Source organism: Taudactylus pleione, unplaced genomic scaffold, assembly GCF_031769625.1.
Source record: "Taudactylus pleione unplaced genomic scaffold, aTauple2 ptg000205l, whole genome shotgun sequence".
In the NCBI taxonomy this organism is placed as follows: Eukaryota; Metazoa; Chordata; class Amphibia; order Anura; family Myobatrachidae; genus Taudactylus; species Taudactylus pleione.
This window is the reverse complement of record NW_028284607.1, coordinates 5,751,405-6,328,120: the sequence shown is the minus strand read 5'-3', so window position 1 is coordinate 6,328,120 and position 576,716 is coordinate 5,751,405. Positions and strand designations below refer to the sequence as shown.

The 576,716-nt window shown below is 43.9% G+C and overlaps 5 protein-coding genes and 1 pseudogene across 12 annotated transcripts; 4 read left to right on the top strand and 2 right to left on the bottom strand.

Moving 5' to 3' along the window:
• The first annotated feature begins 33,426 nt into the window (after positions 1-33,426).
• On the top strand, positions 33,427-187,354 carry LOC148518005 (sodium/glucose cotransporter 1-like). 3 transcript variants are annotated; one of them, XM_088477971.1, is made up of 16 exons: positions 33,427-33,552; positions 35,052-35,123; positions 82,670-82,774; positions 90,836-90,895; positions 92,196-92,300; positions 147,663-147,768; positions 156,305-156,385; positions 156,538-156,758; positions 156,846-156,981; positions 157,067-157,174; positions 160,844-160,994; positions 169,697-169,865; positions 174,911-175,126; positions 179,951-180,056; positions 183,832-183,845; positions 186,797-187,354. In XM_088477971.1, the coding sequence occupies exons 1-16, from the start codon at positions 33,427-33,429 to the stop codon at positions 187,001-187,003; spliced, it is 1,983 nt and encodes a 660-aa protein (XP_088334097.1). In that variant the 3' UTR covers positions 187,004-187,354. The 3 variants fall into 3 exon arrangements, with proteins under 3 accessions (XP_088334097.1, XP_088334096.1, XP_088334095.1); XM_088477970.1 differs by lacking the exon at positions 183,832-183,845 and adding an exon at positions 181,519-181,553; XM_088477969.1 differs by lacking the exon at positions 183,832-183,845 and having other exon boundaries at positions 186,792-187,354.
• An 8,088-nt stretch (positions 187,355-195,442) lies between these two features.
• On the bottom strand, positions 195,443-413,796 carry RSPH14 (radial spoke head 14 homolog). Of its 5 annotated transcripts, none has more exons than XM_088477881.1 (7): positions 413,756-413,796; positions 412,223-412,464; positions 399,217-399,319; positions 392,350-392,468; positions 221,580-221,805; positions 196,111-196,247; positions 195,443-196,029 (listed from the first exon to the last, which is right to left on the bottom strand). In XM_088477881.1, exons 2-7 carry the CDS (start codon positions 412,419-412,421, stop codon positions 195,791-195,793), a joined length of 1,023 nt encoding a protein of 340 aa, XP_088334007.1. In that variant the 5' UTR covers positions 412,422-412,464; positions 413,756-413,796; the 3' UTR covers positions 195,443-195,790. The 5 variants fall into 5 exon arrangements, with proteins under 5 accessions (XP_088334007.1, XP_088334008.1, XP_088334004.1 ...); XM_088477882.1 differs by lacking the exon at positions 413,756-413,796 and adding an exon at positions 413,383-413,470 and having other exon boundaries at positions 412,223-412,444; XM_088477878.1 differs by lacking the exon at positions 413,756-413,796 and adding an exon at positions 413,383-413,457.
• On the top strand, positions 272,361-389,145 carry GNAZ (G protein subunit alpha z). The gene is made up of 3 exons (XM_088477877.1): positions 272,361-272,677; positions 295,984-297,224; positions 386,688-389,145. The coding sequence occupies exons 2-3, from the start codon at positions 296,502-296,504 to the stop codon at positions 387,030-387,032; spliced, it is 1,068 nt and encodes a 355-aa protein (XP_088334003.1). The 5' UTR covers positions 272,361-272,677; positions 295,984-296,501; the 3' UTR covers positions 387,033-389,145.
• On the bottom strand, positions 374,532-376,690 carry LOC148518004 (asparagine--tRNA ligase, cytoplasmic-like; annotated as a pseudogene).
• RAB36 (RAB36, member RAS oncogene family) lies at positions 413,590-494,054 on the top strand. 2 transcript variants are annotated; one of them, XM_088477884.1, is made up of 10 exons: positions 413,590-414,044; positions 418,542-418,633; positions 420,041-420,106; positions 422,360-422,461; positions 431,308-431,372; positions 431,834-431,885; positions 431,999-432,080; positions 457,735-457,825; positions 458,466-458,585; positions 492,954-494,054. In XM_088477884.1, exons 1-10 carry the CDS (start codon positions 413,985-413,987, stop codon positions 493,016-493,018), a joined length of 795 nt encoding a protein of 264 aa, XP_088334010.1. In that variant the 5' UTR covers positions 413,590-413,984; the 3' UTR covers positions 493,019-494,054. The 2 variants fall into 2 exon arrangements, with proteins under 2 accessions (XP_088334010.1, XP_088334009.1); XM_088477883.1 differs by having other exon boundaries at positions 431,278-431,372.
• Positions 494,055-521,872: 27,818 nt separating this feature from the next.
• Positions 521,873-564,152, top strand: BCR (BCR activator of RhoGEF and GTPase). Its single transcript, XM_088477876.1, has 23 exons — positions 521,873-523,386; positions 542,262-542,428; positions 542,927-543,031; positions 543,115-543,300; positions 543,959-544,066; positions 546,208-546,268; positions 546,475-546,527; positions 546,611-546,751; positions 548,238-548,359; positions 548,442-548,610; positions 552,328-552,447; positions 552,593-552,668; positions 552,773-552,877; positions 553,766-553,840; positions 553,954-554,051; positions 559,036-559,170; positions 559,332-559,391; positions 559,784-559,893; positions 560,064-560,203; positions 560,823-560,957; positions 561,074-561,179; positions 561,481-561,643; positions 561,836-564,152. Exons 1-23 carry the CDS (start codon positions 522,417-522,419, stop codon positions 561,923-561,925), a joined length of 3,495 nt encoding a protein of 1,164 aa, XP_088334002.1. The 5' UTR covers positions 521,873-522,416; the 3' UTR covers positions 561,926-564,152.
• The last annotated feature ends 12,564 nt before the right edge of the window (positions 564,153-576,716 follow it).

The window sequence follows — 576,716 nt, the reverse complement described above, 5'->3', positions numbered from 1 at the left end:
ATGATGGACACTCCCCAAAGGTTAATGTATCACTCTACCAGTTTAAATGAAAATCCATCTCAGGTAGATCAAATGTTGTCCCAAATTCCAGATTCCCTTTGGACTAAGGATGGACAGGACACTGGATTAATGGCAAACGTAAGCCCTGTAATGGTAAATTTAAAAAGCGGTAGGCAAGCTCCAAAAATTCCCCAGTACCCACTAAAACAGGAGGTAGAATTAGGGGTTTTTCCAATAATTGAGCGATTATTGCAACAGGGAATTTTAGTTCGTACAGCTAGTGTAGCCAACAGTCCCATCTTCCCGGTGAAGAGTGGTGGGAGGGTTATAGGCTGGTCCAGAGGTGTTAATAAGGTAGTAGAGAGCCAATTCCCTGTAGTGCCAAATCCAGCTGTCATCCTGATGCAGATCCCACCAAATGCAACCCATTTCACTGTCATTGACCTCTGCTTTCTTCTCTGTGCCTCTCCACCCTGACTGTCAGTATCTATTTGCATTTACATACAGAGGTGTACAATACACATGGACCACGGTTACCCCAAGGTTTCATAGACAGCCCCAGTATCTTCTCCCAGGCATTGTACGACTGTTTACAATCTTTTTCAACCTGCCAATGGATCTGTTCTAATTCAATATGTGGACAATTTTTTGCTATGTTCTGACTCGTTTATGTCATGTTTGAATGATACTAAACTTTTGTTGCTTCATCTCTCGCATACAGGACACAAGGTGGCTAAGGACAAACTACAGCCATGCCAATCCAGAGTAAAATATTTGGGACACTGCCTAACCCAGGGGTTACGACATCTTACAAATGATAGAATCCAGGCCATACAGAACATGACACTGCTGCAGAATCAACAGCAAATTCGTACCTTCTTGGGAATGTGTGGATACTGTAGAATGTGGATCCCAGGTTTTTCTATTTTGGCCTTGCCTTTACAGGAATTAGTCTCTTCCTCAAAGCCCGATCGTGTCATACACACAGAGGAAACAAAGCAGGCTTTTCTTAATCTTTAGGATAGTCTGACAAAAGCTCCTGCATTGGGAATACCTGATTATGAAAAACCTTTTGATTTGTATTGTACGGAAGCCGATGGTTGTGCTGCCGGTGTCCTTACACAAAAACATGGTGATGCCAGTAGGCCCGTAGCATACTACAGTGCCCAATTGGACACTGTGGCAAGATCACTCCCCACCTGTTTGAGAAGTGTAGCAGCTACCGCTTTATTGGTGAGTAAAAGTGAGGACGTAGTATTGGGTCATGATATGATTGTCTACACTCCCCATGCTGTATCTGCTCTGTTGAACTCAGCTCAAACCAGACACGTCTCTTCGGCTAGGTTTACCGAGTTCCTGGCGGGAGGTGAGTTCAGCAGACATAATGATACGCACGATTGTATGGAATATCTGAATCAGACCTTTACTGCTAGACCTGACATACACGACACACCTTTACACAATGTGAATGTGACTTTTTATACGGATGGGAGTTGTCATAGACAAACAGACACAGGTGAATTATGTACAGGTTATGCTGTTGTAAATGACACAGACATCATAGAAGCTAAACCTCTTGGTCCTCCTCACTCAGCCCAGGTGGCAGAGTTAGTAGCACTAACTAGAGCATGTGAACTGGCAGCAGGCAAATCTGCTAACATTTACACTGACTCGAGGTACGCGTTCGGGGTGGTGCACAATTTTGGGGCTCTATGGCATCTGAAAAATGTTATGACAGCAGCAGGCACACCAGTTGCACATTCCCGACACATAAAACATCTTTTAGAAGCAATCCAACTGCCCAAAGTGGTGGCAGTAATTAAATGTAAAGCCCATACATGTGAGGATGACCCGGTGTCACTGGGCAACAACAGAGACGATGAAGCTGCAAAATGGGCAGCAGGGTTAAAAATGTTTTCTCCCACTGAAAAAATTATGTCTTTCCAAACAATTGATATGCTGAAATTAATTGAGATGCAAAATTTGTGTTCAATTCAGGAAAAGTCCATTTGGAAGTCCAAGGGATGTGGGCAAGAGTCCTTCGGGCTCTGGAGGGACAGACAAGGTAAACCAGTAGCCCCCAAGGCATATTACCCCAGCCTGGCTGAGGCAGCACATGGTCTGACTCATCTGGGAAAACAAGGTATGTGCAAGTTGGTGAGAGCATACTGGTGCGCACCAGGTTTTTCTTCACAAACAGAAAAGATAGCAATGTCCTGTCTGACCTGCTTTAGGGAAAGCGATCCCTACCGAACCGTCCCACATTCCACCGACTGATGGACCTTTCCAAGAGATACAAATTGATTTCATCCAATTACCACCCTGCAGGAATCTTAAGTATGTATTAGTGTGCACTAATGTATTTTCTAATTGGGTTGAGGCCTACCCAGCGGCCACTAATACTGCTGCGTTTCCTGCCAAGAAAATAGTTCAGGAATTTGTATGCAGGTACGGTATCCCTAAAATCATCGAGAGTGACAGGGGTACTCATTTCACAGGTGATGCTTTTCAAAATATGTGTAAGCTGATGGGTATTAATAGCTGACTTCACACCCCCTACTGACCACAAGCCAGTGCCAAGGTAGAGAGGATGAACGTGACTATTAAAAATAAGTTAAGTAAAATCATGGCAGAGACTGGACTAGTATGGCCAGAAGGGTTACCTTTGGTCCTACATAGCATAAGGACCACTCCTAGACCCCCTCTAAATCTGTCCCCATTTGAAATACTGTTTGGTAGACAACCTCATTTGATTATAAGTCCACAGGAAGACTTGAAGGGTAACAACGAGGTAACTGTAAAGTATCTTATATCAATGAGTAAGCAGTTAAAGCAACAGCAGCAGAAACTGAAATTGTTGTCCCATGATATGCCTGAAACTAACTGTCATGATGTTGAACCAGGAGAATATGTTATGATCAGAAATTTCTTGCGTTCAGGTTGTTTGACTGATCGGTGGGAAGGTCCTGTCAGAGTTCAGCCGGGGATCGGCCGTCCCTTACCGTCCCGCCGGCTTCCTCTGACTTCCCGGGCAGTTGGGCGGTTGGCGCGGTGACGTGGGAGGAGCTAAGCATTCACCCTGTAGCTGTGGTGTCAGGCGACCCGGTGAGTGGGGATCGCAGTTTCCGTCATGGGCGCCGCCATGACACTTTCCCTATGTCAGTACTTCCTTCCCTGAGTGGCCCGGCTGGTCAGCTGACGCTGTGGGCCTATCAGCAGGATTCCAGGGTTATATATCCGGCTCCTGTGCTCCAGGTAGTTGCCTGAACAATCATTGTCGCCGCTAGTGTAACTAGAGGAGTCTCGTTCCAGGTTCCCGTGCTTCCAGTGTGTTTCTTCCAGAGCTTCTGAGCTTTCTCACCACAGTGCCTTTACTATCAACAGCCTGTGTGCAAGTTTAATCTCCATCTCTCCACAGTGCCTTTACTATCAACAGCCTGTGTGGCAGCTAACCTCCATCTCTCCACAGTGCCTTTACTAATCAACAGCCTGTGTGCAAGTTTAACCTCCATCTCTCCACAGTGCCTTTACTAAGCAACAGCCTGTGTGCTAGTTCAACCTCCATCTCTCCACAGTGCCTTTACTAATCAACAGCCTGTGTGCAAGTTAACCCTCCATCTCACCACAGTGCTTTACCATCACAGCCTGTGTGCAAGTTAACCCTTCATCTAATCACAGTGCTTTTACCATCACAGCCTGTGAGCAAGTTAACCCCTCATCTCACCGCAGTGCTTTTACCATCACAGCCTGTTTGCAAGTTAACCCTTCATCTCACCTCAGTGCTTTTACCATCACAGCCTGTGTGCAAGTTAACCCTTCATCTCATCGCAGTGCTTTCACCATCACAGCCTGTGTGCAGGTTAACCCTTTGTCTCATTGCACCGTAGTGCATGATCTCCGGCCGGCAATCCGGTATATACTTCTTGGGATATCCAGCTGTTACCTCAGCCTACCAATAAATCTCCACACCTCTCTAGCCAGCACCTCAAGTGCGTTTCTCCAGCCAGGAGTGCTATCCCACTCCCCACGTGCCTATTCCAGGCATTACCCTTGGGCCACGGGTGTTTTGATTCTCTTTTCCCTGCAGGCCTTGGTCACCAAGTCAAAGGACCGCGACCTGCTTACAGGGAGCCGCACAAGCCCATATCCCACTTGGAGGGGTCACTGGCGAACACCTCCTTGTGAGTTAGACTCTGCACCATTGACGACCAAGACTTGTGGATGTGGAGATCATACGTCCAGGCCCCTCGCCTTCGCCTCCTCCCAAAGCCTCAGACCTCGGCTTTCAAAAACCCGCCTCCCAGCGTGACAAGTCCGTACCAGGTGCTGCTGACAAGTACTACATCTTTGAAGGTGGCTGAGAGAGATACCTGGGTCCATTCCACTCACTGCAAAAAGGTCAATCAACCAGTGGAGAAACAAGTCGGAGACAAGGCTGATAGCGTGGACCTGTCGCTCACAAGCTTGTTCCGGGAGGATTGAAAAGGTCGTAGTGAGATGCCTGAACTAAGAGAAATTTGCAGGTCTTGTTGTGACAATGGACGGGCCTGCTGTGTCCATTTTCATATTCTCTTTTAGAGTGTTTACCATCCTGGTCGGTTCGGGAATATCCAGTTTCTGTGATGGGAGACCGATTGAGGAAATGGGAGCTGATGGCAGTGCTGATGGAGTGGAGTCAGGAGGAGTGCAATGCCAATCAGGGGAGTGTCTGACCAATCTTAGTACTGTTATTGTTAAGAGAGCTGTCATTCCGGATACTCGGGGACGGTGTGGTGGTATATCGTCTGAAGATTCCTGTATTTGTGAGCTTTGTGGGTCCCTAGTTGATGAGAACTGTATCCAAGGGTGCCAACCTAAATATAACCCGCAGAGCCGTAACTAGACTTTTTGGTGCCCTGTGCCAGAAAGAGCATTGGCGCCCCCCTCATTTTTCAAAGGGACATAATACACCCAAAAAGGGCCATGGCTTCATGGGGAAGGGCCAGGGAAGAGAAAGGAGAGGCCAGGAGATGCTGGGGATGAAATAAGAGGAAGCTACAAGCAAGAATGATGATAAACAGAAATTTGACAGGCCCAAATAGCGCCCCCTGACCTGTGGTGCCCTGTGCGATGGCACCGGCCACACTACCCTAGCTACGGCCCTGATAACCCGTACTGGGGTGGGTATCCTTTAGAGGATTATCATAGCATGGTAGGCAAAGTGTTAAATCAAACTGATTACTGGGTGTGTTCACATGTGCCACAGGGACAGCATAATGTAGGGTTGGTGCCATTTCCGCTGAATATCACGGAAATTTTAGAATTACAAAAAGGGAAAACATTGGAAGGAAAATTTCTCTCATCCAAACCACCTCATTTCAAACTATATCAATTCCAAGTAGATAGATCACTTTTGTGTTTAAACATAACCAACTCCAATAAACCCGGGAGTTGGGAAGTGACGGGGAATAATCAGACGATGACCTTCTCACAAAGATAGCTGATAATGAGTCCATAAACCATGATCTGTTACGCTCAATTAAATCTAGTGGGAAACATTTTAGGTATCCGTATACATTGAGTTCCACCAAAGAAATTATTGGTAAGGTGCCAGATGGTTATTGTGCTAAAATAATACAGCCAGAAACTTGCATGTATCAGATGGAAGACCCAGAAATAGGATTGTTTGCAAGGGAAATGTGCTTAATGATAATGATGCATACCATTCCTTATGTTCTCCCTGATAAGGTATATTTTGTATGTGGAAGAAAAGCATATAAGTGGCTCTCCCCAAGTTCCGAAGGTTTGTGTCACCTGGGAAGAGTAGTCCCAGACGTTATGACCCTCACACATGTTGAAATGCTTGGTATACATAAAAACACACCGTCACCATATCTTCACACACAATATGAACACAGAGGCAAATGAAATATGATACCTGGTGACGTGCACAAAGCCACTCAGTTAATTAGTGAGACAACTGGCTTTCAAATTTTAGTCGCATTGGATCCCACCAGGATCGCTCAGGATACATTAAACTTTAGATATATTCAGGAACTTGCTAAATTGAAAGATAATATCACCAAGATGTACGATGACACATTCAGGTATACAGGGAGAGAATTGCAAGCGTACAAGAAAGAACTGGTGCAACACAGGCTAGTGTTAAATTATTTAACTGCTGTTACTGGAGGGTATTGAGTAAAGTTGGCCACCCAATTTGGAGTAAAATGTTGCACCTATGTCACCAATGATACCAGCGACCCCAAGGAGGTTATAGACCGGAAGATGGATGAAATTCTGCAGCTAAAATGAGAGTTTCGTAAGAACCATAACGCTTCAGTGGCCGAAGTAAGGGAGAAGATAGAAGGATGGGTTTCATGGCTGATCCCAGTGAAATGGTTCTCAGGTCTAGGGGAATGGGTCCAGGAAATGATTGCCAGTATAGGCAAATTCTTAATCCTTATACTGATTGTCATCATAATAATTAGCATATGTGTCCGGTGTGTTCCTATTTTGTTGAAGTGTGGAAAATGTAAAAGTAGAGTAAAACGAAAGAACGAAATTATGATGGTGGTCAGTATGAATACCGAGGTAAATACAGAACTGCATTACAACCCTCAACTAGGAAATACCATCATGTAATGTATTATATTTAGACATGCATAGAATGTATTATTGAAATGTTATTTTTAAAAACACCTCAGATAATGTAAAGTCTCAATTCCCCTTCAAGACTGCTATTATAAGACTGGTGTATCCCCACACCTTTCACATGATCTTCCAAGATCCGCGGTGTGCGTATAATAGTAGTTTTATGTCCCCACTCAGAGACACATTATTGATGGATTAAGAACCACCTTGTGCCATCCCATAATAACACTAAATAGTATATAAATGTAAGCCTAAATTATATTTTAAAATCAGATTGTGATAGCATGTTGTTCGCTATCAAAGGGTGGACTGTCGAAGCTGGATTATTGGCTGAGACAAGATCAGTTTAAATTTGAATCACAGCGACACCATCTTGCGACTGGCCGCAAGACGCCATCTTGGAAATGAGATCGCAAGACGCCATTTTGCGAATGGCCGCCTAAGCACCATTTTAGATAAACTCACACTTTAGTACATGTGGCGAGATTACTATTAGCATCATGCGATTGCATCTGTGACCATCGCCATAAGTTACGGCGATTCACCAAAAGCCCATTTCATGACGTAGTTTGGGTGCTCTGGATAAAGTGTATATTATTATAATTCCCCTAAAGGATATATTTCAGAAATGGCTTTACAGTATGTCAAAATTGGATTGCATTAGCTAAACAGAGCAAATGGCCACGTGACACCTATCTTGTGTAGACATAACGTCTGCTCTCACTCCAGGTGGCCCTGCTCGAATACAGCAAGAGGGTCATTTGTAGCACCTTACATTAGCAGGCTTCCTGCAATAAAATACCTTCAAAGCCAAGAGTGTTATCTGAGGTTTGGGTCTTGTAGCTGTGGTAATTTGCATTTACACAAGAACCTGGGAGAACAAAGGACTGTACTTTTGAGCCTGGGAAGGGTGGGGGCTGCTGAGAGAGGGGGGGGGCGTGTGAAACTATAGGGCTCAGCATTCCATACTGCTAGGTGTTCAGTTAGTTTAAGTGAGATTTAAGTGCACCATTTCTCATACACACATTAATATGCACAATTGCGCTGGTAACTAATTGCATATTAGCGAATGCATAAGATCTTGTATGAAAACGCTGTTTATTAGCTTCATGCGCACGCATCTGCCCCAAGTTAACTAGCGTCTTTACATCACACCCCACATACTTACACATTACATATTCACATAAAAGCTTTAATAAGCTTTAAGGTATAAGATTCAAGTATGCACATTTACTATAATTGCTATGAAATAAAGGTTATTTCGTAACTAAGGTTTTATATGTGATAAGTAAGCCATGTTTGGAATTGTACTGATGCGTACTCTCTCAACAGTATTCCGGTACCATCGGTGTGGAGATCGCATCATGCATTCTCAACTTATGGACCGCAGAGACTTCAAGCAACAAAATGTACATTATATGAACAACTGTTAGGATGTTGTATGGGGCAGGAAACCAGAACCCCCAGTTGTTAGAGGCTGGGTTGTGTCTATTTGAATCAACCTGTTAAATGCCTTGTAACATATGCCCTCCCCGTTAGGACCAATGGTATTAGCAACAAAATTCTCTATTGTGTTGTTTATTTCTGGGGGGTATAAATATGCTCTGACCCTGGGTTCCTAGTTTTTGTGCTGAATGCTGATTGACGAGGGGTTTCTTGCTGATGCCTAACATCTGGACCAGAGAGCGCTGCGTATGTATAATTGTACTTGGGTCTGTATAATCTCTTTGCGCTAAGATTATATGAGGATCATAGCGTGTAACTGCTGTACTTTTACTTGAATAATACTTTGTGCTTTGGAACCACATGTTCTAAGTCTGGAGTCTTTATTTACTGGATGACTGTGTACGCAAATTAGCGTCATCCTTAGAGGTTTATAGGAAGGATATTAGAAGGTATAGGCAGGGGTACAGGGGTATATAGAGGTTCAAAGGCAGTATCCTTACCATGTTAGTTAGATTTAAGGATAGTAGCTAGAGTAGACCCTAGGCTACCGCATATGTCTATGGTGCACCAATGTTGTGTTGATGTTGGGAGTTTTTACAAATTCCATCGCAAATGCACAGAACATGCAGCCTGAAAGTGGGCGTCTCGCTGCTCATGCACTCCATCACATAGTGGAGCACAAAGGGAAGGTTGAGATTCGTATTTGCATATTCCCATGACCACCATTGGGAGAGTGGGACTGCAGCTGCATTACCAACCATCTGTGAATCAGACCCAGAGTGAGGTAAGTGTGCAACAGGTGTGCGTATGGAGGTGAGTCCACACAGCAGATTGGCTTAAACAGGGAGTTGGTTTATTAAGCAAGTAGAAAAAGGTAGTGTATGACACAGGGTTAATTAGTAGGTTCAGGCTGCAGAGATATTGTCAGTTGCAGCCTGGAGCCTATGGGGTATGCTGGGCATTGTAGTGCACCAGGTGCAGTATGCACTAGAGCATTTGTAGCATGTACACATCCATCCATGCAGGACATATAGGAGAGTAACACGCGGTGTATTGAATGTTGGAGGTCAGACCTCCAGGGAGAGCCATAGTCAGCTCTAGTGCCTGCCAGCTCTCAGGCCAGGAACAGGAGATGCGCAGAGTATTCCTCTCTATCACTTCCGCCTTCCCACGTGGTGTTATGCAAAATAACATGATAATAAAATATATCAGCATTAAAATGCATTCCAGTCTGTATTACTGCAAGAAAACATTTAAGGCAGTGGTTCCAAACTGGGTGCTAAGGCACCCTGGGGTACCATGGGACTCTTGCATGGGTGCCACAGGTTGGTGGTTCAGGATCAAATCAAATTATTTGTGGTCAAAGGATAGGCATAGCTAGTGCTGGTGGCTGCCAATCATAAAATATGTAGACAAACAGAAGCGTAATCCTGTCCACCACTACATAACTGAACTTAAGGATGACAGATATGTACTGAATTTTTTATTTTTTTCTGAGTGTAGGGAATAGCTTTTAGCCCAGGGCTTGTTGTTTTCTGGGAGGAGGGACCTCATTTTAATTACCAAGGAATTTCAGCCCTGGGCTGACCAGTTTGGATCTGGTTGCCATTATAGCAGGGGGACCCCACGCTGTGTGTCCTCCTGCTATGCTATAAGCCCCCTGGCTGGTTCACACTGGTGCTGGTTATGAGAAAATAGGGGGTGCCTACACTATTCCCCCCCCCCTATTTTACTATATTAGCCCAGGCTGAGAGGGTTTATTATGCATTTGGATTTTAAATTAAACATGTATTTTCTACTTTACATAACAAACCAGACACAGATCGGTATCATCTGTGCTGTGCTTCGTGCAAATACGCTGCTCATAGGCAGGTCTATTTTTTTAGACTATTAAGCTGTGATGTTTCTGCGACTTCTATCGGGTTCACAACCCAACAGTTTGTAAATCTGGGGTTTTTATTACTGTCTATTGAAAATAATCGATGCTTGCACCGAAGGTCTATTGATATCTAAAGACCTGAAATCTCCGATCTGCAAAATTGCCTGAAAATCTGAAAGGCCCCCCACCAAATCGATGCTTAGTAAATTTACCCCATAGTCTCTTTCACCTAACCTAATCTAACACCTTTTTGGCTGTTTCAGTATGAGTTGTGTACTCCGTCTCAGTAGTAGACAAGGCAACTGTCAGCTGCTTCCCGCTTTCCCCACTGACAGCTGCGTCTGCCATAGCAATTAGGTATCCAGTATACAGTAGGATGGCCTGCCATCATCATCTGCTACCCAATTGGCATCACAGAAAGCTTGTGATTCTAATGTCACTGTTTTCTTCTACTTTAGTTTTAGGGAACTTGTTTCTCTCAGGTATTTAAAGATGCATTTGACGGCTGTCCAGTGCTCTTTTCCTGGGTTGTTTGTATATTGATTTACTCGGCTGACTGCATGGGTTATGTCTGGTCATGTACCAATCCTTACATACATCAAATTTCCTATAGCACAATGGTTCCCAAACTGTGCGCTGTGGTACCCTGGGGTGCCTCAGGACACTTGCAGGGGTGCCTCAGGTTGGTGGTCAAGCACCAAATCAAATTCTTTATGGTCAATGTAATGTAAATATGTGGACAAGCAGAACTGCAAACCTGTCCACCACCACATAACTGAACCTAAGGATGACAGGTCAGCACAATTTATTTCACTTTACTACTTCACTACATTTTTTTCTGAATTTCTCAATAACAAACTTTTGACTTAGGGGTGCCGTGAAAAAAATGCTGATACTCTAGGGCGCCGTGATTCAAAAAAGTTTGGGAACCACTGCTCTAGCACTCTGATAAAGTATCTTTTTCATCTACTCAATTTCTGCTTTGTAGCTTTTGAAGTTTTCATTTGCTTCGATATAGCCTTGTTGATCTATAGTAATAGTCCCAATATTTAGATCCTGTATGATCCTCATACCTTATAATTGGTGTTCAGGCCTAAGTCTTTGAGCTTGAGTCTGTCACTTTGGGATCTATTCAGTATGTTAATTGTCACATGCTTTGTAGCATATAAAGTACACCTCAAGTTAATTAATCTCATTAGACCAGTGGTTCCCAAACTGTGCGCCGTGGCACCCTGGGGTGCCTCGGGACACTTGCACAGATGCCTCAGATTGGTGGTCCAACACCAAATCAAATTATTATTGGTCAATGTAATGTAAATATGTAGACAAACAGAAGCTCAAACCTGTCCAACATCACATAACTGAACCTAAGGATGACAGGTAAGCACCATATAATTCACTTTATTACTTTACTACATTTTTTCCTGAATTTCTCAATAACAAACTTTTGGCTTAGGAGTGCCGTGAAAACAATGCTGATACTCTAGGGCACAGGTTCTCAAACTCGGTCCTCAGGACCCCAAACAGTGCATGTTTTCCATGTATCCACACTGAATAAAGTGAAATAATTAGCTCCACCTGTGGACCTTTTAAAATGTGTCAGGGAGTAATAATTATACCTGTGCACCTGCTGGGTGACCTGCAAAACGTGAACTGTGTGGGGTCCTGAGGACCGAGTTTGAGAACCACTGCTCTAGGGCACCGTGATTCAAAAAAGTTTGGGAACCTCTGCATTAGACCTTTGTTTTCGTAAGACATCTGTAAAGTCATCCACATATCATGTGCAGTTGTCTTTCCATGAAAAATGGAATATAGATGCTGCTTATTGTCCCCATACCTCTATCCACATCATCGTATTATCACCAGGATTGCTAGCAACCTTCCATAAACTTTCCTGCTTTCATTGCATCTCCATAGCAAATTCTGAACCTGCTAATTTTGCAAAGCTCATGCTGATCCCTGCACTGATCCCTAAGGGGGTGATTCAGCAGAGAATGGAATAGAAAAGCCAAACACAAGCAGCTTTGCAATTCCATCCTTGCTCAGCTTATGCAGGTTGGCCGGCTTGCGGGGCCAAGATTCTGCGTCCATTAATGCAGGTCCTGGCACTGTCACTCCCAGAAAATGGGGATGACACCCCCCCATTTCTAGGAACGCAGGCCGTCCCCGCCCCATCACTGCCCTGTAAATGCCCTATGGGTGCCTGCGGTGCACTCGCAGATTTGCAACTTACATGCACTTCTGAATCAGGCCCTGAGTGCATTAGCAGTCTGGGTTATTATTATTATTATCCTTTTTTTATATGGCGCCACAAGTGTTCCGCAGCGCCTTACATAGTACATAAAACTAATAAGTGAACAAAAAAAACAAGTAACTTACAGTACAGTGAGGGACATTATACACATTGCTGCAATAGTGATTAAAACACTCACAATAAGCAGCAGGGAGTTGGCAGAGACGTGTTAGGTGCTTTTATGAGGAGTAAGGAGTAGAAGAAAGTCTAAGGAGAAGCACATGAGGGAAGAGGTCCCTGCTCGTGAGAGCTTACATTCTAAATGGGAGGGGCAGACAGACAGGCGTGACACAGAAGGGGAAGATAGGGAGGAGAGAGTAATATGTGGGTTAGGATGAGAGTTGGAAGGCCTTGATGAAGTATTGGGTCTTGAGAGCTCGTTTGAAGATATGCAGTGAGGTGGTGAGTCTGATAGGGAGAGAGTTCCAAAGGAAGGGAGCAGCATGGGAAAAATCTTGGAGGCGGGAGTGGGAGGAAGTTATGCACATTGGTGCTAGGCACGTTACTGTACTAGGCATGTTAGTAGAGACAGGTAGTATATGACACAGGGTTAATTGGTAGGTACACGCAGCAAAGATATTGTTGCAGTCTGGAGTGTATGGCGTATGCTGGGTATTATAATGCACCAGATGCAGTACGCACTGGGAACACTTGTAGTACACAAAAGTGACAGCAGGGTGCTTGCTATTCTAAGAAGAAGTTTGGGAGTCTCGTGTCTTTAGACAGCTTGGAGTACTCGAGGGCATGTGCATGTCAGAGGTCAGATCTCCGAGAAGAGCCACATTGGATCCTAGTGCCTGCCGTCTCTCAGGCCAGGAACAGAGGCTACTCAAAGTGCTCCTCTCTAACAGAGACTGGTCAAGGCACTGCTGTATTGTGGGTCTGGTGGTGATACTGCATAGTGTGGGGTTGATATACCTGATTAATGTAATTTGGAGGGGTGGTGGGGTACTACTGCAATGTTTATGAGGATTACTATATAATATGGGGGGTGGAGATTGATGTGGATGAGTTTGGGAATATTGCTGTAATGTGGAGGAGTTGGGGAATACTGCTGTAATGTGGAGGAGTTGGGGAATATTGCTGTAATGTGCAGGAGTTGGGGAATATTGCCGTAATGTGGAGGAGTTGGGGAATATCGCCGTAATGAGGAGGAGTTGGGGAATATTGCCGCTTTGTGGAGGAGTTGGAGAATGTTGCTGTAATGTGGAGGAGTTGAGAAATATTGCTGTAATGTGGAGGAGTTGGGGAATATTGATGTAATGTGGAGGAGTTGGGGAATAGTGCTGTAATGTGGAGGAGTTGGGGAATATTGATGTAATGTGGAGGAGTTGGGGAATATTGCTGTAATGTGGAGGAGTTGGGGAATGTTGCCGTAATGTGGAGGAGTTGGGGAATATTGCTGTAATGTGGGGGAGTCGGGGAATAGTGCTGTAATGTGGAGAAGTTGGGGAATATTGCTGTAATGTGGGGAAGTCGGGGAATAGTGCTGTAATGTGGAGGAGTCAGGGAAAAGTGCTGTAATGTGGAGGAGTCGGGGAATATTGCTGTAATGTGGGGGAGTCGGGGAATAGTGCTGTAATGTGGAGGAGTCGGGAATAGTGCTGTAATGTGGAGGAGTCGGGGAATAGTGCTGTAATCTGGAGGAGTCGAGGAATATTGCTGTAATGTGGAGGAGATGGGGAATATTGCTGTAATGTGGAGGAGTTGTAATGTGGAGGAGTTGGGGATTATTGCTGTTATGTGGAGGAGTTGGGGAATATTGCTGTTATGTGGAGTAGTTGGGGAGTATTGCTGCAATGTGGAGGAGTTGGGGAATACTGCTGTCATGTGGAGGAGTTGGGGAATACTGCTGTCATGTGGAGGAGTTGGGGAATATTGTTGTAATGTGGAGGAGTTGGGGAATATTGCTGTTATGTGGAGGAGTTGGGGAATATTGCTGTAATGTGGAGGAGTTGTAATGTGGAGGAGTTGGGGAATATTGTTGTAATGTGGAGGAGTTGTAATAAGGAGGAGTTGGGGAGTATTGCTGTAATGTGGCGTAGTTGGGGAGTACTGCTGTAATGTGGAGGAGTTGGGGAATACTGCTGTAATGTGGAGGACTTGGGGAATATTGCTGTAATGTGGAGGAGTTGGGGAATACTGCTGTAATGTGGAGGAGTTGGGGAAAACTGCTGTAATGTGGAGGAGTTGGGGAGTATTGCTGTAATGTGGAGGAGTTGGGGAATATTGCTGTAATGTGGAGGAGTTAGGAATAGTGCTGTAATGTGGAGCAGTTTGGGAATACTGCTGTTATGTGGAGGAGTTGGGGAATATTGCTATAACGTGGAGGAGTTGGGGAATACTGCTGTCATGTAGAGGAGTTGGGGAATACTGATGTCATGTGGAGGAGTTGGGGAATACTGATGTCATGTGGAGGAGTTGGGGAATATTGCTGTCATGTGGAGGAGTTGGGGAGTATTGCTGTAATGTGGAGGAGATGGGGAGTATTGCTGCAATGTGGAGGAGTTGGGGAATACTGCTCTAATGTGGAGGAGTTGGGGAATACTGCTGTAATGTGGAGGAGTTGGGGAATACTGCTATAATGTGGAGGAGTTGGGGAGTATTGCTGTCATGTGGAGGAGTTGGGGAATACTGCTGTCATGTGAAGGAATTGGGGAATACTGCTGTCATGTGGAGGAATTGGGGAATATTGCTGTCATGTGGAGGAGTTGGGTAATACTGCTGTCATGTGGAGGAGTTGGGGAATAGTGCTGTCATGTGGAGCAGTTTGGGAATATTTCTGTCATGTGGAGCAGTTTGGGAATATTGCTGTAATGTGGAGGAGTTGGGGAATATTGCTGTCATGTGGAGGAGTTAGGAATAGTGCTGTAATGTGGAGCAGTTTGGGAATATTGCTGTAATGTGGAGGAGTTTGGGAATAGTGCTGTAATGTGGAGGAGTTGGGGAATATTGCTGTAATGTGGAGGAGTTGGGGAATAGTGCTGTAATGTGGAGCAGTTTGGGAATATTGCTGTAATGTGGAGGAGTTTGGGAATATTGCTGTAATGTGGAGGAGTTAGGAATAGTGCTGTAATGTGGAGCAGTTTGGGAATATTGCTGTAATGTGGAGCAGTTTGGGAATATTGCTGTAATGTGGAGGAGTTGGGGAATATTGCTGTAATGTGGAGGAGTTGGGGAATAGTGCTGTAATGTGGAGGAGTTGGGGAATATTTCTGTCATGTGGAGGAGTTGGGGAATACTGCTGTAATGTGGAGGAGTTGGGAAAAAGTGCTGTAATGTGGAGGAGTTGGGGAGTATTGCTGTAATGTGGAGGAGTTGGGGAATATTGCTGTAATGTGGAGGAGTTAGGAATAGTGCTGTAATGTGGAGCAGTTTGGGAATACTGCTGTTATGTGGAGGAGTTGGGGAATATTGCTATAACGTGGAGGAGTTGGGGAATACTGCTGTCATGTAGAGGAGTTGGGGAATACTGATGTCATGTGGAGGAGTTGGGGAATACTGATGTCATGTGGAGGAGTTGGGGAATATTGCTGTCATGTGGAGGAGTTGGGGAGTATTGCTGTAATGTGGAGGAGATGGGGAGTATTGCTGCAATGTGGAGGAGTTGGGGAATACTGCTCTAATGTGGAGGAGTTGGGGAATACTGCTGTAATGTGGAGGAGTTGGGGAATACTGCTGTAATGTGGAGGAGTTGGGGAGTATTGCTGTAATGTGGAGGAGTTGGGGAATACTGCTGTCATGTGAAGGAATTGGGGAATACTGCTGTCATGTGGAGGAATTGGGGAATATTGCTGTCATGTGGAGGAGTTGGGTAATACTGCTGTCATGTGGAGGAGTTGGGGAATAGTGCTGTCATGTGGAGCAGTTTGGGAATATTGCTATCATGTGGAGCAGTTTGGGAATATTGCTGTAATGTGGAGGAGTTGGGGAATATTGCTGTAATGTGGAGGAGTTGGGGAATATTGCTGTAATGTGGAGCAGTTTGGGAATATTGCTGTCATGTGGAGCAGTTTGGGAATATTGCTGTAATGTGGAGGAGTTGGGGAATATTGCTGTAATGTGGAGGAGCTAGGAATAGTGCTGTAATGTGGAGCAGTTTGGGAATATTGCTGTAATGTGGAGCAGTTTGGGAATATTGCTGTAATGTGGAGGAGTTGGGGTGTATTGCTGTAATGTGGAGGAGTTTGGGAATAGTGCTGTAATGTGGAGGAGTTGGGGAATATTGCTGTAATGTGGAGGAGTTGGGGAATAGTGCTGTAATGTGGAGCAGTTTGGGAATATTGCAGTAATGTGGAGGAGTTTGGGAATATTGCTGTAATGTGGAGGAGTTAGGAATAGTGCTGTAATGTGGAGCAGTTTGGGAATAGTGCTGTAATGTGGAGCAGTTTGGGAATATTGCTGTAATGTGGAGGAGTTGGGGAATATTGCTGTAATGTGGAGGAGTTGGGGAATAGTGCTGTCAGGTGGAGGAGTTGAGGAATATTTCTCTCATGTGGAGGAGTTGGGGAATATTGCTGTCATGGAGGAGTGGGGAATAGTGCTGTCATGTGGAGGAGTTGGGGAATATTGCTGTTATGTGGAGTAGTTGGGGAGTATTGCTGTAATATGGCGTAGTTGGGGCGTATTGCTGTAATGTGGAGGAGTTGGGGAATACTGCTGTAATGTGGAGGACTTGGGGAATATTGCTGTAATGTGGAGGAGTTGGGGAATACTGCTGTTATGTGGAGGAGTTTTGGAATATTGCTGTAATGTGGCGGACTTTGGTAATATTGCTGTCATGTGGAGGAGTTGGGGAATACTGCTGTGATGTGGAGGAGTTGGGGAATACTGCTGTGATGTGGAGGAGTTGGGGAATATTGCTGTAATGTGGAGGAGTTGGGGAGTATTGCTGTAATGTGGAGGAGATGGGGAGTATTGCTGTAATGTGGAGGAGTTGGGGAATACTGCTCTAATGTGGAGGAGTTGGGGAATACTGCTGTAATGTGGAGGAGTTGGGGAATACTGCTGTAATGTGGAGGAGTTGAGGAGTATTGCTGTAATGTGGAGGAGTTGGGGAATACTGCTGTAATGTGGAGGAATTGGGGAATACTGCTGTAATGTGGAGGAGTTGGGGAATACTGCTGTAATGTGGAAGAGTTGGGGAATATTGCTGTAACGTGGAGGAGTTGGGGAATATTGCTGTCATCTGGAGGAGTTGGGGAATAGTGCTGTCATGTGGAGCAGTTTGGGAATATTACTGTCATGTGGAGCAGTTTGAGAATATTGCTGTAATGTGGAGGAGTTCGGGAGTATTGCTGTAATGTGGAGGAGTTGGGGAATACTGCTGTAATGTGGAGGAGTTGGGGAACATTGCTGTTACGTGGAGAAGTTGGGGAATATTGCTGTCATCTGGAGGAGTTGGGGAATAGTGCTGTAATGTGGAGCAGTTTGGGAATATTGCTGTCTTGTGGAGCAGTTTGGGAATATTGCTGTACTGTGGAGGAGTTAGGAATAGTGCTGTAATGTGGAGCAGTTTGGGAATATTGCCATCATGTGGAGCAGTTTGGGAATATTGCGGTAATGTGGAGGAGTTGGGGAATATTGCTGTAATGTGGAGGAGTTGGGGAGTATTTCTGTAATGTGGAGGAGTTGGGGAATACTGCTGTAATGTGGAGAAGTTGGGGAATATTGCTGTCATGTGGAGCAGTTTGGGAATATTGCTGTAATGTGGAGGAGTTGGGGAATATTGCTGTAATGTGGAGGAGTTGGGGAATACTGCTGTAATGTGGAGGAGTTGGGGAATACTGCTGTAATGTGGAGGAGTTGGGGAATATTTCTGTAATGTGGAGGAGTTTGGGAATATTGCTGTCATGTGGAGCAGTTTGGGAATATTGCTGTAATGTGGAGGAGTTGGGGTGTATTGCTGTAATGTGGAGGAGTTTGGGAATAGTGCTGTAATGTGGAGGAGTTTGGGAATAGTGCTGTAATGTGGAGGAGTTTGGGAATATTGCTGTAATGTGGAGGAGTTAGGAATAGTGCTGTAATGTGGAGCAGTTTGGGAATAGTGCTGTAATGTGGAGCAGTTTGGGAATAGTGCTGTAATGTGGAGGAGTTGGGGAATAGTGCTATAATGTGGAGGAGTTGGGGAATAGTGCTGTCATGTGAAGGAGTTGGGGAATATTTCTGTCATGTGGAGGAGTTGGGGAATATTGCTGTCGTGGAGGAGTTGGGGAATATTGCTGTCGTGGAGGAGTTGGGGAATAGCGCTGTCATGTGGAGGAGTTGGGGAATATTGCTGTTATGTGGAGTAGTTGGGGAGTATTGCTGTAATATGGCGTAGTTGGGGCGTATTGCTGTAATGTGGAGGAGTTGGGGAATACTGCTGTAATGTGGAGGACTTGGGGAATACTGCTGTAATGTGGAGGAGTTGGGGATTACTGCTGTTATGTGGAGGAGTTTTGGAATATTGCTGTAATGTGGAGGACTTGGGTAATATTGCTGTCATGTGGAGGAGTTGGGGAATACTGCTGTGATGTGGAGGAGTTGGGGAATACTGCTGTGATGTGGAGGAGTTGGGGAATATTGCTGTAATGTGGAGGAGTTGGGGAGTATTGCTGTAATGTGGAGGAGATGGGGAGTATTGCTGCAATGTGGAGGAGTTGGGGAATACTGCTGTAATGTGGAGGAATTGGGGAATACTGCTGTAATGTGGAGGAGTTGGGGAATACTGCTGTAATGTGGAAGAGTTGGGGAATATTGCTGTAACGTGGAGGAGTTGGGGAATATTGCTGTCATCTGGAGGAGTTGGGGAATAGTGCTGTTATGTGGAGCAGTTTGGGAATATTACTGTCATGTTGGAGCAGTTTGGGAATATTGCTGTAATGTGGAGGAGTTGGGGAGTATTGCTGTAATGTGGAGGAGTTGGGGAATACTGCTGTAATGTGGAGGAGTTGGGGAATATTGCTGTTACATGGAGAAGTTGGGGAATATTGCTGTCATCTGGAGGAGTTGGGGAATAATGCTGTAATGTGGAGCAGTTTGGGAATATTGCTGTCTTGTGGAGCAGTTTGGGAATATTGCTGTACTGTGGAGGAGTTAGGAATAGTGCTGTAATGTGGAGCAGTTTGGGAATATTGCCATCATGTGGAGCAGTTTGGGAATATTGCGGTAATGTGGAGGAGTTGGGGAATATTGCTGTAATGTGGAGGAGTTGGGGAGTATTTCTGTAATGTAGAGGAGTTGGGGAATACTGCTGTCATGTGGAGAAGTTGGGGAATATTGCTGTCATGTGGAGCAGTTTGGGAATATTGCTGTAATGTGGAGGAGTTGGGGAATATTGCTGTAATGTGGAGGAGTTGGGGAATACTGCTGTAATGTGGAGGAGTTGGGGAATACTGTTGTAATGTGGAGGAGTTGGGGAATACTGCTGTAATGTGGAGGAGTTTGGGAATACTGCTGTAATGTGGAGGAGTTTGGGAATATTGCTGTCATGTGGAGCAGTTTGGGAATATTGCTGTAATGTGGAGGAGTTGGGGTGTATTGCTGTAATGTGGAGGAGTTTGGGAATAGTGCTGTAATGTGCAGGAGTTGGGGAATATTGCTGTAATGTGGAGGAGTTGGGGAATATTGCTGTAATGTGGAGGAGATGGGGAGTATTGCTGTAATGTGGAGGAGTTGGGGAATACTGCTCTAATGTGGAGGAGTTGGGGAATACTGCTGTAATGTGGAGGAGTTGGGGAATACTGCTGTAATGTGGAGGAGTTGAGGAGTATTGCTGTAATGTGGAGGAGTTGGGGAATACTGCTGTAATGTGGAGGAATTGGGGAATACTGCTGTAATGTGGAGGAGTTGGGGAATACTGCTGTAATGTGGAAGAGTTGGGGAATATTGCTGTAACGTGGAGGAGTTGGGGAATATTGCTGTCATCTGGAGGAGTTGGGGAATAGTGCTGTCATGTGGAGCAGTTTGGGAATATTACTGTCATGTGGAGCAGTTTGGGAATATTGCTGTAATGTGGAGGAGTTGGGGAGTATTGCTGTAATGTGGAGGAGTTGGGGAATACTGCTGTAATGTGGAGGATTTGGGGAATATTGCTGTTACGTGGAGAAATTGGGGAATATTGCTGTCATCTGGAGGAGTTGGGGAATAGTGCTGTAATGTGGAGCAGTTTGGGAATATTGCTGTCTGGTGGAGCAGTTTGGGAATATTGCTGTACTGTGGAGGAGTTAGGAATAGTGCTGTAATGTGGAGCAGTTTGGGAATATTGCCATCATGTGGAGCAGTTTGGGAATATTGCGGTAATGTGGAGGAGTTGGGGAATATTGCTGTAATGTGGAGGAGTTGGGGAGTATTTCTGTAATGTGGAGGAGTTGGGGAATACTGCTGTAATGTGGAGAAGTTGGGGAATATTGCTGTCATGTGGAGCAGTTTGGGAATATTGCTGTAATGTGGAGGAGTTGGGGAATATTGCTGTAATGTGGAGGAGTTGGGGAATACTGCTGTAATGTGGAGGAGTTGGGGAATACTGTTGTAATGTGGAGGAGTTTGGGAATACTGCTGTAATGTGGAGGAGTTGGGGAATATTTCTGTAATGTGGAGGAGTTTGGGAATATTGCGGTAATGTGGAGGAGTTGGGGAATATTTCTGTCATGTGGAGCAGTTTGGGAATATTGCGGTAATGTGGAGGAGTTGGGGAGTATTGCTGTAATGTGGAGGAGTTGGGGAATACTGCTGTAATGTGGAGGAGTTGGGGAATATTGCTGTTACGTAGAGAAGTTGGGGAATATTGCTGTCATCTGGAGGAGTTGGGGAATAGTGCTGTAATGTGGAGCAGTTTGGGAATATTGCTGTCTTGTGGAGCAGTTTGGGAATATTGCTGTACTGTGGAGGAGTTAGGAATAGTGCTGTAATGTGGAGCAGTTTGGGAATATTGCCATCATGTGGAGCAGTTTGGGAATATTGCGGTAATGTGGAGGAGTTGGGGAATATTTCTGTAATGTGGAGGAGTTGGGGAGTATTTCTGTAATGTGGAGGAGTTGGGGAATACTGCTGTAATGTGGAGAAGTTGGGGAATATTGCTGTCATGTGGAGCAGTTTGGGAATATTGCTGTAATGTGGAGGAGTTGGGGAATATTGCTGTAATGTGGAGGAGTTGGGAATAGTGCTGTAATGTGGAGGAGTTAGGAATAGTGGTGTCATGTGTAGCAGTTTGGGAATATTGCTGTCATGTGGAGCAGTTTGGGAATATTTCTGTAATGTGGAAGAGTTGGGGAATATTGCTGTCATGTGGAGGAGTTAGGAATAGTGCTGTCATGTGGAGCAGTTTGGGAATATTGCTGTCATGTGGAGCAGTTTGGGAATATTGCTGTAATGTGGAGGAGTTGGGGAATATTGCTGTAATGTGGAGGAGTTAGGAATAGTGCTGTAATGTGGAGCAGTTTGGGAATATTGCTGTCATGTGGAGCAGTTTGGGAATATTGCTGTCATGTGGAGCAGTTTGGGAATATTGCTGTCATGTGGAGGAGTTGGGGAATAGTGCTGTAATGTGGAGCAGTTTGGGAATATTGCTGTAATGTGGAGGAGTTTGGGAATATTGCTGTAATGTGGAGGAGTTAGGAATAGTGCTGTAATGTGGAGCAGTTTGGGAATATTGCTGTAATGTGGAGGAGTTGGGGAATATTGCTGTAATGTGGAGGAGTTGGGGAATAGTGCTGTAATGTGGAGGAGTTGGGGAATATTTCTGTCATGTGGAGGAGTTGGGGAATATTTCTGTAATGTGGAGGAGTTGGGGAATACTGCTGTAATGTGGAGGAGTTGGGAAAAAGTGCTGTAATGTGGAGGAGTTGGGGAGTATTGCTGTAATGTGGAGGAGTTGGGGAATATTGCTGTAATGTGGAGGAGTTAGGAATAGTGCTGTAATGTGGAGCAGTTTGGGAATACTGCTGTTATGTGGAGGAGTTGGGGAATATTGCTATAACGTGGAGGAGTTGGGGAATACTGCTGTCATGTAGAGGAGTTGGGGAATACTGATGTCATGTGGAGGAGTTGGGGAATACTGATGTCATATGGAGGAGTTGGGGAATATTGCTGTCATGTGGAGGAGTTGGGGAGTATTGCTGTAATGTGGAGGAGATGGGGAGTATTGCTGCAATGTGGAGGAGTTGGGGAATACTGCTCTAATGTGGAGGAGTTGGGGAATACTGCTGTAATGTGGAGGAGTTGGGGAATACTGCTGTAATGTGGAGGAGTTGGGGAGTATTGCTGTAATGTGGAGGAGTTGGGGAATACTGCTGTCATGTGAAGGAATTGGGGAATACTGCTGTCATGTGGAGGAATTGGGGAATATTGCTGTCATGTGGAGGAGTTGGGTAATACTGCTGTCATGTGGAGGAGTTGGGGAATAGTGCTGTCATGTGGAGCAGTTTGGGAATATTGCTATCATGTGGAGCAGTTTGGGAATATTGCTGTAATGTGGAAAAGTTGGGGAATATTGCTGTAATGTGGAGGAGTTGGGGAATATTGCTGTAATGTGGAGCAGTTTGGGAATATTGCTGTCATGTGGAGCAGTTTGGGAATATTGCTGTAATGTGGAGGAGTTGGGGAATATTGCTGTAATGTGGAGGAGCTAGGAATAGTGCTGTAATGTGGAGCAGTTTGGGAATATTGCTGTAATGTGGAGCAGTTTGGGAATATTGCTGTAATGTGGAGGAGTTGGGGTGTATTGCTGTAATGTGGAGGAGTTTGGGAATAGTGCTGTAATGTGGAGGAGTTGGGGAATATTGCTGTAATGTGGAGGAGTTGGGGAATAGTGCTGTAATGTGGAGCAGTTTGGGAATATTGCTGTAATGTGGAGGAGTTTGGGAATATTGCTGTAATGTGGAGGAGTTAGGAATAGTGCTGTAATGTGGAGCAGTTTGGGAATAGTGCTGTAATGTGAAGCAGTTTGGGAATATTGCTGTAATGTGGAGGAGTTGGGGAATATTGCTGTAATGTGGAGGAGTTGGGGAATAGTGCTGTCAGGTGGAGGAGTTGAGGAATATTTCTCTCATGTGGAGGAGTTGGGGAATATTGCTGTCGTGGAGGACTTGGGTAATATTGCTGTCATGTGGAGGAGTTGGGGAATACTGCTGTGATGTGGAGGAGTTGGGGAATACTGCTGTGATGTGGAGGAGTTGGGGAATATTGCTGTAATGTGGAGGAGTTGGGGAGTATTGCTGTAATGTGGAGGAGATGGGGAGTATTGCTGTAATGTGGAGGAGTTGGGGAATACTGCTCTAATGTGGAGGAGTTGGGGAATACTGCTGTAATGTGGAGGAGTTGGGGAATACTGCTGTAATGTGGAGGAGTTGAGGAGTATTGCTGTAATGTGGAGGAGTTGGGGAATACTGCTGTAATGTGGAGGAATTGGGGAATACTGCTGTAATGTGGAGGAGTTGGGGAATACTGCTGTAATGTGGAAGAGTTGGGGAATATTGCTGTAACGTGGAGGAGTTGGGGAATATTGCTGTCATCTGGAGGAGTTGGGGAATAGTGCTGTCATGTGGAGCAGTTGGGGAATATTACTGTCATGTGGAGCAGTTTGAGAATATTGCTGTAATGTGGAGGAGTTCGGGAGTATTGCTGTAATGTGGAGGAGTTGGGGAATACTGCTGTAATGTGGAGGAGTTGGGGAACATTGCTGTTACGTGGAGAAGTTGGGGAATATTGCTGTCATCTGGAGGAGTTGGGGAATAGTGCTGTAATGTGGAGCAGTTTGGGAATATTGCTGTCTTGTGGAGCAGTTTGGGAATATTGCTGTACTGTGGAGGAGTTAGGAATAGTGCTGTAATGTGGAGCAGTTTGGGAATATTGCCATCATGTGGAGCAGTTTGGGAATATTGCGGTAATGTGGAGGAGTTGGGGAATATTGCTGTAATGTGGAGGAGTTGGGGAGTATTTCTGTAATGTGGAGGAGTTGGGGAATACTGCTGTAATGTGGAGAAGTTGGGGAATATTGCTGTCATGTGGAGCAGTTTGGGAATATTGCTGTAATGTGGAGGAGTTGGGGAATATTGCTGTAATGTGGAGGAGTTGGGGAATACTGCTGTAATGTGGAGGAGTTGGGGAATACTGCTGTAATGTGGAGGAGTTGGGGAATATTTCTGTAATGTGGAGGAGTTTGGGAATATTGCTGTCATGTGGAGCAGTTTGGGAATATTGCTGTAATGTGGAGGAGTTGGGGTGTATTGCTGTAATGTGGAGGAGTTTGGGAATAGTGCTGTAATGTGGAGGAGTTTGGGAATAGTGCTGTAATGTGGAGGAGTTTGGGAATATTGCTGTAATGTGGAGGAGTTAGGAATAGTGCTGTAATGTGGAGCAGTTTGGGAATAGTGCTGTAATGTGGAGCAGTTTGGGAATAGTGCTGTAATGTGGAGGAGTTGGGGAATAGTGCTGTAATGTGGAGGAGTTGGGGAATAGTGCTGTCATGTGAAGGAGTTGGGGAATATTTCTGTCATGTGGAGGAGTTGGGGAATATTGCTGTCGTGGAGGAGTTGGGGAATAGTGCTGTCATGTGGAGGAGTTGGGGAATATTGCTGTTATGTGGAGTAGTTGGGGAGTATTGCTGTAATATGGCGTAGTTGGGGCGTATTGCTGTAATGTGGAGGAGTTGGGGAATACTACTGTAATGTGGAGGACTTGGGGAATATTGCTGTAATGTGGAGGAGTTGGGGAATACTGCTGTTATGTGGAGGAGTTTTGGAATATTGCTGTAATGTGGAGGACTTGGGTAATATTGCTGTCATGTGGAGGAGTTGGGGAATACTGCTGTGATGTGGAGGAGTTGGGGAATACTGCTGTGATGTGGAGGAGTTGGGGAATATTGCTGTAATGTGGAGGAGTTGGGGAGTATTGCTGTAATGTGGAGGAGATGGGGAGTATTGCTGTAATGTGGAGGAGTTGGGGAATACTGCTCTAATGTGGAGGAGTTGGGGAATACTGCTGTAATGTGGAAGAGTTGGGGAATACTGCTGTAATGTGGAGGAGTTGAGGAGTATTGCTGTAATGTGGAGGAGTTGGGGAATACTGCTGTAATGTGGAGGAATTGGGGAATACTGCTGTAATGTGGAGGAGTTGGGGAATACTGCTGTAATGTGGAAGAGTTGGGGAATATTGCTGTAACGTGGAGGAGTTGGGGAATATTGCTGTCATCTGGAGGAGTTGGGGAATAGTGCTGTCATGTGGAGCAGTTTGGGAATATTACTGTCATGTGGAGCAGTTTGGGAATATTGCTGTAATGTGGAGGAGTTGGGGAATATTGCTGTAATGTGGAGGAGTTGGGGAATATTGCTGTAATGTGGAGCAGTTTGGGAATATTGCTGTCATGTGGAGCAGTTTGGGAATATTGCTGTAATGTGGAGGAGTTGGGGAATATTGCTGTAATGTGGAGGAGCTAGGAATAGTGCTGTAATGTGGAGCAGTTTGGGAATATTGCTGTAATGTGGAGCAGTTTGGGAATATTGCTGTAATGTGGAGGAGTTGGGGTGTATTGCTGTAATGTGGAGGAGTTTGGGAATAGTGCTGTAATGTGGAGGAGTTGGGGAATATTGCTGTAATGTGGAGGAGTTGGGGAATAGTGCTGTAATGTGGAGCAGTTTGGGAATATTGCTGTAATGTGGAGGAGTTTGGGAATATTGCTGTAATGTGGAGGAGTTAGGAATAGTGCTGTAATGTGGAGCAGTTTGGGAATAGTGCTGTAATGTGGAGCAGTTTGGGAATAGTGCTGTAATGTGGAGGAGTTGGGGAATATTGCTTTAATGTGGAGGAGTTGGGGAATAGTGCTGTCATGTGGAGGAGTTGGGGAATATTTCTCTCATGTGGAGGAGTTGGGGAATATTGCTGTCGTGGAGGAGTTGGGGAATAGCGCTGTCATGTGGAGGAGTTGGGGAATATTGCTGTTATGTGGAGTAGTTGGGGAGTATTGCTGTAATATGGCGTAGTTGGGGCGTATTGCTGTAATGTGGAGGAGTTGGGGAATACTGCTGTAATGTGGAGGACTTGGGGAATACTGCTGTAATGTGGAGGAGTTGGGGAATACTGCTGTTATGTGGAGGAGTTTTGGAATATTGCTGTAATGTGGAGGACTTGGGTAATATTGCTGTCATGTGGAGGAGTTGGGGAATACTGCTGTGATGTGGAGGAGTTGGGGAATACTGCTGTGATGTGGAGGAGTTGGGGAATATTGCTGTAATGTGGAGGAGTTGGGGAGTATTGCTGTAATGTGGAGGAGATGGGGAGTATTGCTGCAATGTGGAGGAGTTGGGGAATACTGCTGTAATGTGGAGGAATTGGGGAATACTGCTGTAATGTGGAGGAGTTGGGGAATACTGCTGTAATGTGGAAGAGTTGGGGAATATTGCTGTAACGTGGAGGAGTTGGGGAATATTGCTGTCATCTGGAGGAGTTGGGGAATAGTGCTGTCATGTGGAGCAGTTTGGGAATATTACTGTCATGTGGAGCAGTTTGGGAATATTGCTGTAATGTGGAGGAGTTGGGGAGTATTGCTGTAATGTGGAGGAGTTGGGGAATACTGCTGTAATGTGGAGGAGTTGGGGAATATTGCTGTTACGTGGAGAAGTTGGGGAATATTGCTGTCATCTGGAGGAGTTGGGGAATAGTGCTGTAATGTGGAGCAGTTTGGGAATATTGCTGTCTTGTGGAGCAGTTTGGGAATATTGCTGTACTGTGGAGGAGTTAGGAATAGTGCTGTAATGTGGAGCAGTTTGGGAATATTGCCATCATGTGGAGCAGTTTGGGAATATTGCGGTAATGTGGAGGAGTTGGGGAATATTGCTGTAATGTGGAGGAGTTGGGGAGTATTTCTGTAATCTGGAGGAGTTGGGGAATACTGCTGTCATGTGGAGAAGTTGGGGAATATTGCTGTCATGTGGAGCAGTTTTTGAATATTGCTGTAATGTGGAGGAGTTGGGGAATATTGCTGTAATGTGGAGGAGTTGGGGAATACTGCTGTAATGTGGAGGAGTTGGGGAATACTGTTGTAATGTGGAGGAGTTGGGGAATACTGCTGTAATGTGGAGGAGTTTGGGAATACTGCTGTAATGTGGAGGAGTTTGGGAATATTGCTGTCATGTGGAGCAGTTTGGGAATGTTGCTGTAATGTGGAGGAGTTGGGGTGTATTGCTGTAATGTGGAGGAGTTTGGGAATAGTGCTGTAATGTGGAGGAGTTGGGGAATATTGCTGTAATGTGGAGGAGTTGGGGAATATTGCTGTAATGTGGAGGAGATGGGGAGTATTGCTGTAATGTGGAGGAGTTGGGGAATACTGCTCTAATGTGGAGGAGTTGGGGAATACTGCTGTAATGTGGAGGAGTTGGGGAATACTGCTGTAATGTGGAGGAGTTGAGGAGTATTGCTGTAATGTGGAGGAGTTGGGGAATACTGCTGTAATGTGGAGGAATTGGGGAATACTGCTGTCATGTGGAGGAGTTGGGGAATACTGCTGTAATGTGGAAGAGTTGGGGAATATTGCTGTAACGTGGAGGAGTTGGGGAATATTGCTGTCATCTGGAGGAGTTGGGGAATAGTGCTGTCATGTGGAGCAGTTTGGGAATATTACTGTCATGTGGAGCAGTTTGGGAATATTGCTGTAATGTGGAGGAGTTGGGGAGTATTGCTGTAATGTGGAGGAGTTGGGGAATACTGCTGTAATGTGGAGGAGTTGGGGAATATTGCTGTTACGTGGAGAATTTGGGGAATATTGCTGTCATCTGGAGGAGTTGGGGAATAGTGCTGTAATGTGGAGCAGTTTGGGAATATTGCTGTCTGGTGGAGCAGTTTGGGAATATTGCTGTACTGTGGAGGAGTTAGGAATAGTGCTGTAATGTGGAGCAGTTTGGGAATATTGCCATCATGTGGAGCAGTTTGGGAATATTGCGGTAATGTGGAGGAGTTGGGGAATATTGCTGTAATGTGGAGGAGTTGGGGAATACTGCTGTAATGTGGAGGAGTTGGGGAATACTGTTGTAATGTGGAGGAGTTTGGGAATACTGCTGTAATGTGGAGGAGTTGGGGAATATTTCTGTAATGTGGAGGAGTTTGGGAATATTGCGGTAATGTGGAGGAGTTGGGGAATATTTCTGTCATGTGGAGCAGTTTGGGAATATTGCGGTAATGTGGAGGAGTTGGGGAGTATTGCTGTAATGTGGAGGAGTTGGGGAATACTGCTGTAATGTGGAGGAGTTGGGGAATATTGCTGTTACGTAGAGAAGTTGGGGAATATTGCTGTCATCTGGAGGAGTTGGGGAATAGTGCTGTAATGTGGAGCAGTTTGGGAATATTGCTGTCTTGTGGAGCAGTTTGGGAATATTGCTGTACTGTGGAGGAGTTAGGAATAGTGCTGTAATGTGGAGCAGTTTGGGAATATTGCCATCATGTGGAGCAGTTTGGGAATATTGCGGTAATGTGGAGGAGTTGGGGAATATTTCTGTAATGTGGAGGAGTTGGGGAGTATTTCTGTAATGTGGAGGAGTTGGGGAATACTGCTGTAATGTGGAGAAGTTGGGGAATATTGCTGTCATGTGGAGCAGTTTGGGAATATTGCTGTAATGTGGAGGAGTTGGGGAATATTGCTGTAATGTGGAGGAGTTGGGAATAGTGCTGTAATGTGGAGGAGTTAGGAATAGTGGTGTCATGTGGAGCAGTTTGGGAATATTGCTGTCATGTGGAGCAGTTTGGGAATATTTCTGTAATGTGGAAGAGTTGGGGAATATTGCTGTCATGTGGAGGAGTTAGGAATAGTGCTGTCATGTGGAGCAGTTTGGGAATATTGCTGTCATGTGGAGCAGTTTGGGAATATTGCTGTAATGTGGAGGAGTTGGGGAATATTGCTGTAATGTGGAGGAGTTAGGAATAGTGCTGTAATGTGGAGCAGTTTGGGAATAGTGCTGTCATGTGGAGCAGTTTGGGAATATTGCTGTCATGTGGAGCAGTTTGGGAATATTGCTGTCATGTGGAGCAGTTTGGGAATATTGCTGTAATATGGAGGAGTTGGGGAGTATTGCTGTAATGTGGAGGACTTGGGGAATATTGCTGTAATGTGGAGGAGTTGGGGAATAGTGCTGTAATGTGGAGCAGTTTGGGAATAGTGCTGTAATGTGGAGGAGTTTGGGAATAGTGCTGTAATGTGGAGGAGTTAGGAATAGTGCTGTAATGTGGAGCAGTTTGCAAATATTGCTGTAATGTGGAGCAGTTTGGGAATATTGCTGTAATGTGGAGGAGTTGGGGAATATTGCTGTACTATGGAGTAGTTAGGAATAGTGCTGTCATATGGAGGATTTGGGGAATATTGCTGTCATGTGGAGGAGTTGGGGAATATTACTGTCATGTGGAGGAGTTGGGGAATATTGCTGTTATGTGGAGGAGTTGGGGAATATTGCTGTAATGTGGAGGACTTGGGGAATATTGCTGTAATGTTGAGGACTTGGGGAATATTGCTGTCATGTGGAGGAGTTGGGGAATACTGCTGTCATGTGGAGGAGTAGGGGAATACTGCTGTTATATGGGGTAGTTGGGGAGTATTGCTGTAATGTGGCGTAGTTGGGGCATATTGCTGTAATGTGGAGGAGTTGGGGAATACTGCTATAATGTGGAGGACTTGGGGAATATTGCTGTAGTGTGGAGGAGTTGGGGAATACTGCTGTAATGTGGAGGAGTTGGGGAATACTGCTGTTATGTGGAGGAGTTGGGGAATATTGCTGTAATGTGGAGGACTTGGGGAATATTGCTGTAATGTGGAGGAGTTGGGGAATACTGCTGTCATGTGGAGGAGTTGGGGAATATTGCTGTAATGTGGAGGAGTGGGGGAGTATTGCTGTAATGTGGAGGAGATGGGGAGTATTGCTGTAATGTGGAGGAGTTGGGGAATACTGCTCCAATGTGGAGGAGTTGGGGAATACTGCTGTAATGTGGAGGAGTTGGGGAATACTGCTGTAATGTGGAGGAGTTGGGGAGTATTGCTGTAATGTGGAGGAGTTGGGGAATACTGCTGTAATGTGGAGGAATTGGGGAATACTGCTGTAATGTGGAGGAGTTGGGGAATAGTGCTGTCATGTGGAGGAGTTGGGGAATACTGCTGTCATGTGGAGGAGTTGGGGAATACTGCTGTCATGTGGAGCAGTTTGGGAATATTGCTGTTATGTGGAGCAGTTTGGGAATATTGCTGTCATGTGGAGCAGTTTGGGAATATTGCGGTAATGTGGAGGAGTTGGGGAATATTGCTGTAATGTGGAGGAGTTGGGGAATACTGCTGTAATGTGGAGGAGTTGGCGAATATTGCTGTTACGTGGAGGAGTTGGGGAATATTGCTGTCATCTGGAGGAGTTGGGGAATAGTGCTGTAATGTGGAGCAGTTTGGGAATTTTGCTGTCTTGTGGAGCAGTTTGGGAATATTGCTGTAATGTGGAGGAGTTAGGAATAGTGCTGTAATGTGGAGCAGTTTGGGAATATTGCTGTCATGTGGAGCAGTTTGGGAATATTTCTGTAATGTGGAGGAGTTGGGGAATATTGCTGTAATGTGGAGGAGTTAGGAATAGTGCTGTAATGTGGAGGAGTTGGGAATAGTGCTGTAATTTTGAGCAGTTTGGGAATATTGCTGTCATGTGGAGCAGTTTGGGAATATTTCTGTAATGTGGAGGAGTTGGGGAATATTGCTGTAATGTGGTGGAGTTGGGGAATAGTGCTGTCATGTGGAGCAGTTTGGGAATATTGCTGTCATGTGGAGCAGTTTGGGAATATTGCTGTAATGTGGAGGAATTGAGAATATTGCTGTAATGTGGAGGAGTTAGGAATAGTGCTGTCATGTGGAGCAGTTTGGGAATAGTGCTGTAATGTGGAGGAGTTGGGGAGTATTGCTGTAATGTGGAGGAGTTAGGAATAGTGCTGTAATGTGGAGGAGTTGGGAATATTGCTGTAATGTGGAGGAGTTGGGGAATAGTGCTGTAATGTGGAGCAGTTTGGGAATATTTGCTGTCATGTGGAGCAGTTTGGGAATATTTCTGTAATGTGGAGGAGTTGGGGAATATTGCTGTAATGTGGAGGAGTTAGGAATAGTGCTGTAATGTGGAGGAGTTGGGAATAGTGCTGTAATGTTGAGCAGTTTGGGAATATTGCTGTCATGTGGAGCGGTTTGGGAATATTTCTGTAATGTGGAGGAGTTGGGGAATATTGCTGTAATGTGGTGGAGTTGGGGAATAGTGCTGTCATGTGGAGCAGTTTGGGAATATTGCTGTCATGTGGAGCAGTTTGGGAATATTGCTGTAATGTGGAGGAGTTGAGAATATTGCTGTAATGTGGAGGAGTTAGGAATAGTGCTGTCATGTGGAGCAGTTTGGGAATATTGCTGTAATGTGGAGGAGTTGGGGAGTATTGCTGTAATGTGGAGGAGTTAGGAATAGTGCTGTAATGTGGAGGAGTTGGGAATATTGCTGTAATGTGGAGGAGTTGGGGAATAGTGCTGTAATGTGGAGCAGTTTGGGAATATTGCTGTAATGTGGAGGAGTTTGGGAATATTGCTGTAATGTGGAAGAGTTAGGAATAGTGCTGTAATGTGGAGCAGTTTGGAAATATTGCTGTAATGTGGAGCAGTTTGGGAATATTGCTGTAATGTGGAGCAGTTTGGGAATACTGCTGTAATGTGGAGGAGTTGGAGAATACTGCTGTCATGTGGAGGAGTTGGGGAATATTCTTGTAATGTGGAGGAGTTGGGGAATATTGCTGTAACGTGTAGTTCGGGAATATTGCTGTAATGCGGAGGAGTTGGGGAATATTGCTGCCCCAAGCCTCCCCACTGCCATTCCACATCCTACCTGTTCCATTCCTCCCCACTGCCAGCCCATCCCCTCCCTGTGCCTTTCATCATCACTGTCGGGGAATTTGATTGTAAGGGCCCCTATGTGTGTTAACTAACTAACTACCCAGTGTTGAAAAATTAATATAACATTATGTATTTTTGGCAATGAAGATGTTCCCCAATAAGCTCTGAGCCCCATACCATCTGCACCCCTTGCTCCTATGGTAGTTACGCCCATACCTATATTCCCAAAGTGTATATCGTTTTTCTATATAAGGATAACATTTCCCATTTTTTGGCCCTAGTCAGCCTAGGTTCCCCACAGTCTTTAATCTGGCCCTGTTCTGAGTGTTAATCACTGTATATAGAGAGTGACTGAAGGGGGCATGTAAAGGCACATATAAGGGCATGATAAGGCTCTATGGCATGAACAGGGACATGATGGGGCCCTGAGGCAAATATATTAAACCAATGATGATTCTGTGTTAGGTAAATGATACAGAGCGTGTTGTGTTACAAGGTGGTTTGAATGATTACTTACGTCTCACACTGGTTCTTGTGGTAGCAGCTGTTTATTTACATTAATATCAACAATTATTGGGTAAATCCATGTGGTTGCAAAACATAGGAAAATGAGTGTGGGCAATGTTCAAGTCTAAAGTCTTCCTCTCTTTAATTCTGATTCTTGTATTGGTCTGTAAGGCAGCAAGGGGATGGAACAATACAGGGCAAGACTGTCATTACTTGTCTGCCTCCAATTAACTTTATCTTTTAATTGAAGTTCATGAGTAAGACTAATGGTTCTTTGAGTCTAAGGGTCACACATGAGCCTAAAAGCACTGGCTGTTTAGCAAAAGCTATTGGTAAAACAGTTTAATTTCCTGGTTTTGTGGTTGAAACAGCTATGTAAGGTGTTATAACTTTCTTATATGACTGCACACTACCTGTGTGACGAATAACCGATGCATGTTCCCTGTATCTCTGTAACATTTGTAAAGCTAATGAAACACAAGATGCTCTGATCCGCCTGCCAAGGTGCCATCACCTGCCACACACCCATTTCATTCTGTTGCCTAATTCCAAACATTCCTTTGCAGCACAGCACAGGTGACACCTCAGTTCTCCAGCTTATCTCGGAATGCAGTGGATATGTGAGATTTATCAGTTCCCTGGCTGAGTTTGGGAAAGTAAATCAGGGGGCAGGTTATACATTGATGGCAAGGTAAGGGGCGGGTGAATCTATGTGAGATGAGTTTATAATTAACCCCATATTTGAGCGAAACACCTGAGGGAAGCGTAAGGGACCTGGTGGCAGCTGAGTACAGTGTCTCACAGAGTGAGGCAGGCAGAATGGAAAATACAGCATCTACCCCATCAGCTAGTCCACCCACAGACGACACTATCCCTATCAACAACCCGGCAGACATCTCTGTAATTGTGGTGTACTTTGTGGTTGTCCTGGCTGTGGGAATATGGGTAAGTACTGTAATTATTTGGGAACATTGTAAATAAATGGATATTTGCCTATGTATAGACAATAGAAGACTTGTATGCTATCTGTATAAAAAGTATAATTTTCCCATCTATATAACAGATGATGTAACTAATAGTCTAATGGTCTCAGTGCAAAAGCTGAGCTGGCTCCCACCAGACCTGGTGCCCCCAGTTCACATGATGCAATGCATACATATAGGTGGCTCTTCAGGTTGTTGCAATGATGAGTCTCAGAGGATGTGCTGGTGCTTCTGACGTCATATGGAGAGTCAAACAGCAAAATCAAAACTTAAGCCTTCATTTCAGTATTGGGGTCACAATGGGGCCACCCCCAGGGCTTCTTATTACTACTATATGGATTATGCTGAATAGAAGTACTGCATAAAGAGTAGTGTCATCCAGGTGCTGACAACCCGTGACTCTCCAGCTGCTGTGGAACTACAAGTCTGAGCAGGCATTGCCATCCTCAGCTTGGACATGCAGCCCAGACTTGCAGAATACAAATCAATGAATTGGTTTTCCGTCAATTTCAATTATTTTACTTGCGTATAAAGGATATACAATTTTAAATATATATCCTGAAGAATTTATTTATTATTATTTATTACCAGTTATTTATATAGCACACACATATTCCGCAGCACTTTACAGAGAATATTGTCCATTCGCATCAGTCCATGCCCCAGTGGAGCTTACAATCTATATTCCCTATCACATGCTCACACACATATAAAATAGGGTTAATTTTGTTGGGAGCCAATTACAATACCAGTATATTTTTTGAGTGTGGGAGGAAACCCACACAAGCATAGGGAGAATATACAAACTCCACACAGTTAGGGCCGTAGTGGGAATCGAACCCACAACCTCAGTGCTGTGTGGCAGTAATGCTAACCATTACACCATCTGTGCTGTGCTGTGCTGTACTATGGAATGGACTTTATTAGATTTATGACAGCACACAGTTTATGTAACTTATGTTACTTCATTTTCTAACTAAGCCAATGTAAGATAAAGGCAAGATAGTACAGTTCACAACACATTATCACATATTGCATTTTAAAATATTTTAGCCCACTTTAAAACTGCAAATACTGAGTAAGAGAGTACATCTATTTGCCTATTCCTTATTTCCACAGTTGCTCTACAAAATATAGGGATTTGCTTTTTTGTTTGTCCACTTATTTTAAAGTACAAGTTGCTCTTCAAGATAAAACAGTCTGACAAATGATTAGTAAGAAAACTCTCAGGGACAACCTGCTAACAAGCAATAATGATGTTCTGCATGGCTCCGATTAATAGAAAGGCTAATCTGATATCTGTGAAGAATGTACGTGCATTAATGGCCGCACATCCTCAGCTTTGCCATACATATTCTGCTCTGGATGTGTGCATATAATGATAGAGATAATGCCACTTCAAAAGATCAATGGATGTCCATCGGTTAAGACTTAAAGCTGTAACGCAATCTTCTGTTTCAGGCTATGGTGCGGACAAGCCGTGGTACAGTAGGAGGCTTCTTCCTGGCAGGACGCAGTATGGTGTGGTGGCCGGTGAGTGTCCGGAAGTGTAGGGGGACCTTATTGCTAGTACTTCAGAAAAAGGATTGCACCTTTGATATGACAGTCTAACCATTACAATAAATCTGTGCCTGGTAAGAATTGGATACATGAAGTGGGCAAATGTAGGCATTAATGTGTCATTTATTATTGTATATCTCATATTCTACAAAATGATTTTCCTTTTCTTTATTAAAGTTAACTAGCAGAGTCTAATTGGGCCTGATTCTGAGTCGCATGTAATGCAAAGGCTGCACTGCCAATGCTAATTAGATTATACGCACGTCCTAATGTATACATGTTCTATACGATTACACTACCATACTTTTACGGATATGAGAGCAGCTATCTTCATTATTATCGGCACTCAGGGTCAGACTGTCCATCTGGCACTTCTGGCAAATGCTTAAAGGGCTGATGCCCAGATGGACCGTGCCAACCCTGAGTGCTCAGCTGCTTGGCCGGCATGCAGAAAGACGGGCAGAGCCGCGAGGCCAAACCCCCGTGTCTGGCAATACTCCCTGTGAGTGTGATCATGACCCTTTTCTGTATTCTCTTTAACAATGCCGGGGCCAATTTGTACTCCCTGTCCATCACTGTCAGCACTTACATTTGCCCCATGCTAAGTGCAGGAGATCTGTTTAATTGGACATTCACGACGTATAGCACACACAACAGAGTAGTGTGTAACTCTGGCTACATGCCCACTACACACCCTGGCACATCCACAAAATTGTTCTCTTATATGCATTCGTATTGTTGCCATCCTGAAACACCCATTAAGCAACCGTAGAGTCAGCTGAGATGCATACGACACTGCAAAGATGCACATGCAGCCCGCAACAAACGTGAGCTATGCGAAAAATCACTAGATGGGGCCACAGTCGAAGTGTGACTTTAGGGGCCTATCCATTACACGACTTTTTGAACGATCCACTCAATACTAGGAGGTTTTGGTCGCATTGTTCACAAAGTCGTGTAATGGATAGCCGGCAAGGACCAGCGATGCGCGTGCGCGCTGGGTCCTTGCCGACCCCGACTATCTGCCGAACATGCTGGTCAACCTGACAACGCTCGTCAGGTTCCACATGTTAGCAGATAGGCGGTTGGTCTCCTGCACTGAATGACGTTCAGTGAACGCCGTTCAGTGCTGGCACCGCACCCGGCAACCTGAAGGACTGAACGCTAGACGTTGAGTTTTTCAGGTCGCATAATGGATAGGCCCCTTAAGATTGATTCCCAGTGTGTCCTATGAAGCTTAGACAGATTTCCTGCTTTATACTTTCATGGTCACAAATGTGTTCGGTATAATACATACTCGTATATATATGGTATAATAAAATAGCGCAGTGTGCTGTGATTAATGTTCAAAAGTAACATTTTATTTTGTTGTTTTTTTCTTATCAAAATATAGTGCTCTATATGTAGGTTGATATTGATATATTTTGCACTATATATAGATTCACTGTTTATTTACAAGAGCTTTGATCTCAGCACAGCTATAAAATCTCACTGGGTGATTCGCCCTAGTCTGGATTAGTGATAATGCAACTACTTATAATGTAACATTACAAACTATTGTGATCAAGGCCCAGATTTATCAACAAGTGATAATCTTGTTATCACTTGTTACTAATCTTAAATGGTGCTCCAACCAATCAGCTCCTAACTATTATTTTTCATATACATAACAGTTAGGAGCTGATTGGTTGCAGCACCATTTAATATTAGTAATGAATGATAACAAGAGTCACTCGTTGATAAATATATAAGTAATATATATATATTTATCTATTTATAAGTATATAAGTAAAGCGCAAGCAGCAGCATCTATTGACGATTGCTCATATGTGAGTTTATGCAAATGTCGCTACCTATTCCTTACCTTGTGAACATACGTTCACCCGACTCTGCAAGCTGTAAGATGCCCACTTTTAGCATCCATGCACGCTGTAATACTGATTGGAACGTCCTTAGACATCACCATTGGTCGCACCATCGAAGCTTGCACCAGCCCTATGGCAGGCACAGTTTCTTCACCTGACCATGGCCTCTTATGCCTGCAGTTGTGCATCTGGGATCTCAGCCACTTGCATTGACATGCCCACGACACTCCCATAACACGCCCACTGAAGGTACCTTTTTTGCAGTACTAGCCACCTACCAGTCACTGCCCAGGAGCGTACATGCACAGGTCTCTCACAATTGAGTTTGTGAATCAGGTCCATGCTGCGTGACCATAGGGTTACTCATATGGCAGATTATTGGAATAAATGATTATGGGCTGTGAATGTATATGCACTTGCAGTGCTATTTGCGATGGCTCCGGAGCATTCGAATTGCAGCGGCGATTGCAACACCGTACATCTTTTAATCAGGCTCTAAGTTATTTTATTGTGCATCATAGTGCACTAGTTTATTTTATACACAATTCCCCAGATCATATGCCACAGTGCCCCCAGTTCACATAATTACAGTGACCCAGTTCACAATATGCCACACAATACTCCCAGTTTACATTATACCATACAGTGCCCCAGTTTACATTATACCACACAGTGCCCCATTTCACATTATGCCACATTGTAGTGCACCATGTTCATATTATGCCACACAGCACCACAAGTACATATTATGCACCTAGCAGATTCCCCAGTGCACACTATGCCACAATGTAGTGCATGCAGTTCACATTATGCCACACAGTGCCACCAGTTCATATTACGCTTCATCCTAGTGGCCCCAGTTCACATGCCACATTGAGGTACTTCCAGTCCACATTTTGCTGTACAGTGCCCCCAGTTCACATCAGTACAAACAGTGGCCCAGTTTACATTATGCCAAACAGTACCCCCAATTTATATTATACCACACAGTGCCCCTAGTTCATAATATGCAACTTTGTATTGCCTTCAGTTCACATTATGCCACATTGTAGTGCCATCAGTTCACATTATGCGATATTGTAGTGTCCCCAGTTTACATTATGCCACACAGCACAATTACAAATTATGCACCTTGCAGATTCCCCAGTGCAAATTATGCCACATTGTAGTGCATGCAGTTCATATTATGCCATGCAGTGCCACCAGTCCACATTTTGCCGCACAGTGAACCAGTTCACATTATGCCACGCAGTGCCCCCAGTGTATTTTATGACACATTGTAGTGGCCTCTGGAGCTCATTCAGACCAGGTCGCTAAGGTGCACTCTCACACAGCTAAAAGAGGCCGGGTATGCAAATGCCGCAATCGCACTGTCTGGTGTTTGGACGCCCTCTATGTCTTAGAGAGCGAGCGACAGCAGAGCGAATGCACGCCAGTATAAAGCTGCCCACTTTTCTCTCTTAACACACGTCATCTCCAGGAAGTGTCTGAACAATTGGAACCATCAAGAGCTATCGAAGCTGCACGCAGCGCTTGAGACAGACTTTACCCCGCCGCGAGCTCTGCGATCACTGCAGGCTGAAAAACAACCAACTGACGTGTACAATGACGCAACTTTGCTAATTGTGCACACCCATAAAACTCAGTTTTGACGGCCAGAACACCTGCGTTCACAGCACCACTCCCCCGTACACAAGCACCTTCCCCTGTTACCACCCACAAACGGCGCTGTCACTCAAAATAGCGTCCAGTCTGTGTACTACGAGTGCATGATTCCCGATTGCACTGTGCATTCGCCGCTTTTGTGAACGTAACAGCGCATGCACAGCACTGATTACAGCTGCGGTAAGGTAGAGCAGACAGGGAAAAGTATCTATTTTCTGAAAAGCTGTCATCACAAAAAATAACAGCTTTTCAGAATAGATACTTATGGAGAGGAGGAATGATGAATTCCTCCGGTAATTAGGTAGAATTCCATGCGAGTTCTAAACCTAATTACCTCCATCAATATTTTAGTGTTGATGAATAGGCCCCTTAGTCACGGTATGCTTTCTGCTTTACCTAAACCTGTTTATTGAATTTCTCTTATTTTGCAGTTAAGGATTCAAACGACAGGCACCTAATAAAGAATAGGTGCCACTATTTCTAGGGTGAAGCATACAAATGATTTAAAGTTCTTGTCTTAATAACAATATCACCTCCATCAGCTTCAAATTCAAAGCAAGACTGATATGCTTATAACTGGCACAGACAAACACAGTGCCAGTCCTTATTGTGTGGCAATGACATGGAGCGTGCACGCCCTGAACGTAGAGCAATAGCAACGATCTGGATAGGATTGTTTATTATTTAGGAGGATTAAAGACAGTTTCACTGTGCCCCTGGTAATCTTCTGTCATCATCACTGTCTATTAACATCCAGAAATTCCTGTTATTTCTCAACTATTCTTCTGGAGGAAGAGCAGCTTTCTCTTAGAGTAAAGGGTGGAGCTGATGATGATCCACAACTCTCACAATTTCCCCGAAATTCCCATGTGCAGCCTCTGTTTGCATTCACGTACATTATCCTACTATACAGAATAATTGGATTATCAAAATAATGGCCTTATAATAGCTCTGCTGCATTATTACTTAACATATAAGTGCTATGGACCTCATTCAGAGTCGGTCGTTGCGGCCGCACGGTCGTACGCCACCGATGTTCGCTAAACTGCGCATGTGTAAAGTTCACAATGCGCGTGCGCAAACTAGCTGCTACGATCAGAAATTTCTCTCTCCTTGAACACAGCCAGGTCGGTAGTTTGATTGACAAAATAAGGCGTTTGTGGGTGGTAACAGGGGAAGGTGCTTGAAAATGGGGGAGTGGAGATCCGAACGCAGGCGTGCCTAATTATGCGAACGGCGTTTTATGGGAGTGCATAATTAACAAAGTAGTGTCATGGCCCACGTGACATGGGTGGTTTGTACACTGACCTGATCGTAATGCTTAAGAGAGGGTATGGTCAACCGTAAGCTCTACGACCAGTTCCGATGGTTACCGATGGTCTCGATTAATCCTTATATGGCCGGAGATGACGTGTAATGCGTACGAGAAGGGGGCGTATTTTTTGTCTTACGGCCGCATCCTCCCCTTGGTCGGCCAGCTACCGATCCGATCTTTAGGACGCAACTTGCGAGTGCATCATTTGCATATCGGCCCCTTTTCCCTTACAACCGTGCGGCCGCAACGACCGACTCTGAATGAGGTCCTATGTGCCTATTATGGATTGAGTAGGCTGTGACGTGGCCCAGCAGCCTCCCATGTATTTGCAAATGCATGCAACTAATATCTCTGAATTTCTATGACCATATAGTCTTCATATATTGTTGCAGGTATTATTCAGTGTGCTGAGGACAATAGGGGGTTAAATCCCCCTCCTTTTTCTACTTAGTGTGACCCCTCCCTTTCATGCACCTGATTAGTACTGCTGGATTGATTGAGCAGCTGCCATTTTTGTTTGTTTGTTTCATTGTACCAAATGAAATAAAGTGATATTTGTTATTCTAGGGAAAACAACATTGAATTTCATGGGATAGTGGCCTACACTGATTGTTTGTAAGATTAGAATTGGGGATCTTTGCAAACATCCTGCGTTTAATGTTCTTTGCAATAATTGTTTTCCTTAACAGATCCACTGAGCTTTCTAGGATGTAGCATCTGATATACATGTGTAACTAAGATAGAATGAATGAGAAAGTAAATACCACAAGGGTCAAACCACTGTTATCATGAATAAACCTGGACACCTACTACTGTAGAAACATACAGAGCACCACCATGCATTGTACTAGCTGGGAGAACTACTAAAACATGAAATGCCCTATTTCTGGCAAAAAAGGGTGTTTTCCCTGGTGTTAGTTGCTTTAGCTTTGTTCAATATATTTAGGGTGTTACTGCCGGAAATAGCTACATGGGCAATAAGTATGAATTATTTAGAAGCATAACTACCACCAGATCTGAAGGTGCACCCTTACGGGGTCTGGGTATGAGAGGGTGTGGTGGGCCCACCCTGCCAGCACCTGTGCTCTTCTAAAAAAAAAAACAAGGGTCTTCACTGTGCATGATCAGAACATCATTAACTGGCACCACTGGTCCTTCCCCTATATTTTGCTATGGTGCCCAGCACTGCCATGTTCCACCCAGGATCGCTCCCCCCCCGTGGATTTGCCCCTGGCTGAGGGGCACAGGGCACCCCTCTGTGGCGGTGCAGCAAATACAATTTTTCTATTTTTTTTTTTATAAGGAAACGTGGCTACACCTCCTTACATTATGCCATGCCCCCCAAAACTTCCCATGAGTATATGCACATAAAACAGTGATGGAACTTTCATGTGGGCAAACAGGATGGCTACTACGGGGTCTGGAGGTTTTGGAAATGCCAATAACTCCCCCACGTGCACCTCTCCTTCATCCAGTCACCTTAGCCTCCCCTTCCGCAGGCCACCTCTTGCACCTAAGTAAGCAGAGCAAAGCCCTCTTCTGGCACATGTGGGAGGCTGCTGCGGCATTGCTGGACCCTTACACAGTTTAGCTTCACCATAAAACTTTTGTTCTGTATGCCGGAATATATAATCACACTATATTCACTATTCTAGATTTTTATTAACATACCATTATCCTCAGTTAAACCACGCTTGTTAGTTAGTGTGTGGCCAGTTTCACAACCAGTTGCACCACTTTCCTGTAGAGCGCTTTGAGCACTACAATATGCTGAGCACCACAATATGCCCACGTGTACTACTAGTTTAGCCCTGGCACGAACACTGCATTGGCACTTTAGTTTTGTAGTGTGCAATAATCTACATATATTATCTTTGCTCAATGGCATGTTCATTTAACTCTGCGCACGCCACTTGAGCTTGCGGGCTCTATAATGATACACCTCAGCGCAGAATGAGGGCCGCACTAAGGGCCTGATTTAGAGAGGAATGTAGATCATCATTGTACGCAGCCACTGTGTGATAATATGCTAATGCAGCAGGAGGTGTCTTGTGGAAATTGACGCCTCCTGCCGGCTTCTCTGATCCGCTGCTGATCATCTGTGTTAATATCGATCACCTGAGTAACCCTCAGGTTACTTAGGATGACCTGACCAAGCCAGTGAAGCTGCGTCAAAGGACGCAGGCACTAGCTTTAGCACACCCAGAAAACGAGACCGACACCCCCCCGTTTTCTGGGATGCTGCCTGTCGCCACCCACAAACACCAGCAGCGTGTTCGGGGCACTTCAAGCGACATCACATGTGCCAGATCTGCACATGCGCACTGGGTACATTTGCCTACTTTATGGGAAGGTGCGGGAGACTCCCATATTTACGGCCAGTCCCCTGGACCCCCTGGAAGAGTAGGTGGCCCTCCCACATCCTCCCCATTTCCTAGCGAAGTGGGCACTATGGGGAGGATAATGCAGCAAATCGCCAGTAAACGGGGATGGGGCGGGACCAATGTGAGGTGTTTCTTTGAATATCACATCATACTGAAACGTAGCGCTGGGCCTTGCCCCCACTATAGTCAGCGCCAGCGCTCTTCTGGGCTTCTCCCGGAGGAGAGAGTGCAAAAGTAGGTAAGTATGGCAGCGCGGCTCCTGCCCATGTGCAGACCTTAAAACATCGGAGATGTACGTAACGTAAACCATTGGGTCTGCATACATCTCTAAATTAGGCCCTAAATTTGTATCAAATATCTCAGTAACAAAAGGCCAAGTTGTCCCGTATGTTTGTCACCAGTAGGAAACAAAAGGTTGCTGTGCTCTGCTTTACCTGCAGTGTCTTTATAGGTAAATATCATTATACTCTTATCATAACATTAGTACATTACCCAATCATTTACAGTACAATGTGCTTTTCACAACACTTGGATTAACCAGACAAATAACATTAATCATTCAATGGCAATGCAACAGTATGTACAAAAAAATATATCTTGTATTGCTTAACAGATTTCAACATCCTTAGTTCACCCATGCAGTCACTTTCCATCCATACAGTCACTTTCCATCCATGCAGCCACTTTCCACCCCTGCAGTCACTTTCCACCCATACCGTCACTTTCCACCCATACAGTCACTCTCCACCCATGCAGTCAATTTCCACCCCTGCAGTCACTTTCCACCCATACAGTCACTTTCTACCCATGCAGTCACTTTACGCCCCTACAGTCACTTTCCACCCCTGCAGTCAGTTTCCACCCCAGCAGTCACTTTTAACCCATACAGTCACTTTCCGCCCCTACAGTCACTTTCCACCCATGCAGTGACTTTCCACCCATACAGTCACTTTCCACCCCTGCAGTCACTTTCCAACCCTGCAGTCACTTTCCACCCATACAGTCACTTTCTACCCATGCAGTCACTTTCTACCCATGCAGTCACTTTCCACCCCTGCAGTCACTTTCCACCCATACAGTCCCTTTCCACCCCTGCAGTCACTTTCCACCCCTACAGTCACTTTCTACCCCTACAGTCACTCTCCACCCATGCAGTCACTTTCCACCCCTGCAGTCACTTTCCACCCATACAGTCACTTTCCATCCATACAGTCACTTTCCATCCATGCAGTCACTTTCCACCCCTGCAGTCACTTTCCACCCATACCGTCACTTTCCACCCATGCAGTCAATTTCCACCCCTGCAGTCACTTTCCACCCATACAGTCACTTTCTACCCATGCAGTCACTTTCCGCCCCTACAGTCACTTTCCACCCCTGCAGTCACTTTCCACCCTGCAGTCACTTTCAACCCATACAGTCACTTTCCGCCCCTACAGTCACTTTCCACCCATGCAGTGACTTTCCACCCATACAGTCACTTTCCACCCCTGCAGTCACTTTCCACCCATACAGTCACTTTCTACCCATGCAGTCACTTTCTACCCATGCAGTCACTTTCCACCCCTGCAGTCACTTTCCACCCATACAGTCACTTTCCACCCCTGCAGTCACTTTCCACCCCTACAGTCACTTTCTACCCCTACAGTCACTCTCCACCCATGCAGTCACTTTCCACCCCTGCAGTCACTTTCCACCCATACAGTCACTTTCCACCCATACAGTCACTTTCACATTATTCAAACATTCATGGTTTTAGAAACATTTATTTCCTTGTTATTCATTCATGTTTTTAGAAACATTTATTTCCCATTCATGTTTTTAGAAATACTTATTTCCGTGTTATTACTGTTAGTTTTCAGCAGCTGGCAATACAGAGATGAGGACTTCCTTACTGCCAGCAATGTGGGTTATATTAATGTGAGAGGCTAAAGATCTAGCAGGACAAAAGTGGTGTATTTCTATTTTGCACTTAGTTCTCATCCCGTGTTATTTCTTATCTAATCGCAACCAGTGCGAAGATTGAAAATATGCCCCAGCCAAAATAAAGGCATTGGGCCTGATTCAGAGTTGAGTTTCTGTGTTTGGAAATTAGTATGGATTTCCGCCTGTTTTCAGAGTTTACAGCATCGGTGCTGCCGCACCACCCACACATGCATTCACTGGTGACAGCAGTCATCATCATCATCATGCATTTGCATCAGCTCAGGGGTGTAGCAAGACCTATGGAGGCAACATTTCCACCCCCTACCCCTGCAAATGATTTAGCAGTTTACCCATCTGACTACTTAGCTGACATGCAGGATTAAATGAATGGTGATTAGCATATAGTATTATAAACAGAAATAAATATTTTCTAAAAAATGATCTAGTCTCGATAATCCTATATTTTTATACCTTGTGGTATATAAGAAGGCTATAATTCACTAATAAATCAGTCAGTGAGAAGAGTCGGAGGCGGCTGGGCCAGTGACATCAGATATCCTGCAGCAGCACTCTGGTGAGAACAGAAAAGCCTGGGCTCAGGAGATGGCAGTGTAACTCAGTGTAGGGTGAGGGCCGGGCCCCAAAGGCGGTCTTGGCCCTGTAGCAGCCCTATTCTCTGCACCTACTGTAGCTACACCCTTGCCTGTGAGTGGCAGTTTGTCTGCCAAAGATTGAAAGAGTGTGTACGGTGACACAATCCTTTCATTAGATTGTTTCAGGTCAGGTGCAGATCTGAGATCTGCTGCAAAATTGGACAGGTGTGGAGGCATATATTGGGTGTTGATTCTGCATCCAGGTATTTAGCAGGATTGTGTCAACAATTTGCATACCGCCCAACATGACCCTCTCCAGGAGGGACACAATGCTCTGGTCCTGGACTTCCCTGGTAATTTATGATTGGTGGAGGCTCCAGAGGTGGGGATGCAGTGCAGTCCAAAATTCAAATAGGAGAGTCGCACCAACTGCCAGTGATTCCCAGCCAGTGATGTTGGGCAGTGTGTGAAATGACAGTTGGTGTGACTCCCCTATCTGAATTTTGAACTGCGCTGCAGCCCCAGCTCTTACCAGGGAAGTCCAGGACCAGAGCACTGTGTCCCTCCTGGAGAGGGTCATGTTGGGAGGTATGAATCTGGTCTGGAGTTGGATCCCCGGAGGAATGGACAAGTATCATGTCAGCTGAATAATTTTCCTTTATCGATTGTTTCTAAATGAAAAACTGCAGATAAAATGGATGGTGGTATATGAAGGGGTAAGGGTGATGGGACAAAATTTGTTATATAGTCCTTACCTGAAGGGGTTATTCAGATTTTCCAGAAATGTTGCTGTTCAGGTTCTTATTGAAAGACGTAATCAATTATGTAATTCATATTAGTAGTCATTATCCAAAGTCACTTATATAAAGCAGAAACTACTCAGAGAGTATCAATGTAGGACAAAATGTCACCACAAAATGGCTGCCAGTAGCTGGGCATCCGTTATATAGGGCTGTGACATCACAATGCATGCAGGCAGCAGCTAGGGATGGCTGTAGCTGCGATCAGCTCTGAGCCCAGATATCCTGCAGTAGCACTCTGGTGAGAATAAACAAGCCTGGGCTCAGGAGATGGCAGTGTAACTCGGTGCAGAGAGAAGGCCAGGCCCCAGATGCGGCCTGGGCCCCGTAGCAGCCGCACTCTCTGCACCTACTATAGCTATGCCCTTGCATCGGCTCCATCCTTGGTGAAAGAGACCCGACTGAAGCCAGACAGGTCTTTGCATATGCTCACCTTTGAATTACCCGCTCAATACAAACTGATTGTACTTGCACTGTTGACGCCTAATTTACCCACTCAGCTGCAAGTGAAGATACAGCTGAGATCTTTATGACTCTGAATCGCCCATAATTGCTCTAAATTGCCTACCCAGTCCATACTTGCCTACTCTCCTGGAACCTGCGGGAGGCTCCCGATTTTTCCAGGAACCCCCCGCACCCCCGGAAGAGTAGGCACTTCATAGTGGTCAGAATGGGGAGAATTTTCCTGGAGCTCTGCAGTCCTTGAGGAGGCAGAGTTTAATGGTGCGATTCAATAAGAATCGCTTAATTTAGCCACACCCCCTATTTAAATAGGCGGTATTCGCTGCAATTTACCGTGAGGGGGCGGGGCTTAATGATACAAAAAGTCTGACCCCACCTACTTCTCACCGGGTTTCTCTGGGAAGGAAGAATAAAAAGTAGGTAAGTATGGCCCAGGCGCTTGTGCAGTTTGCTACAAATTGCTAAATCTCTAAGCAGATGGAATTCCTTGCAACTCTGAATCATGTTCATTTTGTATAACATTTTGTGCTTTTCTCTTATTTCACAGCCTAAAAGAGAACATGATATATTATGATGAGTTATTGATTTTTATTAAGTGAACAGGATATGAAAAATGAGAAAATGTGAATGATTAGCGATCGAATCCCTTCTTCCTGTGGCACGACTACGCATGCACTGTCTGCTGACCACCTATACGCAGGTGGTCATTGCCTGGACTGGGCTGCCAGGGATTCAGGGGATTCTCCGGTGGGCACCAGGTTTAATAGCCATGCCCTCTACCGCTGGAGGACGGGGCCTAGTCAAAACGGGATGTAGTCGGCTTCCTGGCGTGTGGGTTGCCGATGGTTTAAATTCCAGCACCAGAATCCCGACCGCTGGCATCCCCAAAGCAAATATCGGGGGTTAGGGGATGATATCATATAAGCAGCTTCCTGCACCACTGATTCATGTGCTGTCAGCAGGGGGGATGCTCAGGCACGGACACAGACAGTAGAGCCTAGAAAACATCAACAAGGTGGATTCATGGATCCTCAGCATCACTCAGCAGACTGAATGGCTTTAAATTTACAGTACAGTACATGGCAGGTTAGGTTACTGAAAACAACAGGCAGTGCCAATGTTAGAGATGCATTGATCACACTGTCTAATGCTTGCCTACACAATCTATTTAATTAAATTGCTGTTTTGATAGCCCTGTCAGTGTGTCTCCCCAAAATATAATACAAACAAAACAGCTATTTAATTTAATAGTTTGTGTCAGCAAGCATAGTCAATGATCCCCCCCCCCAAAAAAAATAAAAATAAAAAATTGGTATTTTCAGGGGATGTTCCACAAATATTAATTGATAAATAAGCCTCCAGGAGTCCGAACAAAGGTGTCAAGTATTGTGGTGGTGGGACAGCCTCTTATACTGACTATCACTTAGCAAGAGCATGTCTGCTTCCAGCTCATTCTCATTCACACTGTTTCCTGAGTGTGTCTCGTTCTTTGTGTCACCTGCCTTGCAGTGCAAAATACCTCTCCTGTCTCTGGAGCTGTTACAGAGTGCTTAATGGGGTCCAGGCCTTTAGGCCTGTCTAATTATACCAGCAGTGGCCTGGGCCTAATGCCCAGAGCCACTTTATATCTTGGTGCTCAGGCCCAAGAGTGGGCACAAATAGTGACTTGGGCCCAGGGCCGGCCCTACACCAAATTTTTTGGTAAGCGAGTATTTTTTTGGCGCCCCCCTATGCAGTGCCCCTTTTACAGTGCCCCCGGTAGTGGTCCCCCCAGTGCAGTGCCCCTTGTGCCCCCAGTAGTAAGTCCCTTATATAGTGCCCCAGTAGTACTCCCCCCCATGCAGTGCCCCCAGTAGTGGTACCACCCTATGCAGTGCCCATTATGTAGTGCCCCTAGTAATAGTCCCCCCTCTTGTAGTGCCCCCAGTAGTAATCCGCCCCCTCGCAGTAGAGACATAATAAAAAAAAAACACTTACCTGACACCCGCTCCTGGTCCCGCCGCTGAGATCAGCTCCTCCGTCCGCTGCTTTGCATTATGGGAGTGACGCGTCACTCCCATTACCCACTGCGGGAGCCGGAAGATGTCCGGATCCGGCAGTGGGAGCAGCAGCCGATGAGAGTCTGTCAGACTCTCATCAGCTGCTAAAGCAAACACACAGCTGCCGGCTTCGGCGGCTGTGTGTTTGTGCTGTGTAGCGCTGACCGAATTCCGTCCGGTCAGCGCTACACACGCGGTGCAGCTGTGTCACAGAGACAGTCTGCACCGCGGCCCGCATGGTATGCAGCTGAGGCGCCCTTCACTATGTGGCGCCTTACGCAGCTGTGTACCATGCGTAACGGGAGAACCAGCCCTGCTTGGGCCTACTGCCCCTACTGCCCAGAGTCACTTTATTCAGGGCTCAGGCCTACGGCCCCTAGCAATAGTCCCCCCCCTTGTAGTGCCCCCAGTAGTAGCCCCCCTTGTAGTGCCCCCAGTAGTATTCCCCCCTTGTAGTGCCCCCAGTAGTATTCCCCCCTTGTAGTGCCCCCAGTAGTATTCCCCCCTTGTAGTGCCCCCAGTAGTATTTCCCCCCCTTGTAGTGCCCCCAGTAGTATTCCCCCCCTTGTAGTGCCCTCAGTAGTATTCCTCCCCTTGTAGTGCCCCCAGTAGTATTCCCCCCTTGTAGTGCCCCCAGTAGTATTTCCCCCCCCTTGTAGTGCCCCCAGTAGGATTCCCCCCCTTGAAGTGCCCCCAGTAGTATTTCCCCCCCTTGTAGTGCCCCCAGTAGTATTTCCCCCCCTTGTAGTGCCCCCAGTAGTATTCCCCCCCTTGTAGTGCCCCCAGTAGTATTCCCCCCTTGTAGTGCCCCCAGTAGTATTTCCCACCCTTGTAGTGCCCCCAGTAGTATTTCCCCCCCTTGTAGTGCCCCAATAGTATACCCCCCCTTGTAGTGCCCCAGTAGTATTTCCCCCCTTGCAGTGCCCCCAGTAGTATTTCCCCCCCTTGTAGTGCCCCCAGTAGTATCCCCCCCCTGTAGTGCTCCCAGTAATCCCCCCCTTGTAGTGCCCCCAGTAGTATTCCCCCCCTTGTAGTGCCCCCAGTAGTATTTCCCCCCTTGTAGTGCCCCCAATAGTATTCCCCCCCTTGCAGTGCCTCCAGTAGTATTTCCCCCCTTGTAGTGCCCCCAGTAGTATTTCCCCCCCTTGTAGTGCCCCAAGTAGTATTCCCCCCCTGTAGTGCTCCCAGTAACCCCCCCTTGTAGTGCCCCCAGTAGTAATCTGCCCCCCCCGCAGTAGAGACATAATAAAAAAATAAAAAAAAACACTTACCTGACACCCGCCCCTGGTCCCGCCGCCGAGATCAGCTCCTCCGTCCGCCGCTTTGCATTATGGGAGTGACGCGTCATGGGAGTGATGCGTCACTCCCATTACCCACTGCGGGATCCGGAAGATGTCCGGCTACGGCAGTGGGAGCAGCAGCCGATGGGAGTCTGTCAGACTCTCATCAGCTGCTAAAGCAAACACACAGCTGCCGGCTCCGGCGGCTGTGTGTTTGTGCTGTGTAGCGCTGACCGAACTCCGTCCGGTCAGCGCTACACACGCGGTGCAGCTGTGTCACAGAGACACAATCTGCACCACGACCCGCATGGTATGCAGCTGAGGCGCCCTTCACTATGTGGCGCCTTCAGGGAAGTTTCTAGGGTTTGAGGCTCCCAGTGCGAGCACTCAAAATGCCCCCCCCCCCTAGAAGCAGTAATATTGTGGAGTGGGAGTGGCCTCATCGTGAGGGGGTGTGGTATCACAGTAAGGGAGTGTGATCTTGAAAGACCACAGAATGTCAGCCACTGTGACTACTGAGCCCAGGGGTGGCAAACCTGTCAGAGGCAAAGCGCTGAAAAATATATGTAGCTAAACAAAAGTCAGACAGCATGCCTAGCTGTCACAAGCCCACGCCGAATTTCTGTGTGCATGCCTTTGGTGTGACATTTGCAGAAGTATGACCTTGCATCACACTCGTTTTTAGTGCGTTGGGAGCGAATCCAGCACATTGAAAATACAAGCCAGATCCACATATAATACACTGCAACAAACCACTTCCACATAATAGATTGGAAAAGCCAGAGGCACATAAACTACATTTTAAAACCACATCCACCTCAAATACATTATTAAATCCAGAACCACATAAAACACATTGAAAAAACAAGATTCACATAATACACACTTCATTCCAGCCCCCTCCCTTGCCATTCCATCCCGACATGTCTTAGGCTTCCCTCCCACTGGCTCTCAGGCAAAAGTGCCCATTATGCAGTGCCCCCTGTAGTTGTCCCCATATGCAGTGTCCCCTGTATTTATGCCCCTTATGCAGTGCCCACAGTGGTAGTGCAACTTATGCAGAGCCCACAGTAGTGGTGCCCTTTATGCAGTGCACCCAGGTGTGGTGCCCCCTATGCCATGCCACCATTAGTAGTGCCCCCTGTAGTCATGCCCCCATCAGTAATGCCCCCAATAGTAATGGTCCCTGCTGTAGTGCCCCAGTAGTAGTGTCCCCAGTTGTATTGCCCGAAATATTAATGCCCCCTGTATTAGTGCCCCCAATAGTAATGCTCCCTTTGTAGTAGTGCCCAAAGTAGTAAAGCCCCAAGTAGTAGTGCCCCCAGTAGTAGTGCCCCTGGGCCCTGAGTAATGCCCCCAGTAGTGGCACCTCCTAAGCAATGCCCCCAGTAGAAGTGCCCCCCGAGTAATGTCCCCAGTAGTAGTGCCCTGGTGCCCCCAGTAGTGGTGTCTCCCCTAGCAGAAGTGCCCCCAGAGTATTGTCCAGGCTGCCTGCACATAAAAAAAAAACACTAATACTTACCTTCAGCCCCGCTCCAGCGTCCGCTCCGCTTGGCTGCTCCTTTGCACTATGGGAAAGACGTCATGACGTCCTCCCATAGTGCACACTGGGGGAGCCGGAAGCCGGAGGCTCCGTCTCTCCGGCTGCTCTGCTCTGCCGGTGGCCCGCTGGTAACTGAATCTCAGCGGGCGCCCGGCAGTTAACAGGCTGTTTCTGCTGGGCGGCGCGCCCCGTGCGATTGCACGGGTCGCCTGCCCCTAGAAACGGCCCTGGGCGCCTTGCGCAGCTGCGTACCATGCGTAATGGGAGAACCGGCCCTGCTTGGGCCTACTGTCCAGAGTCACTTTATTCAGGGCTCAGGCTTACGGGCCTGCCTACTTAGGGCACAAAGAGGGACCTGGGCCTAATGCCTAGACTCCCTTTACTTATTGGGGCTCAGGCCATTGGGGCCACACTAAGTGACCTGGGCCTAATGCTCAAGGTCACTGTACTAATGACACGTGCCTATTGCCCACTTAACAATGGCACAATTGGTGACCTGGGCATAATATCCAGGTCACACACCTAATTGGGGACAATTTCAAAACTACAGTGCCTAGTGCCCTCTAAGGAGCCCGGGCTTAGTGTCTGTCTAATCACCCACAAGCCTAATGCCCTGGGTGCAGCAGCCAATAAGAGTCTGTCTGACTCTTATTGGCTGCAGTGCTAAAACAAACACACCGCCGCCACCAGTGTGTTTGTCTTAGTGTGTAGTGCCGTGGACCACACTGCCCTGGACTGCGGCCGGCGGTACCTCCGCGTTGCCGCGTCCGACGGCGCCCAGGGCATGTTCCCCGCTCGACCCCCCCATGTTATGCCACTGGTTCTGATTTCCATCCACACTCCAAAAAAAACTAACTGGTAGGTTCATTGGATTCTGGCAAATGCTTATCTGTCTTTGGGGCTTACCATCCTGTCTGTATTTTATGCCTCCCCCCTATCCTCCCAAAATGTTTATGCCCCTCCCCCTATTTGTTTTATACCACATTGAGATATGTTGATTCATACATGGGGTGGTGCCAGTGATATCACAGGGATTCAGTATTTGACCTGTATGAGACAGTGGGGGAAATGTATCAAACCTTCTAACGAGTACAGGTGGAGAAGTTACCCATAGTAACCAATCATATAGCATGTACTAGATAAATGATAGCTAGAAGCTGTTTAGTTGCTAACCATCAATGAACAACTGCCATCCCTAGTCCCGATTCATGGGTCTGAAATGTTGAGAAGTATGAAGATGTATGAAGAGTCCCATCTGTCTGTAATGGAGTAGGTAGGTAAAACTTGGCTTTTAAAATAGTTGTAGTTACAGAAAATGTCAGGTTACTTGTAAATAATGTATTTATCCTCCATGGTTCATATATGAAAATGTCAATGTAGGAGGGATTTTGGTCCTTTACAAATGATGGGGAATGAAGGAAATGTCTCCCGTGCTCCTGATCGCTAAAACAATCTCCCTTATGTGTGGAACCAATGCATTGGGTTTACCTATACACCACCCTCTTGTCTTACTGGGAGTGAGTTGGTTGAGAGTTCCTGAATTACTGCACTCATGTTTAGCACACGTTGAAAGTCCACACTGTAGAGGAAATGTTCCTGTCAGGGATTCAAGCCATGTAAATGCACATGGTTAATGATTTGAAGTGATTGTGTGCTTAATAGCCATTTATTAAGATTAATAATTTATCTGGTTGGGGATTAGATCAGCATATGTCCCCTCTCATTTCTCAGAGTGACAGTAATTCATTAACACAATGAGCAGAGGCCTATATCTAGAACACCTGTGTTTCCTGGTTTCCCCACTTTTTCCTCCTAAAAACCTTCAGACATTTTATTGTGGACATTAGAATCTCAATTTATCTTAATTATCAACCCTAGAAAATGTAGCTCTCCTTAAATTGGGTCTCTGAGGTCAGTATACAATATACCTAGTGCAAGTGTACAATGGGATCAATTCAATTACCTGCGAGGGGAATGAGTTGCAGTTGTAATGGTGTGGCAACACCACCAATGGCACCACAACTCGCCACCCACACAACCCGATCTTGCACCGGACTCATAGATTTTTACAAAAATGCTCCATAACTAGGGATGAGTGACATGTACCATCACATATGACAGGGGGCCCTGGGGGCAGCACTGATGCTGCCCCACATCCCTTGTTACTGGCAGCAGGGTAGTATTTTCTGTATACACTCAGGGCTGACCATATGGGGACACATACATTTAGAGGCCCAGCAGGTCAGGGAGCCCTGCTCAACCCAAAGACACCTGTGTAACATTTCTGTTCAGCATCTATATAAAGCACAGCCCTTATGCCTAATGCTGCACTTAAGCCCCGCCCAGCATGTTGTTGTAACACAGTTGCAGAAGGAGGAGGTGGCTCAGTGTTAGCGGGATTGGAAGTTGCTTCATTTGTGAGCCCAAGACTGGGACGCTAACAGTGATCTGAGCTAGTCACTGTCTATGGTAGGGCTATAACTACTTTGGTATTAGACAGTGTAAAGTGCAGACCCTCTGTCTCATTGAGGTGTGAATACCCTGAAGCATGTGTAGAATACACATAGATTTTTGTCCTCTTGGAAAATCTGTCCCAGTGATACTGTTACTTGTCTGATATTCTGTGTACCTTTTGCTTGCAGTATTTTTTCCCGCCTCTTTTCTCCGCTCCACCTGTTGCAGAGTTCCCATTATGGGCATTCATTATATCCATACCAGAGACATTAGGCAATCTAGGGCCAGGTGTACCCACTGACCTCAATTAACGGAGGTTCCCCAGTCAACCATATCTCGAGGGCCTCCCAGACCCAGGGCCTAATCAATTATAGGCTGATCGGGCTTCAGCTTAGGACGTAGCCTAGGATGCCAAGCCTTGGTGGGGACCACCAGAGGTGTTAGCATAGGATCTGGGGGGAAGGGGGGGAGCAGGCACTAGTAATTACCCTGGCCCAAGCTCGATGGGGGGGCCTTGATCAACTGCGTCCTTCCCCCCCCCCTTACCTGTCAGCAGCAGCAGTCTCCACCAAGTGTGTGGGTGGAGAGTAATCACACTGATCACTCCCCCTCTGGATTTTCCCCTGGGCACACAGGACCTCATTCAGAGTCAGTCGTTGCGGCCGCATGGTCGCATGCCACCGTTGTTCGCTAAACTGCGCATGCGTAAAGTTTGCAATGCGCGTGTGCAAACTAGCTGTTACGATCAGAAATTTCTCTCTCTTTGAACACAGCCAGGTCGTTAGTTTGAGTGACAGAATGAACCGTTTGTGGGTGGTAACAGGGGATTATACGAACAGCGTTTAATGGGAGTGCATAATTAACAAAGTAGTGTCATGGCACATGTGACATGGGAGGTTTTTACACTGACTTGATCGTAGTGCTTAAGAGATGGTATGGTCAACCTTAAGCTCTACGACCAGCTCCGATGGTTCCCGATGGTCGCGATTAATCCTTATATCCCAGGAGATGTGTGTTGTGATCGAGAAGGGGGCGTGATTTAGTCTTACGGCCGCTTCTTACCCTCGGTCGTTCAGCTAACGATCTCATCTTAGGACCGCAACTTGTGATCGCTTAATTTGCATATCCGGCCCCTTTCCCCTACGACCGTGCGGCCGCAACGACTAACTCTGAATGAGGTCCACAGTGTGGCCAGGCTTCCTTGCATTAGGCCATCCCACCCCCATCAAAAGTACAAGGGTCTGGTACAGCTCTCTACTGTCCTGAATTAGCTACTGCAAGTCTCCAATAAGGCTTCTCTGGGGATGACACTTTATTGTCCTACCAAGATGGCTGCTGGATCCTATTACTGCGCATGCACTGCGCCATCTTGCCACTGTATATGAGTGACATAGGGGGATATGTATCAAAGCTTGGAGAGAGATAAAGTACCAACCAGTCAGCTCCTAACTCATTTTTCAACACAGCTTGTAAAAATGGCAGATGCTGATTGGTTGGTACTTTATCTCTTTCCACTTTATCTCTCTCAAAGCTTTGATACATCTACTTCAATAGTGGAATTTGGACGATGCCCCCTTATTTTCGGAGACCTGCAACATATTAACGATAATACCGCCTGCACCGCTACCGCTTCCAAGATAGAGTTATTGGATGGGAATCTGTCTGAACCCCGCTCCACTTCATGTAAAAATGAGTACGGCTGTACTATCATTTGCTCAATAAACTACACTACCTGGTTAAGCTAAACTGGACTTATAATTGGGTCAGTCACACATTGCGCTTGTCTGTACAAAACACCTGTTCTGTTATCTGTACACACATGTCCAACAAGAGGCACCCCCAACCCGTCTGCTCTGTAATACCACAGTTGAACTACTTAGTTCCACCATCATGTCCTCGCTCACTGCAGTTTTGAGTCGGAGACATGTTCTAATGACTTTATATGATTTCCTGTCTGTCACTGTGTCACTAAAGGCACACGGACAATGGGCTTGATTCAGAGTTGAATGCTATGCCGATTTTCACGCAGATAAGCTATTATCGGTGGTCTGAGCATGCCTCACAGCTGCATTGTGCATGCACAGCGAATTCATTGCTATTGAGCTCACTTTTAGGATTCACTCGCAATTGACTGGCAGGAAGAGACCATTTTGTGGGTGGTTATGGGGAGTTCTGGCCAAAACATGGGTGTGTCTGGGCCGTTTTGTGCACAAGCCAGCGGCTGCGATCATGCACGTAGAGAACAAACCTTCAGCTTCTCAGTTACCACGGCCATTCTAAGTGACCGTAGACACACACGAGGAGTTGATGTTTTCAGGATTTGCGTCCAATGCTGCGTTTGTGTACGCAGTTGCGGTTAGCTGTGATTCTCCGGTGGGCGTCTCTGCTGGCTGATGCATTAGCATATTTTAGCAATTGTTAAGCGGCAAAAATCGCAAATGCGATTGCATTAGCATACAACTCTTATTCAGGCCCTATGTCTCCAGTCCCCTCTACCAAATATTGGTATTATACAAGTTGCTCTGATTTATAAAGTATGAAAGGGCTGCAAGCATACCTAATCACCACATCTTTCAGTGAATAATAATGTACATGTTGTGAGACATAACATTTTTTAAACTCATCTCCCAAGGAGAGTGAGGGCCCAGGATATAGAGGGCCCTCACTAGGGGCGGATTGGGCCACCGGGACAGACCCCGCTGGGCCGGCTTGGATGTGCCATGTGCTCACTGTGCAGGGGGAGGGGGGGGTAATAGCTGCCCACTATCAGTGGTGTAACTACTGTCTCTGCAGCCCCCGCGGTGGCTTGGGGGTGGCGCCAAAGAAGTGAGGGGTGAGAGGAAGCTGCACTGACTGCTGACAGTGCTGTGTTACTGTACCAGGCTGCGCTGCAGTGGAGTGGAGTAACTGTCAGGCATGTGGGAGCCTCGAGCCGGCCGGCGGGGTTGCAGGGGCTGTGTGTCAGTCACACTCACAGTGTGTGACTGTGAAGAGAAGAGTGCTGCTGTCGAGGTGAGCCACAGCCTGAGGACCGCGGGCGGCCTGCAGGGGCGTGGGAGCCGTGAGACGGTTAGTCACCGGCGGTGATACAGGGCTGGGCAGCGGCTGTGATACAGGGCTGGGTAGAGGCTGTAATACAGGGCTGGGGAGAGGCTGTAATGCAGGGCTGGGGAGAGGCTGTAATACAGGGCTGGGGAGAGGCTGTAATGCAGGGCTGGGGAGAGGCTGTAATGCAGGGCTGGGGAGAGGCTGTAAATAGGGCTGGGGAGAGGCTGTAATACAGGGCTGGGGGAGGCTGTAATACAAAATCTTTGTGTGTGTATGGAGCTTTACCATCAGCGTAAGTGCCGAAAGCTGCAAACACACGCGATTTTGTTACCAACGATTTTATGAACGATTTTTTGTCAGATTTTTTAAAGTGTAATGAACGATTTTTCTGAACTACAAACGATTTTTACATATTCCCTTAATAAAAATCGTTCAGTTGGTCAGTCTGACTGAACTACAAACTACAAAAGTGAACGCGCATGAACGATAATCGTTCATCGTTTTAACTTAGAAGTGAACGATTTTTTCAACGATTGAACAACAAACGATATCGTTAGCGATAACGGTTAGGGTTAGGCACTTACCCCGACGGTTAGGGTTAGGCACCAAGAGGAGGGTTAGGAATAAAGATTAGGGCAAAAAAACAAAAACATGTCGACCATTTGCATGTTGACTATATGAGTGTCGACCTAATGACCCTGTCGACCTTCAGTCCTTGTCGACCTTCTGCCTGTCGACATTCATACCCGTCGACCTTGTTACCAGTCGACCTTTAGTGTGTCGACCTTCTGACCCTGTCGATCTTCAGTCCCTGTCGACCTATTGCCTGTCGACCTTCAGTCCCTGTCAACCTATTGCCTGTCGACCTTCAGTACCTGTTGACCTTGTCACCAGTCGACCTTTAGTGTGTCGACCTTCAGACCCTGTCGACCTTCAGTCCCTGTTTATCTATTGCCTGTCTATCTTCCATTGTCTACCTAAACACTGTCTATCTAGACAATGTAGACCTAAAGACCGGATACCCTTCTACACACATTGATTCACTGAGCATAGAATAGAAATCCTAACTGTTAAAAAAGATACACATTGTGAAAGAATGGTGTGTGCGGCTTCACCATTCTATGTCTATGGATGACCTTATATTATCTTTACCACAGGGTCTTCAAGCAGGGGCGTAACCAGGTATTTAAAGGCCCCATAGCAAAGGTTTGTAAGGGCCCCTACAGTATGTACCACTCAATGGTCAAAAATGTATATATCACATGTAACTCTACAAGGAAGATGCCCGCCCCCGCCCTTCTCTAAGCTCTGGGCCTCATAGCAGCTGTACCCCTTGCACCTATAATAGTTATGCCCATGTCATCAAGACCTCACAGCGCTCTGGTACCCCTGGCTCCTATATAAAGAATCTGATCTTTACAAATCGCTTTGTAGGGGGCAGGGATGGTGAGTGGGGGGAGGTTGATATACTTCCTTAAAGGTAATGTGCACTGCCGTGACAGGCTTTTTTTTCCTATTGTTAGGGTGCCTGTGTATGTTCTTCTCTACTGGTAGTCAGGATCTTTTCTTTCTTGCCTTACCTTTTCTCCTTTTTCTCTCTACTTAGTATGATAAGATTATGTTTTTGTGTGCTTATTAAGTGATGTTTAATTTTAAATTGCAATTCAACACTTGAGCTGCATACACACACAATGATTTTGTTACCAACGATTTTATGAACGATTTTCTGTTAGATTATCTGTTAGATTATCTGTCCGATTTTTTAAAGTGTAATGAACGATTTTTTTGAACTACAAACAATTTTTGCATATTAACTTAATGAAAACCGTTAAGTTGACAAGTCTGACTAAACTACAAACGTGAACGCGCATGAACGGTAGTCGTTCATCATTTGACTCAGAAAGTGGACGATTTTTGCAAACGATAATCGTTATACAATATTGTTTAACGATAATCGTTCAAAAAATTGTTGTGTGTGTATGCAGCTTTAATATTGTCTCTCTGCTATGATATAATTTGTATTACGGCATGTTTCCTGGTTTCTGTACCAGCTTTAACATGTTTTTTATTTTGTGTTGGTCTTTAATAAACATAACATGCAAAAAAAAAAAAAAGATACACATTGGATAAAGCATGTATTCATAAGTGTATATGACCACAGAGATCATGTATTGTCTCTCAGTGTAAAAGGGACAGATTAGCAGTGCTCTAGACTGATAAAACACTAGCTCCTGAGAGGGAGTAAACAGTCACATGAGTGAAATAAGAGTCTACACTATGACCTACTGCCATACAGTACATAGATATATGGGATCTGCAAATTCCCTAATTGTGAGACAGTAGTTTATATTATTAAATTCTAAACACATAAGTGGACAAATATGGGGCCTGATTCAGACCTGGTCACAAGCGCTGAGCGCTCGCAATCGGGTCAATGGTGGCCCAGAGCGCATGCGCACGACGGAGCCGGCTCTGTCGGGCGCATGCACGAGACCCGGATAGCGATGGGCAATCCGTTGCTCCGGGTCTCGCACCAAAGGTGGAGTGCTGTCGATGTTGAGTGACAGCACGCCCCCTTTGGTGGGCGGGCCGGGGGGGGTGGCTGCCCAGATGGAGGCGTTCCCATGAGAACGCCTACCGTCTGGGGGCGACCCCACTGACATCACAAGTGATGTCAGTGGGAGAGCTTTCGGCTCTGTTCGAGCCGAAAGCTCTCTGGGGCTTGCGGCCATGAGACCCTACCACAAGGGTCTCGTCGCAAGCCTGATGGTTGCGATGGTCTTGACCATTAGCTGTGGGTGGCAACCCACAGCAATGCGAGCGGCCAGGAGGCCGCTCCATTGAAAAAAAAAAAGACGCCCTGATACAGAGCGAGCGCTCTGTCAGAGCATCCGGCTCTGAATCAGGGCCATGGTTCCTTGTCACAATAATAGTGTGACATGACAATGATTATTGAGTTGAATTACAACAAGGACGATAGGATTCTGTGGAAATACAGCATTGTGCTTAGACATGCTCAAAAATAGCTCCTGAGGCGGGAGTAATTAAGTATATTTTAGATAAGAGTGTACTCCATACCAATATTATATAAATGAATATGGGATCTGCAAGATTCCTAATTGAGTAACAAGCACTGATGTTATTATAACCAAATGTTATATAAGTGATGTACACACTTCTCTGTTACAATAATTTAATGTGTGACATGGAGTTTATTGTTTAGCTGGATTCATTTATGTACAGCAGGATGAATTATATGGCACTTAGAATATCACATTCAGGGGCATATGTATAATGGATGCAGGTTGTGTGGTGCACACAGGCACCTGGGTCCAGGGGGCCCACACCGCACACTCTGCACACTTTTATTGAACACCTCTGGAGTCATGCGTCAGTGGTACAGCGCTGTACAAATCGCCTGGAAAATGGTGCTGCGGCCATTTTCCAGGTGTTTTACGCATACGCAGTAGGGAAATCTCCAGGAAAATGGCTGCCATGCCATTTCTATGGTGACCTGTGCATGGGCAGTAGACTCTGGCACAGACTAGTGCCCAGAGTCTACTGCTGTGCTCAGTGCACTGCCTGCCACTGGGTAGAGGGGATGGGGCCCTGGACAGAGACTGCACACGGGCCCTTATCTCTCTTAATACGACCCTGTACACATTGGACATCCAAATGTCACCTAACAGTGTGGTATGAATACATGTATATACTGTAATTAAGTAATGAATGAGTAACAATTGATAGATTACAATTCTTCTTTTGACAGCAGCTTTTCAATATACTCTACCCCAGCAGAGAGGCAAGTTTTCTCCAGACAGACACAAAGAAAGGTAGACATGGCGTTGCATAAAAGAATAAAAGTTTATTCCATAACCTGGAATAGGAATTGGTTATGGTAAGGAAGAGAAAGAATGGATTCAGCTAACTTAAACACACAATCAAATGAAATCACACGCTTTATAGACACATTAAGGTCATCAAACATACCTTGTTTCCCCATTAATAAGACACTGTCTTATTTTTTTTTTTTTTTTTTTTAAAAACCCATAGGGCTTATTTTCGGGGTAGGGCTTATTTTAATTAACTTTTTTTTTTTTAATCTCCCCCTCCCTGTTGAATGCAGTCTGAATGCCTGCCATTTCCCCACTTACCTTTACCTTCCTCCACGATCCACAGCTCTTGATCCGTGGCTCCTCCGACGTCGACCTTGCCCTTCAGAGTCATGCCGTGATGTCATGACGTCACGCGCGCTGACTCCAAAACAAGCGTTATTGAAAGCTTGTTTTGGAGTCTGACTACTGTATCTCACTGTGTGTGCCGGGCAGCCTCCTCCAGCTCTATCATTTAGTAAGGGACCGGGTCGGCGGGCGGTAGCAGCGGCGACCGGGCCTCCTTTCCCCCCTGGCGGCATCCATTTCATGCGGGGGGCAGAGCTGGGGGCATTTTAGTGTAGGCCCGGACAAAATGGGGATTTAGGTAGGGCTTATTTTCGGGGTAGGGCTTATTTTGGACCAGGTTTCAAAAGTAGAGGTAGGGCTTATTTTCGGGATAGGTCTTATTATCGGGGAAACATGGTATGGCAAATATATAACAAAATGTAGCTTAATACTACATTATTAAGAAGAAAAAAAATAAATGATCTATGCAGACACATTACTAATTTCCAAGATAACTTTGGTGTAGCTAAGGATACTACATGTGCAAGTTGGGGCCAATTATAATTGGGCCCCAACTTGCACATGTGGAATTCAGGAGTGTCCCATTTTATTATTAAAATTATTATATTGCAGCACTTGTATCAAAGATGGTTGTATCATGCAAACTGGAATTGCTTCTTTTGGAATCCACTGTATAGGTATAGCACCAATATTATAATGCCATGTGCAGTGGAGCATATTGCTAAATATATATATATATATATATATATATATATATAAATATATACACGTGGAAAGGACTGGCACTCCAAATAACGTATAAATAGCTGCTGCCGGTGCCCTCACGATAAGGTAATTGTAGAGGAGGAAGGTGCGGCACTCTGGCATATGAAGAAATGGCAACACGCAGTGGTTGTTTTTCAACGTTTCAGTTCACTTGGAACTTTTTTCAAGATAACAGTTTAATGATACAAACATACCTTAAAAAGAAGAAGCCACACCTCGTGAGACGCCTCTCAGCCGGAACTGGGACTGCACACCCGCGAAGGCGGCGCCAATAGATGACGTCATCGCGCTCCTACGTGGGATAGCGACGACCCCATCAGTGACCCCATCACCATGGTTACCCATCACAACAATTACATAAATATTTTAAAAAAACATATAGAACGAAATACATCACAATTACTTCATGTTCAGCACTGTTGTTAGAAGGACATCTTGTTACAACCCTTTATTGCTACTAAGACCAACACTAAATATCATCATTGCAAAAAACTGCAACCGATGTATACCTAGATTATATCACTATAATAAATACATATTCAGGGCTATAGCAGCCACACAAATGTCTAATATATATATATCCTACCGTAGGGGTCCCACATCGATATTCCTAAAAGGGGGGGACTACTACCCTCCTGTAAAGATGACCACCTCACAAGAAGCATGTATAGGAAATGTTTTCATTTAGCCCCCGGGGGTGTACTACATCCAAATGAGCGATCCAACGAGCCTCGCACTGCAGTAATTTGGTGGCCCGATCACCACCATGTAGAAGAGGAGGGATGTGATCAATCATACGGTAGCGAATACTGGCTACCGGATGATTACACATGGCAAAATGCCGTGCCACCGGCTGTTCACTAGAACCCACCTCAAGAGCTTGGCGGATGGCGGACCGATGCGCCGCCATGCGCTCCTTAAATTTTCTTTCGGTCTTACCAATGTAGGTAAGACCGCAAGGACAGATAATTTGGTATACCACAAAGTTGGTATTGCAACTCAACGAAAATCTAATAGAAATTCTTTTGCCACTATGTGGGTGTGCAAAGGAGTCTCCAGGTATGAGGAATTGGCATGTTGTACATGTACATTTAATGCACCCCACTTTTTTCTGTAAAAAGGATCTGTTAGTGGGAATTTTATTTATTTTAGAAATGTCCGTTTTGACCAAAAGGTCACGTAAATTACGTCCTCGTGAGTAACAAGGCATCAGCTGGCTATTCTTAAGGTAAAGGTTCTTATCTGATTCTATGATAGGCCAATGTTTTTTTGAAATTTTATTAATTACTGGGGATGCTACATTAAACCTATTCACCCAGGGAAATTTTTCTATAGTGGTCGTATTTTTTTCTTTCCTAATTAGCAACTGATCTCTATCCAACTGCATAACCCTATCTTTAGTTAATTCTAGAGATTTACGTGAGCATCCTCTGGCAGAGAATTTTTCTATAAGCTCATTTAATTGGACTAAGGCTCTCTCTGAGTCATTATTTATGTGTCTTATCCTTATCATTTGGGAGTAAGGTAAACCCCGTAAAAGATTTTTAGGATGACAGCTCTGAGCCTGTAAAAGCGTATTTCTATCTGTGGGTTTAGAGTAAACTGTAGTAGTTATTAGTTGGTTTTCAACAATGATTTTAACATCTAGGAAATTTATGGTCTGTTGACTCATATCAAATGTGAATTTAATAGGTGAACTACTCTTGTTATGATTCTCCAACATCAATTGCAGCTCAGACGCTTCTCCACACCAAAATAGTAGTAGGTCATCGATAAATCGTGAGTAGAGGAGAATTTTACTGGACATCTGTGTGTTACCAAAAAACAATTCTCTCTCCACTTCAACCATAACTATGTTCGCATAAACCGGTGCTGCGCTCGAGCCCATCGCGCAACCCTTGGTTTGAAGAAAAAAACTTTTATCATAAATAAAATAATTATTTTTAAGGAGTAATTCCAATAGTCTGAGCACAATGTCACACAAAGCTGGTGTAAAAGTAGCCTTCCTAGACAAAAATTTTTTGACACATAATACACCAAAATCATGAGGAATGGAAGTATATAACGACACAACATCTATACCAACAAGCCAACATTTATCCGGTACATAGGGGATGCCCTTAAGTCTTTCCAGTAAACTCGTAGTATCCAATAGCACCGAAGGTTCACTTTGAATCAAAGGTTGCAATAAATGATCCAAGAACATAGCACTTGGTTGTAAAAGAGACCCCCTAGCGGACACTATTGGTCGTCCTGGAGGGGGATTAGTGCCTTTGTGAAATTTTGGAATCAGATAGAATAAGGGTACTATAGGAAAGGCTGGTGTCAAAGCCTCCTTAAGTTTTAATGTAATTAGATCCAAGTCCAACGCTTCTTGAAGGATTGTTTTTAATTTTTCTTTACATAATGATGTCGGATCTCCTGATAGTGTGGTGTACACATCTTTGTCCGAAAGTTGTCATTCTGCCTCTTTACGGTAATCGGCCAAGTCTTGTAGAACAATTGCCCCACCTTTGTCTGCAGGCCGGATGATTATATTATGATTGCTAGACAACGTAGTTAGCGCTTGGCATTCCAATTTGGACAAATTAGGATGAATCGGATTTTTAAGCACATCAGCAGACATAACCTCTTGATCCACAATTCGAGTATAGGTTTTAATGCTAGGGTTGAATGACTGGGGCTCAAAGGAGGAGCGAGGACAAATCGCCCTAATATTAGGTGGAATTAAATCTTTGTTATCCATATTTATGTAATTGTTGTGATGGGTATCCATGGTGATGGGGTCACTGATGGGGTCGTCGCTATCCCACGTAGGAGCGCGATGACGTCATCTATTGGCGCCGCCGGGCGGGTGTGCAGTCCCAGTTCCGGCTGAGAGGCGTCTCACGAGGTGTGGCTTCTTCTTTTTAAGGTATGTTTGTATCATTAAACTGTTATCTTGAAAAAAGTTCCAAGTGAACTGAAACGTTGAAAAACAACCACTGCGTGTTGCCATTTCTTCATATGCCAGAGTGCCGCACCTTCCTCCTCTACAATTACCTTGTCGTGAGGGCACCGGCAGCAGTTATTTATACGTTATTTGGAGTGCCAGTCCTTTCCACGTGTACCTAGAGTTCTCACAGTGGTAGTGAGTATCCCAGACGGGGCACCCAGCGTCTTTATTTGTTTTCAGATGCAGCATCTCATATTCTCCTTCATATTGGAAATTGCTTTTATGTACTGAGTTATTTTATCGATCTTTTTGTTATATACATCTTAAACAGATTGTAGATTGTACATCACGCTACTTGAGCAAGTGACTATTTCTGTCAGTATGACATCAGAAACATCTGATCCTCTATGTTTTTCTAAATTTCCTATTGGTGATGTCTTGTCTTTTACTGAATCTGAGGCAGAGAACATTATATATAGTAAGGGGCTCAAGGATGAATCAGAAGCACTATCCTCTGATACGATTTATAGAGACTTATTAAGACTTAAGAAAAAGGAAATCGATTTTTATCTCCATGGACTGTCGTTAAGCGACTACTTTAAAAACAAAAAAATTCCCCGTGGATTCAGGGTAAGAAACTGCCCCACGATAGGCCGGCATGATTCAGAGTTTTGTAGACGCTGGGTAGCAGTATTAAATAAATGCTCATTCGACTTGATTTTATTGGTGATTGAACAATCCACTAAAGAGCTAAATAAAATCAAGGATAAAATAGCAACGTTTGAATCCATACACCTACCAGTTTTACAATCTGATCCTGAGAACCAATGGTTGGACAAATTAAAAACTCAAATGGTCCAATATAAAAAAGAGCTTATTAATTTTAAAAAAGAAAAACTTCTCAAAGTGGAACAGGATTATGAAACACATTCTGTATATAGGTGGCTAGGGGGGATACGCCCTCAAGAAAATAGACGACCGTTTTTCAGACGTCGGGTACAGAAAACCCGTTTTGACACTGATTCAATGCAAGACACTACTAGCTCCAATAGTGAGCCCGAAAAATCTGAACGAGCTGCAGGCCCTTTAGGGGTAGCTACAAGAGCTGGCACAAGTGGCATCAGAGAAGATACACGCGAAGAGGTGGTCAAAATGAAAGGCAGAGGGCGGTCAGCAAAACCTCCGCTATCTCGCAAAGTTTAGTTTTCAACTTATCCTCCTATGAACTATCTACCAGTGAGTTTAAATTACTGAGTAGGGGACTGTCATTTGTTCCTACAGTCCCCTTTAATGAATTTCAATGGAACATAGAAAAACATACCCTGCAGAGGAAGCTTAAGTTGAAAGAACATTTTAAAGACCTGACTATGGATAACAAAGATTTAATTCCACCTAATATTAGGGCGATTTGTCCTCGCTCCTCCTTTGAGCCCCAGTCATTCAACCCTAGCATTAAAACCTATACTCGAATTGTGGATCAAGAGGTTATGTCTGCTGATGTGCTTAAAAATCCGATTCATCCTAATTTGTCCAAATTGGAACGCCAAGCGCTAACTACGTTGTCTAGCAATCATAATATAATCATCCGGCCTGCAGACAAAGGTGGGGCAATTGTTCTACAAGACTTGGCCGATTACCGTAAAGAGGCAGAACGACAACTTTCGGACAAAGATGTGTACACCACACTATCAGGAGATCCGACATCATTATGTAAAGAAAAATTAAAAACAATCCTTCAAGAAGCGTTGGACTTGGATCTAATTACATTAAAACTTAAGGAGGCTTTGACACCAGCCTTTCCTATAGTACCCTTATTCTATCTGATTCCAAAAATTCACAAAGGCACTAATCCCCCTCCAGGACGACCAATAGTGTCCGCTAGGGGGTCTCTTTTACAACCAAGTGCTATGTTCTTGGATCATTTATTGCAACCTTTGATTCAAAGTGAACCTTCGGTGCTATTGGATACTACGAGTTTACTGGAAAGACTTAAGGGCATCCCCTATGTACCGGATAAATGTTGGCTTGTTGGTATAGATGTTGTGTCGTTATATACTTCCATTCCTCATGATTTTGGTGTATTATGTGTCAAAAAATTTTTGTCTAGGAAGGCTACTTTTACACCAGCTTTGTGTGACATTGTGCTCAGACTATTGGAATTACTCCTTAAAAATAATTATTTTATTTATGATAAAAGTTTTTTTCTTCAAACCAAGGGTTGCGCGATGGGCTCGAGCGCAGCACCGGTTTATGCGAACATAGTTATGGTTGAAGTGGAGAGAGAATTGTTTTTTGGTAACACACAGATGTCCAGTAAAATTCTCCTCTACTCACGATTTATCGATGACCTACTACTATTTTGGTGTGGAGAAGCGTCTGAGCTGCAATTGATGTTGGAGAATCATAACAAGAGTAGTTCACCTATTAAATTCACATTTGATATTAGTCAACAGACCATAAATTTCCTAGATGTTAAAATCATTGTTGAAAACCAACTAATAACTACTACAGTTTACTCTAAACCCACAGATAGAAATACGCTTTTACAGGCTCAGAGCTGTCATCCTAAAAATCTTTTACGGGGTTTACCTTACTCCCAAATGATAAGAATAAGACGCATAAATAATGACTCAGAGAGAGCCTTAGTCCAATTAAATGAGCTTATAGAAAAATTCTCTGCCAGAGGATACTCACGTAAATCTCTAGAATTAACTAAAGATAGGGTTATGCAGTTGGATAGAGATCAGTTGCTAATTAGGAAAGAAAAAAATACGACCACTATAGAAAAATTTCCCTGGGTGAATAGGTTTAATGTAGCATCCCCAGTAATTAATAAAATTTCAAAAAAACATTGGCCTATCATAGAATCAGATAAGAACCTTTACCTTAAGAATAGCCAGCTGATGCCTTGTTACTAACGAGGACGTAATTTACGTGACCTTTTGGTCAAAACGGACATTTCTAAAATAAATAAAATTTCCACTAACAGATCCTTTTTACAGAAAAAAGTGGGGTGCATTAAATGTACATGTACAACATGCCAATTCCTCATACCTGGAGACTCCTTTGCACACCCACATAGTGGCAAAAGAATTTCTATTAGATTTTCGTTGAGTTGCAATACCAACTTTGTGGTATACCAAATTATCTGTCCTTGCGGTCTTACCTACATTGGTAAGACCGAAAGAAAATTTAAGGAGCGCATGGCGGCGCATCGGTCCGCCATCCGCCAAGCTCTTGAGGTGGGTTCTAGTGAACAGCCGGTGGCACGGCATTTTGCCATGTGTAATCATCCGGTAGCCAGTATTCGCTACCGTATGATTGATCACATCCCTCCTCTTCTACGTGGTGGTGATCGGGCCACCAAATTACTGCAGTGCGAGGCTCGTTGGATCGCTCGTTTGGATGTAGTACACCCCCGGGGGCTAAATGAAAACATTTCCTATACATGCTTCTTGTGAGGTGGTCATCTTTACAGGAGGGTAGTAGTCCCCCCCTTTTAGGAATATCGATGTGGGACCCCTACGGTAGGATATATATATATTAGACATTTGTGTGGCTGCTATAGCCCTGAATATGTATTTATTATAGTGATATAATCTAGGTATACATCGGTTGCAGTTTTTTGCAACGATGATATTTAGTGTTGGTCTTAGTAGCAATAAAGGGTTGTAACAAGATGTCCTTCTAACAACAGTGCTGAACATGAAGTAATTGTGATGTATTTCGTTCTATATGTTTTTTTAAAATATTTATGTAATTGTTGTGATGGGTAACCATGATGATGGGGTCACTGATGGGGTCGTCGCTATCCCACGTAGGAGCGCGATGACGTCATCTATTGGCGCCGCCGGGCGGGTGTGCAGTCCCAGTTCCGGCTGAGAGGCGTCTCACGAGGTGTGGCTTCTTCTTTTTAAGGTATGTTTGTATCATTAAACTGTTATCTTGAAAAAAGTTCCAAGTGAACTGAAACGTTGAAAAACAACCACTGCGTGTTGCCATTTCTTCATATGCCAGAGTGCCGCACCTTCCTCCTCTATATAAATATATATATATATATACTAGGGATGTGCAGGCTCGGTTCTACTCGGTTCCGTTCATTTTTTTTACCGAGTCTTATTGGGTATCAGCTGTCACGAGTTTTGGATAGCCAATAAGATTCGGTAAAAAAAAACAATCGGAACCGAGTAGAACCGAGCCTGCACATCCCTAATATATACATACATATACATACACACACAGGGACAGTTCTAGGGGTGGGCTAACAGGGCCATCGCCCGGAGCGCCAGCTGCAAGAGGGCGCCGCTGAGTCCCACTGTCATTTGCAGGCTTTTTGACATTTCATAATAATTGCTGGCTGCTGCTGTTTCTACTGGCAGCCTGATTTATATACTGTAGCAGCAGCAGCAGCAGCATACTCGGAGGCTGAGCCTGAGAAGCTCCGCCTCCTCTGCTCTCTGCTCTGGGAGCTTCCTGCCCGGGCATGGCTGCTCACATCGAGTGTGTGGGAGGATGACAGCAACAGGGCCAACACGGACCGGAAGACCAGCATCAGGTAAGGAGTTTTTTTAAACTAGTGTACTGTTGTAAGTGCTGCTGGGGTGTTGGTAAGGGGGGGAAATGTACTGAAGGGGTGCTGGTAAGTGTGGGGGAAATGTGCTGCTGGGGTGCTGGTAAGTGTGGGAGAAATGTGCTGCTGGGGTGTTGGTAAGGGGGGCAGTATGTGCTGCTGGGGTGTTGGGAAGGGGGGGAGAATGTGCTGCTGGGGTGCTGATTAGTGGAATGTGCTGCTGGGGTGTTGGTAAGTGGGGGTAGTGTGCTGCTGGGGTGTTGGTAAGTGGGGGTAGTGTGCTGCTGGGGTGTTGGTTAGTGTGGGGGGAGTGTGCTGCTGGGGTGTTGGTAAGTGGGTGGGTGGGAGTGTGCTGCAGGTGTTTGTAAGTGAGGGAATGTGTAACTGCTGCTGGTGTAAAGGAGGGGGTGTTGCTGCTGGGGTGTTGGTAAGTGGGTGGGGGGGAGTGTGCTGCAGGTGCTGGGGTGTTGATAAGGGGGGGGGAGTGTGTAACTGCTGCTGGTGTAAAGGAGGGGGTGTTGCTGCAAGGGAGGGGGAATGTAACTGCTGCTGGTATTAGGGTGGTGGTCAAGGGGGGAGCGAGTAATGGAGGCAGGCTCAGAAACATACCCAGGCAGGTACCCCTTACCGCTGAGAAGCATCCATATACACCTGTAGCCCTTATCACTGGGGGACAAAATAACTATGGTACACCTTACCCTGAGGCAGTAGGCTCCTCCATATACCCAGGTACCACTCACCCTTGGAGGCAGGCTTCACCACCTACCTCTATACCTTTTTCTACTGGAGACAGGCTCCTCCGTACACCCAGGTACCACTCGCCACTTGAGACCAGCTCCTCCACACACCCAGGTACCACTTAACCCTAGAGACTGACACTGACTACTGAAGAACAGCTCCTGCAATGTATTCTAAAGGGCATTACTGCGTGTGGCATAATGTGTTATAAAGGGCATTACTACGTGTGGCATAATGTGTTATAAAGGGCATTACATGTGTGTGGCATAATGTGTTATTAAGGGCATTACTGAGTGTGGATAATGTGTTATTAAGGGCATTACTGAGTGTGGATAATGTGTTATTAAGGGCATTACTGTGTGTGGCATAATGTGCTATTAAGGGCATTACTGAGTGTGGATAATGTGTTATAAAGGTCATTAGGTCATTACTGTGTGTGACATAATGTGTTATACAGGGCATTACTGCATGTGGCATAATGTGTTATAAAGGCTATTACTACGTAGGGCGCATTACTACGCACAGCGATTATTCATCGTGAGGGGAGAGCTTGGGGGAAGCCCAGCACCTCCGTAAGTGCAGGGCACAACCTAAAGTGTGATGAATTGGGGGTGTTCTGCAAGGACACGCCCCCTCCCCGATCAGTCACGCCCCCTTTCCGGAAGTCTGAGCAGAGGAACGCCATCTGTAAGAACTTTTTTTTTTGGGGGGGTGCAATTGGATTCTTTCGCCCTGAGCTCCACATTGTCTAGAACCGGCCCTGTATGTATATATATATATATATATATATATATATATATATATATTTATTTAAAACATACCTCCCAACTCTCCCGCATTCAGGGGGACAGTCCCGTTTTTCTGGGGGGAGCGCAAGAAAATAGATGCCACACATAATCTATTTACAGTGTAGGGGGGCCTGGGGGAAGCCCAGCATCTCAAAGAGTGGTGGCCATGCCACAACAGTGACACAATAAGGGGATGTCATGAGGCTCCACAGCCTTCACCAACACTCTGCCACCTTCTTGGGCATGCCCACGCAATGTCCATCTTCAAAGAACACAAAAGTTGGAAGATATGTTTAAAGGACTTATCTCACCTGGTCTAATGGATGTTGCTGAGGCAGTTTCACCTCAGATGTAAGCAAATAACAGACCCTCCAACATGACCCGTTCCATTAGGTACAAAATGCTCAGCTCCTGGACTTCCTTCTTAATTTATGATTGCAGACACCTGTGCTGAATCACCTGTCCATCAATTACCTAGTTCAACACAGGTGGCTGCAATCATACAATAGGTGGGAAGTCCAGGAGCAGAGTGTTTTCTACCTAATGGAACGGGTCATGTTGGAGGGTAGGAAATCAGTGTACGCATAAAGTTTTTTTGAGCTCTCTTGTTTCTGACACTTGCTGTGCGCTCTCTGGGACGAGGGTAACAGCAAGATCATGATTTGACACCATACAGTTCTTAATTTGACTCTGTTTTACTTATTTTGCTCTCCCACTTTAGTGTCTCTCCCTTCTACTTACTCTGTCTCTGTGGGAGATGTACTAACCCTTGCAGAGTGATAAAGTGGAGAGAGATAAAGTACCAACCAATGATCACCTAACTGTCATTTTTTCAAACACAGCCTGTAACATGACAGTTAGGAGCTGATTGGTTGGTACTTTATAACTCTCCACTTTATCTCTCTCCAAGGCTTAGTACATCTCCCTCTCTCTCTTAGATAGATAGATAGATAGATAGATAGATAGATAAATTCATCCAAACCAGCACAAGAACCTTTATATTTTTGCCAACTAGAAACTCCAACATCCAGTGACATTGTAAGAACTTCTTGCCTGTCGGACTGTTTAAAAGCCATTTCATGAGCGTGCTTTAATTATCCATTGTGATCGCTTTAACAGCATAAGAGAACTCTGTGTGTCATGAGAGCGCTGCAGTGTTTGAGGTAGGTCAGATGTGACTAACATGCTGTGTGACTGCCTGATGTGTGTTGTTGTTACCAATGTTTACGCTGTTGCACGTCGTCGGACAGACATGAGAAGGCAGCAGGGAGCGTCCCTATGCTCGGCTGTGCTTTGGCAACTGCTATCCATGAGAGAATGAAGTTGATAATGCATTAGCGTAAATCCCTGAATCAGGCCCTGTGGACTGGCAATATAATATCAATTTATATCCGGATTGGCATTATATATTTTCATCATCTCTACTCCATGCTGTTTGTTGAAATATGTTTTATATTTTTTTTATGATTAAAAATTAACCCTATTCTAAATATCAAGCTGCACCATATAATATATATATATATATATATATATATATATTTGCCTGTTCGTTCTTGAATCAAGTGATGGATTTTGATGGGGTTTTCACTAATCTATACAGCATTGGTCGAGGACGGTTTAGGTGTATGAACCATTCATCTGTGACAAAAGGGAGCCAAGCAGTGACGATTTTAGTGGAGCAAAAATTTGTGCGCCAAGCTGCTGTATAAGACAGTGGCGTGACAATGGCCCTCGCAGATCCCGTGGTGGCTAGGGGGCGCCGGGGTCCATAGCTACGCCACTGCAACTGTGAATGCTGGTCTCTAAAGTTCTGATCACTTCAGAGGCCACCGTTTCCAGTGATGCAGTGCGCGGGTGATGTCATGATGTCACCCTCGTTGTGAGAAGCCTGTGTGGCCACACCTCCTGGATCACGTTAGATCCATTCAGCGCGGCAGCACAGGCGGCGGCCGTGTCAAGTCATTGATGCACAGCGTGGACAGGTAAGTACTGGGAGGGCACTACTTTAAGGGACACAACAGGGGGCACTACTTTAAGGGGCACAATGGAGAGCACTACATAAGGGGCCACAACTACAGAGGGCACTGTATATGGGCTCAACTACAGGGGGCACTGCATATGGGTTCAACTACAAAAGCACTGCATATGGGCCAACTACAGGAACGCTGTACATAGGAACAACTGCAGGGGCACTGTATATGGGCACAACTACAGAGGCACTGCATGTGGGTAATTGATAAGAAATGGAATAGTTCCAGCGCTATCTTGAGATCTGTGTTGTAGATAGATTTGATCTTGTTCCCAGTGTATTCCGAAATATGTGAAAAAATATAAAACTAATATCATGTGATACTGTTAAATGGAATATGTTATATTCAATGAAATTGAAAATGCACTCACCATTTGTAGGTTGTATATGAGCGTTGGACCAATTTCCACCATGGTCGTACGGTGGTTGCCAGATACAACGTTGATTCGATGTGTTCTTGGATCACTCAGGAACGGTGTCATCATTAGGGAGAAACAAAAGTAACATGCCTCCATAGTGCAAATTTGTAAACCCAAAAGAAGTCCTACAAAATTCTGTAGTGTACTCACCTTCTGTGGGGTAAGATATAAGCCTTGGGCATTTATTTTTTTTCCAACATATTTTTATTAAGGTATATTAAAATGAAAATACACAAAAAGGAAGTAAGGCATTGCAGACCTCATAACAAATACAGCTTGTCAATATAGAGTGAGTTCAAAAAGAAGGAACATATAATCTAGAAGTCTTTCACAATCAGTGTATATAAATATACCAATATTTTCTAAACTTTTATATATTTAACTAATCGTTACTATAATATAGAGATTTAGAAATTTATAATTATCTCTATTGGATAATATTGAAATAAAAAAAAAAATAATAAAAAATTAAAATAAATAAATAAAAATGTAAATGTAACAATTTCAACCTTAACCTGTGCTCATCTACACCCAAGGTCGTCGTTCCATCCATGGGATAAAAAGAGAAAGAGAGAGAAAAAAAAAAGTAATATGACAGACATAGAGAGAGAGAGGGGGGGAGAATACAGATGCCCGGCTGTGATATAGAGGAACAAACAATTTAAGTGGTGATAGGAGTTTGGTTATCTAATAACTGGTAAGAGTACCACTAAGTGAATTGAAAGCATCGTTGTATTGCCAGTTTAGTTGAAGAGGGTAATGTTTGAATATATTTGCCCCAGCATTGAAAAAGCGCAGGGGTTAGAGTTTCCTTATCTAAAGATGCCTCCAGCCAATCTATATTAAACAAAAAGAGTAGTCTAGAAGTGGCCATACAAACAGCTGGCGGTGTGTTATGAATCCATTGTTGTAGTATGGCCTTCCGACCCACTGCGGATAGAATTACTATAAATTTTTTATCAGATTTGGGAATCTCGGGTTGGTCAGCTAGATAGCCAAATAGAGCCCATGACGCAGTACATCTAAAAGGTATGCCTAGCACCTCAGACCCATAATGTTGTAACTCTATCCAAAACTTCCTTATGTGTCGGCATTCCCAGAGGCAATGCATGATATCTGCATCTGTAGTTGAGCATTTGGTGCATCTCGACTCGTCCGATATACCCATCAAATGGCGTGTTTTGGGTGACAAATATGCCCTATGTAGTAGTTTATATGCCATCTCTTGGTAGGAGCTGGCAGGAATGAGCTTTAAGTTAGTTTGAAAAGTCTCCAAAATTAGATTTGGGGACATAGAGGGAATCTGGGAGGACCTTTTACCTAATTCCAAAAGTTTGGTTTCTGGATCTATTTCTGTGCGTATACGTGCATATATTGTTGAGATGGAATATGTAGTGGTGTACGTGAGAGAGTCTAGGGGGTTTACATAATCCTGTTCATCCAATTGGGGAAGGATAGAACGTAGATAATGGATAGCTTGGTAATAATAGAACTTGTGTTGGGGTCTAAGTCCATATTTTTCCATGGCTTCATTGAAGGTGAGGGGGAGGTGTGAGTCGTTTAAGAGTGTTCGTAAATTTAAGATTCCAGAAGAGCGCCAGGCGGAAAAGGGCAATGATATCTCACCTTTCTGAAAGTCTAGATTGCCAATAAACGGTAGTGTTAGGGAGTGGAATTGTTGGAGTTTGAGTAGTTTTCTAGAGGATTGCCATGCCTGGATGGTAGATATGAGGAGAGGGTTATTAAAATTAAGTGACTGCAATCTCGACATCCGCATATGTAGCAAATAACTAAGAGATAGAGGAGCGCATAACTGAGACTCCAACTCAACATCTGTGTATATATTGTTTTCAGTGATCCAATCTATAGCGAAGCGTAGAAGACACGCTAAATTATACTGTCTAATATTCGGTAAGTTTACTCCCCCCCTTGGTACGGTTTGAGACAGTTTCTTTTGGCTAATTCTAGGCCTTTTATTATTCCAGATAAATTTTGAGACAGTGGCATTGAGTAAAGATAGATCTGATTTTGTAAGTAGAAGAGGAGTCATCTGCAGGATATATAGCAGTTTTGGGAAACAAGCCATTTTAAATAAATTACAGCGTCCTAACAAGTTAATAGGTAGATTTTGCCACAGGCTGAGTTCGGTTTTTATTTTGCGAATAATTGGATCAATATTTAGGGTATATAAATGGGCTAGATGAGATGGAAGTGCCACCCCTAAATAAGTAAGGTGGTTGTTTGCCCACTGAAAAGGAAATGTATTACTCCATCCCCTCTCCACCTGTCTAAATATGGCCAAAGCTTCTGATTTTTCAAAATTGATGGAAAAGCCTGCAAACGAGGAGAACCGATTTATGGCCCCAATTAAAAGGGGGATGGATTGTCTGGGGTTGGACGTAAATATGAGGAGGTCGTCTGCAAATGCTGTAACACGTATCTCTCGTTTGCCAATTTTAATGCCAGCAAATCCAGGCAACTGTATAATATACCGAATAAAGGGTTCCAAGGCCAGGTTAAAGAGAAGGGGCGAGAGAGGGCACCCCTGTCTAGTGCCCCTCTCAAGTTGAAATGAAGGAGAGGTCACGTTATTTACCACTATTTGGGCAGTGGGTGTATTGTAGAGGGTTTTTATTAAATTACAGAAGGCTACACCAAAGCATTGATGGTGCAATACTCTATCAAGATGGGACCATGCTATTTTATCGAATGCTTTTTCTGCATCTAAATTAACGAGTATGTTATCCATAGCTTTGTGCATATGAGTATATATTATTGTGGCAATAGCGGCTCGTATGCCTTGTACCGATTGCTTATGCTTAACAAAACCAAGCTGCGCAGGGGAAATTAGTTGGGGTAGATATGTCTGTAGGAGATTTGCCATCAACTTAGTAAGGATTTTAAAATCCTGATTCAACAGGGAAATGGGGCGATAGGAGCCCACCAGAGTTGGGTCTTTGCCAGGTTTCGCTAACACAACAATTGTAGCTTCATTGAATCTAAGAGGAGTCTCTTTAGTAGTGAGAATGTGATTATAGCTCCAGCTGTGAATATTTTAAAATGTGTCAGTGAGTAATGAATACACCTGTGATTCTGTGAGGAGACATGGAAAACATGTGAAGTAGAGCAGAGCCGTAACTAGACTTTTTGGTGCCCTGTGCCAGAAAGAGCATTGGCGCCCCCTCATTTTTCAAAGGAACATAATGCACCCAAAAAAGGGCCATGGCTTCATGGGGAAGGGCCAGGGAAGAGATAGGGGAGGCCAGGAGATGCTGGGGATGAAATAAGAGGAAGCTACAAGCAAGAATGATAATAAACAGAAATTTGACAGGCCCAAACAGCGCCCCCTGACCTGTGGTGCCCTGTGCGATGGCACCGGCCGCACTACCCAGCTACGGCCTGAAGTAGAGAATACTGCGAAGAATATCAAGAATTATTTAATACAGTCATTTACTTATTTCTATGTTATTAATTCGCCTCACTATATATTAGAAACAGCTACCTTTAGATCCAGCTACCCCCTGTACTAGCTCTTGATTCATCGTTTTATGTATGTTATATGTTGTTGCTTGTTTATGTAATGCACTTAGGCCCTCATTCAGAGCCGTACGCTATGAGCAGAGCGCACGCTCTGAATGAGGGCCGGGCTCCATGAAAATGGAGCGTCCTCCTGGACGCTCGTTTAGCTGTGGGTCACCACCCACAGGCTATACGAGCGTGCATTTTGATGGCCGCGATGGTCGTGACCATCGCGACCATCGAAATTGCGAGCCGGAGCCTGCGGTTGAGGTTTTCAACCGCAAGCTCCGGAGTGATTTTGGCTCTATCAGAGCCAAAATCACTCCCACTGACATCACTAGTGATGTCAGTGGGCCGGCTTTTGACGGGAGGCGTTCCCGTGGGAACGCCCCCTTCAGGGAGGCACGCCCCCGGAACGCCTACCAAAGGGGGCGTGCTGTCAATCAACATTGACAGCACGCTCCCTTTGATCGGACACAACGAGCGAAGGACTTTCCTTCACTCGTCGCGTCTGGCGCATGCGCACGACGGAGCTCCCTCCGTCGTGCGCATGCTCAGTCCATAACATCGACCCACTTGCGAGCGGACAGCCGCTCGCGAGTGGGTCTGAATCAGGCCCTTAGTTTTTTTCCCTACAAACTATCATATTGGAACGAAAGAAATGCACAAACTCAGTGCCAACAACTATTAGGTTATAACTGACCTCCAAAGAAACCCGGATATAGCAACTCAATGCTGAAGTTATGCTATATTAATTTATATCATGCTTATGGGCGGAAATAACATGCAGATGGATCCCGCAAGGAACCGGGCGGAAGTGATCTCCAGAGTATATAAACAGGAAGCAGACGCACCTGAACGGAAGCAATATCCTATAAGCCAGAGATGACATCCCGCCGCCGGGCGGAAGTGACGTTCGCAGCAACTGAACAAGTGCTACACCACCTGGGCGGAAGTGACGCCAGAGCAGTTGCCGCACAAAAACACCGGTGGAAGTGAGGGGGATGGCCCTTACAACCAGCAGGTATTTAAGGAGGACATGGAGGACATACTCACCATCCTGATGAAGCCCGTGGCATGGGCATAACGCGTAGATTAAGTGAGGTAAGGGATACCCTAGGACGTGGTTCACACTCTTCCCACCCTTACAAGTTTGCTGGCAAACGACCTCCACTCCCACCAATCATCGCCATGTACAAAGAATTTATTATCCTACCTGGATCATCAGTACTATACAAAGGTACCAACTTCTTTAATAGACATTGACTATTTTCTTCTGAACCTAATTGGGAAAACACAACCCGGTGGGTGCTGTACACCCTCAAAACTTAGGACAGATTAAACCGCCATAGGCGTATCTCCCTCATAATTTTATCTCCCTACAGTGGGACTACATCAAATCACAACTGTTTTATGTAGTGATTAATATATGTAGTGTGTTTTAATGTTGTCTACTAGTAGTAGCCTGTGATAAATATATATATATATATATATATATATATATATGTGTTTTAAATACATGATACGCATCTTTTAACTCCTTATAAATAAATACAGAAATATTACCTACTATACGATTCATGCAATTTATTCCTATTATAAGTTCTCAATTGAAGCGCCAGGGATATGGTGGGTACACACTGGGCGATATTACTGAGCGACTGCACGATTACGACATCGTAATCGTGCAGTCACTCAGTAATCGTGCACAAATCGTGCACTTTTATGTCGGAAACGACCAGCGATGCGCACTCCCGCTGGTCGTTTCCTACATTGTCCATCGCCTGAACATGCAGCACAACCTGACGATCTCGTCAGGTTGCTGCATGTCAGGGAATGGGGGAGAGAGCCCGGCGCTGATCGTTAATGATATCGTTCAGCGGCTGTGCTCAATGTCATGAACGACATTGAGCACAGCCTGCCGGGGACACACTACACAATATCGCTCAGGGAGCATATCGTCTAGTGTGTATACCCACCATTACTCCAAACTTCTCAACAGTTTGGGGTTTAGTTGTACTTTAAGTGGGGGAAATGTACCCCATGCAGTATGGTGAAATAAGACCTGACATTTGTGGAGATAAATGGAAAATAAAGATAAGAAGGACCATCTAGTTCAGTGATTCCCAACCTCGGTCCTCGAGGCACACTAACAGTCCTGGTTTTAGTGATATCCATGCTAAAGCACAGATGGTTAAATCAATATAACTGAGGTACTAATTAAGTCACTTGTGCTCAAGTATGGCTATCCCTAAAACCTGGGCTGTTAGTGTGCCTTGAGGACCGTGGTTGGGAACCCCTGATCTAGTTCATTTTATGATTTACAAGGTAATAGGAGAAACTTAGTTATTATCACACTAATTTGAATAAGATACGGTATTGTTACATCATTAATATACATTGTTTATACTGCTTATCATACATTGATTACTGATTACTCATGTATGACATATGCAACATGCTATCTGCAATATAGTAAGGACTAATAATATACTTTGAGAATAGTGTAAGATAATAGGTTCCATGACTGTACAGTGTACTGTACCTGCAACCAAGTGCATGTAGAAGATTGTGAAATTATCATACACTAGTAAAGGGACCTGGCATATGCCCTCAATCTGCCCCCTGCTCTCTCACCTCTCCTCCTCCGCTCCATCCAGTCCCACCTTCCCATGCTCCTTCCCTCTCTACCCCCCAACATGTACCGCCTCCTGTTCCATCCTGCCCTCCTGCTCCATCCCGCCCCCATACTTACCCCATTGTTGGCGGCGAGGTGGGTTCTCCTCCCTGGCTAATGTCTTTCCTGTCTCCCTAGCAGTGGAAGGCATTGGGGCACGTGCCCCTGCTCCTCCTACACATGCATGTTGAAGACGGGACAGACCTTAGAGAATTATTATATAGATGTCTGTGTGCAGTAATGTAAAAGTGTTCAAATTGTCCGTGATCGCTTCTAAACCAACACAGACATGCTGTACACATTTCACATGTATAATGCAAACAAATACATGTAATTGCAGTGCAGGATAGATAACAGCGCCCCAGCTTCTTGACAATATTCCTTGAAGTCTTTGTGTGTTTAGCTACAGAAAGCAAATGTAATAAAAATGTACCTTTAGTTCTTTAAATACTTTTCTTCCAAGCATAGATAACAAGGATTTCAAGCATTATACAGAAAACCATTATTTTAAAAAAAAATTGAACTGTGCAGATGGGCAGGACTGCACCTGAGATGTTGATAACAGAACAGGTATCATGGTGATCCTCGTTTCTGGTACAGGATAACTTATATTGGGCAACGAAACAACCCATTTTTGGCAGCAATATGTTATACATGTTGACAAATACATATTGGGCCAAACACCAGATTTGCATGCAATTCCATCTGCTGTTGGATCTTGCAATTTTTTTTTAGCAAATTGTACATGTATTTTGCCTCGCACACTAGACGATAAGCTGTTGGGTACACACATAGCCGGGTACACACTAGACGATAAGCTGTTGGGTACACTCATAGCCGAGTACACACTAGACGATAAGCTGTCCGACCCGGCAGATCAGATGACATATCGTACACATGGGCCAATGTGTACCGGCTATGTCGCTGAGGATGCACGCTCCCGAGCGTCGTCAGCGAGATCGCCCATCGGACCTGCATGCCCTTCACTAACGTGGTCGGTACACACTAGACATCGTGTAGTGTGTACTGGCCTTTAGAGCAATTGCAGGCAATTTAGTGTTTTGTGGAATCTCAGTTGTATCTCCGCTTGCAGCTGAATGAGGGTAACTGGGCGGAATCTAGACATTGGCACAAAGGATAAATGTGCCGGGATGTGTCATGGACATGTAGACTGAATTGAATGATATTCATGGGTGAGTGTATGCCTGAATACAGGGCGAGATCTGCATTTATCTCCGAACAAGGAAAGCGGCGGCAACTTTACGTTCATCTCTGAATCAAGACCAGTGGCGGCTCCAGGGGTGGGGATGCAGCACAGTCCAAAATTCAAATAGGGGAGTCACACCAACTGCCAGTGAGTCCCAGCCAGTGATGTTTGGCAGCATTTGAAATGACAGTTGGTGTGGCTCCCCTATTTGAAATTTGCACTGCGCTGCAGCCCTGCCTCTGGAGCCGCCACTGATCAAGGTTATTGTCTTTATGTGCTTTGTAAAACATGTAATACTTTACTAATACATAATTTTTGTATGGGTTGTCATTACATATGTTTTGCTTATTATATTGAGTTTGTCCCATTTAAGGTGCGTACACACGGTACGATTAAAATGCATGATATTAACGATAATGATATCGATCATATCGTTATCGTTCATATCATGCATTTTTTGGTGCCTCCAACCCACCAATGACCTAAAAATGCATGGGCACGTATGGACGATAAAGATATGGTCCATCACCCGTGCATGCAGGCCAACCTGGTCGATATCAACCAGGTTACTATAGGGACCCACGATTGTTGATCGCGGGTCATTGGCCATCATTGGTGGGTTGGTGGTGAGCTGGATGATATCATTCATCCAGCACACCCGGAAGATCGTTCAACACTATCGTTATCGTTGACGATCGTCCATGGTGTATGCACCATAAGTCACAATTGCAGTCATTTTTTCAAGTTTATGAAACTTGAGAAAAACCTCTTTCATATAATGACCACATCATATGTAGAAAAGTTTAGGGATATCAAATATATATATATCAAAACTAGTATTTTAGACCCATCATTTGCCAGGTCGCTAGCTATTATCGGTTCACTGGGGGAGAGGAGAAGCTGCATCTGGGCAATAGCAGCATTTGGAATTGGCCCCTGCTCCTTCCACAGCATGCTTTGATGGTAAAATTACACCCACGCTCTGGGGTTAGTTTCTCAGTCATGGAACTCACTAACTACATTTTACTAATTTGTCACATTTAACCGGTTTACTTTACAAGCATTACTTTTATTCCCAGACACGGAAAGGATTGACAGATCGATAGCTCTTTCTCGATTCTGTGGGTGGGGGTGCATAGCCGTTCTGAGTTGGTGGAGCGATTTGTCTGGTTAATTCACAAGTTAGATTGATGGCTAAATTCACCAATATACAGCCAGCCTAACCAGTGGTATAACAATGTCCTCCGCAGAATCCCGCGGTGGCATGGGGGTACTGGAGGCTGAGTAAAGGAGGTGCACTCGGGCAGGGTGTTGATTTGGAGTCGCACTGGCAGCCAGCCACCTGCAGCAACTATTGAGACTATAGACACAGCGCCGCTGTCTTCTGATGTGGCACTGGTCCTCGAGCTCCGATTGGCTCACGACCGGCGCCAGAATGACGGCGGCGCTATGTCTCTAGTCTCAAGGGTTGCTGCCAATGTAACAGTGCGACTCCAAATCAACACTCTCGGCGTTCCAATCCTCATGGGAGGGAGGGTAAGATGCTGCTGGAGGGGGAGGAGCATAATGTGTAAAAGGGACTTTACTGTGTGGCATTATGTGTTATAATGGGCATTACTGTGTGGCGTAATGTGTAAGGGGCATTATAGTGTGGCATAATTTGTAAGGGGCATTACAGTGTGCCATAATGTGTTGTAAGGGGCATTATGGTGTGCCATAATGTGTTGTAAGGGGCATTACAGTGTGCCATAATGTATTGAAGGGGGCATTACCGTGTGCCATAATGTGTTGTAAGGGGCATTACGGTGTGGCATAATGCATTTATAAGGGCATTACAGTGTGGCATAATGTGTTATGAGGGCATTACACTTTGGCACAATGTGTTATAAGGGGCATTACTTAGTGTGGCATAATGTGTAAGGGCAAAACCACACACCTTTTTCGGGAGTGCACGTACCAGAGAGGGGGGGGGGGGTAGGCGCCAAAACTTTTTTGGCAGAGGGGAGGAAAGAATAATCGTTACGCCGCTGAGCCTAACTGGCCCTTTCTACGAACTGCCCATATACTACATATTGGCTGCTACAGCTTCAGTTACACCATAACCCCTTATGCTTTACACCTAATTCTGTAAAGGCCTTTGTGTAACTTTTATATACTATACAGATGGCATATGTTATGTATGTATGCATTACATCGACACAAGTAAAAGAGAATAATAATCAGCACTGACAGTAACAAAAAAAATACATCTTTGCAACAAATTATGACTCCTGTCTTTTACTGGGAATTAAATAACTTTCAACTTTTTCTTTTGTAGATTGGAGCATCACTTTTTGCCAGTAACATCGGAAGTGGGCACTTTGTTGGACTGGCTGGTACAGCAGCTGCTGGTGGGATTGTAATCGGAGGCTTTGAATGGAATGTAAGATCTTTCAATATTGCTTTAGCCCCCTATATATTTCCTTCACTATTACAGGATAAGCAAATATTCAGAGTTGGAGTTTAAGTGGGGGCAGAGGCCTTGGAGGTGGTGCCAACATTGCATGACCGGGGTCCCCTCACCTCCAAGCTATGTATATACGGCACCCCCTACATCTCTGTTGTAACGTTGGTGCTTACTGGGTTATCTATGCAGGCTATGTATAACAGTGGAGTAATAGGCGTCCTACCACAGAGTTGCTGCACGCTGACTAGAACAAAATACATGAAGAATATATATATATATATATATATATATATATATATATATATATATATACGGATTAAGAATCCTTTTAAAAAATAAAATCTAATAAAAATGTAATCTTTTCCCAATATGAACCTGCCAATACAAAATAAAGCTTTTTGTAATCCCGCTAACTTGTAAACATTACGTTTCTTATCTCATTACTGATGAGATCTTAACCTTAGTGGTATTAATGTCGGGTTTGGTATGAGATGTCAGCGCTAGGGATCCTGATGGTCAGAATCCTGGCGCTGGCATCCCGACAGGGTTAGGATACAGACACCTGTCGGTCGGTATCCTAGCTCTCCCCCTTTCCCCAACCCTAACCCGAACCTCCCCACACCCTAAACCTAACCCTCCCCCTTTCCCTAACCCTCCTTCCCCGATGCCTAAACCTGACCTCCCCCCTAGTGCCTAAACCGAACCTCCCCCTTCCCGCACCCTAAACCTAACCCTCCCTCTTGTACCTAACCCTTCTGCTAGTGCCTAACCCTCCCCCTAACCCTGCTACTTACCTTGCCAGCAGTCTGGGTGCCGGCACCAGGAATCTGACAGTCAGGATTTTGGCGCTGGCATTCTGAGTGCCGGAATCCTTGTGGTTGGTATTATGACAGCATCCCTTAACATCTGCAAGGGGCTCTGGTAAGTGAGCTGGAGGAAGGAGTAATATTTTGGAAACTCTAAAAGCACAAAATTCTGAAATAGGAAAGGCATAAGACACCAAAGGGAAGATCAGTGAAACACATTTAGCAGTATAGTTCATATATAGGAACTGGATTTAAATAGATACAATAACAAGAAGCCAATTAGTAGCACAAGAGACCAGGGCCTTGGTACAAGAATCCGCAGCTAGTTTTATTTAAGAGCACAAAATAAACAAAACTTAATAATAAATCTTAGCCTGTCCGGCTCTAAATAAAATATAATGAGTTCTCTCAAGGTGAGAGGTATTTTAGTTTCACTTACATGTATTAATGGAGAGATTTTCGTAAAAAACTGCTCCAAGCCCTTTAATTAGTATATTTTTAGTAAGCAGATCGCATTTCTTATACTTGTAATTGGAAATGTGATCTGCTTCCAATTTACCAAAGTAAATTGTGAAAAACCCCGGAGGGGGTGGACACCCCCCTTTGATAATAACGCAACCTGGAGACGGCGTCAAGCAGGGTTCCCCCCCATTTCCCCTACTCTCACTCAGGGAAAGCGGAGCCCAAGTAGATGTCTGTGATCAACCTGCATATATGATAGACCACAGCGCTGATCACAGTGCAAAAAAAAAAAAATTATAAAAAAAGAAAGAAATAACACTTACCTGCCCCCAGACCAGGTGAGGTCCTCTTGGACTTTGGGCCTGATTCTGACCCGGTCGCGAGTGCTGAGCTCTCGCAACCGGGTCGATGGTGGCCCAGAGCGCATGCGCACGACAGAGCCGGCTCCGTCGTGCACATGCGCGAGACCCGGATACCGACGGGCAATCCGTCGCTCCGGGTCTCGCACCAAAGGGGGCGTGCTGTCGATGTTGAGTGACAGCATGCCCCCTTTGGTGGGCGGGCCAGGGGGTGGCTGCCCAGACGGAGGCGTTCCCATGAGAACGCCTACCGCTTGAGGCCGGCCCCACTGACATCACAAGTGATGTCAGTGGAGAGATTCCGGCTCTGTTAGAGCCAAAATCTCTGTTGGCCTTGCGGCAACGAGACTGTACCATAAGGGTCTCGTCGCAAGCCCGATGGTCGCGATGGTCTTGACCATCACGACCATCATCATGGCCGCTCGCTATAGCTGTGGGTGGTCACCCACAGCTATGCGAGCGGCCTGAAGGCCATTCTAAAAACAAAAAAGACCGGCCCTGATTCAGAGCGAGCACTCTGTCAGAGCGACCGGCTCTGAATCAGGGCCTCTGTTCAGCTGGTCTCCGTGATTCTGCTTTGTGACCCCAGTCAGCTGCTGATGCTGTAAGAGAAGCTGACGAGGACATCACCAGAGCACTGATCACTGGGCAGGTAAGTGTAAGCCTAGCAGTGGCAAAGTGAGGGTCATGGGGGGGGCATCGTGGGGGGGCAATCATTAGGGGGAGGGGGGGAGCTGGCGGCACATGCATGGTCACACTGTCATGGTATTTATGGCGAAAAAAACCTTAAAGTGTGGACAGAGGATTCGCAGGGACAGAGGACCTGATTCAGACCTGCTCACTACCAAGCGATCGCTCGTTGCTGGTGATGGTCGCTAATGTGCGCATGCGTAAATGTCGCAGTGCACGTGCGCAAACTAGTACGAGTGATCGGGATGCACTCGCTCGCCCTGCAAAGACAGCCCAGTGGAATGAGTGACAGGAGAGGTCGTTTGTGGGTGGTAACAGGGGCAGGGCAGTAGTAACGCGGGAGTGGAGTTGCGAACATAGGCGTGCCTGAGTGTTTCCACGCCGTTTCAGAGGCATGCATAATTAACAGGCAGTGTCATAGTACACGTCACCAGGTTGAATTATACACTGAGGTGCTTGCGGTAGGGTACACTCAACCGCAAGTGCTGCGGTCAGATCCAATGGAACCCGATGTACCGATGGTTGTATATATTTCCTGGAAATGACGTACGCTAGTGGACGGCTAAAGATAGGCTGGTGGGCATCTGTAAATACAAAGTGATCGCACGCCAAGACAAAGTGGGCGTTCTTATGCCTTGCCGTGCGAGCACCTGCCTTGACGTCACTTAGCTGAATTTCCATATGCTGGGAGTGAGCGGCCGTATCTAGCGAGCGGGTCTGAATCAGGCACTGACCTTTTTTTCAAGCTCTGTCTTGCATGCGATAATTGATACATCCTTACAATGTATTCAAATGTATTCAAATATCGCAAATATCGCAATATCTGGCGATTTTAACACATCACATCTGCATCTGAGATACGGATTGTGATAAATAGGGCCACTAGTGTCCAACTCACAAAACAGCTTTTTTTTTAGCGCAGCACTTAAATTCACAATCAGTGGTCTCTCTCTCTTTCCGCAGGCCTCAACCAGCGCCCCAGGCAATGAGAGACAGACTAGAGAAACTGACCCACCTTTTTTTAGCCTCTCACGGGTGGTCTGTCAATCCCCTTGAAAACTTTTCTAGTATTTTTGTCACAATATAATTATATATTGCGCTTTTTGTAAAATTACACTATACTTTTTTTTTTTTTTAAAGGTATATGACCTTGGCCCTAAGTCCACTATTATCTTAAGGCAGCCTTGAATTATTTGCAGTTCTACATGAGTTTTGGAGCAGCAAAAATGCAGACAAGCAAAAATCTTGATAAAATTGCTTTACAACCCAGAGTATTCATATGATCACATGTATGTAAAATATACATACATTTACTAACTTTTTATAACCTGTTGAACTCTACACACGTCACCATTTAAGAGTAGTGTTAAATTGCCTGTACAGACAATCAGTTCTGTTATCAGACTATTATTGTGCTGTTTTCCAGAAGGGTTAGAGGTAATGAGACGTGTTAAAGTGAAGAGTGTTTCCTTTTCTACTAATTGTTTCCTTTTAAGTAAATAAGAGTTTGTTATTAATAGGTATAAATCTCTGCTTGTTACAATGAGCATATCATGATATGATGCAGTTATATGTTACATTATTTGCATGTATGCCAGTGAGTAACATATGATGATTTTTCTATAGTATATGTAAAAGCTGGGTATTGCAGCCATTATCTAATGGTTCTTTTTACTTTGCTTAAGCTGGGTATACACTGATAAATGTATCGCCTGTTCCACTGATCAGGTGATATATCTGTAGTTCAACGCCCTCCAATTGGGTGGCCAATTTAAATGTAGGGTGGCTTTGATAAATAGGCAACGCCATAAATCCTAGTGTGTATCCAGCTTTAAACAAGACAGTGATAGGAGATCTATTTTATACCCCTTCTATACTGACCTAAAAATCCTGGGTTGATGCGATTTTCTTCTGTGTAAATGGATCCACCCAGGTCCAGGAAGCCAGGAATCTAACTCTGGTACTTTGCAGGGATGGACTTGGGTCGTTCCCGTGGCACCCTGCAGTATAAAAGGCATGATCCGGGTCACGATGACCCGGATTGTGCCGCATGCCGCCCGATTGGCCGGCTTCAGTGGTGCTTGGAGATGACACCATCTCCAAGCGTCCACTGCAACGCTGGAAAAGTCGGGTCACTGCAGACCCGGCTCCAGTGTGAACGGCATCGACTCGGGAATACCCTGGGTCGGTGCCGCAGTATGAAAGTGGTAAGTTCCGGGTCTGATCCGGATTGGAACCCTGTTCCAACCCCTGGGTAAGGCCCAGAACTTTGGTATAAAAGTGGTATAACAGACAATTCTGTACCTGCAATCAAGGAACTTGTTTCACAAGAACCTAACAATGACTAGTTTACAGAGTATCTATATTATTTACTATGTCAATACTTATACAACTTAGATTATAGCTCTGTATAAAAGCAGAACACTGCTCTGTTACACAAATGCTTCGACAGACATCAATCTATATTTCACACAAATTGTATTTCTGTAATGTTGATTTATTTCACCATTTATTTCAACAACATCTTAATGAAAAATTAGGCGACAGTGACCTAAACATTTACAAAATGTACACAGAAGCACTAATGTCTCGGACTATGGCCCTGATTCAGAGGCGCTCGCTCTGAATCAGGGCGGGCCGGGGTTTTTTTTCACCGCCCTCCAGGCCGCTCGCTAAGCTGTGGGTGACCACCGACAGCTTTAGCAGGCGTCCTGGAGATGGTCGCGATTATCGCGACCATTGGGCTTGCGACGAGACCCTTGTGGTAAGGCCTCGTCCACCGCAAGCCCCAGTGAACTTCCTGCTCTAATAAAGCAGGAAGTTCACTACTGACATCACTGGTGATGTCTGTAGGGCCGCCCACAAACGGCAGGTGTTATTTCAGGAATGCCTCCATTTGTCCAGCCACCCCCCCTGCACGCCTGCAAAATGGGGCGAACTGTCAATCACAATCGATAGCCGCCCCGTCTTGTAGTGAGTCCCGCAGCGAGTGAAATTTCACTCGCTACGGGGCTCGCACACTGCTCAGCCATCGTCCCGCTTGCGAGCGCTATGCGCTCGTGAGCGGGTCTGAGTCAGGCCCAATGAGCCTGGACAAAATACCTTGGCTTGAAAGTCACATTTATTAGTCACAGAATTCACTGCAATGTAAATTTGCTTATTAAATTTACACAGGAGGCAGTTAATATCAACATTAGCCATATTTTGTACAGTACATTAGCCATATTTTGTACAGTACATTAGCCATATGCTATATGCCTTTTGCACTAGTCTAGTTTTGTAGTTTTCACTAGTATGGTGAAGTTTTCTATCCATCTGTTATAATAATTCCATTCATCAGGGTGTTTAGGAAAAGAGTTAAATAAAATTGAGGGGAAATAGACTCAGGGGTATTATCAAAGTTCAATTTTGTTTTTTGTGTTATTAGCCATTCGATTTTCATTTGATTTTGCATTTGGAGATTTACTAAAGGCAAAATCAAATGAAACTCAAACATAAAACCGAATCCCAGTCAAATCCCACTCAAAATCTAATATTGGCAAACATCGGTACTTTTATATACACCAGCATACAAATCCCTGATATACTAGTATTCGATTTGGAAAGGAACACCTAAAGACCTAGGTATTTTGTACAACCAACACTGGGCTCTGTAAGCTGGTCCTGGTTTTGGAAATACGGGGGACAAAAGATGTATGGGTCCCCCGTATTTTTCAAAAGCAGCACCGGAATCTTTCTAGTTTGGGTGTAATGCCACAGCCGGGGTACCCTTTCACCGGATCCCCTGGCCAAAGCATTATACCTGACTGCTAGTTAGCCCAGGCCGGGGATCCCTGGGGAGGTGAGGATCCCCAAATAAAGGGGTTCTCCCTCATCAGGACACCCCAGGCCAGAGCTGATAGCCCAGGGCTATCCCCGGCACCCCTGGTCGGTGGGTGCCCGGTTGATTGTGTATAACAATAGATTAAATAACATTTACAGGAGAACTAGAGGTCCCAGCAAGCCTCCCTCGCATGCTGGTACTTGGAGAACCACAAGAATCAGCATACGGGGCACTTAGAGCCCGCTGGTACCTCTAGTTCACCTGCAAAATAAATATTAAAATAAACACAAGACGCACACACCGTGAAAGTAGAACTTTATTACACTCACACTCAAACATACTCCCCTACAATCCCTGTTCATATCCTCTTCTCCATGAAGGCATCCATGTCTTCCCAAAACAAAAAAACACAAAGTCCTGACCCACGGACATAAGTACCATCCTCTAAGGATGGTACTTCCCGAATGACAGCTCAGCCACGGGATTTCACATAGAAATGCCTCCGTCTCTCTCAGACAATGAATGGTTACCAACATTGACTTCAATGTTGAGAATCGCTAGGTTACTAAAGGTTACCTAGCGGTTCTCAACATTGAAGACAGTGGTGGGAACCGTTCATTGGCTGAGAGAGGCAGAGGCTCATCTCTCTCAGCCAATGAACAACCAGCCCATTCATTTCTAAGTGAAATGCTGCGGCAGAGCTGTCATTTGGGAACTACCGTCCTTAGAGAATGGTACTTATGTCCGTGGGTCAGGACTTTGTTTTGTTTTTGTTTTAGCAAGACTTGGATGCCTACATGGTGAAGAGGATGTGTACAGGGATTGTAGATGGGTATGCGTGAGTGGGAGTGTAATAAAGTTCTACTTTTACGGTGTGTGTGTCTTGTGTTTATTATAATATTTATTTTGCAGGTGAACTAGAGGTACCAGCAGGCCCTTAATGCCCCGCATGCTGGTACTTTTGGTTCTCCAAGTACCAACATGTGGGGGAGGCTTGATGGACATTTACTGTAGTTCTCCTGTAAAAGACAATGTTATTTGATCTAATTTTATATACAATCAACCCGGCACCCACCGGCCAGGGGTGCCGGGGATAGTCACGGGCTACCAGCCCAGGGTGCCCTGGAGAGGGAGAACCCCACTTCCCCAGGGATCCCTGGTATGGGCTGACTAGCAGTCAGGTATAATGCTTTGGCCGGGGGTCATGGTGCAAGAGTACCCCGGCTGTGGCATTACACCCACCCTAGAAAGAGTCCGGTGCTGGTTTTGGAAAATACGAGAGACCCCTATGTCTTTTGTCCCCCGTATTTCCAAACCAGGACTGGCTCACTGTGCAACATACAGGGGACCCCTATGTTTTTTGTCCCCCCGTATTTTCACAACCAGGACCAGCTCAGAAAAGCCTGGTGCTGATTGTACTTTTAGGGGGGAACCCACGTCATTGTTTAAAAAAACCAACACATTTTAACACTTTACAACCTTTTTACACAGAGAAGCATGCACGGATCTCACTGACCTATGCATGCATCTGTGTAATTCACACCAGCTTATGCTAAAAATTCCAGCATGAAGCAGGCTTGGAGTTTGATTATTTTTTGTTCGATTTTGTGTTTGATTTGGACATGGGCATGCAAAATCGAACAAGAAATCACTATTCAAAATCGAACCAAATCTAATTAGATTTAGAAAAGGCTTCCAAAATCGAATTTTAGTAAATGTGGGATTTTGACAGGGATTTCTACATTTGATTTGATTCGATTTCAGATGAGCTAAATTGAACATTAATTCGAATGCAATATCCAACTTTGATAAAAAATACCCCTTACTATATGTACACAGTACATGATAGATGATTACTAAGTGCAGCCGGATGATATATATTTGTGTTATATTTCAGGCGCTGGTCATTGTTGTTTTTCTTGGATGGATCTTTGTGCCGATTTATGTGAAAGCTGGGGTAAGTGTTATTGGATATTCCACCAAAATAGGATAAAAAATGTATCATTTTTGGGGACGTATTGAATGTCTATATGAATTTTAAGCACATTATTAATTTTGTGCAGCTTGGTCAACTGACCTATTATAACGTTAAAATTAGAAATCATTCCAGCTATATATTTCGGAAATGCTTATTTTTCAAGTGAGGTGAATCAACCAGTGAATGAACAGTTAAGTGAATTCACTTATTTAAGGGATGGTGTATGTAGAAGATTCAACATAAAAACTATTTTCAGATGTGCTGTCATTATTACTATGGGCTCTATTTATTAACATTATTTTTACTAAAATAAAGTGAAAAAGGGAGTTTTCACACCCTCTTCACATTATTTTAGTATCACCTAAATTCACTAAAGGGCATTTGGAGTAGAATCGCGGGGCGGTTGCATGTGCGGGACCTCGTTACTGTATTTTCTGTGAAAAATACAGTGATAAGGCTGCAGAGGGGATTCGCAAGCTCTGGGCCTGATTCAGACCCGTTCGCAAGCGCTGAGCGCTCGCAACCGGGTCGATGGTGGCCCACAGCGCATGCGCGAGACCCGGCTAGCGACAGGCAATTCGTCGCTCCGGATCTCGCACCAAAGGGGGCGAGCTGTCGATGTTGAGTTACAGCTCGCCCTCTTTGGTGGGCGTGGCGGGGGGTGGCTGCCCAAACGGAGGCGTTCCCATGAGAACGCCTGCCGTTTGGGGGAGGCCCCACTGACATCACAAGTTATGTCAGTGGAGAGATTCCGGCTCTGTTAGAGCTGAAAGCTCTCTGGGGCTTGCAATGAATGAGACCTTACCACAAGGGTCTCGTCGCAAGCCCGATGGTCGCGGTGATCTTGACCATCGCGACCATCATCATGGCCGCTCGCTATAGCTGTGGGTGGTCACCCACGAGCGGCCAGGAGGCCGTTCTGAAAAAAAATATGCACGGCTCTGAATCAGGCCCACTGTCCCTGCAAGGGATTTTTAATAAATCCCTGTGATATTGCCTGAATTCGCAATGCAAATTCAGTTGGTAATATCACACTACAATCTACATTTTGTTGTAGTAGTTACCAGTAAATGAATGCAGGGCCAAAATTAGGAATTTTGTCACCCGGGCAAGGCAGTAATTTGACACCCACCACCCCAAAAAACAACAACAAAGAGGACATTTTTCTGCACGTGTGCACCCAAAAAGAGTGTGTGGTTTTGTGACACAGTAATGCCCCACGGTAATGTCCCTGTATAATTCTCTGTGTGTCATTTTCTGCATCTTATTATTACTCTAGGTGGTGACTATGCCAGAATACTTGCGGAAACGTTTTGGAGGGGATCGGATACGGATTTACCTTTCTATTCTTTCTCTACTGCTGTATGTGTTCACCAAGATCTCGGTGAGTACAGGCAAAATATCCTTTCCCATCCTCTTATACATACACCCAGTGAACATATAGCAGGTTATTTACCTACATGCATCTGTGGGCCTGAAAAAGCTGTTCTCTAATACCACACACTTATGATTTTGCACATGTATTAGATTGCACTTATTACACACATGCAAAGAGGAGGTTTCATTTTAAGGGATGCATCCTAAGATGGCGATAGAAAGAATAGGATTGTGACAGTACTCGTATAGCTGAGAATACTTCTATCCAGTGAAAACACCTGTACATTTCTCCATTGTCTTACACTGTATCCCTCTACATGTAATGGACTGTATCGCCCACAGACATTCCTTCCCCTATACATCACACACTCCTTCCCCTACATGTAACGTAAAGATAATCATTACTAATCTTTATTTTATAATGCCAATCATATTGCGCAGCACTGTACATAGAACATGTAATCATTCACGCCAGTACTCAGGGTCATTAATAGGGTTATAAGCGGTGCCATTGCACAGAGTGTAGGGCTCTGGGGGAGGCAAAGTTGCTGCCTCAGGCTCTTGCTTCAGGCTAGCAGGGTGCCTGAAACGCTACCCTGTCGCCAGGATCGCTGCTGAAGTGTCCTGCCCAGAGCGTCCAGGCATGCACCCTACAGTCTGTACAGCTGCTTGGAGCATCCTCGGGCAGTGCTGCACTTCCCCGTGCTGGTGGACCCACCCCTGTCAGTGCAACATCATGATATCATGCACGCAGGGGAAGTGGCCGGCGTACTGTCGCCCTTTTACACTGCTGTAAGCACCTTCCCTACCAGACACATACACACACATGAGGGTCCATTTTGTCAGAAGACAATTATCCTACTAATGTGTTTTTAGAGCGTGGGAGGAAACTGGAGAACCTGGAAGAAACCCACACAAACACAGGGAGAATATAAAAGCTCCACACAGATTATTCAGTATTAGAATAGAACCCAAGCCACCGGTGCTGCGAAGCAGCAATGCTAATTGCTTTGTCATAGTGCTGCCTATCCACATATCTTACACTATATCCTCTGTACGTATATTATGCTGTATCTTCTCCACATATCTTACACTGCATCCTCTGTACGTATATTATGCTGTATCTTCTCCACATATCTTACACTGCATACTCTGTACGTATATTATGCTGTATCTTCTCCACATATCTTACACTGCATCCTCTGTACGTATATTATGCTGTATCTTCTCCACATATCTTACACTGCATCCTCTGTACGTATATTATGTTGAATCTTCTCCACATATCTTACACTGCATCCTCTGTACGTATATTATGCTGAATCTTCTACACATATCTTACACTGCATCCTCTGTACGTATATTATGCTGAATCTTCTCCACATATCTTACACTGCATCCTCTGTATGTATATTATGCTGAATCTTCTCCACAACTCTTACACTGCATCCTCTGTACGTATATTATGCTGAATCTTCTCCACATCTCTTACACTGCATCCTCTGTACGTATATTATGCTGAATCTTCTCAACATATCTTACACTGCATCCTCTGTACATATATAATGCTGAATCTTCTCCACATCATACACTGCATCCTCTGTACGTATATTATCCTGAATCTTCTCAACATATCTTACACTGCATCCTCTGTACATATATTATGCTGAATCTTCTCCACATCTTACACTGCATCCTCTGTACGTATATTATGCTGAATCTTCTCCACATCTCTTACACTGCATCCTCTGTACGTATATTATGCTGAATCTTCTCCACATATCTTACACTGCATCCTCTGTACGTATATTATGCTGAATCTTCTCCACATTTCTTACACTGCATCCTCTGTACGTATATTATGCTGAATCTTCTCCACATATCTTACACTGCATCCTCTGTACGTATATTATGCTGAATCTTCTCCACATATCTTACACTGCATCCTCTGTACGTATATTATGCTGAATCTTCTCCACATATCTTACACTTCATCCTCTGTATGTATATTATGCTGAATCTTCTCCACATATCTTACACTGCATCCTCTGTACGTAAATTATGCTGAATCTTCTCCACATATCTTACACTGCATCCTCTGTACGTATATTATGCTGAATCTTCTCCACATATCTTACACTGCATCCTCTGTACGTATATTATGCTGAATCTTCTCCACATATTTTACACTGCATCCTCTGTACGTATATTATGCTGAATCTTCTCCACATATCTTACACTGCATCCTCTGTACGTATATTATGCTGAATCTTCTCCACATATCTTACACTGCATCCTCTGTACGTATATTATGCTGAATCTTCTCCACATATCTTACACTGCATCCTCTGTACGTAAATTATGCTGAATCTTCTCCACATATCTTACACTGCATCCTCTGTACGTATATTATGCTGAATCTTCTCCACATATCTTACACTGCATCCTCTGTACGTATATTATGCTGAATATTCTCCACATATTTTACACGGCATCCTCTGTACCTATATTATGCTGAATCTTCTCCACATATCTTACACTGCATCCTCTGTACGTATATTATGCTGAATCTTCTACACATATCTTACACTGCATCCTCTGTATGTATATTATGCTGAATCTTCTCCACATCTCTTACACTGTATCCTCTGTACATATATTATGCTGAATCGTCTCCACATATCTTACACTGCATCCTCTGTACCTATATTATGCTGAATCTTCTCCACATATCTTACACTGCATCCTCTGTACGTATATTATGCTGAATCTTCTACACATATCTTACACTGCATCCTCTGTATGTATATTATGCTGAATCTTCTCCACATCTCTTACACTGTATCCTCTGTACATATATTATGCTGAATCGTCTCCACATATCTTACACTGCATCCTCTGTACATATATTATGCTGAATCTTCTCCACATCTCTTACACTGTATCCTCTGTACATATATTATGCTGAATCTTCTCCACATATCTTACACTGCATCCTCTGTACGTATATTTTGCTGAATCTTCTCCACATCTTACACTGCATCCTCTGTACGTATGTTATGCTGAATCTTCTCCACATATCTTACACTGTGTCCTCTGTACGTATATTATGCTGAATCTTCTCCACATATCTTACACTGCATCCTCTGTACGTATATTATGCTGAATCTTCTCCACATATCTTACACTCCATCCTCTGTACGTATATTATGCTGAATCTTCTCCACATATCTTACACTGCATCCTCTGTACGTATATTATGCTGAATCTTCTCCACATATCTTACACTGCATCCTCTGTACGTATATTATGCTGAATCTTCTCCACATATCTTACACTGCATCCTCTGTACGTATATTATGCTGAATCTTCTCCACATATCTTACACTGCATCCTCTGTACGTATATTATGCTGAATCTTCTCCACATATCTTACACTGCATCCTCTGTACGTATATTATGCTGAATCTTCTCCACATATCTTACACTGCATCCTCTGTACGTATATTATGCTGAATCTTCTCCACATATTTTACACTGCATCCTCTGTACCTATATTATGCTGAATCTTCCCCACATATCTTACACTGCATCCTCTGTACGTATATTATGCTGAATCTTCTACACATATCTTACACTACATCCTCTGTATGTATATTATGCTGAATCTTCTCCACATCTCTTACACTGTATCCTCTGTACATATATTATGCTGAATCGTCTCCACATATCTTACACTGCATCCTCTGTACATATATTATGCTGAATCTTCTCCACATCTTACACTGCATCCTCTGTACGTATGTTATGCTGAATCTTCTCCACATATCTTACACTGCATCCTCTGTACGTATATTATGCTGAATCGTATACACATATCTTACACTGTGTCCTCTGTACGTATATTATGCTGAATCTTCTCCACATATCTTACACTGCATCCTCTGCACGTATATTATGCTGAATCTTCTACACATATCTTACACTGCATCCTCTGTACGTATATTATGCTAAATCTTCTCCACATATTTTACACTGTATCCTCTGTACGTATATTATGCTGAATCTTCTCCACATCTCTTACACTGCATCCTCTGTACGTATATTATGCTGAATCTTCTCCACATCTCTTACACTGCATCCTCTGTACGTATATTATGCTGAATCTTCTACACATATCTTACACTGCATCCTCTGTACGTATATTATGCTAAATCTTCTCCACATATTTTACACTGTATCCTCTGTACGTATATTATGCTGAATCTTCTCCACATCTCTTACACTGCATCCTCTGTACGTATATTATGCTGAATCTTCTACACATCTCTTACACTGTATCCTCTGTACGTATATTATGCTGAATCTACTCCACATCTCTTACACTGTATCCTCTGTACGTATATTATGCTGAATTTTCTACACATATCTTACACTGCATCCTCTGTACGTATATTATGCTGAATCGTCTCCACATATCTTACACTGTATCCTCTGTACGTATATTATGCTGAATATTCTACACATCTCTTACACTGTATCCTCTGTACGTATATTATGCTGAATCTTCTACACATATCTTACACTGTATCCTCTGTACGTATATTATGCTGAATCTTCTCCACATATCTTCTACTGTATCCTCTGTACGTATATTATGCTGAATCTTCTCCACATATCTTACACTGTATCCTCTGTACGTATATTATGCTGAATCTTCTCCACATCTCTTACACTGTATCCTCTGTACGTATATTATGCTGAATCTACTCCACATCTCTTACACTGTATCCTCTGTACGTATATTATGCTGAATCTTCTACACATATCTTACACTGCATCCTCTGTACATATATTATGCTGAATCTTCTCCACATCTCTTACACTACATCCTCTGTACGTATATTATGCTGAATCTTCTACACATCTCTTACACTGTATCCTCTGTACGTATATTATGCTGAATCTACTCCACATCTCTTACACTGTATCCTCTGTACGTATATTATGCTGAATCTTCTACACATATCTTACACTGCATCCTCTGTACGTATATTATGCTGAATCGTCTCCACATCTTACAATGCATCCTCTGTACGTATATTATGCTGAATCGTCTCCACATATCTTACACTGTATCCTCTGTACGTATATTATGCTGAATCTTCTCCACATATCTTACACTGCATCCTCTGTATGTATTTTATGCTGAATCGTCTCCACATATCTTACACTGCATCCTCTGTACGTATATTATGCTGAATCGTCTCCAAATATCTTACACTGCATCCTCTGTACATATATTATGCTGAATCGTCTCCACATATCTTACACTGCATCCTCTGTACATATATTATGCTGAATCGTCTCCTCATATCTTACACTGTATCCTCTGTACGTATATTATGCTGAAACTTCTCAACATATCTTACACTGTATCCTCTGTACGTATATTATGCTGAATCTTCTCCACATCTCTTACACTGCATCCTCTGTACGTATATTATGCTGAATCTTCTCCACATCTCTTACACTGCATCCTCTGTACGTATATTATGCTGAATCTTCTCCACATCTCTTACACTGTATCCTCTGTACGTATATTATGCTGAATCTTCTCCACATCTCTTACACTGCATCCTCTGTACGTATATTATGCTGAATCTTCTACACATCTCTAACACTGCATCCTCTGTACGTATATTATGCTGAATCTTCTACACATATCTTACACTGCAACCTCTGTACATATACTATGCTGAATCTTCTCCACATCTCTTACACTGTATCCTCTGTACGTATATTATGCTGAATCGTCTCCACATATCTTACACTGCATCCTCTGTACGTATATTATGCTGAATCTTCTCCACATATCTTACACTGCATCCTCTGTACGTATATTATGCTGAATCGTCTCCACATATCTTACACTGCATCCTCTGTACGTATATTATGCTGAATCTTCTACACATATCTTACACTGTATCCTCTGTACATATATTATGCTGAAACGTCTCCACATATCTTACACTGCATCCTCTGTACGTATATTATGCTGAATCGTCTCCACATATCTTACACTGTATCCTCTGTACGTATATTATGCTGAATCTTCTACACATATCTTACACTGTATCCTCTGTACGTATATTATGCTGCATCTTCTCCACATCTCTTACACTGCATCCTCTGTACGTATATTATGTTGAATCGTCTCCACATCTCTTACACTGCATCCTCTCTGTACATATATTATGCTGAATCTTCTCCACATATCTTACACTGCATCCTCTGTACGCATATTATCCTGAATCTTTTCAACATATCTTACACTGCATCCTCTGTACATATATTATGCTGAATCTTCTCCACATCTCTTACTCTGTATCCTCTGTACGTTTATTATGCTGAATCTTCTCCACATATCTTACACAGCATCCTCTGTACGTATATTATGCTGAATCTTCTCCACATATCTTACACTGCATCCTCTGATTGTATATTATGCTGAATCGTCTCCACATATCTTACACTGCATCCTCTGTATGTATATTATGCTGAATCTTCTCCACATCTCTTACACTGTATCCTCTCTGTACCTATATTGTGCTGAATCTTCTCCACATATCTTACACTGCATCCTCTGTACGTATATTATGCTGAATCTTCTCCACATATCTTACACTGCATCCTCTGTACGTATATTATGCTGAATCGTCTCCTCATATCTTACACTGTATCCTCTGTACGTATATTATGCTGAAACTTCTCAACATATCTTACACTGTATCCTCTGTACGTATATTATGCTGAATCTTCCCCACATCTCTTACACTGCATCCTCTGTACGTATATTATGCTGAATCTTCTCCACATCTCTTACACTGCATCCTCTGTACGTATATTATGCTGAATCTTCTCCACATCTCTTACACTGTATCCTCTGTACGTATATTATGCTGAATCTTCTCCACATCTCTTACACTGCATCCTCTGTACGTATATTATGCTGAATCTTCTACACATCTCTAACACTGCATCCTCTGTACGTATATTATGCTGAATCTTCTACACATATCTTACACTGCAACCTCTGTACATATACTATGCTGAATCTTCTCCACATCTCTTACACTGTATCCTCTGTACGTATATTATGCTGAATCGTCTCCACATATCTTACACTGCATCCTCTGTACGTATATTATGCTGAATCTTCTCCACATATCTTACACTGCATCCTCTGTACGTATATTATGCTGAATCTTCTCCACATATCTTACACTGCATCCTCTGTACGTATATTATGCTGAATCTTCTACACATATCTTACACTGTATCCTCTGTACATATATTATGCTGAAACGTCTCCACATATCTTACACTGCATCCTCTGTACGTATATTATGCTGAATCGTCTCCACATATCTTACACTGTATCCTCTGTACGTATATTATGCTGAATCTTCTACACATATCTTACACTGTATCCTCTGTACGTATATTATGCTGCATCTTCTCCACATCTCTTACACTGCATCCTCTGTACGTATATTATGTTGAATCGTCTCCACATCTCTTACACTGCATCCTCTCTGTACATATATTATGCTGAATCTTCTCCACATATCTTACACTGCATCCTCTGTACGCATATTATCCTGAATCTTTTCAACATATCTTACACTGCATCCTCTGTACATATATTATGCTGAATCTTCTCCACATCTCTTACTCTGTATCCTCTGTACGTTTATTATGCTGAATCTTCTCCACATATCTTACACAGCATCCTCTGTACGTATATTATGCTGAATCTTCTCCACATATCTTACACTGCATCCTCGGTACGTATATTATGTTGAATCTTCTACTCATATCTTACACTGTATCCTCTGTACGTATATTATGCTGAATCTTCTCCACATCTCTTACACTGTATCCTCTCTGTACCTATATTGTGCTGAATCTTCTCCACATATCTTACACTGCATCCTCTGTACGTATATTATGCTGAATCTTCTCAACATATCTTACACTGCATCCTCTGATTGTATATTATGCTGAATCGTCTCCACATATCTTACACTGCATCCTCTGTATGTATATTATGCTGAATCTTCTCCACATCTCTTACACTGTATCCTCTCTGTACCTATATTGTGCTGAATCTTCTCCACATATCTTACACTTCATCCTCTGTACGTATATTATGCTGAATCTTCTCCACATATCTTACACTGCATCCTCTGTACGTATATTATGCTGAATCTTCTCCACATATCTTACACTGTATCCTCTGTACGTATATTATGCTGAATCTTCTCCACATATCTTACACTGCATCCTCTGTACGTATATTATGCTGAATCTTCTCCACATATCTTACACTGCATCCTCTGTACGTATATTATGCTGAATCTTCTCCACATATCTTACACTGCATCCTCTGTACGTATATTATGCTGAATCTTCTCCACATATCTTACACTGCATCCTCTGTACGTATATTATGCTGAATCTTCTCCACATATCTTACACTGCATCCTCTGTACGTATATTATGCTGAATCTTCTCCACATATCTTACACTGCATCCTCTGTACGTATATTATGCTGAAACTTCTCAACATATCTTACACTGTATCCTCTGTACGTATATTATGCTGAATCTTCTCCACATATCTTACACTGCATCCTCTGTACGTATATTATGCTGAATCGTCTCCTCATATCTTACACTGTATCCTCTGTACGTATATTATGCTGAAACTTCTCAACATATCTTACACTGTATCCTCTGTACGTATATTATGCTGAATCTTCTCCACATCTCTTACACTGCATCCTCTGTACGTATATTATGCTGAATCTTCTCCACATCTCTTACACTGCATCCTCTGTACGTATATTATGCTGAATCTTCTCCACATCTCTTACACTGTATCCTCTGTACGTATATTATGCTGAATCTTCTCCACATCTCTTACACTGCATCCTCTGTACGTATATTATGCTGAATCTTCTACACATCTCTAACACTGCATCCTCTGTACGTATATTATGCTGAATCTACTCCACATCTCTTACACTGTATCCTCTGTATGTATATTATGCTGAATCTTCTACACATATCTTACACTCCATCCTCTATACGTATATTATGCTGAATCGTCTCCACATATCTTACACTGTAACCTCTGTACGTATATTATGCTGAATCTTCTACACATCTCTTACACTGCATCCTCTGTACGTATATTATGCTGAATCTTCTCCACATATCTTACACTGTATCCTCTGTACATATATTATGCTGAATCTTCTCCACATATCTTACACTGTATCCTCTGTACGTATATTATGCTGAATCTTCTCCACAACTCTTACACTGTATCCTCTGTATGTATATTATGCTGAATTTACTCCACATCTCTTACACTGTATCCTCTGTACGTATATTATGCTGAATCTTCTACACATATCTTACACTGCATCCTCTGTACGTATATTATGCTGAATCGTCTCCACATCTTACACTGCATCCTCTGTACGTATATTATGCTGAATCGTCTCCACATATCTTACACTGTATCCTCTGTTCGTATATTATGCTGAATCTTCTCCACATATCTTACACTGCATCCTCTGTATGTATTTTATGCTGAATCGTCTCCACATATCTTACACTGCATCCTCTGTACGTATATTATGCTGAATCGTCTCCACATATCTTACACTGCATCCTCTGTACATATATCATGCTGAATCGTCTCCACATATGTTACACTGCATCCTCTGTACATATATTATGCTGAATCGTCTCCTCATATCTTACACTGTATCCTCTGTACGTATATTATGCTGAATCTTCTCATCATATCTTACACTGTATCCTCTGTACGTATATTATGCTGAATCTTCTCCACATCTCTTACACTGCATCCTCTGTACGTATATTATGCTGAATCTTCTCCACATCTCTTACACTGCATCCTCTGTACGTATATTATGCTGAATCTTCTCCACATCTCTTACACTGTATCCTCTGTAAGTATATTATGCTGAATCTTCTCCACATCTCTTACACTGCATCCTCTGTACGTATATTATGTTGAATCTTCTCCACATCTCTTACACTGTATCCTCTGTACGTAGATTATGCTGAATCTACTCCACATCTCTTACACTGTATCCTCTGTACGTATATTATGCTGAATCTTCTCCACATCTCTTACACTGTATCCTCTGTACGTATATTATGCTGAATCTTCTCCACATCTCTTTCACTGTATCCTCTGTACGTATATTATGCTGAATCTTCTCCACATCTCTTACTCTGCATCCTCTGTACGTATATTATGCTGAATCTTCTCCACATCTCTTACACTGCATCCTCTGTACGTATATTATGCTGAATCTTCTACGCATATCTTACACTGCATCCTCTGTACGTATATTATGCTGAATCTTCTCCACATCTCATACACTGTATCCTCTGTACGTATATTATGCTGAATCTTCTACACATATCTTACACTGTATCCTCTGTACGTATATTATGCTGAATCTTCTCCACATCTCATACACTGCATCCTCTGTACATATATTATGCTGAATCTTCTACACATCTCTTACACTGCATCCTCTGTACATATATTATGCTGAAACGTCTCCACATATCTTACACTGTATCCTCTGTACGTATATTATGCTGAATCTTCTACACATATCTTACACGGTATCCTCTGTACCTATATTGTGCTGAATCGTCTCCACATATCTTACACTGCATCCTCTGTACGTATATTATGCTGAATCTTCTCCACATATCTTACACTGCATCCTCTGTACGTATATTATGCTGAATCTTCTCCACATATCTTACACTGTATCCTCTGTACGTATATAATGCTGAATCTTCTACACATATCTTACACTGTATCCTCTGTACGTATATTATGTTGAATCGTCTCCACATCTCTTACACTGCATCCTCTCTGTACATATATTATGCTGAATCTTCTCCACATATCTTACACTGCATCCTCTGTACGCATATTATGCTGAATCTTTTCAACATATCCTACACTGCATCCTCTGTACATATATTATGCTGAATCTTCTCCACATCTCTTACTCTGTATCCTCTGTACGTATATTATGCTGAATCTTCTCCACATATCTTACACAGCATCCTCTGTACGTATATTATGCTGAATCGTCTCCACATATCTTACACTGCATCCTCTGTACGTATGTTATGCTGAATCTTCTACACATCTCTTACACTGCATCCTCTGTACGTATATTATGCTGAATCTTCTACACATATCTTACACTGCATCCTCTGTACGTATATTATGCTGAATCTTCTACACATTTCTTACACTGCATCCTCTGTACGCATATTATGCTGAATCTTTTCAACATATCTTACACTGCATCCTCTGTTTATATATTATGCTGAATCTTCTCCACATCTCTTACACTGCTTCCTCTGTACGTATATTATGCTAAATCTTCTCCACATATTTTACACTGTATCCTCTGTACGTATATTATGCCGAATCTTCTCCACATCTCTTACACTGCATCCTCTGTACGTATATTATGCTGAATCTTCTCCACATCTCTTACACTGCATCCTCTGTACGTATATTATGCTGAATCTTCTCCACATCTCTTACACTGTATCCTCTGTACGTATATTATGCTGAATCTTCTCCACATCTCTTACACTGCATCCTCTGTACGTATATTATGCTGAATCTTCTACAAATCTCTAACACTGCATCCTCTGTACGTATATTATGCTGAATCTTCTACACATATCTTACACTGCAACCTCTGTACATATACTATGCTGAATCTTCTCCACATCTCTTACACTGTATCCTCTGTACGTATATTATGCTGAATCGTCTCCACATATCTTACACTGCATCCTCTGTACGTATATTATGCTGAATCTTCTCCACATATCTTACACTGCATCCTCTGTACGTATATTATGCTGAATCGTCTCCACATATCTTACACTGCATCCTCTGTACGTATATTATGCTGAATCTTCTACACATATCTTACACTGTATCCTCTGTACATATATTATGCTGAAACGTCTCCACATATCTTACACTGCATCCTCTGTACGTATATTATGCTGAATCGTCTCCACATATCTTACACTGTATCCTCTGTACGTATATTATGCTGAATCTTCTACACATATCTTACACTGTATCCTCTGTACGTATATTATGCTGCATCTTCTCCACATCTCTTACACTGCATCCTCTGTACGTATATTATGTTGAATCGTCTCCACATCTCTTACACTGCATCCTCTCTGTACATATATTATGCTGAATCTTCTCCACATATCTTACACTGCATCCTCTGTACGCATATTATCCTGAATCTTTTCAACATATCTTACACTGCATCCTCTGTACATATATTATGCTGAATCTTCTCCACATCTCTTACTCTGTATCCTCTGTACGTTTATTATGCTGAATCTTCTCCACATATCTTACACAGCATCCTCTGTACGTATATTATGCTGAATCTTCTCCACATATCTTACACTGCATCCTCTGTACGTATATTATGCTGAATCTTCTCAACATATCTTACACTGCATCCTCTGATTGTATATTATGCTGAATCGTCTCCACATATCTTACACTGCATCCTCTGTATGTATATTATGCTGAATCTTCTCCACATCTCTTACACTGTATCCTCTCTGTACCTATATTGTGCTGAATCTTCTCCACATATCTTACACTGCATCCTCTGTACGTATATTATGCTGAATCTTCTCCACATATCTTACACTGCATCCTCTGTACGTATATTATGCTGAATCGTCTCCTCATATCTTACACTGTATCCTCTGTACGTATATTATGCTGAAACTTCTCAACATATCTTACACTGTATCCTCTGTACGTATATTATGCTGAATCTTCTCCACATCTCTTACACTGCATCCTCTGTACGTATATTATGCTGAATCTTCTCCACATCTCTTACACTGCATCCTCTGTACGTATATTATGCTGAATCTTCTCCACATCTCTTACACTGTATCCTCTGTACGTATATTATGCTGAATCTTCTCCACATCTCTTACACTGCATCCTCTGTACGTATATTATGCTGAATCTTCTCCACATCTCTTACACTGCATCCTCTGTACGTATATTATGCTGAATCTTCTCCACATCTCTTACACTGTATCCTCTGTACGTATATTATGCTGAATCTTCTCCACATCTCTTACACTGCATCCTCTGTACGTATATTATGCTGAATCTTCTACACATCTCTAACACTGCATCCTCTGTACGTATATTATGCTGAATCTTCTACACATATCTTACACTGCAACCTCTGTACATATACTATGCTGAATCTTCTCCACATCTCTTACACTGTATCCTCTGTACGTATATTATGCTGAATCGTCTCCACATCTCTAACACTGCATCCTCTGTACGTATATTATGCTGAATCTTCTACACATATCTTACACTGCAACCTCTGTACATATACTATGCTGAATCTTCTCCACATCTCTTACACTGTATCCTCTGTACGTATATTATGCTGAATCGTCTCCACATATCTTACACTGCATCCTCTGTACGTATATTATGCTGAATCTTCTCCACATATCTTACACTGCATCCTCTGTACGTATATTATGCTGAATCTTCTCCACATATCTTACACTGCATCCTCTGTACGTATATTATGCTGAATCTTCTACACATATCTTACACTGTATCCTCTGTACATATATTATGCTGAAACGTCTCCACATATCTTACACTGCATCCTCTGTACGTATATTATGCTGAATCGTCTCCACATATCTTACACTGTATCCTCTGTACGTATATTATGCTGAATCTTCTACACATATCTTACACTGTATCCTCTGTACGTATATTATGCTGCATCTTCTCCACATATCTTACACTGCATCCTCTGTACGCATATTATCCTGAATCTTTTCAACATATCTTACACTGCATCCTCTGTACATATATTATGCTGAATCTTCTCCACATCTCTTACTCTGTATCCTCTGTACGTTTATTATGCTGAATCTTCTCCACATATCTTACACAGCATCCTCTGTACGTATATTATGCTGAATCTTCTCCACATATCTTACACTGCATCCTCGGTACGTATATTATGTTGAATCTTCTACTCATATCTTACACTGTATCCTCTGTACGTATATTATGCTGAATCTTCTCCACATCTCTTACACTGTATCCTCTCTGTACCTATATTGTGCTGAATCTTCTCCACATATCTTACACTGCATCCTCTGTACGTATATTATGCTCAATCTTCTCAACATATCTTACACTGCATCCTCTGATTGTATATTATGCTGAATCGTCTCCACATATCTTACACTGCATCCTCTGTATGTATATTATGCTGAATCTTCTCCACATCTCTTACACTGTATCCTCTCTGTACCTATATTGTGCTGAATCTTCTCCACATATCTTACACTGCATCCTCTGTACGTATATTATGCTGAATCTTCTCCACATATCTTACACTGCATCCTCTGTACGTATATTATGCTGAATCTTCTCCACATATCTTACACTGTATCCTCTGTACGTATATTATGCTGAATCTTCTCCACATATCTTACACTGCATCCTCTGTACGTATATTATGCTGAATCTTCTCCACATATCTTACACTGCATCCTCTGTACGTATATTATGCTGAATCTTCTCCACATATCTTACACTGCATCCTCTGTACGTATATTATGCTGAATCTTCTCCACATATCTTACACTGCATCCTCTGTACGTATATTATGCTGAATCTTCTCCACATATCTTACACTGCATCCTCTGTACGTATATTATGCTGAATCTTCTCCACATATCTTACACTGCATCCTCTGTACGTATATTATGCTGAAACTTCTCAACATATCTTACACTGTATCCTCTGTACGTATATTATGCTGAATCTTCTCCACATATCTTACACTGCATCCTCTGTACGTATATTATGCTGAATCGTCTCCTCATATCTTACACTGTATCCTCTGTACGTATATTATGTTGAAACTTCTCAACATATCTTACACTGTATCCTCTGTACGTATATTATGCTGAATCTTCTCCACATCTCTTACACTGCATCCTCTGTACGTATATTATGCTGAATCTTCTCCACATCTCTTACACTGCATCCTCTGTACGTATATTATGCTGAATCTTCTCCACATCTCTTACACTGTATCCTCTGTACGTATATTATGCTGAATCTTCTCCACATCTCTTACACTGCATCCTCTGTACGTATATTATGCTGAATCTTCTACACATCTCTAACACTGCATCCTCTGTACGTATATTATGCTGAATCTACTCCACATCTCTTACACTGTATCCTCTGTATGTATATTATGCTGAATCTTCTACACATATCTTACACTCCATCCTCTATACGTATATTATGCTGAATCGTCTCCACATATCTTACACTGTAACCTCTGTACGTATATTATGCTGAATCTTCTACACATCTCTTACACTGCATCCTCTGTACGTATATTATGCTGAATCTTCTCCACATATCTTACACTGTATCCTCTGTACATATATTATGCTGAATCTTCTCCACATATCTTACACTGTATCCTCTGTACGTATATTATGCTGAATCTTCTCCACAACTCTTACACTGTATCCTCTGTATGTATATTATGCTGAATTTACTCCACATCTCTTACACTGTATCCTCTGTACGTATATTATGCTGAATCTTCTACACATATCTTACACTGCATCCTCTGTACGTATATTATGCTGAATCGTCTCCACATCTTACACTGCATCCTCTGTACGTATATTATGCTGAATCGTCTCCACATATCTTACACTGTATCCTCTGTTCGTATATTATGCTGAATCTTCTCCACATATCTTACACTGCATCCTCTGTATGTATTTTATGCTGAATCGTCTCCACATATCTTACACTGCATCCTCTGTACGTATATTATGCTGAATCGTCTCCACATATCTTACACTGCATCCTCTGTACATATATCATGCTGAATCGTCTCCACATATGTTACACTGCATCCTCTGTACATATATTATGCTGAATCGTCTCCTCATATCTTACACTGTATCCTCTGTACGTATATTATGCTGATTCTTCTCATCATATCTTACACTGTATCCTCTGTACGTATATTATGCTGAATCTTCTCCACATCTCTTACACTGCATCCTCTGTACGTATATTATGCTGAATCTTCTCCACATCTCTTACACTGCATCCTCTGTACGTATATTATGCTGAATCTTCTCCACATCTCTTACACTGTATCCTCTGTAAGTATATTATGCTGAATCTTCTCCACATCTCTTACACTGCATCCTCTGTACGTATATTATGTTGAATCTTCTCCACATCTCTTACACTGTATCCTCTGTACGTAGATTATGCTGAATCTACTCCACATCTCTTACACTGTATCCTCTGTACGTATATTATGCTGAATCTTCTCCACATCTCTTACACTGTATCCTCTGTACGTATATTATGCTGAATCTTCTCCACATCTCTTTCACTGTATCCTCTGTACGTATATTATGCTGAATCTTCTCCACATCTCTTACTCTGCATCCTCTGTACGTATATTATGCTGAATCTTCTCCACATCTCTTACACTGCATCCTCTGTACGTATATTATGCTGAATCTTCTACGCATATCTTACACTGCATCCTCTGTACGTATATTATGCTGAATCTTCTCCACATCTCATACACTGTATCCTCTGTACGTATATTATGCTGAATCTTCTACACATATCTTACACTGTATCCTCTGTACGTATATTATGCTGAATCTTCTCCACATCTCATACACTGCATCCTCTGTACATATATTATGCTGAATCTTCTACACATCTCTTACACTGCATCCTCTCTACATATATTATGCTGAAACGTCTCCACATATCTTACACTGTATCCTCTGTACGTATATTATGCTGAATCTTCTACACATATCTTACACGGTATCCTCTGTACCTATATTGTGCTGAATCGTCTCCACATATCTTACACTGCATCCTCTGTACGTATATTATGCTGAATCTTCTCCACATATCTTACACTGCATCCTCTGTACGTATATTATGCTGAATCTTCTCCACATATCTTACACTGTATCCTCTGTACGTATATAATGCTGAATCTTCTACACATATCTTACACTGTATCCTCTGTACGTATATTATGTTGAATCGTCTCCACATCTCTTACACTGCATCCTCTCTGTACATATATTATGCTGAATCTTCTCCACATATCTTACACTGCATCCTCTGTACGCATATTATGCTGAATCTTTTCAACATATCCTACACTGCATCCTCTGTACATATATTATGCTGAATCTTCTCCACATCTCTTACTCTGTATCCTCTGTACGTATATTATGCTGAATCTTCTCCACATATCTTACACAGCATCCTCTGTACGTATATTATGCTGAATCGTCTCCACATATCTTACACTGCATCCTCTGTACGTATGTTATGCTGAATCTTCTACACATCTCTTACACTGCATCCTCTGTACGTATATTATGCTGAATCTTCTACACATATCTTACACTGCATCCTCTGTACGTATATTATGCTGAATCTTCTACACATTTCTTACACTGCATCCTCTGTACGCATATTATGCTGAATCTTTTCAACATATCTTACACTGCATCCTCTGTTTATATATTATGCTGAATCTTCTCCACATCTCTTACACTGCTTCCTCTGTACGTATATTATGCTAAATCTTCTCCACATATTTTACACTGTATCCTCTGTACGTATATTATGCCCAATCTTCTCCACATCTCTTACACTGCATCCTCTGTACGTATATTATGCTGAATCTTCTACACATCTCTTACACTGTATCCTCTGTACGTATATTATACTGAATCTACTCCACATCTCTTATACTGTATCCTCTGTATGTATATTATGCTGAATCTTTTACACATATCTTACACTGCATCCTCTGTACGTATATTATGCTGAATCGTCTCCACATATCTTACACTGTATCCTCTGTACGTATATTATGCTGAATCTTCTACACATCTCTTACACTGCATCCTCTGTACGTATATTATGCTGAATCTTCTCCACATCTCTTACACTGTATCCTCTGTACGTATATTATGCTGAATCTACTCCACATCTCTTACACTGTATCCTCTGTACGTATATTATGCTGAATCTTCTCCACATCTCTTACACTGTATCCTCTGTACGTATATTATGCTGAATCTTCTCCACATCTCTTACACTGTATCCTCTGTACGTATATTATGCTGAATCTTCTCCACATCTCTTACACTGTATCCTCTGTACGTATATTATGCTGAATCGTCTCCACATATCTTACACTGTATCCTCTGTACGTATATTATGCTGAATCTTCTCCACATATCTTACACTGCATCCTCTGTACGTATATTATGCTGAATCTTCTACACATCTCTTACACTGCATCCTCTGTACGTATATTATGCTGAATCTTCTCCACATATCTTACACTGTATCCTCTGTACATATATTATGCTGAATCTTCTCCACATATCTTACACTGTATCCTCTGTACGTATATTATGCTGAATCTTCTCCACAACTCTTACACTGTATCCTCTGTATGTATATTATGCTGAATCTACTCCACATCTCTTACACTGTATCCTCTGTACGTATATTATGCTGAATCTTCTACACATATCTTACACTGCATCCTCTGTACGTATATTATGCTGAATCGTCTCCACATCTTACACTGCATCCTCTGTACGTATATTATGCTGAATCGTCTCCACATATCTTACACTGCATACTCTGTACATATATTATGCTGAATCGTCTCCACATATGTTACACTGCATCCTCTGTACATATATTATGCTGAATCGTCTCCTCATATCTTACACTGTATCCTCTGTACGTATATTATGCTGAATCTCCTCATCATATCTTACACTGTATCCTCTGTACGTATATTATGCTGAATCTTCTCCACATCTCTTACACTGCATCCTCTGTACGTATATTATGCTGAATCTTCTCCACATCTCTTACACTGCATCCTCTGTACGTATATTATGCTGAATCTTCTCCACATCTCTTACACTGTATCCTCTGTACGTATATTATGCTGAATCTTCTCCACATCTCTTACACTGCATCCTCTGTACGTATATTATGTTGAATCTTCTCCACATCTCTTACACTGTATCCTCTGTACGTATATTATGCTGAATCTACTCCACATCTCTTACACTGTATCCTCTGTACGTATATTATGCTGAATCTTCTCCACATCTCTTACACTGTATCCTCTGTACGTATATTATGCTGAATGTTCTCCACATCTCTTACACTGTATCCTCTGTACGTATATTATGCTGAATCTTCTCCACATCTCTTACACTGCATCCTCTGTATGTATTTTATGCTGAATCGTCTCCACATCTCTTACACTGCATCCTCTGTACGTATATTATGCTGAATCTTCTACGCATATCTTACACTGCATCCTCTGTACATATATCATGCTGAATCGTCTCCACATATGTTACACTGCATCCTCTGTACATATATTATGCTGAATCGTCTCCTCATCTCTTACACTGCATCCTCTGTACGTATATTATGCTGAATCTTCTACGCATATCTTACACTGCATCCTTTGTACGTATATTATGCTGAATCTTCTCCACATCTCATACACTGTATCCTCTGTACTTATATTATGCTGAATCTTCTACACATATCTTACACTGTATCCTCTGTACGTATATTATGCTGAAACTTCTCCACATCTCATACACTGCATCCTCTGTACATATATTATGCTGAATCTTCTACACATCTCTTACACTGCATCCTCTGTACATATATTATGCTGAAACGTCTCCACATATCTTACACTGTATCCTCTGTACGTATATTATGCTGAATCTTCTACACATATCTTACACTGTATCCTCTGTACCTATATTGTGCTGAATCGTCTCCACATATCTTACACTGCATCCTCTGTACGTATATTATGCTGAATCTTCTCCACATATCTTACACTGCATCCTCTGTACGTATATTATGCTGAATCTTCTCCACATATCTTACACTGTATCCTCTGTACGTATATAATGCTGAATCTTCTACACATATCTTACACTGTATCCTCTGTACGTATATTATGTTGAATCTTCTCCACATCTCTTACACTGTATCCTCTGTACGTATATTATGCTGAATCTTCTCCACATCTCTTACACTGCATCCTCTGTACGTATATTATGCTGAATCTTCTACACATCTCTAACACTGCATCCTCTGTACGTATATTATGCTGAATCTACTCCACATCTCTTACACTGTATCCTCTGTATGTATATTATGCTGAATCTTCTACACATATCTTACACTCCATCCTCTATACGTATATTATGCTGAATCGTCTCCACATATCTTACACTGTAACCTCTGTACGTATATTATGCTGAATCTTCTACACATCTCTTACACTGCATCCTCTGTACGTATATTATGCTGAATCTTCTCCACATATCTTACACTGTATCCTCTGTACATATATTATGCTGAATCTTCTCCACATATCTTACACTGTATCCTCTGTACGTATATTATGCTGAATCTTCTCCACAACTCTTACACTGTATCCTCTGTATGTATATTATGCTGAATTTACTCCACATCTCTTACACTGTATCCTCTGTACGTATATTATGCTGAATCTTCTACACATATCTTACACTGCATCCTCTGTACGTATATTATGCTGAATCGTCTCCACATCTTACACTGCATCCTCTGTACGTATATTATGCTGAATCGTCTCCACATATCTTACACTGTATCCTCTGTTCGTATATTATGCTGAATCTTCTCCACATATCTTACACTGCATCCTCTGTATGTATTTTATGCTGAATCGTCTCCACATATCTTACACTGCATCCTCTGTACGTATATTATGCTGAATCGTCTCCACATATCTTACACTGCATCCTCTGTACATATATCATGCTGAATCGTCTCCACATATGTTACACTGCATCCTCTGTACATATATTATGCTGAATCGTCTCCTCATATCTTACACTGTATCCTCTGTACGTATATTATGCTGAATCTTCTCATCATATCTTACACTGTATCCTCTGTACGTATATTATGCTGAATCTTCTCCACATCTCTTACACTGCATCCTCTGTACGTATATTATGCTGAATCTTCTCCACATCTCTTACACTGCATCCTCTGTACGTATATTATGCTGAATCTTCTCCACATCTCTTACACTGTATCCTCTGTAAGTATATTATGCTGAATCTTCTCCACATCTCTTACACTGCATCCTCTGTACGTATATTATGTTGAATCTTCTCCACATCTCTTACACTGTATCCTCTGTACGTAGATTATGCTGAATCTACTCCACATCTCTTACACTGTATCCTCTGTACGTATATTATGCTGAATCTTCTCCACATCTCTTACACTGTATCCTCTGTACGTATATTATGCTGAATCTTCTCCACATCTCTTTCACTGTATCCTCTGTACGTATATTATGCTGAATCTTCTCCACATCTCTTACTCTGCATCCTCTGTACGTATATTATGCTGAATCTTCTCCACATCTCTTACACTGCATCCTCTGTACGTATATTATGCTGAATCTTCTACGCATATCTTACACTGCATCCTCTGTACGTATATTATGCTGAATCTTCTCCACATCTCATACACTGTATCCTCTGTACGTATATTATGCTGAATCTTCTACACATATCTTACACTGTATCCTCTGTACGTATATTATGCTGAATCTTCTCCACATCTCATACACTGCATCCTCTGTACATATATTATGCTGAATCTTCTACACATCTCTTACACTGCATCCTCTGTACATATATTATGCTGAAACGTCTCCACATATCTTACACTGTATCCTCTGTACGTATATTATGCTGAATCTTCTACACATATCTTACACGGTATCCTCTGTACCTATATTGTGCTGAATCGTCTCCACATATCTTACACTGCATCCTCTGTACGTATATTATGCTGAATCTTCTCCACATATCTTACACTGCATCCTCTGTACGTATATTATGCTGAATCTTCTCCACATATCTTACACTGTATCCTCTGTACGTATATAATGCTGAATCTTCTACACATATCTTACACTGTATCCTCTGTACGTATATTATGTTGAATCGTCTCCACATCTCTTACACTGCATCCTCTCTGTACATATATTATGCTGAATCTTCTCCACATATCTTACACTGCATCCTCTGTACGCATATTATGCTGAATCTTTTCAACATATCCTACACTGCATCCTCTGTACATATATTATGCTGAATCTTCTCCACATCTCTTACTCTGTATCCTCTGTACGTATATTATGCTGAATCTTCTCCACATATCTTACACAGCATCCTCTGTACGTATATTATGCTGAATCGTCTCCACATATCTTACACTGCATCCTCTGTACGTATGTTATGCTGAATCTTCTACACATCTCTTACACTGCATCCTCTGTACGTATATTATGCTGAATCTTCTACACATATCTTACACTGCATCCTCTGTACGTATATTATGCTGAATCTTCTACACATTTCTTACACTGCATCCTCTGTACGCATATTATGCTGAATCTTTTCAACATATCTTACACTGCATCCTCTGTTTATATATTATGCTGAATCTTCTCCACATCTCTTACACTGCTTCCTCTGTACGTATATTATGCTAAATCTTCTCCACATATTTTACACTGTATCCTCTGTACGTATATTATGCCGAATCTTCTCCACATCTCTTACACTGCATCCTCTGTACGTATATTATGCTGAATCTTCTACACATCTCTTACACTGTATCCTCTGTACGTATATAATACTGAATCTACTCCACATCTCTTACACTGTATCCTCTGTATGTATATTATGCTGAATCTTTTACACATATCTTACACTGCATCCTCTGTACGTATATTATGCTGAATCGTCTCCACATATCTTACACTGTATCCTCTGTACGTATATTATGCTGAATCTTCTACACATCTCTTACACTGCATCCTCTGTACGTATATTATGCTGAATCTTCTCCACATCTCTTACACTGTATCCTCTGTACGTATATTATGCTGAATCTACTCCACATCTCTTACACTGTATCCTCTGTACGTATATTATGCTGAATCTTCTCCACATCTCTTACACTGTATCCTCTGTACGTATATTATGCTGAATCTTCTCCACATCTCTTACACTGTATCCTCTGTACGTATATTATGCTGAATCTTCTCCACATCTCTTACACTGTATCCTCTGTACGTATATTATGCTGAATCGTCTCCACATATCTTACACTGTATCCTCTGTACGTATATTATGCTGAATCTTCTCCACATATCTTACACTGCATCCTCTGTACGTATATTATGCTGAATCTTCTACACATCTCTTACACTGCATCCTCTGTACGTATATTATGCTGAATCTTCTCCACATATCTTACACTGTATCCTCTGTACATATATTATGCTGAATCTTCTCCACATATCTTACACTGTATCCTCTGTACGTATATTATGCTGAATCTTCTCCACAACTCTTACACTGTATCCTCTGTATGTATATTATGCTGAATCTACTCCACATCTCTTACACTGTATCCTCTGTACGTATATTATGCTGAATCTTCTACACATATCTTACACTGCATCCTCTGTACGTATATTATGCTGAATCGTCTCCACATCTTACACTGCATCCTCTGTACGTATATTATGCTGAATCGTATCCACATATCTTACACTGCATACTCTGTACATATATTATGCTGAATCGTCTCCACATATGTTACACTGCATCCTCTGTACATATATTATGCTGAATCGTCTCCTCATATCTTACACTGTATCCTCTGTACGTATATTATGCTGAATCTCCTCATCATATCTTACACTGTATCCTCTGTACGTATATTATGCTGAATCTTCTCCACATCTCTTACACTGCATCCTCTGTACGTATATTATGCTGAATCTTCTCCACATCTCTTACACTGCATCCTCTGTACGTATATTATGCTGAATCTTCTCCACATCTATTACACTGTATCCTCTGTACGTATATTATGCTGAATCTTCTCCACATCTCTTACACTGCATCCTCTGTACGTATATTATGTTGAATCTTCTCCACATCTCTTACACTGTATCCTCTGTACGTATATTATGCTGAATCTACTCCACATCTCTTACACTGTATCCTCTGTACGTATATTATGCTGAATCTTCTCCACATCTCTTACACTGTATCCTCTGTACGTATATTATGCTGAATCTTCTCCACATCTCTTACACTGTATCCTCTGTACGTATATTATGCTGAATCTTCTCCACATCTCTTACACTGCATCCTCTGTATGTATTTTATGCTGAATCGTCTCCACATCTCTTACACTGCATCCTCTGTACGTATATTATGCTGAATCTTCTACGCATATCTTACACTGCATCCTCTGTACATATATCATGCTGAATCGTCTCCACATATGTTACACTGCATCCTCTGTACATATATTATGCTGAATCGTCTCCTCATCTCTTACACTGCATCCTCTGTACGTATATTATGCTGAATCTTCTACGCATATCTTACACTGCATCCTTTGTACGTATATTATGCTGAATCTTCTCCACATCTCATACACTGTATCCTCTGTACTTATATTATGCTGAATGTTCTACACATATCTTACACTGTATCCTCTGTACGTATATTATGCTGAAACTTCTCCACATCTCATACACTGCATCCTCTGTACATATATTATGCTGAATCTTCTACACATCTCTTACACTGCATCCTCTGTACATATATTATGCTGAAACGTCTCCACATATCTTACACTGTATCCTCTGTACGTATATTATGCTGAATCTTCTACACATATCTTACACTGTATCCTCTGTACCTATATTGTGCTGAATCGTCTCCACATATCTTACACTGCATCCTCTGTACGTATATTATGCTGAATCTTCTCCACATATCTTACACTGCATCCTCTGTACGTATATTATGCTGAATCTTCTCCACATATCTTACACTGTATCCTCTGTACGTATATAATGCTGAATCTTCTACACATATCTTACACTGTATCCTCTGTACGTATATTATGTTGAATCGTCTCCACATCTCTTACACTGCATCCTCTCTGTACATATATTATGCTGAATCTTCTCCACATATCTTACACTGCATCCTCTGTACGCATATTATGCTGAATCTTTTCAACATATCCTGCACTGCATCCTCTGTACATATATTATGCTGAATCTTCTCCACATCTCTTACTCTGTATCCTCTGTACGTATATTATGCTGAATCTTCTCCACATATCTTACACAGCATCCTCTGTACGTATATTATGCTGAATCGTCTCCACATATCTTACACTGCATCCTCTGTACGTATGTTATGCTGAATCTTCTACACATCTCTTACACTGCATCCTCTGTACGTATATTATGCTGAATCTTCTACACATATCTTACACTGCATCCTCTGTACGTATATTATGCTGAATCTTTTACACATTTCTTACACTGCATCCTCTGTACGCATATTATGCTGAATCTTTTCAACATATCTTACACTGCATCCTCTGTTTATATATTATGCTGAATCTTCTCCACATCTCTTACACTGCTTCCTCTGTACGTATATTATGCTAAATCTTCTCCACATATTTTACTCTGTATCCTCTGTACGTATATTATGCTGAATCTTCTACACATCTCTTACACTGTATCCTCTGTACGTATATTATACTGAATCTACTCCACATCTCTAACACTGTATCCTCTGTATGTATATTATGCTGAATCTTCTACACATATCTTACACTGCATCCTCTGTACGTATATTATGCTGAATCGTCTCCACGTATCTTACACTGTATCCTCTGTACGTATATTATGCTGAATCTTCTACACATCTCTTACACTGCATCCTCTGTACGTATATTATGCTGAATCTTCTCCACATATCTTACACTGTATCCTCTGTACGTATATTATGCTGAATCTACTCCACATCTCTTACACTGTATCCTCTGTACGTATATTATGCTGAATCTTCTCCACATCTCTTACACTGTATCCTCTGTACGTATATTATGCTGAATCTTCTCCACATCTCTTACACTGTATCCTCTGTACGTATATTATGCTGAATCTTCTCCACATATCTTACACTGTATCCTCTGTACGTATATTATGCTGAATCGTCTCCACATATCTTACACTGTATCCTCTGTACGTATATTATGCTGAATCTTCTCCACATATCTTACACTGCATCCTCTGTACGTATATTATGCTGAATCTTCTACACATCTCTTACACTGCATCCTCTGTACGTATATTATGCTGAATCTTCTCCACATATTTTACACTGTATCCTCTGTACATATATTATGCTGAATCTTCTCCACATATCTTACACTGTATCCTCTGTACGTATATTATGCTGAATCTTCTCCACAACTCTTACACTGTATCCTCTGTATGTATATTATGCTGAATCTACTCCACATCTCTTACACTGTATCCTCTGTACGTATATTATGCTGAATCTTCTACACATATCTTACACTGCATCCTCTGTACGTATATTATGCTGAATCGTCTCCACATCTTACACTGCATCCTCTGTACGTATATTATGCTGAATCGTCTCCACATATCTTACACTGCATACTCTGTACATATATTATGCTGAATCGTCTCCACATATGTTACACTGCATCCTCTGTACATATATTATGCTGAATCGTCTCCTCATATCTTACACTGTATCCTCTGTACGTATATTATGCTGAATCTCCTCATCATATCTTACACTGTATCCTCTGTACGTATATTATGCTGAATCTTCTCCACATCTCTTACACTGCATCCTCTGTACGTATATTATGCTGAATCTTCTCCACATCTCTTACACTGCATCCTCTGTACGTATATTATGCTGAATCTTCTCCACATCTCTTACACTGTATCCTCTGTACGTATATTATGCTGAATCTTCTCCACATCTCTTACACTGCATCCTCTGTACGTATATTATGTTGAATCTTCTCCACATCTCTTACACTGTATCCTCTGTACGTATATTATGCTGAATCTACTCCACATCTCTTACACTGTATCCTCTGTACGTATATTATGCTGAATCTTCTCCACATCTCTTACACTGTATCCTCTGTACGTATATTATGCTGAATCTTCTCCACATCTCTTACACTGTATCCTCTGTACGTATATTATGCTGAATCTTCTCCACATCTCTTACACTGCATCCTCTGTATGTATTTTATGCTGAATCGTCTCCACATCTCTTACACTGCATCCTCTGTACGTATATTATGCTGAATCTTCTACGCATATCTTACACTGCATCCTCTGTACATATATCATGCTGAATCGTCTCCACATATGTTACACTGCATCCTCTGTACATATATTATGCTGAATCGTCTCCTCATATCTTACACTGTATCCTCTGTACGTATATTATGCTGAATCTTCTCATCATATCTTACACTGTATCCTCTGTACGTATATTATGCTGAATCTTCTCCACATCTCTTACACTGCATCCTCTGTACGTATATTATGCTGAATCTTCTCCACATCTCTTACACTGCATCCTCTGTACGTATATTATGCTGAATCTTCTCCACATCTCTTACACTGTATCCTCTGTACGTATATTATGCTGAATCTTCTCCACATCTCTTACACTGCATCCTCTGTACGTATATTATGTTGAATCTTCTCCACATCTCTTACACTGTATCCTCTGTACGTAGATTATGCTGAATCTACTCCACATCTCTTACACTGTATCCTCTGTACGTATATTATGCTGAATCTTCTCCACATCTCTTACACTGTATCCTCTGTACGTATATTATGCTGAATCTTCTCCACATCTCTTACACTGTATCCTCTGTACGTATATTATGCTGAATCTTCTCCACATCTCTTACTCTGCATCCTCTGTACGTATATTATGCTGAATCTTTTCCACATCTCTTACACTGCATCCTCTGTACGTATATTATGCTGAATCTTCTACGCATATCTTACACTGCATCCTCTGTACGTATATTATGCTGAATCTTCTCCACATCTCATACACTGTATCCTCTGTACGTATATTATGCTGAATCTTCTACACATATCTTACACTGTATCCTCTGTACGTATATTATGCTGAATCTTCTCCACATCTCATACACTGAATCCTCTGTACATATATTATGCTGAATCTTCTACACATCTCTTACACTGCATCCTCTGTACATATATTATGCTGAAACGTCTCCACATATCTTACACTGTATCCTCTGTACGTATATTATGCTGAATCTTCTACACATATCTTACACTGTATCCTCTGTACCTATATTGTGCTGAATCGTCTCCACATATCTTACACTGCATCCTCTGTACGTATATTATGCTGAATCTTCTCCACATATCTTACACTGCATCCTCTGTACGTATATTATGCTGAATCTTCTCCACATATCTTACACTGTATCCTCTGTACGTATATTATGCTGAATCTTCTACACATATCTTACACTGTATCCTCTGTACGTATATTATGCTGAATCTTCTCCACATCTCTTACACTGCATCCTCTGTACGTATATTATGTTGAATCTTCTCCACATCTCTTACACTGTATCCTCTGTACGTATATTATGCTGAATCTACTCCACATCTCTTACACTGTATCCTCTGTACGTATATTATGCTGAATCTTCTCCACATCTCTTACACTGTATCCTCTGTACGTATATTATGCTGAATGTTCTCCACATCTCTTACACTGTATCCTCTGTACGTATATTATGCTGAATCTTCTCCACATCTCTTACACTGCATCCTCTGTATGTATTTTATGCTGAATCGTCTCCACATCTCTTACACTGCATCCTCTGTACGTATATTATGCTGAATCTTCTACGCATATCTTACACTGCATCCTCTGTACATATATCATGCTGAATCGTCTCCACATATGTTACACTGCATCCTCTGTACATATATTATGCTGAATCGTCTCCTCATCTCTTACACTGCATCCTCTGTACGTATATTATGCTGAATCTTCTACGCATATCTTACACTGCATCCTTTGTACGTATATTATGCTGAATCTTCTCCACATCTCATACACTGTATCCTCTGTACTTATATTATGCTGAATCTTCTACACATATCTTACACTGTATCCTCTGTACGTATATTATGCTGAAACTTCTCCACATCTCATACACTGCATCCTCTGTACATATATTATGCTGAATCTTCTACACATCTCTTACACTGCATCCTCTGTACATATATTATGCTGAAACGTCTCCACATATCTTACACTGTATCCTCTGTACGTATATTATGCTGAATCTTCTACACATATCTTACACTGTATCCTCTGTACCTATATTGTGCTGAATCGTCTCCACATATCTTACACTGCATCCTCTGTACGTATATTATGCTGAATCTTCTCCACATATCTTACACTGCATCCTCTGTACGTATATTATGCTGAATCTTCTCCACATATCTTACACTGTATCCTCTGTACGTATATAATGCTGAATCTTCTACACATATCTTACACTGTATCCTCTGTACGTATATTATGTTGAATCTTCTCCACATCTCTTACACTGTATCCTCTGTACGTATATTATGCTGAATCTTCTCCACATCTCTTACACTGCATCCTCTGTACGTATATTATGCTGAATCTTCTACACATCTCTAACACTGCATCCTCTGTACGTATATTATGCTGAATCTACTCCACATCTCTTACACTGTATCCTCTGTATGTATATTATGCTGAATCTTCTACACATATCTTACACTCCATCCTCTATACGTATATTATGCTGAATCGTCTCCACATATCTTACACTGTAACCTCTGTACGTATATTATGCTGAATCTTCTACACATCTCTTACACTGCATCCTCTGTACGTATATTATGCTGAATCTTCTCCACATATCTTACACTGTATCCTCTGTACATATATTATGCTGAATCTTCTCCACATATCTTACACTGTATCCTCTGTACGTATATTATGCTGAATCTTCTCCACAACTCTTACACTGTATCCTCTGTATGTATATTATGCTGAATTTACTCCACATCTCTTACACTGTATCCTCTGTACGTATATTATGCTGAATCTTCTACACATATCTTTCACTGCATCCTCTGTACGTATATTATGCTGAATCGTCTCCACATCTTACACTGCATCCTCTGTACGTATATTATGCTGAATCGTCTCCACATATCTTACACTGTATCCTCTGTTCGTATATTATGCTGAATCTTCTCCACATATCTTACACTGCATCCTCTGTACGTATATTATGCTGAATCTTCTACACATCTCTTACACTGCATCCTCTGTACGTATATTATGCTGAATCTTCTCCACATATCTTACACTGTATCCTCTGTACATATATTATGCTGAATCTTCTCCACATATCTTACACTGTATCCTCTGTACGTATATTATGCTGAATCTTCTCCACAACTCTTACACTGTATCCTCTGTATGTATATTATGCTGAATCTACTCCACATCTCTTACACTGTATCCTCTGTACGTATATTATGCTGAATCTTCTACACATATCTTACACTGCATCCTCTGTACGTATATTATGCTGAATCGTCTCCACATCTTACACTGCATCCTCTGTACGTATATTATGCTGAATCGTATCCACATATCTTACACTGCATACTCTGTACATATATTATGCTGAATCGTCTCCACATATGTTACACTGCATCCTCTGTACATATATTATGCTGAATCGTCTCCTCATATCTTACACTGTATCCTCTGTACGTATATTATGCTGAATCTCCTCATCATATCTTACACTGTATCCTCTGTACGTATATTATGCTGAATCTTCTCCACATCTCTTACACTGCATCCTCTGTACGTATATTATGCTGAATCTTCTCCACATCTCTTACACTGCATCCTCTGTACGTATATTATGCTGAATCTTCTCCACATCTCTTACACTGTATCCTCTGTACGTATATTATGCTGAATCTTCTCCACATCTCTTACACTGCATCCTCTGTACGTATATTATGTTGAATCTTCTCCACATCTCTTACACTGTATCCTCTGTACGTATATTATGCTGAATCTACTCCACATCTCTTACACTGTATCCTCTGTACGTATATTATGCTGAATCTTCTCCACATCTCTTACACTGTATCCTCTGTACGTATATTATGCTGAATCTTCTCCACATCTCTTACACTGTATCCTCTGTACGTATATTATGCTGAATCTTCTCCACATCTCTTACACTGCATCCTCTGTATGTATTTTATGCTGAATCGTCTCCACATCTCTTACACTGCATCCTCTGTACGTATATTATGCTGAATCTTCTACGCATATCTTACACTGCATCCTCTGTACATATATCATGCTGAATCGTCTCCACATATGTTACACTGCATCCTCTGTACATATATTATGCTGAATCGTCTCCTCATCTCTTACACTGCATCCTCTGTACGTATATTATGCTGAATCTTCTACGCATATCTTACACTGCATCCTTTGTACGTATATTATGCTGAATCTTCTCCACATCTCATACACTGTATCCTCTGTACTTATATTATGCTGAATCTTCTACACATATCTTACACTGTATCCTCTGTACGTATATTATGCTGAAACTTCTCCACATCTCATACACTGCATCCTCTGTACATATATTATGCTGAATCTTCTACACATCTCTTACACTGCATCCTCTGTACATATATTATGCTGAAACGTCTCCACATATCTTACACTGTATCCTCTGTACGTATATTATGCTGAATCTTCTACACATATCTTACACTGTATCCTCTGTACCTATATTGTGCTGAATCGTCTCCACATATCTTACACTGCATCCTCTGTACGTATATTATGCTGAATCTTCTCCACATATCTTACACTGCATCCTCTGTACGTATATTATGCTGAATCTTCTCCACATATCTTACACTGTATCCTCTGTACGTATATAATGCTGAATCTTCTACACATATCTTACACTGTATCCTCTGTACGTATATTATGTTGAATCGTCTCCACATCTCTTACACTGCATCCTCTCTGTACATATATTATGCTGAATCTTCTCCACATATCTTACACTGCATCCTCTGTACGCATATTATGCTGAATCTTTTCAACATATCCTGCACTGCATCCTCTGTACATATATTATGCTGAATCTTCTCCACATCTCTTACTCTGTATCCTCTGTACGTATATTATGCTGAATCTTCTCCACATATCTTACACAGCATCCTCTGTACGTATATTATGCTGAATCGTCTCCACATATCTTACACTGCATCCTCTGTACGTATGTTATGCTGAATCTTCTACACATCTCTTACACTGCATCCTCTGTACGTATATTATGCTGAATCTTCTACACATATCTTACACTGCATCCTCTGTACGTATATTATGCTGAATCTTTTACACATTTCTTACACTGCATCCTCTGTACGCATATTATGCTGAATCTTTTCAACATATCTTACACTGCATCCTCTGTTTATATATTATGCTGAATCTTCTCCACATCTCTTACACTGCTTCCTCTGTACGTATATTATGCTAAATCTTCTCCACATATTTTACTCTGTATCCTCTGTACGTATATTATGCTGAATCTTCTACACATCTCTTACACTGTATCCTCTGTACGTATATTATACTGAATCTACTCCACATCTCTAACACTGTATCCTCTGTATGTATATTATGCTGAATCTTCTACACATATCTTACACTGCATCCTCTGTACGTATATTATGCTGAATCGTCTCCACGTATCTTACACTGTATCCTCTGTACGTATATTATGCTGAATCTTCTACACATCTCTTACACTGCATCCTCTGTACGTATATTATGCTGAATCTTCTCCACATATCTTACACTGTATCCTCTGTACGTATATTATGCTGAATCTACTCCACATCTCTTACACTGTATCCTCTGTACGTATATTATGCTGAATCTTCTCCACATCTCTTACACTGTATCCTCTGTACGTATATTATGCTGAATCTTCTCCACATCTCTTACACTGTATCCTCTGTACGTATATTATGCTGAATCTTCTCCACATATCTTACACTGTATCCTCTGTACGTATATTATGCTGAATCGTCTCCACATATCTTACACTGTATCCTCTGTACGTATATTATGCTGAAACTTCTCCACATATCTTACACTGCATCCTCTGTACGTATATTATGCTGAATCTTCTACACATCTCTTACACTGCATCCTCTGTACGTATATTATGCTGAATCTTCTCCACATATTTTACACTGTATCCTCTGTACGTATATTATGCTGAATCTTCTCCACATATCTTACACTGTATCCTCTGTACGTATATTATGCTGAATCTTCTCCACAACTCTTACACTGTATCCTCTGTATGTATATTATGCTGAATCTACTCCACATCTCTTACACTGTATCCTCTGTACGTATATTATGCTGAATCTTCTACACATATCTTACACTGCATCCTCTGTACGTATATTATGCTGAATCGTCTCCACATCTTACACTGCATCCTCTGTACGTATATTATGCTGAATCGTCTCCACATATCTTACACTGCATACTCTGTACATATATTATGCTGAATCGTCTCCACATATGTTACACTGCATCCTCTGTACGTATATTATGTTGAATCTTCTCCACATCTCTTACACTGTATCCTCTGTACGTATATTATGCTGAATCTACTCCACATCTCTTACACTGTATCCTCTGTACGTATATTATGCTGAATCTTCTCCACATCTCTTACACTGTATCCTCTGTACGTATATTATGCTGAATCTTCTCCACATCTCTTACACTGTATCCTCTGTACGTATATTATGCTGAATCTTCTCCACATCTCTTACACTGCATCCTCTGTATGTATTTTATGCTGAATCGTCTCCACATCTCTTACACTGCATCCTCTGTACGTATATTATGCTGAATCTTCTACGCATATCTTACACTGCATCCTCTGTACATATATCATGCTGAATCGTCTCCACATATGTTACACTGCATCCTCTGTACATATATTATGCTGAATCGTCTCCTCATATCTTACACTGTATCCTCTGTACGTATATTATGCTGAATCTTCTCATCATATCTTACACTGTATCCTCTGTACGTATATTATGCTGAATCTTCTCCACATCTCTTACACTGCATCCTCTGTACGTATATTATGCTGAATCTTCTCCACATCTCTTACACTGCATCCTCTGTACGTATATTATGCTGAATCTTCTCCACATCTCTTACACTGTATCCTCTGTACGTATATTATGCTGAATCTTCTCCACATCTCTTACACTGCATCCTCTGTACGTATATTATGTTGAATCTTCTCCACATCTCTTACACTGTATCCTCTGTACGTAGATTATGCTGAATCTACTCCACATCTCTTACACTGTATCCTCTGTACGTATATTATGCTGAATCTTCTCCACATCTCTTACACTGTATCCTCTGTACGTATATTATGCTGAATCTTCTCCACATCTCTTACACTGTATCCTCTGTACGTATATTATGCTGAATCTTCTCCACATCTCTTACTCTGCATCCTCTGTACGTATATTATGCTGAATCTTTTCCACATCTCTTACACTGCATCCTCTGTACGTATATTATGCTGAATCTTCTACGCATATCTTACACTGCATCCTCTGTACGTATATTATGCTGAATCTTCTCCACATCTCATACACTGTATCCTCTGTACGTATATTATGCTGAATCTTCAACACATATCTTACACTGTATCCTCTGTACGTATATTATGCTGAATCTTCTCCACATCTCTTACACTGCATCCTCTGTACGTATATTATGTTGAATCTTCTCCACATCTCTTACACTGTATCCTCTGTACGTATATTATGCTGAATCTACTCCACATCTCTTACACTGTATCCTCTGTACGTATATTATGCTGAATCTTCTCCACATCTCTTACACTGTATCCTCTGTACGTATATTATGCTGAATGTTCTCCACATCTCTTACACTGTATCCTCTGTACGTATATTATGCTGAATCTTCTCCACATCTCTTACACTGCATCCTCTGTATGTATTTTATGCTGAATCGTCTCCACATCTCTTACACTGCATCCTCTGTACGTATATTATGCTGAATCTTCTACGCATATCTTACACTGCATCCTCTGTACATATATCATGCTGAATCGTCTCCACATATGTTACACTGCATCCTCTGTACATATATTATGCTGAATCGTCTCCTCATCTCTTACACTGCATCCTCTGTACGTATATTATGCTGAATCTTCTACGCATATCTTACACTGCATCCTTTGTACGTATATTATGCTGAATCTTCTCCACATCTCATACACTGTATCCTCTGTACTTATATTATGCTGAATCTTCTACACATATCTTACACTGTATCCTCTGTACGTATATTATGCTGAAACTTCTCCACATCTCATACACTGCATCCTCTGTACATATATTATGCTGAATCTTCTACACATCTCTTACACTGCATCCTCTGTACATATATTATGCTGAAACGTCTCCACATATCTTACACTGTATCCTCTGTACGTATATTATGCTGAATCTTCTACACATATCTTACACTGTATCCTCTGTACCTATATTGTGCTGAATCGTCTCCACATATCTTACACTGCATCCTCTGTACGTATATTATGCTGAATCTTCTCCACATATCTTACACTGCATCCTCTGTACGTATATTATGCTGAATCTTCTCCACATATCTTACACTGTATCCTCTGTACGTATATAATGCTGAATCTTCTACACATATCTTACACTGTATCCTCTGTACGTATATTATGTTGAATCTTCTCCACATCTCTTACACTGTATCCTCTGTACGTATATTATGCTGAATCTTCTCCACATCTCTTACACTGCATCCTCTGTACGTATATTATGCTGAATCTTCTACACATCTCTAACACTGCATCCTCTGTACGTATATTATGCTGAATCTACTCCACATCTCTTACACTGTATCCTCTGTATGTATATTATGCTGAATCTTCTACACATATCTTACACTCCATCCTCTATACGTATATTATGCTGAATCGTCTCCACATATCTTACACTGTAACCTCTGTACGTATATTATGCTGAATCTTCTACACATCTCTTACACTGCATCCTCTGTACGTATATTATGCTGAATCTTCTCCACATATCTTACACTGTATCCTCTGTACATATATTATGCTGAATCTTCTCCACATATCTTACACTGTATCCTCTGTACGTATATTATGCTGAATCTTCTCCACAACTCTTACACTGTATCCTCTGTATGTATATTATGCTGAATTTACTCCACATCTCTTACACTGTATCCTCTGTACGTATATTATGCTGAATCTTCTACACATATCTTTCACTGCATCCTCTGTACGTATATTATGCTGAATCGTCTCCACATCTTACACTGCATCCTCTGTACGTATATTATGCTGAATCGTCTCCACATATCTTACACTGTATCCTCTGTCGTATATTATGCTGAATCTTCTCCACATATCTTACACTGCATCCTCTGTATGTATTTTATGCTGAATCGTCTCCACATATCTTACACTGCATCCTCTGTACGTATATTATGCTGAATCGTCTCCACTATCTTACACTGCATCCTCTGTACATATATCATGCTGAATCGTCTCCACATATGTTACACTGCATCCTCTGTACATATATTATGCTGAATCGTCTCCTCATATCTTACACTGTATCCTCTGTACGTATATTATGCTGAATCTCCTCATCATATCTTACACTGTATCCTCTGTACGTATATTATGCTGAATCTTCTCCACATCTCTTACACTGCATCCTCTGTACGTATATTATGCTGAATCTTCTCCACATCTCTTACACTGCATCTCTGTACGTATATTATGCTGAATCTTCTCCACATCTCTTACACTGTATCCTCTGTACGTATATTATGCTGAATCTTCTCCACATCTCTTACACTGCATCCTCTGTACGTATATTATGTTGAATCTTCTCCACATCTCTTACACTGTATCCTCTGTACGTATATTATGCTGAATCTACTCCACATCTCTTACACTGTATCCTCTGTACGTATATTATGCTGAATCTTCTCCACATCTCTTACACTGTATCCTCTGTACGTATATTATGCTGAATCTTCTCCACATCTCTTACACTGTATCCTCTGTACGTATATTATGCTGAATCTTCTCCACATCTCTTACACTGCATCCTCTGTATGTATTTTATGCTGAATCGTCTCCACATCTCTTACACTGCATCCTCTGTACGTATATTATGCTGAATCTTCTACGCATATCTTACACTGCATCCTCTGTACATATATCATGCTGAATCGTCTCCACATATGTTACACTGCATCCTCTGTACATATATTATGCTGAATCGTCTCCTCATCTCTTACACTGCATCCTCTGTACGTATATTATGCTGAATCTTCTACGCATATCTTACACTGCATCCTTTGTACGTATATTATGCTGAATCTTCTCCACATCTCATACACTGTATCCTCTGTACTTATATTATGCTGAATCTTCTACACATATCTTACACTGTATCCTCTGTACGTATATTATGCTGAACTTCTCCACATCTCATACACTGCATCCTCTGTACATATATTATGCTGAATCTTCTACACATCTCTTACACTGCATCTCTGTACATATATTATGCTGAAACGTCTCCACATATCTTACACTGTATCCTCTGTACGTATATTATGCTGAATCTTCTACACATATCTTACACTGTATCCTCTGTACCTATATTGTGCTGAATCGTCTCCACATATCTTACACTGCATCCTCTGTACGTATATTATGCTGAATCTTCTCCACATATCTTACACTGCATCCTCTGTACGTATATTATGCTGAATCTTCTCCACATATCTTACACTGTATCCTCTGTACGTATATAATGCTGAATCTTCTACACATATCTTACACTGTATCCTCTGTACGTATATTATGTTGAATCGTCTCCACATCTCTTACACTGCATCTCTCTGTACATATATTATGCTGAATCTTCTCCACATATCTTACACTGCATCCTCTGTACGCATATTATGCTGAATCTTTTCAACATATCCTGCACTGCATCCTCTGTACATATATTATGCTGAATCTTCTCCACATCTCTTACTCTGTATCCTCTGTACGTATATTATGCTGAATCTTCTCCACATATCTTACACAGCATCCTCTGTACGTATATTATGCTGAATCGTCTCCACATATCTTACACTGCATCCTCTGTACGTATGTTATGCTGAATCTTCTACACATCTCTTACACTGCATCCTCTGTACGTATATTATGCTGAATCTTCTACACATATCTTACACTGCATCCTCTGTACGTATATTATGCTGAATCTTTTACACATTTCTTACACTGCATCCTCTGTACGCATATTATGCTGAATCTTTTCAACATATCTTACACTGCATCTCTGTTTATATATTATGCTGAATCTTCTCCACATCTCTTACACTGCTTCCTCTGTACGTATATTATGCTAAATCTTCTCCACATATTTTACTCTGTATCCTCTGTACGTATATTATGCTGAATCTTCTACACATCTCTTACACTGTATCCTCTGTACGTATATTATACTGAATCTACTCCACATCTCTAACACTGTATCCTCTGTATGTATATTATGCTGAATCTTCTACACATATCTTACACTGCATCCTCTGTACGTATATTATGCTGAATCGTCTCCACGTATCTTACACTGTATCCTCTGTACGTATATTATGCTGAATCTTCTACACATCTCTTACACTGCATCCTCTGTACGTATATTATGCTGAATCTTCTCCACATATCTTACACTGTATCCTCTGTACGTATATTATGCTGAATCTACTCCACATCTCTTACACTGTATCCTCTGTACGTATATTATGCTGAATCTTCTCCACATCTCTTACACTGTATCCTCTGTACGTATATTATGCTGAATCTTCTCCACATCTCTTACACTGTATCCTCTGTACGTATATTATGCTGAATCTTCTCCACATATCTTACACTGTATCCTCTGTACGTATATTATGCTGAATCGTCTCCACATATCTTACACTGTATCCTCTGTACGTATATTATGCTGAAACTTCTCCACATATCTTACACTGCATCCTCTGTACGTATATTATGCTGAATCTTCTACACATCTCTTACACTGCATCCTCTGTACGTATATTATGCTGAATCTTCTCCACATATTTTACACTGTATCCTCTGTACGTATATTATGCTGAATCTTCTCCACATATCTTACACTGTATCCTCTGTACGTATATTATGCTGAATCTTCTCCACAACTCTTACACTGTATCCTCTGTATGTATATTATGCTGAATCTACTCCACATCTCTTACACTGTATCCTCTGTACGTATATTATGCTGAATCTTCTACACATATCTTACACTGCATCCTCTGTACGTATATTATGCTGAATCGTCTCCACATCTTACACTGCATCCTCTGTACGTATATTATGCTGAATCGTCTCCACATATCTTACACTGCATACTCTGTACATATATTATGCTGAATCGTCTCCACATATGTTACACTGCATCCTCTGTACGTATATTATGTTGAATCTTCTCCACATCTCTTACACTGTAATCCTCTGTACGTATATTATGCTGAATCTACTCCACATCTCTTACACTGTATCCTCTGTACGTATATTATGCTGAATCTTCTCCACATCTCTTACACTGTATCCTCTGTACGTATATTATGCTGAATCTTCTCCACATCTCTTACACTGTATCCTCTGTACGTATATTATGCTGAATCTTCTCCACATCTCTTACACTGCATCCTCTGTATGTATTTTATGCTGAATCGTCTCCACATCTCTTACACTGCATCCTCTGTACGTATATTATGCTGAATCTTCTACGCATATCTTACACTGCATCCTCTGTACATATATCATGCTGAATCGTCTCCACATATGTTACACTGCATCCTCTGTACATATATTATGCTGAATCGTCTCCTCATATCTTACACTGTATCCTCTGTACGTATATTATGCTGAATCTTCTCATCATATCTTCCACTGTATCCTCTGTACGTATATTATGCTGAATCTTCTCCACATCTCTTACACTGCATCCTCTGTACGTATATTATGCTGAATCTTCTCCACATCTCTTACACTGCATCCTCTGTACGTATATTATGCTGAATCTTCTCCACATCTCTGTACACTGTATCCTCTGTACGTATATTATGCTGAATCTTCTCCACATCTCTTACACTGCATCCTCTGTACGTATATTATGTTGAATCTTCTCCACATCTCTTACACTGTATCCTCTGTACGTAGATTATGCTGAATCTACTCCACATCTCTTACACTGTATCCTCTGTACGTATATTATGCTGAATCTTCTCCACATCTCTTACACTGTATCCTCTGTACGTATATTATGCTGAATCTTCTCCACATCTCTTACACTGTATCCTCTGTACGTATATTATGCTGAATCTTCTCCACATCTCTTACTCTGCATCCTCTGTACGTATATTATGCTGAATCTTTTCCACATCTCTTACACTGCATCCTCTGTACGTATATTATGCTGAATCTTCTACGCATATCTTACACTGCATCCTCTGTACGTATATTATGCTGAATCTTCTCCACATCTCATACACTGTATCCTCTGTACGTATATTATGCTGAATCTTCAACACATATCTTACACTGTATCCTCTGTACGTATATTATGCTGAATCTTCTCCACATCTCTTACACTGCATCCTCTGTACGTATATTATGTTGAATCTTCTCCACATCTCTTACACTGTATCCTCTGTACGTATATTATGCTGAATCTACTCCACATCTCTTACACTGTATCCTCTGTACGTATATTATGCTGAATCTTCTCCACATCTCTTACACTGTATCCTCTGTACGTATATTATGCTGAATGTTCTCCACATCTCTTACACTGTATCCTCTGTACGTATATTATGCTGAATCTTCTCCACATCTCTTACACTGCATCCTCTGTATGTATTTTTATGCTGAATCGTCTCCACATCTCTTACACTGCATCCTCTGTACGTATATTATGCTGAATCTTCTACGCATATCTTACACTGCATCTTCTGTACATATATCATGCTGAATCGTCTCCACATATGTTACACTGCATCCTCTGTACATATATTATGCTGAATCGTCTCCTCATCTCTTACACTGCATCCTCTGTACGTATATTATGCTGAATCTTCTACGCATATCTTACACTGCATCCTTTGTACGTATATTATGCTGAATCTTCTCCACATCTCATACACTGTATCCTCTGTACTTATATTATGCTGAATCTTCTACACATATCTTACACTGTATCCTCTGTACGTATATTATGCTGAAACTTCTCCACATCTCATACACTGCATCCTCTGTACATATATTATGCTGATCTTCTACACATCTCTTACACTGCATCCTCTGTACATATATTATGCTGAAACGTCTCCACATATCTTACACTGTATCCTCTGTACGTATATTATGCTGAATCTTCTACACATATCTTACACTGTATCCTCTGTACCTATATTGTGCTGAATCGTCTCCACATATCTTACACTGCATCCTCTGTACGTATATTATGCTGAATCTTCTCCACATATCTTACACTGCATCCTCTGTACGTATATTATGCTGAATCTTCTCCACATATCTTACACTGTATCCTCTGTACGTATATAATGCTGAATCTTCTACACATATCTTACACTGTATCCTCTGTACGTATATTATGTTGAATCTTCTCCACATCTCTTACACTGTATCCTCTGTACGTATATTATGCTGAATCTTCTCCACATCTCTTACACTGCATCCTCTGTACGTATATTATGCTGAATCTTCTACACATCTCTAACACTGCATCCTCTGTACGTATATTATGCTGAATCTACTCCACATCTCTTACACTGTTATCCTCTGTATGTATATTATGCTGAATCTTCTACACATATCTTACACTCCATCCTCTATACGTATATTATGCTGAATCGTCTCCACATATCTTACACTGTAACCTCTGTACGTATATTATGCTGAATCTTCTACACATCTCTTACACTGCATCCTCTGTACGTATATTATGCTGAATCTTCTCCACATATCTTACACTGTATCCTCTGTACATATATTATGCTGAATCTTCTCCACATATCTTACACTGTATCCTCTGTACGTATATTATGCTGAATCTTCTCCACAACTCTTACACTGTATCCTCTGTATGTATATTATGCTGAATTTACTCCACATCTCTTACACTGTATCCTCTGTACGTATATTATGCTGAATCTTCTACACATATCTTTCACTGCATCCTCTGTACGTATATTATGCTGAATCGTCTCCACATCTTACACTGCATCCTCTGTACGTATATTATGCTGAATCGTCTCCACATATCTTACACTGTATCCTCTGTTCGTATATTATGCTGAATCTTCTCCACATATCTTACACTGCATCCTCTGTATGTATTTTATGCTGAATCGTCTCCACATATCTTACACTGCATCCTCTGTACGTATATTATGCTGAATCGTCTCCACATATCTTACACTGCATCCTCTGTACATATATCATGCTGAATCGTCTCCACATATGTTACACTGCATCCTCTGTACATATATTATGCTGAATCGTCTCCTCATATCTTACACTGTATCCTCTGTACGTATATTATGCTGAATCTTCTCATCATATCTTACACTGTATCCTCTGTACGTATATTATGCTGAATCTTCTCCACATCTCTTACACTGCATCCTCTGTACGTATATTATGCTGAATCTTCTCCACATCTCTTACACTGCATCCTCTGTACGTATATTATGCTGAATCTTCTCCACATCTCTTACACTGTATCCTCTGTAAGTATATTATGCTGAATCTTCTCCACATCTCTTACACTGCATCCTCTGTACGTATATTATGTTGAATCTTCTCCACATCTCTTACACTGTATCCTCTGTACGTAGATTATGCTGAATCTACTCCACATCTCTTACACTGTATCCTCTGTACGTATATTATGCTGAATCTTCTCCACATCTCTTACACTGTATCCTCTGTACGTATATTATGCTGAATCTTCTCCACATCTCTTTCACTGTATCCTCTGTACGTATATTATGCTGAATCTTCTCCACATCTCTTACTCTGCATCCTCTGTACGTATATTATGCTGAATCTTCTCCACATCTCTTACACTGCATCCTCTGTACGTATATTATGCTGAATCTTCTACGCATATCTTACACTGCATCCTCTGTACGTATATTATGCTGAATCTTCTCCATATCTCATACACTGTATCCTCTGTACGTATATTATGCTGAATCTTCTACACATATCTTACACTGTATCCTCTGTACGTATATTATGCTGAATCTTCTCCACATCTCATACACTGCATCCTCTGTACATATATTATGCTGAATCTTCTACACATCTCTTACACTGCATCCTCTGTACATATATTATGCTGAAACGTCTCCACATATCTTACACTGTATCCTCTGTACGTATATTATGCTGAATCTTCTACACATATCTTACACGGTATCCTCTGTACCTATATTGTGCTGAATCGTCTCCACATATCTTACACTGCATCCTCTGTACGTATATTATGCTGAATCTTCTCCACATATCTTACACTGCATCCTCTGTACGTATATTATGCTGAATCTTCTCCACATATCTTACACTGTATCCTCTGTACGTATATAATGCTGAATCTTCTACACATATCTTACACTGTATCCTCTGTACGTATATTATGTTGAATCGTCTCCACATCTCTTACACTGCATCCTCTCTGTACATATATTATGCTGAATCTTCTCCACATATCTTACACTGCATCCTCTGTACGCATATTATGCTGAATCTTTTCAACATATCCTACACTGCATCCTCTGTACATATATTATGCTGAATCTTCTCCACATCTCTTACTCTGTATCCTCTGTACGTATATTATGCTGAATCTTCTCCACATATCTTACACAGCATCCTCTGTACGTATATTATGCTGAATCGTCTCCACATATCTTACACTGCATCCTCTGTACGTATGTTATGCTGAATCTTCTACACATCTCTTACACTGCATCCTCTGTATGTATATTATGCTGAATCTTCTACACATATCTTACACTACATCCTCTGTACGTATATTATGCTGAATCTTCTACACATTTCTTACACTGCATCCTCTGTACGCATATTATGCTGAATCTTTTCAACATATCTTACACTGCATCCTCTGTTTATATATTATGCTGAATCTTCTCCACATCTCTTACACTGCTTCTTCTGTACGTATATTATGCTAAATCTTCTCCACATATTTTACACTGTATCCTCTGTACGTATATTATGCCGAATCTTCTCCACATCTCTTACACTGCATCCTCTGTACGTATATTATGCTGAATCTTCTACACATCTCTTACACTGTATCCTCTGTACGTATATTATACTGAATCTACTCCACATCTCTTACACTGTATCCTCTGTATGTATATTATGCTGAATCTTTTACACATATCTTACACTGCATCCTCTGTACGTATATTATGCTGAATCGTCTCCACATATCTTACACTGTATCCTCTGTACGTATATTATGCTGAATCTTCTACACATCTCTTACACTGCATCCTCTGTACGTATATTATGCTGAATCTTCTCCACATCTCTTACACTGTATCCTCTGTACGTATATTATGCTGAATCTACTCCACATCTCTTACACTTTATCCTCTGTACGTATATTATGCTGAATCTTCTCCACATCTCTTACACTGTATCCTCTGTACGTATATTATGCTGAATCTTCTCCACATCTCTTACACTGTATCCTCTGTACGTATATTATGCTGAATCTTCTCCACATCTCTTACACTGTATCCTCTGTACGTATATTATGCTGAATCGTCTCCACATATCTTACACTGTATCCTCTGTACGTATATTATGCTGAATCTTCTCCACATATCTTACACTGCATCCTCTGTACGTATATTATGCTGAATCTTCTACACATCTCTTACACTGCATCCTCTGTACGTATATTATGCTGAATCTTCTCCACATATCTTACACTGTATCCTCTGTACATATATTATGCTGAATCTTCTCCACATATCTTACACTGTATCCTCTGTACGTATATTATGCTGAATCTTCTCCACAACTCTTACACTGTATCCTCTGTATGTATATTATGCTGAATCTACTCCACATCTCTTACACTGTATCCTCTGTACGTATATTATGCTGAATCTTCTACACATATCTTACACTGCATCCTCTGTACGTATATTATGCTGAATCGTCTCCACATCTTACACTGCATCCTCTGTACGTATATTATGCTGAATCGTCTCCACATATCTTACACTGCATACTCTGTACATATATTATGCTGAATCGTCTCCACATATGTTACACTGCATCCTCTGTACATATATTATGCTGAATCGTCTCCTCATATCTTACACTGTATCCTCTGTACGTATATTATGCTGAATCTCCTCATCATATCTTACACTGTATCCTCTGTACGTATATTATGCTGAATCCTTCTCCACATCTCTTACACTGCATCCTCTGTACGTATATTATGCTGAATCTTCTCCACATCTCTTACACTGCATCCTCTGTACGTATATTATGCTGAATCTTCTCCACATCTCTTACACTGTATCCTCTGTACGTATATTATGCTGAATCTTCTCCACATCTCTTACACTGCATCCTCTGTACGTATATTATGTTGAATCTTCTCCACATCTCTTACACTGTATCCTCTGTACGTATATTATGCTGAATCTACTCCACATCTCTTACACTGTATCCTCTGTACGTATATTATGCTGAATCTTCTCCACATCTCTTACACTGTATCCTCTGTACGTATATTATGCTGAATCTTCTCCACATCTCTTACACTGTATCCTCTGTACGTATATTATGCTGAATCTTCTCCACATCTCTTACACTGCATCCTCTGTATGTATTTTATGCTGAATCGTCTCCACATCTCTTACACTGCATCCTCTGTACGTATATTATGCTGAATCTTCTACGCATATCTTACACTGCATCCTCTGTACATATATCATGCTGAATCGTCTCCACATATGTTACACTGCATCCTCTGTACATATATTATGCTGAATCGTCTCCTCATCTCTTACACTGCATCCTCTGTACGTATATTATGCTGAATCTTCTACGCATATCTTACACTGCATCCTTTGTACGTATATTATGCTGAATCTTCTCCACATCTCATACACTGTATCCTCTGTACTTATATTATGCTGAATCTTCTACACATATCTTACACTGTATCCTCTGTACGTATATTATGCTGAAACTTCTCCACATCTCATACACTGCATCCTCTGTACATATATTATGCTGAATCTTCTACACATCTCTTACACTGCATCCTCTGTACATATATTATGCTGAAACGTCTCCACATATCTTACACTGTATCCTCTGTACGTATATTATGCTGAATCTTCTACACATATCTTACACTGTATCCTCTGTACCTATATTGTGCTGAATCGTCTCCACATATCTTACACTGCATCCTCTGTACGTATATTATGCTGAATCTTCTCCACATATCTTACACTGCATCCTCTGTACGTATATTATGCTGAATCTTCTCCACATATCTTACACTGTATCCTCTGTACGTATATAATGCTGAATCTTCTACACATATCTTACACTGTATCCTCTGTACGTATATTATGTTGAATCGTCTCCACATCTCTTACACTGCATCCTCTCTGTACATATATTATGCTGAATCTTCTCCACATATCTTACACTGCATCCTCTGTACGCATATTATGCTGAATCTTTTCAACATATCCTGCACTGCATCCTCTGTACATATATTATGCTGAATCTTCTCCACATCTCTTACTCTGTATCCTCTGTACGTATATTATGCTGAATCTTCTCCACATATCTTACACAGCATCCTCTGTACGTATATTATGCTGAATCGTCTCCACATATCTTACACTGCATCCTCTGTACGTATGTTATGCTGAATCTTCTACACATCTCTTACACTGCATCCTCTGTACGTATATTATGCTGAATCTTCTACACATATCTTACACTGCATCCTCTGTACGTATATTATGCTGAATCTTTTACACATTTCTTACACTGCATCCTCTGTACGCATATTATGCTGAATCTTTTCAACATATCTTACACTGCATCCTCTGTTTATATATTATGCTGAATCTTCTCCACATCTCTTACACTGCTTCCTCTGTACGTATATTATGCTAAATCTTCTCCACATATTTTACTCTGTATCCTCTGTACGTATATTATGCTGAATCTTCTACACATCTCTTACACTGTATCCTCTGTACGTATATTATACTGAATCTACTCCACATCTCTAACACTGTATCCTCTGTATGTATATTATGCTGAATCTTCTACACATATCTTACACTGCATCCTCTGTACGTATATTATGCTGAATCGTCTCCACGTATCTTACACTGTATCCTCTGTACGTATATTATGCTGAATCTTCTACACATCTCTTACACTGCATCCTCTGTACGTATATTATGCTGAATCTTCTCCACATATCTTACACTGTATCCTCTGTACGTATATTATGCTGAATCTACTCCACATCTCTTACACTGTATCCTCTGTACGTATATTATGCTGAATCTTCTCCACATCTCTTACACTGTATCCTCTGTACGTATATTATGCTGAATCTTCTCCACATCTCTTACACTGTATCCTCTGTACGTATATTATGCTGAATCTTCTCCACATATCTTACACTGTATCCTCTGTACGTATATTATGCTGAATCGTCTCCACATATTTTACACTGTATCCTCTGTACATATATTATGCTGAATCTTCTCCACATATCTTACACTGTATCCTCTGTACGTATATTATGCTGAATCTTCTCCACAACTCTTACACTGTATCCTCTGTATGTATATTATGCTGAATCTATTCCACATCTCTTACACTGTATCCTCTGTACGTATATTATGCTGAATCTTCTACACATATCTTACACTGCATCCTCTGTACGTATATTATGCTGAATCGTCTCCACATCTTACACTGCATCCTCTGTACGTATATTATGCTGAATCGTCTCCACATATCTTACACTGCATACTCTGTACATATATTATGCTGAATCGTCTCCACATATGTTACACTGCATCCTCTGTACATATATTATGCTGAATCGTCTCCTCATATCTTACACTGTATCCTCTGTACGTATATTATGCTGAATCTCCTCATCATATCTTACACTGTATCCTCTGTACGTATATTATGCTGAATCTTCTCCACATCTCTTACACTGCATCCTCTGTACGTATATTATGCTGAATCTTCTCCACATCTCTTACACTGCATCCTCTGTACGTATATTATGCTGAATCTTCTCCACATCTCTTACACTGTATCCTCTGTACGTATATTATGCTGAATCTTCTCCACATCTCTTACACTGCATCCTCTGTACGTATATTATGTTGAATCTTCTCCACATCTCTTACACTGTATCCTCTGTACGTATATTATGCTGAATCTACTCCACATCTCTTACACTGTATCCTCTGTACGTATATTATGCTGAATCTTCTCCACATCTCTTACACTGTATCCTCTGTACGTATATTATGCTGAATCTTCTCCACATCTCTTACACTGTATCCTCTGTACGTATATTATACTGAATCTTCTCCACATCTCTTACACTGCATCCTCTGTATGTATTTTATGCTGAATCGTCTCCACATCTCTTACACTGCATCCTCTGTACGTATATTATGCTGAATCTTCTACGCATATCTTACACTGCATCCTCTGTACATATATCATGCTGAATCGTCTCCACATATGTTACACTGCATCCTCTGTACATATATTATGCTGAATCGTCTCCTCATATCTTACACTGTATCCTCTGTACGTATATTATGCTGAATCTTCTCATCATATCTTACACTGTATCCTCTGTACGTATATTATGCTGAATCTTCTCCACATCTCTTACACTGCATCCTCTGTACGTATATTATGCTGAATCTTCTCCACATCTCTTACACTGCATCCTCTGTACGTATATTATGCTGAATCTTCTCCACATCTCTTACACTGTATCCTCTGTACGTATATTATGCTGAATCTTCTCCACATCTCTTACACTGCATCCTCTGTACGTATATTATGTTGAATCTTCTCCACATCTCTTACACTGTATCCTCTGTACGTAGATTATGCTGAATCTACTCCACATCTCTTACACTGTATCCTCTGTACGTATATTATGCTGAATCTTCTCCACATCTCTTACACTGTATCCTCTGTACGTATATTATGCTGAATCTTCTCCACATCTCTTACACTGTATCCTCTGTACGTATATTATGCTGAATCTTCTCCACATCTCTTACTCTGCATCCTCTGTACGTATATTATGCTGAATCTTTTCCACATCTCTTACACTGCATCCTCTGTACGTATATTATGCTGAATCTTCTACGCATATCTTACACTGCATCCTCTGTACGTATATTATGCTGAATCTTCTCCACATCTCATACACTGTATCCTCTGTACGTATATTATGCTGAATCTTCTACACATATCTTACACTGTATCCTCTGTACGTATATTATGCTGAATCTTCTCCACATCTCATACACTGAATCCTCTGTACATATATTATGCTGAATCTTCTACACATCTCTTACACTGCATCCTCTGTACATATATTATGCTGAAACGTCTCCACATATCTTACACTGTATCCTCTGTACGTATATTATGCTGAATCTTCTACACATATCTTACACTGTATCCTCTGTACGTATATTATGCTGAATCTTCTCCACATATCTTACACTGTATCCTCTGTACGTATATTATGCTGAATCTTCTACACATAACTTACACTGTATCCTCTGTACGTATATTATGTTGAATCGTCTCCACATCTCTTACACTGCATCCTCTCTGTACATATATTATGCTGAATCTTCTCCACATATCTTACACTGCATCCTCTGTACGCATATTATGCTGAATCTTTTCAACATATCCTACACTGCATCCTCTGTACATATATTATGCTGAATCTTCTCCACATCTCTTACTCTGTATCCTCTGTACGTATATTATGCTGAATCTTCTCCACATATCTTACACAGCATCCTCTGTACGTATATTATGCTGAATCGTCTCCACATATCTTACACTGCATCCTCTGTACGTATGTTATGCTGAATCTTCTACACATCTCTTACACTGCATCCTCTGTACGTATTTTATGCTGAATCTTCTACACATATCTTACACTGCATCCTCTGTACGTATATTATGCTGAATCTTCTACACATTTCTTACACTGCATCCTCTGTACGCATATTATGCTGAATCTTTTCAACATATCTTACACTGCATCCTCTGTTTATATATTATGCTGAATCTTCTCCACATCTCTTACACTGCTTCCTCTGTACGTATATTATGCTAAATCTTCTCCACATATTTTACACTGTATCCTCTGTTCGTATATTATGCCGAATCTTCTCCACATCTCTTACACTGCATCCTCTGTACGTATATTATGCTGAATCTTCTACACATCTCTTACACTGTATCCTCTGTACGTATATTATACTGAATCTACTCCACATCTCTTACACTGTATCCTCTGTATGTATATTATGCTGAATCTTCTACACATATCTTACACTGCATCCTCTGTACGTATATTATGCTGAATCGTCTCCACATATCTTACACTGTATCCTCTGTACGTATATTATGCTGAATCTTCTACACATCTCTTACACTGCATCCTCTGTACGTATATTATGCTGAATCTTCTCCACATATCTTACACTGTATCCTCTGTACGTATATTATGCTGAATCTACTCCACATCTCTTACACTGTATCCTCTGTACGTATATTATGCTGAATCTTCTCCACATCTCTTACACTGTATCCTCTGTACGTATATTATGCTGAATCTTCTCCACATATCTTACACTGTATCCTCTGTTCGTATATTATGCTGAATCGTCTCCACATATCTTACACTGTATCCTCTGTACGTATATTATGCTGAATCTTCTCCACATATCTTACACTGCATCCTCTGTACGTATATTATGCTGAATCTTCTACACATCTCTTACACTGCATCCTCTGTACGTATATTATGCTGAATCTTCTCCACATATCTTACACTGCATCCTCTGTACGTATATTATGCTGAATCTTCTACACATCTCTTACACTGTATCCTCTGTACATATATTATGCTGAATCTTCTCCACATATCTTACACTGTATCCTCTGTACGTATATTATGCTGAATCTTCTCCACAACTCTTACACTGTATCCTCTGTATGTATATTATGCTGAATCTACTCCACATCTCTTACACTGTATCCTCTGTACGTATATTATGCTGAACTTCTACACATATCTTACACTGCATCCTCTGTACGTATATTATGCTGAATCGTCTCCACATCTTACACTGCATCCTCTGTACATATATTATGCTGAATCGTCTCCTCATATCTTACACTGTATCCTCTGTACGTATATTATGCTGAATCTCCTCATCATATCTTACACTGTATCCTCTGTACGTATATTATGCTGAATCTTCTCCACATCTCTTACACTGCATCCTCTGTACGTATATTATGCTGAATCTTCTCCACATCTCTTACACTGCATCCTCTGTACGTATATTATGCTGAATCTTCTCCACATCTCTTACACTGTATCCTCTGTACGTATATTATGCTGAATCTTCTCCACATCTCTTACACTGTATCCTCTGTACGTATATTATGTTGAATCTTCTCCACATCTCTTACACTGTATCCTCTGTACGTATATTATGCTGAATCTACTCCACATCTCTTACACTGTATCCTCTGTACGTATATTATGCTGAATCTTCTCCACATCTCTTACACTGTATCCTCTGTACGTATATTATGCTGAATCTTCTCCACATCTCTTACACTGTATCCTCTGTACGTATATTATGCTGAATCTTCTCCACATCTCTTACACTGCATCCTCTGTACGTATATTATGCTGAATCTTCTCCACATCTCTTACACTGCATCCTCTGTACGTATATTATGCTGAATCTTCTACGCATATCTTACACTCATCCTCTGTACGTATATTATGCTGAATCTTCTCCACATCTCATACACTGTATCCTCTGTACGTATATTATGCTGAATCTTCTACACATATCTTACACTGTATCCTCTGTACGTATATTATGCTGAATCGTCTCCACATATCTTACACTGCATCCTCTGTACATATATTATGCTGAATCTTCTCCACATCTCTTACACTGCATCCTCTGTACGTATATTATGCTGAATCTTCTACGCATATCTTACACTGCATCCTCTGTACGTATATTATGCTGAATCTTCTCCACATCTCATACACTGTATCCTCTGTACGTATATTATGCTGAATCTTCTACACATATCTTACACTGTATCCTCTGTACGTATATTATGCTGAATCGTCTCCACATATCTTACACTGCATCCTCTGTACATATATTATGCTGAATCTTCTACACATCTCTTACACTGCATCCTCTGTACATATGTTATGCTGAAACGCCTCCACATATCTTACACTGTATCCTCTGTACGTATATTATGCTGAATCGTCTCCACATATCTTACACTGCATCCTCTGTACGTATATTATGCTGAATCTTCTCCACATCTCTTACACTGCATCCTCTGTATGTATATTATGCTGAATCTTCTCCACATATTTTACACAGAATCCCCTCCATTTATTTTACACTATGGGGCCTATTCTTCAACACTAAAATAACGTTTTTAAGGACATTTTCCTTAAATAACGTTATTTTGGTATTCATGTAGCCACTTAGCACAGGAGATATCACAGATATCTCCTTGCTAAGTTCTCCTGCATTAATTTCCACACTCCCCATACATTAGTATGGGGATGTGGAAATTGTGGTATTCATCAAATTCCGAAAATTATAAATTTTCGGAATTTGATGCAGTTACTATTCGCCACTGTGAGGTGGTGAATAGCAGGTGAAACTTACCTGTATCCGCGTGTGCAGGTCCCCCGACAAGTCCTTCCAGCGCTCTGCTCCGTCCCCAGGCTCCGGAGGCTGGTTGGACATGTGTGCTCCCCAGCAGAGCAGAAGAAAGTTTAGACAAAAAAAAAAAAAGTTTTTTTTATTTTCTAATCTGTCATGTGGTCTGCTGGGAAACCACATGACAGACCAGCAGGACGGAGCCGGAGGCTGTTTTGCGGACAGGTAAGTCGGGGGGGGAGGTGAGCGGAGGGGCGAGGGGGGTGGGGGGGTACACAAACGTAACGCATCTGTAGGCAGTGCTGCGCATGCGCTGGTTTTACAGATGTAACAGCGCATGCGCAGCACTGTTTCCAGATGCGATAAGGGAGTGTAGGCAGGGAAATGTATCTATTTCCCGAAGAGCTGTCATCGCAAAAATGACAGCTTTTCGGAATAGATACTTATGGAGAGGTGGAATGATGAATTCCACCTATAATTAGGTAGAACTCCATGCGAGTTCTAAACCTAATTATCTCTAGAGAATTTTTAGGTTTAATGAATAGGCCCCTGAATGCCTTAAATATATCTTACACTTTACCTTATTCACAACAAACAAAAGCTCTCTATTTACTACTCTGGGCTCTATTTATCAACATTATTTTTACTAAAATAATGTGAAAAAGGGTGTTTTCACACCCTTTTCACATTATTTTAGTATCACCTATAGTTATTACTTATTTTAGTAAAGCAGATCGCATTTCCCATAACTGTAATGGGAAATGTGATCTGACCATAGTTACTAAAAATAAATGTGAAAAAAATACCGGGGAAAGCCCTGTGACAATAACGCCACCTGGAGGTGGCGTTATCCAGGGTCTCCCCCGGTTACCGGCCTCCTGCCCTGCTCTAACGGGGAGAGCAGAGTCGGGAGCCGGTCCCAGTAATCAGCTGTGTGGTCTAAACAGACCGCAAGCTGATTACTGTAAAAAAAAATAGTAAAAAAAAAAATTACTTATCCAGGGACCGGTGATCGGGCCTCCGGTGATGACTCCCCTCCGGTCAACTGGTCTCCCACAGTGCACTGCTGCCCGGTCATCAGGTGATCAGGCCCCAGTGCAGTATGGGAGATCACCTGACCGGAGGAATGGAGGACATCACCGGAGGCCTGGAGCATGCAGGTAAGTGTAAGTAAGGGAGAGGGGGGTCGCGAGGGGGGGCGGGGGGGTCGCGGGGGGTCCGCGATCGTGGAGGCGGGGCTTAGTGCCAGGGACGGGGCTTATCGCCGGAGGGGGGTAGCAGCGGCGACCGGTCGGCGCATGTGCGGGCACTTAGTCACGGTATTTTTTGCAAAAATACCGTGATAAGGCTCCGAAGGGGATTAACAGGGACAGAGCTTTATCGCAAGCTCTGTCCCTGCAAGGGATTTGTAGTAAATCCCTGTGATATTGCCTGAATTCGCAATGCGAATTCACTCGGTAATATCACACTACAATCTGCATTACCAATGCGGATTTTAGTAAATAGAGCCCTCTGTGTGGTTACCCTGCTCCCATCAGTGATATATAACCACCTCAACACTGCATGAACTGTTAATTAATGTCTTTTACTTTAGGCAGACATGTTCTCAGGGGCCATTTTTATCCAGCAAGCCATGAAGATCAATATCTACATAGCCATTGTAATGCTGCTGCTAATCACAGCTGTGTACACTGTCACAGGTGGGTGCCACTTATAACCCTTACCAAACATGTTCCCATGCGTTGTATATTTTTACCATCACCTGAGCCTCATTATACCATTTTTTTAGAGTAGGGGTGGGCAGTAAGCGGCCCCCCAGATGTTGTAAAACTACACATCCCAGCATGCACTGCCACAGTTTTGCTATTTGGCCAGGCTAAAATGTTGCAATGCATGTTGGGATTTCTAATTCAACAACAGCTGGAGGGCCGCTTATTGCCCACCACTGTTATAGAGCTATGAACTTCATCTAATAATGTTCTATGGCATGTACCTTTTACAGTACCTAATGATACAACTTGTATGATATTTAGGGCTCTATTTATTATCATTATTTTACTAAAATAAAGTGAAAAAGGGTGTTTTCACACCCTTTTCACATTATTTTAGTTTCACCTAAAGGGCAATTGGAGTAGAATTCATAAAATTCTACTCCAAGCCCTAATTATCACTTATTTTTAGTAATCAGATCGCATTTCCCATCATTGTAATGGGAAATGCGATCTGCCTGGTAGTTACTAAAAATAAATTGTGAAAAAAATATCGGGGGAAGCCCTGTGATAATAACGGCACCTGGAGGTGGCGTTATCCAGGGTCTCCCCCGGTTACCGGACTCCTGCTCAGCTCTAACAGGCAGAACAGAGCCCGGAGCCAGCCCCAATGATCAGCTGTGTGGTCTAAACAGACCACACGCTGATCACTGCTTCAAAAAATCTATATAGTGAAAAGAAAAACTTACCAGAGTCCAGGGACCGGAGATTGGGGCTCCGGTGATGTCCTCCCTTCGGTCAGCTGGTCTCCCATCATGCACTGGTACCCGGTCATCAGAATGTCCAGGTCCCAGTGCAGGATGGGATGTCAGCTGACCGGAGCCATGGAGGACATCACTGGAGCCCAGATCACTGCAGGTAAGTGCAATTAAGTGAGGGTGGGTTGCGGGGGGGGGGGGGGTCGCGATCATGCGGGGCGGGGCTTAGCGACGGGACGGGGCTTAACGGCGGGCGTTCGGCGCATGCGCGGGCACTCGTCACAGTATTTTTTGCTAAAATACCGTGACTAGTGTGTGGAGGGGATTCGCAGGGACAGAGCTTTATCGCATCTCTGTCCCTGCAAGGGATTTTTAGTAAATCCCTGTGATATTGCCTGAATTCGCAATGCGAATCAGTCGGTAATATCACACTACAATCTGCATTCAAAATGCGGATTGTTGTAAATAGAGCACTTTATATCATGTAAGAACATTTACTCTCACACAACAGTAGCCATGTACTTTCATGATACTAGTATTAGGGAATGCAATTAGAGCAGATAGTTCAGCAAAATACGACATACACCCTCATTATGATTTTATTTTAATGTAAGTCCTTTATACGAATAGTCCTCTTCAGGGTATTCAATCTTGGTCACTGGTAGTCTATCTGAATAATACTCCTATTTTCTGCTTATGCTTACACTCTGACTGTGCTTAGGAAGTAGTAAGTCTGTTTTATGCATCCTGATTGCAGAATACTTTAAGCAAAGTAATCCTTATGTGTTACTGTATGTGCATACTGGCAGCATTATACTCTTATTGAATGTAGGGATTTGCAGTCTTATCTGTAACGTTATCTATATTCTGGTGCTTTATGTCAGTAAATACTTTCATGTTGTGTAAATGCATTTTTATGGGCTCTCCTATAGACATCTCCTGTTATTCTATGGCATTGAAGGGCTTATAGGATATTTTCCTGCCCGTAGGGCCACACCTGGGAGGCAGATATGAATATAAAAACATGTTACTGGGGTAATCTGTATCCATGGACTTAGAAGAAATGTTGACGTGTGGTTGATCCTGTAGTGAGGAGCGGTTATATCTGAGCAGAGCACTTATCACACATTATCCTATCATAAAATAATAGTTGCTTGCAAATATACAAAGGTCACATGCATTGTGCACTTGCTGCAGCCCTCTGTAAGTACTGTATCCTAGATGCACTCTTCTAAATACGCCATAACCGAGTAGTGTCCTAATCCTCTGGGGTCAGAAATATCTTCAAGTTATTTGTCACTCTAAATTCAAATAATAGGTACTTTTCACTCCCATTACCTGGCATATAAAAAACCCAATATGCTAATACAGTGATACAGATCAAGGCACAGTTGCTGAATCTAGCCATCATCTAATTCATAATCTGTTTAGATCAAATAGACGTACTTGTGTTGCAAGCAAAAATAGCCAATAGGATAGTAGATTTTACCAGACTAATGAAAATAAACTGGATTCCCCTCAATTCTCCCCCCCCATTCTGCTGCAAATCAGAATCTCCGTCTATTTTGGGTATTACATTCTTAAAGCATTTTCCCCCTGATATTTTACTCCTCAAATGCCCTGGACTAAAGCATTTAGGGGGAGATTTAGCAAAGATTGGCAAGAGATAAAGTACCAACCAATCAGCTCCTAACTGTCATTTTTGAAATGCAGCATGTAATATGACAGTTATGAGCTTATTGTTTTGTACTTTATCTCTCTCCAAGCTTATGATAAGTCTCCCCCTTAGTATCCATCTTTGTTGGTTCAGTGCAAAGTTCTTTATTCTAATTCTAGAACACCATGGCCAGTGTCCAATTAGCCTGGATATATTTTCGATGACGAAAAACAGGGATTTCTTCTTCAGGGTCCATAGGGCTCCATAAGGAGACAATGGGTGTAGGTGGGACTTGGAGGACCGGACACCAACAGCAAAGATTTTTCAATCCTAGGATGCTCCGGTCCTCCCCCCTATACCCTGCCCACAGCCTGAGGGCAACTCAGCTTCATTGGTGTCCGGCAGGAAGTGAACCACCATTATAACAGTGGGGCTGATATTAAGCAGCCAAGCTTATTTTTATGATTTACCTTTCTTTTCATTTATTTTACTACTGAACAGCAGCGCTAGACAGTCCTTTGGACGTCTGCACTGCTGCTCCATCTCCCCTCCGTGGTGCCGTGACACCAGCCCTTGGCTCGGTACTCCCAGCGGGGCTCTGAGGGGGACCCAGCTAGCGAGGCTCCTCAGACCCCAGACTGCAGCCAGGACTCAAGGGAACAGGTAAGGCGGATCCCCGCTTGCGGTTACCTGCGTCTTTAAGCGCAGTCTTGCCTCTGGTCTCAGGAGACAGACCAGAGGCGCTGATGTGGACACCTGTGTGTCTGGGACTCCACTAGACCACCAGAGCATTACTAGCACTGGTGCAGGGCACTGTTTAAGGCCAGGGAACCCGGTGGTTAATGTCAGCATAGGGGAGAAGGCGCTCTCCCTGTGGCCCCTCCCCCAGCTCAGGGCACCATTCCACTGCGGTCTTGTTGCTCCCTCACCGTCCACCCCCTCAGAGACGCACGCCAGCCATTTTCTGCATTCAGGCCCCCGGGAACGCTAGGTCCAGTCTCCTTGTATACCTCTCCCAAGGGCCATTTTTATGCAGCACTATATTCTGCCAGCCACTGCGGTTTGTGTAGTTGATTTTAGTGCCCATTGCAGTTATATTGCATATTCTGTATTGTATGTGACTTGTGCTAGTGCTGCTGTCTGTTTTCTTTTTTTCCTATTACTGTCAGCTTATACCTTTGCCTTTATTTCACTATAACCCTGGCATACTATGGTATAGGGGGTTCATTGTACCTCACATCTCCCTATATTTGTGAGGACTATCACATACTATATATCGCAGTTGCGCACTACACTGTGCCATATTGCACATACATCAGGGTTGCTCACTGCACTGTGCTAGATTGTGTGTTACATTATTTTTACAGCCATGCCTGGCAGAGACAAGAATAACAAGCAGCCTGCTGCTCCCAATTTGGTATCTTGTAAGTCCTGCTCAGCAGGCTTAGCTTCAAAGGACCTCATTCAGGATAGTCTTTGTGCATCTTGTTATACTGCCCCGGGCCCATCAGCCCCGCTGTTTTCTCCTACGCTGGGCTACTTTTTCACAGGTGCTAGCAAAAATTGCAGACCACCTAGCGGTCCCTGTGGTAGCTCCCCCTATGGGATGGCCACAACGTGTACTGCCTGCAAAACCTTTGCCTCCCCTATGAGTAGCCACGTTTTCTACCTCAGTGCAGAGTCTGGTTAATACCTCTACAGCTTTTCAACAAATGCTGCAAAAGGAGAGACCCGTACCTAGGACACCTACTAAGCGAGCTGTGTTATCTTCCCAGTCCACCCAGTTATCAGATTCTGATTTATCATCTGGGGAGGCTGAAGATGCAGACTTCTCTCACTCTGGGGCCTATTTGGCCTCCGATGATGAAGTATTGAACTCGCTGCGAGGGATAGATTACACCAAAGCAAATCATCATTGCTCCAGCGAGGGGACAACTGCTCCGAAAAGCAGCTGTCCCCTCGGTTAGTATCACAGCTACAGATGTAGCTGCGTTACTTACCTCCTCCCCGTTGGCCCGGCTATGCATGCGTAACCCGAGGTCACGCATGCGCACAGCCACCGGGGAGGTAGTGAGGAGGCAGCGGAGGGATCCGCTTGGATTCCTCTTTGCATCCCCAGAACTCCTTCCCATCGGAAGGAGCGTGGCTTCGAGAGCAAGCGCCATCTGAAGATGGCGCTTGTTCTCGGCAGCAAACTCCAAAAACGTTCAGTTTTCGGAGTTAGCTGAATACCAAGGGGGTCCTATCGGACCGCTGATGATGAATGGCCCGGTAACTTAAATATGCTAGCGGTTCTGCATGGTTACCGGACCATTTATCGTTTGATGAATAGGCCCCTCTGACTCCCCATCGGGAGAGGAGGAGCGCCCTCCAAGTTGATTATACCTGCACTTGTCAGAGCTGTAAAATCTATCCCTCAAATAGAAGAGACAGAACCCACTCCTAAGGCAAAAGATCCACTATTTAAACAACAAAAGGTCGTTTTGCCAGAGTTTTCTCACTCTGATCGGCTATCTGATAATATGAGTGAGGCATGGAATATACCCAGTAAAAGATTTCAGCTACCTAAAGTAACATTTAAGTTCCTTTTACCCTCTTCCAGCTACTGATTGCACTAAATGGGAAGTTCCCCCAGCAGTGGATTCCCGCATGACACGTCTGGTTAAGAATGCTACCTAACCTACCCATACTGCAACCTCCTTGAAGGAGACTACGGATAGAAGGATGGAAGCTTGTCTAAAATCTATATACTCATCCTGCTAGGGCTACGGCCTGGGTGGCAAAAGCCATTGAGAGTTGGGCAGAGGCCCTAGAAGTTGGGCAGAGGCCATTGAGAGTTGGGCAGAGGCTGTTTCCTCTGATGCTTCGAGGAAACAGCTGTCCTACATATCTCACATTAGAGATGCAGCCTCCTATTTAGGTGAAGCAGCTCTGGATACTACCCTCCTAGCTTCCAAGGCATCTGCCACGTCCATAGTAGCCCACCGTATTGTTTGGCTTCGCTCATGGAAGGCAGAATCGGGCTCTAAAAAGGCATTGGTGTCTCTGCCTTATTCTGGGGATATCCTGTTTGGCCCAGAATTGGACAAAATTGTGACTACCTTGGCAGCTTCCAAGACGGTGTTCTCGCCCTCTGCATATAATGCAAAGCCTCGGATGTCATCCTTTTAATCCCTAGGCATCAGGCGTTATCTAAGGGTTCCAAGCCTAGGACCAAACAAACCTGGGCTACTAGACGTCCACCTACCAAACCTGAGGGAAAGCCTCGAGCCTGACGGGGCAGGCCTGTCCCTGGGGGGGGCGACTTTTTCAATTCGCCCAGTTCTGGCGTCAGACCACATCAGACACCTGGTAAGAGAAGTGGTCTCCCACTGACATGCCCTATCCTTGTTGAGACGACACCCCACCCAGCAATTATTTTGAACAGAACCTCCATCGGACCCAAGCAAGGCCCTGCTGTTTGATAAGGCCATTCAGACCTTACTGCTCTCAGGAGTAATAATTCCGGTACCCTCCTCACAGCGAGGGAAGGGCTATTATTCTACCTTCTAAGTTCAGAAGCCCAACCGGTCTCATCGGCCTATACTCAAGTCTCTGAACATGTTTATCAGGTTACCCAGGTTTTGTATGGAAACCCTCCGCTCTATTGTCCTGGCTATGCAGCCTGGGGATATATAGGGTGTCTCTGTACATTCAGAATGCTTACCTACATGTACATATAGCGCTTTCTCATCAACAATATCTCCGGTTTGCTATACTACAGCAACATTACCAATTTCAAGCTTTGCCTTTTGGCCTTTCTTGGGTCTTTACCAAGATCATGGCAGTTATGGCGGCTTATTTTTGTTGTCAAGGGATCAGATGGCTCCCATACTTAGACGATCTCTTGCTGTTGGCCAGTTTCCCAGAAATTCTTCACCGCCATCTACAGGTAACCATTGCTTTTTTACAAATGCACGGTTGGCTAATCAACTGGAAAAAGTCTTCCTTTACACCTTCAAAAAAGAATGGTACATCTGGGAGCCCTCCTAGACTCAGGTTCAGTATTACAGCACCGGGTGCGCAGACTACTACATAGTCGCCGAGTGTCAATTCACTCTGCAATGCAGACCCTGGGATCCATGGTGTCCACGTTAGGCATGGTGAAGTTCGCTCACTTTCACTCCAGGCCCCTACAACACCTGATCCTCTCCAGGTGGAACGGGCTCCCCCATCTGCTCAGATCCCAGATGATGGGCCTCTCCCCAGAGGTTCATCTGTCCCTAGCCTGGTGGCTACAGACGTTCCACTTAAACAAGGGGCACCCCTATTGGATCCCAGACTGGGCATCCCTAAACACAGACGCAAGCCTTCACAGGTGGGGTGCAGTCCTTCCAAGGATGCTGGACTCCAGCTGAGGCGATCTTGCCTATCAATGTCTTGGAACTCTGAGCTACCGGTATCTACAGAGCTCTCACGCTGGCTCAGGATATTCTTCAGGGCAGGCCAGTACAAGTACAGTCTGACAATGCCACGGCAGTGTGGCCTACCTCAATCCTGCATTCTGACATGGGCCAAACGCCATCTCCCAGCCATCTCTGCAATGTTCATCCCAGGAATTCTCAATTGGGAAGCAGATTTCCTTTAGCCGTCATGATGTGCATGCAGGGGAGTGGTCTCTACATCCAAAAGTCTTTCAGCTCCTGGTGGACAAATAGGGTCTACCAAATGTGGACCTCATGACCTCACAACACAACCACAAACTTCCAGTATATGGAGCCAGGACAAGAGACCCCCAACGCGACCTTCATGGACGCATTATCTGTGAGGTGGACCTTCCATTTGGCGCACCTCTTCCCTTCAATCTCCCTTCTTCCTCGGGTTCTTCGGAAATTCAAACAGGAAGGGGGCACAATCCTGTTGGTAGCTTCAGCTTGGCCCAGACGCCATTGGTACTCTGACCTTCAAAGTTTCTCCATAGACGTTTCTCTTCAACTTCCTCTATGACCAGACCTGTTGTCTCAGGGTCCCTGTCTACATCCGGACCTGGCCCACCTGTCTTTAACGGCTTGGCTCTTGAGACTTCCCTCCTAAGGTCTATGGGATTTTCTAGCTCTGTGGTTCAGATCATGCTCAGAGCACATAAACTGGCCTCTGCCAGGATTTATCACCGGGTTTGGCATACATATTTCCAGTGGTGTGCTCCTAGAATTGATGACCCTCAAGTTTTTAAGGTTTCTAGAATACTTGCCTTTCTTCATCCTGGGATTGAAAAAGCTTTGCTGTTGTAGTCCGGACCTCCAAGTCCCACCTGCACCCATTGTCTCCCTGTGGACCCTATGGACTTTGAAGAAAGAGAGTTAACAAGGGTACAGTAAGTTTTACCATAACTCCTTCTTTTTTCGCCGATAATCCCTGTTTTTTACCTATTTTTTTATCACCCTATCCTATTTGTTTTGGTGAACAGTTCAAGGACCTATGTGTTTTCGCCATTGCACTGGCGAAAACACACCACTTCTCGAGGATTATTTTTCGAGACACATCAGGTCCCGGAAAAATATCCCCGATAAGTTCCGGCATCGGGCCGGACTTCGGGGCTAATTTGATAACGATAATTTACCGATAATCTACCTCTGCTAATTGGATACCGGCCCATCTTTGTAACATTTGAAAAATCAATAAAAATTGGAGAGGTGAGTAGATAAAGGTTTTATGTAACAATTTTCTGAATTTTTTTTTTTTTTTTAATGGATGAAGGTGCTATGATTTAGGGATCATAGTAACAATGTTATTTTAAATGTTGGTAGTTCACAGTATGTACATATTATATTATATTATGTCCAAGTCAGTTTCTAGTTTAATAATGTATCTTTAACAAAACACCTTCATCCACTCGCCTCTTCATTTATTAAAGAACCTAAAAAAACTAATATCCAGTAGACTGCACCTTCATAATCAGCTATCTCAGCTCTGGTTGGAAATGGACATCATTAATTTAAAGCATAGAAATATGTCAGGTGGTGACTGAGAGTGGTGTTGTAAAGAAGGCAAAATAAAGAGGGTGCATTGTACATTTTATTCATGTCTACTCTGTTCACTTTTCAACTAATGGACTGGTCTTCTATCATTGCAGGTGGTCTGGCGGCTGTCATTTACACGGATACACTACAGACAATCATCATGCTTGTAGGCTCTTTCATCCTCATGGGCTTTGGTAAGTCTTATGTGTCGTATATAAGTTCTGCCCATCAGTATAGGGCTCTGTGTGCCTGACTATGACATCACTAACAGGCCTATTCAGCTGGTCCCCGATGATTATGTATCCAATATTACATTATTCGTATACATCTACAATCTCTTTTTAAGCATTCAACAAAGTTGGTGGATATGAAGCTTTTATGGATAAATATATGAAGGCCATTCCTTCTAACACCACAAATAATGGCGTACCGATTAATCCAGCGTGCTACACTCCAAGAGCTGATGCTTTCCACATTTTCCGAGATCCCATCAATGGAGACATGCCATGGCCTGGTCTTATATTTGGTCTGACCATCTTGGCTTTGTGGTACTGGTGCACAGATCAGGTAATATACGGATCTGGTGAGCACGTTTTCCATAACTATATAGATAGCATAGGTGAATGTTAAGATTCAGTTACTTTCTGTTACCAGGTAATAGTTCAGCGATGTCTCTCTGCCAAGAACATGTCACATGTGAAGGCTGGCTGTATCCTTTGTGGATATCTTAAACTGCTGCCCATGTTTCTGATGGTGTTTCCAGGAATGATCAGCCGCATTTTGTACACAGGTAAAACGATTACTTCAGAGGTTTACAGAGCTACAGTATTTTACAAGAAGACTAAGAATTATATGTCTTGTGTTTCTGTTTGTAGATCAAATAGCCTGTGTGAATCCTGATGAATGTTATAAATTCTGTCAAACAAAGGTTGGATGTACCAATATCGCTTACCCAACACTGGTGATTGAATTGATGCCAGATGGTGAGAAAACTGCCTATTTGGCCACAATTTCTGCAGCATTGATTTAAAGTCTGAGGTGAAGTCTTTCCGGAGCCAGGAACCATCTGCTGCAGATTTTATAGGAATTTATAGCCATGCTAATAGGTCTTTTTGTTATTCTTTTTTATGTTTTCTGTTCCGTGTGTCCTCTATCACCGAGTATCCTATGGGTCTCCCCTAAGCTGATTCATGTATATCTAAGTTAGGGTAGTATCTGCATTCACATTCTATTTGGGAACATTTTCTACATGATGCTTCTTTGAGAGTGGTCTGGATAAATTGGCCTATTTGGAAATAATGGGCCTGATTCAGACCCACTCGCGAGCGGCTGTCCGCTCGCAAGTGGGTTGATGTTCTGGACTGAGCATGCGCACGACGGAGGGAGCTCCGTCGTGCGCATGCGCCAGACGCGACGAGCGAAGGAAAGTCCTTCGCTCGTTGTGTCCGATCAAAGGGGGCGTGCTGTCAATGTTGATTGACAGCACGCCCCCTTTGGTAGGCGTGCCGGGGGCGTGCCTCCCTGACGGTGGCGTTCCCACGGGAACGCCTCCCGTCAAAAGCCGGCCCACTGACATCACTAGTGATGTCAGTGGGAGTGATTTTGACTCTGATAGAGCCAAAATCACTCCGGAGCTTGCGGTTGAAAACCTCAACCGCAGGCTCCGGCTCGCAATTTCGATGGTCGCGATGGTCTCGACCATCGCGGCCATCAAAATGCACGCTCGTATAGCCTGTGGGTGGTGACCCACAGCTATACGAGCGTCCAGAAGGACGCTCCATTTTCATGGAGGCCGGCCCTCATTCAGAGCGTGCGCTCTGCTCAGAGCGTACGGCTCTGAATGAGGGCCAATGTTAGAACTTATCGTTGGGAAGGGTGCGTTCTTCCTGTAATTCTACAACGAGGCAAAGCCCTCTATCAGTGTGTTATGCCTGCTGCTTTCCACCTGTTGGCCATCTCATCACTCTGCCCCAGAGGGAACAAGGGGTCATCCCATAAGGGTGTTAGTAGAGAGTGGTGGTCTGGCAGATAGAGATTCCTACTGATACTGTCTCAGGAAGATCGATTTATGGCTACTACTTTGGGCTTCTGTAGTTTTTAAACCAAGAAATATAAATCCCATTTTAATGTATTGCCAAGAACAAGACCAATCTGTTACACTAATCTCATTGTCCATATGTAATTAATAATAAAGCACCACCCGCTGGAATTATATAACTATGTTTAAAGATGCGTTGATGGTGGAGTGTATAGTAAATGTACATGCTAGCCTGCACAAGTAGTGCTTACTTCCAATCCAGTACAATGATTTTCGGATAATAATGTTTAGCCCGCTATTTAAATGCATGAAATTGTACCACAGTTAAAATGGGTATGTAGTCAGGAAGCCAGCGGTCGAAATGACGACCGCCGGCTTCCCGACTGCCATATCCCGACAAGGGACTAATGATAGGCGTCGAAATCCCAACGCCTATCATTATCCCTACGTCGGGATCCGAATGAAGGTAAGCCGGGTGGCAGGTGCGGACAGCCGCAGGGGGGGAGGGTTAGGTTAGAGGCTCCTGGGGGGGCTTAGGGTTAGGCAACCTCTTGGGAGGGTTAGGGTCAGGCTAGGGGAAGGGGGGTTTAGGGTTAGGCACCCCCGGGGGGGGGAGGTTAGGGCTAGGCACCCCCCCTCCCCGGAATTGTTATGTTTAGGAAGCGGGGGTTAAGTTTAGGCACTTACGGGGGGAGGTTAGGGTTAGGCACCCCTAAAGGAGGGTTAGGGTTAGGGGGGAGAGGGTTAGAAATAGTACAAATACTTACCCTGTCGGGATCTTCTAGTGCCATTCTTCCGGCATCGGGATTTGAACTGCCGGACTCGTGCTAAAAAGCACCATTGGGGATAAGTATTGGAATATGTGTATTGTTATGTACCATGTAGTAGCTGCTTTGCAAATCATACCCAATAGTAGCCTCCAATGTTGTGGTCACATTTTCCTGGTGCAAAAAAAAAAAAAACTCCTGCTCATTAATGACACTCACTACATATAACCTGATGCAGAGATGGAATGCGGTTTCGATGTTCCCACGGTTGAGCAATTTTTTTTGCTACTGTGGGGCCTATTTACTAAGCAGTGTTAGGAGACAGAGTGAAAAGTGATAAGGTGGCAGCCAATCAGCTCCCAACTGTATTTTAAAAATAACAGTTGGGAGCTGATTGGCTGGCACCTTATCACTATCTTATCACTTTTCACTCTGTCTCCTAACACTGCTTAGTAAATAGACCCCTGTGTGTGAAAAGTCCTTGAAATACTTAGCCAAGTGTCCAATGGCGATCGCAATTGCTTAAGGCATCACTAGCACATGAGAAGGGGTTTGCGATAACTGGGGCATTTCAGTGTGAATACTGGGAGGTGACTCCGAGTGAGTGCAAATAGGAGCAGTTTTATGGGTGATTTATGAGAGTGTCTTGGAACACTGCTGCATTCCCAATCTCATATCCACAGCTTCAGAGGCCATGTTTATTTGGATTAGAGGAGAGTAGCTAGAATAGACCCTGGGCTACCGCAAATTTCAATATTGCAACTGATGTTGTGTTGACGTTGTAGCATTTACAATCTCCATTGAAGCATGAAAGTGGATGTCTCACCTCTCGTACTCTCCACCACACCATGCAGCACAAAGGGAAGGCTGAGATTAGCAATTGCATAATCCCGATACCGATACTGCGAGAGTGGCTGCGACTAGCAACCATCTCTGAATCAGGCCCACAGACACATAAACCACCCCGATAATATAATCTAAAGACATTTCACATGTACTGTTTTTCTACAACACTCTCTGAAACCTGCCCCTTATCTATATGAAAAAATGTTCTTAATAAAGGATGTCTTCTCTTGTGCTTGTCCCCATTATCTCTTGTCTGTTCACCTCATTGTTGTTTTGAGCCTGTGTAGTATGTAGTATGTACCTTAGGAGACACAGTTGGGCCTCCAAGGCAACTGTAGCAGCTGTTACCATTCTTACCCAGGGCCGTAGATAGGGTAGTGCGGCCGGTGCCATCGCACAGGTCAGGGGGCGCTGTTTGGGCCTGTAAAATTTCTGTTTATTATCATTCTCACTTGTAGCTCCCTCTTATTTCGTCTCCAGCATTTCCTGGCCTCCCCTTTCTCTTCCCTGGCCCTTTCCCATGAGGCCATTCCCCTTTTTTGGGTGCATAATGTCGCTTTGAAAAATTAGGGGGGCGCCAATGTTCTTTCTGGCACAGGGCACCAAAAAGTCTAGTTACGGTTCTGCTCCTACCCCAATATTTACACCCGTGGGTGGCCACATTAAGCTGACCTTTCCCCTGATCCCCTTCCTAATACTTTTCCAGTTTAAAATGAAAAGGTTCCCATGGAATAAGAAAAGGTGGACTAAGAAGTAGACTAGGTGGGGAAAGTCAGGCGGATGATCATCACGTAATGGTGAGCATGATAAATGAGCATTGTGTCTTGTCAGATGTTATGTGGTACCAGAGTTACTAGTGCTTCTGATAATGACTGGGGTCCAAGCCCAGGTGGTTTTCATAGAACTTCTATTCAGTAACATTAATTTTGTCTCCAATTACATACTGTATTTCTTAAATTGGTCCTCTAAACTTTTCTAATTTCTTTGTATGCCTTCTCCAGGTCTTCGAGGTTTGATGTTGTCTGTAATGTTGGCGTCTCTCATGAGCTCCCTAACGTCTATCTTCAATAGTGCCAGCACTCTCTTTACTATGGACATTTACACCAAGATTCGTAAGAAGGCATCAGAGAAGGAGCTTATGATAGCAGGGAGGTGAGAGACACCTGATGTTAAAGACTATCTCTGACATCTGGGGTGGATGGTGTTTGATGAATGAGTGCTGAAGATCTAATTCTTCTTATGACTTACTTTCATTACTCTGAATGCTGCCATTAAAATGATTGACTGACTTTTGACATGCTATAAAGTGTAGTACTCTGTAATTATTGTAGAGTGTTTTAAAAGTGTTATTCATTAACTATTATATACTTGAAAACTATGGCCCTCATTCAGACCCACTCGCAAGCGGGCGCACGTACGTTAGGCGTACGTACAAAAATATTTAAATTCAATGGCTCGCTCGTATTTTCGTTCGCATCTAAAATTCCTCCCAAAACTCTGACGACCCCTCCTCTAACTAACGAGCGTACAAAATAGCGAGCGTACATCCCCGAAATGGCTTGAAAGGAACGCACGCACAAGTATAAACAGGAAGTGGCCTTGTCAGATGTCGATTACCTGCTCCTTTATTCTGCCTACCTCCATCAATCGTATCATGCCAATCAATGTATCAATTAGCTTAATTGTTTGTTTTTTTCAACACAATGCAAGAAACTTTACTCTTGTCCGTGTTTGTGTTTACCCGCAGAATACGTACGGATGAAACATTCGCTTTTATTGTTCAAAAAACATGTGAACCACAATTAAACAATTGTACTATTGCTGTGGATCCCCGCATATTTCCCTGGGTTCATTTCTTTATTTAAATTTGCTTACGCATGTCACTGCATCAAGCCTATCCTAACTCTCCAGAGATTTCTGGCCCTGTCGAACACATGACTCATACACTAACCAATAAAATTGCTCCTGTTAATTTCCAAAATACATTAGCCAATCAGAAAATTTTTACACACTTTATCAAAAATGATTTTTAAGAAAAACACCATTGCCATCATGAGAGCCTCCGCATTCACCAGGCGCGAGCTGCTGGTGCTTACGGAGGTCATGGATCGCCGGATCACCAGCCAGCCTCAACCCATGACCAACCGGCAGAAGCGCTCCGCGTATGCGGAGGTACGGTCCCGCCTGCGGTCCTTCGGCTCACGCCGCAACATCGGGCAGCTGGAGTGCAGGTGGTCCGACCTGCAACGGCGAACGCCCCGCTTGCTGGCATGCTTTCGCATGCAGATCCTGGCAAGTAAGTGTTATGTATTGTGGTTTTAATGTTTGTGTTTGTGGGGCAAACTGCGTGTGCATGTTTTCCTGTCTGTTCTATTTATTATTTGTACTCATATCTGCGTGTGCATGTTTTCCTGTCTGTTCTATTTATTATTTGTACTCATATCTGCGTCTGCATGTTTTCCTGTCTGTTCTATTTATTATTTGTACTCATATCTGCGTCTGCATGTTTTCCTGTCTGTTCTATTTATTATTTGTACTCATATCTGCGTCTGCATGTTTTCCTGTCTGTTCTATTTATTATTTGTACTCATATCTGCGTCTGCATGTTTTCCTGTCTGTTCTATTTATTATTTGTACTCATATCTGCGTGTGCATGTTTTCCTGTCTGTTCTATTTATTATTTGTACTCATATCTGCGTGTGCATGTTTTCCTGTCTGTTCTATTTATTATTTGTACTCATATCTGCGTCTGCATGTTTTCCTGTCTGTTCTATTTATTATTTGTACTCATATCTGCGTCTGCATGTTTTCCTGTCTGTTCTATTTATTATTTGTACTCATATCTGCGTCTGCATGTTTTCCTGTCTGTTCTATTTATTATTTGTACTCATATCTGCGTCTGCATGTTTCCCCTCTATTTCTGATTTTTTAATTCTACTGCTATTTGTTTTTTTTTTTTTTTTTTTTTTTTGTTTTTTTTTTTAGTTTGGTTGCCCGGATTTGTCCATAAACTAAACGCAATTTCTTTGACATATTTTAGGGGGACAGCCAAGACTCCGCCGTCACCGTCCGTCCAGACGGCATTCCCGCCCACTATCCCCAACCCCCAGCCAACACTCCACCCCAAATCTTTCCCCTATTCCCCACTCCTCCCCATCCTTCCCAGACCCTCTCCCGGAAATGTCGGGCCTCCTTCCCCTCCGTCCCACTTCCCCCTCTCCTCCACCCACCCCTCTTCCAATTACCCCCTCCCCGGAGTCCATCATAACTCCGCCCCATTCTTTGGGGAATGACGGATCCTCCGAGGAGGATCATGGAGGTTTGCCCGGAGCTCCCGTTTTGTCTCCCGGTATGTTTTTTTTTTTTTTTTTTTAAAGCACAAACTGTTTGTATGTAATCATGTGTCGTGCCTTTCTTCGTGTTTTTGTGGCTTGACTTTTGTTGATTGTGAAGGTTTGCCTTTACCTCTTCCTGGTGATTTAAACATACACATATCATACCTGTGGGAATTTGTACCTAGGCCTTGTATTTTTGCCAGCCCACCCTTTTTATTTTTGTTTTTGGGTTTAGGAGTGATTTGGTTGTTTTTTTTAATTTTTCTGTGGATTCCCTATTGTTGTATTAACCCACACACTTTTCTCACCCACAGAGGAACAGAGGCGTCGGCAAGAGGTGGCGGATGTTGTGGGGCAGATGCGCCAACATGTCATCGGCATTCTGGTGGCCCTCGACCGGCTGTCTGGCCTCCTTCGGCATTAGTTTTTTTATTTTTGTTCTATTTTCCAATTAAATTTATTAAGACAAATATACGTTGTGGCTCATTTTTACAAACCAAAACCAAGATAGTTTAGCCTGACATAAGTAGACTGTTCCTGCAAGGATTTCCCTTTTTTAAAAGTTAGATTGTGTTTTGTCTTTGTATGTCAAACAGACACAAGAAACACATAACAGTAACAATGTCATTTCCCTTTTTGGGTGTAGTGTCAATTACATATTTCTACATTTTCCAGGTTCCTACTTGGTGCGCAAGCTGCTTAGGCCAATCTTACAAATCCCAAGGTTGGGCCAGGCTTCCTTTTGGTGTGGATTGGGAAGCTGAAAACATATTTCAGTTTAGCTCAACTGGCGTCAGTACTGGATTACCCCTTAGTCAAATGTAACTTGTGTTAACCTGGTTACACTTGCTGTTAACGTTCCAAAAAAGGAAGACCATTTCACTCTTCAAACATTTATTCACAACATAACAGAGAAAACAAAGTGGTCACTCCCAAAAAAAATACACAGTGATAAATTCAAATACAACACATACCAAGAAATAATTAAATAAAAACACAAAATCAAGAACTGGTTGACGAAGGACCATGCCAACATGATTCCACAAACATGGCGTTGCGATATGGGTTCCAGAATATATGCCCAAAAGGACCAGATCCAGGTTTGGTAAGGGTAGCAGGAAGTAGTGAGCGTTGGAGTGCCAAAGATTATGTGAACAAACAGAAGATGGTGAGAAAAATAAAAATAAATTAGATGTTCGCCAAAAAACACAAACACATTAGGTATAAACACTGGAGTTTTGTTCAAACTTACCTAAAAAATCTGGCCACCACATCATCGCGTATGGCCCCCCCACATACTGACCTTCGACCAACCTCGGGGGGGCCATCCTCAGGTAAGGCATCCTCTGGCTGCATTGGGACACCACTCCTTATGGCAATGTTGTGAAATATCCCACACAGGACCACAATTTTCGACACCATATCCGGCACATACATGAGCTCGCCACCAGAGCGGTGGAGGCATCTGAATCGGCCTTTTAAAAGGCCGATACAGCGCTCCACCACTTGCCTGGTGGCTGTAAGTGCGGAATTATACGCACTTTGTGGCCCTGGTGTGGGAGCCAAATAAGGAGTGAGCAGCCAGGACATGCAAGGGTATCCACTGTCTCCTGTGAACAAAAATAGACCACATCAGGAACACTGTGTATCAAGCTTAACATTGTTATGTACTAAAGGTCTCCACTTACCCAGAAGCCACGCATCACCAGCTTGTAGGTTGGTTAATTTCTGCCATATCCCTGATTGCCGGATGACGAAGGAGTCATGAGCACTTCCGGGTAATTTAGCATTCAGGGACAGGATCTGGAGGGAGGCATCACATACCACCATTACATTCAGGGAGTGATAGTGTTTCCTGTTTCTAAATATTGCCTCCAGCCGTGCTGGAGGCTGAAGTGGTATGTGAGTACCATCCACAACCCCTATGATGTGTGGGAAGCCAGCTATTTGGTAAAAATTGGCCTTGGCCACACTAAGGGCACCCATATCCAAAGGCATTTTAATAAAATGATGGAGGTGCTTGAAAAGTGCCTCCATCACTGCCCTCAGGATCCTGGAAAAGGAGGATTGGGAGATGCCCGCCACTATTCCCACCGTTGTTTGAAACGATCCTGAGGCACGGAAATGTAACACCGCCATAAATTGCGTCACTGGTGGTATTGCTGTTGGACTGTCAATTTGCCGCTCAAGATCACTTTCTATTAATGAGAGAGTGTCTATGATGATTTTGGGAGGTAGACGGTAGCGTCTTAAAACCTCATCATCGGGCATTCGAAATATCTGGGGCCTTGCATGCCTACGATGCCTACGCCTGGGACGAGTTTGAGGTTGGTCGTCTTCCGGGAGCAGGACCAGAACAATTCGCCCCAGATCTACCTGAAATTCAAAGTTTACAATGTAAGGCTTTTGACCCACCCCAAAAGTAACAAAAAACAACTTAGCTTTCTGATACCATCCATAGCTGCTTACATGCCGGGGTATTGTCATGATACGTATAAACTGTAAAAAAGCCAACAATGAGACTTCAAAAATTTAGAGGGTGTTTTTTTTTTATTCAAATTGTTGCAAGCCAACACAGAAAATAGTGGAAACACACATTTGGCCATCGATGAAAACGACATTGCACACCGTACGTCAAATAGGGTTCAAATGGACCCAAAAAATGGAAAAGGGAAAAGCAAAACTGGATTACATGATGAATAAGCCGCCAAAAATGCGTTAATTATTTCGCAAATGCAAGTCACTACACCAACAGTCAAAAATGCGGTAATTAATTCGCAAATGCAAGTCACTACACCAACAGTCAAAAATGCGGTAATTAATTCGCAAATGCAAGTCACTACACCAACAGTCAAAAATGCGGTAATTAATTCGCAAATGCAAGTCACTACACCAACAGTCAAAAATGCGTTAATTATTTCGCAAATGCAAGTCACTACACCAACAGTCAAAAATGCGGTAATTAATTCGCAAATGCAAGACAAAAAATGGACTTACCCAACTCGAATATATAAGATTTCCCAAAAAAACTTCTTTGGGTCCGAAAACCAAAAAAAACTAAAAAAGATGAAATGAGTGTTAAAAAAATTAACTAACCACAAAACAGAAGAAGACACCAATTGCCCACAAATTTGACTGCACAAAACTTACCAAATCAGGAAAGGATGTGGAAAAAAATGAAAAAAATGCGAACGGAAAAACAAAAGAAATGTAGCAAAAACAAACAAAAAACTAACTCTGCCAAATCCTCCAACCGCAAACAACCAAATCCAAACAACGTAACCGACAACACTCCAACAACCCCACCTCGACTCCACACACACCAAGCCATAAATAGTGTTTATTTTCCCGCACAAATTAAGGATGAATCATAGGGACGCACAATCAATGATGCGGCCGCAAACAAAGGACGCATGTATAAATACGTCACGAAATCACATTGAATTTCTGGTTGTTTTCATTCTGGAAGCAGAAACATGGCTTCAGACCAGGGAAACAATGGCCAAAAATCTGGCGGTAAGGCCTTCATGCATTTTGTCTCCATGATTATTTTCAAACAAATATATTGGTCAAGTTGTGAAGTGGCTAAATCGGAATATTTACCCAAATAGGTGAGGAGGATGACATGGATGAGACTGCTGGCCCCAGTCAACCTGCCAAAGCTGCCAAAAAAAAAAGGCAGCCACATTTCACAAGCAAGGAGATGGAGGTTTTGATCCAGAAGTGCGTTGACATCCTGCCCCAGGCAGCCAGGAATATGAGCCAAAGCCAGAAGTGGAGAATGTGGGAGGAGGTCGCCGTTGCTGTCAATAGGGTGGGTGATTATGTCCGTCTAGCCCGGGATGTCAAACGGCGGTAAGTAAACACTTTCCCATCCTATAAACAAACCCCATTGTAAAAAAAAGGATAATGGTTCCAAATTCATTCCACAGATGGGCAGACTTCAAATATCGTCTCAAACAAAAACTTGCCGACAGGGCTAGGCATGCAAGGGGGACAGGTGGGGGTCCCACCCCTGTGTCATTGGAGTTGACAGACTTAGAAGAGATGGCACAGGGGTGTGTGCAGGCTGTGGAGGTGTTTGGCGTGTCCAACATGGATACGGACATGCCAGACTTTGCGGCTCCTCATGTTGGCCAAGGTAAGTCTTGTGATGTCACCAACTCTGAAATGCTATTGTGCCAATATGTAGATTCTAATGTGAGTCTTTTCTCCAATTTCCTAACAGAGACAGAGGCGGATGAGTCTGCTCCAGAGGGGAGCCTTGGCCGCAGAATTTCTGCTGGCTCTGCAGGGGAGGAACCAGTACATCCGGCTGAGGACCCTGCAGAAGCCAGTCCAGGGCGTGCCCCCTCGCAGGCAGTGGGCCTCCTCACAGAACTCAATTTTAAATCGGATTGCCATACGGAGATTCTGCAGAGGATGGACGCCAGTCTGATACGGGTGGCTGAGGCCCTGGAGCAAAATGCTGCGGCCAACGTGACCATTGCTCAGGCCCTGGCGGAAAATACCAGGGCCAACATCCGCATCGCCGATGCCCTGGAGCAGCTCGTTCGCCAGCACATGGTGGAGCCGACCTCCCTTCCTGCCGGAACATCCGGATCCTCCACCTCTGGCACAACATCAGGCAATCCTCCAAATGTGCCTAGCCCTGTGCCTAGTCCAGAGGCCACAACATCTGCCTCTGGACAGGCCAGCCCGATGGCATCCCGGACCCGGTCTGGCGCCCACCCTCACCCAGCCAAACGGGCGAGAAAACGGTGACAGCAATGGCGACTTTTCCCACACTCCTTCTGTGCTTGGCTCATATTCCTTTCTGGTCAAAACTTCCCTCTCCTTTCTTGTGAAATGTTTTTAAATTTTGTATTTACGCTTATGTTAGCAGTTATGGTTTTTTTTTTTTTGGATCAAATATCTTGGCCACAAAAAAAGGCAACAAAATATTAGGCCAATTTGTTTGTGTTTAAACAATAAATTAAAAACAAAAAACTGACATTGTATTGTGACATTATTGTACAAATGGGTTACATTTAATCCTGGCCCTAAAGGCAAAAACTGACCCTCTTAAAAAAAAAAAAAGGCCTCTTTAAGGAACGTTTCAAAAATCACATAGCGATGCAAATTCCACAGTAAACCAAAAAAAAGGGGAGCTAATTAAAAGATGATGACATTATTGTTACAATAGGCCATAACCAACAAATTGTGGCCAAAATAAAACCCCAAAAATGTACGCTAATTGATTGTGTAATCATGACATTAGCAGCTCTGATTTCCACCTGCGTACGCTTTTGTGCTATCCCAATAAACTGCTTTCCAAACACATACCAAGCCGGATTTCAATCCAACACTAATTACTTTACTGACCAGCCGCGATTAATCGCTGCACCATCGTGGAGTCCCGGGACGGAGGAGAAGGCCATCGCCAATGTGGTCGAGTAATCCTGACCCTAAGCTGTGCGAGCATTTTGAAGGGAAAGCGGATGTTTCAGTGACGTATGAGACGGTCCGAACACATTTGACGTTCGCATCTGCTAATGTATGTACGCCCCAAAAACGCCTCGCCACGCCTGCGTTTTTTCATCTCCACCCCCGTCAACACCCAAAAACGCCCTGTTCTGTCAATCACATTTGACATGTCACTTCCTGTACGCTATTTTAGGAACGAGAGAAAAAAAGCTCGCAATCTGCCGTACGCACATGCGCAGTGTAACACCGACGCATGCGCGGTTAGTCAACATCGGAACGCAACGAGCGTACTGTTGTTAACGTGCGGCTCTGAATGAGGGCCTATATTTGCTTGCTAGTTCATGTATAGTACAGTGGAAGCATAATTACATTGTATATCATTAAGCATCTTTCATAAGACCCAAATGTAAATTCATTTATTTATTTTTTTGCTTCCTGCTATAATGACTTAGGTATAATTGATATTATTATCTGTTGATATGGGCTGAGGATTCTTAAGCAAACAGCCATTCTGGAGTCTATACTGACTTCCTACAGTTTCACTATGTCACAGGATGTTTATGAGATGCACAGTGACTCATGCCAGTACATGGGATATTCACACTCTCATTAGTACTCATTAATGCGTGATTAGTAGATGACTAACTTCATGCAGGCATGTATAAATGTGAATTTAGACTACAATTTATGTTTGTAGCACATAGTCCATGTAACATACTGCATGTTTAGTAATGTGCAGAGCAGCCAGGAGCTTGGTAGGGGTGTATATGACCAATTTGGAGCATGGCCACGTCCCCATTTAGGGAAATCAAATGCTGAGGAAGTGTGTTCCCATAGTATTGGGGGTGTTACCTGTCCAGCAAGCCTCCAGGGAGGATAGGAGAGCCGCCCACACCCTGTCTCGATGCCCTTGGTGATAAGTTGTCTGCTCAGATATCTGTTTAGTGAGTGATATGTGTAAATGATAGATCCTCTATAATCCAACTGAATTCATAATCTAAAATTCAATGTGGTTGTACAAATGCTTGTTCTACTGCGGTCTTTCCTTTTTAGAATCTTCATCTTGTTCCTAATTGGAGTGAGTATAGCCTGGGTCCCCATACTGCAGTCTGCACAAAGTGGACAGTTGTTTGATTACATGCAGTCCATCACTAGTTACTTGGGACCACCCATTGCATCGGTCTTCTTTCTGGCTATCTTTGTTAAGAGGGTGAATGAGCAGGTTAGTAAGTAAACTTTTCCTTGACATTTGAATACATTATAAACAAATAAAACCCTACACCACTGTAAGTCAGTATATTTTTGGGATTTGATACCGATAATAATTCTCAGTCAGTTAAGGAACTTTGACATCACTGTCCCTGCCCTTTTATATAATACAACTAGGGATGGCCATTGAAGGGGTATCCATCGATGGTTACCATCAATGGTTCCATCGGTGATTACCACTGATGTCACACAAACCATCTATGATAAACCATCGAAGGTTTGCACCCTTTGCTGAGGCATGCTGGGCCGCAGGCCAAACAAAACTGGTGCAGGGCTTAGTGGGCATCGGGGGGCAGGTCTAAGCTCTGTCCCATCAAGAAAAAATATTAACCATTGGCTCCCACTCATTTATTGATGGAGGAGAACCATTGGCTCTCTGCCATCGATGCCAGAATGACTCAGCCGCCATATTTTGCACTGAGTCGCCCACCTCCAGCAGGAACATCGGAAACATTGGTTGCACATTGCCCGAGTAAGCCTGTGCTGTCTCAGGCAAAGCAGCTCCAAGATTCCGGAGCATCTCCAGCTGCCATTAAAATTGCAGAAGCTCACTAGTGCACACCCAAAACTGGTACCGACACGCTGGCGTATTTCTAACCACCCCGTTACCTCCCCCAAACGCTGACTGCCTGTCACTAACTTTGCAAATAAATTATCTTTATGTCTGCCATCACTAATCCATCACTGCGTGTGCGCAGTGTGGCTGTAGCACGTGCACAGTGTGGCTGTAGCAAGTGCACAGTGTGGCTGTAATGTGTGCGCAGTGTGGCAGTAATGCGTGCGCAGTGTGGCTGTAACGCGTGCGCAATGTGGCTGTAACGCGTGCGTAATGTGCCGGTAACGCGTACGCAGTGTGGCTATAACGTGTGTGCAGTGTGGCAGTAATGTGTGCGCAGTATGGCAGTAACGTGTGTGCAGTGTGGCTGTAACAGTGTGACAGTAACGCGTGCGCAGTGTGGCTGTAAGGCGTGCGTGGTGTGGCAGTTAGGCGTGCGCTGTGAGGCAGTTAGGTGTGCGCAGTGGGGCTATAACGCGTGCGCAGTGTGGCAGTAACGTGTGTGCAGTGTGGCAGTTAGGTGTGCGCAGTGGGGCTGTAATGCTTGCGCAGTGTGGCTATAATGCGTGCGCAGGGGCGTATCTACCCATTGGCCAGGATGGCACTCGCCAGGGGCGCCGACCAAAGGGGGGGCACCGCCCGGCAGTGCCACCAGTAGCCAAGGGGTGGACAAGTCCCCCAGGCCCCACAAGTGTAGGGCAGACCGCAGTGAGAGCGGTCTGCCCTACACCGTTTACTAACACGCAGCCGCCAGCGGCGGTTGTGTGTTTGTAATAGCAGCCAGTCAATGAGAGTCAGTCAGACTCTCATTTGCTGCTGTGTCGTCCGCTGAGGGAGCTGGCTGGAGCTCACTAATGAGCTACGTGTGCTGGCTCCCCCCGCGTGCATCATGACGTCTCTCCCATCCAGGAGAAAAGCGGCCGGGACTCAGAGCGGACAGCAGCGGTCACGTCAGGAGCGGGAATCAGGTAAGTTGAATTTTTTTTTGTTCTTTGTGTGTGTGTGTAAGCCTGGCACTACAGGGGGGGCACTGAAATAGGGGGTGGCCGCTACTGGGGCACTTTATGGGGGGGTGCCCACTACTGGGGGGCACTGTATAGGAGTGGCCACTACTGGGGGCAATTTATGCAGGTGGCTACTACTGGGAGCACTGTATAGGGGTGGCCAATACTGGGGGCAATTTAGGGGGGGTGGCCACTACTGGGGGCACTGTATAGAGGGGCTACTACTGGGAGCAATGCAGTATAGGGGGGATTACTACTGGGGGCACTGCATGGGGGGGCCAGTCCATTACATTGCCAGGGGCGCTTGGATCACTAGATACACCCCTGTGCGTGCGCAGTGTGGCAGTAACGCCTGCGCAGTGTGGCAGTAACGCAAGCGCAGTGTGGCAGTAATGTGTGTGCAGTGTGGCAGTAACGTGTGCACAGTGTGGCTGTAACAGTGTGGCAGTAACGCATGCGCAGTGTTGCAGTAACGCGTGTGCAGTGTTGGCTGTATGGCATGCACAGTGTTGGCTGTATGGCGTGCGCAGTGTGGCAGTTAGGCATGCTCAGTGAGGCAGTAACGCATGCGCAGTGTGGCAGTAACGCATGCGCAGTTTGGCTGTAAGGCGTGCACAGTGTGGCAGTTAGGCGTGCGCAGTGAGGCAGATAGGTGTGCGCAGTGTGGCTGTAACACGTACGCAGTGTGGCTGTAACGTGTGCACAGTGTGGCTGTAACAGTGTGGCAGTAACGCATGCGCAGTGTTGCAGTAATGCGTGCGCAGTGTTGGCTGTATGGCGTGCGCAGTGTGGCAGTTAGGCATGCGCAGTGAGGCAGTAACGCATGCCAGTGTTGCAGTAACGCGTGCGCAGTGTTGGCTGTAAGGCGTGCACAGTGTGGCAGTTAGGCGTGCGCAGTGAGGCAGATAGGTGTGTGCAGTGTGGCTGTAACGTGTGCACAGTGTGGCTGTAACGTGTGCACAGTGTGGCTGTAACGTGTGCACAGTGTGGCTGTAACGTGTGCACAGTGCCGAAAAATCACTTCACTAGTTTATCTTGGAAGTCGACAAAAGTTGCGTTGGGCAAATTTTACATAATTGTGGTAAAAGCGCATTATGCAGATAGAAGTATCTCTGCGCTTATCCTAATAATAATGTGAGATGGCAGAAAATATCAGTCAGGACTCCAATACACATATTATATAATATAAATTCCACATATAAAAATATATTAGAACATCTAGTTAGAGTGAGGGAGGGTTAGGTTTAGGCACCCCTGGGGGGAGGTTAGGGTTGGGCACTAGGGGGGGAGGTTAGGGTTAAGGACTCCCAGGGGGATTTAGGGTTAGCCCCCCCAGGAGGGTTAGGATTAGGCATGGGGAAGGGGGGGTTAGTGTCAGGCACCCCCGGGACGAGGTTAGGGTTAGGCTCTCCCGGGAGGGTTAGGTTTAGGGAGCGGGGAGGGAGGGTTAGGTTTAGGCACCCCTGGGGGGAGGTTAGGGTTTGGCACTAGGGGGGAGGTTAGGGTTAGGCACCCTTAAGGGAGGGTTAGGATTAGGGGGGGGGAATGGGAGGATTAGGAAACTTACCCAGCGCCGTCGGGATCTTCATCTACCGGACTTCCAGTGTTGTATGTCATACCGATTCCGTTAATTCGATGCAGCGTCTTCAGACACAGCAGTGGATCAGATTAGCCAGCAGGAGGAGCCTTCTTACACAAGATGCCTCCTGCGGCATTAACATATTAAGTGCTCTATTCATCATCACTTAATTTCTACAAAAGCATGTAAAAATTTACATTTTCACCTGCAATTGTAGAAATTAAGTTTTCGGGCCATTCATCAAATGGTTAAAGCAGGATATATCACAGATATCATCTGCTTATCGGAACACTAGTATGGAGACAGAATTCATCAAGCCCCCGAAAATACAATATTTTTGGCGCTTGATTGTGGAAGCATTCGCCTTCAGATGGCGAGTGCTCTTGCTACTCACTCCTTCCCAGACATATTCCACCCACCAAGTTCTTCCTTTCAATTCCATTTATTTAAGGGGCGGCTGTGGTGGGACCCTGAGTAGCTCAGGTGCAAAGGGGGGGGAATGGAGTGGAGATGTTGCCCATAGCAACCAATCAGATTCTAGCTATTATCTTCTAGACGGTACTAATTAAATGTTAAGTAGAATCTGATTGGTTGCTATGGGCAACATCTCAATTTCTAAAAACTCTCAATTTATAACATATAACCCTTGGGGGGAGGGTTAGGACTAGACTATACAGCGCAGATGGACCTGTGATGTCACACCCACGTGACCCGGCCTGAAAGGGGGAGGGGTGGGGATGCTAACAGGGGACCAAAAGTGCCCCCTCGCGGGCTCGCTGCGCTTGCCATGCTTCGGGCATGGTGGCTCGCCACTAATATTTATTCCCCCTCTATGCCCTAGTGCAGTGTTGGCTAACCTTGACACTCCAGCTGTTGTGGAACTATATATCCCAGCATGCCCTGCCACAGTTTTAGCATGCCCTAATAGCAAAACTGTAGCAGTGCATGCTGGGTTATGTAGTTCCATAACAGCTGGAGTGTCAAGGTTAGCCAATACTGCCCTAGTGGATGGTAACGCAGGAGCGGTCCAGCCTCCTGCAGCGGTCACGTGGTGGATACGTCACAGAGGTCCTTTCTCCAACTAGGAAATAGCAGCAACCTTGGGGGGAGGGTTAGGCTATTCTCATGTTGACATTATGAATGCTGACATACCGTTAGGTTTAGCGTCAGGGTTAGGGTTACACTTACCTTAAGGAGCCATTATCAACATTATTACCATGTTGACATTTCATCAGTGTCGACATGTTGGATATCGATATGGTAAATGTCGACAAGATTAACATGACGGCATGTTAATTGACAACATTATGACAATGTTGACATTCTCATGTCGACATTACGAATGTCAACATAGTCACTGTCGGCGTAGTATACCGAACCTGAAGACAATTATGCAATGTAAAAAAAAAGGCCACCAGTTAATGTAATGAATTGCTCTAATATAGCAACGTAACGAAAGTTTTCAGCTGGAGAGGTCAACCTGTTATCAGCCAATCAGAAACTGCCCTGCCACAGTACTGCTGATAGTCATCATCATTGTGCATATTTGCACCAGACTCACAGCTCCTCTAGAGAATCATATCTGCATATACGTCCAGTGTAATTGAGTTGCAATTGCGTGAGCACACCATTGCTGTGCATAGCCAATATCTGCCTGTGCCTTCATTCCCAGGTCTTCTCATGGCATAAGGAGTCATAAGTTACAGATACACAAAGATCTTCACACAATGTATCCATACACTTTTTTTGAGTGACCCATGTTCAACTCTATAGGAGCCCCAAAATGTGTCAAAGTATAGGCTGTTTATATTTTACTAGTGCTATTGATTATTATATGTCCTTCATCTCTTCTGCCACAGGGAGCTTTCTGGGGATTAATTATTGGGCTGTTTATCGGCCTGTCGCGGATGATCGCAGAATTTGCTTATGGCACCGGAAGCTGTGTGCTGCCCAGCAACTGCCCAAAGATAATCTGCGGGGTGCACTATTTGTATTTCGCTATTATTCTGTTCTTTGCATGTTCCATTATCATCTTGGCAGTGTCCTTCATGACCAAACCAATCCCAGACAAACATGTAAGTAAGGAGAAAAGCATAGTAACTGATCAGTAGTCCATTACATACAGTATGTATTGATTGACGGTATACAAGTATACAGTGGTTAGTGTGCACAGCATGGTAAAGTGACTGGTTATAGCTCAGAATTTATTAGGAACACATATAGAACACAGCTCATGTTCTGCTTCTCATATAAGTTTCTCTGCATGCAGAAAGGCTTTAAATATATAAGTGATAAAATCATATACGACTGTCATTCTCTTTACAACATTTTATTGCTGTCGTCCTACACCTAGAAAATAATAAAAACGGGTACATACAATAAGTGTACAGTACTCTTGTCATAAACATATGAGCATATAAAAAAACTAGTAATTTGCACCTTGGGGAAACCATGTTGCACTGTACAGTAGGTGGGGCAGATACAAAATGTGCAGAGATCTAGAATTGGGAAGCTTCATTCCACATTTCAGTGTAAAAACAAATCTAAACAGTATATTTGTTCACTACAAGCAGAAGAAGCCGGGATTTCCCTTCATGCAAAAAATAAATGCATTTGCTCCACTTGCTTTACAACATGGGGCCTGATTCACTACCGATCGCAACTGCGATTACGCACGCAATCTACCAATTGTTGCATTCTGCGCATGCATATGAATCACAGTGCACGTGCGCGAACACCCCACTGCGATCGGGACTGCGCAGACCCATCGCAGAGAAATTGACAGGAAGTACCGTATGTGGGTGGTGATGAGAGGGTGGTTGGCGAAACGCAGGTGTGCCAGTAGGTTTGAACGCCATTGCATGGGCGTGCATAAAATAGCCACTACAATGCCGTACGCAGCATGGCCCTTCACTTCGTGCCCTGAGGTTAGCAATTTCTGAGTAAGGTCAGACCTTGTGCAAGTGTGTGTGAGGCTACGATGGTACTCGATGTTCCTGATGGTTTCGCAGACTTGCTAAGTATTACGGATATGAGTGTAAGGTAAAGTGGGCGTCCCTATGTTAGGCTGTGACAGCATTGCGATTACAATCATTATATTTTTGCAATAAGACTACGTGCGATTACGGAGCTGCGATCGCAATAGCGACCCTTACTGAATCAGGCCCATGGTTTGTTCCAGGAGCAAATTGCTCCTTGTTTGCTTCTTTTCTAAATTTGCTCCTATCCTTCAAGTGTACAAACTTTGCTATTAAAGCATATAATGGTGGCTTGTAATATCAGATCAACGGACTGCATTCAATCTGCAAGATGGCATATATAGTACTGGTCAATTAATGAACCACATAACTGAGTAATTTTTTTTTTAAAAAAAAGGTCATCAAAAATTGACATTTTCTTTATTTAATAAATTAAGTTAGGAACATATAATTTTTACATGTATTTAAATATTTTGGTAAAATAAAAAAATATATATATATGCCTAGGAGATGACCAGCACCCCCCACCCATTTCTTTATGATTTACTGTTTGTACAGTTGATTATGTGTCTATGCCAGAGGTTCCCACACTTTTTTGAATCACAGCGCATTGTCCTCACAGCACCCCTAAGCCAAAAGATTGTTATTGAGAAATTCAGAAAGAAATGTAGTAAAGCAGAAGTAATGTGAAGTAAATTGTGCTTATCTGTCATCCTTAGGCTCAGTTATGTGGTGGTGGACAGGTTTGCAGTTCTGTTTGTCCACATATTTACATTACATTGACAATAAAGAATTTGCTTTGGTACTGGACCACCAACCTTAGGCACCCCTGCAAGTGTCCCGAGGCACCACAGGGTGCCGCGGCGCACAGTTTGGGAACACAGGGTCTCATTCAGACCCGCTCGCGAGCGCTGAGCGCTCGCAAGCAGGTCGATGTTTCCCAAATGCGCATGCACACGACGAAGGCGTCTCCGTCGTGCGCATGCGCGAGACCCGGGTCGTTGTTAACCAAGACAGCGGGTCGTTGTTAACCAAGTGCGCATGCGCACGAGGGAGCCGGCTCCGTCGTGCGCATGCGCGAGACCCGAATAACGACGGCCAAGCCGTTGTTATGGGTCTCGCACCAAAGGGGGCGTGCTGTCGATGGTGATTGACAGCACGCCCCCTTTGGCGGGCAGGCCGGGGGCGTGGCTGCCCAGACGGAGGCGTTCCCATGGGAACGTCTACCGTCTGGGTCCGGTCCCACTGACATCACTAGTGATGTCAGTGGGAGTGCTTTTGGCTCTGATAGAGCCAAAATCACTCCAGGGCTTGCGGCAGACGAGACCCTACCGCAAGGGTCTCGTCACAAGCCCGATGGTCGCAATGGTCTTGACCATCGCGACCATCATCATGGACGCTCGCATAAGCTGTGGGTGGTAACCCACAGCTATGCGAGCATCCAAGAGGCCGCCTCACAAAAAAAAAAAACACGCCCTGATTCAGAGCGGGCGCTCGTTCAGAGCGTCCGGCTCTGAATCAGGCCCACTGTTTGGTCTATGCCAATAAAAGTGTTTTCAGACAAACAAAATGCCAAAGGAGGAGGAATACACAGCCACATGGGATACCACCGTGTCAGAGAAAGCCCATCTGACTGCCGTCAAATCCCATGCAACCATGCCAATTAAACAGTTAAGACAAGATCCATTAAGCTAGCTACACATGTGCAGATATGGTTGGAAACACTTGGGGCTCTATTTATTAACATTATTTTTACTAAAATAAAGTGAAAAAGGGTATTTTCACACCCTTTTCAGTATCACCCTTTTAGTATCACCTAAAGTTACTAAAGGGCAATTGGAGTGGAATTCGTAAAATTCTGCTCCAAGCACTAATTATCATTTATTTTTAGTAATCAGATCGCATTTCCCCTAATTGTAATGGGAAATGTGATCTGGCCAAAGTTACTAAAAATAAATTGTGAAAAAATACCCGGGGGAAGCCCTGTGATAATAACGCCACCTTGAGGTGGCGTTATCCAGGGTCTCCCCCAGTTACCGGACTCCTGCTCTGCTCTGCTCTGCTCTAACATGCAGAGCAGAGACCGAAGCCGGCCCCAGTGATCAGCTGTGTGGTCTAAACAGACCACATGCTGTTCCACTGTAAAACAAGAAAAGAAAAAATAAATTAGTAAAAAAAAATAACTGTCCAGGGACCGGTGATCGGGGCTCCCATGATGTCCTTTCTCCGGTTGTCACCTGACCGGGTCCCAGTGCAGGATGGGATGTCAGTTGACTGGAGCCACGGAGGGCATCACCGGAGCACTGATCACTGCAGGTAAGTGTAATTAAGGTAGGGGAGGTCGCGGGGGGGGGTCGAGGCTTAGCGGCAGGGGCGGGGCTTAGCAGCAGGGGCGGGGCATAGCAACGGTCGGTCGACGCATGCGGTGGCACTTGTCACAGTATTTTTTGTGAAAATACAGTGATAAGGCTGCGGAGGGGATTCGCAGGGACAGAGCTTTATTGCAAGCTCTGTCCCTGCAAGGGATTTTTAGTAAATCCCTGTGATATTGCCTGAATTCGCAATGCAAATTCAGGGCCTGATTCAGAGCCGGACGCAATTAGCGCTCGCTCGTCCAGAAAATAGGGGTGGCTATTCAAATGAACCATTCGCTCTTTGCGGTCTGTTCACGCCTCTATGTCTGAACGAGCGAAACAAACTTGCGGTCGTTTTTGGGAAAAATACGCCCCCTGGCCGCTCGCGTCCTACGCCATGTCCGCTATTTATTAGATTAATCGAGTACATCGACCAGCGTATGAACTGCTCGCTATTCTTGTGGTTGGTTTTTGTTACCACAAATTTGCGAGCAGTTCTGGCTATAAAATAACCCAGTGACGTGGTCAGTGATGCTGCTGTATTAATTATGCACATCCATAAAACGCCCGTTTTGACCTTTAAGCACGCCTGCGTTCTGATCTCCACTCCCCGTTTTCAAGCACCTTCCCCTCTTACCACCCACATACGCCTCCTCCTGTCACTCATATTAGCAGGCATTCGCTATTTAGCGAACAAACGATTTTCGGCCGCACTGACTGGTTCGTGCATGCGTATTACGATCCGTATGCATGCGCAGTTGGGCAAACATCGCTCGGAGCGAACGAGCGGCCGCTTACGAGCCGCTCTGAATCAGGCCCTCAGTCGGTAATATCACACTACAATCTGCATTCAAAATGCGGATTGTAGTAAATAGAGCACTATTTTACTATAAAGGCCTATAATATGTGGATTACCAACCCCTTAACTAATTGATCCGATTAAAATATATTAATTGCTTGGGATGATCTTTATAAGGCTGTTGGGAGTCGTCAGACAACCTAGAATCAGGAAAAGCTGTTTTCACTATTTAATGTGTTTGTTCTGCATGACTGGCAAATTACCATGTTGGCTGTGCACATTCAGCGATCAAGTTGAATAACCATATCTGACATTCAGAACTAGATAACAGGTATGCTATGGCATATTACAGTCACATGCCTCCCTACATTCCCAATACAAAACTCAAGAATTTTTGAAGCAAGACTCAAATCTGTCCAAGCCACATCTCCTTGTCAGCAGAGCCGGATCACTCTTTAGGCAAACTAGGCTTCCACATAGGTTCCAGAGAAGCCCATCCACTAGACTTCCGCCACCTGCATATTTTTTTTTTATTATTAAATGTAATATCGTGTATCGGGCTCCGTCAGCCCCCCTAAGTGGTTGTAATGCTCACCTGAGCTCAGATCCAGTACTCCTACCTAGCAAAGCAGTGCACAACTATCTGAAAATCGCCCACACCTGCCAGTTGCTGCCCACCAGACTGGTAGTATGATTATTTCAATACATTTCATGTTCTTTTATACATGACATTTAAGTGACAACATTGGCTGAAATATTTGATTGCAGCTTTACCGTTTGTGCTGGACCTTGAGGAACAGTAAAGAGGAGAGAGAAGACCTAGATGCAACTGACTGGGTTAATGAAGACTTTGAGACTGACAATGATGAAGAAGGTTAGTTATACAGGACTCTAGATGTTCACAGTAAATTGTAGATAGCTGTAACACCAATCTCTCCCAAAAGGACTTTGAAAAATTTGCTTTGTTCCCAAATATATAATTACAGTATCCTGAGGGGTCAATCCTATTAAGTGCGAAGGGTGCGAGTTGCCGTTACAACGACGTTAAAACGCCAGCAATGGACCGGCACCTTGCACCCTTCGCGGCCCGCTCCAAGCCCGAATTCACTTGGAATTTTGGAGCCTATGGGGCTGCGCGCAAAATTCAGCAAATCCGGGCTGCCGTAAAAGTGCAGCCATTGCCGCGATGACTCAAACCTTGCTTAAAGCGGAGAAGAATTAGTATTTTGTTTCTGAATAATGAGTGCCCGCAGAACCCTTTCATCCTTCAAACAGATGATTTTGAGATGTCCTCAGAGGTGCTGTAAATTGGAAGTAATCCAATGCTTACAATAGAAATAAAAACATTATAAAGTATAAATTTAACACATGAAATAATTACAGTCCTAATTTTAACATAAGTTTAACACTGAAAAATGGTGGTTGAAATTAATTTGGGGGATAGTGGGCAGGAATTTGAAGAGATGTTTTTACTTTTGCCATCATGCACATTCCTATTTTGTGCCACAATCCCAAAAACAGAGGCGCATAGGACAATAGCCACCGAAGGGCTGTTCAGATCACGGAAACAGAGTATCCACTCCTGGAACTGGACCATTGGCGTTGCTATGGGGGTGTGGGCTGCACCGAGTGGGTGACACCAAAATGATGGCTCCTCCTCAGTGACAGCACCCAGGTGCTGCAGTGTGACATTCTCCTGCAGCACTCAGCTCCTGTCAGGGCCGGACTGGGACTAAAAATAGGCCCTGGCATTTATATCACACAGGCCCACCTTACGTCAGCATCTGGCTCCTGACATAGACTCCTCCCCCTACTACTCCTGACTCCTCCCACTTAGCTTATGCCATTACAAATATAATTAATATTAGAACATACAAGTGTGCAATAATCTCTGTATTGAAATACACATACAGAGCTTAGACCTTACCCTACAGGGGATTCAAACATGTACCATAGTCAGAGATTTGGTTGGTTCTGTTAGGTAAAGCTGGCACTTCATTGGTGTAAGTCACAGTTTCTCAAACTCAGTCCTCAGGACCCCAAACAGTGCATGTTTTCCAGGTCTCGTCACAGAATCACAAGCCAAAGAATTAGCTCCACCTGTGGATCTTTAAAATTGTCAGTGAGTAATGAATACACCTGTGCACCTTCTGGGTGACCTGGAATACATCAACTGTGTTAGATCCTGAGGACCGAGTTTGAGAATCACTGGTGTAAGTCTCACACAAAGTAAAGGGAAGGCATTTTCCCAATTGACCAAGTCCTAGCTTAGCAATTGTAGAGGATTAGATGGTGATCACTGTAGGAAATGTTTAGAATAGAAATGCTGAACACAGCGGAGGAGACATCTGTGCACACCAAAGTAGACAAAGTAACTACACATTCTGGTGCCTTGTGCACATAAAGAGCAGTTGTGTCCCCATCCACAATTGAAGTAGGGAGAGACAGCGGCGTAGGGAGAGTGCGCACCGTAGGAACGCGTCAAAAAAATCTGGTGTGGTCTCATTGCGAAGGGGCCTGATCACACAATAGTACCGTCAATTCAAATTATGCCACACAGTAGTGCCCCTTTATCACACTACACCCATACTTGTCAGCTCTCCCTCATTGTCAGGGAGACTCCCTGAAGCAGTAGCAATCTCCCTGACTCCCTGAAGAGTCTAGAAATCTTCCTGATTGCACCTTATCCCCATTATGTATCTGTTATCCTGTATACTTAAGAAAAAAAAATCAGAGATATATACATTCAAATAGGATTATCACTGCCATTTCTCTTCATTGGTTATAAGGCACAATGATCCCTGGAGGATGTAGTCAGCATCCCGGTGTGAGGGATGCCGACGGTCTAAATAACGGCGCAGAAATACCAATAGCGTCGGGATCCCGGCACCAGTATCCAGACCGCCGGCAAGGTAAGTATCTCCGGTTAGGGGAGGGTTAGGGTGCGGAGTTAGGGTTAGGCACTAGGGGGAGGGTTAGGGTTAGGCACCGGGGAGGGAGGGTTAGGATTAGGGTGCGTGGAGGGGAAGGTTAGGTTTAGGCACTAGGGGGGGGTTAGGTTTAGGGAAGAAACGGGGGAGACTTAGGTTTGGGGAGGGTTAGGGTTAGACTAAAAGAAGGGAGGGTTAGGGGGAGAAGGGGGGAGGGTAAGATACCAACCATCAGGATGCCGCTGTTGGTATTTTGACAGGAGGCATCCGGACAGCTGGCATTACATACCGATTGCTTAAATAGTCTTGTATTGCAAAGATAATGCATATTTGTATACCTAGCCGGCACTCAGCCAGAAACAACCCCTACCCCGCCCAGCTTCTCCCATAGAAAGATGAGAACATATTGCACCCCTGCAGAGACCACCCTCGTGGCCAGCAAATCTATTTTCACTATAAAAATGGGTTCATTTATATAAATACGTGTGCAGGTATATCTGCCTGAAATGTACGTGCTCCATTTTTATAAATAATCTTCAGAGAGAAGAAAGCAATAAGAGAAATGATCTAATAATAGAGGGCTCCTGGGGGTGGGGGGGACAACAGTTAATTGAAATAATACCACAGGGCCAGATTCAGCAAGGAACGCACAGATGCAGACACACGCAATCAGCCAATGTTCACAGTCTGGGTCGCAGTGCACATGCGCGATCCGCTCACTGCATCTGCAAAAGCGAGCGCAGTGTGTACGCAGACCCGGGGAAAAGTGCTTGACAGGAAGTGCCATTTGTGGGTGGATACGGGTAGTGGTCGGCTGACGGTAAAGGGGATGGCATTATGTAGTGATGGGCGTCTGCATCTTTGTGCTGCGATTGCTGTGCATATGCATTCATTAGCATATTCTCGCAGCTGCCAGGTGCGTGCGTCTGCATCCGTGCGTTTCTTGCTGAATCAGGCCCACAATCAGGTATAATGAGCAAATATAAATGAACAAGTTCCAGTGTTGTTAAGACATAAGACCAGGGGGCCTATTCATCAACACTAAAATAAAATTTTTAAGGAAATTTTCCTTAAATAACGTTATTTTGGTATTCATGTAGCCACTTAGCACAGGAGATATCACAGATATCTCCTTGCTAAGTTCCCTTGCGTTAATTTCCACACTCCCCATACATTAGTATGGGGATGTGGAAATTGTGGTATTCATCAAATTCCAAAAATTATCAATTTTCGGAATTTGATGCAGTTACTATTCGCCACTGTGAGGTGGCGAATAGCAGGTGAAACTTACCTGTATCCGCGTGTGCAGGTCCCCCGACGAGTCCCTCCGGCGCTCTGCTCCGTCCTCAGGCCCCGGAGGCTGGTCGGACATGTGTGCTCCCCAGCAGAGCACAAGAAAGTTTAGACAAAAAAAAAAAGTTTTTTTTTTTTTATAATCTGTCATGTGGTCTGCTGGGAAACCACATGACAGACCAGCAGGACGGAGCCGGAGGCTGCTGCGCGGACAGGTAAGTCGGGGGGGGGAGGTGAGGGGAGGGGGGGTGGGGGGGGGTACACAAACTTAACGCATCTGTAGGCAGTGCTGCGCATGCGCTGGTTTTACAGATGTAACAGCGCATGCGCAGCACTGTTTCCAGACGCGATAAGGTAGTGTAGGCAGGGAAAAGTATCTATTTCGCGAAAAGCTGTCATCGCAAAAATTACAGCTTTTCGGAATAGATACTTATGGAGAGGTAGAATGATGAATTCCACCTATAATTAGCTAGAACTCCATGAGAGTTCTAAAGCTAATTATCTCCAGAGAAAAATGAATAGGCCCCCAGATCTGGCTAAAATTAAAAAATACCTGGTACATTACATGTACGGCGCTGGCGTCTGCAGATAGCATCTGTCTGGCATCTGTAGTAGGTGGCATCCATAAGGTGTCTCTGAAGAAGGCTTTGCTCACATTCCGCCCCCACTAGGCTTTTCATACCCGGCCGCGTCATGACGCAGCCGCATGTCACACTCTCCACCCTGTCCTCAGCACGGTGCCGCTGGGCAGCTCACAGGAGCTGTTAGAATGGCGTCCAGCCAGATTACCCCTGTGCCCCACCCCTGCCGCGCATTCTCTTACCTGGAATCCTAACGCGGTGGCCCCACATAACACAGGGCAGCCCTGCACGTTGCCAGCTCACACAAGCTGGCTGAATAGCGTACGGCCGCCCGCCCAGATTCCAAATGCCCCAATGTTTCTCACACACAGCCGCTGGACACGTGATCACATCATGACACAGCCGCGTCATGACATCATTATGGCTGCTGCACATAGTAAACATGGCGCCGCCAAGGAGCTGTAGTGTCGGGTAAGCCTGCGCTAGTCCGGATCAGCCCATTTGGCTATCAGCCCTTCTGGCATTTGCCAGAAGTGCCAGATGGCCTGTCCGGCCCTGGCTTCTGTCACATATTAGGAGCTGACAGTGCAGGCACTAGCCTCCGGGGGCAGCCCCCTGGTGACTAGTGCCTGCACTAGTGTCAGTGCAACTGTGACCAGTCACCTGACAGCCCAATGCAGGAGGGATTTCCCATTATGCCACGCCCTTCATGTTAGGCCACACCCTTTTTTGGGCGCACGTGGCTCTTCCGCAAGGGGGATATGGAGTGCGCACTGGGTGTCACCAGACCCGGTGACGCCTCTGAACTGGACTCAATACCTTCCGGATTTTAGCAGGTACATGCAGTAGCTACTGTAAGTATGCGGAGACTTCCACCTGCTGACTAGCAATCCTCTGATCACAAGGGTGAAAGTAGGCTTTCTGTCACCGGGACAAAGCTATCTCACTGTGCTCCATCTAAATATTGTTTAAAAGAAATCATGAAAAAAATAATAATACAAAAGAAAAACATTATGGGGACTATTCATCATAACTAAACTTTCTCTGGAGGTAATTAGGTTTAGAACTCGCATGGAGTTCTACCTAATTACCGGAGGAATTAATAATTTCTCCTCCCCATAACTATCTATTCCGAAAAGCTGTAATTTTTGCGATGACAGCTTTTCAGGAAATAGATAGTTATCCCTGTTTACACTACCTTATAGCAGCTGGAAGCAGTGCTGCGCATGCGCTGTTACATCTGTAAAACCAGCGCATGCGCAGCACTGCCTACACATGCGGTAAGTTTGTGTCGTCCCCCCGCTCACCTGCCCCCCTCCTTCCCCCCGCTCACCTCCCCCCCATCCAGCACTTACCTGCCCGCGTAGCAGCCTTCGGCTCCGTCTGCTATGCTGTCATGTGGTCTCCCAACACACAGTACTGTTTAGAAAATTTATTTTATTTTTTTCTAAACTTTATTGTGTTCTGCTGGGAGAACACCTGACAGCATAGCAGACGGAGCCAGAGGAGAGACCAGAGCGCCGGAGACGCCGGGGGACCTGTCCACGCTGACACAGGTAAGTGTTACCTACTATACGCCACCTCACAGTGGCGGACAGTAACTCCATCAAATTCTGAAAATACATAATTTTCGGAATTTGATGAATACCATAATTTCCATATCCCCATACTAATGTATGGGGAGTGTGGAAATTAACGCAGGGGGACTTAGCAAGGAGATATCAGTGATATCTCCTGTGTTAAGTCTCTTCATGAATACTAAAATAACGTTATTTAAGGAAAATGTCCTTAAAAACGTTATTTTAGTGTTGATAATTAGGCCCCTTAATCTGTGAACCGGCCGGACAACATTTAATAATAGTAACATTAATACATAAGGCGCACAGCTGTTTAGCAGTGGGAGGCTAGAAGGGATGTCCAATGGCCATAATCTTATTTCCACTCTAAAAAATGAATAAAGAAAAAGCCATCAGCGCTGCAAAGAACAAACTCTGTAAATGTACACACACACACACACACACACACACACACACACACACACACACACACACACACACACACACACACCCACCCACCCACACCCCAATAGGTATTTCACGCTGCTGTAATAGGCTGCCAACCATAGAAAAAACAAACAAAGAAGAAATTAACAGCGCTGTGAAACACCTGAAATTGTGGGGAGTGTAAAAATGTTTTTTTTGGAATGAAATAAAAATAATGATAAATGATGAATAGAAAAAATGAAAATAAAGTGATAAATAAAGTAAATTAAATAGAAAAAATAAAAATAATAATAAAAAATATGATGATTAATGAAAATTACAAATTTTTTACACTCCCCACAATTTCAGGTGTTTCACAGCGCTGTTAATTTCTTCTTTTTTGTTATTTCCACTGTGGCCTACACCCTTCTCTCACTGCAGCACATTTGCATAAAGATTAAGGACCTCATTCAGAGCTGCTCGCAAAATGCGAGCTCTCGCTCTGAATGAGGGTGGCCGCTTCTTCTTTAAAAGCCGGCCTCTAACAGAGCAGGAAGCTACCCGACTTCACTGCTGATGTCAGTAGGGCCGCCTACAAACGGCAGGCATTCCTTCAGGAACACCTCTGATTGTCCGGCCACTCCCCATCCCCGACCTACAAAATGGGGCGAGCTGTCAATCAACATCCAACCAGTACCAACCAATCAGCTCCTGACTGTCATTTTTCAAGTACATCTCCACCTATGTGCTGCAAATTATTGAAGAGAAACTGATGGAATCCATAATATTCACAATAATGTGAGCATTTTTATATTCCATGCAGAAAAGAAAAAGCTGAGTTGCTGGAAGAAGTCATACAACTGGTTCTGTGGTTTCGAAGAGCAGAAAGCCCCCAAACTAAGTGAGGAGGAGAAGGCAGCCATGGAGGCAAAGATGACTGACACCTCAGAAGCACCTCTCTGGAGGAATGTGGTCAATATTAATGCTATCATCCTGCTGGCTGTGGCTGTGTTCTGCCATGCCTACTTTGCATAGACCTCATGCTGTACTAACAGACTTTGTTCCATCTATCCACCTCAGTCCATATCAGATCGAGGATCAAAGGCCGGCAGAGGTTTATGATGTCACATTATTTTCTTTGTGTGAGAAGTGATTTGCAAAAAAAAATAAAAAATCTTGACCGTGGATAGCACGTATTGGCCGTGCAGCCCCGGCAAGCAGTACACATCTCACATGTATGTATGGAGCAGGTAATGGATCACCGCACACATTACTGACCTGCCAGATATGGCAGTGCAGAGTGAATTACCATTAGTGACTGGAATCCATTGCTGTAATGAAGCCCTAGCAAAGTCAGTGAGTATTGTGAGCATTGAAATATATGTACGGCAGCTGGGATTACCGGATACAATTATTTCCCCTATATTTTGCATAGAAAGCTTATTGTATTTTAATAAATTAAAATGATTATAAACATTGTTCTTGTTTTCTTTTTGAATACATTGCTACAGCTGCAGTTGTAGATCAATATGATCTCCCTAACCATTATGCCTGTCCTAATCCGTTAATAGGTGGACAGCACTGAAGCATAGGGCTATCTTTAATATCTCACTCTATGGGTGGATATGTATTGACTAAGGGCCTTAGCTTTGGGAACAGAGTAAAGGCCCCCATACACGGGGCGATTTGTATCCGATCTGATCTCGCATACGATTCCCTTGAAAATTCTTCCCTTGACATTCTGTACGATTTGTATTTAGAAAAGGTACAATTGTACAAACGACCATACAATCCGATGTATTAAGATGTGGCACATCGTACTGTTCAGTTGAAATCCTTCTGCAAAACCATCTGATCTACGATAACGATACACGACGCCGGGGATGCGCATCGTAATCGTGTATGAAAACACTACTTTTTACACAATTGGTCGTGACGATCAGTCGAAAACGGCCATATCATGTGAAAAATCGCCCCGTGTATGGGCACCTTAAGATAATTCAAGTAACTGTGCCTCTTGGTAAAACCATACTACCCTGCAGGTTGGGCAGATCTAATATGTGCAGAGGGATTAGAGTTGGGAGGGACGTGTCTAAACTGAAATTGTAGTCTAAAAATAAAGCTGTACAGCATGTGTGGGCTGTATGCAAAAGCAGCCAGTATTTACCCTGCATTAAAAAAATTTTTTTTATTTGCACTCCTTGCATTGCTACATGGTTTTTTCAGGTACACAGTTACTTGCTCTATCTTACTCTATTCCCAAATCTGAATCCCAAAGGCTACTCTGTTCTGACACCATCTTCAGTGGGCATTAGAGGGGGGGGTTGTTAAATCTATGGGGGCTGCTTTTGTGATAGGAAATAGAGGCATTTATCTCTGCTATCTGCTGCCGTCGCTCCTTAAATCCTGGGGATCCTTAATATTTGCACATACCCCCTGAAAATAGGTGTTTTTGGGGTTAACCCACAAATATTCTTTAATAAATATGTTTAGGTTTATTTGGTTTGGCTGGATGTTGCAAATATTTTATTTCTGTTGTATCCATAAAGAACGCATTATGAAATAGTTAAGTATATTTATTAAATTCTATTAACATAACAAAATATTTACTACGACAAATTAATAAAGAAAAAAAATAAGTATATTGTTAATTTTATTTTGCTGTTATATTGATGTAGCTGATGAGCATTTAGGAAGGAATTTGTACAACCCCTCGGGTGTAATATATATACTTTTAGAGTTAGATGTAACTCAGTGTGGGGGGAGTAAATTTTAAATGTGCAGACAGTATTAGGGTAGTGTGTCCTAGCCCAATTCCAAATCAAATCAAAATAATGTCAATATTGCCCAGCGTGTATGTGCTAAATGCAAAGCTGGCAGTAATTTCTGTGCTTGGAAAATAATTGCATTTGCACCCCTTACTTCACAGCATGGCTTGTCCAGAAGCAAATATGTACCCTTTAGCTAGCTAGATATGTTCCTAACCTTAATTGAGGTCCACTATCTCTAATAATGCAATAATTAATAAACTTACATCTCTATGAGAACTATTTATCAAGCCCTCTTTTACTTAAATCATACAGAAACGGCAATTTCCATAAAAATGGAATTAGTACTGCAGACTGTAGTGCCCATTATTCTCAATGGAGACTAGAGATGTGCAGGCTCAGTTTCCTGACACGCAGAGCTGTGTATGCAATCGCAGTGGCTAATTTATGCACGCCCATGTAACAGCGTTTAAAGGGACAGGCACGCCTGCGTTTTTTACCACCCCCAAATGCTGGCAGTTTGTCACTCACTTGCATTCGCAATGGTAACAATCGCTCGATCTGCAAGAAAATTGCATTAGCCTCCTTGTCTGAATCAGGCCCTAAGTCCCTCCCGTGGTGATTCAGGTGCTATTTCACACAGAACTGCCAATAGATCTGTGTGCTCACGGTGTGTGCTGCTTGCTGAATTGATGACTGCTGAGCTGACCTACAGTGCATCCGGAAAGTATTCACAGCGCTTCACTTTTTCCACATGTTGTTATGTTACAGCCTTATTCCAAAATGGAATAAATTAATTTTTGTCCTCAAAATTCTACACACAATACCCCATAATGACAACGTGTAAAAAGTTTTTTTGCGATTTTTGCAAATTTAATTTAAAAAAACTAAGAAATCACATGTACATAAGTATTTACAGCCTTTGCCATGAAGCTCAAAATTGAGCTCAGGTGCATCCTGTTTCCACTGATCATCCTTGAGATGTTCCTACAGCTTAATTGGAGTCCACCTGTGGTAAATTCAGTTGATCGGACATGACTTTGAAAGGTATACACCTGTCTATATTAGGGATGAGCTGGTTCGGATCCCTGAGAACCGAACCCACCCGAACTTCGGGGAGTCGGGGCGATCCGAGGCGCCCCTCGGATCTCTCCTCCTGCCCCGGATCCCTAATCGAGTGGCATCAAGTGGCCATTTTTAAAAATGCCTTTGCCTTCAATGGGCAAAGCGCTGGTTGGCTGACAGAGTTATCTGTCATCATTAGTGACCCAGTGCTGGGTGTGCTTAAATACAGGGTACAAACGATGTAGGGGTCCCCGTAGTTAAGCACAACCAGCACTGGGCTAGTCAGAACCAGCCCTGGTTGCCAAAATACGGGGGACAAACGACGTAGGGGTCCCCCGTATTCTGCGCAACCAGCACTGGGCCCTGATCCGGTCCTGGTTCTGGAAATACAGGAGAAAAAAATTAGTAGGGTTCCCCTGTATCTTCCAGAACCAGCCCCAAACTTTTTCTAGTGGGGGGCTGATGCCACAGCCAGGGGAGCCCTTTCACCAGGCCGCCCAGCCGCAGCATCAGCCATGACCGCTAGTCAACCCAGCCCGGGGATCCATGAACTTGTACCGTTCTATAGAACAGTACTTCCCGAATGACCGCTTAGCAGCGGAATTTCACCATGGAAATCCCGCCGCTAAGCGTTCATTGGCTGAGAGAGGTCATCCCCCGTCACGCAGCCAATGAACGGCTCCCTCCGTTGTAGTCAATGGTGGGAGCCGCAGGGTAAACTTTAATAACCCTGCGGCTCTCCATCCAAAAATACTTTTTACACGTTGTCATAATGTGGTATTGTGTGTAGAATTTTGAGGTCAAAAATTAATTTATTCCATTTTGGAATAAGGCTGTAACATTACAAAATGTGGAAAAAGTGAAGCGTTGTGAATACTTTTCGGATGCACTGTATGCTGTTTTATTTCTTTGAAATGTGAGTGCAATATGTTAGAATAAATTCTTATTTGTTTTATGGCAATATTGCACTATTTGTTCTTGTTCTCGTTTCTTTTGAGATACAAGCATTATTGGAGGATTGTGCTGTTTTTTCAACAAATTAAAAGTGGATTCAGAATATATTACAAAAAAAACTTTGTCTGTGTAAGAACTTTGGAAAGAAGTACTTTCATCTAAGTGTGGAGTGAACTTGTCAATTTGCCACTGTGTGACACAGGGGCCTATTCATCAACACTAAATTAACATTTTTAAGGACATTTTCCTTAAATAACGGTATTTTAGTATTCATGAAGTATCTTAACGCAGGAGGTATCACTGATATCACTGATATCTCCTGGTTAAGTTCCCCTGTGTTAATTTCCACACTCCCCATACATTAGTATTGGGATGTGGAAATTATGGTATTCATCAAATTCCGAAAATTATGTATTTTCGGAATTTGATGGAGGTACTATCCGCCACTGTGAGGTGGCAAATAGCAGGTGGCACTTACCTGCTTACAGCTGGACAGTTCCCCCGACGTCTCCCTCCGGCGCTCTGGTGCGTCCTCTGGCTCCAGAGGCTAGTCGGACACTGTGTTCTCCCAGCAGAACACAATAAAGATTAGAAAAAAAAAAAAAAATCTAATCTGTACTGTGGTGTGCTGGGAGACCACATGTCAGAGCAGCAGGACGGAGCCGGAGGCTGCTGCGCTGACAGGTAAGTGCGGGACGGGGGGGAGGTGAGCGGAGGGTGGAGGGGTACACAAAATTACTGCAGCTCTAAGTAGTGCTGCGCATGCGCTGGGTTTACGAATGTAACAGCGCATGCACAGCACTCTTTCCAGCTGCGGTAATGCAGTGTAGTGAGGGAAAAGTATCTATTTCCCAAAAAGCTGTCATCGCAAAAATGACAGCTTTTCGGAATAGATAGTTATGGAGAGGAGAATGATGAATTCCTCCTGTAATTAGGTAGAACTCCATGCCAGTTCTACCTAATTACCTCCATCGAATTTTATGTGTTAATGAATAGGCCCCACAATTTTGTTATTTAGAATTATTGTTTAGAAGTTTGGTGAAGGCATTTTTTGTGCCACATGGGCAGCTGATAATAAGAGTTTGCGCACTCTGGATCATTTATATTTAAGTTCACCATTACTCACTACTTCTCTACTAATATCCAAGACTCCTCTTGTTACCCATGTAATAAAGAACAAATGATCTGAAATTGGCTATCCTCTCGGAGAAGGTTTCACTTCTGGAAAACTCATGACCATCACCCCACAGAAAAAATCCTATTAAAAGCTAATTTTAGGCAGAAGCGAACTTCTATTATGCTATTCTCTCCAAAAACACTGGAATATTCCTTCGCTAGCCTAGTCAACAAGCCAACATTATTGTAGAAAAAGCAACAAGGCTGATACTATGCTCACAAAATAGGCTGAAAGTCTATAAGTCCTCATTTGCTATTCAAGCGATAAGGCACTCAACACACACTTTGCACTGTAATCCTGTTAAAGTCTTCAAGACTATGAACAACTGTACACATTCAAAAAGCAGGTGCACGAAGCAGGAGATCCATTAACCAGTGTCATATTCTAAAACTTTCTAAACCACTAACCAAATCATACGATCAACTATACAGCCCCCCGTCCCAGTCCCCCGTCCCCCCATCTGTCTAAATAAAATCACCAAGATCTGACACACTGGAGGAAACGCTGCGGAATACAAATTAATGTGCTCCCCAAATTAATTTGTCATTCTAAAACCATCCCTGTTGCAGTGTCCACTCAAGTACTTACTTCCCTCCAATCTCCTTACCGTATATTAATATGGGACATGCTGCATTTCACAGTAGATTCTAACTAGGCCCTATTTCACAGGTGCCTAGGACTCTTCTCACTTCTCAAACACTATAACACTACACGACTGAGACAACTGATAGCGTGGCACTGCAGTGGCGTCACAAGGGGGGTGCGGGCTGCACCCGGGTGTCACCCGCCAGTGACCGGAGCCGGGTGCTGCACTGTAGAATTATATGCAGCAGTCAGCTCCTGTCACAGTAAGGGAGCCGGCACTACAGTGGTCCAGGGGGGCAGCCCGCACCTCCCGGACCCCTGGAGAGACTTAAACTGAATTAAGTCCATAGATTTTCCACTTTAGACCATAATTAATAATCAGGTTTGAACAGTCTGTTTATATACACCACTGTTAATCACAGTACTATTACCACTTTGGCTAGACAAAATAGCAGATAGTTATCCAGTCACTTGTGCTCACGGTATACCGCACATTTATGGGGCTCCTTATGCTCAGGACCTCTGTCCCCCTGGGGAGTGTCTCCAAATTTTCAGCTGATTTGTTGTGGAAATAGTCAGCGTTGGCTCAGATCACTTTATGCCTGCAGGCAACGCACAGCAGGCTGTCACTCTGGGATCGGTATGAATGACCGCCGGACCTATGGCTGGCGTTTCAAATCCAGACGCTGAAAGACCGGCACCAATGAAAATCCTGATCGGTAAGTACTCTAACTATACCTAACCCTTCCCCCCCTAACCCTCCCTTAGGGATGCCTAACCCTAACCTCCCCCCCTAGTGCCTATCCCTAACCCCCGCTTCCCCCTAGCCTAACCCTAACCCTCCCGGGGGGTGCCTAACCCTAAGTCCCCCCCGGAAGCCCCTAACCTAACCTTCCCCCCCCCTGCAGCTGTCCGCGCCTGCCGCCCGGCTTACCTTAGTTCGGTATGCCGGGCGCCGTGCTCCCAGCGTAGGGATAATGCTGTGCAATCCCGACAGTGGACAAATGATAGGCGTCAAAATCCCGACGCGTATCATTTGTCCTGTCGGGATTGCACAGTCGGGAACCCGGCGGTCGGCATTTCGACCGTCGGCTTCCTGACTGCATACCATCACGGTAGCGGTCGGCATTTCAAACGTTGGCTTCTTGACTGCATAGTGCATACCATCACTCCTATCAGCAGAAGAGCATATGCAGTCCAGTGTATAATCACACTCAGTTGGAAATCACCGGAGAGGTACTGTATGTATAGTCACAATCATGGTGTGCACAAAACGTGGGGGTTCAACTCTGACTAGTTTCGCCTCACATTAGGGGGGCATTATCACAGAGTCCTCTCCTTGCACCAGCAATATCTTCACTAAACATCATTATTCTCAGGATGTCTGAACAAATATTATTGAACTTCTCATTACTTCAGGCTCATTTGGTGTATATGTAGAGCTACGTATATCCCACCTATAGAGCATTATTGACATTCGGAGGTCTGCAAATACCCAGTGTTGAAACACTCATTAATACAAGTTTTTTATTAACTGTTTTTTTATATAAAGTCAATTATATGTAACATGTTCTAATATATTTTTATATGTGGAATTTATATTAAATAATATGTGTATTTGACATAACTATTGGAGTCCTGACTAATATTTTCTGCCATGTCACAATATTATTAGGATAAGTGCAGAGATATTTCTATCTGCATAATGCGCTTTTACCACAATTATGTCAAATTTGCCCAACGCAACTTTTGTCGACTTCCAAGATAAACAGTGTGTGTGTGTGGCAAAGTGGAGGCTCGCCTCTCTCAGCTGAAGAGAACTGGAACCTTGGGGTAGGCTTGCTGGGACCTCTAGTTCTCCTGCAAAGTACAATATTATTATTCTATTTTTTACACAGTCCTGGGGTGCCCTGGAGAGGGAGAACCACTCTATTGGGGGAGATCCCACCTATCCAGGGTTCCCCGGCCTGGGTTGACTAGTGTGTGGTGCGAATGCTTTGGCCGGGACCCTGTGAAGCGAGTCCTATGGCTGTGGCATTACACCCCCTACTAGAAAGAGTCTGGTGCTGGTTTTGCTTTTAGGGGGGTTCCCCACGTAATTTTTTTATTTTAACACTTTGATAGCTTTTTTCACACAGAAGCATGCATGGATCTCACTGATCTGTGCATGGTTCTATGTAACTCGCACCTATTATTGCTGTACTCGCTAGCCTGAAGCAGGTCTATTTTTTAGCAAGTTTTAGACAAGTAATATTGTGCAAGTTAAAAACTAGCATTCTTTTACATTGACCGAGTTGTATGTTTTCCATGGGAAAACATTTTGCATGTGAGTTTGGCCATTGCGAGTAGCGAGAAATATTCGAGTTTGCATGTTCTAGCACCTGATTACATTGTGCGAGTTCTAAAAATGTGCGAATTTAGCGCTAAATTCGCACATTTTCAAAACTCGCATCCTTTTACATCCCATCCCAAGTGCCTCTTAGTTGCCATACACTCGATAAGGATGTCAACCCATTTCATCAATGACAATAAGCTGTCAGTAAGACTTTATCACCGGTAATGAGGCATATTAGAAACCTTGCCTTAATTTATACCATATCCATTAACCACAATTGAAGACAGGTTAGTGAATAAAAATAGTTTTCAAATGTGAAAGATGGATATGGCATAAATTAAGGTAAGGAGCTAAGATATTACCCTACTGGCAACATCTCATTGTCAGAGATGAAACGCGTTGGATTGACATACTGATATCACTATTAAGTGGTACTTGGAGTCACCTGCTAATCTGTTCAGATAACTCACATTTGGAAGCCACTCTGTTTAAGGAACAAAGAGTTAAGCACTTTTTTTATAGTAAGGAGTGCTTTATTGACACGTTCCACATATTTTACAAATCAAATTCAAATGTTTCCGAATGACTAGTTGGTATGAGAGTACGCATTGACGATCCATCGATCCAAATATAAGTAATTCCACTCAGAACTTTTACAAGAGAGCAAATACCCCAGTTCCTCCCTCTCCTCTACTTCCTCTTCCCTTCCCCCCCTTTTGCAAGCTGCTACATTTCGGCGTGTTTAAGCCAATATTTATTACATGATGTGCGTGTTTGGTAAACTTACCACTATACATTATATTCTTAGCGCTTTATATACTGAGATCACCTTTGTGGATTGCATGTTATTTTTTCATTATGTTTTAATAAATACATATAATAAAAAAGGTGAATTGTGAAGTTGATTTAGCCACTACTCCATGTACCAAATACATGGTTTATGGTTTCCATTGGATAACTCGCACTGCTATGGCAGCAGCGATCCTCACTGCTTCACTGGAGTCGGCCATGCATCCCTGGATTACATTCACGCCATTTAGAAGAACATTACGACCCTCTGGAGTCTCGGACAGGTTGGTTAGTGCTTTGAGGCAGTTCAGTCGCACCTTACTGTGGCTATCCTTCACAAGATCTAGCAACTTTGGGATAGCACCAGCTTGAAGAGCAGCAAATTTCCCTATAGAAAGAACAGTGAAATGAATAGGCATGGATGAAATGGAGGTCTATCAGATCCATATACTATAGAACAGAATTTTACCTGTAGTAGTGATGGTGATGTACATCAGAGCCCCAGCAGCATTGGCCCTAACTTCAGTGTCACTATCATCTAGGAGTTGAACAACCAGGGGAACCATGTCTGCTTTGCACACACTCTCCTTTCCTTCTAGTGGCACACTGTGGGAAAAGAACCGGAAGTGAAGATTACATTGTGCTATTGCTTCAACTAAAGAAATACAATACTTAGGGTGACAGACTAATCTTAAACAGAGTGACAGTTGCAGGTGGATATCTTTGGGCAGCACAGACGGTGTAATGGTTAGCGTTACTGCCTCACAGCAATGAGGTCATGGGTTCAATTCCCACCATGGCCCTAACTGTGTGGAGTTTGTATATTCTCCCTGTGCTTGCGTGGGTTTCCTCCGGGTACTCCGGTTTCCTCCCACACTCCAAAAATATACTGGTAGGTTAATTGGCTCCTGTGTTTGCATGTGTTAGGGAATATAGATTGTAAGCTCCACTGGGGCAGGGACTGATGTGAATGGCCAAATATTCTCTCTGTAAAGCGCTGCGGAATATGTGTGCGCTATATAAATAACTGGTAATAAATAAATAATAATAAATCTTTGTAGTTACTTTTATCAGATGGGAATGGAAGAGCCTTCAATGTGCCTGATAAAGAGATGCACACAAACACGATAGCCTGCGTAGATCTCCGATGGCAGGAGGACTGCGCATGTGCAGAACGGGCCCTGCAAGCTCGCACCATAGCATGACTGACATGCAGCCATTTGGGGGTGGGAACAGGTAAGTGCTGCCTTGTTTCCAGTAAACGGGGATGTGTTGGTCCAATTTTTTTTGGGGTGCTGAGTCTTCCAATTGCAGATTTACTGACCTCGCAGGCGGGCAGGAGGCGGCCATTCTGAGTAAGCTATATTTTATATAGTAGCAAATTTTTGCAAAGCTGCTGCGTCTCTGTTCAAAAGCGTACAACTCTTAATCTGGCCCAATAAGCTTTTCTTAACATGATTGCTTAGTATCTTGTCCCAGTCCTCTAGGGTAGTTTAATGCCTACGCATCCAGAAAGTGTCAGCAAATGTAATGCACGTGCTGGTGGTATGACAAGTGTTAATATGCACTTACGCCCATGAAGGGACGGATTTCGAATAATGTGACCCTGGAAAAAAATGTGTAAGCAGACTAATATAGGCAGGACTAAATCAACTATTAGCAGGGAGACACAAATATAGATGGGGTCAAAATAATTTTTTCCTAGCATTGCAAAACAAAAAAATATATAATATTTCCACTGCCTACCTGTACCCAAAACTTAGAGCATCCTACAATAGAGAGTACATCATTATGACTGCCAAACGATACATAGAGCATCTTAGAGACTGCCACACAATACAGAGAGCTTTTTAGTTACCGACACATAGGACCACACAACCTGCACCCAAATTATCTAATACTTACCTCTCCGAGGTCTAGCGTCGGGTGTCTCAGCCCTGCACAAAACACCGGAAAATGGCCTTCGCAACCATTTTTCCGGCGTTTTGCCCATGCACAGTAGACTCTGGGCACAGACTAATGCCCAGAGTCTACTGATGCTGCATTTGCCGGTCAGCGAGGTCAGTCTGCTGCTGACCGCCGGGGATAGAGGGGGCCTCGGACGGGGAATACACACAGTAGCTGGCATGGATATCCATTAGAATAGAGGTTTCCTGCAGAGTGAACAGGAAAGCTCTTGCAAGAAACAGATTACCTCTGCAATGACCAACAGCATAGCAGCAAATCTCATTTCATGGCAGCTATAGAAGTTTTTAGAACTGTACTAATTCAGAGTAGCAGGGATAGGAGCAAGCTGTGGCTTGACCTTTCTCCCAGACACCACATACACCGACCACACAATCTGATCCCAAATATTTGTACATATGTTCACTCAACTCTACAGACACATATAGATTACAATTGAATCTCAGATTTTGCTAGGCCTCAGACCATACATCTAGTACACAGGTTCTCAAACTCGGCCCTCAAGACCCCAAACAGTGCATATTTTCCAGGTCTCCTCACAGAATCACAATTATCTCCAGCTGTGGATCTTTTAAAATGTGTCAGTGAGTAATGAATACACCTGTGCACCAGCTGGATGACCTGGAAAACGTGACCTGTGTGGGGTCCTGAGGACCGAGTTTGAGAACCACTGATCTAGTATATGTGTTCCACTGCCCAAGCCACATAAACACACGCGTGCGCGCACCTCCATGCCTTCCAACCTCTGTTAAGCACCTGTTCACCAGTCCCCTTTCCCTGGCTGGACTGGCCGTAATGTCTACAGGGACTTTTTCCGCCCCTGCCCCCAAGTCATCAAAAGTCCAACAACTCACAAAATTAGTAACTGATTTCACATAAATATGAAGTCCAAAATATCTGTGTCTGAAGTAGGAGGCTTAAAGCCAATCAACATCTCTGATGGTTTATACATAGTAGATAAAAAATAAGAATACACTGTATGCAGCGATTTTCCATGTAATTAAGTCCAAAGGAACACAATAAACATTTGACGTATCCATTTATGACATCTCACCCTTGCTCTGCCTCCTTCATCTTTACTCATAGCCACAATCTCTACGCCTGACCTGGCCCCATGTGACATCTGATTCAGAGATGGAAGCAAACCCAATAGTTTTGCAGTTGACTCATGTTTTAATTCCTGTGCATGAGTTGGAGTCCCATGGCGTATGTGTACCGTTAGATTACAGTTGTGGCTTGCAGAGAGGATTTACATGCAGAGACATTGGTGGAAGGTAAGGGGGATATTAGAGAAACATGGGTGTGTCGCAACAGTTTTGTAGGCGTGTCTCAGCCAGCAACTGTGTCCTTTATGCAAATTTGCTGGCTCCGGTGTATTAGTTCCAATGGCCATTCCGAGTACTCAGAAGTTCGATAATCGACTGATCTGAGTCTGATAGGAAGTCTTTGTACACAATCACTGGGATCTGCCTATACACCGGTGGGCATCTCAATACAAATCTAGATGGCTGCAACATTTCCATATTTTCGCACAGTTGATGTGTACAAAGATGCAGTCACAACAAAATTTGCGTCCATCTCTGAATCAGGCCCACTGTCTGCCCGAAAGTCAGAGTTACCGGCTTCCTGTAGATAGGGGGCTTGATTAAGAGGTGTAAGCAAACCCGATGGTTTGCATACAACTCTGATGTTAGAAGATCTGTGCATACGCAGGATCTGTACTGCACATGTGCAGATCTCCGGCATCAGAGCCCAGAAGCTGCAGCCTGATTGAGAGGTTGCAGCCATTTGGAGGCTTAGCGGGGTGGCATCAGGACCCGTTTTCTGCGTGTGCTGAAGCCAGTGGCTGCATCCTTGTACGCAGCTTTACTGGCTTCAGTTGCGTAAAACCACTGGAAATCCTGAGTAACTGATGTTCACGCAGAGTGATCCGATGGCTGCGTCCTTGAATCACCGAAGTTGGGAAGAGGCGTCTATTTACACAAGATGCCTCCTGCTCATTAGCATATTATTGCACACTAGCTGCATCCAAAGACGCAGCTACTGTGCAATAGTGTACAACTCTGAATAAGGCTCCATGCACGCAGAGTGAGAACTTGGAAACAGTAAACTCTTACAAATGGGACAACATACATCTAGCCTCCTGGCGCGTTAAACAGCCCTTCTAGTAGCGATGAGCGTCTTTCCGTGCATCTTTTTACCTTCAAATGCATCTTATTTACACAATGATGAACAGTTAGCACAAGCAGCTTCTGCTGATTAAAATGATATGCAACATGCCTATATTCTCTGTGCGTCTGCGGGTGTATCTGCATGCGAAATGCTACGTTACAGTGTCAGCGGCTGTAACATTGTACAGAGCTGACAATGCTGAACATAGAACCTGCCTGGCTGCAAGCCCAAAAGCCGGAGGAGTGATACACGCTGGGAGAAGATTACTGTCAGGACTCCAGGACGCTGGAGACAAGGTAGGGCAAGTATTAGGGCCAGTTGTAATTTAAATTATTACCGGGCTGAAAGCTACAGGATTGATTGCGCCTATTATACCAACTGTGACCACATTTCCCCAAACTATTCATAAAGGAGCTTAAAACATTATGCCTTCTTTTTTATATGAATGATGTAAGCGGAATTATTTCTTATTGGTTGACGCACACATATTTCAACATTTATATACACTTATAATTATTTCACTACTAACAGTGCTCATCCTGTTACTATGAACAAACGATGATCAATGTCTCCGATGATGTCTTTTCTTTTTTCCCCCACATGTTTAGGCTTAACAATGGGGATCATAAAGATGTTACTATCATTCATGGGAAGTTCCCTCAGGAGTCTTTCATCTGATGCTGAATTGTAGTCAGAACTAGAGTTGACATCTACAGGCAGAACCATAAAATTTTTACTGGGAATGGTATGCTTCACCGATTGGGAAGCTGATGGTTTCACCAAACCCAAGTTCATACGAGATCCATTCTGAGGAAAAGATAATGACATGCATCCAGAGGTGATATATGTAGTTGGAGTCTCCTGTGAAGACAAAGAGATACTAAAATCTTGAAGAGGTTGAGACTTGCTGACATACTGGTTCTTTAAGGTCTTAGTAGGTTTAGATTTAGATGGTTGTTTTGCTGCCAAGGCAGGACTTCCAGAAGGTTCAGCAATCACAATATCTGAACTCCCAAACCTCAGCAAGGATGAAAGAATATAGATTATAAAGAATGGGGTCATTGGATCTAATGAAGGTCTCAGCCCATTTCTTAGCTTCTCCTCTATATGCCGAAAGCAAGAAAATAATTTGTTCAGCTTGAGAAAAAGATGGAGGAAGCTCCTGGCACTGGCACATTAGAGCCTGATATTGTTCCAATTTCCCATCAAAGATAAGGTAGGCAGAGCCCTGGTCAGGCACAATAATATAAGGACCCCTAGGTGGGGTAGGTACAACAGACACCTCCTCTGAGGTCGGTACTTTGGACACGGTACATCGAACTCCCCTCCCGGTGTCGGTACTTCAGACTCCTCTTCTGAGGTTTGTACATCGAACTCCACTCCTGGTGTCGGTACTTCGGACACCTCTCTGAGGTCGGTACATTGGACACCTTTTCTGAGGTCGATATACCGGACTCCCCTCCTGTGGTCTGGACCACTTGGACATCGGGAACCCCTTCAGGGGTTGGCACATCGGACACCTCTCCAGAGATTGGTACATTGGATGCCTTCCTGGGGTCTGGATGACTTGGACATCATTATCCCCCTTTGGGACCCGGGTATTGGTTGGAGTTTGGATGACTGAGACATTGGTCATACTTTCTGAAACCACAGTCAAGGCCAAGACATCGATTTTGATATCTGAGGTTTTTCCTGCAATAGAAAATACTGAACCCATGCTGATATGAAGAGAGTTTTTATTAACCTGATTCCCCAATTTGAGATTGGGTCCTCTAGTAACGGGACCCCAATTATAAATAACTGTCTCCTTTTGGGGAACCTTGGCACCTTTGTTGGGAGTAACAGAGTCTGCGGAATTAAGAAGCTTACTAGGCGAGTTGCTGATTTGAGGCCTAGGACTTTGAGACTGGTCATCTTTCCTGGACTTGCATAAGGAACAGTCTCCAATATAATGATCAGCATTCACACAGTATAAACAGAGGTGATTTTCCCTACGCCGCTGCTGCTCGGCTTCAGGGAGTCTGGGTCGTAAGTAACACCAATGTCTTCCTTCCTTCTGTAGAGAGTATTTTCAAAGTCTGGTAATCTCCCAAAAAATGTTGTACTTACAAATTAGTACTATTCAACAATTTCTGCAACTGTTCGGTCTCTCGATGAAATTCCTGCAGCAACTCAGCACTCGTCACTTCAAAAGATTGAAGGGGTCTTGAACAGTTTACAGTTGAGGTGCCCCCCAAATTTTTCTCCCAAGACAGACTGTTGCTATGAGTAGCTGTGTGCAACAAATCCTGGGAGGCTTGAATTATCTGCTGCTGCAGCTCATCCACACGTGATGACAATCCGAGGAAGGCCTGTAGCAGCAGCGTTTGCATACACTCAAGGCTCAGGATTTTATTTGCTAGTCCCAGATCTGGATTCATAACTGAGGTCTGACTGGGAAAGACCTGGACAGGATTAGACAGGATTGAGACCATTTCGAAAGCACTCAAAAACAGCCACTCGCTGTTCCCTTAGTGATTTATACTCACACCGGTACTTCGGTGGTGGCCTGGATTTAAGCCACCAGCAGTAGAGCCTTACACAAAAGACAAGAGACTGCAGGACTGCTGACTGGAAACAAGCCAGAGCTGAGGAGTGGAAGTCCTTCCACTAATGGAACTAGCTGGAGTGAGACTGCAGGCAGATGGTTACTTGTACAGATGTAAAAGACAAGGTTCACTAGCAGCGGCAGATGATGGTCTCAGGTACATCTTGGGACTATGGTGCAGCTAGGTTGTCAGGCAAGAAGCAGCTAGACAATGCTGGAGAGCAGGAGTGACCTGGACTGTGATACTGCAGGATTAAAAGACAAGGACTAGACAGGCAAGATAACCGATGCGGCAGGGCCGCGTTACAGTCAATGACAATACAGATAAGAAATGTACTATAGTGTGGCTGGGTCACTGGCTGTTTCAAACTAGATTCAAGGTGCGGCTTTGCAGGCCGAGGTGCGACAAGAACAACACAGTGCAGTTTTGAGGGCCAAGGTGTGGGGTGCGGCCTTCAGGGCCGAGGTGCGGCCTTGAGGGCTGAAGTGCGGCCTGGAGGGCCAAGGTAAAACAAGAACAACACATTGCCGCCTTGAGGGCCAAGGTACGACAGGAACAACACGGTGCGGCCTTGAGGGCCGAGGTATGACAAGCCACAGACAGGTGAACACAGACGTGGCTGGAACACAGGTTGGAGGCAGCGAGGTAGAGAACATTGCTGGCTTGAATCGGCTGGACACAGACTGACGCGGCTAGACTGGACTGCGGTATGGAAAAGCCGCGGGCTGTGGAGAGGTAGGTAGGCCGCAGCTGCTGAAGTCACTGCTCTGGGAAGTCCCACCAGCAAGGACGTGAGCAGCAAGGATGAGAGTAGGTAGAACCACAGCAGATGACTCGACTTCTGATCAGTCAGACAGGCACAGGAGAAATACTCTCAGCACACAGGAACTGCAGAACAAGGTGAGACCGGCTAGAACTCAGGCTTTTGAACACAGGACAAACACATACTCTGGAAGTCAGACTATAGCACCAGTAGGAAGTGTAGGTCTGGTTGTAATTTTTCAGAAGCAAGGACCAATCAGCGCAATCCTTGCAGAAAGCCTCCCTAATGACAGGATAGTATGCAGCTGATCTCTGCACATAAACTAACAGCAGTAGCGCACGCAGGGGGGGGGTTCTGAGTACCCAGAAGCCCCACCTGACAGACCAAATTTTTTTTTTTAGAGACGGAGACAGCACTGTCTCCATCTCAGCACTGCCTGCGGGTGTGACGGAGCTGCCGTGGTTCCGCAGACAGAGAGCTCTGATTGGCAGAGCTCTCTACAAAGGATACATGTGCAGCCGCAGCAGGCAAGTGGCGCTGCTGTGTGTCACAGTTCCTGCTGCACTATGATTGGCTGGCCTTGACTGGGTGTCTCGGTTCGGTGGCAGTAGGGGGTGGAGCAGACGCGTGTCTGCTGGTCACAGCTCCCGCTGTTTCCCGTCATGCTGTGCAGATGCTCCCAGGCCGTGAAGGCCGCAGCTCTCATCGCTGTGGCTGTCATCTTGGTGCAGGTGCTCTGGCGGGCCTGGCTCAGCTCCAAGTCCTACGTCTTCTGCCGGGAGGGAGCTGCTACGCATGCCGTGCAGCACCAGCACCACTCACTTGGGCTCCGGCGGTGACCCTCCTCCTTCTCCCTACTCAGCCCTCGGTAAATATACTGATGTTTATGTATGTATGCTTGTGTGTGTATGTAAATATGCTTATGTTTGTGTGTGTGTCTGTGTGTATGCTGCGCGTGAGTATGCTTATAAGTTATGTGTGTATGTATGCTGTGCATTTACACATGCTTTTGTGTGTATGCTGTGTGTGTGTATGTGTATATATACACTGCTCAAAAAAATAAAGGGAAGACTAAAATAACACATCCTAGATCTGAATGAATTAAATATTCTTATTAAATACTTTGTTCTTTACATAGTAGAATGTGCTGACACCAAAATCACAAAAAAATTATGATTGGAAATCAAATTTATTAACCCATGGAGGTCTGGTTTTGGAGCCACACTCAAAATTAAAGTGGAAAAACAAACTACAGGCTGCTCCAACTTTGATGTAATGTCCTTAAAACAAGTCATACTGAGGCTCAGTAGTGTGTGTGGCCTCCACGTGCCTGTATGACCTCCCTACAACGCTTGGGCATGCTCCTGATGAGGTGGCGGATGGACTCCTGAGGGATCTCCTCCCAGACCTGGACTAAAGCATCTGCCAACTCCTGGACAGTCTGTGGTGCAACGTGGCGTTGGTGGATGGAGCGAGACATGACGTCCCAGATGTGCTCAATTGGATTCAGGTCTGGGGAACGGGCGGGTCAGTCCATAGCATCAATGCCTTCATCTTGCAGGAACTGCTCACACACTCGAGCCACATGAAGTCTAGCATTTTCTTGCATTAGGAGGAACCCAGGGCCAACTGCACCAGCATATGGTCTCACAAGGGGTCTGAGGATCTCATCTCGGTACCTAATGGCAGTCAGCCTACCTCTAGCGAGCACATGGAGGGCTGTGCGGCCCCCCAAAGAAATGCCACCTAACACCATTACTGACCCACTGCCAAACCAGTCATGCTGGAGGATGTTGCAGGCAGCAGAACGTTCTCCTTGATGTCTCCAGACTCTGTCACGTCTGTCACATGTGCTCAGTGTGAACCTGCTTTCATCTGTGAAGAGCACAGGGCGCCAGTGGCGAATTTGCCAATCTTGGTGTTCTCTGGCAAATGCCAAACGTCCTGCACGGTGTTGGGCTGTAAGCACAACCCCCACCTGTGGACGTCGGGCCCTCATACCACCCTCATGGAGCCTGTTTCTAACTGCTTGAGTAGACACATGCACATTTGTGGCCTGCTGGAGGTCATTTTGCAGGGCTCTGGCAGTGCTCCTCCTGTTCCTCCTTGCACAAAGGCGGAGGTAGCGGTCCTGCTGCTGGGTTGTTGCCCTCCTACGGCCTCCTCCATGTCTCCTGATGTACTGGCATGTCTCTTGGTAGTGCCTCCATGCTCTGGACACCATGCTGACAGACACAGCAAACCTTCTTGCCACAGCTCCCATTGATGTGCCATCCTGGATGGGTTGCACTACCTTAGCCACTTGTGTGGTTTGTAGACTCCGTCTCATGCTACCACTAAAGTGAAAGCACCCCCAGCATTCAAAAGTGACCAAAACATCAGCCAAAAAGCATAGGAACTGAGAAGTGGTCTGTGGTCACCACCTGCAGAACCACTCCTTTATTGGGGGTGTCTTGCTAATTGCCTATAATTTCCACCTGTTGTCTATTCCATTTGCACAACAGCATGTGAAATTGATTATCAATCAATGTTGCTTCCTAAGTGGACAGTTTGATTTCACAGAAGTGTGAATGACTTGGAGTTACATTGTGTTGTTTAAGTGTTCCCTGTATTTTTTTGATATATATACAGTCAGGTCCATAAATATTGGGACATTGACAGAATTTTCATATTTTGGCTTCTATTCACCACCACAATGGCTTTGAAATGAAACAAACAATATGTGATTTAATTGCAGACTTTCAGATTTAATTTGAGGGTAATTACATCCAAATCAGGTGAACGGTGTAGGAATTACAATGGTTTCTATATGTGCCTCCCACTTTTTAAGGGGCCAAAAGTAATGGGACAAACTAAACAATCCTAAATCTAACTTTCACTTTTCAATACTTTGTTGCAAATCCTTTGCAGGCAATTACAGCCTGAAGTCTGGAACGCATAGACATCACCAGACGCTGGGTTTCATCCCTGGTGATGCTCTGCCAGGCCTCTACTGCAAATGTCTTCAGTTCCTGCTTGTTCTTGGGGCATTTTCCCTTCAGTTTTGTCTTCATCAAGTGAAATGCATGCTCAATCGGATTCAGGTCAGGGGATTGACTTGGCCATCGCATAACATTCCACTTTTTAGCCTTAAAAAACTCTTTGGTTGCTTTTGCAGTATGCTTCGGGTCACTGTCCATCTGCACTGTGAAGCGCCGTCCAATGAGTTCTGAAGCATTTGACTGAATATGAGCATATAATATTGCCCGAAACACTTCAGAATTCATTCTGCTGCTTTTGTCAGCAGTCACATCATCAATAAATACAAGGGAACCAGTTCCATTGGCAGCCATACATGCCCACACCATGACACTACCACCACCATGCTTCACTGATGAGGTTGTATGTTTTGGATCATCAGCAGTTCCTTTCCTTCTCCATACTCTTCTCTTCCCATCACTCTGGTACAAGTTGATCTTTGTCTCATCTGTCCATAGGATGTTGTTCCAGAACTGTAATGGCTTTTTTAGATGTTGTTTGGCAAACTCTAATCTGGTCTTCCTGTTTTTGTGGCTCACCAATGGTTTGCATCTTGTGGTGAACCCTCTATATTAACTCTTGTGAAGTCTTCTCTTGATTGTTGACTTTGACACATATACACCTACCTCCTGGAGAGTGTTCTTGATTTGGCCAACTGTTGTGAAGGGGTTTTTCTTCACCAGGGAAATAATTCTTCTGTCATCCACCACAGTTGTTTTCCGTGGTCTTCCGGGTCTTTTGGTGTTGCTGAGCTCTCCGATGCGTTTTTTTCTTTTCAAGAATGTTGCAAACAGTTGATTTGGCCACACCTAATGTTTTTGCTATCTCTCTGATGGGTTTGTTTTGATTTTTCAGCCTAATGATGGCTTGCTTCACTGATAGTGACAGCTCTTTGGATTTCATATTGAGAGTCTACAGCAACTGATTCCAAATGCAAATGTCACACCTAGAATCAACTCCAGACCTTTTACCTGCTTAATTGATAATGAAATAACGAGGGAATAGCCCACACCTGTCCATGAAATAGCTTTTGAGTTGATAGTCCCATTACTTTTGGCCCCTTAAAAAGTGGGAGGCACATATTGAAACCATTGTAATTCCTACACCGTTCACCTGATTTGGATGTAATTAACCTCAAATTAAATCTGAAAGTCTGCAGTTAAAGCACATCTTGTTTGTTTCATTTCAAAACCATTGTGGTGGTGAATAGAGGCCAAAATATGAAAATTCTGTCAATGTCCCAATATTTATGGACCTGACTGTATATTTATATATACATACAGTGCCAGTCAAAAGTCTGGACACACCTTCTCATTCAATGGTTTTTGTTTATTTTAATTATTTTCAACAAGATAAATACTGAAGACATCAAAACTATTAAAGAACACATATGGAATTATGTTGTAAACAAAAAAGTGTTACACAAATCAAAATATGTTTTATATTTTAGATTCCTCAAAGTAGCCCCCTTTTGCTTTGATGACAGCTTTGCATACTCTTGGCATTCTCTCAATCAGCTTCATGAGGTAGTCGCCTGGAATGGTTTTCCAACAGTCTTGAAGAAGTTCCCAGAGGTGCTGAGCACTTGTTGACTGCTTTTTCTTCACTCTGCAGTCCAACTCATCCCAAACCAGCTCAATTGGGTTTAGGTCGGGTGATTGTGGAGGCCAGGTCATCTGACGCAGCACTCCATCACTTTCCTTGTTGGTCAAGTAGCCCTTACATAGCCTGGAGGTGTGTTTGGGATCATCAAAAACAAATTGTGGTCCTAGTAAGTGCAAACTAGATGGGATGGCATGGCGCTTCAGAATGCTGTGATAGCCATGCTGGTTAAGTGTGCCTTGAATTATGAATAAATCACCAATAGTGTCACCAGCAAAGCACCTCCACACCATCACACCTCCTTCTGCATGCTTCACATTGGGAACCACACATGCAGAAACCATCTGCTCACCTTCTCTGCGTCTAACAAAGACACGGCGGTTGGAAGAAAAAATCTCAAATTTGGACTCATCAGACCAAAGTACAGATTTCCACTGGTCTAATGTCCATTCCTTGTGCTTCTTGGCCCAAACAAATCTATTATTCTTGTTGTTCATCCTCAGTAGTGGCTTCTTCGCAGCAATACGACCATGAAGGCCTGATTCACACAGTCTCCTGTGAAGACTTTATGTGGTCTCTAATCTGAGATGCTGTTAAGTAGCAGTTTCTGAGGCTGGTAACTCTAATGGACTTATCCTCTGCAGCAGAGGTAACTCTTGGTCTTCCTTTCCTGGGGCGGTCCTCATGAGAGCCAGTTTCATCATAGCGTTTGATGGTTTTTGCAACTGCACTTGAGGATACATTCAAAGTTCTTGAAATTTTCCGTATCAACCTTCATGTCTTAAAGCAGTTGTCTCCAACCTGTAGCTCGCGGTCTTAATTTTGGTAGCTCACCTAGCTGCAGTACTGCTGAGTCAACTAGGAGGAAGTGATCTCTGATGTGTGCTCCCCCATGGCATCGACGCCATGGGTAGAGCCACAGGGAAGCACGTCAGGTGATTTCCGCAGCCTTTACAGCAATCATCTGACGTGCTTCCCCGTGGTTCCACCCACGGTGTCTACACCATGGCAGAGCGAGTGACTCCAGCCTAGCCCTGTCGGAAAATCACACGGCAGCCCTGCCGTGTGATCTTTTGCTCCTCTACTGCACCTCCTTGGAGCCGGCAACTAACAGTAAAATGTGCCTGTGCTTACATTTTTTATTTACAAACTACAACAATATCACTGTAACAATTAATTAAATGCATTTTTATTTTCTATGAAACATTTTTTTGTACATTTTTATTAAATTACCTTTGATCAGTGTGCTAGAATAATCTTAGTATTCAAAAAATGATTATATTTGTACACAACTGTGCATTGCTGAGAGACATGTTTTAGACCCCCCCTGGATTTGAGGGTTGGGAGTCATAGCAAAATAAATACATTATGAAAACTAATCAATCAAAGTGTAAAACAGACAAAAAGTTTAATGTGTAATAAAATCTAAAAACCTCAGTGAATTCATATATATTATTTAGCTCAGCAATACACACATTTGATATGTTTAAAAGATTAAGGACCTCATTCAGACTCGCTCGCAAGTGCCTATGCGCTCGCAAGCGGGTCGATGGTGTGGCCCTGCGCACACGCAGCAGCCGCAGTGCGTGTGCGCTAGTTCTGGAGCGAGTGACAAAATTCACTTGCTCCGGGGCTCGCTACAAAAGGGGCAGCTATCGATGTTGATCGACAGCTCGCCCCGTTTTGTAGGCGGGGAGCGGGGGTGGCCGGACAAACGGAGGCGTTCCTGAAGGAGCAAGAAGCTACCTGGGGCTTGCGGGAGACGAGACCCGACCCAAAGAGCCTCGTCGCAAGCCCCGATGGTCGCGATGGTCTCGACCACCGCGACCATCACCTGGTCACTCGCTAAAGCTTAGCGAGTGGCCAGAAGGCCGGATTTTAAAGAGGAAGCGGCCGCTCTCATGCAGAGCGAGCGCTCACATTTTGCACAAGGCTCTGAATGAGGTCCTAATTCCACCCTAAACTGACAATTCAGTTTTGGTTGTAGTTCAAAAAGTTTTACTATAAAATTAAATCTAATTTACATGTGGTCCGGAGTCCCCTTAAAAGCATGTACCGGTATTGGAACAGTCTTTTTCATAATAAAAGCTGTTTGTTAATGCCACCCCCTGTAACATATTGATGACTGTATAAAACAGGTAAGTGTCAGTAGAAGCAGGCAGAGCTGCATTATACCATGGAAGCCATAAAGGATCTAGGTGAATTGTGGGAGCGCTGTGTATGTGTTGTTTTTATCTACCAAAGAAAAAAATTAACCAGTCAGACCAGAAACAGGAGTGTATTACGTGTCCTCCTGTCTTCCAGTGGATATGAATTATGCAGCATAAATTTGTGCTATACAATTAAAAACTGATGGCAAATGATGCAACAGAGGGTTATGGCAGTGGGATGTATGCAGCAGTGGGTCCCCATATAAACCAACCTCTCAACAAGGAAGGAAGAGAGTAGGCGCTACCTATAGATGAACTTTAGTCAGATAGGGTGCTCCTAATATAAGGGACATAATGGGCCTGATTCAGGAATGTACGCGATCCTGTACGCAGCTGCTGTGCGTAAATTTGCAAATATGGCAGAGGAACAGAGGCGTCACTAGGGTTGGTGTCACCCGGTGCTGTGCCGCACGGTGACACCCCCCTCATCCAAAATGTGGCGCAAAAAATGGGCGATATCTCGAAAGAAAGGGGCATTGTCATACAATACTATCCCAAATTCAAATTACTCCACACAGTAGCACAATCTTATCCACATTACACCGCACATAGTGCCCCTGATTCACATTACACCATAAAGTAGTGTCCCTTATTTATGTTCTGGCACACAGTAGTGCCCATTTTACACAATGACCACATTATTGACCCTTATACACAATGCCCACAGTAGTGCCCCTTATACAATGCCCACAGTAGTAGTGCCCCTTATTCAATGCCACCTGTGGTAGTGCCCCTTATGCAATGCCCCAGTAGTAGTGCCCCTTATGCAATGCCCCCTGTAGCTGTGCCCATTATGCAGTTACCCTTTTAGTAGTGCCCCTTTGTGCACTGCCCCCTGTATTATACCCCTTTATGCAATGCCCCTGTATTATAGCCTTTTATGAAATGCCTCCTGTATTAAAGTCCCTTACGCTGTGCTCCTTATGCAGTGCCCCCAGTAGTGCTCCTCATACAATACCCCCAGGAGCTCCTCTTATGCAGTGCCCCCAGTAGTGCCTCCAGACAGTAGTGCCCTTATACTGTACCCCCAGTAGAGCTCTTATGCAGTGCCACTTTTACAATACCCCCAGGAGCTCCCCTAATGCAGTGTCCCCAGTAGTGCCCTTATACAGTACCCCCAGTAGTGCTCTTATGCAATGCCCCCAGTAGTGACCCTTATACAATGCCCGGCCCCAGGAGCTCCCCTTATGCAGTGCCCCCAGACAGTAGTGCCCTTATACTGTGTCCTCATACAGTACCCCCAGTAGTGCCCCTATGCAGTGCCCTTATACTGTGCCCCCATACAGTACCCCCAGTAGTGCCCCTATGCAGTGCCCTTATACTGTGCCCCCATACAGTACCCCCAGTAGTGCCCCTATGCAGTGCCCTTATACTGTGCCCTCATACAGTACCCCCAGTAGTGCCCCTATGCAGTGCCCTTATACTGTGCCCCCATACAGTACCCCCAGTAGTGCCCCTATGCAGTGCCCTTATACTGTGCCCCCATACAGTACCCCCAGTAGTGCCCCTATGCAGTGCCGTAATACTGTGCCCCCATACAGTACCCCCAGACAGTAGTGCCCTTATACTGTGCCCCCAGTAAAGCACCTTATGCTGTGCCCCCTCCCCTGTGCAATAGTACTTACCCCTCTTCACGATGTCCGGGCGCGCATCTTCTTCTTCTTCTCCTCCTCCGGCGTGCCGCATGCGTGATGAGGTCACCGCGGCCGGCGTCCAGAGCCACACACAGGCCACTTTGTGTCTGTGTGTGGCGCTGGACGCGGTGAGTGACTCCAGACACCGGCGGGGTGTGGTGGTGCCGGGGAAGGGAGTGCGGATGGGGTGCGGCCCGTGGGTGTGTGCGCTCTTTAATAATGCGGGCCGCAACCCCCGAACCCCCCTTGTGACGCCACTGCAGACAAGCATCTGCGCACAAAGACGCAGCATCAATCCCAGATCATTCCATTATCGCAGTTCTGAGTAACCCTATGGTTACTTAAAATCGGCATGGGAACTGAGACCACGGAGTCACTTTCACTGCATATGGGATCGCAGACGCAGGCTGTCACATGCCTCGAAAATGGTCGCAACATGCCTGCGTTCTTTGCTGCCACTCTCCATTGCCTCTAATAAACGCACCCTGACTGTCAATCACACTACGGGTAAATAATTGCTGAGTGTGAACGCATGCACAGTTTACCGATAATCGCTCAATAGCGTAAATATTGGCACTGCATCCATCTTTTAATCAGGCCCAATGTTACTCATCCCCAATGGAGCAATATGGCGTTCTGTTACTAACAAGAAGGAGCAGTAGTACAACAAAGACAGCAGCACAACATAATCTAGCAAATTAGGTCAATACCTAGCTATTTATTTCCAGTAGGCAATAAGGAACGGTTATTTAAAATAATATTTATATCATTGTTTTGATAGTGATAAAAAGGTCAAGCCGCAAAGCTTTTACTTCTTATTCTTTGGAAAGTAATCAGTAATTATTTGACAGATAAACAAAAGTAGCTGATATCTTGAATACAGAGTTCCTTTATAAATAGCAAATATATTCACTATACTGCAACCTATAAACTAGTTATACTGTAACTTTTATGGCACCTGGGTATCATGGCTGATGCACAAATACATTATCGCTCACACCTATCTGCTAATGGGCTTCTCAGCTGCAAGCCAAAGCCTAAAAACCACAATAAATATTGGATTCTTGTCATCACCACCATTACATTCTAATATTTGAATAACACATAATAACATAATAACAGAAATAACTGCTATGGTCCAGGAACTATGGGTCTGATTCAGAAGGTGGACACAAATGCATGCACGGCTTTGAATCCTCTAAACATGGCCTCCATGGCTGTGCATCTGCGTATATTAAATGCAGCCACGTTCATGGACACGCCCGTGACACTCCCATAACATGCCCATGACATTACCTTTTTTTGCATTTACTACCAGCCACCTCCCAGTAACCACTCAGGAAAGACCATGGCTTTCCGCTGCCATCTCAAATGGGAGCGATCCTATACGCAACAGTGGCCTCTGTGACCACTCAGTGGTGCGAATGTGCTGCAGGGGATTCCAGGACTTTGCATGAATACGCAGCAGCAAATAAGAGCTCAACTGCGCAACCATCGGCATTGCGCCCACCTCTGAATCAGGCTCTGTGTGTCCAGACCTACCTTTCGCTGTAGCTGTATATTGATTTATTTATGCAGTGTTAAGCTGGGTACACATTATAAGATTTTGGCCAACTATGCTAACAACTAGAACGATTCAAAGCGACCAAAACGCTACAGAAAACGGACGCACTACCCAATAATCTTTTAGTTCCAATCAATCCTTTCTGTTCCAAATGCTGTCATTTGGGGGCATTGACGGGGCGGTGACATCCAGCGTTCTCACAAATGGGGCATTTCTCTTCCGACTTGGCTTCACTGGCTCCAGCAGCGTGAAACTACCAGCCATCCTGAGTAACCAGAAGCAGGTGATCCCATGCTGCATCTACGGACCAGAAAAGACGGCAGGAGGTGTCTATTTACATAAGACTCTTCCTGCAGCATTAGCATATAATTGCACAGTGGCATTTCAGAATCAGGCCCATAGTGTCTCCGTACACAGATGGCAGACATTGGGCCCAGGTCTGTATACACTGCACTTTCTGTAGGATACCAAAACGACGGGGCCGACATATAACGGCTATAACGGGAGCAGATCCAACTGGTTTAAGGCCAACCGTAGGGCCCTGGTGCTGTGTACACACTACCCAATTATTTTCCCTATCAGGAGAGAATCGCACAGTGTGTACCCAATTTTAAGGAGGTAATGAGGGCACTAGGAATAAATATATAGATGAGCCATGGGTGTTATTCATTAAATTCATCGTTTTGGGACTGTTTGACTTGACTTGATGGCGCTTTTCACATGATAATTGTGCTATAGATGTTAAATGTTATTTTTATTTACAACTCAATAAGTAACAATCAATAAGATTAGACTGTGATCTGTCATGGGCTGGGCGCACTTGTCTCTACTCTCATTGTGAAATTATATATCATTAAGAAATAGTGTTTTTCTATAAATATACAATTTAGGAACAAAATATGCAATGGAAAAAGTCCCACATGATTAATTTAGGGCCTGATTCAGAGATGAGCGCAGTTAGCATCGCTGCTGCATCTTTGGATGCAGCATCAATGCTAACATATGTTATTGCAGCAGAAGACACCTGAGGAGAAAAGATGCCTCCTGACAGCATTGCAGATCCGAGTGCTGCGTCCTAAAACACAGCTTTGGATCATTGCCCATCTAAGTAACTCTGAGGTGACACAGATTGGCCCTCACAGCTCCGTAGCCAAAGCAAGGAACTCTGTGCAGACCCTGGCCTCTGCTCTCCCAGAAAACAGCACTCCTCTGTTTTCTGGAACAGAGGGTCTCATTCAGACACGCTCGCGAGTGCAGGACGCTCGCAAGCGGGTCGATGGTACCCAAATGCACATGCGCACGACGGAGGGAGCTCCATTGTGCGCATGTGCGAGACCCGAATAACGACGGCCAAGCCTTTAGTGGGCGTGCCGGAGGCGTGGTTGCCAGACGGAGGCGTTCCCATGGGAACGCCTACCGTCTGGGGCAGGCCCCACTGACATCACTAGTGATGTCAGTGGGAGTGCTTTTGGCTCTGATAGAGCCAAAATCACTCCTGGGTTTGCGGCAGCGAGACCCTACCGCAGGGTCTCGTCGCAAACCCGATGGTCGCGATGGTCTTGACCATCGCAACCATCATCATGGACGCTCGCATAAACTGTGGGTGGTCACCCACAGCTATGCGAGCGTCCAAGAGGCCGCTCCATTTTCAGGTAGGAGGGCCCTGATTCAGAGCGAGCGCTCTGGTCAGAGCGTCCGGCTCTGAATCAGGCCCAGAGGCCGGGACCACCCCCAAATGGCTGCAGCCTGTCAATCTCTCAGGGGGCACTGAGTTCGACGACGCAGGACCAGTTCTGCATGAGGCCCTTAGTTCATATTATATCTTCCAACAGTTTCACACACGTGCTGTTAGAAAATGTAATGGCCTGGCAGGCGACAAGACTATTCTTAGGAACATAATTATATATTATCAGGTTATACACCTAATAATTATAATTGCTTATCACTGCTATCTGCGGCAATAAATTATCTCTCAGATGTATTAATAATCACAAGCAGGGAAGGGAGCTCCAATAAGAGCCCGTCCCTGCGGTGCGATAGAAGTAAAGTGAGCGCTAATGCGTTCATTCACTTTTCATTCGGGACCTTCAGCGTGGATCTGCGCATGCACAAGTGGAGAGTGCCAGAGAGGGATCCCTCTCTGGTAACTTTTATGGAAAGTAACCTATATGCTACAATGTCATTCAACACCTTTTGATAGCGTTAGCTACTGGGGCCAAGCTCCAGGATGTATTACATTCTGGTGTTTGGTAAATTCATCAAATAAGCAGCCCCCATAAACAATGGGGGGATTGCAGCATATATCTCCCATATCTGCTATGGACCTGCTTAGATACATAGGAGGGTAAAATTTGTGGGTATTAATTGATACAGTAAATAGGCCCCTTAATGCGGTCAGCCAGTGTCACAGTGGAGCTGAGTTACTTAACTCGAGAGGCTTTTGCTGCCGCCTAGTGACTGAAAGCTACTACAACATACTATGCTCCAATGTGACATGTGAGACAGATGATACTAACACAATGCAACTCTTTTTGTATATGCGGGATCTTGCTTCCCTATCACCTCATTCTCCCCTTGTGCTTCCCTTTGGCACTAAAATGGCTCTCTAATGTTGGCCATGATGGCTTGTTATGGTACAATTGACTAGCTCAGCATGCTGAGGCACCCATATATTAATACAGTGGAACCTTTTACACCTTGACTCTCCTGATAAGAAAATAAAAAATCAACCCATGCGAGAAAAGTAATGAAACTCAAAGATCCTAGCCCACAAGCCAAGATTCATTAGTATTTAATAATCTCACGTTTTAACATTATACCAGAGAATCCTCTCATTGTCACACAGATGAAATCCCAGGATTCCACTGCCTCCTGTTCTCTGCAAGCTTTGACTTATATCCCTAAATCCCTGGGCCAAGGGGAATATGAGGAAACAATGCAATACTTGAAAACCTTCCTGTTAAAACAAGACTTCCGGTTACCTGAGGAAAGGCTTCAGGCGGTGATCAACTCACAGGTTGATCCTCAAGAATCAACGACCCATTAACTGAAAGACTTCAGAGACCTCCAAACCTACCTGAATGACCTGCATAATAGAGGTCACCAAAATAACTTGAGACTGAGAGGCATTATGGAGTATATACCACACACCCCCTTCCACAAGGCATAGTGGATTCCCTTATGAAAACTTTTGATGAGCTCTTCAACATCGACACGGACACAGATAAACATTTCAACTTCAGCCCATTCAAGTCCCAGATTGCCATGCAACATAATTTCCAATGATTCCACCTTCTGTGGCTAGAGGACAGAAAGGATAGAACTGGAGTTATTACTAAGTGACTTTGCTAAAAAGGGTAATGAAGTCGTCGAGACAGTACGAGAGCAAACAATGGACTCTCCATAAAGCTATCGAGACATCTATCCCAATTAATTCTTATGCATATGGCTTCCCAAGCCACTTCAATCATCACATCCCATGAATGGGCTTCCCTTGAAATCCTGGAATTATTTTGTTGGCCTTGACTCTTCTAACTCCCTTTATATGTAACTTTCCCCCAGGATTGGGCCTTCAGATTAAGTTTGGGGCATCCGGCTTTACAGACTTTGGCTTTACAAGCTGGATGATGATAAGCATACAAAGATTGGGTATTTGTATTGAGTGACACTATCGTACCTTCTCCTCACTACAATGCAGAAACATTTGCCCTGTATGGAGTTTTGAAGATACTGCCAACTATGCTCCTTTCTCCTGACACATCATCTCCTTGTGGAGGTAAATAGAAATCTATCTCCCTTTCAGTCTCTCTGCACTCACTCTGTGCCTCTAAAACACTGTATTTCCATAATCAACAATCTCATCTTAAAGGATACTGTCATGAGCTGCCGTGCTAGTCGCAGCGGCTCACACCCTCCAGCGGGGCCTGGCTGTTGCATGGTGACTGGGACACCGCGTAACACCCAACTGCCGGGGATTCTGGTCCCGGTAGTTACCATGGCAGCCGCGTCCAGAGCAGCTGCACTGGCTGATAGTCCCGGCAGTTACGGGACGCTTCCCTGTGTGCAGCTGCACGTACAGGGACAGGCAGGGAAGCATCCCGGCAGTTTAGCAACAGGGGCTAATCAGATTGTTTCATCATACAATCTGATTAGCCCCTGTTGTTGGTAGCTTCATGCCCTTGTTCTAGCTTATACCCTGTGTACCTGTTGGTCCCTGGCTGCTATTTACCATTCCTGCCCTAGTCTAGCATTCTGCCTTCTGCACATGCTGATCTGCCCACATGATCCTTCAGCTTAGTTCACAGAGATTCTGACCTGCCTTTTGTCCTACTGCATTAGCAATCCAGTCTGTATAATTTACACTATCACTCATGTCTATGGGAAAAAGGTGGCTGTTATAGATGAAGACCTCTGTAGCATGATTGTAGGAGCTTATGTAATTTCACAGGTGAAACAAGTACATTTGTAGTACATTTGTTTAAGACCAATAGTTACAGAACAGGGGCTTATTAAGAGAGAAGGGGGCCCGTGTGCATTCCCAGTCCAGGGCCCCCTCCCCTCTCCCTGGTGGCCGGCGGCGGACTGACCACAGCAGTAGACTCTGGGCACTACTCTGTGCTCAGAGTCTACTGCGCAAAACACTGATTTCCCCACTGTGCATGTGCTAAGTACCAGGAAAATGGTTGCGGCGTGACTTCAGAGGGGTGAGTATAAAAAAATATTGGTGCAGGGTGTGCAGTGTGGGCCCCCTGGACCCAGGGGCCCGTGTGCACCGCATACCCTGCAACCATTATAGATAAGCCCCTGTTACAGAGGCACGGAATAGAAAATTAATTGTTAGGACTTTATTCTTTACGTTGTATAAGGCCTGCAGTACCTCTGTGCCACCAGAGGTGCTGCTAATGTATTCTGACATTTTTGCCTCACATGCAGGTGTTAATCTTTCGCTCCTGTTTAATCATCTGCTCCTGCCTCACAGACTATTTATTCCTGCCCCTCTCCATGCACCTTGTGGGTCACTGATTGCTTCCCTTGCCTGAAACTGTGCTCCTGTCTACTGGACTTCTACAAAATGCAGCTCCACTGCTGTCTGTGAGTCTGTCTCATCTGCTCTGTAGATTTTTGCCTTTGCTTGATTCCAGTCTGGGTCTCTGCAAGCTGTTCCTCCTGGGTCTCTGTAAGCTGTTCCTCCTATTGCTGCATGTGAATCTGACTTATTGACTTTGCAACATATGGTTATTGTTTATATCCAGTTTTGCATACTTTCAAGTTTCTGTTCACCACCAGTTCCAGTCCGGTTCAAGCATCATTCCTGGTTTTCCTGCATTGCCCAGACTTTGTTTTTGTTTCAATAAACAGTTTATATTTCACTATGCTCCTGACTCTACAGCTTTCATTTCAAGGATCCAGTTACAGGTCACTAATAGGATTTAACCACCACTGGAGGAAAAGACAGCTGCAAGCTCTGGTCTGAGGCAGGTACTGGATGAACCCCAAGTACTGTCCGGTAACTGCACCACAGCCTGCCACACTTGCACCTGGCAGGACAGCCATCTACCAAACGTAATTCTGCCTATGGAAGTCTTCAGCTGCCTTGACACATAGACTCTATTCTACCCTACTTACCCTGCAAATTGAGGCATCAGCTCTGGTGTGGTCCTAGCTGGCCACTCTTTGCCCTATTCCCCATTATATTTTAGGGCTAAAAATATTCTCCCCAACCTCATCTGGGATTCTAGCTCACCTGGGACTTTCTCACCAGCTAGGCCCCTTTCCCATATAGGCTTTCATACCTTCCAGGACTTCACTTTGGCAAATTATTGTGGGCCTTTCACCAAGATCCTCACCCTGCCACTCTATGTCCCCACACAATGATGCCTCTGCACCTCCCAGGCCTCAGCCCCCACCTTCAAAATAATTAGTTTCTTTCTTTTATATAGGCCTACCCATCATCAAAACACTTCAGTAACCACTATGACATACCCAGGATAGCTGCTTCCCTGTTTTTTAGATGTTTTCTGTTGTTACTGCATCCGCCCCACTGCATATAATGCTTCTACAAATTGCTCATCCTGCCCACTGTAAACTATGTAATGTCCCCATAAAAGATGCCTCGTAGGTACCAGTGGCGTCCCTCCCCGCGGTGTCACCAGGTGCGTGGAGGGCTGCTGTGTGCACGTAGCCTCGCGAAGAGGGGCGTGGCCATGTGGGAAGGGGGCATGGCCTTGCGGCCAAACCCCCGTGGTCCCGTTATTACTAGGCGTAGTGGGGGTGCCGGAGGTGTGGCCTGCCCTGTATACACAGTGTCGGCCAGCTCCCTCACAGTTGTCAGGAGTCGAGGGCTGCACTTATTATACAGTGCAGCACCCGGCTCCTGTCACTGAGGGGGAGTCTGCACCTTGGTGTCACCCATCGGTGGGTGACACCCGGGTGCAGCCCGCACCCCCCGAACCCACCTTGTGACGCCTCTGTCTGGTACTTTCATTGGTGGGATAAACAACACAAGGAACTAACGAATCAATGAGTATGCTGTTAGTCACTGTTCATGTTGCCCCCTGTGTGTCTTGACTCCATGTATTACATATCCTTCACATTGTAACATATGAGGATGGCTGCCTCGTCTGGTACTTTTGCAGGATTACGATTCCATGTATATAATTGATACTGTGAGTACCCTTTATCCTGCCCTTCTATTCCATACTTCCCAATTTGGATCACATATTCATATATTGTCCATCACCCATCACACCCACCGTAACCTTTGTTGTGTGGCCAAAATGGCTGCCTCACCTCGTACTCTCGTGGATCTGTTGATTCAGTAAGGATCTTGTATCGTGTATCTAGCTTTAGTATTCTGTAGCTCCCCCATCGCCTGCTCCACCCAGTGCCACCTATGTTGTGCGCCCAAAATTGCTGCCTTGCCTGCTACCTCATGGGTAGGATGGACAATCCTTGAAACTGACGGCCCAAAATGGTTACCTCACCTCTGTACTATGTTCATGGTTCCTGTATTTTCTGCAAATGTAAACCTTTGTATTATTTTCATGGTTTGTATGATCTACAAATGTACCACACTTTGAATTCCATGGGTGAAAAGCGCTATTTAAAATAAATTATTATTTTTTGTCGCACTTCAGTTCTGTGGGGGTATCATAGCATGTGTGCTATCAGGGCCAGGGGTCCCCGGTACACCTTTGCACCCACTGGGCTATTAGGTGCGGGGTGAGGGGTTAGAGTAATGGTGGTGGTGGGGTCAATGAAGTTGGAGGGCTGCATGTCTCAATTTCTGATGGCAGGTCTGTGACCAATTTGTGTATATTACACTATACAAGCTGTCCATCTCAGCATCGGCCACAATGTCATTTACTTTTATCATTCACTGTGTATAAAAATAATTTCTCTACATCAGCAATGTTTTTTTTTATCATATTGAATAATTACAGAAAAGCCTACAAACCACAAACCACCAGGTGCAAGATCTTGAAGACTGTTTCAGATTTTTATTTTTTTTAAACAAGTTGTGCTTAAAATACACTGTATCCGCATGGTGGGTGCTTACATCTAGAAATACAACTGTAGCTCATCATTTTGTAACTGTTTCAATAGAACAGCACCACACAGTGGTCAAAAGTCATTTTGGTGGGCATTTCTGGGTGGTAACAGGGGTGGCTAGCCAGATGCAGTTGCAGGCAGAAACTGGGTCCAAAGACACAACTGCACTGACCCTGGCAGCCATCTTCAGATGGAGAAATTGCACCTGCCATAGGTTAGGTGCAATCTCTGATGGTGCAATTTAATAGGCACAGCGGTGGGCTTCTCAGTAGGAAGCTCATCGGCTACTGCATTAGCGTTAAGACGCATCTGCTATAGCGTGCACCTCTGAATCAGGTCCAGCGATGGATATAGCATTGTATTACCAATCCAATAGGAAGTGATATTTCAGATTAACATATGGTATAACAGACGGCCTATTTGGTCAAAGAAAACTGCACTATGTGTGGACATCTTTAAGGTTAATATGATGGTATCGGCAAGGACATAGGTAGCACTTAGACATGACATAGAAGTTACTCTGAGCTGTACACAATGTGCACAGTGTTATAATAGCATCTTGGATCAGCCACGTGAATTCTGTTGTAGGTGGTGAAGGCAGTTTGTCATGGTCTGTGAAGGTTTTGTACAGTATACAAAATTCTTCCTGATATCCTTACATAGGTGCAATGTATAATTGTGCAATTTAGTTGACAATTTAAATAAACCTGTCCCATACTAAAGGATTTGAATATCCTATAAGAAATAATGTTACAGGACTGAAATGGTTACATATGTTGCAGTGTGTTAATAAGAGTGACAAAATGACTTTCATGCAGACTTGTTGCCCTCTAGTGAAACATAAAATGATAGCACTGTGTTTCCGTCTCACCATATTTCCATGAGGGCGCAGACTGCCTTCCTCCTAATGCCTACTTGTGGGTGGCTGATCTTCCCCTTCAGAATAGAAACCGCTCCAGCACTAAGGGCCTGGGTAACATCTGCTTGGAGACAAAAATGCAAAGTGGCCAAGATCACCTCCTGTATCTCTTCTAGCTCTGAGTCCACCTTGCTCATCAGCTGCGACACTAGGCCGGCATTGACAAGAGCGGTAGCGCCTACAAGAAAAAGAGGATAGAAATGACTTGATTTAGCAGAACACTATACTGGTTGTTTGTTCACTCAGGTGCTGAAGTAGAGTTGACTGTAAACACTTTTTTTTTAGCCCCAGAAACACAACATTGATGTTGATCGATTTTGATGGATTTTCATAGATTTTAAATTGATTAAAATTGACCTTTAATAAATATACTCCTTAGGGCAGTATTCAATTAGTTTCGCACCCGCGATAAAGTTCTGCCTGCCGGATTTTTCACCTACATCGCGTCTTATCATGCGCGTTCCCGCTATTCGCCATATTCAATTCCAAAAGACATGAAAACAGCGACACTCGAAGTCAGAACAGGCGAAAAGTGGTGTCAGAATCGGGGAAATCAGCCTGAACCCCCCAAAAAGATGCAGTAACATTGGAGATCAATGTAGTAGTGCCCGATTAGTCCTAATAAAACAGTTTGGTGCCCGATTAATCCTAATAAAACAGTAGTAGTGCCCGATTAGTCCTAATAAAACAGTTTGGGGTACTTAAGTTCGCACAATTGTCTCTAATTAGCGTCTTTGCACAAGTGCTGAAGAATGGCATAAGGCAGTATTTTGGGGAGAAAATAACAAGTCCTGTTAAATTTGGGGTACCTGAAAATAGGTGCTAGCATATTTTAATGTCTCTAAAGTGAAGTTTTAATAAACGTGAAATTCCTCCGTCATAAAAGAACCTGCAATCCCAAAAACACTTGTCCCCTTCTTAGAGCCCCCCCCCAAGAACCTTTATTTCGCTAGTTTTTGAAGTTGTCCTCCCACATTGTGCTTTTTCACCCCCAAAATGAAAGTACTTTTTTGGGGTGTTCTTACTTTTTTTTTTTAGGATTTTTTGACACAGTTGTCCTTTGGAGGGCTGTTCCAAGGGTTCTGAGTGGTTTCCCCACATTTGCACCCCAAAATAAAAAGAATGCACTTCTTTTCTCCTAATATTCAGAGGCAAATCTTTTTCGCCTATTACACTGCATTGACTTTCCGCGTACTCGAAAAGTGTTTGGAAATGAATACGGAGATCTCCGAAAGGGGAAAAGTCGCAATCGGAGATACTTTTATGCGAATCTCGGCTATTCGCGTCTAATTGAATACGGCCCTTAGTGTCTATTCACATTATTATAGTTAGATTTTGTAATTAGTCAGCAACATTAATTGAAGGTTCCTATTTGACTTTTTAAAGGGGAAGACAAAGGGTATTTGTATGTGATTGAACATAATAGTACTTTTATTTTGCATTTGCACCTGTATTTAACAGTATTTTACAGGATTAATGCAACTATTATTTATTAATTACATCGCCAGACACATACTGCATTATGTATAAGATACTTCATTAAAGTATATATATTGTGCATTAATTGTGTACTGAAACTTTAGCGTTCATTACTAACCCTGTCAAGTCATAGCTACTGGTGGAAATTAGGCATATATACTACTGTTTTCTCCTGAGGTAAAACTGGTTCTTATGCTACTCTTGCAGAACTAGACACATATTGAGGGCTCAGCAAGATGTGCAAAATGCGTCTTTTTATGCCTGCATTTTTGCACAGCACATCTAACTGCGTCGGCTCCTGTGGGCTTGTCGCAGAAGCCCAATTAGCTGAAAAGATTCCTGCTTATGCTAATAAGCTTTACTAAATATTATTTAAAAATCATAATTGTATTGTTTTTTATAAAATAAGCAATTCAGTAATACAATATATATTTTTCTGTACTGCCTTACATAAAAAATGGTGCATGAGGATACGTTATATTTTTCTTGTAAACAGCAAGTGACTATGGCCCTCATTCAGAGCCGCACATTAACAGCAGTACGCTCGTTGCGTTCCGATGTTGACTAACCGCGCATGCGTCGGTGTTACACTGCGCATGTGCGTACAGCAGATTGCGAGCTTTTTTTCTCTCGTTCCTAAAATAGCGTACAGGAAGTGACATGTCAAATGTGATTGACAGAACAGGGCGTTTTTGGGTGTTGACGGGGGTGGAGATGGAAAAACGCAGGCGTGGCGAGGCGTTTTTGGGGCGTACATACATTAGCAGATGCGAACGTCAAATGTGTTCGGACCGTCACATACGTCACTGGAACATCCTCTTTCCCTTCAAAATGCTCGCACAGTTTAGGGTCTGGATTACTCGACCACATTGGCGATGGCCTTCTCCTCCGTCCTGGGACTCCATGATGTTGCAGCGATTAATCGCGGGTGGTCACAAAAGCAATTAGTGTTGTATTGAAAACCGGCTTGGTATGTGTTTGGAAAGCAGTTTATTGGGATAGCACAAAACCGTACGCAGGTGGAAATCATACCTGCTAATGTCAGGATTACACAATCAATTGGCGTACATTTTTTGGGGGTTTTTTTGGCCTCAATTTGTTGTTTATGGCCTATTGTGACAATAATGTCATCATGTTTTAATTAGCTCCCCTTTTTTTTTTTAATGTGGAATTTGCATCGTTATGTGATTTTTTAAACGTTCCTTCAAGAGGCCTTTTTTTTTTTTAAATGAAATGGTTTTTTGTGTCCTTTTTTGCCTTTAGGGCCAGGATTAAATGTAACCCATTTGTACAATAATGTCACAATACAATGTCAGATTTTTATCATAAATTTATTGTTTAAACACAAACCAATTGGCATAATATTTTGTTTTCTTTTTTTCTGGCAAAGATACTTTTTATCAAAAATAAATAATCAATAACTGCTAACATAAACGTACAAAAAAAAATTAAAAACATTTCACAAGAAAGGAGAGGGAAGTTTTGACCAGAAAGGAATATGAGCCAAGCACAGAAGGAGTGTGGGAAAAGTCGCCATTGCTGTCACCGTTTTTTCGCCCGTTTGGATGGGGGAGGGTGGGCGCCAGACCGGGTCCGGGATGCCATCGGGCTGGCCTGTCCAGAGGCAGATGTTGTGGCCTCTGGACTAGGCACAGGGCTAGGCACATTTGGAGGATTGGCTGATGTTGTGCCAGAGGTGGAGGATCCTGATGTTCCGGCAGGAAGGGAGGTCGGCTCCACCATGTGCTGGCGAACGAGCTGCTCCAGGGCATCGGCGATGCGGATGTTGGCCCTGGTATTTTCCGCCAGGGCCTGACCAATGGTCACGTTGGCCGCAGCATTTTGCTCCAGGGCCTCAGCCACCCATATCAGACTGGCGTCCATCCTCTGCAGAATCTCCGTATGGAAATCCGATTTTAAATTGAGTTCTGTGAGGAGGCCCACTGCCTGCGAGGGGGCACGCCCTGGACTGGCTTCTGCAGGGTCCTCAGCCGGATGTACTGGTTCCTCCCCTGCAGAGCCAGCAGAAATTCTGCGGCCAAGGCTTCCCTCTGGAGCAGACTCATCCGCCTGTGTCTCTGTTGGAAAAATGAGAAAAGAGTCACATTAGAATCTACATATTGGCACAATAGCATTTCAGAGTTGGTGACATCACAATACTTACCTGGGCCAACATGAGGAGCCGCAAAGTCTGGCATGTCCGTATCCATGTTGGACACGCCAAACACCTCCACAGGCTGCACACACCCCTGTGCCAGCTCTTCTAAATCCGTCAACTCCAATGACACAGGGGTGGGACCTCCACCTGTCCCCCTTGCATGCCTAGCCCTGTCCGCGAGTTTTTGCTTTAGGCGATATTTGAAGTCGCCCCATCTGTGGGGAAAAATGGAAGCCATTATCCTTTGGTTTAAAATGGGGTTTGTTTTTAGGGGGGGCAAGGGTTTACTTACCGCCGTTTGACATCCCGGGCTAGACGGACATAATCACCCACTTTAATGACAGCAACGGCTACCTCTTCCCACATTCTCCACTTCTGGCTTAGACTCATATTCCTGTCTGCCTGTGGCAGGATGTCCACACACTTCTGGATCAAAACCTCCATCTCCTTTCTTGTGAAATGTGGCTGCCTTTTTTTTTTGGCCGCTTTGGCCGGAATACTGGGCCCAGCAGCCTCTTCCATGTCATCCTCCTCACCTATTTGTGTAAATTTACAGAATTCACAAAATCACAACTTGCCTAATCTTATGTTTCAAATTAATCGTTGATAGAAAATGCATGAAAGACTTACCGCCTGACTCTTGGGCATTTTTTCCCTGGTCTGTCGCCATGTCTGAGGTCCAAACAAGAAATACACCAGAATTTGAATGTGTTTTCGTGACGTATTTATACATGCGTCCTTATTTTGCGGCCGCATCATTGATTGTGCGGCCCTATGATCCCTCCTTAATTTGTGCGGGAAACGAAACACTATTTATGGCTTGGTGTGTCTCAAGTCGAGGTGGCGTTTTTGGATTGTTGGAGGTTATCTTGGCTGGAGTTTATTGATTGCGTAGAAAGGAGTTTGCGGTTGGAGATTCGTTTGTTGGTTAGATTTGCGTTTTTTTTTCCGTTATCTTTGTTGGTTTATATTTTTGGGACCTCGTTTCTTGATTTGGTAAGTTTTGTGAAGTCTAACTTTTGTTCAATTGTTGTTTCATTGTGTTTCGTATATTTTGTAATTTTTGGATCCCTAATTTCTTCTCTTTTAGATTTTGTTTATTTTCGACCCCAAAGACCTTTTGATTTTGCATCTTAGATATTTGCTCTTGGTAAGTCCATTTTTTATCTTGTATTTGCAAACTAATTAGCGCATTTTTAGTAGTTACTCTTGTGACTTGTATTAGCGAACTAATTAGCACATTTTTAGTAGTTACTCTTGTGACTTGTATTAGCGAACTAATTAGCGCATTTTAGTAGTTACTCTTGTGATTTGTATTAGCGAACTAATTAGCGCATTTTAAACAGCTTAATAATCATTCTAACTTTTTGGTGGTTTATCTTTCGCTTTTTGAGCCAACATTTCGACCCGTTTTGATGTACTGTGTTAAATGTCGCTTTGCGATTTTGCTAAATGGGTGTTTGGCATATTTTAACTTTGGTCTAGCACAAAATTTATAAACAAAAATGCACAGAGTGAAATGTGTCAAGTAATTTTGGTGTTTATTTTCAGTTTGGACGTATCATGACAATACCCCGGCATGTAAGCAGCAATGGATGGTATCATCAAGCTAAGTTGTTTTAATATAGTTTTGGGGTGGGTCAAAAGCCTTACTTTGAAATCTTTGAATTTCAGGTTGATCTGGGGCGGATTGTTCTGGCCATGCTCCCGGAAGCCGACCAACCTCAATCTCATCCCAGGCGTAGGCATCGTAGGCATGCAAGGCCCCAGATATTTCGAACACGTGTCACCCTTTTTGGAATGCCCGATGATGAGGTTTTAAGACGCTACCGTCTACCTCCCAAAATCATCATAGACACTCTCTCATTAATAGAAAGTGATCTTGAGCGGCAAATTGACAGTCCAACAGCAATACCACCACTGACGCAATTTATGGCGGTGTTACATTTCTGTGCCTCAGGATCGTTTCAAACAACGGTGGGAATAGTGGCGGGCATCTCCCAATCCTCCTTTTCCCGGATCCTGAGGGCAGTGATGGAGGCCCTTTTCAAGCACCTCCATCATTTTATTCAAATGCCTTTGGATATGGGTGCCCTTAGTGTGGCCAAGGCCAATTTTTACCAAATAGCTGGCTTCCCACACATCATAGGGGTTGTGGATGGTACTCACATACCACTTCAGCCTCCAGCACGGCTGGAGGCAATATTTAGAAACAGGAAACACTATCACTCCCTGAATGTAATGGTGGTATGTGATGCCTCCCTCCAGATCCTGTCCCTGAATGCTAAATTACCAGGAAGTGCACATGACTCCTTCGTCATCCGGCAATCAGGGATATGGCAGAAATTAACCAACCTACAAGCTGGTGATGCGTGGCTTCTGGGTAAGTGGAGACCTTTAGTACATAACAATGTTAAGCTTGATACACAGTGTTCCTGATGTTGTCTCTTATTTTTCACAGGAGACAGTGGATACCCTTGCATGTCCTGGCTGCTCACTCCTTATTTGGCTCCCACACCAGGCCCACAAAGTGAGTATAATTCCGCACTTACAGCCACCAGGCAAGTGGTGGAGCGCTGTATCGGCCTTTTATAAGGCCGATTCAGATGCCTCCACCGCTCTGGTGGCGAGCTCATGTATTTGCCGGATATGGTGTCAAAAATTGTGGTCCTGTGTGGGATATTTCACAACATCGCCATAAGGAGTGGTGTCCCAATGCAGCCAGAGGATGCCTTACCTGAGGATGCCCCCCCCCGAGGTTGGTCGGAGGTCAGTATGTGGGGGGGCCATACGCGATGATGTGGTGGCCAGATTTTTTTAGGTAAGTTTGACCAAAACTACAGTGTTTATACCTAATGTGTTTGTGTTTGTTTGTGAACATCTAATTTATTTGTATTTTTTTCACCATCTTCTGTTTGTTCACATAATCTTTGGCACTCCAACGCTCACTACTTCCTGCTACCCTTACCAAACCTGGATCTGGTGATTTGGGGCATATATTCTGGAACCCATATCGCAACGCCATGTTTGTGGTATCATGTTGGCATGGTCCTTCGTCAACCAGTTCTTGATTGTTTTTTTAATTTAAATATTTTATTTGTATGTGTTGTATTTGAGTTTATCACTGTGTTTTTTTTTGAGGGAGTGACCACTTTGATTTCTCATTTATGTTGTGAATAAATGTTTGGAGAGTGAAATGGTCTTCCTTTTTTTGGACGTTAACAGCAAGTGTAACCAGGTTAACACACCTTACATTTGACTAAGGGGTAATCCAGTACTGACACCAGTTGATGTAAACTGAAATATGTTTTCAGGTTCCCAACCCACACCAAAAGGAAGCCTGTCCAAACCTTTGGATTTGGAAGATTGCCCTAAGCAGCTTGCACACCAACTAGGAACCTGTAAAATGTAGAAATATCTAATTGACACTACACCCAAAAAGGGAAATGACATTGTTACTGTTCTGTGTTTCTTGTGGCTGATTTACATACAAATACAAAACACAATCGAACTTTTAAAAAAGGGAAATCCTTGCAGGAACAGTCAACTTATGTCAGGGTTTTTTTTTTATTTTTTGGAAAAAAAGAATGAGCCAGAACATATATTCGAAATCAACAATTTATTTAGAAAACTTAAAAAAAAAAAAAAAAATACTGGCGAAGGATGCCAGACAGCCGGTCAAGGCCCACAAGAACGCCAATGACATGTTGGCGCATCTGGCCAACACATTCGACCACCTCTTGCCGACGCCTCTGTTCCTCTGTGTGTGAGAAAAGTGTGTGGATTAATAAAACAATAGGGAAGCCACATTAACAAAAAAAAAACACAACGAAATCACTCCTAAACCTAAAAAAAAGAAACCAAAACAAAAAGGGGGTGCTGCCAAAAATACCAGGCCTATGTACAAATTCCCACAGGTGTGATATGTGTATGTTGAAACCAGCAGGAAGAGGTAAAGGCAAACTGCTAAATCACCAAAAGTAAACCCAAAAATCACGAATAAAGGCACGACACATGATTACATACAAACAGTTTGTGCTTAAAAAAAATGCGAAAGAAAAACATACCGGGAGCCAAAACGGGAGCTCCGGAAGTCCCTCCATGTTCTTCCTCGGAGGAGCCTTCATTCCCCAAAGAACGGGGAGGGGTAATGACGGACTCCGGGGACGGGGTAATTGTAAGAGGAGTGGGTGGAGGAGAGGGGGAAGTGGGACGGAGGGGAATGAGGCCCGACAGTTCCGGGAGAGGGTCTGGGATGGCTGGGGAGGAGTGGGGTATAGGGGAAATATTTGGGGTGGAGTGTTGGCTGGGGGTTGGGGATAGTGGCCGGGAACGCCGTCTGGCCGGACGGTGACGGCGTAGTCTTGGCTGTCCACCTAAAATATGTCAAACAAATTGAGGTTAGTTTCTGGCCAAATCCGGGGCCCAAATAAAAAAAAAAAAACCAACAACAAAAAACATGCAAATAGGAGTAGAATGAAAAAAACTGAAATAGAGGGAAAACATGCACACGCAGATATGAGGACAAATAATAAATAGGACAGACAGGAAAACATGCACACGCAGATATGAGGACAAATAATAAATAGGACAGACAGGAAAACATGCACACGCAGTTTGCCCCACAAACACAAACATGAAAACCACAATACATAACACTTACTTTCCAGTATCTGCATGCGAAAGCATGCCAGCAAGCGGGGCGTTCGCCGTTGCAGGTCTGACCACCTGCGCTCCAGCTGCCCGAGGTTGCGGCGTGAGCCTAAGGACCGCAGGCGGGACCGTGCCTCCGCATACGCGGAGCGCTTCTGCCGGTTGGTGATGGGTGGAGGCTGGCTGGTGATACGGCGATCCATCACCTCCGTAAGCACCAGCAACTCGCGCCTGGTGAATGCGGAGGCTCTCATGATGGCAATGGAGTTTTTCATACAAAACATTTTTGATAAAGTGTGCAAAAAATTTCTGATTGGCTAATGTATTTTGGAAATTAACAGGAGCAATTTTATTGGTTAGTGTATGAGTCATGTGTTCAACAGGGCCAGAAATCTCTGGAGAGTTATGATAGGCCTGATGCAGTGACATGCGTTTGCAAATTTAAATAAAGAAATGAACCCCGGAAAATATGCGAGGATCCACAGCAATAGAACAATTGTTTAATTGTGGTTCACATGTTTTTTGAACAATAAAAGCGAATGTTCCATCCGTACGTATTCTGCGGGTAAACACAAACACGGACAAGAGTAAAGTTTCTTGCATTGTGTTGAAAAAAAAAAAAAATTAAGCTAATTGATACATTGATTGGCATGATATGATTGAGGGAGGTAGGCAGAATAAAGGAGCAGGTAATCGACATCTGACAAGGCCACTTCCGGTTTCACTTGTGCGTGCGTTCTCTTCAAGCCATTTCGGGGATGTACGCTCGCTATTTCGCACGCTCGTTAGTTAGAGGAGGGGTCGCCTGAGTTTAGGGAGGAATTTTAGATGCGAACGAAAATACGAGCGAGCCATTGAATTTAAATAATTTTGTACGTACGCCTAACGTACGTGCGCCCGCTTGCGAGTGGGTCTGAATGAGGGCCTATGATGCATTATAATGTAATGAATGCAAGTGTTCTGCATACCAAGTATTCTTCATGCAGTGTATAACTACTTACATGTATGTATGTATGTATGCATGTATGTATGGGGTTCTTAATGAGGTGTACATGAGCTTCCATGAAACAGGTATATCATTCTTTTCTTCTGTTATTTTGATTGAGTTATTAAAGCGGACGTGCACTTTGGCAAAATTTCTCCCTTGGCGAGAAGCATATTGATTTTACCCTGGTAATTACCATGAACAGACCTCAAACTACTGATGGCCATGAGCCATCAATGGTTGATGCTTTTTATACATTGTCATAAAACCATTGATGGTTTAGCCATTGATGGCTGAGTGAGTGCTGCACATGCACAGACTTAAGAAATCGGACTGCCACCACCGATGTTCTTAAACATTTGGGGTGGCGGCAAAATATGCAGGGGGTAATGCAACTGTTTTGGGGGCATGTCAGATCCTGCATCTACAATCCCATATGCAGTAAACATGGCTCAAGTGTATCAATACACGTGGTCATTCTGCGCAACCATTGGGTTACTCAGGAGGTCGATTATTGAAGGATCTGCGACAGATACTGCGTCTTTGTACATAGATGCTTGGATTTGCGATGTCGCAGGGGGGCGTCTCAATACATTCCTCGATGTTGGCAACATTTGCGAATAGTACAAATTCGCAGCTACGGTGGCATTCACATACAACTCTGAACCAGGCACATAGACCATTGATGGTTGATGGCCATCTCTACCCCACACACAGGGCCAGCTCAAGGCCCGTTCCAGCTGAGCGGCCGTACAAGGGCGCCACCCTATAGTGGGCGCAGTGCAGCAGCCACCGGGAGCCATACCCACTTGTAGCCTTGCCAGGGCAGTGCTGGGCTCTTCCAGGTGGCTCAGACATGGACATGCCAGACATGACCTTACAGTCGATGTTACGTCAGCATGACATTATAGGTCACAATGCTACACGTTGTCCTTAGCCGTGCTGAGGCAGGCTGCGGTGGTGAGGGGCTGAGGAAGGTGATAGGGGCTGGGCACTGAGGAAGGTGATGGGCCTGAGGAAGGTGATTGGGCAGAGGACGGTGATGGGGCTGGGGAAGGTGATGGGGACTGCGGAAGGTCTTGAGGGCTGTTTTTGAAGATGGTGATTGGGGGCTGAGGAAGGTGCTGTGGGTCTTAGGCTGAGGAAGCTGATGAGGGACTTTTGGGCTGAGGTTGGTGATGATGGCTGAGGATGGTGATGAGGGGCTGAGGATAGTGATGAGGGCCAGGGAATGGTGATGTGGGTCAGAGGCTGAGGAAGGTGATGAGGTGCTTTTGGGCTGAGGATGGTGATGAGGGGCTGAGGATAGTGATGAGGGCCAGGGAATGGTGATGTGGGTCTGAGGCTGAGGAAGGTGATAAGGTGCTTTTGGGCTGAGGATGGTGATGAGGGTTGAGGACAGTGATGAGGGGCTGAGGAAAGTAACAAAGTGCCCTCAGCTCAGGTGAGGGAGTGGGACCAAGATCCAACCCACTGGCCTGGTCTAGAGTCCCTGGAGGGAGGCACTCATTGGTCTGGACTTTCTGCAGTGACTGGAAGCTGGTCTACTGCAATTAGCTCTGCAGCCATGTGTGACAGTCCAGCAGGTGCGGTATTCTGTAGGGGCCTGGGGGGAATCAATGTTTTATTTTTATTCTGGCTGTGGGGGCAATGAATCAATATGTGTATGTTTTTTCCCTGTGGGGTCCAATGTGTGTTGTTTTTCCCTGTGGGGCCCAATGTGTGTGTGTGGTTTTTTTTTTTCCTGTGGGAGACAGTGGGGCATATTCAATTGGGAGTGAAGTTTTCACCGCAAATAATAACCTCTCGTCCAATTTTGGATTACCACGGGTATGCACGCTCTCGATACCTGCGGTATTCAATAAAAAAAATGCACGCAGGGTTTTCAGCACTGAAAATCCCCCATGGTGCGAGAGACAAGAAAGAAAAAAGTGGTCTCCTTGACTCCCGGTCATCTGCTGCTGGGAGTCAAGGGGGCTGCTGGGAGGGGAGGTGGCTGCTAGGAGATGTAGTTCTCCCGGCTGTGCCTCCGGAGAGGCTTACACACACATGGGCGTCACACAGACACTCACACACACAGAGAATCACTCACACATACTTACACACACTTACCACACACTCTGCTGCAGAAGACCGGGTCCTGATAGCCTGGAGGAAGACAGCGCTTCGGAAGGTGAATAATTACTGACTAATTAAGCTGATTGGAAACTTCCAAAAGCTTAATTAGTTATTAAGGGGGTGCGGCAGGGGTCCCAGAGCAATTCCCGACCATTTTTCCTAAAGTTATGGACTTTAGGAAAAATTGGTTGTGCTCTGGAGGTGCACAAAAATAAAAACCTCCTGCCGCTGTAAAAATTAAAAAGCCAGCACCTAATTGAATAGCAAAAATCCGGCACCTGATTTTTGCTATTCGGTGTTTTTATCCCTGTACGGGACAATGCGTGTGTGTTTTTTTTTCCCTGTCAGGAACTATATGTGTGCTTAATTCCCTGTTCGGCAGAATGTGTGTGTTTTTTTTCCTGTCTTGGACAATGTGTGTGTGTTTTTTCCCTATCGGGGACAATGTTTGTTTGTTTTTTCATGTGGGAGCCAATGTGTCTTTTTTTTCCCTGTGGGGGCTAGACTCATAGAAACATAGAATTTAGCGTTACTGCCTCACAGCAATGAGGTCATGGGTTCAATTCCCACCATGGCCCTAACTGTGTGGAGTTTGTATATTCTCCCTGTGCTTGCGTGGGTTTCCTCCGGGTACTCCGGTTTCCTCCCACACTCTAAAAATATACTGGTAGGTTAATTGGTTCCCCCTAAAAATGAACCAGTGTGTGTGTGCGCATGTCGTAGGGAATATAGAGTGTAAGCTCCACTGGGGCAGGGACTGATGTGAATGGACAAATATTCTCTGTAAAGCGCTGCGGAATATGTGTGCGCTATATATAAAAAACTGGTAATAATAATAATAATAGAATTTGACGGCAGATAAGAACCACTTGGCCCATCTAGTCTGCCCAATTTTTAAACATATTATTACCTCAACCCTTTTTACTTCTTCTGAAGGATATCCTTATGTCAATCCCATGCATGTTTAAAATGCTCTACTGTCTTAGCCTCTACCACCTCTGATGGGAGGCTTTTCCCCTTGTCCACTACCCTTTCTGTGAAGTAATTTTTCCTCAAATTTCCACTGAACCTACCATCAGAGGCATCACTAGGGTTGGTGTCACCCGGTTTGGTAGCTCATGGTGTCACCCCACTCTCACTTTCCATAGATGTTAGATTACTGTGACCATGGTATCCAGGGGTGACACAGCTGGGCTGGATACAAGAGTCACAGTAATCTAACATCTATGTAAAGTGAGATATCGAGTGGTTTCCAGAAACTAAAACTTGAGGACTCACTTGGTTGTTCATGCTGATATATAAGTGGTGTATTTCACTTAATAAGGTACACCCCCATGCATACAGAGGGTGACCACATCTGGTGAAGGTTACTGATACGTAATAATATTGCAATAGGAGGCGCTCTTTCTCCAACTTTTGTTTTCTAATAAATAAATATATATATATATATATATGCAGCTACAAAAGTCGGTGGCACTCAGAGGCTTCCACAAAAATTGATGCATTCAAATAAGCATGTTAGACACCAACGTTTCGGGACCATCAAGTGTTACCTTGACAAAGGGACAATGTGGTCCCGAAACGCTGGTGTCTACCATGCTTATTTGATTACATCAATTTTTGTGGAAGCCTCTGAGTGCCGCCGTGTTTTGTAGCTGCTTGTGGACTGTATTTATGTGGAGGGTACCGGAGCTGCTGAATTCTGCTTAGAGTGAGTGCCGATCCAAACAGGATACACAATGCTCACAGTAGTGCCCCTTATACAATTACGACTGTAGTAGTGCCCCTTATGCAATGCCCACTGTAATAGTGCCCCTTATACACAATGCCCACAGTAGTGTCCCTTATACAATGACTGTAGTAGTGCCCCTTATGCAATGCCCACTGTAGTAGTGCCCCTTATACACAATGCCTGCAGTAGTGCCCCTTATATAATGCCCCCTGTAGTAGTGCCCCTTATGCAATGGACCCAGTAGTAGTGCCCATTATGCAGTGCCCCCTGTAGTTGTGCCCTTTTATGCAATACCCCCTGTAGTTGTGCCCAATATGCAATGCCCCCTGAATTAGAGCCCCTCATGCCGTACCCCCAGGAGTGCCCCTTACAGTACCCCCAGTAGCACCCCTTATACTGTACCACCAGTAGCTCCCCTTATGCAGTGCCCCCAGTAAAGTCCCTTATGCAGTGCCCCCAGTAGTGCCCCTAATGCAGTGGCCCCAGTAATGCCCCTTATTCAGTGCCTCCAGTAATGCTCCTTATTCAGTGGCCCCAGTAATGCTCCTTATTCAGTGCCCCAGTAATGCTCCTTATTCAGTGGCCCCAGTAATGCTCCTTATTCAGTGACCCCAGCAATGTCCCTTATTCAGTGGCCCCAGTAATGCCCCTTATTCAGTGGCCCCAGTAATGCTCCTTATTCAGTGGCTCCAGTAATGCTCCTTATTCAGTGGCCCCAGTAATGCCCCTTATTCAGTGGCCCCAGTAATGCCCCTTATTCAGTGGCCCCAGTAATGCTCCTTATTCAGTGCCCCAGTAATGCTCCTTATTCAGTGGCCACAGTAATGCCCCTTATGCTGTGCCCCCTTCCTTGTGCACTGTGCATTACTTACCCTCTCTTTTCGACCTGGCCTGCACTTGGGGTGTCTGGGTGGTGGGGTGCACACTTGCTAAATAAATGGTCCTCTCTCTGGCAGCGCTCATAGTCGTAGTCCCACCAGCTTCTTCTTCTTCTCCTTCTCCCTCAGGCTCCCAGAAGCACAAGCGGAGCTAGCGTGCAGCGCGCGATGACCTCATCACGCTCGGCGTCCAGCACCACACACAAGCACAGAGATTCTTTGTGCCTGTGTGTGTCTCCGGATGCCGGCTGCGATGACAGAATTACCTGAGCCCTGGCGGCAGCGTGAAGGACCAGCGGCATCCAGCTCATGGAGTCGGCGGGGACCGAGTGCGGTGGTGCTGGGGTAGGGGGAAGAGGGAAGGGGGTGTGCGGTGGGGACGTGTCTGAGAAGGGTGCGGCCCGCGGGTGTGAGTGCTGCTCTTCTTGGTGTCACCCCTTTGAAGGGTGACACTGGGTGCGGGCCGCACCCCCCTAGTGATGCCACTGCCTACCATCCTCCAGTTTTAGAACATGCCCTCTTGTTCTAATAGTTCTCTTTCTTTGAAGAATGCCTCCTTCCTTTACCTTGTTAAAACCCTTTACATATTTGAACGTTTCTATCATGTCCTCCCTATCCCTTCTCTGCTCCAATCTATACATATTAAGATATTTTAGTCTTTCCTGGTACGTTTGTGGTGTTTTGTGGAGTGTGATGCTAAATACAAGGCAACTGACGAGGAACCAGGACATGAGCTCTCAAGGGAGCAGACACCTACTAAGTATGTGGATTCCCCCCAAGCTTTTCCTCCACCATATACAGTACAAGTGCTGCCATAAGATGCCACTGTACTCAGTTAGGTAAGATACAATTATCCTCATATTATCTATACCTTATGTGATTTTCAGAAAAATGTTTCTAAAAATAAAAACTTCTCATGTTGCATTATAAATGGAGCGTAAAATGGGAAACCCAGTCTTAATATGTGCAGGTACCAAGATATTTTATACACATCTGCAGTTTATACAGATGGCAATGTGATCTGCAAGTCTCTGTAAATCTGTGCACGTGTGACACATGCCGACACCAGGAACAATTAAACTTGCTCCTGCATTATTTTAAGTCCTCTTGGTTTGGAATGCATTGTGAGGAAATGATTTAAAAATAGTCACATTCACAATATTCAATAAGATTCGACAAAGTCTACCAATGATGTAACTAGGGTATTTGGAGCCCAGGGCAAATTTGAAAAGGGAGCACCCCCCACCCCCCTGCGTAAAAAAATGGGCGTGGTCACTTAAAAATAGGGCGTGTCAACATGACACACCCCTTTATTTTCAAACTGAACATTCCTATCCATATGCACCTTAACCCCAGTAGTACCCCTTATACAGTACCCCCAGTATGCATTTGTGGTCCCTCTTATGCAGGCTCATAGTAGTGCCCCTTATACAGTATCCCCAGTAGTGGTCCCCCTTATACAGCCCCCAGTTAGTTCCCCTTACTCAGTACCCCCAGTAGTGGCCCCCCCAAATGCAGTGCCCCATGTAGTGTTCCCCCTTATGCAGTGCCCCCAGTAGCAGTCTCCACAATGCAGTGCGCCCAGTAGCAATATCCCCTTATGCAGTGCCCTTTATATGGTGCCCCCAGTAGTAGTCCCCCCCCTATGCAGTGCCCTTTATATAGTGCCCCCAGCAGTAGTCCCCCCCATGCAGTTTTCCCAGTAGTGGTCCCCCTTATGCAGGCACCCTGTAGTGATCCCCCCTATCCAGTGCCCCCTGTAGTGGCCCTTCCTATTATTGCCCCCAGTAGTGGTCCCCCGAGTGAAGTGCCTCTAGTAGTAGGCCCCTTTTATAATGCCCCCAGTGGTAGTTCCCCCCCAAGTAGTAGTCCCCAGTAGAGGTTCCCCCTCCCGATTAAGTGCCCCCAGTAGTAGCCCCCCAGTAGAGGTCCTCCCAATAATGGCGCCCCCAGCAGTAGCCCCCTCCCCCAGTAGAGGTCCCCCCAGTAGTAGCCACCCCCCTCCCCCATTGTGCAGATAGGTTAAAAAATAAATAAATATATATATAAAAATATACTTACCTGAATCCACGCTGCTCCTGCTCCTGTCCGAGACGCCGCTCCCGCCCGCCAGTCCGCCCAGGCTGGCGCGCTCAGCATTATGGGACAGACGTCATGACGTCAGTCCCATTACCCACTGCAGGAGCCAGACGGAAGTCTATCTGACTCTCATTGGCTGCTGTTTAACACACGCATCGCCACCAGCGCTGGCAGCGATGCGTGTGTTATGCACAGCCTGAGCCCGCCTCCTAGCGCTATTGGGCAAGCGCTCAGGGGGAGGGAACGGGCTCAGGTGTGAAGCACAGGACTGGCGCTGGAAGCCTAGCGCCGGTCCTGTGTAAATGTGTAGCGCTGACCGCACTCATTGCGGTCGGCGCTACACTGGCTAACTAGGGCGGGCGGGCCGGTACCATGGCCGGCGGCGCGGAGGGCACGCACCCCGCTCGCCCTGCCCTAGTTATGCCACTGCAGTCTACCATTATGGCAATGGACATAAAATCATTATCCATTTGGATAATTTTTTTCAGTGAGAATACAAAATGCTTGTAAGGATAGTTGTTGTGTGCAGAAAATAGATTTTCCAATAGATCTAAATAAAGAATATGTAATATTCTGTTTTGTGAAGGGGCCATATATACATTTCTCCAGGATAAAAAATAAAAAGGTTAAGAACTAATGATGTACATGATCCCTACATTACTATATTATAACATACAGGACCTCAGTTAATTTGCGCCGATGTACCTACAGTAGTGCTTGAAAGTTTGTGAACCCTTCAGAAATTTTCTATATTTCTTCTGAAATTTTGCCAAACACTACCTCAAATTTTCACACAAGTCCTAAAAGTAGATAAAGAGAACCAAATGAAACAAATGAGACATGCTAATTTTTTTATTGAGGAAAATAATCCAATATCACATATCTGTGAGTGTCAAAAGTATGTGAACCTCTGCTTTCAGTATCTGATATGACCCCCTTGTGCAGCAATAACTGCTTCTAAACGTTTCTGGTAATTGTTGATTAGTCCTGAACATCAGCTTGGAGGAATTCTATCCCATTCCTCCATACAAAACAGCTTCAAGTCTGTTATGTTGGTGGGTTTCCTCCCATGAACTGCTCGCTTCAGGTCCTTCCACAACATTTCGATTGGATTAAGGTCAGGACTTTGACTTGGCCATTTCAAAACTTTAAATTTATTCTTCTTTAACCATTCTTTGGTCGAATTACTTGTGTGCTTTGGGTCGTTGTCTTGCTGCATGACCTACGTTCTCTTGAGATGCAGCGCATGGACAGATGTCCTGATATTTTCCTTTAGAATATTCTGGTGAAATTCAGAATTCAGTATCCCATCAATGATGGCAAGTCATCCTAGGCCAGATGCAACAAACAGGCCCAAACCATGATACCACCACCACCGTGTTTCACAGATGGTATGAGGTTTTTATGCTGGAATGCAGTGTTCTCCTTTCTCCAATCATAAGGCTTCTAATTTAAACCAAAAAGCTCTATTTTGGACTCATCTGTCCACAAAACATTGTTACAATAGTCTTCTGGCTTGTCCAAGTGATCTTTAGCAAACTGCAGAGGGGCAGCAATGTTCTTTTTGGAGAGCAGTGGCTTTCTCCTTGCAATCTTGCCATGTATAGCATTGTTGTTCAGTGTCCTCCTGATATTGGACTCATGAACATTAACATTAGCTAATGTGAGAAAGGCCTTCAGTTGCTTAGAGGTTACCATTGGTTCCTTTGTGACCTTGCGAACTATTAGGCAACTTGCTCTTGGCGTGATCTTTGTTGGTCAATCACTCCTGGGGAAGGTAATAATGGTCTGGAATTCCTCCATTTGTACACAATCTGTCTGACTGTTTTTTTTTTTATAAACTTGGTTTATTAGTAAGATGAGAGACAAAACAAAAGCGACCTACACAGAGGTCTAGACATATAAACACACAATATTGTAGAAATGAGCAAATGCACAATACTGTACATCAATAATAAACAAGAGTGCAGCAAGACAGTCTCATCTAATTTTCTCTATGTTCAGAAAAGAGAGAAAAAGAGAAAACGGAAAAGAAAAGAAAAAGAAAAAAAATTATAACGAGAAGAAAAATAGAAAGAAAAGAAAGAAAAAGCAACAGAAGAGAGGGAAAAAAGGATATTGGGGAATGAGGGAAGGGTAGAGACCAGACTGTACTGAACGTGGCTATAGCAAGACAGCTCAATATACTAGAAACTGGGATGAGATAGCAAATAAGGATTACAATAGATATTCATAGAAATGCTGGGGGGAACTGAAAATAAGAGGTCCAGGGTTCCCAGACCTTAATGAAGTTTGTGGAGGAGCCCTTCAGTATGCTGGTGATGTGTTCCATGGAGTGGACATGCCATATTTTGGCTATAATCAGACCCATACTAGGCGTTTCAGACTTCTTCCATGCTGAAGCAATAACGCATCTAGCTGCCAAAGCCATCTGTGTAAATAACTTATTTTGGTGAGGACATGCCCCAGAGATGCCTATAGGAAGTAGAAAATATTTAGGGCTAAAAGGGACCTGAATACTTAAAATGGAATTGGCCAATATACACATTTCCTTCCTAAGGGGAACTAATTTCGAGCAGCTCCACCAAATATGTAGGAACGTCCCATCTGTCATGCAACATCGCCAACACAAAGGGGAAGTCCCAGGGTACATTTTGTTAAGACGAGTAGGAACATAATACCATCTAAAAAATAACTTGTACGCATTTTCTTTTATGCGAACACATATTGAGTTTTTAACCAAGTTAGAAGGTCTAAGGTTTCTCCCAAGTCAGTCTCCCTGACCCTTTCATAAGAGTCTCTAATGTCCAGTGATGGGGCAAGAGCAAGTTGTATAATGTGGAGATGAGTCCTTTAGGGGATGCCATACGAAGGGCCAGGCCCTATAAGTGGTTAGAGACCTGTGGGTACGTTGGGACACCAATGTCGAGTGAAAGTGTCGTATTTGCAAGTATTGGAAAAAGAAGGTATGAGAGCTGGAAAGTTTGGCCTTTATATCCGAAAATGTGGGGAAGGGGGAGGTCTGCGTAATATAATTTAGCAATCTAATTACACCATTCTTCCAATGCACCAAGGCGGAGGAAAGACAGCCCGGACAGAAAAGTGGATTGTCAAACAGCAGAATCAGAGGTCTAAGATGTGGGGCAATGTTGTGTTGGCGGTTAACCGTATCCCAAATATCTAAAGAATGAGAAATCACAGGATGATGCAGGGCAGCCCCAGGGCAGGCCATTCTGGGAAGCCACAATAATGAAGAAATGAAATGCAGTTTAAGTTCATTAGTTTCTATCATGACCCACACCCTCTCAGACTTGGGTCCATTCCACAATACACATTGTGCTAATCTGGTGGCAAAATAGTATGATTTAAAATTGGGGACCCCCAGGCCGCCACCAGAGGTGTGCCTCTGCATCACCCCGCATCCCACCCGAGGTCGTTTACTGAACCAAATAAATTGTGCAGTTATGTGTTGTTGATGCTTAAAAACATAGGGAGGTATCCGGATAGGCAGGGTCTGAAATAGATATAACAACCTTGGCAATAGGTTCATTTTGATGGTATTAACACGGCCAATCCAGGAAATGTGACAACCTCCCCTGTCCATAAGATCTTTTTGAAATTGTGCTAACAATTGTGGACAGTTAGCTTGGAAAAGTTGTCTATAGTGTTTGGTAATGTAGACCCCCAAGTACTTCAACTTGTGTTGATTCCACCGAAAGTAGAAGGATTGTTCTAGGGTATCTTTAACAGCTTGTGGGATATAAAAGTCAAGAACCTCAGTTTTTTGTGCATTAATTTTATAGCCAGAGAGTACACCAAAATCCTCTATCTCCCGAAAAAGATGGGGTAAGGAATGCACTGGATCGGATATTGTGAGCAAAATGTCATCTTCTGTGTAAAGTGATATCTTAAGTTTGACAGGCCCAAACTTAATACCCTTTATATATGGATTGGCACGTATTTGCGCTGTTCTATCATCAGGGCGAAAATGAGGGGGGGACAATGGGCAGCCTTGTCGAGTCCGGAATGGGGAAGATGAAATCCCGTTGGCTAGCACAGTTGCATGGGGGGGATCTATATAGAGTGGTCACACCATTGAAAAAACGATCAGAAAAACCCACAGATCGGAGGGTGTGAAACATAAAGGGCCAAAGAATCCGATCAAATGTCTTCTTGGCATCCAACCCCACCATCAAAGCTGGTGATTTTTGTTTGTGAATGGCATGGGTCAGATCAATTGTCCGGCGTGTATTGTCAAGGGCCTGTCTCCCAGGTATAAAACCAACTTGGTCGGGATGAAACAAATTGGGGAGAAGAGGACCCAATCTATTTGCCAGGAGTTTGGCATAGATTTTGATATCCACGTTCAGTAAAGAAATGGGTCTATAATTACTGACTGATTCTAAATCGCGATCCGGCTTTGGAATCACAACTATACTGGCCAAGGAGGTCAATGGGTCAAAAGAAGCGACATCTAATAAATCATTAAAAAAGATTTTTAGGAAGGGTGATAGGACAGAAGCAAATTTCTTATAGTACTGGGCCGTAAATCCATCTGGACCAGGAGCCGCAGACAGTTTGAGTCCTTTGATGGCCGCAAGAATTTCCTCTTCCGTAATATCCGTGTTCAACTCCAACAGTTGCTGCTCATTAAGAGAAGGGAGCAAATTATCGGAAAAGAAGGCAGACAAGGAAAGGATGTCTCCGGGTTCTCGGTGTGGCGAAGAAGAGGATAGATTATACAGATTTCTGTAGTAAGCATAAAACTCAGACACTATCTTCTCGGGGTCGAAAGTAGTCATCCCTGACTGTCGCAGTTTAATTTTGGTAATCAGACCGGATGCCCGTTTTTGTCTAAGCTTACTAGCTAAAACAGAGCCTGCCTTATACGCTTTATCATAGTATTTCTGTTGAAGCTTTCTTAATATGCTAGCCGACCTGCGTGAAAGGATAGTATTCAACGTACCTCTGAGGGTGTTTATTCTAGAGAGTACAGCAGGTGTGGGGCATTGCTTATGCTGAGAGAGAAGCTGAGAAATCTCAGTTTCCAATAGCGATATTTCATACTGAGCTTTCTTGCGAAGGTGTGACGCCTTGCTGATGAGTCTGCCCCTAATCGTGGCCTTATGGGCCTCCCAGATTATACCCTTGGCAATCTCATCGGTCAAATTAATCTCAAAATAGTCAGATATAGCAGACTTAATGTTTTGTAGAGTGGTCTGTCCATGAGAAAGGAGTAATGCCTGCACAAGTGACCTTAGGAGCAAGGGAGCGCGAGACTAAAATCGAATCAATGCGGGAGTAAATTTCATGGGGACCAGAGTAATGTGTGTAATCTCTAGCCATAGAGTTTCTGAGACGCCAGGAATCTACAACAGACAGTCTATTCAAACCATTACTAAGAGACCTAGATGTGCACAACACTTCAGGGGAATGTTGTATTTGTGACGATGCATTTTTATCGAGAGAAGACTGCATTGAAGGCTTCTCCAATAATTAGATGACCCTGAGAGAGTTGCTCTACCCGTTTGAATACAGCAGAAAAAAAGGAACTCTGGCCAGTATTGGGGGCATATAGATTAACTAACATGACCATCTCCGTTTTAAGGGTCCATATTACTATGAGATATCTACCGTCTGTGTCAGCAACTTGCTTTGAGTGAATAAAGGGAACTTTACTAGAAATGAGGATTGCCACACCTCGTTTTTTACAGGGAGCTGACGCAAAATAAGTGTGCGAGAAACGCTTACCTCGCAGTTGAGAGTGTTCCCCAGTCAGGTGTGTCTCTTGGAGCATTACGATATCTGCATTTTCACGTCTGCAGGTCCCAAGGACCAGAGTAAGTAGTCTTGGAGAATTTAGACCATTAACATTTTTTGATAGGATCTTCAAACCCATGCGAGAGCCACGAAACGGGAAGCTTTAAAAGCCCAGGCACAAGGGGTGCAACTACCACAGGTAGTCCAGTCGGGAAAGGGAAGCAAATAAAAAACAGAGAAAGATAAAAACCGTACAAAAAACAGAGATAGAAAAAGAAAAAAGAAAAGAAAGAGATAGCATATGGAAGAAAGGCCTCGATAGGCCAAAACCCTGTAAAAAATAGACCCTAACAAAGGGGCTAAACAAAGAAATCAACATTAGTACACAACAAAAGGAGGGTGTAAACATGTGGTCATGGGGCGATATAGGACAAAAACTGGTACAAGACCAGAGGCCCTCAGATAAATTTGAACATATATATCCCACATAACATAGGGGGATAGGGTAATAGTGGAACCGTGTCAGATTAACCTAAACTATAAATATACCTTTATAAGCAATCCTTTTGAAATACAACATTGCTAGAAAAAAATTAAAATAAATAAGAGTCACAATACAATTATCAATTGCTAGAAAATAAAAAACAATAGATGGCGAATATATGTAAAGAAAATCAAAGAAGTAGAAACATATAATGTAGAATTCACAAAAAAGCAATCAGCTTATAAACAAACTATTATGGAGAACCTAAAGGTTCACAGGTGGATGTCTGGAGTCGGGACATAATGTCAACTCCAACCGTAGGTGAAACAACATATCCATTAAGACAAGAACGTCTTTTCAAGGTGGGGCAGAGTCGTCAACCCGACCACGAGGCACCTTCGTCCAGCTCGCCTGTGGAGGACCCTGACGCTGAGACTTAGGGGACACCGGCAGGGGGGAAGGTGGAGCCGAGGCCGGAAGAATGCCTAGGTCGTCAAGAAGCTTCTGACCCTGCTACAATGTTTTAGCTGTGCGAGTTGTGTTGTCTGCTAAAACCTGTAGTTGCAAGGGAAAGTTCCAGCGGTATCTCACATTGTGTTGGCGGAGTTCCCTTGTGATTGGTTGCAGGTCTCTCCTCATATGAATGGTAGATGGAGCTAAGTCCTGAAATAATTGGATATGCAGGTCTCTAAATACATAGTCGGAGTGTCTCTAGTAGCCATCATAAGCTTCTCCTTCGTACGGAAATAATGTAATCTGGTAACAATGGGGGTCATTCAGACCCACTCGCGAGCGGCAGTCGACGTTCCCCACTGCGCATGCGCACGACGGAGGGAGCTCCGTCGTGCGCATGCGCGAGACCCGGCGAGCGACAGGCTTTCCATCACTCGGGGTCTCGCACCAAAGGGGGCGTGCTGTCGATGTTGATTGACAGCACGCCCCCTTTGGTGGGTGTGCCGGGGGCGTGCATGCCAGACGGAGGCGTTCCCTTGGGAACACCTACCGTCTGAAGCCGGCCCCACTGACATCACTAGTGATGTCAGTGGGAGTGATTTTGGCTCTGATAGAGCCAAAATCACTCCTGGCCTTGCGGCTGGGAAACCCGACCGCAGGGTTTCCCTCGCAAGTCCGATGGTCGCGATGGTCAAGACCATCGCGACCATCTTTTTGCACGCTCGTATATGCTGTGGGTGGTGACCCACAGCTATACGAGCGTCCAGGAGGACGCTCCATTTTAATGGAGGAGGGCCCTGATTCAGAGCGAGCGCTCTGGTCAGAGCGTCCGGCTCTGAATCAGGGCCAATATCTCTAGGTTGTTGTCCAGAGGGTGGTTTAGCTCTAAGCGCACGGTGCGCTCTATCTAAGAGGAGGTCACTATCTTGAAGATCAGGGAGAATGTGTTTAAAGAGGTCTCGCAGGAAAGTAGACAAAGCAGTAGGATTAACGGATTCAGGGACATTCCTAATCCTGAGGTTGTTCCTACGCGATCTATTTTCTAGATCCTCTTGTTTCTCCTTGAGTTCATTGACTTAGGTTCTCAAGAGGGAAAGTTCCCTGTCCGCCACTCCCTGATAGCGACAAAGCTCATCCGTCGTAGACTCCAGAGCATCTCTTCTCGTTCCCAAAGAGGTGAGTTAGGACTTGAAGTCATCCACCGCTTTTTTGAGCTCCTGTTGAAATGTCAATTTGATCCCGTCCACTAAGGTGGTTAAGACAGCCTGGATAGACGGGACGATATCCATCTCAGGAGGGTGGGGGGGAGAGGACCCAGCTCGCTCAACTGTCTGCAGTGTTGGTTTAGATTTGGGAGTAAACATGGAGGGAGTGGTAGTAGCTGAAGCCTTCCGTCCCTTGCCACACATGTTCTCAGGGTCACCAGAACAAATAATAGGCAGGAGACACGGATCCACTATATGATGCGAGACAGGTGAGGGCCTCAAAGGGTGTATATCATTTCATCACCTGACGAGCAGGAGACATCGGCAGTATAAATTACAGAGGTTTGCACGTATAGCAGGTGCGCTAAGGGAGTGTATGCAAAATACAGAGAGTGTCAAAGTGTGCAAATCCACCTTAGAATGAATACTTGAGATGCAAAGAAGGCACACTTCAATAGTATAATACGTAACTCAGTAATTGAGAGGGGCAGAACATGTAATAACTGGTGAACAGCCACAGAGCCCCAGCATCAGAAAAAGTCCAGCACAGAAACAGGTGGGGGATGTAAACACAGGGGCAGTGCAGGAAATATGGCACAGGCCCTTAGAGACTCACCATCGGTGGTGTTACTGTCCTCTGCATGCCAGGAGACCAGTCAGCACCAAGGAGGAGAGCACAAGGGTGGGAGACGCCGGTCACGGTCCAGCCAGCGACTGCAGCACTTCAAAAACCACCCAGGCTATGCCCAGCAGGCTGCCGACAAGATGGCCGCCGGACACAGTCAAGCAGGGAGAGGAACAGCTGTTCAGTCCCCGCCGCAGGATCCACAGACCCACAGGTCAGTAGCGGTAGCAGCAGGGGTCCAGCGGCAGCAGCAGGTGCCCAGCGGGCAAGCAAAGCGGTAGTGTGGGCTCAGGGCGGTCTCCAACATACAGCCGGCCCCACCGCAGAAGCCAAGATGGCGGATCCCTCCTCCTCGCGAGTCTGGTGCTCCCGTGCAGTCAGGCCACAGATGAGACTCCCCTGGAACAGCAGGGGAACTGGAGGGTGGGAGCTGATGTTAGCTGCGTCTCGGGAGCCCGGTGGAGGAAGAAGGTTGGAGCCGCTGGCAGCAAGGTACAGCGGAGGTTCGGCATCCGGGATGTACCAATTGAGGCCGCGGCTTCCCTAAGGTATAGGCACCGGCGCGATGAAGAGCCACATAGATGTCCAGAGGACAGCGGGAGAGAATCAGCCAGTCGGGGGAATGCGTCCGGGCAGTGTTGCGCAGGTTAGGGGGTCGGGAGGTCCCCAAAAACTACCCCAAAAACGGCGTGGCTGCAGGAGCTAATGTAGGACACGTCTGCTCTCCAATCTGTCTGACTGTTGATTGGTGGAGTCCAAACTCTTTAGACATGGTTTTGTAATCTTTTCCAGCCTGATGAGCATCAACTCTTCTTCTGAGGTCCTCAGAAATCTCCGTTGTTCGTGGCATGATACACTTTCACAAACGTGTTGTAAACATCAGACTTTGATAGATCCCTGTTCTTTTAAAAAGGCAGGTTGTCCACTCACACCTGATTGTCATCCCATAGATTGAAAATACCTGAATTTCACCATTAAAATATCTGCTAAGCCTAAAGGTTCACATACTTTTGACACTCACAGATATGTGATATTGGATCATTTTCCTAAAAAAAAATGATCAGGTCTAATTTTTTGTCTCATTTGTTTGATTTGGTTCTCTATCTACTGTTAGGTCTTGTATGAAAATCTCAGGTAGATTTAGGCCAAATTTCAGCAGAAATATAGAAAATTCTGAAGGGTTCTCAAACTATAGATTGTCCACCCTGAGCACATCCAAAAGCTATCAGTGGGTCTGGGTGTGTACAAGGGGGAATAATCTGCAGAGGTGCCCTGTGCAGATGCGTACCCATCACATCAATATTTCAAGCTCCTACTACATTAGAACCACCTCTTTCATCCATGTAAACATTTCTGCTGTACCACTAAAGTATTGTTCAGATTAACATTCATGTCTAAAATTAATCATGAGTGTGAGAGAACATTGTTACTGTCTTTATCACATGTGGCAGTTAGTATACCTTAAAACTAGGTTTACATTAAGCAAAGAGTGCTTGTAAATGTGCCTCTCCCGAGTGTAACGGCAAGGTGCAAAATGCATTAACAGTAAAGAGCAAGACCCGATCTCTGCCTTCTCATGGCTAGTAGAAAAATCATGTCGCTTTGTGGAGAGACAACAGCAAAGCAAAAAAACACACCCTAAACCAGTCCTTTTACATCCCATTACTTTATTTTAATAATCTTATTCTGCAAAGTTAAATCTTGTTTTTATACTGCCCTGCAAAGTTTCTCACCCCATCGTGCTCACTTAGGAAAGCCTTCACTCCGTTTACTTTCTGCAGCCAGTGCAAACTTCTGCTCATCCATATTTTTCCATAGACCTAGCACTGATCTCTGCTTTTACACCAGGGGTGGACAAGCTAGAGATCAGGGACCTAGCGTATACCTACCTACTCTCCCAGAAGTCGTGGGGGGGGGGTGTTGGAAGAGTGTTGTTATTTTCCAGCTTGCTTAAGGCGCACTTGCCTACTCTCCCAAGATCTATGGGAGGCTCCCGATTTTTCATGTAACCCCTCGAAAACTACTGGAAGAGTGAAGTGGGCAGGATGGGGAGAATTTTCTCGGAGATCGGCAGTCCGCATGTAGGAGGCCGAAGCTTTATGATGCGATTCTATAAGAACTGCTTCATTTGGGCACACCCCCTATTTAAATATTCAGTAATCGCTGCAGTTTGGTTATGCCTCCATCTCCGCCCAACTACTTCTCCTCTCCAGGCTTCTACTGGGGAGGATTAAGAGAAAGTAGGGGAGTATGGCCTGATGGGCCTAGCGGGTACCCAGGCCAACCATGGAGCAGGAGGAATGCCCCCTTCAACCTAGTATTTTTAAAACTACTTTTAACAAGGAGACGTAACCACGTTTCCCGCTAGCATCCGGTTCTGCTGAATGTCTCAACGTCCCACAAGTGATTGAATGTTCCCTTATTATTAGCTATCTCAATCAACACAACATGACGCTCCTTCCTGTGAAAGAATGCAATTAATTACATGCAAGATATATGACATGCTAGACTGCAGAATGCTACAGTCGTATAACAGTACGACTGTTCGTCAGATCTGTAGCAGATTACATTTAAGTCATATGATCTGTTTGATTTGTTGCACATGACTGTCTGAACAAAAAAAAATGTTTGTGTAGCCTAATCCTTATCTTAAAGCCAGATCGTCCTTTTTCGGAGCAAGGTTATATGAGAAAATCATGCAGCATATTCTTAGTTAAGGTAAGGAGAATAGCTGTATAAATTTGGGAAAGATGGGAAGGAAAACACAAACCCAGATTTTTGAGAGGGGAAATAGACCACTGAAAAGAAAAACTGCCAACCCACTCTAAGGACCACTTGGTTAATCACATGACTATGACCCCTGAATCATACATGCCTACTCTCCCGGGAATCGAGGGAGGCTCCCAATTTTTCGGGTAACCCCCCCGCACCCCCGGAAGAATTGACATATCTCCCGCATCCCGCCCACTTCCTTGTGAAGTGGGCAGGATGGGAACATTTACCTGGAATTTTCAGGTCAGTAGGGAAGGGGTGGGGCTAAATGTAGCAAATCGCGTCATTTAGCCCCGCCCCCTCACGGACCAGCGAATCATTGGGGTTTCTGTAAAGAGGCGGGGCCTAATGCTGTCTATCGTTTGGCCCCGCCCCCGAAGAGGAGAGCAGCAGGTCCCCTCCTGCTGCTCCCGGAAACCTGGCAAGAAATGGGCAAGTATGCCTTGAATGGGCCTTGTTTGGCATTCTTCCAAAAGGAACTAGAATTACAAGAGGTGGTTGTTGCCTACTTTAGCAGTCAGTGCTGCCGCTCGTAAGTCTATTCTACAGATGTGGATACACCCAGAGCCTCCCACCTTATCCCTCTTCAAAAGAAAATTATTTTATTTGTTTCGTATGGCCTGGGTAGAAGTAGTGCAAGAGAAAGAGATGAAAACTGAAAGATTTTTTGAGATGTGGGAAAGTTTTATTACACCTCCTTCCACAAGTATTCAAACCCAAATTCGAGACTCCTTACTATATACATCCTGGTATCTTTCACGAGAGATGGAGGGTGTGCCACCAATTTCTAACCTGGAGTGAGCCTGGGAGAGGGGTGGGAGGGGGGGGGATTGAACGAGCAAATTTTCTTTTCTTTTCGTTTAATTTATTTAAATCTCTATTAATAATTGTTGTTGTTTTACTTTGTTCTGTTAAAAAATCAACAATTTATTATGTATGTACTTTAATATTTCAGCAAACCTATTTGCTGTTAGATGTATTTTACATAATGAAAGGCATATTGTTTAACTGTCACCACTACCGACTTTATCATTATGCCTTATGTCATAATTGTTTACTGGGTCCAACTGTTTTTGACCTCATCCATATAAATTTGTATTGTAAGCTATGTTTATGATTATTGTGCATTGCTTCAATAAAAATATATATTAAAAAAAGAAAAAAACTGCCAACCCACCCCACAGGGTCTGCCTATAAAAACGCTAATGCATTTTAGACATGCTGATTAAGAAACTGGAGATGGAATAAAAGTCTTTGACCACTTGCCTGGTGTGTTTGCTTCAGATGCGACTACGCCAGACTGGGCTATAACTGACATGGTCGCATCTGATGCAACCAGTCAGAAAATGCGCAATAGGCGGCTCCAGGAAGCTAATCTTCCAGCAGCCGCCTATATCAGAGGGACCTGCTGGTCCCCCTGTATCCGCAGCTCCCCCTCCTTTGTGTCCCGATCACTGCTTGCCACAGAAATCGGGCCCCCAGCGGCACACCCCTTCCAGCGCGGCTGCAAGGGCAGCCGTGACTTCCGTAGAAGCTGCAGCCGCACTGCTACTGTGTCTCAATCACTGTGGCCTGCAGTGATTAGGAAGCGGGCTTCAACCCTCCTGGTGCGGCTTCAATGAAAGCAGCAGCCGCGGTTTCTGGTAGCTGCCACGGCTTATGCACTGTGTCTAGCAGTGTTAATTTGTTGCCGAAAATTTTGACTAAAAGTAACCGTCGACTACGTATTTTTATAGGACTATATTGTAACAATAACGATAATATAAATGTTTTAATAATGAAAATTACGTCATAATCTGTGTTCAAATTTAAATAAACGACAATGGCCCTCATTCAGAGCTGTACGCTCTGAGCAGAGCGCACGCTCTGAATGAGGGCCGCCCTCCATAAAAATGGAGCGTCCTCCTGGACGCTCGTATAGCTGTGGGTCACCACCCACAGCCTATACGAGCGTGCAGTTTGATGGCCGCGATGGTCGTGACCATCGCGACCATCGAAACTGCGAGCCGGAGCCTGCGGTTGAGGTTTTCAACCGCAAGCCCCGGAGTGATTTTGGCTCTATCAGAGCCAAAATCACTCCCACTGACATCACTAGTGATGTCAGTGGGCCGGCTTCTGACGGGAGGCGTTCCCGTGGGAACGCCCCCGTCAGGGAGGCACGCCCCCGGCACGCCCACCAAAGGGTGGCGTGCTGTCAATCAACATCGACAGCACGCCCCCTTTGATCAGACACAACGAGCGAAGGACTTTCCTTCGCTCGTCGCGTCTGGCGCATGCGCACGACGAAGCTCCCTCCGTCGTGCGCATGCTCAGTGCAGAACATCGACCCACTTGCGAGCGGACAGCCGCTCGCGAGTGGGTCTGAATCAGGGCCAAAGACTACTAAATTTAAAATCCTTATTAAAATGAACATGATAATACATACACTACATTATATTTTTGAAGATGGGTTATTTTAATTTTTTAAAGAACAAGTAAAGGCATTAATTTGTATATGATATATGGAAGGAGTACGATTCTCACTCAGCCTACTGAGCCTAGATTACTAAACACATAGGTAAAGGTATGCTGACTGCAAGTTCTCAAGGAAATTTTAGAGAAAAGTTTTTCGGTAAAATCCATTACATTGTCACTAAACTGTTTGCCAAAATGATGACTTAAACATTGACTAAGATTAGACTAAAATTAAAAATTAGGTCTACTGACTAAATCTTGACTAAAACAAAGCAAAAAAATAAAGAGACTTTAAACCAACAACAATTTTAAATAAGCAACTAAGACTGAAACTAAACTTAAAATTCTTGTCAAAATTACCACTTGTGTCCAGACAGCGACACCCCGTTCCCAGCGCAGCTGAAAGGGCAGCAGTCACTTCAATGAAAGCAACAGCCACGGCTGCTGCGCTGTGTCCTGCCGGCGGGACCTCCACCCATTCCTTTCAGATTCTCTACTGCTGTGTCTGCACTAGAAGCAGACAGCAGCTCCACCTCTGCCCCCCATGTGCCCGATCACTGCTGGTCACAGTGATCAGGTACTGTTTATAGACAGTGGGGTCATTCCAATTAGGTGCGAATTGCGAGTAGCGAGTTTGGTTTTTGAAACTTGCAGACTTCACAAGAATGAACGCTCCCGAGAATTCTCCAATCCAATGATTGGATCCAATGAGGGGTGCGAATTGACTGCCAAATGAGATGTGAGAGAAGTGCAGAAAAAAGTGGGGAGACCATCCTGGACCTCCCAAAATTGCTAAGTTTGTTAGAAGGACCGTATAGAATGCTGTTTGTGGGCATTAGGAAGGTACTGCCGGTTTTTAAACCAAATGGCTGATTTGTGCTTTTTAAAAAAAAAATGCCAAAAAATTATAAAAAGCAAACTTTTTTCGTTTAGTCTCAAACGAATTAAATGAAAAAAAAAAAAGTAGGAAAAAAGGTGATTTTGGAGTACTTTTAGGGCACCGTGAACAATTGTAAATAAATTATATAAAAAAAATATATATATATGTTTCAATTAAAAAAATATTGTAATTACATTTGAGGTGCCTAAACTAACGAAAAAGTTGATTTTGGGGTAATTTGAGGGCATTTTTTTTAACCCCAAAAAATGACATGTAATTATTGGACTAATTAAGCTAATTTGAAACTTCCAATTGTCTAATTAGTCATTAGGGGGGGTTCAAAGGGGTTCAACACACCCTGGACCTGATTCAGACCCGCTCACTAAGGTGCGCTCGCTCTGAGCGATTTTTGACCATCTGCGCATGCGTATAATTCGCAGTGCGCATGCGCAAGGCACTCGTTGCGATCTGATTTTGGTTGCTCGTAAGCCACTATCAGGTCGTTGCTTTGAGTGACATATAGTGCCATTTGTGGGTGGTAGCAGGGGAAGGTGCTTGTGAACGGGGGAGTGGATGTGCGAATGCAGGCGTGTCAGGCTGCCAAAACGCTGTTTAAAGGGCGTGCATAATTAGTAAAGTAGCATCATTGTACACGTCACCTGCATGTATTTCAGCCAGCACTGATCGCTGTGCTTGTGGCAGGCTAAGGCAACCCCAAGGGCTGCGAGCAGCTCCGATGGCTCTCAATGGTCCCGATTAATCCTTCATTTCCCAGAGATGACGGGTGTTGCGAGTGGCAAGGGGGCATTTTTAGACATTTGCGAGCGCACTTTGCCATAGCTCGCTAAAACATAGTGGGCGTCCTTAAGCGACGCAGTGCAAGCACTTCATTTAAATATCCGGCCCCTTTTTGCCAGCGAGTGGCCGCAACTTGCGATCAGGTCTGAATGAGCTCCTGAATGTAGAAAAGCATAACAAAATGTTGAAGAACCAGGAAATAACAATAGCTGTAGAAGAGGAAGGTGGACACAAATACAGTGGATAAGTGACCGCAGAGGCTGTGGGTTTCTGAAAAACACTAACATAGACTCAATTAAACCGAAATACTTGGCAAGCAGCCATAGGAAGTAAAAGCTGGACAAGTAAGCAGGCTATAATGGAGGGACCAACACCAATCATCCCACAGCGTCCAAGTGAGAAACCGAAGAGGACTGAAAGAAATCCAGGAAACGTTTTTGTAGTGGTGGAAGAGTTAAAATGCTTTCTGATGTGATAGATCTGGAGTTTAGCAGGGTAGAGAACGGTAAAACGGATGCCAGCGTGTTAAAGACTACTGCAGACTGAGGAGAACTCTTGGTGTTTCATTGCAACTTGGTATGAAAAGTCCCGGAAAAGGAGAAGCTTATCACCATTGTGGGTAAGGCCAGGATGTTTGCAATAGGTTTCCAGGAGATGGATCTTGTTGGCATAATTGAGGATGCACACTATAATAGGTATTGGTCGGTTCTGGTCAGAAGAGCATTCTGGGCCTATTTGGTGAACACATTCGACCACCATAAGTTTTGGGCAGCCAAGTTCTCTGTGGAGCAAAAGCATGACAAAGTGGTCCCTCGGTGTCACAGCTTCAGACAAGCCAATAATACAAACAATGTTCCTCCGATTACAGTTTTCTATATCCTTCATTTTATCTTGCAAGGATGAAATGGTAAGTACCCAAAAGCGGATCAGAGACTGAGCTTCTGCCAGCTCGTCCTCTACGGTGGAAATATGCTGTTCCACCTCATCATGTCGATGAGAATGGTGGGTGAATTGCATCATAGCAGAGTTGATGTATTCTTTGAGGCCCGCTAGTTTGGTGTCCAATAAAGGGGAGAGCAGGTCATAAAGTTTCTGAGCCTTATATGTGTACAGTGGTACAGACCCAAGGCAATCATTGATCCTTTCCGGGAATCCGTCCTAAATGGAGAGGAAAGGGGGCTGGTAACACTTGCTGTAGGTGCAGGCTTGTCTTTTGCTCTCAGACTGGCTCCCCCTAGGACCATAAGGCTGACTGGCTACAAACATGTCTATAATGCAGTGGCAATAATAGGGAGCAGGGGGGCTCCTCACAAACAGAGTGTAAGTGTAGTCAAATACCCAACAGAAGTGCAGAGAGGTGGAGGTAATCACATAAAAGATGTCCCCCAGAGACAAGGAATGCATTTCCCCAGCAAATGTGCCAAGTAGTCTGGAAACAGGGCCCCTGAAATCAGTGCAACATGCGACACCAGAAGAATACAGGGAATGCCGACGTCAGAGGAAAGACAGCGATGAAGGCTGTCCACCTAAGGAATAGTCAGGAGTGGTCAGGGAGCCCCAAAAAGTACCTGGAGATGGAATCAGTGTCAGATCCTCAGCTGGGAAATCCAGGCTCCAGAGCTAGTTTTCATTTGTTAAACAAAACAAATACACAAGAAAAATGATGAACAAAGAACCTTATTTCTTTACATACTTAAATATAAATTATCCTGGCAATTGACCATTGTGTGCGGTACCTAAAGCAGGAGCTGCAAATATGGGTTATGCAGGGCAAACCAAAGTAGTTTGAGGAGCTTGCGGTAGCCCTTGACCAATATTACGCCCTGGGACATATGGCCCAGAGAGCAGAGAAGGTTGCCAGGCCTATATTCAGAAAAGAATCAGCACACGATGTAGGCAGAGAGTGGAAGGTGACCCCAGAAGGATGCTTTAAGTGTGGTGAACCGGGGCACTTTCAGAGGAATTGTCCAAATCATCAGGAACTGAAGGATTGTTCAACATGGCGACAGGGCCCCACATTCCTTGTCTGTGTGACCATGTCCTCATGCCTGTATATCCGCCTATTGTTCAGAGTGCCAGTCCTGATAGAGCAATAGGCAGTGTTGACTTTGATGGATTAAAGCAGTGAAGCTACTCTGGTATCCAGCACTCTAGTACCAGAAGGACTGATGGACCAGCTGCCGACCAGTAAAGGTCCTGTGTGTCCACGGGGGCACTGAGGAATATGACCGTGAAGGGACAAATGGTGCAAGTGATAGTGGCAATAGCACCAAGGTACCGTATCCCCTTATTCTAGGGCAAGACTTTCTCCTGTTCTGGGAGATTATACTCGAGCGGCTCGGTCCGGACATGCCAACAAGTGAATTACCTGCCGGACGACTGACCCTATATGATCCTGTTGCTGACATTCCGGAACCGGGGGAAGAAATCAGAAAGCAGCAAGCTCTGGAGCCTGAGTGCCAGGCTTTGGCTGCAATCAGACCAGTGTCGCCTACCAGAAAGCGTGAAGAAGACCTGCTTAGAAAAGGATGTGAGGTAGCAGAAACCTGGCCAGCTGGTGGAGAAGAATGGTCTACTGTGTCCAGGACTGTGACACTCCAAGACTTTATTAGAGACCAATTAAAGGACTCTGCATTGACGAATACCTATAAAAATGTTGTGGAGATCAATGAAGTGTGGAAGGCTGGAGGACTGGCTAAAAGAAAGCCATACTTTAGAATAGAAGGGGACCTGCTATGGAGAGTAGTGGTAGTTCAAGGGAAAATAGTAAAACAGCTTGTGGTGCCACGGGTACATGTTCCTTTGATATTGGCAGTGGCCCATGTACACCCCAAGGGAGGGCATTTGGGAGAGGAGAAAACTCTCAATTGGCTACTCCAGAGGTTTTACTTGCCAGGCATCCAACATGACAGTTAGGAGATGCCAAAATTGCACAGTCTGCCAACAGACCGTACCTAGACCTAATTATAGAGTTTCCCGGGTACCCCTTCCTATAGCCCCAGATTTAAAGGTGAAGCAACACTTAAAGGGGGCACTGGGGCAACAAAAGAGGTGTTCTGATACCAAAGCCTCCATACAATCCTATAACAAGGAGACAAGGGGTTTGAGCAGATGCCCATTCAAAAGTGCAAATGGTGTGCACATGCGCTAGGCCCTTAGGAAGTGATAGAGTTTCGTAAGCCCTTCCGTCCTCGACCCCCATCTCAACAGATTACAGTGGGAGGTAATGGGAAAATGAAAACCGGGGTTACCCAAAATAATGCTGATGTCCGGCCATGGAGGTTTGCGCTGCAAAGAGTAACTGAGTTGCCAAAGTTGGCAAAACTAAGTGAGAGGGAGTTGGGAATAGGAAAATCCTTTTCAGTTTCAGTTTAAGGGTCCGCTTTACCAAGCATGGCGAAGCTAAGAGGAAGGGTATGTGGCAAAGAGGGTTCTTTGCTATGTTCTGCTATAAAACACATGACTCATTCCCTGGGTGAAGATGTTGTTCCCTGCTGGATAGCTTTAAAACACAGCTGCTCCACATGGGTCTGATTGGTGTGTGTCTGTGTGAAACATAAAGAATTCTGGGAGTCAGGGGGAAGGTGCTCCTAAAGCTGAATTAGTCAGCCAGTTGATAGAGAGCTGGTAATGTTAGCTTAGTGTCAGGGAGCCATATGCTGTTTGGGAAATGTGAAGATGTAATATTTTCATCAGTAAAAAGCCATCTGACAAGGACAAATGCTGTCAAGAGCGTTTCTTTGTAAGGACAATCTTACAATATACGTAACTAGCTGCAGTACCGGCTCCGCTTGGGTGGAAGTCAGTGATCTGTCTCTCCCTAGGCAGCCAACTCTCTCCCTCAGTGGGCTGCAATCTGGTGATCTCTACCACTTGGACACCAGCTCTGTTGTACTGATCCACACCACCTACACAGGAAGCAACTCCAGGGACTTGTACTGAGCTGGCCCCTCTGTTCTCTTCAGTGACTGCCCTCTGGTATTCTTGTCACTGAGGACAGTGCTACAGCCTCCCCAGATGACAGGGACCTCCACAGATCACCACACATAACGGGTCCCAGCTGGTACACCAGCGCTTTTGTAATGGGTCTCCTCAGGTGGCAGCTGCCCTCTTTACTGCAGGCTCTGGACCCTCTCACTGCTCACAGCAAATGCGCCTCTGCGTAGTATAGGGCTGAAAATAATTTAGAATTGCTGAGATCAGTGCAGGGGACCCCTCCCTGTTTGAGCTTTGCCCAAAACCCCCTGACCGATCAGGATGAGCCTAAAACCTGCCTTGGAAAATTACGTACACAATTGTGAAAACCGCATTTATTGCAATAAGACAACCAAAAAAAAACAGACCTTCTTATTTCTAAGATAATATAAATAGATAAAGATAGATAGATATTTCACACTAGCTGAAGTACCCAGAATTTTTGTGGTTTAAATCTTCAAGTTATTAAGTTTTATTATGTGATGCCGTCCAAATCCATCCAGTGTAAGGCCCAGAACAGGCTCCTGGGTCAAAGTTTTGCCCAGCACACTCCGCTGTGAGGTCTGACTGTGGGGATTGGTACGGGATGCCAGCGCACAGGATCCTGGTGGTCAGAATACCGATGCTGGCATCCCGACAAGGTTAGAATATCGACACTTGTCGGTCAGTATTCTAACCCTCCCCCTCTCCCTACCATTACCCTCGCTACCCATTACTTAACCCTAACCCTCCCCCTAGTGCCTAACCCTAACCCTCCCCCCAACCCTGCTACTTACCTGCGGGATTCCAGCGACGGCACTCTGACCACCGGAATCCCCGGGGTCGTGATATTGACCGCATCCCCTGATCGGGACCCCAACCAAAGTTATGCACAGCATATACAAACAGGAGATCTGACCGGGGCCTCAACCCCCTAAAATGTCTTCTGAGATCCAGTGTGTAGTTTTTGTCCTAATCCATCCAGGGGTAGGCTCAGAACAGGCTACCCGGGTCTAAACAGGTTCCCTGGGTCAAGTTTTGCACGGCGCACTCCACCGTGAGGTCTTACTGGGACCCCAACCACTCCATTGGGCATCTCAGACCAATTGCCACTCTGTGAAGTTTTCATTCAATCCATCCCGTTGAAAAGGCTACCTGGGTCAAAGTTCTGTCCACCGTCCCCGGGTCAAAGTTCTGTCCAGTGTACACCAACGGGAGGTCCGATCGGGACCTCAACACCCCAGTGTGTCTTCTGGGATCTAATGTTACCACTCTGTGAAGTTTTCTTCCAAAACCATCCAGTGGAAGGCTCATAACAGGCTTCCCGGGTCAAAGTTCTGGTCAGCGTACACCAAGGGGAAATCCGACCGGGACCCTCACCCCCCCTAAAATCTGGCCAGGATCCAACTGGACCACCTCACGTGGTTTTATCTCAATTGGTGCAGGGGTGTCCAAATGCATAACCACACAGGCAAGCAAGCAAACAAACAGACCAATTAATTTTATATATAAGATGTATATAACAAATATACACACTATATTTACATATATTCATCTTCAACCAGCGGGGAGATTCAGCAGGTCACTGATGGGGGTGGGACCGGGCACTTTGCGTTGTTAACAGTCAAAGTGATGCGATTCTCTTCGCGTCAAATTGGCCCTGTCCCATCCTTGGATACCAGTGAATTGTGTCATTATGCCACAAGGGGACAGGGCTCCAATCAAGGGCCGTGGCCTCAGTCTGTCAGGGGAGTTTTCGTTACTCAGAAACTTCCACTGCGTGTGCCAATGGTAGGATTGGGGTTACCATTAGGGTTACCACTAAGTTTAGGGTTAGGCTTACATTAAAAACACAGGGAGCACTCTTGAAAAATTATTATGTGTAAGGACACATATAAGAAATAATATACTAGTCATAGCCACATAAAAGGTGTGAGGCATAGTGGCATACAGTTCTTGATAGTAAAACAATTTATATCAACTCAAGATATCTGTATATACATATGATAACTATAGACTTGTGCGTCTCACATGAACAATAGGGAAAGTAATGGAATCATCTTTAGAAAAATAAATAATTATTGACCATATAGAGGGCCTGATTCAGAGGCGTTCGCAAATAGCGAGCGCTTGCTCTGAATCAGGGCGGCCTGTTTTTTTTTTGGGCCGGCCTCCAGGCCGCTCACTAAGCTGTGGGTGGCCAGGTGATAGTCGCGACCATCGGGCTTGCGACGAGACCCTTGTGATAGGGTCTCATCCATCGCAAGCCCCAGTGAACTCCATGCTCTAATAGAGCAGGAAGTTCACTACTGACATCACATGTGATGTCAGTAGGGCCGCCCCCAAACGGCAGGCGTTCCTTTGGGAACACCTCTGTTTGGCCAGCCACCCCCCCGACCCGCCTACAAAATGGGGCAAGCTGTCGATCAACATCGACAGCCGCGCCGTTTTGCTGCGAGCCTCGAACGAGTTAAGTTCTCACTCGCTCCGGGGCACGTGCAGTGCGCACGCAGCGCACTGCCTGGCCATCAACCAGCTTGCGAGCGCTATGCGCTCACGAGGGGTCTGAATCAGGCCCAGAGTCCTAACAATTTACAAGATCCAAGGCAGGGTGGAGTTCCGGATGGAAGATCATGTTGAATCTACTGGATCAGATAACCAAAGCTATACACCTCAGTGAATCAATGAATATAACTCACTTAAATGTTCGCAAGGGATTTGCATGCCTCCCAACATTTACTTAATGGGAATAGGGACAATTGGGAGGTGTTCTGCTGCACACGCATCAACAGGGGAGAGTTGCCATGAGTCAATATAAAATACCTTCCAGACTGATTGGGGCCAAGCTCTCCCAATTTAAGGGCCATATTAACACCACATAAAAATAGGATCACCATCATGACAGCACAATGATGACCTGTCGCCCACTTGGCTACATAGGCAGCCATAAATCCTACGTATTCAAATTGTATTTCTATTTGCCTCACAAAATTATGCATTTTTATGTTTTTAGTGACAAATTAGGGCTGATAGTATGGGGGGTATACACACCCACATACAACTCCTTCACTTCTCACAATAGGTCCTTGATCATTTTCAGCTCCAGGCCCATGTGATCCTTAATCTGCCCAAACTAGAACGACAGCTAGTGTTTGTCTGGTTTGAAGGAAAATCTGGTAATATATGGGAGCAAATGACAATTGATCATTTGCTACCAAACAATGAAAAAAATGGACAAAAACAGTTGTTCAGACCAACGGGTTAATTAAACGGCTTCAACCAACTTATCTGAATGATCGTTTTTGTCTGTCAATTATCCCAGATCCATAATGCACAGGTCTTCAAATGAAAGCCTTCGTCTTGACCTGTTTGCACATTCAATGCCTTTAAACAGATTTGAAGAGATTCTCTGGTACCTTCATTTTGTAGCCAATTATTCTCTACAGCCAGGAAATGAAGACAACCTTGTCAAAATTCGTCCGTGTTAGACAAACTGAAGGCATCCTTTAGTGGAGCATTTGATCCTGAAGAGTTTCAGTCTGTTGATGAACAAACCATTCCCTTCAAGGGCCATCAATCCATCAAACAGTACATTCTCAAGAAACCCCAAGCCATGGGGTTTGATGACGTGGGTGAGAGCAGGAACATCTGGGTACATGTATAGGTTTGAGATGTATCAGGGAACAAGTAGAGACAGGGCTGAACTTAATGTGTGCGGATGTGGTTCTTCGCTTGTGTGATGACACACAAAGCAAAAATCACAAGATCTTTTTTGATAACCTGTTATATATCATTCCTTTTCTCCAGAAGTTACGCAACCAGGTCATCTATGCAACAGGTACATGTAGAACTAACAGGCTAATGGGAGCACAATCAAAGTTGAAGAGTGAGAAACAGCTGAAAGTAGAAGGAAGACATGCATCAATAGTTGTTACCAATGGTTAAAACATCACCATTACACGATGGCTAGTCAGTTCAGTGATTCATGTTGCATCGTCCAGTGCGGGTATGCAGTCACAAGATTCTGCCCAAAGGTGGAGCAAAAAAGAAAAGGAAGTGATCCACATCCCTCGACCATTTGCTGTTAAACTGTATAAAACGCACATGGGGGGGAGTGAATCTCATGGATTAGCGTGTGGCAATGTAGACACACAGGCGCAAAAACAGGAGATGGTGCATTCGGGTGTTCTTTCACTGTCCTGATGTGCCTTGTGTAAACAAATGGTTGCTGTATCCAATGTCTGGATTCAATGACAAGAAACACTTGGATTTCAAAGCATCAATTGCTCGAGCATAGGTAAGTCCTGGCTCTATGGAGCAATGTCTAAGAGGAAGACCAGGTGAGGCACCACCGTTAAAGCGCAGGGCAGTGTCAATGGGTCAATGTGGGAAATCACTGGCCAAAGCTTACAAATGCAAAACATGCTAATAAGTCCATGGTGCAGGTTGTACACGTAAAACTAAGTACATCTGCATGCAGTGTCTTGAGCCTTTGTGTCCAGGGTGCTTCTCCAACTTTGCCTGCCCAACTTTTCACAGACATTGCATGTTTTTGATGCGGAAACTTATCGTGCGTTTCCCCGCTTTCCACCGTATTCAATTTCAAAACAGGCGAAAACGACAAGAGGCGAATGCAGAACAGGCGGAAAGTACTGTCAGACTTGGGGAAATCAGCCTTACCCCCCCAAAAAAGATGCACTAACATTGGGGATCAAATGCACTTACATTGGGGATCAATGTAGAAGTGTTCCAATAGCCCTAATAAAACTAATTGGGGTACTGAAGTTGTTTAAAATCCTTGTTATTAGCATCCTTGCAAAAGTGTGGAAGAATGGCATTAAGCAGTATATTTTGGTGAAAATAAGTAGTCCTATCAAATTTAGGTGCTTGAAAATGGGTACTAGCATATTTTAATGTCTCTAAAGTGAAGTTTTAGAAAAGTGAAATTCCTCCGTCATACAAGCACCTGCAATCCCAAAAACACTTGGCCCTTTCTTAGAGCACCCCCAGAAGCTTATTTTGCTAGTTTTTGAAGTTGTCCCCCACTTTTGTCATTTTCACCCCCAACTGCAAACGTGTTTTTTGCGGGGATCCTGGAATTTTTTATTCTTTTTTGGGTGAATTGTCCTTTGAGGGGATGTACCAAGGGTTTTGAGTGGTTTCCCAACATCTGCACCCCAAAATATAGATTTTACATTTTTTTCACCTGCTAGTCTGTGGAGAAAAAGTATCACCGATTTCAGTGCCTTGACTTTCCGCTTAGGCGAAAACGGAATGGAATTGAATACGGAGTTAAAAAAGGCAAAATTATCGCTAAAAACCACGCGAAAATGGCTTTTCGCTTCTACAGTAATTGACTATGGCCCCAAGCGTTAAAATCAGTCAAACTGAGTTCATGAAAAAGGCTAAGGTATGAAGCAAACTCAGAAGTAAACAAGAATGGCCCTGATTCAGAGCCGGACGCTCTGACCAGAGCGCTCGCTCTGAATCAGGGCCCACCTCCATTAATTTGGAGCGTCCTCCTGGACGCTCGTATAGCTGTGGGTCACCACCCACAGCATATACGAGCATGCAGGATGATGGTCGCGATGGTCTTGACCATCGCGACCATCGAAACTGCGAGCAAAAGCCTGCGGTTGAGTTTTCAACCGCAAGGCCAGGAGTGATTATGGCTCTATCAGAGCCAAAATCACTCCCACTGACATCACTAGTGATGTCAGTGGGGCCGGCTTCAGACGGTAGGCGTTCCCTTGGGTACGCCTCCGTCTGGCAGGCACGCCCCCGGCACGCCCACCAAAGGGGGCGTGCTGTCAGTCATCATCGACAGCACGCCCCCTTTGATGAGACACTCCGAGCGAAGGAAAGTCCTTCGCTCGTCGGGTCTCGTGCATGCGCACGACGGAGCTCCCTCCGTCGTGCGCATGCGCAGTGGGGACCATCGACCCACTTGCGAGCGGACAGCCGCTCGCGAGTGGGTCTGAATGAGGGCCAATATTTGTGTTATAAATACTGAGAACAGAATTGTTTCTGGATGAATATATCCATAAATAGGCATAAAAAATTTATTGTTTTCAATTTAGAGAATTTTTTGTTTCTGGAGAAAAAAAAAATACAGTAAGCAACATGATAAGAACAAAATGGATCCATACCAGACATTTGTTTCTTTCTTTTTTTTTAAATTGAACTTGCATTTAAAAATATTGCATTAGGTTATCATAATTCATGCATGAAAGGGTTAATCAGTAAAATTATTTCCTGATATAAAGAAATCAGGACACTGTCACGCCTGAGGGTTGGTTTGGGCTTGAACAGGTGTGGGAGGCTGAAGAGGAGACTTGGGAGGTGTGAATAAACCTGGCTTGAGTCAGAACTTCCTCATGTATTGCTGCGAGAAGGTAGAGGAGCTGCAGAGGATGATGGGCCCAAAGGCGAGAACATAATGGAATGTATTTATTAAACAGCAGGTTGCAATGAGAACTGGAGATGATAATACTGAATAAATGAGCAGAATCGGATTGGGGTCGATGTTGATGAAGAACTTGAAGAACTTGATGGATTTGAATCCGATGTTGAATAATTGATGAACTTGATCGGTTTGAGACCGATGATTAAGAATTGAAGAACTTAATTGATAAGAGTCCGATGTTGATGAATTGATGAACTTGATCGGTTGGGACCGATGTTGATGAATTGATTAACTTGATCGGTTGGGACCGATGTTGATGAATTGAAGAACTTAATTAATATGAGTCCAATGTTGAAAGCATTGGATGAGATCAATGGTTGGAGGTATCGGCTAGAACTGATTGTGGCTGTAACTGTAAGAACAAGTCTCAGGGCCTGATTCAGTTAGGAACGCAGTTGCTTATATGCACACAATCGGCCGATTGTTGCATACTGCGCATGCATATGCATTGCAGTGAGCGTGCGCAAACTAGCCATTGCAGAGTTATTGACAGGAAGTGCACTTTTAGCTGCCGTTTCTTGGGCGTGCATAACTTAGCCACTGCAACGGCATACGCAGCTTGTGTACTCACTGCATGTGAGACAAGGTTAGCAATTTCTGAGTAAGGTCAGACCTGTTGTAATTGTGCATGAGGAGCTAATGTTACTCAATGTTACCGATGCATACGCAGGAATGCATTGTATTACGGATATGCGAAAGTGCTAGTTGGGCGTCTCCAAGCTGGCTTTGAGTGTCTATACTAGCTTTGCTAGCTAGCATATTTTCACAGCAGACCTGCGTGCGTAATGGCAGCTGCAATCACAATAGCAATCCGTAGTGAATCAGGCCCTGGGACCATTCAGATACAGAGTACCTGGGACCTCAGCACTGAGCTGTAACTTCAGCAAGAAGCGACGTTGTACTAGCAACAGAGACCAGTCTGGAATTGGAATGTATAGGGGAGGATCCCCAGGGCTAGGATGCTGCTATCAGCTGGTCTGGGAGCAGCGCTCTGAGTGGAGGAAGAGCGTCAGGTGACAGAGTCCAACATGGCTGCGCCCATACTGTTGTTTAGGAGGGGACTGGCATGCAGCCTGTGTGCCATCATGCTGGGAAGACACGACAGCTCCATGCTCAGTAATAGGACACTGAGCGGACGGGGCAGGAGCAGCACAGACAGAACTCAGCACCAGCCGGGATCGATGTGCAGAGTGAGCAGACAGTGACGTGCAGTGAGGGCAATGGCTGGGGTGGCACACATGTATAAAAACACAGTTTATATATCAAAACTCTGGAGCATGACAGAGACTATGATAAGGGAGGGAGTATGACAGGGGAGGCTCTGCCTCCCCTGCCTAACCTGACCGCATGTCCCTGATCCTGGACAGGCACTGGAGCGGTAAGAAAGTGGTTTTAATAGTCCGGAGCATGACAGACACCAGAAACCTGAAGCTCTGCTATTTTGGTGTCATCCCCTCCAAATGTTGTCAATCGGTGCAGTCCGCACCCCCTAGTGACACCACTGATTAGAAATACACTGCTTTATTGCTAAGACTTAAGATAGTTCCACACTATAAGGTTTTTATAAATGATGCTAACAACAAGGCCGATTCAGACCGTCAAAAACTATCCCAAAAAGGGCACTATGCACATAAATAGTACACACAACCCAATAATAGTTTAGTTCCAAATAATCCTTTTAACTCCAAATCATCTCATCTCCGTAGGAAACATGCCAATTAAGCAGACATCGGGCCGAGGTTGGGACACACCGCACTTTCTGAACGATACCAAAACATGGGACTGACATAACGTGTGCAGCACACACTATATCAGGAGCAGACCCAATGGGTTTTAGACTGATCGTCAAACCCCATTGCTGTGTACACATTACACAATTATCTGCCCTATATGACAGACATAGCCATGTTGTACTGAGAATTGCATAGTATGTACCCAGGTTTAGAACTAAAGTACAGAAAAACACAACGTTAGTAAATAAATAAATAAACAAACACAAGTTCAAAAACTGCAAGATAAATTGTTCTATAGCTTGTTGTCTGCCATAAATCTATGATACTCGGATTAGACTGTAAAACTAAAGGAAAAAAACAATGCAGGTGTTTAGAATACCAAAGTTATATGCTGGCAGCACAATGAAAGGAATGCAATACAAACAGATTAATAGCACTATGCCAGAGTTCCCATATGGTAATTATTTTTATTGTCAGATACTTTTTATGGCATAAAAGTTGTCTTTTTTCCAGACAATGTTCTAGTTATGCCTGAAAAACATGTTATTGATGCACAAATGTTAACAATAAGCAATTTGTATTGGACACATTTAATGCCACCTTCCACATATTTACAGGGCCTACTCTACAGGATCTTGTCTACCTCTTTAGCTGTCTTTACTTCCCCTTCTCTTCCTCTCCCTGTTATTGTCCCCAAGGCTTTGTCCTTGGTCCCCTTCTATTCTCTCCCTACACTTACTCCCTTGGTGATCTCATTAGCTCTTTCAGCGACAGTCTCCATTACCACCACTATGCTGATGATATGGAAATCTACTTTTCCCCTGACTGCTCCATCTTCTTTGTCATCTACCACTTTCCCTCCTACACTTCTACCTGGATGTCGCAGAGCTTTCTTAAACTTAACATGTTTAAGAATGGGCTTATAGCAAATACACATTCCATTTCCAAAGTTGTGCAGACATTCAATATTCCACGATATGTGGTGTCACGTATGCACCAGGAATACCTCATGGAAGTCATTACCACCCATCGTGGACATCGCAGTGGCTGACCATGGGTGCTTAATGATGGTGACCAGCGGCGTCTGGCCAGAATTGTCCATGTTAACAGACAAGCGACACTGGTTCAAATCACATCCACATTCAATGCAGGAAGTACCGACACATATCCAGCAGCTCAGTGCAGCGCTCTTTAGCTTTCATGGGATATGGGAGCAGATCACCCACCAGAGTGCCAATGATAACATTACGACACTGGACACAGCACAATATAAGCTATTAAAATTCATACTTGTTAAACATTCTTATTGGGTATGTAATGCTTTTTGTCACGACTCTAGGAAAGTTGGCCTCCTGTAATGAATCAGACTCTGCAGGTTGGGACAGTGGTAGCAGAATGAGGAGGTTTCAGATAGGAGAAATAAGATTAGAATCCAAATTAATATAAAGAATACGAGGTTTATTTGAACAAACAGAGGACTTCTGGAAACGATGGGTAGAAATAGAACTAAAAGTCCACGATGAAAGAATATGATAAGCACGTGAGTCTTGAGAATCTGTGACTAGAAGGTTACAGTGTACTTGGAGTAGGACGACTGGTACTAGTGTATGAACTCCACGACAAATAGGACACTAGTCAGATGACACTGAATTATCCTCAATAGACAAATGCAGGAATTCTGAGTCCGATTCACCGGGGTTCGCCCAGCAAGATGAGACGGGGATCCTAGATCAAAGGTATAGAGGTATATCTAGCTAGACTGTGATGACTTTGGCTAGCGATGAGTGTGGGTCTTTGAATACACAAAGGTGCGTTGAACTCCGGGTGTAGTACACTGAGATGCGTCACGGAGATATGGACGGAATGCACAGTTGTGCGTCTATAGGTGCTCCAGATTTGTACCCAAAGCAGCATCTTTAGATCTTTAGGTGTTTCGGGTTTGTACCAAAAGTAGTGTCTTTAGGTGCTTTGGGTTTGTACCCAAAGTAGCGTCTTTAGACAATAGAGCAGAACACGAAGATACATAGGAAGTTCAGGACTTGAAGCTATCAGGAGCCAAATACTAGGACTTGAGAAAACGTTGTACAGGCACTGAATGAACGTCCATGAAGGGTTTATAAAGGCAATGCCTGTCACTGATTGGTGGCTGATTCCCAGCAGACCTGAGAGCTAGATCTGATTGGACGCACCCATGAAACGGTGTCCTCGCTGATGGTATTGGAGGATGACGCATTACTGCACGAGAAGTATCAACACTGGAGCGAGAGTTTGAAAACGATGTGAGCCATGCTCAACGCTAGTGAACCAAAGGCCGGAGGTACGTAATGCCGCTGAGCGGACTTTGCATCGGGACCTGGTGATCACATTCCTAACACTTTTGACCATAAAAAGGCATTAAACCTAGTAAACAAATCTAAAATTGTGGAACCTGCTTAATGGCAAATGGTCAGCTGATTTCCCTGACAATTTTGTATTAGCAGAATTGTTGACCAAAATGGAACTTCCTTTGATTTATCTTCTTTCAGCGACTCTCCAAGAAGTTTATTTTTGCATTATACACAGGGCCTATATCTCATAGGGAATGTAGTTATGAGACCGGCAGGCCCGATGCCGCCGGTCTCAATATCGACAAGGAAATATCGACAAGGGACTTAAGATAGGCGTCAAAATACCGACGCCTATCTTAATCCCAACGCCGGAACATCGAAGGACGCCAGCCCGAATGATGTAAGTCCGGGGCGCCCTTAGCGTTAACCGTGGGGGTGGGGGTAAGTATAGGAAGCGTAGTGGGGTTAGGGATATGTTTTTGGGGGTAGGTTAGGCACCCCCTAAGGGGGAGGGTTAGGCACCCCCAGGGGAGGTTAGGGTTAGGCACTAAGGGGGGGAGGTTTGCGTTAGGAACCATTAAGGGAGGGTTTGGGGGGGAGGAGTAGGAATAGGGTAGTTACCTGCCCTGTCGGGATCTTCTCCCTTCGGGCTGCCGGCGTCGGGACTTCATACCCATTCCTCTCACAGGCCCAACGTATGCACATGGTTGCTGATGTGTCAGGTCAATGCCCCACATGTAAAGCACACAAAGTTTTATTTTTCCTCACAACTTTTGGAGTTGTTCTAAGATTAAAAAGTTTTGGGACAAGGTTCTCATTTTCATAAACACAACATTTTGCCTTCAGCTATGTTTGGACCATTAGCACTTTGATGTGCATATTTTAGTAACTGGACCTCTTTAGCTTCTCTCAAACACTTAATACCTATATTGACAGTTAAAGTCGCAATTGCAAAAAAAGTAATTTTGTTAAACTGTACCTTTAGAAAAGCCCCTTTATTGGATACTGTTAAACTCTTACTGATGAAAACTCTCTACTTTGAATGGCAATCGACTCTGCCGGATGTTGAATTTGGAGTTCTTAGATTTTATAAGAAATGGGGTCAATATATTGAATCTTTGCACTTAGTTTATTTGAAACAACTGACTGGTACCTTTACTGTAATCTTACTTGACAAAGTTCATTTTCTAGATTTAAGCAGAGCCACAGATTGTGTAGCTCAATTTTTAGATATATTGGTGATCAAACTTTTTAACTAACAAAAGCGGTTTACACAGGTTTATTCCCCCCCCCTTTATTATTTCTTATACCTTTATATCCGATGTGCTTACCTTCTCCCCGTTTTTCTTTTATGTCTGTTTTTTTTGTCTTGTAGAGCTTTTACAGATACATCATTTTTATAATTTTCGTAAGTGGATCTAAATATTTGATTATTGTCTGTTAGAAATTTTCACTGTGTTATTTTAGATATAATGTGCTTATAGATGAGTCTGTTGTTATATCATTCTCTGTGTCAAGAAAATTGTTGGACCCTTTATATTGGTCACATTGGGGGGGAATTCAATTCAACACGATGTTGAATAGTCACGGGAGGGAGCTCCCGCAGCTATTCAATACACCGCGCTGTTTGGGCGCGCTAAGGATTTCTACCCGCACCCCCCTGGGGATGCGAGGAGAAATCTGCCCAAAGTGCCGGTCGCGAAGCTGTTTTTCTGCTTAGTGTGGCGCTAAGAGCCGCGCGCCCGGCACTTTGGTCAGAGAATGCCGGTTGACGCGCCTTAACACCCTTGTTAAGGTGAGATAACTGGCATTCACTGACCACACAGCGCACTGAATTGAATAGCTCCGAGAGCTCGCTACCGGCGCTATTCAATTTGCATTGAATTGAATCGCCCCCATTGTAATTTGACACGGTTTCTTCCACTTTCTGAAGAAGATTTGTCAATCTTATTATGTATGTTCTCTATTATTTTTGAAAAACCATATTTATACAAAAAAAAGATAAGGCGTTAAACCTACTGTCTAGAGGTTGTACCCCGTCGCAAGGGGTAAAGACAGAGAGTTACTGTGCCATCAAGTCTTAAAGGTCACATTGCATATGTCATGTAAGAAAATGTCTTTATAATAATTGTTATACAAATAAAGCAAATTCTTACAAGTGCATAAAAAGTCATATTCCCGGGTGATCTCTGGTGAGAGGGTTTTGTTATAGTACCTAAGAAGGAACCATTCTTTTTGCCTCCATCCTCTGGTCCAGATAATGGAAACCAAAAGAGAGACAGGGATTCACGGAAAAGAGAGTTCACCACCAATGTGACGGTTAAACTTACACATTGTCACTGAACATATAAAATTCTGGGCGCACCCCAGGACAGTCTATATCCAAATATAAACAGATTGAGATTCCCATATCCAAATATTCTGAAATGCAGAATTTTTTGAGCGTTACTGAAATAGTGAAACCTTTGCTTTCTGATGTTTCAATGTACACAAACTTTGTTTAATGCACAAAATTATTACAAATATTGTATAAAATTATCTTCAGGCTGTGTGTATATGGAACATAAATGAATTTTGTGTATGTATGCAAACTTTATTTGATGCGCAAAATTATTAAAAATATTGTATAAAATTATCTTCAGGCTCTGTGTCAAAGGTGTATATGAAACATAAATGTATTCTGTGTTTCGCCTTCGGTCCATTTCCTAAGATATCTCATTATACTGTAGTATGTATATATTCCAAAATATGGAGAAATCCAATATACAAAATACTTCTCATGGGGCGTAATCCAGGATAGAGGGAAATGCCACAGGGGTCGATGCCAGAAAGAGGCTTGGGTCGGGAAATATCTGTGAATTTGAGCCGCCCAGAATGCGATCCGCTGAGAGACGGTAAATTGTTGCATGGTTTTAAACAACCAGTACATTGTGTGTGTTTCTAATCTGAAATGTGAATTAAACTGTTCAAATGTTCTTTCAGCATTGCGTGTCCCAGAATTTTTAAAGAGACTTTTATCCACTGCGATTGGAAAAAAAAAAAGGATGTATGTGTGTTGTGCTAGCCACACCCCACAGCCTGGGCCACACCCCCACAGCATGGACCACACCCCACAGCATGGGCCACACCCCACAGCATTTGTCACACCCCCTGTGCAAACTACACCGCTTTAGCATTTGTCACAACTGCGACATCACTAGTCACAACTCTGCGGCACTGGTCACACATCTAGGGTCGTATCTAGGGGTGTGCGACCGGTGCCGCCACGCAGAGTGCAGGGCTCTGTGGGTGGCAACGTCGCCATCCACGGCCCTTGTTTTTGGCTAGCAGGATCCCTAGAACAGCACCCTGCAGCCAGAATCACTGCTACGGCACTGGTGAAGCGCCCTTTATACGCTCCAGACAGACAACCTGTAGTCTGTGCAGCTGAGTTGAACATCCTCAGGACGCTCCAGTCGGCGCTGCACTTTCTAGTGCTGCAGACCCCGCCACCTCCACATGACGTAATGAAGTCATGCGCCAGTCATCATGACGTCGGGCACTATGGGGCGGGCCGCCGCAGGGCGAATTTAAGCCCTGTTATGTCTCTGCACACGCCCTACGGCGGCACACAATAGGCCCTTGATGAATTTCAACTCCAGGCCCATGTGGACCTTAATCTGGTATTGCCAGTGCTGTTCCCCTCCTCTGGAACTCCCTCCCCCATACTGTCTGTTACCAGTCTAGATGGAGTCAAAGGTGCAGAAACATATATTCATTAAAACCTACCCTCTTCACACTTTTAACTCAAAGTCTCTGTTCTTTCTCCTCTCTTCCTAGTTCACCTCCCAATATTAACCCAAATCTCTAAACACAGTTCTGATGGTTCACGGTCACCTTTAAATAATTCAGACCCAACACTGTGTTATTCAAAGTGTTCCAACATTAAAACATGGGGATCAGTAAGTGTATGAGTCACAGATGCACCTTGTGTTCAGGTGAGGCTATCGTGAAAATGTACACTGCTACTTGAGGCTGTGTCTGGCAAAAAGTCATAAACCTCCATATGGTTCCAACATTATGAAAACAATAGTTTGCTTTGATTGAAAGTTGGCAACAGTGACAGTATTGTGTATGTTTATGCTGCTACGACCGTATACGTGTCTGTCTCAGAAGCAACATGAGGTCGTTACCATGTGATGTGCTGTAGTGGTTGCCATGGTAACTGTTTTCCCCAGTATTATAGAGCAGTATAGAGCCACGTCACATTCACCGGCTCACAGCACTCCTGCCAGCCTGTACGGCTGAGCCAATGCGCTGCAGTCTGCACCCCTGCAATTCCAGGCCTGGAGAATATGATGCGCTGCAGCAGGATGAGAGCAGCAGAGCATAGTGATGATGAACACGGACCATAAGAAAGAGTGCTGTGTGACATGTGCTCCTGTGCACTGCAATGTTATTAGTCAGGTGTCCGTGAGGAATAACGATGCAAAGTGCAAACACAAGAACATGATCCACTCCCCCTATATTATAGACTTGGCCATATGTCAGTTGAAGACAGATGTTGGATAGGTATAATATGGTTGGGCATACAAAAAAAAGGGACAGCCTCACCCACACAGGACTAATACACAGAATATTCTCCACCCTTTATAATAAAACAGCCCATTCGTCTCTCTCCACCTACTCCTATCATCCCCTCCTCTTGTCTCTCTGTTTAAAGTGAGCAATCTCAGATCCTCCCCGAACTCCTCCCATCACTCTATGGAGCAGAGCAGCTTTCTACTCTCTACCCTCCCTTCCCTATGACAGAACAGCCTCCCTTCTTCTTCTCCCTCCTCCTATGTCACAGGACAGCCTCCCCCTCCTGTATCACAGGACAGACTGAGCACACCCCGTGCCTGCTGTATGACAGGACGCTTCTACCCGGGTCTACACCATGAAGGGCTAATTAAAAAGAAAAGAGCAAAACTAGACGGGAGATAAGCCCAGGGCTTTGCGTAAGGGTCGTCCGCCTACAGCGGCAAGTACCTATGTGAGCCATGCTGGATGTATCCCAGAGGTGGAGGTTGCAATAGGTAAGAGGGTCTAAACGTGTTACCATCCTTCACTGACATTCTCCCCAGAAGCATCACTGCCCGCACAATTGTCAGCTGCAATAATACTGATGGGGAGATAGGAATGGCAAATAAGGTGCAGGGTGCGGCTGTCACCGATATTCTGAGCAAGACATTAGCGGTCTATGCTGTATACTGTACAGGGTGGGTGCTGGTGCATATGTGTTTTCTGCGAGTCTGTTCACTATGTGTGTGTGAGCGATTATTATTACATCTATATACATACAGATACACACAATACACCTTGTATTTAGGCTACTGAGACTTCAGCCAGTGATGACCTTCCCCCGAGTTGCTACATTAAAGCGGCATTTGCTGCTATTTCTCTCCTAAAGACTCCATTTGCATAGAGTTTCTGTTTTACTGGAAACTAGGGGAATATGAGTCACTTGCATACACCATGCCTATGGCAGTCTTTAGACGTTGGATTTAAAAAAAATTATATTTAATGATCATAGTGTAGTAATTAACCTTTACCTATGTAACAGTCCGATATATGGGACGATCAGTGGGCTATTGTATTTATGCGCTAGATGTGCTTTTCAGCTGGCTATACTGCATGTGTCAGGGCTGTGATTGCTTTATGGGGCCGTGACACAGCTGTGATTTGCAGCATAAAACGTCAGATCTGTGGTGTGCAAGATACTGTGTGACTGAGCATTGATTACACTGTAACCTAGATTGTAACAGCAGTAGACATTGTGGCCGAGAGGTGGATTACTGCATACAATGTGGCTTGTTGAATATAATGTAATAGTTATGATTAGAGACAGAGCAGTGGTTTGCACTTTGCAGCACAACAGTGTGGCTGATTATTGAATAGGATTCAGAAGGAATGTGATTTACACTATACAGTAGATTGGCTAGTGTGACTAACAAAATGAATGCTGTATTACATACCATTGGAGTTACCTTGAATAAGTATACAAAGGAAAATTACAGTGTTTTTTTTATTTATTTTTTTCTAAAACACCATCAAAACAAATCTGCAGGGTCAGGGAAGTGTCATCAAAACTATTCATGTACTGTAGAATTGGTAAGGTTCCTAAGCACATTATAGCCTGTAAAAATCAGGAATGTTGTAATAAATTCTACTGTACATATTTTATTACAATATTTTACTTATGGTGAGCGTGGAATACTTTCTCATAGTCAGGTCACATTACCCTGGTATCCTCTACTACAGTGGTTCTCAAACTCGGTCCTCAGGACCCCACACAGTTCACGTTTTGCAGGTCACCCAGCAGGTGCACAGGTGTAATCATTACTCACTGACACATTTTAAAAGGTCCACAGGTGGAGCTAATTATTTCTCTTGATTCAGTGTGGAGACATGGTAAACATGCACTGTTTGGGGTCCTGAGGACTGAGTTTGAGAACCTGTGTTCTACTATACACTGGAAGTGCTTTACCATCTGCTGGGCCCATTTTGGGAGATTTGTGAAGCAAATGATAACTGGAGTATATAGAGGGATAGTTTGAGAATTAATACGGTCTTTGAAATTGTTAAATAACTACTTTTATTTCCATCAATATACATTTTTTCCCTCATGAACGTAATTTACCTAGAAATGCAGCAGCCTAACATGTAATTACGTTTGCCTATGTATAGACAAAGCCATGGCTTTTCCCTAAATAAATATATGCTGTTGGATAAATTGTAGCATTATTTAAAGAGTCTTCATATTCTGGGCAAATCACTGAGAAAAGCAATTTGCTTTCATAAATGAACCCCATCAGTTGTAAATATACAACATGGTTATTACTAAGCAGTCATTATTTGAACGTTATCATGTCATCAAATTAGTGCATTTAAGTAATTTCAAGTAATATGAACATTTCAGACCCATAATATGCACCCCTGGTTTTGTTACTTTTAATAACAATTTATCTTAGCTTTATTGCTAAGATAAATAGTTATTAAAATAATACAGTTAATCAAAGAAAGAGACACACATTTGTAATAACATATCAGCGCACATTTGAAACATGTTACAAAACAATAATAAACAAATCTGACAATAAAGCAAGACGAACTGGGGCCACAGGTGATAGCTCAGAGGACCACATGCAGCCTCAGGGCCTCCTGTTGCTCCTCACTAGGTTACACTGTCAATATAACGTTGTGTTTTAAAAGCACCAAAATTGGCTTCATAGTTAGGGGTGTTGAAAGAGTAAATAAGTAGATACAAATATTTAAAAATTCTTTTACACATAGAGTGCCCCCACAAAAAGAGTTTTCTTTTTCTTTTTCGCTTGTAATTCATAGTTAGGGGCCCATTTATCATTGTATGTTTGCGGCTTAATCCTTAAACACCCGTTTTCGGGTGGTGAACCGCAAATACTAAGTTTCTCCCAGATGTATGAAGGAAAGACCGCAGCAGGTATCTCCAATGGGATGCAGTCATATTGCCGGAGGACAGAATTTCGGGCATTGATATACCGCCGCCCGGCAATATGCTGACCCCGATATCCCGAAGGTGAACAGGATACCAACGTCTGCATCTCGAAGCGCTGCAATCCCGGTCGTCCGGACGGGTAAGTAATGGCTATGTCTCTGGGGAAGGGGGGGGGGATTAGGGTTAGGCACCCCCCGGGAGGGTTAGGTTTAGGGTGCGGGGAGGGGGGGGGGTTAGGATTAGGCACCCTGGGAGGGAGGTTAGGGTTAGGCACCCCTAAGAGAGGGTTAGGGGGGTGGGAGGTAGGTTAGAGTACTCACCTACCGCGGTCGGTATTCTGCACCATGCAAGCTTCCGGAGTCGGGATTTCAGCCGCCGGCATATCATACCGATTCCATCTACGATACCTGCTGCGATCCCTCCATTCCCGCAGGTGGCCAAATTCCCCATAGGTTTCTATGGGGAATGTGATACTGGCAAATTTACCAACTTCCGCAATGCGATGCATTCCGGAGATTGGCCCCCCGCAGTTAACACCATCTGAAGATGGCGTTAGCTGCTGTAGCCTAGGCGCTACACATCGCATAATTAGCCCGCACCCACACAGTGGAGGTAACCATTTTGTGTGCTGAACCAATACTCAGGCTATCATTCCACTACTATCCAGTACTCGCTATTAATTCACTGGGATCTAGAAACCTTGTACATTTTTGGGCTGGTTGAGAGTCGCACGCATTGCGTACTTGAAAATAGCTGCGTCTTCCAGCCCATATTCAGAGTCAGGCACATCTATGCTGTTGCACTGCCCCTATACATCTGCTTGTGAGAGCAGCCATGATCATAATCATCACAAAACCCAATATTATTCAGGTGCATAAACAATTCAATATGCTTATATATGATAGAATAAATAAAATCAATCTCCTTTTGTATTAATATAAATATATCTGCTGCTCCTACTGAGTACTTCTCATAAACTCTCAATAAAACACTTAAAGTTATTGTAGAAAACAAATGAGCGCAATTAACAATTATACATTAAAAAAAAGTATATATACTGTGCATACACAATAAAATAACATTACACATATAGAAAATTGATAGTCATTATACCACCAAAAAACACTCCAATCATGAAGTAAACTTCCAGTTCTTTAGAGTTATATAGTAAGATTGTAATCCTTTGGAATCGCAAGCAAAGTCTGCCTTGCATAAGCCAAAATGGGAATAGCTGATCACTATCATAACGCATTTGCACTAGCTCAGTCCTGGGCACAAGAAAAGCTTCTGAAATTTCCACTTACCTCTGAATAATCTGCTATTCCGTCTACACGCCCATGACACCCCACGGAAATCGTATACTATGTGCAAGATATCCAGATGACTTCCGTACTACTCTGAATAGATCCACAGAGATACGCATGTCCTCGAACCATGCGTAGTGTGAAAAATCAGATGCGTCCGCTTTGCATCGACTCTGAGTCATGCTCTTTGTCTTGGTAATGTGACTAGATCCTAGTGAATCAATATGTTGCATATTGACTGAACCCATCAAATATTTACCTCCAATGTTGAAATAATAGGTGCACTTACATTTTCTTTTATCTATACTAATATAATAAGAATGTTGTGTCTGTCTGTTTGTTCCAAGTTGGAGCAAAAACCACTGAACCGATTTTCATAAAAACTGCATCATTTTCTAGTGGAAACTCATCTCGATCCATCAAGCTGAGCAACAACAAAAACAGACTATATTGACATCATCAATGCAAAAGAGAGGTGTGGCTGGTTAGGGATGGGGGAAGAGGTGCTTTGGGCCCACATTCGCTTGAATAGGATTATAATATCAATAACAGTGGGAAGGTAAATTACCTTCAAAAATAAATAATACAAACTTAATATATACTGTATGTCTTTGTCTATATGAACATCATTGCATGATATTGGTTTGAAGCTAATTATATAAACAAGTCCACATATCAAAAAAAATGTGGATTTTGGTAGAAGATGCTCTAAGGGCTCCCATGCACTTTATTTTGAATTTATTGTTATTGCTGCATATTTGTTGTTACACAGCCTACATCAGATACAAAACCAATCATTATGCACATGATAGCACATCTGTATCCTTTTATAATTGTACATTCCATACTCTTTACACAATCTTAACTTAGATTGTCAGAATTTTTCAGTTATTTGCCCATTTGGTAAATAAGCACTCGGAAGCTTTCTATTATTGAAGGTAATTTACCTTTCCACTGATATTGTTTAATCTATTGTTAAGTTATATCATAGGATAGCTCCCTATCCATGATACATCACCTAACACTGAGAACTACAGACAGTGGCAATATTTAATTATTTTGTAATCATCACTATGTTTGTTTGTTATTGGTTTCCAGGATATTGACTTTTAAGGTTTTAATTACAAGCTATATTTGATTGAACATACATAATAAAGTGTACCCCAGCATATAGAGTCTACTCCTTTCTAACATATATTTGCCTGACTCTTGAAATCCCCACCAACAAGTGAAAAACTACCCAGATTCTTAAAAGGGTTATATATACTCTCACTCTTTTTCTATTATTACTAAGTAATAATTTCTAAGTGTCAGTGTGGAATCTCCCAAACTTTCTCCTAACTATCCATGTTATGTTAGTTGTGTAGTACCATACTTCCGGGTAAGGTTCCCCTTATACACCTGAAACTATACACAAGAGAAGCGAAATCTTCGAAGGAGTCGAGTCCATACCTTTTCTCAGTCATTCATTTTATATTTCTTCATGTGTTAGAGAGAACCTGTCACATTTCAGGTAACGTGTAGTTTACACAGTGGCCTAATGCATCATGTAAGTGAAAAAAAAGCGATTTTTGGTTTATTCCCAGTGCAGTTTCTGGACACAATGACTCCCATAGCAAAAATCTAGAATGTGCCAGGACCGCCATTAGGAAGGGCACAAGTGTAAGAGGCCTGGACTGTAGGGGACACGTCACATCCTGCCACACCGCTGGAATGTAACTTGTTTTGCTTTTATGAATCAATGCAGCAGCTCCCGCCTCCCAGACATTGATAAAGTAGGAGGGTGCTTTAAAAAATCATGGCGACAGTGAAATTATAGACAGTGAAATTATTTTATATAAGGACATAAAAGAATTCCAAAACAACAATGTTCAACATAAAAGAACTAGTGAGTAAACATTATTAAGTATAAAGGGCGGGAGGGGGGAAATGCCCGATCTTGTTATACTATCCAAAAAATAGATTTAGAAGAAAAGAAAGAACAGCCCTAGAAGTTAAATCAAATCAAAATAGAAAATTGGGGGTTAGGGGGGATGAAGACAAAGATGCTCATAATAAAAGGCCTGGCAGCCCCCCCAGGTGACCAGAGTGTGATGGCACGGCGACAGAATACCATGGTTCCCTAGTCCAGATGAAATGGTGGCATTGTTATTATGGGATGCAGTCATAAGGTCAGCATTCATAATATCAACACTATGATGTCGACATAATTGAAATGTTGACAGGCAACATGTCAACCTCCTCACAATGTTGACATCGGAAATGTGAAATCCCAACATTCTCATACCACACCGTTAGGCTGTGGTATGGGAGTGTCAGGGTTAGGCACCAGGTGGAGGTTAGGGTTAGGCTGAGGGGGTTGGGGGGGGGGGTTAGGCACTAGTAGGGGGAGGTTTGGGTTAGGCTGAGGGGATGGAGGCTAGGGTTAGGCACTAGGGGAGTTTAGGGTTAGGCTGTGGTATAGGAGTGTCAAGGTTAGGCACCAGGGGAAGGTTAGGGTTCGGCTGACGGGGGCGGGTAGGCACTAGGGGGAGGTTAGGGTTAGGCTAAGGGAATTGAGGTTAGGCACTAGGGGGAGGTTAGGGTTAGGCTATGGTACGGGAGTGTCAGGGTTAGGCACTAGGGGAAGGTTTGAGTTAGGCACTAGGGGGAGATTAGGGTTAGGCTGTGGTACAGGAGTGTCAGGGTTAGGCACATGGGGAAGGTTAGAGTTAGGCTGAGGGGGGTAGGCACTATGGGCAGGTTTGGGTTAGGCACTAGGGGGAGATTAGGGTTAGGCTGTGGTACAGGAGTGTCAGGGTTAGGCAAATGGGGAAGGTTAGGGTTAGGCTGAGGGGGGGGGGGTAGGCACTATGGGCAGGTTTGGGTTAGGCACTAGGCGGAGGTTTGAGTTAGGCACTAGGGGGAGATTAGGGTTAGGCTGTGGTACAGGAGTGTCAGGGTTAGGCACATGGGGAAGGTTGGGGTTAGGCTGAGGGGGGTAGGCACTATGGGCAGGTTTGGGTTAGGCACTAGGGGGAGGTTTGAGTTAGGCACTAGGGGGAGATTAGGGTTAGGCTGTGGTACAGGAGTGTCAGGGTTAGGCACATGGGGAAGGTTAGGGTTAGGCTGAGGGGGGGGGGTAGGCACTATGGGCAGGTTTGGGTTAGGCACTAGGGGGAGATTAGGGTTAGGCTGTGGTACAGGAGTGTCAGGGTTAGGCTGAGGGGGGGGTAGGCACTATGGGCAGGTTTGGGTTAGGCACTAGGGGGAGATTAGGGTTAGGCTGTGGTACAGGAGTGTCAGGGTTAGGCTGAGGGGGGGTTAGGCACTAGGGGAAGTTAGGGTTATGGTACAGGAGGGTCAGGGTTAGGTACTAGGGGGAGAGTAGGGTTAGGCACTAGGGGAGGTTAGGGTTATGCTATGGTACAGAAGTGTAAGGGTTAGGTACCAGGGAGAGGTTAGGGTTAGGCCGAGGGGGGGTGTTAGGCACTAGGGGGAGGTTAGGGTTAGGCAGAGGGTGGTGGTTAGGTACTAAGAGGAGGGTTAGGGGAAAAATACTGCTCCACACATGACTGTCGGACCTTGAAGACACAGCTGGAGACGCTGTTTCCGTTGGGAGTAGTTAAGTCACTGGCAGACCACCCGGGTTGGTAAATCAACATTCTGTAATGTGGACATTTCGACCATGTTGAAATTTTCATGTCGACATTACGATACCACACCAATTAAGGTAGGCTGTAATTTTTTCCATTGCAGCCAAGTGCTACATTTTATTTATGACCGATAGAATAGGAGATGTATCAGGACACTTCCAGTCAAAGGCAATCAAGCATCTGGTCACAAATTTGGATTATCAATTTGTCTGTGTGCTTGTCAAGGGAATCAAGAAGGAAGCCCATGAGAAAGGGCCGTGGGTTTCTCTTAATAGGGGAATTCAGTACTTTACACAAAAGATCTGAGACCACCTCTCAAAATTTCACAATCTTTGGATAGGTCCACCAGGGGATATGTTCAGTATCCCGACACAGACATGACACCTGCCAGCATCCCGACCGCCAGCATCACGAAGGTAAGAGGGAGGGTTAGGGGTTAGGCACTATGGGGAGGGTTAGGATTAGGCACTAAGGGGGGACAGTTAGGTTTAGGGTGCGAGGAGGGGGAGATTAGGTTTAAGCATTAGGGGGGAGGTTAGGTGAAGGTACGGGGGAGGGAAGGAGATGTGACCGATACTGGTTGGGTGTGGTCAGTGCCTTTTGGGCATGTACACATATTACACTATCAGCCCTGATGTCTCCCTAAATACATAAAATAATAACCTCATCATTTTGTAAGGAAAATAGAATTTTCCCATCCAGTAGTCTAATCCACCTGTGGTAGTAGTCTCATCCGCCCATTATACTGGCCCTACTGGTGGGGGCTAGGTATTTATGTGTTTTACTATACTAATGTAGTGATCGAGAATTTACATCTCTCCCTTATGGAGGATCAGTCATGCTGTTCGGGTGGCCTACCTGGGTCCACCTCCCACTGGAGTTCACATTTAGGTAAAGGAGGATCAGGCGAAAATAGAAGGGTCCTATACAGTATAGATATCACACCCGTACAGTGATTTAAAGGAATTAAGTAAAAGACCACATCTCACAGCACAGAGTTATCAAAGTGATGCAACTGGAGATACGTAAATGCACTCGCCTCTAGTAAGGTGAATTTAGACTACAGATACCCTAATGAGAAGCAGGTACCTCCATCCATGATGTCCACCACAATCCTGATACATTTAGATAGACACATTTTAGAACTAGAGAGAGACAAACCTGGTGAGAATTTGGAGCTCTCTCTGATAGGAGCGAGGGAGGAAGGATGTGTATTAAATTTACAGTGTTTAATGCAGTAATCTCAAATGAAGAATGTAAAGTTAATGACCTGGTGGATAGAGCACACTATAGGCGATAGTTTTATATTTTTATATAATTCCAAACAATGAGGTATATCCACCATGGTGTATAACCAGAAACAAACCATGTCACTGCTTGACTAAGATGTGAGGCTAAATAATATAGCCTGATATCCGAAAAACCATGCTCGCCATTAGTCGTAGCTGACCCCCATTAGGCAGAACTGACTAAACATTTATAGCACCAATGTCTGCTAGGCACGGGTGATTCCAGCAGCCCTAGTGCTCCAGCACAGGGCTGTTTTTAATAGGGAACCAGCATTTTATGGCTGAATGGGCTAGAGTTAGTTAGCATTAAATGGGTATACCATACTGCACGTTTCCCTGTTATAGTGTTACACAGGGGTGTATATACCCTTTGGCCAAGATGGTACTCGCCAGAGGTGCCAGCCGAGGGGGAGCGCCATCTGGTGGTGCCAACCTACAGCCAGGGGAGTCATCCCTTCCCCACCAGACCGATTCACAGGCCGCTTCTGGCACAGGAGGCTGGTACAATAGAGTTTTGTTGTTGATAATGTGGCGCAGCGCACATGGTGCCATGCTATATCACAGAGAATCATAAATTATCTTTAGGTATGTCTGGTGAGGAAATAGGACTGTGTATGAATGTGCATGCTATACATGCTGAATCAGTGGGGTTAGAAAGGGAAAATGGGGATGGTCAGGGTCCCCAGCGGTCAGAGGTCTGGCTCTTGTTGAACTTAATCAGAGGGATGCTAATCATATCGGGGACGTGCAGTCGGGGGAGGCAGAGCAGAATATAACTATTTCCACCGTAAAAATTATTAAAATAATACAAAGATACTTAGGACACATATTCTAATATTATTCTAATAATTTTTACAGTGGAAATAGAATCAAATTTGTTAGTGTGGCACAGAGAGTGGTGCCTCCAGCTGAGAATGGTAAAGGAGATGTAGTGGGGGGCGGGGCCAAGCTGCAGGCAATAAAAGCCCATTGAAAAAAGCAGGAGAAGCGGCACCTATACAATTGCCTCATTGACAGGGAAGTGCTTTTAGTCCACATCAAAGCACACCCGTTTGTCAGTGCAGGATCTGATGCCTGTGACCTGTGACATCTGCCTGACTGTGACTGTATCTGGCTGTCACTGTCAGTGCTGTACTCTGTGACTGGGAGAGTGCCAAGGTGCCCACACACATAGCGATCTGCACACGATCCCACGATGTATGCGATTTCCCCTGAACTCTACCCCGGCAGCTCCCCGGCAGTCCTACTCACGTTTTGGAGTAAAAAATGTCCAATCTGACTTAAGATCTATCGTGCATCCAGTGCATTGTGTCCCAGATTGGCAAATCTGCCCTACAGCACGGCAGATCTGAAGATGTGATGTATGACGAGCAGGGACATGCATTGGCATCGTGATCGTGAGTAGAAACTCACGATTTGGGCATATTTTACACGATTTGTCGTCACGATTCGTCCAAATCGGGTAAAATATCGCTATGTGTGTGTTAGTCTGCAGAGCCCAGGCAGGCAGCATGTGAGTGTTTAGTTTAATACATTCAATACACTCACTATTACTACTCGCTAAGTGGCTATTTTGTTGTCCAGGTTTTCCGTTAATAGCGCCGCACCCGCAATTAGGTAAATAAACTGAAGCCCTGGACAACATATTTAAATATGTTTTAGTGTTGGGTCTTAACTGGAATAAATGAGATTCTTTACATGAGTATAACCACCTATTGCAAAACCAATAAATCCTGAGTTGTTCAAATACAGGTGAATGTATTTCTGGTCATTGTGCTGTTGGGGTTGAGTATTCCTGTGCTGTAAATTCTGTTAATATACAGGAGAATGTATTTTATAATGCAACCTGCCAATTGAATGGTGGATTTAACCTCTATCGAGTCCATATACTATGTGTGTGTATATATGGCTCTGATACTAGCCAGTACCTCACCAGCCACTGACCTCACCGCACGCCACTGACCTCACCGCACGCCACTGACCTCACCAGCCACTGACCTCACCGCACGTCACTGACCTCACCAGCCACTGATCTCACCGCACGTCACTGATCTCACCAGCCACTGACCTCACCGCACGCCACTGATCTCACCAGCCACTGACCTCACCGCACGCCACTGATCTCACCAGCCACTGACCTCACCGCACGCCACTGATCTCACCAGCCACTGACCTCACCGCACGCCACTGATCTCACCAGCCACTGACCTCACCGCACGCCACTGAATCATATCTAACTAAGAAATTAAGCTAAAATTGATTATGTGCAAAGACTTCCTATTAATGCGTTTGTTTAATAAAGTACTGTAGGTCTAAAAGTCTATCAGTAGGAGCTTAGCTTGGTATAATATTACCATATGTTTCAGATTTGTGTAACTTTGTGAGATTTGTTATTTAGGTAAACAGAGATTTTCTCCTTTGTTGTACGAGGGGACATTGCTGTCTTTTTATCAACCTCATGTATATATTTGTTCATTTGGGGAAACAGTCGGGAGCTGATGGACTGAATGCCGACCACCGGCTTCTGGACTGTACAATCCCGGCAAGGGTTAAATAACAGACGTCAAAATCCGGACGCCTGCAAGGGAAACCGACACCCGGCTTACTGATCGAAGGTAAGGCGGGCGATGGGCGCAGACAGCTGTGGGGGGGGGGGGGGAAGGGTTAGGTTTAGGGTTCCCGGGGGGGACTTAGGGTTAGGCAGCCCCCCGGGAGGTTAGGTTTAGGCTAGGGGAAGGGGGGGGGTTTGGTTTAGGCACTTAGAGAGGGGATTAGGGTTAGGCACTTGGGGGGGGGGGTTAGGTGAATGCCTTGCAGAAGGAGTAGTGGCAGAGCGGACACAAATATAGGGGAAACTGTGGCAATGCCAATTCCTCCATATTTGCCCTAGTATATACTGTACAGCCCTATGTTTTACCACTACTGAACTGATTATTCCGCAGGTAATGTTGGTAGCCTGACCCTTACTACAGGAATTCATTTAGAAAAATATATCATGACATGGGCTCTTGCTACTTTTTGAGCTAATGGTAAATGTGCTCAATTTTATTGTATGTTTCATTCCAAAACAGGTAGAACTACAATGCTTGAGAATGATCCAAACAGAATCAACCAGTGCTTAAGGTGGCCACACACAGGTCAATTTTTCCACTTGCCCGATTGTTTGGTGAGAACATCAGTGTCCAATTAGCCACACATGTAGTTGCCATTCACCAGAGACGTGCAGTCAGAGAGTAGGCAGGAGAGGCAGAGCCTCCCCTGTCATACTCTCTCCCCTATCATACTCCCTGTCATGCTCCAGAGTTTTGATGTAAAAAAAGGTTTTATACACGTTTGCCTCCACAGTCACTGACCTCACCGCACATCACTGCATTACACAGGCGTGTTAGTGTGATCTTTTTCTCACTGATTTTGCCCACATAATAGTAAAACTGATTTTGATTGGACTATTATTAAACACCAGGGTAGCTTTTTAATGCGGATGGGATAATTATTTATTGCGTAGTTCGCAAAGTGAAGATGAATATTTTTACGCAAGTGTACTAAAATGCTCTTGTCAGGAGACAGGCTCCAATAAGGCACATCCAGGCGGAGAGCTGGGAGCTGTGCTATCACACTGCTTCCTGGTTCGGGGCCAACTGCCGTGCATGCTGTTCCCTCTCCAAAAATGTTGTGAATTAGTAGTCCATGGACTACTATAGAACAACACCATCTGGAGATGGCGTTATACTATCAGGGGCCAAGCTTGGTAATTCTGACAGATTTGCAACCCCAATAGAAACCTATGGTGTCTGCGGCTCCTGTCGTAAATGAAGGGACCGAAATAGTTATCAGAGATATCTGCTGCGGTACATTCTTCATCAGGGGCGTCTTAAGAGAGGAGGGGGCCCGTGTGCACTCCCTGTGCGGGGCCCCCTCCTCTCTCCCCATTGGCCGGCAGCCAACTGATGCGACTAGCCAGCCACTAGAGCCTTAATAGACTCCGGGCACTAGAGTGTGCCCGGAGTCTACTGTGCAAGCGCAGAACGCCGGAAAATGGCCGTTTTGGCCATTTTTCTGGTGTTCTGTGCATGCGCAGTAGTGTCCGGGCACACTCTAGTGCCCCGAGTCTACTGCGCATGCGCAGAACACCGGAAAAATGGCCACGGGGCCATTTTCCGGTGTTCTGCGCAGCGCAGACACCCGACGTGGGACCACAATCAGGTAAGTCTAAAATAATATGGGTGCAGTGTGTGCGGTGCGGGGCCCCCTTGGACCCGGGGGGCCCGTGTACCCCGCACACACTACAGCCATTATAGATACGCCACTGTTCTTCATACATTTTGGGGGATCCTTGATATTTATGGGTATCCCCCAAAAAGGGGGGTTTCGGGGAATATCCCACATATATTATTTAATATATAAAGAGGCAAGACAGACAGTGAATAAAAAGCAGTTTGCAGTCAGAATCATTGGTACCGGTGGTCAAACTGGGCCCCATACAGCCGTGCTGCCTGTACCCCTGGTGTTCCTGCATGAGGCATTTTCAATAATCAGCTTTTCTATGTGTTTACCATTACAAGTTACAAGCAATAAAGTATCTTATGCCCTTTGTAGGACTTGCTCTTGGACTACTCAGTCTTGTATTTCTAAGCTTACGTAATATAGTACTTATGTCATATAAATTGCAAGATAGTGTCATTTTGTGTGTAGAGTTTGTTTTATGTATTGTCTGACCTCAAATGTTTTTTTTTTTTTTATTTCCTATGGTGTTTATGTGAAATGTTGCACAAGAAGCCTAGTTATATTCATTAAGTCATTTTTAATTTAGCTGCTTTTTTTTTTTTTATACCGTTTTCTAAAACCTGAAGCGACTCAACCATGATAGTGATAAGAATGATAAAAAATAAATAAATTAAGGCATAAAGCCAAGGTATAAATTGTTACATTTGCATCTGTGCATGCGCTTTTTGCGTCCGTGCACATTGATCCGTCCATCTCCGCCCCATTGCCTCTTTCCCGGAAGCACACACTTCTTACGTTTTTAAAACTGGGGACTGTTGGGAGGTCTGCTTACTACTCTCCAACCACTACCGCTGTCTAAAGCTGCATACACACACAATGATTTAGTAAATTAACGATTTTAGTAAACGATGTTTATTTTTTCAAGGGAAAAATGAACGAAAATAGTTTACTAAAATCGTTCATTTATTAAATGTAATGAATGATTTTTTGAACTACAAACGATTTTTGCATATTCCATAACTGAACTATAAACTACAAACGTGAATGCGCATGAACGATAATCGTTCATAGTTTTAACTCAGAAAGTGAATGATTTTTTTCAACGATTGAACGATATCGTTATCGATAATCATTCAAAAAATAGTTGTGTGTATGCTACTAAAGAAATAAGTATAGCGGTATTGCATTCATAAAATCAAGTCATTCTCTTTAACTTTGGTAAAAATACTCTCTTGTGTTTTGTGAGAATATAAATGTCTCAGTTTCTTTAAGGGTTAAAGTTAAAACAATTGTATGCTTCATTACCATTAGTTAAATGCATGTCAAACATTTTCTTCCTATACAAATCTTATTTAGGCTCAGACATTATGTAATTCCCCTTCCCCCTTCACAGCCTGCACCACCAAAAATATTTTTGCCAAGGAGATATTTTGAAGATAGTGAAACTTGATGAAGAGACATACTTGAATGACACGAGTGGTTCTGATAATATCTGGACACTGCATATTGACTGGTTTAGCTCTTATTCCTTTGATAGGTGACTGATGTCACAGCTTTTACACCCAGACAGGACACTGAACTTTGTGTTGCTCTTTAAATACTGGATATGTAGTTATCCTGAGTGTCTGCATTGCTACAATTCCCACCAGCAAAACAAGCTGCAACAGGGAAGTAATAGTGTAACTGATGTATTCTCACAATGTAGCCAAAACTAAAGTGCCAGCCTTAGGGTGGGTACACATTGTACTATGTATTGTATGATATATCGTTCCATTTGTATGATCTATAATACAAATTGTATAGTGTGTACACCCCATCCGCCGTTCATCACATCGTCCCATCTGTTGTTCTGCACAGTTAAAGGGACGATGCAATGAACGACACATTGCTATTACATGCAGCATGTAAGTACACATTGGACTGCTGTACACCGGTTCATTCATTGTGAATGGCACAGGTGATGTATCGTCAAATCGCATCACATGGCATCGCTGAGTCGCACCATCGTATGCTGTGTATCCAGCTTTAAGCATAAATAAATCACTGAGTGTCAATTAAGTGATTTGCATGTAGTAAACCTGGAATATGCTACTACATTAATCTCAAGTTTTAGACCAGGGGTCAGCAAACCGTCATGCGTGCCAGATGCGGCACTTTACCACGTAGGACCAATATGTAAGCTTCACACTAAAATTTAGACCTCATTATTTTAGAATCAAAACAGCAATTTGTTTATCCAGATACAGATCGTAAACAATATCAATAAGCTTAATCTGACCAATATACCTACAGTATATGCTTGCAACACACTGATAGCCAAAGGGTTTAGAGACTGAATAAAAAGTTTGCAATTAATTGAATTCCTGGATGCAGAAGATTGGTTGGATATCTGGACGGTAATGGCAAATGCTTCTACTAGTGTGCATATAAAAGAAATGACATATAAACTTATTGGTTCTAGTCCCAATTAAACTGTACAAGAGTGATTCCCCTCTCTGTTGGAGAGGCTGTATTCATATATGGTGGTCATACCATCATGCAGAAATTTTGTCTGAAGTTCCAAATTTATTTGAAGTAATACAGTTATACATTACATGTGTCCCAATCCCATCGAAATACATTACAATTTTACACCTTTTCCTGACCCTCCTACACATTATAAACATATCAGTGGTGCAGACACCAGTCTAATAGCCAGATCTTGAGAAAATCAGAATCCACCAACTGAGGCTGCCTCTGCTAATTGGTATAACTACAAGATGGGGATTCTAACCCTCCATCCTCTGCATCTTTCTATAGAACCTGGGCTACTAGACTCAATAAAATGCCACCTTCACTCGTCTAGATCTTGATCACATCATGAAGGAGCTCATCCAGAGCATTGAAACATTGTCCAAGAGGGAATCCCCACCTCCCTCAAGTTTCTCCACGTCCTCCACCCCTTTTTATTCCTTTAATTAAAATCAAAACAGTCATCATAGACTTATTTTTCTCCTTTTGTTTATTGTACATTTGCATTTTATTCTGAACATTGCACTATTATCAACCTTTGCATGTTTTGCATTTTCCTTTGTTCAGGATATTATTTTTTTTATCCCCTTGTTTATAATTATTTGATATAAGTATAAAAAATTATTAAAAAAAAAAAAGAAAGATACAAATTTCCCCAAAAAGAATAATTTTAGAACCTGACCTGGCTCTTGGTAGTAGGTTTGCCATGCTTAAATGAGGGCTGTCGGCCTTGAAGTTTTATAATTATATACTTTGTTTTACTGTGCTCTTTAAGGTTTGTAATTTAATTATATGCGTATAACATAGCATGTGATTATACAGTGTACTTCCCTTTCCACTGGCACACCTAATGCAATGTCATTTTTACTACTACTACTGTTTATGTGCTCATACTTTTGTGCATATTATCTATAAAATTAGTTGTCTTCAGACCTTGTGTTAGCATTAAAATCCCTCCTACATACTGTATGTCACAACAATACACTGCAAAGGGGACTACATCTTTCCTTCTTGCTGAAAACTGTTTAGCTACTGTATCTGGGTAGAGTCAGCTAGCTAAGAAAACAGCCTCAGGGTGTGACAGGAAGATGGCACAACTCGTTTTCTTGCTCTTGGCATCTACCTGCAGATAGTACAACCAGATTCAGGGCAATCAGCCATCTAATTTAGACCAGTCATGTGCCAGAACAAGAGAGCCATGGTGCTTTAGGGGGCCAGAGAAAGAATTGCATTTGGCAATTATGTACAGTACGTTTTATTGTATATACAGTGATAGAACATTAATCTGAAAGCAAATAAATACATTTGTATTGAAAATGCTTTGGAAGGGCCATAGAGGTCTTCAGTAAGGCTTACAACTGAAGAGACATTCACATTAATTAAGGGGTCTATTTATCATAGGCAAAAAGCTCTAGATCCTGAAAAAAAATGGAAATTGTCACAGGATTTAGGGCTCTTGGCTATTTATCAAGGCCCCCTCCTGGTGAAGACTATCGCTTGCTATCATAAGCGACAGCCATCACTGGGCCATTCTGTGTTGCTTCCGCTAAAAAAAAAGAAAAAAAAAAAGGGAAAGGCTACTTATCAAGGAACCTAATTATCATGTTCTCTAACCACTATAATGCCATTTAGGGATGGCATTAGCCAGAGATGGGGAATTTTTTTTTTTAAATATTTAAAATTAAACTTTTATTTATTCATTGATTTATTTTGTAGAATCAGAAACTGGAAGTCCGAGTCCGGGCTTCCAGTTCCAGCTCCTTGATCTTTTTTTGTGATACACAGGCAATAAGCAACAGTAGAAGATAAGTTTTATTAAAAATAAGAGGAGTTCTGGAACAAGAGAATAGACTTTGAAATGTAACATAAAGGTTATTAGATCCATGGAATAGTCTTCCCATAGTTATAGTGTGGGGATGCAGTCAATAACCCGCTGCGGGGATTCCGGCGCTCAGGGATTCTGACCGCCGGGTTCCCGAGTGCCAGCGTCCCGTACCCATCCCGTAGTGTGATATATACAAAAAATTAAGAAAGCAATACTATAACAAAATAAACAAGCACACATGACATAGCAGATGCATGAGTATGTTATTTTCTGCTGTTGAATTCTATGTTTCAATGTTGTCTACTGCAAATAATCTATCTATTAGTGCAATTGTTTAATATTGTTCACAAAGAGTAAAATACTAATTAGAAACAATACAGACTAAATATGCTATCCTTAAGTTAAATACATGATAGCAAATGTCCAACTTTATACGGGATTTGATCATGCCAGATTACGACACCCATTTCTATGTTTATGAAATGCTATTGACTCATGGCTGCTAAACCTGACTAACCATAACAAAGTAATTAGACCACTTTGGTCAGATCAGTGAGCCAACTAACAAATCATACCCCTTTCACAACAAAATCCTGGGTCCGTCCCAGGATTTTGAACATAGGTCAGTCCCGGATGAGACCTGGGGTCAGACCCCGTTTACACTGCACCTTCAACTCAGGTTACTGCCCTACTAAACTTGTGAGGTCATAAAAAGTGGATGGTGACTGCTTCACAGCTGCCAATCAGCTCATTTTAGGCATGACCCGGGTCGGATAACCCAGATCGGACCATTCACACTGCACCGTGACATGGGTCGTTTCTGTGTCCAACCTGGCTCGCTACCCGGGTTGGATTCCCGGGTCACTGGAGGTTATTTTTCAGGGACCCTTTCACACCGAGCAGCGACTCTGATCTATCTGACAATAACCAGGCTTATATCGGCAGTGTGAAAGGGATATAAGAATGCCAGGTGATTGCCCTTGTATATTATGCAAGTTAATATCATCAGTTGTTGAAGGTATTAACGGTCAGGCTTATTACAGTGTATATTTTAGGACACACGCCATCCCTCCCCCAAACATAACTATGCACCTGATGTACTTGTCTCTCCTACTTATCTCAAACTTTCTATAAGGTGTCACAACATGGAACACTGTGGTGTAAGTTTATCAATGTATGGCCTTCCATGCAGGTTACTGCCACACATTTCCAGAGATTTTACCCTCCAGACTGACAGATTTATTATCCAGAAGTTTGTAGGGTTAAAACCAAACCTCCAGCAATGTGCGATAATTTTAAATCCCTAAATCACATGTAGTTTTAGGATTATGGAAAGCCGCCACCATTCTAGGTGAACCTATTCACAGGGGTGTAGTAGGTAATCCCGACAGCCGAAGCCCGGCAGGGGTGAAGATCCCGACCGCTAATTAAGGTAAGTACCGGTAACCTAATTCCCTACCCTAACCCTCCTTTAGGGGTGCCTAACCCTAACATTCCTCCCTAGTGCCTAAACCTAACCCCCCCCTTCCCCGCAGCCTAAAACTAAGTCTCCCGGGGGGTTGCCTAACCCTAACCTTCCCCCGGGGATGCCTAACCCTAATCCCCGCCAGCGGCTGTCCGCGCCCGGCTTACCTTCGTTCGGTATGCCAGGCGTTGGGCTCCCGGCGTAGGTCTAATGACAGGCATCAGGATTTCGACGCCTGTCATTAGTACCTTGCCGGGATTAGACAGTCGGGAAGCCGGCGGTCGGCATTTAGACCATCTGCTTCCTGACTACATCCCATTCACAGTAAGAGTCCGCTCATGACTGGCTTCTCATCTATAAAGTAGGCAAGCTTGCCAAACCTCAACCCATTCCTTTTTGATTGCATTGTTTATTGTTGTTGTGTTCTTTTTGTTATCCCATTGGACAAGATAAAAAAAAATCAAGAAAGGTTAAGTATTATCTACACTGTGGAAAATAAAATATATATCTTTTTAAAATTGAATCTAGTTTAAAATGAGGGATGACATAAAATAAGGTCCAGAGCATGAATGAATTGTGCTTAGAGGTGCAGTGACTATGGCCTAAATAAAATACACACCACAAAGGTTAATGCATTGCTGTAGCAGTCTGTTTGTCTGGTGTGGGCTGCCCGGCTGAGTATTGCACACAACAGATACAAGAGAATGGCATCTTGATTCAGATCTGTACAATGAGCAGATTAAGGGACAGAGATGTCTCACAGCTAGCCATGAATAAGGGAGACTGCTCCCTGCTGACCATAAGTGAGTCTGCCCTACAACATGAGAAATGTGCCTGGCTTCTGCCAGCTGATCTGTGTGACAACTAAATGGGTTATGATATATGTGTGTCTGTTGTAATCAGTGATATTTCTAATGACTCGGATGTACAGTTTTATAGGCTGAGAGTGCTTGATCAAATCCAGCACTTGCACAGAAATTGTTGGGGTTTCTGTTCCCTTGCTTTAAGCATTTTACTTCCAAACATGGTAACAGGAGTAAAAAAAATATATAAAGATTCAGCTTCCAGGGCAAAATTCCCATTTGCACAGCATAACAGTTGCCAGCATTGCTTGTGCAGAGAGCCCAGATTCACAGCTCCGAGAGAAGATTCCTATGTGGGTAGAGACAGCAGTAAGAACAGATGAATGCTGCTTTTGCATTTTTCTATTGCTAACATGCTCTTCCTATATTCCTGTGACATTTCATATATCCTGGAAATGTTCAGCTTCCATTTTCAGCTACAACAAACAGCATCTTGCTGGTCTCTAGCCATTGTTCATAGACTTTCCTTTGTATAATTCTAGTCATCCGTTTCTAACACACAATTTTGAGAAAGATTTAGCTGTTCTCATAGTAACAGGATAGTTACCAATATTTGAGGAAAGATTCTTAATTGCAATAAATTACACCAGAGATACCTTTGTACCTCCCAGTGCTCCCACTAACGTTAACAAGCAGAACCAGCGGGGGTCCCATGAAGGGCCATCTCTATTTGGCATACTCACCCATCAGTTTTCTGTCAACAGTCAATTCTCCTTTTGCAGTCATCCAACGCTAAAGGTCTCAATATGTTCATGCTTGCTGCAGCCAGAGAATTGATGTTGACAAGACAACAAGGGGAGGGTTTCTCCTGAACAGAGTAGGTTAGAGTTAGAGTTTTGCTTTAACACAACATAAAATAAAATTCTACTCAAATTCACTATGTAACTTGTATTTAGTGATTTTTACCACAGGCAGTGGGCAGCGTAAGCTATATAGAAGCACATCTAATAAATACTCAGCCAAAGAAAGGCATGAAATGTGTTGTTTTTTTTTTTTTACATGATCACTTGCCATCTATCCCTGTTCTTACAAGTACAAATCCATATTGCGGACCTTCTGGTCCTAGTGAAACATGTTTTTGAGGAAGCTGGCACAACTTGATTTGAAATTGGAACAGAGCCAACTGCATTCTCTTTGACGGCTGCAACGGTCAGCAGATAAAAACACCCCCACTGTCTCCTAGATATCTCAGAGTGCTAACAGAAAATCATAATTTCCATGTGCAGGAATGGTTGATAAGAAGTGCAAAACCATAACAGTCTTTGTAAAAATCTAGGTCAGTGTTGTTGGTTAGTGACAAAGCAGGAATATGATCTTCTGCCAACAAATGGTAAACCGTTTACTTGAGATTTTACAGTGAATATTGCTGCTATACCTAATTTTGTTTAGCTTTTCATTATTAATTATTACACATGTGAAACCTAGACAAATCTGGATTCTAACAGAGTACTGATGACCTTGAAATCGGGCAATCAATCTACAGGCAGCAATCTTTTGGGAGCAATTGAGAGTGTCTTGTGTGAAGGTGAATGTGACAGTGTGAAACAGCCTGAGTGAAACAAGTCTGCAGGTTCAATATAGGACAGGCCTAAAATGAGTCACAGGCCTAAGCCTGCAGCTGAGATTATGCATTTCATGATTATGGGCATAGCTCTGCAAGAAGACTAGCAATAATCTTTATACGGTCCTGGCCCAGCAATTTTACATCTCCTATGTACCTTAGACACACATTACAGTAAGAGGAAGAAATCAGAATACAAGGAAGAATAGTGTTGCTGACAAGAAAATCCGGGGGCATGTACTGTAAGTAAATACGCTAAGGAACTGCTCAGCATACGAGTGTGCAGAGCTTTTTATGTTGTGCAAAGGCACGTAATTGTTCTGCAAGAACATACTGTAATAAGAAGCAAGTCCACATTCCATTTTGTTTGTGCTGCCCAGTAAAAAATATATATATCTCCATTTGACCTTTTAAAGTATGACCCAATTGGAAATGCAAAACATGTATAAAAATTCTACCTGATTCCACTTTAGGACAACCTACTTCATTTAGATATTTTCACGTTTTTCTCACAAAATACTGCTCAGTTTGCCTCATCTATGTCTGAAATGAATGGGGGAATAATCCGGTCACTGTTTATTGGGGTTTTGAATGATTTTATTACATTGCTTGAAGAAATATGCTCTGTGGTCTCCATATTATAGAGGCAATGATACCCAGCTTCTTCTGTGATTTTGTCATGGAGCGATGAGGATTAACCCACCACACTCCTGGGTCAGTCTCAGGGGATCTATGCATACATGAGACGTTTATCCAGCTCACGCATGTGTGGTGGAATAAAAGCTAAAAAGAAAAAAATAGCTAAAATCAACATTTAAAAAAAGGAAAATGATTATTTATTTTGTTATTCTAAGGTGGCGATTACCAAATGAACCTTGTTGGATAGGTTTCCTCATGCTCTGCATGAAATCCAGAAACCTCTCAGTCTGTTTTTTTTATTTCCGTCCTCTGCAGATATTGATCTCATGACACAATGATACCTTGGGAAGTGGCAAACATTCTATTGTTCCACATAATAATCGATAATCCTTCCTACTTACATAAGAGATTCTTCTGCTGAGAATCAATGATTATTGCAAAACAGAAATCTCTATTGTTCCTGTAACCTTAACATGATGGATGTATGATCTATTTCAAGAACAAAGGATAGCAAATGAACGCTGGGTACACACTACACAATGTGAGTACCCAGCGACGGAAAAGCAGATGGACAATGCGATGAACGTCCCGTGGGTATGCTCGATCAGGTGTACACACTGGCCCTCATTCAGAGGCGCTCGCAAAATGTGAGCACTCGTTCTGAATGTGGGCGGCCGCTTGCCTTTTGAAGTACGGCCTACCACCAACAGCTTTAGCGACCGACCAGTTGATGGTCGCGATGGTCAAGACCATCGGGACCACTGGGGCTTGCGACGAGACCCTAAGGTTGGGTCTCGGCAACCGCAAGTCCCTGGGAGCTTCCTGCTCTGATCGAGCAGGAAGCTCCCCACTGACATCACTGCTGTCAGTGCGGCCGCCCACAAAACGGCAGGCGTTCCTTAAGGAACACCTCAGTTTGTGAAACCACCCCCCCGCCACGCCTTCAAAATGGGGCAAGCTGTCGATTAACATCGACAGCCGCCCCTTTTGTAATGAGCTCCGGAGCGAGAGAATTTCTCTCTCGCTCCGGGGCTTGCGCACGCGCAGTGCGGCCACTGCAAGTGCGCAGGGCCTAAACATTGACCCGCTTGCGAGCGGGTCTGAATGAGGTCCACTATGCGATCCAAGAGATATATCGTTCCAAAACGATAGATCGTGCAATGGATTGCGTAGCTTGGGAGATTAGAACAACACAAATCAAGAACTATTTCTGTTTTAAGTGAGCTTCCATCACCCAACAGTTTGATGGAGTTTTAGGTCACACCAGACATTTAAAAAAAAATAAAAATGATTTTATGGATTTTTAGGGAATTTGGCCAAGCCCATACTAAATGCAATGCTTTTATCAGATGAGCTGCCTTTTAGAATTGTTCATACGCACTTTGTGAAATCTCATAAAACAGCTTGCTGTCACTAAAAGGTCTGTAATACTATACGGTTCGTGAGGCTCTCACTATATTAGGACATAATACATACAGTACTGTTTATTATTTGAAGGTACAGGAAATGTAGATACAATCATTCAATATTTGTCTTTCTTTGTATCTGACAGGTGCAGATCACTGTCAGGAACAGGGTTGAAGAAACAAAAAAAAATAAAACATCAAAAAGGCCAGTGGAATAGATGAGAGGCTGGCCAACAGAATCTCCTGCTGCACTGAGCAGTATCACCATGGTAACCAGAAAATACAATTAAAAAGGCAAGTGAGGCAGAAGCAGATGAGTAGCCTGCTCCTTACCTTTGGACAGAAGGAAGTAAAATAATTATGCAGAAGAGAAAAGGGTATATGAAGGATACGGTCACCCAGTGGAGACGGGAAGTGTCTTTTCATTAAAAAAAAGGAATGTGTCACTTCTACCTCAAGGGAAGGGGAGTACCATGACATCTGCGGTGAAGACCATCTACATGAGGTTGTATGCTTCTTATCTTTACACACTTGTTAGGGTTGACACTTATTGTCCAATCTGATTGTTATCTCACCTGACACAAAGGTTAAAAGATAAAACTTCTGTCAGATAGAGGAAGGATAAAGAGAGAGGGAGAATCTCCACCTCTGGCAACCACCTACCATGGGATGTCGGCAAAGTGCGGAGGAGAAAGAGGCAGCAAGGCGATCGCGCAGGATTGACAGGCACCTGCGCTCTGAAAGTCAGCGCCAACGACGAGAAATCAAACTATTGTTACTTGGGACCAGCAATTCTGGCAAAAGCACCATTGTTAAACAGATGAAGATTATTCACAGTGGAGGTTTCAATCTAGAAGCATGCAAGGAATATAAACCCCTCATCATTTATAATGCCATTGACTCTCTCACTCGCATCATAAGGGCGCTTGCCACACTGAAGATTGAGTTTCACAACCCGGACCGCGCATATGATGCAGTACAGCTATTTGCTTTGACTGGCCCCGCCGAAAGCAAGGGTGAAATAACCTCTGAACTGCTAGGGGTGATGAAGCGACTCTGGGCAGACTCAGGTGTGCAGGAGTGCTTCTGTCGCTCTAATGAGTACCACCTAGAAGATAATGCTGCTTATTACCTCAATGACCTTGAGAGGATAGCAGCCGTCGAGTACATCCCCACTGTAGAAGACATCCTGCGCTCTCGAGACATGACCACAGGCATTGTGGAGAACAAGTTCACATTCAAAGAGCTCACTTTCAAGATGGTCGATGTTGGGGGTCAGCGGTCTGAACGGAAGAAGTGGATTCACTGCTTTGAGGGTGTGACAGCTATAATATTCTGTGTGGAACTCAGTGGCTATGACTTGAAGCTTTATGAGGACAACCAAACAGTGAGTATAAGAAAAGGGGGAAATGTTACAATACAGAATTCAGCCTCAAAGGGAAATGATCACAAATCAGATACTGGCTGTAGTTAAAGTATAGTGATTTATCTACATTGGCAATGCTGGTGTTTTCCCCACTCTTAGTTTAGTCTTTGTACTACATGGAGTAATAATGTAAAGGAAGCATCAGCTGCATATTAGCTTGTGATATATAATACTGCAGTCATAAAAGTCTATAGGGCTCATTTAGAGTTGGATTTTTTTTTTTTGCATAATATACATATTGTTGAACTTCAAATGCGCACATGTGCACAAAACCTTGCCAAAATAATGTGTAGGAAGCATATCTATAGTCAGGACCAGTGGGCTGGTGCAACAATACTCAATGATGATGACTAGTTACTGCTGACTGTAATTACTGTCAGGACACGATTCTCTCATGTATATGACACTTTGTTACATTATTATATTGTGTACAAATAGGATAATGCAACTTTAGCATTCATTACTAATAGTATTAACCAAAGATCTCTACACAATTGTTGGGCACAAGTTTAAACATTTGTTACCTTGACATACATCAGACACAAAGGCATACTGTTTTAAGTATCTTAAAGTTTGACATAACATATGTAAATGCAGGGCCGGCACCAGCATTAGGCAGCTCAAGGCTAGTTTCACAGCTGCCGGTATTGACCGGGCGGCAAAAAGCCGCCCGTTTTTTTGCCAGGTATGAAAAAAAGATAAAGCAGGGAAGCAGTGGATCCTTTCACACGGCCCAGGCATGGCACTGTTGCCGTGTAACAGCCGGGTGTATCCACTGAGCAGGACAGCTGCCGTGCCGTGCCCATCCCTGCACGCCAGTGGTGTATAGGAAACAATGTTTCCTTTCACATACACTGGCTTGTGCCGGCCAGGCTTGTGCAGCAGCAGCTGCTGCTGCGCATAACCAAAAGATTAAAAAAAATAAAAATTAAAAGCGGCTCTAAGCCGCTGCTTGAGAAAGGCACTGCGTGCCTGAAAAGACCCGTCCGGCTACCGCCCGGCCTAAACCTGCAGGTGTGTAACTGGACTTAGGCAGCTGCCTATGGCCGCCGGCCACTAGAGTGCATCACTGGCACTGAATGCTTTAAACCAGTGGTTCCCAAACTTTTTTGAATCGCGGCGCCCTAGTGCATCAGCATTGTTTTCACGGCACCCCTAAGCCAAAAGTTTGTTATTGAGAAATTCAGAAAAAAAATTTGAAGTAAATTGTGCTGCCTGTCGCCCTTCGGTTTGGTTATATAGTGGTGGACAGGATTGTGCTTCTGTTTGTGCACATATTTACATTACATTGACCATAAAGAATTTGATTTGGTGCTGGACCACCAACCTGAGGCACCCCTGCAAGTGTTGTGAGGCACCCCAGGGTGCCACGGCGCACAGTTTGGGAACCACTGCTTTAAACTAAAAAACTTAAGTATTGAAGGATATCTCTTGAGACATTCTTCTTCAGCATTGCGCTAGCGGTGGCCGCGGGTCTAACCAGCTGGAGCCGCCGCTGTCAATCAGTTACCTCACCGCACGCATGTCCTCAATGCCGGCGCTACCAGTGTGAGGTCTCTGTAGTGTCCGCCCAAGCTGTCAGCACTGTAGTGCAGCGCTGATGTGCTGTGTTTACATGTGTGGGTGCCCGCCCCCTGGCCTGCTCTCCTCCTCTTATCTCCTCCTCTTTCTTTGCACTACATACAGAAGAGATGAGGAGCTGACTGGGGGTTGAAGACTGGGGCTGAGCTCACATGTTCTACAGAAAGAATTGGTTATTTGTAGATGGATAAATGGCTGAACAGGTCTGTCCAGCCAAAGTGAGTTCTTCCCCTTTTTTTTATGGCATCTGCTCTCTGTAACATGTCCTCTAATCTTACTTGTCAGTGAGTGTACTTTTTTCAGAAATGGTAATATTTATATACTTCTCTCACCAGTTTTAAAATCAGTACTGTTCAATAGAATAATGTATGGCTTGATTTATCTTAGCACTGCCATTATATTGACATTTATGTGAGCATAAATTAATGTTTATAGTGAGGGTGTGTGTTACAATAATTGTCCCTACCTTGCTATGTACTGTAGAATGCCAGTCTTCTGCATATGACATGCATATACCTAGTTCTAGGTTCACTCACTAGTAATCTCACTGCATGACATGCAGCTGCTTTGTCTGAAGTAGTTCTGTGTTCAGCAACTTGTGTTTCTGCAGGGTATGTAGAACTAAACCTCCAACATGCCCGGTTACTTATTCAAAAGTTGTAGGGAGAGCCACATACTGCCTAAGCCTACAGTATTGCTGTAATCCTGAGCAAATGTGTAGCATTGCTATAGTGTGATGTAATACATTGAGGTATTGTTGATAAATAGTATCTACTTCTTTTTCCAAACAGAGCCCCAAAATTCAATATAGTCTGAAGAGTGTTCATATCACAAGGGCATTTGCACTGCAGCCTGAACAATGTGTGCTACAGGGAATAGGGGCAGGAGGCAAACATTTGCCTTGGGCGCCGAGTAACCTTGCACCGGCCCTCTGTAAATGCTCTTATTTTACATTTGTCTATCCTACCTATGTTCGGTGAGCAAATGCGTTGACTTCTAAAATGACCTCTCTATGAGATAGTATGAGTACAATTAACCCTCTGCACTGTAAATTTAGTATATTCCTTAAAATAATGTTTCTAAAAGTGTTAGTAAACCATCCCAGACATAATAATATTCTGCCAGAGAACACAATTTTGTGGCAGATTACCATTCATTTACATTGTTGTAGTTTATTTTGTTGAGGTATAGTTAAGTAACACAAAAAGGTGGTTTAGTGTGCAGTCATAGGGGCGTGCCCAGCATTTCTGATGCACTGGATTGCCCACAACTCATTTGAAAACAGCCTATCAATGTAGCACATACTATTCTTTCCCTGCAGACGGTGACATACTTTCCAATACCAACCTATAAGAAGAGAGAGATACAGCCCTGAAATTGTTGCTCCCTTGCTTAAATTGTTAAGGATTGGGAGGTATAAAATTATACCTCTTTTACACCAAAGTCTCGGGTCTGACCCGGGATTTGGAACACTGTTCCAGCCCAGATCAGATCAGGGACATAACGCCTTTCGTACTGCGGCATTGACCAGGGTTATTCCCGTTCACATCGGACACGAGTTTGCAGTGACCCGGGTCTTCGAGCATTGCAGTGGAAGTTGGAGATGATGTAATCACCAAGCGAAACTGAAGCCGGCCAATCAAGTAGTATGTGGCACGACCCGGGTCATCGTGACCCAGGTTGCGCCATTTACACTGCAGCGTGACATGGGAACGACCCGTGCAAACTACCAGTATTGTATCCCATGTTGGAATCCCGGGTTGATGCGCGTTCACGTGCAAAAAAACAGGATTTTCATGTCAGTGTAAAAGAGTTATAAATGTATGAATAAATGAATATGAATGCAGCTTGGATTGGAAATTAGTGCATGCTATGCCCATGCTTCATCATAACTTTATCAAATATCTGTTTAAACAATTTCTCTTCATACTGCAGCTACTTCGTTGACTCTTACCTTTTAAATCTATGGTATGGCCACCAGCCTCCTCTTCTCCGTTCCACCTCTACCTGGCGCTGTCCCTCCTCCCTTCTGCTCTGTCCTGCTCAGGCGGTGAGCTGTGGCCAGCCAGCACATACAGTCAGCTAAACCAAATGACTGTTTGACTACAAGTTTACCTATGTCTCCTGCAAGGGTCATACCTCTAGACTAATATAAAAATTAACGATAGCCTTCATAAAATACTATGTTATATCATACATAATTAGGATTAGGGAGACATACACACACACACATACATATTTGTATTTATTATTTTTTTTGTAATACTTACTATATGCTAATCACCATTCATTTAATCCTGTATGTCAACAAAGCAGGCAGATAGTTGGACAAAATAATTTGCATATATGAATATGTATTAATTGCATATATATAAATTATTTTGCTGCTTGGTTGACATACAGGATTGCATGAATGGTTATTAGCATACAGTAATTATTATAAATGAAGAAAAAAAATTATATTTTCTTAAAAAATATGTAGTCTCACTAATCCTAATTATGGATAATGTACCGTGGCCATTATCCAATACTAACCCATATGAATAATTTTGTCTCCTTTTAACCCCTACCTCCACCCCCCCCCCCCCACACACACACACATGTTGGACATGCCCATTCTCTGGTACACTTCAGGACAGGATGGGGGGAGGTGCCAAAGAATGCATGCACATACTCCAGACGCCTGGGCTACATGTTACACCTCTGACCCTGAGAACAGCACAAGTACTGCCATTTCACCTGACAAATTCTCTATCACGCGATGATGCAAAGGCATTTCCAATAAAGGGCTTTATTCCAACTTCAGTAACCCAAAAAAACCTAGGGGTTGCTGAACATTTTTATTCATGTTATTGAATAACCTTTGTGTGTTTATTATTTAAATAATTGATAAGGATTAGTAGATTGGCCGTGTATTAGCTCAGCTTTCCCCAGATGCTGAAAAAGGCTTTGCATGAAGCAATTCAGTTCACATACTGTAAGCAAAATCAATATAAATTGAGATTACGATTCATTTTAATTCCATGCCATTCCTCTTCAACAGCAATTGTCTTTTTTAATAAATCAAATTAATTACTAAAAATATATTCTACTACTGTTGAATATTAGACTATGTGATTTGTAGGTGCAATACCATGCTGGAGCTCAGAGCAGAATTCTGTCTCCAAGCTGCACCTCTCACATAGGAAAATGGACTAAAACACAAGCTTATTTCAACATAAAGCAGCAATGCACATCCTATGAACTTTCATGTATTTAATAATACTAATCTTCTTATTAGCTGTGGTATAGCTATTTCAAAATTGGTTATCACATATTTTGTATAATGTTCTTAGTATGTTTCAGAAGACTAATTACAGAATAAGTGATATAATCCATGAACAGCATGTTACTGTGGCAGAGGATGAAATGATTTTGCATGTAACAGAATGCCAGAAATCGATGACCTTTTTGAAGGTCTGTACCAAGGACAGAGTCCTTGGGGCACAGCGTAAATGCCACCACTGCCACCCTCTCTATCTGGCAGTCTGGACATAGATCATCAATCATATCAGTATGTTTGTACAGTGCCTGTATTGTCCCATACAGTTATGAATACAATATTTATTTTATTCACCCTTATGTCCAATGGATACAAAAAGTTCCTGTTTATTTGGAGTTCCTCAGAGTTTTCAGGCCTATGTCATGTTTTTTTTTTTAATTATAATAGATAATTCTGTTTGTTTTTGTGGACAGGGACTGGTTAGTATTACACATATCTATGCTTGATGGTTTAATAAGAGTCAAAACTAAGTTGCTATTTATCTAGACATCTTTTTGATAGAACCCCTGCTTTGTAGACAGTAGCATCAGTAATAGTTACCATTAAACTGACTGCTCGCAATATGAATTCTACAGTCTGTTACACCTGAGTTATGTAGACAGCTGTGGTAGGCCGGGTATGAGTATCTCCTGACTGATGGGAGTATTGGGGGCTGATTCAAATAAGCACTAGGTCCTATTGTAGCCTTGTACAATGTGTTTCCTCAGGATGTTCATGACATGTTTTATGTATCGTAATTGCCGGGCTATGGGCCTCATGATTAATTGAATCAGACCCTTGGTCTTGGAGGAGAGATACAATTGATCTGTTAGTGGAGTGCATTATATCTTATATCCAATAAGGCACAGGTTCTCAAACTCAGTCCTCAGGACCCCAAACAGTGCGTGTTTTCCAGGTCTCCTCACAAGAAGAAGTGAAATAATTAGCTCCACAAGTGGAACTTTTAAAATGTCAGTGAGTAATGAATACACATGTGCTCCTGCTAGGTGACCTGAAAAACTTGAACTGTGTGGGGCCCTGAGGACCGAGTTTGAGAACCTCTGCAATAAGGTATCCGTCCTGGCATATACACTCACAAACAGGGTCTAATCTCTGAAAGTCTAGTACACCTAGATTTCTACCAAATTACAAGGTTTGAAGAGGAACATGCCTGTATTTGCAAAAGGCTAGATATTTCCATTGGGAGGACTTGGGTGGAAGGAGGAATTGAGTGGAGGAAGGGCATCAATGTAAAGTACAGGTGTACCTAGTTTTCCATTTAATGATTAGATTTTACTTACTTTTCAGAGGAGACTGTTAAAATGGGCGAGGGATGGAAATGGCACATTATGATTTTAATAAAAAAAAAAAAGACTTGGCACCAGATCACAGCGTACGCATATAAGATTTCTATGCATATTTTTAATGGAACGCATTTTGCAACTTCCACTCGCACCTCAGCTATAAAATGCAATAGGAGCAATGTAAAAACAGCTACAAGCACACAGTATGTATAATTCCCTCAATCTCATTAATAATATAAGCCATATATGAGGCTAAACTCAGTAGCATTTCAGGAGAATAATAGGAGAAAAATAATTGAATGAAAGGGATGGTTGCACTTGATGTGCTGCATACTCTACATTTGGGCACAGTACGCCTCATCAGGTTTTGCCACCTCCTTGCAAACCTCGGTGCACTTCATAAATAAGACCTTTGTAATTTCATTGCTGTTGAAAGCTTTTAAATGAGATGTGGGAACAAAAGTCAGAGCAGATGATGGAGGCTAAGCAAGCTAGTATTTGTAGTTCTATAGCTGGTTGACTACTTCCGCTTAGAGAATTGAAAGATTCGGTCAATAGTTATCGTAAGAGCAGAGGCTTAGTAGTTAGATTGGAGATCAGGTAACATAAGCACACCTTCCTATTAAGCAGCAAACAGTAAATCGAAGTTGAGCCTACTGGGTTTCCCTGTCCAAAGAAATAACGCTTAATTCTGTATCTAGATTTTATAGAGTATTAGGGAATAGAGAATGGAATAATTTGGCACAAATAAAATATTTTTGCAAACAGATATTTTCAGTCTATTTTCTCTCGCAGTTTATGTAAAATTGGAGTGGATCTATTTCTAAACCCATTATCTTACATCAAATAGTTATTTGTGATACAGAGTGCTACAATACATTTTCAAGATTGACTTGTATGTACCATAGCAGCTTGTTAACATATTAAATTGCAGCAACGCCCCTGTCACATAAACTGTGGTTTTGAAAGTCCATTGTATACAGGTAGGTGCAAATACCACTATTATTGGGTATGTGGTGATTATGGGGTCAGGAAGTGAGGAGGGCTTGGCGATGCCAGTCCACCCACTTCGGTGGCCCATGCTTTGCTCTTTTTTGAATGTGTGAAGGCTGCAGTATGTGCACCTCAGTCCATCTTGTGTTTCAGTTGTGGGGTCTTCTGGTGGATGGACCAGCATGACTAGCCTAAACCCCAAAATAATGATTCTAGGAGGCTTGGTGATGAAAGTTACACCCTTGTGCTGTATTAATCTTAAAAATCTATTCATCTAAACTTCCAGCAATAGACCTAAATTTAATAACATGTTCATGGTGGAAATAAATGATGTGCTTCTCCTACTTCTTATGCAGGTGAAAATGCTGTGTGTATAAAAGGATATATAATGCTTTTACACTATTCAGTACGAGAACTGCTCTAAGCTCTGTTTATTAGGGATGAATGGCAGGACAATGGGAATGGTGCAATTGCTGAAGGTATGTCTCAAAGCGAGCCATGATCGGCTCCCATCATTTTGACCACCAAGATCATGATTTCATCACTTTTATACTGATTACAGATGTAATGCTGGGTACACACTGGCGCAATGTCGTTCGGATTTGGCCAAATCGGAACGACATATCATGCATATTGCGCAGTGTGTATGCACGATATGCGCGGTCCTATGCAACATCCAGGGCTGCCATCAGAGATTGTGGGGCCCGGGACTGTCAAAATAGTCAGGGCCCCTCCCCTTGGGATGGGGGGCCAGTTTGTCAGAGGTGGGCGTTGCTGTGAATGTGGGTGGAGCTATAGCAAAGGTGTGGCATTAATTGGTACATAAACTATTTAAAAAAATATATATATCAAAGTTTGGGCAGTGGGGGTGGGTATTATAACATGTTAATCTATAATATACAGGTGAGGGTGTGACAGCGGGATGAGGGTGGGAGAGCATGGGGAGGGTGAGAAAGCATGGAGGGGGAGAGTAAGGTAAAAGTGGGAGAGCAAGATGAGGGTGGGAGGGCAAGGTAAAAGTGGGAGAACAGGGTCAGGGAGGGAAAGCAGGGTCAATGAGGGAGAGCAGGGTCAGGGTGGGAGAGCAGGGTCAGGGTGGGAGAGCAGGGTCAGGGGGGGAGAGCAGGAGTCTCTGTACCTGGATTGGAAGTGGGATCCCCCGCAGTCTCTCCTGCCCATCTGAGCACTTCTTCCTCTTCACAGCGGCTGTAGCAGGTAGCTTCTCCCCCTCGCCACTTCTGCTCCCTCCCCTGCTGCTGCTGTCACTTCCTCTCCCCCGGCTGCTCTGCTCCCGGCCCAGCTTCTCCCCGCTGGCTGGCGTTTGCCGGACTGGCTGCCGCTCACGATCATACCCGGACAGAGACAGGGCCCGGGGGGCATTTTAAATTTAGTGTTGGCTGCAAGTTAATCGGAAAGTGCGAACCGGCAACCAATCAGGAGCCGCCGCTGTGGCCACTCCTAAGTGGCTGCTGGTCTGCGAGCTATCACTGGCTCGCGGCCAGCACAGCTTCCAAAATGCCCTCGGAGCTTGTCTGCTCTGCAGCCGGCCGGGCTCGGGATTCTAGTCCCGGCAGTCCCCCCCTGATGGCGGCCCTGGCAACATCATCAGGTTGTGTCAGGGCCGGATTAAGGTCTGTGGGGGCCCCTGGGCAACAAACACGTGGTGACCCCTATTAAATGTGACAAACTGGGGGTATGCGCAGTGGGGACCTTATGCAGAGCCCCCAGTAGTGTCAGTGCCCACAGTGGTAGTGCCCCGTATGCAGTGTACCCAGTAGTAGTGCCCCTTATGCAGTGCCCCCTATGCAATACTCCCATTAGTAGTGCCCCCTGTAGTAATGCCCTCGTATAAATGCCCCCAGTAGTAATACCCCTGTAGTTGTGCCCCCTGTAGTAATGCCCCCAGTAGTAATTGTGCCCAATAGTAATGCCCCCAGTATAAATCCCCCAGTAGTAGTACCTATGTAGTTGTGCCCCCAATAGTAATGCCCCCAGTAGTCATTCCCCCTTTAGTAGAGCCCTCTGTAGAAATGCCCCTCTTAGTGCCCCCAATACTAATGCCCCCAATAGTAATGCCCCGATTAATGCCCCCAGTAGTAATGCCTCCCCCTCCGAGTAATGCCCGCAGTAGTAATGCCCCCTCAGTAATGCCCCCCCAGTAATGCCCCCCCAGTAATGCCCCTAGTAGTAATGCCTCCCCCCTCCCCGAGTAATACCCCAGTAGTAATGCTCCCCCATGAGTAATGCCCCCCCACCAGTAATGCCTCCCCCCTCCCCGAGTAAAGCCCCAGGTGTAATGCTCCCCCCTGTGTAATGTCCCCTGTAGTAATGCCCCCAGCAGTAATGCGTCCCCCCTCCCCGAGTAATGCCCCAGTAGTAGTGCTCCCCCCTGTGTAATGCCCCCAGTAGCAAGGCCCCCCCGCCAGTAATGCCCCCAGTAGTAGTGCCTCCCCCCTCCCCGAGTAATGCCCCAGCTGTAATGCTCCCCCCCTGAGTAATGTCCCCTGTAGTAATGCCCCCCTGTAGTAATGCCCCCAGTAGGCTGCTTGCACTAAAAAAAAACAAAAAAACCCTCATACTTACCTTAAGCTAAGCCCCGCGTCCGCTGCAGTCCGCCCGGCTGCTCCTCTGCACTATGGCAGAGACGTCATGGCGTCTCTGCCATAGTGCTCTGCGTGAGCCGGAAGCTGGAGCTCACGTGAGCTCAAGCCTCCGACTCTGGCTGCCGCTGGAGGGTACAGCGGGCGCCTTGTAAATGGAGCCTCCCTGCGGCGCCGGGGTTAGGTTGGCCGGAAGAGGCGGAACTGGTTTAACCCCGATGGGTGTGGGGGCCCTTAACGTGTGGGGGCCCAGGGACGATCGGCCCTGTCGCCCCCCCCCCCCCGTTAATCCGGCCCTGGGTTGTGTATATGCTGCACATCCAACCTAACGATATCACATGCGGCGTCAGTCAGTGTAATGAAGTGTCTGTATTAGTATGTGTGAGTTGCTCAACCATAGAAAGCCAACTGCTTATAGGCCTATATACTGTAAGGTGGCTTCCAGGGGCGTAACTACTGTAGGTATTGGACGGCCCCATAGCAAAAGTTTGTAAGGGCCCCTATAGTGAAAAATGTATATAATACATGTAACTGTGACAAGGAAGATGAACCCTCTGCTCTGGGCCCCATACCAGCTGCACCCCTTGCACCAATGATAGTTACGCCCATGCGTACGCCTTCTATATCAGTATTTAACACATTTTCTTAACAAACACTATAAGCTATAACATCACAACTTAGTTAATGTAGATATTAAACATAGGAGTTTATAAATATTGCATATATATATATATATATATATATATAAAATATATTTTATATAATGTGTTATTTAGTTCATAAATCACTTACATTGCATGATTTGCAAATCTGCTGAGCTCGTGATTAATGTTATGAGCACAATGGTTCTTCTGTGCATGGACTTAATACAGTTATTTAGCTCAAAAATATTTTGTATTCCCACCACCCTGCATTTTTGTAGGGCATGTTAGGAAAATATGAGAATTTTGCTTTATCCGTATTGTGCATTAATTTTATTATTATGAGGAATGTTTATTAAAAAAAGAAAGTCAGAACCTCATTTAGATTTGGGGGTACATCCAAGTAGAAAGTGCAAAATGTCCATATTTGGAGGATTTACTGCAAAAACTGTTTGATAAATAGGCTCCAAGCTCGTATAAGAATATTACGATGTAATGTTACAGACCTGATAAAACATAAAACTAATGTTGCATACAGTACAACAATTGCATATTGAACATCTACAGAATATAAGAAAGGTTTGCACCTTCTGTTCATAAAGATCAAGAAAAAAGTGAAAGGCTAAAGAAAAATAGAAATGTTAAGATATAGGGCCTGATTCAGAGCCGGACGCTCTTTCAGAGCACTCGCTCTGAATCAGGGCCCTCTCTTTTTTAGAGCGGCCTCCTGGCCGCTCGCATAGCTGTGGGTGACCACCCACAGCTATAGCGAGCGGCCAAAAAGATGGTCGCGATGGTCAACCATCGCGACCATCGGGCTTGCGACGAGACCCTTGTGGTAGGGTCTCATTGCCGCAAGCCCTGGAGTGCTTTTGGCTCTATCAGAGCCGAGAGCACTCCCACTGACATCACTTGTGATGTCAGTGGGGCCGGCCCCAGACGGTAGGCGTTCCCATGAGAACGCCTCCGTCTGGGCAACCACGCCCCCGGCACGCCCACCAAGGGGGGCGTGCTGTCACTCACCATCGACAGCATGCCCCCTTTGTAGCGAGACCCATAGCGACGGCTTGCCCGTCACTATCCGGGTCTCGCGCATGCGCACGACGGAGCCGCCTCTGTCATGCGCATGCGCACTGGGCTAACATCAATCCGCTTGCGAGCGCTCAGCGCTCGCGAGCGGGTCTGAATTAGGCCCATGGGCCCCTATTTATTAATGACTGCAACTGCAATGCGATCTGGGCATGACATTACCGCCCATGATCGCATTGCAATATGCGATCATAGCACCTGGATGTATCATCTAGCACATGCAGGGACACAATGTTCCTGGAGAGCTGCCAGGGCTGCTGCGCATGCACAGTCCTGCTGACCAGGGCCGGCGCTTCCACTAGGCAAGCTTAGGCAGCTTCCTAGGAGCACTGGGCATTAGAGGGCGCCCGACCCTCCGATCACCCCCCCCCCCATATTTGCTGGGTGCCCGCTGAGATTGTGTTACCAGCGGGCACCCGGCTCCTTCTCTACCTCTACTCCCCCCGCTCCCTCGGCGCCGGAGGACGGAGCTCACTCCTGAGCTCCGTCTTCCGGGTCCCGAAGTGCACTATGGGAGTGACGTCACTCCCATAGTTCTGAGGAGCAGGCTCCGGGGACCGACGGCAGCAGGCACTGGAGCGGGGTTTAAGGTAAGTGGTGTGTGTGTGTATGTATGTATGTATGTATGTATGTATGCGTGTGCGCGCGCGTGCATGAAGGGGGGCTTATTACAGGGGCCGCACTACTGGGGGCACTAAAGGGGGCATTACAGGGGCCACACTACTGGGGGCACTACAGGGGCCTTATAGGGGTCGCACTATTGGGGGCACTACAGGCCTTACTATTGGGGGCACTACAGGGGCCTTACTATTGGAGGCACTACTGGGGCCGCACTACTGGGGGCATTACAGGGGCCACACTACAGGGGGCATTACTATTGGGGGCACTACAGGGGCCTTACTACTGGGGGCACTACAGGGACCTTACTACTGGGGGCATCATATGGGGGCACTACAGGGATCTTGCTATTGGGGGCACTACAGGGGCCTTTACTACTGGGGGCACTGCAGGGGGCATTACTACTGGAGGCACCATTACAGTGGGCATTGCATAAGGGGCACCATTGAAAGTGGGCATTTAGTGTTTTAGGGGAACTATTACTGTGGGCATTGTTATGGGGCCCAAAAAGTTCTAGTTACACCCCTCATAGTGTGTGTGTGTGTGTGTGTATGTGTATATATATATATATATATATATATATTATACACACACGCACAGACTTCTGCCTGCCTGTGTCCCCCTCTTCGTACTAATTTAGCCCCTCAGGTGAAAATTACTTTGCACAGGTGGAGTGGCGGATTAAGTTTTTCGTGATATATATATCTCTGTATCCCAGAACAGACTGCAAATATACTCCACAGGGCGGCACTCCGTATACTCAAAAAACACATTAGCCATGCTTACTGCAATGTTTCAGCGCTTTATTTTTTCGCTTTTGCCAAGCATAAAATACAAACAAGAAATTTAATATTTGTAGTTAACCCCTGAACGGTTGTTTTCGGGGATATAACCTCACATATAGAATGATAAATTGGCTCCATAGGGGCATATTTGTGAAACCCTTCATGCCCTTAAATACTGAAATAGCTGAGCTTTTCACAGGACTACAGCAATTTAAAAAAACACTGGTATCTATGTTTAAATTGAATAAACATAGATATTAGGAATTTAATAAATTACTAATATAAATAAATGACTCTTCAGTGCCGTTCCCATAGCTCTCTATGGATGTGAAAAATCTGTTAGAACCTGAAAGTAAAGTGATAGCAAGAGCTATTACTTTACTTTAGAATATTCGCTAGGATAGCCGACTATTAGATCTGTCTCCGAAGAAGTTTATTCTTGCGTAGACCCAATACTATATCTGTCATAGCAGATGAAAGCTAGTAGGCATCTGTCCCGTAAATATTAATAAATAGGCCACTTAAGGAGACACACAAAGAGGTTTGTATATGCAAAAGCATGCTGTATACAAATGTTATGAAGTTTAGAGTAAATTCTTAACTGTATTCTCTTAAGCCCATTCTAAGCTACAATATAGATAGGACTTGAGCAGGAATTCTAATAAGACAGAGGGGCATATGTATAAAACCTTGGTGAGAGATAAAGTACCAACCTAGCAGCTTCTAACTGCCATTTTTCAAACAAGGGTACGTTATCCCGGCAGTCAGAACACCTACAGCGGCATCCAGACAGTCAGAAATTAGGTAAGTATGCTAACCTTAGCCCCTAACCATCCCCCTATCACAAACCCACCTTTCACTCAGCCTAACCCAACCCTCCCCTCCTGCAGCCTAATCCTAACCCTCCCTAGTGCTACCGTAAGGTTTCTGGAGACGGGATTTCAACACAGTTATTCTGACCGCTGGCGTCCTGTCCGCCGGGATGCCGACTACTTCCCTTTTCAAAACAGCCTGTAAAGTGACAGTTAGGAGCTGAATGATTGGTACTTTATCTCTCACCACTTTCTCTCTCCAAACTTTGATAAATCTCTCCCATATGCCGCCCACATCAGTTTGTTATTAGTTGATCAGGACAGATTTTCATGCTAAAATCTTTTTAAAGAAGGTTGTGGTCGACATAAAAAGAAAATCTAGAAAAAATTACATCATCCCGTTTTATATTAATTATTAATTTGCTCACATAATCATTGGCAGATCACTTCATATAATATTGTCACTACACAAAAGTGGTCAACATTAATGACTACATTTTCTCTGTAGCATCTCATACATGTTCACCTATTATAAATACCCTTCTAACGCCAATTTTCTGATTATTGCTATTGAAGTATGACTGAATTGTTTTAATTGCCTGAAACGCTAATTTATTACATTTGTACTTAGACAGAAATAACATAATGTAATAGCATGGTTGTAATTATGTTGCTGAATAGGTAAATTACTCTGTGTATTTTAGATATTATCCTAAAATGATCCCATTCAATATGATGCTGTCATTAAAGAAAACCAGGCATGTAGTTGTTGTTGAACTACAAATCTCATCATGCTTAGTACAATAGTGTACTGCTCAGCATGGAGGGGATTTGCAGTTCAGTAACAGCTGTAGTAGCGGATGCTGTCTATCCAGATATAGTCCTTAAACTATTCCTCATCCAGCTGGAACAACAGTGCCTGTAAACAAACAGGAAGCTGGAAATGACAATAAATCATTTATGTGGTCCATGTGCAAAATGAAATTTCCAAATCCGCTTCAGATGGTAAAGTATAAAAATATGTTAAATACGGCATGTACAGAATCCAAGATTTGGTTCAACATTCAGAAGATTACAAATACTGATAAAAATCAACATTTTGTAACCTCAAAAGTCAAGTAACCAATTTACCAGCAACTTTAGGGTGCAGGACCAAGTTACAAGGCGATAAAATTTTAGACCATCAGGCTAATTTGTGGCTTCCATTCCCAACCATTTTACATCAGGGATGGGCAACATCAGGCCCGGGGGCTGTATAAGGCCCCCGGAATCATTTCGTCTGGCCCTCTGAGCTTTTTTTCTGCTAGCCTCATCTGGCTAGCAGGGTGCCTAGAATGGCATGTATAGGAAAGATTGGCACCCTGCAGCCAGAATCTATGCAGCAGTGCCGCCTGGAGCACCCTTAGGATTCTTCAGACAGTCACACCGCTGCCCTTACAGCTGTAATCACCGTCGATTGTGGCCCTGCCCCTGTGTGACACGGATGGGACGTGGCCTGCACCGTGACCACAAATAATAATATATATATATCAAAATGGCCCTCAGCCAAAAAAAGGTTCTCCACCCCTGATTTACATGGACAGCAATGGAGCCACACAGTAGTACCTCAATAATGCATGTAGCACTTACAATATTAGCATAAACGTTATTAGGTGCTGGCCTATTGGCTCACCTTAGTGGGTTTTTATGCAAAATGAGATAAAAGGTTCAATGTCTTTAATTTTCTAAACTACGCTAAAAAAATAAGAGACTGACTGGTTGTTAGGTGAAATCCCGCATGTGCTAAAACGATTTATACAGAATTATAAATGTCTATATTGTAACAAGTATTTGTATTTTTATACCCGTATGAATATGTAAGCAATGGCTGTCCCCATCAAACTTGATCATTATAGTTTAAAAACTGTAAAAGCACTGGTCAATACACAACAGTAAAGTATTGAACACATCAGTCTATGCAATTGTTTTTGTATATTTGCCCTTAAATAATTATATAAACAAATATGTTAAAATAATAATCTGGCCATGTTTATGATTATTCCTGAATCCCTGTGTTAAAAACGATGTCATTTCTACTTGGCAAATGACCATGCAAACCATCGCCTATTCTCATTGTCCTTAAGTATTGCATCATTTTGGTAAATAAACACATGAATGAGCCTTTAGTAATCCAATAATTATTAATTAGAAAACATGAATGACGTGAAACACTGTCTGTAAATAGAATACTGGGTGAGCTGGTGAGATTAGTATATTTACATCACAGGTGCATGGTTGACAACATGATTAAATAATTTCCAACACTATTTTATCAACACTATTCTGCCTAGAGGATGTATCTAAGCACATCAAGCATGATACTGGCTAGGCAAAATTCATGTACTACAATTCACATTAATATATATTTAGTGACCTTGGTTATAGTGATCACCCTCTGCTTTACTGCTCACTTTGTTTCTTTCCCAATACTGCCACCTTTGATTCCAGAATATTGCTAGAATATGCTTTTTTTTCTAACCCAAGATGCAACCAAAGTACTTATCCATCATTTCCCACTTTGATGACTGCAACTTCCTCCTATTTTGCAGTCCCCTCACCCATCTACCCCCACTTCAATCTGTCATAAATGCTGGCGCAAGAATGATCTCTTTCACTGCATCACAGCTACCATATTACTTTAAATTCAAATTCTCATTCATCTTCACCTTTAAAACCATCAACAATACCACTCGTGTATACTTATCAAACCTCATCTACAAAAAAATCTCCCTCATATGCTCTTAGATCTGCACCTCGCCTCCTCTCTGAAAACCATCTCCGACTCCCGTCTACAAGATTTCTCACTACCCAGTTATGGAACTCAGAGCCGTAACTAGACTTTTTGGTGCCCTGTGCCAGAGAGAGCATTGGCGCCTCCCCCCCCCCCCCCTTATTTAAATAGGGACATAAGATAGTGCACCTGAAAAAGGCCCATGGCCTCATGGGGAAGGGCCAGGGTAGAGAGGTAGGGGAGGCCAGGAGATGCTGGGGATAAAAAAAAGGAGGAAGCTACTAGTGAGAATGATAATAAACAGGAAAATTTACAGGCCCAAACAGCGCCCCCTGCCCTGCTGTGCCATGGCACTGGTCGCACTACCCTAGTTACGGCTCTGATGGAACGCCCTAACCTAGCAGATCAATCAGACTCACCTTCAGATCCATAGATGCTCCCAGAATAAAACCCATCTCTTTATTAAAGTGCTTAACCTCTAATACTCACTATGGTATATCCTCAAACCTGTCCTACTCTCACAATTACTAACCACACTGATCCACCCTCACATCTCCCTTACCTATACTACCCACACTGGTATACTCTCTCACCTCAACCTATTCCTACCTATACTACACATACTGCTACACTCTCACAGCTACTCTACTCTTACCTGTATTACTCACAGAGGTATACTCTCACACCTATTCTACTTCTACCTATACTGGTACAACCTCACACCTCCCCTACTCCTACCAATACTATTCACACCTATTCTACTCCGACCTAAACTACTCACTGTATTACACTCTCACACCTAGCCTACTCCCACCTATACTACCCACTCTACTAAACCCGTACACTTTTCCTATTCTCACCGATACTACCAACACTGTTACACCCTCACAACTCCCCTACTTCTATCTATACTACTCACACCTATTATACTGCTACCTATACAACCCACTCTGGTACACTCACACCTACCCTACCCCCACCTGTACAACCACACTGGTAAACCCTCACACCTGCCCTACTCTCACCGATACTACCCTTATTGGTATACTCTCTCAACTATCCTATTCCTGTCTATACTACCGTATACACACTGCTATACTATCACATCTACTCTACTCTTAGCTATATTACCCACACCTGCCCTATTCTCACAGATACTACCAATACTGGTACAACATTACACCACCCCTACTCCTACCTATGCTAGTCACACCCATTCTAAGGAATCAGTATGCAATACCGCCGGTAGCGCCTGGCCGACCAAAGCAGAGTTCCCGGCAGCGGAAGCCCGACAGCACTGGAAATCCTGATCATTGATAGGTAAGTATTGACTAACCTAACCCTCCTTAGGGGTAGCTAACCCTAACCTCCCCCCCAAGTGCCTAACCCTAACCCCCCCTCTAAGTGCCTAACCCTAACCCCCCCTTCCCCGCTGCCTAAACCTAAGTCCCCCGGGGGGGTGCGAACCCTAAGTCCCGCCTGGGGGTGCCTAACCCTAACCCTCCCGGGGGGGTGCCTAGTCCTAAGTCCCCCCCGCAGCTGTCCGCTTGCGGCGCCCGGCATCCCTTCGATCGGGATGAGGGGCGACGGTCTCCTGGCGTCGGGGAAATGTCAGGCGTCTACATCTAGACGCCCAGAATTTCATCCTCGCCGGGATATGACAGTCAGGAAGCCGGCTGCCTTTATTAAGGCAGCCGGCTTCCCGATTGTATACCGATTCTACTTCTACCTATACTACCCACTCTGGTACACTTTCACACCTACTTTACTTCCATCTATACTACCAACTCTGGTACACCTTCACACTTCCCTATTCCTACCTATACCACACACGCTGATACACCCTCACATCTACCATACTCCCATATATAGTATACTACTCCCACTGGTACAACCTCATACCTACCCTACTCCTACCTATACTGCCCACACTTTTACACCCTCACACCTACCCTACTCCCATCTATACTACCCACACTGGAAAATTCCCTCACCTACAATACTTCTATCTATATTACCCACTCTGGTACACCCTCACATCTCCGCTACACTTACCTATACTAAGCACACTGCTATGTTCTCACACCTTCTGTACTTCTACGTACTCCTTCCCTACTCCTACCTATACTATTCAAACATTATGTTCTGGGTTGTATGTGGACCCGGGGTGGTAGCAGGAGCAAACACAGAAGCGGATTTGAATAAAAAACTAGGTTTTTTAATAAGTGCTTGAGTATACATAAAATATGGCAGTAAATAAAAGTCCAGGAATATATAAATGTGCACAAGAGTTCTGTGGTGGGAGTAATGGGTTAATGTCCAAGTAGAAACAATTAGAGCTGTCCAGGTGTGCAGGTAGTGAGACTGAAAATAATGAACCAGGTATGCAGGTAGTGATGCAGGAAAATAATAGCCAGGTATGCAGGTAGTGAACTAAGGCAAATGAGCAGGATGTCAACAGGCTCAGGCACTCAGGTATGGGCAAGGGTGATGGAGGAAGTGGGGTAGTCCAGCGGAAGCTAGGAGCTGACAGGCAGACTGGCAGACAGCGAATTCACAGGAACAGGGTAAGCACAGAGAACTCCCTCTCAGCTAGGCTGAGATACACGTTGCATTGGCAAAGAAGGAAGGCACTGACCCTTCCTAAATACCCCATGCCATGCTGTTACTGGCCAGAGGGAACATGTAACTCACCAGGATTGGAAAGCCGCATCACATGGCCAGAAGGCAAGATGGCGGCGCCATGCCAAACGGAACGGAGATGCCGCCAGGCCTTACCAGCGCAGAGTGACAACAGGCCCGCACAACAACGCGCGCAGCCAAAGCCCCCCGCCAGACACCAGCTCCGCCACCAGACAGCCCGCGCCACAACGACCTCACAGGTAACACCCGCCTAGCGCCATGCTGAAATACCCTGGCCATGACAAACATATTTTACTCCTACCTATAATACCAGTACTGGAATACTCTGACACCTACCCTACCCCACACTTATTCTATTCCCATTTATACTACCTACACTGTCACATCCTCACACGTACCCTATTCCCATTTGTGCTGCCCACATCTTCACTGTCACGACCAGGGCTGTGTGTGGCCAGGGCCAGCGAACCTTACCTGTCTGGACATTATGGCGGGGTCGCGGGCATCTGGAGATCAGCGCTGCATACCTAAGGGTCACAGAGTCCTGAATGCAGGTGTGAGTACGGGTCACATTAGGCAGTGCTGCTGTGCGACATGGGCGCCGCCATCTTGGATTTCATCAGGTGACTCATTTCAGCCAATCCAGCCAGAGCATTATCAGGAGTCGCAGCAACCATTATACACTTCCTTTGGTATTTAAGAGCTGCTGTGCAGGTCTTTCCTTGCCAGTGCAACGTTAGTCCCAGTGCAAGCTGGGTACTAGTTCTCTGTGGTCCCTTGCTGTTACCTACTCCAAGTGGTTTACCTTCAGACCATGCTTGCTCCAGGCTCCAGCCATCCTCTTCTGACCTCTGTGAGACAGCAGTTCTACTCCAGGCTACCACCCCTAGCGGGACTCCTGCTGATATCCGAACTGTCTGTGCTCCTCCCCGGTCACCCGGTTACCAGTTGTTCGTTTCCTATGTACCTATCGGGTATACCTCCATCTGGGTCTCCACCTGCCAGCGAGCCACTCATGAATAACACCCCTCTTAAAACTGCATCCTTCCAGTACCAGCAATCTGCCCTGAAAACCTCTCCTAGCTCCACTCCGGGTCCAAGTCCTCATCCATCCGTGACAGTTTGCACTGGCCAAATGGATTTGGTAAGTGGACAGGATCCCAGGACATATAATCTCCAAGGCATCGTCAGCCGCCTGGAGGGGCTGGATGCTTTGCAGCGACACTTGGCCCAGTTTTTACAGGAGATGTAACCTACACGCTTCTCTGGTCACAGGTAAATATGACGACCTACACTAGTCTGCCAGTTTCCCTGGTCATTCCCACTCCGGCTGCTCCATCCCATCTACATCTTCCGACACCTAATAAGTTTGACAGGAACAAGAAACTGTGCAGGGGATTCCTCAACCAGTGTGATGTACACTTTACGCTACAACCAGCGAACTTCCCTTCAGCTAAGTCCAAGGTGGCCTACATTGTGTCCCTTCTGTCTGGGTACCCTCTGGACTGGGTATCACCCCTCTGGGAAAGATCCGACCCAATTTTGGATAATTATTCTGAATTTCTGGCCTCCTTTAGGAGGATTTTCGATGAGCCAGGGAGAATGACTTCAGCTGCCGCTGAGAATATGCGACTCCGCCAAGGCAACCGTCCCGTGAGCCAGTATGTCATTTAGTTTCAGACACTGGCCTCAGAATTTGGATGGCACGAGGAAGCTTAGATAGCGGCTTTCTGGAGCGGTCTCTCGGACCAAGTGAAGGATGATCTTGCTACAAGAGACCTCCCTACTTCCCTGGATGGGGTTATTTCTCTCTGCAACAAAGTGGACCTAAGATATAGGGAACGCCAAGCCGAGAAATCCAAGGGAGACCACTATCGGCCTCGCCCTACCAATTTTTCCAGTACCCCTACACCAGAAACCATGGGAGATGAGCCTATGCAAATTAATAGAGCCCACCTATCTCTCGAGGAGCAGCAAAGACGTCGCCGAGAGAACCTGTGCATGTATTGCGGAGGGAATGTTCATCTGGTGGCATCCTGCCCTCATCGTTCGGGAAACTCCCGCTCCTAACTGGCATCGGGGACACCAGGTTAGGAGTTATGACACTGTCGCCATCCAAGAACGAATCAACTCTGTCCCTCTCTCTAGAATTTGTACATGACAATAAAACTGTGCTTTCTCTCCTTGATTCAGGGGCAGTGGAGAATTTCATCACAGCCGAACTTGTCGAAAAACTTCAGATACCTGTCATGACACTTGACCATAATATTGCCTTCTCAGGAGTTGACGGCAGCCGAATCCTTAATGGAACTGTATCTTCTGTAATCCACCCCGTACGAGTCCGGGTAGGGGCTCTTCACACTGAGACTATACAATTTCTAGTCATCCCCAAGGCTTCACACGGGGTTATTTTGGGATACCACTGGTTATGCAGACATAACCCTTGGATTGAGTGAGACTTTATGCAAATTCTGTCTTGGGGAGAGGCTTGTCGTGTGTCCTGTTTACCCTGTATTAAGTCTGTGAGGAAAATGCATGTACCCGAGAATTCACAAATTCCTAGTCAATATGGTTCTTTTTGTGATGTCTTTTGTAAAACTGGAGCAGACTCCTTACTGCCACACTGGAATTGTCCTATTAAGTTGGTCTCTGGCAAGACACCTCCTCGGGGTCGCACGTACCCATTATCCCTGCCTGAGACTAAAGAGATGTTCAAATATATTCAGGAAAACTTGCAAAAGGGCTTCATTAGGCCTTCCACCTCCCCTGCCGGGGCGGGATTTTTCTTCGTTTCCAAGAAAGACTGAGGTCTACGACCCTGTATTGACTACCGGGGGCTGAATGATATTACTGTGAAAAATCGCTACCCTTTGCCTCTTATTACCAAATTATTTGATAGTCAAGGGCGCTACAGTTTTTACAAAATCAGATTTAAGAGGGGCATACAACCTCATCAGAATACGACCTGGAGACGAATGGTAGACCGCATTCAATACCCAGGATGGACATTTCGAATACCTGGTGATGCTCTTTGGCTTATGCAATGCTACCGCGGTCTTCCAAGGATTCGTAAATGAGATCTTCAGAGACCTGCTATATTCTTCTGTCGCAGTATAGCTCAATGATATTCTGATTTTTTTCTTCCTCTCCAGAGGAGCATCAAGAACTTGTAAAGGAGGTCCTATCTTGCTTAAGGAAGAACTGATTGTACTGTAAGCTTGAAAAATGTGTATTTGGGGTGCCATCCATTTCCTTCTTGGGGTATATTATCGCCGGCTCTGGATTAAAGATGGATCCTCAAAAGGTACAAGCCATTCTTGACTGGTCCCGTCCTGGCTCCCTTAAGGCGATCCAAAGATTCTTGGGGTTCGACAATTACTATAGATGTTTCATTAAAGGCTTCTCCACCTTAGTAGCACCAATATCTGCTCTGAACCGAAAAGGGACGATTCCCTCTCAATGGCCTCCAGAAGCCAAGTCGGCCTTTCAGCTTTTAAAGCAAGCATTTGTCACCGCTCCTATCCTGAGACAACCTGGATAGACCTTTCCTGTTGGAGGTGGACGCTTCTTCAGATGATGTAGGAGCTGTTCTCTCCCACAAAATTGAGGATAGTATAGTCCATCCCTGTGGGTACTTCTCCAAGAAATTCCTGCCAGCTGAGAGAAATTATGCTGTTGGGGAACAAGAACTATTATATATCAAACTTGCCTTCGAGGAATGGCAATATTTGCTTGAGGGCGCCAAACACCCTATTACGATCTATACAGATAATAGGAATTTGCTCTTCCTGAAAAACATTCACTGTGTCAGTCCTCGTTTAGCCCAATGGGCAATCTTCTTCTCTCGTTTTGATTATTCCTTAACCTACCGCCCAGGGTCTCAAAACCTAAAAGCAGATGCCTTGTCACGATCCTTCTTGTCTGAAAACATTACGGAAGATCTTGGGGAGACACCTGTTCTGGAATACAAGGTGTTTGCTGCTACTAATATTCAACCACCCCCGGGAAAAATTTTCGTGGCCCCAGATTTCAGGAAACCGCTCATAACCATGGCTCTTAAGTCACGTTTTTCCTGACATACTGGTACCCGCAAAACCCTGGAATTTCTCCAGCGATCATATTGGTTGCCTGCCATGAAAGCCAAAGTCTCAGAGTTAATTTCCTCCTGTACCCAATGAGCCCAGCATAAGACTTCCCGGCAAGTGCCCGCCGGAGAGACCTCTCTCCATCCCGACTCTACCTTGGACCCATTTGTCCATGGATTTTTTTTTTTTCCATCAATAAATTTTTATTGAATATCTTGCAAAATGTTTATAGGGGTACAGAATAAAGAAAAGGGAAAACACAGGTAAAATAAAATACAAGGGGGGAGAGTGACAGTACATTCATAGACATTAATCATAAACAACCATAAATATAAAAGCACATAATGTATTAGGTGTTGTGGTCCTACTGTGGAAGCTCATTAAGATCAAAGGGAGAAGGACTCTGCGGGTTTGGGGACGATATGGACACAGCAGCACCTCCTCCATTCGTAACATACAAATACCAGGGGTTCCACTTCATAGTGGAAAACGAAGCGGCCACATAATAAGTGACCTCTCTCGTCTCCATCTCAAAATGGAATTGTGTTTTAGTTATAACCTTAGCAAACGGAGGGGGAGAAGGGGACTTCCAGTGCTGGGCTATAGTGGCTTTAGCGGATATCAATATATGGCCAAGAACATACAGGTCAGGTTTAGGAACAGAATTTGGATACCAATGGAGAAGAGCAAGGGAGGGGTCTAGGGTCAATGGGAGGCCGAGTACGTCATTAATGAGACTGAATACTTCCTCCCAAAAGGGACGTATAAGGGGGCAATCCCAGAAAAAGTGAAAAATAGAGCCTTCAGAGTTACAAAGGCGCCAACAAAACTTTGAGACAATGGGCCATATTCTATGTAGCCTAGAGGGAGTTAAATATAATCTATTTAAAAGTTTTACATACATTTCAATATGGTTGGTACATGTGGATATAGAGAAAGAAGAAAGATATATATACTCTCCCATTGTGGAAAGGTAAAGGTATGCTGGAGATCTGTTTCCCAGTGGAGTTGGGCAGGAGACTTAATTGGCAGAACTATTGGAGATAATAAAGAATACCAATAAGATATGGCTCCACTAGAAGAGGGTTTCGAGAATTTACTCAGAATTTGGTGCGGCGGTGTTTGGAATACCGTGGGACCTGTATTCATCTTGGCATACCAATGTATTAATTGTTGGTAAAAAATACATGCAGAAGGTCCTAGTGAGTATTTAGCACAAAGATCTATATATGTTAAAATTGAGGATGGGGAGAAAAAGTCTGCCAAAGACTCCATACCCAGACTTATCCAGTAAGACATATGGAGATTGGGCAATACTATATTTAATGCTCGAAGGGAAACAGTCCTAGCAGGGAGGGTAAAATCGAAATGGGTTGAGAGGTTACGGTCCCAAACTTTTAAGGCATCTAGGATTGTTTTAGATATCAAGGGGAATCTCGGTCTATGCTGTTGGGGTAGCCAAAGAAGATCGGGGAGAGGGAGAGGGAATCGCCGGATAAGGGCATGTTCTAAGTCTATCCAAACTTTAACAGAAGGGGGAAGAAACCAATCACATATTTGAGACAGAAGGGACGCTTCATAGTATCTATTCAGATCAGGTAGGTTAAGGCCACCCTGGGATTTAGGCCGAACCGTACGGCTATAAGCCATTCTAGAGGGCTTACCCCTCCACACAAGAAATCATCAGGCGGCGCATCTGCTGCAATAATTTGAGGGGAATAGCATAGGGAATGGCACGGAATAAATACATCAATCTTGGTAATAACATCATTTTGAACGCCGCTATGCGACCCAACCAGGAGATCTTGTGACTCATCCAAGCAGTGGCCAGGGAAGATAGTTGGGTCAAGAGGGGAACATAATTTTCATTAAATACAGCATTAATAGAGGATGGTATGTTAATTCCTAAATAGGATATAGAAGAATTTTTCCAAACAAATGGAAAACGTCTCTTTAAAGAGCATAAAGATAAAGGTGCAATATTAATAGGTAAAGCTTCGGTTTTCGTAACGTTCAATTTGTAGAAGGAAGCGGCACTATAATTATCTAAAATAGTGTAAAGAGGAAGCAACGAGATCTCCGGATCGGTTACAAACAGCAGAACATCATCTGCAAACAGACATAACTTGTGGAAGGTATTATGGATGGAGAGCCCTGGGAACTCAGATGATTGGCGGATTTTTTGGGCAAGGGGTTCGTTCCTTCAAAGACCAGGGGGCATTCAGGGACGCCAGGCCATCCGCATCTAAGGTAGGGAAAGATAAGTCGTCCAAAAAGGAGGAAATAACATTAATCGAAGGCTGAGGAATTGAGGAGTCATCACATAAGTTATATAATTTTGCATAATAGTCCGAAAATAAATTAGCAATATCAAGGGGGTTAAGACATTATGAACCAGAGGGGGTTAAAAGGCACTTAATTCTATTACGAGCTTGATGCCCGCGAAGCTTACGCGCTAAAAGACGAGAGGCTTTATTGCCTGCCGTATAGAATTTATGGCGTAATCGGGTAAAAGCCACTTGCATTCGTGACAAAAAAAGTTTTTGGAGCTGTGATCTAACCTCTTGGAGTTGTTTGCGTAGCACTCTAGTAGGGAGAAGCTGATTTTGGGACTCCAGGGACCGTAAAGTAGATTCTAAGCCAGTCTGTAATTTGCGAGAGCGGGCCTTAATTTGAGCTCCTTTTTGAATAGAGGTACCACGGAGGACCGCTTTTAAGGCACACCAGTGTATGAAAATAGAGGTGTCAGAGGGAGAGTTAGTCTGAGTATATAACATAAGGGAGTCGGTAAGGGCCTTCAAAATCTCCGGGTTTTTTAATTGATACTCAGGAAGACGCCAGGGACGGTTGGGAGTCAGATAATAACCTATATCCCAAATCCATAGGACCGGCGCATGATCTGACCAAGTAATCGGGAGAATTTTAACCTTTGTTGTAGATTGGAGAATTAATTTATCTAAAAGGACAAGGTCTATTCTGGAGTAGCTATTGTGAACTGAGGAAAAAAAGGTATAGTCTCTCTCGTCCGGTAATAGGGTGCACCAGACATCATACAAATCATACTCTGACAACAATTTCTTAAAAGCCAGCGAGGGGCCTATATCACGAGGGGTGGAGGAAAGGTCCTGGGGGGAAGATCTGTCTATTTTAGGGTCTAAGACCAAATTAAAGTCGCCCAGCACAATAAGTGCTCCCTGACTAACTTTAGATATTTCCTCAAAAGTTTCTCGTAGAAAGGGGATCTGGCGAGAATTAGGGGCATAGAGGGAAACCAGGGTGACAAGAGTCTCTTCAATTATACCAATAAGAATGAGAAATCTACCGTTCCCATCCTCTATCTTCCTTTGTAAATACAAATGGGGTGTTAGTATGGAACAGTATGGCAACACCATTATGTTTAAGTGGACTATTAGCCGTGTAGCATAAAGGATATCTGTGATCCTTAAATATGGGGGGAGCTAAGGATGAGAAATGCGTCTCCTGAAGAGCCACAAAATTGGCCCCATGTTGGTGGAATGTAGAAAGGGCCAGACGTCTCTTATGAGGAGAATTAAGTCCCTTGACATTCAATGAGAGGACTTTAACCATTAGGCGTTATAAGACATTGTGTAAGTAAAAATGTCCCAAATGTACCTGTCATATAACGAAAATAAAATAAAAAAGAAAATAAAACACAAAAAGAAAAAAGAATGGGGAGAAGAAAAACCAAAACACGTAAAACAGAAGACAAAAACACACATAGAGAATATTAGAACCCAAAAGACCCAGTATATCGGGCCTTAGTAGTTGCCGTGAAAAAACAATACGGCAAAATAGTTAACATGTGGGGGAGGACTGTGTCATTCCTCATCCCCGAGACCTATTATAAAACATAGTATAACAAAGACCAATAAATCACATTTACCATCCCTCTCTTATCCTAAATACAGAAAAATAATCATAGTAAAAAACTGTAATTTAGAAGGAGGAAGGGGAGAGGGAGGAATCTATGGTCATAATTCTGAAAACCATTTACTTTAAGCAAAACATTAATCAGACATTGTAAGGATACAACAAACCTTACACCGGGAACACTCGCATCGTTCAAAATGCAGCAAAGAATGTTCACTTCGATGAACCAAAGCTAGATATAGTGTTCACTCTAGCTCCGGTGGCAGGCAGGGTGCCGGAGCTAGAGAGGGCAACTTTGTGCGCGCGGGCGAAAGGGGCGTGGCCATAAAAGGGGGCGTGTCTATAAGACGCGTCCCCTTTTTCATCATACTTGGGGGCATGCCCGGCACTTACGGACATGCCGGGCAGCCCCCAAGCGCTGCAGACAGGGAGAACAGATGCTGGGCGCATGCGCCCGGCGTCTATACTCCGGCGGTGACCGGGTCACCGCACATTTCTCCACCCGCGGGACACTGCATCCCGCGGGTGAAGACTGCACCCGCAGCCTGTGAGGGCAGGGTGCTTTTTGCCCTCCTTCTGGAGGGCAGGGTGCTTTTTGCCCTCCAGAAGGAGGGCAGGGTGCCGCACCCTGATAAAACAGCCTAGCGAGAACGCTATAGATATACAAAAATAATAATGTTCTTGAGGAAGGAACTTAATTGTAGCAAAATGCTAAAATGTTCCATAATGGCCCAATGTTGAACCACTTTTGGCCAATAGGAAACCAGGAAATATTGAAGAAGTCCTAAAAGACCAAAACGACACTGCCTCATCCCACTTGAGACCATTCCGGTTGTAGAAGGGGACTCTGGGAGGATGTTGGGATCGAGACAGGTATTTCCCATTCAGCCTGTAATTTGGCGCCAGCTTCCAAGGAGGAGATAATAAACGTGGAGCCATCCTTTCGCACCAAAAGCTTTACCGGGAAACCCCATCTATATTGAATATCATTATCCCGGAGTGCTTTCGTGAGAGGTTGGAATGTTCTTCGCTTATTAATAGTGTGGACCGAGAGATCAGGAAATAATTGAAGGTTATTAAGAACTTCCGCATCCTCCGATTCGCGGGCAGCCCTTAATATATCTTCTTTGATGTGGAAGAAATGAAGCCGTAGAAGGACATCTCTAGAAGAACCTGCCGGAGCTGATCGGGGCTTAGGTAGGCGGTGGATGCGATCGATCAGCAAATCGCGAGCCTCTACGGAGGGCAACAATTTTTGAAAGATATTCAAAGCAAAGTTCTGGAGGTCGGCATTAATTATGGACTCCGGGATGCCTCTGATTTTAATATTATTCCTCCTGGATCTATCCTCGAGGTCCGCCAATTTATCTTTAACAGCAACCAACTCCGTTAAGACAGAGTTATGGGATGTCAGCAGGTCATTGTGGGAGGAAACTAATTCTTGCATCTTAGTCTCCAAGTTATTTGTGCGATCCCCGATACCGGTCACTTCGCTGGTGAGCTGTTTAATGGAGACTTGAAAGTCGGAGGTAAGGTCCGTACGGAATGCCTGAAGCATTTGATGGAGTGTACGGACTGTCAGCGGAGCATCAGTAGTTAGATCAAGAGTATCTGCAGGGCTAGGAGTGGGAGTGGCTTTGGTTGTCAGTGAAGATCTTCCCGCAGACAATGAATCGGCGGTTTTCTAGGGTACAAATTTCATTGGAGGCGCAAGAGTGGCTAGCTTACTCCGTTTGTTAGGCATAGTGGCTTCTTCGGTAATTAAGTATAAACGATGATGAAAAGGCAAATGGTTTCCGTTGCGGTCAGTGCATTAAGTAAACATGAACTGTAGAGGTCTCATAGGGATGAAAAATAGATATCACTGAAAAAAACATGGCAAAGTAGAATATTTGTACCATGCTGGTAGAGGAGTGTTGAGGAAACATTTATTCAGCCACAAATAGCCATGTCATATTTTTGTAAGGCAGCCATGTAGACTGTGTGGAGAAGTGGTGAAGACAAGGCAGGTTATGTGCTGCTTGCAGGTGAGCAGTGACTGGGATGCCCAGATCCAAGATGGCGCCCACAGCTTCCCAGGGAGAACTCCAGCAGCCTCCAAGTCCAGCAGCCCCTGAGAGGGAAGGAATCAGCCCAGCAGGTCGTCAGGCAAGCATGGAGGCTGTGTCAGGTAAGGCCTCTATGCAGGGGAGCAAGGCGGTGTCCGCGGGAGTGACGTCACCCGGGTGTCCGCCGGGCTCCAAACTCGAGTCCATGGCTTCCGATCGGCAGGTAGGCCGCGAACCACCGGGGGTCACAGTGCAGCGCCGGAGTCAGTGAGGACATGGAGGGCCATGCAGGGGGGATCCGGAGTCTCCAGGGAAGGAGCCAACCAGTCGGCGGCCACAGCTTCAGCCGTACTCGGGACCCGGGCAAGGCTCCAAACTCAAGGCCGCGGCTTCTGGGCGGCAGGTAGGCCACAAACCACCGGGGATCACAGCGGCCACAGGGGAGAAGGAGAGCCAGGCAGGAGGACAGCATGCACCCCCAGTCATACAGGAGCGCAGCGCTGGTCACAAGATAATAGGATAAAAAGCGCTTTTATATACTAATTATCAGGAGCTCCAGCAAGGCACGTCTGTGCTGAAAGACAATCAGGCCACGCCCCCCTTGTCCATGGATTTTATAACAGACCTGTCTGTTTCTAAGGGTTACTCCACCATTTTGGTCGTGATAGATAATTTTTCTAAAATGGTACATTACATCCCTCTCCAGAAATTACCTTCGCTCCTGAACTAGCCCAGATCTTCATCACCCATATATTCCATCTACATGGACTACCAACTGAGATCGTTTCTGACAGGTTTGTGGCAAAATTTTGGAGAGCCCTGTGTTCAGCTCTACAAGTCAAGTTGAAGTTTTCCACAGCCTATCACACCCAAACCAACGGGTGCACGGAAAGAGTGAACCAGGACCTGGAGAAATGTTTAAGGCTTTGCAAAAGTATTCACCCCCCCTTTTGCATTTTTCATTTTTTGTTGCCTCACAACCTGGAATTCAAATGGATTGTTTGAAGGTGTGCATCATTTCATTCACAGAACATGCTTACAACTGTGAAGTTGTGTTTTTTTTATATTGTGAATCAAACAACATTTAGGACACCATAACAGAAAACTTCAGCATAACTATTCACCCCCCCTAAAGTCAGTACTTTGTCGAGCCACCTTTTGCGGCAATTACATCTGCAAGTCGCTTTGTATAAGTCTCTCTGAGCTTGCCACATCTTGCCCCTGGGGTTTTTGCCCATTCCTCAAGGCAAAACTGCTCCAGCTCCTTCATGTTGCATGGTTTCCGCTTGTGAACAGCAATCTTTAAGTCTGATCACAGATTCTCAATTGGATTGAGATCTGGGCTTTGACTAGGCCATTCCAACACATTTAAATGTTTCCCCTTAAACCACTGGTGTTGCTTTAGCAGAATGCTTCAGATTATTGTCCTGCTGGAAGGTGAACCTCCGTCCCATCCTCAAATCACAGGCAGACTGAAACAGGTTTTGCGCAAGAATATCCCTGTATTTAGCACCATCCATCTTTCCCTCAACTCAAATCAGTTTCCCAGTCCCTGCTGCTGAAAAACATCCCCACAGCATGATGCTGCCACCACCATATTTCACTGTGGGGATGGTCGACTTGGCGTGATAGGATGTGTTGGGTTTGTGCCAGACATAGCGTTTTCCTTTGGTGGCCGAAAAGTTTAATTTTAGTCTCATCTGACCAGAGCACCTTCCTCCATACATTTGGGGAGTCGCCCACATGCCTTTTGGCAAACTCAAATCGTGTCTTCTTATTTTTATCACTAAGTAATGGCTCTTTTCTGGCCACTCTGCCATAAAGCCCAGCTCTATGGAGTGTACTGCTTATTGTGGTCACATGCACAGAAACACCAGTCTCTGCTGTGGAACTCTGCAGCTCCTTCAGGGTTACCTTTTGGTCTCTGTGCTGCCTCTCTGATTAATACCCTCCTTGCCCGGTCTGTGAGTTTTGGTGGGCGGCCCTCTGTAGGCAGGTTTGTTGTGGTACCATATTCTTTCCATTTGATGATGATGGAGCTTCGGGGGATCATCAAAGATTTGGATATTTTTTTTTTTTTTTTTTATAACCCAACCCAGAATTGTACTTCTCAACAACTTTGTCCCTGACTTGTTTGGAGAGCTCCTTGGTCTTCATGGTGTGATGCCTCTTGCTTAGTGGTGTTGCAGCCTCTGGGACCTTTCAGAAAAGGTGTGTTCATACTGACAGATCATGTGACACTTAGATTTCGCACAGGTGGACTTCATTTCACTAATTATGTGACTTCTGAAGGTAATTGGTTGCACCAGAACTTTTGAGGGGCTTCATAGCAAAGGGGGTGATGATTACATATGCACATGCCAATTTTCAGAATTTTATTTATAAAGATTCTTTTTTATATATATTTTTGTCATTTCACTTCACCAAATTAGACTATTTTGTGCAGATCCATCACATAATATTCAGATTAAAAAAAATAAATAAATTACAGGTTGTAATGTAACAAAAAAGGTAAAAAGCTAAGGGGGTGAATACTTTTGCAAGACACTGTAAATATCTTCCTCCCAAGATGATTGGTCGGATTCCTTGCCCTGGGCAGAATTTGCGCATAACAGCTCATTTCATTCCTCTACTGGACAGACGCCTTTTCTCGTGGTCTATGGCCATCATCCCAGGGTTCTTGAGTTCAAAAGTCTACCAACTTTCGATGTTCCAGCCATGTCCACATCCCTACAAAATTTCTCCTGAATTTGGGACCAGATTCATGCCTCTCTACTGAAAGCCTCCCATCGTTACAAGTTAGGGGCTGACAGAAAGAGGAGGTTTATTCCTAGTATGAAAGCGGGGGACCAGGTATGGCTTTGCACCCATAACCTTCGACTCTGGGTGCCTTCTATGAAGTTTGCCCCCCCGCTTCATCGGTCCATTTACCATCATGGAGGTGATCAATCCTGTGGCTTACAGACTACGACTACCTGCATATCTTAAAATTCTAAATTTCTTCCACATCTCTCTTCTCAAACCTCTAATTCTTATTCGATTTCTTCCAGTTCTGACTCCGTCTCCCAATATCCATACTGAGAGATGAGTGGAAGTTTTAGATTAAGCATCCTGGATTCTTGATTCCGCTATGGTCAACTCCATTATCTGTTGGACTGGAGGGGGTACGGTCCAGAGGAGAGGTGTCGGGTAAAAGAAGATGTCAATGCACCCCGTCTACTTCGCAAGTTCCATTCTGAAAACCCCGAAAAAACCCAAGAGGTGCAATGAGGTCACCTGTAAAGGAAGGGTTACTGTCACGACTAGGGCTGTGTGTGGCCGGGGCCAGCGAATCTTTCTTGTTTGGACGTTATTGCGGGATCCCTCCGGTGGGGGCGTGGGCATCTTGAGATCAGCGCTGCATACCTCAGGGTAACTGAGGCACAGAGGGCCCGATTCAGACCCTGACGATAAGCCGCGGACGCACGCTATGGGCAATTGTCGCCCGTCTGCACATGCGTATGCATCGCAGTGTGTGTGCTCGAACCAGTCATTGCGATCCGGAATCGTGCGCTCTTAAAACAAAGACTGAATGCCACTTTGAATGACAGTGCCGTTAGTGGGTGGTAATAGGGTAGCGTTCCCACTAGGCTATTTTAGTGGGGCGCGGCGCCCTGCCCTCCTTCTGGAGGGCAAAAAGCACCCTGCCCTCACAGCCTGCGGGTGCCGTCTTCACCCGTGGGTTGCAGTGTCCCGCGGGTGGAGAAATGTGCGGTGACCCGGTCACCGCTGGAGAATACACGCCGGGCGCATGCGCCCGGCATCTATTCTCACTGTCTGCAGCGCTTGGGGGCTGCCCGGCGTGTCCGTAAGTGCCAGGCACGCCCCCAAGTATGATGAAAAGGGGACGCATCTTGTAGAACACACCCCCTTTTCGTGGTCACGCCCCCTTTTCGGGCGCGCACACAAAGTTGCCCTCTCTAGCTTCCGGCGCCCTGCCTGCCGCCGGAGCTAGAGTGAACAGTGAATAGGGGAAGGTGCTTGTGAACAGGGGAGTGGTGCTGAGAACGCAGGCGTGTCTGGGCATCAAAACAGAGGGCCTGATTCAGAGCTGAACGCTCTGACCAGAGCGCTCGCTCTGAATCAGGGCCCTCCTCCATGAAAATGGAGCGGCCTCCTGGCCGCTCGCATAGCTGTGGGTGACCACCCACAGCATATGCGAGCGGCCAAAAAGATGGTCGCGATGGTCTTGATCATCGCGACCATTGGACTTGCGACGGAGACCCTGCAGTAGGGTCACCCTGCCGCAAGCCCTGGAGTGATTTTGTCATGATTGGTGTCTGCGAGTTACCTGTCTCAGGTGGTGATCGGGTTTCAACGGAGGCCGGCATGACTGGAATCACAGATAATGTAGATAGCTCTAATGTAGATAGCAGTGAAAACTGCCTTTGATGATAAATGACAGGAACTGGAGGGACCGGACTGGGACAGGCAGGAAGACTTGTTGAATTGAACTGATGAACTAAGAACTTGACTCTGGACTGGAACAATGTGGACTGAACTGATGAGCTTGAAACTTGACTCTGGACTGGAACAACGTGGACTGAACTGATGAGCTTGGAACTTGACTCTGGACTGGAACAACGTGGACTGAACTGATGAGCTTGGAACTTGACTCTGGACTGGAATGTGACAATGGCTGAAGGGAAGTCAGGTAATGCTGAGATGAGGGCTAAACAGGGTAATCTGGAAATGCTGTGACAAGGTTGGAACTCAGGTGCAGGCTGGATAGGATAATTGGGAATAGCAGGTTTCAGGAAGGAATGGGTAGGTTTGGGAATTTTAGGTTCAGGGAGGGAGTAGGTAGGTAAAAGGGGCAGGAGTTGATCCACAGCAGGAAGCAAGGCAGGGTGACACGATGCAGGTTTACAGAGTGCCAGGGACCAACCAGGAGTAGGACTAGCAGCAGAGCACCGGCCAGGTATTGCTGTAACAGGACGTCTGGATCCCAGGTATTACTGCAGCAGGTTTTCGGGATGCACCAGGGGTTGCTGTCAGCAGGCTTACTGGATTGCCAGGTTTGGCAGTAACAGGTTTTCTGGAAGCATCGGGGGTTGCTGCCAGCAGATTTACTGGATTGCCAGGTACAGCTGAAACAGGTTTTCTGGATAGCGCCAGGGATTGCTGTAGCAGGTTTCAGGGATATACTAGAACACAGAAACAGCATGAACCATACACCACGGGAAGACGAGATGTTCAGGCCCAGAATGCTATCAGGAGAGGATATATATACCATGGATCTGGCAGCAATTGGTGGATACGGACAGGTGGTCTGGTAGTAGCATTCTGAGTGGTGGAAGGCACAACATGCAGAGGGAGTATTCATCTCTGCAGCTCTGAGAATCAGAACCACATCTGTGATTCTAATCAGGGCTAGCAGTGCTCACAGACAGAGGAGAGGCCAGGTGCAGTAATCAGAGCAAATCCTCCAGGCAAATTACACACACAGATCCATGGGGGAGCTGACAGGGGTAAGTCCCAAGGCAAAAAGGTGACAAAAAGACAGGGTCGTGACAGATTTTGGCTCTATCAGAGCCAAAATCACTCCCACTGACATCACTAGTGATGTCAGTGGGGCCGGCTTCAGACGGTAGGCGTTCCCATGGGAACGCCTCCGTCTGGAAGGCACGCCCCCGGCACGCCCACCAAAGGGGGCGTGCTGTCAATCAACATCGACAGCACGCCCCCTTTGGTGCGAGACCCGGAGTGATAGCAAGCTCGTCGCTTGTCGGGTCTCGCGCGTGTGCACGACGGAGCTCCCTCCGTCGTGCGCATGCACAGTGGGGAACATCGACCCGCTTGCGAGCGTCCTGCCGCTCGCGAGCGGGTCTGAATGACCCCCAGAGTTTTATGGGTGTGCATAATTAGCATGGAAGCGTCATTGTACACGTCACTTGGTTGTATTTCAGCCTGCAGTGATCGCAGTGCTTGCGGTGGGGTAGGGTCTACCTAAAGCGCTGCGTAAAGGTACGATGGCTCTCGATGGTTCTGATTAATCATACAGTTCCTGGAGATGACGTGTGTTAAGAAAGAAAAGTGGGCGTTTTTATACCGGCGTGTGCTCACTCTGCCGTCGCTCTCTAAAACATAGAGCGTCCTTACACCAGACAGTGCGATTGCGGAATTTGCATACCCGGCTCCTTTTGGCAGCGAGAGAGCACAGCTTAGCGTCCGGGTCTGAATTGACCCCAGAGTCCTCAATGCAGGTGTGAGTATGGGTCACATTAGGCAGCGCTGCAGCGCGACATGGGCGCCGCCATCTTGGATTTCATCAGGTGACTCATTTCAGCCAAACCAGCCAGAGCATTATCGGGAGCCCTAGCAACCATTATGCACTTCTTTTGGTATTTAAGGGCTGCTGTGCAGGTCTTTCCTTGCCAGTGCAACTTTATTCCCAGTGCAAGCTGGGTACTAGTTCTCTGTGCTTCCTGCTGTTACCTACTCCAAGTGGTTTACCTTCAGACCGTGCTTGCTCCAGGCTCCAGCCATCCTCTTCTGACCTCTGTGAGACAGCAGTTCTACTCCAGGCTACCACCCCTAGCGGGACTCCTGCTGATATCCGAACTGTCTGTGCTCCTCCCCGGTCACCCGGTTACCAGTTGTTCGTTTCCTATGTAGCTATCGGGTATACCTCCATCTGTGTCTCCACCTGCCAGCGAGCCACTCATGAATAACACTCCTCTTAAAACTGCATCCTTCCAGTACCAGCAATCTGCCCTGAAAACCTCTCCTAGCTCAACTAGTCCTCATCCATCCGTAACACTCACACCCCATTCCTACCTATATTACCCACTCTGGTACACCCTCACAACTGTACCAACCTCCACTCTGCTCTGCCTTTTTCCCACTAGATTGTAAGATCTCTCATGAGCATTGTGTTTTCGTGAGTACATTTTGTCTAACTAGTATGTTTCTGTATTATGTAAGCTCTGTTTATAAGTTAGCAGCAATAATAATGTCATTTTTTGTACTTCAAATACTTCCATGCAAAATAAGTGACCTCACAAAGCCCTTGGAATTTCAATATGTATTGAAAATGTCATTCATTATATAGAAAAAGAGGAATTGTATTGCTAAGTGGGTCAATTCTTAAAAACAGGTGCAGGTCCTGAGACAAAGTTGCTAAACCTGGAACTGTCCCTGGAAATTAGGACATTTGGCAAATATAAAGTGTTACAGCTTTTCGAAGGAGGAATGAAGATACTACTGTATGATAAGGGTTTTACATACTTCCCAACTTTACAGTCTTGGGAATGATAGCCTAGGTTTTAGGATACTGTACTACCATCCCATTAGTCAGAATGTTTGTCCCGACTGCAGTGTATGTTGGGGGTTACATGCAGCAATGCAGGAGTGCTTTTAGGACAGGGCACAGGGGAGGGTGGTTGGAGGCATTCTAATGCTTTAGAAGTGCTAGACACACCGTCTCTTCGATGCAGTGCACCCCTATTGATTACGGGCACACTGTTGCTATTTACAGAACCATGTTTGGAGGTATGGCTTCATACTGATTTTATGGTGCCTTACAAGATAACATTATAGATGGACCGTGTACCTTGTTTTCACCCCCATCAAAACAGCTAGGTATGACTGCCCCATCTCTGGGTTTATCTTAGCTATAGTCATGTAAATGTACATGTGCTAGAAGCAGTAGCTGCTAGGGGTTGGGTATGAAATAGACGGCCAGGAAGTCGTCTAACTAAATCCCGATGCCGCAAGCCTGAACGCTGAAAATCCCGACTGGTGTTGATAAGTACCCTAACATTCCCCTCTCCCACCTCTAACCCTAACCCTCCCTTAAGGGTGCCTAACCCTAATATCCCCTCCCCGCACCCTAAACCTAAACCTCCCAGGATAGTGCCTAACCCTAACCTCCCCCCAGGGGTGCCTAAACCTAACCCCCCCTCCCCACACACTAAACCTAAACCTCCTGGGTTTACCTTCGTTCAGGAAGAGGTCTGTCTAGATTCCAGCATCAGGATTTAGACTGGTGTCAGTATTTAGACGCCTGTCTTTAGTCCTGCGTCGGTATTTAGACGCCGGGATTTAGTCAGACGGCCACCTGGCCATCTGCATTTTGACTGTATCCTGTTACTGGTATATGACTATACACTACACTACTATTATGGCAGCACTCTGGGAGACATTCATTAAAAAAACAGATTAGAACAAATATATTCTACATTTAGAATAACTGCAATGATGGTTTTTATAAATATTGTGCAGCGTGTCAGGAAGTGCGGGAATGGTAATGCTCTATGCACTATATGTATGGTGTTCTATACTCCAACATGATTGCTAAATGTGTGAGACAGAAGTATTAGCTAATCTAGGTATATTTTTCCAGTAAATCACTAGACCAATGTGAGAGCTGAAATCTGCTTGTGCTGCGGTTTTGTGGGGGTACAATAAATGAACACAGGGATTAGCCATGTCATTCTCCTTCTGTGTATGTATATCCAAGATTCAGCAACTGCTTTTATCCCTTTAATGCATAGCCCCATTGTGTCTGGGAAGTGAAGGGCTAAACACAGTGATTCATGGGCTAGATTAGTTAGTTGCTTTAGTGCAATTTACATTTAAAGCTAGCAGTTAGAAGGGATGTAACTGTGGGCTGTGATGCCTTTATCCCTGGGTCCTACATGATAAAGAGATGTAAGGGGGAGGGGATGCAATGCCAGGAGCTCTCCAGCAGTCTGCTCCCTGAAGGCAATAATGGAAGACATTGCTCTAATGCTGCTGTTTATGGGCTGCTGAGCAGAACTGGGGCAGGAGGATATTAAGGAATATACACAAAATGCACACTGTCAAACAGATTAATGAATCATTCAATATCATATCAGAACAGTGACTCATACAATCTATCGAATCACCCCTGAAAGAAAACAGTGGCACGCATACTTTACCCTCACAACAATGTATATACCAGGAGCACATAAACAAATATTCAGCTTGTACACCCAATTACACGTAAAGAACAAATTCTACCCAAACTTCCACTGATTAACAATTAAAGCAAATGAAAGCCACATAAACACATTGGTAATTTGAGGTTTGAGGTCAAATAGATTGTTAACATATGCAAGCTGACAGATTCATTTATGGAACACAAATCAGTGGCACATAGACAAATCAAATATGTACATCTTGTAATGCACTTTTACACCCATCGACTAGTAATTTACATATCCAAGTCTGTATTGTACTCGTTTACCCTCCAGTTTTCAGATGAAAAATGGCAATCCAGGGCCTGCTCTTGGGGCTTTGACCATTGCAGTCGAACAGGGGCACCACCCCATAGAGGGCACAGGGCCCGATTCAGACCCGGGCACTAAGCCGCGATCGCTCGCTATGGGCGATTGTCGCCCGTCTGCACATGCATCGCAGTGAACCAGTCACTGCGATCGAGAATCGTGCGCTCGTAGCACAAAGACTGAGCACTACTTTGAGTGACAGTGCCGTTTGTGGGTGGTAACAGGGGAAGGTGCTTGTGAATGGGGGAGTGGTGCTGCGAATGCAGGCATGTCAGGGCGTCAAAACTGACTAATTTGGCACCGCCCCCCACCCAAAAAAAAAAATACAACAGAGAGGACAAAAACGGTGTGTGGTTTTGTGACACAGTAATGCCTCTTATAACACATTATGCAACACAGTAATGCCCCTTACAACACATTATGCAACATAGTAATGCCCCTTACACATTATGCCACAGTAAGGCCCCTTATACATTATGCCACAGTAAGGCCTCTTTTACATTAAGCCACAGTAAGGCCCCATCTCCCTTCTCTTACCTGCCAGGGTCGTGCGGTGGGGGGAGCTTGGGGTGGCGCGGGACGGGGCTGCCACATGCTAGGGAGCGGTCAGTACTGTTGTCATTGTAATGTGGCACCGCTCACAAACCAATTGGAGCTCACGGACCGGCAGGTCCGCGAGCACTGATTGGCTTGAGATCGGCACCACATTAGACTGACGGTGTCTCTGTGCCTCTCAAGGCCGGGATGCGGCTCCACACCAACAAGAGCAGCAGCCTCTCCCCGGCACCCCCTCAAATCCGGCACCTAGGTCACATGCCCCATTAGCCCCTCCCCTAGTTGCAGCCCTGGTGTAGGGAGGGGAGAATTACAATGAGTAAGGGGTGAGACAGGCTCAGACACACCCCCATGTGTGCCTCCCCTGCCATTGACCTCACCGCACATCACTGCCGCAAACTGCAGCAGACCTGTTACTACACAATCAAGGTTGTTGATTGGATGTTTCCAAAGATATTTTAGGGTGGAATTATACTTAATATGAATAACATGTGCTAAGAACACCGGTGGTAAAGAAGCCAATTCATCAGAGAGAATGTCTTTTGTTAATTTATTTTAATTTCATTTTTAAATATTCTTTTATTGTACTCCCTACTACAACTTTTGACTTATTAGACAAAAACTGGTCATCTTGCATTAATCTAAAAATATAATCTCTGTATAGAAGATGGGTGACGCCTGAGGAAATGATACACAGCAGCCAAGAGATAATTCCTATTGTTGTCAGTTCAGTAATTGATTCTCTATCCTCATACAAATATGCTGCTTTTTCTCCATGACCATAGGACATTTTATAATGGAGAAAAGAAGCAACGGAAAATAGAACAGTTTTAGGGCATGACAGCGGAACACTGCATTCACAACTCCTAGCAAAGCTTAGGTATGTCACTAACTTATCTTACATACAGTGGTGTAACTATAGAGGGTGCGCTTGCTATGGGGCCCTGCGGCTTAGGGGGCCTGCCGGCCCAGCAAGCAACCCCCTGCACCCTGCCGAATCCTCAGAATCCTGGCCGCCGACCATATTAATAACAAACTACAGCAGCCACGGCGCAGTGGATGGCTTCGCTTCATAAGCCCTTCCTGCGCTGCGTAGTGTGTCTCAGCCCCTTCTCTAGTCTGTCATTTGACATCACGCCACATAGGTTCCACCACGCACTGCGCGTTGAGCTCTACACAGGTGGGTGCGTGTCACCGGCATTTACCCAATGATGGACCGAGGAAGCGGCGCCACTGACACTACTGGAGTGCTGTCTGTGGCTGTGCTATACTGCCAGCAGCACCTGACCTGACCTTCCGGTCAGTGGGGAGAGGATCCGTGGAAGATGTAAGCCCCCCTGGAGGAGGAGGCGGCGAGGCAGAGCGAGGAAGGTAACTAAAACTACAGAACACTAAATATATGTAGGGGGGAGGGGAGAATCAAAGTAATGGACACAGAGAGGGGCAAAATAATGGACACAGGGTGGGTGGATGGGACATAATGGACATAGGGAGAGAACATAATAATGGACACAGAGGGGGGACATAATAATGGACACAGAGGGGGGACATAATAATGAACACAGGTGGGTGGGCATAATAATGTACACAGAGGGGGGACATAGGTAATGTACACATAGGGAGGGCATAATAATGGACACAGAGAGGGACATAATAATGGGGAAAAAGGGGACACAACACAGTGCATACAGATGATGGGTTAGCACAATACAGAACATACAGCATATATACGTGTATATAAACATATAATATATTACACAGTCAGGTGCATAAATATTGGGACATTGACAGAATTTTCATATTTTGGCCTCTATTCACCACCACAATGGCTTTGAAATGAAACAAACAAGATGTGCTTTAACTGCAGATTTTCAGATTTTATTTGAGGGTAATTACATCCAAATCAGGTGAACGGTGTAGGAATTACAACGGTTTCTATATGTGCCTCACACTTTTTAAGAGACCAAAAGTAATGGGACTATCAACTCAAAAGCTATTTCATGGACAGGTGTGGGCTATTCCCTCGTTATTTCATTATCAATTAAGCAGGTAAAAGGTCTGAAGTTGATTCTAGGTGTGACATTTTTATTTGGAATCAGTTGCTGTCGATTCTCAATATGAGATCCAAAGATCTATCACGATCAGTGAAGCAAGCCATCATTAGGCTGAAAAATCAAAACAAACCCATCAGAGAGATAGCAAAAACATTAGGTGTGGCCAAATCAAATGTTTGGAACATTCTTAAAAAGAAAGAACGCACCGGAGAGCTCAGCAACACCAAAAGACCCAGAAGACCACGGAAAACAACTGTGGTGGATGACAGAAGAATTATTTCCCTGGTGAAGAAAAACCCCTTCACAACAGTTGGCCAAATCAAGAACACTCTCCAGGAGGTAGGTGTATATGTGTCAAAGTCAACAATCAAGAGAAGACTTCACAAGAGTGAATATAGAGGGTTCACCACAAGATGTAAACCATTGGTGAGCCACAAAAACAGGAAGACCAGATTAGAGTTTGCCAAACAAAATCTAAAAAAGCCATTACAGTTCTGGAACAACATCCTATGGACAGATGAGACAAAGATCAACTTGTACCAGAGTGATGGGAAGAGAAGAGTATGGAGAAGGAAAGGAACTGCTCATGATCCAAAACATACCACCTCATCAGTGAAGCATGGTGGTGGTAGTGTCATGGTGTGGGCATGTATGGCTGCCAATGGAACTGGTTCCCTTGTATTTATTGATGATGTGACTGCTGACAAAAGCAGCAGAATGAATTCTGAAGCGTTTCGGGCAATATTATATGCTCATATTCAGTCAAATGCTTCAGAACTCATTGGACGGCGCTTCACAATGCAGATGGACAATGACCCAAAGCATACTGCAAAAGCAACCAAAGAGTTTTTTAAGGTTAAAAAGTGAAGTGTTATGCAATGACCAAGTCAATCCTCTGACCTGAATCCAATTGTGCATGCATTTCACTTGATGAAGACAAAACTGAAGGGAAAATGCCCCAAGAACAAGCAGGAACTGAAGACATTTGCAGTAGAGGCCTGGCAGAGCATCACCAGGGATGAAACCCAGCGTCTGGTGATGTCTATGCGTTCCAGACTTCAGGCTGTAATTGCCTGCAAAGGATTTGAAACAAAGTATTAAAAAGTGAAAGTTAGATTTAGGATTGTTTAGAAACAGTTGTAATTCCTACACCGTTCACCTGATTTGGATGTAATTACCCTCAAATTAAATCTGAAAGTCTGCAGTTAAAGCACATCTTGTTTGTTTCATCTCAAAGCCATTGTGGTGGTGAATAGAGGCCAAAATATGAAAATTCTGTCAATGTCCCAATATTTATGCACCTGACTGTGTGTGTGTATGTATGTATGTATGTATATGTGTATATGTATATATATATATATATATATATATATGTGTGTATGTATGTATGTAAATCTAAGTATACACTCTGTTTAGGACCTGAGTTGGGGGGGGCCCTTAAAAATTTAGCTATATAGCCCCCAAAGTTCTAGTTACGCTTCTGCTTACATCATACATTGTGTAGTGGGGCCAAAATTATGCGAGTGCGTGGCCACGCCCCCGCTCCTGCCACACCAGCCAGCCACGCCCTGGATTTTGCCGATCTTGCTGCCCCCTCCTGAAAGGGGCAGCCAGAATGTCAGCATGTCTGGCTTACATACATTTATCTGCAGCATCATATGTTGTTTGTGACCACCATAGTTGCCAAGGGATCTGTTGGGCACCAGATACTAGGGATATTTGGCCACGTCCCATTGTGAATACCGGGCATACTTGACTACTTTTGAAACAGCATTTCATGGAGATTGTGAAAACAACACCTATGAGCGTGGCGGTAAAGTGGGCGTGTACTGCTACATCTGAGAGGCGTATCATAAACCTGACTTACATTCACATATAAATGAGCTCAAAAGCAGTCAGTAAGATCTACTTGTTGATGAAAACACACTGATAGTTTTCAGAAAATGCATGTAGCCATAGGGATCATTGTGCCTTATAACCAATGTAGGGAAATAATACTAATAATTCCTTTTGAATGTATATATCTGGGTTATTTTTCTATACCAGCATCATAATGGGGGTATGGTGCAATCAGGGAGATTGCTAGATTCTTCAGGGAGACAGGGAGACTCCATAATTGTCAGGGAGACTCCCTGAAATATTAGCAGAGTTGGCAAGTATGCTACCGGGCCCTCAATAGGGTATACGTTCAGGAAGCTGGCGGACGCAATGCCGACCGCCAGCTTCCCGACTGCTTACTCCCGGCGAGGGTAAAATGACAGGCGTCTAAATCTAGACACCTGTCATTTTACCAACGCCGGGAGACTGGCGCCCGGCATCCCGATCGAAGGGATGCCGGGCACCAAGCGCGAACAGCCACGGGGGAGAGGGGGGGGGATTAGGTTTAGGGCTCCCGGGGGCGATTTAGGGTTAGGCACCCCCCCGGGAGGTTAGGGTCAGGCTAGAGGAAGGGGGGGTTAGGGTTAGGCACCCTAAAGGAGGGTTAGGGGGTAGAATTTGGTTAGTTTATACTTACCTTTAGGACAATCGGGATTTTCTCCACTGCTGGGCTGCCGCTGCTGGGATTTGAACCGGCGGTAAATCATACCGAATGACTTTGTAGATGCTGTGGGGGCATAGCAACGCCATCTTGTTGCATAGTTATATAGTGTTCACTCTAGCTCCGGCGGCAGGCAGGGCGCCGGAGCTAGAGAGGGCACCTTTGTGTGCACGCCCGAAAAGGTGGCATGGCCATTGAAAAGGGGGCATGTCTATAAGACGCGTCCCCTTTTAGTCACTCTTGGGGGCATGCCCAAGCGCTGCAGACAGGGAGAATAGATGCCGGGCGCATGGCCGGGTCACCGCACATTTCTCCACCTGCGGGACACTGCGACCCGAGGGTGAAGACTGCACCCGCAAGCTGTGAGGGCAGGGCGCTTTTTGCCCTCCTCATGGAGGGAAGGGTGCTTTTTGCCCTCCAGAAAGAGGGCAGGGCACCGCGCCCCGCTAAAACAGCCTAGCGGGAACGATAGTTATACCTCTCTGGCACGTCTGGGCTGCCATACAGGCCCTTTATGTTCACCCCCTCTCTGCATCCTTGGTTATCACTTTGAGGTAATACTATTCAAGAGAAAAGAAATTTGATTTGACAGTGTTAATAGTACCATTACCCTATTTGTACACAATGTATGAAGTGTCATATTCACAAGAGAGAATAGTATCTTAAAACTTATGAAAAATTGTGAAAGCTTCATTTTCAATATAAAATATAATGAAATACAGAAACTTCCCCATTTGTGTGTTTTATAGACCACTTTAGGGGGCAGGGCTGGACTGGCATGCCATTAGGTCCCGCCCCTGTCACTGTAAAATTCAGTGAATTGTGGTAGGGGGCAGGGCTAAAATTCTGGATACCCCATTCCCAGCAATGATCTCCCCATCCTGCCCACTTGCAGAGAACTGCCTCTGCCACTTTTCCAGGGGTGTGGGGGACTGCCTGGAAAAACTCCTGCTCTTTCCAGGAGAGTACACAAGTATGAATATGCAGCCTATAGTCTACAATGGCAAACGCTATCTAAAGGTGGCGTTAGCTACTGGGGCCAAGCTTTGTAAATGTCAGAATATAGCATCGCCCGTAGAAAACTATGAGGACTGCTATTGCTATCGGAAAAGGGGGAACCGCAGCAGGATATCAGATATCGTTTGCAGGTATCGTCCCGTCTGTTTTCAGGTAATTTAATAAATATGCTCCTAAATGGAAATCTTCTATCCTGCATTAGTCTAATTGGATATTACAAATACAAAATGGGAATATACACTGTCAATGCTAATGATTTAAGTACTTAGTTGGAGAGGTAAATAAAAAAACTAGACAATACGGACAACAGTCTTCATGATCATTGTGTATCCTCACACCAGCTCTGCAGTTACCTGCACGATAGACGACTCTTAAAGTGTGAATTTACAGGTGCATCTACGTCTCATTCTAGCCTGATTCAGAGTTAGGAGCAAATGAGCAAACAAGAATCAATTTGCTCCTGAATAAACCATGTTGCAATGCAATGGATGCTAATGCATTTATTTTTGCATATGGGGAAAATGCACATAGCGAGCAAATACTAGGTAGTTTTATTTTTGCACTGAAATGTAAAATTAAGCTAGGACACTCATATTACAACTTTGAATCTCTCTGACCATTTTTAATCTGCCCCACCTGCAGGGCAACATGGTTTTGCCAAGATGCAATACATGCACACACCCTTACTATACTCCTCTTTAGTGTGGCCTCCTAATACTGCCGCCATTTTTATCACGTTCCTCACTTGCAATGAAGTATCTTCGCTATACAAAGTTATTTTCAAATATTTAAATTTCAGTATATATAACTCTTTATAATGCCATATCCACTTTAATACCAATTTTGACCTGTGCTTGCAGCGGACGTTATAAAGCATACTTGCCTACTCTCCCAGATATTGTGGGAGACTACTGAATTTGAGGGCAGTCCCCGTACCCCTGGAAGAGTAGGCTGCAATCCCGCATCCATCCTACCTATTTTCTAGCAAAGTGGCCACTAATGCCGTGAATCGTGGGCAAATGGGGAGGTGGCGGGGCCGATATGACGCATTTCTATGAAAATCCTCAGATTGGCCCTGCCCCTCAATCGGGGTGGGACCTAGTGACGCATAGCGTTGGGCCCTGTTCCCACCACTAGTCAGCTGCATCTCTCCCCGAGGCAAGTATGTTTTAAAGAGGGGTACTGTATGTAGCTTTTGAGACCATTGGGGCCTATTTATCAAGTTTCTCCTGCAGAAACTGCAGTTATTGTATTCTGCCTATGTATCATCCTTGTAACAGGATATATTGGTGTATACTGCCGCTGCAATATAACATACTTGCCGGTTCAACGACCGGGAGGCTCCAGAAAATCTGGTGGTGCTCCCGGACACCCGGAAGAGTGGGCAAGTCTCCCGGAACCTGCTGTCATCCTCCCGCAGCCACTCACTTACTGAGTGAAGTGGGCTTTCTAGGCGGGCGATGACGAGCTTCGCACTGAGGGTTTCATTCAGACCCTCATTCATTCGCGATCGCAGGACGCTCGCAAGCGGGTCGATGGTACCCAAATGAGCATGCGCACGACGGAGGGAGCTCCGTCGTGCGCATGCGCGAGACCCGCCAAGCTGTCGCTCCGGATCTCGCACCAAAGGGGGCGTGCTGTCGATGGTGATTGACAGCACGCCCCCTTTGGTGGGCGTGCCTGCCAGACGGAGGCGTTCCCATGGGAACGCCTACCGTCTGGGGCCGGTCCCACTGACATCACTAGTGATGTCAGTGGGAGTGATTTTGGCTCTGATAGAGCCAAAATCACTCCAGGGCTTGCGGCAGCGAGACCCTACCGCAGGGTCTTGTCGCAAGCCCAATGATCCCGATGGTCTTGACCATCGCGACCATCATCATGGGCACTCGCATAAGCTGTGGGTGGTAACCCACAGCTATGCGAGCGTCCAAAAGGCCGCTCCAAATTTAAATAGGACGGCCCTGATTCAGAGCGAGCGCTCTGTTCAGAGCGTCCGGCTCTGAATCAGGGCCTGAATCCTGTCATTGTGGCCCCGTCCTCGCTTTACAATGCTGGTAATCATGGCATAGTGTAGCTGGGGTCAGGGCAATGATGACACAATTGCGTCAACACTCCCACCCACTGAGCTGACTGGGCTGCTCCCTCCCAGTGCTGGCAGCCAGTGAGTCAGCAATTATGCCATATAAAGTATAAGGACGTTGTGATTTACTTTTTTGTCAAGCTCTAAAAATCTACAGTTTTGGAGCTATCCTCCAATAGCTATTTCCATCTTTACATTTTCAATTGCTATTAGAATGCACCTGTTTAGATTCTTCATCTCACTCCAGCTTTTTTTGTGTACATGCGCATGAAGGAAAAAGACTTACCTACTTCCCTGGAAGGTGCGGGAGACTCACGATTTTCCTGGTAGTCCCCAGCACCCCTGGAAGAGTGGGTGGATCTCCTGCATCCTGCCCACTTTGTAGTGAAACGAGCAGAATGGGGAGATCATACCGGGAATCCTCAGTCCGTTGAAAAGGGACGGGCTAAAATTATGCAAATTGCATAGTTTTAGCCCCACCCCCTCCCACACACATGCGATTCACAGCATATTGCCGCGAGTGGGCCTAATGACTTAAAGAGCCTGGCTCCACCCTCAAAGTGGTCAGCTGCATATCCATTCCTGGTTTCTCCCAGACAGGAGAATTTAAAGTAGACAAGTACTGTATTTGCAGGAACACTGCTGGGACGGAACCCGGAAGCATATACACCTACCCTCCCGATTCGGCCGAGAGCCTCCCGAAAATCGGGTGCTGCTCCTGGCCCCCCGGAAAGGCGGGCAAGCCGTCCAGCCCCCCTCTCCCCCGTGGTTACAATAGGAGCGGTGACAAGATTTGCGCTGAATTTAGTCATCGTGGCCCCGCCCCTTGCCTCACAATGCCGTTAATATCTGCATTGTGATGAGGGGGCGGGGACACATGACGTGATCGCACTGTCACGCCCCATGCTCCGCCGTCAATGCTGCATCATCGCTGCATCACGCAACCTTTCTGCCTCAACACGGTATGCAGTCCGGAAGCCGGCGGACCTAATCCCGACAGCCGGCTTACCGACTGTCATATCCCAGCAAGGGTCTAAAGACAGGCATCGATATGCCACTGCCTGTCATTAGACATACGCCGGGAGCCCGATGCCCAGCATCCCGATCGAAGGGACGCTTGGCGCCAAGCGCGGATAGCCGCGGGCTTATGTTTAGGGTTCCCGGGGGGGACTTAGGGTTAGGCACCCCCGCGGGTGGTTAGGTTTAGGCTAGGGGAAGGGGGGGTTAGGTTTAGTCACTTAGAGGGGGGATTAGGGTTAGGCACTGGGGGGGAAGGTTAGGGTTCGGCACCCCTAAGGGAGGGTTAGGGTGTAGAAATAGGTTAGTCAATACTTACCTTGGGATGATCGGGATTTCCTCCTCTGCCGGGATGCCGCTGTCGAGATTCCAACCCGCTGGGCATGGGTCTGGCGGTAAATCATACCGATTCCCTCAACACACACTCCCCCCCCCCCCCCCCCTTTCCCTGCTGTGGAAGCCTGACAGCTCCCTACCGGAAGGAGGGAGCTGAAAGTCAGCAGGTATGCCCGGAAGTGTAAACCGGATGCATTCGATGGAAGAGTTGCTTTTCAGAGCAGGTCCTGGCATAAATAAATTGATAAATAGCCTTATAAAATCATTCCTCTTTGTTGTGATGTGCAGTGATAGGGAATGATATGTTTTGTGGGCCTCACTGCCACTAGGAAAAATAAACCGCCTTGTCACATGGTAACCTGCTGAGAAGCTTCATCATGTGATATAGTGATTGAGCATATAAATAGAATTAATCCATTTGAATAGAAATTGTACTAACTAAGGGGTTGGGTTAAATAGGTAATGCTGTATATTAATTTTATTATAGAATCTATGGTATTTACTTTTATGCTGGAATAAGTGTTTCTCCACACCATGCACTTAATATATATTTCCAATTTACCATGCTCCATGCTATACACAGAGTACTATCCTTTACAGTATAGTGCACTCAGATTATAAAAGCATGCTATACCTTCTGTAGTGAATGTCATACCATATTCAGTTAAAATAAAAGATGGCAGGATTCTTATAAAATATTCATGATATGTGAGTGCATTGCAATAAGTTCATATGTAGAATGCATTTTTTTTTTTACTATGCAGCATACGTTTATGTGCAATCATTGCAAAGAAGCTAGGCTATATATATATATATATATATATATATATATATATACATATTTCATGTGTCTGAATATACACATTTGATAGGGTAACGTGAAGTCTTTTAGGTCTTTCAGAATTATAGTGAGGTTTTCATTGTAATCTCTGAAACACAATTAGTAGATACGCCTTCTCTAACTGTAAAGGGCCCATACATCAGCAATCGCAAAAAAAACAATGCACAGATTCTGTGATTTTTTTTCCCCCCCCCAATTTAAAGATTCCGCAATCCATTTGATTTTTTTTTTTTTACAGAATCTGCAAAACGCAGATTGATCCAATTGATTGTTGTTGTACAGGGCCGTAGAGATCTGTGCCAGGCCCTGGTACTTTCTGACTAAGACATGTTTAAGTGGAAATATTTTTTTTGGTAATAACATGTAAAACATACTTGGCCACTCTCACAGAACATCTGGGAGACTCTTGAAATTAGCAGGGAGTCTCCCAGCTGCTGGTAAAGTGGGCATATTCCCCGCATCCCACCGGCTGACCCTGAAGTGGAGAGGATGCAAGTGTATATGATGCGATTCACTATGAATCGCGTCATTGGCCCCGCCCCAGCATCGAAAATCCTCTAATGTTGGCCATCGATTTCAGTGATGACACCATTTGCGTTGCTCCGCCCCCATACTGCCCACACAAACATGGGAATACTGGCAAAACATCAAGGGGGCAGAGCCACAATGATGTGGTGCTCCATACCTGTCCCACCAACCTCTCGTCTTCTCTTTCAGACTGAGACTTGCCAAAGCCTGCAAGTATGATGTAAAAGTGTAATACATACAAAAGTTACAACGTGGTGCTGAGAGGAAGTACTCGGTCTTCATTCGGGACCATACACCCATCTGAGCTAGATTGTGGATGGGGAAAAGAGACAGCACAGACTAATAGCTTCCCTCTTAGACCACAACCCTCTCAGACTGGGTATGTAACACTGGCTTTTGCCAGGCTGCTGGTGCAACCAGGGCTCAAAATTCCTTTTGGCAGACCTGCAGTGTTTTCTTGATAGTGGGCAACATAGTGGTGCATTGGTTAGCCTGCTTTCTCACAGTACTGATGTACTGGATTCAATTTCCACCAAGACCCTATCTATGTGGAGTATGTATGTTCTCACTGTGCTTAGGTGGGTTTCCTCCCACAATCCAAAAACATACTGGTAGGTTATCTTTATTCTGAAAAAAAATGAACCCTAGTGTATATGTGGTAGAGTGTAAGAAGGGGCAGGGACTGATGTAAATTAATAAATTAGACTCTGTAAAGAGCTGTGGAATAACTTTTTTTTAGAAGGGGGAGGGTGAGTTCCCCCACTTCTCTAGGACCACTTTAAGCACTGATATGCTCTATATATAAAATAATAAATAATGAAGATTATGCATTACTTGTAGCAACATACACATTTGCTTATCGTGTCCAAAGTACTTTATTGGGATTATTATTTTTGTCACAAAGGAATTGGTATAAAGTCGCAGATTAAGCATAACGATGTGTGGCACGAGGCATGGCTCAGGTCACTCTTATCAGACCTCTGTCTTTTGCTTTCTTACCCAGATTAGCGTCTGAGTCACACACAGAGGCTACATTAAGTGCCAGTGCCAGTACTCAGGGTACTTTTGTCACATCATATTTGCGATAAAGTCTCTGGTGTGACGCTTGGTGCTGCTAAATTGCAAAATCCATGGGGCTATTTGGTACAATTTGAGGATATATGTACAGTATGTGAATACATCTGTAAGAGGTAACGCCAACTAGTGCAGTGTCATCAATAACCAGTGACTATATTCAATAAAAAATATATGTATTTAAAAGTGCTTGCGTACCAAATATATATTCTGTAAAGATTATCTGTTTATTTCCTTGTGTCCGTCCTTTTACGTTACAGGATATCAGGGTAGTACCAAGAAGTAAACTAAACTGCATGGTGTTTTATTAAAAATAAAGTGTTCTTGTTCCACACAATGAAGTGTATAAATTCAACACTTCAACATATAGGGCCAAATGTAATAGGGTGAGAGTTTAGTAAATGTGAGAGTTTAGCAGTAAGCTTTCACATTGGTCGAGTTGTATCTTCAAAATGAGAAAACATCTGGATGAGAGTTTATATCGTGAGAGTTTCTTGAATCTAAAAACATGCAAGTTTGCATGATCTCGGACTCAATTACATTGGCCGAGTTTAAAAACTCTCACAATTTCTAAACTCTCAACCTATTACATTTGGCCCATAGTGGCAAAAACCAATCCACTGCACAGAAATGAACCAATTCATGTAACTGGTTTGAAAAACGTGTACAATATGTGAGTACCAGAGTTATCACCAGCATAAATGTTGCCTTACCAGGTTTTTCTGATGTTCCCTCCCTTAGATCTCAAAGGGATATAAGGGATATATTACCATGCTCCGAGGCCCTGCCCATATGCCGTGAGGCCCCACAATGAGCGTCTAGCAAAAATTGTAGTTTTACATTAATTAAAAATGAACAGTAATTAATTTAAATTTCACATTTTTTTAGTTGCCTCCCCCGGGTTTTTTATATGCTCGTATGTAAAATGTCACGATCTTCGCTTGTGAACTGTAGATTTGTATAGAAAGACAGAAGGACAAATCTTCGCTTTTATATAGTAGATATATTTGGTACATAGGCACTTTAAATGTTTTCTTTGGATTGTATATAGTCACTTGTTAATGACATCACTGCATTAGTTGGCGTTACCTCTTACCTCACTTGCAAAAAACTATTTCACATGTCTGCTTGAATAATAGCCATTTCAGAAGGGTGTATATGATTAGTTAAGATCAGTAATGGTGTAGCACTTAGTATCACCACTGATTTATGCGTATATACTGTATGTAAAGTGCGGTCATGTGGCTATGGTATACTTTAACAGACCATAGTCATGTATGTACCCATTTTACACCAATCCCATTCTTAACATTTATATTTATCTCAATAATGGCAACATATATTATGTAGCTCTCTACAAGGATGTCTAAACATTCAAATCAGTCTCTGGCACTTTTGACATAAGTTTCATTATAATTCTATTGATTGTGTATTTTGGCCCAACTCCACTGCAATAACAATGTGGGGCGGATTACTATTAAAATGGCTGCCCAAATGCCAGTGGTTATGGGCAGCTTAACCTTAGTCTGTAACTATTAGACTGAGGTTACACTCGTGCTTCATGTTTCCCTTATACTTTTGTGAAAACTTTCACCTTGTCTTATCCCTGGTGACGTGACAATGGCTTTCCCATTGTCAATGTGAAAGCACACTGGTGAGCAATATGTGTGAAGGTTTGTGTACAGTGGCTTGGAAGTAATTCAGATAGCTCCTAGCCTTAATGGATCCCTTGTGTGTAATGTGATGGCCACTCGTTCCTGAGTATGCCTTAATAATCTTTAAACATTGTTTATGTATTTACTACCTCTGCAAGAGCCCTGGTAGCAATTATGGAATAAAACTACAAACTTGAAGTCATCTTTATAAAGAAAGTTTGATTCATCTGAAGCATAAAGCCGATTCTGATTGGAATTATGTAATGCCAAACAGCCTCACTGGAATCGGAGGCTAAAACAGATTAGAAAAATAAAAATGTAGAAATGTGTGAGTTAAGCAGTAAGAAAAAAATAGATAGACAGACAGAACTCACAGCAGCGTCCGGCATTCATAGTTTAATATTCAAATATCTGCTCCCAGTTGCCCTCCATATATCTTGCCATGGTCAGATGAAAATGTCACCGACAAAATGCCTCCATATTCAACAGTTTCAATGCTTTATTAGAATTGTCCTCAGGGTACAAGCAGAAACAAAACTGCTCACTTTATATACTTGTGTAACTACTTCCCTTGTACATGCCGACTCCCTACTTCCGGGACGCCTATAAGCGATGTCACACATGCAGCACCAGTGCAACCAAGGTGACCAACGCGGGTCTTCACCATCACAACCAGAAACCCATAATAACAACCTATTGCTGTATTAATATAGCACATATATATATATATATATATATACACATAAAATATATATACACACACACACACACACACACATATATACAGTCAGGTGCATAAATATTGGGATATTGACAGAATTTTCATATTTTGGCCTCTATTCACCACCACAATGGCTTTTTAAGGGGACTATCAACTCAAAAGCTATTTCATGGACAGGTGAGGGCAATTCCCTCGTTATTTCATTAACAATTAAGCAGATAAAATGCCTGGATTGATTCTAGGTTTGACATTTGCATTTGGAATCAGTTGCTGTCGACTCTCAATATGAGATCCAAATAGCTGTCACTATCAGTAAAGCAAGCCATCATTAGGCTGAAAAATCAAAACAAACCCATCAGAGAGATAGCAAAAACATTAGGTGTGGTCCAATCAACTGTTTGGAACATTCTTAAAAAGAAAGAATGCACCGGAGAGCTCAGCAACACCAAAAGACCCGTGAGACCACGGAAAACAACTGTGGTGGATGACAGAAGAATTATTTCCCTGGTGAAGAAAAACCCCTTCACAACAGTTGGCGAAATCAAGAACACTCTCCAGGAGGTAGGTGTTTATGGGTCAAAGTCAACAATCAAGAGAAGACTTCACAAGAGTGAATATAGAGGGTTCACCACAAGATGTAAACCATTGGTGAGCCTCAAAAACAGGAAGACCAGATTAGAGTTTGCCAAACAACATCTAAAAAAGCCATTACAGTTCTGGAACAACATCCTATGGACAGATGAGACAAAGATCAACTTGTACCAGAGTGATGGGAAGAGAAGAGTATGGAGAAGGAAAGGAACTGCTCATGATCCAAAACATACCACCTCATCAGTGAAGCATGGTGGTGGTAGTGTCATGGCGTGGGCATGTATGGCTGCCAATGGAACTGGTTCCCTTGTATTTATTGATGATGTGACTGCTGACAAAAGCAGCAGAATGACTTCTGAAGTGTTTTGGGCAATATTATATGCTCATATTCAGTCAAATGCTTCAGAACTCATTGGACGGCGCTTCACAATGCAGATGGACAATGACCCGAAGCATACTGCAAAAGCAACCAAAGAGTTTTTTAAGGCTAAAAAGTGGAATGTTATTCAGTGGCCAAGTCAATCCCCTGACCAGAATCCGATTGAGCATGCATTTCACTTGATGAAGACAAAACTGAAGGGAAAATGCCCCAAGAACAAGCAGGAACTGAAGACATTTGCAGTAGAGGCCTGGCAGAGCATCACCAGGGATGAAACCCAGCGTCTGGTGATGTCTATGTGTTCCAGACTTCAGGCTGTAATTGTCTGCAAAGGATTTGAAACAAAGTATTAAAAAGTGAAAGTTAGATTTAGGATTGTTTAGTTTGTCCCATTACTTTTGGCTCCTTAAAAAGTGGGAGGAACATATAGAAACCGTTGTAATCCCTACACCGTTCACCTGATTTGGATGCAAGTAGCCTCAAATTAAATATGAAAGTCTGCAGTTAAAGCACATCTTGTTTGTTTCATTTCAAAGCCATTGTGGTGGTGAATAGATGCCAAAATATGAAAATTCTGTCAATGTCCCAATATTTAGTCACCTGACTGTATACACACACAGTATATATATATATATATATATATATATATATATATATATATACATACACACACACACACACTGTATGTATGTATGTATGTGTGTGTGTGTGTATATATATATATGAAATACGGATGTGTCTATATACATCTATATCTATCTTCCGTGTGCTACAAGTCACGTTGACCATAATGCGTGAGCGCCGTGCAACTCGGTAGCTTCGAACGTCTTTTCCTGCGACTATTTCCTCTTAATATGCATTTTATTCACAAAGGACACACAAACAGTTTCTATTAAAATTATATGTGGCATGCCTATATACTGTGTGTAACTGTGGTTATATCTGCATGCGAAATGTTACATTACAGTGTCAGTGACTCTGACACTAAAAGGGCGTGACTAGAAGGGCTGTTTAACGCGCAAGGAGGCTAGATGTTTGTAGGCACAACTGTGTAACTATAGATAGATATATATATAATCTCAATAGAGTTGGTTGCCTGGCACTCCTATGTGCGGCAATATAGAGGACAAAGCGTGGATGGCACTCTGGAAATAAACAGTTAATAATGCAGACCACACAGCGGTAGAAGACATAATCTGTCTTGATAAAAGAGGGCAAACCTCTGAGACATCGACTTCCACCGCTGTGTGGTCTGCATTATTTACTGTTTATTTCCGGAGTGCCAACCAACGCTTTGTATATGTGTATATATATATGATTAATTAATATATAAATAGGTTAGGTATGATCTGTCGACATTCATCATATCAACACGAGAATGTCGACATGGTCATAATGTCGACGCTGCCCATGTCAATTCTTTCATCATGTAGGCAGTGATAAAATGTTGACATGTTAGAATGTCAATATATCGTTCCTTGTGGCCCAGCGGCGCCGTACCTGCTTCCAAAGGCTCTAGCAGCGTTTTCCTGGTCCTGGCGGTCAGTATTTCTCTCCTAACCCTAACCCTCTGTCTAGCGCCTAACCCTAACTTCCTCCATAGCCGAACCCTAATCCTCCTGCCAGGAGCCTAACTCTAATGTCGACAAGTGACATGTCCACATTTTCTCTGCACCTTTGAGCGTACTGCTGCCCGTTTAAATTGGCCTGAGGAGGAGTGGGCTGCCAGACTTGCTCCCTGAGGCAAACTCCTATCCATGCCTGAAAAAGGCCATACTCAGCAGGGTTGGAGAGACTGGCCCTAGCAAAGCTCAGGGGTTTCAGGAATGGCGACTGAACTCATCTGAGCCTCCAAGACTCCAGCTGGCCAAATTAGCCAGGCTGAGTAAGGCATGGTTGCAGCCAGATAAAAACTCTGCTCAGCGTATAGTAGAGGTGGTGGCTTTGGACCATTCTGTGCGAGTACTAGACCATGTGGTGCAACAGTGGGCCCTACAAGCTGATCCTCAAACGATGTTACCCGATGTACCAATGGTTGCATACACTTCCTGGACATTACGTGCACAAGTGGGCATCTTAAAACAGGCTGGTGGGTGTCTGCATACACTATGTGATAGCTCTGTACGAAATACTGGGCGTCCTAATGCATTTGCTGTGCGATAGCACTGCCTAAGCAATTTGCAGACACATCATGCGAGCGATCGCATCTAGCGACCGGCTCTGAATCAGGCCCTGTTTTTGCTGTTTGGAAGATTGTGTGTACCAGCCTGTAACATCTTGCCTGTGAACACTGCACTTTCCTGTATTCCTGCCTGTGGTGATAAAATAAACAAACACCTGTTGGATTTTACCCGGACTATGTGATTCTTGTCACAATATGTAGATGTATGTATGTATATATTAGATAATATAATATAATCCTATTGAGAGGAAAAAAAAAATCTGCCTGTGCAATGTATCTACATTTACACATGCAAGCAGCCATATGGTTATTTATGCATGATAACTGATAGAATATAACTGATGTAAACTGTCATTTAGAACACAAATTTCTAGTGAAGTAAAAGAGACTAGTTAGATCTCATAGCAGTATACAGATTGGTTATTGTCCGTATAAGGAAAAATAAATAAATGGTGCTTAAGATAGACAGACAGTTTTTTTCCTTTAAGGCTCAATTCACACCAGCAATTCTGAACTATTGCCAGACATCTCAGCTAAAAATCTTCCATTGAAGGTGAATGGGATTTTTGCAGTAAGCAACAACTTGATGTAACAAATAGTGTTAAACACTATATTCTGGGAAAAATACTTATTAATTAATACAGGTTGAGTCTCCCATATCCAAATATTCCGAAATACGTATTTTTTTTGGCCTAACTGAGATAATGAAACCTTTGATTGTTGATGGTTCAATGTACACAAACTTTGTCTAAGGCACAAATTATTAAAAATAATGTATAAAATGTCCTACAGGCTGTGTGTATAGGGTGTATAATAAACCTAAATGAATTTCATGTATGTACACAAACTTTGAGCCACAAAATTATTGAAAATATTGTATAAAATGACCTGCAGGTTGTGTGTATAAGGTGTATATAACACATATATGCATTCTGTGTGTATATATGGGTCCCATTCCCAAGACATTTCATTATTAAATGCAAATATTCCAAAATACGGATAGCCATTATCCAAAATACCCCTGGTCCCAAGCATTTTGGATATGGGAGACTCCACCTGTACTGATTAATACTGCTTAATGGATGTCCCAGCTTAGAATCTTGAAATTGCATTAGTAATATGACCTTCCTTTGTTAATCTCTAACATGACATACTGGTAAAGTCCGGGAGACTCCCAAATTATGAGGAATCCCCTGGTCCATGGTGCGACCGATGGTGGCATCTAAGGACGCACTGATTGTAATACAGCGTCTAGAGACGTTCATAGTGGGCGTGGCAGTCCTTGCATATTCATACGCACGGATATACACAAGGGAAGGGCTTTGTAGTGGCATTTGCATTAAGTAGCAGACTGCCAACCACCACGACTCCGAATCAGGCCCAATATCATACACTGCTGTACAGTAAGGGGAATGTATGGCTTTCATACCCCACGTCTAAATACCATTTTTTGAATTTTGGTTATGACAAATGGCGTCCTGATGAGGGTGGAGTGTAGTCACGATGAATATGGCTTCTCAGACAAAACAGAAGTCTAAATGCCATTAGCTATGATTTGAATTCTGTTTTGTCCTAAATGTTGTATCTGCTATGCCAACACCCTGGTTCCAACCTAATTGTGTATTTTATGAATGGTAACATACACAGGCAGATCAGAGCACTTTGCCAGATATACCCTCTCCAGTAGATTGTATAAAAAATAAAATCGTTTCAGTGATTATTATATTGCGTCCAGACAGGTAACACAAAACATTAGCGTTCACAGTGCTCTGAAAATTGCTGCAATTCAGAATATGCAGATAGTCATGCTATATTGCTAAGCGAAGCATGCTCTGAGTGTCACCGTGGTGTGGGTTATGCATCCAACAATACCATACCAACCCCACCCCACCAAAGTGTGGTGCATTAAAAAAAAATGCAGTCAATTTGGTACAGTAGGAATAGATGGGTTTTCATTCATGTTGAATACTTTTCTGGATTGTCCAGGAGCCTCCTGTATGGTGGGCAGGACATCAAATGATAAAACAAAGCACCTCATCAAGCCACACACCCCGCTATTCATACCTCATATCCAGAAGGCGAGGTATGAAAAGAAGATGTGGGCTGGGCTTGATGACAGTAGGGACAATGGGGGAGGTAATCATGCCACTACACCCTGCCCATTTTAGTAAAATACCAGATTAGAGGGGTGTGTTTACATCATTGCACCCCTTTTACTTACTGCATACTGGGGTAAGTACAACTTGGCAAGCGTACCGCAGGAGCCTTGTCTGTCCTGGAGGTCTTCACTTTATTTTCTTTCTTTGGTTTGAGCATGGTATAAAACCATTACGTCTTCCAATTGTCGGCTTTTGGTGTCCTCCCCTTTCATCTTCTCTATGGCGAACGAATTGAGGCAGCAACATAGCACATACAGTAAATGCAAGCACCATCAATGAGGCCCATCTGACAGTGTGAGCACCAATGCTTCAGGCAATTATTTTATTCAATACTTATTTCATGGAGAACAAAAACTAGATACATATAGAACAGGTTATTGGAAGTTCAAGGTGGATGGGTGGGTCACTGACTGTTTGTACAGCACAAAAGACACACAGATGAATTCACTGCCAAGGGCAGCCTAGAGGAGACCTTTGCAGGCAGTCTGTTCACACTGCTATGCTCCAAGTGGATTTAGGTTCTCTGATGCAGAAAAATAACAGAAAATAACTACGCCTGATTTACCCCTCTGTATTAATACCAACACTGATCTAGTCTGAGGCGTCGCTGTGACATTGGTTATCTTCTCTTGTTGTTCAAACAGATTCCTAGATGAGAGGTAACAACATTCTCTTTTACTCATTAACCGACAGTGTAAACAGAAGCAAGACATTCGTTAATGTTTACACACCTCTCTATTTCCAGTAAATATCAAAGCACATACGAGGCATGCAGTGACTGCCAAGAGGCTCATTACATATTGACGTGCCCAGTACAGACCAAGAGACAGTTACTCAGAAAATGAGACCCTAAAAAATGTGCCCAGGGTTATACAAAGTAAATTTTACAAGTGACAATGACGGCTCCAAAATGTGGCATCTTGTGATGGAAAAATATGTGATCGTTGTGTTCCTTGGTTAGTGCAGGCTAGATGCATAGATGCGCCTAATTATGCAAAACAATGTATTTACCACAAATTGTTATTTCAGTGAGTTTCAATGGCAGAGATGGTGCATTAAGGTGATTGTTCCTTGATAATATGTATTTCTTTCCCCAAAATAAATGTTATATTTACATGTTCCCAGAAGTAGTGGAAACCAGAAAGTGGCCTGTCTGTCTGAGTGGGGCACAGTGGCATATCTATAATGGGTCTAGGGGGGCCCCGCACCGCACACACTGCACCCATATTATTTTAGACTTACCTGTCCATGGTCCCACGTTGCGTGTCTGCGCTGCTCAGAATACCAGAAAATGGCCGCCGCGGCCATTTTTCTGGTGTTCTGCGCATGCGCAGTAGACTCCGGGCGCACACTACTGCCCGGAGTCTACTAAGGCTCTGGTGGCTGGCTAGCTGTGTCAGTCGGCTGCCGGCCACCGGGGAGAGTGAAGGGGGTCCCACACAGGGAGTGCACACGGGCCCCCTCCTCTCTTAAGACGCCCCTGGTGGGGCACCATCTGCAGCGTATAGATAGAACATTTCTAGGTGAACTGTAAGCATTGTATTTAAAACATTCAAACACAAAAAAGATATGAGCTTCGTAGCCACAGCATCCTACAAGTAATTGTACACGTATTTGTACACTATTGTGCCCAGAAGTGATTGCGGCAATGCAGTTCAATCACTTTTATAGTCAGTCAGGACTGAAAGCTAAAACTGAGTGCTAGCGGAACATAAGAATATATGACATATGCTGATATGAGGTAACTGATTAAATACACTGCACAACAATGAAAAGGTTTCCGATGTGAAATTAGTTACTTCTAATTGATTTCAGCATGCAAAGAATGAATATGACATTTAAAACTCTGTTAGCTCTGAGTTCCGAGATATAGCCCATTTATGACGATGTAGGGGTATTCCTAGTGAAGTGGGCAGAATGGACAGAATCTTACCAGCAATCTGTGTTCCGCGCAGAGGGGGCGGGGCCTAATGACCCAATTAAATGAATCAGCTATTTGTCCCCTCCCCTATTCAAATATATGCAATTCACGGGATTACCCACACAAGATAACTGTGGTGCACTGAGTGACAAGCATAGTGAGCGATTCCATAAAGACATTTCAGCAACAAAGATATCAGGATAGGTGAATCACTACTGTTGGACAGTGACAAGAGATGCCCCAAAAGAGGAGTACAAGCGACAAGCAAAGAGAAAGCACCCCCATGAATAGGCCACTATGGCCCTCATTCAGAGCCACTCGCTAGCGGCAGTACGCTTGCTCCGAGCGATGTTCGCACATCTGCGCATGCGTACGGTTTTCAGTACGCATGCGCGAACCAGTCAGTGCGTCCGAAAATCATTTGTACGCAATATAGCGAGTGCCTGCTATTTTGAGTGACAGAATGAGGCGTATGTGGGTGGTAACAGGGGAAGGTGCTTGAAAATGGGGAGTGGAGATCCGTTCGCAGGCGTGCTTAAAGGTCAAAACGGGCATTTTATGGGTGTGCATAATTAATATAGCAGCGTCAATGACCACGTCACTTGGTTTTTTTTAACTCTGAACTGCTCGCAAAATAGCGGTTGAAAAAACCAACCACAAGAATAGCGAGCAGTTCATATCCTGTTCGATGTACTCGATTAATCTAATAAATAGCGGACATGACGTATGGTGCGAGCGGCCAGGGGGCGTTTTTAAGAAATAAAAGAGCGTATGTTTTGCTCGCTCGTTCAGACTTAGAGGTGTGAACAGACTGCAATGTGCGAACGGATCATTTGCATAGCCACCCCTTGTTTTTGAACGAACGCAAATAGCGAACGGCTCTGAATGAGGGCCAATATTAGATAGTACTTTCGTATGCTGTATGTTTGTTTCGTTTTGTGTTCTTATTTGTGATTGATAGAAAGTAAATAACAGTTGTTTTAATTTCAATCAAGAAAATATCAGATTATTTTAAAATAGCTTTTCGCTATGATTATATTACTAATGTACATACAGTATAGTGCAAGTAGTGTAGCTCAAAAAATAGAGCTAGTAAAAACATTCTGAAATCATTTTAGTTTTTCTTGACCTCAAATTAGTAATGTATGACTATTTTTAGAAAGGATACAAATTAAAAGTATTTATTTTATTGTACAGTGATATTATCTGTATTGTGCGACATAATATGCAAAACTTAAAAATTACATTGGATTAGTGAAAACAGAAGTACTTTAGCTTGTGTTCTGAATATAATACAATAACATCCAGCCACAGCTTCAGCCTGAAACAATTCGGAGTAATATATCTCCCAATAATATATTATTGATGCATATAGTAGCAACGAGCAATATATAAGATAGCAGGGTGTCATGACGTTAAAATTGTAAATGCAAGTATAAGAGTAGCCTAAATAGAAAAGGGACAGCTAGTATAATACTGCACACACTATTGTTAATTCATCAATTAGAGGTACAGCTTAAAGCAAATAGTAAAAATGAAAACCATAAAAAGTATATGTATATGTGTGTGGTGTAAAATTAGTCAGTTGCTGGATAAAGTGTAGGAATGCAGGAGAGTATCCTGTGCAGTTATACATGTACAATAACTTGAGTTTGCATGTGCCACACACTGCTGCAAGACTTTCTCCTCTTGTATCTGGACAGTGTCATCACAACACAAAGTGCGCATCAGAGCACCCTGTACAAACCAGCCCTGGCCTGTCACTGGTAATAAATGATGCCAGTTCATCAGGGAGGCTCTGTGCAGTATGGGATTATACTATCCATTCATTGGCAAGATTAGGGCAGATATCCTAGCACAAGATGGAATTTAAATGTGTGAAATGAGCAGCCAACATACAACCAGATGTTAGACTGTGGCTGGCTTCACATCGTGTCTCTACCCTTCGCTCTATGTAGCTAAGTCACAATACACTTACCCATAAACACTGAGAGGTCACACACACTAGTAACACACAGCTGCCAGCCAGTTGTCACTGTACAACAGACAACACTCTCCTCTTTAGTTGTAAGGGTCTTTTTTTCTTTATATAAAAATATCTAGTATAATTAGAATATATGTCCCCTCATCTGTATAAAATACAACTTGAGGGAAACGCTGTGAATAAAATGAAGAGGCAAGTATGCCCATAATACAGGCTATGTATTGTACTAATCTATTCTTCTTCAACGTAGTATACTCAGAATAGGGAGTGGGCACGTAGGATCTTCTGTGCTTCAATGCAAGGGCTTGGCCTTCCCCAAACTATTGCCACAAAGTTGGAAGCAGACAATTCTCTAGAATGTCGCTATGTTGTAGCATTGACAATACCTTCATTGGAACTGGGGGCCCACCAAACTTTAGGGGTTAGGCACTAGGGGGAGGGTTAGGCACGAATGGGGAGGGAGGTTAGGTTCAGGTACTAGGGGGAGAGGTTAGGGTTAGGCACCAAAGAGGGAGGGTTAGGGTAAAGAGAGGGGGAGAGTTAGCATACCGACCAACAAGTGTTTGTATGTTAACCCTGTCGGGATTTTGATCCCGACTGTCAGCATTTCATACCCAACCCAACCTTTCAGTTGGTAGGACTTACTTGGGCAGGAAGTGTTCTGGCACCTGCCTACTCCAGATTGCCAGATGGTAAAGCTTTATTCCTCACTCCAGTTTCCAACAAACAGTACTTGTGCTGGTGTTGCTTCCAGAGGCAGTTTATAATTATGTTTCATGCTTCAGCACTCAATGGTCCTATTCTCTGAGTCTGTGCGGACTACTGCTTCGTGGCAGAGCTGTTGCTGCTCCTTGATGTTTCTACGTCAAAATAACAGCATTAATATTTGGCCTGGGGCAATTATAGCAACTGACTTGTTGGAAAGATGGCATCCCATCACAGTGCCATGTTAACACTCCCTCGGCTCATAAGCACAACTAACAATTTTTCTGCTATACTCCGGAGATTGTATAACTGTATGCTTGGACTTTATGGACATGGGTGTAGCTGAAATAGCAAAACACATAAAATAGAATGGGCATCTGCAAACGTTTAGACAAGTAGTGTGTGCGTACGTATATAAAATGAAGAGACGGCAATCGGAGACTGTGTAAACGGTGACATATTCAAAGTGACATGCTAGGCGACGTTTTGGGGTACAACACCCAAGCCCACACCACAGATACAGACAGTTTTTGGCTGTCTCTGTGGTGTGGGCTTGAGAAAAGGGGTTGTACCCCGAAACGTCGCCAAGCATGTCACTTTGAATATATCACCTTTTACACAGTCTCCGAGGCTGTCTCTTCACTTCCATATATTTGTTTATATCTGGACTGATCACCGGAGTATAGTGTTTGATTATTAGGAGTGCTGGCATAATAATATATATGGTTTAGGTACTACACTTCGACTTATACGGTCTTCATGCAGTGCAAATCACGATATGCATTTATTGACAATGTGTATATGTAAAGTCTGCTAATCTTTAATGATTGACATGGTGCATGTATGAATCTTGTCAACATGTAGGTGCGCACGCAGGAAGTACAATCAGGAGACATTTGTGTGCATGTGGGTGTGTGTGCGCGTACGGGGCACATTTCCAGCCTGATAATGTTGTGCGTAGGAGCAGTGCTTGCGTAGAGCTCTGTCTGCCTCAGCAGTGCAGCATCTGCCGTGTGATCTTCAGAGCTCTTGCTCTCACTCTGAATATTTTAACACTGAGAATACTGCTATTTCCATGGAAACCGGAAAAGCTCAGTCAGATGGATTCCAAGAGAATGAAGAGGGCAGACAGAAAGGGCCCTTTCTCTGCTTCTTGTATGCTGAACATACAGCCTTGAGCTCTGAGAGATCAGCACAAATAGAGAGCGGATGGTAGCAGCTGGACATCATTAGACTAAAGCTTGCAGAAAACCTGCTCCAAATACAGCAAATAAAATATGATGTTTTCAGATGTTTAATGCTGTTGGACATTCACAAAGCATGACAACATTACTTATCTCTTGCAAATTGATTGTGTTGTCACAATTTAATTTAATAAACCTAACCCTCCCCCCTTAGTGCCTAACCCTCCCTCTAGTGCCTAACCCTAAACCTAACACTCCCCTAACCCCCGATACCTTCGGGATGCTGGCAGTCGGGATACTAGAGCCGGGATTCCAACGCTGTCGTCTGCATCCTGCACGCCGGGATGCAGACTACATCCCGTCCATTTACATGGTCCATTACAACTTGTGAAGAACAACATCAAGATATGTCATTCAATCATACAGCTGAATGAATGATCATGAAAAAGAATAGATGTTGGGTTCATGTCTATCTATTAAAGTAGAGGTTTGTAGTAAGGTATTTATACCACTGGTGGGTAACATGACTCTGTAGACACCCAAGTTAATAGAAATTAATATCCCATCTCACTCATCTGAATGGTGGGGGCCTGTCCATTTCAAGCCCCTTCTGCTGTGCTTTAGGACTCCATAAAGCTGGATACAATTTGCAGATAAGTCTGCAGTTTAGCATCGGACCTGTGCCTACGAATTGTTACTTTTGATTCCTGGCACAAGGACTATTACATGTAATAAGGAATCGGGAGGTACACCTGTCATCATGCCTCACTGTGGTTCTTCTGCAAATAATTTTATCTGCGGTTCACCCAGGACAGTGTCACAGGGGAGGGAACATAAATGTAAGGTATGATTTTTAAAATTACATTTTGGAAAGGAGAAACAGTCTTAAAGCTTTACACAAGTCAAATGAGTAGCCTACACTGATGAGCATCAAGGACAGTAAATGAAGGCTTTCTTTCTATCTGGATCTGTTTTTAAAAAAAACGTCCAGTAGTTCTGAAAATAAAATAAAAGTACACAGAGCTAAAAGTGAATTTATATGGACACATATAAATAATCCAGAGAGTTGAAATTGATATAGCCATGGGATTTGATACCCCTTCAGATTGCTAACCAAGATTAGATGGCCAAATTAAAGCAACATCTGAAACATAAAATGGGCAATGTTACACCGATTAAACCATAAGTGAAAAATGTACAGTATGTGCTCACAAATACATGGGTCAAGTTAAACATATATGAACCTTGGCTGCAGATGAAAGGAGGTTATAATTAACACAGTGTAAACATGGGATGAGCTATGTATATAACCTACTGAAATGTAGCTCATTGCTACGGCATAGAACAAAATCTACAGGTGGAGCTAATTCTTTCACGTGACTCTGTGAGATCTGGAAAACATGCACCGTTTGGGGTACTGTAGCATAGTTACATACACAGAATATACCTACATAGTGGTTCTCAACTCCAGTCCTCAAGTACCAACAGGTCATGTGTTGTGGATTTCTTTAATTATGCACAGGTGAGATAATCCATTTTGCTGGGTCAGAAATTATCTAATTTATTTCCACAGACAGAAATCCTCAAAACATGACCTATTGGGATAAGTTGAGGTTTGCTGTACCTACATATTGGGATGTAGTTACCTTACCGGCGTCTGGAATGCTGGCCACCAAAATCCTGGCGCGTACATCCCGACTTTGGACTACAGATATGCGTCTAAATCCCAATGTCTATCTTTAGCCTGACACTGAGATTACGACAGCCGCCATACCGAGCGAATGTAAGCGGGGCATGTTAGGTGGTAGCCGCTTTGGGGTTAGGGATAGGCTAGGGAAAGGGGGGTTAGGGTTAGGCACCACCGGGGGAGGTTAGGGTTAGGCACCACTAAGGGAGGGTTGGGGGGGGGGGGGGGGGGCAGGTGAGGGTTGGGGTACTTGGCAGCCCCAGTCGGATGTAAAGCGTTCGGGCTTCCGGCGTCAATATTTCATCCAGCGTCTAATCACCCGCCGGCTGAACAAACCGATTCCTACATATTGGCCCTACAAATGTCTAATGTTTCTCAATGACACATTTTTTAAGATCCATTTTAAAGATTTACAGATGATAACAATGATTTCACTTTTGTTTCTGTGAGGAGATCTGGAAAACATGGATTGTATTTACAAAACATAGATATAAATGAGAAACTCAATCATCCTCCATGCATTATGGGCATTTAGACTAATTCAGAATTTTAAACATTTGTTAAAAAAAAAAAAAGAAATAATGTAGTAGCTGCATACAAACCATTCTATAGATAAGAGTATCATAGCCCTGTGGCTGCCGGTTACTTCTGAGATATAGAAAGCTGTGATTACTAGCCAGAGTGAATTCTGTAAGTGGAATGGATTTTGATCATCCTGTTGACCATATGGTAGCTTTTCACTAAACACACAATCAGTTAAAGTGGCAATAGTTGGTCATTGACAGCCAGCAAGCTTGTGATTATTATTAACTAAGCTTTAACCATGCAGTAGAAACTGTGCCAATGCATAGACAAAGGCTGATTATCACTGGCCAGTCTAACTAGCTAATTGTAACAGAAAAGTTGCTGGTGTGTTTTTTTTTTTAAAGTTGGATTTGTTTTAATTCTGCATTTTCAAAAGTAAATATCTTACAGATGTAACTGATTTTATAGGCTTGTCTGGCTAAACAGACACAACTATCTATACTAAGGAAAGATGTGTAATCATGTTAGGTGGAGAAAAGTACTTTGGTGTAACCAGTAGAAATTTATATTGTCATGTCACTGGGGTTTTGTAGATTCAGAAATTGGCAATAGGAGAGTAGATGAAGCTTGAGGTCTTTTATTAAGCTCCTTCTCATGTGGACCAGTATTATAGATTGCTGTTTGGACAACTGAGACTGACCAGATGTGGGTATCAGAATACCCTGAACAGTGGTATAGTCTGAAAGGAAACTGCAAAGAGTGTCGGTAACATAATAGAAACCGTGTTATAGGGACTGCTGGTCTCCAGTATAGTGGAAGCGGGTTACTGGTGAAATAGGAACTGAGTGCTTGTGGTACTAGTGACAGAATGCAGAATGTGATTTTGGATGCTGCACACGACTGGTAGTAGGCGGCAGGTGATGTTGAATCTACGTTCTATAGGACACCCACTGGGACAGGTGTGATGTGCAGAATCAGTACAGATGGTAGATAACTGGAATGAAAGTCGAATGCTTGGAGATAGGACACAATTGGTTGAAGGAAGTACTTGGCACTCCAGAAAGTCTGAGACATATGCATTTGGCAATAGAGGTGACTGGATACTGAGTCGGATGCAGAATGCACTTGGTAATGCAATTAGTTGGATACTGAGTGAAGTGTTTGTCTGGTGCTATGCTCATTGCCAGAACAAGTTTAAATAGAGCTGCGCCTATTGGTCAGACGGGTCATGTGAGCGTGACTGTGGGAACTTGGTTGGTGGTTGCAGTCATGTGAATGAAATTCAAGATGGCAGCATCCATGTACCGCAACCATGGGAACTACCAGAGAGAATGCATGCCCAAACGCAGCTGGACAAGTCCAGCCCTCAGGAATCTCCGCCGTGACCAGGGGGTACACAGATGGCCGTGAGATGGCATGGCCGGACCTGATGACAGTGGTGATGATAGCATGTACAGTGAAGCATCACGGACTACTAAATGTGGGAGAACCAGTTCTTCTTACCACTGACCCATAATGGATTACTAGGTGAGGGAGAACCAGTTCTTCTTTCCACTGACCCACGATGGGCTACACGGAGAGTGAGAACCTGTTCTTTCCATTAACCACAATGAACTACTAAGTGAGCGAGAATCCATTCTTTCCACTGACCCACGATGGACTACAAGGTGAGGGAGAACCCATTCTTCTTACTATTGACCTATGATGGGCTACTAGGTGAGGGAGAATCCATTCTTTCCACTGTCCCACAATGGGCTACTAGGTGAGGGAGAACCCATTCTTCTTACTCTTGACCTATGATGGGCTACTAGGTGAGGGAGAACCCATTATTTCTACTGATCCAGGATGGGCTAATAGGCGAGGTAGAACCCGTTCTTTTTTCTATTAACCTACAGATGTGTCCTCATACATCATTGCTGCAATCATGCCAAACAGCCCCTCTCGGTAAGCCAAGTCCTGTGTTACTCAGCTAGTGCCAGGCATCTTTTTTGCATACTCTATTGCATCTTAGTCATAATGCGACATGACTAAGACATACACGGAGACTGCAGAGAATCATTGGATATATGACACTTATATCTGTGTGCATCTATGAATCTAGATACAAAATGCTACAATGCAAGGGCTGCTGCTTTTTTTCCATGCTAAATTCCGTTGTGCTTTGTATACAGACTCAGTCGCACACAGATATACAGGTGTCGCATATCAAATTAATCGGCACAGTATCCTGGTGAATCGTAGTACATCACTTTGCAATGTTTTTGAGCAAAAAAAGACATAAAAAAATAAGCCCATTGCTAGCAGAGCCACCTCGGGACCTGACGGCTCACTCACGCCAGGCATCTCTCACCATATGGTGTATGAAGGCTAGATGTACGAGGACACATCTATATGATTGACTACTATGTGAGAGAGAACCTGTGCTTCTTTTCATTAACCCATAATGGGCTACTAGGTGAAGGAGAACCAGTTCTTCTTTCCACTCACCCACATTGGGCTGCTAGGCAACGGAAACACCTTCTTTCCATTGACTCATAATGGGCTACTAGATTAGGTAGAGCCTGTTCTTTATATTGACCTATGATGGCTACTAGGTGGTTCTTTTTCCACTGACCCATAATTGGTTACTAAGTGAGGGAGAACCAGTTCTTCTTTCCACTGATCTACTATGGGCTGCTTGCTAGGCAAGGAAGGACTCATTCTTTTTCCATTGAACCATGATGGGCTATTAGGTGTGGTAGAACCCATTCTTCTTTCTATTGACCATGATGGCCTACTAGGTAAGGGAGAACCCATTGTCTTTATTTATTAACCCATGATAGACTACTAGGTAAGGAAGAACTTGTTCTGCTTTGCACTGATCCAAAATGGGCTATTAGGTGAAGAAGAACCCATTATTTTTTCCATGATGGGCTACTAAAGGAGGGAGAGTCTTTTATTTTGTCCATTAGCCCAGGATGGGCTACCAGGTGAGGGAGAAACCAGTTATTTCAATTGAACTCACACTGTCCACAATCAAAAGTATACATCATATCTGCACTCATACACAACAACACTTTTACCTCTGTTCACTGTTACAGAAAGCAAAGTGTTTTGCCTCACCAAGTAGCCTAGGATGCTTCAACACACCTTTTAACATTACCGCTGACAGTACTGACTATTTGACACTTCTTTCCATTTTGCAGGACAGAACTGATTCTCTGCTCTCAGCCCATAGATTTGCTCGTAGATCTAGGTTGTATCTCCATCTTAGAATGGCAGCAGAACCTCTGCTCATTTATGTAATTTACACATCCAAATGACTGCGTGCCCAGGTGTGTTGGTGCTGATCACTGTAGTGACTGATCTATATTAGAAAATAAATATATAAAACCCCATGATGTATCTGGAGCTTTCACATGGAAGCATTGGCAAAACAATGTCTGAGATCACAATAAAGTCCATCCATATAACATGAAGGAAAAAGTCACCCTGATACAGATAGACGAGTATTCACTGAGGACTATACTATACCGGTCTACAATTTAATTGTAATCTACGCATAGCTGCTGGCCATAGATTTGAGCATATTCACTGGTATGGCTATAGTTAGTTATTAACAGAGCCAGTCAAGTCACCCTCTACCACTGCCTTTTATTGTCTGTGTGTGCTTTAACATGAAAATGTGCTCTGTGATGTGTGTACAGACTCCCTTGTGTGCCCCCACTCAGTGTCTCTGGCTTTACATTACAGCTGCGCTACGACAGCTTGTAGTTATCCGTCACCACTAGGACACAACCTTTATCTCTTATGTTCCAGGGAGGAAAATCTGTAGTTTACATATAACTTTGTGGGAAGGCGATAATCTGCTGCTTTGTCCATCGATGTGAGATTACAGTACAGCAGTGCAGCACAGGTACAGAGACAAGTGGGCCTAGAACAGTTTCACCACAGCAGAAGCACGTTCTCAATGATTTATGGCTTGTGCTAGAGACCAGTTACTTTACAGTGAAACAAATTAATAATTTATAACATGATATATAATTTTAGCAATGACAACAAATCCCGACTATATGCCCAATTTTATGGGTGTGTTGCAGTTGTGGCGCTGTAGAGGTTACAAACTCTGATGCACAATCGTTCACATTGGAGGACACAATGACTGAGAATCTACACCTAGCATGGCACTGGTGCAGGTATTGATGGTTTGACCGATGGTTATGTCTAAAGTTGCCTCAATCGGTATTTCAGTGGCTAAAGATGCTCCAAGTTGGTGTCTCAGTCCTTGCACATTCTGACACATACACCAGGGAAGGGCTTGTAGAGGCATTTGAATAATGTCACAGACATATGACCGGAGAAAGACACAAACAATGCTGTGTCCGCCTCATAACCAGCCCTTAATGACAAGTCAAACTTAAGTAGAAGTTTGAGAGGAGAGTTACAGTAGTAGCACCCAGTGCCACACCAACAAATATAACAGCTCCCTCCCCATACCCCCTCCATCACCGTTCTACCCAGTACCTCTGAACCTCACCAGTACTTCTACTTATTATGTGGCTCCTCACGACTAATGCTCCCTCCAATACCAGGTGCACTGGATGGAGGGTGTAGAGAGCCGGGAGCATCTTCTGGGATTAGGGGACTAGTGTCACTATGGCAGATAATAGACAGCCAGTGCTGCCCCCAAGGCATTACGTCCTGGGGAGCGGCACTGTTTGGACTGCCCTCCTTATGGCCCCGCTAGTTCCCTCTTCCTATAAATGAAAAACCCCTTTACCACTGCATGTATTTATACATTATGTGGCCTTTAAAGAGTGTTTTGTCTGCACATTCGTGACTGCCATTTGTGGCAATTATTATTACCAGTTAATTAATTCATACCATAATTTGCTGGTCCTTAATTGAAGAGAGTGGTTGGAGGTGTGACCAGACCCCCTGTAGCATGCCTATCATTTCTGAAGCACTAATCAAATCCTTACCTCTCCTTCCCTCCCCACCAACTCTATCATTGCCACATGACCTAGTGGCAGTACTGTGCAGCAAAGCCCCCTACTTTCTCATCTGTTGGGAGGTATGCCAATTCCTTATTTTCCAATTAGGTTAATTTACAAAGTGGCCCCACAATGCATCAGATACACAAATTCCTAATGTAACTGGCTCCTGAAGAATCAATAGACAGTATTATGATAAATATAGGTATAGCCCACAGTATACTCAGGGGTCTATTTAACAAAATCGGCAAGAGAATAGATTTTTATTTATGTATCATAGTGATAGAAAATGTATCACCACTATTTGACATTAAAATGTTGGCAAGGCAGCTAACTTCTCAGCTCCCTGGCCTTACTGGCCCAGAAGAGGTAAGCTCTTTGCCTGCCATAGGAGACCTTTTGCCCAGATATGACTCGGGCCACACATATGCACTGCGCAGGAAGCCCAGTCCCAGGCTTCCGGTGCTGAGTCTAAGAAAATAATTAAGAAGTAATTATTACAAAATAGAAAGAAAGAAAATATATAATTTTGATTTAAGTTTAGAGCTAAAGGATGCCATGAAATATTTAAATATTTAAATTAAGCAATCAGGCTTTCCCATGCTTTTCTTAGGTAAGATAACACACAGGAGGTGGCCAACAAAGGCTAATGCTGGTGATAATCCGGTGTTAGCTTTTACTGCTTTGGGGGCTATTATATAATAGCTTTTGGGTCTTTTCCCTATGCTAAATAGTCCCCTCAGTGCTGTAACTGTGGCAGGTGTTCTGTAGCTCCAGTGTCTGAGGAAATAACCTTTAATTATTGTGTAAAGCACGAGGCAGAACTCAGCCATGCTTACCCAGAAGATAACATTTACGAAAAATGTAATTTGAGGCACTACAAGATGTTACAATTGAAACTTACAGAATCTTTGTGATTGCTTCTTCATTGAGGCTGCCATAGCACAATGTGACAATGTGATATTTAACTTAAGTGAACAAAAAACACCAAGAAGAAACTGGGAGATTATAAAAAGAACAAGAATAATTTAATCATATTCACTAATAAATAATATAAGGGGATGACTGTAACGCTTTTGTTAGATTTTTTTTTTTCCACATTAGAGTTTATAAAGTGACTTTTCATGCATTATCGCCATGTTATGCACTGGCATAACTATAGAGGGTGCAAAGGGTGTGCTTGCTATTGGGCCCGACGGCATAGGGGACCTGCCGGCCCAACAAGCACACCACTGCACCGTGCGCACTTTCCTTTTTCACCGTTTATTAAAATTCCGCAGGCGATCAGGCGGGGGGCGAAGATAGCAGGATGGTCACAGGGACTGTGTGGTACAGGTCACTCACTTTTTGTCTCCACCTGCCGCGTCTGCAGGGCTACTGGTCTGAGGACTCACGAGATGATGTCATCATCTTCTCGCAAGTATCTCTCTTCGCCAGGCTCCGACTGCGGGTGCGGACTGGGAGGCATGTGGCACAGCGTTTAGCAAAGGCTTAAGTCAGTTGATGGATGCGATCGGAGTTTAAAGGAAGACCGAATGCTGTTGTGAGTGACTGTCTGTGTGAGTCAAAGTGTGGTGCTGTAGCTGCTGCCAGCCTGCTCATGAAAGCAATAATTTATCATTTCTTTATAAATATAGTCCCATATATGAGCATATTGCCCATTACTATTATATATATATATTTATATTATATACAGTAACATATATAGATCTATATATATATACATACATACATACATATATACATACATATATATCTATTTAGTGTAAATTAAATATACAAATCCCTCAACCACATTTACTTTTTTTTTTTAATTTTGGACTTTTATTTTCAGTAGTGTATTCCACTTCCAGCATTGGCATTTTCAGCCGTTTTAATAATTTTTTTTGTTAAGAATTACATCATTTTCCAAATAATTTTTTTGGTTATTTATTTGAATAATGTCATTGAAAAAGGATGTTGGATATGATAATATGGGTTAATGACTATAGGTGCGTATACACACAACGATGTTAGTAACCAACGATTTTCGTTAATTTTTTTCCCTTGAAAAAGTGAACGAAAATCGTTGGTTACTAAAATAATGAACAATTTTCACCAACGATGAACGATTTTTTAATCATGCATACAGTGAATGGAAATCGTTCATCGTTTATTGTTCATTCTGCACAACATGAACGATTTTCTAAATGAAAATCGTTTGTTGGACAGTCAGAATGGACGATGAGCTACAAACGTGAACGCGCATGAACGATTATCGTTCACCTTAAAAAGATTAACGATTTTACAAACTATTTAACGATAACAACGTTGTTCTAGTTAAATCGTTCAAAAAATCGTTGTGTGTACGCACCTTATGATGGAAGATTATGAGGGGATATTACATGTGCCGCTGCGGCTCTCTGCTTGATTGGCTCTCAGGGGGTCTATTTATTAAGCAGTGTTAAGAGACAGAGTGAAAAGTGATAAGGTGCCAGCCAATCAGCTCCCAACTGCCATCTCACAGGTTGTGTTTTAAAAATGATAGTTGGGAGCTGATTGGCTGGCACCTTATCACTTTCTTATCACTTTTCACTCTGTCTCCTAACACTGCTTAGTAAATAGTCACTATCCTAGCTACCTGGACTCTGGCTGCTACGTGCAGCTACTCATCTGTTGGTAGACTCGTTACCCGACCTCAGCCTGATGGACCAATCGCAGGAGACATCCTGAGTAGCTGGCCTGCCTCAACCAAGTTCACATCCAGCATTGCAGGTTGAACTTTATTCCCACCTGCACCCTGAGTAGCTGGCCTGCCTTTACCAAGTTCACATCCAGCATTTTAAGTTCAACATTATTTCCATCTGCATCCTGAGTAGCTGGCCTGCCTCAACCAAGTCCACATCCAGCAAAGCTGCTACAGCAGTATTCCAACCTGTATCCTGAAGAGCTGGCCTGCTACTATTCAGATCTGCATCCTGTTTGTTCCTTTGCATGTCCACCTGTATCAGTTGATTGCTGGTCTTCAGGTCATCTAGTTAGTTTCCCAACAGCAGAACCTAGCACTCACCTGCATCTTTTCACCTCTGCTGTTAACTTCTACCTTGCCTGCTGCCATCACTCCAGGTATACATTCTGTGGATCCCTGGCTATTTCATGAGCTCATCAGCAAATTCAAGGGGTAACATGTAAATAGTGCAGGTACATTCATAACAGGGGATGTGAAACCGATAGAGTGAGCATGTTAATGTGTTTAAAATCATATGCAACCTAAATTATGTTGTTTGATGGGTATATCGTCCAATTCTAATTGTTTTAAATGTCACTCACCATAGGCAGATCTTTACCATTGTATGTGGAATTGCCCAGAGGTCGCCAAATTTTGGATCCTTCTTCACAAATATATTAAGGATACCCTAGGCATCTCTTTTGCCATCTCCCCCTAATGGGCCCTTTGGGACATCTCTCAGACTCCCCGACAGTCTAGACTTTCCTTGGGACATCGAATTTTATTGGACAAAATTGCTGCAGCAGGAAAGAAAACAGTTCTTTCCCAATGGGTTTCCTCAGACACTCTGACACTAACTTTATTAATGCCACAAATTTCCTACTTACTCTATATGGATTGGCTGGAAATGTCGATGAATAAAGAAAAAACAGTGGAGAAGTTTTTTGCAGTCTGGCTGCCATATGTATGTACTTTACTTTCATCTGTGAAGGAAACCCCCCACCAGGGCCGGATTAACGAGGGTGGGGGGCGACAGGGGCAGTCGTCCCGGGGCCCCCACACCTACTAGGGGTTAAAGTGGGCCGAAACGGGAGACTGAAAGAGTTCAGCCTACACCGGCCTACCTAACCTCGGCGCTGCAGGGAGGCTCCATTTGCAGGGCGCCTCCAGAGATTTTGTTACCAGCAGGCGCCCGGCTCTTGACCCGCAGCGCCAGATGGAGGCTGGAGCTAACACCTGAGCTGCAGCTATTGGCTCCCGTAGTGTGCAGTGCACTATGGGAGAGACGTCATGACCGAGGAGCGGCTAGCCGGACGGACGCGGAAACGGGGCTTAAGGTAAGTATTGTTTTTTTGTTTCGTGTAAGCGGCTTCACTACAGAGGGCACTACTACTGGAGGCATTACTATTGGGGGCACTACTACAGGGGGCATTACTACTGGCGGCATTTCAACAGGGGGCATTACCACAGGGAGCATGACTACTTGGGACACTACTAATTGGGGCATTGCATAGGGGGCACTGCATAAGTGGCACTACTACTGGGGACACTGCATAAAGGGCCCCACTACTGTGGGCACTACCACTGTGGGCACTGCCACTACTACTGGAGGCACTGCATAAGGGGCACCACTACTGGGGGCATTGCATAAGGGACACTACTGCTGTGGGCATTGTATAACAGGCACTACTACTGTGGGCATTATGTGTATTAGGGGCACTACTACTGTGGGCATTGTGTATAAGGGGCACTACTACTGTGGGCATTGTGTAACATGAATAAGGAGCACTAGTACTATGTGGTGTAATGTGTTCAGGAGCACTATCTATGGTGTAATGTGGATACGATTGCCCAACTGGTGAGTACAGGTTGAGTCTCCCATATCCAAAATGCTTGGGACCAGGGGTATATTGGATATCGGAATATTCCGTATTTTGGAATAATTGCATACCATATTGAATGTCTTAGGAATAGGGCCCAAATCTAAACACAGAATGCATTTATGATTTATATACACCTTATACACACAGCCTGAAGGTAATTTTATACAATATTTTCAATAATTTTGTGGCTCGAACAAAGTTTGTGTACATACATGAAATTCATTTATGTGTCATATACACCTTATACACACAGCCTATAGGTCATTTTATACTTAATTATTAAAAATATTGTGCCTTAAACAAAGTTTGTGTACATTGAACCATCAAAAATCAAAGTTTTCACTATTTCATTCATGCTAAAAATATTCCGTATTTCGGAATATTTGGATATGGGAGACTCAACCTGTAATATTTCATGTGGGTGCCTATATGTGTTTTTTTTTTTCTTGTGGGTGTATATTGTTTTTTTTTTTTTATGTGGAGCCCATGGATCCCATTTCACAATAAGACATAACCCCTTTAGCACTCACTAAAGGGCTTGTCCTCCTTTCAGTATTTAACAAACAGAGGTAAGCTTAGCTTATCGCAGTTTGTCAATGTACCGCTTACGAGCGATACGGTCCCCATTGCGCATATCCCCATTTCGTCCATATTTAGTAGGGGCCCCCACATGTTTTGCCCAGGGGCCCCCACAGACCTTAATCCGGCCCTGCCTTCCGCAAAGCTGTAATGTTAAACTCATGTGTAAGTACTTGGCGGTTCTCTAATAAAATATTTTGAAAAAATGTAAATATAAAATGATAGGCAACACTAGGCAAGCCTTTTTGTGGCACTAGCCATACCCACTCTGGTGGAGACCTGAGTTTGGGACCCCTTAAAAATTTTGCTATGGGGCCCACAAAATTCTAGTTGCGCCCCTGATGTTAGGTATGCGTTATGTATAGTAGTGTCCCATCCTTTTCTTTTTTTTTTTCCAGTTTCACAACTTTATTATGATCGGTCCCAGGCATATTATACATACAGTAAGTAATGGGCACGTACCCCATTGGAAGGTCTCCGTGTTGCTGTGTGGGACAGACAAAGATGAGGATTGTGTAATAATTATAAAATGGTGAATTAGCCCCTTTAATCGTGTTCAAATTGTTCATACAATTAGCTCTTTATACCTGTGTATGCATGTTGTGTTTACTGGCTGCCCCGCCATGTACAGATGTAAGAGGCAAACAAGCCTTGTGGTCCGTTAGGAACATCCATAGTAACTGGAATATTGTCACAGAGTACGGAATTATTATGAAATACAGGTATGTGTCACATGTATGAATGGGTTCAAAGAACAAATCACCTTTCTAGATAACCTGTTCTATCTTAGAAGAATGAATGTTAGACAGAATCACTTGAAATGGGTGACGTTACAAATTACGAACACATCAATTGTGAAAGTGTCCGGATAAAAGCAGCAGCAGCAGCAGGCAGGTCGGCGACTATGTCTCCTCAACCACATCATTCTTACTGATTGGAGGCGGAGGACTGTGGCATTGGGTGGGGAGAGGTTAGGGTTTACAGCGATGGACAAATCGCGGATACAGACATACGTCTCGGATGTGGTGCCTGTTCAGGATCCAGGTAAGGAATCTCTCCAAACCTAAACAGTAGCCCCCATGCGGACAGGTGCCGAATTTACGCTGATCTGTATACCAGTAATAGGGTGTAGAATCTATGCCCTCTCTCTTGTATCCTTCCAGCAGCTCCTCGCTGTCCCAGATACGCATTGGGCCTCCGACTATCTCGCCCACGTTAGGCATGAGCACGTCCACGGATTCGGTGAGACGTCTGTCCTCGGCACAGCGCTGCATGCAGAAAGACTTCATCTCGGCTGGGAAGCGGCATAGCAAGATTCATTGATGGCATCTGTCATCAGTCTCTCTTTGGAGCTTCTGGGATATCCTCCCCAAACTCAAAGTAAAGGCCCCCATACATCAGAGATGGATTGCAGCAATCGTGCAATTTGCGATCGATAGTGTATAAAAATCTGCAATGTATGGGCTTCACAGATCGCAGATTGCAACCAAAAAGTGATTGGAATTGTTTAATCAGATTGTCCAACATGTTGGATTTCACAGATCGATTGGGGCTGTAGATTGCTACTGTATGGACATGATCAGCAGATTTGCAGACCGTTTGTAGCAAAATGATGGGCCTTTCAAGATTGCCAGATCTGTGTTTGCTGCAATCGATCTGCAAATCACTGAAAAAGATCTGTAGTGTATGGGCGCAGATTGCTCGATTGAAGATTTATTGCCCGATCTTAGGATTTCCCAAATTGTTCAATTGTGGTTTTTAGATTGCTGATGTATGGGGGCCTTAAGTCCCGTCATCCTTCTTCACGTCATGTTCCTTTAGCCAGGCGATGGCCTCGGAGTAGTTCATTCTTCTGAAGGGACGTTTAGGTGGCTGGAACTCCGGATGCAGTTCCTTGACCAGTGCGGCCACCGGTGACTTTAGCGCTCTGTCCACCACATCGCAGACCAATTCTTCCAGGCGGTTCAGCAAATCCTCGAAGGTGATAAAGGGACATTCTGCCTCTATGTGAGTATATTCTGCCAAATGCCGCCGTGTTCTCGACTGCTCGGCCCGATAGGACTGTGCGATGGAGAAAGTGTCTCCCAGGGCCGGGATGCAGGTCTCCAGGTAGAGCTGGGAGGACTGCGTGAGATACGCCTCCTCCCCAAAGTAGTCCAGTTTGAAGAGAGTGGATCCACCTTCCACTTGTGTTTGAACCAAGGTCGGAGGTGTCACCTCATAGTATCCGCAGTCAAACAAATGGTTTCGGAAGCAGTTGACGACCGTGGAGCGGACTTTGAAGATTTTGGACATGTTCTCCCCCCTGATCATCATGTGACGGTTGTTTAGCTGAATGTCCATATCCGACTCTTCATTTATCACGTTATCGGCGCCACCAGCGGGGGCCAGGCCGACCAGCTCCCAGTAATCGCAGCACAGCTCGTGCCCTCCCGGGGCCTGTTTGCCTTCTGGCACCAGGTTCAGGGTTCCGTATACAGCGACGGTGCTTTCTGTAGAGAGGACAAGCCCATTGTAACACTGGCACAGGTTATCGTTCAGGACACACTGGAGGTATCCAGTCCCATCTCTTAGCACTATAAACATTAAGGTTTTTCCTTGTCTACGCAGCCTATGAACCCAGCCAAACACTTTGACTCGCTGGCCACGGTGAGCTTCCAACGCCTCAAATGTTGGCAGTTACTGGTTCTGGGAGGTTGGGGTCATTTTGGATCACTACTTTCTTGGCCTCCTCCAGGTTCTTCTCCCATCTAAGGTTGTCCTCAGCCTCTCTCTTTTCTTTGGCCTCGTTCTTCATCTGCTCCCGGTTCCACAGCTTCTTGACGTTCTTCAGCTGGGTCTTTGAGGTCACTTCCCACCTCTCATTCTCTTTCTGGGAATCCACGTAGAAGACTGGAAAGGGCTCTTTTCCTACGGTCAGCATTGCCTTTAGGACAGTTTTAAATATTTTTTCCTTGGTTCCATCCCCAGTGACGTCATCACCATCCCGATCGGAAACATACATTTCTTCGATCCTGAGCTGCGCTGTCCCTGCACTGATCTCCTCCATGTCAGTCACACACACTGCTGTCTGCTGCTGCTGCTGATGGCAGCCGGTTGCATCAGAGTGTACCATCCTTTTCAAGGTGTTATCTTGCTTAAAAAGAGTCCCTCATGTTACCAGGTACAGCGACTCTGAGCATGCTGGTAGATCAGTTGATTTACTCTTTCAGATTTGTCCTTGGGGGGGGGGGGGGGGGGGGGGGGGGGGAGAAAAAAAAAAAAAAAGGTTCTCGAACTTTCTTCAAAACTCAGAGAACTAGTAACTCATTAATGGTAGACAATACTCCAAGCACTATTTCACTATTTCTTACACTAAGGTGTCTATTTATCAAGCAGTGATAATCCTCTTTTTTTGCAAAGGAAAGGGTTATAACTGCTTATGGGATGTTTGTAATAGATCTCATATAGAGAATAAGAAACAAGGAATAAGGACAATGAAGCTCCAACTCTAGGTTGTTCTGCTGGTACGAAGGTCTACTACAAAAGGGATTTACTTTTAGGAAATATAACACTAGTAGCCAGCCATACATATCTATGCGAGTAGTTACACAATCATTACCCTAGATTCTACTCCGTGTGCACAGAAAACAAGAGGCAACTCACAAGCAGGCCAAAAGCTGGCATTACTGGAATTGTTTGGTTCATGTACTAATTAACTTGTGGCTACATGACCATGTCTAAAGAAAATGTAGCAGAACCTCACACCAACCAACCAACCAACCAACCAACCAAGTAAGCATGCCCATAATAATTCCAACACACTGAATGCCTGCCAATGCACAGCGCTGAAAGGGCTAGTAAAATCACCTATCCCTACGGTTCTCCCTCCCCCTTCCCCCAGGCCTCCACAGCTCACTTGCCACCTGTTAATTAATTTTGGTGTAGGGGCTGATAACATTTTTTTACATTCCAGTATTTCAGCAGGGGACATGCAGAACGCGTGTACTTCTCAGGGGTCCAGTTACTGTCCCCATGGTTACCAGCATCATGGCTGTGTCAGTGAGCTTCCTTCTTCTGTTGTTTTCTATGCAGTCTGGCCGCACTGATGGGTTACCTGTTACTATGGGAAATTGACTTAAGGATAATTAGAAAAATCAAGGCGTATGGGAGGAATAACAACTACATCAAGAAACTGAATGATCCTTGTTGCTGCCTGAAATGCATTAGAAAACACCACAGGCTCACTTGGAAGTTACAGTGTTAATACATTTCATTAAGTTATATACTATTTTATTTTTGTGTTTAACTGCTTAATGTGATGGTGCTGAATGCACATAGCTACAGCCCCACTTACCAAACCTCCGTTATATACAACAACTTACATTTTATTTGGGTCATACCACCAGTGTTGGCTCTTGATTTGGTGAATACACTGGGAAAATTACATCTATTTCAAATGACCCATCTCCTTTCAATAATAATAATATTATTATTAACAACAATACATCGCGCTAGCCGTACACACTGCACGATATGGTGTATGACCGTGCAATGTATAGTTCCATGCTACATGTAGCAGCATAGCGTCCTTCATTGCATCGTCCCATCTGCTGTGCAGCACTGTTGATGGGACAATGCGACGAACGATCGGGCATACACACTATACGATTTCCACAATTTATCATTCTGATTCCTGTCACAATTATATATCGCACAATATATCTTATAGTGTGTACCCAGCTTAAGGCATTTATAAATCAAGCAGTGAAAAGCTTAGTGAAGTGGACCAGTGGAGAAGTTGCTCATGGCAACCACTCAGCTTACTCGGATCTTTTTATTGGCTATCGCCTATCATGTGTTTTGGATAGCCAATATAATCAATCCGAATTTGCGGTAAAGTGGCGATAAGAACCGAGTAAAACCGAGCCTGCACATCCCTACTTTGAAGTAACATTTATTAAGTACAGTCTATAAAATAATAGGTAGACGCTGATTGGTTGCCATGGGCAACTTCTCCACTAGTCCACTTCACTAAGTTTTTTACTGCTTGATAAATAAACCACTAAGTAAGAGAGAAATGTGCTCACATGTGGTAACGTATCGGCTTTAAGAATGTGCACTTAATGCACACTTACACTGGTGGCCAAAATTGCGGACACATTTTGAAATTTGAATGTTTATCAACTTCGAATGCTTATAAAAACTGTTTCACTTCACGCAGTGCAATGATTCATATATCAAATGAAAGGAAATTTAATGCTGAATTCAACACAATAAACAGAGGTCAAATATTTGCATTACAAGGGAAGTTATGCCATGAAAACAACACTTAGGGTGAATATCCCTGTGTACATTAAAATTTCAAAAAGTGTCCGCAGTTTTTGGCTACCACTGTACATTGTCTGCTAATATAATGGAGTGCTACCTAATACACTATGCTTCGGGAAAGCTTAGCTTATGGAATACACTCTCATCAAAACTAAGACAAAGGGCAAGGTTCTGACATCTCTATTAACAGGCAGGGCCGTAACTAAGGCAGTGCGACCAGTGCCATGGCAGGGGGCACCGCAGGGCAGCGGGCGCTGTTTGGGCCTGTCAATTTTCCTGTTTATTATAATTCTCACTTAGCTTCCTCTTATTTTATCCCCAGCATCTCCTGGCCTCCCCTATCTCTTCCCTGGCCCTTTCCCATGAGGCCATGGCCCTTTTTCAGGTGCACTGCATCTTATGTCCCTATTTAAAAGGGGGGGGGGCAATGCTCTCTCTGGCACAGGGCACCAAAATGTCTAGTTACGGCTCTGTTAATAGGCTTTGTTTTTCCATAACCTGTGTGTACAGGGACTTAGGAAATAGTAAATTATTTGTTTTACAATTATTGTACTTGCTTCTTAGATCATTAAAATCCCTAACGTGGATTGGGCCGTAGCTATTGGCCTCCAGTTAATTTGTCTCACCCTCCCCCATTCTGGGCAATTCTGGTTGTTGAGACTACTCCAGTACAATTGTGAGGTGCTGTATGAAGCCTTTTTCAAAACTTTGGTCATTTGTACTGTATTTTTGAGCAGGTATTATTAAGAGGCATAGTAAGTCGCTTTCATCTCAAATATGTTATGTAGATCTAAAGTACCTTAGAATATTTATACTTATACCTTTTGACACTGTTTACATTTTTTTTTCTTACATCATGGAATCAAAACAGAATTATTTTGGATGGGTACACATCAGGCGACCCACAATGCCACGGACGACATATCATGGGATCCGTACACATTACACGATCTGGTGACCGACCTCACAATATGTCATTCACTAGCCGCCTCCAAATGAATGGGGTCGTTCATCACATTGAGCATGTACTGCAGATCTGTTGATGCAATGATCGACTCTGCGGAAGTGTACATGGGCTGACAGTGTGTACACACTGGCTGATGTCGACTATATGTCAGCCCGATCTGCCGGATCAGGCGACATATTGTCTAATGTGTACCTAGCTTTTAATGATTTTACTAAATACTATGAACCACCAAATAAAAAAAAAAACACAATTGTAAAGTTTTAAGAAAAATCAAACAATAACAAATTTGTCTACACAATCAATTATTTGGAGCCCATCTGAGTACACTTAAAGTGTTTCAATTTACATAAAAATAACGTAATGGTAGCATTACTGCCTCACAGCACTGAGGTCATGGGTTCAATTCCCACCACGGCCCTAACTGTGTGGAGTTTGTATATTCTCCCTGTGCTTGCGTGGGTTTCCTCCGGGTACTCTGGGTTCCTCCCACATTCCAAAAATATACTGGTAGGTTAATTGGCTCCCATCAAAAATTAACCCTAGTGTGTGTGTGTGCATGTGATAGGGAACATAGAGTGTAAGCTCCACTGGGGCAGGGACTGATGTGAATGGCCAACTATTCTCTGTAAAGCGCTGCGGCATATGTGTGCGCTATATAAATAACTGGTAATAAATAAATAATAAATAAATAAATCTGTTATTCCGGCATACAATATGCAATTATTGGCCCGATTCAAGGATAATTGGCCGATAATCACATGGTGTATGGCCGCGACCAATCACGGTTGAGCATGAGAAATCTTCCAACATACCTAACTGATCCAATCATCGGTCGTATGTATTGCCATGGCCAACAGACTGATATTTCCCCTGGGAAGGAAAGCAGATAATGTGGCCCATATAATGTGAAAGTGTATTGCCATGATATCTGCTGTGTTTCTGGTAAAATGTCTATCGATCTGACAGATATTTTATCTGTCAAAGTATGCCCAGCATTAGTGAGAGATTAGTGCAGAAGTTTCCAAACTCCGCCATTACAGTCCACATTTAAAGGATATCCATGCTTGAGCACAGGTTACTTAATTAGTACCTCTTCAATTTAATTTAACTATGTGGACTCAAACATGGATATCCTTAAAACCTGGACTGTAATGGTGGAGTTTGGGAACCTCTGGGCATTTCAAGACAAGGATTTCATCATGAAAATCAAAGAATATTCAAAGCAAAATTTTGCACAAGGCTAACATTGTACATAATGCCCAAAACTCTATCCCTAACATGCAAACACATAGCTATATTTCTATTTTAAGAGGGTCAGTTTCCAAACCATTCACAACCAAGCATGACTCGGTTCAAACCTTTCAACCCAGCCATTTACATGATCAGACTAAACCTCTGGACTATCCAGCAGCTATGGACAACATGTCCGAGTAAGAAATGTCAGTGGTTATTATGGCATGCTACAAAATCAGAGTCCAAGATTGGACTGTCTCAAATCCCTTTCATTGCTGGTAATGTAGATTTTACTTTCCCAGCAGTGAAAGGCTTCATCAGAGCATGTGATATAGCAGGATATAGAAAACTCTTGAAAGAAAACCTGCTGCAGCATGAGACCTAGGACGTAACAGAATGATATTCCAGCTGGACAACGACCCAGGGCATATTGCAAAAGCCTCATTGTATTGACTTGAATATTTTAGAAAAATAAACCAATTTTTTTTTTAGAGTTATCCAGTGAAACTGCAGAGCTCAAGCCCATGAAGAATCTGAGGAGTAATGGTCCCCATACAAATAATTAGTGTTCCAGCAATATTGCAAGAGCAGAGTTTAAAGGTCCCATACACTAGCGACGGATCGCTGCATTCCTGGAATGCTGGGTTGCAGGATCGATGAAAAACAACATGTTGGATTTCACTGATTTGCTGATCAAGATCAAAATATGATCGTGATTTGCAAATGGGTGAAATTTAACATGGAGAATTTCACCGAGCCTCCGACAGATTGCGGAACACCGATAGCCGCCGGTCTGCATTTCTGGCCGGCAGATCAGTGTTTCCGATCCAATCACAGGATCTGGCAATCCGTCAGTAGGTGTATGGGGGTCTTTAGTAGATGCTTTAAAAAATACATTCACAGCTGTAACTACTGCTAGAAGTGCTTCTACCATACTTCTGCAATCAGTTATTGTCTATATTTTATTAGCAATTAATTGACAAAAACTTTGAATTGTTTTATTTACCATTGCATTGTACTGAATCCAATTTGATTTATGAAAATAAAATGTGGTGGACACTTCTTATTGCTACTGTACAAATTGCAGCAACTAATAGGTGTCTATGTCTTTGAAACAGGCAAAGGATTTAAATTTAAAGCCCTATAATAGTTATAATAATTATTACAAGGCTCAGTAATAATTTGTTTTTAGGAAAAGATTTATCCGATATCTGTTAGCCAGGTTTGTCCTTTCATGCTGCCATCTGGCACAAATGAATATTGAACTGATGCAAATGTTCAGGTGCCAGGTTATATTGCAATGAAAGCATGTGTGCCCACAGAGGACCCCTACACATCCACTGATTTCAGGAATTATTACTCCACCTACTTTTTTTGTTATACACAATACTAGACATCAGACCAAATGTTTATTGTAAAGAGCAATACAGCACAATAACTCTATACAGGGGAAGAACAGTGCATTGCTGTGTCGCATAGCAAAATTTGGACAGGGGTCTGGGCAAAGCTATTGTAGCCTCCCGAGCCCCATTGTCTACACTCAAAAGAACATAGCAGCAGTTTCTTCTGCTCGGGATCAGAAGAGGTGCCCAGCCTGAGTTTTTTAGAACAGAGCATGGAGTGGGTAACCTGGCATTTGCAGACCCATCACACCTCAGGACCTCATAGCAACCTCACTCCATGTAGTTCAGCCACTCACTCTGTATTTTTCTATAGCTCCTCATTCCCTCTACATCTCACTGAGTAGGTTTTTAATAACCAGACATGTACTCAGAAGAGTCTGTTACAATAGTCATGATAAGTCAAATATTGTAATCACCAGTACAAGTGACTCTGCTACTATACAGTATTTACAAGTCTTCAATGATCATTCTGCAAATGAATCCACGTGTATTAATCATTATGCAGAACAACTTTCAAGTTTTCACTGTTTCCCATATTTTCCTTAATAGATCTAAAATTACTTTAAATTATTAAAAAAGAACAAAAACTAAATCTGTTTTGATATGTTGTTAAATGTAAATTGTAATAGATATGTCAAAACAGTTTGGTATAGTCAAAATAAAAAATGAATATGGGTTGCTGAGTGTATGCTGTCATATTGCTGCTATGTTGTGAAAAGCCGTCCCACATTGCAGGTCTGCCAGTGTAAATATAAGTGTCACGGCTCGTTTCTCAAGCAGCCCCACGTCAATAGTCAACTCGAACTGAGTGCTGCACCACATACTGCCATATTCTATTCTGGGTTAGACATTTTTTGTTATCTGGCAGTAGCAGGAAGCCACAACCCGGCTACCTATGGGAGGGGGTATGATAGCATGAGGAAGTGGACCTACAAGGCTTATTTGCAGCTGGACCCCTGTACACTATATCTTCATTAAAATTTAATTACTACATATGTTACTCTTTTTTTATAACAAATTTAAGGTAAATAAATAATGCAGCAACATGGGATTTTCTTTGATCTCAGCATAACGACAGAGCAATGCCCACTTTGAAGAAAACCATAATGGCAGCTCACAGTCAGCAAAGCTGGGCTACAGCTAGTTACTATCTATTTATAACTTTCCATGGCTTGATTCATTTCTATGTACAGTCCATGGGGTTATGAGAATTGTATGTTTACTTCAAAAATACATATCTTTTAATTGTTAAAATAAAATAAGAGCTATATATTTAAATAAGAGTTATATATGCCTTCTTATGAAGCTTCTTGACTTTTACTCACACTTGGTATATTTGTATTAAGCTTCATACACTGCATCCTTATGTATCCTTTCTATTTTCTTGAACATTTTTCTTTTTTTTACCCTCTGTTGCGTCCTGCATAGAGCACACACAGAGAGGAAGCAGCAGTATATATTATTCTGCCATAGGGACTATACATCCCTATGGTGACATGCAGCTTATGTTTCCATGGGACAATGCACCAAAACTCAGGTGAATGAGCCATTTGTGTACATGGGAGCTTTTTTGGAATTGGTCAGTGGTCTGTTTTCCTTGTTACTTTTAATTTACAAAAAATTGCAGTTAATGTTCGTCTATGAAATATTTTACTTCAAATAGCCAAGGACTGTTTGACCTTTGTTACCTCTTTGATGATTTTTTTTTATTGATCTCAAGCATGTTGCATTTTTCAATTGTTTACAATGGATGAAGGACCCAAACAGTTATGTTTTCCCCAATATTCAATATGCTTTTCATATGTTAACAAGACTTCTAGTTGGAAATGAAATTTGGACAAATGCTGGTGATGTGCTGTCATAGCAGAGTGGGAACGCTTGTAACGGCAGCACACTGCGACTGAAACATCCCCTAGGTAAATATTAGCTGCCCATCATGACCCAACATCTATCCATACTGTATTAAAAATGACCCCTAAAACACTTCTATGCACATACAGTGATGGGCAACCTGAAACTTTAAGCGCTGCATGTCCAGTCCAACAATTTTCAAAATGGCTGCACATTTCCCTTAATTCCAGTAATGAAATGACAGCTGCAATACTACCTTGACACCTCCACATCATGCATCTCAAAATGCCCCCACATAACACTCAGACCTCTCAGCTGCCATACAATCACCCCTCATGGCCTCAGATACTTAAAGGCCTCAGATACCACAAAGCCATCCCAATTGCCACTCAGACTTTCCATATGCCACTCAAAGCTCCCACATGTTCCTAAAAGCTCCCAGGTGCCATTCGGAGGTCCCCACATATACCTAAATGTCCCAATTTAGACAGGACACTTCCAATTTGAGTCTGCTGTTTCACCAAACAGCACTCTCCCGATTGCAGGATAGTTGGTAGGTGTCTTTCCTGCAGTACTGAAGGTATGTTTTTAGGGGATAAAAGGGGTCTGAACACACACTGATGTTGCATGAGAACGCCCGTGCCAGTTGGATGCAGTATGTAAACAATACCCATATTCTTAAAGTTGGAAGGTATGCCTACAGAGCTCCCGGCATGAGTCCACTGGTTAATCTAGATATCGAATTAAAACACGAACGGTACTTAACCTAAGTCCAAAGGCTGCAGAGGAAGGAGAAAGGCTACATGGTGCAGAATACACTACAGTGCCACTTCCTCCTCCTATGGTGTGCTAGGTGACCTCCCTGTGTTGTGCAGAGGAGGTAACATGATGTGGAAGCACAGAGCCTGCAGTGAAGGCCTGAGGGGCAGTCTGTTGCACACTCAAACCAACCAGATCTATGCTATTTGGTCCAATTTGTACGTGGGTTACTTGAGTTTCAGAACTTGATTTTGTAAGTTTTAACAGACGTAAACATTCTACACTTGGAACAGTTTTCACAAATGTCCCCCAATAGATTTTATCAAGGTATGGGAACTTTGCCATCCATAATATTTCATTTTTGAATAGCATATTTATAATATATAACATAGTATATTATATATACAGTATATTAACAAAATGTTATATAAATATTGAGGCCTTGCAGTATGATCACAGTGTTATAACCCCACACATGTGTATAGCATTACTCTTTATATATGACAAACCCTACCCATTTTATTCTATATACGAATAGACATGTTCTGCAGATGAGGATTAAGGAACTACTCAACCTATAATACATAATGGTTTATGTAAAAGATGTACTAATAACGTTCTAGGAGCTTATAGGCACAGAACATATTAAAGCTAAAGTTGTGAATGTGTAGGGGGAAGATATTTCCCTACACACAGTAGACTTCCTCACAGTCATCCTATCAGATGACAGTGTAGCTATCCTCTATGAAGCTTTCCATACAGAGATCTGCTGCCCAGCCCAGGAGCCAAGAGACTGGACAACTGTCCGGTTATACTACATACGGTGACTGTACACAAATACGGCCAGCAGCCTCCTTCTGATCGCAGTCGACATTGCGACCGATAATACCATTATTTTCAAAATCAACATTATCGAACATCATAGCTGATTTGGGACAACATATGTTCCAATACTGGGACAATTGTATTATAAAATCACTATTGTGGCAGACTACAAAGAAAAGCTCTGCCGTTATCATTATTCTTTTGGTTTATTAATTTAGGCTGTTTTTTTTTAATTATTTATAATTCAGCAGTGTCATCTGACTACTATGACAACCACAGTCACATGGCACAGGATGTAGTAAACAGTTAAATTGTTCCTCTCCTTCTCCAGCCTCTGCCATGCCATGACATGCTGAGAGCTATGAGTCTGTGTGTGACTGGCAGCCATGCTGGTCTCTCATCCAGAGAGACTTTAAACATGACATAATGATTTGTAGGAGGACGACTAAGAAAATGTATATCAGATGCATGCTTAAAAAGGTTCTTAACTTGATACTGAAATGAAAAAATATATATATTGTGTAATTTGGGATCATTGCTTCAAGCTGTGGCAACTTTTATACATGCATTACATAAATGTTTTTAGCAGCTCTTTTGTGTAAGGCCACTTTTATTCTATTTTTTGGTGTCCTTTAACTCATGCAGATAACTTGCTGCTCAACTTTATACGTAATCTTTACTGGTTTATTGTTGCCTGCGACCATTGGCTACGATTTTGTGCCTAATCTAATTTTCTTCTTAAACAGAGCCGCATGGCAGAAAGCCTTCGCTTGTTTGACTCCATCTGCAACAACAACTGGTTCATCAACACTTCTCTAATTCTCTTCCTCAACAAGAAGGACCTCTTAGCTGAAAAGATCCGACGCATCCCACTCACCGTCTGCTTTCCCGACTATAAGGGACAGAACACGTATGAGGAAGCAGCAGTCTATATCCAGCGTCAGTTTGAGGACTTAAATCGCAACAAGGAGACCAAGGAGATTTATTCACACTTCACCTGTGCTACGGACACCAGCAACATTCAGTTTGTATTTGACGCAGTGACAGATGTTATTATCCAGAACAATCTGAAATACATTGGCCTGTGCTAAGTGTTTACACTGGAGCCTGTACAGGAAATAGGGCACATCCTTAACCCTGAGACCATGTGCCAGGGGAATAAAGTAAACACTAATATAGGGGTGAGGCTATTAAACACAGAAGTTCCCCACCTACAGCACTGAAAGTCCAGAGTGAACCCCTCACCCACACAAACTTCATTTTCACGGGGAAGGAGATCATGGCTGGATGTCTTCAGGTTGATAAGGTGTCCAGGAAAATGATGTATGTATTTGCTCCCTGTATCAAGTATGTGAGGTGTGCGTGTGTTGTATGTTGTTCTGTTTGTGTCTGACTGGTGTCTGATGTGGTAAACCTATGAAGATCTCTGGATTTATGTGACATTTTCTGGTTGCCCAGGAGGATCTAAGATGTGTCAGCTAAGGAGCTGTCACTGTAGTCGCTGGGTTCTGTCAGAAAGGATCCTTTGTTGCCAGCACCGAACAAACAAAAAATAAAACAATCATGAATTATTCCAGCTATGTCTGGCACCTACTGTATGTGCCAAAGCTACACAGGGTTCAATATTTTACTGTTGTGCATTTGCGACACTTAGCTGCGTAATAAGATTTTTTTAAAGTAACATTTGGTGCATAAATGCAGCTATAGCTGCACAGAAAGCAAACAAATCAATGTTCTCGATCATGTACATTTACTTCATAGTGAAATGGAATTATGCAAAGCAATGTGAATTTATTACCATCCTTCTCACAAACAGTAGAAATATTCCCTAAACTCATATTAAAGTGTTTTTATTTTTCACAGCTAATACGATAGCTACATTTATCCTTTATACAGGGAACGTCCGTGGCATTCTGCAGATTCAAACAACAGAGAGTAGAGATTTCAACAGTACAAAATGGCATTGCTGGAACAAGCAGCAACTGTAGTATGATGTATAGATAGTATATAATATTACATACTATTAAATGTTAATATAAAGTATAAAATTTGAAGGGCTTTGTACATCCAACTGAAAGCCTCTTGAGGTTTTTTTTTTTTAAGGTCAGGCTTACTCCTCATTGTAGATTACAATACAATTACTGATCTATGTAGAACACATAACTTACATTATTTATGTCTTATCGCCACTAGGAGTATGATACATCTCCCATCTAAACTAATGACCCTGTTCTGCAGCTGCTTACTGCTGCAACTGAACAACAGTATTAGTATACAAACTTTAGTAACTACAAAATGTTTCTCTATAACCCTGAAAGTTACTACCATGTTTTGTAGGCTACCCAACAGTGTATCTGCAACATATGAGCCTGTCATTTGCCATCTGTGCTTGGCTATAAAGGTAATACCCATCTAGCCTCCTCCACCAAATCTGATGCAAAAATGGCGCTGAACGGGCTTCAGCTGCAGGCTTTCCACACTAACATAACTGTTGAGGACCGTTCTCCTGCAAAGTCCTGCACTATTTTTCAAAAAGAAAAAAAAAAAACCATGACATTTTTAGGACATTTTAAAAAAGTGCTCGACTATTTTTATTTGTTAAGAAAAAAAAAAAAAGAGAAAAAACACTGGAAAAAAGAGAAAACACTGGCTATTTATTTTGCAAAAAAAAAAAAATGAAAAGAAAACTTTCTGCTTCTGAGTATTTTACATTTGTGTTAAAAATAAACTGTGTGGAGAGGAATTTTTTTTTTTAAACCTACAACATTACTAAGGAGGCGTCAGTGGAGCAATATGAACAATAACTCAGTGTGATAATCTATAGGCCCATCATATGGAAGCAAAGTTCCTCTATTTTCTGGCAGTAGGGTTGCTAATTCTGGATGCTTGTGGGAAGTCTGTGTGTAAATAAGTTGAGGCCATGTAAAGCACATCCACTTGGTATGTTAATTCCTCTCCTTCCAGCTTCATGTGTAACTCAAGTCACACAGTGTCCTCCTGAAAACATAGCACCCCTAAAAAAGTGTATGACTCCTCTGCCAAGGGCTTAAATCCTCAGGGTCCGCGAGGCCTGCAACACACTATGTACCTGTTACATGGCGTTGCCCAGAGTGCCTTGCAGGCTTCTTTGCCCCTGAAGACTGACACTACAATCTCAGAATGAAATCTCTACTGGCGAAAGGGAAATAAAGATTCTGAACGGTTCGTCTTGTGTTGTCTTCTCTTACGGGATGGGGAATCTGTCTTTGTCTATACATAATGTTGATTGCGGTATGATAGTGCTACTATCCTAACTGGCACTTTTAAATGTCACTATAACATGCGTGAGAATATCTTTGATACACGTAAATTACAATTGTGAAAGTGATAAGAATCTTTGCTTTAATGGTGATGTTGAGCGTGTTGCAAGTAGACTTTCTTTTAAGAATAATGATGATGCTGTTGCACTATATCTTTGGTGTAAGGATGACTATAGGTGTGTGTAAGTATGTGAACTCCAAATGATGCTAGTAAGCGTGTTGCACTAATGCTGTGGTCTATCAGCGATGGTGAACATGTAGCACTAAATCTGTAGTATAAGGATGACTGTGCATTATAAACTCAATCTGTAAAGATGCCCATCCACTAGAAGACATGAAAAAGACTGCATGATTACGACATTGTAATTGTGCTGTAGTTTCTATGTCTGTGATGAGCCTGCACTGAACGAGCAGTCAGTCAGTGTAGGCACATCAATCATCTCCTAACATGCTCAACCTGATGTTATCATCAGGTTGTCCAGCATGTTTGCCCGATGATAGATGTCTAAACGACCAGCGGAAGCGCGCATCACTGGTCATTTTAGACATTTTTGCAAACGATTTACGAACGATTGAACGATAACGATATTGTTCAATCGCTCAATTAAATAGTTTAGTGGATGGGCACCTTAAGAATAAATGTAAGCGTGTTGCAGAGTGATGGTAAATATTTTTCACTCAGGGAGGTATTCATGAAAGCTTGGAGAGAGAGAAAATTGTGAGAGATAAAGTACCAACCAATATTGGTACTTTATCTCTCACAATTTTCTCTCTCTCCAAGCTTTCATGAATAAACCCCTCAATCTCTTGTCTACGAATGATTGTAAGCATTATAAATTATGTATATGGTCCAAGAATAATGATGAACGTGTAGCCTAAATATGTGGTGTAAGAATGATTACAAGCATTTTGCACTAAGTCTCTGATCGAAGAATGATTGTGGGCGTTATAAATTATATATATGTTCTAAGAATGATGGTAAGCAGCTTGCACTAATTTTCTGGTCTAAGAATGATGGTAATTGATCATAAGAATAACGGTAAGTAACCTATCTCTGATCTAAGGGCCGGAATCATTACGCATCGCTATTGAAATCGCAGCTGTGATTACGCACGCAGTTCTGCTGCAACAATATGCTAATGTTTGCAACTGCTCAGCCAGCATAGAGACCCACACTACTGCTTCCTCACATCCGTAAGACCTCACAGTCCTGCGTATACATCGGTAACATTGGCCCCTCGTGTACAATGACAGCAGGTCTGACCTGTCTCAGAAATTGCAAGTCTCATCGCACGCAGTGAGTACACAAGCTGTATGCCGTCGCAGTGGCTAATTTATGCACGCACAGGAAACTGTGTTCAAATGGAAAGGCACGCCTGCGTTTCTCCGACCACTTCCCCGTCACCGCCCCCAAACGCAGACATTCCGTCACTCACTCTGCGATGGCTTTGTATCTGCGTACGTGATCGTAGTGCGAATGCAAGGCTGACCTGCGCACTTGCATGGCCGTGCATATGCATGCACAGTACGCACCATCGTCCAATCTGCGTACGCTTTACAATTGTGATCCGTGAGGCCCTAAGAATGATGATAAGGATGAAGTAGTATGTGTTTGTGTAAATAATTATGGTACATGTGTTGTAGTAGTCTTTGTTCTAAGCATTATAGTGTTTCCAGCATCACTCAATTCCCATTGGTGTACGCAGGATCCCTCCGAACAATCTGCAACAAATTTCTTAGCTTATTTTCCCTTGTACCCCAGAGACGTGCCTAGGAAATTTGCAAATATTGCCTACCGTGTTAAACGGTAGTGTGTCCTGCCAGACATTGTGGTGATGTTCAGCAGCACACTGCCAAAAATTGAATATGCCCCTAAAAATGATGGTAAACATTATGCAGTCAGTATCTGCTCTCTTAGAAACATGGTAAGATCATTGCAGTGGCATCAATTTTCAATGAGTAATGGTAGGTGTCAGGGTCGGACTGGGCCTCTTGATCAGCTCTCGGGCAAAAGGGGCATATCCTCGCCTCACATGGGTGTGGCCTCACCTCGTAGGGGGTGTGGTTTAATATAACTGGGGCATGCCAGTTAAGGGGACCTGATCTAGCCGCACACCCCCGTCTATCAGTATCCCGGCCGAGCAGTGCACTGGGAGGCGGAACTGGGAGGTAAAGTTTCAGATCAGACTGGCCCATCGGGCCTTCTGGCATTTGCCAGAACTGCCAGATAGCCAGTCCATCCCTGGTAGTAGTTTTGTGGTTCCGTGTTCTCAGAATGATGGTGATCACATTGCAGTAACAGTCATTACTATGGAAATTATGGTAAGTTTGTTGTAGTGTGTCACAGTTCTAAGAATTTTTCAAGCACAAACTATGGGAAAGGTACAAGTATAAAATGCCCATGTTCAAATATATGCCTTATTGGCTTCCTTAGGAGACACAGATACACATGCACACACTGTTACAGTGTCTGGCACTTGTCCCAGTGCCCCTTTGTCACTCATGTCACACAGAAACAGATGGAATATTATTACTGATAAATCATAAGCCACTGAATGCCAAGTCTCCACAGACTTAGCCACATAGGCAGACAGATGTCAGGCAATCATGCCACCTAGTGGGAACATCCTGCCACTGCTCCTACAGGTCATGTTCTAAACTGCTGAAATCAATCTACTTACATTAGGCATTGTGTAGGACTGCAGCTATATTGTCAGTGTAACTACAGTAAAAGCATTGTGCCGTAGTGGAAAAGCTACAGCAATCATTTCATTTGGAGAATACATTTACACTCACACTGATATATAAAATAGTTTCCTACAGTATCCTGCTTGTTTTATTGCAAATTATGTAATAAAATGGATATATCTGCATTACAGCATTAACTCCAAGAGCTGAACAGTTTAATACAATGTAAATATGATATAAGCAAAATACATTGAGGGATAGTTTTGAAAACTGGTATAAAGGGAAAAAAGGTGAAGTTTTTCACCACAGCCAAAAATCATCCAGCTGTCTGCTTTTTAAAGTGCCTAGACAAATAGCAGTTAAAATTATAAAATTATATTGGTTCCTATAGTCAACAGCTATATATATAATAAGTACATACCAGCTGGTAGCTCAGACAGCACCTGAAATGTCTGATGCATGTTCATCCGACAGATATCAACAGGATCATCAAGGAGACGGGACAGGGTGATAATAACGTCACTTGTCAAGATCCCTTCCCTGAAATAAAATAAGGGAAATCAATGAACATTTCATCCTTGGAGATTGATTCTGTCAATATTTTGGAGAAGTACATCAGAATATATTTAAGGCCAAATTAAATGTTTTGCATTAAGAGACGAGCTATGGTAAGTAAGGGTCGCATCAGTACTAAACATTGGTTGCCAAGTTCTAGATGTCACTAAAACTGATCTGAAAAATGGAATTAATGCTCATGGTATGCATTACTTTTCTTTTAAATAAGAACTGTATCATGTCATTCTTCTTATTACTATTCCTTTATGCAAGCCCTTGTAGACGCTTGTATGGAGCAGTGTTGGATCTTGATAATTTTTGGCTAAGTGTAACCTGGAGTCACCTAATTGTGGTTATACATGGCTGATGTCAGGCCAGTGTTTCCTATCTGGACAGAAATATGCAGTATTCTGAAGTTCCTGTATTGATACAAGGATGGAAATTCCCAGTTTCCTTGTCACACGAGAATGCTTCACAGCGCAGTATGCATTGTTTTTGCAGATCAAGCGTTTCTCAATGAGTAATGGAAACATTCCTACTGAGAGCTTGGTGTCTCTACAGGAAATTCAGCATGGAAGCTTTCTTATGGCTAGAAAAACATGGCACAGTAAAATGCCTGTCTGACACTACCTGAAGCCTGCAAAACATTCAAACTAAAATAACAAACATTCCTGCACTATTAAAGATAATATGTATTATTCACGTGAACTATAACAGCATTTACTGTATATTACAGCAATAACAAGTATGAGTTGGTTAATGCAAAATAGTAATAAACCTACAAGCCAGCTACAAATCTGTCCCATCCTTTAGATCAGTGTTTCCTAACCTCGGTCCTCAAGGCACACTACCAGTCCAGGTTTTAGTTATATCCATATTTCAGCACAAATGGTTAAATCAAAATGACTGAGGTACTAATTAAGACACCTGTGCTCCAATATGGCTATCCTTAAAACCTGGACTGTTAGCGTGCCTTGAGGACCGTGGTTGGGAACCCCTGCTTTAGATCTTAATTCTCCCAATAGAATGCTAGGATCTGGTACGTAACTTTCTTGTTACCTCTCCTCAGACACAAGTGGAGAACTTCTCTAGAGCTGCATCTCTGCCTGCAACACACCACCAAATCTCCACGGTTTGATCCTTAAAACAGTCACTGCAAAGCTTTGGTAAATCCCACCCTGGCTTATCTTCCAGTCCTCACCTGTGCTTTTTCCAACCAGCCATCTCATATATCTCACACCCCAAGTATCTTGTGTCCTTTAGCTCTGATGTGCAGGCCTGGGCCATATTTGGTTTGGTTTGATTTGCATGTAACACAGAGTTGTACTGAAAATTTAACAATTTGCAATTATGTAAACAAGGATGTGTTGTGTGCAGAGTGCGATGCACCCACTTGTTAAGGGTGGGCATGCCTAGCACATACCAGCAGTGCCCCTAATTTATTAGCAGCACCATAGAACTTACCAGCATGTACAATCAGTGCTCAGTCCATTATGCAGCATATTACGCAATGCAATGCTTAACATATGGGCCGTATTCAATTAGCGGCGGAAAGCTGTTTTTTGTGTAAAAGTTTCGCCGGTGACGTCATTTTCGCCAGCGGAAACGCAATGCAATGTACCCGGCGGAAAAGTTTGTCTATGAATAGCTGGCGGAAAAAAGTGCAGAATTGCGGCTTTGGGGTGCAAATGTGGGGAAACCACCCTGCACCCTTAGGACAGATCCCCAAAGGTAAACTGCGTCAAAAAAATCCAAAAAAAGAATTAAAGAACACCCCAAAAAATACTTTGAAAAAAGGGGGCGAAAAACTTCAAAGTTGGGGTACAAACTTAAAAACTAGTGAAATAGACTTTGGGACGGTCTGCAACTATGGGGGAGGAGTTTTTTATTGCAGGTGCTTGCTGAAGGTGCGTTTTTAACGCTTTTTAAGACCACACTTTAGCAATTTTTAACCATGCTTGCACCATTTTCATGTACCCCAAATTTGCTGGGACTAGTTATTTTTGCTCCAAAAAATGGCAAAAAGCTATTCTTCACCACTTGTGCAAAGACGCAAAATAGCACCATTTGAGAGCATTTAAGCACCTCAAATACCTCCAGCAGGGCTATTCGGGGGTATCAATAGTGATCTCCCATGTCAGTGCATCTTTTGGGGGGTGTCAGGCTAATTTCCCCATATCTGCCAGCACTTTTCGCCTGTTTGAGTTTCGCCGGGACGTGTTTTCGCGTCCTTTAGTATTGAATACGGGGATAAGCGGGGACGTGTGCGATACTTTTTCGCATGCAAAACCAGCGATGTCGGCGAAAAGTCCGGCATGCGAAAAAGTACTGGACTTTTCGCTTCTAATTGAATATCCCCCTTAGTCATCTGTGCCCAGCATGTCATTACAGTAGCCGACACTTTACCAACCTGTGCATAGCAAGTGCCTTTGATTCCAGACACACTGGCCCACCTGCACCCTCCATGTGACCGATACATTGACATAGTAGCGCTCAGAATGTTCCAGTTGTGTCTAGTACATTCATTTATGCTGTCAGCTTTTCTTGGAGTGCCCAACACATATACCCATATATCCAACATAAGCTTTGTACATTTACCAACCTTTGAAAAAGCAGACTATTCATATACAGCAAAATGCGTTAATGTTGTTTGCTATCACCCACCAAGTGACCTACACCCTCAAAGCTTGAACCAACTTGCTGGATACTGAAAGTGTTGCCATCACTTCGGATTTATACTCCATCCTCATTCCTTTGGACTGGACCAGATCTACACACCGCGAACATCTGAGGGCTCCAAGCTCTGCACATGGAATTCATATGCTAATAGGATCATCCCTCTACCGGTGAAAAGCCTTGGTAAATACCTATTAGACAGTCCTATTTCTCAGGAGGAGATTGACTATTTGTGCATTCTATTTACCTGATCATTGAATCCGGAAGTATTTATAGGAACAGGCCATGCATTTGTGGACAATCACTAGGGTGAGGCACCTTGCTCATATATGTTATTTTATCTTGAATGTGAATTTATTTTATTAAAATGAATTTTTATATTTTTAACTATATGTATAGAATTGTCTACTCAATTTAGCGCTACTATATTGTTTCTTTGTTCATCTTCTAAGGGTCTGACTACCCCTATTTGCTAGTGGCCGCTTGGAAAATCAGACCATTTCAGCGCTTGTATACAACCTTATTGGTATTTTCGATTTGCATACCACCACTTACAAATTGCACAGTGCTGTGTAAAATGACAGCACATTACAAATACCACCTGATAAGAATATTAATAAAAGTCAGGTGGAATACCCCAGAGTATATTTTTGGATTAAAACAAAAACATTTTGCCATAACAGAGACTTGATGCTAAAAAAAAAAAAAAAATTTTTTTGCTGGGTGAATCTAGGATACACTTATGTCAGAGGGCTCATTTACTAACACTGCACTTCGCTACAACTATTGCAGTAAACAATAACAACTAATCAGCCACTTGATTTCATTGTCTAATTTTGCATTAGATAAAAGCTAACTGAGTTTGGTTTATGTTATTTAAGCCCCTATTCAGTTTGAGCGAACCCGCGATACTTTTCCGCCTCCCGGACTTTTCGCCTACATCGCGTGTTTTGCAGGCGGAAAAGTATTGTGCGCGTGCCCGCATATCCCCGTATTCAAATTGAAAGTAGGCGAAAACAGGACCTGGCGAAACTTTAAAACAAGCGGAAAGTAGTGTCAGATTTGGGGAAATCAGCCTGACACCCCCCAAAAGATGCTCTGACATGGGGGTTAGCTATGGTTACCCCCGATTTGGCTTGCTGAAGGTATTTGGTGTTTTTAAACGGGCTCAATAGCTGCTAAATAGCGTTTTTGTATAAGTGGTGAAGAATAGTATTCAGGAGGTTTTTTTGCAGAAAATAACTTATCCCAGCATATTTATAAGTTGCTAACGTTAACTTGAAAAAATCGTGAAAAATCCACCTGCCCCAAGCCCCTGCAATGAAAAAAACACCTGGGGCATACTTGGTGAGCCCCCCAGAGTCTAGTTCACTAGTTTTTAACTTTGTCCCCCAACTTTTTTTTTTTTTCGCCCCCAAATTCAAAGTGATTTTTTTTGGGGTGTTCTTAAGTGGTTTTTTTTTTTATTTTTGACACAGTTTACCAATGGGGGACTGTCTGAAGGCTGCACAGGAGTTCCCTTAACGTTGCACCCCAAAACCCCATCTGCACTTTTTTCCGCCTGCTATTCATAGGCAAAACTTTTCCGCTTATTACATTGCATTGACTTTCCGCCTAGGCAAAAAGTCTTCCAAATTGAATACGGCGATACTTTTCCGCCGGGCGAAATGACGTCATCGGAGAATCTTTTCCGCAGATTCCGGCTTTTCGTCTCAAATTGAATACGAGCCTTAGTGTGATTTTCCTGTCCATAAATGATCCAAACAAAGGACTAGCATGGGACACACCAAACAAAGGACTAGCATGGGACACATCAAACAAAGGACCAGCATGGGACACACCAAACAAAGGACTAGCATGGGACACACCAAACAAAGGACCAGCATGGGACACACCAAACAAAGGACCAGCATGGGACACACCAAGCAAAGGACCAGCATGGGACACACCAAACAAAGGACCAGCATGGGACACACCAAGCAAAGGACCAGCTTGGGACACACCAAGCAAAGGACCAGCTTGGGACACACCAAACAAAGGACCAGCATGGGCACACCAAACAAAGGACCAGCATGGGACACACCAAGCAAAGGACCAGCTTGGGACACACCAAACAAAGGACCAGCATGGGACACATCAAACAAAGGACCAGCATGGGACACACCAAACAAAGGACTAGCATGGGACACACCAAACAAAGGACCAGCATGGGACACACCAAACAAAGGACCAGCATGGGACACACCAAGCAAAGGACCAGCATGGGACACACCAAGCAAAGGACCAGCATGGGACACACCAAACAAAGGACCAGCATGGGACACACCAAGCAAAGGACCAGCTTGGGACACACCAAACAAAGGACCAGCATGGGACACACCAAACAAAGGACCAGCATGGGACACACCAAACAAAGGACCAGCATGGGACACACCAAGCAAAGGACCAGCATGGGACACACCAAACAATGGACCAGCATGGGACACACCAAACAAAGGACCAGCTTGGGACACACCAAACAAAGGACTAGCATAGGAAACACAGTTTTAATAGTTGGGAGGAAAACAGTTGTTAAAAAACAGAAGAACAAAAACAATTTAGTGATCTCCAAGCATGATAGCTATACTATTTAGATGCACCTGTCCTTCACTGAGCAAACACTATTCAGCTATATTGGTGAATACTGGATGAATTAGCACAAATGTAGGTGCTTAAGGTCACAAAAGAATATTTGCTCTGCAGGTGTGGACTTGCATATATGAGCCTTAATGTTTAGTCAATGCGGTTAATGTTTTGACCACATTAACTAAACATTGTGCCCCTTGCAGGCCTTATAGCAACTGATATACATGAAAAAGGTCTGTTTGAATTAGTTGGATATTACAGTAAACCAGGCAACTTCCCCATGAATGCATTTGTGTACTGTAGTGGCATAACTGCAGTGTGTGGTCTCAGTTGTGAATGGGGTTGCTCCACCCGAGGCCCATGCACCGCCCAATCAGGGACTCCTGCTTTGCAGTGAAACAGAAAAGCAGAGGCCCCTAATGAGAAGCACATGTGACCAAGCCACACTCGATCTGAGAAATAAAAAGAGAAGATGCCCAATCTGCTTTTATCAGAGCAGAGCCGTGGGCACGAGGAGCTAGATAAGCATTGCCTGGCTCTCCTCACAAATTGTGCTATGGGGCCTAGCGATGCACAGTTCCACCCTATGTGTAATGCAAATATTTGAAATATTTTGTTCAGCCAATGCCTCTACAATTGGAACAAAGCAATTTGGTCATCCATTTAAGTGGTTAAATCATTTGCTGATCCAGTGGTTTAACCTTTGCTCTAAGGAGCCGGATCGCAATGCCCACAGCCACTAGTAGTTCTTCAGCTTTGGACACCCTTAACCTCCTGACCTGGCCATCCTGCACCAACTCTGATTTTTCTACCACTGAAGATCGGGCTGTGTGCTATACTTTTAAGGTGACTCAATTTGTACACTTTAGCTGCACTTCTGTAAGTAGGCACACTTCCACTAATGTAATAAATACTTCAATCACATGACATGTAATAAAGACAATCCCAAGTCCCATCACTGATTCATTTAAGAGATAAATGAGGATAAACTGAGTGGTATTTTAGAAGAAAAAAGAAAAGTTGAGATGAATCAAGACAGCTGTCATACAGTGGTGGATGGACTTCACTTTTACTCTATCCACCATGCACATTTTCAGCGCATCCACAAACCTGCAGGGGCAGTTCCATGACCGGGCAGGGGCAGTTCCATGACCGGGCAGAGGCAGTTCCATGACCGGGCAGGGGCGTGCACCATAAAGTGCTCTAGGTGGACAAGAAGCTGTACTTGCTGGAATAAAGTGCAGCTCAGAAATTGTTGTGCTTTGTGAATAAACATTACTGTGCGTGGACAGCTTAAAGCTCCTGAGCAACTTAAATCTCTCCAAGCATGATACCAATCCTGTGGCTATCACCTATCCAACCAGTGTGCCTCTTTCTACCCGGCTGCTTCTCATATCATATCTGCATCTCATCACATTCAAAGCTCACTAACCTTCCAGCATTATGACTGGCCATGATGGAAAATACTTCAGTAGTCTTTAGTCGGACAGTGCAGTCTTGGTCATAAAGCAGAGTTTTCAGGCTCTCCATGAAACCTGTGTAGTAAAAACATGTTATAAATTCAGCAGATGGGAAGGGAGGGGATTACACTTTGATAAATGAGAATGCTGTTTTACCTGATTAATATACTTTTTCCTTAATGACTTTAGAAGGATTTTGTATTTTGTTTGCTCTCTTTTATAGTTTTTGGGACTAATACTGAGTTGGCAGAAAAACTAAAATATTAAGTAACTCTACCTTGGCAAATTCATGCTGCACTGCAGGTGGGGTAGATGTAAAATGTGCATTTGCGGGGTACGGTCCTGATACAGAGATGGACGCGGTTAGCACAGCCGCTGTGTACAAAGCCGCTGTGGGCTGTGCTAATATATGCAAAAGCTGCAGGAGGCGTCTTGTGTATATAGAGACCCACTGCCAGCTTCTCTGATCCACTGCTACGTCTGAGGACATAGCATCGGATAAACTGTGTGCACATCGGACGAGTTACTCAGGATGTCCAGTGTAATCACGCTGCAGAGGCCAGTAAAACTTTGTCAGTAGACTCAGACCCTGTCCTCAACATGCCTATAAAATGGGGCTGCTACATTCCTGCTTTGTCAAACGCTCCCCGTCATCACCCTGCCCCCAAATGGTCACAGCCTGTCAGTCAGGCTGCGGCATCCAGGTGACTGCAATAGATGTCGCAGAACGAGAGCTGCGTTAACATCGAGTTAACGTACATCACTAAATCAGGCCCTACATGCAAAGGCAGCCAGTATTTACCCTGCATGCAAAAACAAAATATGAAAATGTATTTGCAACTCTTGTAGCGCAACATGGTTTGTTACAGATTCTAAGTTACTTAATTATTTTGCTTTTACTCCCAACACAAAATCAGCCCCTTTATGTCAATTTAATTTATTTGCTTTTTTTCTTTACCAACCTCCTTTTTCACAGAGAAAGTAATGTAGAGTGTACAGTTACAAGCTTAGTGCTGAGTCGCACTGATCATGCATAACATTAAAATCACGTGGCTAATATTTTCAGGCTCCCCTCATGCCCAGTGCTGTCAAGAGCATGCCAGGGTGGGTACAGGAAAGGAGGGAATGTGGCCAAATTGTACTTCTCCTCAATGTGCAGTGCCGCTGCGTGCTGGAAAAGAGGCAGATTTGTAACCCTAACCTCCCCACCAAGTGCCTAACTATAATCTTCCCTCTAAGTGCCTAAACCTAACCCCCCCTTTCCCGCTGCCTAACCCTAAGTCCCCCAGGGGGGTGCCTAACCCTAACCTCCCCCGGGGGTGCCTAACCCTAACCCCCCCTTCCCCTAGCCTAAACCTAACCCCCCAGGGGGGTGCCTAACTCTAAGTCCCCTCTGGGAACCCTAAACCTAACCCTCCCCCCCGCGTGGCTGTCCGCGCCCGGCGCCCCGGCTTTCCTTCGATCGGTAAGCCGGGTGTCGGGCTCCCGGCGTAGGTCTAATGACCGGTGTCGAGATTTCGGCGCCGGTCATTAGACACCTGCCGGGATTAAACAGTCAGGATGCCGACGGTCGACATTTACACCATCGGCATCCCGACTGCCCGACTGCATCCCGATCATTCACCACCAGTGCCCTCAAAGTATACAGCACAGTACTGTTCTTACTGAAATCATCAGTAAGATGGTAAACCAATATTACCAATATAAAGGGCATTAATATGGTTAAATACCCATTCTCATCTATACACATAAATATTTCATACTCACAAGAACATGGCTAACTTCTAATATGAATTTAGGAGAAACTATATGACTCTAACGTTCAATAAATGTAATATACATTTTTATACTGTACACAAGTACCGTCAGTCCAAATACGGGATCTTTTGGAGGTGTAGGTGACAAGTCCCCTTAACTGTAGAGATATCAAGATTGGGTGTGAATGTGCCTTGAATGTATCCACCAGAGGTGAGCCAATATTTACTCAGGTATAGGCAACCTGTGGCACTCCAGTTATTGTGGAACTACACATATCAGCATACCCTACCAAAGGTTTGCTCTTAGGGCATGCTAAAACTGTGGCAGGGCATGCTGGGATGTGTATATCCACAGTAGCTGGAGTGCCACAGGTTGCCTACCTCTGATTTATTATATGGGCAAAGTACATACATGCATAATATGTGCTCTTATAGGGCTGTATTCATTATGTTAATTACCAGGGTCCGAATGGAGCCGATAATTAACATTCTAACTTGGCGTGATTGCTGGAGCAATTAATCATTGCTCCGTCTCGGAGACAGTTGATCCGAAAACCAGCTGTCTCCCCGAGTTTTTCTCTGCTCCTTTCGAAGAGGTGAAACTAGTGTGGAAGCGTAACCCTAGCGTATGGGGACAGCGGTCCATTCCGGGAGAGAAAGGTATAAGCAGGAGATATCTGTGATACTAGTGTATGAGGACAGCGGGCCATTACAGGAGAGAAAGGTAAGCAGTAGATATCTGTGATACTAGTGTACGGGACAGCGTTCCATTACAGGAGAGAATGGTAAGCAGGAGATATCTGTGATACTAGTGTATGGGGACAGCGGTCCATTCCAGGAGAGAAAGGTAAGCAGGAGATATCTGTGATACTAGTGTATGGGGACAGCGGTGACAGCGGTCCATTACAGGAGAGGAAGGTAAGCAGGAGATATCTGTGATGCTAGTGTATGGGGACAGCTGTCGATTACAGGAGAGGAAGGTAAGCAGGAGATATATGTGATACTAGTGTATGGGGACAGCGGGCCATTACGGGAGAGAAAGGTAAGCAGGAGATATATGTGATACTAGTGTATGGGGACAGCGGGCCATTACAGGAGAGAATGGTAAGCAGGAGATATATGTGAGAGTAGTGTATGGGGACAGCGGTCCATTCCAGGAGAGAAAGGTAAGCAGGAGATATCTGTGATACTAGTGTATGGGGACAGCGGTGACAGCGGTCCATTACAGGAGAGGAAGGTAAGCAGGAGATATATGTGATACTAGTGTATGGGTACAGCGGGCCATTACGGGAGAGAAAGGTAAGCAGGAGATGTATGTGATAGTGGTGTTTGGGGACAGCGGGCCATTACGGGAGAGAAAGGTAAGCAGGAGATATCTGTGATACTAGTGTATGGGGACAGCGGTGACAGCGGTCCATTACAGGAGAGGAAGGTAAGCAGGAGATATCTGTGATGCTAGTGTATGGGGACAGCTGTCGATTACAGGAGAGGAAGGTAAGCAGGAGATATATGTGATACTAGTGTATGGGGACAGCGGGCCATTACGGGAGAGAAAGGTAAGCAGGAGATATATGTGATACTAGTGTATGGGGACAGCGGGCCATTACAGGAGAGAATGGTAAGCAGGAGATATATGTGAGAGTAGTGTATGGGGACAGCGGTCCATTCCAGGAGAGAAAGGTAAGCAGGAGATATCTGTGATACTAGTGTATGGGGACAGCGGTGACAGCGGTCCATTACAGGAGAGGAAGGTAAGCAGGAGATATATGTGATACTAGTGTATGGGTACAGCGGGCCATTACGGGAGAGAAAGGTAAGCAGGAGATGTATGTGATAGTGGTGTTTGGGGACAGCGGGCCATTACGGGAGAGAAAGGTAAGCAGGAGATATATGTGATACTAGTGTATGGGGACAGCGGTCCATTACGGGAGAGAAAGGTAAGCAGGAGATATATGTGAGAGTAGTGTATGGGGACAGCGGTCCATTATGGGAGAGAAAGGTAAGCAGGAGATATATGTGATACTAGTGTATGGGTACAGTGGGCCATTACGGGAGAGAAAGGTAAGCAGGAGATATCTGTGATATTAGTGTATGGGGACAGCGGGCCATTATGGGAGAGAAAGGTAAGCAGGAGATAAATGTGATACTAGTGTATGGGTACAGTGGGCCATTACGGGAGAGAAAGGTAAGCAGGAGATATCTGTGATATTAGTGTATGGGGACAGCGGGCCATTATGGGAGAGAAAGGTAAGCAGGAGATATATGTGATACTAGTGTATGGGTACAGTGGGCCATTACGGGAGAGAAAGGTAAGCAGGAGATATCTGTGATATTAGTGTATGGGGACAGCGGGCCATTATGGGAGAGAAAGGTAAGCAGGAGATAAATGTGATACTAGTGTATGGGTACAGTGGGCCATTACGGGAGAGAAAGGTAAGCAGGAGATATCTGTGATATTAGTGTATGGGGACAGCGGGCCATTATGGGAGAGAAAGGTAAGCAGGAGATAAATGTGATATCTCCTGCATTACCTTTTTGATGAATGGCCCAAAAACTTAATTTCTACAAAAGCAGCAGCTGCTTTTGTAGAAATTAAGTGATGATGAACAGACCCCTTAAACTACAAAGTCTTATACTTGTTGACGGAACCCTGCTCCTTCCTATGGAGTTCCAGGGATGTGAATAGGGATCCGAGGTGATCCCTATGCCGCCTCCACACTGCCTCCCCAGTGGCCTTTTGCATGCCTGACCTCCAGTCACTTATGTGCAGAAGCTAGCAACAGGGGAGGTAAGTAATAATCGTAGGGACAGCTGCTTTTCGTAGCAGCTGTCCCCGCACCAGAGCAATGCTGAATTGCTCCAATGATAAGTATCCCCCACGGCCCCGAAGATGAATAGACCCCTAAGAATTGGCAAGAGGGATATGAGTTATGTAGCTCACCCTATTGTGATTTTAAGTAATTGCTATATCAAAGAGCCATATAGTGACCAATATTTCTATGTCACAGAGCCATCTTGTGGTTTACAATAAAAATACACTTGGATCATCAGGATTTTTTGATAATCCATTTTGTACATCCTCAATATTAATTCACTGTCCCCACAGACCATCAAAATCACAAACCGAATAAAATCAGCAGCTTTAGCACAATAGTAGCAAAATTAATCTTCACATTTGGCAGCTTCCTGACAAATACATCAGTTTAAATGGGATGCGGTCAATATCCCGGCAAAGGGGATGCCTGCGCTTAGCATACCAGCGCCGGAAACCCAACGCCTGTCAGAATCCTGGCTCCATCATCCTGACCGCAGGCATTCCTAAGGTAAGTTTGAGGGTTATGAGGAGGGTTAGGGTTTAGGTTAGGCACAAGGGGGGTGGTTTGGGTTAGGCACTGGGGGGGGGAGGGTTAGGTTTAGGGAGGGGGAGGTTAGGTTTAGGCAAAAGGGGGGAGATTAGGTTTAGGTCCCGGGGAGTGAGGGTTATGGTTAGGGGTAGGAGTACGAGAAGAGTTAGGATACCTAACGACATGTGTAGGTATCCTAACCCTGAGCGCCGGATTCCCGTACCCAACACGGTACAATGTGGTATATATAAATATATAGTAAAAACAAAGCAAAGAGGGGCGTTTAGTGCATTAAAAGTGTATTAAACACTGTCAATTAAAAGTAGTGATCACTGCTCGAGATGTGCTCGCACCCAGTAAAAATACTCTGTGTGCTGGTTACAATAAACAATATACCCAAGGCATACACCAACCGTTCTCATGGGATACCTCCAGGACATACGACCCACCCTGGAAGTTACTGCCGGGAACTGCAGCATGCCGAAGCCACAAGGAGACGAGGTGGCTGAAGGAGACACCGAGCAGGAACGAGATTGCATCAATCAGGCCACGCACTAACGCGTTTTGTCAGATGACTTCGTCAGAGGGCTTTTTATGCAATGTGGTAACCAGCCCACAGAGTATTTTTACTAGGTACGAGTACGTCTCGAGAAGTAATCACTACTTTTAATTGAGAGTGTTTCATAAACTTTTAATGCACTATGGAGCACCACTCTTTGCTTTGTTTTTACTAGATACTTGACCTGTGGGATCTAGGATTTCTGAATATAGGAGGCAGCAGTTGTCCACTATATCACCTTGGATATTGGTGATTTTACACCTTTGCACGTGTTGTAAGGTGTTGGTGAACAGGACGGTACACTGAACAACTTTTTGTAAATGGGTCATTCTGAAAAGCTCAGTGACTTCAAGCGTGGTACTGTTATTGTATGCCACCTGTGCAATAAGATGGTTCGTGAAATTTCATCCCTGCTGAATATTCTACGGTCAACTTTAAGTGATATTATTAGAAAATGAGAGTTATGGTAAAACTTTGTTAACTCTCTTTCTTCAACGTCCATAGGGTCTACAGGGATACCATGGGGTGTAGATGGAGGATAAGGTCCGGACACCAAACAGTTAAGCTTTTAACTGCTAGGATGCAATGGTCCCTCCCCCATAAACCCCGCCCCTGAGGTAAATCAGTTTGTTAACAAGCCCAAGGCAGGAGGAGGAGAGGAGAGAAGGAAGACTGGTACACAGAAGAATCACACTCTCACATCAAAGAGACTGGAAACCGGTGACCAGGAAACCCAACCCACAGAAGCCAGGGGCGTCCGGGGGGCGGGCGCCTTGTGGACCCTATGGACTTCGAAGAAAGAGAGTTAACAAAGGTAAGTTTTGCCATAACTCTCATTTTCTTCAGGGTCCATAGGGATCCACAGGGATACCATAGGGATGTCCCATAGCAGTATTCAAGGGTAAGGACACTCCTGAGCTGAGAGGAGTATCCTGCGTCCAAATGAAGCATCCTGAGATGCAAAGGTCTCAAAGGCATAAAACCTAAGAAAGGTGTGGACAGAGAACCACGTGGCCGACTTACAAAGCTGTTCAGCTGAGGTGCCACAGCGAGCTGCCCACGAGGGTCCCACAGAGCGAGTGAAATGAGCAGAGACGGTAGCCGGCACGGGAAGGCCCGTCTGTGTGTAAGCCTGTGAGATGGTCATGCAAAGCAATCTGGCCAGAGTCTGTTTGTTAGCTGGCCATGCCTTCTTATGGAATCCATAGAGGACAAATAGGGAATCTGTTTTCCGAGGAGAACTTGTACGGTAAACGTAGATCCTGAGAGCGCGGACCACATCCAAGGAGGCCTCACCTGCCGAGAGGTCTGGTGATTGGAAGGCCTGGACTACGATTTCCCCATTAATATGGAAATGAGAAACAACCTTGGAAAGGAAGTCAGGACGAGTTCGAAGAACAGCCCTGTCCTGATGAAAGATCAGAAATGGGGAGCAAAAGGAAAGTGCCCCTAAATTTGACACCCTACAGGCGGACGCAAGAGCCAGAAGAAAGAGTCTGCTGTGTGCCCCTTTGATTTCCACAGATTCCAGGGGTTCACATGGATGGCCCTGAAAGACCCGGAGAACCACTGACAAATCCCATGGCGCCACTGGATTGACAAAGGGAGGTTGAATACGGAGGACACCCTGAAGGAATGTGTGAACATCCGGCATTGGAGCAATTCTGCGCTGGAACCAAATGGACAGAGCAGAGTCATGCAATTTCAGCGAGGCCAGGCGGAGTCCTAGGCCCAATCCTGCTTGAAGGAGGGCCAGGACTCTAGAGACCCTAAAAACTTGAGGATCAAAACTTCTGGTAGCACACCACTGGAAGTATGTTTGCCATACTCTATGATAGATCAGGGCAGAGGTCGGCTTAAGTGCTCTGAGCATAGTCTGGACCACCGAGCTAGAAAATCCTTTGGACCTTAGGAGGGATGTCTCAAGAGCCACGCCGTCAAAGACAGACGGGCCAGGTCCGGATGTAGTTATGGACCTTGAGACAACAGGTCCGGATGTTGAGGAAGTAGGAGAAGAGCATCTATGGAGAGGCTGTGAAGATCGGCGTACCAATGTCGCCTGGGCCAGGCTGGAGCCACCAGCAGGACAATGCCTCCGTCTTACTTGAACTTCCGAAGGACTCGAGGAAGAAGGGAGACTGGAGGGAATAGGTACGGCCAGATGGAAGGTCCACTTCACTGACAGGGCATCTACGCAGGCTGCTTCGGCATCCCTTGTTTTGGACCCGTACACTGGCAGCTTGCGATTGTGTCGGGAGGCCATGAGGTCCACCTCTGGCAGGCCATACTTGTCCACTAGGAGTTGAAAAACCTTTGGGTGGACAGACCATTCGCCAGCATGCACATCGTGATGGCTGAGGAAGTCCACTTCCCAGTTGAGAACTCAAAAAAATGAACACCGCGGAGATGGCCGAGAGGGGTGACCTTCGGACAATGCGAGAATGCATGACACTTCTGCCATTGCTGAACGGATTCGAGTACCTCCTTGGTGATTGATGTAGGCCACTGCTGTGGCATTGTCGGATTGCCCTTGTAGAGGCTTGCCCTGAAGAATGTCCTGAGCCAGAGTGAGGGGTCAGTAGATGGCTCGGAGTTCCAATACATTGATTGTCAGGGTCGACTCGACCGATGTCCAACGGCCCTGGAAGGAGAGTTAACCGGCCACTGCGCCCCAGCCCCGGAGGCTTGCGTCCTTTGTAAGGAGTACCTACTCCGGGATCCAAAGGGGTGACCCTTGGCTAGGTTGGACATCTGTAATCACCAGGAGAGGGACAGACGAACCTCTGGAGAGAGAATCATTGTCTGGGATCTGATCCGATGGGGTAACCTGTTCCATCTGGAGAACATTAGGTATTGCAGAGGCCTGGAATGGAACTGAGCGTACTCCACCATGTTGAAGGTGGATACCATGGATCCCAGAAACTGCATTGCTGAGTGAACTGAGACTCAGCGACTGTGAAGTAATCTGCGCACTCGTCGTTAAAGTGTGGAGATCTTGTCTGTCAGGAAGAGTCTCTGAGCTTGAGAATCCAAAAGAGCCCCCAGATGGACCATCCTTTGTGAAGGGCTCAGGCAGGACTTTTTCCAGTTGATTCACCAGTCATGTCTCTTTAGGAAGGCAATGGTTATCTGAAGATGGCATTGAAGAACCCCTGGGGAGCGTGCTAAGAGCAAGAGGTCGTCCAGGTATGGTAGCAGCCTGACTCCCGGACAACGCAGGTGGGCTGCCATGACTGCCATACTTTTGGGAAAGACCCGTGGTGCTGTAGAAAGTCCAAAGGGCAGAGCCTGAAATTGGAAATGTTGCTGTAGTACAGCAAACCGGAGATAACGCTGATAAGAGGGCGTTATAGGTACATGTAGGCAAGCTTCCTGAATATCCAGAGATACCATAAAGTCCCCCGGCTCCATAGCTAGTACAATAGAGTGCAGGGTTTCCATACGCAATCTGGGCACCCTCATGAATTTGTTCAGGGATTTGAGGTTGAGGATAGGCCGATAAGACCCGTTTGGTTTCTGCACCAGAAACGGTAGAATAATAACCGTTCCCTTGCTGCGATAGTGGAACTGGAACTATTACCCCCACTTGCAGCAAGGACTGAATGGCTTTCTGGATAAGCAGGACCTGGCTCAGTGGGAGGGCCTGTGTAGAAAAACTGGTGGGGTGGCCATCTTAGGAATCAGAGGGCGCACCCGTGAGAGACCACTTCTTGTACCCAAGCGTCTGTGGTGGTTTGACGCCAGCACTGGACAAATTGAACAAGTTGGCCTTCTACTCTGGGGTCCCCCAGGGGGAGGCCCGCCCCGTCAAGCTGAAGGTTTGTCCTCAGATTTGGAGCAAGACGTCGGATGGCCCAGGTCTGCTTGGTCCTGGGCTTAGCGGCCCTTGTGGAAGCAGATTGCAGAGGAAATGACTGTCCCTTAGGCTTTCCATGGGGACGAAAGGTCCTGAAGGACATTGTCCGAGGCATTGCAGTAGTTGCTGAGGGCAGAAAAGCAGTTTTTGATGCTGCCAAAGTGGCTACAATCTTGTCTAGATCTGGGCCAAACAGGATCTCACCAGTGTAAGGTAATGATTCTAAGACCTTCTTAGAGTCTGAATCCGCCTTCCATGACTGTAGCCAAAGAGTGCGGCGGGCAGACACCGACGTAGCCGATGCTCTAGAGGCCAGGAGACTAGCATTCAAGGTCGCTTCTCTGATATAGGAAGCTGCATCTCTTATGTGAGCTATATAAGACATCTGATCCCTAGATGCCTCTAGGGAGAAAGACTATTCTAGGGCATCTGCCCAGCTCTCAATTGTTTTTGCCACCCAGGCAATAGCCATGGTTGGGCGAGATTCAGTATCAGAGAGATCGTCAGTGTCTTCTGCCTCAGATATCTCAGATTCTGAAAGTTGCATAGACTGTGAAGACAACACAGTACGCTTCGTATGTTTACTGGGTAGGGGCTTCTCACCCTGCAACATATTTTGAAAGGCTGTAGAGGAAGCTGCTAGACTCTGATCAGAAGTAGAGAGGACATCTACCCATGGAGGTACCGGTACTGCCTGTACCTTTTGAGGCAACCCCATAGGGGTACTTACTGCCGAGACTGTCAGGCGGTCTGCAATAGTAGCTAACACCTGAGTCAGGGATGCCCATGGAGGCTCCTGGGGCAAACAAGACGTACCTAGTGTAATATAACACGTTGTACATAGTCCATCCTGGACAACATCCTCCTCATTCAAGTTTGCTGCACAGGATTTGCATGACAGCAATGTAGGTGCAGTCACGACAGAATACACCAAATACAAATGGGCATGCAAACACTATTATGCGACAGAATACACCAAATACAAATGGGTATGCAGACGCTATTATGCGACAGTGTATACAAATGGGTATGCAGTATAGTGATCCTGCCTATGCTTAAATAAATAAGCTGCAGGAGAGTACAGCACAGGATATGGTACTGTGTAGAGTGCAACCAAACAGTATGTGACAGCCTGCACATTTATAAGTAAAAGTGAAGTATAGTAGACCCTGAATACACCGGTATGATAAGGTTATAGTGAGAGGAAAGGGAAAGGCATAGGCTGATAGATTAGGAAAATCATACAGACAGGCAGCGCTAGCAAAAGTCACATACTATGCAGAAAAACACTAACTGCAAAAGGGCGCTACATTCAACTACTCAGACGCATTGTCTGGTAGGCTATAGCGTTACATAACCTGACTCCTGGGAGAGGTATGTAGGGGGGACCGGACCCAGCGTTTTCCAGAGAGAGCTGTGGCTGAGCCTGCAGAAAATAGCCGACGGAGACTTCTGAGGGGGCGGTGTCCGAGGAGGAGAGCAGCTCAGAGTGTCCAGACCGCGGTGGAATGGCACCTTGAGCTGGGGGAGGGGCCACTGTAATAGGGAATGCTGACCTCCCCTGGCTGATTTTTGACCCCTGGGACGCTGGATTCCCGCACCATATGTACCCTCATGGTCTAGTGGATCATGTGGTCAAGGCAGGTGTTCACTCTTAGCACCTCCGGTCTGTCCCCTGAGACCGAAGGCAAGACTGCACAACCGCGGGCTACCGCAAGCGGTAACCCGCCTTACCTGTCCCCTGCATCCGAGTTGCAGTCTGGGGTCCTCCGCGAGGCCGGCTAGCAAGGTCCCCCGGGGCTCCACCGAAAGTACCAAGCGATGCTATGGAGTTGCGGCGCCCGGAGGGGTGATGGAGTGGCAGCACAGACGTCCTAAGGACAGTCTGAGGCTGCGCACTCAGTAATAAATATAAATAAAATTAGAAATCATAAAAATAAGCTTTGGGCTGCATAAGGCAGCCACTGTTATATAAGGTGATCCGAGCTCCTGCCAGACAGCAAACTGATTTGCCTCAGGCTCAGGGGCGGGATAAATATATGTTGCCTCCTGGCAGTTGAAAGCTTAACTGTTTGGTGTCCGGTCCTTATCCACCACCTACACCCCATGGTATCCCTGTGGATCCCTATGGACCCTGAAGAAGAAAGTGGAAGCGTTTAGGACCAACAGCAGCTCAGCCACGAAGTGGTAGACCACGAAAAATCACAGAGTGGGGTCAACTACTGCTAAGCGCATGGGACCCGCTCGGAAGTTGCTGTCACTCGCTGGCAAAAAGGGGCCGGTTATTTAAGTGAAGTGCTCGCACTGCGTCACGTAAGGACGCCCACTATGTTTTAGAGAGCTACAGCATAGTGTGCTCGCAAGTGTATGAAGACGCCCCCTTGCCACTCGCAACACACGTCATCTCCGGGAAATGAAGGATTAATCGGGATCATCGTGAGCCATCGGAGCTGCTCGCAGCCTTGAGGTTGCCTTAACCTGCCGCAAGCACAGCGATCAGTGCTGGCTGAAATAGATGCAGGTGATGTGAACAATGATGCTACTTTGCTAATTATGCACGCCCTTTAAACTGCGTTTTGGCGGCCTGACACGCCTGCGTTCACTCCTCCACTCCCCCGTTCACAAGCACCTTCCCCTGTTACCACCAACAAATGGCATTATCTGTCACTCAAAGTAGCGACCTGATAGTGGCTTACGGGCAACCAAAATCAGATCGCAACGAATGGCTTGCACACGCGCACTGCGAATTATACGCATGCGCAGATGGGCGAAAATCACTCAGAGCGAGCGATCGCGCCTTAGCGAGTGGGTCTGAATCAGGTCCATGGTGCGTAAAAGTCCCCAACGTTCTGCTGATTCCATAGCTGAAGAGTTCCAACTTCTACTGGCATTAATGTAAGCACAAAAACTGTACGGCAAGAGCTTAATGGAATGGGTTTCCATGGGCGAGCAGCTGCATGCAAGCCTCACATCACCAAGTCCAATGCCAAGCGTCGGATGGAGTGGTGTAAAGCACACCAACACTGGACTGTGTAGCAGTGGAAACGTGATCTGTGGAGTGATGAATCACGCTTCTATGTTTGGCAGTTACATGGGCGAGTCTGGGTTTGGAGGATGCCGGGAGAACGTTACCTACCTGACTGCATTGTTTCAACTGTGAAGTTTGGTGGAACAATGCAGAAACAGTACAAAATCCAAGAAGAGTGGAAGCTGTTATAGCTGCATAAAGGGGACCATCTCCACATTAAAGTATATGTATTTGAATACAATGTCATAAACCAATAAACTTACTGAAATGTCAGATATAAATCTGCCTGTGTATTGATTTTTTGTGAGCTGCATGCCGCCACCATTGGTTTGAGTATATTGTATGTATATGGTGTTACCAATGTGTACAGCTTGGTAAATTTGCTGGTGCTTTATCAATAAAGGAAACAAATATTATGTGAGGGGCAGACTTACCCAATCGCACTGCCTGGTAGACATTCTCTGGATCATGCACAAGGTCACAAAGTGCCATTAGAGCTCTCTGCCGTGTGATTAACTCGGGGTTCAACAGCTCCTCATTAACTTTTGGTAAAGCCCTCTGTCCAAAAGCAATTGGGGCTTTGGTGGGGTCGATGTTAGGTGGTAAGTAAGTGGATATTCTGGCTTCAGCCATTCCTGTTTTACAGTAAAGCAGGACTTGCACGAATGTACTTGATCTAAGATAAAAACATGAACGTTACTGTATTGAGGGTGGTAGTATGAAAGTGCTGACTATATGTATCAAAGCTTGATGTGAGATAAAATTGTGAGATATATATCACCAACCAATCAGCTTCTAACTTACATGTTACAGGCTGTGTCTAAGAAATTATAGTTTGGGTCTGATTGGTTGGTGATATATATTTCACTATTTTATCTCACATCAAGCTTTGATACATATGCCCCTAAGACTACATGCCCATTTGGGTAAAAAACATGCATTTCTAATGTAAGTTACTCACATGTAAAAGGATGTGAAAATAACAATCATGTGACCGTACAACTGTACATTTTTACATACACTGCACTTCATTATTTTTATTGGTTCTTGTTTTATTTCAGTGTGTCTACATCAACACAGTTGAAAAACTTATCTTAATGGCAGTGTATTGTAAATGCAAGGAGATGCACGTAAGGAGGTTTTACATATGTATTGCCTCAAACAAGATAACAACCCCTTGTTTTGTCACAGAAGCAGGTTTAAAATAAACAAAAACAGATTGAACGCAAATTTTAAATATCTATCGTGTGCATTCATAAACACAATGCAATGTATAGGTTTTATTACTGACGTTTTAAGTTAACATATTATTATTATTATTATTATTAATTATTATTATTATTATAAAAATACATTGCAAATAGCCATTGTGTACATACCATAAAAACATGCAGGAGTATTGTGTAATATATGTATCGCATCTGAGTCTGGCTGCTCTCAATTAAGCTATGTAGCACAATTCTTGAGTTCTGGGTACACTTATAAAGCTGGCAGTCTTTGTGCTGGTTAGGTACATGGCAGGGTTACCAGCAGGGGGAATGTAGCCCTGCCATAGTGACTTGTGATGCCTGTGTGTCAGGGTAAAAAGACTCACCGGTCAGCAGCCTACGCACTACTCGGTCGCTGCACCGACTTGTACCCGGCCAATTGTCAGCGTACCCCAGTTGCCAGGCAACCGTCATCTCCTCTGCGTCGTCAGCGTGACCTGGAATTCCACACTACGCTGATGTTTTGTCATCTTAACTCTACGCAATTTACGCAAATACGTCACAAGCATGAATCAAATGAGTGACAACCAGCATGGCAGGCAACCTGAGACTTGTCGTACCACATCAGCTGAAGCCCAAGCCTCAAATTACATTTATATCTGATTCTTGTGTACATAGTGTACAGGGATATATCAATTAACCGTGATGTATTTGTATGTGATGTGCTGGACAAAACATGCATGTCCAACTAGAGCTAACCTAGCAAAGCACTGATGCGTAGAGCAGAGAGGTCCTTCTAGTTGTGCCGCACAGGAGCTTAATCTGTGGCTCCGCCTTCACACGATTGAGGGAAGCGAGACCACGCCCACCGCTTCGTTGCCGTTGCCCCGGTAACCGTGGAGCGGCCTCTTTATACTGATCGACGAGCAGAACAACCCGAATCCCCACCAGCAGCACAGCCCAGAGCCCGCATCAGACCCGCTGCACCATGCTAAGCCCGCAGCTACCTCCTGTGCCCAGGGACAGGCTCATCTCCCAGATGCCCAAGGCAAGTGCTCCCTCAGCAACAAGTCTGCCACCTACATAAGTGCAATTTGTCTCCTTTGTATTGTCTCCTAATTTTAGTTGAACAATTGTTCCAGAAATTGTTTGTTCATGAATATGTCCCTGATTTTTAATATTGATAAATGTGTCCATTGATACTTTCAATTTTGGTCGGCCTAAGAGTGTAGGTTTCACGATCTGTTATTTATTCTCTATCTTGTATCAGTTAAAGGTTATTTTATATGAATAGTTAACATTTAATGTAATTTTTTTTTTTATCATATCAAAATTTAATTTGTCATTGGCCATATGCTGTGTCTTAAAGTGCCTACACACTTGGCGATGTGCTCACGATCCAACATTGTGTCCGATTTCCCCTTGAACTCTCCCCATCAGCTCCCCGGCAGTCGTGGGCACGATTTGGTGTTAAAAACTGTGCAATGTGACAAACGGTCTATCATGCCTCCTAACTATTCCAGTGCATCGTGACTGAGATTGTCAGATCTGCCCTACAGCACGGCAGATCTGAAGATGCGATGTACGACCTGCGGGGACGCGCATCGGCATCGTGATTGTGAGTGGACACTCACAATTTGGGCATATTTTACACGATTTGTCGTCACGATGCGTCGGAATCGGGCAAATCGTGTAAAATATCACTAAGTGTGTAGGCACTTTTAAGCTGGCCACAGACATAGCGATCTGCACACGATGAGCCCATGTGTACGATTTCCCTTCAAACTCTCCCCAGCAGCTCTGCACACGATCTGCACACAGGTCCTGATTCAGAGCCGGATGCTCGCTCTGAATCAGGGCCGTCCTTCTTCATTTTTAGAGTGGCCTCCTGGCCGCTCGTATAGCTGTGGGTGACCACCACAGCTATAGCGAGCGGCCAGGAAGATGGTCGCGATGGTCAAGACCATCGCGACCATCGGGCTTGCGACGAGACCCTTGTGGTAGGGTCTCGTTGCCACAAGCCCTGGAGTGCTTTCGGCTCTATCAGAGCCGAAGGCACTCCCACTGACATCACTTGTGATGTCAGTGGGGCCGGCCCCAGACGGTAGGGGTTCCCATGGGAACGCCTCCGTCTGGGCAGGCACACCCCCAGCACGCCCACCAAAGGGGGCGTGCTGTCACTCAACATCGACAGCACGCCCCCTTTGGTGCGAGACTCGGAGCGACGGTTTGCCCGTCGCTATCCGGGTCTCGCGCATGCGCACGACGGAGCCGCCTCCGTCGTGCGCATGCGCACTGGACCAACGTCGACTCGCTTGCGAGCGCCCAGCGCTCGCGAGTGGGTCTGAATTAGGCCCACAATTTACTGTCCAATCTTCATGCTATCTCTCCTGCATCCAGACTTTCACAGTGCATCGTCCCTAGATTGTCAGATCTGCCCTACTGCACAGCAGATCTGACGATGCGATGTGCGACCAGCGGGGACGCGCATCGCATCGTGATCGTGAGTGGGGACTCACGATTTATTCAGGATTTGTCCATATTTTACACGATCTGTCGTTCCAATGTGTTGGAATCGGCCAGATCGGGTAAAATATCGCTATGTGTGTGGCCAGCTTAAAGGTGCCCACACACATAGCGATCTGCACACGATCCCACGATGTGTGCGATTTCCCTTGAACTCGCCCCCGGCAGTCCTACACACGATTTGGAGTAAAAAGCATCCAATCTGACTTAAGATCTATCTTGCATCTTAACTTTTTTTTTTTTCAGTGCATTGTGTCCCAGATCGTCAGATCTGCCCTACTGCACGGCAGATCTGACGATGCGATGTGCGACCAGCGGGGACGCGCATCGCTTCGTGATTGTGAGTGGGGACTCACGATTTACTCTCAATTTGGCCATAGTTTACACGATCTGTCATTCCAATGTGTCGGAATCGGCCAGATCGGGTAAAATATCGCTATGTGTGTGGCCAGCTTTAGGTCTGCTAATAAAATAAATTATATTTATGAATTTCTATATATATGTTTAAAAATATTGACTGAATTTCTCATATTTCCTGCAACATATTCACACAATTGGCTTTTCTTAAAAAATTTGTAAACAAACACACAAGCGCACGCACATGCACATACATACATACATACATACACTACACACACTAGCATTGTAACCTTTTTTAATCTCCATCTATAAAAGTCAGGGTGTGCTAGTTTGTAAGTAGATTCTGGAGACTGAGGGGTCTATTTAGCAAGCCAATTTTCACATATATCGTGTGGAAACAAACGTAAAAAAGCTATTTAGGAAATGTAAAGCTATGTAGGAAAGGGTTAACAAAAATGCAAGTATCTTCTCCCTTATGGGGCTTATTTATCACAATCCGCATTTCAGATGCAGTTGTGATGCGATAACTTCAACTACTTTCGTAATGCGATATATTTGCAAGTATCACATGAATGTATTACAATTCGCATCGCGGGCTTGCAAGAAAGCTCTGTCCCTGTGAATCCCCTCCCCACACTTCTCAGTTGTTTTTTTCGCAAAAAAACCTCTGAGAATGTGTCTGCGCTACTCCTTCGCATTATATAAAATAATGACATAAAACTTACCTGCAGCCAGGGATCGGTGAGCTCCTTCTGTGACCCCCAGTCACCTGATCTATGCAGTCAGCTTATTTGCGGGCTGAGACTTTCTCTGCACCTCAGCTGACCACACAGATCAGCTGACCAGTTCACAGAAGGAGCTCACTGATCACCGATCACTGGTTGCAGGTATGTTTTATTTTATTTATATTCTACTACAGCCAGCAGTGGGTCCTGCCCTCTTACCTGAGGGGGGCTGCGCTGCTTCTGGTCCCGACGCCTGCACAATGAATGTCAGGCACTGGGACTCGCGCATGAGCGGCGGTAGCGCCACGCAAGCTCATAGCACCATACCAGCTTCTTGGGGCTGCATTGGTTGCAGCTCCGAGAAGCCGTGTAGGGCTGCCCAAAAGGCAGAGCAGCGGCTTCCACTGGAAACCGCTGTTTTCTTATCGCAGCCTGAACTGGCAGTCCCAGGGGGAGGAGACACCTCCCCCTGGGGCTGCCTGTGCGTGACTGGCAGGTGGCGCTTCCAATAAGAAGCCACCTCCAGTCACAGTGTAGCACATTGTCTTTAGTAAATCTGAAAGAGATTGCGCTTCCCATTATGGGAAATGCGATCTGCATTCTAAAAATATGGAAATTTGAGGGCATGCACAGGGGCATGACGTGAGTCACGGGGGGCCTGGCGCCCCTGTCTTTCAGTATCCCGGCCGAGCGGAGCGCCGGGAGGCAGAGATGCTCGGCCAGGGTTTAACACCCAACCGGCCCATCTGGCCATCGTCCCTTCTGGCATTTGCCAGAAGTGCATGATGGGCAGTCCGGCCTTGGCTAGTTCAGTGGGGAAACTCCACGTGGAAGACAGAGGAGCGAGTGGGAGCGGAAGCTGTATGAGAAGACAAGCGCTGACACTATATGTATGCTAGAGTTCCCGCTAGGCTGTTTCAGCAGGGCTTCGCACCCTGCCCGATTTAAAAATACTGTCCTCTCTTGTGGGCCGCAGTCTCCCGAGCCGGAGGGGGTGGAGTTGCATGAAACATTCGCTGCCGGTTGAATTGATTCCGTGCACATGCTCACGGCATCTGTTCACCCTGCAGGGAGAGCTTGAGGGCATCCCAGCATCTCAGTGAGTGCTGGGCTCGACCCCATAGTGATGTAATGGGGACGTGTGGCAAGGACATGTCCCCTTTCTGAGTGACCACGCCCCCTTTTTTCGGGCACACTTTTCCCAGCCAGGCGCCCTGCCCCGTGCCCCCTAGAATTGACACTATGGCCCTCATTCAGAGCCGGACGCTCTGAGCAGAGCGCACGCTCTGAATGAGGGCCGTCCTCCATAATTATGGAGCGTCCTCCTGGACGCTCGTATAGCTGTGGGTCACCACCCACAGCCTATACGAGCGTGCAGGTTGATGGCCGCGATGGTCTTGACGAGTTTCTCAACCGCAAGGCCCGGAGTGATTTTGGCTCTATCAGAGCCAAAATCACTCCCACTGACATCACTAGTGATGTCAGTGGTCGGCTTCTGACGGTAGGCGTTCCCTTGGGAACGCCCCCGTCTGGGAGGCACGCCCACCAAAGGGGGCGTGCTGTCAATCAACATCGACAGAACGCCCCCTTTGATCAGACACAACGAGCGAAGGAAAGTCCTTCGCTCGTCGCGTCTGGCGCATGCGCACGACGGAGCTCCCGCCGTCGTGCGCATGCGCAGTGCACACCATTGACCCACTTGCGAGCGGACAGCCGCTTGCGAGTGGGTCTGAATCAGGCCCTATATACGAACTATATACGAACAGACTGCCTGCAGGGACTTAGCAGGCAACCGCTGTCTCTGTAAGGATTTTTGCTACATAACAGTGAAAGGTAAGTAAAAAATGCTAATAATCGCAATGATATTAGCTGAAAATATTTGAGCCAATATCTCGATTATTTCTAAATAAACCCCTATGTCTTTTACTTTGCAGTGTTACACAGCTGAATCTTGTCTCCAGTACCGGACACAGTTTGATGCCCAGGTAAAGAATGCCTGCCAGCAGCGTCATGCTGGAAACTTTGGGTGAGTGCTTCCAGACTTCTGATATTGGTAAAAATGAGTAAAGGTGCCTACACACTAAGTGATAATTTACACGATTTGCCCGATTTCTACGCATCGGAACGACAAATCGTGTAAGATATGTTCAAATCGTGAGTGTCCACTCACGATTACGATGCCGATGCGCGTACCCGCTGGTCGTACATCGCATCTGCTGCAGGCAAGATCTGCCAATCTCGGACACAATGCACTGGAAAAAGTTAAGGACACACCATAGATTGTTTGTCACATTGGACACTTTTTAACACCAAATCGTGTGCAGGACTGCCGGGGAGCTGCTAGGGTGAGTTCAAGGGAAATCGGACAGGAGATCACATCGTGACCACATCGCATAGTGTGTAGGCACCTTAAGTTACATGGTAAGTTTTACATTTTATAATTTAGTGTCTGTGTGCATAAAACAAATATACATTTTGTCTATCTGCCAGTCGGCGGAATTGATGCAGCTTCCAAATAACACAGATAGTGTACTCTACACTAACATTCAACTTACCTACCACTCAGCAAGTGGTTGAAAACATTGGCTCCACATGCTGAGTAGTAAACTATTAACACAAAATCCAAAACTATAAGTAGTCAGTTTTCCAGATAAACTGGAAAAAAAAATTGAGGGCATCCAAGTACGATGGTAATTGATGGTCATCCTTAATGTACGTCACCCACAGTAACAGACATTGTTTTACACTCATGTATTGCTAAACTTCATATCTTATGATTCTCAGACAAATACTGACTACACTAGCATTGTTCACCTGACATGTGGAAGTGACTTTCAGTATGAGCTTAAGGTAAGCTGGGATTTCCCTGCTAACTCTAGACTAAACCAAGTATCCAGTAAGAAAGTAAGTAAAGTATCCAGCAGAACAATGATAGTCTGTCATTAGTATCTTTGGTATGTTTGTATGCAAACGTGGACTTTGGGCATTAGGTAAACATTAATTACTTTATTATAATGAACAGTTTGGTTACCCCATGGACTAGAGTGTACCTCCCTGTCCTCTACACTGTCACATATTAGCTGAATGGTTTGAACAGTTAATGTGTCAATTTGTACTTTACTGTGATTATTTGATCATATTGCTTTTGAATATGAAACAATATTACCCAAGAGTTAGTCAGAAATGTGATGGCATAAGCTTGATTATCCTGATCAGCTGTTACCAAGCTTTGTATGTCTGTATTTTTGGGCAGATTGTATGATTATAGTCAAGCAGTCTGTTTTTTATGATTGTGCAAGTATAATGTACTTAAGTTATTTAGTGTATGTTCAAATTGTTCAACGCTAACATTTTGCCAGCATTTCTGGATCCCTAGCTAAGTTGTAATAGACTACATTTTTTGTATATTCTTTTTAACTGAGATGTTTCGCAGGTTGAAGATGTCGAAAGTTGTGATGGTTGGGGATCTTTATGTTGGGAAAACCAGTCTGATCAACAGGTACTGTACCTATGCCATGCACACTATAGGAGGCCCACTTGTTATGAATAAGCCAAATCAATGATTAGGGCAAAGGATTGTCTAAATTAAACCTTGACAATCCCATATGATATAGACTCTTTTAACATTACAAATATACACCTGAGTAAAACTTTTTTCAAGAAACTTTAAGTTAAACATTTCTACATTCTGCCATATAAACGTTCCCAGTTAGAATAGGTCATTTTAATGAATCTTTGCTTTTTTTCCTGTTGATTAATTATTTAGTACATGCAAATACCAAAATGTTAATGCAGCAATGTTATTGGTTTGCTGTATATTAAAATTGGGCCATTGCATGCAGTGTCTTCAGATCTTAATTGTTCCCATTATTATTATTTAGATTATGTTTCCATGTGATGATGGACAGGAGTTCCCCTTTCACTTACTTGTGTCAGCACAGAGCAGATTGGGTGCTATGCATTCTGGCTCATTTCAAGCTGGAAAAGCTCTAGCATTCAAAGCTTCTATGCCGAAACCACCATAACTCTGTGCCAGTGTGTGTAATGTTTTCCCACCTCCTACATTTTTTCTATGCAAGTCTCTCCAGCATATGTAGAACGTGATATCTCACTTTCTCGTCTTCTATGACCAGATCAGTTTGAGACTTTGGGTGCTGAGTTGAACTTACGCCTGTTTGTGTTGCCTAAATGTTACAAATATGCACTGGGCATGCTTACAAAGGGAACACACACATATACGCTCTAATACAGACTTGTCCATATCTGGCGCTTGGGCCTTCTTACAACTGGAGAGATGGAAAGGAAGGGGTGCGCAAATACAGTAAGGGTGTTTTCAGGCAAATGCGGGTCATGCAGACTTGAGGAAATAAGCATTCACCAGAGGTTCTCAAACTCAGTCCTCAAGGCACCTTAACAGTCCAGGTTGTAAGGATATCCATGATTGACCACAGGTGACTTAATTAGTACAACTCCACGAAAAATAGGGGAGAGGGGGGGGAAAGAAGGGGGAGAGAGCAAAAAGAAATTGGCGGTACACCATACTGAGGTAAAAAGATGGGGATCTCGGATACAAGAATAAATGTGGTAATGTAATAATTTCCACAGTATTATCTGAGACTGTAAAGTCAATTGAGGGTGCACCCTAGGAGCAAAAACCTATGGTGAATCACATCTGTACAGCAAAAAAGTACTCCTAAGCTGAGGGGCACATCTCAAATAAAGCATATAAGTGACAATGGAAAAATAATGTGAAAAACACACAGATTAAAACTGCTCCAAGACCAAAAATGCACAAGTGTTCAGATACTTGAGTATAATCACATTAGTATGAGGCGTCCATCAATTAATCAGTAATATAGCATCTATATTTAGTACCAGGCATTTATTAATAAAGATAGAATGTTTGAAGGGAAAACTTAGTATCCTTGTATTTACATGCAGTTGGGATCTGCTTTCTCCAGTCGTGCAAGCTTGTGAATGGGGATGAGAGTCCCCGTGCATCGGCACAGTGATGCAAATGAAAGACTGCTTCTGCTGCCGATACTGGCTTAAGGCTTACCCTGATGCTAATGCAGCGCAGAGTGTCAGCTCATAGCCGCGATCAGTGAGATAGCAGTGAAATCAAAGATAAGATAACTGTTGGATGACAGTAAGAAGTTTCTTGGTGGATAATGATCTGGTGGTGCAAGGGTCCCCTGTGCGCACAGAGGTACCCGGTACTGATTACAGATTTGGTGTATCTTTAATATACACTGTCATTTGCAGATAGTATATATCCTGTTTTTTTTTGTGATGGTATATGTAACAATTCTTTTATTTTATGAATATACAAATTAAAAGTTACATTTTAGATTGATTTATTTTAGGTGTGTCCCTCAGCTTAGGAGTACTTTTTTGCTGTACAAATGTGACTTAATTAGTACCTCAGTCAAAATGATTGAACTACCTGTGCTCAACATGGACAGCTCTAAAACCTGAGCTATTGGGGTGCCTTGAGTACTGCGTTTGGGAACCTCTGACGTACTGAACACATCTGTTAGGAGATGTATCTTATACACCTGCTACAGAGCCGTTGCGAATACACTCTGATGCTGCTGCTGATGATGATGAAACTTATTTATGCAAGTTATACAGCACACCCCAAATCGGGACTGATTGGATGGAATTCAGACCTGGGGTATTTAAATCTAAAAGTAAGGACATTGGGAAGAATACTTTAACAGCAGCTTTTCTTTTCCTTTATTTGCGACAGATTTTGCAAGAATGTATTTGATCGTGATTATAAAGCAACAATCGGGGTTGATTTTGAGATTGAACGATTTGAAGTTCTGGGCATACCTTTTAACCTACAGATGTAAGTGAATTGCAACACAGATATTACAATCTATTTCTCTCACAGGGGCAGAACTATGGGAGACAATGGAGGCGCCTGCCGCCAGGCTCCAGCTCTGAAGGGGCACCTCCATTGTCCACAACATATTCACCCCACTTAGGGCTGTAACTATGTACCTGGAGTATACCGTCACGGCCACCCAATACATGGCACCTCTTCCCGGCACCTGAGAAGCCACCATACACTAGTGGAGAGCTCCATGTCAGACCATCAGCTGCTGCCTTTGTCTATCTGTAGCCTGTCTGCATGCGAATTGCTAGATTACAGTGTCAGCGGCTATACGGGGGGGGGGGGCACCAAAATATAACTTGCCTCCGGGTGTCTGGGATGAACTTACGCCACTGTTCTCACATGCATCATTTAGGAAAATATTGGTAGCATACAGATATGTTACCTATTCTGTGACAAGAAAATATTATAGAATAGATATAGGTGGAAAGCGCTGCACAGATACACAAGGAATCAAAAGAAGTTTAATAAATCACTATTTAATAAACAGTAATACACAATAATATACCTCCAGTCTACTAATACTAAAAGGTAAATGTCTGGAATAACATGGTACACTGCTAGCATAAATACACACAATGTAACAATACCAATGGATACAATAAAAGATATCAAATATGTCATGGATAAAAATGACTGAATAGTCCCTCCTACATAAAATAAAGTCACTAGTAGGACTTGAGTACTTGAGTTTGTCTGTGGAAGGAAGATATTTTTATGCGCTTAGGAGCCACACTCTAAATAAAGCAGTGGTGGCTTTGCTAGATGAATGAAGTAGGACAAATGATGGCTGTTGTTAGCTGACGAAATGTCCACATATATTGCACATACCCACAGCGTTTCCGCAGGTAGACAGATCTGTCCCTGCCGTAATGGATATATCCTCCGGCAGCACAGTGGGATCGCTGTTCCTACCAGCTGTATAATAACCCCGCGGTCAGTGCCAGGACCCGTCCCCTCCTGTGGATATGTCCGTGCCGCACCAGTGTGAGCTGCGTCCTCACAGCCAAAGTCTGCTGTGTTGTAGAGAGGAAGTCCTACACCGCACAGGGCGAGTAGATCACATCAGGAGTGTCAGCTAACCAACAATGTATTCCCTGTTATTTTAGTTTCTATTATCCATCATTTTTTGAATAATAAAATATAGTATGTGCTTGCTGATGGAACTATTGATGCTAATGGTGGATTAGGAATTAGCTGCACCTGGTATGCTATTTTAAGCCTGGGAATTAATCAACTACCGACAGGTGTTTGAGCCCAACTACAGGCTATTTAAACCCCATTGTGACATGGACAAGTTATCCTGCTTTTTTGATAAAGCCGCTGCTAGCGGTGAAACGCGTTAAAGGGAACACGTCCGTTCAGTTTGTGCACTCCCACATTTCTGGAGCTGTTGCTGGCTGTCCCGTGGAGCCGCCCACTCCGGCGCCGCTACTCCGCATTGTTGGTTAGCAGACACTCCTGATGTGATCCAGCTAGTAGTGTACCATGTTATTCCAGACATTAACCTTTTAGTATTAGTAGACTGGAGGTATATTATTGTGTATTACTGTTCATTAAATAGTGATTTATTAAACTTCTTTTGATTCCTTGTGTGTCTGTGCAGCGCTTTCCACCTATATCTATTCTATTTTTTTTTGTTAGGAAGATTGGCAATTATTCCCAGGTGGCAAGCGGCAGCATATATCACCTATATATTTTCACCTGATAAGTGACTGTTTGGCGCCTGATATATTGTATTCATTTAAGAAAATATTATACTCCACAAATCACTTGATTCCTGAGCCACAGTGCTTTTCTGTAGTGATAAAAGTCCAAATACATTGATCGTTGGCAATCTGCTCAAATCACAATAAATAAGCTGGGTACAGTTGCACCATAACAAAAAAAGGAAAAGAATATGTGCTTATGGCTCCTTTCAGCATATACAAAAGGAGCCATAAACACATATTCTTTTCCTTTTTTAAGGTACGCTTGATTAGGGTCTTTTTTTTTTACTGTTCATCTCATTCTTTACGATTCCGCCCCCATCAGCCAATCAGATCATCGTAATGTTCAAACAGAGTGAGTTTATATGGGAGGTGTATAAGTGAGAACAGAGCTGCATTCAATGTAAGCAGTGTTATATAGGCATTAGGAAGCCACAGAGTGTTGAGGCCCTACACACTAGACAATATTTTTTTTTTAAATTGAGTTTATTTATAAAACTTTTTTCACATCAAAAACTCAATACAAGAAACACAATCCCCCCACCCCTATTAAACCCCCCCAATAATAAATAAGAATAAAAAAAAAAAGAACACAATAAACAGCCATTTACATATAGTCTCATTCTGCACAGAAGAAATCTCAGCTATTCAATGTAGCAGAAAAGTCATAAACAAAAAACTCAGAATATCAAGACATTATTGTGCCGTCTCGCTGGTCGCTAACCCATCAGCATCCAAAATCCCCCCACCTCCAGTAACATAATGGGAAGATGAGATCCATGGGCCCCAAATACGCTCATATTTGAGAATACAGTTACGCTTAGTATATAAAAAACGTTCATGCCCCACCACTTCATTCATCAACCCACACCATTCAGCAAAAGTAGGGCCCCTAGATGCCATCCACGTACGGGCAATACAAACCTTTGCCAGAGTAATTGCATTAATCACATACTGGACCGTCAAACGATTAGCCCTGTCCACAAGACCCAATCCAAAAATACACATTTTAGGGGACAAAATGGGGATACCACGTTCCGTGTTGGTGACACAGTTAGTGACTTGGGACCAAAACACCTGGACAGCAGAGTACTCCCAGAGGAGATGCCAAAATGAGGACTGGGGAGTAGAGCATTTAGGACACTTATCTGAAGCTCCAGATCCAAATCTATTCAATAGTAGGGGGGCAAGATACACCCTGTGTAATAAAAAAAATTGTATCTGTTGAAATCGCACTGCAGAGGTGGCAGTCACATGACTATTCAACATCATCATCTAATGGACCCAAATCATCCACCCATTTAAGTCTAAGTGGTGCTAGGGTGTCATCAGAATTAACGGTTAGGAGGTAGGAATACAGTCGAGAAATCAATCTCTTACCACTAGTCGCTTGCAGCACAGCCCTAACTGGATCAGGAGTAAGTTGCGGAGGGCCAGAGGAAAACTGGACGGATAAGGCATGTCGAAGCTGTAAGTAGCGGAAAAACATAGAATTCGGGACCCCAAATTCAGTCCTAACAGTGTCGAAAGTTTTTAAGACCCCATCACTATATAACTGTCCAAGGGAGAAAACCCCCCTCCTGGACCACAAAGAGCTACAATCTAATAGGGCCAGCTCTCCAAGAGCTGAAGAATACCATAAAGATAAATCAGGATCAATACCTTCTGCCCCCACTAAAGCACGGGCCTGTTTCCACAGTTTATGAGCCTGTGTGACCAATGGAGCTCCTCCCGTAGGGCACCTGTCATCAAGTAATAATTGCAATGGGGAACATCTTCTAGAAACAGCATGTACCAATAAAGTAGGCAAATCCTGGCTCTCTTCACCCAAAACCCACCCCTGTAGATGAACCAATTGTGAGGCCAAATAATAAAGGCGGAAATTCGGCAATGCTAGGCCACCCAACGCTCTAGGTCTACATAGGGTCTTAAGTTTTATTCGAGGACCTTTTTCTGCCCAAACTAAAGAGGAGATATAACTATCTATCAGTCTAAATATACGAGGAGAGATATAAACAGGGGCCTGCTGAAAAACATATAAAAATTTGGGGAGAACAATAATTTTTACCAAATTCACCCGACCTGTAACAGTCAAGGGAAGTTTATTCCAGACGTGCAGCTTGGATTTCAAGAAGTCAATTTGTGGCTGGACATTAAGTGGGACAAAGTCCGACATAGATAAATTACCCAAATTCCCAAATATTTAAACCTGGATGTCCATTCCAAGGGAGTATTCACAGCACCAACAGGAGTGGAAGGACCATGAACAGGAAGAATGCAAGATTTGTCCCAATTAATGTGTAGTCCAGAAAACCGTCCAAAAGAATCTACCACGGAGAGAAGGGTGATCAAAGACTCCGATGCATCAGACAAGAATAACAGCATGTCATCCGCATAGAGAGCCACCTTGTCAACCCTTTGCTGTATCTGAATCCCCCGTATTGTGGGGTGACTTCTGATAAGACATGCCAAAGGCTCGATGGCCAGGGCAAAGAGAGTCGGGGAAAGAGGACAGCCCTGTCTAGTACCTCTAGAGAGGCGAAAAGAAGGAGAAACATACCCTTTAATACAAATCCGCCCTAAAGGGGAAGAGTATAGTAATTTAACACAAGCTATAAATCTAGGTCCCATCCCAAAACGAAACAGGATCTCCCAAAGATAGTGCCAATCTACAGAATCAAAGGCCCTGGCGGCATCCAAGGACACCACCACTGCCCCATCATCCACAGAGTCCGCCAGCTGCAAATTTGAATATAATCTCCTAAGATTTTGTGAGGTAGACTTCCCTGGCATAAAACCAGTCTGGTCAGGATGCACCACCTCACTAATTACCTTACTAAGCCTAAGTGGAAGCATTTTAGCCAATATTTTAATATCCGTAGAAAGGAGGGAGATCGGGCGATAAGAGCCAGGATCAAGGGGATCTTTGCCAGTTTTAGGGATCATAACAATAATGGCCTCTGACATAGAACAGGGAAGAGCACCTAGGTCACACAGTTCATTAAAAAGGTCAAGAAGCCTGGGAAAAAAGAAAAGGGCATGTTTCTTATAAATCTCAATGGGAATTCCATCCACCCCTGGGGCCTTACCTCCCGGAAATGAAAAAACAGCAACCCCAACTTCCTCTATAGTAAATGGGGAGTCAAGAAATGCTCTGCTGTCATAGGAAATGGATGGGAGGGATATGTGTCCCAAATATTCAAATAATTCATCTAAAGTATAGTGGGCCTGGGAACAATAAAGACTAGCAAAATACTCATAAAACTCGTAATAGCAGGTGTAGAGAAGTGCAAATTACCTAAGGAGTCCCGAATTTGAGCTACGACTGTGGTGGGTCGGACCTCTCTAGAAAGATACACCAGGAAAGCCCCAGATTTATCCGAATCTGAATAATAACTATGCCTAACAAATAGCAGACGTCTTCTGGATTTATCTAAGAGGAAATCAGATAAAAGTTTAGCGGCCCCCATATATGAGGATCTAGCAGTAATAGAACCCGAGGACAGATATCTCTGTTCCAACAAAGTACAACGATTTTCCAGCTCGGTCTCCTTTTTCTTATGAAAAGTTTTAATATTTATCACCCTACCAATTAAAGAACCACGCAAGACGGCCTTAAAGGCATCCCACAAAATGTCAAAAGAAACAGAACCAGCGTTCTCAGCGAAAAAATTAGCCCATTGGGATTCCAATTCCGAGCCCGCACCCATTAATGTAAGCCAGAAAGGATTAAATTTCCAAAAAGAGTGACCTCGTGGAGCAGCAACATCAGTAGTCAGTATTAAATGTGTATGATCCGACACACCACGGGACCGGTACTCCACCTCTACAACCTGTGGGACCAGCCTCCCGGATATCAGAGCAAGATCAATCCTAGAAAAGGAATGATGAGAGGCTGAAAAGCAAGAGTACCGAGCCAAGCGAGGATGCCGAACCCGCCAAATATCCACCAACCCAAGCTCATCTACTAAATTGGCAAAAGAATGAGGGGAGGGACCAGACACACTCGAACTTTCACGCCACCTATCCAGGGCAGGGTGTAGCACATTATTAAAATCCCTGATACAGATAACCGGTGTATCAGGGGATAAAGAAATAAACTCAGCAGACTTTTTCAGGACCTCACTATTATAAGGAGGGGGAATATAAACCGCAAGAATATGAAGTGGGGAGGACTGAATAAATGCCCATATGAAGACATATCTACCCAAGGGGTCAATTCTAACTTCATCCAGCACAAAACTTAGGGATCTACAAACAAGGACTGACACACCTCTGGAATACGAGGAGTGTGTGGAGTGATAAGCCCAGCCTTTCCAAGGTTTACGCAAAGCCAAGACTTTCCCACCCACTAAATGTGTTTCCATCAAACAAATAATATCAGCCTGAGCCTTTTTCATCTGAGTCAATACTAAGGAGCTCTTGACCCGGTCATTGAGACCCCGGACATTCCAGGAGAGAATTTGAAGAGGGGAGCCTAAACTAGTAGACATCATGGGGTTAGCCACACACCAGAGGGAAGATACAGACAACTGAGACATCACAGCCGGGGGCAACCAGCGAGACATGGCAGCACTACATAGTAAAGAATACAGTAGAAGCTGAAAATATAATAAATAAAAGCATAATAGTTTAGAATATGACATTGCAATGGCGTAAAATAAAAACATAAAATAAATTCCCATATAATAACCCTGAAGAAAAAACCCGCAACCCACCCTGTATATCCACCCCAACCAGATATACCTAAATCCCTAACCTACCGACTACTAACCCCGAAACAAAATGCCCAATAAACCCCTTATTTTATTTAGTTATAATAAAGAGTAAGAGAGGGGGGGGGAGCAATTCTTACCTCAGCCGTAAGGTGGAGTATCGGCCAGGCCCAGAAAAGAGTTGCCCTCCCCGGCACCCAGCACCTAAGATTACAGTATAAAACGGGTACCACAACAACATTACCACTTGGAGAGCAACTAAAATCTAATAATCATCAGACTATCTAAAGAACAAACACAGCTCACGAAATAACAAGTCCAGGTCAGTCCGGAGGAGCATCTTCACCACGGCCCCTAAGATCGAGCCACGACGAAGCTTCACATGGGGAATCAAAGAAATGAGATCGTCCATCAGCCACCACACGTAGACGGGCAGGAAACAACATAGCGTAGGAGAGGCCCAGATCACGTAGGCGACGTTTAATCTGTATAAATTGGGACCTAGACTTCTGGACACCCATAGAAAAATCCGGGAACACTGCCACCCGATTTCCATTATATTCCAAAGGACCACGTAGACGAGCCAAACGAAGGATCGAATCTCTGTCCTTGAAATGCAGGATCTTGGCAATTAATGTGCGAGGGGGGGCGCCAGGAGGCAGAGCCCTACCAGGAATACGGTGCGGTCTTTCTACTGCAAAGTGGGCAGTGAAATCATCCCGGCCAAAGGTGTCTACCAACCATTTTTCCAGAAACGACTGGTTGAGAACCCTCCGACTTCTCGGGTAGAACAACAAAATGGATGTTATTTCTGCGAAGTCGGCCCTCTATATCAGAGATTTTGGTATGACAGGCCACCATCTGGGACTCCAAGGTTGTAAGCCGTCCCGCCACCGAAGCAGTGATATCCTCTAATGTGGAGATACGAGTCTCAGCCTCACCAACACATTCTCGCATCGTCTGCATATCATGATGGATAAGGGAAAGCTCCACATGAACTTCAGAAATCTTGCCAGACAGCGTCTTCTCTGAAGAGGTGATTGCCTGCATTAAATTATGCATAGTGATCTCATGCTCCGAAGGAGAATCCTCAGGAGCAGGCGGAGAGGAGGGCTGAGAGTGAGACGGAATCCCTGAAGAGCTGGGTCCCTTAGCCCCGCCAGTTCCAGAACAGGAGAACCTCTCCAGCCGCGCAGCAACTGACTGCTGGGAGTTTTTTCCCATTATTACTGGATCACAGGGACAGATGCAGGGAACAGCAGGCAATGGAGAGCAGTGCAGGGTGGTAGCCAGCAGCTGGGTTCAGGAGGAGGAGGACCTGTATTTTCCAAGTGTCCCCGGAGATCCAGGGAGAGGATCAGCCACCCCCCTAGCCTCCCAGGACACTAACCAGCAGTGTGCTGCACCCAGCACTGAAGACAGGGGCCACAAGTCAGCCTGATCCGGATCCAAGATGGCGGCCGCGATCAGGAATCGCTGGTCCGCAGCGGCAAGCAGGATACTGTGCAGGCAGTGAGAGAGGGTCCCTCACCTCCCCAGCCCCCTAGGGCACCCACCGGACAGGAGAGGAGACGAGCGCCGGAGCCAGGAGCAGCCTCAGACACCAGGGGCCGAATCCAAAATGGCGCCTGCGTCGAAGAGACGCTGCAGGGAGAGATCTTCAGCTCCCACAGCACAGCAGCCAGCGCACCCAGACTGACCCTAGGACTCCTGGAGCAGGTAGTGGTGAGGTTTGAGAGAAATAGTCAGTGCCAGGGACCGGGTACATGGATCAGGATAGTGTGTAGGATATTAGGGCCTAGGAGCTACGTTATTAGCTTCCTAGTTCCAACCCATCCAGGCCACGCCCCCCCTAGACGATATTTTTAACAATTTGTCTGATTCTGGCGCATTGGAACGATAAATCGTTCAAATAATCAAGTGTGTACGCACTATGTGTTCTCCCGCTGCGTCGTTCGTCGCATCTTCAGATCTTTTGTATATGCAGGAAGATCAGTCAATCTCGTTAACGATTCCCCGCAAATCGTGCAGTGTGTACGTTCTACCAAACGACCAGGTGATATGGTTACATTATATAGTTAACGATCTAACCACCAAACGATGCAAGATATATCGTTTGGACGTTTGTTAGATTGCGCAGTGTGTATGCACTAGATCGTTTGTTTGGCAGTTCAAGGAAATATTTGACGACATTGCATCATTTGCAAGTCGTCTAGTGTGTACCTAGCTTTAGATAGTGGAAGGGTTAGGATCCCTCAAGAGCACAAAGTAGTGATGTCACACTGATGCAGGAATATTGTGTTACAAAATGCTCTTCTGAATGAAACAATGTTCATACTTTCAGTAATACTGCATTATATCCCTTTCATAAAAGATGGGACACTGCTGGACAAGAGAAATTTAAATGCATTGCGTCTGCATACTATAGAGGAGCACAAGGTGAGTTGATGCTACGTTAGAAATATCGGAATCATCCAAATATTTAAAATTTTGAACAAAACCTGAACAACCCATGTAGCACCAATAGCCGTTTATGTAGTGTTTGCCTATTGACCCCTTCACATTAGAGGCTTGGTCATCCTATGCAGAGTGAAAGTATGAAAGTGATTAATAAATTGACTCTTCTAAAAACATATGGAGCAAACATAATTCAATATATCATATTATATTATAGTATATAACCATTTATTATTATTAGGGGTAGTGCCCACAAACCACTCACTTTCATACTGTAGTTTCCACTTACTCCTTCGTCCTTCTAGGTAAAAGGATCCGAGTGTTTTTAGGCTTCTAGATATACATATATCCCTTTCCACTAGGAGCGCCATACCTAAAAAACCCATATACACCACTTTTTATTCTATGCAGAATGTTTATTTATTATTTCCCTCATCTTGTAGTGATTATTACCGTGTTTGATCTGGGTGACATCCATACCCTGGAGCACACAAAGTAAGTATCAGGTTTGTGTGCACCCAAACTGTAACTAGTATATAAACATGGGTTTTGTTTCCATAGGTGATATCTGCCTGCCAGTATTCACATAGTGATCTCTCATGTTCTAGGCAATGGCTTCAAGATGCTCTCAGTGAGAATGAACCAGACACTTGTACTGTATTTCTTGTTGGAACAAAAAAAGACACATTGGTAGGTAAATAAATGTCTGTGTAAGTCATTTTGGGAATGTTCTGCATGTTTGTGATTTAATTTTGTCTTAATTTGCACCATGTATCTACTTATGCACATGAAAATGTAGGGTTTGCAGGCATGCCTAACAATTGGCTCAAATAACGGCAAATAAGGACTAGACATAGGCAATGCCAGATTTACTCTTATCATCTGGTGGCAAGAAGAATAGCACATATTCAAATAATCAATAGAATTTGACTGGGCCAGCTTAGAGCTGTACACTTTGTTTGCAAGAGTGGAACAGCGCTTCTAGGGTGCAGACAGACTGGAAACTTTCTTGCAATATGTGCAAGCTCAGTATTTAATTGGCTGTCTGTGCGGAATCGTTATGAAATACCGATAATTGAATAGCCGGCGGTTCTCATACCGATGCCGGAAGCCCGAAGGTTCAACATTCCGACTGGGGCTGGTAAGTAGGCTAACCCTCCCCTGTCCCCCCCTCCATCTCTATCCCTCCCTTGGTGGGTGCCTAAACCTAACCCCCGCTACCCGCACCCTCAACCTAACCTTCTCAGGGGGGGTGCCTAACCCTACCTTCCCCCTGGTGGTGCCTAACCCTAACCCCCCCTCCTCATAGCCTAAACCTAACACTCCCAGGGGGTGCCTAATCCTAATTTACCCCTGGGGTGCCTAAACCTAACCCCCGCTACCCGCACCCTCAACCTAACCTTCCCAGGGGGGGTGCCTAACTCTACCCTCCCCCTGGTGGTGCCTAACCCTAACCCCCCCTCCTCGTAGCCTAAACCTAACACTCCCGGGGGGTGCCTAATCCTAATTTACCCCTGGGGTGCCTAAACCAAACAACCATGCGGCTAACGGTAACCTGTCCCCGCTTACCTTAGTTCGGGATGCCAGCTGTCAGGATTTCGGCGTGGGGCTAAAGACAGGCATTGGGATTTCGAAGCCTGTCTTTAGTCCCGGGTCGGGATGCCACTGTCAGCTGCCGGTAATTTCACCGCATCCCGTCTGTACATGCCAATACTCGGCTGGCAAATAGAAGTGAAATCAATGTGAATGAAAGATTAAGGGGAGAATTCAATTAGCCGTGTTAATTTACCACGTGAAAAAAAAGGTTTGTGGAAGTGTAGATGGTGCGCCGATGGTTAGAGTTCAATGATAAGAATCGCAGCATCTTGCGAAAGCTGTTTTACGCGAATGTGATCAAACCTATCTATTCCCTTGTACACCCTGAGAAAGATGCTCATTTATGTTTGGAAACACATCAGTTTTTCTGCATACAATACACATTTCAGTATGGCACATGTACACCAAAAATGCCTACGCATACATCCTTATATAACTTTTTGCTCATCGCTATTTGTGTCCCCTTATGACTGTGGGTAAGCATAGGCTGAGTATAGTAAGGGCAACACAGTAATACATGGATGCATCAGCAGATACGAATGTTAGGAGGCCTATATCCAGGGCCGTAGAGAGCTGGCCCAGGCCTAATCGCAGAGGTGTGTCCACGCCCCCTTAGAAAAAAAATGAATAACCCCTATTTGCAGCACTGCGAATAGTGGCGCTGAGTGCTGGATAAGGGGACGCTGTGAGCCCCTCAGCCTGGCGCAAATCCCAGGGGGGGCGCAATCAGTGTGACCGCTCCCCCACATAGGCAGATATGACGAGACTTCTGCTGCAGCATTCTCCCTGGTCCCCTACTGCAGCCCAGCACGCTGCTGACAAGTAAGAGGGAGGGGGGGAGGGCAGGGCCGGCCTGAGCCTAATTTTTTTGGTAAGCGGATATAAATTTTGGCGCCCCTTCTGAAATATTCCCGATTTTTCCGCGACAGAAAAGGGCTATTTAATTGCGCAGCGGGGAATTTTTTACTGTAATTAGTGACGGGGGAAACCCTGCATCTAATTGAATAACCCCCATAGGCTAAAAAAAAACACATTAGCCCCAACGTGAAAATAATTATGCTTTTATGCTTTACAAAAAAAAAACACATAGGCCCCACATGAATATGTACGAAGTCCTTATACAGCAGGACCACCCTGGGTGCTAAGTTACAATTATACCCAAAGATACATATTCAGGGATAGGGTGACAGCACTGGGTGACAGGGAGAGGGTGACAGCACTGGGTGACAACAGGGAGAGGGTGACAGCACTGGGTGACAGGGAAAGAGTGACAGCAGTGGATGATGACATGGAGAGGGTGATAGCACTGGGTGACATTAAGACGGTGACAGCAGGGAGAGAGTGACAGCAGTTGGTAACAGGGAGGGGGTGACATCAGTAACGCCCTAATACATTATGCCACACACATGTAATGCCCTGTATAATGTATTATGCCACACACATGTAATGCCCTTTATAATGTATTATGCCACACACATGTAATGCCCTTTATAATGTATTATGCCACACACATGTAATGCCCTAATACATTATGCCACACATGCAATGCCCTTTATATTGCATTATTCCACATACATGTAATGCCTCCCCCAGTGTCGGAACTAGAGTGGTGGGCCCATGTGCAAGAACATGTTCCCCCCTCCAGTCCCGTGTGTGTATCCTGATGAAGGGAATGTAACCCCGAAACATTGAAAATAAAAAACGTTTGTTCATGGAGGTAGAAGCCTCTGGAGTGACGCCTATTTACCCCCAAAAAATAAAAATAAATTATATATATATATATATATATATATATATATAAACTGAAGTATATGCCAGCCTTTAAATAAAGTAAAAATACGCTATGACTTACCACACTGTCTCTCAGGCTGTAGTTCTTGTCTTCCGTCTTTTGTGCAAGGTCTTCTTGATGACAGTGCCCCAGCCTCCTTCATCTTCTGCCCATCACCTTCCACTGCCCCAGCCTCCTTCATCTGCTTCTGCCCTTTCACCTTCCTCTGCTTCCAGCCCATCACCTCCTACCCCCATCACCTCTTCCTCTACCTCTCTCATTATCCTCTGCTTCCTGCCCCCATCACCTTCCTCTGCCTCTAGCCTCCTTCATTATCCTTTGCCCCCTTCACCTGCCTTTGTGACCTGTCACCTTCTGCCCCCCAGTCCTCATTATGTTCCTCTGGCCCAGCCTCCATCTTCTTCTGCCCCCTTCACCTTCCTGTACATCCAGACTCCCGCAGCCCTGTCACCACTTCACACCGCCGGGGCCCACCCGCTCCTATCGCTACTCCCTCCAGCGGCGCGTGACGTCATCACGCGCGCCGCGTCCAAACCAAAAATTTATTGAGCACAGGGGACGGCCCGCTGGCTGCCGCCGGCGGGTATGTTCAACAAAGTCTGTTTTGGACGCGGCGAGCGTCGCTGGAGGGAGTAGCGATAGGAGCGGGCGGGCCTCGGCGGGCTTCCTAGTTGAGTAAAGGTCCGGGAGCTGGGATTCCTGGAGCCGGGACTGCAGTCTTCCCCCTGAAAGTGGCGCAGCGGCATTGTGATGCCGGCTGCGCCCTTACAGTTTGGCACTGTATGCAGCTGCGTACTTGGCGTAATGGGAAGGCCGGCCCTGGGGGAGGGGCATCATCGGACCCGGGCCCCCCCAAAAAGCCAGGGCAATAAGTGCCCACCTGCACACTCTCCCTTCCCCTCTCGGTACCCCTGCCTATATCTGGTCACAACCATCCTCATGATTATCAGAAATATCTGCTTCTAAATGGCTATTTGCATATTGACCTATTCTTGCTGAAATCGTTAGCATTATGGCTATGTCATATGAAGTAACATTTCGGACTACTGCAGAAAATTAAATTGTTAAAAAAGAATACAGTATATGTTTGTATATAATTTAATTTCTATTTCTTCAGGGTCCATAGGGGGTCCACAGGGTTGACCTTGGGGTATAGGTTGGGAACCAAATCCGGGCACCACGGAGTTAAAGCTTTTAGCTCCCAGGATGCACTGGGTCCACTCTCCCTATAACCCCGCCCCCAAGCCAAAGGCACCTCAGTTTAAGTTGGTGCCCGGCCGGAGTTGGGTCACCATTATCGCAGGGGGTTGATTAGCAGCCCCTAAGCTTTATCTTATGAGTTAAAGGTTTTTTAATTTACTTTTAGACTCTTCAGAGCGGCAGCGCGGGCTGTCAATAGGACGTCCAAGCTGCCGCGCCTCCACCCCACCGGCACCGAGACGCCAGTACAGATCTGGGGATCTCGGCGGGATCACAGAGTCTGTACTAGCCGGACTCTGCCGGATTGACGGGGACAGGTAAAGTCGTGGGTCACCGCTTGCGGTGATCCGCGCATTTATGCAGTCCAATGCCTCCGGGGACAGACCTGAGGCGCTGGCAGTGGCGGCGGGCCCCCCCATACCCCGCGTGTCCACTAGACCACCAGGAACTTCAAGATCGGCAGCGGGAGCCGGCGTCCCGGGGGTTAATAGCCGGCCAGGGGAGGCAGCCTTCCCTGTTGTAGCGGCTCCTCAGCTCAGCGCGCCTTTCCAGTAGCAAGGTCTGGCGTCCCTGAGCTGCTTCCTCCGCGGGCCACGCTTCCTCTGAGGTCTCCAGGCAGTCATTTTATTTCTATGGTGCAGCACTGAACTCCTAGGACAGCAGATGGTCCAGTCCCCCTGCGTACCTCACCATTGGGTGAGTGAACACAGTGCTATAGCCTTCCCAGACACTGAAACTGGGCAGTTGAATTTGGCGACATTTGCAGTATATTATATGTAATGTTTATGTATATTATTTCTGCATTGTATGTGACTTAAGCTAGTGCTGACTGTCTGTGCTTTATTCTCTCACCTGTCAATGTATATCTATCCCTTTTCTTTACAATCTGCCCTAATACAGGTGTACTTAGGGTGGTTCTGAGGCCCTCATTCAGAGGCGGTCGGAGGATGCAAGCGGTCGCTCAGAAACTGTCGTAGACCGTACGGCCGCCTCTGAATAAAGCCCTGAGACCTCACATATATATACTTGTCCATATTTGTGAGGTTTGTCACATACTGTTGCGTGCTGCACGTTGCCATATTTTAGGTGGAACTGTGTGTTGCATACGCTGATAATGGGGGCCTCATTCAGAGGCGGTCGGAGGATGCAAGCAGTCGCTCAGAAACTGGGCGGCCACTTGCATCCTGACCACCCGCCTCTGTTGCGGTCGTTAGACTGTGGGTTAACACCCACAGCTCTAACGACCGCTCCGGTGATGGTTGCGATGGTCAGGGACCATCGCGACCATCGGGGCTTACGACGAGGGTCTCCCTTGTCGTAAGCCCCGGAGAGCTTCTGGCTCTGTCTGAGCCGGAAGCTCTCCACTGACATCACTAGTGATGTCAGTGGGGCCTCCCCCAAACGGTAGGCGTTCCCATGGGAACGCCTCCGTTTGGGCTGCCATCCCCCCGGCCCGCCTTCCAAATGGGGCGAGCTGTCAATCAACATCGACAGCTCGCCCCCTTTGGATCGAGACCCTGTCGGTCGTAGCGGGTCTCACGCATGCGCACGACGGCGACGTCGCGCGCATGCTCTGTGGGGGGCCATCGACCCGGTCCGAGCGCATCGGCGCTAACAACCGGGTCTGAATGACCCCCTGGGTCCCTGCAGCTAATCGTAGCGCCAGTCAGGACCAGTATAGCGCTGCTTAATATGTCTGCGAAGGTGGTTAGTCAGATAGGTCTGACCAGGAGATAGAGCACGATTTTGCACCCATTGTTGCTATCCTGCAAGTCATGGACTGCAGGTTTTAGTACGGAGGATTTGCCTCAGAAAGGGTTATGTATGCGGCGCCATCAGGTGCCGGGCCCCTTAAACGACCCCCTTGGGCGGTTTGTTTCTCAGGATCCTGGCCATGGCCTGGCGGCCCCCATTGTTGTGACTCACTTGGGGTTACTTCAACATACTGCCCTTTCATCTCAGGGTATCTCGCAGTTTCTTGTGGTTTACTCCTGTGACGCAGACTATCGCTCCCTACCGGGGTTTTTCACAGTACATGCAATTCCCTCAGGTTCCACAACAGTCTGTCATTCCCTTTGCAGGGATTACCACGACAGCCACCCTGGGTGGATGTTGTTTCTACGAAACATGAAATGGTGTAATAAAGATGTGGAATTGCTCCACTCTCGGGTATCCAGACCCTCCTTCAAGGTGTTTTCTAAATTCTACCTTCCTTTATCCCCCCTAGGGGCTCCTTGGGATTTGGCAGTGGTTCTTAGTGTCTTCCTGTGGCTTCCATTTGAACCACAAGTTTTACGTGGTTTATGGCTTACACTCTCTTTCTTATGGGGTTTGCATCTGCCAGGAGAGTGTCCCGGAATTGGGAGCGTTCTCATGTGGCTCCCTTTCTGGATATTTCACCAAGACAGGGTTGTGAGTTCGCACTTGCCCTGTGTTTCTTCCTAAAGTGTTTTTTTTTTTAAAGTTCCATATTATTCAGGAACTTATTGTACCGACATTACAGTCTCCAGTCCACTCGGCTGGGGTGACCTCATTGAATGTGGTCCAGCCTCTCCGGATTTTCGTGGTCTGTTCAAGTTCCTTCAGGAAATCAGACTCCTTATTTGTAGTCTATGGATTTCACAGGAAAGGAGGGCGGCCAATAAACAGACATTGGCTTCGTATGTCTATCTCAGGGGCCTACACATAGGAAGGCCTTTCTGTTTCTGTTGATGCTTATTCTACTCGGGCTGTGGGCCCCTCGTGGTTGGCTCGCTGTGGCGCCTCGGTTGTTCTGCCTTGCAAGGTGGCCACGTGGTCTTCTGTCCACACCTTTCTAAGGATCTATGCATTGGATTCCTTTGCCTTCAGGATGCTTTCTTTGGGCGACGGATTCTCCTCTCATCACATGAGCGTCCCCACCCTTATAAGGACTGCTTTGGGACATCCCCAAGGTCAATCCTGTGGACCCCCTATGGACCCTGAAGAAGAAAATGAGAGATATGGTAGAACTTACCCTTGTTATCTCTCTTTCTTCGAAGTCCATAGGGTTCACAGGGCATCCGCCCTGACGCACCTGGCTTCATATGGGCTGTGTTACTGGTCACCGGTTTTCTGTCTCCTTCTATGTGAATATGGTTCTTGAGTGTTCCAGTCTTCTCTCTCTTTCTTTCCTTCTCCGGCCTTTGGCTACTTACAAACTGAGGTGCCTCTAGCTTGGGGGCGGGGTTATAGGGAGAGTGGACCCAGTGCACCCTGGGAGCTAAAAGCTTTAACTGCGTGGTGCCCGGATTTTTTTCCCAACCTATACCCCAAGGTCAACCCTGTGGACCCTATGGACTTCGAAGAAAGAGAGATAACAAGGGTAAGTTCTTACCATATCTCTAATTTTTGTTTTTATTTAATTAAATTAATGATGAAAATGCAACATTGGCATTTATTAATAACTGTCGTAGCATTGTTCTCTATTTTGTATGTGGAACTTAATTATATTCTTATATTATGAGGGTAATTGTGACTTTTGCATATGCTGCTAACTGTGTCTACACTATTTCTATTCTATTGTGTAGTGTAAATATAGGCTCTGATTCAGAGCCGGACGCTCTGACAGAGCGCTCGCTCTGAATCAGGGCCGTCCTTCCTGATTTTAGAGCGGCCTCCTGGCCACTCGCATAGCTGTGGGTAACCACCCACAGCTATAGCGAGCGGCCAAAAAGATGGTCGCGATGGTCAAGACCATCGGGCTTGCGACGAGACCCTTGTGGTAGGGTCTCGTCTGCCGCAAGCCCTGGAGTGCTTTTGGCTCTATCAGAGCCAAAAGCTCTCCCACTGACATCACTTGTGATGTCAGTGGGGCTGGCCCCAGACGGTACGCGTTCCCATGGGAACGCCTTCGTCTGGCACGCCCGCCAAAGGGGGCGTGCTGTCACTCACCATCGACAGCACGCCCCCTTTGTAGCGAGACCCATAGCGACGGCTTGCCCGTCGCTATCCGGGTCTTGCGCATGCGCACGATGAAGCCAGGTCCGTCGTGCGCATGCGCACTGGCCCGACATCGACCCGCTTGCGAGCGCTCAGCGCTCGCGAGCAAGTCTGAATCAGGCCCATAGACACTTAGGAGTTATGTACTAACAATTTTGGAACTATAACAGGGGATAACTGCTGTCTGCTGTCCCTGCGAGTTATATCCCCGGCATTTAGTAGAAGTCTTTCATGCGCACAGTGTCAGCCTTTCGCTCCTGGATCCTCCATAGGCTTAAAGCAGTGATGATGGTGTAAATTACCAGGGCCAAACTCTGAAAAGCTTTGCTTTTTGGAGTTTGGGACACAGGGGTCAGATCATTGGGCCTAATTCAGAGCCGGACGCAATTAGCACTCGCTCGTCCAGAAAGTAGGGGTGTCTATTCAAATGAACCGTTCGCTCTTTGCGGTCTGTTCACGCCTCTATGTCTGAACGAGCGAACAAAACTTGCGGTCGTTTTTTGTAAAAATACGCCCCCTGGCCGCTCGCATCCTACATCATGTCCGCTATTTATTAGATTAATCGAGTACATCGACCAGCGTATGAACTGCTCGCTATTCTTGTGGTTGGTTTTCGCTACCACAATCTTGCGAGCAGTTCTGGCTATAAAATAACCCAGTGACGTGGTCAATGACGCTGCTGTTTTAATTATGCACACCCATAAAACGCCCGTTTTGACCTTTAAGCACGCCTGCGTTCGGATCTCCACTCCCCGTTTTCAAGCACCTTCCCCCGTTACCACCCACATACGCCTCTTTCTGTCACTCAAATTATCAGGCATTCGCTATTTTGCGAGCACATGAATTTCGACCGCACTGACTGGTTCGCGCATGCGTATAACGGTCCGTACGCATGCGCAGTTGGGCAAACATCGCTCGGAGCGAACGAGAAGCCGCTTACGAGCGGCTCTGAATCAGGCCCATAGTCCCCATTGATAATAATGGGGACTGTGATCTGCAGTGCTAAATAGCACTCTGCCAGAGATTTCTGTGAGATTTCCTGCACTGTGCCATTAGTACTTGGCTACAATACATACAATTATGCAGAAACTGAGGTTTCTACATAATTTTATGTAAAAAAACCCAGCTTGATAGATAGGCCCCTTAGTCCTGGCGCAGATGTTACCGTTCTCAGCTGGAATGCATCGGACTAAACATTTACACATAAATGTGCTCTTTTTCAAAAATTATTTTGCACACATTTTTCACCCAACAAGAAACCTCTGGTCGTCAGTGCCTGTAAAGAAACTTGCTCTAATATTGCCTATTTGGATGCATATAAACTTTAAACATATGTATACATGTTGGACTTGAAACTTAAACTCTTTGCAATCATTGATAAGTTTAACATATATACTTTTAATTCATTTCCTTTTTCTCCATATTCTAGTGTAGCCTGTAAGTTGCATATAAAGGTGTTCAGTGGCAATCTGTCCCTTTTAATTATTAATCTATATTAGAGTCATTAAATGCTTGTTGCTAGGGGCTCTTGTTCTGCTTAGCAGCTACCTTAGCCAAGGTAAACTGTTCCCATGGGTGGTAACTATGTTTATACTGGGAAGTATTCATTTCAGGGTTTAAAGTGTCATTCACACATAAACAAATAACACAATACAAATATTCAGTGTTATTGTAGTGCTGCCCAGACCAATATAGATTCTATTAAAGTAGAATTGTATATATAAAAAGTACAGATAATTATAATTGTAGATTTTATGTCTAAGCTCCTGTAATATCTGTATAAATTGTGAGTTCTTATGCTGTGACTTCAGTTTTCATTAGGAACACAAGTTTTATAAGAAACTAGCGGATGTACCTGGTTTCACCTGGGTAGATCTTAGATATTTACTGTTTCCATTTCCAATTCACCACTCCAATAACACATTAAACCTTCACCTCTATAGTAATGCATCACTGCTATAGTAAGACATTAGCCTCCCTGTGTACTAACACATTCCTCTCTGTCACCTCTGTAGTAACACATTTCCCTGCCTCACCCATGTTGTAACACATTCGACATCCCCCTCACCTGTGTAGAAATACAATCTCTCTCTCTCACCTGTAGTAACACATTACCCTCTGTCACACCTGTAGTAACTTATTTATCTCCCTTACCTCTGGAGTAAAGGCCCCCATACATCAGCAATTGATTGCAGCAATCGTGCAATTTGCAATCGATTGTGTAAAAAGGACCCTGAGAGTGTGACTGCGCATGTGACCCCCCTAAACCTCATCTGTACCCCTCCGCACCCCTCTGCTTGCACTTACCTCTGTGATTGGTGATCCGATGAGCCCCTGTGTGACTGGTCAGCTGATTGCCGGCTCCTACTCTGCGACTCCAGTCATCTGATGTGTGCTGTAACCAGAGATGCCAGTTTACTGCACACATCAGATGACCGGGGTCACAGAGCAGGAGCCTGGCAATCAGCTGACTGGAGTCACAGAGGAGCTCACCGGATCACCGATCTCCATTCCCTGGGTGCAGGTAAGTGGTTTTTTTTTCACTTTATTTTTTACAGTGAACAGCCTGTGGTCTATTTAGACACACAAGCCTGTCAGAGCAAAGCTGGAGCAGGTGAAATGGGGGAAATCCCTAAAAACGCCATTTCCAGGTGTCGTTATTATCACAAGGCTTTCCCCGTTATTTTTTCACAATTAGATTGTGAAAAAATAACAGTATGGGAAATATGATCTGTGGTCATTGGGTGAAAGCAAAGATCCAATGTATGTGGTTTTACCTGATTCCTGCACCATGAGTGATGTAAACTGGATACATAAAGGTCAGTATTGTAGTTTGACCTGCACAACAGGCTCATTTTTTTTGATTGAACATATGTGAGTGCGCCAACTTTTAAAGATTGGGCCATTTGTGCCACATTAAAGGGTAGATCTTCTAGAAAGACTAGTAGGGTATCAAGTATGTTGCACTGCTGGTGGGGCAGAGTTAAAATGTGCACAGAGATTTTGTTTTGGGAAGGAGCGTGTCTCAGCTGAAAACTAAATGGGAGTGTACTGTAAAAGTAAAGCTGTCCAGCATTTGTAGTCTATACATAAAAGTAGTCCATATTTATCCTGCATGCATACAAATAAAAAAAAAACAATAAGCAGATTCATACCCAGGAACCCACTTACATTCAGGGCCGCCAAGAGCCGCACTGGGCCCGGATGATACGGGGCGTGGCCTAATCGCGGAAGGCGTGGCCATGCCCCTTAGGGGAAAAAAACACAGAAAAAAAAAATTAGCAGCACGCAAAGCGGCGCTGCACGCTGGGAGGGGAGCGCTGTGAGCCCCTCAGCCCAGCACACAGTCAATGGGAGGCGCGATCAGCATGATCGCTCCCCCCATAGGCATAGGAGACTGCTCCAGCTGCTGCGAGCAGTCTCCCACTGCAGCCCAGCACACAGCAGCTGGGCTGCTGTGATGTGGAAGGGAGGGGGAGCAGTGCTGGGCCCCCCCGGCAAGCCCGGGCAATTTTCCTTCTAATCCTATCAGATGTGAATAATATCTTGCTTATCCCCATGTGTCTCTCCAGTCTCATGCCCCCTGTGTCTCTCCATCCTCATGCCTCCCAATGTAAGTCCAGCCTCATGCTTCCCAGTATAGCTCCAACTCATCCCCCTGTATCTCTCCAGCCTCATGCCCCCTGAGTCTCTCCCTGTGTTTTTCCAACTCATGCCCCCCTTGTGTCTCCCCTGCTTATGCTCCCTGTGTCTCTCCAGCCTTATGCCCTGTGTCTCTTCAAACTAATTCCATCTGTCTCTCCAGCTTCATGCTCTCATGTACCGCCACAGCCTCATTCCCCCCATATCTCCCCAGCTCATGCCATATGTCTCTCCAGCCTCATGTCCCTGTGTCTCTCCAGCTCATGCCCCCACCTGAAGTCTCTCCAGCTCATTCCCTCTCGCCCCTGTGTCTCTCCAGCTCATGCCCTCAGGTGCCTCTCCAGTCATGCACCACTGCATGGTGTCTCTCCAGCTCATTCCCCCTGTATCTTTCTACAATTATCCCCCCTGTGTTGATCCCCCAGCATCTCCTCTTCACTGTTCCTCTTCCCTTCTTTTTGCACACCTGGACTTTGCAATTCTGTTCCACTTTTCCCAGCAAAAATTTCAAGGGAGGGAATGGGTGGGCAAGCTTAGGTGTGTGTGTGGAGAATCAGCTGTGGAAACACCCACAGATACGCCTGTCAAGCCCAGGACTACTCGAATACAGCCTGCGTTAAACCTGCAGGCTTTCTATTCACACCTTCCTGAGGAGATTAGGGTTAGGCACCCCCCGGGAGGGTTAAGGTTAGGCCACGGGAAGGGGGGGTTTGGGATTAGGCACCCCCCCGGAGGGTTAGTTTTAGGGTGCAGGAAGTGGGGATTAGGTTTAGGCACCACATGGGGGGAGGTTAGGGTTAGGCACCACAGGGGGGAGGTTAGGGTTAGGCACCACGGGGGAGGTTAGGGTTAGGCACCACTAAGGGAGGGTTAGAGGGGGGGAGAGGTGGAGGGTACTTACCATCTTCATCCATCGGGATGACGCTGTCGGATATGAACCGTATATAATATCATACCCAACCCATGCAGAACAGTTCTGAAAATGTTTATAGTGATTTCATACAAGATACAACACCTCACAAACTCACTCAGCATAAATGTTTGCTGTATTTTGTCTTCAGCAATTTCTAGAATGTCTTATGGACAGTTTGTGATGTACTGTTGAATTACACAGTGTTAATCTTTGAGGATGGCTCTACTGAAGTTCAAGAAAGATACCTCAAAATATAGACCACTTCATAAAATGAATGAAATTCACAATATCTCCATGTGGTACATTTAAGCAACTATATGTTATGCATACAACATTTCTTCATGCAGATGGCGCTGTTGCTGTTTTTAAAGAGCTGAAGCAAGCATACATAACATAGTTAAACATAACAAAGGATTCTATCTCAGAGTGTAATTTTCACTTGGCTACTGTACATAATGGGACACATATAAATCTACAAATGATTTCATTCATAGAACTGGAAGTGCAAATTATCTAAGACACCTGCGGCAGAAGAGCTATAATGCCAAAAGAGAGTGCAAATTGTTCTTAAAATGCTAAAGTGATAATGGTCCCCACATTTATGAAGAAAAAGAAAATTAGTCATATCCAAGTGAGCAAGTAGACCACAGACATGCAGACCAAATTGCTGGGTTTTTCGTGCATTGGCTCAAACAAGGATCATGATTCAATCAAGGGATCGAGGACATGCAGTACTTAAATTTCAATGGACTGCAAACAGGCTCTGACGAAGGTGATCAACTAACATGATCAGATTTTGATCATTCAAAATTATTCTTAAACCACACAAGGTGCCAGTTCTTCCCAGTGTGATTAAAAGGCAGACAGAAAATTCTCCTAGGTTACCCAAAACTCTTTTTTTCGTCTTGATTTCTACCTAATAGAACTGCAATATTTGTGCAGAAGCAGAAGTTTGCACCACATTTGCCTACTCTCCCACAATGTCTGGGAGACTGCTGAATTAGCGGGAGACCTCCCTGACTCCAGATAAAGCAGACAATATTCCCAGAGCGCTCCCACCTGCTGCAAATTGGGCAGGTACGTGACGTATGTCCCAAATGCTAGGAAGGAATGGTGTGGTCAGGGTTGTAACTAGTTATGGATGCCAGTACTCATTATGCCAAACTGCCCCCAGTTCATATAATGCCACATTACAGTGTCCCCTGATCACAATAAGCTACACTATAGTTCCTCTTCTTTATATTTTGCCAAATTACAGTGCCCTCCATTTCTAATTATACCACATTACTATTATAACATCCACTACACACACCTTTCACTGAAAATGGGATGTCACTCCTTGTTTTCATATATAACATTTAGGTGAAAATAAGCATACTTTACATTGTGACATATCAGCAGATACAGTTGATAACTGATGGTTATATACAAAATGTTGACCTTTCTATCAAAGCTGAGTGACGTCACAAAGGCTTTTTATTATGTAACGAGTCACATGCTCAGTATACTGAGGTAAAAAAATCACTTGTATGCATTTTGCCATTGCTATCTATAATGTAAAAAAATATATCTATCTATCTGTCTGTCTGTCTCTCTGTCTGTCTGTCTGTCTATCTATCATCTGTCATGGATTTCTAATCTATCTATCATTTAAAATAAGCTTACATTGCAAGGTCAGTAGAAGCAATAACAGATGCAGTTGATAACTGCAGTTCTATAGCCACATGATCAGACTACTAAGGTTGCATTTCACCATTTCTATGGTTATTTTCTTACATAAAATTTACAGTAGGTTAAAATAAGCATACATTACATTGTGACATGTTATATCAGCAGATACATGATTTGATAACTGTCAGTTGGCTACAAAATGGTGACCTTTTCACCAAAGCTGAGTGACTACACAAATGCTGTTTATGATGTAACAAGTCACATGGTCAGTATACTAAGGTGAAAAATCACCTCCTGCATGCATTTTGCCATCTATCATGCATTTATAATGTATTTATCATTTAGGTTAAAATAAGCTTACATTACAAGCAGGGCCGGATTAAGGTCTGTGGGGGCCCCTGGGCAACAAATGTGTGGGAGCACCTATCAATTAAAATTGTGATATATATATATATATATATATATATATATATATATATATACATACATACATACATACATATACACATATATGTGTATATATATATATGCGTGTGTGTTTTTAAATACATATACACATATATGTGTATATATATATATATATATATGTATTGTGACACAGTTAGGTTAGGGGGTCCCTCTCCTGGGTAGAGGACTCCTTCCTTACACACACACACACAGCAGCAGGGAAGCAGCACACCAGTCTGGATGCAAGTACAAGCTGGTCGGCGCCAGTCTTTATTGTACAATGTCAGAAACATAAAGAAAACATAAATATAAATCCTAGCCCTGTCGGGGCACTAACTTCACAGGTAGTTCCCTCACTACCAGAACCTGGCAGGGCCTAATGCCCTCGCCAGCAACAAAAGCACAGCACAACACTCACGGTTAGGTTTCCAAGTGTCTCTGAGCAAACTCCCTGCCTGCTCTCCCAGGTGAGACAATCAGCCCTCAACACACTAGGCTTATATTGGCCACTCTCAGGTGGAAAACTAACAAGCCTGATACCAGGCTGCGAGAACCAAAACCTGGAGTGGCCGTGGGTGGAGCCCTCCCTCTCCTCTCACCCACAACCCCCAGGTCCCAAACCGGCTTTTCAAAAAGCCGAAACTCAAGCCTGCTACACTGCAGACTTTCTCCTGGGGGTTTAAAACACAAAAGACAGGAATCTGGGACAAATGTACCTGCCACAGACCACTTTACCAGTGATCCTATCACAATATATACAATGGAAGCCCCCAAACAATGAACCCGTGACAACGCGTCAGCATTGGCCAGCTGGCTTCCTGGCCTGTGTTCCACTGAAAATGTAAAAGTTTGTAACGCCAAGAACCATCTTGTAATTCTCGCATTACTGTCCTTATTTTCAGACATCCACTTCAGAGGGGCATGGTCAGTGATCAATTTGAACTTTCTTCCGACCAAGTAGTACCTGAGAGCCTCTAACGCCCACTTTATGGCCAACGCCTCCTTCTCCACTGTGGCATAGTTTCTCTCATGTACATTCAACTTTCTGCTAAGATAGAAAATAGGGTGTTCCTCACCCTCCTTGTTCTGGGACAGGACCGCTCCTATACCTACTTCTGATGCATCGGTTTGTACTATGAATTCCCTTTCAAAATTAGGAGTCATCAGGACTGGTTGGGAACACAACGCTACTTTCAACTCCTGAAAAGCTTTCTCTGCCTCAGGACTCCATTCTACCATGACTTTTTGTTTGCCTTTGGTCAGGTCAGTCAGTGGGACTGCCATGGTGGCAAAGTTGGGTATAAACCTCCTGTAGTACCCCGTAATTCCCAAGAAGGCTCTCACCTGCTTCTTATTCAGAGGCCGTGGCCAGTTTTGAATGGCATCAACTTTATTGAGCTGAGGCTTTATCAGGCCTCTGCCAATGGTGTATCCCAGATATTTTACTTCCTCCATGCCTAGACAACACTTTTTTGGGTTGGCTGTCAAACCTGCCTTATAGATGGAGTCCAACACTGCTTGCACCCTGGGTAAGTGAGACTGCCAATCAGGACTATGAACGACCACGTCATCCAGATAAGTAGCCGCATACCGTCTATGGGGCCTTAGAATCCTGTCCATCATTCTTTGGAAGGTAGCAGGTGCCCCATGTAGCCCGAAGGGCAACATCTTGTACTGAAACAAGCCCTCTGGCGCTGAAAAAGCTGTCTTTTGTTTGGCGCTCTTGGTTAACGGTACTTGCCAATACCCTTTGGTTAGGTCAAGAGTGGTTAAATACCTTGCTGTCCCTAGTCTCTCAATCAGTTCATCCACTCTTGGCGTCGGGTAGGCATCGAATTTTGAAACACTGTTCAACTTTCGGAAGTCATTGCAGAAACGCACACTCCCGTCGAGCTTTGGAATCAACACAATGGGACTTGACCATTCACTATGTGATTCTTCAATAACCCCTAACTCTAGCATATTTTTAATTTCTTTCGACACCGATTCTCTTTGTGCTTCTGGTAACCTATAGGGCTTTAGATTAACTTTAACCCCTGGGTCAGTGATGATGTCATGTTTAATGACCGAGGTTTTTTCAGGTACATCAGAGAACAGCACCCTATTTCTAATCAGAAACTCCTTGACCTCTTGTTGTTGAATTGCCGACAGGGTTTTTGCCACTGTCACTTCGGGAACTAAGGGCCCTGGACTTACTGGAGGGTCTCGGACGGCCGACAGTACCGTTCTATCTTTCCAGGGCTTTACCAGATTTATATGGTATATCTGTTCTGGCTTTCTTTTCCCCGGCTGGTAAACTTTGTAATTGACCTGCCCCACTCTTTCTAAGATTTCAAAGGGCCCTTGCCATTTAGCCAAAAGTTTATTTTCCACAGTGGAAACCAGTACTAACACTCTGTCCCCAGGAGCAAAGCTGCGTAACCGAGCATTGCGGTTGTATACCCTCTGCTGTGCCTGTTGAGCCTGTTCCAGGTGCTCTCTCACTATCGGCACTACCGCAGCAATTCTCTCCTGCATTTGAGAAACATACTCAATCACCGTTTTGTAAGGACTAGACTGCCCCTCCCATGTCTCTTTGGCAGTGTCTAGTAACCCCCTTGGGTGTCTCCCATACAACAAGTCGAAGGGTGAAAACCCGGTGGAGGACTGGGGAACTTCTCTTATGGCCAACAATAAATACGGCAATAAGTAGTCCCAATCCCTACCATCCTTGTCGACCACTTTCCTAAGCATGTGTTTTAACGTCTTGTTAAACCTCTCGACCAGCACATCAGTTTGGGGGTGATAAACCGAAGTTCTTAACTGTTCGATTTTGAACAGGCGGCATAACTCTTTCATGACTTTGGACATAAACGGTGTACCCTGGTCAGTTAGTATCTCCTTAGGTATACCCAGCCTGCTAAAGACATGAACTAGCTCTCTGGCAATGGTCTTGGTTGAAGTATTGCGCAACGGGATCGCTTCCGGGTACCTGGTAGCGTAATCCATTATGACCAGAATATACTGGTGTCCCCTGGCAGACTTCATTAAGGGTCCAACCAAATCCATCGCTATTCTTTCAAACGGCACCTCTATGATAGGCAATGGAACTAGTGGACCCTTAAAATGTGGCCTGGGAGCATGATACTGACACTCAGGGCAGGATGCGCAAAAGTCAGATACCTCTTTATGAAGCCCGGGCCAGAAAAACCTCTGCATTATTCGCTCAGTGGTTTTCTCTACCCCTAGATGGCCTGCCGTTATATGACCATGGGCCAGATCCAACACTGTTCTTCTGTAGGCTTTGGGAACTATTAGTTGTTCCACAACATCTTCCCCCTTCTTAGTCACCTGATATAACAAATCCTGACACATTGCCATGTGGGGATAGGACAAAGGACTATCAGGGTCTACGGGTTTACCATCAACTACTTTTACATTCTCCCTGGCTTTTACCAAAGTAGGGTCATTCAACTGCTCGACGGCAAAGACCTCTCTTCTGACCTCTAAATCAGGCAGACGATCACCTGGCCCAACAACACTTCCCACCTCAATGGGAGGCACATCAGTTGGCGGGCCACCGTCACGTTCCACATTCTCTAGTTCGCCAACCATAGTAGAAAAAGGGAATAACTCTGACTCAGAAGAAACTCCCTCCACTACATCGACAACCTTCTCAAATGGATCGGGGTTGTTCACCTCTGGAACAAAACGGCTTTCCCACAACTTCCAGAAGTGAGCAAAGTCTCTCCCCAATATTGCATCGTACACCAGACCATGCACCAAACCCACAGAAACTATAGCAGAGCCACATGGTGTCCCGATGTTCACCTCGGCCGTAACATAATATCGAGTATCCCCATGTATGCAGGTCACACCAACAGTTTTCCCTGTATGCCTCAAGGGGTTCACCAGCTCAGCTTTTATAAGTGTCACCAAGCTACCAGAGTCTAACAGTGCCTCTACTCGGTTGCCATCTACAGTGAGTACACACATGTGCTTATCAGTCTCAGCCTGCCGGTCAGCCGTACAGGCTATCTGTGCAAAGAAAGACCCCCTGCGATAGACATGAGCAGTATCACATTGCATAGGTTCAGTTGTAAGTGCACAATTAGCGGCAATATGGCCGAAGCCACCACATCGGAAACACTGACTCATATTAATGTCTAGTCGTTTACGGGGCAAGAACCTTCCCGGCCTGGCAGGCCTGTCTCCAGGTTCTACACCCTCAGTCTTAGGTACATTCCACCGCCCAGCACCCTTCTCCCCTGGAACAGTCTTACCAGTGTCTCTGGGAGTTCGCCGGTGCGCCATCGGGGCTCGGTGGGGCATACTCATCAGCTCCTCAGCCGCCACGTACCTCTTTACCAGCTCGACCAACTGGTCCGCGGACTTAGGGTCTACATGGCTCACCCACTTGCGCAGAGTCACAGGTAATGATCGCAGGTACCGGTCCATCACGACCCTTTCCACGATCTGTGGTCCCGTCAGTGTCTCGGGCTGTAGCCATTTTGAGGACAGATGGCCGAGGTCATGCATCTGTGAATGTGGAGGCTTGTCCTTATGGAACTCCCAGCGGTGGACCCGTTGGGCACGAACAAAGGTGGTGACTCCCAAGCGAGTTAGGATCTCCTGTTTTAGTTTTTTATAGTCCTTGGCATCAGCCAGGCATAAGTCGAAATATGCTTTTTGTGGCTCCCCAGACAAAAAAGGTGCCACCAGACCTGGTGGTGGGAGGACCAGTATTAACATCTCTGGGCCGGGCGACCAGGTGCTGTACCACCTCTCTTATGGCCTGGCTGTTTTCCGCTAAGGCCTGGCGGGTTTCCTCAATGGCGACCTGTTGTTGCCTGGCGGATTCCTGCTGAAGTTTGTTAGTCTCCTGCTGAGCCCTGGTAGCTTCCTGCTGAGCCCTGGTAGATTCCTGCTGAGCTGCTGTAGCTTGGAGCAAGGCCTTAATAATGTCCTCCATTTTGTCCTGGGGTGTAGGTTGGAAGCTGAACCTTGCCTCTCTGAGCATTGGCTGACGCCTCCTCTATGGGACTCCAAGGACACAGTGTTATTTCCACACTCACAAATTGGGTGTCTGTCCCTTTAATTTTTAAATGGAAAGTTTTCCTCTTGCTGCAACTTTAGTGTGTGTGGTTGCCTGCATTCTCCCCCATATTGAGATACAGTTAGGTTAGGGGGTCCCTCTCCTGGGTAGAGGACTCCTTCCTTACACACACACACACAGCAGCAGGGAAGCAGCACACCAGTCTGGATGCAAGTACAAGCTGGTCGGCGCCAGTCTTTATTGTACAATGTCAGAAACATAAAGAAAACATAAATATAAATCCTAGCCCTGTCGGGGCACTAACTTCACAGGTAGTTCCCTCACTACCAGAACCTGGCAGGGCCTAATGCCCTCGCCAGCAACAAAAGCACAGCACAACACTCATGGTTAGGTTTCCAAGTGTCTCTGAGCAAACTCCCTGCCTGCTCTCCCAGGTGAGACAATCAGCCCTCAACACACTAGGCTTATATTGGCCACTCTCAGGTGGAAAACTAACAAGCCTGATACCAGGCTGCGAGAACCAAAACCTGGAGTGGCCGTGGGTGGAGCCCTCCCTCTCCTCTCACCCACAACCCCCAGGTCCCAAACCGGCTTTTCAAAAAGCCGAAACTCAAGCCTGCTACACTGCAGACTTTCTCCTGGGGGTTTAAAACACAAAAGACAGGAATCTGGGACAAATGTACCTGCCACAGACCACTTTACCAGTGATCCTATCACAATATATATATGCCTGTGTGTGATATATATATATATATATATATATATATATATATATAACACACACAGGCATATATATCTATATATATATATATTTATTAACACACACAGGAGAGGGTAGAGATGTAAACTGCAAGAGGGTGGAGGTGGGGACAGAGAGTACATAAGTGTAGGCTAAACACAGGACATGCTACTAGAAACAGAAATAGATATACATTAGTACAGGATGATTGCAGGGTAACAGGCTAGGCTATCAGAGACAGTATGGGGTGCTGAGAGATGGCTGGAGGTGTGAGTTTTTCAAGGAGTCAGATTAAATATAAGGCTGAAAAAATCTCCGTAAAAATGTAAACACCACCCCCCCCCCCTAAGTCTCTTGTCCCCTCTCCCTCCCATCATAGTACCTGTAACAAATCACTATTTCAACATGCAGGCCAGAGTGACGTCACCAGCACCGACTTCCGCAGTGAAATCCTGTCCTTAACAGCGCTGCCGGAGGAATCCCAACTAGCTGCATCAGTCTGGGCTCTCTCCGGCCCGGGCTGTACAGCTGTCAGCAGTCCAGCCAAGGCCGCCCGGCTGCACTGCTGCTAGTTCAACTTCCTCCTATTGTGGTATTGGCTGCTGCGAGTACGGCTCTGTCCTCCTTACAGGTGGGATCATGTGACCTCACGTCACGGCATGCCCGCTTAGTGAGCAGCCCTGAATGTCAGTAGGCAGAGCTGCTTCCTAACAAGGCTGCAGTGTTATAGATTTAAAAGAAAAGAAAAAAAAAGCGGTTGATCTGGGGGATGTGGCTGGGGGCCAGTGACAGTGTGTGGGGGCCCTCTATGTGTGGGGGCCCCAGGACGAACCGCCCCTGTCGCCCTCCCTATAATCCGGCCGTGATTACAAGGTCTGTAGATATATTAACAGATACAGGGCATGATTCCGAGATTTATGCTAACCCGATGGTTAGCGTACATTTCCGATGGTTTAGGGTCTGCGCATGTGCAGGACCCGTTCTGTGCATGTGCAGAACGGGTCCTGCGATCTCACTTGCAGACCCCCTTAAGCCGTAGCATGTCTGAGGGGCAGAGCGGGGACATGGCTGGCCACCGTTCCCGAAAACGGAGCCGTGTCACCCCCATTTTCCAGGAGGGACTAGGCCAGGGTCTGCGTCGGTGGCTGCAGATTTCCTGGCTTCACAGCTGCCAGGACCCAGCCAGGCTGATGTAAGCTTCAGCTTCCGCAGCCTGGCCAAAGGAGCAACTCGCGATGGCTGCAATTGTGATCCCAGGCTGTGACCTCGGTTGCAGTGCTGGGCCGCAGATGCAGCAGTCTGTTTCCTATATACACCTCCTGCTGCATTTGCATTTTAGATGGATGGAATTGCACAGCCGCTTGTGTGCAACCCTGCAGTTCTGTCCATCTCGGAATCAGGCCCACAATTCATAACTGACAGTTTTATAGCAAGTCACATGATCAGTCTATTAAGATTATGAAGCACATCCTATCCGTATTTCAACATATCTATCTATCTCTCTCTCTCTATCTATCTATCTCTCTGTCTCTTTCTCTCTATCTATCTCTCTCTCCGTCTATCTATTGTTATTTTTATATATAACATTTAGGTTAAAATAGGCATACCTTACATTGTGACATGTCATATCAGCAGATAAAATTAGTAACTGACAGTTCTCTACATTATGGTGACCTTTCTACCAGAGCTGTGTGACATCACAAAGGCTGTTTATGATGTAACAAGTCACATGGACAGTATACTGAGGAGAAAAATCACCTCCTGCATGCATCTTGCCATTGCTATCTATTTATAATATATTTATACTATAGCTTTCATTTAGGTTAAAATAAGCTTACATTACAAGGTCAATAGACATATTAACAGATACAGTTGATAACTGCACTTCTTTAGCAAGCCACATGATCAGTCTATTAAGGTAGTAAATTATATCCACTCTATCTATCTATCTATCTATCTATCTATCTATCTATCTATCTATCTATCTATCTATCTTATCTATCCAGTGGCGTAGCCAGAACTTTGTGGGCTTGAAAGCAACATTTAGAAGGGGCCCCTGACGTAGTGCTTTTAGAGTCACCTCTCTGCAGCAGTTATTTTCTTTCCATTTTAACACCATAATAGTGCCGTAATTAATGCTATGCCCCATAGTAGTGCCCTAGGCTATTTTATGACTTATAGTAGTGTTCTTGTTAATGTTATGCCCCATAGTAGTGCCCTAGTTTACATTATGTCAGTGGTTCCCAAACTGTATGCCGTGGCACCCTGGCGTGCCTCAGGTTGGTGGTGCAGCATCAAATCAAACTATTTATGGTCAATGTAAGAGGCAAAAACATACAATATGTAGATAAACAGAAGCACCACCCTGTCCACCACCACATAACTGAACATAAGGATGACAGGTAAGCACAATTTACTTAATATTTTTTTTCTGAATTTTGCAATAACAAACTTTAGGCTTAGGGGAGCCATGAAAAATATGTTGAAACTCTTGGGCGCCGTGATTCAAGAAAGTTTGGGAACCACTGCATTTTGTCATATTATAGGACTGCCCGTACACTTTCTGCCACTCAGTACCCCCAATTCACATTATCACATACAGTGTCTCCAGTTCACATTATGCCACATTACAGTGTTGCTTGATCACATTAAGCCACACTACAGAAACATAGAATTTGATGGCAGATAAGAACCACTTGGCACATCTAGTCTGCCCCATTTTTAAACATATTATTACCTCAACCCTTATTGATCCTTACTTCTTATGAAGGATATCCTTATGTCTATCCCATGCATGTTTAAATTGCTCTACTGTCAGCCTCTACCACCTCTGATGGGAGGCTATTCCACTTGTCCACTACCCTTTCTGTGAAGTCATTTTTTCTCAAATTTCCCCTGAACCTACCACCCTCCAGTTTTAGAACATGTCCTCTTGTTCTAATACTTATCTTACTTTGAAGAATGTCTCCTTCCTTTACCTTGTTAAAACCCTTTATATATTTGAACGTTTCTATCATGTCCCCCCTTTCCCTTCTCTGCTCCAAATATACATATTAAGATCTTTTAGTCTTTCCTGGTACGTTTTGTGGTGTAGACCTTGCACCATTTTAGTTGTCCTTCTTTGTACAGTCTCTAATGTATTAATATCCTTCTGGAGATATGGCCTCCAGAATTGAACACAGTATTCGACATGAGGACGTACCAATGACCTATTCAGTGGTATTATCACTTCTTTCTTTCTGCTACTGATTCCTCTCCCTATGCAACCAAGCATCTGACTTGCCTTCCTCATTGCTTTGTTACAATGTTTGCTTGCCTTTAAGTCACCTGAAATAGTGACTCCTAGATCCCTTTCCTCTTCAGTACTTTCCAGTATAGTGCCATTAATACTATATTTAGCCTTTGGATTTTTGAGACCCAAGTGCATGATCTTGCATTTTTTGGCATTAAACTGTAGTTGCCATGTTCTTGACCATTCCTCTAGTCTACCTAGATCATCAATCATTTGTTTTACCCCTCCTGGTGTATCTACCCTGTTGCATACCCTTGTGTCATCTGCAAAATTGCATAGTTTCCCTACAATACCATTTGTTCCTCCATTTCACATTGTGCCACATTACAGTGCCCTCCATTCCAAATTATACCACATTACAATGTGTGATAACTTCGGGTAATTAACTTGCTAGAGGGTGGATTGGTACATTGTTTAGGTGCTTAATGAGGGTCCACACACAGCTTTCAAGTAAATAAATGAATGGTGCTTTACTTTCCAGCATGGAAATCAGGAAACAGAAAATAATAAACAACCTAACCCCTATTTAGGGCGTCTAACTCACTTCTTGAGCCCTATCATGGTGCAGCTAATCTGCAATCACAGTCTCTCAGCGTCAAAGTCCCAGTCCTGTCTATGACAGGTATTCTCACAGGATCCGGCCTGCTCACGTTAAGGCTCCTGGCCTGCTTGCAGTCTCACAATCTGCTTCCAGCAGAGTAACATACACAGTCTTTCTTGGTGGCCTTCCCTGTCTCCTCCACGTATAGGCTCTGTCCTCCCCAGCCTGCAGCCCAGCTGCTTTAATGTCACATAGTCTGAGAGGTTTGTGGTCCCCCCTGCCTCGTGTACGTCCAGACTCATGCCCCTTGGCCCCCAATGGCTTGGCTTAGCTTCTGGGCTCTCTGGCTGCTACAGTCCCACTTAGACCGTCACCAATGGCAGTCTGACTGGTCTGCCTTCTCATCAGCCCACACATGAGCTCTCTCCACAAGGCAGCAATTACGAATCTTCCCACAATCCTTTTCTCCTCTGTGTTGGCGGGTCTCTCCTGCCCCACACAGAATCTGCTGCTCACCAGCTCCATCTCTGGTGATACTGCCACAAATGACTCCAATTCATATTATGCCACACTTCATATTGTGCCACATTACATTACCCCAGCTCATATTATATAAGATTATAGTGCCATCCAGTTCATATTATACCAAATTACAGCGCCCAGTTCAGATTATGCCACATTACAGTGCCCCCTTATCATTAAATCATCCAATACACACACCTCACATTGAAAATGGAATGTCACTCCATTCAGGCTCGGCAATGGATCAGACCCAATTACTTAGCAGACAAATCAGGAAATTGGTATGCAACTACAGTATATAACAGGTGTCATGGGGCCCCCACCGGCTCTAGGTCCTATAGCAATGGCACCACATGCACCCACTATAGCTACGCCCATGAACAGGTATTTGTCATGCATTGCATGCTCCATAAGTCACAGGCTGATACATATCCACCACCTCTGGCATGCATGGGGTGCCATTGTCTTTGTTCTTTACCTGTGTGTGATGTGCAAATTCTCCCTCACCATATTAACACATTGTATGCTTCTAAACACATTTAGACAATAACATTCTACATTTGTAAATGTGATCCTGTCATTCTTATGGCTCTGCAATATTTTTAATTATGAAAAATAGATGATTAGTAAAGGTAAGGTAGCAGGGGCCTGTATGTTAAATACAGCCCAAGCAGGCAGATAAATACTTGGCCAATGTATTGTCCAAGAGCTAATATTTTACACACTTAGCATATATTGGGCAGGCTGTAACATTACTAAAAATGCAGTAAAACCTTCAAAAACATGTTTACCATAATAAGTATTAAAAAGGTCACAGCAGTGTTATAGCAGTCTCCCTAGAATTCTATGGGGTTGTGATGTGCCCATGTATTGGCGGGTTGTGTCGCAATATAATAGTGATTTATGATACATCCCATCCATTCTCTTGTGCTTAGTGCTTTCCTTGACTTAGATCACCTTGGTTTCCTATCCAAATTCTTTTTTTTGTTTGTAGTCAGAGGCAGAGTGTGAACGGACGGAGCGTGATGCCTTGAAATTTGCTGTGGAAATGCAGGCGGAATACTGGTCTGTTTCAGCGAAAACTGGTAAAGATGGCTATCACCCAATAATGGGTGCAGGTATCACGTATTTGGTATGTCTACAAGATGGAATACATGACCGCTATATTGCGTAACACCTCAAAATCTTTTGATAAAATATGGTCCCCTTGGTTGACATATCAAAACATTCCCTCCCCATTCAACATTTATTTTTTTTCTCTACCCCACTTAATTTGAGGGGTTCTTTTCTAATTACAGTCCATCCTCCCTTCTGTCTTCTCATTAGCCCCTATTTTTTCTAAGGTTTTCCCCCCTTTTATTACTATTTTCTCTTTTATCCCCGACGGTTGGCCACACCGTTGATGCGAGATAGTTTTTATTAAAAAAAATGTTTTCTTTTACTAAGATACTGAGGGGTCTATTTACTAAGCAGTGTTAGGAGACAGAGTGAAAAGTGATAAGAAAGTGATAAGGTGCCAGCCAATGGGCAGCCAATGGGGCTTGGTAAAGGGGAGACACTGCTCAGAGAAGTGGGTCCTTTGCACACAGGCCTCCTAGGGTGTTAAAACAACCCTGTCTATGAAAACTACTACTGACCACTACTGACATTAATAGTCATTTACACACATCACACTGAGCTACTGAGTGGCTCTGAGCATAATGTTGTTGTGTTTCTTTGCCCCAGGTGAAAATGTAAAGGATTTCTTCTTCCGGGTGGCAGCTGTGACTTTCGAGCAGTCCATGAAACGGGAGCTGGAGAAAAACAGGCATTGTATAACTCAGATTGGAACTGGCAGTCTCATACGTACGTATGTTTGACCTTGCTCTTTACAGTAGGAGGGACAAGTAGTTTGTCTAATTTGGTAAAGTGTAAGCCAGGTATATAAACGGAAGCTTTTTATTTGCAGTCAGCTTAATAATTAAACACTGCAATACAGTGTGTTATCTAGCCAGTAGCCAGTTTGCCAGCACAGGCTGATTCGAGAGAAGTGTAGGTATCTTGTGGAAGGCAGGGAACAGTCCACTCATGTTATTGAGATAAACTGGTCACTCATGGGCCAATTATTCCGCTCAACCCAGTAACAAGTAGCAGGTTTACTATTCAGTTTGGCCACACAAGCTAGTGATGAAATTGGACAAAATCCAGCCATTTGGTAATTGGGTAAAGTTGTCCATCACTTCAGATAACACCGGGTACTGTTAGTGCGGACAGAGGAGGGACAATAACACAAACAACAGTAGTCATTTTCCAACCAGAGTTCTTGATTAAAATCCAAAATATTACCCTTTTATTAATCTATATAACAAATGAAACTGCTGATAAAGAAGTATGTCATCACATTGGAATGTAATGACAGTTGGACTGACTCCTGAGCCCTTTCACCAGTGTCAGAGATGCACAGGAGAGAGTAAGGGGTATATTTACAAAGTTTGATTTTGTTCGATTTTGGATTTATGGTGAGTTTGCATTCGATTTTTATTTGATTCTGAACATCACTGATTTACTAAAGTCAAAATTGAATGTAAAATCGAATATAAAACCGAATCCCCTTCTAAATCGAATATATTCAAAATATTGGTACTTTTACATAGATGAACATAGGATCCCCTGATTTACTAATATCCGATTTGAAAATTGAACACAAATTAAACACAAACTCAACTCAAAATCCCCCAAATAATAGACCTGCTTCATGCTAGTGATTTTAGCAGGTTTCTTGTGTGTTATGTATGAAAGTATTAAAAGAAAAAGAGTGGGGTACCCCCCTAAAAGCGCAACCAGCACCATGCTGTGTGAGCCGGTCCTAATTGTGAAAATACAGGGGGAAAAAGACGTAGGGGTCCCCTGTATTTTTAACAAGCAGCACCGAGTGTAATGCCACAGCAGGGGGACACGCTTCACAGGGTCCCCCTGCCAAAGCATTCAGCACCCCACACTAGTCAGCCCAGGCTGGGGATTCCAATAAAGGGATTTTCCCTCTCCAGATGACCCCAAGACGGGTTTGAAGCCCGGGGTTATCCCTCGCCCCCCTGGGCAGTGGGTGCGGGGTTGATAGTAATTTGGTAAAAATTAGGGTTACAGTAATATTGTCCTTTATAGGGGGACTTTAGGTCCCAGCAAGCCTCCCTCGCATGCCGGTACTTTGAGAACCACAAGTACCAACATGCAGGGCATTATAGGGCCGCTGGTACCTATAGCCTAAATATTTAATATACCTAAATATTAAAACAAAGACAGTACTCACACACCATTGAAAGCAAAAATTTATTACATACTCTCACACTATACTCACCTTGTCCCCGGTGTGCGGGGAATGCTCGCTGGGACCTATAGTCCCCCTATAAAGGAAAATATTACTGCAACTAACTTTTACCAAACTACTATCAACCTCGCACTCACCGCCCGGGGGTGCGGGGGATAGCCTCGGCCTGGGGTTACATGGAGAGGGAGGATCCCTTTATTGGGAGAGTGCCCACTTCCCCAGGAATCCCCGGCCTGGGCTGACTAGTGTGGGGTGCTGAATATTTTGGCAGGGTGACCCCATTAAGCTTGTCCCCCTGCTCTGGCATTACACCCCCGCTAGTAAGAGCCCAGTGCTGGTTGATGAAAATACGGGGGACCCCTATGTCTTTTATCTTTTTTTTAACACTTTCATACACATGACACAGAAGAAGCCTGCTAAGATCGCCAGCATGAAGCAGGTCTATTTTTTGGGGGGATTATATGTTCGATTTTATAGCTGAATTTATGTAACATTTTGAAATGGACATCCAAAAACAAACAAGAAATCACTAGTCAAAATCGAACATCGAATTTGATTTTGAAGTTGAATTCAAAATCGTATTTTAATAAATGTGAGATTTTGACAGTGAAATTTACTTTCGATTTGATTTGAACATAAATTCGAATTCAAAGTCGAACTTTCATAAATATACCACTAAGAGCGTGGTGATATAGCGAGAGGTGGGGAGAAATTGATGGAGTGGGGAAGAGAGAAAAGAAGGGAGGAGAGGGGGGCGTATTGGGTAAAGAAGGGAGGAGAGGGGGGCATATTGGGTTAGGGGGGGTGATAGGCAGAAAGAACGGGGGGCCAGAGACAATCAATAATTAAATAAAAGTCAGACAACACCAGGATTACAGCTAACATCAAATATTGTTTGCTTGTTTTGGCAATGTTTGGCCAACTCCATACACTTTTCCTCATAATTCCTTGCTCTCCTTATAGTGTTTCCCCTCATTAGTCCCTGCTCAATCTACAATGTTTACTCTGATTAGTCTCTGCTCTCCCTATAGTGCTCCCCTTCATTAGTTCCTGTTCTGTATAAGTATTTTAAGTCATGTGTCCCTGCTCTCCCTATAGCAGTGTTTCCCAAACTTAGGAAGAGCAGGGACTAATGAGGAAAAACACTATAGTGTTTCCCACACTCTGGCCCTCATTCAGAGGCGGTCGGAGGATGCAAGCGGTCGCTCAGAAACTGGGCGGCCGCTTGAATCCTGACCGTCCGCCTCTGTTTCGGTCGTTAGGCTGTGAGTTTACACCCACAGCTCTAACGACCGCTAGGGTGATGGACGCGATGGTCTGGTCCTAGGGTAGGGTCTCACTTGTCGTAAGCCCCGGAGAGCTCCTGGCTCTGTCAGAGCCAGAAGCTCTCCACTGACATCAGTGGGGCCTCCCCCAAACGGCAGGCGTTCCCATGGGAACGCCTCCGTTTGGGCTGCCACCCCCCCGGCCCGCCTTCCAAACGGGGCGAGTTGTCAATCAACATCGACAGCTCGCCCCCTTTGGAAACATCGAGGCGGCCGTGCGTCGTAGACCATACGGCCGCCTCTGAATAAAGCCCTCTGTCCTCAAGGCACCCTAACTGTCCAGGTTTCACAGATTTAGCACAGATGGTTACCTCAAAATGACTGAGGTATTAAGTCACTGTGCCCAAGCTTGGGTATCCTTAAAACCTGGACTGTTGGGGTGCCTTGAGGACCGAGTGTGGGCAAAACTTCCCTGTAGTGTTTCTCCTTATTTGTTCCTGCTCTTCCCATAGTGTATCAATGTTAAAGATCCAAGTGCTGATTTGTACAGAGAGGGTTAGTCAGGCAGGATCAGTGGCGGGCTGGGCCGGGGGGCAGGGTGCCATGTGCCGCTCCATCTTCCGGCTCCCGCAGTGGGCAATGGGAGAGGCGTCATGATGTCATGACGTTTCTCTCATAATGCAGAGCGGCCTGGCCAGGGAAGGTCAGACGGAGGAGCGGATAGAGACGGCAGGAGCGAGGATTGAGGTAAGTGTGTTTTTTTTTTTTTATTATTACATGTGTCTACTGGGGGAGGGGCGGGCACTACAAGGGGGAGACCAATACTGGGGGCACTACAAGAGGGGGGGACTACTACTACTGGGGGCACTACAAGGGGGGAACCACTACTGGAGGCACTGCAAGGGGGGGGCAATACAAGGGGGGGCTACTACTACTGGGGGCACTACAAGGGGGGAACCACTACTGGAGGCACTGCAAGGGGGGGACCACTACTACTGGGGGCAATACAAGGGGGGACTACTACTACTGGGGGCACTACAAGGGGGTGACTACTACTACTGGGGGCACTACAAAGGGGGGACTACTACTACTGGGGGCAATACAAGGTGGGGACTACTACTACTGGGGGCACTACAAGGGGACTACTACTACTAGGGGCACTACAAGGGGAGGGGACAACTACTAGGGGCACTGCATAAGGGGGAGGGGACTACTAGTAGGGGCACTGCATAGGGGGGAGGGGACTACTACTAGGGGCACTACATAGGGGGAGGGAACTACCACTGGGGGCACTGCATCGAGGGACCACTGCTGGGGGCTCTATAAAAAGGGCAATACTGGGGGTACTGCATAGGGGGGAGACTACAACTGGGGCCACTATTTAAGGGGCACTGCATAAGGGTTACCACTATTGGGGGCACTGCATGGGGGATGGACTTCTACTGGGGGCACTATATAAGGGGCACTGCATAGGGGGTACCACTACTGGGGGCACTATATAAGGGGCTTACTACTGGGGGCACAAGGGGCACTGCACAGGGGGGACTACTACTGGGGGCACTATATAAGGGGCTTACTACTGGGGACACAAGGGGCACTGCACAGGGGGGACCACTACTGGGGGCACTGTATAAGGGGCACTGCATAGGGGGATTACTACTGGGGGCACTACTGGAGACCTGCATAAGGGGGTCCTCTCCTGGGGGACAGGGGGGCACTGCATATGGGCACCATGACGGGGCTGCCCCATATCTTTATTTTTACTTTACATTAATCCCATATGGACCCGCCTCCTCTCTGGAACACTTGAGGGGTGGGTGGGGGGTGTTGCGCCGTAGCATGCACGTTGTTCGGGCACCCTGGCTACACGCTACTCCACTGCCAGGGCCGCCTGCATGCATTTGCCCCCCAGGCTAAAAGTTGCCAGCCAGCCCCTGGGCAGGATTAAGGGTCTGATTCAGAGACGGACGATCTGACAAGAGCGCTCGCTCTGAATCAGGGCCCTCCTACCTAAAATTGGAGCGGCCTCCTGGCCGCTCGCATAGCTGTGGGTGACCACCCACAGCTTATGCGAGCGGCCAAAAAGATGGTCAAGACCATCACGACCATCGGGCTTGCGACGAGACCCTGCGGTAGGGTCTCGCTGCTGCAAGCCCAGGAGTGCTTTTGGCTCTATCAGAGCCAAAAGCACTCCCACTGTCATCACTAGTGATGTCTTTGGGGCCAGCCCCAGACGGTAGGCGTTCCCATGGGAACGCCTCCGTCTGGGCAGCAACGCCCCCGGCACGCCCACCAAAGGGGGCATGCTGTCACTCACCATCGACAGCACGCCCCCTTTGGTGCGAGACCCATAGCGACGGCTTGGCCGTCGCTATGCGTGTCTCGCGCATGCGCACTAGGGCACCATCGACTCTGAATCAGGCCCTAAGGCTTTTAGCAACTTTTAAGGGTTGAACTCTAGGGTAGTTGTGGCTTAGGGCCGTGAGTATGATACAGCCTTTGAGCTGTGTGGCAGCCTTAAAGGCTGATGTGCCTTGGCTTGTTGCGGCCTGTGGGCCGAGGATGAGATGCAGCCTTTGGGCTGTGTGGCTGCCTTGAGAGCAGAAAAGTCTCTAGTTTGGGTGTGAACTATGCCGCTGAGATGCGACCAATGTCGCAGGGTTTACACTGGTGTTGGTGCGCCGGTTTGCGCACTTAGGACGCTGAGTTGCGTCCAATGCCGCCGTGTTGACACTGGTTTTGGTGCGCCGGTTTGCACACTTTGGAGGCTGAGGTGTGGCCAATGCTGCAGGGTTGACACTGGTGTAGGTACACAGGACTGCACACCTTGGATGATGAGGTGCGGCCAATGTCGCCAGGTAGACACAAGCCGCGGGACGCTGGCATGCACCCCAGGACGGGAGTGCACTCTGCACCGTGGGAATGACACATGCGGCTGAGGGCAGAGATGCACACTGTGCTGCCGAGATGACTCAAGCAACACACGGCAGATATACTGCGGACCGTGCCGCCTGGATGGAATAAACGGCAGAGAATGATTTGGCAAACTGGACTCAGGTACTCGACTGAACAACAGGAGACTGGCACAACCGAAAACACAAGTAAACACTATCAGTGGCATCGGAGCAGTGTTCACAGCCGCAGGATATGGATTTAGGAACCAATCCGGATCAGCCCTAGAATGACAGACAGGAGGTAGGCGGAGTCTTCAACGAACGCTGGCCCGGCATTCAGCTCGCACAGCATTAGCAATGCGGCGGCTTGTGACAATCTCCTTTTCAGTCTCTCCTTTCCCTATATTTTTTCTCTTCATTAGTCGCATCTTTCCTTGTAGTATTTCACCTCCTCAGTCCCTGCTCTCCCTAGTGTTTCTCATTATTAGTCCCTACTCTCCCTAGTGTTTCTCATTAGATCCTGCTCTCCCTAGTGTTTCTCATTATTAGTCCCTACTCTCCCTTGTGTTTCTCATTAATAGTCCCTGCTCTCCCTAGTGTTTCTCATTATTAGTCCCTACTCTCCCTAGTATTTCTCATTAGATCCTGCTCTCCCTAGTGTTTCTCATTATTAGTCCCTACTCTCCCTAGTGTTTCTCATTATTAGTCCCTACTCTCCCTAGTGTTTCTCATTATTAGTCCCTACTCGCCCTAGTGTTTCTCATTAGATCCTGCTCTCCCTATTGTTTCTCATTATTAGTCCCTACTCTCCCTAGTGTTTCTCCTTATTAGTCCCTGCTCTCCCTAGTGTTTCTCATTATTAGTTCCTACTCTCCCTAGTGTTCTAGTTATTAGTCCCTGCTCTCCCTATTGTTTCTCATTATTAGTTCCTGCTCTCCCTAGTGTTATCATTATTAGTCCCTACTCTCCCTAGTGTTTCTCATTATTAGTCCCTACTCTCCCTAGTGTTTCTCATTACATCCTGCTCTCCATATAGTTTCTCATTATTAGTCCCTACTCTTCCTAGTGTTTCTCGTTATTAGTCCCTGCTCTCCCTATTGTTTCTCATTATTAGTCCCTGCTCTTCCTAGTGTTTGTCATTAGGTCTTGCTCTCCCTAATGTTTCTCCTCATAAGTCCCAGTTCTCCCTCGTGTTTTTCCTCATTAGTCCTTGCTCTCCCTAGTGTTTCTCATTATTAGTCCCTACTCTCCCTAGTGTTTCTCATTATTAGTCCCTACTCTCCCTAGTGTTTCTCATTACATCCTGCTCTCCATATTGTTTCTCATTATTAGTCCCTACTCTTCCTAGTGTTTCTCGTTATTAGTCCCTGCTCTCCCTATTGTTTCTCATTATTAGTCCCTGCTCTCCCTAGTGTTTTTCCTCATTAGTGCCTGCTCTCCCTAGTGTTTCTTAGTCCCTGCTCTACTTAGTGTATCTCCTCATTAATCCCTGCTCTTCCTAGTGTTTCTCATCACTAGTTCCTGCTCTTCCTAGTGTTTGTCATTAGGTCTTGCTCTCCCTAATGTTTCTCCTCATAAGTCCCAGTTCTCCCTCGTGTTTTTCCTCATTAGTCCTTGCTCTCCGTAGTGTTTCTCATTATTAGTCCCTACTCTCCCTAGTGTTTCTCATTATTAGTCCCTACTCTCCCTAGTGTTTCTCATTACATCCTGCTCTCCATATTGTTTCTCATTATTAGTCCCTACTCTTCCTAGTGTTTCTCGTTATTAGTCCCTGCTCTCCCTATTGTTTCTCATTATTAGTCCCTGCTCTCCCTAGTGTTTCTCATTATTAGTCCCTGCTCTCCCTAGTGTTTCTCATTATTAGTCCCTACTCTCCCTAGTGTTTCTCATTATTAGTCCCTACTCTCCCTTGTGTTTCTCATTATTAGTCCCTGCTCTCCCTAGTGTTTCTCATTATTAGTCCCTAGTCTCCCTAGTGTTTCTCATTAGATCCTGCTCTCCCTAGTGTTTCTCATTATTAGTCCCTACTCTCCCTAGTGTTTCTCATTATTAGTTCCTACTCTCCCTAGTGTTTCTCATTAGATCCTGCTCTCCCTATTGTTTCTCATTATTAGTCCCTAGTCTCCCTAGTGTTTCTCGTTATTAGTCCCTACTCTCCCTATTGTTTCTCATTATTAATCCCTACTCTCCCTAGTGTTTCTCATTATTAGTCCCTACTCTCCCTAGTGTTTCTCATTATTAGTCCCTACTCTCCCTAGTGTTTCTCATCATTAGCCCCTGCTCCCTCTAGTGTTTCACATTAGGCCCTGCTCTCCCTAGTGTTTTTCCTCATTAGTGCCTGCTCTCCCTAGTGTTTCTTAGTCCCTGCTCTACTTAGTGTATCTCCTCATTAATCCCTGCTCTTCCTAGTGTTTCTCATCACTAGTTCCTGCTCTTCCTAGTGTTTGTCATTAGGTCTTGCTCTCCCTAATGTTTCTCCTCATAAGTCCCAGTTCTCCCTCGTGTTTTTCCTCATTAGTCCTTGCTCTCCCTAGTGTTTCTCATTATTAGTCCCTACTCTCCCTAGTGTTTCTCATTATTAGTCCCTACTCTCCCTAGTGTTTCTCATTACATCCTGCTCTCCATATTGTTTCTCATTATTAGTCCCTACTCTTCCTAGTGTTTCTCGTTATTAGTCCCTGCTCTCCCTATTGTTTCTCATTATTAGTCCCTGCTCTCCCTAGTGTTTCTCATTATTAGTCCCTGCTCTCCCTAGTGTTTCTCATTATTAGTCCCTACTCTCCCTAGTGTTTCTCATTATTAGTCCCTACTCTCCCTTGTGTTTCTCATTATTAGTCCCTGCTCTCCCTAGTGTTTCTCATTATTAGTCTCTAGTCTCCCTAGTGTGTCTCATTAGATCCTGCTCTCCCTAGTGTTTCTCATTATTAGTCCCTACTCTCCCTAGTGTTTCTCATTATTAGTTCCTACTCTCCCTAGTGTTTCTCATTAGATCCTGCTCTCCCTATTGTTTCTCATTATTAGTCCCTAGTCTCCCTAGTGTTTCTCGTTATTAGTCCCTACTCTCCCTATTGTTTCTCATTATTAATCCCTACTCTCCCTAGTGTTTCTCATTATTAGTCCCTACTCTCCCTAGTGTTTCTCATTATTAGTCCCTACTCTCCCTACTGTTTCTCATTAGAGCCTACTCTCCCTATTGTTTCTCATTATTAGTCCCTACTCTCCCTAGTGTTTCTCGTTATTAGTCCCTGCTCTCCTTATTGCTTCTCATTATTAGTCCCTACTCTCCCTAGTGTTTCTCATTATTAGTCCCTATACACCCTAGTGTTTCTCATTATTAGTCCTACTCTCCCTAGTGTTTCTCATTATTAGTCCCTACTCTCCCTAGTGTTTCTCATTAGATCCTGCTCTCCCTATTGTTTCCCATTATTAGTCCCTACTCTCCCTAGTGTTTTTCATTATTAGTCCCTGCTCTCCCCATTGTTTCTCATTATTAGTCCCTACTCTCCCTAGTGTTTTTCATTATTAGTCCCTACTCTCCCTAGTGTTTCTCATCATTAGCCCCTGCTCCCTCTAGTGTTTCACATTAGGCCCTGCTCTCCCTAGTGTTTTTCCTCATTAGTGCCTGCTCTCCCTAGTGTTTCTTAGTCCCTGCTCTACTTAGTGTATCTCCTCATTAATCCCTGCTCTTCCTAGTGTTTCTCATCACTAGTTCCTGCTCTTCCTAGTGTTTGTCATTAGGTCTTGCTCTCCCTAATGTTTCTCCTCATAAGTCCCAGTTCTCCCTCGTGTTTTTCCTCATTAGTCCTTGCTCTCCCTAGTGTTTCTTATCATTAGTTCCTGCTCTCCCTAGTGTTAGTCCTCATTACTCCCTGCTTTCCATAGTGTTTTTCCTCATTAGTCCCTGCTCTCCCTAGTGTTTCTCATCATTAGTTCACGCTCTCCCTAGTGTTTCTTCTCATTACTCCCTGCTCTCCCTAGTGTTTCTCCTCATTACTCCCTGCTCTCCCTAGTGTTTCTCCTCATTAATCCCTGCTCTCCCTAGTGTTTCTCATCATTAGTTCCTGCTCTACCTAGTGTTTGTCATTAGGCCTTGATCTCCCTAGTGTTTCTCCTCATCAGTCCCGGCTCTCCCTAGTGTTTTTCCTCATTAATCCCTGCTCTCCCTAGTGTTTCTTATCATTAGTTCCTGCTCTACCTAGTGTTTCTTATCATTAGTCCCTGCTCTCCCTAGTGTTAGTCCTCCTTACTCCCTGCTCTCCCTAGTGTTTCTCATTACTCCCTGCTCTCCCTAGTGTTTCTCCTCATTACTCCCTGCTCTCCCTAGTGTTTCTCCTCATTACTCCCTGCTCTCCCTAGTATTTCTCCTCATTACTCCCTGCTCTCCCTAGTGTTTCTCCTCATTACTCCCTGCTCTCCCTAGTGTTTCTCCTCATTACTCCCTGCTCTTCCTAGTGTTTCTCCTCATTACTCCCTGGTCTCCCTAGTGTTTCTCCTCATTACTCCCTGCTCTCCCTAGTGTTTCTCATTACTCCCTGCTTTTCCTAGTGTTTCTCCTCATTACTCCCTGCTCTCCCTAGTGTTTCTCATCATTAGTTCCTGCTCTACCTAGTGTTTGTCATTAGGCCTTGATCTCCCTAGTGTTTCTCCTCATCAGTCCCGGCACTCCTAGTGTTTTTCCTCATTAATCCCTCCTTTCCCTAGTGTTTCTCATCATTACTTCCTGCTCTACCTAGTGTTTGTCATTAGGCCTTGATCTCCCTAGTGTTTCTCCTCATCAGTCCCGGCACTCCTAGTGTTTTTCCTCATTAATCCCTGCTCTCCCTAGTGTTTCTCATCATTACTTCCTGCTCTACCTAGTGTTTGTCATTAGGCCTTGATCTCCCTAGTGTTTCTCCTCATCAGTCCCGGCTCTCCCTAGTGTTTTTCCTAAGTAGTCCCTGCTCTCCCTAGTGTTAGTACTCATTACTCCCTGCTCTCCCTAGTGTTTCTCATTACTCCCTGCTCTCCCTAGTGTTTCTCCTCATTACTCCCTGCTCTCCCTAGTGTTTCTCCTCATTACTCCCTGCTCTCCCTAGTGTTTCTCATCATTAATTCCTGCTCTACCTAGTTTTTGTCAATAGGCCTTGATCTCCCTAGTGTTTCTCCTCATCAGTCCCGACTCTCCCTAGTGTTTTTCCTCATTAATCCCTGCTCTCCCTAGTGTTTCTCATCATTAGTTCCTGCTCTACCTAGTGTTTGTCATTAGGCCTTGATCTCCCTAGTGTTTCTCATCATTAGTTCCTGCTCTACCTAGTGTTTGTCATTAGGCCTTGATCTCCCTAGTGTTTCTCCTCATCAGTCCCGACTCTCCCTAGTGTTTTTCCTCATTAGTCCCTGCTCTCCCTAGTGTTAGTACTCATTACTCCCTGCTCTCCCTAGTGTTTCTCATTACTCCCTGCTCTCCCTAGTGTTAGTCCTCATTACTCCTTGCTCTCCCTAGTGTTTCTCATTACTCCCTGCTCTCCCTAGTGTTTCTCCACATTACTCCCTGCTCTCCCTAGTGTTTCTCATTACTTCCTGCTCTCCCTAGTGTTTCTCATCATTAGTTCCTACTTTTCCTTGTTTTTCTCCTCATTACTCCCTGCTCTCCCTAGTGTTTCTCATTATTAGTCCCTACTCTCCCTAGTGTTTCTCGTTATTAGTCCCTGCTCTCCCTATTGCTTCTCATTATTAGTCCCTACTCTCCCTAGTGTTTCCCATTATTAGTCCCTACTCTCCCTAGTGTTTCTCATTAGATCCTGCTCTCCCTATTGTTTCCCATTATTAGTCCCTACTCTCCCTAGTGTTTCCCATCATTAGCCCCTGCTCCCTCTAGTGTTTCACATTAGGCCCTGCTCTCCCTAGTGTTTTTCCTTATTAGTGCCTGCTCTCCCTAGTGTTTTTTAGTCCCTGCTCCCCTTAGTGTATATCCTCATTCCCTGCTCTTCCTAGTGTTTCTCATCATTAGTCCCTGCTCTCCCTAGTGTTAGTCCTCATTACTCCCTGCTCTCCCTAGTGTTTCTCATTACTCCCTGCTCTCCCTAGTGTTTCTCCTCATTACTCCCTGCTCTCCCTAGTGTTTCTCATCATTAGTTCCTGCTCTACCTAGTGTTTCTCATTAGGCCTTGATCTCCCTAGTGTTTTTCCTCATCAGTATCGGCACTCCTAGTGTTTTTCCTGATTAATCCCTGCTCTCCCTAGTGTTTCTCATCATTACTTCCTGCTCTACCTAGTGTTTCCCCTCATTAGTCACTGCTCTCCCTATAGTGTTTCCCCTCATTAGTCATTGCTCTCCTTATAGTGTTTCCCCTCATTAGTCATTGCTCTCCCTACAGTGTTTCCCCTCATTAGTCATTGCTCTCCCTTTAGTTTTTTCCCTCATTAGTCATTGCTCTCCCTATAGTGTTTTCCCTCATTAGCCATTGCTCTCCCTATAGTGTTTCCCCTCATTAGTCATTGCTCTCCTTATAGTGTTTCCCCTCATTAGTCATTGCTCTCCTTATAGTGTTTCCCCTCACTAGTCATTGCTCTCCCTATAGTGTTTCCCTCATTAGCCATTGCTCTCCCTATAGTGTTTCTCCTCATTAGCCATTGCTCTCCCTATAGTGTTTCCCCTCATTAGCCATTGCTCTCCCTATAGTGTTTCCCCTCATTAGTCATTGCTCTCCCTATAGTGTTTCCCCTATTAGTCATTGCTCTCCTTATAGTGTTTCCTCTCATTAGTCATTGCTCTCTCTATAGTGTTTCCCCTCATTAGTCATTGCTCTCCCTACAGTGTTTCCCCTCATTAGTCATTGCTCTCCCTATAGTTTTTTCCCGCATTAGTCATTACTCTCCTTATATAGTGTTTCCTCTCATTAGTGTTGCTCTCCCTATAGTGTTTCCCCTCATTAGTCATTGCTCTCCCTATAGTGTTTCCCCTAATTAGTCATTGCTCTCCCTATAGTGTTTCCCCTCATTAGTCATTGCTCTCCCTACAGTGTTTCCCCTCATTAGTCATTGCTCTCCTTATAGTGTTTCCCCTCATTAGTCATTGCTCTCCTTATAGTGTTTCCCCTCATTAGTCATTGCTCTCCCTATAGTTTTTTCCCTCATTAGCCATTGCTCTCCCTATAGTGTTTCCCCTCATTAGTCATTGCTCTCCTTATAGTGTTTCCCCTCATTAGTCATTGCTCTCCTTATAGTGTTTCCCCTCATTAGTCATTGCTCTCCTTATAGTTTTTTCCCTCATTAGTCATTACTCTCCTTATATAGTGTTTCCTCTCATTAGTTGTTGCTCTCCCTATAGTGTTTCCCCTCATTAGTCATTGCTCTCCCTATAGTGTTTCCCCTCATTAGTCATTGCTCTCCCTATAGTTTTTTCCCTCATTAGTCATTACTCTCCTTATATAGTGTTTCCTCTCATTAGTTGTTGCTCTCCCTATAGTGCTTCCCCTCATTAGTCATTGCTCTCCCTATAGTGTTTCCCCTCATTAGTCATTGCTCTCCCTACAGTGTTTCCCCTCATTAGTCATTGCTCTCCTTATAGTGTTTCCCCTCAATAGTCATTGCTCTCCTTATAGTGTTTCCCCTCATTAGTCATTGCTCTCCCTATAGTTTTTTCCCTCATTAGCCATTGCTCTCCCTATAGTGTTTCCCCTCATTAGTCATTGCTCTCCCTATAGTGTTTTCCCTCATTAGTCATTGCTCTCCTTATAGTGTTTCCCCTCATTAGTCATTGCTCTCCCTATAGTGTTTTCCCTCATTAGCCATTGCTCTCCCTATAGTGTTTCCCCTCATTAGTCATTGCTCTCCTTATAGTGTTTCCCCTCATTAGTCATTGCTCTCCTTATAGTGTTTCCCCTCATTAGTCATTGCTCTCCTTATAGTGTTTCCCCTCATTAGTCATTGCTCTCCTTATAGTGTTTCCCCTCATTAGTCATTGCTCTCCTTATAGTGTTTCCCCTCATTAGTCATTGCTCTCCTTATAGTGTTTCCCCTCATTAGTCACTGCTCTCCCTATAGTGTTTCCCCTCATTAGTCATTGCTCTCCTTATAGTGTTTCCCCTCATTAGTCATTGCTCTCCTTATAGTGTTTCCCCTCATTAGTCATTGCTCTCCTTATAGTGTTTCCCCTCATTAGTCATTGCTCTCCCTATAGTGTTTCCCCTCATTAGTCATTGCTCTCCTTATAGTGTTTCCCCTCATTAGTCATTGCTCTCCATATAGTGTTTCCCCTCATTAGTCATTGCTCTCCTTATAGTGTTTCCCCTCATTAGTCATTGCTCTCCCTACAGTGTTTCCCCTCATTAGTCATTGCTCTCCCTATAGTTTTTTCCCTCATTAGCCATTGCTCTCTCTATAGTGTTTCCCCTCATTAGCCATTGCTCTCCTTATAGTGTTTCCCCTCATTAGCCATTGCTCTCCTTATAGTGTTTCCCCTCATTAGTCATTGCTCTCCTTATAGTGTTTCCCCTCATTAGTCATTGCTCTCCCTAGAGTGTTTCCCCTCATTAGTCATTGCTCTCCCTATAGTTTTTTCCCTCATTAGCCATTGCTCTCCCTATAGTGTTTCCCCTCATTAGCCATTGCTCTCCCTATAGTGTTTCCCCTCATTAGCCATTGCTCTCCCTATAGTGTTTCCCCTCATTAGTCATTGCTCTCCTTATAGTGTTTCCCCTCATTAGTCATTGCTCTCCTTATAGTGTTTCCCCTGATTAGTCATTGCTCTCCCTATAGTGTTTCCCTCATTAGCCATTGCTCTCCCTATAGTGTTTCCCCTCATTAGTCATTGCTCTCCCTATAGTGTTTCCCTCATTAGCCATTGCTCTCCCTATAGTGTTTCCCCTCATTAGCCATTGCTCTCCCTATAGTGTTTCCCTCATTAGCCATTGCTCTCCCTATAGTGTTTCCCTCATTAGCCATTGCTCTCCCTATAGTGTTTCCCCTCATTAGCCATTGCTCTCCCTATAGTGTTTCCCCTCATTAGTCATTGCTCTCCTTATAGTGTTTCCCCTCATTAGTCATTGCTCTCCTTATAGTGTTTCCCCTCATTAGTCATTGCTCTCCTTATAGTGTTTCCCCTCATTAGTCATTGCTCTCCTTATAGTGTTTCCCCTCATTAGTCATTGCTCTCCCTATAGTTTTTTCCCTCATTAGCCATTGCTCTCCCTATAATGTTTCCCTTCATTAGTCATTGCTCTCCTTATAGTGTTTCCCCTCATTAGCCATTGCTCTCCTTATAGTGTTTCCCCTCATTAGTCATTGCTCTCCTTATAGTGTTTCCCCTCATTAGTCATTGCTCTCCCTACAGTGTTTCCCCTCATTAGTCATTGCTCTCCCTATAGTTTTTTCCCTCATTAGCCATTGCTCTCCCTATAGTGTTTCCCCTCATTAGTCATTGCTCTCCTTATAGTGTTTCCCCTCATTAGTCATTGCTCTCCTTATAGTGTTTCCCCTCATTAGTCATTGCTCTCCCTATAGTGTTTCCCTCATTAGCCATTGCTCTCCCTATAGTGTTTCCCCTCATTAGCCATTGCTCTCCCTATAGTGTTTCCCTCATTAGCCATTGCTCTCCCTATAGTGTTTCCCTCATTAGCCATTGCTCTCCCTATAGTGTTTCCCCTCATTAGCCATTGCTCTCCCTATAGTGTTTCCCCTCATTAGTCATTGCTCTCCTTATAGTGTTTCCCCTCATTAGTCATTGCTCTCCTTATAGTGTTTCTCCTCATTAGTCATTGCTCTCCTTATAGTGTTTCCCCTCATTAGTCATTGCTCTCCCTATAGTGTTTCCCTCATTAGCCATTGCTCTCCCTATAGTGTTTCCCCTCATTAGTCATTGCTCTCCCTATAGTGTTTCCCCTCATTAGTCATTGCTCTCCTTATAGTGTTTCCCCTCATTAGTCATTGCTCTCTCTATAGTGTTTCCCCTCATTAGTCATTGCTCTCTCTATAGTGTTTCCCCTCATTAGTCATTGCTCTCCCTACAGTGTTTCCCCTCATTAGTCATTGCTCTCCCTATAGTTTTTTCCCTCATTAGTCATTGCTCTCCCTAAAGTGTTTCCCCTCATTAGTCATTGCTCTCCTTATAGTGTTTCCCCTCATTAGTCATTGCTCTCTCTATAGTGTTTCCCCTCATTAGTCATTGCTCTCTCTATAGTGTTTCCCCTCATTAGTCATTGCTCTCCCTACAGTGTTTCCCCTCATTAGTCATTGCTCTCCCTATAGTTTTTTCCCTCATTAGTCATTACTCTCCTTATATAGTGTTTCCTCTCATTAGTTGTTGCTCTCCCTATAGTGTTTCCCCTCCTTAGTCATTGCTCTCCCTATAGTGTTTCCCATCATTAGTCATTGCTCTCCCTATAGTGTTTCCCCTCATTAGTCATTGCTCTCCCTATAGTGTTTCCCCTCATTAGTCATTGCTCTCCCTATAGTGTTTCCTCTCATTAGTCGTTGCTCTCCCTATAGTGTTTTCCCTCATTAGTCATTGCTCTCCCTATAGTGTTTCCCCTCATTAGTCATTGCTCTCCCTATAGTGTTTCCCCTCATTAGTCATTGCTCTCCTTATAGCGTTTCCCCTCATTAGTCATTGCTCTCCCTATAGCGTTTCCCCTCATTAGTCATTGCTCTCCTTATAGTGTTTCCCCTCATTAGCCATTGCTCTCCCTATAGTTTTTTCCCTCATTAGTCATTGCTCTCCTTATAGTGTTTCCCCTCATTAGCCATTGCTCTCCCTATAGTTTTTTCCCTCATTAGCCATTGCTCTCCCTATAGTGTTTCCCTCATTAGCCATTGCTCTCCCTATAGTGTTTCCCCTCATTAGTCATTGCTCTCCTTATAGTGTTTCCCCTCATTAGTCATTGCTCTCCCTATAGTTTTTTCCCTCATTAGTCATTGATCTCCCTATAGTGTTTCCCCTCATTAGTCATTGCTTTCCCTATAGTGTTTCCCCTCATTAGTCATTGCTCTCCTTATAGTGTTTCCCCTCATTAGTCATTGCTCTCTCTATAGTGTTTCCCCTCATTAGTCATTGCTCTCTCTATAGTGTTTCCCCTCCTTAGTCATTGCTCTCCCTACAGTGTTTCCCCTCATTAGTCATTGCTCTCCCTATAGTTTTTTCCCTCATTAGTCATTACTCTCCTTATATAGTGTTTCCTCTCATTAGTCGTTGCTCTCCCTATAGTGTTTCCAATCATTAGTCGTTGCTCTCCCTATAGTGTTTCCCCTCATTAGTCATTGCTCTCCCTATAGTGTTTCCCCTCATTAGTCATTGCTCTCCCTATAGTGTTTCCCCTCATTAGTCTTTGCTCTCCCTATAGTGTTTCCCCTCATTAGTCATTGCTCTCCCTATAGTGTTTCCTCTCATTAGTTGTTGCTCTCCCTATAGTGTTTTCCCTCATTAGTCATTGCTCTCCCTATAGTGTTTCCCCTCATTAGTCATTGCTCTCCCTATAGTGTTTCCCCTCATTAGTCATTGCTCTCCTTATAGTGTTTCCCCTCATTAGTCATTGCTCTCCCTATAGTTTTTTCCCTCATTAGCCATTGCTCTCCCTATAGTGTTTCCCTCATTAGCCATTGCTCTCCCTATAGTGTTTCCCCTCATTAGTCATTGCTCTCCTTATAGTGTTTCCCCTCATTAGTCATTGCTCTCCTTATAGTGTTTCCCCTCATTAGTCATTGCTCTCCTTATAGTGTTTCCCCTCATTAGTCATTGCTCTCCTTATAGTGTTTCCCCTCATTAGTCATTGCTCTCCCTATAGTGTTTCCCCTCATTAGTCATTGCTCTCCTTATAGTGTTTCCCCTCATTAGTCATTGCTCTCCTTATAGTGTTTCCCCTCATTAGTCATTGCTCTCCTTATAGTGTTTCCCCTCATTAGTCATTGCTCTCCTTATAGTGTTTCCCCTCATTAGTCATTGCTCTCCTTATAGTGTTTCCCCTCATTAGTCATTGCTCTCCTTATAGTGTTTCCCCTCATTAGTCATTGCTCTCCCTATAGTGTTTCCCCTCATTAGTCATTGCTCTCCTTATAGTGTTTCCCCTCATTAGTCATTGCTCTCCTTATAGTGTTTCCCCTCATTAGTCATTGCTCTCCCTATAGTGTTTCCCCTCATTAGTCATTGCTCTCCTTATAGTGTTTCCCCTCATTAGTCATTGCTCTCCTTATAGTGTTTCCCCTCATTAGTCATTGCTCTCCCTATAGTGTTTCCCCTCATTAGTCATTGCTCTCCTTATAGTGTTTCCCCTCATTAGTCATTGCTCTCCTTATAGTGTTTCCCCTCATTAGCCATTGCTCTCCCTATAGTGTTTCCCCTCATTAGTCATTGCTCTCCCTATAGTGTTTCCCCTATTAGTCATTGCTCTCCTTATAGTGTTTCCTCTCATTAGTCATTGCTCTCTCTATAGTGTTTCCCCTCATTAGTCATTGCTCTCCCTACAGTGTTTCCCCTCATTAGTCATTGCTCTCCCTATAGTTTTTTCCCGCATTAGTCATTACTCTCCTTATATAGTGTTTCCTCTCATTAGTTGTTGCTCTCCCTATAGTGTTTCCCCTCATTAGTCATTGCTCTCCCTATAGTGTTTCCCCTAATTAGTCATTGCTCTCCCTATAGTGTTTCCCCTCATTAGTCATTGCTCTCCCTACAGTGTTTCCCCTCATTAGTCATTGCTCTCCTTATAGTGTTTCCCCTCATTAGTCATTGCTCTCCTTATAGTGTTTCCCCTCATTAGTCATTGCTCTCCCTATAGTTTTTTCCCTCATTAGCCATTGCTCTCCCTATAGTGTTTCCCCTCATTAGTCATTGCTCTCCTTATAGTGTTTCCCCTCATTAGTCATTGCTCTCCTTATAGTGTTTCCCCTCATTAGTCATTGCTCTCCTTATAGTTTTTTCCCTCATTAGTCATTACTCTCCTTATATAGTGTTTCCTCTCATTAGTTGTTGCTCTCCCTATAGTGTTTCCCCTCATTAGTCATTGCTCTCCCTATAGTGTTTCCCCTCATTAGTCATTGCTCTCCCTATAGTTTTTTCCCTCATTAGTCATTACTCTCCTTATATAGTGTTTCCTCTCATTAGTTGTTGCTCTCCCTATAGTGCTTCCCCTCATTAGTCATTGCTCTCCCTATAGTGTTTCCCCTCATTAGTCATTGCTCTCCCTACAGTGTTTCCCCTCATTAGTCATTGCTCTCCTTATAGTGTTTCCCCTCAATAGTCATTGCTCTCCTTATAGTGTTTCCCCTCATTAGTCATTGCTCTCCCTATAGTTTTTTCCCTCATTAGCCATTGCTCTCCCTATAGTGTTTCCCCTCATTAGTCATTGCTCTCCCTATAGTGTTTTCCCTCATTAGTCATTGCTCTCCTTATAGTGTTTCCCCTCATTAGTCATTGCTCTCCCTATAGTGTTTTCCCTCATTAGCCATTGCTCTCCCTATAGTGTTTCCCCTCATTAGTCATTGCTCTCCTTATAGTGTTTCCCCTCATTAGTCATTGCTCTCCTTATAGTGTTTCCCCTCATTAGTCATTGCTCTCCTTATAGTGTTTCCCCTCATTAGTCATTGCTCTCCTTATAGTGTTTCCCCTCATTAGTCATTGCTCTCCTTATAGTGTTTCCCCTCATTAGTCACTGCTCTCCCTATAGTGTTTCCCCTCATTAGTCATTGCTCTCCTTATAGTGTTTCCCCTCATTAGTCATTGCTCTCCTTATAGTGTTTCCCCTCATTAGTCATTGCTCTCCTTATAGTGTTTCCCCTCATTAGTCATTGCTCTCCCTATAGTGTTTCCCCTCATTAGTCATTGCTCTCCTTATAGTGTTTCCCCTCATTAGTCATTGCTCTCCATATAGTGTTTCCCCTCATTAGTCATTGCTCTCCTTATAGTGTTTCCCCTCATTAGTCATTGCTCTCCCTACAGTGTTTCCCCTCATTAGTCATTGCTCTCCCTATAGTTTTTTCCCTCATTAGCCATTGCTCTCTCTATAGTGTTTCCCCTCATTAGCCATTGCTCTCCTTATAGTGTTTCCCCTCATTAGCCATTGCTCTCCTTATAGTGTTTCCCCTCATTAGTCATTGCTCTCCTTATAGTGTTTCCCCTCATTAGTCATTGCTCTCCCTAGAGTGTTTCCCCTCATTAGTCATTGCTCTCCCTATAGTTTTTTCCCTCATTAGCCATTGCTCTCCCTATAGTGTTTCCCCTCATTAGCCATTGCTCTCCCTATAGTGTTTCCCCTCATTAGCCATTGCTCTCCCTATAGTGTTTCCCCTCATTAGTCATTGCTCTCCTTATAGTGTTTCCCCTCATTAGTCATTGCTCTCCTTATAGTGTTTCCCCTGATTAGTCATTGCTCTCCCTATAGTGTTTCCCTCATTAGCCATTGCTCTCCCTATAGTGTTTCCCCTCATTAGTCATTGCTCTCCCTATAGTGTTTCCCTCATTAGCCATTGCTCTCCCTATAGTGTTTCCCCTCATTAGCCATTGCTCTCCCTATAGTGTTTCCCTCATTAGCCATTGCTCTCCCTATAGTGTTTCCCTCATTAGCCATTGCTCTCCCTATAGTGTTTCCCCTCATTAGCCATTGCTCTCCCTATAGTGTTTCCCCTCATTAGTCATTGCTCTCCTTATAGTGTTTCCCCTCATTAGTCATTGCTCTCCTTATAGTGTTTCCCCTCATTAGTCATTGCTCTCCTTATAGTGTTTCCCCTCATTAGTCATTGCTCTCCTTATAGTGTTTCCCCTCATTAGTCATTGCTCTCCCTATAGTTTTTTCCCTCATTAGCCATTGCTCTCCCTATAATGTTTCCCTTCATTAGTCATTGCTCTCCTTATAGTGTTTCCCCTCATTAGCCATTGCTCTCCTTATAGTGTTTCCCCTCATTAGTCATTGCTCTCCTTATAGTGTTTCCCCTCATTAGTCATTGCTCTCCCTACAGTGTTTCCCCTCATTAGTCATTGCTCTCCCTATAGTTTTTTCCCTCATTAGCCATTGCTCTCCCTATAGTGTTTCCCCTCATTAGTCATTGCTCTCCTTATAGTGTTTCCCCTCATTAGTCATTGCTCTCCTTATAGTGTTTCCCCTCATTAGTCATTGCTCTCCCTATAGTGTTTCCCCTCATTAGTCATTGCTCTCCCTATAGTGTTTCCCCTCATTAGTCATTGCTCTCCTTATAGTGTTTCCCCTCATTAGTCATTGCTCTCTCTATAGTGTTTCCCCTCATTAGTCATTGCTCTCTCTATAGTGTTTCCCCTCATTAGTCATTGCTCTCCCTACAGTGTTTCCCCTCATTAGTCATTGCTCTCCCTATAGTTTTTTCCCTCATTAGTCATTGCTCTCCCTAAAGTGTTTCCCCTCATTAGTCATTGCTCTCCTTATAGTGTTTCCCCTCATTAGTCATTGCTCTCTCTATAGTGTTTCCCCTCATTAGTCATTGCTCTCTCTATAGTGTTTCCCCTCATTAGTCATTGCTCTCCCTACAGTGTTTCCCCTCATTAGTCATTGCTCTCCCTATAGTTTTTTCCCTCATTAGTCATTACTCTCCTTATATAGTGTTTCCTCTCATTAGTTGTTGCTCTCCCTATAGTGTTTCCCCTCCTTAGTCATTGCTCTCCCTATAGTGTTTCCCATCATTAGTCATTGCTCTCCCTATAGTGTTTCCCCTCATTAGTCATTGCTCTCCCTATAGTGTTTCCCCTCATTAGTCATTGCTCTCCCTATAGTGTTTCCTCTCATTAGTCGTTGCTCTCCCTATAGTGTTTTCCCTCATTAGTCATTGCTCTCCCTATAGTGTTTCCCCTCATTAGTCATTGCTCTCCCTATAGTGTTTCCCCTCATTAGTCATTGCTCTCCTTATAGCGTTTCCCCTCATTAGTCATTGCTCTCCCTATAGCGTTTCCCCTCATTAGTCATTGCTCTCCTTATAGTGTTTCCCCTCATTAGCCATTGCTCTCCCTATAGTTTTTTCCCTCATTAGTCATTGCTCTCCTTATAGTGTTTCCCCTCATTAGCCATTGCTCTCCCTATAGTTTTTTCCCTCATTAGCCATTGCTCTCCCTATAGTGTTTCCCTCATTAGCCATTGCTCTCCCTATAGTGTTTCCCCTCATTAGTCATTGCTCTCCTTATAGTGTTTCCCCTCATTAGTCATTGCTCTCCCTATAGTTTTTTCCCTCATTAGTCATTGATCTCCCTATAGTGTTTCCCCTCATTAGTCATTGCTTTCCCTATAGTGTTTCCCCTCATTAGTCATTGCTCTCCTTATAGTGTTTCCCCTCATTAGTCATTGCTCTCTCTATAGTGTTTCCCCTCATTAGTCATTGCTCTCTCTATAGTGTTTCCCCTCCTTAGTCATTGCTCTCCCTACAGTGTTTCCCCTCATTAGTCATTGCTCTCCCTATAGTTTTTTCCCTCATTAGTCATTACTCTCCTTATATAGTGTTTCCTCTCATTAGTCGTTGCTCTCCCTATAGTGTTTCCAATCATTAGTCGTTGCTCTCCCTATAGTGTTTCCCCTCATTAGTCATTGCTCTCCCTATAGTGTTTCCCCTCATTAGTCATTGCTCTCCCTATAGTGTTTCCCCTCATTAGTCTTTGCTCTCCCTATAGTGTTTCCCCTCATTAGTCATTGCTCTCCCTATAGTGTTTCCTCTCATTAGTTGTTGCTCTCCCTATAGTGTTTTCCCTCATTAGTCATTGCTCTCCCTATAGTGTTTCCCCTCATTAGTCATTGCTCTCCCTATAGTGTTTCCCCTCATTAGTCATTGCTCTCCTTATAGTGTTTCCCCTCATTAGTCATTGCTCTCCCTATAGTTTTTTCCCTCATTAGCCATTGCTCTCCCTATAGTGTTTCCCTCATTAGCCATTGCTCTCCCTATAGTGTTTCCCCTCATTAGTCATTGCTCTCCTTATAGTGTTTCCCCTCATTAGTCATTGCTCTCCTTATAGTGTTTCCCCTCATTAGTCATTGCTCTCCTTATAGTGTTTCCCCTCATTAGTCATTGCTCTCCTTATAGTGTTTCCCCTCATTAGTCATTGCTCTCCTAATAGTGTTTCCCCTCATTAGTCATTGCTCTCCTTATAGTGTTTCCCCTCATTAGTCATTGCTCTCCCTATAGTGTTTCCCCTCATTAGTCATTGCTCTCCTTATAGTGTTTCCCCTCATTAGTCATTGCTCTCCTTATAGTGTTTCCCCTCATTAGTCATTGCTCTCCCTATAGTGTTTCCCCGCATTAGTCATTGCTCTCCTTATAGTGTTTCCCCTCATTAGTCATTGCTCTCCTTATAGTGTTTCCCCTCATTAGTCATTGCTCTCCTTATAGTGTTTCCCCTCATTAGTCATTGCTCTCCTTATAGTGTTTCCCCTCATTAGTCATTGCTCTCCTTATAGTGTTTCCCCTCATTAGTCATTGCTCTCCTTATAGTGTTTCCCCTCATTAGTCATTGCTCTCCCTATAGTGTTTCCCCTCATTAGTCATTGCTCTCCTTATAGTGTTTCCCCTCATTAGTCATTGCTCTCCTTATAGTGTTTCCCCTCATTAGTCATTGCTCTCCCTATAGTGTTTCCCCTCATTAGTCATTGCTCTCCTTATAGTGTTTCCCCTCATTAGTCATTGCTCTCCTTATAGTGTTTCCCCTCATTAGTCATTGCTCTCCCTATAGTGTTTCCCCTCATTAGTCATTGCTCTCCTTATAGTGTTTCCCCTCATTAGTCATTGCTCTCCTTATAGTGTTTCCCCTCATTAGTCATTGCTCTCCTTATAGTGTTTCCCCTCATTAGTCATTGCTCTCCTTATAGTGTTTCCCCTCATTAGTCGTTGCTCTCCCTATAGTTTTTCCCCTCATTAGTCATTGCTCTCCCTATAGTGTTTCCTCTCATTAGTTGTTGCTCTCCCTATAGTGTTTTCCCTCATTAGTCATTGCTCTCCCTATAGTGTTTCCCCTCATTAGTCATTGCTCTCCCTATAGTGTTTCCCCTCATTAGTCATTGCTCTCCTTATAGTGTTTCCCCTCATTAGTCATTGCTCTCCCTATAGTTTTTTCCCTCATTAGCCATTGCTCTCCCTATAGTGTTTCCCTCATTAGCCATTGCTCTCCCTATAGTGTTTCCCCTCATTAGTCATTGCTCTCCTTATAGTGTTTCCCCTCATTAGTCATTGCTCTCCTTATAGTGTTTCCCCTCATTAGTCATTGCTCTCCTTATAGTGTTTCCCCTCATTAGTCATTGCTCTCCTTATAGTGTTTCCCCTCATTAGTCATTGCTCTCCTTATAGTGTTTCCCCTCATTAGTCATTGCTCTCCTTATAGTGTTTCCCCTCATTAGTCATTGCTCTCCCTATAGTGTTTCCCCTCATTAGTCATTGCTCTCCTTATAGTGTTTCCCCTCATTAGTCATTGCTCTCCTTATAGTGTTTCCCCTCATTAGTCATTGCTCTCCCTATAGTGTTTCCCCTCATTAGTCATTGCTCTCCTTATAGTGTTTCCCCTCATTAGTCATTGCTCTCCTTATAGTGTTTCCCCTCATTAGTCATTGCTCTCCTTATAGTGTTTCCCCTCATTAGTCATTGCTCTCCTTATAGTGTTTCCCCTCATTAGTCATTGCTCTCCCTATAGTTTTTTCCCTCATTAGCCATTGCTCTCCTTATAGTGTTTCCCCTCATTAGTCATTGCTCTCCCTATAGTTTTTTCCCTCATTAGCCATTGCTCTCCCTATAGTGTTTCCCCTCATTAGTCATTGCTCTCCTTATAGTGTTTCCCCTCATTAGTCATTGCTCTCCTTATAGTGTTTCCCCTCATTAGTCATTGCTCTCCTTATAGTGTTTCCCCTCATTAGTCTTTGCTCTCCTTATAGTGTTTCCCCTCATTAGTCATTGCTCTCCTTATAGTGTTTCCCCTCATTCGTCATTGCTCTCCTTCTGGTGTTTCCCCTCATTAGTCATTGCTCTCCTTATAGTGTTTCCCCTCATTAGTCATTGCTCTCCCTATAGTGTTTCCCCTCATTAGTCATTGCTCTCCTTATAGTGTTTCCCCTCATTAGTCATTGCTCTCCTTATAGTGTTTCCCCTCATTAGTCATTGCTCTCCTTATAGTGTTTCCCCTCATTAGTCATTGCTCTCCTTATAGTGTTTCCCCTCATTAGTCATTGCTCTCCCTATAGTTTTTTCCCTCATTAGCCATTGCTCTCCTTATAGTGTTTCCCCTCATTAGTCATTGCTCTCCCTACAGTGTTTCCCCTCATTAGTCATTGCTCTCCCTATAGTTTTTTCCCTCATTAGCCATTGCTCTCCCTATAGTGTTTCCCCTCATTAGTCATTGCTCTCCTTATAGTGTTTCCCCTCATTAGCCATTGCTCTCCCTATAGTGTTTCCCCTCATTAGTCATTGCTCTCCCTATAGTTTTTTCCCTCATTAGCCATTGCTCTCCTTACAGTGTTTCCCCTCATTAGCCATTGCTCTCCTTACAGTGTTTCCCCTCATTAGTCATTGCTCTCCCTATAGTGTTTCCCCTCATTAGTCATTGCTCTCCTTATAGTGTTTCCCCTCATTAGCCATTGCTCTCCCTACAGTGTTTCCCCTCATTACTCATTGCTCTCCCTATAGTTTTTTCCCTCATTAGCCATTGCTCTCCTTATAGTGTTTCCCCTCATTAGTCATTGCTCTCCTTATAGTGTTTCCCCTCATTAGTCATTGCTCTCCCTATAGTGTTTCCCCTCATTAGTCATTGCTCTCCTTACAGTGTTTCCCCTCATTAGTCATTGCTCTCCTTACAGTGTTTCCCCTCATTAGTCATTGCTCTCCTTATATAGTGTTTCCTCTCATTAGTTGTTGCTCTCCTTATATAGTGTTTCCCCTCATTAGTCATTGCTCTCCTTATATAGTGTTTCCTCTCATTAGTTGTTGCTCTCCCTATAGTGTTTCCCCTCATTAGTCATTGCTCTCCTTATATAGTGTTTCCGCTCATTAGTTGTTGCTCTCCCTATAGTGTTTCCACTCAATAGTCATTACTCTCCTTATATAGTGTTTCCTCTCATTAGTCACTGCTCTCCCTATAGTGTTTTCCATAATTAGTCATTGCTCTCCTTATATAGTGTTTCCCCTCATTAGTTGTTGCTCTCCCTACACTGTTTCCCCTCATTAGTCATTGCTCTCCCTACAGTGTTTCCCCTCATTAGTCATTGCTCTCCCTACAGTGTTTCCCCTCATTAGTCATTGCTCTCCCTACAGTGTTTCCCCTCATTAATCATTGCTCTCCCTATAGTTTTTTCCCTCATTAGCCATTGCTCTCCCTATAGTGTTTCCCCTCATTAGTCATTGCTCTCCTTACAGTGTTTCCCCTCATTAGTTGTTGCTCTCCCTATAGTGTTTTCCCTAATTAGTCATTGCTCTCCTTATATAGTGTTTCCTCTCATTAGTTGTTGCTCTCCCTACAGTGTTTTCCCTAATTAGTCATTGCTCTCCTTATATAGTGTTTCCTCTCATTAGTTGTTGCTCTCCCTATAGTGTTTTCCCTCATTAGTCATTGCTCTCCCTATGGTAGAGACTATTTCCGCTTCAGATATTGTACCTGGAAGTGACGTGTACTAAGGGCAGAGGTGCAGTTTCCTGCCCACACAGTCAGTCAAAAAAAGAAAGTCAGCCCCACGCGGGCTCGCTTCACTCGCCTTGTTGCGGGCACGGTGGCTCGTTACACTTGCCACATGGTTATATTCCCCCTCTATGCCCACTTGGAGAGTAGGTGATGAAGTTGGACACTGGCTGATGACATCATGGTCAAGCTATGGAAGGGGATCTAGCTGCTTCCCTCTCCCTATAGTGTTTCCACTCATTAGCCATTGCTCTCCCTATAGTGTTTCCCCTCATTAGTCATTGCTCTCCTTATAGTGTTTCCCCTCATTAGTCATTGCTCTCCTTATAGTGTTTCCCCTCATTAGTCATTGCTCTCCTTATAGTGTTTCCCCTCATTAGTCATTGCTCTCCCTATAGTGTTTCCCTCATTAGCCATTGCTCTCCCTATAGTGTTTCCCCTCATTAGTCATTGCTCTCCCTATAGTGTTTCCCCTCATTAGTCATTGCTCTCCTTATAGTGTTTCCCCTCATTAGTCATTGCTCTCTCTATAGTGTTTCCCCTCATTAGTCATTGCTCTCTCTATAGTGTTTCCCCTCATTAGTCATTGCTCTCCCTACAGTGTTTCCCCTCATTAGTCATTGCTCTCCCTATAGTTTTTTCCCTCATTAGTCATTGCTCTCCCTAAAGTGTTTCCCCTCATTAGTCATTGCTCTCCTTATAGTGTTTCCCCTCATTAGTCATTGCTCTCTCTATAGTGTTTCCCCTCATTAGTCATTGCTCTCTCTATAGTGTTTCCCCTCATTAGTCATTGCTCTCCCTACAGTGTTTCCCCTCATTAGTCATTGCTCTCCCTATAGTTTTTTCCCTCATTAGTCATTACTCTCCTTATATAGTGTTTCTTCTCATTAGTTGTTGCTCTCCCTATAGTGTTTCCCCTCCTTAGTCATTGCTCTCCCTATAGTGTTTCCCCTCATTAGTCATTGCTCTCCCTATAGTGTTTCCCCTCATTAGTCATTGCTCTCCCTATAGTGTTTCCCCTCATTAGTCATTGCTCTCCCTATAGTGTTTCCTCTCATTAGTCGTTGCTCTCCCTATAGTGTTTTCCCTCATTAGTCATTGCTCTCCCTATAGTGTTTCCCCTCATTAGTCATTGCTCTCCCTATAGTGTTTCCCCTCATTATTCATTGCTCTCCTTATAGCGTTTCCCCTCATTAGTCATTGCTCTCCCTATAGCGTTTCCCCTCATTAGTCATTGCTCTCCTTATAGTGTTTCCCCTCATTAGCCATTGCTCTCCCTATAGTTTTTTCCCTCTTTAGTCATTGCTCTCCTTATAGTGTTTCCCCTCATTAGCCATTGCTCTCCCTATAGTTTTTTCCCTCATTAGCCATTGCTCTCCCTATAGTGTTTCCCTCATTAGCCATTGCTCTCCCTATAGTGTTTCCCCTCATTAGTCATTGCTCTCCTTATAGTGTTTCCCCTCATTAGTCATTGCTCTCCCTATAGTTTTTTCCCTCATTAGTCATTGATCTCCCTATAGTGTTTCCCCTCATTAGTCATTGCTTTCCCTATAGTGTTTCCCCTCATTAGTCATTGCTCTCCTTATAGTGTTTCCCCTCATTAGTCATTGCTCTCTCTATAGTGTTTCCCCTCATTAGTCATTGCTCTCCCTATAGTGTTTCCCCTCCTTAGTCATTGCTCTCCCTACAGTGTTTCCCCTCATTAGTCATTGCTCTCCCTATAGTTTTTTCCCTCATTAGTCATTACTCTCCTTATATAGTGTTTCCTCTCATTAGTCGTTGCTCTCCCTATAGTGTTTCCAATCATTAGTCGTTGCTCTCCCTATAGTGTTTCCCCTCATTAGTCATTGCTCTCCCTATAGTGTTTCCCCTCATTAGTCATTGCTCTCCCTATAGTGTTTCCCCTCATTAGTCATTGCTCTCCCTATAGTGTTTCCCCTCATTAGCCATTGCTCTCCCTATAGTGTTTCCCCTCATTAGTCATTGCTCTCCCTATAGTGTTTCCTCTCATTAGTTGTTGCTCTCCCTATAGTGTTTTCCCTCATTAGTCATTGCTCTCCCTATAGTGTTTCCCCTCATTAGTCATTGCTCTCCCTATAGTTTTTTCCCTCATTAGCCATTGCTCTCCCTATAGTGTTTCCCCTCATTAGTCATTGCTCTCCTTATAGTGTTTCCCCTCATTAGTCATTGCTCTCCTTATAGTGTTTCCCCTCATTAGTCATTGCTCTCCTTATAGTGTTTCCCCTCATTAGTCTTTGCTCTCCTTATAGTGTTTCCCCTCATTAGTCATTGCTCTCCTTATAGTGTTTCCCCTCATTAGTCATTGCTCTCCTTCTGGTGTTTCCCCTCATTAGTCATTGCTCTCCTTATAGTGTTTCCCCTCATTAGTCATTGCTCTCCCTATAGTGTTTCCCCTCATTAGTCATTGCTCTCCTTATAGTGTTTCCCCTCATTAGTCATTGCTCTCCTTATAGTGTTTCCCCTCATTAGTCATTGCTCTCCTTATAGTGTTTCCCCTCATTAGTCATTGCTCTCCTTATAGTGTTTCCCCTCATTAGTCATTGCTCTCCCTATAGTTTTTTCCCTCATTAGCCATTGCTCTCCTTATAGTGTTTCCCCTCATTAGTCATTGCTCTCCCTACAGTGTTTCCCCTCATTAGTCATTGCTCTCCCTATAGTTTTTTCCCTCATTAGCCATTGCTCTCCCTATAGTGTTTCCCCTCATTAGTCATTGCTCTCCTTATAGTGTTTCCCCTCATTAGCCATTGCTCTCCCTATAGTGTTTCCCCTCATTAGTCATTGCTCTCCCTATAGTTTTTTCCCTCATTAGCCATTGCTCTCCTTATAGTGTTTCCCCTCATTAGCCATTGCTCTCCTTACAGTGTTTCCCCTCATTAGTCATTGCTCTCCCTATAGTGTTTCCCCTCATTAGTCATTGCTCTCCTTATAGTGTTTCCCCTCATTAGCCATTGCTCTCCCTACAGTGTTTCCCCTCATTAGTCATTGCTCTCCCTATAGTTTTTTCCCTCATTAGCCATTGCTCTCCTTATAGTGTTTCCCCTCATTAGTCATTGCTCTCCTTATAGTGTTTCCCCTCATTAGTCATTGCTCTCCCTATAGTGTTTCCCCTCATTAGTCATTGCTCTCCTTACAGTGTTTCCCCTCATTAATCATTGCTCTCCTTACAGTGTTTCCCCTCATTAGTCATTGCTCTCCTTATATAGTGTTTCCTCTCATTAGTTGTTGCTCTCCTTATATAGTGTTTCCCCTCATTAGTCATTGCTCTCCTTATATAGTGTTTCCTCTCATTAGTTGTTGCTCTCCCTATAGTGTTTCCCCTCATTAGTCATTGCTCTCCTTATATAGTGTTTCCTCTCATTAGTTGTTGCTCTCCCTATAGTGTTTCCACTCAATAGTCATTACTCTCCTTATATAGTGTTTCCTCTCATTAGTCACTACTCTCCCTATAGTGTTTTCCATAATTAGTCATTGCTCTCCTTATATAGTGTTTCCCCTCATTAGTTGTTGCTCTCCCTACACTGTTTCCCCTCATTAGTCATTGCTCTCCCTACAGTGTTTCCCCTCATTAGTCATTGCTCTCCCTACAGTGTTTCCCCTCATTAGTCATTGCTCTCCCTATAGTGTTTCCCCTCATTAGTCATTGCTCTCCTTACAGTGTTTCCCCTCATTAGTTGTTGCTCTCCCTACAGTGTTTTCCCTAATTAGTCATTGCTCTCCTTATATAGTGTTTCCTCTCATTAGTTGTTGCTCTCCCTACAGTGTTTTCCCTAATTAGTCATTGCTCTCCTTATATAGTGTTTCCTCTCATTAGTTGTTGCTCTCCCTATAGTGTTTTCCCTCATTAGTCATTGCTCTCCCTATAGTGTTTTCCCTCATTAGTCATTGCTCTCCCTATAGTGTTTCCCCTCATTAGTCATTGCTCTCCTTACAGTGTTTCCCCTCATTAGTTGTTGCTCTCCCTATAGTGTTTTCCCTAATTAGTCATTGCTCTCCTTATATAGTGTTTCCTCTCATTAGTTGTTGCTCTCCCTACAGTGTTTTCCCTAATTAGTCATTGCTCTCCTTATATAGTGATTCCTCTCATTAGTTGTTGCTCTCCCTATAGTGTTTTCCCTCATTAGTCATTGCTCTCCCTATGGTAGAGACTATTTCCGCTTCAGATATTGTACCTGGAAGTGACGTGTACTAAGGGCAGAGGTGCAGTTTCCTGCCCACACAGTCAGTCAATAAAAGAAAGTCAGCCCCACGCGGGCTCGCTTCACTCGCCTTGTTGCGGGCACGGTGGCTCGTTACACTTGCCACATGGTTATATTCCCCCTCTATGCCCACTTGGAGAGTAGGTGATGAAGTTGGACACTGGCTGATGACATCATGGTCAAGCTATGGAAGGGGATCTAGCTGCTTCCCTCTCCCTATAGTGTTTCCACTCATTAGTTGTTGCTCTCCCTATAGTGTTTCCACTCATTAGTTGTTGCTCTCCCTATAGTGTTTCCCCTCATTAGTCATTGCTCTCCTTATAGTGTTTCCCCTCATTAGTCATTGCTCTCCCTATAGTTTTTTCCCTCATTAGTCATTGATCTCCCTATAGTGTTTCCCCTCATTAGTCATTGCTTTCCCTATAGTGTTTCCCCTCATTAGTCATTGCTCTCCTTATAGTGTTTCCCCTCATTAGTCATTGCTCTCTCTATAGTGTTTCCCCTCATTAGTCATTGCTCTCTCTATAGTGTTTCCCCTCCTTAGTCATTGCTCTCCCTACAGTGTTTCCCCTCATTAGTCATTGCTCTCCCTATAGTTTTTTCCCTCATTAGTCATTACTCTCCTTATATAGTGTTTCCTCTCATTAGTCGTTGCTCTCCCTATAGTGTTTCCAATCATTAGTCGTTGCTCTCCCTATAGTGTTTCCCCTCATTAGTCATTGCTCTCCCTATAGTGTTTCCCCTCATTAGTCATTGCTCTCCCTATAGTGTTTCCCCTCATTAGCCATTGCTCTCCCTATAGTGTTTCCCCTCATTAGTCATTGCTCTCCCTATAGTGTTTCCTCTCATTAGTTGTTGCTCTCCCTATAGTGTTTTCCCTCATTAGTCATTGCTCTCCCTATAGTGTTTCCCCTCATTAGTCATTGCTCTCCCTATAGTTTTTTCCCTCATTAGCCATTGCTCTCCCTATAGTGTTTCCCCTCATTAGTCATTGCTCTCCTTATAGTGTTTCCCCTCATTAGTCATTGCTCTCCTTATAGTGTTTCCCCTCATTAGTCATTGCTCTCCTTATAGTGTTTCCCCTCATTAGTCTTTGCTCTCCTTATAGTGTTTCCCCTCATTAGTCATTGCTCTCCTTATAGTGTTTCCCCTCATTAGTCATTGCTCTCCTTCTGGTGTTTCCCCTCATTAGTCATTGCTCTCCTTATAGTGTTTCCCCTCATTAGTCATTGCTCTCCCTATAGTGTTTCCCCTCATTAGTCATTGCTCTCCTTATAGTGTTTCCCCTCATTAGTCATTGCTCTCCTTATAGTGTTTCCCCTCATTAGTCATTGCTCTCCTTATAGTGTTTCCCCTCATTAGTCATTGCTCTCCTTATAGTGTTTCCCCTCATTAGTCATTGCTCTCCCTATAGTTTTTTCCCTCATTAGCCATTGCTCTCCTTATAGTGTTTCCCCTCATTAGTCATTGCTCTCCCTACAGTGTTTCCCCTCATTAGTCATTGCTCTCCCTATAGTTTTTTCCCTCATTAGCCATTGCTCTCCCTATAGTGTTTCCCCTCATTAGTCATTGCTCTCCTTATAGTGTTTCCCCTCATTAGCCATTGCTCTCCCTATAGTGTTTCCCCTCATTAGTCATTGCTCTCCCTATAGTTTTTTCCCTCATTAGCCATTGCTCTCCTTATAGTGTTTCCCCTCATTAGCCATTGCTCTCCTTACAGTGTTTCCCCTCATTAGTCATTGCTCTCCCTATAGTGTTTCCCCTCATTAGTCATTGCTCTCCTTATAGTGTTTCCCCTCATTAGCCATTGCTCTCCCTACAGTGTTTCCCCTCATTAGTCATTGCTCTCCCTATAGTTTTTTCCCTCATTAGCCATTGCTCTCCTTATAGTGTTTCCCCTCATTAGTCATTGCTCTCCTTATAGTGTTTCCCCTCATTAGTCATTGCTCTCCCTATAGTGTTTTCCCTCATTAGTCATTGCTCTCCCTATAGTGTTTCCCCTCATTAGTCATTGCTCTCCTTACAGTGTTTCCCCTCATTAGTCGTTGCTCTCCTTATATAGTGATTCCCCTCATTAGTTGTTGCTCTCCCTATAGTGTTTTCCCTAATTAGTCATTGCTCTCCTTATATAGTGTTTCCTCTCATTAGTTGTTGCTCTCCCTACAGTGTTTTCCCTAATTAGTCATTGCTCTCCTTATATAGTGATTCCTCTCATTAGTTGTTGCTCTCCCTATAGTGTTTTCCCTCATTAGTCATTGCTCTCCCTATGGTAGAGACTATTTCCGCTTCAGATATTGTACCTGGAAGTGACGTGTACTAAGGGCAGAGGTGCAGTTTCCTGCCCACACAGTCAGTCAATAAAAGAAAGTCAGCCCCACGCGGGCTCGCTTCACTCGCCTTGTTGCGGGCACGGTGGCTCGTTACACTTGCCACATGGTTATATTCCCCCTCTATGCCCACTTGGAGAGTAGGTGATGAAGTTGGACACTGGCTGATGACATCATGGTCAAGCTATGGAAGGGGATCTAGCTGCTTCCCTCTCCCTATAGTGTTTCCACTCATTAGTTGTTGCTCTCCCTATAGTGTTTCCACTCATTATTCGTTGCTTATCATTAGTTCCTGCACTCCCTATGGTGCTTAAATCTGTTAGTGTATCAAACAGAGACATATAGATAAATGGTATGTTTTTTTTAGAAGCAAACACATAGTGAATTGACTATTGGATGATTATAGCTTTTACACGCACTCTCTCCCTCTTTGCAGTCGATGATTGTCTATACTTACACATGCATCGTTACCAGCTTGTTATAAAAATTGTATTACATTCTATATTTGGTGTACATTATTATGTTTAAAATAAAAGGGGATGGGGAGCAAGCCGGAAACCATAGGCTGCATGTTAGATAGTGGAAGTAGCAGGGCCTGTTGTGAGCAATGGTGGCTCCTATTAGAAGATGCTTGTAGGCAGAAGTGATCGGTTCTGATCACAAACATAAGTAACTTTCAGCATCATAGCCTAGTCAAATCCTAATTGTATAGCTATATAAAAGTTTAAAATAAGAGCTACAAAGGCAAAATGCCAGTATGTTACTAAAATGAGCATCTGAATGGTGAGACTCAGACTGGTGCAGGAAGATTGTGGTATCAAATACACTTCTGTGTAATATATAAATCTGTTATGTAAAGTATATACACTTGTTTATTATTGGATGAACTTGTATGTTAGCTTTAGTGACTCCTTAACACTCGTTTGCTAGTTACAATTTTTCAAAATGTAAAACTGTAGTTCAAGGTTAGGGCTATAGGGGCGCTTTATTGAAAAAAAAAAAACTATATTACATATAAAAACACAGTCAATATTTTGCAAGTATGTTACATTGTTACAGAACAAAACTTTAATTTCAATATGGCATCTCCATAGAATCAAACCGCCAATGTATACATAGGATAGAGGAGGATGTAGTCATTAGGTCGATAACAATGTTGACATTCATATTAAGAATGGTGAATGTCGACACCATAATGTTGACACCACAATACCAACATTTATTATGTCAACATTGTAGAAATGTTGACATTCTCAGAAAGTCGACATATGAAATGCTGACATGGGGCCTCATGCAGAGTTGTATGCTGTTAGCATCGCTGATGCATCTTTGGACACAGCAGTGATGCTAACATATGCTAATGCCGCAGGAGGCATCTTGTGTAAATAGACGCATCCTGCCGGCTACTGTGATCTGCTGCTGCGTCCGTGGACTCTATGTCGACATTTCATCATGTGTCTACATGATGAATGTTGACATGGAATGTCAACATATCATACCTAACCCTATAGAGGAGACTTATAAAGACTAGTATTGTAATGCAGGGTATAGCTACTGTGATGCTTTATATAAATAATGAAATAATTGTATGTTCATCAGTGTTACTGATAATACTTACTGTCATATATCTTCTGTACTTTCAGAACTTGATGGGAATTCTTCTGAGAAAAAGGAAAATGATTCCCAGAATAATATGAACTGCTGTTAGAGTCTGTCTAAGGTTGCCCTTAGGAGCGCAGGTGTTACAACCCCAGTGTTTGGCATCTTGAGTTCCCTGGAAACTAAACTGGCAAGGACATCTCACAGTCTGAACATTTAGTGGTAATGACAGCATCTCGTTGAGCTCAGATGCAGGAATATCTGTACTGCCCACAACATACCAAGACATTACTGCATCAGGACCACACATCCTCTCGGTTGCATCATTCTGCATTAAAAAGCACCATTGCATTTAAAGCTTGGATGATTTTCTCATTGTGGAGTAATATATAGGGAAATCTTCAAAAATTTTGTAGCAATAAATAACAAATGTTTTATGTGTAATTGAAAAAAAAAAAAAAAATACCAGACATTAATTTCATTTCCATTACATAACCCTGTACATTTTCTTATTCTTATTTGCATTAATTTTATAATCATGAATTTTTTTAAGTCATTAAGTTCTAATTGATTTTGCTCACTGCCATCTGTCTGCGTTATTTTATAGCGGCTGTTGGCAGGATGTCCAGCTGCTTGTGCCATGAAGAAGTTGATGTTTACTTACTGGTGCCCTAGTATGTATAAATCCATGTTATAGCACAGTAGTTCCCCAGTCTGACCACCACTCAGTGGGATTAGTGTTATTGATGCTGATAAACAAGCACTGTATTTAACACATAACCGCCTATATGTAAATCATGCAGTCTAATCAAGGTCAGGGCTGACCAGCTGGTGGCCTGTGGACCACATGTGGACCTCTAAAGCTTTGCTGGGGTGCTCAGCCTCTCTGACAGCTCCAAGAGTATGTTGGATGATATAAATGTTTGAATGGTATTTGACCCACAACTACATAGTTGTACCTAGAAAAGTTGCCCTATTAATAGAAATTTTTGGACACTGACAGTTTATTTTAATTTATACTGTACTGTATTTGAAAATATAAGTATTCTACCTGCCTTACAGATACCCATTTGGGAGATTATTGTTTTACTACTTCAGAGACTTGTAGTAACTCTTCTAGAAACATTCTTGCAAGAAAAAATAAAAATGAGGTATTAAAAAAATATTGTGCGTTATACTTTATTTTTAAAGCAAAGTAAGACAACAGTTTTATAACCAGCCACCTAAATGCAGGTATTAGTTGGAGGTCACATGTTACATGACCTTTCTTTGTGAGTCACTGTGGACTGATGCAGAATAATCAACTAATGCAATGTTAGCTGTGTGTGCATTCACCAAACCTGTGCAGTGGGTGCAAAGTCTGTTATATTCCAGGACTTTGCCACCATTTGATAAGTATAGAGCTAAGCTCAGCTTGGAATTAAACATGGTTTGAAAGCATAATGCCAGTCCCCTATTTATGAAGAAGGCATGGCAACAACACATGGGTGCATGGTTGTGAATTTTGGGCTCGCAGCTGAGAGGGGTGTGTTGGAGGGGATGAGGTTAATTTACAGAAGGCCGACCCGGTACTAAAGATAGTCATCGAAATGCAGACGCCTATCTTCAGCCCCACGCCGAAATCCTGACGGCCGGCATCCCGAACGAGGTAAGCCGGGGACAGTTAAGTTGTAACAACGGGTGGGAAGAGGGTTAGGTTTAGGCACCCCCTGGGACGGTCAGGGTTAGGCAACAAACTGTCCCCTGCCCGGGGATTAGGGTTAGGCTAGGGGAGAAGGGGTTAGGCACCCCAGGGGGAAGGTTAGGGTTAGGCACCCCTGGGGAGGGTTAAGTTTAGGGTGCAGGGAGGGGGGGTTAGGGTTAGCAACCACCAGGGGGAGGGTTAGGGTTAGGCACCCACCTGCAATTGTTTGACAGGCCTGGCCGTCATGCAGGCTTGGGCCGCTGCCTGTTACTTTGAACCCGTCAGCCTCTGCACTTGGCACCCCCATTACGAGGGATACTGTACTGCTGTACTGGGATACTGTAAGGAGGGGCAAATGCAATACAAATGCTATACTGGGATACTGTAAGGAGGGGCAAATGCAATACAAACGTGCATGCTTTATTCTAAGCAATCGGGCATACTCCCATCTTAGCATGAATCCCTGTGTGTGTTAGCTAAAGAAAACATTTAGCAATGTTACATACTGTGTGCTGGGTTTCCAAAGGCAAAATGTGTAACTTTACTGGATGGCCAGTGGGCATAGTAAAGTCCTATATATGTCAATTTATTCAGCTTATTTGTTCACTTTACACCACGTCTTTGATCTATTTTTGTGCAGTCCCAAAACAAATAAATTTAAGTGAGGGAAGTGTGACTCCCAAAAAACATAATCTGTCATATTTCCCTACAGACGTGACCATCTGGGCATTGAGAAAATGTGTATAAGGCTGGATAGTCATGTGTATGACCAATTGAATCAATATTCAGTTCAATAGTGGGAAAAAGGTGACTACCGTAAGGGCTATTTTATATATTACCAGTTATTTAGATAGCACACATATTCCACATCGCTTTACAAAGAATAATTGGCCATTCATTTGTCCTTGTCCCAGTGGAGCTCATAATCTATATTCCCTACCACATGCACATATGGGGTTAATTTTTGTTGGGAACCAATTAACCTACCAATATAGTTTTGGAGGAAACTGGAACACCCGGATGAAAACCCACGCAAGCACAGGGAGAATATACAAACTCCACACCGTTAACAGTGGAACCCATGACCTCAGTGCTGTGAGGCAGTAATGCTAACCATTACACCATCTGTGCTAACAACAGTCAGGTTGTCAGGTGGTTACTGAACAGTTTATAAGAATACAGAGGTGTGCAAATTATAAGGAAATTTAAACAAAATCACACTTTTCCTGTAAAACTCTTTTATTGACACACTGTTTACAGTTATTAGTAGTTTGGGTCATATTAATTTAGCCGCAATTTTCTGTGATAAGTTTTCATTGCTTAGAACTTTTCAGGAAAAGCAATTATTGCAAAATCCTATTGTCTGCGGTTTTCACATATGTGAAAACTGTATAGGAATTATCGCTAATTACTTTTCACCATCTCTGAGTAGGTGATAAGTTGTGCAAAATGCCTATTTTGGGGTAAATTCCGGGACTTGGTGCAGAACCCCTTGGACACCACCCTTAATTACCAATTATGCAAAAATATTTTTTTAATTAGCTTAATTTGGCCAATAATTACGTTATTTTTGGGGTGAAAATTTTTTAAAATGTTTTGGAAAATGGGTTTAAAGTAGTGGGTCAGGTATTTTGGTGGGCTGTATGAATGGGACGTGTTTTAAACATTGCAGGTGGCTGCACCAGGTGTATTTTGTCATTTTTTTAAAAGTGCCCTAAAATATGGATACTACTCTGTACAAGCAAACTGTGTTTGTATTTCTATTTAATATCTCTTATATTGTGTATCACCGTTCACTTTATCTCCTAACAGAGCTTAGTAATAGACCCCTTAGATACTATTCCTCTATCTTGGCCTGCACTGTTCGCTGGTCTAATGCACAAATTATCGGGCGAATGTGTTATAGCGCCTTTTCAATAGGATTGTCCGATAAACGGGAGTGTGCAAACATGCAAAGAGTGACAAATTCGCACGACTGGTCCGAAAAGTGTTCTCCAGAGAAAACTTAATGTTATCGCGGCTAATTGGATATGGCCCTTTGTATGATATCCTTTGTTGTTTATAATCATTTTGATACAGTTTGGCTGCTGTTCATGAGAGTGTCACAGTTGGTCTTGATGTCTTCATTCCTATGCCATATTCGGATAAGTTCTTCTTGGAGGCCAGTCTTGGTGGTGATCGTCTTCTTCTTGATTTTTTTCTTTACCATTGCCCAAAGACTCACATTGGATTTGCATCTAGGTTGTTACCTGGCCAGGAAAGGACATCTACAATATTTTCTGCTATGGCTACCACCTTCAAAAAAATAAATTTCCTTAGCATTTTTTTTTTTAAATAGATGACCTAGAATCTTAGGTAACACTTGAAAATACCTCATTGCATTGCAAAACAGTTTTACAGTCTGAGGGGGTAATTTAATTCAGTGCGATGTTGAATAGCGCTGGGAATGAATTCCCAGACCTATTCAATTGGCCGCACTGTTAACCTTGACTAGACGATTTCTGCTCGCACCCTCCTGAGATGCGAGCATAAATCTGACTAAACTGGGGCCACAATGCTGCACTAACGGCATTGCAGCCGGCACTTAAGTTTTAGATTGCAGGTTATTATGACTAAACACCCAGCATTATACGCCGTAACCTGCATCTCCCACTTAAGTGCAGGGCATGATGGGGACAATTTAATTGTTCTAGAAACCCTGCTATTCAACATCACACTGAATTGAATAACCCCCTATTTGTGGCCAGTAAATCAGGAAAAATTATGAAATGTAAAAACCTTTGTTGAGTCTAATAATTTGCACCCATTTGTAAACATGTTTCGTGTTACTTGTAAGGTTAAGGGAATAGGGAATAGATAGTGGATACAAATAAAATACTTCTTGACATTTGCTATTTTCTCTTACTTTCCTGTGGTTGCTTCGTAAACAAATTCCATAAATGTTTGACTTTCATAGTAATAATTCTCCGTCCCTGCAGGACATTTTTAAATTGTTTCTTTTGTTACAACATAAAGTACTATCGTGGATATTTTTACTAAAATTAATGCTAAATATAACTGAGCTTATTTGCAGAAAAGTCCACATCTAATACTCTCTGAGCAGCACAGTGCCTTTTTCTCTGTAGTACTTCGCTTTGAGAGTTAAGATGTCAGCTTTAGCAAAGATGACGATTGTTTCGGGTATTCCCTATGCGTTATAAAAGAATATGAGTGCCTTATGAGCTGCAGGTGTTATAGGGCGCAGTTAGCTCCGTTGCTGCATGTGCACCACCGTCTTAGTACACAGTGGCTGTGCTAAAATATGCAAAAGCCGCAGGAGGCGTCTTTTGTAATAAGATGCCCATTGCCAGTTTCTGTGATATGATGCTGCGTCCGAAGACGCAGCCATCAGATCAACTGCGGGACCATCAGACATCTAAGTAACCCTTCATGTCACTGCCCCCAAACAAAAGCAGCATGTCAATCATGCTGCGGCTTTTGGGTCACTGCAAGTGACATCACAGTCCCAGGGAATCGGTATGATTGGCCGGCGGTTCAATTCCCGACAGCGGCAGCCCAACATGGATGAAGATCCCGATCGTCCTTTAAAGTAAGTATCGCTAATCTATTTTCCCCCCTAATCCTCCCTTAGGGGTGCCTATCCCAAACCCCCCCCCACAGTGCCTAACTCTAATCCCCCCTCTAAGTGCCTAAACCTATAAACCTATCCCCCCCATTCCCTGCTGCCTAAACCTAAGTCCCCCGAGGGGGGGTGCCTAACCCTAACCTCCCCCCGCGGGTGCCTAACCCTAACCCCCCTTCCCCTAGCCTAACTCTAACCCTCCCAGGGGCCGCCTAATCCTAAATCCCCCCCGGGAGCCCCTAACCTAACCCTCCCCCCTGCGGCTGTCCATGCCCAGGGCCCAGCTTCCCTTTGATCGGGATGCCGGGCTCCAGGCGTAGGTAAAATGAGAGGCGTCGGGATTTCGACGCCTGTCATTTAACCCTTGCCGGGATTAGACAGTCGGGAAGCCGGGGGTCGGGATTCCCTCCGTCGGTTTCCCGACTATTTCCCAGTCCCAGCTCTGTACTTGCACAGTGCAGCTTCTGCGCATGAGCAGATCTAATAAAGAAGATATGCGTAAACATTGGGTTTGCATACATCTCTGAATTACAGTGTGTTAAATAGGGGAGTAGATGGAACTAATATGAAGGTATCACCAACTTTCCAAAATAACTTTCATAAATCACAAAGAGCCTGGAATTTTGTATCAGTACAGAGCTTGTATTACCTGATAATTTTAGCACAGGAGCCATTGTACAAGACATACGTAGATGTTCAATAATTGCTATAACACATGACTGTATACAAACTAATGAATATAGTATGCAAAATGTATTTAATATATTTATTGATGGAGTTTTCCCTTAAGAAGGGCATCAGTACAGTTCCCTTTTACAAAGGATTTAGGCTTCATATTAGCAGTATATTAACTGCATAAGTTACAAAAATTTGAGTGGGTAATGGATACTATAATGATTATAATGAGTGCTATTATTTGATCATTATGTTGATGATCTTGTATTAATTTACATTATCAATTCAGTAGAGCAAGTATGGCACTTTCACAGAGCTGTTAAATTGCTTATTGGGGATGTAGTTAAAGTTTGTTGTCAATATTTAGACAGTCAAAACCTAGACAATCAAAAGATCGACACCAAAATGTCGACTGACATAATGTCGACATGGTCAACATGTCAAAAACCAAAAGGTTGACATGGACATTAGGTTGACAGGGTCATAAGATCGACTGACAAATTGTCAACATGGTGAAAATGTTGACATATTCAAATAAATGTCGACAGACAAAATATAGACAAATTATAATGTAGACACAGTTAAAATGACAACATTCATACTGTCTACAGTCAAAATGTTGACATAGCTAAAATAAGAACTAGTAGTGACCAGTAAACAGTGACCCTGTCATGTCAGACTGATAGTGATTAATAATTCAGATGACACTATCCTGCATTGAAATTGCAGGTTCCACACTTCCTAAAGGTCCCTAAACCACACACAGCTAAACTCCTTATTGCATCAAATTGGAAGCAACCTACTGATCCTTCCCTCCTGCTCTAATTAACAAATGATGGAACTCTGCCTTGCAGGAGTACATTACCTGCCTTATTCGCGACACTGTAGTTAAGTTTCATGCAGTATGGGATCCTTGGTATACCCATTTCAACAGGCAACTTCCTAGTGTTACCTAAACTCATTCTCAAAGTCACCACATACTGTAGTTCAGTTTTCATTGTCTATGCCTGTGTTTGTATTTCGTACTTTGCAATGCTTGTATTAGCTGACGCCTGTTCCTCCCTCCCCCCCATCCCTTTCCCCTCTTGTCCCTATTACTCATTTGTTCTTATATATGGCTTTTACTGGAAAAACAAAACAAAGCAAAAAAACTCACATGTGACAATGGTGGTATGATTTGTTTTATTTAAATCATTACATGGCTTAATAGTTCTACAGGTTTTGTTCTAAGTTTGTCTACTGTGTCTATAAATAAAGAGAATAAAAAAAACTGTTGGAATTGCCATCAGCCTGATTGTAATTATTAGCATAATGCTATGTAATTCCATCAGATAGTGTCCAACTGTGAGCTGCTGTGGAACCACACATACCAGCATGCCCTGCCACAGATTGTGTGTAGGGCCTGCTCAAACTGTTGCAGGGCATGCTGAAATGTGTAGTTCCACAACAGCATACATTAATTTCTGCGGCCGCTAATCCTCTACATAGTAGTGCTAAATAAATGACAAGAACAGTAGCACTAATCCCCTGCGTAGTTGCGCTAAGTAAATGACAAGCAAAGTTTAAGGTGTCTATGTTTTGAATGCTAAATTTTAATATCTAAGAAATGTACCCAACCCTGTTTAATGTTATCACTGAATAATTGCAGCATACATGGCGAAGTAGTGCAATGAAATCAGATACTGTAGTACAGTGTTTCACAAACTTCCTTGAATCTTGGAGCCCTAAAGTATCAGCATTGTTTTCACGGCACCCCTGTGCCAAAAATGTTACAATATAAACGTTACCCAACTTGCCTAGCAGCCAGAGCCAATGCTGGTAGGTCAGCTCAGCAAGCTCTGGGTTAAGTGTGTAGTCAGTGTAATTATATTTATACAATCACACAAGACCACTATATACCAGCATATACCAGCAGAGGGGTCTGCCGATGTATGTTGCAGAATAGTAAGAAAAAAAAAAGAAAGAAAATATACTGTGGCAGCTTTACGTCACTGAGGACGGGGGGGAATGTTCTTTGGAGGGACCCCAAATGTTGTTCCCAAAATGTTGTTAAAAGCGATAATTAGGTTTTATGCAGATGGCTGGGGGAAAACAGGGGCGGATCGCCGCGATAATTGCAGCGTGTATGCGGGCCACCGAGGGTTAAATATTGCTCGGTCGGGCATGCTGGATTGTCCAGCATGCCCGTCCGATGCGAAATTTACCCGGGAAACTGTCGGCCGCATCAGGCAGTGTATGCCCAGCGCGGCCGACAGACAGACATTTCCTGTGTTCCTTCCTACGGAAGGAACAGGGAAATGTCTCCTCCCCCAGGGGCGGAGCGCGGATGTCGGGCTATACACTGTGAGATTTCTCTCACAGTGTATGCCGGCGACATCTGCGGCTGGCAGGCAGCCAGATAAAATGTCTGTCGGTCTGACAGACATTTTATCTGGCAGTGTATGCCCAGCATTAGATGTCACTAATGCTGGCCATACACTATACAATTATCGGGGCGATCCTGCCGATATCCGCGGATCGCCCCGATAATTGTACTGTGTGTGGGGGCGACCAAGATCAAAATATCGATCGGTCTGGCATGCCGAATCGACCAGCATGTCGGACTGATGCGATATTTGCAAGTTTGTAGTCGGCCGCATCGGGCAGTGTATGCGGTCACTGCCCGAGCGACCAACTTTTCCCCCAGTTCTCTGCATGTGCATGCACTCACCTTTCTATCCCCAGCGACTGCAGAGCTGAGCCGACGAACTTCCGGGTAGCCGCTGTTCACTTCCGGCGTCATAGATTATTTGAAGTCTAGGCAGTGAGTAGTTTGGTAAGACAGCGCTGTTCTGACGTTGCAGTCCCGTGAGCCAATCAGCGGTCGCGCTGACTGTAGAGCACCTACTGACAGTTCCCACGTGGTGTGAATCAGCCCATGTGGGAACTGTCAGTTGCCGGTGCAAATCAGCGGGCGCTCTACAGTAAGCGCTGCCGCTGATTTGCTCACGGGACTGCAATGCCCCGTGAAGAGCCGAGAGCTGCCATTCGGGAGCTATGTGTATGTGTGACAACACACATACACATAGCTGTGTTCCGTGGATCGGGTAAGGACGTTTTTTTGTTTTTAAACACCCATGGATTACTGCGGAGACCAGCGCTGGATGTAGGTGAGTATGAAATCTTTCTTTGCAGGCCCATTTTTTTTGGATATTCTACGTGGAGAAGGGGACAGAACATCTGGTATAGGTAAGTATGTGTGAATGGGTAGGTGTATATAATAAACTTATACTGGGCACGGTGTGTGTGTTTTGGATTTTTTTTGCCTATTTATTTTACAGTGAAATTACACGTGCCGCATGTCTGCTGGCACTTGTAGTTCCACAAGTGCAAAATGGCAGGCATGCTGGCACTTGTAGTTCCGCTGTAAAGTACAATAGTGCTACATTATTTGGCCCCCCTATTACCCCCATACCCACCGCTCTAGGGGTATGGGGATGAGCCCCAGGCTTCAGCGTAAGCCTGTGGTGCTCGGGAGAGGGGGGACCCTTTTTTGGGGGGTCCCCAACTCCCCCGAGATCACCGGCTTGCGCTGACCGACTTGGGGTGTAATGCTTTGGACTTGGAGCCCCGGTGATTGGGTCTCCGGGCTGTGGCATTACACCCCAGTCGGTTGGGTCTGGTGCTGGTCTTAAATATAGGCGGTATCCACGTCGTTTTTGCCCCCTATAATTAAAACCAGCACTAGTCCCTGCAGACTAGTGTTGGTTTCTAAAATACGGTGGAACCCTACACATTTTGTTCCCCGTATTTTTAGAAACCACCACTGGCTGGCAAGCCTGGGGCTAGTTTGCCTTTTGGGGGGGGACCTTATGTCATTTTTTTTGTAAATTTTTGCTACTTTTTTTTACAGGTTCAACAAAAACGGGAATTTTCGGGAAATATTCTAGGGACCTCCCTAAAGATGTGTAGACATGGGGGATCACTATGGGTCCCCCATTTATAACTACTGAACGAAGTCGTGGTTTATAATTGCCGCGGCAAGTGCATAAATGCGACTTTGAAGAAAGTGATGCAGAAGAGCATTTAGAATTTTTGGGGGGCGAAAATAACTATGCCCAGCAAATTTGGGGTACTTGAAAATGGGGGTCAGCATATTTTATAGTTGCTAAAGTGCAAATTCTTTTGTCCCTCCCCTGTGAGGGAACCAAAAATATGACAGAGCCTGGCAGATTTTTGTTTGAAAAAATCTGTTGGTTGTGTTAAAATATCTGTCAGTGTATGGGCAAGATATCTGTTGCTTTTAAATTGGTCTGTCGGTCAGACAGATATTTTTATCTGACAGTGTATGGCCAACATAACATGTACATCTATATTGCAGGGGGGCACAGCAGTGAATCACATCATCAGGGCGCCCCCACCCTTCTCACTTCACTGGATGAAGGAAATTAGTCTACTCTCCCAGGAGTTTCCTGGAAGCTCCGGTAAAATAGGCAATTTTAGTGTTACCCAAGCTTGTGCCTCCAGTACTGAGGAACCATTGTAACTTCCAATAGTTTCAATGAGCATTATTAATACCTAGTTAAGTCCCCTGGTCTTTGCAATGCATAAGCTGTCTTCTAGGACTTTGTTAATGAAAAGTGTAGAAAGTGCCTAGAGAAGTTTGTAGTGGGTAAGAATAAAAAACATATACAACTGGTTTTGCAGAAACTCATAGAGAAAAATTTAAAAAATGTGTTTTTTGGAAATGTCAGAAATTCTAATAAAAAGTTAATTATTACTAAGAAAGGTTTTTAAATGGATCCCAGCAAGGTCAAAGTAGTTTTGTAGTGGTCGCAATAACAAAATTTAAATGGAATTCATACATTTCTAGATTTTGCCAACTACTAATGGCAGTTTATCAACTTCATCATCGTTATGGACCAGTGGAGGCGCCATTACATAACTAATTTCCACCAGGGCCATAAGGAAGGGTGTCTGAGCGGTGCCGCCACACAGCGCAGGGCTCTGTGGTCGGCACCGTCGCTGCCCTACGGCCATTGCTTCTGGCTAGCAAGGTGCTTGGAACAGTACCCTGTAACTAGGATCGCTGCTGCAGTGCCGCCCAGGGCGTCCTTTGGACACTACAGACAGATACTCTGCAATCTGTGCAGCCAATCGTAATGTCTTCAGGGTGCTCCGGTCAGTGCTGCACTTACTGGTGCTGGCGGCGTAACGTAATGCAACGTCATGGCGTCATACGCCCAGGGGGCGGGTCCGGCACAGATCGTATTTGAGCCCTGTTATGGTACTGATTCCCACTTCCTTCTATCCAATACACTACAGAACATTGTAAAAAGCCAGGGAATGGATTGGGCTTGAAAAGTGCCATATATCCCATATCCTGGCACCTAGTGACTTGTGGGCACTCTTGTTTAAAAGAAAAGAACCCGCTCTTTCAAATCATCTGCCTCCTTAGTCATTTTTTGTTTTCTGATTAGTGTGAGCGCCAGATATTAACCCCCTACTCTACTTAAATCATTATGAATTGTCTGTTCATCACCAGACAGTAACAACCTATACTACAGAAAGTATTGTCAAAGCCGGATAATCAGCTGAGACAGAATCTGTTTACAATTGGAATCTGCGCAACGCCATCTCACGAATGGCGACAAGACTCCATCTTAGAAATAGATCACACAACGCTATTTTGTCAAAACCAGAGAGTAACAATCTTCCCCAAACACATACAGACAGTGTTAAACATACATAAAAAAATTACTTATTAGCATTAGAACACTTTTTAGTAATCCTTCCAGAAATCATGCCCTGATGTACACAAAGCCCATTCTGGGGACAACCTTGATACCATAACTAACACAGTATACTAGGAAAACAACTAACAATACACCAGAATACTGTGAGCATTTTACATATAGAGTGTATGAGCTGTGGCAATTGGAATATAACCCAGACATTTAGATTTGCATGCAGGGGGAATAGAGGAGGCAACAAGCTGTTAGAGGCTGTTCTGTGTCCATTTGAATCAACCTGTTAAATATCCTGTAACAGATGCACCCGCACTGGGAACCAATGGGATCAGCAACAAACCTCTCTATTGTGTTGTCTGTTTCTGTATAAATGTGTGTGTTGTAACCCCAGTATGGAGTCTTCTTGCTGATTGACGGAGGTTTCTTGCTGATGCCGGTATCTAGTCCAGAGCGCGTGTGTATGTATGGCTGTATCTTCGGTCTGTATAATTCTTTGCGCTAAATTGTACTTAGACCACAGCGTGTAATTGACTGTACTTTACTTGAATAATACTTTGTGCTTTGGAAACACATGTTCAAGGTCTAAAGTCTTATTTTACGGTATGACTGCGTATGCAAATAGCGTCAATTTTAGAGGTTTATAGGCAGGTTTTAGAAGGTATAGGTAGGAGCGTATAGAGGTTCAAATCCAGTATCCTTAGTATTAAGTTCAGAGATCTGGGTGTTCTAATGCCTAGATCTTCCTTATCCTGTGTTTAATAAACTCTCATTTGATGCCTAGGCCAGATTAAAAGCCACATGGGTTTAAAACTGAATATTATCAAGGGCCTGTTGTTATAAGTGGTGAAGGTATGGCCAGTGTTATGTGAGAGTGACCATGCATCAACTTGTGTTGTCAATTTACAATTTTCAATGCAGTAGGACGGACCAGCCGCTTTTCAGACCACCACCAGGGGCATATTTATAATGGGTGCGGGGCCTGAGTCCAGGGGGGCCGACACCGCACACCCTACACCCATATTTAGTTTTATACTTACCTTTCCGCATTCTTCAGAGTGCTGCTCAGCAGCGCCAGGTCGGCGCTGCTGAGTAGCAAAAATCACAGGGAAAATGGATGTGGACATTTTCCCGGTGACTTGCACATGCGGAGTAGATTCTGGCATTAAGCCCAAATCTACTGTGCTCAGTACGCTACCAGAGAGGAGGGGGCCCAAACGGAGGCTGCACACTAGCCCTCTCCTCTCTTAAAATGCCCCTGACTACCACAGGCCATAGCACAGAATTGTAATTGCAAGTTACCTCTACACACCACACCTCACCACTTAAAGATTCACAGGTAGGATTGGGAACAGACTAACAGCAAATATATACTGTGAGACTGAAAGGACACATTACTCACCGTCTTTTCCCTGCGGATCAGGCAGTTAGAGACTTCCCTCCTGCATGAGGGGATGGGTACGGGATGTCGGCATTCGTGATATCGGCGGTCAGAATCCCAACACCGGCATCCTGACAGGGTATAGAATACCAACACTTTGTTGGTCGGTATCCTAACCCTCCCCCTCTCCCTACCCTAACCCTCCCTCTCCGGTGCCTATCCCTAACCTCCCCCTCTAGTGCCTAAACCTAACCTCCCCCTCCCCACACCCTAAACCTAACTCTCCCCCCTTAGTGCCTAATTCTAACTCTCCCCCTAACCAGCTACTTACCTTCAGGATTCAAGCGATATGCCGGCATTCTGACCGCCTGAATCCCCTCCATCGGTATTTTAACCACATCCCCTACATGAGCTGTGTGCTGACTACTTCCTGATGACATTTTATTTATTTTATTTATTAACAGTTTCTTATATAGCGCAGCATATTCCGTTGCGCTTTATGACATAGATCAAACATTCAGCACATGATTGGTTTGCTCTGCTGCTGGCTGAACAAGTGCTCCCCTCTACTCACAGGAAACAATGTATTACAAACTATTCCAGAGCCTGAGAAAACAATGTATTACAAACTATTCCAGAGCCTGAGTAAAGCTATGTATTACAAACTATTTCTGAGCCTGAGTAAAGCAATTTACAGTATTAATGTATGTGATACTTGGGGTAATTAGCTTGGTAAACTGGTGTCAGTGGTGCAGTGATTAGGTGCAGAATCAGACTCCACACATGACATTCCAGTAAAACAAATGAACATGATGCTTTACTTCCAGCATAATCAGGAACAAACAGAAAATAATAAATGCCTAGCCCTTTCTTAGGGCACTAGCTCACTTCTTGAACCCTCTCTACAGAAGCAGCTACTCTGCATGAAAGTCTCTCACAGTCTCTGAGATTGGTGGTCCTTCTTGCCGCATGCAGGACTGGACACTGTCCTCCTGGCCTGGTATAGCTTCCTTAGCTTTTTGGCTGCCGCCTCTCACAGTCTGGCCTGCTTCCTTGCAGGTACCATAGCTCAGTCCCAGAGTTGGATAGCCTTCCCTGTATCTCACAGGTCTAGGCTCAGGCCTCCTGGCCCTCACTGGCTTACTAGCACAGTGAGCGCTGTCTCACTGGTCTGCCTTAGTCCTCCCTGGACTGAGTTCACTCGGCAGCCCTTACACCTCTTCCCAGAATCCTTTTCTTCTCTGTGTGGGTGGATCTCTCCTGCCCCACACAGAATCTGCTGCTCACCAGCGCCATCTCTGCTGAAACTGCCACATATCCCCCTCCCCAGCTTGAAACCCCTGGGTTCAGCGACATGGGACGAGGCATTCTCATGACGATGTCCCTCTTCACTCTCCTCATGAGGGAAATCCACCGCATTCACGGTCATACAAACTCTTGCGCCCTCTGGGGGTATCATCCTCCAGATTCCAGAATTTATTTTCCTCCTAACTCTTTTCCTCAATTTGTGATACTTCTTGCCTTCTATATGAAGCACTTGAGATTCATTCTTGAGCATGTCAAGCTTTAAGGATTTCAGGCACATTTTCCCATAGTGCCCTACTTCCTTATAGACAAATTCAGCAGAATTGCAAGTTCCATCCTGCTTGCATGAAGGCATTGTTTCACACACCTGAGTATTATTCTTCACAAGACTCTCAGAATTAACCTTCTTTATGGTTCTGCTTTGCACTGCGTCACATTCACATCACTCTGAATCCACGGCAACAAGAGAGTCTCATCCTTTGAAGCAATCACTATCTCTGTAGACTTCTGTACATGCTGTACCTTTGCTTGACAGGTCATGCGATCACCATCTGTATACATCAGTTCTTTATCATCAGCTTCAGACACGGTTTTGTCATCTGGACCCATGTCACTTTGGGAGAACTTCACACCCTCAGCTATCGGTGTAAGTTGGAAGTCACTGTTAGGACTCTCATCCACTTTTCTAAGACAGACTTTTAGGGAATTTCCCAACTTTGATACAACTATTTCAGATGCTGCCACTTTTAATACACATTGCAACTCCAGTTCTTTGGTATTCCTCTCCGCTTGGAATCTTTGCAACTGGTCCTGTGTACTTAGCAGACACTTTTCAAGGTTCTTCTTCTGTTCTTGCAACTTCCAAGCCCTGCCATGGCCAAGGTTAAGCTCTCTCTCCAAATATTCTTTTTGCTTTGCAGCTTTATGCAAACTTTCCACCAGGAATGCATTTCTTTCCGTCAAACATTCTGAAACTGCTCTAGCTGCAGCTAAGTTGGATTGGAGAGTTTGTACTTGCTCTTTACAGTTGACTTCAAGACGGACCATCTCCATCTCTTTTCCTTCACTGTCAGTTTCCCACTGAGTGCGAGTCTGCAGCATCTGGAGATACTTCTGTTTACTTCACAGAATTCTTCAGTCAGATAACTTTTCTCCAATTCACAATCTTTAAGTTTTACTTGTGTGGAAACAATTAAAGAGTCTTTTCCTTTAAAACACCAGAGCCAGATCCGCCACTTTCACTTGTGCGCACTCTGCATCACTCTGATGTTTCTGGATACCTTCTTTCAATTCTTCCACTTCCTGCTGAAGTACCACACACTTTTGCTGCAATTCCACAACATCCTGCTCTAATACGTCATTCTTTGCTAGGAGCACATCATTCTCATACTTTGTAACACATTGGAAAAATTTTGCTTCCTCAAGGAGTTCAGACATAGCTGCCAATTTGAGGTCTGTCTCTGTTAGAACTTCATGTTGTTTTATTTGTTGCTGCTTAAATGCCATTTTCAAAGTGGACAATTTACTCCATAATTTCTTTTCAGCTTGTTCATGAACATTTCTCTCATCAGCTAATTGCTCCATTAAGTCATCAACCTTCCCAACAAAATACGCATTACCTTCATTCAAACCTTTACGCATATTGTCAAATTCTTCCAGGCTGATATAGTCCTTTCTGGATGGACCTTGCACCCAGGGCCGGATTGAGGGCCACATGGGCCTGGAGCTGAAAATGACCAAGGGCCTATTATGAGAAGAGAGGAGGTGTGACCAGTGCCATGTGGGCGTGTACACCCCTATACTCTCAGACCCAATGTCTCCCTAAATATGTAAAAGAAAAAAATGCTTAATTTTGTGAGGTAAATAGAAATACAATTTTTATACTTATGACTTATGGCCGACTGTGTGGAGAGCAGATGGCCAGTCAATATAATTTTGTCATGACAATGGGCCTATTTTTATGTGGAGGCCTGGAGCTGTAGCTCCATTTGCCCCATTGTTAATCTGGCCCTGCTTGCACCATACTCTGACCACTTTCTTTTTGGGCCTTGAGCTTTGCCCACTGCTGCTTGTTGGCATCTTGCGGAGCTGCTGTAGCCATCCGCAAGGCCTTCACCATGTCATCCATGTTGTCTGATGATTTAGAAGTGAGGCACGGTTCAGCTTGAATAGATGTCAACACCATGAAGAGCCTAGAACCACAGTGTCTTCTCCCCAAAATAAATTGGGTCTGTCCCTTTAAATTTTAAATACTTTTTTTTTTAGCACACTTCTTCTTTCACTTGTAACAACACTTGACTTTCAATTGTATTTACACCACAATATAACACAGCACCTGCTTTCACTTCTGCGGAACTACAATGTCCAGCAATCAATATAGCACTTGCTTTTTTATTTGCAAAAGAAATGTCCAGGCCACATAATTAGACACACCTTGTCTTAATGAGCTTGATTTCAACAGAATAAACCACACAACTTCTTTTAACCTTTCCAGTGCTGATGAAAGTGCACAACTTTTAGCAAACTTTGTAGCCAGTGGCGGGCTGGGGGGCAGGGTGCCATCTGCCCCCCGGGCCGCTACTATGTCAGTCCTTGGGGGCCGCCATCTGCCTGCAGCCGAACGCTAATAGAATGGCTGGAGACAGGCAGAGGATGCTGCTGGGCCACCCGCTCCATTTGTGTTACTCACATAATGGGGCCAGAGACCGGATTAAGGAGGGGGCACAGGGGGTAGGTGATAAGTGCCCCTGTGCCCTCCCTTTCGCAGAAGCCTCCCCCCCAGCCAGGGCCGTAGCTAGGGTAGTGCGGCCGGTGCCATCGCACAGGGCACCACAGGTCAGGGGGCGCTGTTTGGGCCTGTCAAATTTCTGTTTATTATCATTCTTGCTTGTAGCCTTATGTCCCTTTGAAAAATGAGGGGGGGCACCAATGCTCTTTCTGGCACAGGGCACCAAAAAGTCTAGTTACGGCTCTGCCCCTAGCCCCTGATCGCAGATAAACTAAAACCAAGCGCAGCGATCATCTGATTCTGAGTTACACTGAAGAAATGAATGCTGGAGGCGGAGTCCTAGTAGGAGGCGGAGCTACATGGCACTGGAGCAGGGCCAGGAGCAGCATAGAGGGGAGAGAGCATGGAGGAGCTGCAGCCAGTAGCGTCACAGCGGTAGAGTTTAATGTAAGTGGGAGGGAGAACACTAATGTCTATATGTATATATGTGACAAGTGTATGATTGTATGTATATGTGACTGTGATGCATGTATGTGTATGTGACTGATGTCTGTATGTATAGATGTGTATGTGACTGTGATGCATGTATGTGACTGTGATGACTATGTATGTGTGTGTATGTATGTATACAACTATGCATGTATATGTGACTATGTGATGACAGTATGTATGTAAGTGTATGTGACTGTATGTATGTGTGACTATGTGATGCCTGTATGTATGCATATATGTGTATGTGAGTGTGTCTATGTGATGACTGTATGTATGCGTGTTTGTGTATGTGACTGTATGTAGGTATGTGTGACTATGTGATACCTGTTTGTATGTGTGTGTGACGGTGATGACAGTATGTATGTGTGACTATGTGATGACTATGCACGTGTGTGACTGTCAGGGCCGTTTCTAAGGACAGGCGACCCGTGCAATCGCACGGGGCACGCTGCCTCCTACCCCTGCTGCAGAAACAGCCTGTTAACTGCCGGGCGCCCGCTGAGATTCAGTTACCAGCGGGCGCCCGGCAGAGCAGACGGAGATGGAGAAGGAGGCTCCTGCTTCCGGCTTCCGGCTCCGGCTCCCACAATGTGCACTATGGGAGGACATCATGACGTCTTTCCCATAGTGCAGAGAGAGGAGCAGCCGAGCGGAGCGGACGCCAGAGCGGGGCTGAAGGTAAGTATTACTGTTTTTGTTTTTTGTGTGCAGGCAGCCTGGACAATACTTGGGGGGAGGCACTACTACTGGGGGAGCCACCACTACTGGGGGCACCTGGGCACAGCTACTAGGGACATTACTCTGGGGGCACTTCTACTGGGGGAGACACCACTACTGGGGGCATCCATGCACTACTACTAGGGTAATTACAAGGGGGGCACTTCTACTGGGGAGACACTACTACTGGGGGCAACCGGTCACTACTACTAGTGACATTATAAGGGGGGCACTTCTACTGGCGGAGGCACTACCATTTGGGGCACCCGGGCACTACTACTGGGGACATTACTCTGGGGGCACTTCTGCTGGGGGAGACACCACTACTGGGGGCACCCGGGCACTACTACTGGGGACATTACTCAGGGAGCACTTCTACTGGGGTTGTTGCTTAGGAGGCACCACTACTGGGTGCATTACTCAGGGGCACTTCTACTGGGGGCACTACTACTTGGGGCTTTTCTACTTGGGGCACTACTACAAAGGGAGCATTACTATTGGGGGCACTAATACAGGGGCATTAATACTGGGGAATTTATAAAGGGGACACTACTACAGGGGGTATTACTATTGGGGGCAATACAACTGGGGACACTACTACTGGGGCACTACAACAGGGACCATTACTATTGGGGGCATTACTACAGGGGACATGACTACAGGGGGCACTACTAATGGGGGCTCTGCATAGGTTACACTACCACTGTGGGCACTGCATAAGGGGCATAAATACAGGGGACACTGCATATGGGGATAACTACAGGGGGCACTGCATAATGGGCACTTTTGCCTGAGAGCCAGTGGGGGGGGGAGCCTAAGACCTGTCAGGATGGAATGGCAAGGGAGGGGGCTGGAATGAAGTGTGTATTATGTGAATCATGTTTTTTCAATGTGTTTTATTTGGTTCTGGATTTAATAATGTATTTGAGGTGGATGTGGTTTTAGAACGTAGTTTATGTGCCTCTGGCTTTTCCAATATATTTTATGTGGAAGTGGTTTGTTGCAGTGTATTTTATGTGGATCTGGCTGGGCTCGCTCCCAACGCGACTAAAACTGGGTGTGATGCAAGGTCATACTTCTGCAAATGTCACACCAAAGGCATGCACACAGAAATGCTGCATGGGCTTGTGACAGCTAGGCCACACCCCATTTTTTGAGCATGCTGTCTATCTTTTGTTTAGCTACATAGATTTTTCTGCGCTTTGCCTCTGACAGGTTAGACACCCCTGTACTCAGTAGTCACGGTGGCTGTCATTCTGTGGTCTTTCTAGATCACACTCCCTTACTGTGATACCACACCCCCTCACAATGACGCCACGCCCACTCCACAATATTACTGCTTCGAGGGGGGGGGGCGCATTTTGACTGCTCGCACTGGGAGCCCCAGACCCTAGAAACTGCCCTGGTGACTGTGTTTGTATGTGTATATGTGTGTGATCATTTTGTATGAATAGATGTGACTGTATACATATATGTGTGTGACAGTATGCATGAGTATAAGTGTGTTACTGCATATCTGTGTGACAGTATGGGTGGAATTCAATTGATTCCAGCCCCCTTCGCGCCCGACAGAGCGATTCAATTGTTGCTTCTGTTGGGCGCGATCAGCTGCCAGTGCGCCATTGCAGCTCGCAGCCCCAGGGGTGTGCTAGCTGAAATGGGTGAAAAGTGTCCTGTTTGGGCGCCCAAACGGCACTTTTCGTGATCACACCCAGCACTTTGATCGGGGGAAGCCGATTTACGCGACTAAACCCGACCACTTTGGGCGCGATCAGCACGAAAAGTAGTAACAATTGAATAGCGCCCCGCGATCACCCGTCACTTTAGACGGGAGAACCGGACCGCTAAAACAATTGAATACCGCCCTATGTATTCATACTTGTCTACCCTCCCAATTCGGACAGGAGCCTCCCGAAAATCTGGTGCCGCTCCCGGCCCCCTGGGAAGGCAGGCAAGCCTCCTGGCCCCCAGTGATGTGTCCACACAGCCCCCCTCCGCAGTTGAAAGTATAAACCCCAGCAGCGGGGAGGCGGTGATGCGATTCACGCTGAATCGCGTCATCGTGGCTCCGTCCCCTGCTGCACAATGCCATTAATGTCTGCAATGTGAAGAGGGGGCAGAGCCGTGATGACTCAATCACGCTGTCACAGCCCCATGCTCTGCCCCAATGATGCGTCAGTTGTGGGCCCCGCCTCCTTTGACAGCATCACGCCTCCCGCTGTGTAAGCCCGAAAGCACCCTCCCAGAAGGTGGGAGCTAAATGTCGGCAAGCCTGATGTATGTGTGGCTATGTGTACAACAGTACGTATGTAAATATATGTGACTATATGTATGTGTATATGTGTAGCTATGTATACTACAGTACGCATCTAAATGTATGTGACTATATGTGTGTGTATATGTGTACTACAGTACGTATGTAAATGTATGTGACTAATATATGTGTGTGTATATGTGTACTACAGTACGTATGTAAATGTATGTGACTATGGCCCTGATTCAGAGCCGGACGCTCTGATAGAGCGCTCACTCTGAATCAGGGCCGGCCTTCTTGTTTTTTAGAGCGGCCTCCTGACCGCTCATATAGCTGTGGGTGACCACCCACAGCTATAGCGAGCGGCCAGGAAGATGGTCGCGATGGTCAAGACCATCGCGACCATCGGGCTTGTGATGAGACCCTTGTGGTAGGGTCTCGTTGCCGCAAGCCCCAGAGAGATTTCGGCTCTCACAGAGCTGAAATCTCTCCCACTGACATCACTTGTGGTGCGACAGTCCTGTTTTTTGGGTGCTGTCACACCTGTAGGCTGGAGGAAAGGTAGAGAGTGCAGCCTAGCCTATAGGGAAGTGATGTGCATGCCCCAAGCATGAAATGAAATGGGGACGTGCTTTGTGGCCATGCAACTTTTTCATTAATGCGCCCAAAGCTGGCACACAAGGACTTGATCCCCGTGTCCCATATGTTGCCATCTAGGGCCCCCAGCTTAAGTGCCCTGGACCCCCCCAAAACATAAAACAGCTCTGATTGGAGCAACTGATCACCATCTTCTGGCTGTCTCTTCTGGCCGCAGCATGTACATGATGATTCCGTACGGCCATGCTGACAGGCTGCTGATTGGTGGAATAACACACAGCACACAATTATATGTGGTATTCTTATATAGAGGTGAGGAGAGTATAATGATATATGAGGGTGGGGTATAACACAGCTACCAGCACACACTGTATGTGGTATTCTTATATAGAGGCGAGGGTACTATATAGTGATATATGAGGGTGGGGTATAACACAGCTACCAGCACACACTGTATGTGGTATTCTTAAATAGAGGTGAGGGGACTGTACAGTGATATATGACGCATCCTGCACCGCTGCAACAGCAGTGAGACACCAGCCCACACAGCAACTGGACAGCTGTTACTCTTAACCACAATCCAGGCTTGCCTACCCTCCCGATTTGGTCGGGAGCCTCCCGAATATCGGGTGCCGCTCAAGACCCCCCGGAAAGGCAGACAAGCCTACCGGCTGCCGCCTGCCCCCAGCACAACTACTTGAAACCCCCGCAGCGGGGATGCCCGATGACGCGATTCGCGCTGAATCACGTCATCGTGGCTCCGCCCCCCGCTTCACAATGCCTTTATTTTTGGCATTGTGAAGAGGGGGCGGGGCCACGATGACGCGTTCGTGTGCTCACGCCCCTGGCCCCACCCCCAAAACATTGTCATAGCCGGCCACGCCTCCCCCTCTATGCTTGCATTCAGCTCCCTCCCGGAAGGAGGGAGCTGAATATTGGCAAGTATGCCACAATCCCCAGGACCTGCATTCCGCAGTATCCATCCCTGATCTCCCGTTATTGTCGGTGTCCCACTCCTGAGTAGAAATAGATTTGGTAGTGTATAGATCCCCTTCAGTAAATATACCTGGAAGTAATGTGGAGTGAGGGCGGAAGTGTGGTTTCATCTTTCCATGCCCATAAAGGCCACCAACAGAAGAAATGTATCCCCTTGTGGCTCGCTGTGCTCATCACAGGTTTATATTCTATGTGCACATGGATAGTAATTAATGACGTTGAACAGTATTTGATGATGTCAGGGTATATCTACTGAAGAGGATCTATCCACTGCCAAATATATATGCCCATAGGTAAAACTAGACACGCCCTTTGGGCGGAGCATGGCATCCCCCCTCCCTCCTCAATGGCACATACTTCAACCGACTAGAATCTCCCTGAAACTCATTTTCAAAAGTAGGCAAGTATGACCTGTGTGCATAGATCTTTATGCCCGCATTCTCCACCATATGTGATACTTGGGGTAATTAGCTTGGTAGACTAGTGTCAGTGGTGCAGTGATTAGGTGCAGAATCAGACTCCACACATGGCATTCCAGTAAAACAAATGAACGTGGTGCTTTACTTCCAGCATAATCGGGAACAAACAGAAAATAATAAACGCCTAGCCCTTTCTTAGGGCACTAGCTCACTTCTTGAACCCTCTCTACAGAAGCAGCTACTCTGCATGAAAGTCTCTCACAGTCTCTAAGATTGGTGGTCCTTCCTGCCACATGCTGGACACAGGCCTCCTGGCCTGGTATAGCTTCCTTAGCTTGTTGGCTGCCGCCTCTCACAGTCTAGCCTGCTTCCTTGCAGGTAACCATAGCTCAGTCCCAGAGTTGGATAGCCTTCCCTGTATCTCTCAGGTCTAGGCTCAGGCCTCCTGGCCCTCACTGGCTTGCTAGCACAGTGAGCTCTGTCTGACTGGTCTGCCTCAGTCCTCCCTGGACTGAGTTCACTCGGCAGCCCTTACACCTCTTCCCAGAATCCTTTTCTTCTCTGTGTGGGCGGATCTCTCCTACCCCACACAGAATCTGCTGCTCACCAGCGCCATCTCTGGTGATACTGCCAAATGTATTACAAACTGTTCCTGAGCCCAAGGAAAGCAATGTATTACAAACTATTCCACAGCCTGAGTAAAGCAATGTATTAATGTATTACAAACTATTCCTGAGCCTTAGGAAAGCAATATCTTAATATACTGTATAACAAACTATTCCTGAGCCTGAGTAATGCAATGTATTAATATATAACAAACTATTCCTGAGCCTGAGGAAAGCAATGTATTACAAACTATTCCAGAGACTGAGCAAAGCGATACAATGCAATGTATTAATGTATTACAAGCTATTATTGAGCCTGAAGAAAGCAATGTATTTTTGTAATACAAACTATTCCTGAGCCTGAGTAAAGCAATGTATTAATGTATTACAAACTATTCTTGAGCCCAAGGATAGCAATGTATTCATGTAAAACACACAGGGCCTGATTCAGAGCCGCTCGTAAGCGGCCGCTCTTTCGCTCTGAGCGATGTTCGTACAACTGCGCATGCGTATGGGCCGTAATGCGCATGCGCAAAACAGTCATTGCGGTCGGAAATCGTGCGCTCGTAAAACAGCGAGGGGCTGCTAATTTTATTGACAGAATGTACCGTTTGTGGGTGGTTACAGGGGAAGGTGCTTGAAAACGGGGGAGTGGAGATCCGAACGCAGGCGTGCCTAACGGTCAAAAGGGCGTTTAATGGGAGTGCATAATTAGTAAAGGAGCGTCATCGACCACGTCACTTGGTTGTCTTTTAGCCTAAACTGCTCGCAGTGATGGCGGTAAGAAAATCCTACCACAACCACTGCGAGCAGTTCAGATGCCTTTCGATGTTCCCGATTAATCTAATAAATACCAGAGATGACGTGTGATGCAAACGGCAAAGGGGCGTCTTTACAAAATAGCGAGTGCATTTTTCGAACGCTCGCTCAGACATAGAAGCGTCAACACACCACAAAGAGTGAGCGCTCAATTTAAATATCTGGCCCCTTTTTTAGAACGACCGTCCGCAAATAGCGTCCGGCTCTGAATCAGGCCTACTATTCCTGAGCTTATGGAAAGCAATGTATTACAAACAATGCCTGAACCAGAGGAAAGCAACGTATTATGCACTATTCCAGAGCCTGAGTATAGCAATGTATTCAGGAAAGCAATGTATTACAAACTATTCCTGAGTCTGAGTAAAGCAGTGTATTTTTGTAATACAAACTATTCCTTAGCCTGAAGAAAGCAATGTATTAAGGTATAACACACTATTCCTGAGCCTATGGAAAGCAATGTATTACAAACTATGAATGAGCCAGAGAAAAGCAATGTATTACAAACTATTCCAGAGACGGCGTAAAGCAATGTATTAATGTATTACAAACTATGACTGAGCCTAATGCTGGGCATACACGACCAAATGAAATGTCTGTCAGACCGACAGACATTTTATTTGGCAGCCTGCCTGCCGCAGATGTCGCCGGCATACACTGTGAGATTTCTCTCACAGTGTATCAGCCCGACAGCTGCGCTCCGCCCTTGGGGGAGGAGACATTTCCCTGTTCCTTCCGTAGGAAGGAACACAGGAAATGTCTGTCTGTCGGCCGCGGCTGGGCATACACTGCCTGATGCGGCCGACAGTTTACCGGGAAATATCGCATCGGACGGGCATGCTAGACAATTCGGCTTGCCAACCGAGCAATATTTAACCCTCGGTCGCCCCCCCACATGCTACAATTATCGGGGCAATCCGCCGATATCAGGCGGGTCGCCCCGATAATTGTAGCGTATGGCCAGCATGAGTAAAGCAATGTATTAATGTATTACAAACTATTCTTGAGCCCGAGGAAAACAAAGTATTTTTGTAATATATGAGCCTGATAGCAATGTATTCATGTATAACAAACTATTCCTAAGCCTAAGGAAAGCAATTTATCACAAACTATCATTAAAGCTGGATGACACTGATCCTGCGAAACGCATTAAGCCACAATACTATACCTGTTAGGATTAACCCTACTATCTACCTGCAAGGATTGGAAGGTGATTCATCACTGTTGGAGTCATTGTGGACTTTGGACATTAATACCAGCTCCCGCATGGACTTTGGACATACAGCTTAAAGTGGACTTTATTTGACAGCCCCGGATACTGCGAACATGCTAAGAGGACTGTTCCACCGCTATACCCATCTATGGTAATTGTTGCTGAGTTCATATATTCAGTTGTTTGGGAGCCAGTCCTATTACCATCTACTCCACACAGGAGGGACAATTAAATCCACAGGATGCCTTTTGTAATATTGACATTTTAATATGTTGTTGCTATCTAATGCCTTCAAACCTTCTTATTTAAATATGGTATAATAAAATATTGTTATATTTTGTTACATCCGTTTCTCTGATATTAATTCCAATTTACATATATAGCGCCAGTTGCCTTTTTTGTATTGCAAACTATTCCTGAGCCTCAGGAAAGCAATGAATTACAAACTATTCCTGTGCCTGAGTAAAGCAATGTATTAATGTATTACAAACTATTCCTGAGCCTCAGGAAAGCAATGAATTACAAACTATTCCTGTGCCTGAGTAAAGCAATGTATTAATGTATTACAAACTATTCCTGAGCCTCAGGAAAGCAATGAATTACAAACTATTCCAGAGCCTGAGTAAATCAATGTATTAATGTATTACAAACTATTCCTGAGCCTCAGGAAAGCAATGTATTACAAACTATTCCTGTGCCTGAGTAAAGCAATGTATTAATGTATTACAAACTATTCGGAAAGCAATGTATTACAAACTATTCCTGAGCCTGAGTAAAGCAGTGTATTTTTGTAATACAAACTATTCCTGAGCCTGAAGAAAGCAATGTATTAATGTATAACACACTATTCCTGAGCCTAATGAAAGCAATGTATTACAAGCTATTCCAGAGCCTGAGTAAAGCAATGTATTAATGTATTACAAACTATGCCTGAGCCTCAGGAAAGCAATGTATTACAAACTATTCCTGAGCCTGAGAAAGGTAGTTTATCACATAATATTATTGACCCTGAGGAAAGCAATGTATTACAAACTTTTCCAGAGCCTGAGAAAACCAATGTATTAAGGTATTGCAAAGTATTGCTGAGCCTGAGTAAAGCAATGTATTTATAACAAACTATTCCTGAGCCTCAGGAACGCAATGTATTATAAACTATTCCTGAGCCTGAGTAAAGCAATGTATTCATGTATTACAAACTACTCTTGACCCTGAGGAAAGCAATGTATTACAAACTATTCTTGAGCCTAAGGAAAGCAATGAATTAGAAACTATTCCAGATGCTGAGTAAAGCATTGTATTAGAAACTATTAGAATGTATTTTAAACTATTCCAGAGCCTGAGTAAAGCAATGTATTCATGTATTACAAACTATTCCTGAGCCTAAGGCGTTGCAACTCTCGGGTGGATAATGGATGCAACCCGTATTTGGGATTGGCGACACCTATTACTGAGGCGCGGAGTCTGACGTACACAAGGGACACCCACAAGGAAGTATGGACTTAGCTGCACCTGACACGCAGGTCGCGGCCCTCAGACTAGGTTCCACTATACAGGTGGTGGTGACCTCTGGATGGAGCAGAGAAGGATAAAGACGTACAGCGTAATCGACAGGCCGGGTCAGAACGAAACGGACAAGATGGTACCATGGAGCAGACGATGCAGGTCAAGGAGGATAGCCAAGGTCAAAAACAGAATAAAAAGCACAGTACCAGGGATCTGGAAACTGGTGACTTTGCCTGTTCGTCAAATTCCACACACTTCACATTTGTTCCTTAAACACCCAATTCCATTGACTTGGCGAACCATTAGATACAATAATGGAACATTGGGTGTGAAAATGTACGCTCCCCTTACCTTGCCAAACTGAATGGGCACGAAAAAGTACACTGTGCCAGTTAAGTGGTAAAATCAGTCACATGTGATGCAACCGCAGCTAGCTGGGCTTTAGCTGACACGGTCGCATCCCATGCAACCGTGTCACCTTGCTCTGTCCTCCGGCTTTTAATAAGAAAATCTGTTCTGCACATGTGCAGAACGGATTCCCTCTGGCTCCCCCTCCCCCCCAAACAGTGATGTAGCGATCAGTGACCACGACATCAATGTCAGAATCTCTCCCCAAATAGCCGTATGAACAGGGTTCTGGAGCGCATGCACCAGCGACAAAAGTGCAAAAAGAACTTAAAAGAACTTAAGGTGCCCACACACATAGCGATGTGCTCACGATCAGCAGATGTGTACGATTTTCCTTGACACTCTCCCCGGCAGCTCTGGACACGATTTGGTGTCCAATCTTCATACGATCTCTCCTGCATCCAGACTTTCACAGTGCATCGCTTTCCTAGATTGTCAGATCTGCCCTACAGCACGGCAGAACTGACGATGTGATGTGTGACCAGCGGGGACGCGCATCGCATTGTGATGGTGAGTGGGGACTCACGATTTTGGCATATTTTACACGGTTTGTCGTCACGATTTGTCGAAATTGGCCAAATCGTGTAAAATATCGCTAGGCATTTTAGTTCCCCAAAATGCACTATTTGTTTAATCTCTCCTGACACAAGCCCTGCATATGGCGGAGAGGTAATGCCCTCTCCGGGGTTGGGGAGTTATACCAGATGGTGAGGGGGTTATCAGAGCCGTAACTAGACTTTTTGGTGCCCTGTGCCAGAGAGAGCATTGGCGCCCCCCACCCCCCCATTTTTTAAATAGGGACATAAGAAAGTGCACTTAAAAAGGGCCATGGCTTCATGGGGTAGGCCCAGGGAAGAGATAGTGACGGCCAGGAGATGCTGGAGATAAAAGAAGAGGTAGCTACAAGTGAGAATGATAATAAACAAAACAATTGACAGGTCCAAACTGCGCCCCCTGCCCTGCGGGGCCCTGTGCCATGGCACTGATCGCACTACCCTAGCTACGGCCCAGGGGGTTATAGAACAGGGTATCTTTTCGCACTAAGGGGGTAGGTTGTAATGTTAATGAGATCTATGACCAGTGGTGGGGTTTTATTGACAAATGGCATGTGGGAGGTAATATTACAAAGGGGACCAATGGACACTGGGGCATGCAAGATACACTCTAGGCATATTTTTCAATAAAATATTTTAATTATTAAAAAAAATGTTTAACTTAATTGAATAAACAAATTGATAATTTTTCTGTAACATTTGTTAAAAATCATCAGTTAAGTGGTTTAAACTTTCTCATGGGACATGTACAAAGCTCTTTGTACGGTATGTAGTAAAGTAAATGACATGACACCAGAGAAAGTGGATTAAAATCATTACAGACGTATGATGCTGTATCACAAGAATGCAGCATACAGCATGCTTTTTAACTGTATAAAATGTCGCATATGTTATATACAATTATATATTAATTAGTGTCCAGTCCAAAACAATGACCTGGATGTCTAATAATAAAGCAGGGAATTTATTATCAGTGTTTGAAACACAATTCTTACTAGTTAGACAAATTTGGAAATTGCAGCAAATATGTAAACGCACCGTGCAAAGTGTTGAACAGGCATACGTGTCACATAAACACTAATGTGATTAAAATAAAATACAAGTCTGTGTTCTGCGTCATGTTGTTTAGTATATAGTAGCAGAGCTGAGATTCCTGGGAGAAATCAATGCAGTGAACAGCAGAGAACTTCCCTCACTAACATGTAACATTACAGCACAGTACACAAACCACTGCTGGGGCTGCTGTGTGACAAGGGAGGAGGAGGAGGAGGAGCAGCGGCGCTGTGCCCGCCCTCAGCACACAGAGACACAGACTGACACACAATAGAGAGGCCGAGGGTAGAACAAGAGAAACCTCAGGATCGGATCAGACACTCGGGAGACAGCAATATACTGTATCAACAATGAGACTGGACCAATAGAACCGGAACGACAGCATCGCGATAAGCACAAGAAGAGACAGACTGAGGAATCCTGGTAAGCGGGAACGTTTGATAGCCGGGACACTGGTAACATGGATACGCATAAGCTGCCACCGATAAATGAGCCTGGAATACAGTGACATCCCGTTTTACAGGCACATCTGGCCATAGACAAAGCACCTATGTCATCAGAAATGTGCACAGTATTGTAATACAACTTGGTTTGTATGTCAACCCTGGTTCCCGGTCTAATAGGGGAGCTTGGATAGAAACCTCTAGGTGCCCCATCCACTGTATAGTACAAACTGGTTTAACTGGAGACTATCTGGTGATGCTAAAAGCCTCATGCTGAGTCTCCTAGGCGAAGTGTCCCACTGGGGCCCAGGACAGGATGCTGGAGCCAGCAGGTTTCGCAGAGGCGTGGCGGGCACAGTTTCCGGATGCAGAGCCGCCACACATGGAACTGCACACAGTGCGGGACATGGAGCAGGAACTGGAGAGGTGCCGGGTTTCAGTACGTAGACTGGAGCGAGAACTGAATAGGGAGCGGTTTCGTATGATCTACTTGCAGACCCTTCTGGCTAAGGAAAGACGAGGCTATGACCGACAGCGTTGGGGTTTTGAAGAGAGGGATCCACCAGGAGGTGGTGAAGAGAGACCATTGGGTACTGGTCGGGAAGAGAGAGCCCTGGGTCCTGGAAGAGAAGAGAAGAGCCCAGAGGACAGAACCAGAGGACCAGGTCGCCGGGAGCCACCTGTCGGAGCCCCTGATCTGTCTTCAGGGGATGTGTCCCGGTGCCCCCGTCGCCTGTTAAGTTTCACAGAGAGGGATGTATCAGAACCCCGCTCAGAACGACTCCGCAGGGCAGCATCTCATCCTGAAGGGAGTCCAAAACCCCTCCAGCCTGCAGAACCACGTCGGGGACGATCTTCAGATAGCAGTTGTGGCTGGGATGGAGAGTATGAGGAAGCTGAATTAAACTCCCGTTTCCTACGGGATAATGTAGTGCCATGTCCTGGAAGTCACTGGGGTGGTGCTTGGCCTCGCCGCTCTGTCTCACCGCAGAGTTTTGAGGACCTTGGGGGTGGGTATACCCCAGACTGCAGTTCCAATGAGAACCTGACCTCCAGTGAAGAGGAGCTGTCTTCAGGACCTTCTGGGAGGGTGTCACCGCGGGGTCTCTGGGGGCGCTCTCCTCCATCTCCTGGCAGTGCCAGCCCTCCCACCCCTCAGGCACCTGCCCGCCACTGCCAGTTGAGAGTGTCAGAAGCTGCAATAGTTGGTGTGAGACGTAGTGGACAAATATGGCCAAGCTGTGTAGAACCCAATAGCAGAGATGGAGGATATCCTGGAGATGGAGGTGAGAACATGCTGAGTTTAATACCTCTATCTAGTTTCTGTCATGACCAACACTATCAGCTTATTTAATTGTCTTTGCTCTAGTTTTCAATTCCCTATTGTATCTTGTATTTATAATTTTCTATTCTACTTTACACTTTTCACATTTCCAAGGAGCCATGTTATGGTCCAGTAACCGCATTATGTACGGAATTACATATGGCAAGTGCAAATTAATGGCCCGTACACACGGGACGATCAGACAACAATGTTTGATTGTCCTGCATGTGCTGGATGTTCGATATCGAACATCCAGCAACATGTACCAACCCCCAAACGACGCAGAAATATCGACCAGGTTGGCCTGCATGCACGGGCGGTGATCGATATCGACCATCCGTGCCCACGCATCGACCATCGTTTTATCGTTTGAGGGGTTAAAAAAAGACCAATATAAATGATAAAACGATATCGTTATCGTTTTTATCGTTCTTTTAATCTGACCGTGTGTATGCACCATAACAAAGATATTTAATATAAAGGAAATATCAAATAACAGATTTAATACTATAGTATATTCAGTGTTCTAAATACTTCAGAGTAGTATTTTTATGCCTAATTGATCAAAATAGCATACAAAGTATAGCAACCACCAAATAAATCAAGGAGTGTAAAACTCTGGGAATGCTGCAATAGTTAGAACAATTACTAGGGAACTCAGCAGCAGTTGGGCACACCTGTGCAAAGCACACGTCCCAGCATTAAATGCGAATATCACATGATTGGCTCACATCATGCCCTGGGATGACCTCATTGGCCTGGCACTCTGTAATACAGCTGAGTTTCCCAGCCAATCACGCTAATTATCCTAAAGTGGATGGGGGTTTCCATTCCCCTTATAATGTGAAAGGAAGGCACTGTTTGTGAAAATGCCCACTTATTGTAGCAGCAGTGTGTAGCATTTGCTGCTAATTTCAATCAGTGAAAATTGAGTTTGTATATGTGACCAAAGTTTACATACATTACTAATTTTGACATACATGCTTATTTTTAGGTTTTGTTCCATTTTTTATCATCATGTACTGTACACAAGCTGCTCAAGTAATTGTATAATTATTAAACATTCCTTGTCTAGGAATGTGCCAGTGTCTATCCACATAAATGTCTTTGTTTGGGAGATTTGTTGCAATACAACATGAAAGAGCCTAAAAACAGATTTTAACTCACATGTTTTACTAAATGATCACTGTAATGCAGAATCAATTAAACTGATTTCAGGTCCTAATGTATGAAATACCAGAGCAAAAAATCAACTATGTGAATGCAGAGTTACAGTTTATCGCTTATTCCGGGTCTGACCCGGAGGTTGGAACAGGGTTCCAAACCGGAATTTAGTCGGCGCCGACCCAGGATATTCCCGAGTTGGCGCTGTTCACACTGGAGCGGGGTCTGCAGTGACCCGGCTCTTCCGGCGTGGAAGTGGACGATTGGAGATGGCGTCATCTCCAAGCGACACTAAAGCTGGCCAATGCGGCACGCTCCAGGTCATCGTGACCCGGATTTCACCGTTTACACTGCAGGATTTCACGGGTCATTCCCGTGTTAAACCCTGCAAGTTACCTGGGTTGGATTGCCGGGTCACTCGACCCGGGAATCCAACCCTGTCCCCTTTTACACCAAGGAGCTACCCAGGTTAACCCTGCAATAACCCGGGTTTTAGCTCTGGTGTAACAGGGGTATTTGATGGGATTTAAATTGTTTAAGCTAATTATTATTATTATTATTATCCTTTATTTATATTTATGTCAAAATTAAGTTCTTCTTTCATCTATATAATAAAAAATAGATTGTATTTATGTGTTATTTATATGAGAAAAGTACCAAATTAAGTTGTTGCACTTTAATTTTTGTCTGTTACATTATAGCATCTAAGTACATCCAGTTAAAAATGCAGCTTTTATGGTAATGTCCCGCCATCCTAATAGTGAATACTTGTGTCCCAGCTGCTGGGTGCTATGCCATGCTAGACCCAACCACAGAAAAGTGCAGCCAATGCCTACATGCTGTGGCCACGCCCCCTCCAGGGGGGCCTTAACAATTTAAACTATAATACTCAGCAATTTATAAGACAATGGGCGAGAGTGCAGCGGGCACCCATTACTTACCGCGCATGCCTTGCAAAGTAATAGGTGCGCTGCCCAAAAGCCTGATTTTTTTTTTTCTGGATTTCTGCTCGCCAGCTCTGGAGGGTGCAAGCAGAAATAAAGGGTGCCCATTGCATTCGTGCCTATTAGCATAAACAAATAACTTCCGGTCACTTTAGACAGTAGGTTGAGTGCCAAAAAACAATTTAATTTCCTCCTTATTACTTTTTATGTGAATGTAATGGCCCCCATACACCAGTGACGGATTGCCGCAATGCTGCGTTCCTGCGATGCTGGGTTGGAGGATTGGTGAAAATCAGCATGTTGGAATTCACTGATTTGGCGATAACGATCAAATTATGGTTGTGATTTGCAAATCGATGAAATTTAACATGTATAATTTCACCAATCCTCCGACGGATCGCGGAACATCGATGGCTGCCGGTCGGCAGATCAGCATTTCCGATCCCATTGTAGGATCTGGCAATCCGTTGGCTAGATTATGGGGGCCTTTAGACTTGAAGGTCTCACTGCAAAAATACCTGAGCAGGAAAATGTCTGTTTCATTGTCTTGACAGTGGATAACACTATTGACATCACAATATCTTAGCATTTACAACTACAGAGGTCCCAACACAACCTATTTTGTCAGTATATTGTGATATGCTTCCCGTTCTTCTTTATGACGCTGACCTGGGTAGTGTATGACCTGGGGGAAGGGCACAACCCTTGCCCTCAGCTTGTGTACATAAGTACAGATTAATGCAGATGGTATAATTATGTAGAGAAGACAACTGAGATCAAAGACTTGTGTACTTGGAAAACGGGTCATGTTTGAAGGTATGACATTTCTACATGGAAAACCGATGACCTAGGGGGATATTTATCAAAGATTGGAGAGAGATAAAGTACAAACCAGTCAGCTTCTGTCTGTCATGTTACAGGCTGTGTTTAAAAAATTATAGTTAGGAGCTGATTGGTTGGTACATCTCAACACATTTTTTGTTCTATTTCTCACTGATCCTGTTCCCCACCCACGATACTCAATTACCTGTAGCCCATTGATCTTCAGTAATTCTGGATGGGATGCAGTTAATATCCCTACGGTCGGGATGCCGGCTGCCGAAATCCGAGAGACCACCAGCCCTGGAATCCTGACATGACTGGGGATGCCGACGCTGGAATCCTGTCAGCTGGCATCCCGATCGCAAGGACCCCGGGGCAAGGTAAGTTTCAGTCTTTTAGGTTTAGGCACCCCAGGGGGACTTAGGGTTAAGCTGCAAGAGGGGGGGAGGTTAGGGTTAGGCTCCAGACAGGGGGCGTTAGGTTCAGGCACCACCACGGTGTGGTTAGGTTAGGCGCTAAGGGGGGAGGGTTAGGCTTAAGTTTAGGCACTTACCGGGCGGGTTAGAGTGTGGGGTAGGGAGAGTTAGTATTAGGGTACAAAAAAGGAGTGTTAGGGTTAGGGGGAAAGTAGGACAGGGGAACAGTACTCATCGTTCCCCTGTTGGGATTCCAACAATCGGGAATACTGACAGCCAGCATCTCTTCCGTCTGTATTTCATACCGATTCCTTCTGGATGGTGTCTGCCTAGTCAGAGCTCTAAAGAAGACTTGATGGATTTGGTACACATGCGCTGTGATGAGAAGGGATCCGTGTCTAGTATTATTTGAATGAGATCTGTCCGTTCTGCGCATTAGCTAAGTTGGTTCTCTTCTGGTTTGAGTAGTTAAAACACAAAACCACAATAAGGGGTGTATTTACTAAACCTTGAAGAGAGAGAAATTGGACAGAGAAAAAGTACCAACAAATCAGCTCCTAACTCATTTGACATGACAGGAGCTGATTGGCTGGTACTTTATCTCCATCCAAGGCTTAGTAAATAGACCACCATGATGTCTATAGTCTTAATGAGTCAACTTGCCACAAAAACATAATTTTTTGGACAAAGGTACAGCAATATCAGGTCAATGGTATACGTAGGCAGATTTAAGGCTGTGCCAACTTATGAATTTTCCATAGCAAACATCCCTAGTCAATGGTATACGTAGGCAGATTTAAGGCTGTGCCAACTTATGAATTTTCCATAGCAAACATCCCTAAAAATCACAGCTGAAGTTCGCCGCACTTACATTCCTATGGATATCCACTGACTGGAATTGATGGCTATGCCACCAGTGATTTTTCCTCCAGCAATCCGCTGGCAGTTGATGTGACAGCTGTGCAGCCCAGCAGATAAAACAGTCCTGAAAAATGTAGCTTTCTTAAAATTAATGGTATATGTCAATTACCAGGCACACACAGCATAGTCACTGCTTCTAAAGCAGCTATTTGTAGCTGCTGCTTTTTTTCTGCATGTGAAAGCTCAGAACCTATGGGGAAACAATCTCAGTCTTCAGATTTAGCAATGCTTCCAGTTATAGGGTCGTAAACCACCTACTACCATCCTGTTTTTGTGTTTTTTTAGATTTCACATTCATATACAAATCATGGCCCTCATTCAGAGCCACTCGCTAGCGGCAGTACGCTCGTTCCGAGCGATGTTCGCACATCTGCGCATGCGTACGGTTTTTAGTACGCATGCGCGAACCAGTCAGTGCGGCCGAAAATCGTTGGTACGCAATATAGCGAGGGCCTGCTATTTTGAGTGACAGAATGAGGCGTATGTGGGTGGTAACAGGGGAAGGTGCTTGAAAACGGGGAGTGGAGATCCGAACGCAGGCGTGCTTAAAGGTCAAAACGGGCGTTTTAAGGGAGTGCATAATTAATACAGCAGCGTCATTGACCACGTCACTTGGTTTTTTTTAACTCAGAACTGCTCGCAAAATAGCGGTTGAAAACACCAACCACAAGAAAAGCGAGCAGTTCATACGCTGTACGATGTACTCGATTAATCTAATAAATAGCGGACATGACGTATGGTGCGTGCTGCCAGGGGGCGTTTTTATCAAATAAACGAGCGTATGTTTTGCTCGCTCGTTCAGACTTAGAGGTGGGAACAGACTGCAATTTGCGAACGGATCATTTGAATAGCCACCCCTTGTTTTTGAACGAACGACCACAAATAGCGAACGGCTCTGAATCAGGCCCCATGTGTTCTATGTGCCAGATACTATTGGTTTCAATTGTGCTGCATTGTCAGTAGCAATGGACTATATTGCTGTCTGCATCAACAGCAACCATTGGTGTAACGTTGTCTAGAAACATTTAATGGATGTCTATGGGACTATGGGCCTGATTCTGACCTGGTCGCAAGCGCTGTGCGCTCGCAACCGGGTCGATGGTGGGCCAGTGTACATGCGCACGACGGAGCCAGCTCGGTCGTGCGCATATGCGAGACTCGGATAACGACGGGCAATCCGTCGCTCCGGGTCTCTTACCAAAGGGGGCGTGCTGTCGATGTTGAGTGGCAGCACGTCCCCTTTGGTGGGCGGGCCGGGGGAGTGGCTGCCCAAACTGAGGCGTTCCCATGTGAACGCCTCCGTTTGGTGGCGACCCCACTGACATCACGAGTGATGTCAGTGGGAGAGATTTCGGCTCTGTTAGAGCCGAAATCTCTCTGGGGCTTGCGGCAACAAGACCCTACCACAAGGGTCTCGCCGCAAGCCCGATGGTCGCGATGGTCTTGAGCATCGCGAACATCTTCCTGGCCGCTCGCTATAGCTGTGGGTGGTCACTCACAGCTATGTGAGTGGCCAGGAGGCCGTTCTAAAAAAAAAATAGCCCGGCCCTGATTCAGAGCGAGCGCTCTGTCAGAGCGTCCGGCTCTGAATCGGGTCCTATCTATGCAATGATTTTTACAGACTTAATTGTTTTGAAAAATCACCTGTATCGCTGACCTGTCCACTAGCAGACTGTGAAACGACTGCACAATTATGACATTGTAATCGTGCAGTCGTTTCACAGTCTGTGCTGTGCTTACACTGAACGATCAGTCGTTCAGTGTAGGCACATCAATCATCCCTGAACATGGTTGTTATCAGCAGTTTGACCAGCATGTTCGGGCAATGATTGATATCGGAAACGACCAGCGGGAGCACGTATCGCTGGTCGTTTCCGACGTTAATTTGCACGATTTGTGCCAGATTACTGAGCGATTGCACGATTACGATGTTCTAATTGTGCAATCGCTCTGTAATGTTGCGTAGTGGATACGCAGCATTAGTCCGTAACTATGTCACATGTTCTTATACAGTGTTAGAGTATCTACTGAACTGGACTTGGTGGGGCAACATAAGGATAGAGCTGAGACATTAGGTCTATGGGGGTCATTCAGAGTTCGTTTGCAAGCGATGAGCGCTCGCAACCGACTCGATGTTGCCCCACTAGACATGAGCACGACGGAGCTGGCTCCATCGTGCGCATGCGCGAGACCCGGCTAGCGACGGACGCTCCAGATGGTCTCGAAGCAGATGGGGCGAGCTGTCGATGGTGAGTGACAGCTCGCCCCGTTTGGGAGGCGGGCAAGAGGCGTGCCTGCCCAAACAGAGGCGTTCCCGCCGGAACGCTTGCCGTTTGGGGGCAGCCCCACTGACATCATAGCTGATGTCAGTGGGAAGCTTCCTGCTTGATCAGAGCAGGAAGCTCCCTGGGGCTTACGAGTGCCCAAACCCAACCTTAGGGTCTGGTCGTAAGCCCCGATGGTCGCGATGGTCTTGACCATCGCGACCATCACCCATGTCGGTTGCTAGAGCTGTGGGTGTTAACCCACAGCTTAGCGATCGACAAGGAGGCGGTCGTTCAGGATGCAAGCGGCTGGCCCTGATTCAGTGCGACCGCTTGCAACTAGCGACCGCCTCTGAATGAGGTCCTATATGCCTTTCACCGAGATCCTTCCTTGTCTAACATTTTACGACTTTAATAAAACCTCTTTCTTAGAAAATGCAGCAATGAATGACAATAGCCAAACAGAGGCAGATATAATTATAGCATCTCTCGTTGATGGAGGGTAATATAGATAAGCATCAGATATGCTGTGACTAGCTATGCCCGCCACTGTTTCGTCTAATTAATTCTGATTAAAATTTCTGCCACTAAATGGCCAGGGTAATTCACTGTTCAGTTATGTGGGTTAAAGTTTCCATTAGGTGCAAGTTTGTTTAATGAAACTAACACTCTAATGCGCGCTCTCGAGAAATGCAACATCTAATTAGAAATGCCAGTTCTTGGTATTCGCGGCAAGGGTGTGTGAATTTTGTACAAAAAATGTGAACTGGGAGAAGAACATGAAAAAGTGGGGAAACCATCCTGGACCCCCAAATATTGGTAAGTGCGATAGCAGGACCATATAGAAGGCTGTAAGTGGCCATAAGGGAAGTATTGGAGGTTCTTAAAAGGTGTCTAATAACTGGTTTTTGTTTGCACTCTTTATAAATGGTTGAATAATGATAGGAAAGAAGTGTTTTTCACCAAATTAAAGTCTTTCCAGTATTTTAAGGTATAGGAAAATGCTTGTACAGTGATTATGTATCGTTTTTTATCAAGTTTGTAAAAATTAAGAATAAACAATTTTACCTCTCATCTACAAGTTCAAAACCTGTCCCCACATCATTTACACCTCCACATACCTGTCCCCACATCATTTACACCTCCACATGCCTGCCCCACATCATTTACACCTCCACATACCTGTCCCCACATCATTTACACCTCCACATATCTGTCCCACATCATTTACACCTCCACATACTTGTCCCACATCATTTACACCTCCACATACCTGTCCCCACATCATTTACACCTCCACATATCTGTCCCACATCATTTACACCTCCACATACCTGTTCCACATCATTTACACCTCCACATCCCTGTCCCCACTTCATTTACACCTCCACATACCTGTCCCCACATCATTTACACCTCCACATACCTGTCCCCACATCATTTACACCTCCACATACCTGTCCCACATCATTTACATCTCCACATACCTGTTCCACATCATTTACACCTCCATATCCCTGTCCCCACATCATTTACACCTCCACATACCTGTGCCCACATCATTTACACCTAGCATACCTGTCCCCACATCATTTACACCTCCACATACCTGTCCCCACATCATTTACACCTCCACATAAATATCATTTAACTCACTATTGAGCTTTTTAGAGAAGTTCACTAGAACACTGACATGTCTTTGGGCCTGATTCAGACCCACTCGCGAGCGGCTGTCCGCTCGCAAGTGGGTCGATGTTATGGACTGAGCATGCGCACGACGGAGGGAGCTCCGTCGTGCGCATGCGCCAGACGCGACGAGCGAAGGAAAGTCCTTCGCTCGTTGTGTCTGATCAAAGGGGGCGTGCTGTCGATTTTGATGGACAGCACGCCCCCTTTGGTAGGCGTGCCTCCCTGACGGGGGCGTTCCCACGGGAACGCCTCCCGTCAGAAGCCGGCCCACTGACATCACTAGTGATGTCAGTGGGAGTGATTTTGGCTCTGATAGAGCCAAAATCACTCCGGAGCTTGCGGTTGAAAACCTCAACCGCAGGCTCCGGCTCGCAATTTCGATGGTCGCGATGGTCTCGACCATCGCGGCCATCAAAATGCACGCTCGTATAGCCTGTGGGTGGTGACCCACAGCTATACGAGCGTCCAGAAGGACGCTCCATTTTCATGGAGGCCGGCCCTCATTCAGAGCGTGCGCTCTGCTCAGAGCGTACGGCTCTGAATGAGGGCCTTTATTGGCTAAATTATGCTAGCTAAGCCCCTCAAAGTGTATGATTATTCATTGGAAGAGGTGTACCAGAGGTCCTGCATTGTGTCTTGACATTTTTACCTCAAAATAAAGATTTTCCCTACCTTTACACCTGCTCAGGGGCTGCACACACAAAAAAAGAGAATTTCTTCTCTGTTTAACTGTTATAAATTGCATAGAAGATGCACATTTAAATAACAAATGTACGCACATAGCCTTACACTCAATTCCTCTACTGCTCTTAGGGCCTGATTCAGAGCCGGACGGTATTTGCGCTCGCTCGTTCAGAAAAAGGGGCCGGCTATTTAAATTGAGCGCTCGCTCTTTGCGGTCTGTTGACGCCTCTATGTCTGAGCGAGCGAACGAAACATGCGCTCGCTATTTTGTAAAGACGCCCCCTGGCCGCTCGCATCCTACGTCATCTCCGCTATTTATTAGATTAATCGAGCACATCGAAAGGCGTCTGAACTGCTCGCAGTGCTTGTGGTAGGATTTTCATGTTCATGCGAACAGTTCAGTCTAAGAAACAACCAAGTGACGTGGCCGATGACGCTGCTTTGTTAATTATGCACACCCTTAAAACGCCCGTTTTGACCGTTTGGCACGCCTGCGTTCGGATCTCCATTCTATGTTTTCAGGCACCTTCCCCTGTTACCACCCACAAACGCCTCATCCTATCACTCAAATTAGCAGGCACTCGCTATTTGGCGAGCGCTCGATTTCTGATCGCACTGACTGGTTGGCGCATGCGCATTACGACCCATACGCATGCGCAGATGTGCGATCATCGCTCGGAGCGAACGAGCGGCTGCTTACGAGCGGCTCTGAATCAGGCCCTTAATTTCTCTTGTGCTTTGACTTTGACTATCATGTTATGTGACATCTTTTTAACAGTCTTCTATGCAACTTTAAAATCATGTTTGATGTTGTACAGCCGACACGGTGAAAATGCTCACAATTGTGTTATTAACATGTCGGCATGCCGGGTTCGACCTCACAGTGTCACCATTCTGATTGTCAACATTTTAACTGTCTAATTCAAACCCTTTATATATCTCTGACTGTATCCTGACTATGTGATTGGCTGCTATAACTTAATGTGTAATCTTCCTCCTGAACCTGACCCACTGCCTGATATATTCATTACCTAGGACTTGCTTTTGATACCTTATTAATTTTCCTCCTTTTGAAAATTCAGTGCTTTTTGGTGTACCTGCATAGTCTTATTAAGGGGTGTCCCTATTGTGGTTGCCAATGCCCCTCCCCTGTGAAGTGCAGGTTAGCAAGATTTACTTGTTTAACGTACTTCAACCCATTATTTTTCTGTGGATTTATGCTTTAAGTCTGTGAAATACCACAGTGCGCTGTGGGCTTGACCATAAGTGCTGTTGTGACCAGCACCAAGCAGGAAATAAATATGGAAAGTTCATATTACTTGAATACTCATCCTCTTCTTCATGCCACATTCAACTGGTCATATAAGCTCAACCTTTCCTGGAGTTTTCATTTACCCAGCCTGTTACATATACTGTATTTTAAATATGATTTCCTGTGGATACTTAGAAATTATATGAGAGGCGATGTAAATATTTTATGTACAGTTACATATTCTGGTATTCCTGTAATTGCCTGATTAGTGTTATGGTGCATTCACACGGTACGATCAGTCAGCGATAACAATATCGCTGACTGGTCTCCCTGCATTTTTCCAGTGTGCTGGATGATCGATATTGATCATCCAGCACACCACCAACGATGGGCCCCTGTGTAACCTGGACGATATCGCCCAGGTTGGCCTGCATGCACGGCCGATGGACAATATCGTTTTTGTCCATATGTGCCCGCGCATCGCTGGTCATTTTGGGGGTTGGAAGGCACTACCAAATGAATGATCTGAAAGATAACAATTATTATTATTATCCTTTATTTATATGGCGCCACAAGGGTTCTGCAGAGCCTTACAATGTACATAAACAAATGAGCACACAAGAAAACAGTTATTAACAGTAGAAACAATGCAGGACAGATACATGATTAATAGATTGCTGCATAACACTTAGATAATCATGGTGTCGGCAACCAAGGGTGGGGTACTGTTGTATATTAAAGTATAATCAAGTGAAGGAGAAGCACATGAGGGAAGAGGGCCCTGCTCGTGAGAGCTTACATTCTAAGGGATATGAACGATATCGTTATCGTTCATATCGTTAATTTTTATCGTACCATGTGTACGCACCATTAGATATGTCAAGAATCGAACCCATTACTAGCCTCTGAAGACAGAAAATTTTAAGCTCTGTGTGATCTTGTCCCTGTGTTATTATGTACACAGAGGGGATGAAACTGTTTTGTGGCCTGAACCTATATTTAACATATAAAGGAAATAAATGTTCCATTTTTCACTCGAGTTAAATTAGGGTTAAAAGGATATAATCACTTGTTAGCCTAAGCACAGTGGCTGATAAGTGTGCTTCTGTCTGCTGTTGTATACATTGCCAGGGCGTTTATGTTAATGTGTTAGGGTGCTGAGCACACAAATGTAGCAGCTCGTTTTATGAGGCCATAAATACTCATTATCTTGTATTACTCCTGTGATTTGGATTGAAGATGCCACTTGTGCCCCATGTAAATCATATACTCTCATTCCCTGCCTCTTTTCCTGCTTCTCTTTTTTTTTTTTTTGCATTTGTATGGTCAGCAACAAACACGTTGAGGAGATGTTGGAGGGGGAAAGAAGATGGGCAGATGTTAATCAGGCACATCTTGTGCAGACCATCTGTCTCTACAGAACGGCCCGTACTCTTAGCAAGGAACAATAGCCTTGTAGTCTTGGGCACCTGCTAATCCCAAAGCAATCTGCGCCCATCAGGACTATCCCTGTGTGCTCTTTTATTTCCCATATGCAAGCCTGTCATGTACATTTTTCTCTTGAAATACTCACATTGCACCACTTCCCAAATCATGATGCTTTTAGCTGTGCCTTGGGTACCATTAATTGGGGCATCTGTAAAAGTCTAATGCTTTTAATAGAAATAGGCAGGAAAGGCAGTGAAGGTAGGGGGGGATAGTAGGAGGGTGTGTGACCTAAAAGGGGGAAGAGAAAAGAAGGGAGGTCACGTGACATTGAGAAAACAGAGCACAGATAGACTGAGGTCATGTGATATTCCAGTGCAGGATATTTACAGCCTAATCCCATTGTGTCCACTCAACCTTATCAGGCTTTGAGCACCTCTAGCTCTGCTAATGGCCAAGCTAGTTAAAGCTTCTTTGTGTTTATGTAGCTTTTACCCACATCACTCTAACCCTCCCACTCCTGTTTTTATTTCTTTTTTGAAGAACCATCAAAATATTCCCCCTGCCCCCATTTTAAATATGATTTCCTGTGGATTCTTAGAAATTATATGAGAGGCGATGTAAATATTTTATGTGCAGTTCACTTAACTGCTGATGACCTTATTAGAGCGTCTGTCTCGGGTGAAGTGAGTGGTCTGCACTGATGTTGCTTTGGATGTGAATAGTTTTATGACCCTAGGATTCTGTAGGTTACAAATGAATATTTCTAAATTGAAATCCAACAAGCGCATTTCAGTAAGGTGTAGGAAATAACACTGTAGAATACTGCACTGCATTTTGGTTCCTGTGGGTCTCAAACAACGTGGTGTGAATTGTGTGTATATATATATATATATATATCTATCTATCTATATATATCCATATATATATATATATATATATATATATATATCCATATATATCCATATATATATATATCCATATATATCCATATCCATATATATCCATATCCAAAAATGGTTTCAGTTTTTCTTTTCTTTTTTTTTTTTTTTTTTATCAATAGTGTTTAATGAAAATCTAAAATTTTAATCAGGGGGAATATAAAAAAGAAAAAGGGAAGGGGGGATACACAGGAAAACCAGTTATACAGAACGTTTAAACATCAAAGCATTTGTATAAAAGAATAATAAACCATAACAGAATAAAATACAGCAGGAAACAAATAATAATAATAAAAAAACAAAAAACAAACAGGAGAATTGCTTACATTTAAATTAAACTGAAGCTGAAGTGAATCCGACAAATGAGGTTTATGTAACAGAGGCACCCTCAGCATCAGTGACATACTTGTGCTATGCAAACCACTTCATAATCGGAGAGGAAGCTGAGGAGGAATAGTAGGGTATGAAGGCAGGTTCCATGGCAAAGTAATACCCCTTTTACACCGGAGCTAAAACCTGGGTTTTTGAAGGGTTAACCCGGGCAGCTCCCTGGTGTAAAAGGGGAGAGAGTTGGATCGCCGGGTCGAGTGACCCGGCAATCCAACCCAGGCAACTAGCAGGGTTTAACACGGGCGCAGCCTGTGAAACCCTGCTGTGAGAACAACGCACTCCGGGTCACAATGACCTGGAGTGCGCTGCTAGCCGGCCGATTGGTCCGGCTTCAGTGGCGCTTGGAGATGACGTCATCTCCAAGCGACCACTTTCACTCCGCAAAAGCCGGGTCTATGCAGACCCGACTGCGGTGTGAGCGGCACTGACTCGGGAATATCCAGAGTCAGCGCCGGTAAAATTCCAGGTCTGATCCGGATAGGAACTTTGTTCCAACTCCGGGTCAGACCCGGAATTTAGGTGGAAAAGGGGTATAATAGACCTCATGAAAAACTTTATGAAGAGAGGGACGGAGGGGATTTTTCCAGCACTGAGCTATGGCCGCAATGAAAACATGACGGAACGCGTATTCACAGGATTTGCGTATATGTTGCTTAACATGCACAAAAGTGTTTATCTGACTGTAGATACACTGTTCTGGATGAGTGGATCTGCTCCAGTTGTTAATGAGGTAACAGGTGTACTGTATCCAAAACAGAGGGCTATTACACCACATGTGTGTTACACCTGTTATTGCTGCCTGTAGGCTGCATTCCACTTAGTTACTGACACAATGTGATCCCTAGGGTGCACCCAGAAAGATGCAACATGATAAAATCATTTTCCAGCTGCTCTGGAAAATGAGCTGTGGAGGGTAATAAGTCCTAGGTGACCTTTGCAATGTGTACGCACAAAGCCAGGGTTTTGTCATGTAGATAGACATGAGCGACACCAATGTGAAATATTCACATGTTTATGTTGGTTTTTGTGGCTTTGGATGCTGTACATGGGTGTTGCCAGACATAGCTGCAATATTAGTCAGGATCAGTTCCTGTATTTTCTCACAGCAGTCGTTGGCACTCGGTGCCAGGTAGTCATTGCAGAAGGGGACACTGTTCTATTTCTCCCCATGTTTCAGAAACCTGACATTGCTTTCAGTGTTGGTTACAGATTGTCCTTAATCACTGTCAGAGAGTTATAGCATTCAGTAGGTGACACTATAAAGCAATAACCTAGAACATGTGATAATTAAAGTATAAAAAATATGTTCGCTCCTTATTAGGATGTGTAGAGTTGTAGTTGCTATTGCCATTAATGGAACTTAGGGCCTGATTCAGAGCCGGACGCTATTTGTGCTCGCTCGTTCAGAAAATAGGGGTGGCTATTCAAATGAACCGTTCGCTCTTTGCGGTCTGTTCACGCCTCTAGGTCTGAACGAGCGTACAAAATATGCGGTCGTTTTTTGAAAAACTACGCCCCCTGGCCGCTCGCATCCTACTTCATGTCCGCTATTTATTAGATTAATCGAGTACATCGACCAGGGTATGAACTGCTCGCTATTCTTGGGGTTGGTTTTTGCTACCACAATCTTGCGAGCAGTTCTGATTATAAAATAACCCAGTGACATGGTCAATGACGCTGCTGTATTCATTATGCACACCCATAAAACGCCCGCTTTGACCTTTAAGCACGCCTGCGTTCTGATCTCCACTCCCCATTTTCAAGCACCTTCCCCTGTTACCACCCACATACGCCTCCTCCTGTCACTCAAAATAGCAGGCATTCGCTATTTAGCGAACAAACGATTTTCGGCCGCACTGACTGGTTGGCGCATGCGTATTACGATCCCTACACATGTGCAGTTGTGCAAACATCGCTCGGAACGAATGAGCGGCCGCTTACGAGCGGCTCTGAATCAGGCCCCTAGTGTACCCATCACTCTGACTTTATGAGGTGAGTGGCTGTGCTGATCACTGGTCCTACGTGTAGCTATCAGCTGAATGCCTCTCTGGGATGTGGTGTGGGCCAGTGGCTACTCTCATCCCTGGCTAGTTGCTGTGTTCAGTACAGAGTCACAGCTTTAGCTATGCCCTATTAATGACAGAGTGCACATACTAAAAAGTTCTCGGTTGATAACAAAGGACAAGCCAAGTCCACAGTCCAAATTATTAGCAAATAAGGATGTAAATGTCTTCCCTGGACAGCTGTAGAGATGCAGACTCTTTACTAGTCATTTGTGCTCACTGCTTGTTGGTGAATGGCTGCACTCACTCGAGGGACGCAGTGTTGGCAAATGTCTGTGATTAGCGCAGAAAAATGGGTTTGTTCCACCACTGGTGCTGAATGTTGGCTCTTCACTTTGTTTCCATGAGATGCTCTGTTTCCTGTTCTACTCACAATGTTTCCTGCCTGCCACCCTGGGAGCTATGATCTCACACACACATACACGGCTTGTGTTCACTTGCCCTGTTGAATAGTGCTGTATTATGATGTCTAAGTAGAGGTATGTAGCACATATATGTCACTGTGTGCCCTTTCCCACTTATGCAAACTATTGTCCTATCTTCCTGTAATCGTCACTAGGTCTTTCCACTCCCTACCTTGTGTTTTTCTCTCACTGAGATTAAATCTGTGTGAAACTGTGATATTTTCTTAACTCACCAATCAAACTGGAAAAACAGCTTTATCCAATTCCTGTGTGTTCAGTGAGAGAGGAAGAGAGCGAGAGAAGGGAAAAATATCTAGAGAAATGGGTAGCTGGAACACAGTTATATAAACATTACAGAGAGCGCAGTGGAATGCACACAGATGCTTTACTTACGTATGATTAAATATGCTTTAGTGTTTTTCTCATAATCTGTAACATTTTTTACTGCTTGGTTTTCTGCATTAGTTGTTGTGAATAATCTGGTAGAAAAGTACTGTCACAGTTTTCCAGCTCTCATCCTAACCCACCTCATGCTCTTTCCTCCCTATCTTCCCCTTCTGTGTCACGCCTGTCTGTCTGCCCCTCCCCTTAGAATGTAAGCTCTCACGAGCAGGGACCTCTTCCCTCATGTGCTTCTCTTTACATTTTCTTCTACTCCTTACTCCCCACAAGGGCACCTAACACATGACTGATAACTCCCTGCTGCCTAGTGTGAGTGTTTTAATCGCTATTGCAGCAATGTGTATAACCCATGTCCTTGTCCTGCACTGTAATGTACTGTAAGGTACTCGTTTCTTGTTCACTTATTAGTTTATGTACTCTGTAAGGTGCTGCGGAACACTTGTGGTGCTATATAATAAAGGATAATAATAATTATAATAATGTATGTAGTGCCCAATTAAATAAGATTACAGGAGAGCAGGATGACCACAGCCAGCAAGCTATTTGGAAAGTCAGTATATTGAATATAGCCTCACTCATGTGGATATTTTTCCTGCACCTGATGTGTGTTCTGCTGAGCAGTATTAACCACTTTGAAGGTTTATCAAACCGTGTTATAAATGTTCAACAGTACATACAAGTGTTCAAAAAATAAACACTGGATAAACCATGGTCACGAGACAATAGAACATGTGCTGCATTCATGGTCCCTCAGGCATTCGCGTTGCTTGTGTGTACTGTTGGTGCGTTCCTCAATTAGTTAGAGGGGATTATATGAAGGAACGATTTTTAATTCACCAACATGGTTAAATCAGCTCAGACAGTGAGAGTACCATAGGCAAATAGTAAAAACAGTGTTTGTGCACAAGCCATATGTTGACAAGCGGTGGGCAGTTATTTATGATGTAATGAATTTTAAGTAAGTAAATATATATCCCATGCAAATGGATAATGGCAAGTAGATACATTATAGAAAAATGTAACCTGCATTCCGACTCGCAGTGGGGCTGATGATCAATTGGACTCATGTCAGTTTGTGTAGCTTAAACTACACAAATTATCTCAGCAAACAAGCATCTGACACTCGTGACTGGAGGGGAGGGACGGGGGAAGAGGTGTGTGAACAGATACAGAGAGACACATATGCGCCTATACATTTGTGGGAACACATGAAAATACACGCTAATTATGATGGTGATCACCACCACTAGCTAATCACATTGGATTGGCTGATTGCAGAATGAGCTGTACCTGTTTATTGTATTCATACCTAAAGGCCCCCATACATCAGAGATGGATTGCGGAAATCGTGCAATTTGCAATCGATTGTGTATAAAAATCTGCAATGTATGGGCTTCACAGATCGCAGATTGCAACCAAAAAGTGATTGGAATTGTTTAATCAGATTGTCCAACATGTTGGATTTCACAGATCAATTGGGGCTGTAGATTGCTAGTGTATGGACATGATCAGCAGATTTGCAGACCGTTACCAGTAAAATGATGGGCCTTTCAGGATTGCCAGATCTGCAAATCACTGAAAAAGATCTGTAGTGTATGGGCGCAGATTGCTCGATAGGGAAATCCTAAGATCGGGCAATAAATCTTCAAATTGTTCAATTGTGGTTTTCAGATTGCTGATGTATGGGGGCCTTGAGGATGAATGCATATTTTGCAATCAAAAGAAATGCATTTATTATGTATGGCTTAAATAAACCGATTGTATATGCTATGGGTGCAGACCTGCACTCATCTTTTGACTATCGCAACTTTGCTATGTGCGCAACTGTAGTTTTTTTAGTGAACAAATATTACACCTGCGATGGATACAGTTGTATTCAGTCTCTGCATCAGCCCCAGAATCTGAGTGGAGATTGCACTTTCTTACCTCCTTGAGGCTGAAAGCGTCAAGACAGAGCCGTAACTAGACTTTTTGGTGCCCTGTGCCAGAGAGAGCATTGCCCCCTCCATTTTTTTTAAATAGGGACATAATATAGTGCACCTTGTAAAGGGCCATGGCCTCATGGGAAAGAGATAGGGGAGACCAGGAGATGCTGGGAATAAAAGAAGAGGAAGCTACAAGTGAGAATGATAATAAACAGAATAAAGGACAGGCCCAAACAGCACCCCCTGCCCTGCGGCGTCCTGTGCCATGGCACAGGTCACACCACCCTAGTTACGGCCCTGAGCCAGGAGTAGGTTTCTTCCTTTATTTTCCTACTTTTACTTCCATTTTCAAGTAGCTTTCAGACAACTTTAATGTATTAGTTTGTACATGCTCTTCAGCAAATGGTCCTAAATTCTATTGCTTTATCTTTTTGGCTATATTTTTTGTTATTGTGTTTAATTTTTCAAAATGGCTTTTCTTTATTATTTAGGCAGAATTATTTACTTTAACTTTGAATTTGTAAAAAACACTTTGGGTATAATTGGATACAAACACAGGTAATATTCCCTAGAAAATAAACAGTTGTCCTTGATAATATACTAACAATTTCAATAAATGCAAAGGGAAGCAAGAAACAAATCTGAAGTAATGCACAAGTCACAGGAGCTCTGAAGAGGTTGGGTGTGGGATCCCGATGGTCAGGTTGCTGACGGTCAAAATACCCACAGCGGCATCCCAATTGTCTGAATCCTGACATATTTTTGTAAGTATTATAACCTTTACCCTAACCCTCCTCTCCAGCATCTTAACCCTAATCCTAACCCTAAATCTCCCCCTGACCCTAATACTTGCCTCCGCAATCTGTCGGGATTATGACAGTCAGGATGCCGCTGTTGGCATTGTGACCGCCGACATCCTGACTGTCGGGATGCTGACTACATCCCTTCTAAAGATGAAAACTTCTATTAAAAACAACCTGTCCAATTTTTTCCGACTCCGTTATTCTCCCCCAACAAAGTTAGTAAATTCTTATGCTATTGGGTATTCACCAGATGTGCAGATTATTTTTGCAGCCCAAAACTGTTCTTTATTCCTGTGCCTTTTTAGACTTTCTGATTCTTTTCCCTCAGATGCACCGCTTTGCAGGACACCTCCAGGAGGTACGGAAGAGCAAAGGACACAACATGACCTTATGCCCTATATTGATGACTCCCCGAGCTCCTCCCCTCTGCTCAGTGCTAAGAGCCGCAGCAGCAGAGACACCCTATCCTCTGCGTCTCTGGAATCCAGCAAATCTGTGAGTTGGCATAATAGCATACTATAATAAGTGGGGCGAAGACAAGCGGAATCATCACAGACGTACAATCCCCAGCCTCAAAAATTACTTACACCTTTAAATCATATGTTCTCGTGATTGAAATCTTGTTCACTGGAACAGACTGGTGTAGATTAACATGACTGCTTTAGTAATTGTATTTACTGCAGTGATGGGCATCATATAATTTATACATTATATATATTTATACTAAGTAGGTATATAGCATAAGACTGTCAGTGTTCCTTATATTGCCAAAGCTGAGTGCTAAAGAACAATTTCTTCTTATCAGAGTACAAGTACAATAAGTTTACTTAGAACAAGTAGTTGAGTAATGCATAGTTAACTGTTTACTCAGCATAAATCACTGTCATTTTGATTTCCAAGACATAGAAAGTTACTTCAGGTCAGTAGGCCTGCACGTTATGCCAAGCCTCCTGTTACCCACCACTAATTTATATGGTGTTTCCCATCTCACAGACGGAGCTGGATCTGGAGAAGGGCTTGGAGATGAGGAAGTGGGTGCTGTCTGCGATTTTGGCTAGTGAGGAGACCTACTTGAGTCATCTGGAGGCTCTACTTCTGGTAAGAGAGTATAGATGTGGATACACAATTCTTGCAAATGTATGTTCTAAAATGTAAGTACACTACCCATGTTGCTTCTACAGCCAATGAAGCCCCTTAAAGCCGCTGCAACCACTTCACAGCCCGTTTTGACAATCCAGCAGATTGAAACAATTTTCTTCAAGGTTCCTGAGTTGTATGAGATCCACAAAGAATTTTATGATGCTTTGTTTCCGCGGGTACAGAAATGGAGCCACCAGCAGAGAGTAGGGGACCTTTTCCAAAAACTGGTGAGTGAAGCCCTACACGTTTGTGTTAAACTGTCACGTTGTCCAACAGTATTACAGCGTCACATGTTCCAGTGTTTCCAGGATAGTCCTGTTATTTGTTATTAGAAAACTTTTGCCTTTTAACAAATGTTATAGAATTCGATCTGTTTGCCTTGGCAGAAAATTTGTAGTAGGTACCTATAACCACTTTTATTTTATGTGCCACCCAAGAGGATTTGTGCAGCTTTTATGTCTGCATCAAGCTTTAAGTCACATGAGTGTACTTACTTTTTACAAATTAATGGAAGCTCCAATTGTGTCCTATGAAACAAGATGGCTCCTAACATGTGTTACTCCCATCACCTATTTAATTGTGTTCTATACTGATGTATTGTTTCCATAATTTTACAACTTCTGTCATATGGCCATAACCTACCACATGAAGCGTAAAATGTAATCTGTTCCTGTCCTGTTACAGTCCTTCCTCTTTCTTTTTTGTCGTCATTATTCTTCCTTCTATCTCTAATTATGTGCGTTAAGCTTTGTTCTCTCTCCGCATAACTATCGCTTCTCCTTGCCTTGTGCTCGTTTCTCATTCTCACTCACGTCAGTTTTTATTTTTCTTCCTTTCATCTCCCCTCACCGCATTTTCTAATTTGTTTCATCTACCATGTCTCAGGCCAGTCAGCTTGGTGTGTATCGCGCCTTTGTTGACAACTATGAGGTTGCCATGGAAACGGCGGAGAAATGCTGCCAGGCCAACGCTCAGTTTGCTGAAATTTCAGAGGTGAGAACAACTTTACTGAATTTATGCTAAGAAACCTCAATAAAATAGGTTTTACAGATAAATGCCTTACGTGACTTGGGGTTTTAGTGCAACTACTGCTGTATGCTGTTGTTATGTGCTTTTACTTTTTTGGGTGAAGATATGCCAGTATTAATTTTATATTAAGGCAGTTCTTATTCATCCTAATTTTACACCCTCAGTTCTGTGTACAGTAATTCTTTGTTAGATAGCATTTGAATTTATAATTAATATTTGTATTTGCTTGTGCCTGCTTCCCACAATGTTCCATGTCTGGTTTGGATATAGCACACATTAACCTGCAGTGATGAAACCTCTTATATAAAGCACCCAAAGTTTATCACCTTAAGCTGGGTACACACTGTGCCAACTGATCCACCCATGGGCGGATCCGCTGACACAGCGACCTATCAGGTAAGCTTTACAGACTTACCTGACTGATGTGTGTTCCCTGACATCCTAACTGGGCAGGTATTTGAATTTGTCTGCCCAGTTGAGCTGTCAATCACCGGTGGTCCCTGCAGCAAGTATTCAGGCGGCTACACACAACCAGATGCGCCGATATATATCTGTAGATATTTGGGCCATCTGCTGTGCTGCAGACTAGATGCGATGCGATATGTCTGTGAACGACGTCGTCCACAGAAATATCGCGGGTACACACGCCAACACACTCACAAAATATCTTAAGGTTACCGTAATGGTTCTCACCATTGAAGTCATTGGTGGGAACTGCTCATTGGCTGAGCGGCGGAAGGCTCACCCCTCTCAGCAAGTGAGCGCTCAGCATCGGGACTTCTATAGTGAAATCCCGCGGCTGAGCAGTCATTCCGGTAGTACTGTCCTTAGAAGACAGTACTAAGTTCGTGGACCGGGACAAATCGTTTTTTTGTTTCCCGAAGATGCTGGATGCCTACTTGGAAAGAAGAGGATGTGATCCACGCAAGGAAGAGGTGAGTATGGAGTTTTTTTATACAGGTATCCGTGGATTTCTACTTGGACAAGTGGACGTGAATGGCTACAGGAATACTAGGTGAGTATGTGTAATAGTGAGTGATGTCAGTGTGCATGTATGTGTTAATAAAATTGTACTATCATGGTGTGTGTCTTGTGTTTATTTTAATATTTATATTGCAGGTGAACTACTGGTACCAGCAGGCCCATAATTCCCTGCATGCTGGTACCTGTGGTTCTCCAAGTACCAGCATGCGGGGGAGACTTGCTGGGACCTGTAGTTCACCTGCAAAAGACAATATTTGAACATCTATTTATTACACAACATTTTACACTATCAATCCGGCACCCACTGCCCGGGGGGGCACGGGGATAGCATCGGGCTATCAGCCTAGGCCTGGGTGCCCTGGAGAGGGGGACCCCTTTATAGGGATTCCCAGCCTAAACTGACTAGCGGTCAGGGGTAATGCTTTGGCCAGATTCCAGTGCTGGCTATGGAAAATACAAGGCTCCCCTGTATTTCCAAAACCAGGACCGGCTCAGCTGAGCCCAGTGCTGGTTGTGCTAAATACAGGGGACCCCTACATCTTTTGTCCCCTGTATTTTGACAGCCAGGACTGGCGCTGAAAAGCCTGGTGCTAGTTGTACTAAATACAGGGGACCCCTATGTTTTTTTGTCCCCTGTATTTAGCACAACGAGGACCGACTCTCAAAAGCCCGGGGCTAACTGTTCTTTGGGGGGGGGGGGGGTCGTCTTGTGTGTAGGCACCTTGACTGTCATTTCCAAGTCTGTGCAAGATAAGTGACAGAAGCTGTTTGGCTGCTTTGGGCAACTTCTCCACTTTATTTATTTATACAGGTACTTTAAGTTACTGCCTTTAATTATTAGGTTTTAATCCCTATTATGATTAGAATACTCCATCTGTCTGTTTGTCTATCTTATGCTATCACATCTGTTTTTGACAGTTTTATTTCTAAAGAGATGACAGGTAATGACATGCTAAAAAAGTAGCTTGGATAGGTAATGGCCACGTTTTCCCTTTGGCTCAGGCCTCAGATTTGTTCATTCATTAGTGAGCATGTGCTACATCTGAGATAGTCCTGGATAACATATTAGGCTGTTTTGTCTCGATCCTCAGTCTCTTCATTCGAAGTTTTGTTGTCTTTAGAATCTAAGGGCCAGAAACACACGAGAGTCCAAGGAACATGCAGCAAAAACCTCGCTAGAGGGTAAGTGAGCATGCTGGTAAGGGGTAGGGAGGAGGAAAGGTTGATTGGCATCAGTTGGTGGCATTAGTAACTTTTTGGATCTATAGAACAAGTCTTTTGAAGGCCAAATTGGAATGAAATGCTGGGATGCTGGATACTTTCGGGTGTGTCTCCCTGTCTATTCTGTAATGGTAAAATGTGTCACCCTGTCTGCTCTTTGCTTCCAGCACTACTGTACAAGCCAGTGGATCGAGTGACACGTAGTACTCTTGTTCTTCATGTGAGTGACTTGTTATCTTCACTAATATGACTGTTCTCAACACATTTTCTTCTCATGCAAGCCTCACACTGTGATATTTCCAGGATCTCCTGAAGCACACGCCTTCTGGCCATCCTGACTATCCATTACTGCGAGATGCACTCCGCATTTCCCAAAACTTTCTGTCCAGCATCAATGAGGAGATCACTCCCCGACGTCAGTCTATGACTGTACGGAAAGGAGAGGTGAGTGACCGATTTAGTGGCAGGCAGAGACCTTCTGAAGGGAATGGGTAGCAACAGATGGATGGTTATTCAGTTTTTAATACATAGAATTAAACTAATGGTGAAGTATTTCCTTTAGTTCTGTAGACCACACCTGCACCTAAATATGCCAAGGTAAAAGTAGAACTGAAACACTGGTGTATAGTAGTTGTAAGTGTGTTATGTTATAGGCCAATATCAACAAACATTTATAATAACATCACATGCTTTTTGTTCCTCAGATACAGATTTATAGCCATAATTTATATCCATATAGTAAGAATTTCTGTCTTTTTTTTTTTTAAATAAAGCTATGATATGTTGATTCTATAGCGTAGTTTGGTCTGTAATAAAATCTGCAGCAATAATTACACTAATTTACAGCCATTGCCAAATGTTTTGAGAATGACACAAGTATTGGTTTTCACAAAGTTTGCTGCTCCAGTGTTATTAGACCTTTTTGTCAGATGTTACTATGGTATACTGAAGTAAAATTACAAGCATTTCATAAGTGTCATAGCCTTTTATTGACAATTACATTAAGTTTATGCAAAGAGTCAATATTTGCAGGGTTGTCCCTTCTTTTTCCAGACCTCTGCAATTCGCCCTGGTGTGCTGTCAATCAACTTCTGGGCCACACACTGACTGATGGCCGCCCATTCTTGCCTAATCAATGCTTGGAGTTTGTCAGAATTTGTGGGTTTTTGTTTATCCACCCGCCTCTTGAGGATTGACCACAAGTTCTCAATGGGATTAAGGTCTGGGAAGTTTCCTGGCCATGGACCCAAAATTTCGATGTTTTGTTCCCCAAGTCACTTAGTTATCACTTTTGCCTTATGGCAAGGTGCTCCATCATGCTGAAAAAGGCATTGTTCTTCACCAAACTGTTCTTGGATGGTTGGGAGAAGTTGCTCTTGGAGGATGTTTTGGTACCATTGTTTATTCATGGCTGTGTTCTTAGGCAGAATTGTGAGTGAGCCCACTCCCTTGGCTGAGAAGCAACCCCACGAATGAATGGACTCAGGATGCTTTGTCAATCCTCAAAAGGTGGGTGGACAAACAAAAACCCACAAACTCTGGCAAACTCCAAGCATTGACTAGGCAAAAATGGGCGGCCATCAGTCAGTATGTGGCCCAGAATTTGATTAACATTATGCCAGGGCGAATTGCAGAGGTCTTGAAAAAGAAGGGTCAACCCTGTAAATATTGACTCTTTGCATAAACTTAATGTAATTGTCAATAAAAGGCTTTAACACTTATGAAATGCTTGTAATTTTACCAAAGTAACATCTGACAAAAAGGTCTAAAAACCAATACTTGTGTCATTCTCAAAACTTTTGGCCATGGCTGTACAAACAAAAGAAACATAGTCAACATCATGGGTTATCCTTGACCACAGAGCTATATAACTTATTATAGATGTAATTATAAGTATATAATACTGCCTTCTTTCTCCATGCCTCACCAGCACCGGCAGCTTTTGAAGGACAGTTTCATGGTGGAGCTGGTGGAAGGAGCCCGAAAGCTACGCCACGTCTTCCTCTTTACTGATCTTCTACTTTGCGCAAAGCTGAAAAAGCAGATAGGAGGGTAAGAGCTGAGCATTTGGTATAATTTAGCTTTTAATCACCTTTAGAATTACTTTTTGACTTTGATGTTCCTTAATATTCAGGAAGAGTCAGCAGTATGACTGTAAGTGGTACATACCACTAGTGGACCTGTCCTTTCAGCCCGTGGATGAGTCAGAAGCTGCTGCTAACATGCCACTGATACAAGATGATGAACTGGAAGCTATCAAAGTTAAAATATCACAACTGAAGAGTGATATCCAAAGGGAAAAGGTATGTGTCTATAATTTGAGGGATAATGTATGATGTGCTGTAGATTTATAATATCATTACAGTCTTTGTACTGTACTTTAAACTAAACAGTAATGGTGTTTTTTTTTCATATACAGTGATGTGAAAAGTTTTTACCCCCTTCCTGATTTTTTCTTTTTGCATATTTTTCACACTTAAATGTTTCAACTCTTCAAACAAAATAGAATATACAGCAAATGCAACCTGAGTAAACACAAAATACAGTTTTTAAATGATTATTTCATTTATTGAAGGAAAAAAGTTATCCAACACATACTGACCCTGTGCGAAGCAATAATTTCCCTCTTAGTTACTAATTCAACCAATGATCCAAATTAAATTGACAATTGGGCTTGGTTAGAATAGACACAATCAGGCTTAGTTATTCCAGTCCTGCCAAATCTAAACATAACGGGAATGGTCAACCTACCAAAATTCCCCCCAAGAGCGCATCAGCGACTCATTCAGGAAGTCACAAAACCCAGAAGAACATCTAAGGAAGTATAGAATTTGCCCTCAGTTAATTTAAGCATTCATGATTTCACCATAAGAAAGACACTGGACAAAATTGGTGTCCATGGGAGAATTGCAAGACAAAAACCACTGCTAATCTATAGGAATGTAAATGCTCATCTCACGTTTACTAAAACACACATTGATAACCCCCAAGCCTTTTGGGCTAATGTTCTGTAGACTGATGAGTCAAAAATTAAACTTTTTGGAGGAAAAAATCCTGTCCTGGGTCTTGTTACATCTAGCGTAAAGCTAGCACAGCATTCCACAATAAAAAGATCATACCAACAGTCAAACATGGTGGTGATGGTGTGAGGATGCTTTGTTGCTTCAGGACCTGTCGACTTGCCATAATTGACAGAAACATGAATAATCTGTAGCAATAAGCCCTCCAGATATTTGGAAAGCTCTATTGGTTCAACAAATTCAGGAATATTATGTATGCGGATATTATTGCGTCTAGAGCGATTCTCAAGATCCTCGATTTATTCACGCAAGAATTTCACATCACTGCATAGATCAGCAACATCTTGATGTTTGGTCTCCTGTAATTTACACAATTCATCCTCATTTTTTTCCAAGGCGTCTGTGCGTGCACCAATCGAGACAATTTCAAGTTTCAATTCCTGCACCGCGGCTCACAGCACACTGAGTTTCTGGAGTTTCAGAGTCCACAGAAGCCGATTCTGTAGCATTTCCATCCACGGAATGAGCTGGAGAGAAATATTAGTTATAGGCGTGTTTTTTAATGTTTTTAGAACTAAATAATAATGCAGGGTCACCTGCGGAGGTCTTACGCTGACAATCAGACATAATGGCAATCATATCCAAAGCAGTGTAAAGCAAACAAGGTCAGAGAGATGCAGAGTCCTGGTCAGTAGTAATGACGTGCAAAAGAAGAAGTCACTCCAGGTACAGTTGAGGTTTAAAACATGACTGTAGGAGAGTGGAGTAGTAGGCAGAAAAGGGGTGCTGAGAAAACCAAATAAAGTCTATCAAAGGCTACTCCTAGAGGGAGGCACCAAAATGTCAAAAGTAGCCATAGGCCTGCACTGAATGCAAGGACTCACCACTGCACCCTTTGTAAGCCACAGAGGTGGGGGTAGCAGCTGCTGAAATCAAGGGAGTCCACTGACAGCTAGAGGTTATGCCTAAAGAGAGGTGGCAGTAGAAGATCTCAGGCTGCTTATTCATCAATGCAGCACCTGGGCAGTGGTCTGCTGACGTCAGTAAGCTGGGGGGAGATCCTCCTCAGCCCATAGCTGGGCGCCCATTAGCAGAGGTGTTATATGAACTGACGGTCAGGGAGCTGGTATAGCACTGCCAGTCGCAAGAGACGGCATGGAGGGGCACTGAAGGGCGGGCTGGGGTATGCGGCCGACAGGATGGCACCAGCAGAGTGAAGATCCGGAATGGAGAACCAGGGGATCAGGAGAGGACTGGAGAGACCCACATGCGGCTAAACCGAAGGTGCAGTTCTCCAGGCAGTGGGAGGAGGCAAGTAAGCAGTGGGCTTCCAACTAGCCAAAAACATCCATTCCTTTAGCCACTTTACCTCATACTCCCCCTTCCTGCACCAAATTTAAACCCCACCACCACTCACACACATACCTTAAAATGAGAAGTGGATTGGGTCGAAATTACCTACTATATCACCTTTTCCTTTTTAAAACTACCCTTTCCTGCTCTTTTCCGGCTTTCTACAACTACACATTTGCCAGCCCTTGGTAATTTTGCTCAATCTATCACATACAATATCTGAGAACCTCTCTCCCCTCCACACTACTTGTGCGACTTGTGTACAAACACCTATGTATCAAGCCTTCTAAAGAGTGTAGACGTATATAAGTGCAGACTTAGTCCATATCAATCAATCAGCTTCTATCTATCATTTTATAGATAGCATTTAACAAATACAATCTCGAAGCTGATTGGTTGCTATGGGCGACTTGTCCACTTCTCCACAGTTCTTTCCTGGTTCACTTCCCACTGTAGTGTGTCTAGATCTGGCACATCATCCCCTCCACTCCCACCACCTGTTGGGGTCCCATAAGGCTCTGTTCTTGGGCCTCTGCTTTTCATACAGTGGAACTACAGTACCTGTCCGCAGGCAACACTAAATTTACTATCAATAACACACCAGAGTCTTCCAAGCCTGTGCCTTGGTGTCAAGCTTGAGTTCGCCTGAACATGCAAACTTTTGCCAGTATGTGCCCTTTTCATATCCATGATCGTGGTCATTGCTTATTTGTATAGTGCTACAAATTTTGCAGCAGTAGACAGTTGTCCTGTAATGTAAATGCTGTCATATATGTTTGTTTGTTTCTAAAGAAATACGGTGAAGACAGAACAATACCTAGATATGAGGAACATTCAATGGGTTAACATGCAAAGGGGCTCATTCATCATAGGGGACTATCCAGCCCCTGAAAATAAGTATCCAACTCGCCTTGAGTTGCGGCAGTGGATACTTAATTACCAGAATGATTCAGCATTGCTTCGGTGCAGGTGGGGGGTGAAGACTGAGGTGATTTTTATACACACAGTATATATGTATATATCTCTGATTATTTGTGGGTGGTCTGGACGGATGCAAACAGTGGATGATGTCGACCTTAAACTGTTTGAGATTGGCTGTTTGTGAACCCTTGGCTGACATTGATTGGTATTTTCTTCGTCACTCGGAGATATGTTATGTTTATTTTTGTTAGCATGTTTAAGATTTTTTTTTAGTGTATGTGCAACAAACAGTAGTTTCTAATGTATTAGGGAGGTTTTTGTAGTTTAAGTGATGTCTAATAGCAAATGCATTTGTTCATAAAATAAATTAAAATATATTGTTTACAACACGTGCAAATGTGGGACATAATTGCCTGAGATGTGTGCCTTGCGTGATCCAGATGCATATCCTAAAGGATGTAAGCTCTATGTCTGTCTGTTATTAGCCAGTCTTGTTCTATTACTGTTTGTTCCTCAAACAGCCGTGGAATATGCTAGCGCTATATAAGTATCTGATAATAATAATATGCTTCTGTTCCTGACACAACAGATCTAGGGCATACTGTAGCATATAGGCATAAATAAGATTGTTACATGTGACTCATGTTATAGCCAATTTGCTTCAGCCCCTATATGTGTATTACTTGGTGCAGTATATCTTTTACATACTTTATATCTTTATTTCAGAAGGCTAACAAGGCAGGAAAGGGTCTGGAGCGTCTGCGCAAAAAACTTTCTGAGCAAGAGTCAATATTACTATTGCTGTCCCCAAGTATGGCCTTCCGGGTGCACAACCGCAATGGGAAGGTGATCCTTCTTGTCACACTGCTTTATGGGCTTTTTATTGTTTTCCATCTAATTGGATCTCTGTCTTCTCTTATGATTTTATTCATCTAACATTTTCCTACCTGCCTGGTGTCTTATCTTACCTCTGAGATGTCCTTCATTTCAGGGCTACACTTTCCTGACTTGGTCAGACTATGAGCGAGCTGAATGGGGAGAGCACATCCGAGAGCAGCAGAAGAAGTGTGAGTGGACACCAGATAGGCTCTACCTCATTCATTCTAATATTTAATTTTGATTTATTAATGTATTAGCATTTCTGTTACTAATGTCTTGCTGTTTTATCTAGGTATGAAAAGTTTCTCTCTTACCTCATTGGAAATTCAGATGTTAACAAACTCCTGCGTGAAATTGCAGACAGTGCACAGGGTTCCCCTGACCGTCAGTAAAGAAGGTGAGAAGGCTATTGAGCAGATGGTGAATAGGGTGATGGAGTGTTTCCAAATGCTTGTTTTTTCAGCAAGTGTGGCCAGTCCATGAAGAGGGCATAATTAGCACATAACCAGCTTTAATATACGTTATACAATGTATAGTGTATGTAATAATTCTGACATATACAGGACCAGAAATCACAGTAAGCCATTATATGCGGAAGTAGGGCCATCCTGTCCAAGCTGAATGTTTTTATTTCAGATGTTGGCTCCATTCCAGATTATTTAAGCAAGTTAGTCTGGGGGAGCAGCAAAATAACCTTGCACTGTCCTGGAAATATATGTACAAATTGGACTCCTTATGCAATGTATAGTGTATTGTTATAAAGTATTAATAATTGACCCTATAGATTGTCTATATTAGTGAACCCATAACACTGCATGTTTTCCAGATGTCCTAATTCATGCATAGGGGTATTTATTACTGGCTCACACATTTTAAAAGATCAAGAGGTGGTCCTAATTATTTAATTTGTGACACTGAGGGGATCTTAAAAACATGCAACTTTAGTATTATATACTATTACTATTGTGGGTATCATGGTGTGGGCTGGGGAGGGTGGTTTCCAGGCAACCGGAACCCCCCCTGCGTTTACAAATGGGGCGCTCCCCACCTGATCCCGGTGGGGGTGGGTGGCTTTTAATTTCTTAGCAGTGTTCTAAGAAGAGAGAAGCTGCCCACGGGGTTTGGGAGATGAGGACCCTCCCGCTGGCAGCATAATTGGGTGCAGGGTGAGTGCTGGGTCCCAGAGATGGCCCGGGCCCTCAAGCAGTCGCACCCCCTGCACCCATTATAGCTACGCCCTTGGATGTTTCCTATTCCCAGTTCATGTTTTATCTTCTCTCCTCAGATGATGAGTCTTCTGGTCTCTATGGGTTCTTAAATGTTATTGTCCACTCAGCCACTGGATTCCAACAGAGCTCAAGTGAGTGAGAGTACAAATGGAGCCCCCTACTGTTACAGACCTCAAAGTACAATAAATACAGCTTCTATGTAGCTGGCTTGTTTATGACAGTGTTTTCTTTATTGATTACACAGATTTGTTTTGCACCCTGGAAGTGGATTCCTTCGGCTATTTTGTTAACAAGGCAAAAACACGTGTTTATCGGAACACAACTGATCCCAGCTGGAATGAGGTGAGGATATTTTGCATCATTCTTGTCTGAAGCCTCTGGTAGTGTACAAGGTAAACCTCCCCTCCCACAGAAAGGAGTCACTACCCTATCCCCATTCCTGGTGATAGGTGTTTCCAGACAATACCAGTCCATATCCTATATATTACCAGTCCTGCTAGGCTGCTGTCATTCCCCTGGCTCCTCCACTCTATTGCCAGTGATCTTATTAGTGATAAAGTTCCTGTTGCTCCTAATGCAAATAACGTAATTGGTTGCTGAAGCGCATTGCAGGAGGAATATCCGTGCACCATTGCTGTTTATAACTAGCTAGAGAGTTCCTGTTGCTCTTAATGCATATAACTGAATTGGCTGCTGAAGCTTACTGCAGGAGGAACAGCCATGCACGATTACTTTTTATAACTCTAGCTATAGAGTTCCTGTTGTGGGCAGTGACAACACAGAGTGATTCTACATTCAGAGCAGGGAATATATATAGAACCACTCGGCTGCTGAGAATAACCGTGTGAAAACAGGAAATGTAAGCACACACAGAGAAGTACCTGACCAGTCACATATCATATTCCCGAATGCTACTTTTTGCTGCAGATGAAAACATTACACAGAAATAAATAAAAGTGGCGGCAGTCAAAACCATTGGAAGTTCCATCCCCAAGTGGCTGCCTCCCTGGACTCTTGCCTATAGGGAATATATTGCCCTGCCTGTTCTCGTATATGTGCATATATCCATCCTATTGACATTAGCATGGCAAGAGCCTGAGATTACTGCCTACTGGGGAATCGGTTTGTCACTGACCCTAGATCTAATGCTTTGGCTGGGAACCATTAGCAACAGTTTCTGACTGTTGAATCTCATGTTGCTAGAGCCAACTGTATATCTGGTGACACTATAGATTTATCAAAGCTTGGAGAGTGATAAACTACCAACCAATCAGCTACTAACTGTCATTTTTCAAACACAGCCTGTAAAGTGACAGAAGCTGAATGCTTGATACTTTGTCTCTCCAATCCTTGATAAACCTCAACCATCACTAGGCTTCTCATGTAGAAGACAGCCTTGCAGTGTAAGCATGCTCTAGTATGTAAATACACATTCAAGTTACACATTAACCTAATATTCTGTTTACATGGGTTCAAGCAGGGGCCCCAGGTTTCTGCTACAGTGAAGCAAAACACTGCATGCTCATACATTCAGCATATATTTGATATGGAGAAGTTGCATCAGGTATGGGTGGATATGCTTTTCATATATATATATATATATATATATATATATATATATATATATACACATACATACACACATATATATATATATATATATATATATATATATATATATATATACACACTAGTGGCAAAAATTGTGGAAACCTTTAGGAAAATTGTGTTTTTAAGGTTTAATTGTGTATAACTGCATTATTTTTAATGAAAATCTTATGAAGGTATATATCTCTGGAAACATAATTTTATACACAATATAGTGCAGTTCACCGCGATGAAATCTCCTGCAAAGTGCTAATTAGCACTTCAAATCGCAGTCCCCATTATAATCAATGGGGACTACGATCTGACCCCTATGTACTAAACTCCCAAAAGTGAAGCTTTTCGGAGTTTAGCACCGGTAGTTTACACCATCTTCAGATCTCCAAAAATTCCTAAAAAAAGTGAGGAACACCCACAAAAAAAGACTTTGATAATGGGGGCGAAAAAGTACAAAGTGGGGGTACACACATAAAAAGTAGCGAAATAGACTTTTTATGGGGTCTGCAAGTATCACTTTGGCGATTTTAAACCATGCTTGCACCCATTTTCAAGTACCCCAAATTTGACAGGACTACTTATTTTCTCTCCAAAAAACTGCTTAATGCTATTCTTCACCACTTGTGCAAAGGCGCTATATAGAGGCAATTGAAAGCACTTAAGTACCCCAAATACCTCCAGGGGGGTTAATCGGCGACATCTATACTGATCCCATTTAGGGATTTTTTGATGCAGTTATCCTTTGGGGGTCTGTCCCAAGGGTTCATAGTGGTTTCCGCACCTTTGCACCCCAAAACCGCAATTCTGCACTTTTTTCCGCCTACTATTCATAGATGAAACTTTTTCACCTGTTACATTACATTGACTTTCCGACAGGCGAAAAAAACTCACAAATGGCGATACTTTTTCGCGGATCTCGGCTTTTTGCTTCTAATTGAATACGGCCTTAGTGGGGTTAGTGGAGAAAGTAGGATGATATTTAGACATGGATACAAAGCCATCTCATACTTTAATTAATTGAGCTTTATCCAATGTTTGAAGGCAGTAGACTTGAGAGGCCATATAACAGTGATACTTGTTAGAAACTGCTAGACCCCCATTCGCCAGGTGTATTGTAGTAAGATTTAGTTGTGGATCAAACAGAAAAATCTAAGATTTCCCCTAATTAATCTTAATTATGTTATAACTCAGAGGAGTCCATAGTGAGATATGTAATCTCCGCCCCCTTAGAATGCTAATTGTCTGGCACAGACCTCTTTCCTCTTGTTCTGCCCCTTGAACTATCCTTACCACCAGTGCTACTTCTATTTTGTCTAGTGCTTCCCTTCAGCAGCTCTAACAATGTCTGCTACCCCATACTATGGGTACAGTATCATTGAGCACTGTTGTGCCTACCCTGCGACTCACCACTACGTGCTAATTTTATCCACAGCAAGTCGCCGTGCCGGTGCAAGTGGTGGGAGCGAGGGTGGCATCTAAAGAAATGCCAGCAGTATTACAGCGTGCAGAGTAACAGAAAGTGGGCGTCTCAGACCTAGCATATGCAGACGCAGAATACAATACTGTACCAGGAGAAGGGCTGATACTAACATTTGCATATTATTGCAGCCAAGAATCCTGCAACCGACGTAATAGCAAACTCCGCAGCATCCAGCTCTGAATCGGGCCCAATGTCTGGAGAGTGACACTAAGGGGTAAATTTACTAACATGAGAGTTTTTAGAAGTGGAGATGTTGCCCATCGCAACAATCAGATTCTACTTAAAATTTATCTAGCACCTTCTAGAAGATAATAGCTAGAATCTGATTGGTTGCTATGGACAACATCTCCACTTCTAAAAACTCTCACTTTAGTAAATTTACCCCTAAATATCTTATGTTGTTTATATTTGTCATGTCATATATTTATGTATATGTCACAAATTCACCATATTCTGCTGCTTACTCAGCCAGACACTGATACGTTACAGAGTTATGCAGTCCAACCTCTCCATGTGCACTCTGGATATAGATAAAAGCCAATATCTAATTGCACCTACAGTAAAAAGACAAATTAAAATAAAGAAAGTTTGAAAGCACACAAAATGAATATATAAACCTGTACAAAAATTACAGCACGCAGCCTTTCCCTTATGTTCCTTATAGCCACCCAGACCACCTCCCCCAACAAGGCAGATTTACATCCCAGAAAAAAGTAAATCGAAATTAACATTAGGACCAATGTCCATAAGCTCACAAAAAAAAAAAGAGAAAAATGAACCTGTCCCAGGGATCTAAAACTACCACCAACCTAAAGCTGGGTACACACTGGCCGTTATATATCGGCCATTTAATTGAATATCGTGGGTGCGTCGGCCAGTGTGTACAGACGATATGTCTGTGAATAATGTCGATCACAGACATATCACGTTGGCTGTGCAGCACAGTCGATGGCGGATATATCTGCAGAGATCTCAGTCCATCTGCAGATATATCTTTTAGGTGTGTACCCACTTTAATACCAGACTCCTCATTATGAGTTGCTTCAATGATATTGATTGTAGGCTGCCCTAAGGATAAATTGCTCGTATTATAACCGAGATTGGCTTTAGATTTGGTACTTAGGTATAACTGTCCTGTGACATATTTGCAGTTGATTATAATGAACACCCATATATGTACCCCAACTATTGTTGACCTTCAACTTGTTCTTTGATAAATAGTGATTTTCTATTATGAGGAACATTTTGTAGTCTTACATATGGCATTTAGCTGTCGCTGTCATGATATCTGGCATTGTGTGTTCAGGATTGTTTTTGCCAAATCATCCATTAGGCAACCTAGGCTCCTGCCTAGGGCTCAATGAGCACTGAGGGGAACAGATTATCTAATTATTTTTTATTTATTTTACAAAGGAGGGAAGGGGGCTGAAACCAGCACATTGCCGAGGACCACATGGGGTCTTAATGTGTTTATGCTCCAGATTCATAGCAGCTTCTGCTGGGACCCCTTGTAATGGCCACTGGCTGCCCTGTATGTGTGCAGTGGTGGCGATCTAACCTCTGAGTTGGAGGTTAGTGCTTTCACTGACATGGAACATTGTTTAATGTCTTTGCGGCATATATCTTTGCAGATTAGGTTATAATAGATGTTCCCTCAAAGCTTAAACATGTGACCTGATTTTATCCTTTTCTTTAAGTGTATCTATAGTGGAGAATGATATTTTATTGGTTGGACTAAAAATCCAGAGAGGGCAGGGACATCTCCAAAGCGCAATGTGCTTTGCTTTTTCCAGGCTGCATCCACTCTGTGGAATGCCCTTTCTCACACAACTAGACTTCCATGTAGCCTACAAAACTTCACGCATTCTCTGAAAACACACCTCTTCAGGCAAGCTTATAAAAGTCCAGCATCACCCTACACTACTCTAATTACCTGTATACAGTTCAAACAAAATTGACATGTGTTCTTTCCATATTCAAACAGCGCATTGATTGCTGGCAACATTACTGTATGTCTGAATCTTACAGCCCACTAAGCATTTTCTATATGTAGAATTTAACCTCATGTAGCAAATTTCTATGTTCCTATAGATTCCCTATAGATAGGTAAGCGGGCCCTGCTCGCAAGATCCCAATAATTTTATATTACCGTGTTCCCAATTGTAAAGCACAATGGAATATGCTAGCAATGTATAAATAACTGTTATTAAATTAAATAAACCCTTTTGGCTTTTTCACACACAGGAATTTGAAATAGAACTGGAGGGCTCCCAGACCCTGCGCATCCTGTGCTATGAAAAGTTCTACAATAAGAATCGATCTATAAGGGAGGACGGTGGCGAAAGTAGTGAGCGCATGGTAGCGAAGGGACAAGTACAGGTAAGTGTGGCAGGAGCAGTTTGCATATTACAGTATGAAAGGTCGAAAATAGCAGATTCAATTATAAATAGGTTGTTGGGAGAGCATGCGGGTGCATCATTATAGTATAGTGATAATCCAAATTTGTCATGTAACCCACTGTGTTCTTTTTCTCACATTAGTTGGAGCCTCAGATGGTCCTGGGAAAAGATTGGCAGAGATCAGTTGTCTCGATGAATGGGGTAAGTAATACATAGTGGGTATTATTTGGAAAGATACAGATGTGGACATCTTTCTGCTGTGCAGGTTACACTGACTCCACCTTGCACTGCATACCCCACTTTATTCATACCTCTTTACAACCTTAGGGGCATATGTATCAAAGCTTGATGTGAGATAAAATTGTGAGATATAGATCATCAACCAATCAGCTTCTAACTTACATTTTGCAGGCTGTGTTTAAGAAATGATAGTTTGGAGCTGATTGGTTGGTGATATATATTTCACCATTTTATCTCACATCAAGCTTTGATACATATGCCCCTTAATCTCTCATTTGGATCTAACCCCCTGCCCATCCCTGATATTTGGGCCCTCCCATCAATTCCCAGGATCCTGATCACTTTCTCTATAGATAGAGGTCAAACTGTCGATGAAGTTCACAAGCCGAGAGTTTAGTCTGAAACGCCTTCCATCACGCAAACAGACCGGGGTTTTTGGAGTTAAGATTGGGGTTGTAACCAAGTAAGTGACATTACTACATTATAAATACCCTTAAACATTGACATTACAATCCAAATGATGAGCACATGGAAAAACAATGATCACATGTTCAGAACTGAGTGCCATGTTTAAAAAAATTGGTACTTTGATGAAACTAGGATATTAAGTATCTACAATTTATTTTATCTCAGACGGGAGCGCTCTAAGGTGCCATATATAGTGCGGCAGTGTGTGGAGGAGATTGAGAGGCGTGGCTTGGAAGAGGTTGGCATCTACCGAGTGTCTGGGGTAGCCACTGATATACAAGCCCTGAAGAATGCTTTTGATGCAAGTAAGTGGAAATAGAAGTACTGTCAAGTACAGGGCAGATGGGCATGGTAATAGAAAGCAGACATTAGAGCTAAAAAATACACCTACAAATAAATAAAGACTTTTAGTAATTAAGAAAACTAATGATTGACACAACATGAAAATAGAGGCATGGAAATTGGCAGACTTTGGATGCAGACATCTAGGGGTAACTTTACTAAAGTGAGAGTTTTGAGAAGTGGAGATGTTACCCATAGCAACCAATCAGATTCTAGCTATTATCTTGTGGAAGGTGCTAGTTAAATATTAAGTAGAATCTGATTGGTTTCTATGGGCAACATCTCCACTTCTAAATACTCTCACTTTAGTAAAGTTAGCCCCTAGAGTCAGCCTTAGATTGTAAACTACAACGAGCAGGGCTCTTTTCAGTAGTTTGTTTGGTTTATATAATGCCCTTGTACCTCTTACAAATTGTACAGTGCTGTGTAAATTGCTAGTGCTTTGGATAATAATGATGAGACAGAGGTACATGGTATGGGGTCAATTCTGATGCAAAACTCAACTCCAAAGATGAAATAAATAAAAGGCCAGTAGGAATGTAGCTATCTTTGTTACCATTTTTTATTGTTCCTCTTTGTAAGATAACAAGGACGTGTCCATCATGATGAGTGACATGGATGTTAATGCCATCGCTGGTACCCTCAAATTGTATTTCCGAGAACTACCTGCACCACTTTTCACAGATGAACTGTATCCCAACTTTGCAGAAGGGATCGGTGAGTTTACATGTGTCCCCTGTGATAATGTCAATAATTATCTTTCTTAAAAATCCTAAAAAGCATTCTTGTAAATTATTTTCTATGCATTGACAAAGTCATTTATTTTCTCTCAGCCTTGTCTGACCCTGTGGCCAAAGAGAGCTGTATGTTGAATTTGCTGTTGTCTCTGCCGGAGCCAAATCTGCTCACTTTCATCTTCCTACTCGATCATCTCAAAAGGTAACCTGGGATTAGTCTAGGTAGGAGATAGTCACTGCCCATTGTCGATTTATTTAGTAACTGTGTTAGTAATTACCCGCCCTTAATACAATACCACCTGTCCTGATCTAGCCAGATGCCGGCTCTGTTTCCCATGCACTGCCTCTTGTCACCCTGTCTTACTTGCTCCTACACTTACACCACTGAAAAACACTGCAGCAATAAGAAATACAATGACAAACCCAACCACAGTTTGTTAGTCCAGCTCTCTAACAATATCCCTCAGCTCTCTTTCTGATGTTTACCCCTTACACCGTATCAGGGTGGCAGAGAAGGAGAGTCACAATAAGATGTCCCTACATAACTTGGCTACAGTGTTTGGTCCAACATTGCTGCGACCATCTGAGAAGGACAGCAAGATCCCAACCAACCCTACTCAGCCAATCAGCATGGCAGACAGCTGGAGTTTGGAAGTGATGTCACAGGTATGCTGGGACTGTGGTTTGAATTTGATGTAGTTTATTGCCTTTAATTCTGGATTAATTCTCAATGGAATCTTTATTTTTGAGCAAACTATGATTATTATTGTATTTTTTTTTTATCTAAGAGAGGACTGGTTTTATTGTTGGTTTCTGTTTGAACCATACCTGAATCTTCCATTAATTATTCTCTTTCAGGTGCAGGTTCTATTGTATTTTCTACAACTAGACACCATTCCCGCCCCAGACAGCAAACGTCAAAGCATTCTCTTCTCAACTGAAGTGTGACATACTTCTCCACCCCCCGACTCATGGTACCCACACCTGCAGGAGATGTGCTGCTTCTATGGTTCATCTAATCAGGCCCTAATCCCTGCTCAGTGAGAGCCTGATGGAAGGGAGGGCCGGATATCCCCCCTTCTCCTTTGTAAACACTCCAAAATTAATAGGAGGATTGCACTAGGAATTATCAGCGCTGAAAGTGCTATATTTTTAATTTATTTATTTATTTTCTAGTAGAGTAACCAGAGAGCAGCTGTGGACCAGTGGACCCTGCTCCCCCCCTTCCCCCAAATAAAACAACGAAACAAAAAAACAATAAAAGCATAGAATTATATATAAAAGATGTCTTCAGGAACCAAAATACCGTATGGCTGTACTGCAGACTGCCATGCAATTAAAATACTGTGTTTTGTTTTTGCTTTAAAAATGTTTTATTGAAAGTTACAGTACAGTCATGCAGTGCACATATGGTGCGGAATCAACAGATTGTTTTATATACTTATCCCAGCCTAATAATATCTTGTTTATCTGTTAGCATACACAATAGATTATCTTGTTATAGGGCAGAGCTTAGACTTGTCTTTGCACACTGTTACACTGTATATAAATGCAATAGCTAATTCTAGCTCTGGTTGTATTTATATATATATATATATATATATATATATACATATATAGGCCTCGATATAATATGCTTCATAACTTGATTTAGCCACTAGATGTCAGAGTAGTCCTCAGAAGGGGGACCTGCTCCTGGATTAACCTTTACAGTGCTGGCTATATCTGAGGTCCTTATGTTAGTGCAGGGATGTTTGCACTGGGACTTCCTTGTGCCCGTTATTTCAGGTGTATGTGTAATAGGTTTTAGAACATTTTTATTGTCTGTCTGTGTATTTGCAGCATGTTTTACCTGGTTATTCCTCTGACTAACACTCTATGTTAAAAAAAAAATATATATATAGCCAAAAATGTCAGAATTGGGTTTTATGCAGGAAACTTTAAATTGAAAATTACTCTAACTTTGTGTTCAAATTGTAAATTTTAAAATGGAACCTCTTTTTCCAGTTCATATTTATAGAGGATGGGTGCACATTCTCCACTGCAATTCTACATCCCCTTGTGGAGCTCTTTCTGTATAAGAGGGCAATGCTCCCTTTGCATTTAGAGAATGGGACTGTTGTAAACTGATCTCACTGTCTTGGCATATTTGTTGAATTCAGAGCAGCATCTGGAAGTTGCTGGATGTAACACGTCATCGTCCATACTGGGATCTGAAGCCATAAAGCAAGTTACTGACTTTATTTCAAGTATTGCCTCCTCGGAAGTTGACGGAATCATTTATTAGACAATGCCACAGTTTGAAAGTTGAGCTGGTCTCCGTGTTCAGGTGCTTCACACGTTGGACAACAGGAGTTCACTGCCAGAAACGTGGATGTGTTTCCTCCACGTACTACACATCCCTGGCGTCCAACCTCACACGTGATCTGTACATGATGAGTGGTAACATTGACATGTAATACATGTGGGCGATGTGCTATGAAGTAAGCTAGGCCTGTGGGGTTGTTCTGGTTTGTATGGCAGCTACTGAGCACCTATGGGCCTTTTGTGTGCTCTGTCTTTTAAAATGTGTGACCAGAATCCTCCTAACTAGTCCAGTGACGACAATATTTAATTTCTGCATTCAGTCAAAAACAAGCAAAATGCTTTGTTTCATTCATAGCAACATTCCTGTAAGAAATGCCTTAGAAAAATTACTTTTTTATCTCTGGTAGTTTTAACCCTCTCTGGCCATCCAATGTCTCAGATATTAAGTGAATACTTGCCCTCCAAAGCTCCGGCAACTTGTGGAGTACGAATTGTTGTTTTATGTTTTAATTTTTTAATGAAACCAGCAATAAGCTGTGGCATACTCTGCAATGCCCTGTGTACATTGCCAGGAAAGGCACATGCTGCATCACTGTACGTTACAGATGAGGAAGAGGAGGATTCTGGGGACCGCTAAGCAGGATGGAATATTATAACTGAGATTAGTGGAAGATATGCTTTACTTCACCCCAGTTTTAGGGGTAGGAGAAAGCCCCAGATACATTGATGTTTTTTTGTGTTCTTTTTCTAAATGCGTAAATAATATTTAAAAAAAGGGAATTTTATTGAATTTGTTAAAATATTCAAAAGCATTTTTAAGCCTCTGTTTGTACACAAGCTATTCAATAAAAGTAAATCTAGAATTAAACAGTGTTTTCTAAATTGTCCATTAAGACATACACCAAGTGGTTTAAAAAAATGTTGGTGCACAGTAGAGGCAATGTATAAAAGCTAAGGCCCATATTCAATTAGAGGCGAAACGCCACGATCGGTGAAAACTTTTCGCCGATGCACGGTTTTCGACCCTTTGCCCTATTCAATTCCAGGACGTTTTCCCCTGGGCGAAAACTACATAGGCAAAAACAGGCAAAAAAGTTTCTCCACCCAAAGGCAGGAGAAAAGATGTGCAAAATCCCTATTTTTGAGTAAAACTGTGGGGACTTGGGAGCCGATTCAGCCCCTCTCGCTAGGATGCGTTCGCTCATAGCTGGCCGATTGTCACTTTCTGCGCATGCGTACGCATCGCAAAGCGCATGCGCGAACCACAGCGAGAGATTGGGAAGCGGACTCTCGCCCAGCATAGACAGTCCAGCAGAATGAGTGACAGGAGAGGCCGTTTGTGGGTGGTGACAGGGGCAGGCCACTAAAAACGGGGGAGTGGAGTTACGAGCGCAGGCGTGCCTGAGTGTCCCAACGCCGTTACAGAGGAGTGCATAATTAACAGGCAGCGTCTTTGTACATGTCACCTGGTTGAAATACACACTGAAGTGATCACAGTGCTAGCGGCAGGGTATGGTCAACCTCAAGTGCTGCGATCGCATCCAATGGTGCTCGATGTACCAATGGTCCCATGCAATTCCAGGAGATGACGTGCAAGTGGGTCGTTTTATGAATGGCTGGTGGGTGTCTGCATACACATAGTGATTGCACGCCAAGACATAGCGGGCGTGCTAATGCCTTGCCGTGCGATCGCCTGCCTTGCGGGGCCTGCGTTGGATTTGCATACGCATCAAGCGAGCGTTCACATCTAGCGAGAGGGTCTGGATGAGTTCCTTGGTTCAGAACCCTTTGGCCCCCCCCCCCCTAATGACTATGCAAAAAAAATTTTTTTTATCTTCATACCCCCTAAAAAAGGCATGTAATTTTTTTGTGTGAAAATGTAAGCAGTGTTTGAAAATGGGATTTAAGTATTGGATCTAGTATTTTGGGGTGCTGTATGGATGGGGCAGGTGTTTTAAGGATTGCAGGGTGCTGCAGATGTGTTTTATAAAATGCACTTTAATAACTCCAAAATATACTAATACCCATTTTAATGTACCCCTAATTTAACTACAGCAATTAATTATCACCAAAGAAATTACTCTATAGAATTTTTTCACACTAATGCAAAAGTGCATATTACATTTGACTAAATTTAGGAACTTAAAATACTTTAATTACAGCTATTAATACACTTCTATATAGATTACCAGGGTCACTTATGTTTTTTTGGGGGTACAGACTGATTTTGCAAAAAAAAAAGAAGTCCTTTTCGCTAGTTTCGCCATTCGCACGTCCATGTTTTTGCCTGTCTTGCGATTGAATACAGCGAAAAGCGGGAGCGCGCATTGTGAAAGTATGCAGTAACTTCGCCTCAAAACAGGCGAATGAGGCGAAAACATTGTGCTCTCCCGACTATCTCGGCTTTTCGTGGCTAATTGAATCCGGCCTAAGTTGTTTTCATACACTGACTAATGCACCATTTTCTCATACCTGTAATTCAGTTCAGTAACCTTCAGACAAGGTAAATTAATTCTGCAAAAAGGAAGCACCAGGCCTTATATCTGGGATGTATTGGTGAAATATTAGGAGGCAATTACATAATAGATTTTCATAACAAGGCGACAGTGACCTCAGGGCTCCAGTACACATAATGCTGTGTTCTCAAACACAGTGGACTGGTAGTGGACAAATAAATGGAAACACCATTATAAAGTCACTTAATCAGGAGTTGTTCTCACTAGTTAGGCCAGCATGCACTGATCGTGCTACTATAGCTCTTTCTGCTTTACTCTTATCGACGCGAAGCAGGAAGCAATAACGCAGAGATGTATTAACATCTCGGCTGCCAGAGTGGGGGAGCGGAAACTCCCCCCTCAGGCGATCTGTACAAGACCCACAGCGCATCAGCCTAGTAATGATACGTTGTGTCTTACCTACTGGCCAGCCCCCATGCATATGTGAGTTCTGGTAAACATTGTGAGATCTTGTTTGCAGTCAGGCCCCCACAGAAGCCGCCACAGGTTAGTACATATACCTGCAGGGAATGCTGCCGATTTGTGAAAAAAACAATTGGCCACAAAAGTGTACTTATCATTTTTTTAAACATCTGATTTTTCACAATAATATGGCGATGGCAAAATCGTTAGATGTTTGCAGATAACGCAGAAGCACTTTTCTCTACTTTATCTGCTTTCATACATACTGATCTTCATTGCATCAAATAGCGCTGGTTACACCTCTTCTTACATCTCCCCCACTGTCCTCTGCACTGCACATCTCTCTTTTCCTCACAGTTATGTAAAGCACAAGCTGCCTTGATCGTAGTATCCAGTTTCCTCATCCATCGTGATTAATGTCAGCAGACATCTGCATTTTGTAAGCACATTCCAAATTATGCTATAATTAAAGACACAACACTATACTGAGAGTGAGACCATTCTTGGGAAAAAGTTTCATTATACAGTATTTAAATAATTATAAGCAAGTCATCTACAAACACGTAAGGGACAGGTCCATCATTGGTTTCTGGCAGTGGATCTTGTATGGCAAATTACAGTGAGCTTTCCTGTGCCCACGGTGAATGCTGAAAATCCTCTTAATCCACATCAGGCCCCAACATCTACAATAAAAATTGATAAGTGCTATTTATAATAGCCATCAAAATACACTTTTAATAAATGTACAATAGAGAGCCACTGAACTCTTACCTGCCACAACTGCTCTGACACAAGGTGGAACTTGAAGGCTATTGAAGAAATCTTCATGGCTAGCTCAATACACTTTTACAGTGGTGTTTTACATTACCTTCAACCTCATGACATGTCAAATAGAGATGCAGGTCTCTCACTGTTCTGTATATGGTCTTCTACCCAGCCAGAAATAGAAGGATAGTAGGTAGTGAAATCTGCAGGAACAGGTAGTAGACAGCTGCTCAGTCACCCACCTGTCCTGATTCGGACAGAAGGGACAGCTCCACACAGTCAGTCCTATTTCTCCCACTTCACACTGCTCTTTGAATCTGTCCTTACCAGCAGCTCTAACCCTGGTGCAATGTTTGGTTGTTAGTGTGCTGCACTGCACAACACAGCTCATGCTGCTGCTCCATTGCGATGGGTACGGGATGCCGTCGGTCAGAACTCAGAACAGGGTTAGGATACCGACACCTGTCAGTCGGTATCCTAACACTGCCCGTTTCCCTAACCCAGGGCTCGACAAATCCCGGGGACCAGTTCGCCATGGCTACCAGATTTTGCTGCCTGGCTACTAGATTTTGCAGTGAGGGAGGAATCAGATCCTCATCAGCTCCGGCGGAGATTTGTGCCTATAGTATTGCGGTGTTCATATCATGCACAGGAATGCATGTGCTGAGTGTCATCTGCGGTGACTGCTGTGCCTGTGTCCATCCCAGCCCTCACTGACGACTCCTCTCCATCCTGGCCTGCTCTGATCCCTGCTGTCTGTCCCAGTCTACACTGATCCTCCTGTACGTCCCGGCTGTCTACTGTCTCCCAGCTCCGGCTGCATAGAGCTCTCCGGTAGTAGGTCTATGTGTGGCCAGGGATTGCGGAGCGGCTTCAGAGGGATAGTGGTGTGACCACGAGGGGAGGGGGGGTTTTGTTGTACTTTCTGGCACCATTATTTTATGTGAAATGTGGTCCGTTATTACTGGAGGGTGGGGGGTGGAGAAGGGGAGCTGTGCAGAGCAGTGAGGGGGCTCCATTTCACTGTATCCATTCAACTGTGACCATTTTATGGACTAGTATAGTGTGTATAACAGTTGCATAACACACAGCTCATTCCTGTAATATTTTTTTTGGGGGGACAGTGGTCTGGCTCCTACACTTTCATCCTGGTTCCTAGATTTTAGAAAAAATTGTCAAGCCCTGCCCTTACCTAACCCTCTCTGGTGCCTGAACCTAACCTCCCCCTTCCCGCACCCTAACCCACCCCGTAACCCTGCTACTTACCTTCGGGATTCCTGCTGTCGGGATGCCGGTGCAGGGAATCTGACAGGTGTTGGGATTCCGGCGACTGCATTTTGAATGCTGGAATCCCCGCAGTTTGGATATTGCCCGCATCCCGCTTCATTATGCCAGTGGTCTGTGCAGAGTGCCAGTGGGGCTTATTCAACATAGATTCCCGATTATCGGGAATCTGCGTGTGCGCAAGACCCATTCTGCGAATGTGCAGAACAGGTCCTGGATGATCGCACAGAGAGCCTGATTCAGAGCCGCTCGTAAGCGTTTGCTCTGAGCGATGTTCGCACAACTGCGCATGCGTATGGGTCGTAATGCGCATGCACAAAACAGTCATTGCGGTTGGAAATCGTGGGCTCGTAAAACAGCGAGGGGCTGCTAATTTGGTTGATAGAATGTACCGTTTGTGGGTGGTAACAGGGGAAGGTGCTTGAAAACGGGAGAGTGGAGATCCAAACGCCGGCGTGCCTAACGGTCAAGAGGGCGTTTAATGGGTGTGCATAATTAGTAAAGGAGCGTCATCGACCACGTCACTTGGTTGTCTTTTAGCCTGAACTGCTCGCAGTGATAGCGGGAAGAAAATCCTACCACAAGCACTGCGAGCAGTTCAGATGCCTTTCGATGTTCCCGATTAATCTAATAAATACCGGAGATGATGTGTAATGCGAACGGCAAAGGGGCGTCTTTACAAAATAGCAAGCGCATTTTTCGGACGCTCGCTCAGACATAGAGGCGTCAACACACCGCAAAGAGCGAGCGCTCAATTTAAATATCTGGCCCCTTTTTTAGAACGAGCGTCCGCAAATAGCGTCCGGCTCTGAATCAGGCCCAGAGCCCCATCTGTGCCTCTGCCTGATTAACAGGCAGAGGCATTTAAGAGGCACGAACGCAGTTTGCAAGCCGGCCAGCCTGAGTAAGCTTTGCTGAACGGCGGCCCGGCGCCGTCCACCATTGCAACCGATGGTTGCGATGGTTATCCCAGCCTGCGACCTCGGTCGCAGTGCTGGGATCGCAAATGCAGCAGGGGGTGTAATATACCTCCTACTGCATTTGCATGTTTGCAAGGATGGAATTGCAAAGCTGCTTGCGTGCAGCTTTGCAATTTTGTCCAGTAATGAACCACACCGTGTTCATTCCTACATAGAGCAGCAGTGATAGACGCTGCCGGGAAGGCCAGAGACCTCCAGAATTTAGGAACCTATTGGGGAGGAGGCTGGGTTCAAATGTGACAACAAGAGGATGGTAGAGCAGCATATATGACATGAGGAGAGTGCCAGGGTATATTGCATATGTTCTTCCCTTGACATATATGTTCACCCACCATTTTCCCCTTACCTCATCTCGACTCTCGACAATACAGAATTTTTTAATATATATATATATATCTATATTACACTGTATATATTGTGGTGAGAGAGGGGTTGCCTCTCACCTGAATTGCCCACATTCTGGTGGAATCAGCTCTCTCCAAGGGAGGCTGGAGTGAAAGCTGTGTGTTATGCATTAGCAGTGGAGGTGTGGAATTCCAGGTTCAGACCCAGCTGGAATAATCACTGGAGCACAGGAAGGCTTTAAAACTCCCACACACCTAATGCTCCTTGCTCCTGATGCAGGACAAACTGGCCAGGTGATAGGCTGGGGGTAGTGGTTAGCATTAGGGTGCCAGGACCTGGAGGGTCCACAGATTTTGTAACAGCTAACTGTTAAGCACAAGGATTGCTGGAACATTTACTTTTATGTTTGCTTATTTTCTGTTTTGTTTCTGTGTGTATCCAGGAGTATGCTCACGTAAGCTAAGGTGCAGTGTTTGCTGCCATTAAAAAGACACTGTTTCACCGAGTACCTGCTTGTATGGAGGCGTCATTTCAATACCCCGTGTTTTATGTATATATATATATATATATATATATATATATATACACACACATATATGTGTGTGTGTGTATAAGTGTTAGATATATCTAATTGGGATCTAGTTAGATATATCTCTTGGGAGAGCCTGTTCTGAGCCTTCCACTGGATGGATTTGGATGAAAAACTTCAGAGTAGTAACATTGGATCTCAGAAGAAATACTAGGGGGTTGAGGTCCCGGCGGGACCTCCCATTGGTGTACGGTGGGCAGAACTTTGACCGAGGGAGTCTGTTCTGGGCCTTCCACTGGACGGACTTGGATGAAACCTTCACAGAGGGGTGTCAATTGGTCTGGGATGCCTAATGGAGTGGTTGAGGTCCAGGTTGGACCTCACGGTGGAGTGTGTCGGGTAGAACTTTGACCAAGGGAGCCTGTTCTGGGCCTTCCTCTGGATGGATTTGGACAAAATCACATAATAAAACTTGGCAATGACGGGTACTTCTACACACATACACAAGCTGTTGCCCGCGACGTCGCCCACAACGAAATTGCTTCTGCCAACATTTTATTTATTTGAGGTGTTATTTTTTTTTTTACATTAAATATCTATTTATTATTTTTAAAAAACAATCCAAAAATAGAAAATATAAAAAAATAGCACAATAAATGCAAATATATAAACTATACATAATATGGGCTGATCATAGTAATACATACAAAATGTATCGAAAATATCCAAAACAGTATTCATTGTACACAAAAGGGGAGGGTACAGGACCAAAGGGAATAAAGAAAGGGGGAAGGTTGGAAGCGGATGAAGCCCCAGAAAACAAATAGAGAGGGTATCAAGAGCACATGGTCTTTCTACATGGGCAGCTGTAAAAGCTCAGTCAGAGGGGAGTGGAAAAAAAGAAAAGAAAATAAATAAATATATATATATATATATATATAAATGAAATAAATAAGGAGCCTGAGCTCAGATACCATATACGCATGGTAGGCGTGTGAGGATTGAAATTCCAACCAAGGGTGCCAGGTTACGAAAAAAAATTCCCCGATTGTTTTCAGGGGTCACTCGAAGATCCTCCATTGACATATACATGTCAATACGGGTGAACCATTCCTAAATGGAGGGAAGGGATGTAGACCGCCAGTGAACCGGGATCACAGCTTTCACAGCACTGTTTAAAATTTTAATAAGGATTTTTTGTAGATGACCAGAGAGCCAGAGTATGAGTTAAGGAGCCAAAAAGAGGAAGTAGAAGGAACCTTCGCACCCACTATCGACTTAGAGATGGATATAACATGGTCCCAAAAGGGCGCAAGCGCCGACAGTCCCACCAAATGTGTAGCGGAGAGCCAACCTCTATTTTACAATAGAGTATCTGGAACCCCAGGAAACATCTTGGCCAGAGTAAGGGGACATCTATACCAACGTGATAGAACCTTAAATTGAGTCTCAACCACAGAATAACTTACAGAACTTGCAAATGTATTCTGAAATATTTTGGACCACTCCTCATCTGCCAAATCGAGCTGCAGGTCACGTATCCAATCTTTAGCCTATTTAGGAAGAGCAGGATACATATGTTCAAGCAGGAGTCCATACCCCCTTGAGAGAAAATGTGCTGTACGCCCAGTGGCAGACACATACTCTCAAAAGAGGTCAATGGTCTGATGGAAGCTGTGCGCAAATCCCCACTCTGGACAAGATGCTTCAGTTTCAAATACCTCCAAATCTCAGAAGGGGCACTCTCACCCCCCTCCTCCAACTGGTCAACTCTGTGCACTCCATGTTGCACCCATATAGTAAATGCAGAGCTGGCGACTCCCGAGGGAAAATAAGTGCTATTGAACACGGGTCAGGGGGAAGAATTTAGAGGACATGCATGATAATTTCCTCAGTCTGTTCCAATGAGCCAAAGTGGGGCCAATGGTAGGATGAGAAATAACAGGGACTTTATACCTCCAGGGGTACTGCACAATATGTATGGGGAAAGTTTATTTCTCTAAACCCACGGCTTAATATCAGTCGTCCGGGACCATTCCAATACCCTCCTCAATATAGTTGATAGTCTCATTACTTTTGGCCCCTTAAAAAGTGGGAGGCACATATAGAAACCGTTGTAATTCCTACACCATTCACCTGATTTGGATGTAATTACCCTCAAATTAAATCTGAAAGTCTGCAGTTAAAGCACATCTTGTTTGTTTCATTTCAAAGCCATTGTGGTGGTGAATAGAGGCCAAAATATGAAAATTCTGTCAATGTCCCAATATTTATGCACCTGACTGTATATACACAAATATATATATATATATATATATATATATATATATATATACTGTATATATAAAAGTACAAGATGCCGGCACTCCCAGTGCTAATTCATTAATAATGGTACCCGGTGCCCTCCTCGTTACCTCTCCTTGCAGGGACAGGAATATTCAAATAGTGTGTATAGATGGCACTCCCGGCGACTCTGAAAAATAATTCAAGTACTCGTTGGTAGAATTTCAACGTTTCAGAACTCCTTTATCGGTTCTTTCGCCTGGATACAAAAAACATATCTATATATATATATATATATATATATATATATATATACACACATTTCCAAGTTCATTGCCTATCAAAGAAGAGGCAGCACTGATCAGGGTGCATAAATGAAAGAAATAAACGCTTCACTTAAATAACAGTGTGTATGAGGGAAAGACCCAGAAAAGTGCACCAAACCCATCATCAGACGTGAAAACTGCCATGGGAGACACCTGTACACAGCGTCTGGGGTAGCTAGGCAATAGCCGCTGTGTTATGAAACAATATGCGCGGTGTATATAGAGCTTAGAATAAACTGATGTGTCCAAATCCACGGCACTCTACAGGAGGAGGGCGGGTATAGTGAATAAAAAATTAAAGCACATCATGAAAAGGGTATGAAGTAAACGAATCGCATCCTGGCGAGGAAGGGCGGGTTTGGCGCACTTTCTGGCGCTTTCCCTCATACACACTGGTATTTAAGGTAAGCAGTTATTTCTTTCCTTTATGCACTGATGAAAAGATCCCAGAGGTCTTGAAACGTCGGCCTATGATTTGTACACTTTGATGAATTTATTATAATAACTTTTTATGGAGTCCGTGGAGTGCCGCCTCTTCTTTGACCATGGCCTAGGTAATGAACTTGGAAATGTATCTGCACCTAAGGAAGGCACCCTGGAATTATGCTTACAGCATCTGAGTGCCTAACTACATGCAACTATATATATATATATATATATATATACAACCAAAACCAACCTGCGCTATATTAAAAACAGCCGCTCCTTTCAGTAAGTCCTCTGTTAGTAGGACCAACACATAAATACAAAACAATTACTTCAAGGGCGCTACAACACACTTAATAATACAGACAATTCTTATATTCTTCGTAAATAACAATCCCTTCAGGGTTTATAGGCTCCAGTTATTTCTGTTTTGTGAATGTAGATAACAACTTTCGTGCTCGCTTTTCAGAGCTGATCGGAGAGTTCATATGACAAAACTTGTTTTAACGTCCTTCTTGAGGTTCTATAAGATACCCTCATACCAGAAAAACACCCAAGATAGGCCCAAAGGCCAACATTAATACAATGTAAAACAATCTTTATTAAAAAATTCGCAAATTCAGATAGATAAATGTATAACTATGTTAATACATCAACATCTTTTATACAGATAAAAATAGATTTTCCACACCTTACAAATGAATGAAGGTTTATAACATAATGTCCACCATTAGTGTAAACCCTACGCGTTTCGTCTTACGTCAAGACTTCATCAGGGGTAGATCTCGAAATACATATATTTAAGGATATAGTATGACAGTGATCAGAACGGCTCTTGGAATCAATAATTAACCTCACACTCGTTGTACATATTGAGATAAATCAGATCTTTAGATCATCAACATTAGGTTATACAACACTTTTTAGGTCCTTCTTCCTCTCAATCCCACTGCCACAACAAATATATATTCGTATAATAAGGCACCTTCCTGTAGGGGGGAAAGCAATTTAAAAGTGGGAATGATCTGGTCTAGCCAACAGGTTGGTGTCAGGTAATGCACACTCTTTGTAATCAGCCATTCATGTGGCACATGGTCAAGTGATTCAGTTATGGTTTTGATCAAGCACCACAATGGGGAAGAATTGTGATCTCAGTGACTTTGACCATGGAATGATGGTTTGTGCCAGATATTGAGGTTTGATGATCTCTAAAACTGTTGATTTGTTGATCTCATTGGATTTACACCTCTAGTTTACAGAGAATGCTGTGCAAAACAAAAACATCCAATGAGTTACAGTTCCGTGGGGTAAGGCACATTGTTTAAGAGAGGTCAGAAGAGAATGGTCAGTCTGGTTCAGGCTTCCAGGAAGGCAACAGTAACTCCTATAACCATGTGTTGTCACAGTAGTATGCCCTTCTGCTCCACAGGAAGTTTCTGTCCTCCCTGAGCTTGCCTTAAAACATCTGCATTATGGTTTGACAGGTGTACCATCCCTTTCAAACTCCCCACCTGCCACAGCAAGTAGGACCTTGAAGTTGATAAGTTACAGCAGCTGAAGACCACACTAGGTACCATGCCTGTTATTTATTGCAAACTGAGGCTACAGTGGAGTTGGGAAAAAACAAACTGACAAAGTGTTCCTGGAGCTGATATGAAATAACAAATAGTAAATGAAATAATATAAACTATAAGCTGCAGTTCCTGTGGTTAACCAATCCAAACCACACCTAAGCCAACTGGGAACAATAAGAGGTGGAACAGTGCTAATAGGTATGAAGAGTAATAAATATGAAAATCGTGTGTAACTCTGGGAAACGGGGACAAAAAGCTTCAACCACATGTGAAAAGTGTTAATATACAAATTTTACCAAAATAAAACAAGTAAATATCAAAATAAAATTGGTACCAATATAATAAATATAAAATGTTGTACACAGTTCAAAAATAACTGTAACTGAATCTAGCAACCTGTGACCTCAGGAATTTTCAACTCCATTTAAAATAAATGTGAATCAGTATACCACCAATAGAAACATGGGTTACCGTTTAATGGGAATCTGTGACCGTAAAAATCCATATAAAGCGGCAGTGCAAAACTTAGTCATGCAGATAATACTCAGCCTGGAGTACCACTGTGCCCTCTCGCAATGGTACAGCTGGGAGCAATCAACGATGATGTACTTGATACCAGGCCCCAGACACATGTATGTTGTCTAAAAGGTCAACAGTATTCATGAATGGTAAGTGAGCGCTGCACAATGTATTCAGAAGTGGGACAATGATGGCTCTCACCACATGATGTATAGATTGTCCGGCAGCAGCTGAGTGAAGTACTGATTCCTCTCTGTGGATCGGCAGTGTGGGATAGAGTCGCAGACAGGGCTTGATTCAGAGTTGTACGCTATGCCGATATTTTTGCAAATAGAGCATTTGGGGGTGGCAATGAAAAGTGTCAGCTAAAAAAGCAGGAGTGCTTAACCCTTCCAGGAGCGTGTCACATCCTACGTTTGCGATTCCATGAGAAGTTAACATGGCTCCGGTGTCTCAGTTACGATGGCCATTCTGAGTGACCATAGACTCACTCAAGAAGTCGATGTTTGCCCAATCTGTGTCCGATGCTGCATACATATGCATGCAGTTGTGGGCAGCTGCCATGGCTCAGGTGGGTGTCTCAGTCGTCCTGGCCATTACAGCATTTGCATATTTTCGCACATCCACAGCTACGAAAATCGCAGCTGTGGGAGCATTAGCGTACAACTCTGAATCAGGCCCACTACACTGCGCTAGCTCTGCTAACACAGTCCTGTATCTGAAGATGACACCCTGATGCAGTGGCTGATGGAATGCCCGCTCCTTTCTGCCAATGGCTTAGCAGTGGGGAGACAGCTGCAAGCCCTGCTTTAATGCTCCGAATTCAGTGTCTCCAATAAAAACGGTCCTTGGTGGGCATGCTGCTTATGTAAAATCAAGGGAGGTGGCAGTGAAAGACTTTTATTGTTATTTTGATATTTACTTTGTTTTATTTGATTCAATTTGTATTTTAACATACTTCACTTGTGGTTGAAGCTTTTTCTCTTGTTTCCCAGAGTCACACACATGATTTTCATATTTATTACTCTTATTAATTATTAGTGTTCTTATTGAAAAACATTGCCTGGTCTTTCGGATTTCAATTTTTGATGTGTTAAAATGTCCAGTGTATATAACTGTGGGCCTGATTCAGAGCCGGACGCTATTTGCGGACGGTCGTTCTAAAAAAGGGGCCGATATTTAAATTGAGCGCTCGCTCTTTGCGGTGTGTTGACGCCTCTATGTCTAAGCGAGCGTCCGAAAAATGCGCTTGCTATTTTGTAAAGACGCCCCTTTGCCGTTCGCATCACACGTCATCTCCGGTATTTATTAGATTAATCGGGAACATCGAAAGGCATCTGAACTGCTCGCAGTGCTTGTGGTAGGATTTTCTTCCCGCTATCACTGCGAGCAGTTCAGGCTAAAAGACAACCAAGTGACGTGGTCGATGACGCTCCTTTACTAATTATGCACTCCCATTAAACGCCCTTTTGACCGTTTGGCA

Bases quoted from the DNA above. Each gene is read 5' to 3' on its own strand.
- RAB36 (XM_088477883.1), top strand. From the start codon at position 413,985: ATGCTAAGCCCGCAGCTACCTCCTGTGCCCAGGGACAGGCTCATCTCC. The intron at 414,045-418,541 runs GCAAGTGCTCCC...TTTACTTTGCAG, and splicing joins TCATCTCCCAGATGCCCAAG to TGTTACACAGCTGAATCTTG. The intron at 431,886-431,998 runs GTAAGTATCAGG...CTCATGTTCTAG, and splicing joins CATACCCTGGAGCACACAAA to GCAATGGCTTCAAGATGCTC.
- RSPH14 (XM_088477882.1), bottom strand. From the start codon at position 413,470: ATGACGGTTGCCTGGCAACTGGGGTACGCTGACAATTGGCCGGGTACA. The intron at 392,469-399,216 runs GTTAGTGAGCTT...ATTTTATTTCAG, and splicing joins GCCAGTCATAATGCTGGAAG to GGAAGGGATCTTGACAAGTG. The intron at 221,806-392,349 runs GTATGTACTTAT...TTTTTCTTGTAG, and splicing joins GCTGTCTGAGCTACCAGCTG to GCGCTACCGCTCTTGTCAAT.
- LOC148518005 (XM_088477970.1), top strand. From the start codon at position 33,427: ATGGAAAATACAGCATCTACCCCATCAGCTAGTCCACCCACAGACGAC. The intron at 157,175-160,843 runs GTGAGAAAACTG...TGCCTTCTCCAG, and splicing joins GATTGAATTGATGCCAGATG to GTCTTCGAGGTTTGATGTTG. The intron at 160,995-169,696 runs GTGAGAGACACC...TTTCCTTTTTAG, and splicing joins GAGCTTATGATAGCAGGGAG to AATCTTCATCTTGTTCCTAA.
- GNAZ (XM_088477877.1), top strand. From the start codon at position 296,502: ATGGGATGTCGGCAAAGTGCGGAGGAGAAAGAGGCAGCAAGGCGATCG. The intron at 297,225-386,687 runs GTGAGTATAAGA...CTTCTTAAACAG, and splicing joins TTTATGAGGACAACCAAACA to AGCCGCATGGCAGAAAGCCT.
- BCR (XM_088477876.1), top strand. From the start codon at position 522,417: ATGCTGGAGCCAGCAGGTTTCGCAGAGGCGTGGCGGGCACAGTTTCCG. The intron at 552,669-552,772 runs GTGAGTGGACAC...TGTTTTATCTAG, and splicing joins CCGAGAGCAGCAGAAGAAGT to GTATGAAAAGTTTCTCTCTT. The intron at 561,180-561,480 runs GTAACCTGGGAT...ACACCGTATCAG, and splicing joins CTACTCGATCATCTCAAAAG to GGTGGCAGAGAAGGAGAGTC.